The sequence below is a fragment of the Phascolarctos cinereus genome, unplaced genomic scaffold (genome assembly GCF_003287225.1).
Source record: "Phascolarctos cinereus isolate Bilbo 61053 unplaced genomic scaffold, phaCin_HiC Scaffold_5;HRSCAF=322, whole genome shotgun sequence".
NCBI classification, from domain to species: domain Eukaryota; kingdom Metazoa; phylum Chordata; class Mammalia; order Diprotodontia; family Phascolarctidae; genus Phascolarctos; species Phascolarctos cinereus.
Genome location: NW_027555958.1, coordinates 402655886 through 403232601, shown reverse-complemented (window position 1 = coordinate 403232601; position 576716 = coordinate 402655886). Strand labels below are relative to the sequence as shown.

At 38.6% G+C, this 576716-nt stretch overlaps 2 protein-coding genes and 1 pseudogene across 8 annotated transcripts; 2 read left to right on the top strand and 1 right to left on the bottom strand.

Annotated features, from left to right (window-relative positions):
* Positions 1 to 109524: 109524 nt before the first annotated feature.
* On the top strand, positions 109525 to 169803 carry LOC110206766 (glyceraldehyde-3-phosphate dehydrogenase-like; annotated as a pseudogene).
* A 457-nt stretch (positions 169804 to 170260) lies between these two features.
* On the top strand, positions 170261 to 435911 carry CUNH1orf21 (chromosome unknown C1orf21 homolog). Of its 4 annotated transcripts, XM_020984394.2 has the most exons (8): positions 170261 to 170671; positions 234478 to 234557; positions 273966 to 274054; positions 274728 to 274952; positions 327710 to 327804; positions 399847 to 399923; positions 409707 to 409767; positions 431084 to 435911. In XM_020984394.2, exons 4-8 carry the CDS (start codon positions 274859 to 274861, stop codon positions 431120 to 431122), a joined length of 366 nt encoding a protein of 121 aa, XP_020840053.1. In that variant the 5' UTR covers positions 170261 to 170671; positions 234478 to 234557; positions 273966 to 274054; positions 274728 to 274858; the 3' UTR covers positions 431123 to 435911. The 4 variants fall into 4 exon arrangements, with proteins under 4 accessions (XP_020840053.1, XP_020840052.1, XP_020840054.1 ...); XM_020984393.2 differs by lacking the exon at positions 273966 to 274054; XM_078156454.1 differs by lacking the exons at positions 170261 to 170671; positions 273966 to 274054 and adding an exon at positions 170796 to 170883.
* Positions 435912 to 506894: 70983 nt separating this feature from the next.
* Positions 506895 to 568829, bottom strand: EDEM3 (ER degradation enhancing alpha-mannosidase like protein 3). 4 transcript variants are annotated; one of them, XM_020984398.2, is made up of 20 exons: positions 568409 to 568827; positions 562719 to 562764; positions 551124 to 551224; positions 549659 to 549698; positions 544575 to 544687; positions 543084 to 543237; positions 536382 to 536516; positions 534098 to 534203; positions 532449 to 532546; positions 530372 to 530497; positions 528942 to 529025; positions 526710 to 526793; positions 526250 to 526374; positions 524690 to 524855; positions 524246 to 524400; positions 523226 to 523382; positions 521840 to 522034; positions 518022 to 518187; positions 514787 to 514972; positions 506895 to 510829 (listed from the first exon to the last, which is right to left on the bottom strand). In XM_020984398.2, the coding sequence occupies exons 1-20, from the start codon at positions 568579 to 568581 to the stop codon at positions 510423 to 510425; spliced, it is 2817 nt and encodes a 938-aa protein (XP_020840057.1). In that variant the 5' UTR covers positions 568582 to 568827; the 3' UTR covers positions 506895 to 510422. The 4 variants fall into 4 exon arrangements, with proteins under 4 accessions (XP_020840057.1, XP_020840058.1, XP_078012578.1 ...); XM_020984399.2 differs by having other exon boundaries at positions 523226 to 523379; XM_078156452.1 differs by lacking the exons at positions 562719 to 562764; positions 568409 to 568827 and adding an exon at positions 554932 to 555001.
* Between the last annotated feature and the right edge of the window lie 7887 nt (positions 568830 to 576716).

Genomic DNA, 576716 nt, shown 5'->3' with positions numbered 1-576716 from the left:
AGAATATTGTACACAGTAACAGCCACATTGTGCTATGAGTGACTTTGATAGACTTAACTCTTCTCAGCAATGCAAGGATCTAAGACATCTCCAAAAGTCTCATGATGGAAAATGATATCCACATCCAGAGAAAGAAATGTGGAGTTTGAATGCAGACCAAAGCATACTATTTGCTCTTTTTTTTCTTCTATTTTGTTTTGTTTCTTCTTTCTTGTGGTTCCTTCTATTGGTTCTAATTCTTCTTTACAACATGACTAATGTGAAAATATGTTTAAAAAATAAGTGTTTATTGGATACCTACTATGTGTTTAATAAATACATCCTAAAATAAACACTTTCTAGCACTGTGGGATTTACACAGATTTGTAAAATATATGACATGGTCTCTGCTTTCTAAAACTTTATTCTCTAATAGGAAAATAAGATGCATACAGATGCAATCAATAATTCATACATATATATATATATATTACAATATATATTACAGAGTCAATCTTTAGCCCCCTAAATAAATCACTGATATACCCAAAGAAACCATTTTATTTGCAAATAAAAATCATAGTTAAAGCATTTATAAACCATACTCTTCTAAATGTAATTTTTGTGTTCGTGGTTCCCTCTTGGTATGAAGGGCCCTAGAATATTTTGGGGACCTCTCATTTACCTGACTCATTGCCTCCATCCAAGAAGAACTTGAGAATTTCAGCATCTGGCATAAACCCAAGGGTGGTCATCTAACTCATTTTGCTTCCTCTCTGGTAGAAAATGGCCCTCCCTCTAAGGCTGGTCATCAGCTCTCCATTACATTGGCCCACACTCATGAAGTATTTACCTATAGAACAACTTAACTTCCACAGCAAAAAATCATCTGAGCTCATGGTGAATTTAGTGAATGCTCAATGCTTAAAGAAGGATAACTTTCCTCCATCCCCCAAGGATCTGTACAGTGCCATGACTGACAGTACTGTTCTGGTTGGGGCCCCAGCAAAGGAAAAGATCAGCACGTGAGCCCATAAGGAGTCACAAAACACCTCCATTCAGTGGGCCAGTGCCTCCCTGTAAGAATCTGCACGATTAAAAAAAACTTACATTATTACCTTGAGTGGGGTCCCAGCAAGGGGAAGGAATCATATCTAAGATATATTTCATGAGGTCCATGACATTGGATTGGAAAAAAAATTACATTTTTATTTCAATCTAATTGCCTTCCTTTATAAGCCTATGGATTTAATTTTATGCTCTAAAAACACTCATCTGAGAAGGGGTTCATAGGTTTTACCAGCCTACAAAGGGGTCCATGACACAAAAATGGTTAGGAATCCCTGAGCTAGATGGCCCCCAAAGCCATGACAAGCATTGACATTCCACGATGCTTTGATAACACCTGGAGCAGGAAGCAAAACTTGGGGTAGAAGAAATGGGTTGAAACATTGCATGGACAGAGGTAATCTCAGGACTGTAACAAGGAGTATCAATTCCTTCTGGTCAAGCCTCTGAAAGCTGAAGGGGCATGAATAACGGTATAATACAGCTAGGTCCTGATTAGTGTTAATAATGAATCTTCAGAAGTGGTTGGTTACAGGTATTGGATTCTCACTCTTCCAAGTTATAATGAAGTAAGATATGGTTATCAGTTCTACCCCAATGGAACTATTCAGTGTGGATTCAAATAATATGAGCTCTTCAGAGGGTTCACTATTAGCATCAATCAGGATCTAGTTGTCATTTCTGCCTCTTACTTTCATTCACTAAATGAAGTCTTACACAAACACTTCCACTCTTCTTGAGTAGTAGCAACACTCTTTCCTACCAAGAGATTTTCAAGCCTAATGACTAAATCCCACTAGATGAAAAATGTGTATTCTATAAGAAGAAAAAGGATCAGAGTGAGTGACCCTTTAAGGGAGTGACAGTTCTCTGAGGCAGAGGTCTTCTCAGAGTTCTAAGGAAAACAGTTACTGTAATCAAATGAGGTAATAGTTGTAAACCACTTAGCATAGTACCTGGCAAATAGTAAGTACTATATAAGTGTTATTATTATTATTATTATTACTTAGAATTCTGAGACAATTGTTGCTCATTTTGAAAGTGATAAACTCTAATGTGTTGCAGCAACATGGACACCAGAAGTGTTCTATAATTGTAAGACAACTGTAATTTATCTCATTACAGTTAGAAGATGAGAATTTGGTCATTAACGATGAACTAAGGTTGGAGGTATACAGTCATTCATAGAAAGAGCTCAGAGTCTAAACCCCAAAAGATAAGAGCAGAAAGGAAGAGGTAACAAGATAGATTTCAGAACTGCATCAGCTAAGCTGGAAGCTGGAAGTTATAAATGCTACAGTTACTGCTGAGTAATCTATCCCTATGAGCAGAGAATCATAGAAGTCATCCTGTGGATTGACTGAGATGTCCTTTGCAGCGAGGTGTTAGTCAAATACGGTGTGAGTAAATCAGCTTAGCTTAGTAATGGAAGCATCTGTTCAACACAGAAGCTATGGTCATCAAGGGGTTTTTATGGACAGTTCCTGAGACACAAAGAGGATACTGAAGTTTACAATTCCAGACTTGCAAGCTACTCTAAGCAGACTGGCTTTCTAAATGGCACCTGAGTGGTGCAGTAGATAGAGTTTGGGGCCTGAAGTCAAGATGACCTGAGTTCAAATCCAGCTTCAGACACTTACTAACTCTTCGACCCTGGGCAAGTTACTTAGCCTCTATTTGCCTCAGTTTCCTCAACTGTAAAATGGGGATAACAACCTCATGGAATTGTTGTGTGGGTTAAATGAGATAATCTTTGTAAAAAAAAATCACTTAACACAGTGCCTGACACATAGTAGGTGCTATTATAAATATTTGTTTGCTTCCCCTTCCCCAATACTTAGACATACGCACCAAACAGCTTGGTGGAGGCTGCTGCTGGTATGTAAGGCAGGCATGCAAGCTCAGACACTTTACCTTTTCCCATCATTCCTTCTTGGGATAGGTTTAGAAGGAAGCCCATCTCCCTGAGGGGCAAAGTTGAGTGTTTTAGAGAAAGGGAAAGTTAAGGCCCTGAGATAGGAGCTGAGAACAACTAATACTAGCCAAATGAGGATGAGGGCAAACCACAAGGAATAGCTAGCTCCTCTCCTCAGACAATGTCTTCTGCCTTCACACATGCTACTCAAGGCATACCACTACCATTGCTAATCACTGGGACTTTTCCAATCTTCCTCACCCAATCTCTTATGCTATGTAGGAGTTCTTTTTGCAGCCTTGTTATCTACCCTCTGTACACTTCCAGTAATGTGAAACTCATTTTTTTTTTTGCCGGTTCATTCCATTGTAGATAGTCCCACTGTTAGAAAAAATTTTCCTTATATGGAATTGAAATCTGCCTCCCTGTAACTTTCCCTCATTGATCCTAGCTCTGCCCTCTGGAGCCACACAGATTAAGTGTAATCCATGTTCCATATGTTCCCCAAATACAACTCAAAAATCTGTTTTAGAGTAAGGTTTGGTGCAGTCAAGGAGCTAGTCAGGAAGAACAGATGGTGCAAGTTTTGTGAGAAATCAAATCTTTTAAAACCTCTTCCATTTGAAACATTAGCAGACAATCTTACCAAGGTCCCTGGGGGTTGCTTATTAACTGGAATCATTGCCAAAAATTAATGCACAGGCCATCTATCACTGATGAATGAGAGCCCACAAGCATTTGTAGGTCAGGTAAGACAAGGCCATATTGAAGGTGTGTCAAAGGTGGGTCTGCTCCAGATGAGGTGCCTGTAGGATAATGGAGTTACTGGCTTATGTTGCAATAAATGGCTGTCAGGGCTGGGAAGGAATAAATTCTCAGGAATGTAGTATTGCCATCCTTGTTTTAACAGTACCATGATATTCCATTCCACAATTTGTTGATTCATTTTCTGATTGGTGGATATAGAGGCTGCTGTCCATTTTTTGCAATATTTTAAAATAAATTTTATTGATATCATTTGTTTTTACATAGATTTCCCCCTGCCTCTCCTTTCACAGAGACTCATCCGTGATTAAGAAAATAATAAAATAAAATAACAAAGAGAAATAAGAAGAAAACCATTAGCAAAATTAATCAATACATTGAAAAAAATCTGGTGATATGCCATGTTACTTACCTGTGGACCCTGATCTCTGCAAAGGATCAAGGGAAGTGTCATCTCATAGCTTTTCTTGGGTTGCAGCCCAATTTTAATTTTAAATTTTGCAGCCCAGTTTTGATTGTTTTAGGATTGTTGACCTTTGCATTTACATCATTGTAGTCATTGTGTATCTTCCTGACTCAGTTTACTTCATTTTGTATTAGTGCATATAAATCTTTCTATGTTTCCCTATATTCATCATGTTTGTCATTCCTTACAGCACAGTGATATTCCATTACATTCATGTGCCATAATTTGTTTGGCCACTACCCAATTGACGAGCATTTATTGTGGTTCTAATTCTTTGTTATACCAAAAAGAGCACACTTAGATTCTTGAAAGAAAAGAAAGTTACAAATCTAGACACTGGTTTCCATCTAACATAGAAAGGAATAACATACTTACTGCTTACAATAAAGATGGAGAAGGAGGGAAGGAAGAGTGCTTATCTTTTCCCTAATATTCCTTTTTTCCTCTTTCCCTCCTCCCACCAGAAGAGGGAGAGCTTTGGACTGGATAGGAGGGAGATCTGGCTGAACTAGAAAGGCTAGCATAGGGTTACTGGGGTGAATTGAGGGGAAATTAGGTTGTAGCTTTCCAAACTGTCCTCATATCTTAGTTTGATAATCACTGTGTCAATTGTTACAAGGACCCTATTCATAATCACAAGGTAAACCATATTTGTCCTTAGTGATCTTCCATTTCCTTTCTGAACCTTCTTCCAATCCCTATTTCCTCTCTCCTCTTCACCTCCTCCACCCCCACCTTAGACACCTAGAATTCTCATATAGCCACCTGGCTCTCCAAAATCTGCGTTCCACATAGGCCTTGCTTCCAAAATCCTTCATTCTTCTTCCCTATCCCCAAAGAAAAGTCACATTCATTCTCTGAGTAATTGTCTAGGCATAGGTATGATATTTTAACCTGGATCTGTTATTTCATTAGTGTAGGGAACTTCCAGTATGGAAATTTTCTATATCAATGCAGACTATCAATTCTTCTTTAACTTTCAGTCTTTGAAAACTGCCTGAGACTGAGAAATTAAGTTGCTTGGCCAGGGTCCCACAACTAATACATGTCAGAGGCAAGATTTGAACACAGATTTTCCTGCCTCTAAAGCCAGCTCTCCTACCCTTCTTCAGGTTGCTTAACATAGACCTTATTATCTGTCTAAATTAAGTCACATTAAGGTATGAAAAAGATAACCCTTTCAGGTAGTATTTTATCTTTAGAGCTTGCAACCCCAAAGCATCTCTGGATAGTTCAATGTATGGAAGAGATATTGTTAAGAAGATGGAGGCAACTTATTATTCTATGTGATATGTTTCTCCAAGACATGTACTTATGCAAAGATAATAATTATTGGTATATTATGTACTTCTTTTTCATTAGAAGAGAAGAATAGTTTCAGTCTCCTTGCTGCCAAAATGAGCACCAAATTTGTTCCACTGTGGTCTGAAAGAATTTCATTGTGTTACAGAAAACATAGGGTCTTATAGTTGGAAGGGACCTTAGTTCACATATCTAATTTTCGCAATATGGAAACAGAGGCACAGAGATGCTGAGTGATCTGCCCAAGGTCAGTCAGGAAAGGAACTTCAGAATCAAAGAGAGCTGTAAGACCTCTAGTGGAGAGAAACAAGAGGCCCTTTCTACTTTCGGATAGCTCTAATTAGAAGTTTTTCCTTACATTGATCCCAAGTCTGCCAATTTGTATCTTCTACCTATGATTCCTTGTTCTGCCCTCTAGAGCCAGCCAGAACAAATCTAAAAACTCTTTCACGTGACAGTCTTCCAAATACTTGAAGACATTCTCCATCTCCCCATCCCCACCTAAGTCTTCTCTTCTCCACTCTGAAATCCCTTGCTCTTCTGTCTGACCTTCAAATGGTATGATGTTGTCTTCTCCATAGAACAGCAAGTGAAAGGATGGAGATTAGTGTGTCTTGGGGCAGCTAGGGAATAAAAACAAATAAATAAATAAATAAATGAGTATATAACAGATTATGTATCATATTCTAATATATCAATACTATATTTAAATAATATAACTAATAAATAAATTAGATTAAAAAATAAAATCTAAAAAAAAAACTCAATAAAGGCATTCCTCTCTGCTCAGGAGACCTTGCTATCCATGTCCTTGTGTTCTGACCACTATCTCTATCAACTTTTTCTAGACTCTTTCCAGCATATTTCTTAAGTGTGGTGTCCAGAAATGGAGACAGTGCATCAGATGCAGACATCAAATAATAGTATTATGGGACCATTGCCTTCCCAGTTGTGGACTTTTTCTCTCTTAATACAGTCCAAGATCACATTAACTTTTTTGGTTGCCATATCATACTGTTGATTATATTGAGTCTACTATGACCCATTGATCTTTTTCATATATACTTTTGTTTAATCATACTTCCTTTATCTTTTATTTGTGAAGTTTCTTCTCTGAACCCAGGTGTAAGACTTGCTCCTTATTAAATTTTAACTTTATTATATGTGGCCCATGATTCTAGCTTGTTGAGATCTTTTTGGATCCTGACTGTGTAATCCAACATGTTCTTCCTTACTCTCTGAAAGATGGAGCTAGAGAGTAGACTATGTAACACTCTTACCTCTCATAGATGGCAAGATAGAGTGCTAGCTTGGAGTCAGGAAGATCTAAGTTCAAAGTAGCTTCAGACACTTACTAGCTATGTAGCCTTGGGCTGGAGACTTAATCTCTATTTGCCTCAGTTTCCTCAACCATAAAATGGGGATAATAATAGCAGCTACCTCCCGAGGTTATTATGAGGATTCAGTGAGATAATATATGTAAAGGACTTAGCACAGTTCCTGGCACATAGTAGGCATTTAATAAATGCTTATTCCTTTACTTTAAGTGATCCTTCCACTCAAGGCATCAAATTTTTTACAAAATTAAAATTTTTATTGATATCTCTAGTTTTTTGTTTCTTTTTACTTTAAAAAAAATTACTGTGTTCCTAGGTTGCCGAGCCATACCAGATCTAAAACTGTATTATATAGCAGCAATCATCAGATCTACTTGCGCCCAGCTAACAAAAAGAGTAATGGACAGTGGAATAAGTTGGCACACAAGACATAGCAGTCAATGATTATACTAATCCACTTTTTGATAAACCCGAAGACTCTAGCTTCTGGGATAAGAACTCATTGTTTAACAAAAACTATTGGTAAAACTGAAAAATAGTATTGCAGAAACTAGGCAAAGACCGACATCTTACACCATATAATAATGTGGTCAAATAAGGTCAAAATGGATACATGATTTAGACATAAAGGGTGAGACTATAAGCAAATTAGGAGAGCAAGAAATAATTTACCTGTCAGGTCTATGGAGAATGGAAGAATCTATGACTAAACAAGAGATAGAGAAAATTATGAAATGTAAAAGGGATAATTTTGATTACGTTAAATTAAAAAGATTTTGCATGAACAAAGTCAATGCAACTAAGATTAGAAGGGAAGCAGAAAGCTGGGAAACAATTTTTACAGCCAGTGTCTCTGATAAAAGCCTCATTTCAAAAATAAATAGAAAACTGAGTTAAATTTATAAGAATACAAGTCATTCCCCAATTGATAAATGGTCAAAGGATATGAACAGGCAGTTTTCAGATGAAGAAATTAAAGCTATCTATAGTCATATAAATATGCTCTAAATCACCATTGATTAGAGAAATGCAAATTAAAACAGCTCTGGGGTGCTATATCACACCAGATTGGCTAACATGACAAAACAGGATTGGGTATTGGGTATTGGAAAAGATGTGGGCAAGTTGGAGCACTAATACATTGTTGATGGAGTAGTAAACTGATCCAACAATTCTTGAGAAAATTTGGAACTATGCCCAAAGGGCTATAAAAATGTGCATACCTTTTGACCCAGCAATATCACTTCTAGTTCTATATCCCAAAGAGATCATAAAAATGGGAAAAGGATCCACATGTACAAAAATATAGTGGCTCTTTTTGTAATGGCCGAGAATTGGAAATTGAGGGGATGCTCACTAATTGGGGAATGGGTGAATAGGTTGTGAGATATGAATATAATGGAGTACTATTGTCCCATTAGAAATGGTAGATTTCAGAAAAACCTGAAAAGACTTACATGAACTGAGTCTGAGTAAAACTAGCAGAACTAGAACATCGTACACAGTAACAGCAACATTGTGCGATGATCAACTTTGATAGACTTAAGTCTTCTCAGCAATACAAGGATCTAAGACAATTCCAAAAGACTCATGATGGAAAATGCTATCACATCCAGAGAAAGAACTACGGAGTCTGAATGCAGATAAAAGAATACTATTTACACTCTCTCTCTCTCTCTCTCTCTCTCTCTCTCTCTCTCTCTTCTCTCTCTCTCTCTCTCTCTTTCTCTTTCTCTTTTGTTTATTCTTTCTCATGGTTTTTCCCTTTGATTCTAATTCTTCTTTACAATATAACTAACGTGGAAATATGTTTAATATTATTGCACATGTATAGCATGCTGTAGTGGGGAGAGGGAGAAAATTTAGAGCTCAAAATCTTATGGAAGTGAATGTTGAAAAGTAAAAACAAATAAACAAATTTTTAAAAAGAACGTAAATTACTCTGTTCCTGTCATTAATCCCTTCCCCTTCCATGAACAAATAGAAAGAACAAATATGAAAAACAAATATCCACATTGACTATGTCATTAATGATTTAACAGGAATTTGGACAAATTATAGTTACCCTGAAGACTAGGGAGTCCCTGCTTTTGGAGTAGGGATGAGGGTGAGGAGGTGAGAAGGAAATGGTAGTGGCTGACCAAGGAATTCTATGCCTTCTCTGTCCTAAAGATCCTAGGAATCCCAGTCCCAGAAGAGTTATTTCTCAGAAAGTCTGCCTGGCATCATGGAAATAAGTCTGGCATATTCAGAGGAGTAAGTCCAACCATGAGTCCACAGGGACCTCACTGAAGGACATCATCAAACACTGATATTGATTCCACTTAAGTGGTTTAAAAAAAAAGTTTGATAATAGATGAAGTTTAACTGGAAATATATTATTCAAAGCCAAAACCCAATGTTCCCATGGAACTCATATTTTGAATCTGTATGAGTATTTCTGTTCCACCAGTCTGTGTGCAGACTCCAAAAGCAGAAAAAAATTGAAGGAGAAATGAACTAGATTGATATTACTGCTTTACTGCAGGGAGGGCACCATGACTCAGGATGCAGGAATGGTCTTTTATTCTCTGCACTGGGAGGTGGAAGAAGCAAAGTTGGGTGTGTGTGTGTGTGTGTGTGTGTGTGTGTGTGTGTGTGTGTTTGTGTATGTGTGTGTGTGTGTGTCTGTGAGAGGGAGAGAGACAGAGACAGAGAGATAGAGACAGAAAGACAGAGAGTCATGGAGAGACAGAGGAAGACAAAGACAGAGAAACAGACAGAGAGGTAGATGATGTCTGGAAGTCCTCAGTTCAAGTTTAGCCTTAGAAACTTACCAGCTATATGACTCCGGTCAAATCACTTAGCTTCAGTTTCCTCATCTGTAAAATGAAGATAATAATAGCAGAGATAATAATAGCATTTTTCCCTGAGGTTGTTGTGAGAATAAATTAAGCTATTTGTGTTTGTAACACATTTTGCAAACCTTCAAGTGCTATATAAATGCTAGTTATTATTATCATAATAGAGTCAACAAGAAATCATTAGACTTTATGAATAAGGAAGCAATATGGTCAGACCTTTGCTTTAGGGAAATATTACTATCACCATTTTACATATGAGGAAACTGGGGCCCAAAGGGCTTAGGTGATTTGCCCATGAACATATAGCTAGTAAGTGTCAGAAGCAAACTTTAGACCCGTGTCTCACAAAGCTCTTGGTCCAACGCTAACCTACACTTACACAGAAGTAAGCACACAGTAGAAACTAAGCTATGCCATTGGATCAAAGGCAGTATTCTACTCCAAACAAAGAGAGCTACTTGTAGATGGAAAATGGAGCTGTTACTCCTTTACCTCATGGCTTCAGGCAAAAGTTAAATATTGATGTGGCTTCATTGTAAATACCATTGATTTACATCACAAGCCTGGTAACCACTGTTTAGTGATAAGGGTCAACTATTTCCTTGGAGGGAAAGTCAAGTTAGGAAAACTTATTTCCTCAGTCAAGTGTCTGGTGAACCTTCAATCAATCATTCAATCAGGAAGCATTTATTAAGCACCTACTACATGCCATACATAAAGGATAGGTTCTGGGGCTAAAAAGACAAAGCTGAAACAGTCCCAGCTCTGAAGGAGTTTACTATTAGAGGTCACCACATGTACAGATATAGGTATATTCAAAATATACACAATATAAATACAAGGCAATTCTGATGGAGAAAAGGAAGCACTAACAGCTTTGGAGATCTAGAAGAGCTTCCTGTAGAAAGTGGCATTGGAGCTGAGCCTTGAAGGAAACTAGGAATGCTGAAAGGCCATGGTAGGAAGGGACCATATTCCTGGCCTAAGGAATAGCCAGTGCAAATGCATGGAGGCAGGAGATAGTGTTTTTGCACGACTTGATTACTTGTGCCCAGCTTATGGTAGATCCTTCTGAGCTCGTATTAGTCTGATCAGCCACAGTTGGGCACACTGTACCTTGACCCCAATATAGTGATGTCATTTTGGTCCTCTTCATGCATGAAGGATAAGGGGGCAGCTAGGTGGCACAGTGGCTACAGAACCGGACCTGGAGTCAGAAGGACCTTTGTTCAAATCTAGCCTCAGACACATAACACTCTCTAGCTGTGTGATTCTGGGGGCAAGTCATTTAACCCCAATTGCCTCACCAAAAAAAAAAAAAAAGACAAGCATGAAGGACAATCACCAACCAATTCTAACTTGATTAATTAGTCTGGTTTTTTGGGTTTTCACTGTAATTCTCTGTATCTTTCATATTGTATTTGCATCTAACCCCTATAAGTCTTCTCTCTCTCTCTCTCTCTCTCTCTCTCTCTCTCTCTCTCTCTCTCTCTCTCTCTCTCACACACACACACACACACACACACACACACACACACACACACACAGAGCCTGGGTTACATATCTACCTTTCCATACCACTCTGTTCTTAGTTGATCCATCCCAACGGGATACCTCAGTTTTACTGTGTGTGAATAACTAACCTAACAATCCTAGTGTGCTTCGAAATGCAAAGAGGCATTTAAATATTAAATGAAAATAGCCCCCTTTACTTGTTCCATATGGGTCATAAGTGAAGAATCCATTATAATCTCAAAATTTTGTTTGACATTCACAAATGTGGATCTGGGTTGTATGGGAGTCAAAGCAAAGTGTTATCTCCTTTTCAAAAAACTGCTGGGATTTAATTTAACACAGGCAAATGTAAGGTGATGCATGTGGGAGGCAAACTTTTAAATCACTTGCACAGCCTAATTGTTTAGAAGTAGCTATAATCTGCCAAAGAGAAGATGCAGCTATTGACAAAGGCAGCCCTGGAATAAGACACATTTCATACCCACACACTTCAAGGGCTTTGCCTAAATACTGAATCCTAGGGTGAGACTGGATCATTACAATCTAGTGTTTGAAAAGGCAATAGAAAGAAAGAGAAGAGGGAAAACAAAAGAGCAAAAGAGAACAATGAAATAGATAAACTTGCAGTGGGTTCTGGAGCAACTTCAAGGTGAATGAGGCAGAGCAGGAGAGGTGTCTATGACATAATCCAAGTGAACCAGGCTCTCACTGAGTGCATCGTGCAGCAGTAGGAAAAAATTGCCGAAATGTAGCGACAAGGTATCTCCACATAAACTGAGCCCTGGCATTTGCTGCTGGCCCATTATTTCCTTCCCAGCTTTGACAACATTACAAAAGACGTAGACATTTCTACCACTGATTTCTGTTACCATGTCAACTATGCCCCAAATGGCCATATTGCTTCAAGGGAGAACCTTGCACCCCCTCCCATTTCTCAGCACCCCACCATTCATCAAGCTGGAATTAGAATCATAGGAATGTCTGCAGAATGATGCCAACCTCTTTGGCGAGCTTCATTTTGGCCACAGAAGAGAAATTGGATACTGGAGGAGCTGGGCCATTCCCCGGGACTTAGGTGTTCTAAAAATTGCTGTAAATAGCCTTCTGGTAGATACTCAGCTCTTAGTGGATAAACCAGAATATTCTGCTTGAGCATTCTCCATCTCCTCTTCCTTCCTTTGGCCACAGAGAGATTTCCAAGGCCTCCTCTCTCTCAGTGGTGAGATGGAAGCTCACAGAAAGATTTAATTCAAGACTCAATTGGTGTGTGGGTGTTTCTTTGCTCCTTGTAAAAAATGCTGTCTCTCAAAGTGAGGTCCAACAGAGAGGTTTCTCTAGATCAGGGATTCTTAATCCTTTGTTTATCATGACCCCATGGGAAGAATGGTAAAGCTTATCAACTCTTCTTTCAGACATGTTTTGAAATTCATAAAATATGTAGGATTGCAAAGTAAACCAATTAGTTTGAATTATAGCTATCAAAATATATTTTTAAAGACAAGTTTGATGGACTCAGAGTCCCTGTTCCACATTCTGACTCAGGGTCTCTTATAAAAGTGTTTGGTATAATTTAACAAGACTCACTGGCAGCTAGGTGGCACAATGGATGGAAAGACAGACATAGTGTCAGGAAGATCCATGTTCAAATCTAGCCAAAGACATTTACCAGATGTGTAACCCTGGGAAAGTCACTACACCTTATTTGCTTCAATTCTTCGTCTATAAAATGAGCTGGGGAAGGAAATGGTAAACCACTCCAGTATTTTTGCCAAGAAAACCATAGATGGGATCACAAAGAGTTGGACACAACTGAACAACAACAATGAAACAAGACTTATACTCTTGCTTCTGGCATGAATTGATAATTATAGCTAATAAAAACAAACAAAAATCCTAGCAATCTCATTGATGAGTCATCAAAACCAATGCCATCACTTGTGGTGATTCTTGAGATGATGAGTGGGGATAGGCTAGGTATGTGGTCCCTTGGATATTTTGCCTCATGGAAGTGTCCAGCAGACTTGAAAGGTTTTGAGAACTATAACTTTAAAAAAAAAACCTTTATGCCAAGACCTCAAGGAGATTAAGGACAGAAAGGCCCCAACAAATACCCAAATATTCACAGTAGCATATTTCACAAGAGGAAAAATATCTGGAAATAAAATGAGTATCCATCAGTTGGAGAATGGCCAAACAAATTGTGGTAAGTGGATGTTTTGAAATACTATTTCTGCATAAGAAATAAAAATATGAAGCAGTCAGAGAAACCCAAGGAAAAACACAAGAATAAATGTAAGTCAAAGTAAAGAGAAATAAGAGAAAAATATAAATAATAGTCAGAAATTATTATAAATGAAAACAATACTAAAAAACACCTAAACTTGAACTGATTGATGACTGTTCTTGGTCTAGGCTAGGAGAATAGGAGATGGATATGCTTCTATCCTCTCTATAAAGAGGTAAGGCACTATGGATATGGGATGTTTCTATTGGGAGTAGCCATCAGTTTTACTTAGCTGTGTTTCTTTATGACAAAGGTTGGCTTGATGGAAGGGACAAGGAATTGTAGAAAATGGTTATACTGTAAAAAAAAGCAAGATAATACTTTTTATTAAGTTTGTGCATTAAGTTGCTAAGGCAACATTGATTAGATTGGATGATCACCTCTTAGTGTGGAATAGTAGGGAGAATGGCCCTTGTGGTTTATGATTTGCAAAGTAGGAAAACTTTTAAACCTTAAAGAGACATGAAAATGGGAGTTATAATTACCTTAACCCTGGGAGATAAAGCAATCAAACACACACCTCCAATGTGTGGTGTGGTATAGTGGAAAGAGAACGGAACTTGCATTTTCAATTTCAGTATATAAGAATTAGTCAGAAAGTAATTCAGTCTAATTACTTTGTTTTACAGATAAGGAAACTGACTCCTTGATCCCAACCAGACCTCCATGATGGTCTCTTGTAAGAATACTATAATAACAGAGTAAATTATTTAGCCAGTGAGTGGTTCTGGCTATAAAACATCCTGATGTTGTCATGATGAAGGCAGTTAGAAGGAAATTTTTTTACAGTATGTCCCCCAATTCCTATATCAACTCCCTCCACTCAGACTCTGAACCACATTTCCTCCAGCCAAACCCTATGCCACCTTCTAGGGATTGGACTTAAAGCAGCTGTTTCAGCACCAAAATGTGAGGACTGTACTAGACACTGAGAATGCAAAAAGAGAAATGAAACAATCCCTGTCCTCAAGAAGTTTGCATTCTGTTAAAGGAGACAAGATGTATAAACAAAATAAATACAAGATAATGGGGTGGTGGGACACTAGCAGCTGGGGAAGCAAAAAAGAACATGGATTGGGAGTGACTTCGCTTGTCCTTCATTTTTGAAGAGGATCGTGACATCAGGAAGATGATGCCATGGCTTGAAAGTGAATTGGATTTAAGCGAGAGAGGGCTGTGCAAAGTCACCAGCCTCACTCTCTCCTCTGGAGCCATCTGGGTCCAGTGACAAGTTATAGATCAGGACAACTGGAAATGGCTCTGGATGCTGTGAGAGATCTTGGCCTTTTTAAGTCAATGTCTTTCCCCAGGTCTCAGTTTGACTGAGGCAACACCCACTCAGTGATTAAGGCTACTTAAGAAATGAGGCCTCTTTTACCTAGTCAAAAAAAAAATCAATCTGAGAGAGGAAGATCCTCAGGGTTTCTGGCCTAAAAAGAAACAATTGCTATTCATACTCACTCTGAACCAGTAGGGCTTAAATAATGACCAAGTGAGGCTTGGGCTGGGACCTATTGTTGGCCAATCTAGGAGAGCCAGAGTTATTTGGGTTTAAGGCATGGTCCTTAAAAAAGAAATCTAGCCTGTAAACTCCAATATATGTTGTGAAGTTTAAGTGCTCAAATTTACATTCATTTGGGCAGAACACCTGCAGGTAAGGGTATGATATCCTATGTGGGTAGAGGGAGAAGAAGAAGAGGGAGAAAAGAAAGAAAGAAGGAAAGAAAGAAGGAAGGAAGGAGGAAGAAAGGAAGGAAGGAAATCGAGAGCTATGGTGCCCTAAACAAGGTGCATAAGAATACCAAAGGCAGTGACAATGTGTCATTTGTCCAGCTCATTGTTCTGCACAGGACTCTCCCAGCTCCAACTATCAATTTTTGTTTGCTGCTGCTGCTGTTAATTGTGTTTCTTGATTTCTTTAATGACACTGCTTGGTTTCCTCATCAATAAAATGAAGGACTTGGACCGGAGGGCCTTTGAGACCCTTTCAGCTTCAGTCCTGTAATCCTATGTATCCATCAGAAAGGAATTACTCAATACGCTAGAGATGGACCTATTGAAATTGTAATATTCCATGGTATTAGTACAATACGTAGGATGTCCATTGCTTACCCTTTTGCTCTCATTACATTATCAGCCCATGTCTGCTTCCTATCTTGCATTTATTCAGTCTTAGGTGGCTGAATTACTCTTGTCCCTCTCAGAAGTAGGGACACCAACCACTTGATCACAGACTTGTTACTACTCTGTAATTTTTGCTAATTAATCTGTTAATTCTGGATTAATCTATTTTATGACACTTCTCATATGGAAATTATAATTGATGATATGATCATATATCTGAATCATAATCTCTTATTCTTCCATTTCTCCCTTTACCTGACTCTTCTTTTTTGTCATGACCTACATCCCTCTATGCTTGCCTGTTTTCTCAATGTATTGTTTGTGCGTTTTGGCTTTGCTTTTCTTCCCTTCGTGGTTTGGACTGAATACTTAACCGATACTGCTATACCCCCTCATCCTCCTGCTCTTCACAACCTAAACCTTTGGTTACCCTCTTTTCCACTTCTACTCCCAAAATGTTGAACACTGTTGGATGATGTTAGATAATTGAGTCATCTGGGTCCACTATAAATTCATGTAATCCAAGATTAATTGGGCCCTCACTGCTGCCCATTAACCTTTTTATTCTTCTCTGATTGATTCTCTATCACGACCCCACAGAAGTTGCTCTGACCTTTAGCTGATGACCTCACCTCCCCTTTACGAAGAATATTTACAGCATTTGTTATGTCCTTTCTCATTTGCTCTACACAACACCTTCACATTTTCAAATGTGTTTTCCTCTTTCACTCCAGTCCTTACCAATTGAGAATCTCCTAGATGTGTGCCCTGAATGTGAACCCTTCCTATCTTCTTCAGGAGCTTGCCCCATTGATTATTCCTCTTTTCTCCCTCCTTTTTTCAGTTTCCTCCCATCTGCTGTCTCCCTCCCTGCTGCCTAAAGATATGTTTAGACTTTCCCCTTCTCAACTGCTCAAACTATTGTTCTATGTCTATTGCATTTGCGGTGATGTATCCCATCTCCCCTAACTCCGGTAGTATGTAAGCTTCTGCTTTGTCTTTATGTTACTAGCACCTAGCACAGTGAATAACAAATGATTGTTGAATTGTGTTGAATATGCAGAAGCCTATTTACCATTTATTTGTCCATTGTCCTTTAGATCACCTGATACCTTGATTAATTTTCTCCCAAATGGTACTTTGGTTGTGTTGCTCCCATCTTCTTTTTTAAAAAGATATTTTTATTGGTAGCTTTCGGCTTTTTACCTCTCTCTTCCTCCTTCTTTCTCTTAGAGAGCTATTACACATAACAAATAATATTTTTAAAGAGAAAAAAATAAACAAAAATGATGAATGCTTCAAAAAAGTCTGAAAATATGTGAAATGTATCACATTCATGGACCTCCCACCTCAGCAAATGAGATCCATGTTAGGTCTTTAATTTTTCAATATTCGGTTTAGATTGTTTTGTGGTTGCACTTTCCATTCACATCGATATAGTCATTGTATATATTGTTTTCTTAACTCTGCCTACTTCATTCTACATCAGATGATGTAAATCTTTCCATGCCCCTCTGCATTCATTATATTTGTTGATTCTTACAGTTCAGCAATATTTCATTACATTCAGGTGCCACAATTTGTCTAGCCATTCCCCAATTAATGGGCATCTATGCTACCGCAAAAAGTGCTGCTACAAATATTTTGGTGTATATGGGAACTTGCTTCTTATCAGTGATCCCCTGATCTATAACATGCCACTGGATCCAAATAGCTCCAGAGCAGAGAGTGAGGCTGGTGACTTTGCACAGCCCTACCTCACTTAAATCCTATTCACTTGCAAGTCATGGCATCATCTTCCTGATGTCATGGTTCTCTTCAAAAATGAAGGACAAACAAAAAATTGACCCCAATCTATGCTCTTTTTTGCTTTCCCAGCTGCTAGTGTCCAACAACCCATTATCATTATTTATTTTGTTTATACATCTTGTCTCCTTTAACAGAATGCAAGCTTCTTGAGGACAGGAATTATTTCATTTCGTTTCTTCTTGACTCTAAGCCTGGACTCTAGGCTCTATCCACTGCACCACTTAGCTGCAATACTTTTATATTCAATAATTGTTTGTTGATCTATTCAGATAGACCAAATCTCATCCAAGGCCCAGTTACATTTTGTTTTGGGGCCCTGGAGTAGATCTGGAAGAAGAAAGAAGAACCTTATAAATTTGGACATGATTTTCCCATGAGGAAATGGACCATTTACCAATTTCAAATCTTTCATTTTTAATTGAAGTTCCCTAAGCATGTAGCACTTTTCAGCTTTCAGATAAAAATGCTGATTAGGGAGCAGAACATAGCAAATTTCATTTTCCCCTGTTTCTGATGTGTCATTAAGGCACTCAATGGGAAAGGGAGGTAATACCTGTAATTGTGCACAAAGACACAGACACCTACACCCACTGAAAACTAACATTCTGTTTATCTAAGCCTTTCCCAGTGCCACTGGTGGATAAGGAAACCCAATCAAACTGACCTGTCCTGATCATCTCATTAATCTGTTTTCTCTACATGAAAAGAAAGGTTTTAAAGGAAAGGAAGTCTGGTTGGCTCAGAACCAACACAAATTAATTTACATAGCAAAATTAATAAAGCAGGTCTAGTAGGATCTATTGGAATCTCTTGCTTTCAATTTCTAAAACCACATAAAATTTAAATCCATTGAATGCACATCCTTAACTCTGGAACACAACCCTACATTTTTTAAAAAGTTTTTTTCAATGAGATATTGACTGAGAAGATATAGCAAAAACAGAAACTGTACCATTTCCTCCCAGAACCTCTGAGTAACTGCTTTAAAGTCTGAGCCCACTTGGCCCAGGGAGTGGGAAGTGGGGGACATTCACTTAACCCTTTTTTGCCTCAGTTTCCTCATCTGTAAAATGAGATGGAGAAGGAATTGGCAAACCACTCTGATATCTTTGCCAAGAAAATCCCAAATGGGGTCATGAAGAGTCAGCCACAATGAAAACAATGGAGTAACAACAACTTCTTAGTGCTGCTTAAGTTTAAAAAAAATCAACATCTAATTTGAGAAAAAGATAAGGATAAGGAAAAGACACTCCATACTATTTTACCTACTCCAATCTGACCTATTTGAACAAGTCTTCAATGAAGAAAAATGGGAAATGGAAAGTAGAATGGAAAATATACTGTCCTTGAATATCACTTTTTTTTCCTGAAAAAGTTTAACTGATCTGAAGCAATCACCACAACAAGGAGGCCAAAAGATCTTAAAAACCAACCTAGCCAGCAAACATTTGATTTATTTGCCAATCAGAGAAATGGCTGCTAAGAACAAGCCAGTTCAGAACTTTTTTAGAAAACTCTATAAGGATGTCAGAATATCATGAGCAGTTTTATCTTATAAAACAAAAATCAGCAGTGGGAAAAAATAACAAATCTAAAGAAAGCTTGGCACTAAACCCAGCTAAACCACATTATCAAAAAACTATTCATAGATAAAGGTGGAAATAGGAAAATAAAGAGAAAATGATACAAATTTATCAATGCTTCTATAATGTTATAATTAATTATATATAATTATATTATAATATAGAACTATGATTAAATATAATTAATTAATACTTACATTTAATTTTATCTAATTATATATTTTTATTTTAATTTTTAAATGGTTTTATTGATAGTCATGGGCCACATACTTATTTGTTTCCTTTTTATTTTCTCTGTCCTCTAGAAGGGTAAGCATCTGAAATACCAAGCTTGAGCTCCTCATTGTTCTATTTCTATATTATAACCTTTGTAGATCCTACATTGTCCTCCTTTTCTTTTCTGCTGTTCCTCACTGTTTGCAACACTAATTTATGTGGGAAGCAATGGTAGATAGAAGTAGTGTTGAGTGGTAGAAATCATTCTGTGTCCCAAATCAAAAAGTCTGGTTGTACTACTTCCCCTTGCTATGATAAGTCTCCAATGGCCATATTATCCTATGTCTGATTCTATGGCCATGGTACCATTTGGGGCCCTGATTGCCTTTGAAAACACATACATTTTTCTCTCCCTAGGAAAAGGGATACCCTTCCATCCAGAAGGTACCCAAGAATAAGGCTGGATATTATTCTGGGAGGTACAACCCTTTCTCAGAGAAGGTGGTTTCCTAATATGCAAATTCTTCCCCAGGTGAAACTCATTATAAGATCCCTTTTTGCTTCAGGCATATCTACCCTCTCCTCAAGTAATATTCTTTATTTGCATCCTTTCTTTTCCCTTTCTGGATAAGAATTTCCCATTTAGCTTCTTCTATCTCAATTTCTGTCCTCAACTTCTTTTGTTCTATTCTCTCATGGCCCTACCTCATGTTGAAAGCCTTTAGGAATTATTAGCACCCCTTTACCACCTTCACCCAGGAACTTTTCCTCCATGCTAATTTCCTGTCCAATCAATATTCTAGTAACAGTTCTCTACCAGGGGCATGTTCTTTACTTTCTTAAGGAATTCAGTGTCTGACTCACAGTTTTTGTTCTCTACCTTAGCTCTAGCTCTTATACTAGGGGCCTTCAATATACGTGCTGCTTGTATTGAAAAATAAAAACTCTTGAATGCTTACTTCCCAATTTCTCAATTTATTCAACTTCTGTGACTTACTCCTCCCCTTCAGGGGAGCTACACCCAGGGATGGCCATGCCCTTGATCTTGCCATAACCCACCAGTGTTCTACCTCAATGACCAAAACTCCAAAATTCATTTATCAGACCATAACCTCCTCTGGATCCAACTCTCCTTACACCTCATCTCTCCTAAACCTATTCTTTGTCCTCACCATAATTTTCAGTCTTTCTGTCCCTTAGTGCTCTCCCAGGCCATCATCCCTGCTCTAACTTCATTTTCCTCTATCTCCAATATGAACTCTATAGTTGGCCAATTGAATTCTACATTAACCTCTGCTCTTGAATCGTTGTCCTATTTCACATCAATCCCCACACCTTACAAAATTCCAACTAGGGATTACTCCCACCGCTGGCCTTCTCTGCTTTCCACCATGTACTGCTGATAGGAGTTAGAGGAAATCATATATTAATTTTACATATATTAACTTATTTGATATTCACAACAACCCTGGAAGGTAGATGCTATTATTATCCCCATAGTATAAGTGAGAAAACTGAGGCAGACAGAGGTTAAGTGACTTGCTCACAGTCACACAGCAAATAAATGTCTGAGGCTGGATCTGAACTCAGATCTCTCTGACTCCAGGGCCAGTGCTCCATTCACTGCACCACTCTGTTGTTAACAATTCAGTAGTTCAGTTATGTCAACTTTTCACGACCCCAAATGTGGTTTTCTCAGCAAAAATACTGGAGTGATGTACCATTTCCCTTCTCCAGTGAATTAAGCAAATTGAAGTTAAGTGACTTGCCCAGGGTCACATAGCTAGAGAGTGTCTGAGGCTGGATTTGAACTCAGGTCTTCCTGGTTCCAGGCACAGCATTCTATTCATTGAGCCACCTAGCAGCAGATAAATACACCCAGACCAGAGCTTGCTTACCAAGCCAACAGTGTTTGATTACCAACGTAAAAGGAGCATTTGTTACTCGGAAGGATATTTAATGATTATGAGCAACTGTGTGACTGTGACCTCTGTCCCCTTCAAGTTGTCTGTCTTTATCCAGTTTGTTTTATTTGTCCTTCATTTTAGAAGAGGACCAGTGACATCACTGGGTGATGTCTTGACTCGTGTGAATTGGATTTAAGTGAAGCGGAGTTGCACAAAGTCATCAGCTTCACTCTCTCCCAAGGTCATCAAAGTCCAGTTGCAAGAGAAAAGTCAGTACAAATGAGCATGGTCTGAGAGAAGTGGATGACTGTGGCGTCTTTGATATCTCACCAAGCCCCAAGTGCTCCGCAGCACCTGCTTCAGCTGTCATCATGGCCATTGGAACACGTTGTTCTCATCTGCCCATTCAGCCAGGGGAAGTCCTCACATGCTTGGGGTAGACATAGCCCTAACTCACTGATGGGTTTGAGGCCTGATCTCAATCTGATAGCCCATCCACTAAGATGGTTTTACCTCAGTGTGGCTGCTGTGCTTGGAGCCATAGGTGAGAGTTGAGTGCCAGATAGACACCAAAGGCTCTCCCAATAATGAGGATGGATGTAAAATAATCTATCTTCATTCCACTGTGATTGTTTGTAAGATGTCTGGGCAGACAACCCTTTGAGGTAGATGCTGCAAACAGAAATTAAATGATTTGGACAAGGTCATGCAGCTAGTTTCCAAAGGCAGATTTGAACTCAGGTCTTCCTGACTCCAGGCCTAGTGCTCTATCCATTGCACCACCTCCCTGATTCAGTAGGACATAATATGCAACCACACACCAGAATATTAAATGCCCCATACTGGGAAGAAATTCTTGGCTTTGGCCTTGACCTCAACCACATCAAGTGCTAATGAAACCCTGTGAGGTAACAAGCCCTAGCCAGAGCAAACACCTGGTATAGACCTGGAATTTTTGGAGGGACACAATTTAAGAGGTATTATAAGCTTGGAAATGAGTCAATATTTAACCTGTCAAGCTGCAACATTAAAGGATAGGAGGTCCTGGAACATGATGTTTGGGAAGGCAAAGGAGCTAGGACTGCTGCCAAGAATCACTTACCTGGCAAAATTAAGCATAATACATCAAGGGAAAAATGGTCATTCAACAAAATAGTATTTCAAGCCTTTATAAGGAGAAGACCAGAACTAAACCAAAAATTTGGCCACCAGTATCAAGACCCAAGAGAAATATAAACAGGTAAAAATGGAAAAGAAAACAAAAGAGATTCGATAGCGCTAAACTGTTTACATCCCTACACAGGAAGGTGATACTTGTAACTCTTAAAAATTGTATCACTAATGGTACAGGTGGAAGGAATATACATAGATGATATGGATATAAGGTAAATTCGAGACGACATAAAAAATTAAAGGATGTTCTCATCTTTGATAAAATAATCTATCTTCATTCCACTGTGATTGTTTGTAAGATGTCTGGGCAGACAACCCTTTGAGGTAGTTGCTGCAAACAGAAATTAAATGCAAATTATCTTCCATAAAGAGGTGAGAAAGACCTTTTACAGTAAAGGGGAAGAAGGGAAGATGGGCAATGGGCATTGCTTGAACCTTACTCTCATCAGTATTGGCTGAAAGAGGGAATAATATATACAATCAGTTGAATATAGAAATCTACCTTATCTGACAGGAAAACAGAAGGGAAGGAGATTATGTAAAGGGGGTGGGGGTGGGTACTGACATAAGGGAGGGGAAATCAGGGGAAGTGGTAGACAGAAGCAAAACACTGGTGAAGTGGGAAAGGGTGAAAAGAAAGAGAGGACAAACAGGAGGGAAAATAGGATAGAGGGAAATACACAGGTCGCAATTATAATTGTGAATGTGAATGGGATGAACTCTCCCACAAAACAGAAGTGGACACCAGAGTAAATCAAAAACCAGAATCCTCCAATATGTTTCTTATAAGAAATACACTTGAAGCACACACCCACACACACACACACACACACACACACACACAGAATAAAGGCGAGGGGCTGGAGTAAATCTATTATGCTTCAGCTGAAATTTTTAAAAAGCAGGGATAGCAAGCCTATTCTTAGACAAAGTAAAAGCAAAAATAGACCTAATTAAAAGAGATAAGAAAGGAAACTGCATCTTGCTAAAAGGTACCATAGACAATGAAGCAATCAAATTAGAAGAGCAAAGAATAACTACCTGTCAGATCTATGGGAAAGGGAAGAATTCATAACCAAACAAGAGATAGAAAGCATTACAAAATGTAGAAAAGATAATTGTGATCATATTAAATAACTTTTGTACAAACAAAAACAATGCAACCAAGATTAGAAGGAAAGCTATGTAGAGAACCAAGTCAAATTTATGAGAATATGAGCCTTTTTTCAAATGGCCAAATCATATGAGCAGGCAGTTTTCAGATGAAGAAATCAAAACTATGTATAGGCATATTAAGAAGTGCTCTAAATCACTTTTGATTAGAGAAATGTTCATTGAAACAACTCTGAAATACCACCTCACGCCAATCAGATAGGCTAATGTGACAAAAAAGGAGAATGATAAATGTTGGGGAAGATGTGGGAAAATTGGGACACTAATCCACTATAGGTGTAGCTGTGAACTGATACAACCACTCTGGAGAGCAATTTGGAACTATGCCTAAAGGGCAACCAAGCTGTGCACACTCTTTGATCCAACAATACCGTTACTTGGTCTGTATCCCAAAGAGATCATAAAAAGGGGAAAAAACATACGTGTACAAAAATATTTATAGCAGCCCTTCTCATGGTGGCAAAATATTGGAAATTGAAGGGATTGGCTGAAAAAGTTGTGGTATATGCATGTAATGGAATAATATTGTGCAATAAGAAATGATGAACAGGCAGATTTCAGGAAAACCTGGAAAGACTTGTACAAACTGATGCAAAATAAAATTATCAGAACCAGGAAAACATTGTATACAGTATCAGCAATATTGTGCAATGATCAATTATGAATGACTCAGCTCTTCTCAGCAACACAACGATCAAAGACAAGTACAAAGGACTCACAAAGGAAAATGCTATCCACATCCAAATAAAGAAGTGGTGAACTCAGAATGAAGATCAAAGCATATTTTTTCACTTACTTTATTCTTTCTCATGGTTTTACTTCCTTTTGATCTGTTTTTTCTTCCACAGCTGTGATGAATATGGAAATATGCTTTACATGATACCACATATATAAACTCTATTGAACTGCCTACCATTTTTAGAAGAGGGGAGGTGAGGGAGGGAGGGAGGGATAAAAATTTGGAACTCAAAATCTTGTAAAAATGAATGCTAAAACTTTTCTTGATATGTAATTGAGGAAAAAATAAAATACTATTTAAATAAAAAAGTAATCCTTTGAAATACCTTCAGAAAAACATTTAAGGTGTCAATACATAAAGGAAGCTTCTAAGTCTTGTTTTTGTCATTGGTTATGAGAAAAATTGAATGTGCTATTCACTACACACATCAGGCTAATGAAGTATTCATCTGCTTCCCCACTGATGAAGCCATTCACCTCCAGTGTTGAGTTCTAGTCAGATTCACATCCTATAAAGGTCTATTGGGGTTCTCACATCTAAATACATCACAGTCCTTAAATAGGGCAATCTGCAGGTAGAAACAAAGAAACTGAACAAATGCCAAGTGATTAGGGAACAGGCTCAGAGACAGGAGTGACTGAGCTAAAAGTCTGTGGATGGGAGTGAGGTATTTCACAATATCCCTTACCTGAGATTTTCAAGAGTGGCTGTCATACAAGTGTCTAAAAGCACTTAGAAGGAAGACTGCACAAAGTCAAAATAAACACAAGATGATTCTACTACTGAGACTTCACTAAACACCAACCAAGTGTCAACTCAGTCCTCCTAACTCAGGATCTCAGAATAAATACAGAGAAAATTACAGTATGATATTGTACAGGGGAGGCATGCAGAAATCCAGAACAGGATAAAAGGTCAAAATGCTCTCTCTCTCTCTCTCTCTCTCTCTCTCTCTCTCTCTCTCTCTCTCTCTCTCTCTCTCTCTCTCTTTCTCTCTCTCCCTCTATCTGTTTCTGTCTCTCTCAGTTCAGCTGAGTTGCCTTACTCCCCATGAGAGGGTCATTTACTCTCTATTGTCTGGTACATATGAATCACACACAAATACACATGCACATGCACACACACATATTTATATATACAATTTTATTTTTGTTTTCCTATAGATTTGGATAAATGAGTTTCTTTGCTAAAAAAAATTGGAGTTTGTTAAATAATGAAAATTATAAAAATAATAATTTTAAAATTCAAAAATGGAGTCCATAGCACCAAAGAAAAGTAAAAATCAGGAGTGGTAGAGGTATACATTCTAGATAGAGATTCCAGAAGGTCAAAGCTAGATCAGTAAGACCTACTAGACAGTTGAGGAAAGGATGGAATGAGATGGAAAGCCACAGACAAAATGCTGGAGGAATCAAGTCAGGTGTAAAAGGTAGTTCTTAACAAATAACTGTAGTCACAGGAAAAGAGACTGTTCTGTTCAGTCCTTTTTCTGCTATCTTCCTCTTCACAATGGGCCAACATGTGCCAGCTAGGTTCCTTCTCCCTCCCAAAAAGACCTCCCTGTCAAAAGCCAGGATCTGAATACCTTTGTTTATAAATTAGTATAAATGTGAGCTACTGCACTTTCTCAGAGATAGTTGAAGTTTAAATTTTATCACTAATTTTAGAATACATAATTTTATTCCTTAATAGCAAAATTTCAAACCTTTTTGGTACCCATAAAATCTCCTCATGTGGAAAATCATTCATTCTGCCCAAATAAGTAATGATAATAATAACTCACATTTGTATACCACCTTAAATTTTATAAAGTGATTTACATATGTTATCTTGTTTTATTTTCACAACAACCCTGTGAAGGTGGTCTCATCATTATCCTCATGTTGCAGATGAAGAAACTCTCAGAGGTGCTAAGATAACTAGTTGGCATAATGGATAGAGTGTGGTGCCTAGAAATAGGAAGACCTGAGTTCAAATACAGCTTCAGATGCTTCCTAGATGTGTGACCCGGGGCAAGTCAGTTAACCTTTGTTTGCCTCAGTTTCCTTAACTGTAAAATGGTTAACACCACTTATCTCACAGAGTTGTTATGCAGATCAAATGATATGATACTAGCAAAAAGTGCTTAGCACAGTGCCTGACGCATAGTAGGCACTGTATAAATCCTTATTTTCTTCTATTCCTTCCCTGATAAGTGACTTGATTATGGTCATAGAACTAGTAAGTTTCAGAGGAAGATTTGAAGCCTAGATCTTCCTGACTCCCAGTCCATCACCCAGAAGATACTATGAACAACTTACCATATCTGTTCCTATTTGCAGTTAAAAAATTCTCTCTGACCTAACAGACCAGAACTCTCCGTCTCCATGCCTGACTTATTGTTTCTTCCTTTCTTTATCTCTGGATTTCAGCTAACCCTGATTTCAGACCAGTATAGATGACCAGGATCAGGGATAGTACCTGAGAACCAGAGGACAAAGTTCCCCTACAGGGGGGAGGGGAAGAGCTAGATCCTTTGAGGAATAAGCAGTTTCTTGTAGACCATGGGATCCACAGATTCTCTCAAAAGAGAGATGATCCCCTAAGGGTAAGAGGAATATGAGCTCAGTACGTGATTGGTAACCAAGGCAGCTATCAGTGAGCCTGATTACAACATCAGGGAGCTATGCCCTCCTCATCAAAGCTTTGATCTGAGATTAAAGAGAAAACAGAGAACTCCCAAGATTTATCAAACTGCTCCCTTCTTCTAGTGATCCACATGGAGACAAGCTCTATTGCCAGAAGGGATACAGAAAACATTGCTATGGATTTTGAAGTCCTGATTGAAAGCTCCAGTAGTGTTTTTATAACCCTAGCCAATTAAAGGCAAGGACTTCAAGAAGAAAATGGCAGATTAGGGAAATGCACAGCTGCTTTAAAAGATGGTGTCAGAGACTGAGATTTGGATTTCTGGATTATGGTTCAAAATGTAAGAATGATAGACATGGACATGTGTGGACAGAGTACCCTTAATGAGGTTGGTGAGATTGTATTTCCCTGTAATTACAATCATGTAATTATAATCAAAAAGGCTTCATATAAATGAGATTTATACTTTCATGTATAATCCTTTTCTGTTTTACTCAGTGTATGGAAGTGCTCATTTTACTTGGTAATTGTTAAATTCAGAATAGCATTTTTTTAGACTTTAAAGTGAAAAGAAAGGAAGAGATTAAAAATTGCCAAGATAAAAATCTACCTAGCTAGACATCATAGACAGTAGTTTACAATGTAGAAGGAAGAATACTGGTAGAGATGACTAGTAATTCACAGCCTTAAAAATCCAAAAAGATACATAATAGGTGGTTAATAAATGTTGTTGAATTGACTTAACCACAAGGAAATCAACCCAGGAGGGAGGGGTAGTACTCAAGAATGTAATCCTGAAGGCAAATATAAAAACTTCTTTGATAAGGAATAAAAAAGCATGCTGCCCAACAATTTGCTAACAATAAAACATGCTGCCGCAAATATCTATGAATAAGTGCACAAAGTATGGGTAACAAACTAAGTAAACTAGAGATCCTTATGACAGGTAGCAAATTTGCCCTAATAGGGCTCAGTGAGATTTGGTGGAATGGTACCCAGGACCAGAATATAGTTTAGGAAGGGTGTACCTTATTCAAAAGAAACTTAATAAAATGGAGAGGTCAGGGAGAAGACATTTTATATTTTTCAAAAGATAGACTCATAAGAAGATATCTAGGAACCAGAGGAGGAGAAATATGATTGGTGGCATTTGAGAGCAGAGGAAGAATCATCACCGATATGGTCATGGTAGCCTACCTACCAGAATGCCTTCTGCCAAAAGCAGAAAAATTAACACTTTCTTGAGCTTCTTTAACAATAATTTCATCCTCTAAAAGATAAAAGAAATAAGGGGGAACGACTATACTGCATCTGATTCTTAAAATCAAAGAGGAAATGATTGCAGAAGTAGAAAGGATGAGAAATTTGAGGGAAAGTGGCAACTACATCTAACCCTAGTAAAAAAGGAAATACAGATCTAATGTGATATTCATCCTAGATTTGGGAAGAACACATTTTTAAGAATTCAGAAGAAAGATAGGTGAGATTCCCTGGTCTAAAATTCGACTGTCTATATTCTGATCACTTAGCATGTTGCCTGGCATGTAATAGGTGATTAATTGACTATGGACTTGACTTGACTACAAAGGAAATCACCTCGGGAGAGATACGTAGAGCTCAAGAGTGTACTCCTGAAGGCACAAATGAAACCAGCTTTGAAGAGGAATACAAAGTATGCTGGCTAAAAAGATGTGTAAGTATTCAGGGAACTGATTGATCAACTTAGATTTTTAAAAGGCATGTTCAGGTAGATGATGGAAGATCAATGAAAAAGTATAGTATCAAGGAACCTGTAAGGATAGTGTGAACAACACTAAAATTATTCTGTGAGGATAGTGTGAAGAATACTGAAGTGTTCTATAAAGATTGTGTGAACAATGTTGAAAGTTCATAGTAAACTGAGGTTGGTAAAGAAATCAAAATATAACACAAAAGCTATCTTTAGCAATACTGGGCAGAAAGAAGATAATCAAACAAGGGCACAGGGAATGATAACATAGGATAAAGAGAAATAGAAATACTCGATCTTTTTTGCTTCTGTTTTCTCTTCTGAGGAGAATGATCTCGGGACTTGGAAAAGACAAAATAAAAATGGACAATGGACAGTTAAAACTCAAGATAATCAAAAGGGTAATGAAACTACCTACCTGTCATAGATTAATTCAAGTCACCAAATCCCATAACTTGAAAAAAAAACTGGATGTGATTGCTAATATATTGTAAGTGATTCCTTTTCTTCTTTTAAAACTTGTTTTCAATTAATAAATATTTTCTCTCTTTCTCCTTTGTAAAAAATAAAAACTACACTCTCATGACAAATATGCAAAGTCAAGCAAAACAAATCTTCACAATGGCCATTTCTCAAAACACATGTCCCATTCTGTACTTTGTATCCATCTCCTCTCAATCAGGAACTAGGATAGTAGGCTTCATCATCTATGTAATTCTTCTGGCACTATGGTTGATAATTGCATTGGTCAGAGTTCTGAAGTCTTTCAAAGCTGTTTATCTTTATGATGTTGTTATTTATAAATTGTTCTCCTGGTTCTACTTATTTAAATATTCATCATTTCATGTATTTTTCCAAGTTTCTGTGAAACTATCCCTTTCATAATTTCTTAGAACATGATAGAATTCCATTACAGCAGGTAGCACAATGGAGAGAGTGCTAGGCTTGAAGTCAGGAAGACTTGTCTTCCTGAGTTCAAATCTGGCCTCAGATACTTGCTAGCTGTGTGACTCTGAGCAAGTCACTTAACCCTGTTTGCCTCAGTTTCCTCATCTGTTAAATGAGCTGGAGAAGGAAATGGCAAGCCATTCCAGTATCTTTGCCAAGAAAATCCCAAATGGGGTCATGACTGAAATGGCTGAACAAAGAATTCCATTACATTCACATACAATAATCTGTTCAGCCATTTCCCAAATAATGTGTACTGCCTTAGTTTCTAATTCTGACGCTACAAAAAGTGATGCTGTAAATGTTTGTGTACATAGGAGTAATTTTCCTCTTCATTTCCTTTGGGGTATAGACCTAGTAGTGGTGTTGCTGGGTCCAAGAAAATGCATGGTTTATTGACTTTTGAAGTATATTTCCAAACTGCTTTCCAAAATGGTTGAACCAATTCACAGTTCCATCAATGTGCCTGTTTTCACACTACTTCTGCTCATGTGTTTTTGAAATTTCATTTTTTGTACTCCTTTCCAAAAAAGATTTCTCCTACTCTCTTCATTATCCATCTTCTGTTTCTATTTACTCTAGGCCCTGATTCTCTGATTCATGACCCTTATAATGGGGTCATGCTCTGGTTTCTCTCTTTTCTCTGTATTCTTCATGCAATCAAAGCTTCCAGGATATCCATTCTAGGCCCTGCCCTCCAGGCACTGCCCACCTGGCAGAAACTGCATTCAGGAGAGACTTCAGATCTGACCATTGGGAGCAGTGAGATCATATTATCAGAAACATCCGCAGTCTTCCAATGTCAAAGGTGTTATTTGTTCTCTCTATGAGTGTGCCCTGACCACATATGTCCCCTATAGGTGTGTACCTGACTGCAAGTGTTCCCTCTGTGTGGGCATGTGCATTCTCTACAAGTAGCCACTCTTACCACTGATAACTTTAAGGATTAATGGCAGAGTATGCCCTGGGTTTGTGAGCAAAATATTTTACTGCTGCTTTAAACTATGCTATTTCATTAATGCCTTTGATTCAAATGAATTGGCCTATAGCCTGCTCTTAAGGTTAACACATCAGTGGGAACTCATGAGTTAGGGCTTTTAGTGGATGTGGACACAGAGAGTAGCTTGGACCTGGGAATAGCCATCTTTTCAATCTTCTTACACATTATTCCCCAACATGTACTCTTTGATCCAGTGACGCTGACCTCTTGGTTGTTCTGCTAATAAGACACTCCATCTCTTCTGGACATTTTCTCTGGCTCTCCCCTATGCTTATAATGCATTCCTTCCTTTGCTCCACAAATTGGCCTCCCCAGCCTCCTTTAAATCCAGTTTTATTGGAAGCCTTCTACTTTGGAAGCTTTGTACTTTTTTGCACCTTATTTCCTCCACTAGATTAGGGGCTCCTTAAAGGCAATGCATGTCTTCTGCCTCTTTTGGCATCCCCAATGTTTAGCACAGTGCCTGGCACATAGCAGGTGCTTAATAAGTATTCATTGATAGTTATGGAGTGTTCCCAGGCACTACACAGATGAGGAAAATGAGACCTGGAGAGGCACCCAAGGTCAATCAGTGATTGTCAGTGCTAGAATTTCAACCTACTTCTCCAACTTCAAATCCAATGCCCTTTCCACCACCACTCAACTGCTTGGGCTCTAGTCTTGGCTCAGCCCCCACCTAGCTAGATGTTGCTGGGCAAAGTCATGTCGTGTTTCTGGATCTCATTTTCCTCGTCTGTACAATAAGGGGGTTGGACTCTCTAAGGTCCCTTCCATCTCACACATTCTCTAGTCTATGAAAATAGTTCTTGTCAGTCAGCATAGGTAGGTAAGAGAAACAGCAGGGTAAAAATAACATTTGCTGAACATCTGCTATCTGATATTTCTAGCCACTAATGGGAAAATATCTGCTTTTTGGGCTAGTTATTTGAGTGATTAGATCTTAGCTACAACTCTCGTAAAGAAATTTTTTCAGCTAACATAAAGCTTGAGGCGGTGATAACATTTTCCCTTAGGTATAAAAGCATGCCTGCCTGGATATTAGGAAAACCGAAATGTATGTTCATATTTCTCTCTGTGTATTTTCTTACCTTCACTACTGGGACATAAAAGATGAAGTGGAAGAGGTTGTGGTTGATACAAAGAGTCCAGAAAAGACAGAGAAAACTTTCTTTGTTGTTATTTATAATAGTAGTAAGAATAATTATTTGGAGGCGGAGCCAAGATGGCAGAGTGAAAGCAGTGACTTGCTTGAGCTCTCCCCCAAAACCCTCCAAATACTCATAAAAAATGGCTCTAAACAAATTCTGAAGCAGCAGAACCCACAAAAAGACAGAGTGAAACAAATTTCCAGCCCAAGACAACCTGGATGATTGATCAGAAAGGTATGTCACACCAGGCTGGGAGCGCAGCACAGTGCTGCGTAGGTGTGCAGGCTACAGTGAATCCGGAGCAGGCCTCAGAGGACTGAATCACGGGCAGCTGTGGAGGTTTCCAGACTCCTCAATCTATGAATGCCAACTTAGAAGGTCAGTGGGAAAAGTGTCTTTCTGCGGTGCTGAGACAGGAAGGCAGGGTCTCAGCTCCATTCCCAAGAGCGTGGCCCTGGGGGGGAGGGGCAGCTGCTTCCCGAGCTTCCACCCCATAGACTGAGGGGGAATCCAGTGGCTGATCAGAGATGGATTGCAGGAATCTCTTTGCCAGTGCTGAGGCAGGAATCTCTTGCTTTGCCCGTGTGTGGATCTGGGTTACAGTTCTGGGCGGCGGTGCAGGGGTGAGGAGAAGCGCTGGTGTGGTAGAGCTTGTAGTGGCTGTAGAGAGGAACCTCTCCTCACAGTTACAGGACAGAAAGAAATATTCGTGGTCACAGGCCAGGAAAGGAATAAACACCTCATCCCTTATCATACCACCTTGAAAGAACTGAAAATTTACAGGTCCCTACAGGTATCTCTGAAAACAGCTGTACAAACCCCCGAAGCTTGGGACAGTACATTCTCCACATTGGAAGCAGACTCTTACCTTAACAAAGAGTTTAAAACTCAAGTAATTGGCTAGGATCATGAGCAAGCAGCACAAAAAGAGTCAGACTATATTATCTTACTTTGGTGAAAAGAAGATCAAAATATACAACCAGAAGACAACAAAGTCAAAGCTCCTACATCCAAAGCCTCCAAGAAAAATATGAATCATTCCCAGGCCTTGGAAGAGCTCAAAAGGGATTTTGAGAAGCAAGTAAGGGAAGTAGAGGAAAACTGGAAAGAGAAATGAGAGTGGGTCCAAGAAAATCATGAAAAAAAGTCAACAGCTTGCTAAAGGAGACCCAAAAAATACTGAAGAAAATAACACCTTAAAAAATAGCCTAACCCAAATGGCAAAAGAGGTCCAAAAAGCCAATGAGGAGAAAAATGCCCTAAAAAGAAAAATTGGCCAAATGGAAAAGGAAGTCCAAAAGATTACTGAAGAAAATACTTCCTTAAAAATTAGAATAGAGCAATTGGAAGATAGTGACTTTATGAGAAATCAAGACACTGTAAAACAAATCCAAAAGAATGAAAAATTAGAAAACAATGTGAAATATCTCATTGGAAAAACAACTGACCTGGAAAATAGATCCAGGAGAGAGAATTTAAAAATTATTGGACTATCTGAAAGCCATGATCAAAAAAAGAGCCTAGACATCATCTTTCAAGAAATTATCAAGGAAAACTGCCCTGATATATTAGAACCAGAGGGCAAAATAGAAATTGAAAGAATCCACAGATCTCCTCCTGAAAGAGATCCCCAAAGGAAAACTCCTAGGAATATTATAGCCAAATTCCAGAGTTCCCAGGTCAAGGAGAAAATATTACAAGCTGCCAGAAGGAAACAATTCAAGTACTGTGGAAACACAATCAGGATAACACAAGATTTAGCAGCTTCTACATTAAAGGACCGCAGGGCATGGAATATAATATTCTGGAGGGCAAAGGAGATAGGATTACAAGCAAGAATCACCTGACCAGCAAAACTGAGTATAATCCTTCAGGGGAAAAAATGGTCATTCAGTGAAATAGAGGACTTTCAAGCATTCTTGATGAAAAGACCAGAGCTGAATAGAAAATTTGACTTTCAAATACAGGACTCAAGTGGAACATGAAGAGGTAAACAGGAAAGAGAAATCATAAGAGACTTATTAAGATTGAACTGTTTACATTCCTGCATGGAAAGATGATATTTATAACTCATGAGACCTTTGTCAGTATTAGTGTAGTTGGAGGAAAAAAATTATATGTATGCATAGATAGATAGATATATAGAGGGCACAGGGTGAGTTAAAGGTGAAGGGGTCATATCTGGAGAATAAAATCAAGGGATGAGAGAGGATTATACTGGGAGAAGAAGAAAGGGAGAGGTAGAATGGGGTAAATTATCTCACAAAAAAAACAGAAAAGAAAAGTCTCTTACAGTGGAGGGAAACGGGGAAGGTGAGAGGGAATGAGTGAATCTTATTCTCATAGGATTTGGCTTAAGGAGGAATAACATACACATTCAATTGGGTATGGAAATCTGTCTTACCCTACAGGAAAATAGAGGGAGAAGGGGACAAGAGAGCAGGGGGATGATAGAGAGGAGGGCAGATTGGGAAAGGGAGTAATCAGAAGTAAATACTTCTGAGGAGGGACAGGGTCAAAAGAAAGAACAGAATAAATGGGAGGGCAGGATAGGATTAAGGGAAATAGAGTTAGTTTTTCACAACATGTCTACTATGGAAGTGTTTTGCATAACTGCACATGTACAACTGCACATGCCTTTTCAATGATGGTGGTTGGGGACGGAGGAAGAGAGAAAATTTGAAACCTAAAGTTTTAAAAACATATATTTAAAAAAATGTTTTCACAAGCACTGCTGGAAATAAGAAATACAGGAAATGGGGTACAGAAGTCTATCCTGCCTACAGGAAAATAGAAGGGGAAGGGGATAAGAGAAGGGGGAGAGATAGAAGAGAGGACAGACTAGGGGAAGGGATATTCAGAATGCATGCTATCTTGGGGTGGGGGGAGGGATGAGATGGGGTGAAAATTTGGAACTCAAAAACTTGTGGAAGTGAATGCTGAAAACTAAAAATAAATACATTTATATTTTAAAAAAAGAATAATTATTTGACAGTTCCAAAGTGCCATACCAACAATGAATGTGGTTACCTACCTGTGAATTATAACAAAGATCTAGAATTCTCAGTCTTTTATAGGGTGTTTGCTGTAAAAGAGCAGCAAAACTTTGGAGACGTTAAAGGGGATTGTGTTTTTCAGTGGCAGACCTCCTAAATAAAGACATGACAACTGGATGTGACATTATAGTCAGAGAACAAAGGCTGTGCTATCTCCATTACATTCGACTTTCCAGACAAGTCAGATATGACAAGCCCCTATAGCACAGGAGTAGTTTCTGCCATATTGATGTTCTCTTAAAATTATTTTCATGGATCTAAGTAATAATGTGGGACAATCAACAAGTATTTATTAAGTGCCTAATATTTACCAGGCACTGTCCAATGCACTGGGAATACAAATAAAAGCAAAAGACAGTCCTTGTTCACAGTCTAATGGGTGAGACAACATACATACAACTATATACAAACAAAATATATGTGAGCTAAATTAGAGAGAATCAACAGAAGGAAGGCAATAGCATTAAGGGTGATTGGGAAACCTTCTTGAAGAAGGCAGGATTTTAGCTGAGCTTTGAAGGAAGCTTGGGAGGTTAGGAGGAGGAAACAAAGAATAGTATTCTATGCATGGCGAACAGTAAATGAGTATACCCAGAGCTGGGAGGTAGAGTGTCTTATTGGAGGAAAAGCAAGAAGGACTGAAAAATAATCGGGGTATTGGTGAGGGAGTGTAAGAAAGAAATGAGAAGACTGGGAAAGTAGCAAAGGGCCAAGTTATGGGTGACTTTAAAGACAGGAAATTTTATATTTGATTCTGGAGGCAATAGCCTCTGGAGTTGATTGGATGGTACCTGGAGTGGGGGAGTGGGAGGGTCAGATCTACGCTTCGGGAAGATCCCTTCGGCAGAAGAATAGAGGATGGACTGAAATAGGGAGAGACTCAATGGAGGCAGATCTATCAGCAGGCTATAGCAACAGTTCAGGCATAGGTGATGAGAACCCCGGGCCAGGATGATAACAGTGTCAGACGAGAGAAGGGTGCACATATAAGAGAAGTCATGAAATCAGCTTTTCTTTTAACGTAGCAGTTAGGGCGAGTAGAGAATGTATCTGCAAGGCCAGATTCTAAATCCTATGAAACCAGCTGCTATCTTGCAAAGTTGGGAATTTTATGGAACATGATCCTGATTAATGATTAGTTCCCAGATCAGTGACTCAGGAAATTATCTCACCTCCTTTCCGTTAACTAGGCTTTTATTTTTGGTGGGGGTGCTGTAACCCACCCAGATTTCAAGTTCAAATAATGCATATACAGATAGTGGCCAATAAAACAGATTAGTATAGGAAGATAATCCAACAATATTCACCAGCACTTAATTGAGCTTGGCCTAAATAAATTGCCTTTACCTAAGCCATTTTCTAGGAGAAAAACAAATATCATACTAGGGGGACAATCTTTGGATCCTGCCCCTAACTTCAGGCTTAGTGATTTCACTTAGTTAAATGACTTCATATGATGAGCTGAATACTGCTTAAAATCCATTAAAAATAAGTGAATAGAAGGACACCTCTATCCCTTGATGTAATTGATTTATCTTTTGGTGTTTTCTTTGTATATTTTAGATTCCTGGTGTGTCAATCAGGACAGCATTAATTTAGAAAAGGATAGGTTAAGAGTTGAAAAGCCAGACTTCATCAATCCCCAAGGAAAATTGGATGGGGCTTGAATTTCAATTTAAGAGTTCATTCTACTACACATCACAAAGTCAATGACGGTGCCTCTCATGGCTCACCCTTTAGTTTCTTTTCTCTGACTTCCTCATGGCACCCTTAGCTCTGATTGGCTTCCTTATCTGGCTTTCTGGGTTATTCCTTTTATCTGATACTCATTGAAACTACTCTGTCAGTCATGTCATTCCTTTGAAGGCAGCATCAAGCATTGCATGAATACTTTGGCCAATCATCATCTTCATCATCATCATTTTGAATAGTTTTTCACTGAGGGAACCCATAAAGGCCCATCTGCAGGGTAAGGACTAGAGGACTGAAGGCTAGTGAGGCCCTCAGTGGGTTTTCACCTTGGCTGGGTTTCATCAATAGCTTTACCTTAAGGATTATGTAAATATTTTATGTTCACAGAACCTCACTCTGGGCATTGTCCCAAACAGAGATTAACATTTAGAATATTATGTTCCTCAAAAGTCTGGTCACAGACTTTTTAAGGATATCTTAAATGATAAATACATTAACAGAACCTGTAGAAGACACATTTTTCATAATGTTTGGGTAGGGATGGGGATGGGATTAGGAGAGATATATAGAAATTGTCATCAATGTTCTTTTACTAAGTGCTTACTATGTGTGGGTGTTGAAATTATGCAGACATTTGGCTTACAGTGACCTCTTCATGTGTTTCCCAAAGTCACAATCTAGTTAATTTCCCACTCAAGAGCTTCAACTAAGTCTATGCGTTGTTAAAGTTGTTGTTGTTGTTGTTTAAATGATTCTGATAGGTAGATACTGACTTAAAATGCAGTTTTATACAAGACTGAAAAATTTGTTCTATGAGGTAGACATCTTCAGCTACTATGTGAACACTACACAATTAATAAGGTGAATTTTCATTTTTCACAGACGTTATTTAATCTGTGGGGTACTTGTAGCTCTAAGATACCTTTTCTCACTGTGGGCCTCTATAAAAGCTCACCCAAATACAAAGTAATCAAATTCGTAACTCAAAAACCCAGATGGATGAATTTGTTTTTACCCTCTAGTCATGTGACACATGGGTTAAAAGCAAAATACATTAAGTCAAAGAACACAGCAAATAAAGTGACAAGAGAAGGGTTCCTTGTGAACACATGGGTACAATCTCCTACAAATTACCATACAACCAGTGGGAGAGAAGACACAAACACAGAGACCATATGTGAATGTGGAACATGGAAAGAGGAACAGGTTACCTTTGGCAACAGGTAAATTCATGAAAGAATGTCAAATGGGGGCAGCTAGGTGGTGCAGTGGATAGAGCACTGGCCCTGAACTCAGGAGGACCTGGGTTCAAATCCGGCCTCAGACCAAACACTTGACACTTACTAGCTGTGTGACCCTGGGCAAGTCACTTAACCCCAATTGCCTAAAAGCAAAAAAAAAAAGAAAGAAAGAATGTTAAATGCCAGAAACCTATGTGGTAAATGTATACATGTGGAAACTACAGGAGTTAGAAACATGTTGGTCAGGGCACATACACATGGTCTAAGAGCAAGTCTCCAGCTCTGCAAGGTTGCCAATATATTTTGGTGATATCATGCTGCTTTGTGCTGTCATTGTTACTGTACCCTTTGCTAGGCAATCACCTTTACAGAGACTGTTGTCTCAGCTGGATGTTAGGTCTCTGCTGTATTGTATCTTCACTCTACTGGGTGTCTCTGGTTAGAGAGCTGTTCTCTGAACCCTTCTCCTGGTTCTTTCTTCCCATTTACTGAGGTGTGATGACAGGGAAGCTTCTCTTTGACAAATGTATGTTACCAGCCCTTTTGGTCCCCATCCAAGACTTTGAGCCACCATATTTGGCTAAAGATAGCCAACAAAAGCTAGCCAAAATATACTCATACTAAGGTTAGTCCTATTATTTTGACTATGTATACCTATTACTAATTTAAAGTCCATGATCCCAGGCAAACTAGCTGACTCAGGGTTAGAAAATTCCTTGTAATTTTCATTTACACTATAATAGGGATCTTGTTCTCCCCAAAACTATTTTTGGACAATACTTTTAAAATTTTTTAAATCCCACAGGACTTATGTGAAGGCTGGGGTTAATAGTCCACCTTATTCCCAAGATTCTCCCTGATTGACATGCACATATAAATTAAGCAAGAACAAAAGCTAAGTGAAGAGCCAAGAAGAGACAAGATAATTATCCTTCACTCTTCTGATCCACATTCCTGTCCGTTTATTGCAGGCACACACAATCCCAGGATTTTTTCATTTATATTCTGACCATCTCAAAACCTCATTGTCTCCCCACATATTGATTATTAAATACAGTCAATCCTCGGGTTTCATGGAGGGATAACATTCCCAGAAATGGTGTCAAAGTACACTGACCCTATGGGAAATAGGGGTGTTAAGTTCCCTCTGCAATCTTTCTGTACAAATTCCAGCACAAAGTTTATCTAACACCTTTATTTTCTCACTAAGCCACATCACTGACTTGGCACTCTTGGGCTTGGGACCCAAAGGACTTGGTCTACACTTTAGGGCATCATTGTAACATAAAACTTGAGTTTTAAAGGCAAGCAATGAAAATATGCAGTGAATACATGGGAAGCTCTTTACTCTGCAGTGGTAGGGTAAATAAGAGCACTGAAGAGGATACCAGCCTCTTCACAAACTTGCACACATTACACCTCTCTTTTTTTTTTCCCTACTGCACAGAGCTGAGTGTGCACGGTTGCCAGCATAAAAGTACAAATGAGGTTACTAATAAAATCACAGCAATGCTTATAGCTGCGAAAAGTTAAATGAACAAATTTTGAGGATTGACTGTACCCTTACTATTGAGTGTGTCATGTTCATAGTTTTAGCAATGTATCCTTGTCAATGTTTTTGTTCATATTTCTGAATAAGGTACTGTGAAGATGGGCTTGAGTATACCTTATTTATAGAGAAATTATGGAATACAAAATTGCACAACATGGAGCATTTCAGAAAAGAAGCAGGATCTGGTAAAGGGAATTTGCCTCAGAAATCGTGTCTACCCGCTCTTATACCTAGATCCTCTGCTTATATAGAAAGCACCCAGAAAACACATGGCCCCCAAGTAGATTTAGATAGAATTGTAGGATCATAGGTTTAGAGCTGGAAAGGACCCCCAAAAATAATCTAATCCAACTCCATTTTTAATAACAAAAAAACCCCCACTAAATCCCAGAGAGGTTAAGAGATGTGCCCAATAACTAATATCCAGGTGAGTGGCAGAGCTAGAATTTAAACCAAAGACCTTGGACTCCAAACCCAGCAGTCTTTCCACTGTACTATTCAGCCTCCCTTATAACTTTTTAGATAGGTTATCAGTGCCTGGAGGAATAGGGACCATACTTTTTTGATTTGCTTTTTGCAGCTTGTTATAGAGATGCAATTGTGACTAATGAGATCCAATAATAATGACGTTTGACAGTAATAACACTTCACTAGAGGGTGAAAAAGGGGCATTTGGAGTGGTGTGATCTCATGTTAGTCAATCAACTAGCATTTATTAAGCCTCTATTCTGTTACAAACACTGTGGTGGTAAGCAGTTTACCTTGGAAAATGGCAAGCTCAAATCAGAGCAAATACAAGAATTGTTATAAAGATAAACATGATAGGACTTGACAGCTGATAGGATATGGGGGGAGCAGGAGGGGGAGTGAGAGAAAGAGTAAGGAGTCAAAGATGACATTTAGACTGTAAGCCTGGGTGACTAGAAGCATTGCGGTGCCCCAAATTGTAATAGGAATTTTAGGAAGAGAGGAGGGTTGGGAGAGGAAGGAACATGACAATTTTTTTGTTTGGTGGTGGTGGGGAGGCAATCAAGGTTAAGTGGCTTGCCCAGGGTCACGCAGCTAGCTAGTAAGTGTCTGAAGCTGTATTTGGACTCAGGTCCTTCTGACTCCAGTGCCAGTGCTCTATCCATTGCACCTTCTAGCTGCCCCGACAGGTTCATTTTTGAACACATTATACTTAAATTATTTACCAGGACATTTAGTTCATAATGCATAATAGGCAGCTGAAGATGCGAGACTGGAGATCCAGAGAGAGGTTCAGGTTAAACAAGTAAATTTGAGAGTCATCTACATAGAGATAATTGAAACAATGGAAGCAGATGAGCTCAACAAGGGAAATAGTATAGAGGGAAAATAAGGTTCAGGATAGAGCTTTGGGGAATATGCCCACAGTTAGAAAGTGTGACCTGAATGAAGAAACAGAAAAGGAGGCAGAGAAGGAGAAGAGAGCAGTATCATGAAAACCTAGAGAGAAGACAGTATCAACAAGAAGAGGCAAAAGATGCAGAGAGGTCAGAAATGATAAGGATTGAGGAAAAGACCATTAGATTTGGAAATTAAGAGATCGTTAGTAACTTTAGAAAGAGCAGATGCCACTGAATGATTGGACTAGAAACAAGACTGAAATGTTTCACATACCTCAGATGTGTGGGGGAAAAAAACCCAAAACAATGCTGCAGAGAAGATAGCTTCAAGGAAAACAAAATAGTAACAAAGAGGATTATAATGTTAAAAGAGGGAATAGAGATTATCTATAAGGAAGAATTTCCCCACAATTAGATCTGTTAAAACTCTTTTTCTCTGGACAACTTAGGAAATAGAATAGATTCTTATCTGCCTTCAATGATTTAAAGGCAATGCTGTCCGAAGGCGAGGAGAGGGACTAATTAACTTCCAAGTTCTATCCTACTCACATAGGTCTCTGATTAGGGCTACTATGTAGAGCAACAAAGTAGATGTTTTGTCAATTGGACAGAGATGACAAGAGATTAAAAAGAAATAGTTACAAGTAGTTGAGAATAGTGAAAGTCATCTTAAATAAGAGGTAAGAGATCTATGTAACATAGTGCTAGCAATTCTTTTTTAAAATATTTTATTTTTTCTAATTACATGTAAAAACAAATTTTAACATTTGTTCTTCAAAATTTTGAGTTCCAAATTCTCTCCCTCCCCACCATCCTCCCTCACTAAGAAGGCAAACAATTTGACATAGGTTATACATGTACAGGCATGCAAAACATATTTCCATATTAGTCCTTTTGCGAAAGAAAACAAAAAAGAAAAATAAATAAAATACAAAAAAAAATTCTTCAATCTGCTTTCAGGCTCCATCAGTTCTCCCTCTTTGGAGGTGAATGGTATTTTCCATCATGAGTCCTTTGGAATTGTCTTGGATCATTATATTGCTGAGAATAGCTAAGTCATTCACAGTTGATCATCATACAACATTGCTATTACCATGTACAACATTTTCCTGGCTCTGCTTGATTCACTTTGCGTCAGTTCATGTAAGCCTTTCCAGATTTTTTCTGAGAGCATTCTGCTTGTCATTTCTTATAGCACAATAGTATCCATTATGATCATATGACACCACTTGTTTAGCCATTCCCCAATTGATGGGCATCCCTTCTATTTCCAATTCTTTGCCACCATAAAAAGAGCTTCTATAAATATTTTTAGTACTAGCAATCCTTGAGGAGGAACCAGTGGAGATTCATGAAATATAAACATTCTTTTGCTTTACTTGGAGTCTGTAAGTCACTAATAGTCTTTAAAATACACAACGAAGTTCTTGCCAGTGCTACATCCATAGGCATAAAAGTGCTTAAATAACCTAGTGTTTAATTCATCGTGGCAGCCTCGTGGTATAAAAGCACTCTCCAATGACTAGAATTTCCATCTTAGCAGCAAGATAATAAGTTCCTTGAAGGCAAGGGCCAACTAAGTCTTTCAAGTTGTGTCTGTGCCCTACACCTCATTACACCCAACACAATGCAAGATTCACAACAGATATTTAACAAATACTTGTCAACCTAATTTGAGATATTGTTGCTTCTCAGCAGAATTTGGTAAAGATGATGACAGAAACAAATCAAGAACTATTTGGACAGAAGTGTTTAAAGAACTACCAGGGAAAATGAATTTATAAATGAAGAATTAAATAACTACAGTTATTCTCTTGCATTCATTTTTCATTCATTCATTCATCCAACGAGCCTTAAAGGGCTTACTTTGGGGGCACTCTTCTATATACTAAGGATCCACAGATAGTTTCCTGCCCTCAAGGAACTTACCTTACATTGCAAACCTGAAACTGTATAAAGAAACAAAGGGAATTTAATTGTTTATATTAAAGGGCCAAACTAGACATTTGACTGTAATGGTTATTCACTATTTAATACCACCAAATATTTGAGATCATGCAACCACAGATTTTAGGGACTTCAAACTCTTCACAACCTGTTCTCTTCTTTTCTTTATTTATTATACTCTTCCATGCACTTATACAACCATACTGACCCACTTACTGTTCCTCAGGCATGTTGCCCCATCTCTAGTCTCCATTTCTTTGTACTGACATGTCTCTGCTTGAAATGCTCCCTCCTAACCTCTACCTCTCAGAATCTCTGGCTTCCTTCAAGATGCAGTTCAAATGACCACTTCTGTAAGATCCCATTCCCAATACTACCCCTCACCCCTAGCAAGTAGTATCTTCCCTTCTAAGGTTGCCTTCCTTCCATTTAATATGTGTCTTGTATCTATCCATTTATATACATGTTGTCTCCCCATTAAAATGGAAGCTTCTTGAGGGCAGAAATTGTTTTTGGTTTTTATTTCTACTCTCAGTGTGTTTAATAAATCAATACTCATTGATTGATTGGAAGCCATCTAGTCCAAACTCTTCCTTTTATAGATGAGTAAACTGAGGCCCAGAGAGGGTAAGTGATTTTCCCAAGGTTACTCAGGTAGTGGCAGAGGTAAGATTTGAACCTGGATTCTGTGACTATACATCTATTGCTCTTTCTGCTGCAATGTATTTAGATTAGGAAGTGTGAAGTTACTGAAATATTTAAGCAGAATATGTTATAATTTTGTATAGTGATTTATTTTTAAAATTCAAATAAAACTTTTGGGGCTATTTTAAGCATTAACTATAGTTTCAATTTAATATTTATTAGTATTTTTAAAGTTGGCTGATAATTATGTTTCATCTCAAAGTATTTTTAATTCAATTTGGCTTTTCCATTCCCCTTTCAACAATGGTGACTACTTTCAATTTTCTGATGATTAACTAGCAAGTCCTAACACAGTGTCTTAAGAATGGTAGATGCAGAGTAAAGTGTTTTAAAAAAAAATCTGTCTTTCCCCAAATAACTTTAAGGAACTTTGGAACAGTGTCTTTGGAGTAGCTATCCACCAGGAACACACTGAAAGAAAGCTGTTCATTTGTCATCCATTCACCCACAGTGACAATGGCTACCCTTCCATTCACAACTCTTAAAGAGTAAGCAGAACTTTACTTTTAGAAATTGCATTAATTCCCATTGGAAAATAAATATGACATGTTAGTGATACTACCAGTGGAATTTACTAATGGAATATGTGGATCAGAGCAAATCTAGGTGTCATCTCTCTAAAGGTTATTGACAGTAGGATAAGTCTGTTGATTTTTATTTTCTTCTCAATCTTTATATCACATTGATGTCCTACCATTGCCTGTCAACCTACCAAAAGGCATATAATAATGGTGTTTCTACAGCTGCTATATCTTCAGTAATTCTGAGAGTATAACAGGAAGGGTGTTGTAGTGGGGCCATTTTGGATAGGTAGAAAGATAGCAACTGCAATCAGCCCCACCCTGAGGGGTGCACCAACCTGTCTCCCATTTTGGAGCTGCCTGTAGCCAATACATGCAAACAAGGAGAAGCATAGTTTTCAGTTTTGGTGTCTGGAAATTAGCCTTCTATATGATATATGTGCTCAGAACTCTAGAGTGGCTTGGAGGAAGGAGAAAGGAAAAAGGAGAGAAGTTGGGACTTATGCCAGCAAGGCCGTTCAGCTGTAGGGGTCAAATGTTCTCGGGCGCCTAGCCTTTCGTGTCTCTTGGTTTGTTTTCCTTGACCGATGACTATTTCCCTGGGCAGTATTATGTGTCTGGTCATGCTGCTAGGCCTCCTGAGGTCTTCAAGCACAAAGTACTTCAAGGGAATTGTCTTGCTTATGCTACTTCCCAAAGCTGTGATAAATCAGCACCAAAAAAGCCAAGGGAAGCTGTATCCTTGACAGGACCTCCTGAGCTGGAGAGATTATATTTAAATGCACAGCTGCTAGTAGACAGATGCTGCGTGCTGCTAATTCAAGCCTTGATTGACCCTACTCTCTTTTCGGTTTGGAGGGCTGGAGGGCAGAGTACCAAACTCCTCCCAATGCCTTCCTTTATAGAGGGCAGGCATTGAACTCTCAGATTACTCCACTTTGCATCTACTTCCCTGTCTGCTTTCAACTCCGTGGAACAAGAGACTCCCTGGTGTCTCATACCTTCCCTCCTCCCCATCCCTTTGCTGCCTCCTTTTGTGTATTATTTCCCACTTTAGATGCTAAACTTGTTGAGAGTAGGGACTGTTTAATAAATATTTGTTGGATTGATTGGATTGGGACAGGAGTCTGACTTAGAGCCTGGGTCTTTCTCTTTCTTCCTATTCATAAAGTCTTAGCCTAGCCCTTGGTAGATACTTACTACATACTTCTTGGCTTGACTTGGTTTGATTTCATAGCCAGGGCCCCATCCTTCCTTTCCAGTCTTCTTTACACTTGATTCCCTTCCATGTATCCAGTGATCCAGAGATACTGGCCTATTTGTTGTTCTTCAACAAGACATTTACCTCTGGACTGGGTGCCTTCTCACTGGTCGTTCTCCATTGCCTGAAACATTCTCCAGCCTCACCTCCACCTTGTGGTTTCCTTGGCTTCCTTTAAGACTCAACACTGAAGCAATCTTCTGAAAGAAGCCCTCTCATCCCTCCCTCCCTCCCACCCCACCCCACTCCCCCACTGCTAGTACCTTGCTTCTGAGATTATCTCCCACTTACACTATATGCATTATGCATGAACATGGTTATTTGCACCTTGTTTCCCTCTTTAGAATATGATCTACTAGAAGGATGAATACATCTTTGGTTCAGGAGTGACATATTTTTGCACTTTTATTATTGCTATATCTTCTTAATTAATATCACTTTGTATAAACTAAAAAAATAGAGGAAATATAGTTCATTTGGTTCAAATATTTAAGGATTTGAGCTGTGTGGAAAGTGTGACATATTCTTATAGACTTGTGGAAGTCACCCATTATTCTCCTGGCTGCATATGTGGGATTTGGCTCTGTTGATTAATGTTCTCTGGGCATGCAAACTTGAGGGAATATAATCTCATGGGGAATATATTGGTAATCCTCCTCTATCATTCATTTCCTCATCTGCAGCTTAACAAGTTACACATGCACACACAAGCTGAGTTCCATTTTAACTCAGTCACTTAGAATATGGTACCAATAAGATCAATATCATTGACATTCTCAGTACAGGCAGTTAGCTTTGCTCTTTTCCATAGCAAGACCACACCCTGAAACTGGCTAGCTTTCTTACAAGTAATCCATGCCATTGGTGAATGGGTGAAAGTATGTGAATTGGTCACAGAATCACAGAACCTGAAAGTTACAGAGTACCTCAGTAGCAATCCAACCCAACCACATATGAAAGGAATGACCACTATGATGATTTGTAAAACCAGTATAATAAAAGGGCAATAATGCTAGATTTAGAGTCAGAAAAATTGGGTTTGAGTTCTGGCTCTACCATTTACTATCGTGTGTGACTTCTCTGAGCCTCAATTTCCTCATCTTTAAAATGATCAAATTGGACTGAATGAAATATAAAATCCTTTCTAATTTTATGATCCAATGGAATTCTTTCAAATTTAACCTGTCACGACTTCCAGGGGGAAAAAAAACAGGTCAGAGCTCATACCTTACTTGTTACAGTCAGTAATGTCTCCTTGAGAGAGCAAGGAGACATTGTCCTGAACTACTAGGTTTGTGAAGAGATTCTTGTCTTCAAGTACCAGGTTTGTAAAGATGGCTACCAAATCTCCACATTTGAACCTAGCATCTCACCTGAACAGCAGGTGTTTACAATGCCTACAATACATCTCCCTTTCACTGTCCTATGGTTATTTAAATTTCAGCATCATTAAACCCAATGGACTCTTCTTTTCAACAATACCAACCCAATTTTTCAAGCTCTCAGGGTGAAAATATTTGGCATCATTTTTTACTTCTCCCTCCTCCTAGATTTATCCAGTTAATTAGTCACCAATTCTTCTTGCTTCTTCCTTCAGAATGTCTCTCATGTTGGTATGTCCCTTTCCATTCTAGTCCAGAACCTCATCATGTCACATCTGTGTTGTTATGACTCCCAAATGGTCTCTTTGACTCCAGTCTCTCTTGCCTACAATCCATCAAGCATGCTGCTGCCAGCCAAATCTTAAAGAACTCTATCCATTACATAATTCCCATGTTCAAAAATGGTTCTCTCTTGTCTCTGCATCAAATTTAAACTCTTCTCACCAACAAGACATCATTGAGATAATCTAGCTACATTTAAACCTCCCAAAGGGCAGAATTAGAAATGGTGGGTGAAAGTTGCAGCAAGGGACAAAGATGGAAAAAAAAATTCTGCAATTAGACTTGTCCAAAAATGGAATGGGTTGCCTTGGAAGGCACTGAGTTGCCCATTGCTGGAGCTCTGCAATTACACTTTTCAGAGCAAGTTCCTCATCAGATACAAGTTTGTCTTCAAGAACCGTTTCAATGTCAAAAATCTGTAGTATCATTCCATGACTATGGCCAAGTTAAGTGCTTCATAATTATTATCTTGTTTGATCCTCTTAATAACAAGGTAGGTGCTATTATCCCCATTTTACAGTTGAAAAAACAAACAAACAGAGGGTAACTTTCCCAGGAGCACTAGCTAGTAAGTTCCTGGGGCCATATTTGAAATCAGGTCTTTCTGACTGCTGGTCCAGGGTTTTATCAATTACAACATCTAGCACTATACCCATTGCATCATCTAACATAGTTAAAGGGATTCAGGACTGGTTGACTGATTGGACCCAAAGAAAAGTTAATTAATGGTTCAATGTTCATTCAAGATTGGTTGGTATTCTCTGAAACTTTCATAGGCCCTTATGTAGGACTTTGGGGCCTTATTAATCCTTAGGAGTTAGAGAAGAAGAATCTTGACTAGAGGAGACCAGTTTCTCTCCTTCTTTTTTGTATTTGTTTGAAACTCCATCCTTCAAAGAGAAATGTCAGATGGAAAGTGAGACTTGTGGAACAACCCAGACAGCTGGGAACTTGGTCTCTGATGTGTGGGATTTTGCTAGAATGTATAATATTTGCATGTTTCCAGCGTTGTCATAGAAACAAATGGCATGTTTTTTAGAATGCAGATTTGCTCTGGTGTGTTCCCTAGCTAGTATAGAATATGCCTTTTTTTTTTTTAATTTGGGGTTTGTTTCTGGAGCACAAACTGGGAATGCTAATACACTTAGACCTTCCAGGGTTTGAAATGGTTAGGAGTGAAAGGTTCCTTTCCTTTTTTCTCCATGAACAACTCTTAGAAACCTTAGAGAGACCAGCTAACTTAAGATCATAAGTTCATAAGATCATAGATTTAAATTTGGAAGGCACAAGACAGCATCAAATTCAAGCTCCTTTCATTTTGTAGATGAGTAAACTGAAGTTGAAAGAAGAGAAATGAGTTCACACAGATATTATGGGAATGGTTTATATAGAAATTTTTTAAAAATCATTTTCATAGTTGGGTGTTTATTTATTCATAGATAACAGTATTTACTGGAAATTGAAATTCATTTACCTTGCAATGGATCATTAGGATTTACTCATTCAATAATAGGATATTTATGTTTTATAAAGTTCTTTCCTCATGACTATGCAAGTATTATTACCATTGGATAGATGAGATAACTGAATATATGGAGGGAAAGTGGCCACAGTCATGGAATCATACCACAAATCTTGACATTGAAATGATTCCTAAAGATAAACCTGTACCTGCCTAGGAGGCCACTCTGGAAAGTGTAATCTCGGAGCTCCAGCAATGGGAAACTCAGTGCCTTCCAAGGCAACACATTCCATTTTTGGACAACTCTAATTGCAGAAAAAAAAAAATTTCTAGTCCTGTCCCTTGCTGCAACTTTCTCCCACAATTTCTAATCCTGCCATTTGGGAGCCAAATGATACAAATCTACTTTCTCTTTCACAAAACAATCCTCAAAATAAATATCATAATAAACATCTCCAATTACTTCAGCAGATATTTCCCCCATGACAATGATTTCAGTCCCTTCATCCTCCTGATCATCTTCTCCTCAACCTTGTCAATGTCAATGTGCTTCTTAAAATGTGATGCCAAGAATTTTTTACAGTACCACAGATATGATCCGTCTGAGGCAGAGTACAGAGGGATCATCATCTAAACATTCTGCTTCTATTAAAGGAGCCTAAAATCACATTCATTTTTGGCTGCCATATCACAGAATCAGGAAACTCAAAGTTGGAAGGTAACCCCAAAACCATTCTGTTCCCAAAAAGTCAGTCATTTTATTGATGCCTATTGAACTTGTAATCCAGAGGTGTCAAACACACAGGCCCGCATACCATGGCGGAAATAGATTAAAATGTCATTGGGAAACATTTAACAAAATAGATTAAAAAAACAATAGAATATAATGTCAATATGTGATTTTTCTAAGTCAATATGTGGTTTTGTAGGAGCATTATATATGGTTAGGCCTTCTCTCCTTTTTATTTGAATTTGACATTATTATTGTAGTCCAATAAAAACAAAACAAAACCTACCATATTTTTCTCACGACCTATTACCTGCCCATGCTTCCCTTCCATTTAGAGCTGTGAAGGCAGGTTTTTATCTAATCCATAGGATTTATACTAATTCCTACTAAAATTGCATCTTTGTTCTAGCCTCTTGAACTATCTAGACTCATAGCTTATATGTTTCAGAACTGAGGCTCCAATCCAGATGTTCAGACTCCATGTCCAACATCATTTCCATTACCTCAGGTTGTCTTCTAAGGGTAAAAAAGAAAGCGGATTTTTCAGGGACTTTTCCTTATCTTAATCCATGGAATACTAATTCCATTATTGATCTCTCATTGTATTACACATTCTATTCATTTATTTAATGTTGCAATTATTTAATGGCACCTAATCTTTAGATGTCATTGGTACAGGGATTGTCAAATTAATTCTACCCTCAAATTACTTTAGAGGGACAAAAGACCCTCTATGGAACATCTCTCTTAATAATAAATAAATAAACAAACAAATAAATAAAAAGTAATAACAGGCAGTTAGCTTATTCCACCTTACTTGATAACTTGACTAGGTGTTAACACATCTCAATCAATTAATCAAAGACTTTAGACCAAGTGGAAAAAGTCCTTGAAAACCAATCCAACAATATATTTGGATGGGTTCAGAAAATTTAGTCACACTCAGTGGCTCATCTCTAAAATACAACCAAAAGAGTGAAGCATTTGGAATAATTAACAACTGCTGACATTTATGTATCAGTTTAAGGTTAGCAAAGGGCTTCGCATACATTCGCTAATTCAATCAAATAAAGTCACCCAAATTCATGGCAAGCAGAGTACTGCTTTTGAGGAGAAAAACAGTGTGGAGAAATCTGATTAATATTAACAAAAATGGTGTCAAAGAAATTATGATCACTGTCAAGTTACAAATGTTAATGCCATGAACTAATGTTAAGTGATAACATGGTAGAGTGGAAAGATTGTTAGCCGTGGAGTGAGGAGAGGCCTATATTTGATGCTTTCTCTGTGACACTGGGCAAGTCACTCAAGACCTCTGAGCTGCAATTTCCCCATCTGTAAAATGGGAACAATATACTGGTATTAGCTACCAGATTAATTGTATTGTTGTGAGGAAAGTACTTTGTATAACTTAATGTGCTAAATAATTGTGAATTGTTATCATTGTTATACAATGAGGAACTAGCTCACAAGTTCCTCAGATAACCCTTATTAAGTCTATCAATCACATTTTAAGAACTGCTCCTTCCAGCAAATGATAAAAAATCTGGGAAGTGAAGGAGTCAATTTACTACAGGCAGAAAGAGAAGAGAGGAAAGGAAGAAGACAAAAAATTCTCTGCCTTTCTCTCTGTGTCTCTGTCTCTATCTCTTTGTGTCTCTGTTTCTGTATAACTGTTTTTGTCTGTCTCTCTGTTTCTGTCTATGTCTCTCTGTCTTTTTCTCTGTCTCTCTTGCTCTCTGTCTCTCTCTCTGTCTCTTTCTGTCTCTCTGTCTCTCTCTGTCTCTCTCTCTTTCTTCTGATTTGTAGTCCCACAGCTCTCCTACTTCATCACAAAATCCATTTTTTTCCTTCAATATGCAACTCAAGTGCATATTGTCCCAACCACATTTTATTGCCTTGTATTTATTTTGTATTTCAATCAATCGATCAATTAATTAACATTTATTAAGAACCTACTATGTGCCAGGCACTGTGCTTAGCACCAGGAATACCAAAAAAAAAAGGCAAAAGACAGTCCCTGCCTTCAAGGAGCTTACAATCAATCAAGCAAACAAAAAAAATACAAAACAGCCATGTACAAGATAAATAGGGGGAAATTAGCAGAGGAAAGACACTGGAATAAAGACAGGTTGGGAAGGCTTCCCATAGAAGATAGGATTTTAGTTGGAACTTATAGGAAGCCAGGGAGGTCAGTAGAAGAGGAAGAGCATTCCAGGCATGAGGCACATCTAGAGAAAATGACCAGAGTCAAGAGACAGAATGTCTTGTTATTCTGTATATGCTGGCAAAGGCTAAGTTCTCTTCTGCAGAATACCAAAAGTCTAAGTCTTACATCATACCTGGTCATTGGACAAACTGGAGGATTAATAGGCTGGAAAAGACAAATACTTGATCTGAAGACTTTGCAAAGGAAGTTCAAATCTGAGGAAAATGAGGTAAAACTCTCTCATTGTCCATAGTCAGTGCACAGTCAATAAATATTTATTAAGTGCCTACTATGTGCCAGGAGGGGAAGCTAAGTAGTGCAGTGAATAGAGTGCTGTGCCTGGAGTCAGGAAGACCTGAATTCAAATCTGACCAGAGACACTTATTAGCTTTATGACGGTAGGCAAATCACTTAACCCTGTTTGCCTCAGCTTCCTCATCTATAAAATGAACTGGAACAGGAAATGGTAAACCACTTCAGTATCTTTGCCGATAAAACCCCAAATGGGGTCACAAAGAGTCGGACACAACTGAAATGACTGAACAGCATGTGCCAGGTGTTGTGCTAAGCTCTGGGGATACAAAGAAAGCCGGAAGTCAGCCCCTGCTCTCCAGGAACTCACAGTTCTGAAGGAGGAGATATTAAGCAAACAACCGTGTGCAAACAAGATATTTGCAGGACAAACTCGGATCTGATCAATAGAGGTTTTCTGTTCTCTCTGTGGCTTCTAAAAACAGTGGCCAGTTCTGAAGTGTGTGCTCACTCTTAGAAAAATAGTTCCAGAAAGAAATGAAGGCATTGAGAAGTTCTTAGAAAAAATTGTTCTCCTGTGATTTGGGGGCAGCCAAAAGGTTTAGATGAGGTAATTTTTGAGCAGTCACCATGTGACGTTAAGCCAGCTTGGACAACAGAAGTCATCTCTACTTGGAACCTGAGACACAGGAAGTTGCTTCACGTCCCGACATGAAACTGAACGTATTAAAAAACCCTGGGCCAGATATTCCTTTTTCTCTGTGCACTTATCGCGAACAGGGGCAGGTCACCACTGAGCGGAAGTGAATTTCAGTGGAATATCTCATGCATATATCTGACTATCCTTGGTTTTATGTAACTGTTCAGTAAAGGCTTGCTTAGTGCCAGACACATGGGGCCAACATTCCTCCAACAATAACAACAGGTCTGAATCTGCTTTTGTGTGTTAAGTACACAAACACACACACACACACACACACACACACACACACACACACACACCCCACACACAAGAACTCAAGCTTGAATTGTTACAGTGCCCCACCTAGAAGCTTCTTTGAGTAGAAGGCCTAGCCCAAACCTTGGAGATCTGCCCAGACTAAATTTCTAACGTCACTGGAAGAAGAGAAAGCTAGAGAGAGAGCTGAGAAATCATAAAATCTCAGAATTTCAGAGTTAGAAGTCATCTCAGTGTCTGCCTAGTCCAAATCATCCCTGAATAAGAATCCTCACTACAATATGCCTAACAACTTATCTTAAGATACAAGTCCTACCTGCTAACCATGGGTGCCCCAAGACTGTCCTCGGCCCTCTTCTCTGCTCCCTCTATAATATTTCATTTGGTGATCTTGTTAATCCACTTGGATCTAAGTTTCATCTCTAGGCTAATGATCCTCTAACCTGTTTGTCCAGCCCTCACCTCTTGGCTGACCTCCAGTGTCACATATCCATTTGCCAATTAGACATTTCAAATTGCATGTCCCATAGACATCTGTGTCCAAAACCAATCTCATTATTTCCTCTGCCAACACCTTCTCCTCTTCCCAGTTTCCCTATTATTGTTGAAAGTACCACTATCCTGAAATCACCTAGGTTCACAACCTAGGTGTTACTCTCGACTCCTCACTTCCACTCCCTATATCCAGTCTATTTTCAAAGCCTATTGATTCACTCTCTTTCTGTCACTATCTCTCTCTGTTTGTCTCTGTCTGTTTCTCTCTGTGTCTCTGTGTCTCTCTCCATCTTTATCTCTCTCCCTCTTTGTCTCTGTCTCTGTCTCCCCCCTTCCCCCTATCCAGTGGCGTGGGCCTCTTTGCTCGTCTTCTTGCTTCACACTCCATCTTCCGACTCTGGGCATTTTCACTGTCTGTCCCCCATGCCTCCAATGCTCTTCCTCCTCATCTCTGCCTCCTGGCTTCCCTGGCTTCCTTCAAGTCCTAGCTAAAATCCCACCTTCTTAAAGGAGGCCTTTGCTGATCACCCTTAATTCTAGTGCCTTCCCTCTGGTGATCATTCCCAATTTATCCTGTACATAGCTTGTTTTCACATAGTCGTTTGTACGTTGTCTTTCCCATTAGACAGTAAGTTCCTTGAGGGTAAGAACTGTCCTTTTACTTTCTTTGTATCCCCAGAGTTTAGCATAGAGCCTGGTGCAGGGCAGCCACTTAACAAGGGCTTATTGACTGACATGCCATCCCCTTTGCTGGTTGACCTCCAACAAAAAGAAGCTCTCTCCATGCTGAGGCAGCCTGTCCCACCTCTGGGCCTCTATATCTAATCGAAAATGGCCTCTTTATAACTTCCATTGATTGCTTCTTGTTTGGCCTCCTAAGCCAAGATGCAAATATCTGAACGCAGCTGTTGTCTTCTATGTCCTGAAATTGTTTTCTTCCCTGGGCGAAACTGAGTTCCTTCAGTCCTTCATCATATGAAACGGACTGGAGGTCCTTCACTATCCTAGGTGCTCTCCAGAAACAGTCCAACTTAATAGTATTCCCTTCTGAGGTGTGGTGCCTAGAGCTGAACATGATGTTTCAGGGTGCTCTCATGATGTTAGTAGGGTGCCTCCTTATCGCCAAAAAGCCAGATCTATGTGGGTTTTGCCCTCAGTTTAGGGATATGGTAAAAATGCAGCCTGAGTCCCAGACCCTGTAAGATTCATCCACCCAACACATAAACCAGAGGAAGAGGATAATTTTAAAAAAAAAAGGATTAACAGGACAAGCAAGGCAAATATTTCTCAATGTAGTTTAATGGATAGACATCCAATCTTGGAGTGAAGAAGACCTCTGACATGTAGCTATGAGTCTGGTTTTTCAGCAACCCAAGGCAATATGCTAAGCCAATGAGAATTGCTGATTTACACTGGTAGAGGGAATTTCCACATTGGAAGTTCCCTTAAACAATGAATCAAAGGCCCAGATCTCTTTCCACTCCCAACTCCCTTGAATGGCAAGTTATACAAATAAAATGAAAATTTTAGCTGGCATTGCTTAAAGGTACACTCATGATTTGTACATAACATTCCAGGCTACAGCCAAAAGCCATAACTCCTGGTTCACTCCCTGAACCTGATTCCCCATCCATAAAATGGGAATAATGAGAATATTTCCTTCACATAGTCATTGAGAGGCTCAATATATTCTGACTTGAGCCTCCCAACAAACTCTGTGAAGGAAATACTCTCATTATCCCCATTTTATGGATAGGGAAATAGGTTCAGGGAAAGCTAAATGATTTGCCTAGGGTCCCACGTCTTTTATATGACGAAGGTAGGACTCCAAATCAAGGGCTCTGTCCACTGTATCATGCTGCTCCCCCTCCTCTCAAATGACAAAACAATAAATCACCATTTCATGTATGCACATGTGTATGTGTGTGCATATTTGTATACATAAGTGTACATATGTAAGTATATATGGTGTTTCAAAAGTCTTAGTAGAGTTTTAAGCTTTAATAACTTTAGAGGTACAAATGATACGCATTTACAAAAGAAAAACATTTGAAAGCTTATTACTATGTCTTTTATATTTGTCTAACCTTATCAGTTTGGGATAATAAATTTTTAATTTTATTCTGAACAAGATGGGTTACCTGTCCTTCTTCATTGTGTGTGCTACACTTTCTGTGTGACCAGTGGTTTGGTAGAGGACATACTCATGCCTGGTTATCTCAGTTACCTGATCTATCTCCAATTAGACTTTTTCTTGTGGGGACATGTCAGAACTGTCATGAATGCATCAAAATGCCCTTTGGATGATCTTAAGGCCAGGATTACAAACCTTTCAGTCCCTGAGTGGCAACCAATGAACATTTTTTACAAAGTTTGAAAATTTACTAGAGAGATACATATAGTTATGTTGAATTTTAATAAGAAACATGAATATTTAAAATTTTTGAGTAATTAACCTTTCAAATAATTTTGGTAAGTTTTGAGCATTTATACTTCCGAAGTTTTTAAGCTTAGAACTGTACCTTAGTGTAATTTTGGAAATATATATATGTATTTTCAAATATATATAAATATATGTTTATATATATAATATATATAAACATATATTTATATATAATATTATATATAATATATAAATATATTCTAAATATATATAACATTATATATAATGTATAAATATATTCTAAATATATATTCCAAATATATATAAATATATATATAATATATAATGTTATATATAACATATATAAATTTATTCTAAATATATATATATTTCCAAATATATATAAATATATATATATATTTCCAAAATTACACTAAAGTTCAGTTCTAAGCTTAAAAACTTCAAAAGTATAAATGCTATGTGTGTGCATGTATTCATACATATATCACATATGGTGTTATATATGTGTATAACATATGTATATAATGTATATGCATTGCGTACCCTTCTGTGTGCATGCCCAATTATACATACATGCATATCTGTACAAATAAGTGTGCATGTGTACTACACAATGTGGTGTGTACGTGCACACACCTGTGTGTGTACATGCATGTGTGTAGGATATATACATGAGTGAAGACATGCATATTTATGTACAGCATCCCAAAAGTCTTGTGCATTTTAAAGATTTTGTTTTTTAATAGCTTAAAGCAGCACCAAGACTTTTGGAATAACCTGTTCCAAAATGTACATGTGTGTATTAATGTGTATTACACGAATATAACATATACCTATATGTATATACAGTGTATAAATGTATATATTACATATCATAGATTGCAACCCTTTGTATTCAAATATGATATGATTGATCGTGATTACAATTCCAGTTATGTGTGTGCCCTTTAAGAGACCAATGAATGTGAGGCCCGAAGTCCTCTCTCTACCGTGTACCTGTCAAACAGTTCCACTTTTTGGGGAACGAGGCATAACTGGCATCTCTTCCTTGTGGACGTGTGGCTGGCCAAAAGCTTTTGCTTAAAAAAAAAATCTAAAAAAAAAGTCACCTTATTCATACAACCACAGAGATAGGGAAAGTCTTGGAGATCCTCTAATCCAACCAACTCCTTTTATAGGTAAGGAAATTGAGGTTCAGAGAGGCCAAGTGACCTTACAGTATAGTGGAGAGAGAGACCTAGGCTTGGAGTTGGGGAGATCTATGGTCAAACTTCTCCAAGGCTCCATTTCCTTACTTATAAAATGGAGACAGCAGGGGCAGCTAGGTGGCACAGTGGATGGAGAATCAGCCCCGAAGTCAGGAGAATGTAAGTTCAAATCTGGCCTCAGACCAAAATTTGACACTTACTAGCTGTGGGACCCTGGGCAAGTCACTTAACCCCAATTGCCTAAAAAAAAAATGGAGACAGCAATACCTGTCCTACCTGTACCTACCTTACAAGTCTGATGCAAGGCTCCATCGAGATAACATTTGTTAGCAAAGTGCTTTGAAAACTTTAAATTGCTGTATAAATGTGATTTATCGTTGTTACTTAATTCTTCAGCACTACAGAACCTGGTCTTTCTCCTGCTTTTTTCCAGTTATCTACAGCCCAGGCTCTTCATATCACAGTGGTCAATTATCACAACTGCCACAACAGCTGGTAAAAAATAAAGAACAGAGAAATCAACTTCTTGTTCCCCTCCCTGCAAAAGACAACCGTGCAGAGCTCTGAGTGTCCTTCATGAAAGTCAGTGACATCTCAGGAATACACAAAGTTGGGGTTTGGAAAGAGAAGAAATGACATGGGCGGGGGGAAGAGAGGGAGAGGCAAGATGCCCCTTGCTTTGTGAAAGGACTGGAAGGAACACAGTCCTTCCCTGCAGAAAGTGAGGCATAGTGGTCAAGCAGAATGCTGGAACTCTTGAGTCAACGTTCTGGTTCAATGGCCAGACCAGTTTCCCAACTTGTCCAAAACTCTTCCAGGGAAAACACAGCTTCTCAAACTCAGGTCTTCCTAGTACAATGCTGACCAGCTGGGTTTTCACCAAGTTTGTTGGAGCCATCTGTTTTTCCAACTCACACAAAGATGTGCTGAAATAAGACATAAATTGCCAAATCCATGGTTTCAGAGGGCTCATCTGGGATGTGCAGTCCCTCTGGGGAAGGGTGAAAGGCAGGGCAACATTGGGGAAGATGGAAATGTAGCTGAAAAACAAGGAAATATGAAAGTGAGGGAAACTCATCTGTGGGAAATATTTTTGCCTCTCCTGGAATGGAGAACCATCTGGCTCCCTGGCCATGATGCTGCTGACAGCTAGGCTGGGATGAGGGGCACCAGAGAGCATGTTGAATGTGTGGAAAATCACCAGAAGCTGGGTGTTTCATTCACTGGGTCAGTGGGAATAGGTTGCATAGAAGAACTATTTTCTAACTCTCTACCATTCAAGGATGGCCAGGGCAGCCTTTCCATTTTTCATGCAGTGTTCTTAGTGTATCCAGGTGGTCTGGTACACAGGGCCTTTTTGTTTCTGTGTTTCACAGATCATAGCCACTTTATCCCCTTCTGCCTTTCCAGTCCACCCCCCCTTCCTGCTGGCCTCCTTTGCTGCATTTCTGCCTCTGTATGCCATGTTTCTTCGGCCTGCTCTAAGCCCAAATAGCCACCACTTGAATTCAGGCTGTTACTTTTCTCCTGGACTATAGTAACAGTCTCCTAACTGTTCTCTCTCTTCACTCTAATCCAGCCTCCACTCAGCTGCCCAATACATTTTCCTAAAGCTCAAGTTTGAGCGTGACACACTAGCCCTTTCATTAAACTCAGATGCCATCCTGTGACTTCTATGATCAGATATGAACTCCTCTGTTTGGGATGGAAAGCTGGCCTCTTCCTACCTTTCCAGTCTTCTTACACATCACTCCTCCCAATACATTCTACAATCCAGGAAAGTATACCTACCAGTTGCTCCTCACACGTGATACTCCATCTCCCATCTCTTTCTTTTGCACTGTCTGTCCCTTCTGCCTGGCATGCTCTTCTTCTACTTTTCAAAATCCTTGACTTCTTTCAAGACTCAGGTTAAATGATACCTTCTGCAAGAGCCCTTCCCCAGTCCCCCTAGCTGCATGAGTTTCCCCCAGTCTTCTCTGTAGGTTTTCTGCATATGCCTCTTTATACACATGTTCTCTCCCTCATAAGAATGTAAGCTCTTTGAGGTCAGAGACTGCTTTTTGCTTTTTCTTTGCATCCCCAGCACTTAGCACAGTGCCTGACACATAGTAAACACGTAGCCAATGCTTGTGGATTGACTTTTTGATTGATTGGAGGGAACATAGAGTTCTTTTGAAAGAAAAGCTGAGACCAATATGGCACTAGAGGATAGTAGATTCCACTCGAAAGGGAGAATTATGGAGACATTCATTATAAAGGCAACATTCCAGTCAGGAGCAATTTTAGGGATGGTCTTGGAGCTGACTCAGAAGGAGATGCTGATGCTGCATTGGAGTCATCGTGGTGGAGTGTCGGAATGTGATGGCCACATGGGCTGGCAAAATGTCAGCATCCTCAAAGTCCAGAGGGAATTGTGGATGCATTTTGAAAACAAAAATTAAAAAGTGGTGTGCATTCCCAGCAGCTGTTTCTCTAAAAAAGAAATGGCTTAGTTGTCCTTTTTTAGCCTCACTCGATGGTGAAGTCCATCCAAAATTCTGGACATGGCGTCAGTCCTACATGCCACATCTTGAAAGGCAGCTGTTCGACCAGGCTCTTTGTCAAAAGAAAACATGTCGTTCTATTTTTATCTTTGTATTTCTACCCAGTAACACAAACCCTCTCACAGTGGAGTCTATGGCTCCTCCCAGTCTGTCCCCAAAATGTACTTCTTTTAGGCTTCAGATGGTTACAAGCAAATGTCAACCTGGTGGCCATAATGACTCAACATCCCTGGATGAAAAACCAGAATTCATCTGGAAACCCTGCCATAGTCTTAACAGCAACAGCACAGATGACATCACTGGCCAACTACAGAGAGAATGCCTGTGTATAGTTGTGGTAGCACCTTCTGCAAGAAGCCTTTCCTGATTCCTCTCAATGCTTGCGTCTTCTTTCTATTGATTATATCCAAGTTATCTCCCATTGATCTTGTTTGTATGGAATCATTTGCATGTTGTCTCTCCCATTAGGCTGTGAGCCCCTTGAGAGTAGAACCTGTCTCTTGCCCTTTTTTGGTATTTCCAGCATTTAGCACAATGCTTGCACTTTTTAAGCACAACCTAGCACATAGTTAGTGCCTAAAAGTAATAATGAGGCAGCTGGGTAGTGCAGTGTATAGAAGTGCTGGGCCTGGGGTCAGGAAGACCTGGGTACAAATCTGGCCTCAGACACTTACTAACTGTGTGACCCTGAGCAAGTCACTTAACCCTGTTTGCCTCAGTTTACTCATCTGTAAAATGAGCTGGAGAAGGAAACAGCAAACCACTCCAGTATCTTTGCCAAGAAAATACCCCCAAAAAGGGGTCATGAAGAGTCAGACATGACTGAAAATGACTAGACAACAAAAATAGTAACAGCAGTATTTATACAATGCCTACTATGTGCTTTACAAATATTATCTCATTTGTTCCTCGCAACTACCCTGGAAGGTAGGTGCTATTGTTATCCTCATTTTACAGTTGAAGATACTGAGACAAACAGAGGTTAAGTGACTTGCTCAAGGTCACACAGCTACTCCATAACTAAGGCCAGTCTTAGGTCTTCCAGATTCCAGGATTAATGGTCTACCCACTGCAACGCCTAACTGCCCATAATAAATGCTATGTGACTATCTGACTGGTCATTAAAAAAATATATATGCTTAGTGAGTTGCAATGAAACACGCTAACCCCTTAGTTCAATTAAGCAGCTGATGAATTGGAAGTCAAAAGGCCTGGGTTCATATCCCAGCTCTGCCACTGATCTGTCTCAGCTTGGACAATTCATTTGAATTACCTGAGCCTTGGTTTCCTCATCTTTAAAATGAGACAGTTGTATTAGATTATCTCTAAGATAACATCTGTCACCTCCCTTCTAGCTCTAAATCAAGATCCTGCTGCTGTTCATTATAGATGGCACTGAGGAAATAGAAAACGTAATTCAGGTGTTTGAAAAGGTTTCTTTCTCTTCAACTCTCTCTTCCCGGAAATCACACCTCTCCATGGAAGTTCAAGCTCCCCCTGCCCATCAGCATTGTCCTGACCCAGCCTAGAGGGGAGGCCCTTCAGGTCTGCTGAATGCCATGCCATCTCATCTGCACTGATGTGTGGCTGTATTAACCTTTCAGCACTGCGGACTACAATCTTTGGAATTTAGCTTTCGCTGAACCCTATCCACTTTGCACAGACCCAAGAACTTTGGGTTAATGAAAAACTCAAGGTTACGTCTTCATAAAGCAGACAATAGCATTGTTTTTTTTAAGGAACAAAATAAATGAATATCTACCCAGAAGAGAATCTAAAAACAAAAAACCTATGTCTTCTGAGATAATGAATTAACCATTATATTACTGTTTTATCTTACTTTTTGTCCTGTGCTAAAGAATAATGAAATCATTGGAATTGGTGTCAAAGGAGCTAGATTTGAATCCAAGTCTTGCAATATACTGCTGGTGGGATTTTGGGTGTTAACTTAGTCTCTGTTTTCTCATCTGCAAAAAAATGAGAGTATTGGACCAGATGTTCTCTGTCTCTTCTAGATTTAAATCCTAGGAAAAGTCTATCATCTCAATGTCAAAGCTGGTAGTATAGAGGATAAAGAACTAGGCTTAAAAGTCAGGAAAACCCAAATTTGAATGTGGCCTCAGACACTTACTAGCTGTGTGACCCTGGGCAAGTCACTTAACATGTTTGCTTCAGTTTCCCCAACTATAAAATGGGGGCAATTCTAGCATCTGCCTCAAATCAGATCAAATGAGATACTTGTAAAAGCACTTAACACAGAGCCTGGCCACATAGTAGGTGCTATATAAATGCATAATCCCTTATCCTTCCCCTAATGTACATGATCTGTCTGACTATGAGCAAATGGTCCTTCTGAGCTGACTCAGCCACTCAATCTAAATTGAACAACTTCAGTGAGAGCCAAAACTTTAGGTTCTAAAGCTGGTACCTTTTTCATTTTGACATAAAAAAGGGGAAACTTCAAAATCAGCCCCAGGAGAAAGAATTAACTCTTTATAGGATGGGGGTCTGTGCCCAGCCTCTAATTCTGCCTCATTTCCCTCCCATTTCTTATGCCTGGTCATTTCTATAGCAATACATTCTAAGTTAGCAAGGGATAGGAAAACTAGAGGCAGCTAGGTGGTGCAGTGGATAGGGAGCTAAGGGTCAGGAAGACCCGAGTTCAAATCTGGCCTCAGACTAGCTGTCTGACCCTGGGCAAGTCATTTAACCTCTATCTGTCTCAGTTCCTTCATTTGTAAAATGGGTATAATAATAGCACCTACTTTTCAGGGTTATTGTGAGGATAAAATGAGATAATATTTATAAAGTGCTCTGCAAACCTTAAAGCACTCTAGAAATGTTAGCTATTATTATCAAAACATGTTACTGCTTTTACTCCTCATGTTAAAGTCTGTCACCTGTTTTTCGGTCCAAAGTCTAAACCAAGATTATCCTCATGACTATGGATTATGCCAAGTGTTAGGACCTAGGTGGACTCTCTTCCATACCAACTAGCCCCCTGAAGCCTAGTTGGTCTCTCCCAGAGAAACTTGGGTTCTTACCTTTATTATTGGGTATATGCAAGACATCCTTACGAATAAAAAACAGTCCCCCCCTCACTTAGCAAAGCCTCCCTCATATGTTTAATAAACAAACCCAAACAACACTGGGTTGTTAAGGAAACCAAAAGCTAAAGAAAACCAACAAAAAAGCAATAAATGAGAGCTTCTCCTCAGCTAGTAGATTTGATAGTTTTATTATGGGAACCCTTGAGGAAGGCACCTAGGTATGAGGAATAGAGTCCTAAACCTTGGTGTTAGAAAGACCATTTCAATTATGCTTATAATATTATGTGACCATTGGCAAGCCACTTTACTTCTGAGCTTCAGTTTTCTCATCTGTAAAGAGAGGCTAATAATATTGCTAGTACCTACATCACAGGATTGTTGTATGGTTCAAATGAGTCAGCATATACAAAGTGCTTTACAAAGTTATAACTATACTGTAAATATTAGTTATAATTATAATAATTATCATTATGATGTTCTTTAGCCCCATCAATGAGGCAGGGATTATGGACCTCTCAACAGCCCGTGAATCAGCCTCATCACAAGCCTTAGAAAGGCCTAGGTATTTCACATAAATATAAATAGGGATAAATCACATAGGGATTTTTCAATCCCTTTTCCAATTCCATTCATTTGCTCTTGGTAATGTCCTATGTTGCTTTGGCTATGTGGTTTCAGGTGGTCACTTACAACTAGTTTGGCCAAAACCAAAAAGTCATTTGGTCCCCAGCATTCTAGGCAAACAATCTCTGCCGCCATCTTCTTTCTTATGTTAAGTACAAGAAAATTTGAAACCTACATTCTTCCTCCATTGATGAGCAGTTTTTTTCAGGTCTGCCCAATAAGCCAACGATCCTACAAATCTGCAGCTGTGCCAACCTTTGTTCACCCCCTTGAAGATGCAGGCACCTCCAGATTCCAAGGGGTTTTGTTTTTAGCTGGTGCCTAAGGAGATAAATTTTCAAATTTGGGTTTTTAACCTTCAGGTACATCTGTCCTAGGTTCTTGGTTTCCCTGGTCCCATCAGGCCATTTTTACTTGTCTAGGGGAGTCGTATACTCATTCTAACTTTGTCATTGGGTCCCTGGCTTTAAAAGGTGAACTTCAGCCTTATCTTGCTAGGGCCCAAGCCCTCCACACCACCTTCATACCACGCATCTCCCTCCCAGTGTTAACTTGAATTCCGTCCCTAGGTCTCCAAGCTCAGATAGGTGAGCTTGTGTTTTATGTTTCCAGAGCCCAGGACCCCCACTTTCTGGCTATCTCTACACTAGGCTGCTGGGCCATCTCCAGTCCTCCTGCTCCATATCTGGCCACTGGACCCAGAGGGCTCCTGAGGAGAAAGTGAGGCTGGTGACTTTGCACAGCCCTCCCTCACTTAAATCCAATTCACTTGCATGTCATGGCATCACCTCCCTGATGTCATGGTCCTCTTCAAGAACGAAAAACAAACAGCAATACCACAGTAGTAAGTCACCCCTTCCCCTTTCCAGCTCTCCTTTAAATGTTGACTTACCCTTAGAATGAAACTTTTTGAGGCCAGAGATTATCATTGTTTGTATCCCTAGCTCTTAGCACATAGTAAGCCTTTAAAACATTATCTACCTATCTATCTATCATCTGTCTATCTACCTCTATCTATCATCTGTCTGTCTATCTATCTATCTATCTATCTATCTATCTATCTATCTATCTATCTCTATCTCTATCTATCATCTGTCTGTCTATCTATCTATCTATCTCTTTAGCATCAGATGTATCCTAGAATCCTTTTTGATTCTACACTCAATATATCAAAGGACCCAAAATAAAGAAAGTTGAGGATACTGTGTAAGCTGGCTCTTATGAATGGGGTGCCTCTCCCCTTTTCTTTATTCTGTGATCCCTACCAATAAAATGCGAATTTTACTGTAAGCAAATCCCATCCAATGAGGCCCATTTATTAGAATCTCATCACCTGTTATTAAATCAATGAATATTTACCAGTCAGTCAACATTTCTTTGAGCCTCATTAAAGCAATATACACTGGGGAGACAATTGATTGTCTGTTGTTGACTGTTACGGTGATTTTAAATCTGTTGCTGCTAAAGATGAAACTTTTGTGAAAAAAGAATAAAAGCTATTAGCAGCTGCCTTGGAAGTCAATTGACAGTTTGCTAATTAAAATTTATTTATAGCCATTAGATAAAAGCATCAAGCTAAGCTAAAGGGAATTTTGGTTATCATAAAAAGGGCTAATACTCCTAAGTCTCACTATTTGGCCTTTTAACTTCAAACAGGACTTCTCGTGGGAATGGAGAAATCGAGTAGCACATAGCGTACAGACCATGAGTTGAGTGGCCTAGTGATTCAAGGACAGCAGAAGAGAGATGCCTACGATGACGAAGAGATTAGTGCCTCCTTAATACCTGCAGGATCACTGGAATTTTGGCAATCAGCAGATTTCAAGATTGGCATGATCAGATTAAGGTGCCTCTAGTCATCTCATGTCCAGAGCTGTTTTTACTGTCATAGCCTGGGGATAAAGGGTGGGGAAGAATGGAAGAGGGAGAAAAAAATGGAAAGGTTTCACCAAACACTTCCTGACATCTGCAAATGAGACTGGGGCAGAAATACCAACTTTTCTTTCTTTGTGTCCTGGGTCTCCTGGAAACTAAAGCTGTGAAAAGGGAGAATGACTCATACGTTCCCACAGAAAAGAGCATTTGTTACGCTAACAAATTATTAACTGAGCAAAGGGGACGCATTTGATAAATATGTGAATTATCAAGCAACAAGCATTTCTGAAGTATACCTCCTATGGGCCAGCTGCTGGGCTGGCCTCTGGGCATATAGAAATAAAAGTGAAGCAGTGTCTGCCTTCAAGAGGCTTACATTCTGTTGAGAGAGTGTACACAGTATATACAAATATATACTGTGGATATGAGTGTAGACAACATAAATACAAAATAAATACCAATTCATGCTCCATTTGCATTCATGGCTGGGGAGAATCAGCAAAGACTTCATGTAGAGCTTAGCTCTGGAACTTGGTTTCAAAAGAAACAAGGGATTCTATGAGGTGGAGATGCGTAGGGAGTCTATTCCATGCATGAGGTCAACCAGCGCCAAGACATGGAAATGGCAGACATGGTATCAGGGGTGAGGAACATCCAGAAGACCATCCTGGCCATACAGCATGCAAGGAAGACCACCACATATTAGGAAGTGGCTGAGCTCCTCACTTTCTAGGCTTGTCCACATTTTCACTCGTAGCCTTCTCACCTTGGAGATGATTCTGTCCTATAGCCCTCTCATCTCATCTCACCATTTTATCATGTGTCCGGGCCATACTTACTTTACTCCCATCTCCCTTCATTATTCTCTGGACTTCTCATGGGCAGTCTTGCCTTTGTGAGAGCATCCCCCCTTGCTCACCTCATTTCCAGCTCCCCTTTATGTTTTGGCTTTAGAATGTAAGTTCCTTGAGGGTAGGGACCATCTTTTCTGTTTGTATTTGTATCCCTGATAACAAACAAATTTAATACACATTGCTGTTGTTGGGTACCCATTTGGGGTTTCCTTGGCAAAGATACCGAAGTGGTTTGTCATTTCCTTCTGCAGCTCATTTTACAGATGAGGAACTGAGGCAAACAAGGCTAAGTGACTTGCCCAGGGTCATGTAGCTAGTAAATGTCTGAGACTGCATTTGAACTCAGGAAGATGAGTCCTCCTAACTCCAGGCCTGGTATTGTATCTACTCTGTCACCCAGCTGCCTATAAATATACACAGTAAGCACTTAATCTTTATGTCTCTCTGTCATTCTGTCTCTGTCTCTCTGTCTCTGTCTCTCTGTCTCTCTCTCTCTCTCTCCCCCCTCCCTATCTTAGATCATTAGTGTACATGCAGCAAAGGATCATGGACTTTTAGTATCATTTTGTCATTTTCTCCACGTTTTGAATCGTTTTTTGCAATGAAACATTTTTACGGTGACTACCAAAATAAGATGGCATAGTTGAATGGCATATAACATTACTAATAGTTTACATTTATATAGCATGTTAAGGTTTATGAAGTGCTTTACATACATGATTTCCTTAGATTCCTGTCAAGTGCACTGTGAAGTGCATAGTTCAAGTATATGAAAATATTTTGCTTTAAACTTGACAACCATTAACTAAAATGACCAAACAGACATACAAAGTAGAAGACAAAAATTTATCCAACTACATACCAAGCAGACCTAAAAAAATTAATAAATGACAAATAAGCAAATAATGCACTTTTTATAGACCTATCTAGAATCCTACCAGTCAGGGGCAGCTAGGTGGCACAAGGGGCAGCTAGGTGGCACAATGGATAATGCTCCGGTCTTCAAGTCAGGAAGACCTGAGTTCAAATCCAGCCTCAGACATTTGACACTTACTAGCTGTGTGACCCTGGGCAAGTCACTTAACTCCAATTGCCTCACCAAAAAAAAATAAAATAAAATCCTACCTGTCAATAATAGTCAATAAACAGTTATTAAGCACTTTGTATATACCAGGCAGATGCCTGTTTTAGTGTTTCTTCTTTCCTTTTCTTCTTCTCTACCCTCCCTGCCTCTGTTTTTAAATGTAGTATAATCAATGTGTGAATTATTCTGGTTGTACTACTGATGATTTCCTTTTCTATCTCCTCATGCGGATCTTTTGTTATGGTACCATAATGTTCCATTACATTAATATTCCATAACTTATCCAATCGTTCTCCTTTGGTTGTTCTTGATTTTTTGCTATAATAGAGCAGTTATAAATATTTTTTATAGATCAGTCCTTTTTCTCCTCTTTTGTGATTTTTTTGGGGATAGAATCTTAGCAATTGAATCATTGAATCAAAAAGGATGTTAAGATTTGTAATTGCATATTGCCATATGGCTTTCCAAAATGTATTTACCTATCTACAATCAAACCAATAAGGCATCTATTTCTCCATATGTTGTAAGTATTATTATATGCATTTTACAGATGAGGAAACTGAGGCTCAGGGAAGTTACATGGCTTGTCTATTGTAATATGAATAGGAAAATGGTAGAGCTAAAATTCCAACCCAGGTCTTTTGATTCCAAGTGTACCATTCTTTCCATTACACTAACATCATGCTTTGGAGTTGGAAGATTCCTGACAAATGGTCATCCAGTCCCCACTTAAAGACCTACCATGTCAGAGAACTTAGTACTCTGAGAAACTTTCCATTCTATGCCAGAAAAAATGTTGTTAGGAACTTTTTTTCTTATACTGAATTTTCTTCTTTGCAAATTTCATCCACTTTAGCTGACTTTGTGCAACTGTGCCTCACTTAAATCTGATTCATGTGCAAGTCAAGACATCACTCTCGTGATATCATTGGTTCTCTTTGAAAATTAAGGAGACTACCACCACCAATAACAACTCCAAGTTAGTCTTTAGTCTTCTTTAGGTCCTGTTCATGACTTCTGATGCACTTCAAAAGCACTCCCTCACCAGGTACCTTCATTCCTTCCTTCCCACTTCCTTTTCATGTGTTATCTTTGCCCATCAGAATGTAAGCTCCATATTCTCTTTTTTCCTGTATTTGTATCCCTAGCACAGTGCAGTATAGTGCCTAGCACATAGTAAGTCCTTTAAAAATGCTTATTTCCTTCCTCCCTTCTTTGAAGTTCTAGACTAATATTTCTGTTTTCTAGTATTCTTCAAAAATCACTGATAGTGGTTCTAAAATCACATAACCACATTCTTTCACTTGTCTAGTATGTGATTTGTCAAGACCAAGAAACTTGAACACGTTTAAGGAAATGAGGTCTTCTTTTGCTATTTATACAATTGTCTTGGATTTCAATTCCATGATAGTAATTTTTGTTCTTTCCCTTTTCCTTGAAAGAAAAACCACAAGAAAAATAAATGAGATAATTCCATTTTTTTAAGTCCACAAATACTTATAAAATGTCTATTAAGCAATGGAATGCATGAATTAAGTTGCTGATCTGTGACAACAGGGTAAATTTCCACAATGGAAGTTTCCTCCACCAAGGAAAACATATCTAGATCAAACCCCTCCCCCTCAAAACACTGTACAGGCACTATGCCAATTGGCAAAGATACAAAGATGAAATAAAACATATTCCCTATGTTCAAGGAGTCTCTAATCTAAGATGTTTACAAGAATAAGATGTTTACACAAATAATTTTGTTAAATAGTCAAGTGTAAAAAGTACAAAGGAAAAATCCAGACAAAGTGCTATAAGAAATTTCAAAATGGAAAGATCAGTTTTATCAGGGAATGGATGTAACTCATTCTATATAGTACACTGGGGTAAACTTCCTGGAGGAGGTAGCACGTAAATTGATCCTTGTAGGAAGGGAGCTATCCTAGAAATAGGATAGGAGTTCATTCTAGTCATTGGGAGAACAAAAGAGAAAAAGAAGGAAAGTGAAGAGAATAGGACATAGAAAGTAGTGTATTCTGGCTGTAATATGGAGTACATGACCAAATGGCAACCTGGCTAAATGCACACGCTATCCCAGAAGGAGGCATTTATATGGTTTTGCACAAAATCTTGAAGCCTATGATCTGTCTGTAGAACTGGATCATCAGTTCCCTAGAGGCACATATTCTGAGGTCTCTAAGAGAACATTTTGTATGAACTGTCTTTACCATGTTATCTGAGCAAATACTGTTAGTAAATAACAAAACAAAACAAAACAATGGAGACTATTGAGCTGGGCACACAGGACCTACATTAGGAGAAGCATTGTCTCTGAGCTATGTCTAGAATCATGAGAGTAGTAGTAGCTGCCATCTGGAGATTCTTCTTCTTCTTCTCCTTCTCCTTCTCCTTCTCCTTCTCCTTCTCCTTCTCCTTCTCCTTCTCTTTCTTCTTCTTCTCCTTCTCCTTCTCCTTCTTCTCCTTCTTCTTCTTCTTCTTCTTCTTCTTCTTCTTCTTCTTCTTCTTCTTCTTCTTCTGCTTCTGCTTCTGCTTCTGCTTCTTCTCCTTCTCCTTCTTCTCCTTCTCCTTCTTCTCCTTCTCCTTCTTCTCCTTCTCCTTCTCCTTCTCCTCCTTCTCCTTCTCCTTCTCCTTCTCCTTCTCCTTCTCCTTCTCCTTCTCCTTCTTCTTCTTCTTCTTCTTCCTCTTCTTCTTCTTCTTCTTCTTCTTCTGCTTCTGCTTCTGCTTCTGCTTCTTCTTCTTCTTCTTCTGCTTCTTCTGCTTCCTCTGCTTCTTCATCATCTCCTCCTTCTCTTTCTCCTTCTCCTTCTCCTCCTCCTCTTTATTCCCTCACCACATGTGATTTCTCTCTCCTCTTGGGGTGCCATATCCTTATATATGAATGTTCTGTCTATAAGAATGTAATTTTTGGTTGCTTATCTTTTTATATTTTGGGGCTTGAGGGCTAGTTTTTTATTTTAATTTTTTCAGAAAGCTGAGACAATTTACTTTTTGTCCTGTGCAGTTTTCATTTATGATTTTTTTTCAAATATAGCTCTGAAAAAAAAAAACAGGCTTTAAAGAAGTCCATTTTATTTCAAATGGAGCTACTTGACTACACCTTTAAGCCCAAATCACTGTGGCTTTCATTGAATACCCAATAATAGCTATGAGGTTTAGGCCTAGAATGAGTGTGAATAGCAATTATTGAATGAGCATAAATAGCAATTGTTTTCTGTTCTGGCCAGAAACTCTGAGGGCCTTCCCCTCCCAGACTGATATTTTTGTGATGGTAAATTAGGCCATCTTTTGTCTCAGTTCTTACCTAGCCCTTAGTCATTGAACGGGCATTGCCTCAGACAAACTGAGACCTAGAAAAGACCTTAATTTAGAAAGGCTGAGGTCACCCACTGCATCCCCAGTCATTACCTGTTGTCTTGACTTTTGTCTTTCCACCAGATTTCCATGACTCTGGAGGACAGAGTGAAGCTGATGACTTTGTGCAGCTCTGCCTTCCTTACATCCAACTCCAAGTCAAGGCATCACCCTCTAGGTGTTATTGGTCTTCTTCAAGAGTGAAAGATGGGGGCAGCTAGGTGGCACAGTGGATAGAGCATCAGCCCTGAAGTCAGGACTTGACACTTACTAGCTGTGTGACCCTGGGCAAGTCACTTAACCCTGATTGCCTAACAAGAAAAAAAAAGAGTGAAGGATGAACAAAACAACAAATCCTATCTATCTTTTCTCTAAACTTGCTGCAATTCATTCTTCTAAAGTCTAGGGTATTCCTCAGATTCCAGCCAGAGCTCCCCTCTTTATCTGCCATAAGCCTTAAGATGGCATAGTTATTTTCTTCTAAGGCTTCTGTTATTTCCTCTTCACTAATCAGTTCTTCTTTGATGGTCAATGGTATATTCAGAATACCAATTATTCCAGTAATTTCTTCAACCTTCAGAGAAATGAAATTGTCAGTAAGATGTATCCAGAGCTGACTGATAATACTCTGCTTGAATCTGTAATTTGGCATGAGTTGTAACTCATGTATCAGAAAAGATAGCAAAGATATAGATTTTACAGTATAGCAAAAAATGTGTGTAAAGCTTTTTAATTCTGCTATCATATTGCTGAAATACTAGTTTGGGCCTTAAATGCAAGGCTAGACTCAACTCTTACAAACCTCCATCTTTAATTGAGGAATGCATGCTTAATAAAAGGGAACCATCATGGCCTCTTGCTTTAAATGGTTTTTGACATTGCTGAAGCCAATCATCCTGGGTTAACAAGGAATGACTGGCTTATAGTTTAATTATTAATCCCATTTTTAATGCCTACAGTGTGAGTGTCAAGCCACCATGTTAGCTTAAGGTAAATAAAATACAATCACTCTTCCTTCCCTAAACATATGGAATGCCAATGGATTAAAATATTTGTTTTCGAAGTTATTCCCCTCGTAAATATAATTAGGTGTGACCTGTCAGTTTTCTTAAAGATTTTGGTTAACCATTTCTGATTTGTCAAGAGATAATCCAGTAATAGTTTAGTGGATAGAGCCATGGATTTGGATTCAAGAAGACCTGAGTTCAAATCTGGCCTTGGACACTTAACCATCTGTGTCATCCTAAGTCATTTATCCTTTCTCTTCCTCAGTTTCTTCTCAAGGTTGTTGTGAGCATAAAATGAGTTACAATTTTAAAACATTTAGCACAATGCCAGGCATATAATAGGCATTTAAAACTTTTTAAAAAAAATATTTTATACTTTAAGGTTTGCAATATCTTTGACATTATCTTATTTACATGTATTATCTGATTTGATGTTTATAACAACTGTGTGAGATAAGTGTCATTATTATTCTCATTTTACAGAAGAGGAAACTTGGAGAAGCTTCAGTTACAGAGTCACAGAATTAAGAAGTGACTGAGGAGGGATTTGAACCCAGGCCTCCCTGACTCACAAATTCAAAATGCTATCAAGTCATGCATTGTCAGCTATAGGGGGGCCACATGCAACTTCATCCAGCATTCTCTGCATCTGTCTGATAAAGGTGATACTGAAGTGCTTCTGGTTACCTGTTAATTTCAGGATTGGTATACAGTATTTCTCATTCAACAATTGATTCCATTATCAGTAGCCTTCAGCTGAACTTCAAAGTTGTAGGCCTGAATCTACCAGGCCTACTGTCAGGCACAATTGAGGGAGATTTTGCCTATTAGTATGATTATGATTTTATCTTGTTATGCTTTAAAATGCTCCTCTACATTGTTTTGACAGTTGATAATTCTGGGAGAATAATGGTATTTTAAAAGATTGGCCTTTGTTTCTGTGGGAAGATTAGGGTCATTCCAAAAGCTTTGTAATTTCCTGTAGGAAAGTTAATCTACTGTTTTCCTCCTGTTCAATTCTGGGCCCAACTCATTATCCACCAGTACTGTCTGTCCCAGCTGCACATACCAATGAGAAGGCTCTTTAGATTATTCATCCAAATGCATGTCATAATCTGGGCAACAAACATTCTTCATCCACTTGGTCTTTCCTGTATCTATAGTCAGGCCAAATCCTTTTAAGTGATTACAGATGTCTCCCAGGAAGTTCTATGTTCCAGGACTTGATAAAAACCAGCAGAATGTTATCTGCAAATAGGGATATCTGGAGGATCCCTTACCAACCACAAAGAATCACCCTTCAACTTGGACTCTACCCTGGACATCTTCCATCCTAGTGCTGAACACCTTGATGAGCACACATCACCTTGTTTTATGCTCCTTTTTTAATCCTGAAAGGGAAGTTAATTTTGCTATCTTTATCTTATAGAAGAGGCACGTATGAAACGTCCATTGTCATGAAACACATTTGTTATAAAGATAACATTTAAGCCCACCATTTCTAAGTTTCTAGCTGAGTGTTTAACCTACTGAGATATGATTTTTATTGCTTTATTTATTTATATTGCTTTATTTATTTTGATATTATTATTTATATTGATTTATCTTGATTATTTATTTATATTGATATTGATCTTTCTTTTCTTAGTATCAAAGGATAACATGCTAATTGAACATCAGGCAGAGGCTATGGCAGATTTATTTTTAACCACTAACATATCCCACATCAATCCCTTTCTCTCTCCCCCCATGGCCCTCATCACTTTTGTCCTGAAATATTATGATAGCTCCTGCTTGGTTTCCCTCTTTTCATTCTCTCCCCCTCTTCAATCCATTCTACACACAGGTGATGAAGTGATCTTTCTAAAACATAGATCTAATTGTGATGGAATGCTATTGTGAAATGAACAGCAGGATAGTTTCAGAAAAACCTGGGAAGATTTATATGAACTGATGCAAAGTAAAGTGAGCAGAACCAGGAAATAGTGTACACAGCAATAGTAATATTGTAACAATGATCAACTGTGGAAAACTTATTTACTCTGTCCAAGACAATGATCCAAGATAATCCCCAAAGGGCCCATAATAAAAACTATTATCTACCTCCAGAGAAAGAACTGGTGAATTCTGAGTGCAGATTGAAACATACTTTTTAGGGCAGCTAGGTAGCATAGTAGATAGAGCACTGGCCTTGGAGTCAGGAGGACCTGAATTCAAATCTGTCCTCAGACTAGCTATCTAACCCTGGGCAAGTCACTCAACCCTAGAAAAAAAGAAACACACTTTTTTCACTTTATTTTTCCTCCTTTTTGGGCTGTTGTTATTGTTGTTTGCAACATGACTAATATGAAAATGTTTTGCATGACTTCACAGGTATAATTAATATCACATGACTTGTCTTTTCAATGGGTGGGGAAGGGGCAGAAGGGAGGTTGAGAATTTGGAACTGAAAAATGTTTTTAAATGAAAGTTAAAAATTAATTGATTAATTTTTTTAAAAAATAGATATAACCATATCTACTAACCTACTAAAAAATTCAGTGACCCCTTATTGCTTTTAAGATAAAAAACAAAGCTCTCAATTTGTCATTCAAAGTCCATCATAGCCTGCCTCCAGCACACCATTTCTAAATTTATTTCATGTTATTCTACTTCACATATTCTCCTTTCCAGACAAACTAGTCTACTTGCTTAGACTCATTATTTCATCTCCTACCTCCACGCTTTTGCCCAAGCTTGTCCTACGTGTCTAGAATGCAACCTCTCTCTTGGAATCCTTACCTTTTTTCTAGGATCAACTGCAAGGCTATCTTCTTTGGAAAGCCTTTCTTGATCCTGTATCTCTCTCTCTCTCTTCTCAAATTATGTTGTATTTATTTATCTGTTGAAACATAGGCTCATTAGTAGAATGTAAGCTCCTTGAGGAGGATTATTCTTCATTTTTTCTAGCACTTAGAACAGTTCCTTGCACATAGTAGGAGATTAACAAGTGTTTGTTGAATGAATGAATGAATGAATGTATCAACTTTTTGCCAATTTAAGAATTACATGAATAATATCACATATTTCTATATTTAGGCAATAAGTGAAACAACTTTCACATACAGAAGAAAAATGGAGAGTGTTGGGTGTCCTTGGGGCTGATTCCTTATGGGCTTATAGCACCCCATGCAAAGTAGATGGTGTAGAAGGAGAATATGGACTGCAATGTTGTTCTGATCAATTGATCTCAAATTGTCATCATTTTATTAGAGATATTTGAGAAAAGTGTCTTTAAAATTGATGGCAGGAGCTGGACTTGGTGATAAAGACCACCCATACCAAGGCTACATTGAGGTTCAGTAGGGAAGCTGTTGGTGTTAACAGAATGTGAACACTGTAGCTCTGGTGTGTTCAGACCCATCAACCCTCACTAGAGTGTCAACACTGATTTGAATTGATTCCTATCAATTCAAAATAGGAACAAGATGCTGCAAGCAACAAGCTGAGACTCAGTATCTGCAAGTGTTTTTCATTACTGTGCATTTGAACCAGGCAGAACATAGCATACATGCTTTAAGGACTGCGTGCTCATTGGCCAATAAACCCTCCTCCCTCCTCTCCCTTACAGAGATAAGAAGAGAGGGTGAAGAAAGGCCTCAAATGTGTAATGATCTCTGACAACAAACAGAACTTGAGGTTTTAGGTAGCTCACAAATGTCCTTATCCTGCTTCTCAGGGTTTCTCCATTTCTTACTCTTCATTTATAAAGACACACTTCTCTCTTTCCCTCCTCCCCTCCTTGCTTCTGGGCAAGGTTTGCAAATTTTTTCTGTAGTTGCCTCCAGCCTACGTAGTTATGTGCTTATGTGACTCAGACCCAGGTGACAGCTACTCTTTGGAAATGTTTAGTTCATCTAAGGAATTTCTGAGATCCTGCTCTTAGCTTTTCTTTTCTGCTTTTTTTGTCAAGTCTTCTGAGACTAGGATATTGATTGGCTTGAAGCGCAAACAGTAATGTGGCCAAGAGGGAGCCCCATGATTACAGCAGAAGGGCTTTCCCCAAAGAATGCTGAGCGGATAGGAGCTTCCACTTTGCAACTTTTTCTCCTATGCCCCACTCTTTTGGCATGAACATTTAAATGACTGAGTCAGGAGTGAATTTGTCTAAGTTCAGAAACTAATATAAATGCTCAGATCTTGGCAATTCAGGGTTTTTATAGCTTAGAATGTGTTCTTTTCCTCTCTCTTCCTCTCCTCTCTCTTCCTCTCTCTCTCGCCTTCTCTCCTCCTCTCCTCTCCTCTCCTCTCCTCTCCTCTCCTCTCCTCTCCTCTCCTCTCCTCTCCTCTCCTCTCCTCTCCTCTCCTCTCCTCTCCTCTCCTCTCCTCTTCTCTCCTCTCCTCTCCTCTCCTCTCTTCTCCTCTTCTCTTCTGTTCTTTCTCTCCCTCCTCCCCTTCTCCATTTCCCTCTTTTTTCTGCCTCCCTCCCCGCCTCTCTCTTCTATCTTTACCTAGCTATCTCTCTTTGCAACCTCATAATAGTTCATTTGCTTTCATGATATGGCTAGCTGAAAATTTCTTACTAGAAATGAATTAACCTGAACAAATTTATTTTAAATGCCAAATGAGATCTGAGAATTTTCCCCCTTACATTCATATTATTGCAGAGCTCTTGGTTCTAACTTAGACAGAAAGCAAACCTATCAAATGCAACAGTTCAATCTATGGAGCTTAACCATTATCAGGAATAATGGAATATCTTATAACAAACACAATGCATTCTCATGAAATTTCCCATTTTCTATTTGAAAAACCGACTCAACACCAAATCTGCTGCATGTAAAAAGACTGTATAAGCCATCTCTTCACCTTAGAAAATAAAGGCATACACACACACACACACACACACACACACACACACACACACACACACACACTTTGGTTTTATTACCTTCACTTTAAAAAATGGAGCCTCATTATTGTAAAATGATGTTCTGTTCTAAAAAATGATGCTCTGTTCTAAAACCTCTCCAACTTTTACTTACGAAAAAAAAAATTACATTTGTTGTAAAGTGACAGCAGCCCTTTCAGCAAAATCAATGAATGGTACTTACTAAGAATGTGGAGTGCAATGTGCACAAACCTTAGTTTCCCAGGCAAAACTGACTCTCCCCAGGAACCCCTTTGTTATATGTTCTGGGAACCCATTCTTTTTAGTTCTGTGAAGTAAAGAAGTGAGAGAAGGAAGGATGGAAAACAGGACAAGTGTTCTGGGGGATGCTGCCACTCCTGAGGCTCTTGGGCTTACCTGCCAAATTAGTTCTGGGAAGGAAGTAAAGGAAGGAAGGGAGGGAAGGAAGAAGGAAGGAAAGAAGGAAGGAAGGAAAGAAGGAAGGAAGGAAGGAAGGAAGGAAGGAAGGAAGGAAGGAAGGAAGGAAGGAAGGAAGGAAGGAAGGAAGGAAGGAAGGAAAGAAGAAAGGAAGGATGGAAGGAAGGAAAGAAAGAAGGAAGGAGGGAAAGAAAGAGGGAAGGAAAGAAAGAAGGAAGCATTTATTAAGTGCCCACTGTGTGCCAGGAACTGCGCTAAATGTTTTACAAATAGTATCTCATTTAATCCTCACAACAACAACCCTGGGAAGTAGATGCTATTATTAACCCTATTTTATAAACTGAGGAACTGAGGCATGCAGAGGATACGTGGTTTGCACAGGGTGGCACAGTTAGTAAGTGCCTAAGGCCAAATTTGAACTCAGGAATTCCTCACTCCAGGACCAGTGCTCTATACATCTTGCCACCAAGCAGCCAGTGATTGCTCAGACACGGACTTTAGATATCATCTAAAGTCTTAACAGCATTGAGAGATATAGTCTGCAAAATGAAGGCTGGGATGATGGTCCCACTGTACCCTGCCCTCATCAGACCTCATCTGGAGTATTGTGTTCAGTTCTACACACCACATTTGACAGAGAGTATTAATATATCTACAGAGTGTCAAGAGGAGAAAAACCAGGATAGCCAAGGACCTCGAACTCTGTGAGGATTGATTGAAGGAACTTGACGTGTTTATGCTGGAGGGGAAAAGAAGACTTATTAAATTCAGTTGTTTCGAAGTGCTTGAAAGACTGTCATTTGGAAGAAGGATTGGCCTTGTTCTGATATTTCCACAAAGGCAGAAATAGAAATAATGGATGGAAAATACGAAGAAGCAAATTAAGGTTTGATTCAAAGAAAAATTCCCTACATTTAGAGAAGTTCCAAAGCTACTAGTAAATACACTGCCCCATGAGTCATGGGGCCCTCCTCACTGGAGAATTTCAAGCAAAGACCCAATGACCACTTGTCACATTTGCTCAAGAGGGACTTCCTATTCAGCTATGTAGTGAACTAGATGATCAATACGTTCCCTCCCAAATTTGATATTCTGTGCTCTTGTGAAACTATATTCCAAAGAGTTCAGCTTAACGATTCCCAAAGGAAAAACCAAGTGGACCCAAGTAGATAAAGAGTATTTCTTGCCTAGACTTTGATATGCAATGGGATGGAAAGCCGGGAGACCTTGGATGGTATATTTTGGGTAGGTACTGAAGATGAGACAATGAGCTGAGGCCCAGAATTAAATAAGAGGAAGAAAACAGACTGTATTGTGTTTAGGGAATTTCCTAGTGCATTTAATGATTCAGGCTTCTCCTTTAATTAAATGTAACATCAATATTCTTCCAGTGATGCTGTATGACTACCAATCCTAGAAAAACACAGGGACTGAACAATGAAATGGCAATGGAAAACATGTGATGGGTTTGTGTAAGCTGCAGCACATTACCAAAAAAAGAATTAGTCACCAGGAGTAGTGTAAAGCAGAGATATCAAATACATGGCCAGCAATACCAAGTGTGGCCAAAAGCAGATTAAAATGTAATTGGATAACACTTTTTTAAAACAAAAATACAATAGATAATAGATAATATTAATATGTGATTTTTAACTCAATTTGTGGCCATAAAGATTCTTAATGTATGGTTTAATGGTCCCCATTTCTATTTGACTTTGATGTAAAGAATATTCTCAATATCATATATGACCAGAAAAGATGGTCCAATCCTGTGATAAGAGTGAGAGTTACTCAACAGATAGCTGTTCCATTGGTTTCCATGTAATGTCAAGATGTCTAGAAAAGGACTCCTAGCATATCAAGTGGACCCCTGTGGAAGATTTTCAGGACAAAACAGACATACAACAAAAGAGTCATATAGCACAAGACAGAGTCAATGGACTGTGACCTACACCAATGGAGGGAATACTCTTATCACTGAGATCAGAATCATCGAAGTATACAAATATAGAATTTCCTCCCTACATAGTTTTATATTGTTGGATTTTGAGATACAATAGGATGTTTCCAACTAGTCGTATATAAAACACAAAAGTTTTTCATAAACATATTTATAAACACGCAAGTCACTTAACCCTGTTTGACTCAGTTTCCTCATCTGTAAAATGAGCCAGAGAAGGAAATAGCAAACAACTCCAGTATCTTTTCCAAGAAAACCCCAAATGGGGTCACAAAAGTCAGACACGACTGAACAACAACAACTGATGGGGAAAGGTTTCCACTTTAAGTGACACCTCAAAGGTAAGAAGGGAGTACATTCTAGGTATGAAAAATGGCCTTCTTTGTAAATGACAAGTGCTGAGCAGAAAGAGGAAGAGCAAAAACCCCATTTAGAGAATAGCTAGTAGACCAATTTATTAAAACATAAAATACTGGCAAGGGAGTGATGGGATAATAGCTCTTATTTATTTGGCACTTAAAGATGTTCAAAGTGCCATATATATAAATATATATGTATATATATATATATATATATATATATATATATATATATATATATATATATATATATATATATATATATATATATACACACACACATACACATACACATATATATATATATACACACACACACACATATATATATATATATATATATAATTGCATTTGATTCTAATATCAGTGCTGTGAGAAAGATCCTATTAATATCATCCCCATTTTAGAAAGGAGCACAAAGAGTCAGAGGAGGTAAGTGACTAGTCCAGAAATTCACAACCGTTAAGTGTCTGAGGCAGGATTTGAACCTTTATCTTTCAAAGTTCCCGACCAATACTCTGTCAATTATCCACTGCCTCTCAAAATGGGATGTCTGAAAGGGAGTCTCAGAAGTATTATATGAACGTGCCACTATACAAATACACCACTAGGCACTTGGTGAAGTGGATAGAGCACCAGGCCTGGGTTCAAGTCTCCCTCAAACACTTCCTAGCTGTGTGACCTTGGGCAAGTCATTTAACTTCTATTTGCCTATTTCCTTGAGTGCAAAATGTAAATAATAACAGCCTCTTCCTCACAGGGTTGTTGTGAAGATTAAATGAGATAATGTTTGTAAATGTGCTTAACACACAGTAAGAACTATATAAATATGTATTCCCTTCCCTTATAGTACAGGAGATAGCACTCCTCTTGAAGGGAGGGTAAGAGGAAGGATGGTTCACTGCCCTGCATATTCATTGTACTGGAAGGAAGAAGAGGTGAAAGTCGGAAGTGTTTTTACCTTGAGACATGATTATTGACACTCCTCTACCAGCGATGATGAATAGTAAAGAAAGCGAGTTTCTTCTTGTGTGTCAGATTTGGTGTGGGAAAGGCAAGAGGAGGAGCTGTGTAGCGTGTGTGCTTTTTCTTTTAAGAATTCTAAATATTATATGAGACCATGTCCTCCCCCCTCCAAACACTTCTGGAAGGTAAGCTGACTATTATTACAATAGTATTATTGGGAATGGCATTATCTACTACATAGCATTTTAATAGGAGAGATGGTCCATACTAATCCTGGTAGTGTGTCTTCACCCTGAGATGTGTGTTTTAATTTTGCTGATTACTAACCACGTGGAACAATAAGGGCAGTGTATGACTTTGCTAATCCTGATCTCAGCAGAGAAAGCAGATACTACCCAGATGTACCATGACACCGATTTGTAAACATGGTCATACCCACACTATTTACATGATTTAGAGGGAAAAAAAGGACAAAATGAGATAAAAAGGTTGTTGAGAAGATTAATGAGAAAATATATGCAAATTTTGAGGCATTATACAAACAAGCTCACTGTGATTATATAGTCCAAATCCACCATCTTATAGGAAACTAAGTTCTCTCTCCTCCTAAACAGTGTCATGTCACACCATTAATGTATATTGGCTTGTAGCCTACTCTTGTCTTTTTCACTTGAACTGTTGCCTAGTCATGCCTTCCCCATAATGCATTTGTGCAGTTTATTTTTTTAACCCAAAAGCAAGTCTTAACATTAATTTCCACTAAAGTTCATTTTTCTTGTAATTAAAAAAAGATGATGGTCAGTCCATTGAGCTGATACATCAAAGTTCACATCCAGTATAAAGTCCAGAATTGAATAAAAAGAAGAGAGTAAATTAGATTTCATTTGGTAAGTTATGTACTATCTTTAATGATCCCAAACTGTTCCCCGCACGAAAACCCATCTATTTACCAGAGATAATCTCCAGGTCATACTGAATGGCTGGGAATCCTGAAACATTTAGCCTTTAAAGAATCCAAGTTGTTAGTAAAGCAAAGGCCAGTGGAGAGATTCATGGTGATTCAGTAATTTAACTACAGCGTATTTCCAACAATCTGCAACAGACAAATGACAGACAAGACAGTGTCTGGTCTCAGGGAGCTTACATTCTAATGGAGGAACACATCACATAAAGAGGTGCTCCAAAGCAAAGGTGAGAAAGGGTAGGAGAAGCAATGCTGAGGAGTTAGCTGGGAAGTGTCATGGAGGCCTAGGTTCTGACGAGATAAGAACAAGGCTCATGTATCAGTCAGAGGATCCAGGCATGAAATATTGATATATTGAAGGAACTTTCATCTTATTAGATTCAATCCATTCTTCTAGCCTATTAGGATCTTCTGAGAGTTTTTCAGATAATGATCTTGTCACCCAAAATTTTAGTTTTCCCTCTGAGCTAAGTGTCAACTTCAAATTTGATAACTGTGCCAACTATACCTTCATCCAAGTCAGTGAAAAAAATACACAGGGAACTAAAGGCCAACTTAGATATTAAAATCATACAGAAGATGAAAACAAGGTCAGGCAATAGAGGATGAATAAAAAAATGTGTTACGGTCCTGTAAAAATAGCACCAGGAATACTGGTCAGAATGACCCCTGACATTGATGAGGAAAGTTAAAAAAAAACAACACAAGGTTGATTTTTGGAAAAAAAAGATTTATTGGGGGTGGGCGGAAAGGATAATTAAAGACGGAATATGAACACTGTTTGGAATGATGGGATGTGATCACTACAAGGTAAATTTTTATTTTATTGCTATTTTCAGAGCCAAGGAAAACGATTATTGGACTAGGAAGGACAGAACAAGAATAACTGATATCCAAGATAAGTAGAGAGATTGTATGAAACCAGCTAGCTGTTCTTGATAAGTTCAAGTAACCCAGCCCAGGTCCTGAAAGAAGAGGTGGTTATGATTGCAGAGCCACTGGAACCAATCTCTGAAAGATCATGTAGACCAGGCAATTAAAAAAAAAAAAAGAATTGATAATGATTCAATAAGCAATAAGCGTTTGTTAAGTGCCTACTATGTGTCAGGCAGTGTGCTAAGTGGAAATACAAAGAAAAGCAAAAAAAAAAGCCCAAAAAACAAAGGAAACCCAGTCCCTGTTCTCAAGAAGCTCACAGTCTAATGGTAACTAAAGGCTACTGAATTAAATCTTTTATTTATGAAAAAATTCTAGAATAGTGATCACAAAGAACCACTGTGACTTTAGCAAGATAAAGTCCTTTCAGCCTAACTTCATTTTCTAAAAATGAAGACACTTACCTGATAGATTAAGAAAACGCTATAAATATAGTTTAGCTAGATTTTAGCAAAGCAAAATCTTTCTTGCTATTCTTGTGGAGAAAATGGAGAGATATGGACTAGATGAAAATAAATTAGGAGGATTCAGCTGGTTGAATGACCAAATATAGAGTTATTAATTAATGAATTCATTATTAGCCATAAGTGGTTTGATGTCAGTTTGGAAGGAAGTCAATCCATTGAGCAATTAACAACAACAACAATATAATAATAATAGCTAACATTCATACAGCACCTACTGTGTATCAGGCACCATGCTTTACAAATATTTCTTTTGATGCTCACAAAAACCCTGGGAGGTAGGTGCTATTATTATCCACATTTTACAGATGAAAAAGAGATTAAGTGACTTACCCAGGTCACACAGATAGTAAGTGTGTCAGGCTATATTTGAACTTAGGTCTTCCTGACTCCAGGCCCAATGTTCTGTCCTTGGTGACACCTATTTATTAAATACTGACTATATGTTTGGCACTATGTAAGTGCTGGGGATATAAAAAAAAAAAGTTAAAAAAATAAACAGTCTCTGTCTACAAGGAGCTAATATTCTAACGGGGAATTTTGTTGTTGTTTGGTTATTTTTCAGTCATGTCTGACTCTTCTTGACCCCATGTGAGGTTTTCTTGGCAAAGATACTAGAGTGGTTTATCATTTACTTCTCTAGCTCATTTTACAGATAAGTAAACTGAAGCAAACAGGGTTAACCTGCCCCGGTTCACACGGCTAGTAAGTGTCTGAGGCCAGATTTGAACTCAGAAAGATGAGTCTTCCTGACTCCAGGCCCACCATTCTATCCACTGTGATACCCAGCTGCCCCTCTAATGGGATCAACAATGCATAAATAGCCAAATATGTACAAGAAATATGGAGTAGGTGGGAGGTGATTTCAGGGAGAAAGACATTAGCATCCGGGGAGAACAAGAGAGTCCTCTTACAGAAAGTGGGACTTGAGCTGAAAGAAACCGGGTAAAGTAGAAGGTGGAGTTAAGGAGAGAAAGTATGCCCCAGGAATGGGGAACAGCATAAAAACTGAGAGATAGAAGATGGAGAAATGTGTGTGTGAAGAATATCAAGTAGGCCAGGGTAGCTCTTCTTCAAGAAGAAAACAAGCATTTATTATGTGCCTACTATATACCAAGCACTACTACAAGGATTTTTACAAATATTATCTTATTTGAAATTAAAGCGAAAGAAAAAAAGAAAACATTTTTAATTTTTAATGCCAGACCAAAAGAAATTGAAAATGATTACGCTTTACAGAAAACTAATCTAAAATACGAGCAGAAAAAGGTTACAAAAAAATTATACTTAATAAAAATGTTTCGTCTATTTGAGAAAGGAGTCTCTCCAAATGGGAAATCCATTTGTGGTTTCAATATGCAATGGGTGATCATTTAGCCTTATTTCTACAGGTGAAAATTCATGTAACAGCACCTCAAATCATGGTTATAGTGGTCACATAAGACACTAGCCAATCAAAAGGCTACCTAAAACAGTGGGACTAGATCAATGGTTGCCGTTTGAGTCATTCATTGTAATGGTCCAAGGATTTTGCACTAAAAATTATTTAATGGTGTCTTTGGGAGTAAATAAATGCCTAAGTATATTCTAATTTTTTTTTCTCTGTGACACCAAACATATGTATGTTTGAACCATTACACTTTATTTCTGCAATAACTTGAAACCATTATTACAACAACTTTGGCATTCATGCAGCAATTATATCAAACAGGCTTTTTCTGCCTAAATGCAATGTGTTCTTTTAGTTTCTTAACCTGTCATCAAATTGTTTACAAACAGCTAAAAGGGTTTCTACATTCGAATATGATTCCCAATTGATGGTGAGACAAATGCATATAACTTCATTTGTATTCTCTACACTGCACCAGAGTAACTTCCTTATTCCCCTCTGTTACTCTGTAATTATACTTGTTCAGCTGTGTAATCATGTGATCAAGATATTACAAACATTTGCATTCCTGCAGTACAAATGCCATGAAAACCATGATCTCTGGCATATATATCATAAGCCATATTGAAACCATTTCAAACATTCTGCTGAAACAAATCTTGTATTTCCTCTTATCACAATATTAAAGGTATTTCCTGATTTGCTCTTTTTCCATCTAATAGATTTTCAAATGAGCTAGTTGGCAACACTGGTCAGTTGTTCAGTAGAGTTTCTATGAGACTGTGGCCAGTGTTCCAGTGGTTCCAAGAGAATGAAGACATGTCTAAAGAGGTTATTTCCTTACAAGGGTTAGTTTCTATACAGAAATTGTTTAAAATGAAGGAATACTTGCAATTGAATTTTAAGCATAGTTATCATTTAATACAATAATTTAATACTGACATCAGTCAGTAGAAAAGTAAATATTTTATATCACAGCTAGCTCTTCATTTTTATGGCTTGGCTAGGTGGCTAAAAATAAAAAAAATCAATTTCCATCTCTCAACAAAACAGCTTATAAAATTCTACCATTTTCTATCACATATTTGCATGAGTGGGCATTTTAATTTTGTTCTTATTTTAAATCAAAATATAAAAATAAATTTTAGGCAGAATTAGATTTAAAACTGTGTTTTTCTGGGGATAAGCCAAATATTATGAGACTTTGTTCAAATAAAGTATTCCAGAATCAAAATTAAGTTTACATAGGATTATTATGTTATGTTAAATGTCTCCCAACTTATTTCATTAAAAATCTTATTTATAATCAGCAAAATTTATGAAATGAAGAAATTTAATATGAAGTCTTACAGATAATAGTAAGCATATGATATCATGTTAAATTAATTCTTTCTAATTCTTACAAAATGTTACACATAAGATGTTCATAATTATTTCATAATTGCTTTTATAATTTTATATTGAGTTTTCATAATTATTGGTAGAATAAAATTTTACATTTTATTGTTATAATTACATAATGCACATTTTAATTTGGAACTTTGGGGAGCAAAACTATTATTATAGTTGTTATAAGTACTTAATGAACAAAACTTTTTTTTTAATAATTTGACCTTTGTTCAATAAACATTTATTTGTTGTTCAGTCTTTTTTCAGTTGTATCTGACTCTTTGTGACCTCATTTAGAGCTTTCTTGGCAAATATACTGGAGTGGTTTGCCATTTCCTTCTCCAGCTCATTTTACAGATGAGGAAACACATCTGTAAAATTAAATACCTGCTATGTGCCAGGCACTGTGCAAAGTGCTAGAGATACAAAAAGAGGCAAAAGATGATCCCTGCCCTCAAGGAGCTCACAATCTAGTGATAAAGCTTCTGTAAGTGACCACAATTTACAGGTTTGATTTTCTTCGTCTTTTATTATCATGGAATCACAAAGGTAGAAAGAACATTGAAGGTATTCCCTTGTCCAACTACACCTTTGCTTTTGACAAAATTTCTGCCAAGTTCACTTATAGATTTGCAGTGAGGGGGAAAGCCGTTTCCCCGGCACCTGCTAAGATAGCCCATTTTGCTTTCAGAAAGCTATAATTGTTAGGTTGTTTTTTCCTTATGTCTGAGCTAAAATACGCTTCTCTACAACTTCCATCCACTGTTCTTTGTTCTACCCTGTGGGGCCAAGCAGATTAATGAATAAATCTAAAAGAATATTATGAGTAGTTTACTAAATTACCCTGGAGATTCACAGCCCATTTTTTGTTGCTGTTGAAAGGAGTTTGTGGGACAAAAAAAAAATGGGAAACACTGGACAATATAGTCTCTGAGGTCCTTTCTCCCTCTTAATATTTTTAATTTAATTCTGTGACCTTTGCCCCAACCAGTCCTTCCATCCCCTACCACTAATTTAGCACTATTTTCAGATAGCACTGGATTTTGCTACCTGAAAATATAATATACCTGGAAAGCTTCTCTAATGGAAGGCACTCCTCCCACTGTCTCCAATTCTCAAGGCTAGGATCCTTTGCTCCTCCCTGTTACTTTCAGGCTGTTATTCCATAGTCTCATTCAGCACACTTTTGCTTTCTGTAGTTCATACAATTTACCCGCTTCTTAGTCTCGATGCTGTTATTTACCAGCCTCCAGGGTATTCTCCCTCCTTCCTCATGATTTCAGAAACACTTGCCATAACCATCCTTCCTGCTACATCTCCAGGAAAAATCTTCAGTAAGTTTAATAGCCCATGATGATCACCCTTCTAAAATGCTGACTTCATAGCTCCATGAATTCCAATGACATCTATCTACACTCTGATTCCTCTGACCTTACCATCATTCTGCCAGGCTTACCTTTGACCATCATAGTCCTAAGCCTTTGACTCTAAGGGACAAGGGATGACTCAGAAAGTACTTTAGAGGTGCTTGTGTCCTTGATCCTATTCCTTCCTATATCCTCTAAGAGTTTGTCCCTAAAATCATACCTTCTTTCTCCTTAATTTTCCATCTTTCCTTATCCAATGTTTTAATCCCTTCTGCTTATACACATACACATAACTCCTTTATCCTTTAAAAAAAATGTCATTTATACTATCATATCCTCGAGCTATCGTTCTATGTCTTATCTTTTACACAAACTTCTAGAAAAAAGTTGTCTATGCTCATTACCTCTATTTTCTCACCTCCTGTCTCTTCTCAGACCCTTACAATCTGACTTGCTGCCTCCTCACTCAACTTAACCGGGCATTATTAGTGACTGTTTAATTGTCAAATCCAATGATATTTTCTCAGTCCTCACCCATCTCGATCTCTATGTGTAGTTCTTTACACTACCAAACACTTCTTCCTAAGCACTCAATGAGGAATCAGATTTTAAGACTATGTTTGTCTGGTGTTAAGCCAAATATTGAAAAATCTTTATTCAAATAAAAGAATTGAAAATTGAAATTAATATATGATTATTATATTGTGTTCAATGTCTTCCAACTTATTTCATTAAAACTCTTACTTATATTTGACAAAATTTATCATATAAAGTAAATTAATATGAATTCTTACAGATAATAGTGACCATATGAGCTCATATTGAAGTATTTTAATTCTTACAGAATGTCTCACATATTAGATTAATAATTATTTTATCATTGCAGTTTTATAACTTTGTATTTAAATTTCACATTTACAGGTAGAAAATATACATTTAATCATTACAAGTATGTAATGTACATTTAATTTTGGAGTTGGGGGCAAAAGTTATTATTGTAGTTATTGTAAGTACTTAATGAATAAGTCTAAAGGTATATTATAAGACCGCTAAGTGGCAGAGTGACTAGAATTTTGGGCATGAGGTTAAGAAGACTTGAGTTCAAATTTGACCTTGAATACTTACTAGGTGTGTGACCCTGAGAAATTCACTTCACCTCTATATGCCTCAGTTTCTTCAACTGTAAAATGGAGATCATACTAGCACGTACCCCTCAGGGTTGTTGTGAGGATCAAAAGAGATATCTATAATAAAGTACTTCCCACAGTGCCTGGAACATAGGGGGTGCTTAGAAATGCTTGTTCCCTTTCCCACACCTTAAGTATCCTGTACTCTGTAAGTTTTGATAGTACTGCTCTCTTCTAATTCTCCTGTCTTTTGGGCCATACTTTAGTTTCCTTTGATGGGGTATCATCCATATCTCACCCTCTAAGTGTGAGAACATCCCAGGGCTCTGTCCTGGGTACTCATCTTCTCTCTATATATATTCTCTTGATGATCTCATCAGTGCCCTTGGATTCAACTATGACTATTCAGATGACTCCTAAATCTTTATATATCATCCATCTTTACTTACTTACTTTCCTGTACTCTAGTCCTGCATCATCAACTGCCTCTGAGACATCTCCAATTGAATGTTCAGTAGGCATCTCAAACTCATGTCCAAAACAAAACTTATGATCTTTCCCCAAAAATCTTTTCTCCCCAATTTCCTTATTCCTCCTAAAACAAAACACTGTCTTTCCAGTTACCCAGGCTGACAACCTCAGTCTTCCTCAGTTCTTCATTCTTCATCAGCCTCTATATTTAATCAATTTCCAAGTGTTGTTTGTTTGACATTGACATCTCTTGTGTCTATCTCCCTCATTCCATGCATACCACCACAGCCTAGTACAAGCCTTCATCACTTCTCACCTGAACTACTGCAGTAACTTCAAAATTGGCATCCATACTTTTAGTTTCTTCCCTTTCCAATCCATCTTCTATACAGTCACCATCTTGATAATCCTAAAACACAGGTCTTCCCAGGTCACTACCTGCTCAAGAAGCTCTAGTATCCCCTTCTTGCCCCTAAGATAAAACATAAATTCCTCTCTTTGGCTTTTGAAACCTTTCATAATATGGTTCCTGCCCACTTTTTAAGATTCATATTACTCCCCTTCATTCATTGTAAGATCCAGTCACACTGCCCTACTTACCATTCAGCATAGATGATATTCCATCTCTTATCTCTATACGTTTGCATAGACTCTTCTTTGAATGCCTCATTGACTATCTCATGGAATTCTTAGATTTCTCCGGAACTCAGCTTCAGGACAACCTTCTACTGAAAGTCTATCTCAATCCTCTCTAGTGACTGGTTTCCCCCTCCCAGATTAGTCTGACCCTATTTTGTATTGGGTTGTTGTTGTTGTTGTTTTGTGTACATTATTTCATAAGTTCCTTGAGGACAGGGACATATTTTTGTTTTTGTATTACCAGCATCTAGCACAGTACCTGGTACATAGTAGGAACTTAATAAATGCTCATTAAATAAATGAATGGACAGAGGTTTTGCTGAACTTGTGACACAGAGTTATCATAGCCATGTTTCTTTTAACGTTCTCTGTGCCTAAGACCTCAGCCAGCTCAGAAATATGGCCTTAAACACAAAGACTGCCATCCACCACCACATGCTCTAGGGTATACTGACTCACAACACAAGAGAAATATAACCATTGATACAAAGATACTCCCAGGTTCATCTGATTTTCATAGTCATCCTATTTTCCTTTCAAGCATAGGCTGAACTTGGTGTTTTTTGAAGTCCCTTTCAATTTTCAAATTCTGAGACGATTCTAGCTCAGACAAAACAAGGTCCCATTTGTTTTCTTTTCCTTCTCTAATTATAGTCATATGGACAAATAATATGATTAGGCCAGTTTCATAAAAAAAATAGCAATGTAAACTCTGTTTTTCCCTTCTTTTATATTTTGACTGCACAAAGCCCCCAAATGGGGTCAAAATAACATATGCCTTAGAGCTATTGGCAAGAACAGCTACTTTCAGATGTCTGCAGCTCAGCTGCCCTGTCTTCCTTATTGTGCTAACACAATTAAGACTACCACAACCTCCATTATTTTGAAGTCTGAAATGGATCTGGGATCCAGTCAACAAACGTTTATTAAGAACCTGTAATACGCCAGGCCCTGGGCCAAGTGTTATGTGTATAAAGGCAAAATACGTGCTAGGAATTCAAGAAAGGCAATAGACAGTCCCTGCTGTCAAGAAACGCATTCTTACGTACAGTCCTACTGCTCAAACTAATTGCCCCTATATCATAATCCTTCATTTCCCAATTCTTTCTTATTTAGCAAAATCAATTCTTATCTGACTTTTCTTACCCCTTACTCGATTCAGATCCCATGGTCAGTCATTTCAACAACATGCTCTCCACCACCCCAGGTTCTCTCAATTTCTTTACTTCCTCCTATTCTTGCTCATCTAATCCCCCAAACCTGGACAACTTCCTCTACTTTCTCCACTCCCACTTCTCGGCTGCGTAGTATTATTACTAGGGAAAGTCATGAAAACTTGCTGACATGAAAATCTACTATAAATATATTCTTCATAACCTCATCTAGCCCTATACTACTGATCAGAAATCCTTTTATAAGTCACTTTACAAATCTTCTCTCTCTTCTCAAGTCCCCAATCCTATCCTTGCCACTTATACTCACAATAGATGATCCCCACTCCTACTACATTCATAAGAAGAATGAAGTTTGAGTTCTCTCCTCCCCTTCTCATTGCCTCAAAACTTTTCTGAGTCCTCACCCATCCTCTCCTCTTTTTCTTCTGTCAGAAGAAGAGAAGTCCTCCCTAATACCACCGATTCTATACCATCCCCTACAAGGCTCCATTTCACTCTTACTCTTTCTTATACTTTCAGTCTTTCCCTCTTCTCTGGTCCCTTTCCATCTATCTACATATCAGATCAAGTCTTAACTAAACTAAATGTAGCAAGTTAATGGTTCAGGTCAACCACACTCACTTAAATGTCACCCCTCAGCCTGCCATTTAACTCATTTATATATTTAATTTTATCATCCCATTTTCTAAAACAATATAAGGATATTATTTGATAGTGTCTTTCTCATTACTAAATTGCAGTCTCTTTCTCACTACTTAATTAGCTTGATCCTCCATCTCAGTTCATTGTATATTCATTATTTAATGAACTAGAGAAACTTCTTTCCTTAATAGTAATTACTCTTATTTTTCTATATAGGAAATACCTTAATTTCCTGTGGAGAAATTAGTATGAAAATTATTGAATATGCATTATTTATTAGTAAATGCAATCAATAGAAAGATAAAGATAATTATTAACAGTATTTTGATTTTGTGAAATATCATAGCCAATGTCACTACAAACCCATACTATAACACCAGCTTATTTCACTTGCAAAAACTCAGTCCTATACTACTCAGCTTCTCTTAACATACCTAGTAAAATCTCTTCTTAAAAGTTCTCTTCACAAAATAAAGATGAAAATACCTTCTTCAGTAAAAGATCTTTCTATCTGCTTTTTCCTTGTCTACTTCAGCTTCTCCCCAACCACAACAGGAAACAGTATCTTCAGCTTCTCTCAAGCTATCACTTTTGATAATTTTTCTCCATAGTTTATCTTATAGATCCTCTTAGATCAAAAATCAAACACTTACTCTCTTCCTGACTCCAGAGGGAGAAACACCCCAGAGCAAGAAATTTATCAACTGACACTTCAAAATTTTTAGCACATACTTTCCCCCCCTAGCATTCCATTTGGCTTTTAAAAATACAGTAGCAATATAGAGTCATTTGAAATAGGGGTTACACTGAAAAAAAAAATTCCCTTGACTCTACCACCCACTTAAAGTAGCATTATCTCTTCTCTCTCCTTACTTGTTCTTTAAAGTTCCTTTTATGGCCTTTGTTTTTTACACCACATTTATCTGCCGATGAATTCCACATCCCTAGGGAATGTTCCTTTGTGAATAAGGAAAACAGTAAGGCAGAACCAACCAATATTTCAATCCCATTGGACAGTACATGTGACATTCTACACTTGTAGTCCCCCAGCTCTCTATGAAGAAGATGTAAGGGGGTTTTGTCATCACTATTCTGGAGCCAAGATGAGTTCAGCTGCTGCTTAGTGTTACTTTAATTTATTAATTCTTTTAAACAGCATGTCTATAGTCTCATGCTTCTGCTTTCTTCACTCTGCATTATATCATGAAAGTCTTTCTTATGTTGTGAAGTAACATCACATTACATTAATATATCACAATTTTTAAGCCATTTTCTAATCTGTGGATACCTACTTTGTTTCATTTTTTGCTACCACAAAAATAAATGCTGATATGAATGTTTTGGTATATGTGGGATCACTCTTTCTGCCTTTGAACTCCTTGGGATATATGTTTAAGGGCTGACTCACTGGATCAGATGATAGGTATAGTTATGCAACCATCAGGGCACCCTACTGACCAAGTGCCTTGACCCCATTTACTAAAGGACAAATGCCTATTCCCAGTGGTTGTGAACTTCACCCACCACCAGATGGCACTATAGAGTAACTGCTAAACTATATGATTCTCAGAGGGCTGATAAACTACCCATCCTTTTGTGGGAGATAGCACTTGTCACATTAATCTAAGATTTAGGGCATGTGGATTTATTCTATCTGACTTAGTGGTGCCCCTAATCGCCGGAAAATCTCAGCTGTCTTCCTTTCAATAGTGCATTTCAACGGCCTGTTTTGCTAATTTACCCAACACCAAAGCTGCACTCAGCTCTCCTGTCTTAACAATAGAAAATGGAAGAAAACCAAACATGTTAAACACTCAGCAGGAACTGCGACCTATAACTTCCTCCCAGTTTAGGTCACCCCAGACTCACTCTGGGCATCAGATATGCCCCAAATCCAAGAGTTCAGAGCAACACAGTTGAAAAATTCAGATTCAAACCTTTCCTCCCACAGCTGCACAGAGTGGGCAAGGTGTTAGCCTTCACCTGGTCCCACAGCTAAGATGACGTTAGAGGTCCTGGCTGGGCTGCTGATGTTACTCTGCCTCAGCTCTCCTCCACACTGACAAGTACTATGGGTGCTAGTCAATGCAAGAGAATCTGACTAGCTTAGGTCTCTCAGTCTTGTATAAGTAGGGAGAGAAAGAATGTATAACACTCTTACCCAGGTGGCAATTCCATCATTTCTCCTTCTCTGTGACCTGTCCTCTTCAAGAAATTCTAGTGTCACTACTAGAACTATACTTTAAAGAGATCAAAATAGAAGGAAAGTACCCATATATACAAACATATTTATAGCAGCAATTTTTTCTTTTAGTGGCATAAAGGGGAAACTAAGGGGGTGCCCATCAACTGGGGAATGACTGAGCAAGTTATGGCATATGCATGTAAGGGAATATTATTTCACTATAAGTAATGATAAATGGGCTGGTTTCAGAGAAACCTGGGGAGACTTTTGAACTGATGTGAACCAAGAACCTGAAGAGCCAATTTATATAATAACAACAATGTAAAGACAAAACTTTGAAAGACCTGATTATGATCAATGTAATATCCAACCACAATTCCAAAGGACTGATGATGAAGCATGCTACCCACTTCCCGATAGAAGTGATAGATGTCAGATGCAGAATGAGACATGCATTTTTAGACATAACTAGTGTGAGAATTTGCTTTGCTTGACCATCTATATGTGTTACAACAGCTTTCTTTTTTGTTTTTTATGAAAAAGGGGGGGATAAGAAAATAAATGCTTGTTAAGTTTCTAAAAGTGAACCAAAATTACATTTAAAATACAAGAAATATGGGTGCATAACAGCATCCTCTATCACTTCCCCAGACCCTGCCGACCCTTATAAGGAGAAAAAATCTAGAACTGAAAGAGACTTCTAGTCAAGACTAACCCCTCATTTTGTAGAAGAGGGAAATGACATCCAGAAAGACAAAGTAATTTGCCCAGATTATTCCTCAGACACTTCCAAGTTGTGTGATCCTGGACAAGTCACTTAATCCTATTTGCCTCAGTTTCCTCATCTGTAAAATGAACTGGAGAAGGAAATGGCAAACCACTCATAATTTTGCCAAGAAAACCCCAAAGACAGTCAGAAAAAGTCAGACATGACAGAAATGACTAAAGAACAAAAATGTGTCAGAGGTAGAATTCAAATCCAGATCTTGTGACTTGAGTCTATGTTCTTTTCACTATATTATATGACTTCCCATCCTCTTAATGATTAAGGCTTCCCAAGTCAAACAAAAGAGGCACAGAGCTGATAGGTTCATCAGCAGGGAAAGACATAAACAGAACAACCACCATTACAGTGAAATAACTTTTCTCATATAATTCATCTAGACTTTGAATCAGAGGGTCCAACCTCACTAGTGACATGCAGCATGTTGAGAAGTCATTCCCAGGCATTAAAGAGGTAGGTAACATGATCAAACGAATGGGCAAAACAACCACTCCAGATCAACCATCTCAAAGAGAATCGCAGCCCAAGTACATTTTATGACATCCACACGGTTCCTTACTTTTCCCCGTTCCACTGAAAAGCACTCCCACTACTCCTCAGCATTTCTGCATCCCTACAGAATGCCTGCCTAGGTAACAAAAATAAGATACTGGCACTGGTACAGTTTCATTATGGAAACATCACATCAATCCTTTGATACACTTATTTGGGTAAAAAAACTAACAACACAGGCTTAAGTATCCATTTATTGAAAAGGTTGTTAAATTGATAGATACAAATTGCTCTGTAAGTTGGGGTGCTTTTTTTAAAAAGAGACAGAGAACAAAGAATACAACTTTTATAATAAAATTTAACAATCAAGCTAAGCCTCCACCTCTAGCACCATCTATTTCTAATTAGGCATTCAACAAGAATTTATCAAGCCCCTACTATGTGCTAGGCACTGTACTAATCACTGGGGATACAAAGCGGCCAGGAGGCAGCAGGAAGCATCCTCACTCTCAACAAGCTTCACTGGAGGAGGCAACTTGAAAACAACTGTGTACAAATAATATCTAGTCATAATAGACTGGAGATGATCAACAGAGGGGAAGCACAAATAGGACCAGGAAAGGTTTCTTGCAAAAGATCGGACATGAGTTGAGATTTGAAGGGAACCAGGGAAGCCAAGAGGCAGACATGAGGAGGGAGAGGCATGAAGAACAACCTGTGAAAATGCTCGGAGCCGGGAGATGGAGTGCTATGAGAAAGGACAGCAATGAGGCTGGTTTGAATTATCCTTGTGAAGGACCATTCTTATCTGAAACGTTTTTGTGTGGTAGAATCAAAGAAACTCTACTTAATGCCAACAGATGTGGTTATATGTTCCAGCTCCACTGCCAGTCATACTAAGCATATAATGTGGTATATATTGCTTAACATCTAGGCATCTCAAATTTTCTTATCTGAAAAATGGGGATAATACCTGTCCTGCCTGCAAGGTAGAATATATGTGAGGAATAAATGAGACTGTGCATGTGAAAATGCTATGCGCACTGTCAAACTCTGTACAAATGTAAACTACTATTATTAACATCATCACAATTATTTAAGGATTTTTTCTTTGTTTGAAAAATGTGAAATCCCAGTAAAATGTAATCTCCTTGGAGTCAGGGATTTTTTTGTTTATTTATTTATATTCCTAGTACCTAGCATAATGCCTTACACATAGTAGGTGCTTAATAATTAGAAGAATTTAAATAAATAGAAGAAATGATGATTCAAAACAATATAAATGGCATAACAGGCTACATACCAAAATGCTAATAGACTCATAAGAAGACTTCACAACATCTCATTGTCATTACTCATAATTAGGTGGTATAGGGAAAAATGCACTGGACCTGAAGTTAAAATAGAGTGGAATTCAAATTCTGCCTTGGACATTTTTTTTTCATTTATATAGAGCTTACTACGTCCCCTGCATTATGCTAAGCATGTTACAATTATTATTTTATTTGGTCATCACAACAACTCTGGGAGGTATGTGATATTATTATCTATATTTTACAGATGAGGAAACTGAGACAAACAAAAGTGAAATGACTTGCCCAGCTAGTAAGTTACTAGAGAGCTAGTTAGCATCTGAGGCTGGATTTGAACTGAGGTCTTCCTGACTTCAAACCTTCTACTCTCTACATTGCACCATCTAGCTGCCTCACTTTGCTTGTGTGTGACCCTGGACAAGTCATTTAACCTTTTTTTGCCTCAGTTTCCTCATCTGTAAAATATAGATAATAATCGCACCTACAGAGTTATTGAGAGGATCAAGTGGGATGATATATGAGATATATAAATGTTAGCTCTTGACAATTTTGAAACTTAAAGTGAATACTATTCTTCATTGCATAAGTTGGTTAAATGCAGTTTCTGCAGTAAGAATGGTAACTACAGCTGTATGCTTCTTGGTTGCTTTTAAAATAAATGGAAAACAATTTTCTTTGCTTAATCGGTGCACTATGATTGAATTGTGTTGGAATGCTGGGTTTCGATCAATGTCTTTTGCCTCTAGTCAAGGTTGCAATGGCCTGATACGGAGACAAAGAGGTGTTAACAAAAGCTCTCACTACATGGCTAGGTGCTTATTTGGTGTGGTGGAAAAGAAAATCTGATCAAATTATATCTAAAGGTTAACATAAAAGAGGAAAAAAAACCTACAGTGAGAAAAGTGTGAGCTGCTTACTTCCTAAAGCTTCTCTAACTTTTTTTCAAAGAATTACGAAAAAATGGTACTTAAGTGATGCTCCGCTAGAGGAAGAAGGAAGGAAATGAACATTTGTTGAGTGCCTACTATTTGCAAAGTAATTTACAAATATTGTCTCATTGGATCCTAACAATAACCATGTGAGGTAGGTGCTATTATTATCCCCATTTTATAGTTAAGGAAACTGAGGAAGATAGCAGGTAAGAGACTTGCTCAGGGTCATGCAGCTAGTGAATGTCTGAAACTGGATTTGAGCTCAGGTCTCCTAACAGTTATCCAGAGAAGTCACCTAGTTAACTCTAAGGGGAAGGGAAAGGGGGCTAGTAGATTCATAGAGCTGGAAAAAGGAAACTTCAAGGGCATCATGCCCATCACCTCACTAGAGATGAGAAAATAGAATTGCCCAAGGTCACACAACTTGTTAGTGATGGAGCTGGGACTAGAGCCCAGGTTTTCTCCCCTTAATAAAAGGATTTGTTCTATAAAACTTGGACTCCATCAAAAGGCTACACCCAAGGACCTAGAAGGCCACATGTGGCCTCAAGGCCGCAGGTTCCCCACTCCAATCATTAGCCGTCTTTCTTCTATATTGCCCTAGTCCTCTTTTCATAAATCCAGCCCTGCATTTCCTAGATCCTCAAAATGAAAGTAGATGGGGGCAAATGTGAGGAAACAGACTTTTTACCCTTTATTGAACATATTCATAAAAGTATAAGGTATTTTAAGCCTTTTTTGGTTGTTGTTTAGTTATTTTCAGTCACTTCTGACTCTTTGTGACCCCTTTTTGGCATTTTCTTGGCAAAGATAATAGAGTGGTTTGCCATTTCCTTTTCCAGCTCATTTTTACAGATGGGGAAATGGAGGCAAAAGGTTAAATGACTTGCCCAGGGTCATGCAGCTAGTAAGCATCTGAGGCTCAATTTTTCCTGACTTCAGGCCCAAAGCTCTATATACTATGGCACTGCCTAGCTGTCCCTTTGAAGTCTTATTTTTAGTAAATATATTCCCACAAGAGCCCAGGATTTTAAGACGAGAAAGTCCCACATACACAAAAATATTTAGAGTAGCATTTTTTGTAGTAGCAAAAAAAAAAAAAACTGGAAACACAGTGGGTGCCCATTAATTACAGAATAGCTGAATAGGTTGTGGGAAAGGAATGTAATAGAATATTATTGTGCTTAAGAAGTGATGGATTTAGGACTTCCGCTTCTGGGAGCCAAGATGGCGGAGTGAAAAGGTAGTCGCTCTCACTCTCCCCTATCAACCTCTGAAAACCCAGAAAATATCACCCCAGAAAAAAACCTGGGAACAGCTGAACTAGAAGAAAGACAGGGAGCAGCAGTGCAGCAGCCCAGCAAAAGGGTTTCCCAGTGCCTCAGCAAAAATAAGGGAGGCAGAACTACAAGGGCCCCAGGCAGATAAGTACCCTGGCATTCATCTGAAAGGAGGTGAAGAAAACAACCTAAAGGCTTCCTAAAGCCCGGCCTTGCTGTTCCACCCAACACCAGGTGAGCTGTCGGAGCCCTGCAGCCTCCAATTGTGAAGAAATCCTGAAGCCCAGGTGGTAGACAGGCAAACACCAACACCTGGACCTCCAGTGCCTCAGTGGGGGGGGAACGGTGGAAACCAGCTCAGAAAACCACCAGGTGCCTCGGCACTCTACCAAAGGAATCTCCCAGTGCATTAGCAGAAAGGAGGAGACAACACTGCAGGGGGCCCCAGGAAGATAAACACCCTGCAGCACCCATCTAAAAGGAGCTGAAGAAAGCTAAAGGAAAGGAAAAGCAGGCAACCTAGAATTGCCTGAAAGTTCCAGCCTTGCTGATTCCAGCCCAACACAGAGGTAAGCTGCCAGAAACCTACAGCCTCCAATTGCCACATAAGAGGCCCCAGCACACAAAGCCAGTGACCAAGACCTAGGCTCCCAACACAAGAAGCTTGGGTCAGTGCCCTCTGTTCCCAGCAGGAGAGCTCAATCTCTTTAAAGGCCAGGGAATAAAGAAACACCATGAGTAAAAAGAAACAACCATAGATTCATATTATGAGAAGAGTGAAGATCAAGACAGAAATTCTGAAGAGGACAACATTGTCAACAAACCCACATCTGCAACAACAAAAGGGAATATGAACTGGTCTGAAGCCCAAAAAGCCTTCTTAGAAGAGCTCAAGAAGGATTTTAATAGTCAAATGAAAGAGGTGGAAGAGTCCTTCAATACTACAATTGGCCAATTGCCGAAAAAAAATACACTGAAGAAAAGAAGTCCCTAAAAAACACAATTGGACAGTTGAAGGAAGGACAAAAACTAACAGAAGAAAACAATCTGTTAAAAACTAGAATTGGACAAATGGAAACTAATGTCTCTATGAGAGCAAGAATCAGTCAAACAGAAACAAAAAATGAAAAAATAGATGAAAATGTAAAATTCATCAGTAAAACAACCGACCTGGAAAATCGATTCAGGAGAGACAATTTAAAAATTATTGGACTACCTGAAAATCATGATGAAAAAAAGAGCCTGGACAGTATCTTTCAGGAAATCATAAAGGAAAACTGCCCAGAAGTCCTAGAACCAGAAGGAAAATAACCATAGAAAGAATCCACCTCACCACCTGAAAGAAATCCCAAATTGACAATGCCAAGGAATATAATAGCAAAATTCCAAAATTACCAGATGAAAGAGAAGGTGCTGCAAGCAGCCAGAAAGAAACAATTTAAATATCATGGAACCACAGTCAGGATTACACAGGACCTTGCAGCTTCTACATTAAAAGACCGCAGGGCATGGAACATGATATTCCATAAGGCAAAGGAGCTTGGAATGCAGCCAAGGATCAATTACCCAGCAAAAATGAGCATCATTTTTCAAGGGAGGATGGATATTCAATGAAATAGGAGACTTCCAAACTTTCCTGATAAAAAGACCAGAGCTCAACAAAAAATTTGATCTTCAAGTACAGGACTCAAGAAGGACTTAAAAAGGTAAATGGGACAGAAAGATACAATATGTTGTTAATAAGGGGGGGCTGTTTAAACCCCTACAAGGGAATATGACACTTGCAACCCTTGAGAACTGTATTGTTATTACACCATGTTAAAGGAGTATACATAAAGAGGGTGGATATTAGTTGACTTTGATGTAATGATAAAAAAAATCTAATCAAGTGGGTTAAATGGATCCAAATAAGTGGATCAATCTGATCTTAGAAAATGTACTGAGAAAGGAGGAGGCAGACAAGGGTAAATTACATTACAGGAAAAGACACAAAATCCTATTACAGCAGAGGGGAGGGGGTAGCATTGTTTGAACCTTACTCTCATCATACTTGGCTCAAGAAGGGCATAACATAATCAGGTATAGAAATCTAACTTGCCCTATAGGCAGTAGGAGGGAAAAGGGGAAAGAAAAGGGGGGGAAGAAAAGGGGGGAAAGAAGGGAGGGAAGAAGCAGTAAGTAAAGGGGAAGAAAAGGGAAAGGGATAATAAAAGGGGGAGGGACTGAAGGAGGAGGTGGTCAAAAGCAAAACACTAGTGAAGGGGAAAGGAAAAAGGAGAAAGAAAAGCATAAATGGGGGAAAGGATGGAGAAAAAGACACAGATAGTAATCATAACTGTGAATGTGAATGGGATGAACTCTCCCATAAAAGAAATGGATTGCAGAATGGATTAAAAACCATAATCCTACAATATGTTGTTTACAGGAAACACATTTGAAAAAGAGTGACACATACAGGGTAAAGGTAAAAGGCTGGAGCAGAATATATTATGCTTCAGCTGAAGTAAAAAAGCAGGTAGCAATCCTGATCTCAGACAAAGCAAAAGCAAAAATAGATCTAATCAAAAGAGATAAGGAAGGAAACTACATCCTGCTAAAAGGCACCATAGACAATGAAGTAATATCATTACTAAACATATATGCACCAAATGGTATAGCATCCAAATTCTTAAAGGAGAAGTTCAAGGAATTACAGGAAGAAATAGACAGCAAAACTATACTAGTGGGGACCTGAACCTCCCCCTCTGCACTAGATAATCTAACCACAAAATAAACAAGAAAGAAGTTAAGGAGGTGAATAGAACATTAGAAAAGTTAGGTATGATAGACCTCTGGAGAAAACTGAATGGGGATAGAAAGGAATATACTTTTTTCTCGCAGTACATGGCACATACACAAAAATTGACCATGTACTAGGGCATAAAAACCTCACAATCCAATGCAGAAAGGCAGAAATATTAAATGCATCCTTTTCAGATCATGATGCAATAAAAATTATATGTAATAAAGGGCCATGGAAAGATAGACTAAAAAATAATTGGAAACTAAATAATCTAATCCAAAAAATGATTGGGTCAAACAACAAATCATAGAAACAATCAATAATTTCATTCAAGAGAATGACAATAATGAGACAACATACCAAAACTATGGGATGCAGAAAGCAGTTCTTAGGGGAAGTTTTATATCTCTAAATGCTTACATAAATAAAATAGAAAAAGAGGAGATTAATGAATTGGGCATACAACTAAAAAAAACTAGAAAAAGAACAATTAAAAATCCTCAACTAAACACAAATTAGAAATATTGAAAACCAAAGGAAAAATTAATAAAATTGAAATTAAGAAAACTATTGAACTAATAAATAAAACTAAGAGCTGGTTTTATGAAAAAACAATAAAATAGATAAACCTTTGGTTAATTTAATTAAAAAAAGAAAGAAGAAAACCAAATTACTAGTATCAAGAATGAAAAGGGTGAAGCTACCACCAAGGAAGAGGAAATTAAAACAATAATTAGGAATTATTTTGCCCAACTATATGCCAACAAATTTGACAATCTTAGTGAAATGGATACATATTTACAAAAATATAAATTGCCCAGATTAACGAAGAGGAAGTAAAATACTTAAATAACCCCATCTCAGAAAAAGAAATTGAACAAGCCATTGATGAACTCCCTAGGAAAAAATCTCCAGGGCCAGATGGATTTACATGAATTCTATCAAACATTTAAAGAACAATTAATTCCAATACTATATAGACTATTTGGGAAAATAGGTGAAGAAGGAGTCTTACCAAATTCTTTTTATGATACAAATATGGTGTTGATACCTAAACCAGGAAGAGTCAAAATAGAGAAAGAAAATTATAGACCAATTTCTCTAATGAATATAGATGCAAAAATTTTAAACAAAATACTAGCAAACAGATTGCAGCAACTTATCACAAGAATAATACACTATGACCAGGTAGGATTTATACCAGGAATGCAGGGTTGGTTCAATATTAGGAAAACTATCAGCATTGAGCATATCAACACAAAACCAACAGAAACCACATGATCATCTCAATAGATGCAGAAAAAGCTTTTGATAAAATACAACACCCATTCCTATTAAAAACACTAGAAAGCATAGGTATAAATGGAGTCTTCCTTAAAATAATAAATAGCATATCTAAAACCTTCAGCAAGCATTATATGTAATGGGGACAGGCTAGAAGCATTTCCAATAAGATGGGGTGAAACAAGGATGTCCATTATCACCACTGTTATTCAATATTGTACTGGAAACTTAGCTTTAGCAATAAGAGAAGAAAAAGAAATTGAAGGCATTAGAATAGGCAAAGAAGAAACAAAGCTATCACTCTTTGCAGATGACATATACTTAGAGAATCCTAGAGAATCAAGTAAAAAACTACTTGAAATAATAAACAACTTTAGCAAAGTTGCAGGCTATAAAATAAACCCACATTAATCATCAGCATTTCTATATATTACCAACAAAGCCCAACAGCAAGAGATAGAAAGAGAAATCCCATTTAAACTTACTGTAGACATTTAAAATATTTAGGAGTCTACCTCCGAAACAAACCCAGGAACTCTATGAACACAATTACAAAACACTTTTCACACAAATAAAATCAGATCTAAATAATTGGAAAAACATCAGTTGCTCATGGGTAGGCCGAGCTAATATAATAAAAATGACAATCCTACCTAAGCTAATTTACTTATTCAGTGCCATACCAATCAAACTACCAAAAATTATTTTATAGAGTTAGAAAAAATAAACAAGATTCATTTGGAAAAAAAAAAGGTCCAGAATATCAAAGGAACTAATGAAAAGAAATGCAGGGGAAGGTGGCCTAGCAATTCCAGATCTTAAATTGTATTATAAAGCAGCAATCATCAAAACTGCTTGGTACTGGCTAAGAAATAGGAGGTGGATCAGTGGAATAGGTTAAATATGCAAGACACAGTAGTCAATGACTATAGTAATCTCTTATTTGATAAACCCAAAGACCCCAGCTTCTGGGATAAGAACCCACTCTTTGAAAAAAACTGCTGGGAAAACTGGAAAAGAGTATGGCAGAAACTAGGCATAGACCCAAATCTCACACCATATACCAAAATAAAGTCAAAATGGGTTCATGACTTAGATACAAAGGCTGATACCATAAGTAAACTGGGAGAACAAGGAATAGTTTACCTATCAGATCTATGGAGAACAGAAGAATTCATGACCAAACAGGAGATAGAGAACATTATGAAAAGCAAAATGGATAATTTTGATTACATTAAATTGAAAAGTTTTTGCACAAACAAAGCCAATGCAACTAAGATTAGAAGGAAGGTAGAAAATTGGGAAAGAATTTTTACAATCAGTCTCTGACAAAGGCCTCATTTCTAAAATATATAGAGAATTAAGAGAAATTTATAAGAACACAAGCCATTCCCCAATTGATAAATGGTCAAAGGATATGAACAGACAGTTCTCAGATGAAGAAATTAAAGCCATCTATAGTCATATGAAAAAATGCTCTAAATCGTTATTGATTAGAGAAATGCAAATCAAAACAACTCTGAGGTACCACATCACACGTATCAGATGGGCCAAAATGACAAAAAAGGAAAATGATAAATGTTGGAGAAAATTGGAACACTAATACATTGTTGGTGGAGTTGTGAAATGATCCAACCATTTTGGAAAACAATTTGGAGGTATTCCCAAAGGGCTACAAAAATGTGCATACCCTTTGATCCAGCAATAGCACTTCTAGGGCTATATCCCAAAGAGATCAAACAAATGGGAAAAGGACCCACATGTACAAAAATATTCATAGCAGCTCTTTTTGTGGTGGCAAAGAATTGGAAATTGAGAGGATGCCCATCAATTGGGGAATGGCTGAGCAAGTTGTGGTATATGAATGTAATGGAATACTATTGTGCTATAAGAAATGATGAACAGGCTGACTTCAGAAAAACCTGGAAAGACTTATATGGTCTGATGCTGAGTGAAGTGAGCAGAACCAAGAGGACTTTGTACACAGTAACAGCCATGTTTTGCGATGACTAATGTTGTTAAACTGAACCCTTCTCAGCATTACAAGGATCTAAGACATCTCCAGAGGCCTCAGGATGGAAAATGCTGTCCACATCCAAAGAAAGAACTATGGAAGTCGAATCGCTATCACTTATTTTTACCTTCTGTTGAGTTTTGTTTCATCTTTCTGATGGTTCCTCCTATTGGTTCTAATTTTTACTTACAACTTCACTATGTTTAAATATGTTTAAAATATGTTTAATAGTAATGTAAATGTAAAGCCTATATCAGATTGTGTGCCATCTTGGGAGGGTGGGGAGAGAAGGGGAGAAAAATTTACAACTCAGAAGCATGTGGAAGTGATTATTGATAAATCAAAATAAATGAATAAATTTTTTTTAAAAAGAAGTAATGGATTTATAGAGTTCAAAGAAATTTGGGGAGATTTACTGATACAAAGTAAAGTAAACAGTATCAAGGGAAAACAGTTTACACAAAGACAGAAGGGAAAGGAACATGTATTTATGAAGTGCCTACTATGTGCCGGGTACTATGTAAGCATTTTTCAATTATTATGTTATTTGATTAATTATCTCATTTGAATGATTACCACATTGCTGTGGAGGGGGAAAAACAAATAAACATTGAAAGACTTCAGAACACTGATCAGTTCAGAGATCAATCATCCCTTCAGAGAACTCACAGTGAAGCAGGCCTCCCTACTTACTGCAGAAAGGGAGAAGGACAGAGGTGTTGAATGGAGCATCCATTGTCAGACATGGCCAATAGGTTGGCTTCTTCTGCTTAACAGTATTTCTTTGATTTCTGTTGTGGAAAGTGAGGAGAAGAAAGCAAGCTGTCATTGGAAACCAAGAGTAACATTTTTGAAGAGTATCAATAAAACATTTTTAAAAATAAATCCTTTCTCCAGTTTTTATTTTAAAATCTTAAAAATAGAACTTGGGGTTATCTCAGTATTGCTAAAGAATCTGTGATTGTCTTTCTTTTTCCATAAACATCTTCATCCCAATGAGGAAGAACCACTCAAGTTTGGAACCTGTCTCCCTTGAGAGTTAAGGCTCAACTGTATGTACAGTATGGCCAAAAAATACTTTAAGGGAACTTACTGAACAATGTTGAAAATATCCTTCTTTTCTCAAAATACTGAATGGCACTTCCCACGCCTTTCCCTGTATGTGCAGACTGTTGAGATGCAATAGTGTTCTTTATTTTTTTAACCATTTTTTCCTCCTTTTTTATACAACAGATATTTTTGGCGGCATCCAGCTAGATCAGTAAGACATTTTTCTATATAGAGAATCATCATGAACAAGTCACGTAATCCCCAGAGTCTCAATTTCCTTATCTGTAAGATGGTGATGATACTATCTGCCTCACACAGCTATTGTAAGAAAAAGTATTTTGCAAAGTTTAATGTGAGTTGTCATCGTTGTTGTTGTTGTTGTTGTTGTTGTTATTATTATTATTATTATTATTACTGTCTTGGGAGTTTTCTGTGACCACAAGAAATTATCCAGAGGAAAGGTATTAATGGATGCAACATGTTATTTAGGTAATTGGGCACCAAGGTTTTTTGTTTGTTTGTTTGTTTGTTTTTGATGACAAATCCCATACAGATGTGCGTCAATGTATTAATAATAAATTAATAACAACAATAATAGTAGATAGCATTTAAGGGTTTCAGTTGGTCTGTCAATAAACATTTATTAAGTGCCTACTATGTGCCAGGCATTGTGCTAAGCACAGGGGATACAAATACAAATAAAAACAAAGACAGGTTGTGCCTTCAAGGAGCTTACAATCTAATGGGAAAAGAAACAAAAAGAAGCTTTAAAGGGGAGTCGGGGGAGAAGGGTACCCAATGCAGGGGCATGATGGAGAGCTTCAAAGAAGCCCTGAAACAGTATAGCTGCTGGGAAATAGGGAGACAAGCTGTGTTGAGCCCCCTCTTTAAATAGAGATCCTTGAGTCCATGGCCCTGACCTCCAGTCAAAAGGTGAGAACCAGACAGATTCGATCTTGCAGCATAATGAGGTTTCCCAATGGTGAGGTTCCCGGGGAAGGAAGGCTTGATGGAGAATTCCAATTAAGCCCAGAAGTAGTGCAGATGATGAGAAATGGGAAAAGGCTTATGCTTGCAAGCACTTTACAAATATTATCTCATTTAATCCTCACAACAACCCAGGGAGGTAGGTGCTATTATTATCCTCATTTACTGAGACAGATAGAGGTGAAAATAACTTTCCCACAGTCACCTAGCTAGGAAGTGTCCGAGAGCAGGATTCAACCTCAAGTCTTCCTGACTCAACTCAGCTCCTATGTTCTATCCACTGCAGCACCTATCTTCTTTAATTAAAAAAAATCAATTTATCCAAATACAATTGTATAAAATAGATAAGTTGGGAAGAGAGAGTGATTATTTACTTTGCACATGGTTTCTCCCTAGGAAGCTGCATGATGCAGCAGAAAGAGCATTGGATTTAGGGTTCAAAGATAAGAGTTGGAGACCCTTCTATGTGCTGAGCCATCATGGGGAAGTCTCAACCTTTCTGACCCTTGACTTCTTAATCTGTTAAATGAGAATAATAACACTTGCACTACCTACCCCATGGGTTTAGATGAGATAACAGGACTTAGAACTAAAAAGAAAGTTATCCAGTCAAACACCCTCATTTTCACAGTTGGAGAAACTGAGGCCTTTAGAGACTAAGTGACTACCCAGAACTCATAGTATCATATGCTCAGATCTTCCCTCTTTATCTCCAGCGCTCTTCTCATTCTTATCGGCTCACAAAAGTGAGAATGCTTTGTAACCTAAAAAACACTGCGAGCATAATAGACTATCATTTACTTCACAAAGCATTAATCCACAGGTGAAACACAGGCAGTGTCCTACAATGGAAAGAATGCTGAATCTGGAACCAGAAGACCTGGAATCAAATTCTAATTCTGAGACTTAAGCCCTATCTGACTTTAGGCAATTATCTGAGCTTGTTTCTTCATCAGTAAAAAAAAAAATTGCACTAGATTGCACTAAATTGCCCCTCAAGTACTTCTAGCTCTAAATGTGTGATCCTATAAATAAATGAGTGCCCTCACCCATCATCTTGGGAAGCTACGAACACAGAGATACAGTCTTACAACCATTCCTGTGGGTGCTATAGTCACAGCTACTAAAGACCCAGAAGAATTCTTGTCCCCAAAGTCATTGGCACTGTCAGATGTTTCAGCACCATAAAGTGATGTATTTTCATCAGTTGAAATGACACTAAAGTAGAGCTATTACCATCTGTTTTGCTGTTGTACCTTAAGAACCATGGGACCTTTCCATCTCATTTACAGCTGAAAACTTAAATATGTGTTATCTCTCCCATTAGAATGTGAGATCCTCATTATGACCACCATTATTCAATATTGTTCCAGAAATGCTAGCTATAGCAATAAAACAAGAAAAGGAAATTGAAAGAATTAGACTAGGCAACAAGAAAACAAAACTTTTACTCTTTGCAGACAATATGATGGCATACTTACGGAATCCTAGAAAATCAACTAAAAACTAGTTGAAATAATTAACAACTTCAGCAAAGTCAAAAAATATAAAATAAACCCACATAAATCAGAAGCATTTCTATGTATTACCAACAAAGTTCAGCAGGAAGAGATGGGGAAATTTTATTTAAAATAACTGCAAACTGTGTAAAAAACTTGGGAGTCTACCTACGAAGACAAACCCAGGAACCATATGAACACAATTACAAAACACTTCACACAAATAAGTCAGATCTAAACAATTCGAGAAATATTAATTGTTCATGGGTAGGCTTAGCCAATGTAATAAAAATGACAATTCTACCTAAATTAATTTACTTATTCAGTGCCACACCAACAAAATTACCAAAACAACAACAACAACAAAAATAAGAACAAGATTCATCTGGAAGAATAAAGGGTCAAGAATATCAAGGGAATCAAGAGAAAAAATGTGAAGGAAGGTGACTTACTAGTACCAGCTCTCAAACTGTATTACAAAGTGTCAATCATCAAAACAATCTGGTACTGGCTAAGAAATACAGTGGTGAATCATTGGAATAGATTAGGTATCCAATACACAAAAGCAAATGACCATAGTTATCTAGTATTTGACAAATGCAAAGAGCTAAGATTTTGGGACAAGAAATGACTATTTGAGAAAAAAATGCTAGGAAAACTGGAAAGTGGTTTGGCAGAAATAAGGTATAGATCAACATCTCACACTGTATACTGAGATAAAGTCAAAATGGGTACGTGATTTAGACATAACAGATCATATCATAAGCAAATTAGGGGAGCATGGAATATTTTACCTGTCAGATTTATGAATAAAGGAAGAACTTATGACCAAACAAGAGACAGAGAGCATTAAAGGATGTAAAACAGATAATTTTGATTACATCAAATTAAAAAGGTTTTGCACAAACAAAACCAATGCAGCCAAGATTAGAAGGAAAGGAAGAAACTGGGGAAAATTTTTATAGTAATTTTCTCTTACAAAGGCCTCATTTCTCAAATATATAGAGAACTGAATCAAGTTCATAAGATTACTAGTCATTCTCCAATTGATAAAATGTCAAAGGATATGAACAGGTAGTTTTCACATGAAGAAATCAAAGCTATCTATAGTCATATGAAAAAATGCTCTAAATCACATTGATTAGAGAAATGCAAATTAGAACAACTCTGAGGTAACACCTCACACTATCAGATTGGCTAATACGACAGAAAATGAGAATGACAAATGTTAGAGGGGATGTGGAAAAATTGGGACACTAATGAACTATTGGTAGAGTTGTGAACTGACCCAACTATTCTGGAGAGCAATTTGGAACTATGCCCAAAGGACTATAAAACTGCATATCCCTTGACCCAGCAATACCACTATTAAATCAGTACCCTCAAAGAGATCAAAGAAAAAGAAAAAGGACTTATATGTACAAAAATATTTATAGCAGCTCTTTTTGTGGTGGCAAAGAGCTGAAAATTAAGGGGATGTCCCTCAATTGGGGAATGGCTGAAAAAGTTGTGGTATGTGATTGTGATGGAATTCTATTGTGCTATAAGAAATAACAAGCAGGATGCTTTCAGAAAAACCTCTAAAGAGTTACATGAATTAATGCAAAGTGAACTGAGCAGAACCAGGAGAACACTGTACACAGTAATATCAATATTGTATGATGATTAACTCTAAATGACCTAGCTATTCTCAGCAATACAATGATTTAAGACAATTATGATGAAACATGCTATCCACCTCTGGAGAAAGAAGTGATGGAGTCTGAATGCAGATTGAAGCATAGTTTTTTGCTTTCTTTATTATTCTTGGGTTTTGTTTTGTTTTGTTTTTCTGCATTTTCTTTTGCAGCATGGCTAATATGGAAATGTTTTGCATAAGTGCAAAAAAATACAAAGAAAGGAAGAAAGAAAGGAAGGAAGGAAAGAAAGAATATGAGTTCCTTAAGAGCAGGGATACTCTTTAATATCTATCTATCTATCTATCTATATATGTATATGTATAATATATATGTATCTATATATGTATGTATGTGTATATATATGTATATATATATGTATATATATGTATATATATATATACGTATATATATATGTATATTATATATACGTATATATATATATGTATATATAATATATATATATATATATATATATATATATATAAGCTCAACACTTGGCATAGTACTTTGCATGTGCCAAATGCTTAATAATTTTATTGTGAATGAATAATGAATAACTTCATTCATTTCTTTCACTGAAGACCTCTCTTAGTGCATTTAAAATGCAATTCTATTTACCAATGTAGCCTATCACCTCTACTTCAAACCTGGATATGTATTAAAGTATTAGAGAAAGTGTCATATTATAGGAATTGAATTCTATGGAAATCTTGACTATTAAGGAAGCTTATAATGCAGTTCTATTCTTTAGTGCCTTTTAATATATCAGTTGGTCACTGACCATGCTTCCTTCCTGACCATACAAAATAGCCTCTTATTCGGAAAGGTAGAGGGTCCTTTCAGGGGGTCATTTAGGGAGTTGTCATTTCCAGTCTCCTCATTATCAAAAACAACAGCCAGAAAATGAATGATGGTAAGGAGACAAGCCCAGAGCATGCAAAGTTCTGGAACTCTCATTAAGGGGGTGAAATTAAGATTTGTGATTATGTCTACAAAATGCCAAACATCTGGATGGAAATGGAAGCATTCACTCGACAATCACCATTTCCTAAATATCACAAGTTTGCATCAGAAACATCCACCTTCTAAAGAGGTCGGCTGAATTTTTCTGTTTTCATCTGGATATTTGGGTTTTGGGAGAGTTGCTGTTCTGGGTAGTGATCATGTCGCTCACTCTTGTGGCACCAAAGCTGCATTCCCTCCATTCCCTTCGGTTTGATTGGTTGGTTCATCTTTGCATATATATGAGTGCTCCTACTCCAACCATGTCAAATTCTATTCAGTAAACTATGTGCTTAGCATGCACCTACCATGTCTGGGGACCCAGCATTTATGCAGATAGGTAAATACAGGATAATTTAAAGAGCAAGAGAGACTAAAAACTAGGGAGGATCAGGAAAGGCTTCCCATAGGAGGCAGCACATGAGGTCAGTCTTAAAAGAAGCTGTGGATTCTAAGAGACAGAGGCAAAAAAGGAGTGCATTCCAGTCCTGTGCACAAGCAAAGAGGTAAGAAATGAAATGTCTGTCTGGGAAACATTAAGTAGAGAGCAGTTCAACCGAATGGCAAAATCCTTTCTAGTTCATGTTACAGAGGAAGTCAAGTGGAATTGAAAGTGCACTAAACTTAAAGTCAGAAGACTTGGGTTCAAATTCTAGCTTCACCATCTGCTAATTTTGTGATGTTGAGCATGATATTTCATTTATTTAAGCCTCAGTTTCATCTTTCATAGCAAATATTGATTTATATAATACCTAAGTACCCCCCATTGGAAGAAAAGTTCTTCCTGTTTTTAAGTATTCTGTGCCCCAACTGATGTGTTTCCTTTTACCAGTCAGCTCACCACTACTACCACTGCTACCACCACCACTAGAACATTAAAAAGCATAGCAAATAAGGTAACAAAAAAAGACCCTCCTAGCACACGGGTAGTATGGTATATTTTCCCACAAGTTGCCACATATGCAATGTGGGGAAGCGCCCCACACACACACACACATACCACATTTGACCAGAGAACACCAATGGATAACACACAAATAGGAAATAGATGACCAGAGAACTTGTGAGAAAGGATACATTCCATGAAGTCCTGTGAGACAGGATAGCTCACACCTCCAATACTATATCAATTCTCTGGAAATGTTATCACGTTTCAACACATCTTTAGCTCCCTGCAGGGAGTTAAATCTTTGCTCTTTGCTCAGTGTTCTGTTGGGATCCATGGCTCTGTGTAGAGAGTTGCTTCTCTATTACCTTCTGGACATCATGCATATTTTGGGCATCTCCACTGGTCTCACAGTCACTGAGCCTCTCTTAGTTAATGTTTTCTCAGCTTAAAGGCCATCAGCTGGATTCTCAACTCCCATTTTCTCCATCTCGTGTCTCTATTCCTAAACTCTGACTTAGAACCCCTGACCTTTCCCAGTCTGTTCCCCTCCCTCCCCCTTCCTTTCTCAGGTTTCTTTCCATCTACTCTGTATTTGTTTGATTTGTACTGAATTATGTAGATGTGGTCTTTACCATTAGAATGTAAGCTCCTTAAAGGTAGATACTATTTTTGCCTTTTATTTGTATACTCAACACTTAGCATAGTAACTTAATATAAATAAGCACTTCATAAATGTTTTTTCAGTTGATTAATTAATCTGTTAAGTTACAATAACTAGAAAGCTTGTTCCCTAATGAAGGTAGGCTAATAATTCTTCCACCAACATGGGCTATCACATCTAGTTAAAAGCAGCTAAAAAAATTCAGCCAGTGCCATCAAGCCAAGATTGAGTCTGTGTCTGGTGCTGACATGAAGGCCATGGTCCCAGTAATTATCTGACTTAGGGTTAGAAAATTTTTTGTAACTTCCAATTAACCCATGATGGGGATCTCATGACCCTTAAACCCATTTTTGGGACTCTTTCCCCAAAAAATTTTGAGAGCTCTATTGAGGTTGAGGCTATGAAACTCACCTCCCTCTAAGATCCTACTTAATTAGTATGCAAATGAGATTGAGCAGAAACAATCAATAAGTGAAAAAAGTAGTCATTACCCTCTACCCTCCTGATATGTTCCAGTCTTTTTTTTTTTTTAACTGTATATCCACCAGCTACAGCGGCAAAAACCACAGCAACAATAAACCTGGCTGTGGGGCTATATTCTGGCTGGCATAAAACTTCTTTGATTCTCTATATTGAATTGACTTGAATCTGCACAATGGAGATGAGACCTACTTCATAGATTTGCTATGAAACTTCAATGAGACAATTTATGTGAGGTGCTTTATAATTATAAAGTGCTATATAAAAATAAAATATTAATATTTTTGTTAATAATAACTCAGGTGATCTTGGCTTTTGAAAATGCAGGAGCTTCTACCTTCAAGCTAACACTTCCTGAATTGTTAAAGTAGTCAAAAAGTCACGGAAGGATTTGGAAAAGCTAAATGCTATTAATACAGTCTATCGCTTCAACTGTAAACCTTAGTTATTAGTTGTAAAGCAGTATTTTAAAATCTTTGCCAATTATACCTTGTCAACCAATTTGTGTAATTGTTCTTTGTTTCATGAGCTGCTGAGGCCAAAGGATTTATCACATTATATGTATACACAGTATATACAGAGTGCCCCAAAAGTCTTTTAAAACTTAAAGCTACACTGAGACTTTTGGAATATATGTGTGTATATTACACACATACCTGTATGTTATATATCTATATATAGATATAGACATATGTTACTCCTCAGATAGACACTGCAAATAGACAATAAGTTACACCCAGAATGAAACAGGAGAGCAAGCTACGTTTCCTTTGGGAAATTACGAAGTTCTTTAATTGAGTCCAAGTTTTTCTCTGAAACAAAGGCTTTTAAAAACTGTTCTGATGATGATGTTGTATACCCATGCCATCATGTAAACACCATGGTCCCTGAAGAATCTAAGTTAAGGATCTCCCAAAAGACAACAGAGAGGCACAGAATGGGCATGAGCAGGCCTCTACACGTTACAAACAAAGAAGTGTGAAGGAGACCTAGCGTAAAGAAGGTCACAAAATAAATGTATGATTGAAAAAGATGATCTAGACAAATGATAAGCATGAAGGGCAGCCATTGGACTGCTTATGTGTTTCATGTGTTTGTTTGTAAGGTCAGGAGAACTCAAGGAAAGCTTCCAACACATTGTGGTGAATTTATAAGAAGACACAGACAAGAGCTGTGCAGCATGAGCAGGTACTTGTGGGTTGTATCATTGATAAGGATTCCCATACAGATGAGATCACAGACCGTGGTAGGAAGGCTGGGAAAGTCTCTCTTTAAGCAAGCAAGGAGGCTGTCCTTGGGGTTTGGTTTGCCTGAAGAACTAGGATTACTTAAAAAACAAAACAACCTATGAGAAGTTGGTGTTCTGAAGCTTAGCAGAAACTGAAATTCCCTGCAGAACATCTTTCTGACTAAGTTCTGCCCCGGTGAATGTTTCGTCTTTAGAAATAATATCCTGGAGGCAACCAAGTGGTATAGTAGGTAGAAGTCTAGGCCTGGGCCTAGAACTCAGGAAGACCTGAATTCAGATATGGCCTCTGACACTTATTGGCTATGTCACTTACCCTCAGTATGCTTCAGTTTACTCCAAAATGGGTATAATAATAGCATCTACCTCCCAGAGTTGTTGTAAGGATTGATATGATATTTGTTAAGCATGTGGCATACAGTGGGTGCTTACTAAATGCTTATTACCTTCTTTCCTTCCTCTTAATCCCTCATCAGAAAAGTCATTTGTATTGCATTTTAAGGTCCATGAGTCTTTCACTGCATTCCAGCCCCAAACTGTAATGGCCTGAATTAGGCATAACCCAGAATACAAGTACACTGGGGTGCATTTCTGATTCCCATAAACATATGAAAAATTGAGATTATTTGCATTTGCATTTACGGATTTATGCTTTCCTCATGTAATGACAGAATTTCAGAGTTTTAAGGGACCTCAGAGGCCAATTAACACAACCTGTCCCCATCAGAGGCCCCTCTACAATATAGCAAACAAGTCAGCCTTTGCCTGAAGACTTACGAGTGGGTACTCAGTGTCTCCCCAGGGAAGCCCTTCTACTTTGGGATGTTTCTAATTATTAAAAAGTGTTTCCCCACATTTTATTAAAATATCCTTTTCTGAAACTTCTATTACTCCTGGTTCTGCCCTTAAAGGCCAGCCAAACAGAACAAACATAATACCTCTATCATAGAACAGCCCTTCAAATATTTGAAGAAAACTATCTTATCTTCCCTTCTTCCCATTCCCATCCCCATCCCCTCCTCAACTGATTCTTCTGTCCCCTGATCTAAACAACCCTAATTAATTTCAATTGTTTTTTTAAATTTAATTTTAATTTATGGAATAAAACAAACATTTCCCTAATGTAATATAATAAAAAGGATCATTGCGTATGAATCTGTAAATCTACTATGTATAATTTGCTATTCCTTTCAAATATACAACAAAATTATGTAGATATCTTTTTTCTTCCCCTCCCCCATACCCTAGAGATGGCCACCATTATATACGCAGATATGTATACAGACATACATATACATATATGCAAAATTATTCCATTCATACTTCTCTTTATCAGTTCTTTCTCTGGATGCAGATTGCGTCTTTCTTCATATATCCCTTCAACTGATCTTAATAGAGAATAATGTCAAGGCCCTTCATCATTCTGGTTGCCCTCTTCTGAACATTCTTCAATGTATCAATGGCTTTTCTAAAACGTGGTGCCCAGAAACAAAAAAAACAATGCTCCTGAAGTGGTCTGACGAGGGCAGAATACAGACAGTTTATCACCTTCGTAATCCTGGACATTGTGTCTCTCGATGCAACATCAAGATCCAATTTGTTCTTTAGGGTCCAGGGTCCTCCGTGTGGCATGCCCCCGTCTTTCCCACCCGCATTGCTCTGTGTACTTCCTGGTTGCCGAAGGCATTTCCTAGCTATATTGCACATTTTCTTTTTAATTATTTTATATTTCCTGGCCATATTTCATGTCCATGTTGAAGGGACCTCAGTGGTCCCCTAGTCCAACGCTATCATTTTGAAAATGAGGAAAATAAAGTCCAGAGAAATGAACTTAAACTCGTAGATGGTTAAAGTTGGAATGAATGCTACAAACAATTTGCTTCTATAGGGTAGATTGCCTAAGGTCACACAGCTTGTAACAGAATTGGACCTAGAACCAAGGTCTCCTGATTCCCAGTAAGTTCCTTTAGTGTCAAAATGATGACTATTGCTTCTTGAGGCAAGATGATGTAGTGAAAAGAGTGCTGTATTTGGAAGGAAAGGACCAGGGTTTGAATCCTGGCTCTGTGATGGTTACATAACTTGCCTGTATTACATTGGAGCAGCTGGATAGAGTACCAGGCCTGGAGTTAGGAAGACCCTTCTTCCTAAGTTCAAATTCAGACTCCGACATTTACTTGCTGTGTAACCCTGGGCAAACTACTTAATCCTGTTTGCCTTAGTTTCCTCATCTGTAAAATGAGCTAGAGAAGGAAATGACAAGCCATTCCAGTATCTTTGCCAAGAAGACCCCAAATCAGGTAATGAGGAGTCAGACCTGACTGAAATGACTGAACAATTATCTTGGGCAAGTCATATAACCTCAGGAGGGCCTCAATTTCCTCATCTGTCAATTTAAATAGGTTAGACTAGGTGATATCTCAGATCTCTTTCAGATCTCTGTTAGGATCTTATTCTCTATCCCTATAGCACCCAACACAACTCTGAGCTGACATGTGCTTTTTAATTAATCCACAAGGAATTGATCTGAAGCTATTCTCAGAATAGACACAAGAAGCCCAGCCTTAAGCACCAGCCCTGAAGTCTGGAGGACCTGAGTTCAAATTCGGCCTCAGACCAAACACTTGACACTTACTAGCTGTGTGACCCTGGGCAAGTCACTTAACCCCAATTTCCTAAAAGCAAAAAAAAAAAAAAAAGATTTGCAAAACATTTAGGGGCAGTTAGGTGGCGCAGTGGATAGAACACCAGCCCTGGATTCAGGAGGACCTGAGTTCAAATCCGACCTCAGACACATAACACTTACTAGCTGTGTGACCCTGGGCAAGTCACTTAACCCCATTGCCTGGCCAAAAAAAAAAAAAGAAGCCCAGCCTTAGTTTCTAGGCCATAGTTTAGTTTTTCCCATTTCTGCTCCCTGGATAGATAAGACTCACTCCAATTGACAACATGTATAAATGTATTCTCCTCCTTTCCATAGTCAGATTTGTGTCATGTCTATTTTTCTCAATATGATAAAAAATATTGTACAAATATTTATAGATTGGATGATGAGGAAGAACACAAACAAGGCAGAGGAAAAATTGTAGCTTGAGTCCATGGAAAATTAATTAAACACGCCTCATTCTCTTTCTTCATTAGAGCTTGCAAACACCGGACATGAGAGCCACAGCGATTTCCAAAAACCCTATCAGAGAGTAGCTTCCAAATCAACTCTGGCATGGTGCCATTTTGCAGGGTTGATGAAAGTTCATGCTTTCCCATTGTGTGAACTTATGTTTGATACTTCTTGGGTTTAAATTTTGGCTTGGCCATATGATATCTCTAAACAAATTTCGCTTAGATCTCTCTTCACATGCAAGTTGTCCCTCTAGAATGGTTTGTGGAAGATGACAGAGAAATTGAACTAGAATTCAGCATAGACAAATGTTTTAAAAAGAACTGTAAGGTAGTCGGTGAACCAAACCTGGAACTTTCTCCAAGTTGTCTTAGGAGTGGGGGAAGATACTGAGGCAGTATTCAGGATAAATGCTTAAAGCATTTTGGAGATGAGGTGAAAATCTAGTGTTGCCCTGAGGTCATTAGTGAGTGATAATGACATTTTTGCAAAGAGGGGGATATAAGTAGCAGATTTGGTTTCATTTGTGAATAAGACAGGAATCAAAAGGATTTCATAAGATATTGCATCTAGTACCTTTCAAAAAAAAAGTTAAAACATAAGCAAAGGGCTGCCTTTCTTAGTGAGAATGGAATGCCTAACATCCATGAGCTTGCTGTTCCATTCATAGAATTCCATTTCTTTCCTTCGTGCTTTTTACAGAGGTGCCCCAATCCCATGTCTGAAAATTTGCTCCCTGCTTCCCTCTACTTCAAAGACTCCCCAGCTTCCTCCTAAACTCAGGTCCCACCTCCTGCAAGAGGCTTTTTCTGATCCCTACAGTGTTGTGTTCTCTCCCTCTTGAAATGTCTTTATGTAATTTTACAGGTACCTTTTATTTAAGTATCTGTAACTGTGTTGTATTCTCCTCACTAGACCCTCGGCTCCTTGAGGACAAGAATGGCTTCTTTTTCTGACTTTTCATTATCAGTGTTTATCATGCTGCTTTGCATGTAGTTAATACTTAATTATTTTGTTGATTTGAATGGATAGACAGCTAGGAAATACTCTGCTTCCTTCTTTTTCGCTTTTTTCCAAATATCCAAAGGTGGTTTTGGAACCATATTCTTCATTTACTGCCCTAAACTAAAATGTTATATGATTATCCCTTGTTAAAATATACACTACCATCTGTACCACCGTCAGCCGCATTTTAGCAAGGGATGATGTATAATCATGCCATTATCTCCTTCAGATTTTAGTGTCCATTTTCAGAATCACTTCCTATTCCATCATTGGTCTCTGTTTTTTTATTTACTTGTCTTTTGTCCCTTTTAGCAGTTTCTGGGTGAACTTGACATTCTCTGGCTTCTTTTAAGTCCCAGCTAAAATCCCACCATTTGCAGGAAGGTTTTCCTATTTCCTCTTAATCCTAGTGCGTTCCCTCTGTTAATTATCTCCAATTTATCCTGTATGTCTCTCTTCTTTTTAGGCAATCGAGGTTAAGTGACTTGCCCAGGGTCACACAGCTAGTAAGTGTCAAGTGTTTGGTCTGAGACCAGATTTGAACTCACGTCTTCCTGACTTCAGGGCCAATGCTCTATCCACTGCACCACCTAGCTGCCCCAACCTGTATGTCTCTTGTTTGTGCATAGTTGCTCTCATGTAGTCTCATCCATTAAACTGTGAGCTCTTGAGAGCAGGGACTGTCTTTTGGTTTTCTTTGTAACCCCAGTGCTTAGCACAGTGCCTGGAACCTAATGGGTGCTTGATGAATGTTAGCTTTCTGATTTTAAAACTCTTCCTTGGAGATCACAGCTTTCCCAGCCCCTCCTCCCCCGACTCTAGTACCAGAATCCGCTGCTGCAGCTGCATCCCTGAGACGAGACGATAAAGGTCAGAGTCAAAGGACTTGGCCATATTTGGTGCCTAGTGTCCAGAGTGGAATTCACGTCAGGCAGAGTGGAAGCCATGGCCATCAACGACCTCTTCGTTGACCTCAGCTGCTTGGTTTCTATGTGCCAATAGGATTGTACCTATGGCAATTTCAAGGGCACTATCAAGGCTGAGAATGGAAAGCTGGTGATCTATGCAAAAGCCATTATTATCTTGAAGTATGATCCTACTAATATTAAATGGGGGAAATGCTAGAGCCAAGTACGTAGTAGAGTGATTGGTGTCTTTACCACCTTGGAAAAGTCCAGGACTCACCTGAAGGGTGGAGTTAAGCATGTCATTATCTCTGCCCCTTCTGCTAATGTCCCTCTGTTCACGATATCAATGAACCAGGGGAAATACCGTAATTCTCTGAAGATTGTTTTTTGTGCTACCAACTGCTTGGAATCCCAGTCCAAAGTCATTCATAACAACTTTGCCATTGTGGAAAGACTCATGACCACAAACCATGACATTACTGCCACCCAGAAGATGGTAGATGGCCCCTCTGCCAAGATGTGACGTGATGGGTACGGTGATGCCCAAAACATCCCTGCTTCCATTGGTGCTGCTAAAAAAAATGCAAGGTCATACCTGAGCTGAATGGGAAGCTCATAGGCATGGCCTTCTGCATTCCTACTTCTAATGTATCTATTGTGGATCTAACCTGCTGCCTGGAGAAACCTGCCAAATATAAGGCTATCAAGAAAGTGGTGAAACAAGCATCAGAGGGACTTTTGAAGAATCTTAGGCTACACAGAGGACCAGGTTGTATCCTGTGACTTTAATAGAAGCACCACCACTACTAGGTCTGCATCTACCACTACTAGGTCTATATCTCAAAGAGATAAAAACAAAAAGGGAAAAGAACCTATATGTACAAAACAATTTATAGTAGCTATTTTTGTGGTGACAAAGATTAGGAAATTGAGGGGATGGCCATAAATTGTTGTATATGGTTGTGATGGAATACGGTTGCGCTATAAGAAATGATGAGCAGGATGCTCTCAGAAAAACCTGGAGAGACTCACATGAACTGATGCAAAATGAAATGAGCAGAATCAGGAGAACATTGTATACAGTAACAGTAATATTATATGATAATCAACTGTGAAAGACCTAACTTTCTTAGCAATACAATGGTCCAAGACAATTCTGAAGGACTTATGATGAAAAATGCTATCCACCTACAAAGAAAAAACTGATGGAGTCTGAATGCAGATTAAAGCATACTTTTTCTTTATTTTTTCTTGGTTTTTATTACCTGTGTTTTCTTTCACAACATGACTAACATGGAAATATACATTTTGTATGACTGCATATGTATAACCTATATCAAATTGCTTGCCTTCTCAATGAGGGAGAGAATTTGGAATTCAAAAAAATTTTTAAAACAAATGTTAAAAATTCTTTTTATAAGTAATTGGGGAAAAATAAAATATTAAATTAAAAAACAGCAACATTCACTATTCTACCTTTGATATTGGCACTGGTATTGACATCAATGACCATTTTGTCAAACCCATTTCCTGATATGACAATGAATACAGTTATAGCAACTGTGTAGGAGTAGACCTTGTGTCTACATGGCCTCCAAGGAGTAAAGTAAAAAGCCATGATTTTTCATCCCCAAACAAAAGAGGAGTTCCATCACTGGGAACCCACATCCCTAACCTATTTCCCGATATTAGGGATACTACGTGCCATTCATAGTCCTTGCCTCAAAGCACCCCTGTAGTAGGGGGAGAATCATAGAATCCTGTGTTGTATTCTATCAATAAAGTCACCATATTAAGTATAAAAAAATAAAGAATCCTTTTCTTTTTTTTTTGGCTAGGCAACATAACAGTTAAGTGACTTGCTCAGGGTCACACACCTAGTATGTGTTATGTGTCTGAGGCCGGATTTGAACTCAGGTTCTCCTGAATCCAGGGCCAGTGTTCTATCTACTGCACCACCCAGATGCCCTGAAAAAAATAAAGAATTCTTCCTTGGAATCTCACCTTCATCTATTTGGATCAGATCTAAACTCTTTCTAGTTTCTAGAGTACTCCAGTAATATTCTAAATGAAAGTCATTACTGTTATTTCAGGTAACCACTTTCTAATTATTCTCTGTGGGGAAAAAATGACACTATTCTAAATAAAATAAACATCCATTGCAATGGTCATGGGAGGGGGGAGAGTATCATTTTCTTTAATTACAAGTTTCTTTAAAAATGCCTGTATTCATTGTACTTAATAATAGAAATAGACACAAGAAGTAAATTAGAAGCAGGTGAGCGGTTTTTCTTGTGGTATTAATTGTGGATTTTTAAAAATAGTTATAAACAAACCTCGTTTGGCTTGTTTTCCTAGAATAAGAGTTGAGTAGCCGGACATTGTTTCAATTATTTGAGTAAAGGAGATCTGTGTGTCAAAACATCAGGGGCGGCCTCCAGCAGGTGTGTATATGTTCATCTGTCATCTTATCCACTGTGCTTCTAATGACAGTCACTCTCATGTGCATAGCATTGTTTAAGATTTGAGGAGCAGATCCTACCTAAGCTAATTTACTTATTCAGTGCCATACCAATCAAACTACCAAAAAATTATTTTATGGAGTTAGAAAAAACAATAAAAAGATTGCTTTGGAAAAACAAAAGGTCCAGAATATCAAAGGAACTAATGAAAAGAAATGCAGGGGAAGGTGGCCTAGCAATCCCAGATCTTAAATTGTATTATAAAGCAGCAATCATCAAAACTGCTTGGTACTGGCTAAGAAATAGGGAGGTGGAACAGTGCAATAGGTTAAATATGCAAGACACAGTACTCAATGACTATAGTAATCTATTATTTGATAAACCCAAAGACTCCAGCTTCTGGGGATAAGAACCCACTCTTTGAAAAAACTGCTGGGAAAACCAGAAAAGAGTATGGCAGAAACTATGGTGTGAGAAATCTCACACCATATACCAAAATAAAGTCAAAATGGGTTCATGACTTAGATATAAAGGCTGATACCATAAGTAAACTGGGAGAACAAGGAATAGTGTACCTATCAGATCTATGGAGAACAGAAGAATTCATGACCAAACAGGAGATGGAGAACATTATGAAAAGCAAAATGGATAATTGTGATGACATTAAATTGAAAAGTTTTTGCACAAACAAAGCCAATGCAACTAAGATTAGAAGGAAGGTAGAAAATTGGGAAAGAATTTTTACAATCAGTCTCTCTCATAAAGGCCTCATTTCTAAAATATATAGAGAATTAAGACAAATTTATAAGAACACAAGCCATTCCCCAATTGATAAATGGTCAAAGGATTTGAACAGACAGTTCTCAGATGAAGAAATTAAAGCCTTCTATAGTCATAGGAAAAAATGCTCTAAATCGTTATTGATTAGAGAAATGCAAATCAAAACAGCTCTGAGGTACCACATCACACCTATCAGATTGGCCAACATGACAAAACAGGAAAATGATAAATTTGGGAAAATTGGAACACTAATACGTTGTTGGTGGAGTTGTGAAATGATCAAACCACTTTGGAGGACAATTTGGAACTATGGCCAAAGGGCTACAAAAATGTGCATACCCTTTGATCCAGCAATAGCACTTCTAGGGCTATATCCCAAAGAGATCAAACAAATGGGAAAAGGACCCACATGTACAAAAAATATTCATAGCAGTCTTTTTGTGGTGGCAAAGAATTGGAAATTGAGAGGATGCCCATCAACTGGGGAATGGCTGAGCAAGTTGTGGTATATGAATGTAATGGAATACTATTGTACTGTAAGAAATGATGAACAGGCTGACTTCAGAAAAACCTGGAAAGACTTATATGGTCTGATGCTGAGTGAAGTGAGCAGAGCCAAGAGGACTTTGTACACAATAACAGCCACGTTATGCGATGACTAATATTGTTAAACTGAACCCTTCTCAGCATTACAAGGATCTAAGACCTCTCCAGAGGCCTCAGGATGGAAAATGCTGTCCACATCCAAAGAAAGAACTATGGAAGTGGAATCACTATCACTTATTTTTACCTTCTGTTGAGTTTTGTTTCATCTTTCTGATGGTTCCTCCTATTGGTTTTAATTTTTACTTACAACTTCACTAATGTGAAAATATGTTTAATAGGAATGTAAATGGGAAGGGGGGGAGGAAGGGGGAGAAAAATTTTCAACTCAAAAGCATATGGAAGTGATTGTTGATAAATCAATAAATTAATAAAATTGTAAAAAAAAAAAAAAGATTTGAGGAGCAGCTAGGTGGTGCAGTGGATAGAGCACTAGCCCTGGATTCAGGAGGACCTGAATTCAAATCTGGCCTCAGACACATAACACTCACTAGCTGTGTGACCCTAGGCAAGTCACTTAATCCCAATTGCCTCACCAAAAAGAAACAAAACAAACAAACAAACTAAAACCAAGATTCAAAAGACACTTTCCTTCAAACTACCATGTGAAGTAAGAAGTACATTTGTATTCTCATCTTACAGGTGAGGAAGACCCTGTGGCTCTGAAAAGTTAAGTGAGTGACCCATGATCATACAGCTGTCAGAGGCTGGAATAGAGAGGGTGAGTCTTAAGAATCCAGGGCCTACTATCTTATACTAGCATGGTGCAGTAGGAAATCTGGAATCTTGAATCTGAAGACCTGGGTTCAAATCCTGAAAAAATAAAAACAAACAAACCACTGGAAATTAAACCCAAAACCTAAGGCGGGGGGGGGAGTAGTTCTGAGTGGGCCAGACATATTCCAGGATAGATTTAAGAAATGACAATTAATAGACTTTTCAGTCCTTCTTACCTATGTGACTTTATGAAAGTTACTTAAGGCAGCTGCGTGGCACAGTGGATAAATTGCTGGACTTGTCAGAAAGATCTGAGTTCAGTTTAACCTCAGACACTCACTCGGTGTGCAACCCTGAGCAAGACACTTAACTTCTGTCTGCCTCAGTTTCCCCAACTAAAATGGGGATAATAATAGCACCCACTTCCCAGCGTTTTTTTAAAGGATGCAATGAGATAATATTTGTAATGTCTGGTACATAGTAAGTACAATATAAATATTAGCTGTTACCAAAATTAACCTTTTAAATCCTCAGTTTCCTCTGTAAAATGATGGGGTTAGATCTGATTATCTTCAGATCCTTCTAGGTCTGAGCTTATTATTGGCTCTATAATCTGACCTCTCACTATCCAAGAATTAACAGGAGCCAGTCGGCTGTTTAAAAACAGCTCACACTTATGTAGCACTTTAGATATATTCTCTCCTTACAATCATCCCACAAGGTAGTGATTATTATCCCTTTTACACATGAGGAGGTGGATGCTCATAGATGTTCAAGATCACACAGTCACTAAGAACCAAGATTCAACCTTTTTTATCCAATGTTCTTCCTATGGTACCACGCTGCCTTTCTTATATTCCCCTTAGGGAGTACACCTGTACGTGACCATTACTTTTCTTCCATATCAAATACTCCCTAACATCACATAAAACCAATCATTTGAAAGAGTGAAAAACGATTTTACTTTAGTGTGAAGAGTCTTGGGAGCCCTCACTATACACAGGCAGGCAAAGTACAAGAATATAATGTAGTTATAGCGTCTAGCCTTGCCCACCTTAATGAAATGTCTGATTTTCCTTTATGTTCCACTATTTATCTATTCCCAAGCAAACTAGACATCCCTCAGCCCTTGGTCTTTACCGAAACAAAATCCTTTCTGCTTCTCCAGACATTGATGAGGAAATTAAGTTCAGGCCAATATGGTTTTCTCAGGCAGCCTCCCAACACCCCCACCCTGGTTGATCTTCTTCCTCATTTTTTTAACTCTTCTTTCCCTCCCTACTTATGTAGTCTAGTTCAATATCTTGATCCTCATCCAGTGCTTACTCTGATTAACTGAATTATTTCTCTTCTTTTGTCCCTATTCTTTCTTCTTCATCTTTCTTCCTGCACCCCCAACCAAAGTAATAGTTTACAATTTCACAGTTCTGCACATACCTTCTCACTAAAACAACCTTTTAAGGAAATAGTTCATCTGTGTTATCAATGGATAGGAGGTGGAGGGTTTAGGGTCCTTCAGGTAGTCAAGAGAATCATGCAAAGCAACGGGCAGATACTGATATTTTAACAAAGTGTGAAGTTGTATTGTCACCCTGTTATCCCTTGAGAAAACGCTTTGATTGATTTGGAAGTCCCCTTCCCCTGCCTTTGTAATTGGGTGGGAAAATATTGGCCATGTCCTAGGTGGCCCTTAAATAAGAGAGTGCTAGAGTCAGCAGTGGAGAGCCCATTGTTAGATTTTCAACATGAGCATTTATGCCTCAGAAAACAGCAAAGCTACAAATTGGGGCTCGATTTGTTGTTTTGTTAATTGTCTAGATTTTAGAGCCTAATGGGGAAAAATGTTAATAATGCAGATTAAACTTAAAAGTGTCACGAACGTTTTTTTTTTTAAATTTTGGAAAGCTGATTGTCAAACATTTAATACACCCCCCGCCCTTAAAAGACAAACCTGTGACCACCTTAGAATAGTTCAAGAGTTCATTAGAATGAGCAAGTTTGAGGTACTGTTTGAGAATCACCCAGCAGGAAGTACACATGCAAAGAGAGAGACGGAGAGACAGAGACAGAGACAGAGACAGAGAGACAAAGAGAGAAGATACAGACACACACAAAAATAACATTCTAGATAGGTAATGAGCAATTTTAGGAAGTGAGACCTCTGGAAGCAGAAAAGATAACTTACTAAGAGAACTAGCCCTGGCGATTCAGTGTGTGTGAAAGCTGTGAAAAGTAGCAGAACCAGGCAACCCAGCAGAGTGGCTTTCCCAGCAGCCTGAGGGGAGAAAGATATTAAATCCTTATGAATATGGGAGGCATAAATTCCCCTAATCACATGTGTTCCTCACATATGTGCCTCACTACCAGTGCACTCTGAGTTTGTACCTATTCTTCCTACTTACGCTGTGCATATTTGCAAGACACTCTGCTCAAGGTTTATGAGAAATATTTTGTAACTATTCTGTCTTTGTTTTTTGGCTAAATTTGTCTATTGACTGATTATAAAATGGAGCACATCTGTGGGGGCTTGTGAACTATAGTTTTTAACAGTACAGACCCAAAGGGTATCCTAGAGCCAGGGAATAATAACTAACCTCTGGGGACCCAATCTGCTAGCATAAGCAAAAGTTGAGGGAGTAGCCCAGAGGGGTACCTCATTATCATCACAATTTTACAGGTAGGAAATTTAGGCTTATAAAAAATTAAGTGGCTAGTAAGTAATAGACCTGGGATTTGAACCCAGATGTTCTGACTCATGAGTAATGATCTTTCCGTGGACAGGTTCCTTCTTCTGTAGAGCTCTACCCTACATTCCTTTATCTTTCACATTTCCCTGACTCATAATTGCTTTTTCCTGGGCATTTATAGTAGCTTAAATTTAGAGCAGGACGTTAGAGGCCACTTAGTCCAGCTCCCTTATTTTACAGATGAAGAAACTGAGGCACGTAGAGTTTAAATGGCTTGCTCGGGATCACACACAAAGTGTGTAAGGTGACATATGAACCTTGGAATGAGGTCTGTGTGATTCTAGCACTTGGATGGCTCTGGAAGAGAGAGTGAGGCTGACGACTACACAGCTCTGCCTCACTTAAATCCAGCTCACTCTCAAGTCATCACCCTCCTGATGTCATTGGTCCTCTTCAAAAGCAAGGGACAAACAACAACAAGCTCCAATACCCTATTGCTACATCATGTCTCTCAAGTCAGTTTCTAGCCCATCAAAAATTCACACTTTGAATCACAAACATATTTAGCAAACAGAAGATCCACGTGTAAGAGGCAGCATGCATAATGGAGAGTTTAGGAAAATCTGAATTTAAGCAGTGCCTGTCATAATTGTTCTGTTTGACCTAGGCAAGTCATCCAGTGACTCAGTGTCCCCCAGACAATCCCTAACGCTCTAATATAATTGTGAGTTATAAGTAATTATAATTATAATATAGTTATAAGTTGCAGAGCATGTACTGATCTATATTGGTAGAGGGAATTTCCACACTGTGAGTTCCATACACCAATGAAATTATGGGTCTAACTCTGCCCCCAAAAGATATATACATAATGATAATAATTCATATTTCTATTGTTCTTTAAGGTTATAGGTTATCTTTCCAGTCTAGCACCCTATCCACTATACCATACTGTCAACAAAATTGTCTACAGCAAGAAGGGTTATATGTATTACACATGTATAATTGGAGAGGGAAGCTAATTAGTTTGATCTTATAGAGTAGGAAATCACTGCTCTTTCTCTGGCATAAAGGATGATAGAATAACTGGAAAATAATAGTAGTGGGTTTAAGCCTTGTATTGGAGGAAATCTGTCCTGGGACTACACAGTGTTCAAAATAGAAGACAGCAGAAAGAACCCTGTATTTGAAGTCAGAGGACTTGGGTTTGAATCCCAGTTCTGCTACCCCTGAGACCTTGGTCAACTTATCAGGGAATAAGGGCCTCAGTTTCTTTATCTATAAAAAGAAAGGGGTTGGTCTTGATAATCTCTGAGATCTCTACCAGTTCTAAATCTTGTAATCTCTACACCTGCCCAAAAAAGTCACAGAAATATCAAATCTGAGCCCCAAACTCCCTGCAGAACTAGTTTAAAATGTAATTGGGAAACATTTAATAAAATAAATAAAAATATAATGCAACAGAGATAATGTTAATTTGTGGTTTTCTAAGTGACAATGCCACATGCTGGGGTTCTATTTGACACTAGTGATCTAGAGTTCCTCAAGGTATCAAATGAGAGAGTGTAGGTACTCAACACAAAATCCATCTCCAATGATGGAGGAACAACACTAGCCTTATGATGATGGTGGATAGAGGGCTAGATGTGGAGGCAGGAAGAACTTGGGTTTGTCAAATCCCAGCTCTGACACTCACTGGCTATGTGCCTTCAGCCAGTCCCTTATCCTCTCCGATCCTCAGGTAGCTCTCAAAAATGCAGCTGGGGTCACACTGCAGAGTCGTGGACTTAGGGTCAGGAAGAGCTGACTTCAAATCCAACCTCACACATTTATTAGCTATGTGACCCTAGGTAAGTCATTTAACTTCTGCCTACCTCAGTTTCTTCATCTATAAAATGGGGATAATAACAGCACCTACCTTCCAGGGTTGTTGTAAGAATCATATGAGATATATGTAAAGTACTTAGCACAGTTTCTGGAACAGAGTAAGAGCTATATAAATGTTAGTGATCAGTAGTGGTAAGAGTTAAAAATATAAACAGATTGCTTTCCATGTTGATGAGGGACATTTTCTACTTCAAAGAAATTACAGATCTTTCACATACTACCTTTTATGTAGTACCTGCCAGGTCCCTAGGAACTAAGCGCATGAGAGATTAAAAAATATGTCATGTTTGATGTGTTTTGTTAAGGAGATATGACATAGTTAATAAGTAACAACATAATGTAGCATATAATTATCAGCATCAGTCACGTAGTTAGTGCTATGGGAGCTCAGAGAAGGGAGCCTCCATCAATGGTCAGCTTCTAATTCTAGACAGCTTGATAGCCATTTAGACCTTCCTACCAGGGCAACCTACTTTGAAATAATCATACTGGACATTTACAAAGCACTTTCCTAACAATGACCTTGTGAAGTCAGTAGGTACAAGTATCACCACCCCTTTTTTTCTGATGAGGAAACTGAGTCTCAAAGACATAGTTACTTTGCCAAAGTAACAGTACTATAAATGGAACTCCAAACCAGGTGTTCTAACTCTTAAAATTCCAATATACTCTCCATACTACACCACCTCTCATCATCTTGACTACCTCTTTCTCTTTCTAGCCTCTATTAGCTGGTACAGGGCATAGAGCATGAGCCTGGAGTCAGGAAGACTTTAGTGCAAATCCATCCTTAGATACTTATTAGCAGTGTGACCTTGGGCCAGCCACTTAAACTTTGTCTGCTTCAGTTTGGTCAACTGCAAAATGGAGATGTTAATAATAGCACCTACCTCCTAGGGTTGTGAGGATCGAATGAGATTATATTTGTAAAGAACTTAACACAGTGCCTGACACATAGTAGGTGCTTAATAAATGCTTGTTCTCTTTGCCTTCCCTTTCCATCTCCTGGTTTCTATAGTGTCAATCACTAAATGCATACATACTAGGCAAAACTGTCGTTTTAGCACAAAGCCAAACAAATATGGGAAAATACATAATGTACCAAATGAAATGCTTTTATTTATGTCTCAGGGGCTATTTTAATATTAGCTTCCTTTGACAATGTTAACAAGTGGTACAGGACCATCTAATCATTAGGGTGATTTATATTGACCATGTTATTTCAGGCAGTTCTTGTCTCCCCCCAGAAGGCACTGCTTAACAAAAAAGGATTTCTTTTTTAAGATAAAACGACAAAATCTAGGGTAAGCAGATCTCTGGGGTGGCTCTGCCTGGCTGAGAAAGTCTGGGGTATGCCCTGAAGTCTTTGAGGGCCTTTGCCGCTGTAATTAACCAGAGGAAAACCTTAGTGACTCTTCAGGAGGCAGGTAGAGAAGAGAAAATAAATGGGTTCCTGAACTCTGGGGATTTCATTGATGCCTCAGGCAAGAGAAAGGCATTTAAAACACGACTAAGCAAAAAGGTAGGCCATCTATTCTTTATAGTCCTCTAAGTTTAGGGCTCTGGGGATGTCCCTAAACATTCAAAACTTTGAGGAGGTAGATTGCCTCTTCTCCTTTCCTCCTGCCCTCCCCCATCTTACCTACTAGACAGATTTGAAGATCAATGCAGACTTTTAAAACAGTTTTCAAATACCTTCAGTCTAAAGATTTCCTTGGAAAATTTCACTATCCCTCTTGGCTGTCCTGGCTTCTATTACTGCTTTCCAAGTCCCTGATCTAAAAGGACACTAAAGGTTGGCTGATAGCAATTACAGTCTGTCAGAATCATCCCTCTTTGGTGGAGGCATGACTTCGGGGTAAACTGAAGGGCTGTTGTTGTCTTTCAGTTTTTGTTTTTGAAGAATGCTGTGAAATCTGGAAAAAAGATAAGGAAGCCCTTGGGGTAGAGGGGGAGGGGGTGAAGAGTAAGTCAGTGTGGAAGGGTTTTTAGCACTGCTCCAAACTAGGCTTACCATTCTCAAGACCTTAGCAATTACACATGGTAGGATGGTGCTGACTCTGGGCTGGAAGTAATTCCCACCACCACAAAAAAGAGGCATAAATAAAGGCAGCAATGGGAGTCATTAGACTGAAGTCCAGAAGGTTATTAAGTGACTTTTATTCCTGGTACATTAGGAGGCTGTCTTTAACCTTCCCCTTCCGAAACCCCAAAGACCCTTAGAATTCAATAATATAGCTCAATAAATATTTATAAAGAAGAAAAGCAGCATCAAATTGAAGATACAGAGCTAGTCTCCCTCAGCAAGGGGATAGAGGTGAGTCGAAGTCTCTGCTAAGACTCACTGGTCAAATCTTGGCAAGTCAAAACCCCTGAACCAGCTCTGAAAAGCTAATTGTTAAATTTTCAGTGTGAGCATTTACCTCAGAAATATGCAAACACTATGTATCAGGGCTTGGTTCACTGTTTTGTTGATTGTCTAGACTTAGAGAAGTGATAGAAAAAATGTCAATAATTCAAATTTAATTTAAAAGTGAGTATGGCAGTTTGGTTAAACGTTTATTAGAAACTCTTTCCTTGGTGTCCCAGGCAACTCTTTGTTTGTTGCAGCACATTTATTGATTTGTGTTTCAGGAGGTATGTCTGCACTAGGAACTCTCTTCAGGGGTGAGAACCTGTGACCTCAAGGCCACATGTGACCCTCTAGGTTCTCAAGTGCAGCCCTTTGAACAAAGTTTAGACACAGTCAAATGAAATGAAATTAGAGAGAGGAGGAGGAGGAGGAGGAGGAGGAAGAAGAAGAAGAAGAAGAAGAAGAAGAAGAAGAAGAAGAAGAAGAAGAGAAGAAGGAGGAGGAGGAGATGGGGAGGAGGAGGAAGTAAAGGAGGAGGAAGGGGAGGAGGAGGAGGAAGTAAAGGAGGAGGAAGTAGAGGAGGAAGAAGGAAAAAAAGCAAGAAGAGGAGGAAGAAGAAGAAGAAGAAGAAGAAGAAGAAGAAGAAGAAGATGGAAAAGAAGAAGAAATTTTATTAAGTACTTTCTCTGTATATATCGTGTATACCACCTCTTATGTACATGCTAGAGAATCGATTTATGAGCTGAATCTATTTCACCCTTCTAGAGTTACTTTACAAGTTTGAAACCCCCAATCAAATTGATATCTTTTGGGGCATCATGTAAGAAATATCTCCTTATGGCTATTAGGGACATGCTACTTCAGAGAGCAGGGGATAGGTAGCCCTGGGTGACTAGGGCTTGCTGCCTGTAAGATAAACAACTGGTTGGCACTCAGGAGGCTGGACTTCTGACAGAAAATCCCACTTGCCCCACTGAGGTCTATAAAAGTGAGCTTATCATTTTTTGGGATTTCTCTTTGGTTTGACCCTGTTTAGAAGCACAGCAAAGCACACCTGGTCCTAGAGGGAGGTAAGTTTGTGCCTGTACACAATCTCTCCTCTTCTGTCATGCTCTCTTCGAAGTGAAAATGGCTGTATTGGGACAGAATCATGTGAGAGTTCCGTGTCTTTACAGGTAGCCTAAGAAGAGAGATTTGGAGAATGGAGTTCCCTATCCAATAAGATAGCAGCAACTGGAGAATTGTTGGTTTTCCTACAGAAGCATATGGCAGAGATAGATGTGTGTATGCTTTCATTTATCCTAAGAGGATAGCTCTGGGTCAATGTTTGTGAACCACAGACTCTTGAGCAAAAGAGGGGAAATTTTGAATTGCCTTGGCAGTTTGATCCCAGCATCTAGTCTAGCCAGAAAAAGGAGATTCTGGGATTGTCTTGTGTTTGGCCTTTCCTTTAAAAGTTCTTTCATTCGAGAGTTCCCAAGTTTAAGAATTCAAGGATTAGAGTGTCTAGAGAGAGGCAGAACCTTCCTGAAGCAGTCAACCCCTTGGAGAAAGATTAGTTATACAGTTCCTGAACAGTGTCCCATTTGAAGAATGAAGCTAATAATTTATTTGGATTATGCCAGTCCAATGGACAGGGGAATGTTTGGTCAATAGCCTAAAAGAATGTTTGCCCTATGAGGGGAATCTAAAGCATAGGTTAATAATCCAAAGCCATAAAGGACTGAGTCAGTCCCTGTGGGAAGCCTAGGGATCCAACAGAGTGTCAAAGGGCTTCCCTAATGGCAATTCTGAGCCTAGTTCCCTTCTAAGAGGAGCAGATAATCTGAGTGCTTAATGTATTTATGTATCTGTTTATGACCTCCTGTGAGTCCACTATGTGCCTTGTGGGGTGATGTAAAGGCTGCCCTAGCTTTATGTATCACTCCCTTGAATGCCTCTATAGTAGCTGGGACACCCTGTTATCCACATTGGGGAAAATCTAGACACAAGGCAAGTGTAAGCTAAATTTAGAAATTTTCTTGGAATAAGTCCAGGTTAGGGCAATGAATCAAAGAGAGATCTAATCCTTTTCAGGGTCAGCTGAATGAATCAGCTGACCAGGACTGAATCTGGTCCATGTGAGCCCAGAGTCTTGGAGAGTTGGAGGTGGGGAGGAGTTGAGCCACAGGTTATAAGTACAGGATGAGAAAGGTATGAGATGGCACAAATCTGAGGCAGTCTAGTATGGTAGGAAGATAGGAAAAAGACTAGATTTGAAGTGAGAAGACTAGGGTTCAAACCCCAGCTCTGCTACTTGCTACCTATGTGACCCTGGGAAAATGATTTAACTTCTCTGGTTCTCCACTTCTACACCTACAAAATGAAGACTGTATGATCTCTGAGGTCCCTCCCAGCTCTAAATTTATTATCAAGAGTGGATTGTAAACTCAAAACAAGTCAACAAAGTGAAATGACAGCTAAAATAGCTCACACCACTTTGAGCTGTTCAAAGCTTAGCACAAGCATCGACTGAGCAGTCATTGGCCAGTCCATCCCCACCCTGATTACATATATCTGTGCATATGGACACATAGATATCTGTGTATGGATTCACAGATAGATAGATATGGATTTGTAATCCACCCAATAGAATATAATACCCTTGAAGGTAGGAATTATTTTGGTTTTTTCTTTGTATTCCCAGCACCTGGCACAGTGTTTTACACATAGTGGGCTCTTAATAAATTGTTGTTGAATTGAATTGAATATATTCAGTTGGATTAACTCAATAGGCCAAATGCATGGCATGATCTGAGCAATATCTCTTCTTCATCTACCTTGTTTATTTAAGTGGGAATGGTTGAATTGATCTCTTTCAAATAATTATGGATTTCATGAAGATTCCATGCAATTGGTACAAGGTCAACAACATTTAGAGAATCTCATCATCAAGAGAATCCTTTTATTCGGACTTTGATCAAGCCACTCCTTAATCAACTTTATGTCTCTCGGTCTTATGTTTCATTTACCAAGTCACTAGACAAATTTATTTCTACATTTGTTTCTGGCATAGAATCTTGTGTAATATGGATGGAACATTCCTTTTCAAGGATAGCCTTCAAAGCTATGTTTTGATCTAATGGTTAAATTTTTTAAAAAATCAAGAAACAATAAATATATCAATCCCTTGGGTTTGAAACCACAGCCACCCTTGACTCTTCTTTCACTCCGTAGCCAACTTGTTGCCAAGACTCATCAATTATAATTTTTCATTGCCTCTCTCACATCCACTGCATCCTTTCCATTCACACTGGCATCAGCCTAGTCCACCATTAATTCTTAACTAGATCATTTTAATGACCTCTTAACTAATTGACCTCTCCCAGTCTCTTCTCCCTGTCTCCAGGCATCCAGGTGGCATGTGCATGATCCAGAGTCAGGAAGACTTAAGTTCAAATCTGGTCTCCAACATTTACTGGTTGTGTGACCTTAAGTAATTCAGTTAACCTCTGCCTGCCTCTGTTTCCTCATGTGTAAAATAGAAATAATAATAATAATAATAATAATAGCACTTACTTCCCACAGTGGTGAGGCTAAAAGGAGTCATTTGTGAAGTGCTTTACAAAACTTAACATTTATTTAATGTTAGCTATTATTCCATTTTTCACAAAGAACAATTTTTTTCTCTACTGCATCATTCTGACCAGATCACTCCCTTGCTCAAAAACCTTCAATTCTTATATGATAAAATACAATTGCTTAGCCTGGCCTTTAAAATCCATCATAATTTGGAGCCACTTTACCTTTCTAGTTCTATTTCCCACCATACATGATGGCCCATTCCTGACAATCTCTGCTTCTGGGGGAGGCTGAGCCTCTGAAACACTTGAGTTCAGGAGATCTGAGCTACAATAGGGTTAAAGAATAGTTAATTGGCTCAGGTCAAAAATGGAGCAGGACCAGACTCCCATGTGGATTAGTAATGGGATCAAGCCCATGAATGGCTGCTGCCCTTGCAGATAGGGAGAACCAGTCTCAAAAACACCATCAAACAACAACAGCAGTTCATTTCCCATCATCACCCCTTACATACTTTATATTTTAGCAATTCGCATGATTAATGTTCAACAACCTTAGCCTAAGGATATCTCCTCTTGCCTCTGTGTATTCATGCAGGCCACTCTAGGTCTTCCTAATACTAAGTGGAGCATTTTTTACACTTCACTACACTAGGGAAAGGATGATCTCGGTAAAGAGAATCACATTAGTAAAAAACAAAGTACTCTTAGCTAAAATAGTGGCTTTTTCTGTTAACTTCAATTATGTATGTTTATATATACATACATACATACATGCATACACATACATATACATATACACACATATATATATGTAGTATTGTTCAGTCATTCAGTAGTGTCCAACTTTTTGTGACCCCATGAACCATAGAGTGCCTATACTGTCCATGGGGTTTTCTTGGCAAAGATATTGGAGTGATTTGCCTTTTCCTTCTCCAGCTCATTTTACACATGAGGAAACTGAGGCAAATGGGATGACATGACTTTCCCAGGGTCATCCAGCTTGTAAGTGTCTTAGGCCAGATTTGAACTCAGAAAGATGTCTTCCTGACTCCAGGCCTAGCACTCTATCCATTGTGACACCTAGCTGTCCATATATAGATTTACATATACATATAAATATGCATATGTAACATATGTACATTTAAGTTTAATGTGTTTTTTCAGAATACTAATTATTACTGAGGTAGATAGGTAAATGATAGAAATATATCAAGCATTTTATTAATACTTTTTATGCATCACTTTGCTATGTACTGGGCATACAAATACAGGCATGCAAGATAGCTCCTACCCTTTAAGGAGCTCACATTCAATGGAGGAAGACAACACATGAAGGGCAGTTGGAAAGTGATGGGGCACAGATAGCGGTGTGCTAGAACCAGTCAATATCAGCTCACTAGGGCTGACTGTTAAATTTGCAGTGACAATTTATACTTCAGACATCAGCAACCACTACAAATCAAGCTTGATTTACTGTTTTGTTGATTTTCTAAACTTAAGAAAAGGATGGAGAAAATGCTCCTAATGCAGGTGAAACTTAAAAGTATGGCTCACGTATATTTTTTTTGACAACTGGTTTTTAAATATTTACTGGTGCACTCCTGGGTGCAGTTAATTATGGTCAATGCAACAGGTGAGAAGAAGGAAAAGGAGTTGGAAGAGTCTAGACATGTATGAGGTGTAGCATGAAGCATGGCTGGAGTCCTTCCTAAAATACTTGTTGGAGTTGGGAGTTACCAAGCAAGAGAGAAGGCCTCAGGGCAGAGGTTTCTCCAAAGTGGCAAGGAAACAAGGTGGTGGAGAAGGAGAAGAAGGAAGAAGAACAGGATGAGGAACATTTGTGGCTCTATCTATATGTCTTTAGATCTACAAGCTGAATGATGAAATAAAAGCTACCGTAGAGTCTCAGAGTTGAAAAGGAACACATAAGTCATCTAATCTATCCCTTCTCTTAAAAAATTACCATCACTAACAAGTAAATGCTTGAAGACCACCACGGAAGAGGAACCCAGCGCTATCTCAGGTGGCCCATTCTACCCTGACTGTTACAAGTTTTGTTGGCTTCAAAATCCCAGACTAATTGAGAACATTCAGCAGCCTTCATTTTGATTTCCTACTCTTACTGAGTTTCTTACTGAGATAATTTTCTTTGAGTTTGATAAAGTGGTCCGTGGTAGATTTTGAGAGGAGAAGAGAGATAACATGAACTTTTTTCCAGGACAATTGCAAAGTCCATTCCCAAATCCTGAGGCAGAAGGAGCAAGAGCTCCTTTGAACTATCTCACAAAGTGACTCTCTCTATGATCTTTCTCTCCTCCCAGTACCTGCCAACTGAACCAAGGAGTCTCCAGTTTGACTGTAGACCTTTTATTGCATATTATTCTTTTCAAGCTGCTTTTACAAATATGGACCTTCTTTTTATAGACAAATAGAATGTAACCCTCCCCCCTCCTCCCTACTCTGTCTTTTCTTTCTTTTATGTTCCTCCTCCTCCACTACTATATTCCCCCCAACAGAGCACAGTGCTCAACACTCAATAAGCACTGAATAGGTAAAAGCCAATACATGAATGAATGAATGAAAGGGCCCTGCCCTGCTACGGCACTGACTGATAGGTATGCTTGCTTGCTACCCCTGGCACAGTGTCCACAGAAATTGAGAGGAAAATGGTTGATTTACTATAAGGAATAGTCATTCTGTATGTGTAATCAAAGCAAAGGGAGTTGTATAATCTTATGGGACTAATTTAATTAGCTTCATCACAATAAGAGCTTCCCCAAAGTGGTACTAAGTTCCTTTTCATGTAAATCTTTATGCAGAGGCCAGATGACTAACCATTTGCTGGGTGTGTGTAATGGGAATTCTCTTTCCAGTATGAGTTGGCTTAGACGCCTTCTTGGGCAGCTGGATGGCCCAGTGGACAGAGTATGGGCCTAGAATAAGGAAGACATCTTCCTGAGTTCAAATCTGACTTCAGACACTTATTAGCTGTGTGATTCAGGGCAAAGTCATTTAACCCTGTTTGTCTCAGTTTCCTCATCTGTAAAATGATCTGGAGAAGGAAATGGCAAACCACTCCAGTATCTTTGCCAAGAAAACCCCAAATGGGGTCACAAAGTGTTAGGCACACAGAAATGACTGGTTACTTAGGCCACCTTCCACCTCTGAAATGCTGGGATTTGGGAATATTTCAGCCCGATATGATAAAGCCTAGAGTACTATCCTTGTTTTATTCTTTATTCCTTTTCTGATGACCAAAAATCTTAATGCCTAGAAGATACAAAGCCTTTCTCCCTTGGACAAAGTTAAAAAAAAAAAACAACATGCCAATATAGTATTATTCTCTAATTCCATTGTTTTGATAACAAGATGGCACCATGGAAATAGCACTGGTCTGGAGTCAGAGGATACAAGTTCAAATCTCATCTCTAGTACATAATACTTATGTGATCTTGGGCACTTAATCTCCCTGGGTATTAATTTCCTCATCTGTAAATGAAGGGGCTGGACTAGACTTTCTCTTAGGTCCCTTCTAGCTCTAGAACTATGAATGAATATCCCTTACAGGTCACTAGCAACTTCTTATATCATATTTCCTCATACCATACTATGGTTTCCCAAATGACTATTCTCTCATATTAGTCACCTTTTAGGAATTGTTCGGCATATGGAGAGCTTCTTTTATCTTTGAAGTAAGGTATTTCTTTTTTTTCTTTTTTTTTTTTTTTTGCCTAGGCAATGGGGTTAAGTAACTTGCCCAGGGTCACACAGCTAGTAAGTGTTATGTGTCTGAGGCCGGATTTGAACTCAGGTCCTCCTGAATCCATGGCCGGTGCTCTATCCACTGTGCCACCTAGCTGCCCCGGAAGTAAGGTGTTTCTAAACCACAGCATGGGAACGACCACTGACTCCTTTATATAATAATCTTATTTTAGGAATTTTGCTCTCAGATTCACAAGATCATAGAATCTCTGAGTTAGAAGGGATACCAGAGGCATGCAGCTTCCCTCTGCTACATACCCAGCAAGTAATTGTCTGACCTCTCTGTCCTTGACCATAAATTTGAAGACATACTTTAATTTAGGGCCTGTAACTTTCTATCTCCCTGACTTGATATCCTACCTAAATATTAAATGGACTTTAAATATGAGATTCAGCTAAACATCTAGTCTCTTAATTATATTCTTCTGATTAGATTAGGTTTCTTCTAGGTTTTTTTTATTCCCTCCTAAACTCTATAGTGTATTCCGTATACTGTTAGACTATCCTCAAACTTTCTCCCCAAAGGAAAATCACTTTGTTGATAGATGCTGCAATCCCCCTATGGGTACATCTGAACTGCTAATGAGCCATGTAGAATAGGAGGAGGCTTGGGTTTGTGTTTTGTTTTGTTTCTTAAAGAAATATACACATGGACACACACAAAAGAAAAAACTAGCTGAAAGAAACTGTCTTTCTAAAGAGAAGGTGTGCTGATTGCAGAAGTAACTTCTATGGAAAGGAGAATATTCCAGCAAAGAGAAATTATTTTGAGGCAATGTGGTACAATGGAAAGAGTACTGGCCTTGGAGTCAGAACTGGGTTTGAGTTCTGACTAAGTTTGAGTAGCCTGTGTAACCATAAGCAAGTTATCCAACTTCTCTGAGTTTCAATTTCTTCACTGGTAAAATGGGATAACATCAGAACCACTCACTTTTCCAGTGTTTTTAATGGAGGAGCTTCAAAAACTGTACAATAATATGTAAATGTGAGCTGTTCATACTGATGACCTGAATGAGTCCCTGTCCCTTAGAGGCAGATTCAAAAATGCGATGAAAATGTTTGCACTTTGAAATTTGGTGCTTTAGCAGTCTATTTGCCACAGGAAATATATATATGCCAAGATGGATTATGCTGGTTTCCCAACTCAGTGCAGCTAATGCAGACATACATGCAACTAGGGATTTCAAATCTTTCTGAACAAAAGGAGACAGGTGAACGATATCCAGATGTTACGATAATTACTTTCCCTCTGAAACCACTTTTAATAAGTCACGTAAACTGTATAAGTCCTTAAGAAAGGTGGGATACATCATATTGAAAGGTTGCTTGATGCTCTCAGAAAGGGAAAAAATTTCCTAACTGTTGAGGGACACAGATATGAGTCCATTGTGCATTTTGTCAGATTAAATAAAATCTGTCCTATATTTGACATCTTGTTAGTCTGCTTATACAGGAGTTGATGAGCCTTTTAGGGAGAACCAAGGGACCCAAATTCTGATGTTCACAAGGGAAAGCATAGGTGGGTCCATGAGCCAGAGAGTTCTATGAGAAACCTAAGCCATATTTTTCATGTTTCTATTGAAAAGCCTGGGAAGAGACATAAAGCAAATAGATTTTGTAAGAGATCTCCATCAACCACCATTATGCATGCATAATATCAGAAGCCAGAACCCTTCCCAATTGACACGTGGGTTACATCAACAAACGTTCAATAAACATTAATTCTCTACTATATGTGAAGTACTTTTCTGAATTTCGGGGGTATAAAGATGAAACAATAGAAACTCACCCTTGAAAGAACTTTCTATTACCTCAGAGGAAAAGGAAGTTGCCATGCATTAGAGTGCTAAAACATCATGCAGATGGTGAGTCTTGATTTGGGATGGATAATTGGGAAGATGGACAGATCTTCCCAATGTTGGAGGAGCTTTGGGAAAATAGACACTTTGATACATGGTTGTTGGAGCTTTGAATGATCCAACCATTCTGGAAAATAATTTGGAACTATAACTCCAAAAACACTGAACTATGTAAACCCTTTGATACCACTTACTAGGCCTACACACCAAAGAGATCAAAGAAAGAGGACAGTGATCCATAGATATGAAATGATGTATTACAGTGCTTTTTGTCATGGCAAACAACTGGAAACTACATGGATGATTATCAATTTGGTGATGGCTGAACAAATTATTATATATCAATGTAATAATTGACATAATTATATATCAATATATTAAATTATCATATACCCTAATGTAATGTGATAATATTAGATCATTTAAAAATGACAAAAAGGATGATTTTAGAAAAACCTAGGGAGACATGTGAACTGATGGAGTGAAGTGAGTAGAACCAGAATTATTTAAATAACAACTTTGTAAAGACAAACATCTTTGAAAATCTTAAGAACTATGGCCAATTCAATTATTCCAGAGGATTCCTAATGATATCACCTACCTCCTGATAGAGAGGTGATAGCTGCAAGACAGAATAAGGCAAGCATTTTTGGAGATTATCAGCTTCGGAATTTGTTTTGCTTGACTATGCATATTTGTTATAGGGATTTTTCTTTTTTATTCTAATAGGAGATACAGGAGAAAGAAAAAAATAAGTACTTACTGAAATTTTTTTAATTAAAAAAAGAAATAAACCCGAGGCCATTTAATCAACCTCACCCTTAAAAAAGAATCCTTTCCACACTATCCTCAGAAAGTGATTGTCCAGACCTCATGAGGCCAGTTGGGGAACCCACTACCTCCTAAGGGAATCCATGCCACTTTTGGATAGCTATCATTTTTAGGAAAACAGGAGATGTTTCACAGGACTGGAGAAAGATACATTTTATCACTACTTCGAAAAAGAGAAGAGAGTTAAGTCTTCAAACTACAGACCAATGAGTTTTATTTCTATTCCTGGAAAAATTCTAGGACACATTATTAAAAGTATGATTTGTGAATACTTAGAAATGGAAGGAACGGCAATTAAAAACCAAGATGGCTACATCAAGTGGATTATATTAGACCAACCTAATTCCCTTCTTTGACAGGTCTACTAAAATGCTAGAATCTAGAAGGCAAAATATATTTAAATTTTAGCAAAGCATTTGTAAACTAATTTGTGCATGCACAAGATTAAGATATTTGGGCTACAGAGAAAGAACTGGTAGAGTCTGAATGCAGATCCAAGCATACTTTTTTTTAACTTTCTTTTTCTTGTTGTTTTTTTTTGGCATATGTTTTCTTTTACAACAGGACTAATATGGAAATACGTTTTGCATGATTACACATGTATAGCCTATATAAATGTATAGCCTATGTAAAGCCTATGTATAGCCTGTGTATAGCCTATATAAAATTGTTTGCCTTCTCAATGAAGGGAGTGAAGAGGGAGGGAATTTGGGACCCAAAACTTTAGAAATTAATGTTAGAATTTGTCTTTACATGTAATTGGAAAAAAATAAAATACTAAATGAAAAACAGATATTTGGGCTAGGTGATATGTGGGCAATAGAACCCAGGAAGATCTGAGTTCAAGTATCGCTTTTGGCAATGCTGATTGTGAGATCTTGAACAAGTTACTTAACCTCTCAATGTCCCCAGGCATCTCTCAAGAATATAAATTATAAAAATTGCCAATCTATACTGGTAGAGGTAGTTTCCTCATCACAGAGTTTCCTATAGTAATGAATTTGCAGATATGGTCCCTATCCATAATAATATAATTAGTAGATTTACAACTGGCAGTGTGATCCTGAGGAATGATTTAATTTCTCTCAGCTTTAGTTTCCTCATCTGTCTTATGAAGGGCTTGGACCAGATTACCTGTGAAATCCCTTCCAGCTCTAAATTTATGAGTGTCTCAGGGATTTGTCCTTGGCCTTGCACTGTTCAATGTTTTTGTCAATGAATTGGATAAACCCTTAGAAAGTACACTTGTCAAATTGTCCAGTGATATGCAGCTAGGAGAGGCAAAGCTAACCTTTTGGGTGACAAAGTTGGGATCCAAAAAAATGTCTTGTCAAGCTAGATCAATGGGTCAAGACTAATGAGGTGACATTTGATAGAGGTTAGCATCAAGTTCTATACTTAAATTAGAAAAAGTCAACTTCACAAGTGTAAGATGGGAAGAGCTGTGTCTAGACAACAGTACACATGACTCATAAAAAGTTCCTGTGAAAAAGATTTGGGGTTTTAAATTAGATTGCAAGTTCAAAATGAGTCAACAATGTGGCATGGGAGACAAAAAAAAAACTAATGCTGTCATGAGATACATCAAAAAAGGTCTAGTGTCCAGAAGGAGGGAGATAATAGTTTTCTTATATTATGATCCTGTCTGGCCATACGGAGAGTACTATCTTTAGTTATGGGCGCCATATTTTAAGCAAGGCATACACAAGCTGGAACCTATCCAGTGGAGGACAACCAGCATAGTAAGAGGACTGGAGAATGTGCCAAATGAAAATTTAGTCAGAAGGCCTGAAGATGTTCAGTCTGGAGAAGAGAAGACTTAGCAGGAACAAGGCAGTAGTCTTGATGTATTTGAAGGGCTGTCATTTAGAAGAAACGTTTGATTTTTTTCTTCTTGTCCCCAGAACAAAGAACTAGGAGCAGTAGGTAGAAATTGTATAGTTGACTTTCACTTAATATACACAACAACTTCTTAATAACTAGATTTGTTTCAAAGTGGAAAGGACTACTGCCTTTGCAAGGAATGAGTTCCCCCTCACTGGAAGTCGGCAAGCATAGTCTGGATGAGGTCCTATTTAGCATGCTCAAGGAGGAATTGTGGTTCAGATACAGGTTGGACTCGATGGCATCTGCAATCCATTCTAACTCTTAGCTTCTATGACACTTTTAATTTATTGACCAAGGAAAAAGGGTAAGAGAAATATCATATTTTTATGAGCCAAGTTTAGAAGCAGATCAACAGCTCCAAGTGACATCATGGCATTCTTTGTCAATATTCCAGTTAGTTTAGCTGTAAAAATAATAAGAGTTTGTATTATAAGATACATGTTTTCCATGTAATTTTTTAAGAGCTTTGCAGAAATGTAGCTACTACAGGCACAAACAATGTTGGGAAGGGAAAAAAAGCCCTCCTCAACCTTGTGCAAAATATTCTTATTTAAACACAGAAAATGTCAGAGTGCTTCCCACTCTCTGCCCTACAAAATAATATGCTACCTTTGTAGGTTATACTGAGACAACCTGTCAGGAAATAGCTGCATGAGTCATGGGAACACCACCCCAGCTGTAACTCAACTCTCATCAGCCTGAGCAGCCAGATTGCTGCTGGGATGAGAACTCAATCTTCCTTGATTTATAGTGTGTGACCACCACGTCATCAGAGAGGTAGGGGGAGGAGTGGGATGAAAAAGGAAATGCTTCTTCCTATAGTTATCAGCAGTTCCAGCATGCTGAGAGCATCCTGTACCATACAGTGATTGGAGCATTGTCCAGTGATTCATCCATACTGGTTAACTTTTCGCTACATTCTTGTGGGTGGGAGTAGAATGAGGCTATTTCTGTGGATCTAGGCTCCCTGACAAGAGACAACCTTCTAACAGAGATGATTTTTCTTAAAAGTAGACAAAATTCAGTCACTCCTTTCTAGGAGAAGAAGTGGCAGGTATCAACAACAAAATCAATGCCTGTTTCTCCCATCAGGGATATGAAAGAAAGGATGTGGCCAAAAGACCCAGAGGTGTTAGGATCAAGACTGCTGGTGGAAAGAAGGCACTTCTCTCCCTGTAGTGACTATACTAGAAGGAAGATTGAATGAATGAATGAAAAAGTATCTATTAAAGGCTTACTATGTGTCAGGCCCTGTGCTAATTGGTAAGATACAAACACAAAAAGATACAGTCTTTGCCTTCCTTCTAATAGAAGACAACCCAATTTGTGAACGATGGCCACGGAAGTGTGTTTTGGTGTGGAGAGTCACAAAGATGGTTACACACCCTCTCTAGAACTAATATTGCTATTAGCTTGGTTATTATGGCCAAAGCAAGAGGTGGAAGGTTGGGGAGGATGCCAAGAAGGTAGTTAGGCAGTGTCAAGGAGATGATAAGATGGCCTGAGCAGCTAGTTGGATGGCCAGATGGACTGTGAAGGTTAAGTCATTGCCTGATGTTTAGGCTCAAGCCTAGATAGAGTGAGCTAAGTGGACTTAGTTTATATTTGGTCACTAATCAAGGAGGCTACATTCTGGGGCAGGAGCTTCAAAGATAAATGGATACATTTCCCCAGGTTAGGGGTGTGGATTCTGGAAATTAGAAGGGTGAAGGTTGCAGTGTAGATACACGATGAGGCTAAGAGGGAAAGGCATTGGCAGAGCCATAACTAGGATATCCAGTACCCAGTTAGTCAGGAGATGGTAGATAGGAGTGGGTGTGACAGCCTTGGAACTGGGCAAGGGAGCAGGGTCAGACAGATGGCCTATATTTCACCTGGCAGGAAAAAGGAGGAACCATGCCCACCAAGGAGGATGAAGTGTACTCCCTCCATTTTGGCACTCAGGATAAACCCAATGCTAGTTCCTGCTCTGGGCACTGGTGTGACCTTCAAATAAAAGCATCCAGATAAAACTATGAGAATTATATCTAGGAAAATTGGAATATATTTCTTAGTCCTAGAAAGTATCAATAGGTAAGGGGGTATCTAAGGTAGGGCAGGTGTAGCAACAGCTATGGGTCAATTGCCAGAGGAAGTATCAACATACTTCCACCATCCCTAGTATTGCTATGACACTCTGTCCTACAGCCAGGACATTTCCTCAGTTCCATGGGATGCACAGAGGAGATGACAGAATCCCAGTAGCACTTACAAGCTACTTTTATTCCTAAGAGAAGAAAGGAAATTATTTGGGAGGTGAGGGAAAAGGAAGGAGAGGAAAAAGAGGAAAGGGGAAGAGAACGTGATACAGGTGCTGAAATGCCTAACCATGGCCCCATCAAATATGGGAAATTTTACTTAAGATCACAATTCAAAACCTGGGTAGTATTTCATGGAATCTCAAGCATAGCTCCCTTTAGGTTTTGATTTGTCATTCTTTGGAGGTTGGATCTTTCCTCCATTCAAGCAGGAATCTAGGTGAGAGGGATATCTGATACTTACCTTCTGACCACCAAAGCCATGGGCAATTCTTACTCTGTCTAAAGTCAAAAAGCCTTCTGAAGAGATTTCTGATACCTTCTGGTTCTGTTTGAGCTGGATTAAGATCAAAGGTAAGTGGAAGCTCACTCCCAGCATATCAGATCACACAGCCTTCTGGGGAGAGGAAAAAGCAGGTGAACACTACAAGGCGAAAGGTGGACACTTGGTTTCTTTTCTATTTTGACCTCCAAGTTCCTAGGCATTATTCTAAAGACAGCTTTCAGTTATCATTGTTTTTCTCCTATTTCTGGCATCAAAAGTAAACAGAAAGCAGGAACATTGCTTTCAAATCTTCAAAATGAAAAGAAACTTGTGTTTTTATTTCTTCTATTTCTACTGATTCTTTTCTCTAGTTTTTAAAACTATCAGTCATTTCCTGATTTATTCCTCCACTAGTTACTATTCCCCACCTCCATCTAGTTAAGCAAAACCAACCCACAAAACAACCCTGTCCCACAGTGTATGCAGCATTCTAGACTCTATCTCTATCAAGTGGCTGAGTGGGGGTGGTGTCCTCCATTTTCCAGAACAGAGACTGTTCATTGCAACTCAATTGAGAATGAGTAAAATGTGACTTTTAAATAAGATGAATAGAGTATATTTCATTTTTTAAATCACCTAAACCTAATACAAATTCTGTACACTTTTTTTTAAAAAAAACCTCCCTACCTTGTTTTTGTGACTTTTACCAACGACACCCTTATCCCCCATCCCAAGTCACTTCAGTCCCTGCTTCTGAACTCCATTATCACTGGCATTATCACACACTCACTCATAGTCATACTTTCCCAACTTAAATATATATTTTCCAGAAAACATAACAGAAAAGCAGAAGCAATGCAAAATTTACTTTAAAAACTTTAAATAAAATTCATTGCCTTATTTCTTTTAGACCTAACTGTTGTGTGACTAAATGGGGGCCATTTTTATACTTAGTGAATACAATATGAGACTGAATCTATGGAATCATACATCCTTAGAGTAGGAAGGAATGTCTTAGAAGTCATCCAGTACAGTCCCCTAATCAATCTGTGAATCCTCATGTCCAGCAATTGCTCATCTCTGTTTAGTAATTATACAGTGTTTTCTAGTGCTTGGCATGTAAGAGGGATTGTAAAAAGAAAACTAACAGTCAAGCTCCTCTTTCTTTAGCAACTCAAGTGCCTAAATTAGATAACACAACTCTCCCATTTATGGAACTGACAAGGTAATGCTGGCTGTTATAGAGTCCATTTAGAAAGCAGAATTAGATCTCAAAGCAACCTGCTGTCCAGGCTAGCACTGTTAAGATACCTTTCTAAAGTTATTCTGTCCTTCTTAGTGAATGAAAACAGAATGCTGTCTTGACCTGGGAACATTTCGTTTTAGCAGGAAACAGACTCTTCTACCAGCTGCCCATCTCTGAGATAGAACCAAATATTTCTCCAAGAAAGCAGGAGACCATTCGTTTTGTCCCACTGGTTAATCTTAAGAATGACACACTTTTACCTTTCTGATGTGTAAAGGTGAGAACAATCTCAATAGAAACAATCTCTTCTTCACTGGTGCCATAGAGTATTGGTCTATGGGAGGAAATATATTCCCCCATGAAAGATGTTGTTCAAAGCCCTGATATATAGAGAAAACTACATGCCTTTGAAGTTCTCAGATAAACTAGTTAGCAACAGAGTGGAGCTAGCTGCACATCGCTCTAAAAAAAATCTGATTGATGTGGCAGACAGATGCCTGACAAAGATAAAATTCTTTTGATTTCAAAGAAAAGTACACTCAACTACATGAAAACATTGGTTTAAAAAAGCTGGACATGATAGGCTCAAATCACTTAGTTATAGAAACTTGTTAAGAAGATAAAAAGAAGATTTAATTGGTAAAAGAAGAGTTATTAGGAATTTTCTATCATTGTACTGGCCTGTGGAAAGCATAGCTTTCATAATATCTGGATTCCTTTCTGGGAAATGAAGTCTAAAGCACTCTTATATTGCTCAAAATTTCCCTAGCACGCCATTTAGGAAAAAAAAGTGATTAAAAATAAATATATCAAAGGCCACATAACAAAGTAAGCCTTATATTATTCTAACTCTAGCATGAATGGGATTGCTTTCCTTTCTTAGGGTTATGTTGCATCAATATTAATTGCTAGGGAACAAGGAGAGTGTCTCAAAACACCCAGAACTCAACAAGGCCACAATGAAATTGAAAGATACTTATGAAGAGCTGGATTAGGGTATTATCTGGTGGCCTATGGGAAAAAATGCAGAACCAGGCATCAGGAAGACATAAGTTCAAATCCTGATTCTGACACTTACTAGTTATACTATAGGCAAGTACTTAAAAGTACTTTTTTTATCCTAATTTCCTCATCTCTTAAAATGGCAGTCAAAACACTGGTAATACCTATCTTACAGTGGTGTTGTTGGGAAGTTCAGATGAGATATTATATCTGAGGCATTCACAAACTTTAAAGCCTAATATAAATGTCAGTCATGGAAGAAAGTCAAGAAGGATGGAATAAGGAAAAATGGACATCCCAGGATGTCTCTGAGAGGAAAACAAAATCTCACTTAAAAAATAATCACGGTAAGGGGCAGCTAGGTGGCACAGTAGATAGAGCACCAGGCTTAGTGTCAGGAAGATCTGAGTTCAAATACAGCCTAAGACATTTACCAGCTGTGTGACTCTGAGCAAGTCACTTAACCCTGACTGCCTCCTTAAATAAATAATTAAATAAATATAAATCACAGCAGAATAGTCACCAAATGAGGTGGGATTTTTTTGGTATTCATTATTTTATTCCTCCAATTTGTATGGGGGGGGGTGCACGTGCGTGCGTGCATGAAGTGTTTGATGTTGAGTAAGGGCTGCATTTAGCTCAATTCAACTATATATAAAGTGCCAATTCAAATAGATTCATATTAATCATATTTAACCTCTTACACATTTGGTCGTGCTTATTCATTTCTTGTCATCATGGCTCCCTTCTTCTCTTTTGCTTGAGAAATTAGAGCTACAACCAGGGATGTATTGATTAATGTTTAACAACTGGTTCTGTTGGGGAGGGGGATATACACAGGACACACTTTCAGGTTTAATCTGCATTATTAACATTTTCTCCATCACTTGCTTAAGTCTAAATGATCAACAAAAAAAAATCAAGCCCTAATGTGTAGTGTTTGCCAATTTCTGAGGTATAAATGCTTATACTGAAATTTTAATAATCAGCTCTCCAATAATTTTGCTCTAGAATACCTCTGACTGCAAGATATCTTAGAGGTACTCTAATCTAACCTCTTCTTTTTGAAGACAGAGAAACTGAGTCTCAAAGAAGTTGAAGTACAAGCAAGGATCAATTCTAGCATGTAACCTATCTTGAGTAAGGGCTGGGAAGCCTTTTTTACTGGACCACTCAATGTTTATTAACAAAAGGCAGAAACTATTTTTGTTCCTAAGGGGGAAAAGGAAGCCGTTTGTCTTTCAGAGGCAAGTTTTTTGTTTTTGTTTTTGATTTTTTGTTTGTTTGTTTGTTTTTGCTGAGGTAATATTTGTAAAGTGCTTAGAACAGTGCCTGACATATAGTAGGTACTTAATAAACACTTGTTCCCCTCCCCTTCCCCTTCCCTTTTCTAGGATAGCCCAATAAAAACTACCCATGACTGTATGGGTAAACTACACCTTGGAGAGGAGGAACCTCAAACTAATGTTCTTGAATATCTAATTTTTTTTCCAGTGTCTACAAGGTCATTAGATATTTAAAGGTGAAAGTAACTTGCTAGATGGTTCAGAAAAACTTGGAAAGACTTACATGAGCTGATGAAAAGTGAAGTGAGCGGAATCAGGAGAAAGGTATACAAAGTAACATCAATATTGTACAATAATCAAACTATGAATGACTTAGCTATTCTCAGCAATACAATTTTCCAAGATAATTCTGAAAGATTTATGATGAAAAATGCTATCCATTGTTGTGCACAACTAATTCAGGTCACCACAAGAGCAAGGATCCTATACTAACTCTGAAGGGATAAGGCCAGCTTAACCTTCTATCTCGAAAGCACATTGATGAGGCAGGAGACAAGATGGAAGCAACTTCGTTTAATTTAAACAAAGCATTCACTTAAGTAGTAAAGTAATAGGAACTCCTTCTCATGTTACAATGACGTACAGCTCATGCTGTGCTAAGGACAGTGTATGCATATCCTGTGCACTTATCTGACTCCAATCACGGATAAACTGCTAATGACCATACAATAACTAGGAAAGTTAAAGATTGTTAAAGATCCATATAATGGAGCACCGAACGCAGAGACCTTTGCTCATAGATCAGCACCCGAGAGGGGCCTCGGCCCATCAGTGAGACCTCATGAACAGCCTGTGGCCCTCTACATCCTTACAGATCCCTAACAATCCATCTCTAGAGAAGGAACTGATGAAATCTGAATGCAGATTGAAGTATACTTTTTTTAAACTTTATTGTTCTTGGTTTTTTGGGGTTTTTGTCTCGATTTTCTTTCACAACATGGTTAATATGGAAATACATTTTGCATGATTATGCATAAATAATCTATATCAAATTGCTTGCCTTCTTAAAGAGGGGGGAAGGGAGGGAGGGGGACAATCTGGAACTCAAAATTTTTTAAAATAAATGTCAAAATTCTTGGGGAAAATAAAATATAAAATTTTTCACTCAAAAAAAGGAATCTGCTAATCCAACTCCAACATTTACTATTGTTGAAAGCTCCAGTGAGATTTTTTTTGGAATAATTCTATACTAATAAAAATTAAGTTACATTGAGGGCTTGTTTGTCCCTCCACTTTGACCCATACCTGATGCAATGAAAGCTTGTAGGTTCATATTACACCATCTTGAGCTGCAGCCAAAGTGTGAGCACAAGACAAAAATGGTTTATGGCTGTGGGGCGTGTTGACTGATGCTGCTTGTCACAATATGTAGGAATTGCACAAATGCCAAAACGATTGCTGATATCATCAGCATAGGAAAACCCTGGGTGGGAACCTCCACCCAGGCAGATATACCCTATGTGTGACAGTAGATAAGCTCAGAATCACATAGAAGCAAGTGAATTTCTCAGGCTGCAAAGTAAGTAAGTATCACTGGTAGGATTTGAAACTAGATTTTCCCAACTCTTAAATCCAGCACTCCAATTCATTATTCTATGCCACCTCTTTATAGGACATAGTTTCTTGACCTTTTTAAAAAGCCAAAGCAATCCACCATTTGTGGAGTTTCAACCTATCCAGCAGTACAGAATAGCAGGGGAGAAGAGGGGTGGGAGGAGGCGAGAGAATGGGTGAGAGAGACTTGAAAAGAATTCTGTACAACTAACCCCAGTGAGGAAGGAAAAGGAAGTCAGTGATTCTTATTTCTTATTTATCTCCTAAAACCACTCTGATATGGAAGAGAGCTACTTTGTAATAAAGAAAGGCAAACCCTTCTGATGAAAAGAGCTAGTTATCTTTTTATATATATCTTTGGATCTGGGATTGTCTTTGTGGCTTAGTAGGGTAAGGTGTAAGGTAAACATGACAGGCTTTTATAACTGTAAAAACCACTCTGGTCAAAACACTTAATAAATATGATGTTTGTAAAAATCATTGCCACATTCCACTACTCAAAAGAAGGAAAACCACTGGCATTGTATAGAGCTCCCTAGAATGTATCTATTGTCATTTTATATTTAGGATTGTAGGCCTTTAGACTGGGAAAAATCTTTATATGCCATCTTATTCAACCTCCTGATCTTATAAATGAGGAAACTGAGGCCCAGAGAAGCTAAGTGATTTACTCAAGAACCTGTCTTTTGACTGAAGAGCCATTAATCCTTCCATTACACCTTTGCATCACCATTATACCTTTTTGTATCACCAAGAGAAAAGCTTTCACTAAATGCACAATAGAAATTTCTTGCCTTATTGAAAGGATAGACTACTGATGTCTGGATGTCTCAGAAAGTATTTGCAGATGACACCCCAACTGTTTCTTTACCATACAGATGTAAAAGCTATTTCTTGAGCTAAAGGAATGTGGCGGTCCATCTGGAAGGAATGTGGGAGCTAAAGGTCAGCTGCATCTAAGGGTGAATTGCGAGGCTAGTGAGAAGCTCTGCTCGGAAAGTCTGGGCAGGTATCAGAGAGTCCTTGAGTGCAAGTGAGGTGGGAGAAACTCAGAAGAAGAAATTGGTCACCCTTCAGAACTGAAGTATATTGGATTCCTGAAGTGAGTTTGAAAGAAGAAAAGAAAAACAGTTGCCCGCGTAAGTCATTCTAGATAATCTCTCCAGAACTAGATTATAAATGATGTAAAAGCAGAGATCGTGACTTACATTTTAAATTTTAAAACAAAGCTCCTTAAAAACAGGGACTGTCTTTTGCTTTTCTTTGTTTCCCCAGCACTTAGTACAATGCCAGGAATGTAGTAGCCTTTATTAAATGCTTGGCTTTTTATTTCTCAGCACCAAAGACAGTGACTTATACAAAGTAGGTTCTAAATGAATGTTTGTTAATGAATAACTGAATATAATTGATTCTTAAAATGAGTCACTGACAGCCCCAGGAGAAATCCTGAAGGATTCCTCAGGATTCAGACATCAGAATCCAGTCCTTTCTTTGAGAGTTAGTGGGATATGGTCAGATTTGGTGTCAGGAAGACCTAGGTTCAAACACTGCCTCTGACATTTGCTAGCTGTATCATTTAATCTTTCTGAGTCTTACTTTTCTCATATGTGAGGATAATAATACTAATCATACTTAACCTCCCAGAGCTCTTGAATTCAAATAAAATAATGTATATTGAGTCTATATTTGTGTCAGTTATTATTTTCCTTCAGTTTCTTGGGGTGGTGTGGTACCAGAATTAGGTAGCTAACAGAGTAAAGGAGACTGGTAAGCAGCTATAGCAATTTGTGCCCTTGGAAGCACAGATATCATTCTAATGAAATGACAAACTTCAAATGATATTTAATGGTGATGGTTTGATGCAGTCATTTCCAAGTAAAGTCTTTAAAAGAAAAGACCCATTTAAAATAATGGTCAAGGTCTTTGTGGTTGGAAAGAGTCGTAAGTACAATATAAATTTAATACAATTCACCAAGCATTATTAGAGACCTACTACGTGCAGATCATTATGCCAGGGCTGAATGAGACATGAAGTTTAGACAAGAAATGGAACCCTGCTCTTATGGAACTTATAGTCTAATAGGGGATTTGAAACCTACACAGAGAGTTTTTATTACAAACACATACATAAGCATATCAGAGGATTACAAAACAAAGTGTTATGAAAGTTTAGAGGGAGAAAAGGAGATCAAACCGGTGAGAAATGAAGACTTTCAATGATTAGTCTATCCCAACTATTTGATGGATTCAGGAAAGTAGAAATGAAGGAATATACAAAGAGCGTAGAGAAGGGATGGCTACAATAATGATATCTGACACATCATACTTTAAGTTTTGCAAAGCACTTAATTTGAGCCTCAACACTTTGAGATAGATACTACTGGTATTATTATCCCCATTTCACACATGAAAAAACTGGATATGAGAAATTTTGCTGAGATTCAGTAAATTTGACTTGGTAACTACCTAGCTCTGAAAGGTGAAGGAGAAGGAAAAATCACAGAAATAACTTGGGATTTGGGGGGTTTTTTTCTGCCAAGAAGAATAAACCTTGGGCTTAAACAATGAAACAAAAATGGGGGTTCAAATCCAAGATAAGTGGGAAGAAGGCAAGAAAGCATTGAGGTGTTAGTTAAAATCACCAGGCCCAGATGAACTGCATCCCAGGGGATTGAAAAAACCACTAGATGTGAATGTTGGGCTAGTCAGCCATCTTCAAAAGATACAGAATTGTAGAGAGTTGCTGAAGGACAGAAAAAGAGCCATCATTGTCTCTATTTTTAAAATTCAATTCTCAGCTGTGTAGTGTAAACTGAAAGTGTAACAAGGGGTCAGAGAAGGTAGGGATCAGTATGGCCTTGAGCTGTACCTGAAAGGATGGGTAGGGATTAGGATGGGCAGAAAGAAAAGCCATTCTAGGTAGGGGAAACATCATTAATATGGCAAGGAGGCAAGAATAAACATGATTCCCCAAAAAGAACAAATATGATATTGGCCTGATTAGAGTAGAGGTTATGTTTTGGAAGAGTTGGAAACATGGTTGGAATAACTGACTGGGGCTCACTGAGGGGAAAAGTACAGCTAGATATCAAAGTGGATAGAGAGTTTGACCTGGAGTCAGGAAGATCTGAATTCCAATCTGGCCTCAAACACTTACTAGATGTGTGACTCTGGACAAACTATTTCACCTCTCTCTGCCTCAGTTTCTTCATCTGTAAAGTGGGGATAATAATGCACTGACCTCTCAGGACTGTTGTGAGGTTCAAATGAGCTAATACTTTGCAAACCTTAAATCATTGTGTCAGCTTTTGTTATTAAAAGTTCAACAAAGGAGGCCAGGCATGATACAGTTGGCAATAGGGAACTACAATCCCTGTATATAAGAGTGGTATGAGGAAAGTAGTTTTGAGAAGGATAATCTTACAACCCCACCTGAAAGTCTTTCTGTAGTGGGAGTATTTTATCAATAGCTATGCCACTAGAACACAAGCTCTACCAAATCTTACCAGGCCAAAAGTCTTCAAGTTCAAGTTTGGCAATGGATTCCATATCTGTCATCCACAGATCAGTATCATTAACTTTAGAAAAGCTCATTAAAGAAGATTGGCTATCAGATGACAAATCTTGGAGGAGCCACAACTCACAAAGAATGAGCTGCTAAGGAAAAGAGAATCCATACCACCAAAGTCCTGGGTCTTTAGCAGCCTTGGAGAAGTCTGAATATGCAGGATGGGTTTCAGGATAGAATATGCTGGAGGCAGGGAAAGCAGGGTGACTATTGCAAAAAATACGATGGGCAAGAAGATGAAGGGGTAAACCTACTATATTCTGAAGTAACAAAAATACTTAATATTGGATGAAATGGGTAAAAGAAAGGTTGAATCAAAGGCCATTGACAGAAATGGACAGAAATGCAAGGAAAGATTCTTTGTTTCTCTCTTATGTCAATGCAGATCACTCTACATTGGGAAGAGATCAGTTAGAGTGGATTTATTACTGTTGAGAATGAGAAAATTATTATCTTCTATGCCCATTATACAAGGGACTACACATGACTTAGCTTTTCTCATTTGGGTTGCTAACCTTTCCTACAGGAGCTCTTCATTTCCTGCCCTCCCTCCCCCTCTCAATAATCCACTTAGATTCTTAGAACCCTTACAAGCACCTTCTTTATCTCAACCAGCCCCCCCCATATACAATACATATGCATATATGTGAATGTATATATGGATATGGATATAGATATATAGATATATATGAATGTGTATTTATTCACATTCTCCACTGAGATTTAAATTTATTTTTTCTACTCTCATCAGGGAAGGAGACTAACTAGTTATCCTACCTTACAAAAACTATTAATAAGTCTGAAGACAGTTATGAAGATATCCCTCAATGTTCTCCTCTAGTGCTAAGAACACCCAGCTCTTTCATGCTTCCTTAAGCATTTCTTTAGTAGGTTCAAATGATTACATCAAATTCCTCTCCTTCTCCTCACCAGCATGTAAATCATGAAAATTGTGACGTCTTATCGGTAACTATTTCTTGGGCAGACCCTAAAGCGAATTTGGTTTTGTCATGAGCGGAAAATGTACAACAGTGGAAATCTAATATGAATGTGAATAGAGAATGGATCTGTGTCCACCAAATGATGCATCGCTAAAATCTTCTCAAAAAACTCTTCTGCCCAAGTCTAATCTTTTCCTAACAGTTTTGGTATAATGGAAAGAGTTCCAGATGAGGAGCCAAGAGAGACCTGGATCCTACTTAGATTTCCATCCCTAGTTTGTTGTATGATTTTGGGCAAGTCCATGGCTGGAAAAAAAAAAAAAGAGGGGGTTAAACTAGATGAAATCTAAAGTTCTCTGCAGCATTCATATCCCTTTGTGTTGTCTCCCCTATTATACAGAGGACTCCTTGAGGGCAGGTACTGTCTTTTTGCCCTTTTTTGTATCCCCAAACACATAGCTCAGTGCCTGGAACTTAGTAAGTGCTTAATAAATGTTTATTGACTAGCTGACTGAGTTTTATGAGGTTCACAATAATTGGTGACTTTTTCAAGCACAATAACAGGTCAACTTGTTTTATTCTATCTTTAATGAACCTAAGAAATACTTAGTGTATTGCACTAATCTGACTTCTCACGTAAATAAAACAGTTTCCTTTACCTTACCTCACCTTACAGGTCTAAATTTCTTGCTTTTCATCAACTTTCTAACTCTCTGACATGAACTCTTTTAAGTTGTCTTAATTCATCATGAATTTCCAAGGCCACAACTGTACATATCTTTCTTTAGAGAATGTCAAACCCATGCCTAGCATAAAGATACATAACCCTCTCGCTTCTTGTTCCAATGAGAAATCTGAAAACATTTCACAGAATTGGCAAATAACTACATTTCTGTCCACCATATGCTTATTATGCTAAGTGGACTCCAGTCTCATGCATACCCTCCAGACACTTGATTTTCCTATGGAGAGATTAATGAAACTCAGAACTGTGCCATTCAGATGTAGCATCCCTCAGAACTTGCCATCACTGTCCTTAGATGTTAGAATTATTTTTTGATGAAGGCATTAGTACCCTTCAACCTCACCAGCTATAGGTTGAGGGCACATGCCTTAGTGCATTTATATAATTTCCATTATTCTCACATTCTATAAAACAAGATTTGGGTACAACCCCAATACTCTGGGGATCCACATCTAGAGATACCCTCAACCTACCTGAAGAGCTACACCCAAACACATCCACAAATTGCTCACACTCTGTTAGCATTTGGAGTCACATTCTCTCATAATACTAATATTATTATTATTTCATAACACAACAATTCTCTGTAAACAAAAACTCATGCTACTATTTCCTCTTTCGACAGCATTAGCTCTCTGTATATAGCTAGTTTGCTAGCCATGGCTGTTTAGCTGATTACTTGCATCATATGTATATGTGTGTGTGTGTGTGTGTGTGTGTATGTGTAGTGAGCATTTAGGAACCCAAAACTACCTCAACTCAGGCCTTTAACCACTCTTTCTTCATGGTCTGTCAGCTTCTGAGCTAACATGGAAAGTCTTAAAGTAAAGTGAGTTTAAGCATACATGTTTTGGATGCATTTTTCAGAAAAGTGAATAAAAAAGCTAATGAGTTTACACTGAAGAAATTGAGTACTAGATTATATATAGTAATGACGGCATGGAAGATCAATGTAGTGCAGTAGATAGTAGGCTAGCCTGGGAGTCAGGAGGACATGGATTTAAGTCCTGCCTCTGGCATATATTAGCTATATGACCATAGGTAAGAAGACCAAGGAGTCCTCTTTACCCCTATTAGTTATAATTAGTTATAATAGTAATTATAAAATTATTTAAAAATTAGTTATAATTAGTTATAATAGTAACACTATTAGTTACAGGTTAATTGCTAGGATGAATCAGTGGAGGGAGTTTTCACACTGGGAAGTATCTGTATCAATAAAATTGTAAGTGTGAACAACACACAAGTGTGAACAACAACAACTTTAATACCTCAATGGCTATGTGGTCTTACCGATTTGAATACTCCATCCAGTGGTGCAGAGCACAACCAAAACTGGCATCTCCATCCTATATGGTTCCTGTTCACATCCTCTTATGAATCTGTCCAGGGGACTCCTCTCCTAGATTTCTTGACATTGCGTTGATACCAGTGGAACATATGGGTTGAGCACTGGTTATCTCTTGTTCTATCTGACTGATCCATTTCCTCTCAGTTATATGTATTTACATCCTTTTTTCTGCTTCTTCTATATAATTCCTTGTTTGTAGTGTTGACTGACTGATGGCAGTCTGCTCATCCTTCCTGTGAACCTCTCCATTGACCTATTGGTGATCTTCATCTTTAGTTCTTTGGAGACTATTGTTCCATAACTCTGTCAAACATCACCTGAAGAATATTGATGTTTAAAAAAATGGAACTTTGTTTCAGAGAGAAGCTAAAAAAGAGGTTCTTATCCTTTTCTGTGTCATGGACCCCTTTGTTAGTCTAGTGATACCTATAGATCTCTTCTTGGAATAATATTTAAAATATATACAATAAAATTCATAGGATTATAAAGGAAACTATATAGAAATACAGTTTTCAAAATATTTTAAAACTCACCACCTGCCAAAATCTATTCACAGATTCCTTGAGGGGTCCATGAACCCAGATTAAGAATCCTTGAGCTGAAAGAACTGTGTAATTTCCCCAATACATCCAGCTTACTCTCCTTCTATTGCTCAATTCTGACCCAGCTTACTGTACATTTGCAATATCTTTCTATGATACATGTACTAATTGATGAGTTCTATAGTTTGTCTATTTAACTGCCTGTCATAGCCTGAACAATGGGCATTTTTCATCCACTTTGTTTTGCCTGTGTGGATACTTAAACCAAAATCTTTTAAGTGATTATGAATCTCACTTAGGAGACTCTACAATGTTCTGAGGACTGATACAATCAGTACAATGTCACATGTAAATAGAAGCATCTAAAGGACAGATAAAGTAAGTTTTCTAAGTCTATAAGTTGCAGAGAAGGTGCTAACCTACATTGGTAGAAGTCATTTCCTCACCTGGGAGCTCCCTACACCAACGAAATCACAGGTCCAGTTCCTGTCCATGTTATTATCATTAGCATTATCTATTGACAAACTTAAGTACATTCCTACAATGTAGTAGTAACTAGCAGTATGCCATGAGCTTTTAAGAAGCTGCCTTAATTTTCATTATTTCTTTTTTCTCCTCACTTAAAACTACTATTTCTATGTTTTCTATTAAATAGCTTTCAAACATCTCATTTACTAAGACTTCCTAAGCAGTTCAGGAAGACTGAATGATAACAGTATGTAAATAACATCATTTTTGTTTCAGGAGACCAGCATATTTTAGTAGCTTGCAAAGTGTCACCATGTATCTATTGAAAGGCCTCAGGAATTATAATAATAAATCTGTGAATGTTGAGGAAAGATTAATTTAATTATTCCTTTTCTAATTGTCTCAACTTTTATGTAGCTTATTACAATTTGACTTAAATAAGGTCTAAAATTCCAGAAAAGTAATTTGAAATACATTTGTACTGATTTGAACACAATAAGCAAAAGGTCAGTAGAAGCTTGAATAGACTGCGTAGTCATGCTAAATTATTGTTAAATGCAATTAAATTTAAGGTCTACATCATATGTAAACATCAAAAGGTTTCCGTTTTATTTTATGTATTCTTTGAACCTACAATATCATCAGTATAGGGAATTCCCAAATGAGGAAACTCCTTTTGTCAACACAGGTCAACATTTTCTCTGCAACTTCTGGTCTTGAAATATTTTGCTTAGAATATTAAGAGGATAAAATGACCTGCTCATAGCCCACAAAACCAGCATAAAGTCAGAGGAAGGATTTGAGACCAAGTCTTCTTGCCTTTTAGCTATCTATCTTCATTCACACTGCCTCTTTGAAAAAGCAAATTGATAACATTAATACTTTGAGTATGTTTTCAACAAAGGTATTTGAGTTGCATAGTATTCAATCTTATAAAGAGCTAAACCAAAATATACTTGTGGCTTACAGATGGTCAGTGAGAGTGGCAAGAGGTATAGTGATGTAATGGGCAGAGCCCTAAAGTTGGAGTCAGAGCAACTAGGTTCAAATTCTACTTGTATGGCTTTCAGCAAGTCATTTAACCTTTCTTGGCTTCAGTTTCCTCATCTGTAAAATGAGGCGGTTTGACTAAATGAACTTTAAGATCCCTTCCAACTCTAAATTTATGATTCCAATGAACTGATGTAGACAAGGTTTGGGACCACATCTTCCCTACTTTCAATCTATGTCTTGCTCTTCAAACTCAAGCAATTTCTCCTGGTTGGTGGCTTTCTAAAAGTAAATTAATGAGGAATCTTTTTCTAGATCAAGCCCTAAAACTGAGCACTTAAGAATCTGAGACTATGTGCTGTTAACAGTGGACCAAAGAGCATTGACCTTGTTGCTAGTCTTGGACTGTTTAAAGACTAGATACAAGGATATGCATTCCTCGTCAACCACAAGCCTGGAATTGGAGCTAAAGGACAATACTTCTCAGGATACTTGGAATGCAAAACTGAAATCTTGGCAAGGAAATGCCAGGACTTTCTGGCCAATGAATGACCAGGTTGACTTCTGATGTTCCAGAAGCAATGAATGAAGAAATTCTACATGTCACCAAACAGTTCACAATTGGAGCATACATAATGTGTTCTTTGCATGTAACCTCAACATGGTGATATTACATAAAAAATAGCTAACATTTATATGTGCTTTCAAGTTTGTAAGGAGCATTGCATATATAATTTATAGAGAGTCACACAACAATCTTGTGAGATAGGAGCTACAGGAATTATCTTATCCATTTTGCATGTAGCCCATATAAATTCAGAATCCTTATTACAACTCTCAATCTCATTGAAAAGTTGAGTCTCCAGAGCTTGGCTACATCTCCCCTTTAGGTTCTTAAGGTACCGCGGAGGAGTCGGGGTGATTCTTTGATGCTATCAGCCCAAGCTCCATGAGTATGCTTCCCCCTCCAGAATTATTACTTGAGAATCAGGTCTGCCATCCAATCTTAAGTAACTTTCAGGGAGAGGTTGAGAATAGTTGCTTTATAGAACCAGGAGAACATTGTATACAGTAACAGCCACATTGTGCAATGAATAACGTTGATAGACTTAGCCCTTCTCAGCAATGCAAGGATCTAAGACATTTCCAAAGGTCTCATGATGGAAAATGCTATCCACATCCAAAGAAAGAACTACAGAGTTTGCATGCAGATGGAAGCATACTATTTGCTCTTTTTTTCCTTCTGTTTTGTTTTGTTTTCTCTTTCTCGTGGTTCCTCTATTGGTTCTAATTCTTCCTTACTACATCTCTAAGGTGAAAATATGTTTAATAGAATGTATATGTAGAGCCTATATCAGATTGCACGTTGTCTTGGGGTGGGGGAGAAAAATTTAAAACTCAAAAGCTTATGGAAGTGATTGTTGATAAATGAAAATAAATTAATTAAAAACAAAAAAAATAGTTGCTTTAAAAAAATCCCCCGAAAAACCTGTGTTCATGGTACAGCTTCTTTGTTATACTCTATTGTGGAACAATGAATCTGTATCCATTCTGTCCTTGGCTCCTGATGATCTATAGATTTCATTAAAACACCAATAGGAGAATGGGAAATTCAACATCCTATGGACTCTTCAAAGCTGTCAAGGTCTCCCTCTTACCAAACTGGGGGGAAGGAGGAGATAGAAGGAGATGTAGTCAAGGTCTCTCTTCCCTCCCCCTCCCTCAAGGACTTCCTCTTGATCCAATTTTTGTTCCAATTTCTGGAAACTCTTGATTTCAGCTAACTTAATTTCTTTATATAGGAGAGCATAGAGGGCATAATGGAATCCCTAAACAATTGGAACAGATTTCCTGCATGTTATTATTTCGTCTCATCAAATAGCTTTCAAACTTTTCACACACAGTCTTAGGTCTATGATTGAAATAGATTGATTGGACATTTTATCACCATGAATTAAGTCAGTATCAATTAATTTCACACTTACAGACAGATGGGGAAGCTAAAGATCAGAAGGTAAGTTTTTCCCATGATGATCATATAACTATTAAGTGTCAGAGGCGGGATTCAAATCCAGGTCTTCCCAACTCCAAGTCTAGCATGATGTCCATAATACCATGATGAATCTCATGGGTATGGTAGATAAGCCCCGTACTTGGTCTACTCTATCAACTTCATTATGTGTTTCTTTTAATTATGTTCTCGTATGAGATCTATTTGTTTGCCAGACTGTTTACAATTCTCATTTGTGTATCAGATACTCTGTACCTATATGTGACTATGAACCTGGGGTTAGTAATGCACATATAATCTAATTGTACATAAATAGATATATGATTTACCTGTGCACCTGGTATAATTTGCAGGGACTGAAATTTTTTTATTGGGGAGGAAAGTTTAAGAGAAACAGGGACCTTTGTCATAGTGACTTAATATCAGTGCAAAAGTCTCCAGCTCTGCATCTCCTCCTATGTCATTTTAAAAAATCTTCTTAAGGATTACCAAACTTCAAGACAATTAGCCAGGCCTGAAACTAGCATGATCATAATCAAAAGAATTCATTTGAACTAACAAGAGTAAGGGAACTTTGCATTTGAGGAATGTGTGAGTCAAAACCAAAATACCTTGACAAACTCTTAAGAGTCACTTAACCCCAAGCCTAGTCCCTAGTTCACCGTGCTTCATCTGTCCCTTATTTCCATGACTGAAGCTCTAGCAAACATGTCGTTTACTCCCATTTTCTCTAATTTCCCTGTTTGTATGCTCTCCTCTCCAGCTTTTTCTACCTCCCAAAAGGCGTCAAAGGGACATATATGTAGCTACATAGATATAAATATATACATATAGGCCTGTATCTATGTAGATTTAGATCTGTAATATAAGTAATATATCTATACTATACATGTATATAAATATAGATCTGGATCTATACTACATATGTAATATAGATATAGATATATACTACTTTCCCACACACATACTCTAAAGATAAACCCAACAGATTGAATTTCTCCTCTCACCCCACTCCCAATATCATAAACAAAAAACTAGGCTGTCTAGAGTATTTCACATTCTATTAAGAGAACTATTATAATCATTAGGAGGTTTTTAGCACTGAATTTAAAACACTTGCACTGATTTGGTGCAAAATTATTTTGTGTGTTGTGTGATGTTCTTGGTGTGAAAGATATTAAATAAAGTATTCTCCCTAGTCTACTAGTAAGAGAGCAGTAGCCATGGAGTTAGGACAAATGGATGCACTTGCTGAATATTTGGTAGTTTTGTGGTTGAAGACAGACAACTATTTCTTGGAGCCTCAGTTTCCTTATCTGTAAAATGGGAATAATAAAAAATTTCATTACTTCATTTGGTTGTTGTGAAGAAAGTACTTTAAAAGGACTACAGATACATAAGTTGACATAATGAGCATATATTTGGGTGCTGCCAGGCACCAAGTTACAGGGAGATAGAAAGAAGTATACAATCCCTGTCTTTGGGGATGATAAGATATAAACATGAACCCACATTATTAACCCATGAAGAGATGATTAACAGTGGAATAAAGTATGAAATCTGCACTGCTAGCAGTTCAAAGCAGAAAACTATCTCATGGACTGGGGCAATCTATTGAGGGTCCAGGAGGTCAAAAAGGCTCTGTCCTTCTGTCTCCTAGTACCATCCCTCCTTCCCATCTCCTGCTTTTTCCTTTTGTCACCTGTAGGAAGATACGCATTTACACATAGGTGCCAATGGTTGGTCTCTGTATAAAAAAAAAGACTGAAGATTCATAGGTCAGAGGAAAACTATGGTAAGTATTTTGCAGACTTTGGTGCATGATTTCTGAAGAGCAAAAGGAGCTTGTGGGGAGAATAAGGAAATGGAATGCAGGCCAGAAAGGCCGAGTCCAAGAGGAACACTGAGGTTGATGGGGTGAGGGAGGAGCAATGTCAAGAATTTGCGCTCCCTGCCTCCCTCCCATTTATCACTAGGTCAGCCTGACACCACAGCCCCTCCTCAGAACCAACCCAACACTGTTGTTATTGCTGATTCTTGTTCTCCAAGAGGACTACATTAAGGTAAGAAGCAAGGTCTGAGGGTGGGGAATGACCTGGCGAACGGTTCCAGGCGGCAATCAAAGGAAGGGCAGAAAGTACCTATCTAGAGTCACAGGGACTAGAGAGATATTCCTGTGGCCACTCTATGGCCTTACCTAAGTAGGAAACTGACTACATATATAAGAATTATGTGAATGACATCAACACTAACACATATAGAACTTAATGCCTTTTTCTTTTCTTTTGTAACATCCATTAAAATATTACCCTAGCCGAAAGCTTAGGTAGTATTATAAAGTCTATCCACACCTGCCAAATGAACTACAGCTGGTTTAATTAATCAAAATTTATGTTAGGGAAACATGTTTCATTTCTATTATCTATGGACCCAGCTTTTCTTTATATAGTCAAAACGTGCTGAAACCTTAAAGTGCTATATAAAAGTGAAGTGTCATTACACTTATCTCTTAATTTGTCCTGACCATCATTCTCTCACTTCCAACTTCCTTTTGGACATCTTGAAATGGATTTCTTTTAAGTAGACATCTTAAACAGAACATGTTCAAAATCAAACTCATTATCTGCCTACCCACTCACTCAACTTTCCTCTATTTTAACTTGCCTGATACTGTTGAGAGTAACTATCCATCCCCCCAATCACTCAGGCTCATAACTTAGGTGTCATCCTTGACTCCTCATTCTCTCTTATCACCACCACCACTTCCATAGCTAATCAGTTGTCAAGGGCTGTCATTTCTACCATGGTAACATTTCTCCTATATAACCCTATTTTTCCTCTGACACTGCTACTTACTCTGGTCTAGGTCTACATCATTTCATGCCTGGACTATTGTGCTAGCCTGCTGGTTGGCCTCCCTGATACAAATTTCTCCTCATTCTAGTCTACCCTTCACTCAGCAGTCAAAAAGGTCTTCCTAACATACAGGTCTACCAAGACCACTTCCGTATCACCTCCAATCACTCAACCCTCAATTCTCTCCCAAGCTATCAACCAGGTGCCAATGACTCTCTCTTTCCCCATCTTGACCCATTCAGCTTTACACTGTCCTCTTCTCTTGAATCTCTAAACCTCATATCATATCATATCATATCACCAGTTATATCCTGCCAAGTCCTAGCCTTGGCTCATTCCCATCACCTGCTTGCTGTCTTTGTTCACACACACACACACACACACACACACACACACACACACACACACACACACACACACGGTGTTAACAAAGATAGAAAAAAATAACTAAACCATTCTAACCTAGTCCATTACAAATTTATGTTACATGGCCTCAACTGGGCCCTCACTGCTGCTAGGCAGTCTTTCTACACCTCCCTTATCAACTCACTATCCTACTCTACACAGAGGCTTTTCTGAACCTTTTCATCTCTTCTTAAACCTCCCCCTACCCTCTCAGCTGAGAACTTTGCCTCATATTTTACAGAAAAACAATTGAGGCTATTTGCCATGAGCTTCCTCTTCTTCTCTTCCCCCTCTCATCACTCATATGCCCTCTGCCATTATCTCCTTCTTCACTCCTATCACATGAAGAGGACTTACTCTCTACTAAGGCTAACCCCTCAAACAATCCCATTCCATCCTGTCTCCTTCAACAGATCTCTGTCATCCCTATTCTAACACTTATTTTCAATCTCTCCCTGTCTACTGGCTCCCACTCTACTACCTGCAAATGTGCCCATATCTTCCCCATACCTCCAGAACCTTCACTTGATCCTTCCATTCCCCTCACCCCCAACTGTCATTCTATATCTTATCTGCCCTTTATTGTTAAGCTCTTTGGAAAGATCACAATAAATGCCACCACTTTCTTTCCTCTCACTCTCTTCCTAACTCCTTACATTCAGCTTTACAGCTTTATCATTCCACTAAAACTGCTCTTTCCAAAGTTAATAATGATCTCCTAATTGCCAAATCCAAAAGCTTTTTGACTATCCATATTCTTCTTGATCTCTCTACGGCCTTTAACACTTGTGATCACCCTCTTCTCCTTAATGCTGTGGCATATAGTAGGCACTTAATAAATGTATATTTATTTATAACTGTTTATTGATGACTGACTGACCATGAGGTACTGTGCTAAGCACTGGGGATACAAAAAAAAAGGCAAAAGACAGTCTCTACCCTCAAGGAGCTCACAATCTAATAGGAGAGACAATAAGCAAACAAATTATACACAGGAAAAACAGGTAATGATTAAGAGAGGAAAGGTGCTAGAATTCAGAGAGGCTGGGGAAGGCTCCCTGTAGGAGGTAGACTTTTAGCTGAAGGAAGCCAGGGAACCAGTAGGCAGGGATGAGGAAGAAGAGCATTCTAGGCATGGGTGACAGATATAGAAAATTCTGGGAACCAGAATCAGTGTCACTGCATAAAAGATTCATGGTAGGAAGTAGGGTATAAGAAGACTAGAAAGATAGGGTGGGGCTAGGTTACGAAGGGCTTTCAATGCCCAACAGAGGGTGTTGTATTTGAGCCTGGAGGTAATAGAGAGACACTGGTTTTCTATCTGGCTGAGTTTATTGAGTAGAGGATTGATGTGATCAGATTTGCACTTTAGGAAAACCATAGTGGTTGAATGGAGGGCAGATTGTAGTGGAGAGAGATTTGAGGCGGGCTGACCCATTATCAGGCTATTGCAAATGTCTGAGCGTGAAGTGATAAGGTCTGCATCAGAATGGGGCTGTGTCATTGGAGGGAAGGGGACATATTTGAGAGATGTCGCAAAATGAAATTGACAATCCTTGGCAACAGATTGTTTATGGAGGGTTAAAGATGATGGTTGTTTATGGAGGGTGAAAGATGATGAGGAGTTGAGGATTATGCTTAGTTTGTGAACCTGAGAGATGGTGTTGTTCTCTACAGTAACAGAGAAGGTTTAGGGGGAATGTTGAATTTAAGATATATACTAGATGTCTAGTTGGAGATGTCAGAAAAGCAGTTGGTGATGTGAGATTGGAGGTCAGTAGAGAGGTTAGGGCAGGATATGTAGATTTCAGAATGATCAGCATAGAGATGTTAATTAAATTCATGGGAGCTAATGAAATCATCAAATGAACTAATATAATAGGGGAAGAGAAGAAGGCCCAAAACAGAACCCTGTGGGACACCTGTGGTTAGTGGGTGTGATGATCTGACTGATGATACAGCAAAGGAGATTGAGAAGGAGAGCTCTGATAGGTAGGAGGAGAACCAGGGGAGAGTAGCATCTCATAAACCTAGCGAGAAGAGAGTATAAAGAAGAAGAGGGTGATCAACAGTGTCAAAGGCTGAAGAAAGGTCAAGGAGAATGAGGACTGAAAAAAGGCCATTTAATTCAGTACATAGCAGAAACTTTGATTATTGACTTACTGACTATTTGATAACCTCTAATGTCTCCCTGTTTCTTCCAGGATCAAACATAAAATTCTCTGCTTGGTTTTTCTAGCCCTTCATAACCTGGCCCCTTCCAACCTTTCTAGTCTTCTAACACCTTACTCATCTCCATGTGCTCTGCAATCCAGTAAGACTGGCAACTTGCTGTTCCTGGACCATGACTCTGCAACTCAACTCCAGGCATTTTCAAAGGCTATCTCCTCTACCTGGGACTCTTTTCCTTCTCATCTCTGCCTTCTGGCTTCCCTAACTAAAATCTCATCTTCTGTAAGAAGCCTTTCCCAACTTCTCTTGATTGCAGTGCCTTCCCTCTAAGAGTCATCCAATTCATGCTGTAAATATCATATTTGTACATAGTTGCGTGTGTCTTCCCCAATAGATTGTGAGCTCAGAGTACAGACTTCTTTTTGCCTTTCTTTTTATCCCCAGTGTTTAGCATAGTGCCTTAATAAATGCTTATTAACTCCTTGTCCTTTCTTTATGATTGGCTGCCTTCCCTACTTCCAACCAAAAATCTTATCTTTGTGTCATTATTAGGATGCCACAGATCCTGACTGCTGCCCTCTGTCTGCTGTTGGGGTCTCTAATGATTCCTCTCCTTTTCCAACTGCTAAGAATAGAATTATTATTTAGGTAGGATGACTAAGTTTTTGTTCCAGGACATTGACATTTTGAAGGCACTTAGTTCTTCAGTGTAGAAACAATGGAGATATTAAGGCATTTCGTTGGCCAAAAAAAAAAATAGTTAAAATAAGAAGCCACCAGATGCAACACTTCCTCCATCCTCCTCCCCTCCATCCTCAGCTATATGTCAGGTGAGATCTTCAGTCTGGACCCAAGAAGAAGCTTCCCCAACAGTGGTCTTTCCAACCGCAGTCTCAGAATGTCCTAGAATCTCTTGTTATCTTGCCAAGTCACGGTGTTCTGTGTCTCTCTTCTTTCCCTAACTCAATTTATCTTGAAAAGTTGATTTGAGACTCTGCTTCAAAGACTTCTGTTTCTTTAACTGTAAAATGAGTATAATAATAGCACCTACCTCCCTGGGTTGTTGTGAGGATCAAATGAGATAATATTTATAAAAAGTGCTTAGCACAGTGCCTGGAAAATAGTGGGCTCCATATAAATGCTAACTCCTTCCTTCCAGGTCCAGCACTCTGTCCAGTCAGACACTTAGTTGTCTATCTATGTGTGATTCTGTCTCCTGGGATCACCCAGGACGCTCTTTCTCTTCCTTCATATTTCCTTCACCTGCTTCCCTTGCAATCTAAGAAATACCACTGTCAATTGCTAGAATGGATGTAGGAAAGAAAGTTCTTGTTCTTCCTGACAGGCATCAGGAGGAGATGCATTCTTGGTGTCCAGAAGCAGAGGGACAAATCTGTTTTCACACATGAAACAAATTTACAAATGATAGGTGGCTTCTATAGTAATGTTGGTACTGTAATGGGACTACATAACATTGTTTCTATGGAGACAATGAACTGGGGGGGGGGCAGTGTCAGAGCTAGCTTAACTGATCCCAGAAGCAGATTGTTAAATTTTCAGTGTGAGCATTTACACCTCAGAAATCAGCAATACATCAGGATTTGATTTATTCTTTTGTTAATGATCTAGATTTAAGGAAACAGAAGAGAAAATGTTAAAAATGCAGATAAACTTAGAAGTGGTGTACATACACATATGTATATACATATATTTTTTTCAGAGAGCTAGTTGTTAAATATCTACCAGAACATCCCTGGCTCTGAGTTCCAAACAAATGGAATTTAAAACTTACAGCAAGAACTGATAAATGGAAGTATGTATAGAATGATTTTACTCACACACACACATTTGTATCTAATGGTAGCCATCTATATAGGGCAGGGAAGAGTGGGGAAAAGGGAAAAAATAAATTTATATAGCTTTATTATATATTTAAAAGGAAGAACAAGTTGTCCTTAATAGATTTGCAGTTTCGTGTGCAATCATCTTTTTATTATACTATGCTATAGAAATGCTTATTTTATTCCACAAGTTAAAATAAAAATTAAAATAAATAAAACATGGCATACAATGATCTTGTACATTTGGGTTCCTGCATTTGATACTAGGAAGATTAAGACTTAAGAAGGAGAAAGAGAGAATAGAAGATACTAATAAACAAGATAAATTTCATTCTAACTCACATAACAAAAAAAATTGTAGTTTTTTTTTTAAACCAAAGGATGAGGGGGTGGAGGATTGAAGATGGAAGAGATTTAGGGAAGGGTAAATCTGCCTTGTGCATGTACTACAGGGTAGTGTTGAGTGGGGAAGATCTCAGCTCTCCTCCTACAGTAACTCTTCGGTTGCTTAAAATAGTATTGAGGACTGGTGTGGTGATTGACTCCAGGCGTTTCCTGAAGGGACAACTCCCGTGGGCCACCTTTAGGATTCTTGGAAACCAGCTGCTTTTAGTTTTCTGGTATTAACTGCTATGCCTGCATATCAAGGCATTCATTGCCAAAGACTAATATCAGTTGGCATTTATAGAATGCTTTAAGGTTTGTAAAGCAAGGCATGGAGTCCTGTGTCTCTCTCTTCCCATCGAAGACTCACATACAAATACCAAGAATATTTATCATTAGTCCCATTTTACAGATAAAGGAACTGAAGCTCAGATTTGCTCTGGATTATCCATCTAGTAGTCAAGTCAAATCGATTAATAATTAATAAGCATTTATTGAGCATTATTTATTAATACTTAAACAAGTATTAATTGATAAGCATTTATTAAGGACCTAGTATGGGCCAGGCATTGTGATATGCACACTGGGGATACTAAGAAAGGGGGAGAAGCTCCCTGCCTTCAAGGAGTTTATAATTAAGTTGGGGAGAAAACATGCAAAAAACTATGTACAAACAAGATCTATACCCTTGATGGTCCAGCATGTGAATCCTGAGCTAGTGAATCTCTTCATCTTGGAAGTTCTGAGCTAAAGTGGGCTAAGACAATAGGGTGTCTTCGCTAAATTCAACATTGGTATGGTGAGCCCTGAGGGAAGAGAGCGGACTGGGAGGTTGCCTAAGCAAGGGCAAATCAGCTCAAGTCAGAAAATGGAGATCAAAATGAGACAACTGTAAATAGCCCTGTACTTCTAGCCTGGGTAAGAGGAGACCAGGGCTTCTGAAAAAAAAAAAGTATAGGATAAACTGGAGATAACCTCAGAGGGAAAGCACTAGCATTTAGAGGCCTGGGAAAGATTTCCTGAAGAAGGTAGGATGTCAGAAGCAAGATTTTAATTCCATTCTTCTTGACTTTGAGATCAGTATTCTATCTATTATTTGGCTGCTACAGATTAATTAACTAGTTCCTAAGCCCCAGTCATACTTTATACAGCATCCTCATCAAAGGCCTTGTACCAATCCCTTCTCTCTTGCCTCATTCTCCATGCCTTTAACTTTCTGGGCCAAAGCACCTCTCTCTGGCCACCACTCCTCACCTCCCCCCTTCCCCACCTTCCCCTTTAGAATGCAAACACCTTGATGTCAGGGACTGGTTTTGCCTTTGATTTACATCCTCAGGGCTTTTTCATTCATTCATTCAAGTCAAACTACTGAGATTACAGCTGATAGATTCTTGGACTCTTTATACAGGTATAAAAATCTTGCCTATTAAAAAAAAAAGTATCTTGGAGCCAGTGGTTTAAGAATCGCTTGAAATGTCACACTGAAAGGAAAAAAATATATACAGGCCCTAAGAACCTTTGAAAAGAGTTGGCTAATTATTGATGAATTGGTGCAGAGTGAACAGAACTCCATTAAAACAAAAACCCAAAAGGTCTTTGCAGTGTGTTTCAGTTCTATTAGAGGAAAAATATCAAAGGAAAAATGCTAGCTATTATTAACAAAACAGCACTAAATTTAATGAAACCCCCCCCCCCAGTGATTTTCAAGATTGGAGTTGAACAGCATTGATACTTGCATTAAAGGAAAGCATTAGAAAGCCACATTTCAAAAGGGCAGACTTCCTCTTCAGTACTGGATGATTACTAAGTCATTTCATTAAGCCAAATTATGAATTTGCTTTTCAATTAAGTGTCTCATCACTGTCATATCCGGGATGTGTGTATTTCCACTTTCCAACTTCATCTTGGCAGAAACAACAAAAAGGGTCTGATTCTAATAGCCATTCTCTGGGTTAGGTTGCTTAGTCCTGTTGTGACTTGTATCATTTGGCAGGTATGGGGTCCTGAAATTTCATGTGCATGTATGGATCTAAACCAAGAAAGGGGTAGAGTGTGGAAGGCAGAAAAAGGAGGGCCACAACAAATGGCACTGAAATGATACATGGGCAGGCCCGTTCCGTAGGTATATTTTAAAAGGCATCATACTGTAACGCCTACCTTCCCTACCAAAATCACGGAAAGAAAACAAGACTTCCCAGAGACTAGGAAATTATTTGATCCTTTGGGGGAATTTACATAGAACTGTGGGAATTTCAAGCAAGTAGAGGGATATTTCTTTTCCTGACCCATCAACAAATTATATCCCATCATTGCCTGGCACTGCCTCAGTCTTTTTCATCCTCAACACCCCACTGGGTGGGCAATGGGCAATGTACCATACAAAGTCCTCAAAAACCAGCCCTCTCTGCTCCTCCCTCTCTCTTTCCCTCCCTTTCTTCTAAAGCTGGCTTCTGTGGGAGACTCTGATGATTCATTCATCTTGCAGGCGGCTGCCCCCCCCCCAAGTAAAGAAGAGACAGTTTGTTTGCCTCGACTGTGTTAGCCGGGAAGGCAGCTCCGGCCCAGCTGCGCTCCCCTCCCGGAGCCCGAGATGGAAGGAGAGGATTGGGGGGAAGCAGGCTGCTGGGCTCTTCGAGTGCGGCCACTCTCGGCGTGGGTCGGTCCTCTCCGGCCATCCCTCGATGCGTTCGTTCCATCAGAGGGGCTCTTTCCCTCCCTCAGTAGCCTGCCTCCTTTCACCCCTCGCGCCCTGGATCTGTCCATCCCACTGTGCTGCAGGTAACAAGCTGGTCAGCCAGTCAGTCAGACGTCCACCCGCTCTTCACCGGCCCAGCCCCTTCCCTCAAGCTGCGCATCCCTGGGTCACCAAGATCCCCAGGCTGTTGCCTAGCCTTTCATGTCAGTAGCCTCGCCCAGAGCGGGTGGAGGGCTACTCCTTTCCTCGAAGTCCAAGAGTGTCTCCTCCCCTGCATAGAGGCGACACCCCCTCCCTCGTCCCGTTTCCTTAGAGGCGGCCTTTTGACTGTCTCATCTTCCTCCTCCTTCTAGTCCTCCTCCTCCGCCTTCCTCGCTCTTCTTCGCAAAAGCTTCTCCAGCAGCCCGGGGCTACCCTCTCCTCCCCTCCTGCCCAGATCCAGCCTGCCCAGTCTCCTTCCTTTCCGGGTGCGCCTTCTCTGTCTCCCTTGGCCCCTCCCCCGGAGGGTGGGGAGAGGTGGATGCAAGAGCTAGAGGGGAAGGGAGGGGGAGAGGCGGGGTAGGCGGTCGGGGGGTGGGGGAGTGCCTGGCTGCTCCCGCCCCCTTGAGTGAGTGACTGGCCGAGGAGGTTTCTCTTGGTCTCCCTCCCTTCTTCTTTCCCTCCCTCCCTCCCGCCCGCCAGCTCCCGCTTGCTCCCTGCCCACTCCCCAGGAGAGGACGTTCCGCGCTGCCTCTGCTGCTGCCGCCGCCGCCGCCGCCGCCGCTGCCGCCGCCGCTGCCGCCGCTTCTTTCACACTTTAGTTGGGGATCTGTGTGCGTGTGCGTGTGTGTGTGTCTCACAGTTTCAAGAAAGCTGCCCGCGCGCCTCCCCCTCCCCACGCACGGAGCCCGGCTGGGGCGCTTTCGGCTTTTACTCCAAGCAGCAGGGGACGAGGGGGCGACCAATACACACAGAGGGGAGGAGGAGAAAAAGGAGGAGGAGGAGGAGGAGGGAGGAAGAAAAAGAAGGAGGAGAAGAAGGAGGGGAAGGGGCGGGGGGCGGGAGGCTTGCCACCTTCAGCCCCCCCCCAAGAGCCCAAGGTAAGTGGGAGCTTCATCCCGGGCCCTGGGGCGGGCGGAGTTGGTGGCGGAGCCCGCCCACGGCAGCGCTGTCCGGGCATCCCGGGCTGGGCAGGCTGGCAGGGAGGGAGGCCGGCCAGCCTGCCTGCGGGGCGTCTGCCGCCCAGAATGGATGGGAGCAGCGGTGGTCATGCTGCTGCTGCTGCTACTGCTGCAGCTGCAGCTGCAGGGGGGTGAGAAGCGGGAGGTGGGGGGGGTTGCTGGAAAGAAGGGGCTGGGATGCTGCTGACGACTTTCGTCACGTTGAGGCCTGGGTGGTTTGTATTTAGACACCCCTCCCTTCCCACCCCCACGTCCCCGCCGCCCTCAGCCTTCTTCCTCTCCGATCATTGCATGTAGCACCGTACTTTGCAAGCTGGAGCTAGGGGAGTGTGGAGGGAAAGAAAATCCAGATTCTTACCATGGTCCCTCTGTCCCCTCTCTCTCTGCTTGTATATATCGATGCGTTTCGTGCAAGGTGATGTGATCTTTAGGATTCCTAAAGTTTTTGCCTTTTTTTAATGTGGCTTATTTCCGTGCATCTATTTTTCTCCCACCATATATAATTAATGCCCATTCGAGGTAGCATGGGAGATTTGGCTTGATTCGGGGTGTGGGATGCTTGGTTATTGTACAGGGAACAGATTTCATTCCCATCTGCAATTTTCAAAGTGTCGGTGCCTTTACTCAGCTGGATAATGTCCTTCCCTTGTTGGCAATCCGACACTCCACCCCCCCCACCCCTTCACCCCACCCCATCCCCATAGAGAGGATGCTTCTTTATAGGCTCTGTGTGAGAGAGAGGTCGTTTGTTTTGCAGGGATCTGATCTCATTCATTCACATTCTCCATTGGAATCATGCCTCAGACATGTTGATGATATGGGGGGGGGGGAGTGTTACTGTTTCCTTCCCCCAAGCGTTGCATGTAGAAGATATAAATAAGCACACACATTAATCTTGAGGTTTGGCACATATGGTTTGGTAGAGAAAGGAAATGCTTTTTTTTTTTTTCCAGTGGAGGACTGATGACTTGGGAACAGTCTTCCTTTGCATATAGATACTGAGAATTGTTTTGAAAAGAGAATATTAATAGGCAGAGGATAAAATAGTGCCGTAAGTTCTGCAGTTGAAAACTGTTAAGTTTCACTCTTTGGTAACCCCTGGTTGTGATGTGTGACACACACACATCCAGTTCACTCAGTGAATGTGAGTTAGGGTAAGCCAGCATGTTTATATGTTGTAGTCGTTTCTAAGAGGGATGACAGCCAGCATAGCTTGGTAGAAAGACCATGGCTTTGGTGTTAGAATATTCAGGTTCCAGACCTAGCTAGGTCATTTACTATTTGTGTGAGCAAGTCCCTTTTAGCTCGCTGAGTCTGTTTCCTCTTGTGTAAGATGCGGATAATAATACACTATCTACCTTATCCAGTTGTTTCGAAGAATGCACTTTATAAACCCTAAGGCACTTTATGGATTTGAGCTATGGACAGTGTTGGGACTGACAGCCACTTCATAATGGGTCCATACAATGGAAGCCTCATCCTACTGCCTTCTTCTGAAGAAACATGTATTTAGGGGAGAGTAGAATTGAATTATAGGTTCATAGATTTTTTTTTTAAAGGAAGGAAGGATTGGAGAGGCCAACTAGTTTACTCCCTTGTTTTACAGATGAAGAACATTTACTCCTTATTTGAAGAGAAGATGGTATTTCTGCTGGGTCTTTGAAGTTTTAGTATTCAGATTTGATGTTTACTATTTAGTTCAGTTAAACGTATATACATACAGCACCATATATAGCCACAGCTTATATCTGTTATCTAAGCAGTCTTGTATCTGTCTCTGCTTGCTAGATGTCTCTCCATTAATATCTTTCCAGAACTTTAATCTAAAACTGAAGTCATCATTCTCCCTCTCCCCCTTAACCTCTTCCCAGTTTCTGCTGTTGGCATCTTCCCAGTCACCCATGCTGAAAACCTCACTCATTCCTTCAACATCTAGTCATTCTGCTTCTTCAGTCTTTCTTCCATCTGTCCCCTCATTTTACTAACACTGCCAGGGCCCTTGTTCAAGCCTTCAATAATTTTCACCTGGAGTATTATCATAAAGCTAATTGGGCTTCCTGCTTCCATTCTGTCCTCCACACAGCTGCCAAAATAATCTTCCTGGTACATAGATCTGGCCCAGTCATTCCACTGTTTAAATCTTTTAAGGGCTCCCTCTCGCCTGTAGGGTAAAGTTCAAACTTTTTAGCCTACCACCAAAGGTTCTCTACCCTCTGCCTTCATTCTATATTTCTAGCAATTACCTTCCCAACCTTATTTGATATTACTCATTTTCACACATTCCCTGAGTTCCAGCCAAAATGGACTGCTAACTCTTCCTCCATCTGTCCTTTTTCTACCTCTAGGCATTCATGAAGGCCATTCACTTACACACCTCTGACTTGAACTTTTCTTCCTTCAAAGTCCCGATCTTCTTTTGTATGTGATTCCCTGATCCTGTTCAACTGAAAATAATCTTTCCCTCAAATTTCCTTACAGCGATTTGCCTGGCTCTTCTCTTTGCCTCTGTGACATTCTGCCTTGTTTCCTACTTATTTGTGTGTATATCTAATGGGTGCCTCATTGTATGATGAGCTCCTGTTAGGATTGGGAATGTTCACTTTCAATTTTGTGTTCCTGCTACCTAGCACAGGGCCTTGCAATAGTAGTCCCTTAATGTTGATTGATTTGAACATTTGTACGTGTATTAAGCCAGCCAGTATAAAAGTACATAGTAAAATGTTTAACAGGGAATTAAGATAAGCATAAAAGGCAGTGTGGTGTAGTGGTTAGAGAGTGTAGTAGATAGAATGTTGCTCTGTGTTCACAAAGGTCCTGCCTCTGATACAGTCTGTGTGAGCCTGGGCAACTCACTTAATTCCCCAGTGCTCTAGGTAACTCTCCAAGACTATAAGTTGCAAGTTGTTGACCTGAAATGGTAGAGAGAGTTCTCTCACCTGGGAGTTCCTTATCCCAATAAAATAGTAGGTTAAACCTTTACCCCTAAGATAGGTATGCAAATAACTATAATCCAAAGCAGTAGGTGGCAAATGCCAAAAGAAGTACAAAGTATTGCCGCAATTCAGAGGAGAGAGAAATCACTTGCAGGTGGAAGGGACCTAGAAAAGCTTTGTGCAGGAGGTTGCCATTTGAATTAGTTCTCAAAGGATGGATCAGGTCTTGATGGGCCATGCCAAGTGTGAGCAAAAGAGTAAGAAACTTTGGTTTTTGTATTGGACTATTCCATCTTCCTCATCTTTCATGGCGAATCTGTTACCAAGTCCTGTTTTCAGTCTCCTCCCTCTTTCTGCTGCCACTATTAGAGTATAGTACAGACCCTTATTATCATCTACCTGGTTCAAGGCAATTTCCTCTTAATGGGTTGATTCCCCACCCTACCCCCTTCAACTCATCATTCATAATCCTATCACTACCAAACTAATCTTTATGCATATATCTTGTCATGTCACTTTTATTCTAAAATATATTCAAGACTCTCCATTGTTTAATAACTAAAGTTTGTATTACTTGGCCTGGCATTTGAGCACCTCTACAGTCTATTGCTTTACTCTCTCTTTACATATTCTATGCTTCAGCTAAACTAGGCTATTCTGTGTCCTCTGAGATATTTGCAAAGCATTTAGCACAATGCCTGGCACATAGTAGGTACTTAATAAATCTTGTTCTGCTGCACTTCTCTTTCCCTGATTTCACCCTGACCATTCTTGCCTCCATACTTTTTCTCACGGCATTCCCTAAACCTGGAAAGGCCATCCCTGTTAAATTCCTACCTACTCTTTAAAGCTCAACTGAAATTTACCTGCTCCTGATCTCCCTCTGTAACCACTTTTCCCATGACCTTTGTGGTTCATTTAGCAATGAATATCATTTATTGTAAACATTTCTGTATCTTTCATTCTTCTACCAGACTTTAAGTTCCTTAAGTTCCTTAGCTTTCTGTCTTCATTGCCCTAGGACAGTGCTCCATATGAAAGTACAGGGTGTTCCAACAGCCTTACTGTGGTTTTGAGCCTTAATAGCTTAAAATTCATTAAGATTTTGGGGTGTCTTCTATACAGTAGTTGTCTATAGTGTTTTTTGAATTAAATTGCTTGCTGAATTGAAAACAGTTGGAGCTGTCTGTAATGGAGCAAAAAGTTTTTGGGAAATAATGGAAGATAAGGCTGGAAAGGTATGGAAGCCAAACCATGGTGGGTCTTGAATGTTAGACTAAAGGCTTTAAACTTACTTCAGTAGGCAACAGAGAACCATAAGATTTTTAACTGGCTGAATGACATGACCCCAGTTGGCAGCTGTGTGTAAGATGGATTGGAAGGGAGAGAGAGTAATGGACGTAGGGAAACCTAAAGCTAAAGATATGATGGTTTTGTGAAGTAGGGCTTTATTCAATAAAAGCTGAATTGAGACTAACTCCCCTCCCCATTTCCCCCATAATTTCATACTTCCTGCTATGACTGGCCCCTTCAGACTTGAATGAATACTTGTAGCTCAGCTTGGTCACCCAGAGTTGTATTTTTGTTTTCTTCTCTTTGCAAAGTACAGTATAACGTGCCTGTCATTAGAAACACTTAATGCATTACACTGAACAAACAGAAGAGCTGGAATTTAATCAAATGTGGTAGGCGCACTCCGTCCTAATATCCTAACAAGACCAAAAGCTCTGTGAACTGCTTCTGGAGTTCAGAGAAAGATAATGGGTACAAGTCCTTATTGTGGCACCTTTTTCCTGCCCTGAGATGAGGTTCCAAGAAATATGTCTTTGGTTGGTATGGGGGTGGAAAAAAGAGGGATACGGTCTAGCATCCTCTTCTTATACAAGGATTAAAGAATCTTAGCTTTGAGCTTCTTTATATCTTCAGAGCCTTCTCTAGGCTACCCCCTTCATTTTACAGATAAGTAAACTAAGACCCAGCAAGGTTAAGTAACTTACCCAAGGTCACACAGTTACCAGAGGGTACTTTGAACCAAGCTTCTCAGACTCCAGAGAGAGTATGTTCTCTCTACAGTACTGTCTTTGCCATAAAAGTATCAAATGATCATTCCTCACCTTTAAATACAGATTTACAGTTTCACCTTGTGTAGAGTAAGCGGTGGGGTCTTTGTTGATTCATTTTTATCTAGTAAATAAGTAAGCATCCCATAGTCCCATTTTGCATCCTGACGTAGATTTAAAAAATAATTAATCATTTATTTTCTGAAGTACTCTTAGTTTCCTAGAGTATAAATAGAATATAAATCAAGAGAATGCCCATTCACACATGTTCATAATAATGCCTTGTTTTCTGTCCAGTGCTGGAATTTCTGAAGGGTGCTGATTATACACCCCATTTTAATATCCTAACGTGTATATTTCCTATTTCCTTTGATAAATTGTTAACAAACATGCAAAAAGAATACTAGTTTGAGATTAATCTCCATGGTGCTTCTTTGCCATCTTATATTTACTTACACAATTCTCTCTTTCTACTGGGTCTTTTTTTTGGGGGGGGTGGAGTCTGGACTTGTAATTCTTCTTTATAAGGAACTTCCAGTTTGGAAATTTCTCCAGATTTTCAGCTCTCTCACTTAGACTTATAGAATCCATTGATCTAGAGCTGAAAGGGACTTTAAAAGGTCATCTAGTTTAAACTCCCTAATTTTGCAGATGAGGAAGCTGAACCCCAGAGAAGTGAACTGACTTGCTCAAGGACACACAGGTAATAAGTAATAGAATTTGGACTCAAGCTTATTTGATCCAGTGACTTCAAGTTCATCGCCGTTTTACTTTTTTTTTTTTTTTATTGTACTTTGTTGTCTCTTTTAAATTCTAAGAGTTTCCAATGTAAAGTGTCCAAGGTGGAGGGAGAGAGTTTAGAGGTTAAGTGTAGCTACTGTGTGTCAAAGGCAGGGTTTGAACTCAGGTCTCCCTGAGTCTTAAGTCCTGACTCTCTATCCACTATTGACTCAGTTTTGTTCTTAACTATTATGTTGTTATTAACTATTATGAAAATCTACCAGCTCTGAGTGTGGTGCTTTTTGGATTTAGGTTCCAATTCCTGAAAGATATTGCTTTCAATATCATTAATTTGTTACTGGAAACTCTTTCCATTCTACTGTAAGGGTCCTAGCGTGTTGCTGACCTTTTCTACTTGGACATCTTTGTAAGAGATGGGAAACTCCCTAAGCTGGAAAAAGGGGAGCATGACTTACTCTGGGTACAATCCAGAATTTCAAACACATGAATCACCAGCATGAGACCTGGTGGGCCCCAAACATGAGAAGGCTCAGTTCTTGGACTTGCTTGTTGGAAACTTAACTTTGTAGGTGTACAGGTGTTAGATATTCTCTGTGGCCCACAAATTGAAGTAAACAGGTCACTGTGTTCTGCACCAGCTGGTCTTCAAGAGTGGCCCCTAGGAGATCACATTATAGTAATACAGTCAGGAGGTTGCAGAGGCAGGGAGCCAAATGAAGGAGAGAATGGTCAAAGGCATTTTGTCGTGTCCCCCCCCCCAATTTCTTGGACATAAAAAAAGAAAAACATATTTTACAATCTCTCTGCTGTATATTATAGGGTTCAATCATATTAAATTCAGCACATCTTAAATAGTTAAAGACATTGGACCCAGACCCTATACTAGGGCTTGTTGATAGACAAAATTTAGACTTATCTAAAGTTCAAATAAATCTTATTAGTATATTCATGCTATTTGTGATGTAACTTCCATTTTTAAAAACAGTCCCAGACAAATATACAAATATACAAATCAGAAAAATGGGTGATTGCATTAAAAAAATTCCCAGTAGGATTCCTTTAGATTGTGATGGAATCTTTCACAGGGCCAGAGAAGCCCAGGAGGAGAGGTGGGGGTAGTCCCATTTTCTTCTTTATTCCTGGTCTGCTTTGGGGCTTCAGAGAGACAAGAAACTATAGTCACAAGACCATCTATTAAAATGGTTTTTAAAATCTCTGAAATAATAAAATCATGGGATCATAGATTTAAAAGGCAAAAGGCAACTTAAAAGACATGTCGTAAAGCTCCCTCATTTTACAAATGAGGAGACTGAGGCTTAAGACACTTGCTCAGGGCCACCCAGGTAACGAAGGTACAAGATGGGATTAAACCAAGGTCCTTAAACTCCAGAAGAAATGCTTATTGTATTACACTTAGCCTCTCCAAAAAGAATTTAATGTATTTGAAAGTTTTAGTCTGTCCAGCGCTGCAGTCAACTGTCTTGTTAACTCAGGAATTGTTTCCTTTTCTTAGTTTCATGAAAATAACTCATATATTGTTCACTTGGATTGAGGCTCGTATATCATACTTATCATAGGGTTTATAGATGGAGATCATCTAGCCACTCCCCTTAGTGTACACATGAGGGAACTGAGGCACAGAGTGGTAAATCAACTTGCTTAGGGTCACACAGGTAATCAAGGAAGGTAGGATTCCAACCTAGGTCCTATGAAGTTGAAGGCCGCTTTTCCATCCACAGTACACACCGTGATGTTTCTGTTAACACCCATGTGTTCTTAGCAAGCAAATGGCCTTTCTTGCTTCATACAACTTGAGTGAGGAGTGCTTGTTTAAGGTTAGCTTTTAAAATATAAAAAGTGGACATGGCACAGACTTGTCTCATGGCATTGCATAAAGCATTGAGAAGAGAAGGAAGATACTTGAGAGCAGGAAGGATTGTTGTGCTGTAATTATTTGAAAAATTGTGACAAGTGTGACTTTTAAGAGATCATAATTCAAGAGCTTATCTAAAGTACCATGTGAATTATGACTTGAAAAAGAAAAAAAAACCTCAGGCAGTCATTTAGTTTAAATACACATGGTCTTAGCTCACTCGTCCACGTTACCGCTGCAACAAGAAACAACATGATGTGCTATGTACATTGTGTAATTATGGCTATAGAAGTTGGAAATAGACGGGGTTGCCTTGTACCTTTCAGACTCCACAAATGATTGAGTGCCCACTCTGTGAAAGACACTGGGGACGCAAAAGAAAAACAGGACAAGTTCCTGCCCTCAAGAAGCTTACATTCCATTTGTGGGTGAAGGGTGGAGCAAGATAGATTCAAAGTGTATGTAAAGTAATACAAATTAATTTCAAGACAGGGAGATTGCTAACAAGTGGGAGGAGTGGGAAAAGTCTTAGGTAGGAGGCTATACCTGAACTGGGCTTGGAAAGGTGAGCAGGGGACATACTTTTCCATATACATGAATTGTAGAAGTTTATACAGCAGCAACAATTGCAGCAACTGTGTTAGTTTTGTTCTTGGAAGATGTAGTCCTTAGGTTGTGATCTATCATTAAATACAACACAGAGACTACTTTTCCTTGTACAAATAAGAAAAAGAAAGAGTCTGGCTCTCTTCTACCCCGATGTGGACATTGAGAAAATTAGTATGCCTTGTATGTCATAAATGTCTTGGAAATTATTTAAATGTTGACTTAATTTTTAATACCTGTACAGAAGTTTATTAAAGGGCTTATAGAATATCTCAGGTGAATTTCTCATATATTAAAAAAATCTCTGGCAGAAAAATGGGCATATCAAATGCCTCAGTCCCTGAATTATTTGTGTTTCTAGTCAAAAGGAAAGGGGCAGATGAGATATAACAAAATAATACCCTTTGGGACATGTTTTGATTTATAGCCAATATCTTGTATAGTCAGCTGTCATTACAGAACAGTAAGGCCCCGACTTTACTGGGGGGGAATCTGAGTTTGATTTCCTAGCCCAAAGAATGAGGGGAGGACGTTTTAGTCTTCCAAAGCAGCTCACCTTTGCCAGTGCCAGAGTCAGGTCATACAAGTACTGTGTGACGTGCTGGGGGCTCTCCAAGCAAAGAATGTGCCTGATTTAAGGCAGGTTAGCTGAGAAGATAGCCTTGTTATAAGTAAAGCTCTGGAAATCCCATGTTCAATAAATGGAGAGATTCAAGGGCCAAGCTAGGATTTGGGTGTCAGCCTTTACTTTTTTTCCCCAAAGCTAGTCAGTTCAGAAGGGGCACTGCTCTTTCCTTTCAAATCAGTAAGGCAAGGAATTTTTGTATCAGGCTACCAGTCCCCACTGCAACTTTCTACACTGTGGTATCCCTCCATCTGGAAGGGCTTCTGCCTTTTAGCACTTTATACCTCTTCCTTCCTCTTCCCTCCTTTCTAAACCCAGCTTCTTACCTTTTAAATTCACAACCCCCCTCCTGCTTCTTTCTTTGCCTATCACATAGCCAGTTTCCTCACCAAGTCTTGCCATTTATTTTTTCAAACCTTTCACCATGCCTCAGACCAATACTTTTAGCCCATCCCCTCCTACTTCTCCCCCTCTTCATTTTCATCAACATCCTTTTATTTCCTTCTCATTGTCAGTTACCTCCTTCCGCATCTTTGCCTCATCCTTTTTCTGTCTTCCTTTTCTCTGAGATTCCTGGCTTTTCCTGTCCCTTAGCTCCTCCCTTTATGCTCTCACCAACTTTGCTGCATCAGACCCTCTGGTCTTTTTGCCCACTACTTGCCTCTGCGTGTTCCATGCAGCTCCCATGGCCTGGGGCAACTTGCTTACCATAGTCATGAAAGCAGCTGGCTTACTATGTTCATTACTTGTAAAAAGTGGGATGTTAAGCAACAGTACTACTCTTAACCAGTTTCAGGAATTTGTTTTTTTCTGTTTATTTTTTTTCTAGTATATGTTATCACTTTAAGTTCCCTTATATTTTCAGTTGTTGTTGTTGTTGTTTTTCCCAGGGCTTATTAAGCTGTTAAATAAAAGCTAAGCCACCTTGATTCTTTACCTCTCAATCTTTTCCCCACTCTCCTTTGGTTAGCAGAAAAATTAGAGGTTTTTAAGATTTTCTTTTTAAAGTACAGGCAACAAATCTTGACAGTAGTTTAAAGCTTAACCAAATTAAATGATTGAAGGGGTTTGCCAGAGATACTACTCACTGTACAGTAGCAGTTACTGAATACAGAGAGAGAGAGAGACTATTGGATTAATTGAATTTCATTAGGCCCACTGTTCTCATAACTTACGATTTTCATCCCTCTCAGCTGGTATTGGCTGGCTGGTTAAGTGTTACCTTAACTTGAACTGACCTAGTTTTTTTCTCCTTTGTTGTGGTATTTATTGCTTTCCAATGCTTTCCGTGAGACTGGCATAAGATCATAAGACAACTCTATGATTTGCGATGGCACATAATGGTCTCAAGCAAGGAAATTCCTCAGCTAAGAATGACTCAACTTTTCGTTGGTTTCCCCTGCAGGATTTTAGGACTTATTGAGAGTTAAGGGGGCAGAACTTTGAGGAAACATCGTGTGCCTGCTCACACCATACAAACTGGAATAGTTTAAGGTATAAATAGCTGGTCTTTTCAAGTAGAACCCACTACCAGTAATGGAATAGCCCTGAGTGCTATAGGGCTCTTTGGGAAAACATTTTCTAAGGCACAGTAGGCCTGTGGTGGCTTTTAAGTAGCAACTTTTTTCTGAAGTTCTACATTTTACCCACATGCTGAGGGTGTTACAGTAGGGTTTTTGTTTGTTAGACAATATGCTAACACAGCCTGTTTATGTTTCACCTCACATAGTGAACCAGCTGCAGTTCCGCTAAGAGAAGAAACCTTCCCTCCTGATAAGCCATTTCCCAGGTAGAGATGGGAAAGGTGAGGCAAGGCTGTAGCCTGCCCCCTGAGGATGGGTATATTTTTAGGAGCTGTCTCAAATACAAGGGGTGCTCAGAAATGTTACAGTACACACTGTTGCTTGTAAAAGATTAGTTTTCAAATACTAATATGTTTTATTGGGTTTGGGTGGTTTTTTTTTTTAGTGCATTAAAGGCAGTTGTATGTTATATAGTATTTTCTTTAGCGCAAAGAAACCAACATCCGAATCATAGCCAGCACATTCCATGGGTTTGCTAGGCTTGCAATCTGTCTTCCAATACAACTATTTAAAGACACAAGAAGTTACTATAACCTGATTCACATCAGTATGGGATCATAGATTTAAAGCTGGAAATGACCTTCGAAGTCAGATAGCCCATCCTTTTCATTTTTCAGATGTAGAAACTGAGGTCTAGGTAGTAATCATCTGTCTGCCTTTGCAAAAATAATTTTCCCAAGAGAATTTTTGCAATAGTTATTGCATTTAAAAAGTCAGAAAGAAGATCAGTTAAAGTCAACAAACACTAATTAAAAACCTACTGATGGCACTGAAAGGAGTAAAGAGAATGATATTCCATTTGCTGATTATGGTTGAGGAATTTAATAGCAGATAATGAAGGAGATCACACAATCCAGGAATTTCTTTAGGAGTTGCTTAATATTTGCTCAATATGCAAATATTTCAGCGATTGTACTATATATACATGACAGATTCTTTGTTCCTTGGGACTTTAATCACTTGTGGTGTTATAAAATGGGATTTTGCTCCCAAAAATGAAGCTTGGGATATCTCATTATTTTTGCTATGGTGAGTAATTGTGATGAGTGTTGGGTAATAGAAAGAGTGCTGGCCTTCACAGCCAAAGACTAGTTCAAATCTTGGCTTGAACACTTATTATTAGCCTTGTAGTCCTGGGCAAGTGATTTCATCTCTCTGAGCTGTTTCCTTGGCTATAAAATGAGCGTAATTATCATAGCACTACCTACCTCAAAGGGTTGTTGTGAGCAAAATGCTTTGTAAAACTTCAGGTAGTAGATAAATGTGAGAAATCATTATTATGCAAAAGCCACTGGGTACTTTGGGCAGCTGGAAACACAGAGGGTAGGGGAATGGACAGAGATAATGTCTCTGCAAGAAGTCAGCTCCAGAGGTCAGACTAATCTTTCTAAAACCTTATTTTTAGCATGTCACTATTGCTCAGACATTTTCACTACTTTCCTATTAATTGCCATATCAAGTCTTAACTCTTCTGCCAAACTTATGCCCCACCCTTCTGTTCCCAAATACAGTTTTTCCTTCTTACTTTTTCCAACATTATTTAACACTCTTCCTCACAACACAGTTTATTTTAGTCAGGGTGGTTTTACCCCCTATTCTGTGAGCACGCCCCATTTGTGTTATCCCCCTCACCTGGAGAAACCTTCCCTTTGACCCTAAATTGGAATGATCACATCTGCATTCAGTCAGTCCCGTTGCAGAAAAAGCTCATATGCCTGGGAACATCTGTGGAACTGGAGAACCATCATTTCCACACAGGGACCACACCCCATGCCTTCAGCTACCTGGCAAAAAAGCTGCGCTTGCCATCTGGAAGCGTGGGTGCCCCTGTCACCATAAGAGTTAGTATAAAACATCTACCTTAAACCTTGATCTCTCCTCCCCATCTCCTTCTTCCCACCCATTGTAAGAAAATGCTATAGACCTACCTAGCCACACTAGTGAGAGAGAAAGCATTAGGGAAACTTCGGTTTGGATCTATTCTCCTATAAAACTCTGTCTGGCTTAGAGATGGCAGCCCCTTTTCTCCTGTTTTTTAAGTCTATTTTGTTTTCTCCTGGGGTGATGTCTTGGGTATGAACATTTATGCCACTGGGAAAGGTGTTCCTTTGTAGGTCATTGCATACGTATACACTTCCTTTGTAGGGCATCGCATATACATATATATATACACATACAGATATAACACACGGACAGACATATATGTATGTATGTATACACACACATACACACACCCACACACACACATCACTTAACCTTTCTCAGCTTGTTTACTTATCTGTAAAATGAGGATAATAATAGCATTTACCTCACAGGACTATCATGAGGGCCAAACCTTTGCAGACCTTAAAATGCAATATAATTGCTAGGTATCATTATAAATAATGGCATTGATAATAATAATTTACCAAGGGTTGATAAGTGTAAATGTGAATTGATTTTGACTTAGTTCATATACTTTTCTTTTAAAGATTTTTAAAAAGGGAATTTAATAATAACACAAAAAGTGTATTCAGCAAGAATGTAGCACTGAGTCAGTTTTATACAGTTTCTCTGCCTCCTCATTTCCTATGATGACTCTTTCATGAGTAGCATGTGTTGAGCCTGAGGAAGGATCCACTACCTCTTTGTGTCTTGCCTTTTGTACATGGTTGACCAGAAAGATCAGGGGTTCAAGATTTAATCCTTGGGACCAATTAAATCTCTGTAAAATTTTTCAAAAATGTATCTTTACATGTATTGATAATCTCTTCCTCTCATTGGCTCTCCCAATGGATTAAAAAAAAAGCAAAATAGAATGAAAAATAAAACCTTCATCATTGACATGCAGTGGTCCAGGAAAACATTTCCACATTGGCCATGTCTGAAAATGTATGTCTTTCTGTGAATTTTAAGTTCTTCACCTCTCTGGCTGTGAAGGAGGTGAAGGTCTTGTTAATGACCTTTTCTTAATCCTTATCCTTCTTGACGTCTCTGCAGCCTGAACACTGTTGATGACCCTCTTCTCCCTGATACTCTCTTTTCTTTAGGTTTTCATGACACTGCTCTTTCCTGCTTCTCCTTCTACCTGTCTGATTGCTCCTTCTCAATCTTCTTTGCCTGATCTTCAACCAGGTCACATCTGTTAACCCTGGGTGTCCCCCAAAGCACTCTTAGGCCCACTCTTCTCTCTCAATAATTATTTCAGTTGGTGATTTCATCAGCTTCCATGGATTTAACTGTTATCAGTATGTAGATGGTTCTCAGATTTATTTGTCCTGCTTTAAACCTTTCTCTTGACCCCTAGTCTCATTTCTCTAAGGGCCGCTATGTGGCACAGTGGATAAAGTGCCAGGCCTGGAGTCAGCAAGACTTTTCTTCCTGAGTTCAAATCCAGCCTTAGACACTTAATAGCTAGCTGTGTGACCCTGGGCAAGTCACTTAACCCTTTTTTCTCATCTGTAAAATGAGCTGGAGAAATGGCAAACTACTCTAGTGTCTTTGCCAAGAAGACTTCATACAACTGAAAAACAACAACTCACTTCTCCAGCTACCTTTGACACCTTGAACTAGATATTTCATAGACATCTTAAACTTAACATTTACAAAACTGAACTCGTGTATCCCCTCCAAACCTCCTCTCTGCCCAACTTCCCTGTTATTGTCCAGGGTTCTACCATCCTCCCAGTCACCTAGACTCACAAATTCACTCTCATCCTCAACTCTTCACTATCTCTCACCCCCACCAGTATCTAATCAGTTGTCAAGTTCTGTTGTTTTTGCCTTTGTAACATCTCTCACAGAAGCCCCCTTTTCTCCCATGACACTGCCTACCACCCTGACACAAGTTCTCATCACCTAACACCTGGACGACTGTGATAGCCTGATGGTGGGTCTGCCTGCTCCAAAATCCCTTTTCAGTCTAGTCCACCCTCCGCTTGTCTGTCAAATTGATCTTCCTAAAGCATAAGTATGATCGTGTTATTCCCTATTAAGTAAATTCCAGTGAGCGCAGTATTGCCTCCAGGATCACGTATAAAATCTTCCTTTTGACTTTTACAGCCTTTTATAACCTGGCCTCCTCCTATAGTTCCAATATTTTTATATCTTACACTCTCCAATCTAGTGACCTTGGCCTCCCTACTGTTCCTAGAACACAACACTCCATCTCCTTATTCCAAAGATTTTCACTGGCTGTTCCTCATGCTTGGAAATCTCTCCTTCTTTCTCTGCTTCCTGGCTTTTCTAGCTTCTTTCAAGTCTCATTTAAAATCTCACCTTGTGCAAGAAGCCTTTCTCAGTTCTCCCTGATTTTACTGCCTTCCTTCTAAGATTCCCTCTAATTTACCCTGTATATATCCTAGTTGTATGTAAGTGTGGTTGTAAGTGCCTTATTGGAATCAGAACTGATTTTTAAAACTTTTCTTTGTATCTTCTTTGCTTAGCACACGGCCTGGCACATAGTAGGTGCATAATAAATGCTTATTGACTTACTGATTGATAGTTTTCTGTACTCATGGTTTATCATTGTATCGATCAGATTTCTAAAGTTTTTCAAAGTTGTTTTTCCTATAATGTTGTAATTGTTTAAATTGTTCCTATTCTTCTGCTTACTTTGTTCTCTGTCAGCTTACAGAGGTCTGCAAGTTTCCTCTGAAACTATTTTGTCATTTCTTATGGCACAGTAACATTGCATTCATAGGATATAATTTGTTTAGCCACTCCCCTAAGATTGCAATTTTTGGCTACTATGAAAAAAGCTGCCGTAAATATTTTTGTACAGTTAGGTCCTTTTCCTCTTTCTTTAATTTTTTTGAGGTAGATAGGCCTGCTAGTAGTATAATTGGGCTGTAAGGTATGTGCAGTTTAGTAGCTTTTTGGAAATGTTCCAAATTGGTATTGGTACCCAATCATTTAAATCCAAGAACAAACTTTTTATGTAATGGAGAAAGTTAGAAGACTTTCCAGTAAGTGTAAGAGTAAGGCAAGCTAGGCAGAGAGGAGGTTTGGAGGGGATACACGAGTTCAGTTTTGTAAATGTTAAGTTTAAGATATCTATGAAAATACCTAGTTCAGAGTGTTAAAGGTAGCTGGAGAAGTGAGTTGTTGTTTTCAGTTGTATGTAGTTTTCTTGGCAAAGATACTAGAGTGGTTTGCCATTTCTCCAGCTCATTTTACAGATGAGGAAACAGGGTTAAGTGACTTGCCCAGGGTCACACAGCTAGCTATTAAGTGTCTAAGGCTGGATTTGAACTCAGGAAGAAAAGTCTTGCTGACTCCAGGCCTGGCACTTTATCCACTGTGCCACATAGCGGCCCTTAGAGAAATGAGACTAGGGGTCCAGAGAAAGGTTAAAGCAAGACAAATAAATCTGAGAACCATCTACATAGTGATGATAGTTAAATCCATGGGAGCTGATGAAATCACCAATCTTTGGTATCCCAAAGAGATTTTTGAAAAAAGACCTATATGTACAAAAATATTTGTAGCAGCTCTTTTTGTGGAGGCAAAGAATTGGAAATTGAGGGAATGCCTGCCAATTGGGGAATGCCTAAACAAGTTGTGGTATATGATTGTGATGGAATACTATTGTGCTATAAGAAACGATAAGCAGGATGGTTTCAGAAGAATCTGGAAACATTTATATGAACTGATGAGAAAGTGAGGTGAGCTGAACCAGGAGAACATTGTACATAGTAACAAGCAATATTGTATGATGATCAGCAGTGAATGACTTAGCTATTCTCAGCAATACAGTGATCCAAGATGATTCCAAAGGGCATATGAAAAGATGCTATCCACCTCCAGAGAAGGAACTGATGGAGTCTGAATGCAGATCAGTGCATATTTTCAAAACTTTCTTTATTTGTCCTTATTTTTATTTTTGGTCTGTGTTTTCTTTTGCAACGTGGCTAATATGGAACTATGTTTTGCATGCCTGCATATGTATAATCTATATCAAATTGCTTGTCTTCTCAAAGAGAGGAGAGGGGAGGAAGAGAATTTCGAACTGAAAAATTTTAAAATGAATGTTAAACATTATTTTTACATGTAATTGGAAAAAATATAAAACTTTAGGAAAAAGAGTAAAGCAAGGATACCTAGTATATATTTAACATAGAGCTTGAAATGCTAGCTGTAGCAATAAGACAAGAAATAGAAATTGAGGAAATAAGCATTGACAAGAATGAAACAAAATTATAGCTTTTTGAAGATAATATGATTTATGGAGAAAACCTCAAAAATAACCAAAAATTAATCAAAGTAATAAATTCAGCAAAGTTACAGGATTTAAATTTAAACTACATAAATCATTAGTATTCATTAATGTTTCCAGCAAAACTGAACAGGAAGAACTAAAAAGAGAAATTCCATCTACCAAGATTAATCCAGTAACCATATGAATCTAACTATAGAGTACTTTTTGTAGAAATAAAGGTAGACATAAATAATTAGAGAAACATTAATTGATCATGGGGTAGGTCAAGTCAATATAAAACTGACAATACATAATATTTTAATTTTGGGAAAGAGAAGGGAACTAGCATTTTTTAAGTATCTGCTATCTGCTAGGCACTTTGCAAAATGCTTTACAAATATCTCCTTTTATCCTCACAATAACTCTGTGAAGTAGGTTCTAGTATTATCCTTGGGTTTATGAGAAAACTTTGAAGCAGTCAGAGGTAATGTACAGAATCAGTCAGCTGATTAAGTGTATGAGGCTGGATTTGAACTCAAGTTTTCCTAATTCTAGCTTTAATGCTCCAACCACTGTACCACCTAGCTGCTTAGATGCAGCATTTACTCATTAAGTGCTGTACCAATTTCTGCTACCAAAGGAATATTTTATAGACCTAAGAAATAATTCAAATGTAGGAACAAAAAAAAATATCAAAAATAATAACAAAAAAGTGGGAAGGAAGAGGGTCTATCAGTATCAGATCTTAAACTGTACTATGAAGAAGTAATCATTAAAACTATTTGGTACAGGTTTTAAAAAAAAACAAGTTGATCAGCAAAAAGATCAGGTGCGCAAAATATAGAAACAATCAAACACTATAGCATAGTGTTTGATAAACCTAAAGACGCTAATTACAGGGTAAAGAACTCACTGCTCTACCAAAACTGATAGGAAAACTGGATAGTAGTTCCTGGTTTTATAGATCAATTTAATAGTCTTGTTGCTTCTAATTTTTATTAATCCCTCCTTTAATGTTCAGGGTTTCTACTTTGTTCTTTAGTTGTGAATTTATGATTTGTTTTTCAATTTTTTTTATATACTCAATTCGTTGACTTGTTCTGTATCTCTTCTGTTAATTAACATGTCTAGTGATATACATTTCCCCCTAAGAATAGCTTTAGCTATATCCCATAAGTTTTAGTTAATATACTTAAATCTGAATCTAACTTCTTTACGAGTCTCCATCTATGTCTAGACATAGAAAGAAGGGAAGAGAGAAGATAGACCCCATAGGCTATTCTCCCTTCTACCTATCTGAATCATTTGTCTTTCCAAGACCTTAGGTCGTCTTACTTCCTCCTTCTATGAAGGAGTCTTTAACAATATCAGCCCACACTGATCTCTTCCTTCTTTGAATTCCTATAGCACTACAGTTTGCATCTCATAATATATAACTTAATTAGAGTATCATCTTTCTAGCTTTATGCATGTTATCCTTATCTCCCTAACTAAATAATAAGCACCTTGAGGATAGGGACCATGTAATGATTTTGTAGTTCCTTAAATACCTAATATAATATTCAGCATAAAGTAGGTATTCAGTAAGAATTTGTGATTAATTGACTGATTAAAGTTGTTATACTCCTGGAGAAATCCTAACTTGATCTAGTTTCCTCAAAGATGATCCATTTTCCTCCTCTTACTGCACCCAAGTGAATTAGAAGGGTCCTCTGGGAAATGTTTTATTCTTTCTGCTTCCTTGTCTTCTCAGAGTTCTGTGGATGGGTGCCATTCTCCCTTCGGCATGCTCCAGATTAATTTCTACCTGTGGAGTCCCTTAGGTATGGGCCACTCCATTAAGTGGTGGTATTGGGGAAGATCGGTTTTCCTGCTGCTTCCTTGGAGTATGCTTTCTTGATCTACAGATAGCAGATAAATAATAATAAATGGCTAGTTCCCTTCTCCTTCCTTCCTTTGGCAATAGGCCAAAACATGGCACTGCTAATGCACAAATGAAGATCATGTGTATACCCCAAAGTCAGCTAGAAACAAACCAAAAATCTTTTTCGTTTTATTTCAGTTTATGGTACTTCAAGTTGATACCCCGGAAGATAGATTTGGGGAGGTGTGGATCCTTACCCATTCCACCAAGTATGGGAATGTTTTTCTGCATAATACAAGAATTGAGTAAGACTTTGAGAGGAGAGATAAAAGAGGCTTTGTCAGGCATGTAATACCCTTCACATGTGAAACAAGGACACTGCTTATCCACCCTCAGTATGACCTGCATTTTGAATTTTTTTTTTTCTTTGCAGTAGTGGGGATAGATTTTTTGCTGATCTGTAGTTTCCTTATGACCAGTGGTACTGTTGTATCTTTAGTTTGGCATTCAAAGCTCTCTATCATCTTACTCTGTCAATTTTTCTGGCTGTATTTTGCACTTCTCTATGTAAGATAAATTCATTACAGACCGAGCAGAAATGTGTTCTTCGCTTTTTATTCTTGGAGTGCTCTTCACCATTCTTCTCTTCTCAAAGCGGATTCAACAGATTAGTTCCCCTTCACTAGCAGTAATGTTGTCGGTCAGGTACTGGTTGGCCTAGATAATCTTTCAGGTTCCTTCCAACTTAAGTTTTGTGATATTAATGTGCCAGGGGTGGGATAATCTGGGTAAGTGAGAAAGTGCTTTCTTTTCTTCAAATTCAGGACCCTAAGTGGGGCCATTCAACAAGTTATGGATTTTAGCATAGATATGGGCACCATCACCAGGAGAAACGGTTAACAGACCCTTTTTAAAAATGATCTCTTAGTATAAGAAGAATATTACACTGAACTTGGTGATCTCTTGTTTATAGCTTCCACTGAGGAGGGAACAAGAAGGAAATGGGTTTGAAATAAAGCATAGAAGTCTTAGATGCGATACATGGAGTTTCTTAAAGTCCAGGGCTTTTTGCACTGCAGAGAAGTTGTCGAATTTCAGTTTTTGAAAATATTTTAAAGCAAGATAGATTTTTCCTCTATTTGAGGTAATTTACTAGTGGTCCTGCCTCAGGGTAGGAGGAGTACAAATAAAATACAAAATAGTACAAAAATACAAAATACAAAAAGTTAATACCAATAGTCTGAGAAAACTTGAAGAAGAGTGATCATTATCATTTATCAGAACTCATATCTATAATGCTTTCAGGTTTATAGCATGTTTTCTTCTTAACTGCTGGGTCTGGTAAGACACTGCAGGTAGTATCTTTCTTTACAGGTGAGGAAATAGCAGGTCACGTTGCAGTGTCAGTAAGTGGTGGAGTGGGATTCGAACCCAGGTTTTCTGACTTCAAATATAGTGCTGTGTTAGTTATGGAAGCGCTGCTAAAAAAAAAAGCTAGGAAATTTACAATTTGGCTTTTTGTTTCAGAAATTGAAACATCTAATAAAATTGTAAAAAAAAGTGTATTTTTGATAAATATCTGTACTATTGGAGTGGGGTGGTTAGGTGGTTATATTGCTGCTAAGGAACTCCAATTTAATAACCCTAAAAACTATTATCGTTTAACTATTGGAGTTTTTCCTTTTGTTAAACCATAATAGTTTTTTTCCCCTTTATTAATTTAATAAATGAACAAATACCAGATAGAAAAAAAACCATTTCTAACAACTAAATTTTTCACCAGTCCAATCCCCTCTTTATATAGATGAGGAAACTGACGCTCAGAGGGATTAAGTGACTTGCCCAACTGTGGCCACACAGCTGGTATGCACTGGAAGCAACGCTCTATCCACTATGCCACTTTGATTCCAATTAGGCGGAATCATTAGAACCAATAAGTAGAACCATGCAAAAATGGGAATGTGCAGTGATAATTGTCAGAGATGTTTTATTATGTATTTGTTTTGTGTATGGGTTGGAAAACATGGGTGCTCAAGTTTCTTCTAACTCTCAAATTCTGTGATTCTGTGAAAGTGTGGTTGTATCATCCTGCTTTATGTAAGTTACTAGGCCAGTGCTCATATCTGTGCCTCACCTCCTTCCTCCTCCCTCAGTCCCCCAATATTCCACTGATATTTTCACTATAAAACAGTGTACAAGGGAAAGAAGGCTTAAACAAGCCCATTAAAATCCCAATTACCTAAGAACTGTGACTCATTCATTCCAAGTTACAGGGAACTAATGGCAAAGTTAATTGGATTCTAGATCTTCTAACTGGTACTTCTTCTGTGTTCCTATCGGTGATTTCATCTAGATCACTGTACCTCTGTGACTTGGGAACTGAATGTTGTTCTTAAAAGCACTAGGGAATCCTTGTTCCCTGCAGCCAGAGAAGGCTGATTCAAGGGACTGAAAACACATGGGGAAGTAATAGTGTGAAATGTCCATCCCCCACCTCCACTTTCTTTTCAAGAGGAAATTTAGATGTATGTGAGGAGAAGGGGTTGGAGGGAAAAGTGATTGAGAAATACAAGATTAGACCTGCTGTATTCCCAAAGAGTACTAGGCTTGGGTCAGGAAGACCTGGTTTTGAGTCCTGCCTATTCGACTTAGTTAATATATGACCCTGGGCAACTTTTCTGAGCTTGTTTCTTTATCTGAAAAATGTAGCTGATGATAACTGTCCTACCTGAGTCATAGAGCTGCTGTGAGGCTCAAAATGAAATGTTTCTAAAGCAGTTTGCAAATTTTAAAGTGCTATTCAAGTGTCAGCTGTAATTATTATGAATTTCTCACTCCTGAAACTTCCTTCTTCATAAACTACGTTAAAAAAAATTTATGCTTCCACATCCAACAAATTGCCCCGCTATCAAGTTTCAAACAAAATACTTTCTCATCATGTGGTCAAGGAGTGAGTGTTTTATGATTTTGTGAGAATAAAATACCTCACTAGGGTGGGTATTTTGGTATCCCCGAATTTGAGAGCTAGAAGGACCTTAGGGTTCAACTAGTCTAAAATCCTTCATTTTATACTCTGAAGATGCTGAGGCCCAAAAAGATAAAATGATTTGTTACAGCTAGTTAGTGGCAGAACCATGACTAGGACTCATCTCCCCCCGTGCTTACTTACTTACTTAATGAATGCTTCTTCCTTTCTTCCCCCTTCCTTCTTTCCCTCCCTCACTCTTTTTTCTTCCTTCCTTCCTTTTTTCTTTCCTTCCTGTCTTCCTCCTCCTTTTTTCTTTCCTCCCTACCTCTTCCTTTTTTCCTTCCTTCCTTCCTTCTTTTTTCCCTCCTTTCCTTTATACATTCCCTCCTTCCTATCTTTCTACCTTCCTTCCTTCTTTCTTGCTTCCTTCTTCCTTTTTTCCTTCCTTCCTTCCTTTTTCCCCCTCCCTTCCTTCTTCATTGTTCTTTTTATTAAAATAAGCTTCCTCTATGTGATTCAGTGAACAACAGTTGTGTGGGAACAAGTGACTACTTTGGATCAGCTGGGGGAAAGACTTGCTAACTTTTTTTTTGCAGTCCTATCCTTCATGCACAAACTTCCCTGCCTTGTCCCAGAGCAGCAGTCACTAAGAAAACTGCCCGTTCTCTTGTCTCCCTCCTTTGTCCCCTAACTCATGCTGCTCTAGGCTTCTGCCCCACAGTCTTCTGCTTCTGGGTAAAGGAAGTGATTTCTCCTTCTTTAAACAGGTATGGAAAAAGGGAAGAGAAATTCACTCTCCATGAAAGGGAAATCAGGCTCAGCAAAAAAGATTATTCCAAATTGTTTGACATTTCTTTCTCCGCTGCATTCAGAATTACAAATCAATTGTGATTGCCCTAGCAAAGGAGAACTTTGAAGGGACCTTTACCTTTTACAGCACGCTTTAACATGAGAAGAACTGGGAGCATCAAATGATGCAAAAATTTAATTTAATTTGATATAAAAATTGTCATCCTATCTCTATTTTCCTCGCTTGGTTGATTAAAAAAAAAAAGAAAGAAATACTCTGTGTCAGTTGGTTCAGCTTGGTCCTTTGGAATGTTCTGAAATTCTGATCTGCCTAGCATAACTCAGTTTGTCTGATAGAGCAGAAGAAGTGGATGAGAGTCCGTGAAGTAAATTTGGAGTACTCTGTGAGGTTGAGTGATGGTACCTTCTTAACTTCTTAACTTTTTTAAAAAAAAATTCCATATGGAATTGAATCTGATCTATTATAAATATTAAGCTATCCTATAAAATACTGTAGTGAATATTTTACCTGTCCAAAGTAGGCAGGAAAAATTAGAAAGTCGTATGTTCTTTCTATAATGTCCTCTTTTTGGAGGGTGGAATGGCATAGGAGAATTACAGCTCAGGATGTATTGTCTGCTAAGGTAAAAAGGGAGGTATATTTAAGTGAAAAGGGAGAAATGTTGAAGTATCATGGTGGAGTGAGTGCCAGTACCAAGAAAATTGAAAATCTTTCGGAGTATTTGAAGTATATTCCCTTTCTCAAAATTTAATAGACAACTAAATTTGAATTTAATGTGGCAGGAGCAGGAATTTTCTTAGGTGAGATTCTCTTATTGACCTAAACTTTTCTCTTGAGTTACATCCCAAGTTTACACACACACACACACACACACACACACACACACACACACATATACACACACACGTAGGTATGTATATGTATATATCTATATATTTATAGATATATACATATATATGTACATTACATTCATCTTTTAAATAAATATGTTTAACCTAGTTCAGAAGTATATAGCTCTTTAAAAGATAAAGATACTTGATTTGAAATAGTCATATTGTTTTGCTAGCAGTCGTGAATTCCTGGCTTGTTTTCTTAACTTTGTTTGAAGGATTAATGAAGGTAGATGTTTTTTCTGTCTGGGTACAGAGGGAAAACCACCAGATTCCTAACAAATTATACAGGGAGATTGGGGTGAAGAAATGAACCTTATTGAGTTTGACATATTTATTAGATAGTTTTTTTCTTTATCAAGTGTGCAAGACGGTGAAGTCTAAAATGAAAAAAAAATCTTCCGTTCACTGATAATATGATAAATATGAGTTTTTGATGGCACTAAGGGAAGATCTATTTTTGGCTCTGTGCAGGCATCTTATTTCCATTTTATTTGTGCTAATGGGTATTAGATGAAGAAATCGGTAATACCTGGAATCTAACCTCATTGGGGGAGATAAAAAGATAGGGAGGAGAAAATGGCAAAAATGTCATTTGGAGCCAAGAGTGTTCCGGGTTTTAATCTCTCCTTTCCACGAACTAGTGTTCTGAAAGTAACGATATGGCATATTCAGTGCCTTGCAAGTCGTAGGTGCTTAATAAATGTTTATTGAATAAATGAAGATTAAAAAGCTTTTTGAAGAACTTGAACTTTATGGGATATCAAAACGTATTCATTAAAATTTTAATTGTGTTTAAATGGAGGTCAAAAGAGGCTCAGAGGTCATCTAGTCTTAGTTTTCTCCTGGAGTCTGAATCTTCCTCTGTTATATCCCTCAGAAGTGATTAGTATCTGCTTGAAGGCCTCTAGTGATGGGGAACTCACTGTCTTTTAACACAGCTTGTGAAGTTGGGTAACTTTAATTGTTAGAAACCTGCTGTTTATAGTACAGAGGAGAAACTCTGTGTTTTTGTTTAAGTAAAGCATACTGCCTTCTTTTACACTGTATTTTCAAGTATAAAGACTGAGCTAAAGCATCAATATTTTCATTAGCATAATTGACCACTGCAGAGGAGAGACTTGTGAATGTAACTTTTCTAAGGGATTTTTAATTTGTAAGAATTCATTGAAATTAGATCAACAAAACTTGTCCTTTTGTCTATTTGCTGCAATGGGGAAATAGCTTTGCTCAACAGAAAACTTCGGTTAAAATGGTATTCACTAAAGGTGGATTGTGCTTGTTTTCAGGTAGTGTGAGGACTAGAGAATGTCTGATAAGCACTTGGAAATTAGGAGCTGCTACTAAACTTGTAAATAATAGTAATGTGTGAAGATCGAGTAGACTTCTGGACCCTCTATCTCCCTTTGAGAATAGTTTGAGCATTTGTTTGAAAAAATCACTTGTGAGCTGGGTCAGATTTCACTGCCTGTCCTCTTCCATCCCAATCTGATAACAGTCTCATGCATAAGAAAAAAAGCAAATTAAACTCCCTTTATTTGACTTGGACAGTGCAGGTATAAGGGAATTTTTAGGGTAGTCTGGGCCTCAGCTATACAGAATATTATTATTCTCAAAGTGGCTGTATTTTGGCATTAGCATTCTTTCTGTAACTGATCACCAAAACTTTCTTCCGAGAAACTGATTGATGACCCAACAGTGACAGTTCTCAGAATCTCACCACACCCATTGAGTTAACTTTGTCTCTTGGAGCCAAATCTGCAGAGAAAGCTGCTCTTACATTTTATGTTGCTTGGTTTGTATTTGGTTGAACTTGGTCAGTCCTGATCTTCTTATCATTTACTTCTTGATGCAAATCAGTCCATCAGTCAATAGACATTTATTAAATGGACTGTGCTATGCACTAAGAATGCCAAAAAAAAAAAAAAACACAAACAAACAAAAAGAAAGAAAAAACCAAGTTCCTAATCTCAAGGAACTCACCGTTGAATGGGGGAGACACTATGGAAACAATTGCACAAAGATGCTTTATACTAGATAAAATGGAGGTAGTCAACAGAGACAAGGCTCTAGAATTAAGGAAAAGCAACTCAGAGCTGATTTCTGTTTAGAAATTCATTTGTTCTACTTGTAGTTCTCAGGGAGGAGGGGTATTCTTATTTGAAAGCTAAAATTCAGGCATAAGAGAATTCAGTTAAAATGAATTTTTAAAAAATTTCACCCATGTAATTCATCCTGATTCCACTTTGATTTTTTTTTCATTTTCCTTTGGGGAGAGAGTGGTAACAAGCCATCTCTTGTGTGATAGTAGGTTCTCCAAGGAGGAAAGACCAACTTTTTTTTTTTCTAAAGCAGCTTTGTAGGTGACTGTGGCTATAGTTTCTTTACTATGGCATGGGTGACATTGAACTTTTTCAGAGATTTTTAAATTAAAAACAAAAGTTCAAAAGAGAAGTTAATGAACCTTTCCCCTTGTTTCTGCGGCGTGTTACTTTGTAAAGACTTCAGGAATTCTCCCTTTCCACTGTCATTTGTTTTTGCAAAAAAGAGTTTAAAAGGATAAATGTTTAGGTCATTGCATATGCCATAAATTTAGCAGGCTGAAATAAAACTTGGTTTTAACAGTTATATATAAAAAAGAGTATGTATGACATATACACATGTTGTGTGACATCAAATGAGAGAAGGTGATGGTGGTGGAGTATATGTGTGATTGATGGTATTCTCATTTTATAGTTGATCAAAGTAAGGAAGACAGAGGTAAAAATTACTATCCAAGTGATGAAGAAATGGCCAGACTATCTTTTCTGTCGTTCCAGAGTTTTTTAGGTTGTGATTGGTTCTGTCTAAGGAGAAATCACAGGGAAGTTACAGAATGCTTGCAGAAATTGGTGGTGTAGAACTCTTAAGTGTGGCAGTCAGCTGAAGGCTTGTCTCTCCCACTTTCCAGAACCTCTCTCTAGTGCATCTTTTACTTTCCAATTCTTAAAATATCTGGCAGCTTGGGAAGCAAGTTGGAGGCATAGAAACTCATCGTCTTTTTGGTGGTATTAAAGTCTGTGAGAAAAGCTATGGATTATTTTTTTAACCATTCTTTGGGGCGTAGCCAGACTTGCCAAGCTGTAGGTGCTTGAGTGGATGGATGAAGACTGTCCTCTGGCTCACCCGCCCTAGACTAGCTTTTGCCTGAAGTGACCCTGCTTTACCTTGCCCTCTACCAGTCAGAATTCCAGTTCTTTTGAAGACTTAGGCTCTGACTTAGGTGTTGATATCATGATCAGATTCCCATAATTCACACTAAGGTGTGAATGAGGCTTGGGTCTCTAAGGGATATTTGCATTTTAAAAAGGATACTCTTAGCTCAAATGGATCTCTAATTGGTAAATGTGTGAGGGTGATAATTTTAAGAAGGGTAGGGCCTGTGGTTGTTCCCTGGCTTAGGATCTCCTCTCCTCCCTTTACTTTAAAAATAAAAAGTCATGGCTTGGAGAACAAGGTGGGCTGGTACCCAGTACTACTATAAATGAAAACTGAAAGTGTGGAGAATTCTCTACACTTAAAAATATTAATAGCTTAACTTTATATATCACATTAAGGTTTGCAAAGTGCTCTACATAAATAATCTCTTGAATTGCACATCAGCCTTGTGAGGTAGGTAATACAGATATTATCCCCACTTTTCAGATCAGGAAATAGAGAAGAGGCATGAGCAGCATGATGAAGTAGAAACAAGGATTAAAGGCCCAACGGTCTGGGTTTAAGTCCTAGAATACTGCCTCTTGCTATCTTCCTGACTTTATCTATAGGTCTCAGTTTCCTCATCAGCAAAATAAGAAGATAAAACTAGGTGACCTTTCTAAAGTCTATTTTAGCTGTAGACTTATGATTCTACGGCTTGCTCCTGGTCACATAGCTAATAGTTGTCAGAAGTGGGAGTTTCCAGTCTTCCTGAGTCCGGGCCCAGCACCTTCCTCCCTGCTGCTGATCCAGTCTAGCCTTGGCTCACTCTGTGTGCTAATCCTTCATTCTAGCTGGTGGCTGTTGAGATGTTAGGGAAGGATTTGAATCTTGTAGCTTAAATGTAGGGAGAGGCAAGTCAGAAGACCAGGGTTTCAGTCTGGACTCTTCTATTTATTACCTGTGTTGCTACTTCGGGCAAATCACTTTGCTTCTCAGTTTCCTCATCTGTAAAATGAGATGGTTGATTTCTAGGATCTGTTCCAGTTTTAAATCTTATGATCCTAGCGTAATGTTCTTTTCTGAGGGTTCCTGAATAGTACATTATTCTAAGCAGCAGCCCTAGCAGGCTTTACTTTTATTTATCCTGTTTGTGCTATCTTGATAGGCTGTCTTGTCTCTTCTCTCTTTATTATCGGTATAACACTGCCTGGTTACAAAATTTTCCTGTTCAGATGATTTTTAAATTGTATCGTAGAGTGTGAAGAATAAATATCCACCAGTACTAAGGGTCTCCTACAGTTTAGGCAGTGATTTACAAACATTCATGTTGTAGAGGATTCTCCAACAATTAAAACACACTGAATAAATTAGATGTGGCCAATTTATGGATTTGTTTTGCTTGACAAAGGCAAAGAAAGGTCTGTAGTAGACTATGATTCATTCTGTAAATACTGAGAGCCTTTTCTGGAGGCTTTGTTGGGCCCTGGGGGACTTACAAAGTTTAGACGCAGTCCCTGCTCTCATAGAGCTTGTGGCCTAGTAAAGTAGAAAACATAAACATAAATAACTATTATATAATAGTGAATTGAGAGATTAGATTGTAAGCTCCTTGAGATCAGGGACTATCTTGCCTCTTTTTGTATCCCCCACACATAACAGTGTGTGGCACAATAAGTAGGTGCTTAATGAATGTCTGTTGATTTTTTTTTTTTTTTGCTTATTGTTTGATTGAGATCTGAGTGGAAAGACATTCTCCAGTTATTGAGCTATTGAGAAGGTTTCAGCATTGAGTGGCAGGCATTTGAATTGGGCTTGAAAGACTCAGAAATTAACAGTGGAAAGTAAGGAAAATAGACAAACAAATGAGGAGCAAAAATGAGAAATATCTTGTCAAGATGGAGTTACAGAGAAAATAAAAATCTTATTTCTTTAATAATGTAGAAATATTCTTAAAGTACATTGTCAAAATACTGCCTAATAAATGGACTACAGCAGTGTTCTAGTTTGTTTAAAAAAATGTATTGTTCTGACCAGTAAATATACCTACTGGATTCAAGATGTGCTAGTAGCTTGTATAGTAGAAGAGAGTAGATTAAGCCTGGACCTCCTTATTTACTCAAGGATATTAATAATGAAGATGCCCCAGGAGAATCTTAAAGGGTCATTCACTGCTCAGCCTTTTACATTCTGAATTCTGACCTCATCATTCAGCTGAAACTGCTCTCTGCAAAGTTACCAATGATCGCTTAATGGCCGGATCTGGTTGTCTTTGTTTTTAGTCCCCTTTCTTCTGAACCCAGCTTCTGCATTGGTCACTGTTGACTACCTCTTCTCCCGGATATTCTCTCCTTTCCCCTTTCTTTCTATCTGACCACTTCTGCTTAGTTTTCTTTGCTGGCTTATCACACCTCCTCACTGTGGATATTCCCCAAGGTTCTCTTCTTCCTCTGTGCCAGAGGTTCTCAACCTTTTTGTGTGTCCCCTTTGGCAGTCTGATGAAGCCTTTGGGCCCCTTCTCAGAATACTATTTTTAAATGCATAAAGTAATATATGGAGGCTTGCAAAGGAAACCAGATATATTGGAATGCAGTTATCCAAATAGTTTTAAAAATCAAGTTTACAGGCCTGGGTTAAGAACCTTTGTAATTTCATCAGCTACCATCAGTTTTAACTATCTATCATCTCTATGCAGATGACTCACAGGTCTGTCTGTGTAGCCCTAGTTTCTCATCTGAGCTTCAACCTGCGAATCACCAATTGTACAGAGAAAAGAATTTGCAATCAGTGTTCTTTCCTCTTTATGCAGTACACTACCAACACTCTTATGAGACTAACTACCTTCCTGTTCCTGGACTTTACTGTGGAAATCTTAGGGGAAAATGTTTGGGAAAAATGGTTTCAAACTAGGGGGTACCTATCAACTTGAAAATGGCAGAACAAAATTATGGAATATGACTGTAATGGAATGTCAAAAGAAATAATAAAAGGGATAGGTCCTCGGAAATCCTAGGAAGACTTATATGAACTGATGCAGAGTGAAGTGGTCAGAACCTGGAGAATAATTTCTACAATGACTACAATATTGTAAAGAAAAACAACTTTGAAAGATTTGAGAACTGAGACTTATTCAGTGATCAGCCATGACTCTGAGAGTAGATGATGAAACATGCTTCCTGCCTCCTAACAGAGAGGCCATGACCAGAGGAGCAGATGAGACATGTGTTTTGGGACATGGTGAATACATGGCATTATTTTGCTTGATGATGTTTATTGACTATAAGAGAGAGTTTTAATTTTTATTTTTGGAGGGGGTGGAGAATGGGGAGGAGAGAGGCTAATGATGATGCCAAAAGAGAGAAGAAAAGAAGAAAAATATCAATGAAGCATTTAAAAAATGTCGGGAAGAGAACAGAAAGAGGTTCAGAGAGAGACACAGACAACTTTGAAAGTATAATTGTTGAATTTATTAAATATTTTGAAAAAGGAAACAGTCTGGATATGGTATAGATGAATTGTAATTTATAAGCAATTGTTTTTATGGTCTACGTATGTGGAAATGTTGATGTTTGTTCAATGTTTGTCAATTTCATTACACATTTTTTCCTTTTAAAGTTTGTTATTGAATGTAAGCTTCTTGAGGTCAGTTACATTTTTTCATTTTTTGTCTTCATATTCTGGGCAACCAGAACAGTGACTTTTTACATCTAAGTACTTTACAAATACTTGTTGAAACCAGACTTGTTGCTAACAGGCAACTTCAAAGTCCTGTCTGCCAAGATTTTAAAGCAAATGTGACTAATTTGGGCAGGCTATTTCATTGATTCTTATCCTGCTGAAGTTCCTTGCCACCTTGTTGTATTTTTAGAGGTATATGCTAGCTTGAACATGGTAGATACAAAGGCAGCCTAAGGCAAAGATTATGAAATAAATGCCTGGAACTCAAAGAAGGTGTCCTCCTCTTTTTGGTTTTTAGCTTATTTGGACAATCTTGGGGAAACTGCTGACTTCCCTGAGCCTCTGCCAGACCTTCTCAGCTCCTCTGCCAAATGGACAAAGGGATAAGTTTCTCTTATTAATGTCTGTGAAGTGATTAGAACTGTTTAGAAAGGTTGGTGCATTGTAGTAAAATGTGGCCTCTGGACAAGCTGGCCATATGACTCAAGAATTAGGACTTGGTCAAATCAACCAGACACTTTATAGAGAAGAAAGTAGTTTCATCCTTAAATTGAAGGTAACAGTACATAGGTGACTATAACTAACAGTGTTTTGGCTTTAATTTGGCTTTCAGTGGTCCCTAGATACTCACAAATATTTAAGAATGAGGTTTTTAATAGACATCACCATATTAAACAGTCACTACCTTCAAGCTATGTGGAATAAAAAGATATCAAAATATAGAGAGCCAGTGGAAGAAATCCACACCAGGGAGTAAGAGGAAGAAGTACATATCATCCCTGGTATCCTGAAATGCTTTCTGTGAGTATACTGAGGGTGAGCCTACATCCCAGCACCATAAAGAAGTAATCATGTTCATCCCCTGTGCAACAACAGTCTGCTGAACATTAGGCTGCCAGTTAGATTGATTGTAAACTCTCCAAAGGGCAGAGGCTGTCTTTTGCCTGTTTTTGTATCCCCAGTGCTTAGTACCAGTGCCTGGCATATGGTAGGTGCATAATAAATGCTTATCAACTAATTGTTGGACAATAAAGATTTATTGAATATTTTGTTTATGGAGTGATGAGAGGGAGCAGGACATGGTGGGGTAGAATGCTGAACTTTTAAGTCAAGAATGAATAAATGAAAAAGCATTTATTGATCATTTACTACGTATAAAGCACTATGCTAAGTGCTGGGGATGCTAACAGAAAAGCAAGATGATACCTGCCGTAAAGTAGCTCACATTCTAATAAGGACAATGGTTCTTAAACATTAGTGGATCCATCCTTCTGGCAGGTTGGTGAAGCCTGTGGACCTTGACTCAGAATAATGTTTGTTACCTACACTCATAATGGAAGGAAATACTTAATTTCACTTAGAGGTTAATGAAAATTAAGATGCCATTTTCCCCCATCCAAGTTAATGGACCCCTTAAAATCTATGAGTAGACCCCTTGGGTCCATGGACCCAAGTTTAAGAATTCCTGTAATGGGGAGAGACAACACATGTCGCAGGAGGTCTTAGCTGCAAGGCAGATAGAAAGGCTTGGTGTCATCTTTATATTTCATGGAGTTCAGATAGAAATGGTGCTGAGACAAGTCACTATCCTACTATTCTTTAATCTTTAATGTCCAATCAATTAATCAATAAATATTTATTATGTACCTAGTTGGGGAAGCGAGGTGCTATAATGGATAAAGCTCCAGGCTTGGAGTCAGAAAGATGTGAATTCAAATTCGACCTCAGAGACTTACTAGCTGTGTGACCCTGGGCAAATCACTTGACCTTGTCCACATCAGTTCTTTCATCTGTAAAATAGCTGGAGAAGGAAATGGCAAAGAACTCCAGTATCTTTGCCAAGAAAACCCCAGATGGGATCACAAAGAGTCAGATACAGCTAGAATGATTGAAAAACAACAACATTCCTACCGTGTGCCAGGCACTGTGCTAAGCTCTAGGTATAAAAAAAGAGACAAGAGATAGTCTCTGCCCTTAAAGAGCATACAGTCAATCTAATGTTCAGCAAATTGTTGCATAGGGGATGAAAATGATAAGTTTTTTACAGTGCGAGGATGTGACTCATCTTCAGTACGTTCACAGAAAGCCTGTCAGGATGCCAAGGGTGATATATGCTTCTTTCTCTTACTCCTTGGTTTTGGTTTCTTCCACTGGTTCTCTATATTTTGAGACCTTTTCATTCCACATAGCTTGAAGGTAATGAGTATTTGATATGGCATTGGTCTATTAAAAACCTTATTTTTAAGTTTTTGTGAGTTACTGTGCTGTTCAGTATATCGCAAATGACAGTTTCATCTTTGATGGTGCCCTGGTGCCAATTACAGTTTATTTGTTGAATTCTCAAGGCTATTTTGCTGTTTGCATCTGTAGTATGGGTATTTGTTGTCTTTTAGCATATGAAGACTAGTGAGCTTCTAGTGTATAATTCTGATTATTATTACTGTTGTTTTTATTATGCCGGGCCCTTTGGGAAATATAAAAAAAGTATGTGGTGACTTGCTCTCAAGACACAATCTGTTTGGGTTTCTTGAATGATACTGAATGTATGTAGAAAATGTGGCCAGTGTATGTCTTAATGATATTGGTAATGTGGCTTATATTCCTCTAAGCAAATCTCTAAGGCAATTGATACAAAGAAGTTATTTTTTTAAATAATTATTTCAGCTAGGGTTTTTTTTTTTAACTTTTTTGTGTCATTGGACTCTTATTTTTGGCAATCTGGTGAAGTTAATAGATCCCTTCTCAGAATAATGTTTTAAAATGCATAAAATAAAATAAAGTACATAAGATTACAAAGGAAACCAATTCTAATGAGATATAGTTTTATATATATATACATATATGTATATATATATATATAGTTACATATATACATATATAGTTACATAGTTATAAAAAGCCCTCCGGATATGACCTTCTTCATTTAGTTCCCCTCATTGGGAACTGAGATCCAGATAAACTGACTTGTGCAGGCTCGCATTGGTAGTAGATTAGAGAGCCAGAATTCAAACTAAGGCCCTCTGACATGATTATATCTATCAGGTTTTCAGCTGTATTACAAGCATAGAACATGGCGGTACAAGATGATCATTTGACTTGCAAACAAATTTCCTTGTACAAAGACCGGCTTTTCTTGTTATTTAATCATTTTAGTCATGTCCTACTCTTTGTGAACTCATTTGGGGGTTTTCTTGGCAAAGACACTGGAGTGGTTTGCCATTTCCTTCTCCAACTCATTTTATAGATGAGGAAATTGAGGCAAACAGGGTTAAGTGATTTGCCCAGCGTCACACAGCCTAGTAAGTGTCTGAGACCAGATTTGAACTTAGGTCTTTTTGACTCTAAGGCCTGTGTTCTATCTGCTTCACCATCTAGCTGCCCAAAGAGCAGCTACTTCATATAGTAAATCACAGATATTGGGTCAAGACCACAAAACCCACTTCATGGATGATTTTGAAAACATCCTTAGCAAAGCCTTTGCTGATTCTGCCCTCCTGTTATTCATACTTTCTCCCTCCCAAAATTATTTATATGTACTTCATATGCACTTACTTGGTACCTGGCATATGCCCTCAGTAGAACTTAAGATCCTAGAAGGTAAGAACTGTCTAGAATTTTACCTGGCACAAGAGGAAGTATTTTATAAGTGCTTGAGTTGAATTGAATCGAACTCTCAGGCAGTATAAGCATCAGCCATATCCTGGACACACACCCTAGTTCTCTTTCTGCCTTTTTGAAATGAATGATGTGTTGCTATCCACATCCAGAGAAAGAACTATGGAGTCTGAATGCAGATTGAAACATACTATTTCCTCTTTTTTCTTTCTTTCTTGTGTTTTTTTTCCTTTTGTTCTGATTCTTCTTTCACAACGTGACTAATGTGGAATTATGTTTAATATGATTGTACATATATAGCCTGTATCAGATTGCATGTCATCTTGGGGAAGAGGGAGGGAAGAGAGGAGGAAAATTTGGAACTAAAAATCTTATAAAAGTGAATGTTGAAAACTATAAACAAATACATTTTAAAAAATAAAAGAAATGAATGATTTGTAATTACCACATCAGTGCAGTTGTAGAAGACCCTGCCTTCTCACCATATAAATAAACGTGTAGTTTAGTTGTGCCATGTAGTCATCAGTTGGCTTTCTTCATTCCCTAAGAGCAAAGTTAAGGAAATTTAATCTCTGTTTCCCTTCCTGTTATCTCTTTATAAGGTTTTCTTGTGAATTTGTGTTGCTGGGGAAACCCTACCATGTGAACTTGGGCAGATCCTTGTGTTCTGAGAAGCTCCTGATTAGTGACTAAATATGGCAATTTTTGACTATGGGATGAAATTCTTTAATTGCCAATATTTGTGGGAACAAGCCAAAGTTAAACTGATTCTAATTTGTTATGCTACATTTAATTAAAAAATGCAACTGTGGCATAATCTTACATTTTTCTGTAATCACAGTGTTTGAGCCATACATACATGATAAATTACTGATGGACAAAAAGATGGGATTTGGGCGGTAGGAGCAGGAGGGGAGGTGTTCATTGGTGAAGTCAAAGTAAACTTCTCAGATTAATAGAAATGTGGCCTAGGTTTTATTTTTCCAGATATCCAAATTTCAAAACTGATGGTAAACCTTGGAAGTAGACACAGTGAAATCATGATCTTGAAAAACTCTAGGTAGCTTCAGGCATGAGATGTATGAGCTTGACTCATGGCCAGACTGGCTTGCTGCTAATTTATCTGGAACACTCTCTGGGTTCTTGTTGCAGAAAGTAAAGGGGAATTCATGCTGCCTTTTCTGTTCTGTATGTTTTAAGTTTCTCAAAGGTAGTGACATTTTATTTACCTTTGTATCACCCTCTGTGCATAGCTTATCCAGGGGTGTGGAACCTTCAGCCTCCCCATATGTGGCCGTCTAGGTCCTCAAGTACATCCCTTTGACTGAATCCAAACTTTACCGAACAAATCCTCTTAATAAAAGCATTTGTTCTGTGAAGTTTGAATTCATGACTTATGCTCTGCTAATTTTCCTTTCCCTACTCCAGGACTCCATCCTTTTTCTCTCTTCACCCCTTTCAAAAATAGCTTCCAGAAACAAATTCCTTTGGGTTAATATATTCTTTTAAAGATGTGAGGACCTCTCGGAGGAAGGGTTTAAACTGGTTGCTTTCTTACACCTTACTGTGAATTTAATCTTTTTGGAACCTCTCCCCCCCACCAAAAAAAATGAGATTTATAAGAATCTGAGTTTTGATTGAGGGAGATACACTAGGCATGGGGAGGGGGAAAATGGAATTAGAGATCATGGTATAAAATTGGGGTTGATTGGTTTTTTCAATCAAGTGCCCTCTCTCCTCTTCACTTAAAGTAAGTAATAAAAAGCCAGAGAAGTCAGGAGGTGGAGGTAAGGAAAAAGAATTCTAGGCATGGGTATAGCCAGGGAAAATACATGGAATCAGGAAATGGAATGTCCTACAAGGAACAGCCAAGAATCACTGGATACAAGACTATATGGGAAATAAGGTGTAAGAAGACTGAAAAGTAGCAAGGTACCAGTTATGGAGGTCTTTAAAAGCCAAATGGAGGATTTTTTTATTTGACCTTGGAAGTCATGGAGAGCTATTGGAGTTTATTGAATAGCAGAGTAACATGGTCATATCTATATTTTAAGATCACTTTGGTGGCAAGGGAATATGGACTGGAGTATAGAGAGACTTGAGTCAGGGAGACCAACCAGCAGGCTATTGCAATTGTCCAGCTGTGAGGCGATGAAGCTCTGTGCCAAAGTAATGGCAATGTTAGAGGAGAGAAGGGAGAATATAATGAGAAATGTGGCAAAGGTAGAATGTAGCAATAGTTTAGATATGGAGTGTGAGATAGAGTGAAGAGATGAGGATGACAATTTGGTTGTGAGCTGGGATACCTGGGAGGATAGTATCCTCAACACTAGTAGTAAAAGTATAGAAGAGGGCAGAATTTGGGGGGGAAGATGATATATCCAGTTTTGGACATGTAGATTTTTAGATGTCTTTGAGACATCTAGTTTATATTACCCAGTAGGCAACTGGAAACTGGAGGTCAGCAGAGAGGTTAGGGCTGCATAAGTAGAGCTGAGAATCACCAGCATAGAGATGGTCATTTAATCCATGGGTGCTAATGAGATCACCATTGGGAAAATGTATAAAGGGGAAAGAGAAGAGAGGATAGAGCCTTGGGGGACATCTAGGATTAGTGAGCAATGCCTGGATAAAGATATAGCAAAGGAGACCAAGAAGGGCTAATCAGACAAATCAGAGGGGAACCTAGTGGTGTTACAAAACATAGAGAGAAGTGTGTATCAAGGAGAAGGTGAAGGTTGAGAATACATCGTTAGACTTGATAATTAGAAGATTATTCATAACTTGAGAGAGTATTTTTGAGTTGAATGAAAGGGTTAGGAAGCCAGACTGCAGAGACTTAAGAAGTGAGTGAGAGAAGAAGTAAGCTCAACAATTATGGACAGCCTTCTCACAGAGGTTAGTCCACTTGCAAGTCAGGACATCACTATCTTAATGTCATCGGTTCTCTTCAAAAAACGAAAGACGAACAGCAACTTGAAAAGAGAGGAGAGACATAGGATGATAACCAGTGGGCATTGATGAAACAATTGAGAGTTTTTAGAGGGTGGAGGAGCCATGGGCAGTTTGGAGGCAGCAGGGAAGCAGCTGATGAAAAGAGAGATTGATGAGTAATGAAAGCGTAGGGATGACAGAGGGGGTAGACTGCTGGAGAAGATGAGATGGAATGGGATCACTTGTGCATATGGAGGGGTTTGCTTTGGCAAGGAGAAAAGCCACTTCTTCATGTGAGATGGATGAAAGAGAAGATGAGGGAGAAGGCGTCTGAGGGATATGAGATGAGGAGGAGAGAAGATAGAGCTCTTGGTAAGTGCCCTCAACTTCCTCAATGAAATATGAGGTAAGGTTCTTAGCTGGGGGGGGGGGACGGGAAGCCATGGGAAGTTTGAGGAGACTCGACAAGGTTAGAAAAGCTGATGTGATGAGTGTAAATCGATTACGGAGATACGAAAGCATTGCCTTGCTGCAGTTTGGGCCAGTTTAGATTACTTACCATAAACATGTAGTGGATTCAGTCGGCATGTTTTCTTGCATTTCTCCAGCTTAGTTCAGCTGCATGTGAAAAGGAGCAAAGGCTTTGGCTGTAATCCAAAGTTGAGATTTAACAGGATGAAGTCATTGAAATGATAAGGTGTAAAGGAAATGGAGAGAAGAGGATAGTGCAAGTTAAATGGGATCACCCAGGTGTCGAGATGTGGAAAAGAGAAGAGTGTGGCCATTTCAGGGGTGATATCCTGGGAAAGAAGTGAGGAGTATTGGCAGTAACAGTAAGGATAAGAAACATGGTTAGAGATTATAAGGCAGAGGGAAGGGTAGAATGACAAAAGATTATATTTAGGTAAAGGAGTTTCAGAGTTCATAAAGATGGAAGTGAAACACTTTTGGGTTATAGCAAAATCAAGAGTATGACCATCTCTGCAAATAACTGAATAATGCTGTGGAGGAGTAGGTCATGGAAAATGAGTAAGTTGAGAAACTGGGAAGTAAGAGTGTTTTATTATTGTTGTTGTTTTGGAGTATCAATGTGGACACTAAAGTCTCCTAGGATGAGGGCAAGGATTGTAGAGGAGAGAGACTGTGAACCAGGTGCTGAATCTATGTGCTTCCCAATTTTGAACCCACTTTCCCCTGAATTTGGTATTTACTCATGGCAGTATGTGTCAATTTTGGGGTGGATGTTTTTGTAACAATTATACTTTAACTGGTACCTTTCCTTTAAGTTTAACCCTGTCATTTTACAAATGAGGAACCTGAAACCCAAAAAGAAAGGTAAAGTGATTTTTCCAAAATCATATAGGTATCAAGTAGCTTTTCATTTATCCTGTTCCTTTCTTTAGTATACAGTAGGACTAATAGTAGTAGTGGTAGCAGCAGCAGCAGCAGCATGTGGCGTTTATATAGCATTTTAAGGTTTGCAAAGTGCTTTACAAATATTGTCTTTACAGATATTATCATTTTATCCTCAAAACAACTTTGGGAGATAGGTACTATTATTATTCCCATTTAAAAAATGAGGAAACTGAAAAAAAAATGAGGAAACTGAGGCAGATAGAGTGCTCAGTGTCACACAGTAGGTACTTGAAGTCAGATTTGAACTCAGGTCTTCCTGACTCCAGGTCCAGAGACTGTCCACTATACCACCTCTAGCTGCAGTTAGTAGGCTAGCCAGTGCCTATAATCTTGGACAAACATGGAAACTAAGCACTCTTTTTTTTTCTTCTTTTCTTTGTATTCTTATTGCCTCGCATGTAGTAGGAGATTAATGAATACTTATTGAAGAACTGGACACTTTACATAAAAAGAGTGTAAGTGAATCAGTACAAACTAAATTAACTGGTATTTTCCAATTGCACAACTGCAGATATTGGCCAAGAATATTTTTTCCCAGAGTCACTTCACTATTTACTCAACTGAAAATTTCCTAACCTCCTCAGTCTGTTATTTTTCACTATTTGGAGTATGGTGTTGAGAAAGACAACTGGACTTGGAGTCGGAAAATCTGTGTTTGATTCTGGCTTTGCTGCTTACTAGCCATAAGACCTTGGGCAAGTCACTCAGTTACTCTGAGCTTCAGGTTTACCCATCTGTGCAGTAGAAATAATAAAGTTTAATTACTTATTTCAGAGAGTTGTTGTGAGGGTCACATGAGAGATATGTATGTAAAAATACTTTCTAAACCTTAATGTGCTACCGTATGTAAATTTTAGCTATTATTCTTAATGGTGTTTAGCTTTGTAAATTGACTTGCTTTTATTTATCCTTTTGTTCAAATCTGAGAAAACCATTAAGGTTTATGAACCAAAAACTTGATGTCCCCACCCATTTTTGTACTGGTTTTTTTTTTTTGTCCCCTTTGGGTCATTTGCCAGTTGAATGCTCCTTCCAGAAAACTTCTTCCATTAGCTGGTTTTGTTTGGCAAGGCGCTTCATTTGGTGACACTCAGTGCTGGGCTCCATACTGAATGTATATATGATGGGAATTTGTTTTTCCTTATGGGAAATTTATTTTAAAGTGGCAATAAATAAACATCACCAGCTAGCTACATTTCTAAATCATTTATTTATAATTTTAAAAACGACTTGAAGTAACGTAAGGGGGTTGCATTTTATGTGAAGAATGGGGAGGCTGATAGAAAAGGGGAGAATTCATTAAAACTCCATCTAGGAATAGATGAGCAGAGCACTAAAATGATATTTTCAGACACACACACACACACACACACACACACACACATACACCCCTGCCAGAGCTTTAACAGTAAAATGAATATTAGATCTGGGGGGGCAAGGGGGAGGGATAATGCCTTGGAAAGAGCACTGATCTTAGTCAGAACCTGGATTTGAGTCTCAGCTCTGACTGGGTAAATACAGGATGCAGTGAATGGAGTGGGGAGGGGACCCACAATAAAGCTTTTGGAAGAAGCTAGCATTTGAATTGAGCTTTGACGGGAGCTGGGGAGTCCAAGAATTATAGGTGAAGAGAAGGAAGAATTTCAAACCTGTTGGATAGTCATGCAAAAGCGTGGAGATGGGAGATTGAATATCATATACAAGAAACAGGCTGGAGGTTAGAGTATGTAAATGGAGTAATGGTGAGTAATGGTGAGTCAGATTAGAAAGATGGGCCGAAACCAGATCGTGGAGATCTTTAAATGATGATAGAAGGAGTTTGTACTTTATCCTAAAGGCAATAGCTAACCCCTGAAGATTCTTGGGTAAGGGAGTGACATGATCAGACACATCTTTTAGCTGCATTCATTCTTATTTAAAATAAAATCATAATGTTATCCTTTATTAGTGATGACTATAGGAAATGACTCACTAACATATATACCAGCTATCCAGCTTTGGTTAACTTAAAATAAGAATTAAAATAAGCTTTAAACCATTCTTTTGTACATTGTTCCAAGGGCTTTGATATTCATCCTTAAAAGAGACCATGAGATATTTGTCATTTAAAAGTTTTTGAAACTTTTGCTCCCAGTCCTATGGGTTAGTTTATGTTTCTGAATATTTTTCTATTCCACTAGGTGACTGTACTTTAGTATAAGCAACAACATCTTTCAGGATGGACTTATAAAATGGGGATGATAGAATTTAAGTTGGAAAGGGACCTTAAAGACCATTTAGTCCAACCTTAATCGAGTAAGAATTGCTTCTATGACATACTTAACAGGCATTTATCCAACCTTTGCTTGAAGATCTCCACCCGTGGGAAATCCATTTTCTCTATTATATTGTACCTAATTGAATTGGGCCCAATATTCTAGCCTAGAAATCAGCAAAGTACAGCCCAGGGTCAAATCCAGCTCATGACCTGGTTGTACAAAAAACAGGTGCCACCTCCTTCTCCATTCAGTGAGGAGGCAAGAAATACAAAACCCATTACAAATGTGAAATCATGCAAATTTCCGCATTAGTTATGTTCTAGGAAAATTTAAAAACAAAACAATAAGAAATGGAAAGAAAATGCTTCAGTCTGCCCCTTGAGTCAATCAATTCTCCATCTGTAAATGGATAGCATTTTTTTCATGAGTCTTTTGGAATTGTGGTAGGTCATTGTGTGGAGCAGAACAGCAAGGAGGACTGTGCCACTAGATCAAAGAGTATGGGAGTTGGAAAGGGGAGGTATAAGCTGTGAGAAGACTGAAGAGATGGGGCAGGTTATTGAATGCCAAATGGAGGATTTTATATACATGATCCTGGAGATTATAGGAAGCCATTGGAGTAAATAACCTTCATCAGAGGAGAAAAGGTTTGTCTTACACAAAGTAAGCAGGTTTCTATCTAGAAAAAAAAAAGGGAAAATCACATTCCTCAAAATAGATTAGTGATGAAACAAATTTAAATGAAAATCTATCTGAAAATGATCCACGGGGGGATAAATGCAAGTCAGAAACTCAGATATGAAAATCATTTCAAGTATTTTTGGACAGTGAAATTTAGCAGGGAAGTGAAAATGGAATGGGTTGAAGATACTATTCAAGTATTTCATATGGTAATTTTTTAAAAGTTCTTTCTAACTGACCTAAAAGATTTAAGTGTTTTGCTTATGTAATTTCCCCCCTCATAGTGAAGTCTTTATCTCCCTTTAAAAGAAAAAAGAGTTGTTCCTTAGCATTCTCAGGGTTAGTAGAAATTTAATTTAGCCCAAATTTAGAATTCATTTAAATCATAAAAGTAAACAATTTTCCCTCCCCCCCCTTTCAAATTGAATCTTCTCTTTTTTTTTTTTTTTTTTGCTTTTTGGTGAAGCAATTGGGGTTAAATAACTTGCCAAGATCACACAGCTAGTAAGTATCTGAGGCCAAATTTGAATTCAGATCCTGACTCCAAGGCTGGAGCTCTATCCACTGCACCACCTAGCTGCCCCCTCAAATTGAAATTTAATAACTCTTTTGTGATGATGTGAATTCAAAAATCCCCAGTTTAATTTCTGGTGAAAAATGTTTATTACTATCTTAAACTATTGTGACTTAATGATGTCAGTGTTTTCTGGTATTGTATTGTTTTCCTTGCTCTTTTTACTTCATTCACTTCATGTATGTAAGCCTATTTGTCTCTTCTGAATTAGTTTAGATGTCACCCAAGAAAGTGGGTGACAAATTTTTCTTTGATTATACCCTGCCTTTGACCCAAAAAAGTAGCATTGTCCAGCCTCATCCTCAACTTCATTCACTAGAATTAGGTCTAAATTAATTTTGACCTTTTAAAAATTAGGTGTTTCATCAAAGGATGAATAAGTGCTACCTTTGGAAGATGTTAAAGAAACAAAGTCGTATCCTTTAAATGGAGGTCTAAAAGATGAGTTCTGTGATGTTTTGGGGATTGATATATAATCTAATGAAGTTTGAAGGGAACAACACTTATTGAGATTTCCAAGTTTTGGTGTACCAGTAAATGAGGTACGTTACTTTAGCGTCATAGTTTATGTTTATTGTTAGGTTATATGTAGTCTAGAAAGAGAAATGTTGGTGTTAGGCTGGGTTATATAATGGCACACATTAAGGTTTTATAAGATTTTTGACAAATGTGTCCATAGAGAGAGCTCTGGTCTTTGGTATTCTGATTATTAATGCTTATCAAATTACCTAGGTGCATAGGGGGTAGACTTGAGTTCAAATCTTGCCTCCAACACTTAGTAGCTGTGAGATATTGGGCAAAGTCACTTGTCCTCAGTTTTCTCATCTGTAAAATGATAATAAGAAGTAGCATCTACCTTGCTGGGTTATTGTCAGGATCAAATGAGATAAAATAGGTAAAGCTCTTTTCAAACTTTAATGTAATATGTAAATGAGAGCTGTTAAGTCATAAAACAATGAGATATTTGCCTGCATGACTGTGGTCATGGGTAGAAACTTTAAATGGAAGAGGGATTACCTGTATACATTGAGTTCCTCCAGACATTCCCATTAGTTGATGGTATTCTGCTTACTGTATTTAAGCCCCAGAATATCATCAGGCATCCTTAATGAAAGCTATGATTGTTCAAAAGAGATCAGCCATACAGTCCATAGGAGAAATACCAACTGAATGAAAAAATCTAGATTAGACATGTCAAACATGGTGCCCACAGGCTACATGTGACCCAAACAGATTAATTGGAAAATATTTAACAAAATAAATAAAAATACAACAAAACATAGACAATGTTAACATATGGTTTTCTAAATCAGTATGCATCTGCAGGGAACCTTATGGTTTACTGACCTCTCCCCTACTTTCTATTTGAGTTTGATACCACTGGTCTAGATGATGACATGAATTTGGATGGTTAGTCCATTGAGTTAGTCCATATCATACTTTCATTTGAGATAGGAACTACAGACAAATAGTGAATTGGCCCCACAGATATTTTCTGAGATATGTTCCTAAACATTGGTAGATTACTAAAAAAGCACTTTTCTCTGTCAAGGACAACACTTAAAAAATATGGCTTATCTTACTGGGATGGAAACAAGTCAAATTTGCATCTGCTTCCTTACTGACGATCCTGCTTTTGAATATTGTGAGAGCCTTAGTGCCGTCCCTCCCTCTACAAGTCTAAGAGCACATCAGGGTGATTATGGAATACTCATGACATTTCTCAAATTTCATATCTTAAAAATGAACTATCTGCTTTATGTCACTGGCAGATTAGACTTTCTTTCCATTGCTGGGCCCAAGAAAACAAGGTGTTAAATTTTAACGTCGTGATTAGAAATAAAATAAAAATTTCGAATTTCTATTTTAAAAAAGCATAACAGAAGGTGCTCTTGACTCTTAGATGCAATCTAATTTTGGCTCCTTGAACTTAAAATATAAAATTCTGAAGTAAAAGGAAAGAAAAAAGACCCTAGAAGCTATCCATGAAAGTTTCATTGAGTTTTTCATTTAAATCCCTGGTTTTGCAAAAAAAAAAAATTCCCCATTGCCTTGTCCTCAGTTAATGATTAGTAAAGAATTCAGTATAGTCATGGATCGTTATTAGCCATTCCCCCGTGGAGCGGGTGTCTTTGTGGCCCACAGTTCTGTTGCCTGGGAATAATCTAGAAGCTATTTCCAGTCAAGAAACTGCTAGGAGAATTTTAATGAGAAGATTCACAATGATCAATGCTAGGTTTGGTCTACATCATTCAAACAACAGAGTGTTAAATTGGTCATTGAGTGGGGCAGGCAGATTCCTGGTGTTTGAGAATCATTCCTTAGTCCACTGGCCTTGGTGTTGAAACCAGTTAATGTGGTACCTGATTAGTGGACAGCATGCATTTTTGCAGGCCAGCAATTTCAGCCTACTGCTACAACAGACATTTTAGTTAGCCTGCCTGGTCTCTGCCTGGCCATCAGGCTGTTGTCAGCCAAAGAGAGGTAGTTTAGTTTGTCTGCTAAGTTGATTGTAATGTTCTGGAAAGAACCCTATTTGGAACTGGTGCCAGAAGATCTGGGTTTAAGTCCTGGCCCTCTTACTTATCACTGACTGTCCATCTTAAGTTGGTAAGTCACTTACCTTCATTTCCTTATCAAAGTGAGGCTAATTAATAATTACTCTCATGGAATTGTTATGAGGAAAGTGCTTTTAAACTATAAGGTGGTCTCTCTCCCTAGCAAGGGTTCTTAACTTGGGGTCTGTGAACTTAGTTTATATATATATGTATGTATGTGTATGTGTATGTATATGAATATGTATATGTTACCTTGTGTGGTTTGTCCATTCTTGAAGAGGACCATAGAATCAGGGAAATGATGACATGACTTGCAGTCGAATTGGATTTGAATGAGTAAGGGCTGTGCAAAGTCACCAGCCTCACTTTTCTCCTCCAGAGCCATCTGGGTGAGTAGCCAGATATAGATCAAGACAACTGGAAATGGCCCAAGATGCAGTGGGGACCTTGGCCTTTTTAAGCTTAAGATCTTTTCAAGTGAGGCTGGTTGGACCAGTTGGCCTCCAAAGTCTTCCACATTCTGAGATTCCATGGAGTGTTAGAAGAAGGACCCATACTGGTGCTAGCCTCATTGTTCAGCACCTTTTTTGGGGGCTAAGGCTTTTATCCCCTAGATCACCTGGGATAGAATTGACTCCAGTTGAACTGTCATGATTTTTCTGCATTCCCCATGGCAGCTGCCAGAAATCTCAGCCTTCCTCTGAGCTTGTGGAAATTGTTCAGAGACTGCTTTTACCCATCTTTACCGTTAGAAGTGATCAAGATGTTATTAGATTTCCCGAGTTCCTTTCTTCTGTAAAACCCAGAGCTCTGCCGCTGTGTTTCATTTATTTTGAACGTCCCAATGAGATACATAGCACTGGGTGATGGCAATGGGGGGGGAGGGAAAAGAACAAGTCAGAAGTGGAATTAAGGGGGGGAGGGCAGGCAGGGCTTCTGACTATTTGGGTGTCAGGCCCAGTTCCTTCCTGCTGTAGCAGGGAGACCACTGTACTCATGTCTCATGTTTCATTATTCTTCACCATCTAGTACCCATCTCAGAAAGAGGAAAGGTTGGATGCTGGTGGAGATTTTGGAAGGACAGGATATAGATCACTTAGTCTCCTACAGCTAGAGGGAGAAGGAGAATAGAGGAGGGAAAATAGGAAAGGAGAAAGAATGAGGTCTGAGTCCAGCTCAGCTTGGAGGACAAAGGAGAGGAGGTGGACCATTTTCTCCCATGACCGTACCTTTGGTGGCCTAGTCTGTCTCAGTGTGCCCTGACCTCTTCAGGTACCCAGGCCAAGCCAAATGTTGGGGATGGTATATCAGCTCTCCCCCTCCTGGGCTGAATTTGTTCCAGGATCTAGGATTACTAGTCCACTGGTCTTGTATGTCAGGTGATTCTCCAAAGGTCAGAAAGTGAGACCATCACTAAAATCTCCAGTCCCAGTTTGATGTTTAATTCAGTAGACCCTATCTTTATGGTTGTATAGATATTTTAGTTACTAAAATAAGAGAAAACTTCATTATAAGACAATCCTAACAGTATGGAATGTGCGATGGTGGGGATCCAGTATACATAAAATTATACGTAGAGTCTAAAATGTGTGTAGCCATATCCTGTGAAGGAAGTTATACGTTTATAATGAAAATGTTCTTTCAGTTATATGTTCTTTCAGTTAAATGTATTCTGGTAGTTCTAACCAAAGAGAAGGAATTTAATTGAAAGAAATGTAATATTTCATTATAAATGTATAACTTCCTTCACAAGCTGCTCCTGCATGCATTTTTAGACCCTATGGGTGATTCCACATATGTTGGATTCTCACCATCACATACTTCATGCTATTGGGATTGCCTTTTAATGAAGTTTCCTTTGGTACTTCAATAACTGAATCTAGGATATTGTCCAAGGCAGATCTTCTTTATACTAAATTCCTTTCCAAAGGTGAAACTGTCATAACTAGGGTATGGTGAAAAACCCCAGAAAACAACAAACATCTACCAGCTGAGTGAATCTTCAATGAAATCTTACAATGATCAGTCCCATGTGGTGAGTCAAAGTTTAGGTTTAGAAAGTAGAAAATGAAGATGATTACTTTCTTAGGAACTCTCAGGGATGAGAAATTTACATGCTCACATTCTCACACAGTGAACCAATGTGCAAATCATTCAGCAAGTATTTATTATATATTTATTTTATTTATATTTTCATTTATTTATATATATAATTCATTTATTTATAAGCATATAATATTATTTAAGTATTATATATTTATATTTATTTATATTACATATTTTTATTATTATATTTATTATATATTTACAATTTGCAAAGCACAACAGCAGAATGAAAACCAGTACCTTCCTTCAAGGAGCTTACTTCCCACTATAGGGATATAACAGTTAAAATGGTTAAATAACTATAATATAAGTTAAAGAGGAAGAACTCTCAGGATCAGGAAATGCTTCCTATAGAAAGTGGCACCTGAGTTGAGCCTTGTGAGAAACTAAGTGTGTAGAAATATAACGTGTATAGAAATGGAATTCTATACAATAAAGTTTGGGACTTTTATTTTGTTGACTGTCTTCTCAATCCGTGTAATTTCTCTGAGAATAGTACTTGCTGTATTAATGAGTTGCCAGTCAAATTAGATGGGACCAAACATTTCAAGATAAATCCAGCTTCACACACCTACTAGTTGTGACACCTGGGCAAGTCATTCAGCCTCAGTCTGCCTCAGTTTTCTCATCTATAAAATGTGTATTATAAAAATAGCAACTACCTCCAAGGTTGTTGTAAAGATCAAATGAGATAATATTTGTAAAGCACTTTGTAAACTTTAAAGTGCTCTATAAATGTTAGAGATGTTTATTGTATCTTTAAGTAAAGAAAGATAGTATTTGCTAAGCATCTAATTATAGAATTTTAGGACTCCATGGAGGGAAAGGAATTCACACACTTGCCTTTAAAGCTCTGTTCTGTGTCTGTCTTTTCTTAATGACACTAAGAAGTTTCTGTACTTCCCTGTCTTCATCATTCTCCTTACCACATTTGAAAAATCCAGAAAGATATCTTGTTTGCCCCTAACATCTGTTTCATGTTGGCACGCACATTGGTGCTTTTCTCCTTTATGTTTCTTAATCCGAAGTTGTTAAAGATGAGTTAACATCTGCAAAAAAAAGTGAAGCCCATTAAATCCCTCCCCTCCATTATGCTTTTCAAGTATTTTAAGCCCCTACATTTGCTCCTTTCATAAAGAAACCCTGTAATAAGTGAAGATTAACTAGTGCTCTTGTGCCAGCTTAATTATTTAGGAACTGATTATCCAATTTGTGGCTTAGTTTGGCCTCTTGCTTTTCTTTCTCTTCCCTCCTGTTGTTACCTAACTTAGGACTATTGATCATCCCTCTTAACCCCTCCAGGGTTAGACTAGAAAAAGGAAGAAAAGTGAAATGCACATCAAATCTACTTTTTCCCCCCTTCATTAATTCTAATGAAAGCCTTGGTGGGAAAAAAGTTTAAAATAATTGAGTTAAATGAGGATTTTTGCATTATCTTGGCAATTATCTTATTACCTGTCAATTCTGGTTATGCCTTTCAGTGTTTTGATTTTATACATGGGCATTTATAATCCAAAGTTGATGGAGCTGAAAAAGAAAATTCCTTCAGACTATTTAAAAAAAAACACAAACAAAACAAAAACCTGTTTTTGACATATGCTGGAAAATATTTTTAACATATTCCTCCCTCCCACATTCTTCCGCCCTGACTCTACAACTGTATCAATGGAGCCAGTGTGTTGCATTGTCTGTTAAACAAATATTTAGTCATTGGTTGATAAACAAACTATTTGGGAGGATAGAGGTTTCCATGTCCCATATTTGACTAAAAAATAACCTTTAAAAAGAATTCCTAAATTAAAATAATAAATCACAGTACTCTCTTATTGATTTTCTTATTATTTTGAAATTGAAAGTGATGAGTTGGAAATACAGGCTGTTTTAATTCATTCAGCATTTATTAAGGGCTTTGTACTCGATGCTGGGAGAGATGAAAACTGAGATTACACAGGCTTTGACCTCATGGAGTTTACAGTCAACACAGGTTTATAAAATGCCCAGGCCAATCAGGTTTACTCCCCTCATTCTTTTCTGGGCTCTGATCCTTCTTTCTTTGCCATGTCCCAGTGCATGTTCTTTTTCTCTCCCCATTCCCACTTTTAATTTCCTTTCATGTATTGTCTTTCCTCAATTAGATTGTAAGCTCCTTGAGGGTAGGGACTGTCTTTTGTATGTATGTCTATTCCTAGCACTTAGCACAGTTCAAAGAACATAGTAAATACTTTAAAATGTTTAACAGCTAACTGTAATAATGAACCTGTGAAATGGTTGCATTATGTGAATCTGTACTGTTGTGATTGGTTCTGGCCCAGTGGAGATACACAATGAAACTTTTTAAAAAAATAAGTTTTTAATTTTTATTAACATAATATGAGAGCAAACTATAAAATTTATTTCTGATTCAGGTTTATTACAAAGTAACAGTAGTTACAGAAGCAAAATTCTCCAAATTACTGAATATCGTACTTAAAGATCAGCCTATAATGATGATATAAAAAGACTATTTGTATTATCGTCTCAAATGCTTTAGCAGTATAGATTGAACTGTTCTGTTGTTTTTTAATCTTCATACATATACTGGTAAGTGCAGGGAGCTTTATCCACATCTCAGCAAATTTGTGTGTTCACATTCTCACATATTGAACCAGTGTAGATGGATAACCTGGGGCATTATCTAAAATCAGTAATGCTTTCAACATGATATTGTTGTCTTTGCAATATTTTTCAACAGCTGAGCTAAAATAACTTGAAAGCCAGTCTTTGAAATAGTCACCCATGCTTTCTTATTTGGCCACCAAAGAACTGGAAGTGACCAATGCTTGTAGCCTCTCGGACCACAAGGATTTAGAGACTGACAAAACAAGCATTAGTTTTAGTTTAAAATTCCCTTCCTTATTACCTCCCAATAAAAGTAATAGACAGTCCTTAGACACTTTAAATCCCGGTTGAGTTTTTCCTTTCTTAAAAACATAAGTTCTTTTTTTTTCTCTATTGTGTATTTAAGTCTAAATTTTTTTAAAAAGTAAATATATACATATATATATATATACATAAATATATGTACATATATATATATATATACACACACATAAGTTCTGGAAAACATCCTTTTTATAAAGAATTTTATCCTTATTATTTCATCCATGTTAAAAATTTTTCCATCACAGTATCCACCTTCTTTGATAGTTATTTCAGGACATAAAGATGTTTAGCTGCTGTGTCCTCATCTGTACCAGCTGCCTCTCTATCAATTTTAATATTACACAATTGAACTCAATTTTTAAGGTAATCAGACCAGCCAATGTTTACAGTAGAAGTTTTTTCACTGTATACTTAATTTCTGTTTTCTTTCATTACCTTAAATAAGCTCAAAACTTTTGTCTGAATGGCTGCTTCCTGTTAAGAGGAATGTGTGTTTTTTTAAATTACAATCTTCAGTCTATGTAGCTGAAATATGCTATTTCTTTCATTGCAACATATTCCTTATAGTTGTTTGCAAACCACAAAAAGCTGATATAATTCTGCCTTTTAAATATTATTTTATCTGTGTGTTTTATAATATTCTGTATTCTAGATTCAGGCATTCCAGTATCTTGTCCTATTTTAGAGTTACTATAACTCCTTGATTGTACTGTTCAATTATATCAAATTTTTGTTCTAATGTAATAACAGGCCTCCTTTTTTTTAATGCTGGCAGTGTTTCCATCTGAAGTATTCTTCCTTTTGTCCGTTTTGTTAAGGGCTCAATAAAAAAAAAAGTTCACTTCACAGAACTGTTAGTAATATGAAACACAGCAACACATCACATTCAAACATAGTAACTGAATACAAAATGACAACATAGTGGCATATTAAAACCCTTGACCACCTCTTATGCTTTGCATTCGTTGAATTTTGGCTTGCATTAAATGGGATTTGGTATTATTGTATAATTGTACTAAATTGAGTTTAGCATTATTCAAATTCTTATTGATCATGTCCTACTTGCGCATGCATTAGAGTTTCCAAAAAAGGTTCCATGTGAGGTCCAAGAGGGAAGGTCATTACCAGTGTTGGAGATTTGGGAAGAATTGGTGCATTTCAGGGTTCTATCTTTGACTAGCTTCTTTATTCTCTTTACAAATCCCATATTTGGAGAAACTAAAGAATTTAGAGTTGGAAGGAATTTTGGAAGTCATCTAGCCCAACCCCCTCATTTTACAAGCGAAGCAAATGAGGGACAGAGAGATTGAGTGACTTACCTTAGATGATGTGGGGAATAAATGGCTGATCCAAGATTTGAGCCAGGTGTACTGAGTCAGGAAGACCTGAGTTCAAATGTGGCCTCAGACACTAGCTATTTGACCTTGGGCAAGTCACTTAACCTCTGTTTGCCTTAATCCACTGGAGAAGAAAATCACAAACCACTTAAAAAAAACAAAAACCAAGAAAACCCCATAGATAGTACGGTCCATGGGGTCAGGAAGAGTTGGACACAACTGAATGACTGAACAAGTACTGATTCTAAAACCAATGGACTTTCCATTGTGCTGTGTTGCCTTCTTCTGATAGCTTCAGATACCATTTCTGTGTAGATGACCCCCAGTCCTATCCCTCTGCCCCTGAATAATACTGCATTCCAGACTCATCTCTTTAGTTGCCATCAGGACATCTCTAAACTGGGTGTTTCACAGGAACCTCAGATTCCACATGTCCAGAGCAGAGCTAACCCAGCTCTACCTTCTGACTTCATACTTTGTCTGTGGCACCACCATTCACACGGTCCCTCATATTAATGATTTTGGTGTTACCATTGACTCTTCCTTTTGCCTCATCTGACATATCTAGTCAGTCATTTAAGAAGCACTAAATATTTCCTATGTGCCTGGCATGGTACCAAGCACTGAGACTACGGAAGAGGGCAAAAACAATCCCTGCCTTTAAGCCGAATCCTTCCTCTATGTGAATGCCTGGTGACCCAGCCCCCTTGTTTTTCTTTAGGAAAAAATAAGCTGCTCGAATAAATCTCCAGATCTGAAACTTCTTGATTCTGTGATTCTTAATGAATTTAAAGAACCAGATAAACAGGTTGAGCTTGTTATATCAGGAATACAAGGGTGTGACGCTAGGTTTTGGCCTTTTCTGCCTTCCTTATTAGATTTGCTTCAATCTAGCATGAAGGAACTAATGCATTTTCTCAGAAGTTAAAAGATTTGTGATTCACAAGTCTAGTCACACTTTTGTTGTTTGGTTTTAGAACATATTCTGTGCTGCTTTCATTTATAATCTGTTGTATTGGCCCTTTATGTCTTGGCCTGGCTTCCTTCATGAGCTGGCTTTGGAGTTAGGGAACCCTGAGTTCAAATCTAGCCTGTGATACCTATTGTCCGTATGATATGAGGCAAGTTACTTACCTTTGTAAGTACCTCAGGCAACTGTGGGAAACTGAGGGGGCAGCTAGGTGGCTAAGTGGCTAGAGCTCCAGCCTTGGAGTCAGGAGTACCTGAGTTCAAATCACATGATACTCATTAGCTGTGTGAACCTGGGCAAGTCACTTAACTCTAATTCCCTCACAAAAAAAAACCAAAACCAAAACAAACAAAAAACCCCCAAAACAAAAATTCCAACTACAAGATTCAGAACCATTGTTTTTCTGTGTTGGTAGAGGGGAGTTTCTTCACTGGGTACTCCCTACACTGATAAAATCACAGTCCAAGCCAAAAAGAAGTACTGTGAACAAAGTTTTTCTTTGTCACGGAGACTCTCTTTTTTTTTTTAATGGAAGCAGCAGTGTTTTGTAAAGAGTTTCCCCTTATAAGAGGGAGTCCTATTTGATACATGGTCAAAAGGTAAATTGAAGATAAAGCAACATTCTAGTTCTACCTGATAGTTTGTGGACAAAGCACAAAGAAGTTTTCCAGAAGAAGGAATTTGACAATTTTCTGCAAAAATTTGGTTTGGAAGAAATATTTTGGTGATGATTATATTATATACATGCATATGTAGATCATATAGATCCTTTTAAGCATGTGTGTGTACACATATAAAAGCCCACATATAACATATATAAGGTGTACAAAGCTACTTTACCTATTATTTCTTATTTTAAGTATTTAAATATTATTTCTATATGCATATTATATGTGTGTATACATATGTATATAAAATGAGATAATATGAGAAAAACACTTGCAAACTTCAAAGAGCTATATAAATATTATTTAGTATTTAAAGTATCTGTGATTCCAGCATTACTGGTATTTCCTTCATTGACAAGAGATCACAGACTCTGTGCTTTTGAAAGATACTCCTTTCCTAGATAGTTTTAGAAATTGCTGTGGCAAAACAAACAAAAAACCAACCCTTCACCAGCTCTTGGTCAGCCCTCAGGTAAATGAGCCTTTCAGATGGCACCATTGTCAAACCCGGGCTTAATCTTTATAGCTTTCTGTAGGACTGCTAGAGCTGGCACTGTGTGGGCATTGTGGTGGCTGAGAACCCAGGATCAACTTCATGGCATGATGAGGCATCAGAACAGAAAAGGGCAAAGAGAACACTTTATGAGGGACAACATGGCATACTGGCTTGAATACTGGACCCAGAGTCAGGAAAACCCAGGCTCAGCTGTTTCCTATATCTGAGTTAGCTGTGTGATCCTTGGCAGTCTCTTAACCTCCCTAAGAAATGCTCCAAGACGCTTAAATCACAGAATAGTAGCTGATCCTCATCAAAATAGAAAGGTCTCCTCGGGATGAAATTGTTAGTCCAGACCTACCCGTCCCCTCCAAAAAACACAGGACACAAAACACATCAGTCTACCTTATTTCTATAATAAGGAATTATAATATATGCAAATACATTTTAAATGGCTTACCAACATCATTCAAATCACCTATGTGAATTAGTTTCTTTAACTTATAAAATGTTTTCCCCTTTAATCAATATTAGGTAAAAATGGGGCTTCACTGTAATGTTTGAACTTGTTTTGACTTTATTTCTTTTTCTAATGAAATAACATTAAACATAATATGGAGTCAAGAGCTGCTAAATCAAGGCCCAAATTTCACAACTAATTATTCAGTTTTCATAAGCTATAGAACATGTATACCACAGTATTTATCATGTCCTACTTAGATCTGGTCCTCTTAACAAGGATTCTTAACTGGAGGTCCATTAACTTGTCTTTTTTTCCCTTCAAAATTTTGATAGCTATATTTCAATACTATTGGTCTCCTGTGTAGCCCTGTATATTTTATTTTACTCATTTAAAACATTATTCTGTCAAAGGGGTACCTGACACCAAATACTTAAAAGAGGAGGAAGGAGAAAATATAAGAATTTAAGTTCTTACCTGCTTTATGGACTTTATTGTAATAGGGTTCTTGTCAAAGGCAATAAGAATCTTAAATTCGGGCATTGACACTTCCCACTATTGTATCTAGGATAAAAGACAAACTCTTTGGAGATTTGAAAGACTTTTACAGTCTTGCTCTAGCTGCCTTTCCAAGCTTACTGATCAGAACATTATCCTCCTCTATATGTCTCTTTTCTAGCCAAACTTCCCTATTCGTCATTCCCTGTACATAACATCCCATCTCCTACCTCTCTTTTAGAGGCTGGTCTCCATACCTGGGATAGACCTCTTCCTCATCTCTTCCTCTTAGGTTCTCTGTTGTTGTTATTCAGTAGTTTCAGTTGTGTCTAACTCTTCTGACCCCATTTGGGGTTTTCTTGGCAAAGATACTGGAGTAGTTTACCATTTCCTTCTTCAGCTCATTTTACAGATGAGGAAACTGAGACAAACAGGGTTAGGTGAACTTGCCCAGGGTCACACAACTAGCACATGTCTGAGGCCAGATTTGAACTCAGGGAGATGTGTCTTCCTGACTCCAGACCTGGCACTCTATCTGCTGCACCACTCTCACTTTCTTGGAATCTCAGCCTAACCTGATTTTTTTCCTCTCTTCTCAGATGCTATGGCTCTTTCTCCAGAAATTACTTTTTGTATATAGTATCCTGTATTTAACTCTGTGCATGTGTGTTTATTTTCTGTGCTGTGTTCATTTCTTGTACAACTTCTTACTGACTCTCCAGACTTTTCTACCACCCTTAGTAGCCTGAGGTCTGGGGCTCCCTCCTCTGACTGGTGAGTTGCTGCCCAGGACCACCATATAAGGAAGGAAGTTCTGGGGCCATCCATGCTCATTTCTCTCCCCACTCTGCTCTTGACTCTTCACCTTTTCCCCCACCCTTCCCATTCCTCTGGCTCCCTTTTATGTGATATCTTGTGATATCTCCCTTTATATCTACCTTTCCAGGCTTTTTATACCTTACTCTCCAACACATACTCTCTGATCGAGTGACACTGGGCTTCTGACTATTTCATGAACAAGTTACTCCATCTATTTATTTCAAAATATTGGCTCTGGGCATTTTCTCTGACTGTCCCCCATCATGGAACATTTCCCCTCCTCACCTCTGTCTGTTGACTTCCCTGACTTCCTGGAAGTCCCAACTAAAATCCCATCTTTTTTATAGAAAGTCTTTTCCAACCCCTCTTAATTGTGGTGTCCTCCCTCCTTTAATTATTTCCTATTTATCTTGAATATAGCTTTCCTTGTATTTATTTGTTTGCATGTTGTCTTTCATTAGATTATAAGCTCCTTGAAGACAGGGATTGGCTTTTGCCTCTTTTTTGTATGCCCAGCACTTAGAGCTATACCATGCCTGGCACATAGTAGGAGCTTAATAAATGTTTATTCATTACTCATTGATTTATTGATTTATAATTCCTCCCACACCTTAGTAGTTTTCATAAGTTACTTTGGATGAGCAAATGTGCAACTTTTTGGCTAGATTTGTCCTTGCACATCGGGCACATAATTAATTACTTAGATATCCTTGAAATCCTTCCAGCTTGGTAGGACCTACCAGAATTTGTATTTCATTGTGGGCATGGACTTTGAGGACTCAGGATCACTTCTATGCCATGATGAGGTGTCACAGTAGGCCTTTATTCTAGTAGATTGAATGCAGTACTTGAAGTCAGGAAGACATGAGTTTGATCTTGCCTCAGACACTCCCTAGCTATGTGACTCTGAGCAGATTATTTTCTGTTCTTCAGTTTCCTTATATGTAAAATGGACATAATCATAGTACCTATCTCATAGGGTTGTTGTGATGCTCAAATAAGCTAACCTATGTGAAATGCTTTGCAAACCTGAAATGCTGTCCTCCTCATCATTATTATTCCAGGTCACTTTTCTTTTATACATGAATGGTAGATAAAATTGTTTAAGGATCCATAGTACTTTTTGTAAGGAAAGAAGAAAGAAGCTTTCCATCTAAGAGGTCATATGAATGGCAGGCTCTTAGGCATGTCTTTTCCCTCTTTTCCTCTGTAACCCTAACAAGCAGAATTGTTTAGTGCTGGTAAGTGAAGTGGAACTCCTGGCTGATGTGAAAAGGATCTGAGGGATGTGAAAACTGACTTTGGAGGAGAGACTGATAGCAGTAGTATGTGACTTCGTGACTTCCTCCTCAGCAGGTCAGCCTCTTCTGTCGTGATCCTATGATGGTTTAGCCCCCTCCCTTACCATAGATTAGGTGCTGGGTATTATCCAGGGCAGGAATAGTGAGGGTGTGACTGGGGTGTAGAAGATTATCAAGTTTAGAAGGGATAAAAGGGTAAGACCAAGTTATACTGGAGACAGAAATCTCTAAAAAATGCTCTCCGCAGTATTAGTTCTCTGATGACTCCCCATCTCTTCCTGCCTTCCCACATTTGTGCTTTGTTTGGACTCTGTTAACCTGGTACCCCCACTAACCCTACATATTTGCTGGGATGGCACTTGCTAGGTCGAAGAAGGGAGTTCAGTCGCCTGCCATTAGCATTAGAATTTTGACGACAGCCAGCTTGCAGGCTACCAAGCTGGAGACAGTCCTCACTTTTAGGGGGGGGGCAGGAAGACAGTCCCTCTGGATCCCGTTTCTCTGGACTCCCCTTCATACTGTGTTCAGAAATTACAGTTCTGGCCTCTCCATTCAACCTCTGCTTATACTGCTGAGGGTAACTTAGGACTTCAGACTGAAAAATGGAAGAAGCAAGAACTGACCAGTAAATAAACTAAAAAATGAAAAATTCGGTTTAAAAGAGGGGAAGGATATCAGATTGATCTGTATGACCAAATAACTTCTCTCATGTTTTCTACTGAACTTGCTTAGCCTTTAGATTAACATGTCTCATCTCCCACTTTTTCTCTTCTTCTCTTTGTCTCTTTCTCCATTTCTTTTTCTCTAAGACTGATTTCTTTCTCTGGTTCTCCCTGTCAATTTTGATGCATGTGGGACTAACTTTCTGACTACAAGACCAGGACTCTATCCACTATGTTACCTAGTTGCCTTTATAATTTTGGGAGGTGGGGGGGTGGGCAGTGGGAGTGGGAGTGGAAAGCATGTTGAAAACAACGAGCTGATTCTTTATTCTTTATTATAGTATATATTATTTACTGTGTGTGAAATAGAACCACCCCCAAAAAACAGCAAGCACAACTGAAGCCCAGCCCAAACAGCCAACAGTTAAGGAGGAAATCTGTTACTGGTTAGAACCTCCACCTAGGTCTCCCCTATACATTTATATTCCCTCCTATCTTTACCTTGTGTTTGTTTTTGTTTTGTATCTCACCTGGGAACCTTTTTCCTACAGCCACACCTTCAGTATATTGATAGCTATGGAACTGGGACGTTCAAGCCAATCATGACCAATTAGGATGTCAATGAGGTCTCCTAGTATGACTGTGTGTGTTTTGTGGAGCCTGTGAAAAATGATCTGTCATCTATTGCCTTTATACTGTTTTATGGACTGTTCCCAACCATACTGCTATTTTCATGAACTTTTCCCAGTGGAAGGAAGAAAGGGTACAGTATGAATGAGTGCCACAGACTTCCTCCTACTAAGTGCTTCAAAAATCACCTTGCCTCCTTGTTCCTGGTGAGTGTAACAGGACATTTAGCTCCATTTCCAAAGATTGCTTTGTCCTAGGGACCTTGAAAAAGTTCAGTCCTTAGAGAAGTACAGGGAGTTGGACCTGAAGGAAGACAAGAAGACTTTTTCTCTTTCACTTCTCTTTGGGATCTTGTGGTTGGTAGAGAGGGTTCTTTCATTGGATAGAAGGTTGAACTAGAGGCTCAGAACCAGGAAGACTCATCTTCATGAATTCAAATCCAGCCTCAGATACCTGCTAATTAGCTGTGTGACCCTGCACAAGTCACTTAACCCTGTTTGCCTCAGCTTCCTCATCTGTAAAATTACCTGGCAAAGGAAATGCAAACTACTCCAGTATCTTTGCCAAGAAAACCCCAAAATGGGGTAAAAAGAGTCAGACACTACTGAAACAACTCAAAAACAACAACCTCTGAATATATAAATGCAGTATTCTTTTCCATGTACCATGCTGTCTATTAGATTTTGTTTCTTTTGAGCATCAGCAGTCACCTAAAAACAGACTTCTGGTTATTCCTTTTTTCCTCTCACTTTCAGTTCCCCTTTACTAACACACCATCACCAAAAGCAAAACACACCCCCTCAAAATCTTATATAGAAGAATTTTGTGAACACCTATTAGTGACACTCTAGTGAACTGAGAATTGAGTGACCTGAAGGACTGATTTGAACTGGGAAAAGTGAATAATGTTAAGGGGACCGATTGATTTTCTAAAGGAAGTATTTAGTTATTCTAGAAGAAATTATAATGGAATGACATTTTAGCTGAAACATGAATTTCATTAGTAATAAGGAGAGCCAAGCACTGCCAGGGGTGGGAAACCTGCAACTAGTCTAAGGCAGATTTTTTTTCCTGCTGTCCTACTTGTGACACAAGTAAAGAACTCTACAATGTTACTATAAGCTTCAATTGAATAAGAATGGCAAGGAAGATGAGAGAAGAGGGAATCTTGAGTTTTAGAATTTAAAAATAGATATTCTAAGACCTGCAAGCAGAAGCTACATCAAAGAATTTGCAGTGAGTTAAAAATTTGAGGGTATCAGTGAAAGTCATAGAGCAACGGCACAAACACTTAACAATTGGCCAGATTTTAAACCTTGGGAGCAGAAGGCATGGCCAGAGGAGAATAGCTTCTTTATAGCCATAGTGAACATTCAAAGAAATAAATAAGGTTTTTAACTTCTCTTTTCTCATATGGTGCTTGTGTGGCTATCTGTCCTCCAGCTACAAGTAGATGATAGTCATAATGATCCCTTGGGGAAAAATAATAATGATTTATATTTGTTTTAAGATGAACTACATTTTTACAACTTAGAAAAGTCCATCTGACTCTGGCTTGGGGAAATTGGATTGGTCTCAGGGCCTCCCTTGATAGAGCTTTATTAAGAAGCTTGTCAAGCTACTGTACATAAAAAAAAATGTCACCATCACTTCAGTGACACAGTATGAAAATCAAACAATGTGAAAAAGGGTTGTCCCCCCCACCATCTGAAATTCAGATCAGTCAACAAGTGTTCATTGAGTCCAGTCACCTAGTCCATAGATTAAAAAATTATCAGAAATCTTAACCTGAGACTTGATTTGCTTTTTCCTGTTGAAGAACTGAAAAAAACCTACCTACTTATTCATTGTTTGAGAAAACTAGTCATAAACTAGTAAGATCAAGTAGAAGGAATCTTAGAGGGAGAGGTGAAAGAAACCAAGCAAGTCTCAGAAAATCATTATCTTATTTTTAACATGGGTTCCAAGAGCATATGAAGGACAGAGCAAGAAGTCCTTTTTTCCCTTCTCTATCCCTTTGCTTTTTGTCTGTGCTATGTTAATATTTAAATGTTCCACATACGTAGACATTTTACCAACTTTCTTTGGAGAGGAGCCAGAAGGAAGCAACTGTCTTGCAGAAATCTTGGTTGTAGGAGGCTGCTTCTGTTGGTTAGGAGAAGTTGTCATTTCTAGCTTTCATACACCAATTTTCCTCAAATTTATCTTTCTCTCAACTTTTGGGTTTGTAAGAGCCTCATGTTTTCCTTCATGTATTACTTTGCCAAATTTTGCTTTCTGCCCTCTCTTTCTGCTTGGCCTTCTCTGAAATTTTTTCGGTAGCAACATGTCTTAAACTTTTCTGTGAAGTAGAAACATAGATCTTTCACCAAGGAGCCAAATCTGTCACGAATTGCCCCCAAATTTGTTATGGGAGTCTAGAACAACAACAACAACAACAAAAACGAGGTTAATTGGTCATAGACCTTAATCCACAATTTTAATGCTATTAGTTAACTACTTTGCCCTCCCTCCTACCTTTCTTCCCTCTTTCCCTGATTTTTTCCTTCCTTGCTTCTCTCTTTCCCTGCCTCTTTCTTTCTCTTCTTCCTTCCTTTCCTTCTTCTCTTCCTCCTAATTTCCCTCCCTCCTTTTCCCTCCTTCCTCCCTCTTTCCTTTCTTACATCCCTGCTTCTCTCTATCCCTCCTTCCTTACTTCCTTCCCTCTCTCCTTCTTTCCTCTCTCCTTCCTTTGCTTCTTTCCCTCCCTCCCTCCCTCTTTCCTTCCTTTGTTTCTTCTTTCCCTCCCTCCTTTCTTCCCTTACTCATTCTCTCCTTCCCTCCTTCCTTCCTCCCTCCCTTTTTTCCTTTTTTCATTCCCTCCCTTCCTCACTTATTCCCTTCCTTTCTTCCTCCCTCTCTCCCTCCCTCCCTTCCTTCTTTCCTTCCTTCCTCCTTCCTTGATGGCACTTCTAACCTTTCACATCCTATGACTATTACTTTAATATTTCCGCACAATTATTTGATAGTTGGAATTTTATGTACTATATTTAAAGTTATAACTAACAGGAAAAAAAATCCTAAACCTTTTTGGCTTTGGACAGTAAATGATACATAATTTAAAAAAATGTTTTCTCTGATTTGCTATGGTTTGGGCACATCTCTTGTGAGCCCCAGGCCAATCACTTTGTCATTATTTAAGCCATGTGAGTGTTGTGCCTTTACTGCAGCTAATCTTAACTTTCATTCTCATCCAATTCTGCAGCAGTCATGTAGATCCAATAAGTAGATGACATATTTTTTGAATGACATATAATAAATAAAAATATATTATTGTTTTATTACTTCAGCACTATGGTACAGGAAATAATTTTTGCTCTGTTACTCTATTGCATGAGTTCTTAACCTGGAACCCATGAACTTTTTAAAAAATATTTCCAGAATACCTAAGGAAACTGTGATACACACAAAAAAAGGTTCAGAAACCTTGGTCTGACATATATTTTTGAGCTTTTCCTTTTTAGTACTCCTTCCTGTATTTATCACTTGTTTTGTTCCTTGACTCACTATGTACTTTTCTTCTGTAACTTGATGGACCTGCGTTCTTGTGAGTGTGCATGCTTCCTCCTCGGTTCAGGTCACAAGCTGACTACACCTCCTCATTCTGTATGACTTCTGTTCATGCCCTCTTGTGAATCCAGTACGGGGGATATGTCTCGTGTGCTGAGGACCTTGTTCTCAATGTCTTCATATTTAGTGGATTCAGGTAGAGCACAAGAGGGTCTGTTCAGTCTCCCACATTCTTGTCATTTGACCAACTCACCTTTCTAGTCATGTGCTGCAATGACATCCTTTATGGCCCTTGTGCCCAATTCTTTGTTGGTCATAGTATCATAGATTTAGAGCTTGAAAGGATTGTAGAGGTCCGAACCTGTCATCTTACAGTTAAGCAGACTGAGGCCCCAAGAGGTTAAGTGCTAAGTGGGAGAGGTGAGATTTGGGCCTGGGTTTTTGACTCTCAGCCCATTGCTTGTTCCTTCTCACCATCTTCCTTTCCAGTGCCCTTTGGATGACCCTCAACCTTATTGCTTTGGAGATGGTTGTTAATATTTTGTCATAATAACAGTATAATTTTGGTTGTACTTTATATTACCTTAGTTGATTCCTGCAACTACTCTGAGAGATAACATAGTACAAATATTATTGCATCCTTTGATCTATTTATTTTAGGTTCATACCTATGATTTCAACTGTGTGTAGGGAATTATCGAATGAAGACATTTCCTCGACCAATGCAGATCAGCAATTGTTCTGCAATTTATCATTTTGGAGAATTTCCTGGAGTGCTGGGTGGGTAAATGACTTGCTTAGGGTCATTTAGGGAGCGTATTTGAGAGGTAGGACTTGAGCCCCTGTAGAGCTAGTTAGCTAAGTGGTACAGTGGACTGAACACCTGGAGTCAGGAAGACATAAGCTTAAATCTAAACTCAAACACTTACTAGCTGTGTGAACCTGGGTAAGTCACTTAGCTTTGCCTGCCTCACTTTCTTTATTTGTTAAAATAAGGATAATATTAGTACCGATATCTCAGGGTTGCTGTGAGTCTCAGATGAGCTAGTATTTGTAAAGTACCTAGCGTTGTGCCTGATACATAATACATGCTATATAGCACATGCTTAATAAATACCCCTTCACTTCCCTTTCCTTTCCTTCCTCCCTCCCTGTCTCTCTTCCTTCCTTCTTTCCTTCCTTTCTCCCTTCATTCCTTCCTTCTTTCCTTCCTTTCTCCCTCTATTCCTTCCTTCTTCCCTACCTCCCTCTAAGGCCCATTCGCTATCCACTATATCACACTTTATGCCAAATGATAATAGTCACATTACAGTACAAATTAGATATTTAGTTTTAGAAATTGGCAGCTGGCAGAATTTAGTATTGTAATTAGTTTCTTAATGAATGATTTAATGTTAAGTACAATATCTTTATTTTTAAAAATTTCCTTCTGTCTTTTGTTTTTTATATTTTAATCCTTTCTCAAAATGCTTCCCTATCTTAATTTTGTCTTCACTTTTATCATTCTTTCCCCTTCCAAAACCCTGTGAGGAAATAATGTTTTGAAATCATTATTATTAATAATAGCAATTATTAATCATAGCAATAATATGCTTGCTTTTGTATCTTAAAATAATAAATGAACCATTAACAGTTCTCTTGTTCTCTGAAGAAAGATACCAATGTTTGTGTGATCATACCAGAGGCTCAGCTACAAATTGTAAAATGTGAGCTAGTTCTATTCACTTTGTATAAAAAAGCACATCGTGTCATAGTGGTGGTTGTATATGATTTTAGCTCTCCATAAACTGCTTTTCAGTTATTCGGAATTGAGATTGTACTAGCTGTTTTCATTGCAGATAGTTTTCTTCTGTTGCCAAACATTTTGCAATCCATTGAATTCCAGATTTTCATGGTCCATTGACTTAAAAAGTCTAGAACTGGGATTTAACTTTCTCTCTACTCCTTCAGATGAAGATTCCACAGAAATTACAGGGAGGCCTGCTTTCTTTTGGCAGCTAACACAAACATATGCAGTGTGACAGGTTCCGAGTAATCCAGTCATAGAAAGTGACTTGTGCAATCAGTCTTAATCAGCTGTTAGGCAGTTTAGCTTATGTGTTTTCTGGGAAGTGTACTTAGGTGGGGTAGAGGAGTTTGTAGAATCATAGAACTAGGGCTAGAAGGACCTCAGACGTCATCTAGCTCTAACTCCTCATTTTACTGATGGGCAAATGGTAGGCACGGGAGACTGTGAGTGGTCCAGGGTGTCACGAATAGTAAGCGTCAGAGTCAAAATCACAGATGATTCCTTGAAAGTTGTAATCAATCGATCAGCAAGCATCTTCTGTTAGGCACTGTGCTAGGTGCTGAGGTCACAGTTAAAAAATTAAATAGTCCTTGCCCTCAAGGAGCCTATATTGTATTAATGGAGACAACATATACATAAGTAAATATATACAAAATAGATGCAGTGTATACTTATGTAACTTTTACCCTTTGATCAAGTGAGACATAAAGCAGGAATCATGTTTACTGAATGTGTTTACTGTCTTCATGGAGCATGTCTAATGCAGAGTCCAAATGGCACAGGTATTTATGGTGAGAGGTCCTCTAGATATCCTGTTTGGGGATAATATCGTGTTGACTGCATTGAACCCAGAATCATTGCAGATTTTTCTAAATGAGCTTCATGATTACTTAACTATCCACTTAGTTCACCAAATAAATGAAGAATGCTTTTTGCCAAGAATGTGACTGGCATTTGAATGGATGACTCATAGAACTTGTCCACCAGTGGACAGGTTTCTTGGGGAAACCTGACAAATGGAAAAATGAGTTAGACCCAAAATGGAACAGAAGAATTATACCACCTTTGGGAAATTATACTTAATGACCCAATGTTTTACCCTGAAACTAAAGCCTATGTTTTGTTTTGCTTTGTTTTGTTTTAACCCCAGTGTTCTTATGATGATGTTATATGGCTTTCAGTCATAGAATATTACAAAATTCAAAGACCAAAGGTCAGTGGAGAGATGCATGGTGGCCATAAGCAAACTATAAAATACAGTCACTGAAAATAAGGACTTGAGTAGGAGAACTGAAATAAAACAGGCCGTTAGAAATGGGTGGCATTCCACCCCCCCCCCACTGACAACACGCAGGTATATGATAAATATGGAGAGTGAGGTATAACCAGTAGAAATCCTTACTCTACTGTTAGCCATGCAGTATGAAGAGATTTTGAGGAAGACTCTCTACCCTCAGTAGGTAGACCTTCTGCAGTGATTTTTTTTTTTTTGCAGGAAGAAATAGAAGGATCACATCAGATGGGCTAGAGGGAGTACTCAAATTGATGAGATCACAGCTCCATCCAAGCATCCAGGTATTGAGATCTAATATCCTACCATTTGTAACTCATTCCTTTGTGTTACCTGGCTCTCTGTTAAAATGCGAACACTCTTTTGAAGAATAACACACCCCTGAAACTATAATCTCTGGTGTCCCTTCCAGCTCCAAACTGCCAGAAATTGGGGAAAATATTAATTTGGTTTAATTGATCACATTTCTTCTCTGTACCTAAGTACATATACGGTGACATGTTTATGGGGGAAATGGGCACAGAATGAGAATCAGAGGACTGAAGACAAAACTGAGTTCTGTTTGGTTTCATTCTAAGCTATGTTGTTTGGACCTGAAGGTCTGCCTCTCTGTGATTCTAAGATTGCAGTTGAGAAGTAGCCCGAGCTTGTTTTGCTCCTACAGGATAAAAGCGCCTCACTTTTATTTGTTATGGGTCAGCCAGCCAAGACCTCTCACTCTTTAGATCCTGTTTTACTTCCTTCTGTGGCAGTGTAAAGAAGTGACCTCAGGCAGCTCTAGACGCAGGCACAGTGCTCTGGTGTAGGGAATAACTCATTCTTTTCCTGCTTGTGATTCTTTTGGGTTTTTTTCTTCTTTTTAGCCAGGCATTAGTAAATAATGTTTTTTCAAACATGCTTAAGGGTTGCATCTGTAGAGGGAGTACCCATACCTGAAATGATAGATCTCTGAAGAATAGAAATATTTACAATATTGAATGGACTCAATACATAGTAGGTCCTTCATGAATATTGATTGATTGATTGAAATGCTTTGCAGAGTCACTACCTCTCCCCTTTCCCCTGCCCCTCCTCCATGATAATCCAAGAGCCTTGGAATTTTCAACAATCTCTTTCTTAAAAGTGAATCACCACTGATCTTCAGGGGCTATCTTCTTTTTTGAAAATTTCTTTTCTAAAGGAATCTGATGGCATTTTAGAAATGTCTTTTTTTTCTCCAAAGATAAAAACTGCATACTATATACAATGTGTTTTCTTCTATGAAAGACTATGCCGGAGAAGTCCAGGGCTGACTTAATAGAGAGTGAAGAAATCTCAGGTCCTTTTTGTTCCCCTCATAATGTAGAAATTCTGATGAATTTTTCCAGTGCCCCTTGAAATGAGTGCGATTCTCCTTACAAGTTGCACCCTGTTCCCCACCACCATTTCCATTATTTTCCTTTTCCCTGATGCTTTGTAGCCTTTCTTTGTCTAAGCTCTCCCGATAAAGAAGCCATGTGGTGTTAATAGTGCTTCGTTTTAGAAGCTCTTTAATAACTTAGGTCATAAGCATGACAAATAATCTATAAATGGAGTTTAAAAACAAGTATATTAAAGTACTAAAGTTTAAGACCAACTATATTAACCAACTATACAGAGTGTATTCTTATTCAAGATTTACTAATTAGCTGTATGACCTCGGGTGAATTGCTAGCATGATAGTGAACAAGTGAAAACCATGCTGGCTATGAGAAGTCAGTGTGGTGGTTGATGGGGTGCTGGACTTGGTGTCAAGAAGGACTTGGGAGCAGCTAGGTGGCACAGTGAATAGAGGACCAGCCCTGAAGTCAGGAGGACCTGAGTTCAAATCCAGCCTCAGAGGAAACACTTGACACTTGCTAGCTGTGTGACCCAGGGCAAGTCACTTAACCCCAAATGCCTTTTTTGAAAAAAGGACTGGGTTCAACTCATGCCTCCGATATTTATTAGCTGTCTTACCCTAGGCATCAGTTAACCTCTGTGCCTCAGTTTCCTAGACAAGATAGTCTCTAAATTCCCTTCCAGTCTTAATATATGATTCTAAGTAAATTGTTTGCTTAATTTTAAGTTGCCAAAATTTTAAATTTAAAAACTATTTAAGGACTTTATATAGAAAGAAGGACCTATACTTTTGAATGAAGCCTTTTAAGAAAGTTCCTTTGTTTTTCTGACTCAGGGCAATTTAAGTTTTAGAGCTCACTACCATTATTTCTTCTGGTGTAGGTTTTGCCAGAGAGAGCAATGGAGGCCAGTGTCTTTCATCTTTGGGTCTTTGTGGTAATGATCCTTTCAGGCCCACCCAGGGTAGGGATGAGGCAAACAGGGTTCAGTGGAGCAAGCTGAAACACCCCAGACTGGGAGCAAGAGAAGGCATGACTAAGGAGTTTTTATACTGTTAAGGTCCATGGCAATTTTGCCTTCAGCCAGCCTCTGTGACTAGAAAATGGACTGACAAGTTTGAGGCCTAGGATTTGCAAATGGCGTCTAGAGGAGAGACATGGTCAGAGCCATATCAGCAAGACTGCAAGGGTTTAGTTCCAGAACAAGCAAGAGGCAACACAGGTTTTAAAATGACTGTTTGATTTGTTTCCCTCAACTGGTTATGAGCTTCTGTGCGAACGAACGTAGGAAGCCTTTATTCAATTCAATGAATGTTTATTAAGTGCTTATATTTGCGAGGTAGCATTCCTGGGGAATACAGAGATAAAAACCTAAGCCTTCCTCTTCCTGAGGAGCTTATATTCATGTAGGCCCACAAGTGATTCCAGGGATGATGAAACTAGAAAAAAAAATTATCATGAGGCAACTGTGGATTTTGTAATAAGGGAGCAAAGCTTAGAGAAAGAGAACCCAGTCATGTCCCCTTGGACCTTAGATCACATGTATTTATTGTATAATATGGTACATTATTGTTCTATGAACTTTTATCTTACCCTCTTTCTGGACTAGAGGCCTCTTGAAGGCAGGCAATGCATACTATTTCAGATCCCTTTCAATTTTCTACAGCCAACTTACCATTTCCTAACACTACCTACTTTAGAGCCAGGTGAGTTCTAAGCATCAGTGTGGTTTGGTGGAAAGACCATTGAACTCATAGTTCTAGAACCTGAGCTCAAATCCCACTTCTCCCACTTACTATCGGTATGACGTTGGATAAGTCATTTAATTTCTTTGGGATTCCATTGCCTCATCTATAAAATGAGAGAGTGAAACTGAATGACCTAAGGCCCTTTACAGTGCTGAATCTGTGATGTAGTGATTCCATGAAGCTAAATAATTTTGTCTCCCTAGAAGCACGTTACCAAGTTGGAATCCGAATGTAAATTTTAAGACTGTTAGATGTTCTAGAGCTAAAAACACTCAGTACATGCCATTCATGTTGCTGCTCCTGGCAAATTACTATACAATTCACAACCTTTTATGGCCTAGTTGATTGAGAAGTTCAATTTTTCTTTTTTTTCCATTGGCTCTTACAGTTTAGAAAGCCATCATCAATACTGTCTGCAGAGTGGTCACTGCTCTCATGCTGCTTTTGCCATGATTCCTGCCATACGCTCCATTCAATCCTCAGGCTTTAGAAATTGGCCAGTAACTAACTACTGATGCCAGTTGCCTAGAGAGAATGAAATTCAGGGTTTCATAAATAGTAGGAAAAAATGTGAAACATTATGTAGGGATCGTCATAACTCAAGACCATCTTAATGGAAGCAGAAAAAGAAAATCTAAGTTATCAGTATTAACCAAGCAGATGAAGGGGCTTCTGTAGAGAGATGTAACATTTCTAGAAAATTTGAAGCAATGGCAGGGAAGTGTGCTCAGGGATGAAAAACCTCATTGCCATCCTTATATGTGGAGCTTCTAGCTTGGTGGAGGACTTTCCAGTGTTTGTATGGTGCTGGCAGAGTCTTTGAATATAAGTATCAGCTCCATGAAGTGTCACCTCCATAGAGTATCACCTCCATGAAGTATCACCTCTATGAAGTATCACCTCCATGAAATATCACCTCCATGAAGTATCACCTCCATGAAATATCACCTCCATGAAGTATCACCTCCATGTAATATCACCTCCATAGAGTATCACCTCCATGAAGTATCATGAATAACATTAACAAAGTGCTTATAATGTAATTTATTACATATTGTAGCACCTTGATGAAGTTATTTTTAAGGACTGAGTCAGATACACGTTTGTATTAGAAGTTTGTAACTTGAAGAACTTAACAAAAATACATTTTATGTTTGACTACATATAACTGCTTTCATCTCAAACTCTATGCTTTCTTTGAGGGTTTTGTGTTTTCACTGGTATGGGTATTTGTAAAATGCCTTCTAGGAACAAGACAGAAATAGAAAAAAAAACTCACCCCTACACTTAGGGGACTTAGTATATTGTATTTTTCTCCACTAATTACAACACTTCTTTGCCTTCTCCTGCTATGCTATTTTTCCTTTTTTTCAGTCAAAAAAAGTAGAGATGATTTATCATACGTGTGCTATACTCAGCCACAAAGAAAACAGTCCAGAACGTCTGTGGGCACATAGCTATGCGAATTGATTTTAGGTAGGTAGCTCTTGCATTAAAAGATGGAATATCCTATGGTAGGGAGGAATCAAGTGGTAAGAAGACCCCTGTATTACATACATGGTGAAGATGAAGAGTTCTGGGTCAGCAATGTTGTCCTTCCCATTAGACCTCGAATTCCTTGAGAGTAAAGATAATTTTTTCTTGCCTTTCTTTATATCTCCAGCACTGAGAATAGTGTCTAGTATATAGTAGGTGATTAACAAATGTTTGCTGACTAGTTGACTTTCTGACTGAGGCGGGAGAGCAGATACAGTCCCACACGTGGCGACGTCTCCTGAAGGTTTCAGCCAGATGTGACCAAGGCTCAGGTATTCCGTATCTCTATTCCGTTAGCCTCTGTAGTTGGGCTACTTAAACCGCTGCCTCAGCTTTTTCTCTTGCCTTTTAGCCTGTGAATTTGCCTCTTCCTCCTCTTGCCTGTCATGTTGAAGTAGAAGTCAACAAGATGGCATGAAGACCAAGGACCAGGCTCTTCTTTGCTATGTCTTCCCATGAATTCTCCACTGAGGCTCCACTCAGTGCATTGAACGTTTTGCCTTGGTTGTTTTACTGTCTGTTGTCATGCCTGGGACAGCCGTATTTTGTCTTTTAGTCTCACTACATGAATGGCCTCTTTCCCTTTCTAGTAATATAAAACTCTTTGCTCAGTTTCCCTGATGATTCTTTTTGTCCCACTTCTTGAACATAAGTTATCGTTGGTATCACACTACAGCCTAATTATGCCCACAGTACCATCTTTCCATTGTCCTTTAGTTTATTCATAATTTAGATTTCTTTTTCAGAGATCTAATGTTCGGTGATTCACAGCCATAGAACTTGGGGGAGACTATTGGCATTAAAGAGATCACATTTGTGGCAGCAAAGCAATTTGAGATCATTGAAAGCAGCATATCGTTTCCTAAATGTGATCCATCCTGATCTCCCTCCACTCATTTCTTAGTCTAGTTCACTGTCTGCAACGCCTTCTTGATACGCATATACATACATCTGTGTGTATCGGTACATGTACATATAGGTATATTTACATATGCACTATATGTGTGTGTAGTAACTTGATAGGCAGTCCATCTTGACAATGGATTTTCCATTCTCTGTGTTTCTTTAGGGTATTTTCCAAAGTGTATGATTAGCCTGATCTCTTTCCAAATGCTGTGGATTTCACTGAGGAGGCTTTGTAGTGTTCCGGAGCTCAACGGAATTAATGTTTCCAGTGTCATGTGAGAATAGGAACGTTGGGAAAGCCTTACCATCAATAAGCGGTCATTCTTTTGTTGGGAATCTATATGGGACATCTTTTGTGACATTGGCCAACACCTTAGGTGAGCATGTGCCAGTACTCAGTAGTGCAATAGAAAGAGTACTGGCCTTGGAGCCATGAGACTTTGGTTCACGGCCTGGCTCTGACACCTGCTAGCTATGTGATGAGGAACAAATCACCTAATCTTTGGAACCTCAGTTTTCTCAATTGTAAAAGGGGGATCACAGCACCTAACCAGGGTTGTTGTGAGTATCAAGTGGAATAATATTTGTCAAGCACTTAGCACAGTGCCTGGTATATAGTAGGCACTTAATAAATGCTGGTTTCTTCCCCTTTCCCTCCCGAGGAAGCCTCTTCCATTTTGGTTCCATGTCAAGAAACTTTTGTATAGCCTTCAGAAGAAGTTTTTATATACAATGAATTGAAATTTGCCTCTCAGTAATTTCCACCCATTGTTCTTGGTTTTTGCCTTTGAGACCAAGCAAAACAAGTTCAATTACTTCTCTTTCAGATATGTGACGGCAGCTACTGTGTCCCTACTCAGTCTTTTCCTTTAGAGACTAAACTTTTCCCATTTTCTTAACTGATCCCTGTAGAGCACGATTTCCAGTACTCTCACCCTCCTGGTTGTCCTTTGGCACTCTATCTTGTCAAGGCCATTTTAAAATGTGACACCCAGAATAGAATGACATATTCCAGATATAGTCTGACCAGGGCATGATGCAGTACAAAAGGGATGTCACCTCCCTGATTCTGGATGCTGTTAACATCCGTTAATGTAGCCTGAGATCGTCTTAGCTCTTTTGGCTGAGCCAAAATGAATGGTTTAGATAGAGTTGATTGGGGGAGCTGAATAAAATGACAATCTGTGGTTCCTTCAGGCTGTAATTCCATTTTTAATCTTATCTTTCCAGTTCTTATAATAATTAGCAAGTGTTAACATGACTATATCTTGTGCTGTTTCTGAATGATTGCAAAGAATGTATTAGTAAGAACAATGAAGCAAGGATCCAAAATCATTACAATGGTGAAATATTTTTTGAGCATAATAAGATGTGCATAAGACTGGACACTTAACATCCCACAGTTCCTATTTCCTAATACACAGTTCCTAATACATGGCAAATTGAATTAATTGGTCAAAAGTCATGGTGCCCATTCCTTTCATTTCCAAGAAAAACTCGTCATAGAGGATAAGGTTGGTCTCATCTCTAATAAGGTATTTTTGGTTCAAAAGGAAGAATATTAGATTTAAAGTTAATAGGCCCAGGTTAAATCTTGGTTCTGTGACTACTTGTATGACTTTTAAGTCACATAATTTCTCTGGACCTCAGTTTCCACATCTGCAAAATAAAAATATTGAGATAGATAATCTGTAAGGTCCATTCTAGCAATAAGTCTGTGGTCCTATGATAAAGAACTGGAATGAAAATGTTTGGTCCATTGGTTAGGGAATAGCTGAACAGTGTGTTGTATCTAAAGGTAACGAAAATTACTGCACCATAAGAAATGACAAGTATTAAGATTTCAGAGAAATATGGGAAGTCTCATATCAGTGAAATTGAGTTAAGTAAGTAGAATCAAGAGAATATTTTGCACAATGATGAAAGTAATATTAAGGAAAATGATCATGAGACTTCAGAGCCCTGATTGATGCAATACCCTATTGTGGCTTCAAAACACTGATAGTGAAATGTGCCTCCTGCCTCCATCAAAGAGATAGCATAAACTGTGGCTGCAGAATAGGTATATATTTTCAGAAATAACCAATGTGTTGATTTGTTTTTCTGGATTATACTTATTTGTTGGGGCAGCTAGGTGGTGCAGGGCATAGAGACCTGGGACTGGAGTCAAGAAGACTCATCTTTCTGAGTTCAGATCTGGCCTCAGGTACTTACTAGCTGTGTAATCCTGGGCAAGTCACTTAATCCTGTTTGCCTCAATTCCTCATCTGTAAAATGAGCTGGAGAAGGAAATGGCAAACCATTCCAGTATCTTTGCCAAGAAGACTCCAAAAGGGGTCATGAAGAGTCAGATAGGACTAAAACAACTGAACAATAAAGTGATACTTATGTGTTACAAGGGAGGGTTCTATTTAGTGGGAGCGGGAAGGAGTCATTGGGAAGGAACAGTAATTTAAGAAATAGAAAAGAGCACCAATAAAACATTTAAATGCACAAAAAGAAAAGATGGTCACTTTGCTTTAGTCAAGTACCTCTTCTTGTACTTAACAAGAGAAATCTGATTGTCCTTGGTGGGGAAAAAAACCCAACACTTAAGCAGGAAAATCTGATCACTGCAGATGAAAATTGATTCTGTATGTCTATGTAATCTTACTTTATATTATACTGAAGATTTATGAACATTGCTTATTTTTCTCTAAATTCTAAATCTCCCAAGTTAGACATGTTCAGGTTATACCCATGAAGATAGTATATTTGTATATAGAAATACTGTTGTTTGAACTTATCTGGTACCTTCAGGTTTACCTGAGTTCATAGGTATAGAGCAGGAAGGGACCTTAGAAGTCATCTAGTCCACGATGACATTTTAAAAGTCCTATAGTATTTTATAGAAGAGGGAAGTGAGACCTTTCGAGGTTAAGTGATTTGCTCTCTATCACATGAGGAGGATGTGTCAGAGTCAGAATTTCAAATCAAGGTCCTGTGCCTGCTAAGTTTCCACTGTGCCACACTATACCTTTGTATTTGTATGGTAGGCTAGGAAAGACCCAGGACCCTCTAGAGCCTTCCTGACTCTACCTGACACGGTGATGTCACAATATAAACAGTAAACTGTAAAGAGGCTGAGTGGATATAGTGAATCATTTTTTCTTTGCCTGACTTAGCTGAAGTTTGGCAATGTGGTGTACTACAGTGGTCTCCAAAATTTTGATTGTGTGTCCTGTTAGTAAAAAATTTTGACCAAATATCCCAAATAGATGCATTTATAAATTATATACATGTATAGAATTACTGTTTTAATGATTGTGTATATTACTAAACTTATACAAAATAGAAAGTTAAAAAGGATGAAATATAGATTAAATTATACTTTGTCTGGAGTCAGTAGAGAGCCAGTGGAGTTGATTGAGCAGGGGAGTAACATGGTCAGGCCTTCACTTTAGGAATCAGTTTGGCATCTGTGTGGAGTAGGGAGAGACTTGAAGCAGGGAGCAGTTAGGAGGATATTGTAATAGTTTAGGAAGTGATGAAGTCCTGAAGGAGAGTGAGAGTTGGCTGAGTTAGTCCTGTGGAGTCATGACTGATCATTGCGTTGATCAGAATTCTTAAGTCTTTCAAAAGTGTTCGTTTTCACAGTTGTTGTTGCTGTTATTGTATAAATTGTCCCCATGGTTCTACCCACTTCCCTCTGCATCAGTTCATATAAGTCTTCCCAGGTTTCTCCGAAACCATTTCTTTCTTCATTTCTTAACACAGTAGTATTCCATTGCATTCATAAACCATAATTCATTCAACCATCCGCCAACTGATGGAAATTCCCTTAGTTTCCATTTACTTGCTACCACAAAAAAAGCTACTATAAATATAAACATTATTGTACATATAGGACACTTTCCTCTTTCTTTGTTTTCTTTTTGCTATATATAAGCCTAGTAGTGGTATAGCTGAATTAAAAGTTATACATAATTTAGTAACTTCCTTGGCATACTTCTATATTGCTTTACAGAATGGCTGTACCAATTTGTAACTCAGTGTATCAGTGTTTTCCCACAGCCCCTCCAACAGTTGTCTTTGCCAATCTGATGGGTATGAGGTAGAATCTGAGTTCTTTTAATTTGCATTTCTCTAATTACTAGTGATTTGGAGCATTTTTATGTATGATTATATAAAGAGCTTGGATTTCTTCCATCGAGAACTACCTGTTCAAATCCTTTCACAGTTTTTTAGTTGAGAAATGGATCTTATATTTGAAATCAATTCCTTATTTCTTTTAAATATGTCTCCCAGTTAGGTTATAACATAGGAAGTTAATGGTGATAGAGAGCGGAATGGGAAAATGTTAAGTAATAATATGGTAAAGGAAGTGGTGTCCTTGTGTTGGAGGGAAACACGCAGTTGGCTCTCACAGGAAGGGTAGGATATGACTCATCTTCATGGTTTATCACAAACCCCCTAGGGTCATGCCATGGCCCCCTGGGTGTATATGGCCATCATTTTGGAGACCACTGTTATAGTGGATAGAATTCTAGACTTGGGATTTGGAAGAAGGAGGAAGGAAGGAAACAAACAAACATGTTTTAAGTGGTTATATGTGCCAGGCACTATACTAACAATAATTATCTCATTTAATCCTCACAATGACTTTAGTGGGTAGGTGCTGTTAGTATCCTCATTTACAATTGAAGAAATTGAGGCTAAGAATTGCCTAGGGTCATACAGCTGATAAGTATCTGAGCCAAAATTTGAACTCGAGTCTTCCTGACTTCAGGCCTAAGACTCTATCCACTACCTCTAGATACCTAGGTGCAAATGCTACTTCAAATACTTACTAGCAGTGTGATCTGGGGCAGGCCATTTAACCTCTCTGAACCTCAAATATTCTTATCTGTAAAGTAGGGATGATAATAATAACAGTAGCATCTGCTTTACAGGGCTATATATATAGTGAGGAGTAATATATGTGTGTGTGTGTGTGTGTGTGTGTGTGTGTGTGTGTGTGTGTGTGATACACATATATACATATACACACACATACACATAGCTACACATGCATACATAAATATATGTTTGTATATACGCATACACACAGTGCTATATAAACTTTAAAGCATTATATAAATGCAAGCTTTTATTTTGTCAGCATAGCCTGGCTGACCCTACACAAAATTATGAAATAGACTGTATATGTCCTTTCCTCAGGTACTTAATGCTCTAATGAGTTTTCCTTACTTCTCTTAACTCTCCAGTATATCACTCTGACTGAGCCCCAAGATCCAGACCTTCTGACCTCCTCCCTTTTCCCCTACAATTAGCACATAGCTAACTCTTCTGTGCTCTGTTCCTTATGAACCTGCCATACATGATCTGATGCAGAGCCAAGAAAACAATATACACAGTGATATAAATGGAAAGAATAGCCACTAAACAATCACAAGGTTGTTTTTGCAGTGTTGTAAAACTCCAGAGGATAAGATGGCATGTCTCACTGGGAAGATTAAAACAATGAAATATCAATGAAATTAATTTTTAAAAAAGAATGAAAGCTTCTTAAGGGCGGGGATTATCTTCTTTTCTTTTATTTGAATCCCCACCAATTAGCACAGTGCTTGGAACTTACTAAATGCTTTTTCATTCGTTCACACCTTCAGTCAATGTATTTACTTTAAAAATTCCATCTTTTGTGCTCTAGCTTTTCCTGATCTTTTCTGCCTTGTCCATATTAATAATAAACCTATGTAGTTGAATTTACTACAAGTAACTTATTTGTCAGAGTTCAGGAAGAAGATCTGTTCCTAGATTCTGTGTCATGATTTCTTTTGACTGAAACACACTATTTTTCTTTTTTTTTGTTTGAGTCTTTTTGTACAAAATGAATAATATGGAAACGTTTTACATGATTGCACGTGTATAACCTGTATCAGGTTGCTTCCTATGTCAGGTAGGAAAGAGTGGAAGGAGGGAGGGACAGAATTTGAAACTCAAAACTTAAAAAAAAAAAGATGTTAAAAATTGTTTTAACACATAATTGTGAGAAAAAGAACATATTATTTAAAAAAAGGAAAAAGAAATTAAAAAGGGTCTTAAGGTGAAATTCTTATCTTCTAATACAGGAGCTCTTTACCAGAAGTTGTTGAATTTTAAAATGTGTGTATGCACACACATGTATAAAAGTATATTTCAGTGTAAATGGTTTCCTTTGTATTCCTGTGCATTTTATATCATGAATTTAAAAATATTCTAAAAGGGCATCCATTAGCATCAGCAGACTGACAAAAGAGTCCATGACACACAAAAAGCTAAGAATCCTTGCTATAGTATATAAAGTGCTTATTTCATGTGTTTTCTAAGTGTTGTTTTATTTGAAAAACAAACAAAAAGCAGCCCTCAGCTACAGTTCTAAATAAATCAGCATCTCTTTCTGTGTAGTCTTCTCTGACAATTCAGTGTAAGCTCAATCTTGTTACGTCCAAAGTGGCTATAATATGACCTTCTACTAAAGTCTTTCTCTGATGCCCTGTCCTAGGGATCCTGGCTTTTCAAAAGCTGATTTAGTAGAGCATGAGCCCTGGCAGATCCTACCTTACTAAGCTGAAAAGACTGGGCCTAAAGATGCTGTGTATGTCTGTTGACCAATAGCCAATTCAGTTCAAATTTGTAGAGACTCAAAAAACAACTGAATAATAAATTACCAGGTTGGCTGTGGAGTGATAAACTTAAAAAAAAAATCATAGCAACTCTCAAGATTATCTACTGAGTCAATGGAGAAGTTTCAGTCTGAGGGTTTAGTGACACTGGCAAAATTTCAGCTTCTGGGAGTTTAGAAATATAAAAATAGCCTTCTTTTCTCTAAATCAGTGAGTCACTAAATATTTATTAAGCACCTACTATGTGTTAGGCACTATGCCAAATGAGGGGGATACAAACAAAGGTAAAAAACAGTCTTTACTGTCTCCTTTTAATGGTATTTTCCCCAATTACATGTAAAGATAATTTTAAACACTCATTTTTTAAAAATTTGAGTTCCAAATTTTTCCCTGTCTCCCTCATATCCCCGGCACAGAGTCTAATGTGGGAGACAATATGCTAGCAATTATGTACAAACAAGAAAAATGTATAGGATAAGTTGGAAATAATCTCAAGATACAAAAAATATTATATCGTAGCATATCTAATAGACCTAATACTGGATTAAAAGTGACTTGGTATTCTTTAGCTGCAGAGTGGTGGGATTTTAAAAAATTGCCTTGTTTTAAATACGAGTTTATACTTTGACATTATCATTTTGTCCCAAGTTCATAGAAAGGGCGTATATAGCAAGTCATCCAGAAAACAGCTGAAGCGCTCCATGTTGATAAACTTAATGAGACAGCCACCCATGGAATGAAGGATTATATCCTTTGTAAATATTCTGCATTTCAGAAGTAAATGTTAGCTTTAGTTTGTTATTGGAAGTGAGTAAAATTGCTTGCCAATCCTGAAATGAGTCTTTTCTTTCCTTGGAAGATGGGATCTGTGGCAGGATATTTCTGACATTGGAGTCATTAAGACAAAATGCAAACACAATTGCTGACCTTTGGGCTGTGTTCCCTTTTAAGAACTGAAAATCTGTATCTGTGTGTGTAGGCACATATACACATTGTGTAGGATGTCCATAATTAGGGTACCCTTATGCCTTATAATTACTAACGTTTAAGGCTCTTTTTCCTTATTTGGAAAAAGGAGCAAGGGCTTCACTATCTCAAATTCACAGTAATAGATCCTGCCTTTTAAAAGACTTTCCTTTTTTTTTTTTTAAACATTTGCTTTCCCCATCCAAAAAAAGCCTGGTGTTGGGAATGATATCTTTCTTCTTTCAAGTGGGGATACCAGAACAACTCTGTCTGAAGGGAAGAACAACTTTTCTAGTTCATCCTTGTGGTCCGCCTTCCATCTGATTCATGGGTCAGCTGCCTATTGTTCTTGGATAGAAGAGCAGCAATGAAAATCCAAGTAAAATGCATCTTGTATTCTTTATTCCTTATGAAATAAAACTGTATTTGTCCCAATGTGATTAATCAAACTTACCTCATTGGTAATTAATAATTACCTACCAATTAATAATAATAACCAATAATTATTAAGATTTATTGTATTTGTATCCCCAGCACACAGAATATTGCCTGGCACACAGTAAGTGCTTAATAAATACTTGTTGAGTGATTGTCGGTGAGGAAATTATAAGAATAATGATAAATAATGAGTAAAACTTTGCCTTTTAAATTTATATATGAGACCTGTGATTTCACTGGTGCAGGGATTTCCTGGCAAGGCTTATTAGCGAGTCACGTAAGACCCTCCCCGAGAGATTGTCTTGGTCTGAGTCACATAGGCAGTGTGTGTTCACTAGACTTGAACCCAGGTCTTTTTGCAAAGGTGCCTTGACCTTTGTAAAGGGCTTTCAATACAGCAGTAATGTTTGTGAAGAGCTTGGCACATACTGTTCTTTGAGTCTCACAGCAGCTTTATGAGATTTGGTAGAGAAGTCCCCTTGAGCATCAAACCATCTCATGTACAAAGCTGATAGCTTTGCTTTGCCACATTCCGTGATCTATCTCTACAGCTGCTGGTTTAGAAGAGACTTTGGTCTTTTTATAGATGAAGAACACAAGGATTTTCTGTGAATCATTTTTATTTTTATAGGTTTCCTTAGGTATCTCTTTCATACCCAGGATGACTTTACTATTGCTTATTCTGTTTGATGAAAGAGTTTTAATGGCTTTTAAAAATGAGTTGTTTTCCTCTCCTCCACTTCACCCATGTTTGTTACTCAAACTTTTTTTTTCCCCCTTTGTGAATGGAACCCTTTGAGTCAAAGAAAGGCATGGATTCCTTCCCTCGGAGAAAGGCTGTATTCTGGAGGCACTTGGGTTGTGTTCAGCTGTAGCAGTTTTTCTTTTAGCAGCTATAAACAAGCTTGGAGCTGCAGCATGTTTTGGAAGGACCTGATTAGCTCTTTATGAAATGTTTCTACCTGCTAAGGAGAAGGCAGCTTGCTTAGTTTTTCTTTAGCTAGGATTCAGAATCAACCAAAAGAATTAGACAGATTTTCATCTACCCTGCTTCAAGTGAAATGCAAACCTTTTCTCAATTTCAGGTGGAACAGCAAATAAATGTTATTGGGTTTACTTTGCTTTAGTTTTTCACAAGGTTCCCCAGCTTTTCTGAAAATACTAAGATTTTTGTTTGATATATTAACAATTCCAGGAATTGTCAAGATTCTCTTTCCTGAAGGAAAGAAAAAACTCTTAATTTAAAAAAATCATACTAAATTCAACACAGGGTATATTTCCTTTTTTCACTACTAATTTTATATTAAAAAGTTGGTATAACCATCTTTCCAAAGCCTCTTGCATTTTAGTGGAAAAAAACACTGGATTTGGAGTCAGGAATTTGGGTTTCAATTTCATGTCTAACAACTGACTTCATACAAGTCTCTTCGCTTTAAGCCTCAGCTTCCTCATAGTTAAAATGAAGGAGTTAGACCAAATTGGAGGTTCTTAACCTGGCCCCTTTGGCAGTCTGGGAAAACCTATAGACCCTCTTCTCAGAGTAATGTTTTAAATGCATAAATTAAAATACACAGGATTACTAAGGAAACTCATTTATATGGAAATATATTTACCATTTAAAAAAATCACGATCACAGACCTCAGGTTAAAACTTCTGGATTAGATGATCTACAAAGTTCTTCTATAGCTGTTTCAAAACAAAACAAAACAGAAAAAGCTCCTTATATTTTGCTTTATACTGTAACCAGGTTTTTCATTTTTAATCTCTGAAGAAAATTTGACCCCAAACTGGACCATTATTGGATGATTTGTTTATAATTATAGTGTTTGCCTTGTTTTCTCTGAAACAGCTGTTAGTTTTCACAGGGAAAAAGTGCAGAATTTAAGGGACTCTGAGTTCCAGACATTTTACAGTCGTTGGCTGGATGTGTTAAAAGGTTGGATGGATCTTCTTGTCATTGCCATATCCAGCATTTAAAAAAAAAACTGTCAGCTTCTAAAATGTGAACTGAAGAGAGTCTGGAAAAAAAAAGAGCTATTATTTGTCCTACCTGCCCAATTGCATGCCTGGTTTCAGGGAAATTTGTTATGGAGCAGGCAAGAAAGAGAACTTTAGATATTATCATAGCATGAATGATAGTTCTCACTTTTTGAGCTCAATGCCAGGAATAGTCCTTGGAAGAGGATCCATAAGAAAAGCAGTTAAAAAATAGAGTTGTCCCGAAGTAGGATTTGATTGCCCATAAAAATAGTGGGCTTTCTGGTCTTCAAGCAAAACAAAGAAAACCATTACTTGGGAATATTATGGGAGAGATTCTTGTTCAGATGTGGCCTTGATTAGGTGGCTTCCGAGTTCCCTTCCAAACCTGAAATTCTATGATTCAGTGTTTCACTAGAAGACATGCAGACAGTAAACTTCATAGAACACAATGTTTTGTTTTGGGTTTCTGAAAGAGGGTGAAGGTTACCCTGAATAACTATCTTGAAAGTTGCTTCTCATAAATTTTTTGTAATTTAAACAAAAATTTTGAGTTTTGATATGGTTGAATGAATAGTTGCCGAAAGCATGAATGTTTTAGGCATATTTAGGTATTTTGTATCATTCGGCTTATCTTTTTATTAATCGAGTAGTAAAAATAGAAACACCTAAGTATTTATAGGGACAGCCACTCATGGGAAGTTTTACAACGTAATTGGCCAGCGTGGCTTGTTGATGAAGTCTCACCAGATGAGATCTTTTAGGGAAGAACTGAACACTATAGTATTCTTAAGTTCATTAAAAATAATTATAAGCCATTGATCATAAATCCGTAAGAGACTTAAGAGTCTCCCAGATAATAAGCTGTCTGGAGCAAGGAGCCATTTTCCCATTCACCTTACTCACTGTGCGTAGACTACCTTGTATTTAGGTGATGCTCATTAAGTATTTGTTGAATGAATGACTAACTAAGTGAATGATCATTATGTTGGCTTCTACTTTCATTCCCTGAAGTTCCTTGGGAGAAAAACTTCACTATGACTTCATGATAGTAAGTTGATAGGTTTAGTAGGTCCTTGGAAAATGATTACTCTATCATGAATTGATGACTCTGAGAGGTCCAATTTCTGGAAGTAGTATTGTGGTTTAACATAGCTTGATATAACTCATGCAGTCAGAAATGTGACTATATTCTGGCTGCTGCAACCTTAATTATCTTGAATATCTATTGTTGAAGGAAACTGAAGATATTCAAGGCTACATCATTCACTACTTGAAGTTAACATCACAGAGGAGTAACCATGCCTTCTCATAAATTAGTGCCATGGTCAGAGATAGAATAATATTCCTACAGGATAATTAGTATTGCCCTGCATGGCATTTTTGTGTTCTTACGCATTATTGTCTTTTTGTAGAAACTGGCCTTTTACAGAGATGCTTGTACATTATTAAATCAAAGTCATTGGAATTCTTAGAGCTTACTTCCCATCAACAGAAAAACCAAACCTTTGGCCTAATAAGAATGAGCTTTTCTGTGTTTCTTTGCCTTTCCATCAAAGTTGGCATCAAAGCCAAATTTTCAAAGCCTGGTCCTCTCATGAGGACCTTTTAATTAGTTTCATTTTCTGAATTTCACTTTTTTAAATAGTATTTTTCATAGATAAAAGAAGCTTTGCATTTGATCTTTAATGGGCAGGCCTTTTTGCAATAAGTAATGACATGTCAGTCAGTCCTTGGTGACCCTCCTAATTTAGGCAGAACTGGTTGACAGGAAAAAACAAAACAAAACACTATTTCTGAAGTCAGAGGGCGGGAGTTCAAATCTCAGCACTAATGCTGCTTTTATAACCTTGGGCAAAGCAGTAGAGTACAGTACAATACATTACAGTGGTACGGTAAGTAGAGAGTGCCAAACCTAGAGTCAGGAAGACATGAATTCATATCCAGTCTCAGACCCTTGCTTGTGACCCTGGGCAAGTCACTTAACCTGCTGCCTCAGTTTCCCCATCGATAAAGTAGGGTAATAATAGCTCTTACCTTTTAGGATTGTCATGAGGATAAAATGAGATGATATTTATAAAGTGCTTTGCCAACCTCAAAGTGCCATAGAAATGCCAGCTCTGAACCTCCTGGGGCCTCAGTTTCTTCATCTGTAAAGCAAAAGAGATATTCTAAATGACCTCAAAGATTCCATCCAGCTTTTGATCTATAGTTCTGTGACATACATAGTCTCACTAGCTACCTTAGATAAAATCCACTCAAACTATTCTGTAAGTTTCCCTTTATGATAATTTGAATAATATATCTCTCAGTACAACCTCCTACAGTACTTTTTAACCTCTCTTATATCGCATTCAAGGCCATAGAATGATATTTGCATCACGCTTGATGTTATAGCCTGACTTGGCTGTAAGCAATTCTTTTCATTCTCCATTTTTTTCTTTTACAGAAGTTGTGCAGAATGGAAAAGTTCATGGCATACTGCTTTTCAAAAAGGCAAAAAGGACATTGGTTATTTTTGGTTCATATGCCTGCTTTTCATATACTTATAAAAGCTATTATGAGAATGATATATGTGTAAAGTTGGTGGTATCCTTATTGAAAGCATGATAAGAGGGAATAAGAAGCTTTTGGGGTATGATTTTCTAAAGTCAATTATACCCCTTTAGTCACATAGTGCTTATACTTTGATGGAGAGCTGTACGAATATATGATACTGCTGTATTATTGATTACAAAAGGACATTTGACTCAGTAAAGCAAAATGCAGGATTAAAGACAGTTAAACAAGATGTCTGCCATGAATATGTTAAATCACATGTGATAGATGGACCTATAAAGGTAACTTTGTTCAATAATTCTCTGAGAATCAACATCAAAGAATGCAACGATGGTGAGTAGTAGATAGAGTACTGGGCCTGGTGTCAAAACTTGAGTTCAAATCTGGCCTCAGACACTTACTAGCTAACTGTAAAATGGGTATAACAATAGCATCTACTTCTCAAGGTTGTTATGGGGATCAAATGAGATAATATTTGTAATCTGCTCAGCACAATGCCTGGCACATAGTAGTTGCTATGTAAAGGCCTTTCTCTTCCCTTTCCCTCCCTTTCTCCAAAGATGAAGATTTTTGCTCACCAGGTGTGTTGACTAACATCATGGAGGATGTCCTATGCAAAGTTCAAATAAGTCCTTATAGGTGTTAGGGAATAGGTTGTCTAGGTGCTATTATTTGCGGATAATATTGTCATCAGAATGACAGTACAAAGAGGTCACAGGGATCCTCATATAGAATATCTCTGACAAGCGGTCATCCAGTTTCAACTTAAAGACCCCCTGGTAGGAGGAACTTGCTACCTTCTGAGGAAGCCCATTAAATATTTAGATAGCTGTAGTTATTATAAAGTTTTTCCTTATATCAGGTCAAAGTTGATTCACCTTTCTGGGGCCAAGCAGAGCAGGTCTAATCTGCCTTCTATGTGTTATGCCTTCAGATATTTGAAGATGGTTATAGTATCTTCCCTGTTACCAAGCATATCCCCAAGTATGCCATCCATGCTTTCATCCAAGTCACTGAGAAACATGTTGAATGGCATAGGGCCAAAGACAGGTCCCTGGGGTCATTCCATCAATGACTTTTCTTCAGTTAGAAATGGTTTCCTTAATTAATATTCTGGTTCCAGTAATATAATCGGTTCTGGCTTTACCTAACTGTACTATCACCTATCCCAAATCTCTTTCTTTTCCACAAGGATAAGATAAACACCTTTGTAAAAAGTATGGTAGAAATCCAAGTAACCTGTACCTACAGCTTCCACCTGATCTTTTAGTTTAATGACCAGGTCAGAGAAGAATATGAGGTTAATTTGGCATGGTTCCGTTGATATGTTCTCAAATATTTGTTTGAAGACCCTAGTGCTCTTTACTAACATGTTTTATAGACCTTGTTGTGCTATCATTAGCAACCTACACAAGTGGTTTAAGAATCAATATTGCCCCTATTATGATATTGTCAAGATATCAGGAGACATTAGAGGCCAGTTTGATCTGATGGGCAATATCTAGTTGGATAAGCAGTCTATTGAGTTAGTCCATTTGTACGTTGTTATTGGGCAAGCACTACTGCTGGAGAATGGGTTGAGCTGAGAATTGAATAGGCTATTAGGATGAATCTTATTTGTCACTTTACGTAATCTAAAGCTGTTCCTTGCCGCAAAAGCCAGTCTTTTAAAGTCCATTTAATATTATTTTCTTTGTGATGATGTATGTCTGTAGATTATGGAGCACCATAATCTCCTAAGAATCAAAGGTTCCCTAGGCACAATGGAAATACCATAGAGTGGACACAAGTAGGCTACAGTACCTCACCTTGGATGTCTGGGGCATGTATGAAGGGAGAGTGAAGGGTAACAACTGGACAGTCCAAATGTTGCCCCAGAATCTATGAAATGTGAAAAGTATTTGGGAGAAGGAATCTAGCATTTTGGGTAGATGTTCTTTGGATAATTTATGGGAAGAGAGATACAAGAATCCCATTGGGAAGAAGATGTGAATGAGAGGCAGTATATACTGATGAACTTGGAAATCCCCTCAGTGAGATCAAAACTTCATAGAATTGGCCCCACAACACTTAAGAAGATTCATTGCATTTAGTATTTGTTAAATGAATGGAGGGATGAAAATGAATGATTCATTGAGACCTTGGAGTACTTTAAATAAGTTATATATATGATTTTCCTTGTGGATATTTTCAGTCATGTCTGACCCCATTTGGGGTTTTCTTGGCAAAGAAGTTTGTCATTTGCTTCTCCAGCTCACTTTGCTGATGAGGAACTGAGCTAAATGGATTATTTGCCCCGGGTCACACAGCTAATAAGTGTCTGAGGCCAGATTTGAACTTGGGTCCTCTGAACTCCAGAGCTACTACTCTAAACACTGTGTCACCTAACTGCCTCTAGAATATAATGCCCTATAAAACATCTTGAAGATACTAAATTCTATATGTAGTAGTATTTTTTTTTTTTTTGCTGGACCTATTATATCACTGGCTTAGGGAACTCCTGGTAAAGAAATTCCCTCCACCAGTTTCAGATTGACAAGTTGATCCTGCAGCTTGGTGTCTTAGAACATTGCCTGCAGGACCTAGAGGGTAAGTGATATATCTGGGGTGACCTAGGCAGAGCTTGAATCCAGGGCTTCTTTTCTTTGAGGCCAACACTCTATCCACTACGCAACTGTGCCTCCCTTTTGCACTATATATTCAAAAATTCCATCATTGCTTACCATGAATTTTCATCCTAAGGCTTGAGTTTGTACCAAAGGTTGGCTTTTCTTCATAACCACCATTAACCACAGGGGCAGCTAATGTAATTGGCAAAGCCTATCCACTTTAATTTTCAGCCTTTAGGAGAGATTATCCATGTGACATGCTGACAACTTGTTTATTATAGCTTTCTTTTGGGTTTACTAAGTCATTCAATTAGATTAAATAGTGTTTGGAGTCATCTTTCTGAAATAAAACTTCAAGATTACTGGAAATGTTTTAGTATATTCGTCGTCTTTCACAATCAAGACATACTCCAAGATCTTGTTTTATTGGCGCAAGGATGAGCTCCAAGAGGCATATTCAAATATTTTTCACTGATTTGGAGAGTTACAAGACTTGCCTATGGTCAGGCAGCTTTTAAATATAAGAGTTTGGCAGCAGACTCCCCAAACTGATACTCTTTTCACTATACTAGGGAAAATAGTTGGTTTTAATATTTATAGAACACATGCATCATTGAATGCCAGTGTTAATTCTGAAGCACCATGGCCTTTTGTGTTAATTATCACAATGGATTTTAGGGAAATTCTCAAACGAATTTCTTTAATAAGTTTGCCAAGAGAGCAATTTTGGAGAATAAAGTGGGGAGAGAAACAGGAAATCAAATGTTAAGATGTCACAGTTCTAGAAAACAGAGGAATTTCAGGGATGGGTTTTAATAGTTTAATGAAAAAAATTAATCCATGATACTTTATAGATGCATGCTCTCATTTGTAGGTGTATGCCTTCCTTCCATAGTCCATCCCCTTCTTCTTGTGAAATTCTTGTCTATCTCTTTCAAAAAATCCTTTGTAGAAGATATGTACAATATACTAAACCTTTCCTCTAGGTCTTTATAAATGATATTAATTGGAATAATAGGTGAGATCATTTGGAATTCATTTATATACCCTTGGGATTGAATCATACTCAGGTTGTTTGGTTTTTTCCCCTTACTTGAGTACTAGCTATACAGTTGTTTTTTGAAATCTTTTTAAACACCTGTGTTTTCACTGGTCATCACCATAATGCTTTTGTTAATGTTGCATAGAAATTACTTAGGTTAATGTATCTTGACACTTTTTCTGACAATTATGACATCACAGACTCTTCCCCCCAGGGTTCTGACCTCTGCATGTCAGCTTCTACTACCATCACTGGGAGAGCAGATTAGAAAATGGTTGAGATAGTAATTCACTTTGCTGGGGGCCTGACAAGTATGGAGTTTATCACTACAATATAATGAGCTACATTTTCCCAATGTACAGTCAGTTCCCTTGGGCTTTCCCAGGTACTTTTGGAGGTAACATTAACTCTTAAAGCTAGAGAACAGTGTTTGTTAACTTGAAAATCTGAAAGAATAACTCCTCCTGAAGTTCCTGGATCCAAGAAAGCAACTTATGCATTTTGAAGATTGGTTAAATTCGTAATAACAATAACAGTACCTAACCAGCCACGCAGTCCCTCTGCTTTGCCATTCATCAGCCTTCTCCCTCATCCCCAATTCCAACCCGTCATCTGTGTTATACTGGTGGTAAGGCAATAGCAGAGTACAGAATTCTGTAATATCAGAATTACAGACAGTATGATGTACAGTGTGGACTTTGTTTGCCCTGAGACCACTGTGAAGATCTGGCAGAAACCTTGAAACCCTGGCTGAGTGGACTCTGGCAATACCACTGATGAAGTTAGCATCTGTCAGTGGGGTGAAACGGCTCCTATGAATATAAGAAATAGATGGGGGCATATTAATGTTGCAGGCTGGTTTCTCTACTTGAAACTACCATAATGACCAGCTTGACATGGAGAATAGCAAAGTAAGTCTTCCTTCTTGTTCTCCTACCCCCACCAACTAGAATTACTTTAGTGCAGATGGCACTGGCCATTAAAGCAAGCCAATTGTGAGTGGTTCATGAAATGAACTAAAGAGAGTTTATTATGGCAATTCAGAACTAGGTCATTGTCACCAGAAATAACAGAAAGATTCTCCTAAAAGAATCTAGACATAATGATCCATGTAGATGATATATGGAAGATCACAGAGATAGTGTAACATCACAACAATCTGTAAAAATTTAACACCTACCAAATATGTAGCAAGATATGACCTAGGGAGTAGAATTACCTATCAGAAGCCCTCCATATTTCATTGACTGACAGACAACAAATCCCCATACTATAAATACAGTCCTCAAAATATCCTGGAGAACTCAACTTAGAAATCATTCTGGAATTGGACCATTATTACAGACTAAACTGCTACTGCCTGTAATTGCCTGGATGTAACACTGATTCATTAAAACTTGAAAACAACTTTATAGCAGTCTTCATCCCTAATGTTCTAAACAACATGGAAGCATCCAAAGTATAGACCTGGACAACGAGATCAAAATCATGTGGGAACAGAATGAGGCGCATTTGATTCCTGTTGTACCTGTGTCTGCCAAAGATATTTTCTAGGAACCTACAAAGGATGAGGTTGCATTACTTTTCCTTCAGCTATAAAAAGGAGATCTTTTATCTGTTTTTAGTAATCTGTAGATTATATGTAAAAGAATAATGGTAAGATAATGTCCTGTCCCAGAGCCATATCTAGCTAAACTCCATTACAAAAGAATTAGAACAAGATAATAACAGTAAAGACTACAGTAATAGAACCTTAAAGTTTTCAAACAGCTTTACACACGTATCTCACTTTGAATCTCACAATAACCCTGTGAGGTAGACCTGACAGGTATTATTATCATCTCCATTTTATAGGTGAGGAAACTGAGGCCCAGAAAGTTAAGTGATTTGCCCACAGTTACATAGATAGTAAGTGCTAGGTTTGTGTGACTCCCAAGTCCAGCACCCTCCACTGACATAAAGCCACTTCTTATACCTCTTTTCCCTAAATACCAGTGTAGGGTTGTGGAAAGAATACTAGATATAAGAGTTTAAAAAAAAAAGACCTGGGCTCAAATCCCAATTCTGTTATACTAGGTAATCTTTTTAAAATCTTTTTTTAAAATTCTGAATTTAGCAAACCAAATAAAATTGGCATTTCTATATGCAAAGTAGAATAGAAAAATAGAAAGGTAAGTAGAATTATTATTACATAGATGTTTTTGTTTTAAGTATATTTTCTATGCATGATCTCTTAGCTTTAACAGGCTGAGAAGCAACACATAACTTTAAAACCTGTCTTACTTTTTTGTATTTCCTTCTGTTCTCTTCTACTCATTTAAAAGAAATGTTTCAATGATCTTTTCCCCCTGCCACCCTATTGCTATCCTCCTCTCTTCTGCTCACTGCCACGCCTCTTCATTTGTGGAAAACAAAACTCTTATAGTCAGATAAAGCAAATCCCCACATTGCCAATTTCTGAAAATGATGTCTCATTCTGCACCTTAATTCCATCACCTCTCTGTTGGGAAGTGGGTAAAATGCTTCGTCATTGGTCCTCTGGAATCATGACTAGTCATTGCATTGATCAGAATTCTTTGCCCTTCCAGGGTTGTTTTTCTTTACAGCACTGTTGTCATTGTATAAATTGTTTTGCTTCTCTTTCCTTCACCTTTGCCAGGTTACCTCACCTCAGTAAGTGCCAGTTGCCTTATCTATAAAATAAAGAAAACTGTGCCTGTGAGTACTTACTTCACAGGCTTGATCTGAGGACCAAATGAGATAATGTATGACAGCATTACTGGAATAAATACTTTTGAGATCCAGTGGCTATCTTAAGATACTTATATTTGATGTTGATTTTATAGGTCTTTTTTGGTAATTTTAATATTCACTGATGCTTCCATATCCATATTCTTCCATTTCATTCTATGTATCTGGTTGGTTTGCTTTTTACCTCTGGACATTTCCTTTTCCTTGTATGACTGTAGCTAGTTAAAACTTTACTTTTATCTTCCCACCCACAGATTTGAATACATGCAACTCTAGATACAGACCGAGAGTGGTGTGATAATTACTTGGAAGAAAGTAAAGTAATTAAATTTATTGACTTATATGGTAAACCTTATAACTTTTTGCATCTTTAAAAAAAAAACCTTTAATTGCAACATATCCTTTTTCTGTAGTCACTCATTTTACATGATTTGACATGGAGGTCATGAGGTTTGGGCACATTCTATAAATCATCATGAAACCATACTTTTATCACAGTGGATATTAAATGTACTTTTAACAAAGTCCATTTTTCCAAGTCTAGCCTTGGTTATAGTTTTGTCTTTGTGTGGCCTAGCAGAATGCTTTGCACATAGTACGTGCTCCATATTTGTTGAATTTGTTAAATTGAATCTATCCCTGATAACTACTGTCCTCCTCAGTCAGGTCTTATAAGCAAATTTGCTTCTTAATCCACTAGGCCATACTCTTCTATTTTTTTCCATTTTGTCTGAAACAAGATGTTAACAGGTTTTTCAAAAATCATGTGAGTCTCTCTGTTGCTTTTGAAGTCCTAAAAATGATGATAGCTCTGTTTATTTTTTATATTTGATTTCTTCTGCTGATATTGTAAAGTTCAATTTTCTTGAGAGAGTAGAGTGGGAAAGGAGAATGCTTAATCTAGCAACAGCTCATTAGACTAGAAATGGTCAAGGGTAGCCTTCTACTTTATTCCTACTTGATATATTTTCTTTGGGGAAAAGAAATGATTGTCACACTCTGGAGAAGTATTCTTTTCTTTTTGACATGCCAATAAACAACTTCCCAACATTTCCTTTCATTTAACTTCTGGAACGATGTGTATTTATACATGTATATTTATTTATGTGTTTATATACTTATAGTTAGACTGGTTACCTCTATCCCTTTCTCATAAAATGCAAACTCATTGAGGTCAGATACCAGTTTGCTTTTTGCTTTGTATCCTCATCCCCTGACATGTAGTAGATGCTTAATAAACTGAATTGTGATCTTCATTAATAGGTTGGGAGAGGTAGGGAAGGAAAAGAAGTTTTGATTAAACATACAGTGGCAAATTTCCATTCCAATTTTTCTCTAGCGATGAGTGATTTACAAATAGGTCCATTAGAATGAGGTATTCATCAACGTTAGATACCTAGGAGATGGTGGGGATTGGGGTAGGGGAAGGCTGATCCCCTGGGAGGGAAATCCAGTAAAGAATATTGGGGAAAGAGGACTGGACAGAGAGTCAAAAGATCTGGATTCTAGTGTGCCCTGGTCCTGCTACTAGTTTTCTATAATGGTATTGATCATATCACAACTTCCCTATCCCATAATCTCACAGCGTGACACAATTTGAGAGTTGGAAGGGACCTCTTTGACCATCCAGGCCAATCCATACCCCAAAGGGATCACCTTTATAACATACCCAACAAGGGGTCATGAAGCTTCGGTTTGAAAACATCCAGGGAGAGGAAGCCTACTACCTCTTTTTGGATAACTCTCATTGGCTGACATCAATTCTAAATTTGCATGCTTACAGCTTCCACCCCACTACCCTTAGTTCTTCCTTCTAGTGTTAAATAGAACCATTTACCAGATGACTGTCCTTCAGATACTGAATACACAGCTATCACTGACACTTCTCTCCAGGCCAAACATTTCCAGTTTCTTAAACTTACCCTTATAGGACATGGACTCCATCATCTTGTCAGACCCCCTCTAGGTACTCTGCAGCTTCTCAATGACTTTCTCAAACTATGGTACCTCGAACTGAACATAGTACCCCAGATTAGGTTGGAACAGATGATCTCTAAGGTGCCTTCCAGCAAGGCACTTAAAAAATACTCATTGTGAGATTGAGTTTATGAACAGATAACCTCTAAGGGACTTTCTAGTACTAAGATTACACAGGATTTAAGCAGCTAAACTTAGACTGCACTAAGATTTTTGGGACACCCAAAATAATTCCATCTGTTGCCCCAAGGACATGGTGGGTAAAATTTTGAATACTCAAAGACTCTGGGATTTCTTCTGTTGTAGAAATTTCTTACACCGCCGTATAAATCCCTGAGACTTATCCAAGGTCACATAGCTAGCATCAGAGGCTGCACTGAATCAAGGCCTTCTTGACTTCAGACATAGTATTGTCACTACTGCACCTTATTGCCTCCATGCCTTGTATAGGGTCATTAAAATAAAATGCGTTTGGGAGACACTTTCTTCCAGTGACACAGCAAGCATTCATTAAGCACCTACTGTGTGCTAATCCCTGTGCTAAATGCTGGGAATATGAAATGAAAGAGAATCTCTGCTTTCAAAGGAATTCCCTAAGTCTGGAGACAGCACACAAACAATTATGTACTTTTCCATCTCAGAAGAAAAAACTGTACTTAGCTTCACTTATTGTTGCCTTCCAGATGCAAAGTTTATAGTGTTAAGTTCCCACTTGGTACGAGGCCTAATTCCAAGCAGAGCTTGTTTCTGGGAACAATTTGATGTTCATCATCTTTGCTCACTGATTAATATTCATTCATGTATTTGCATTTTGTAGCTCTGTGTATATAAATTTTTTATTAGAACAGTGAAAGATTTAGGGGTGCCCTGCCATTGATGAAAAATAATCTGTCTGATTTCTTTTGGTTATCAGTGAATGCTTTTGGGAAGAATTTAGCTTCCTTTCTTGTAGGGGAGTACAATATTCTTAAGTGGGGAATCTATAAACTGTTTGGGAATGGATACATTTGATATGCTTGTTAAAAAGTGAGATAGATTTGGAGTCTTTTGGCTGTAGTGGAGAGCTGTGTGATATCTCCTGTTCTGGGTGATACCCATGTTTTCCATTTATATTGCATAATAATTTGTTTTCTGGAGGCTAGCAACAGGGGTTATGTGTGTTGTGAATTTTCCTCTGCCAGGCAATACTGGTTTTGATTGATGAGATTCAGATTTGACTTGAACAATGCCTTTTTTATTCCTTTGTTTCAGGGACATGGTAAAATTTGGCTAAGAGGAGAAAAATCACAATTGGGAAGCTGATTATCCAAATTAGGAGAAATTCACTTTGGATTACCATCAGTGGGGCTGCTGAGCTCTGAGTTTTACAAGACCAAATTTCTGTATTGGAATTATTATTTATAGTTGAATGTAGTGCATCCAAAAAATTACAAGGAAAATGTTTTGTTGCAAATTCAATAAATGAAATACTCTTCTTAAATCCTCTTCCAGGGGGGCAGCTAGGTGGCGCAGTAGATAGAGCACCAGCCCTGAAGTCAGGAGGACCTGAGTTCAAATGCGTCCTCAGACCAAATACTTGACATTTACTAGCTGTGTGACCCTGGGCAAGTCACTTAACCCCAATTGCCATAAATGAATAAATAAAAAATAAATAAATCCTCTTCCACCCCTCTCTGTTCCCCAATAACATTGGGTGACTTTTATGGGAGGAAGTATAGTGTGGCTAGGTGGCAGAGTAGATAGAGTGCTAGGCCTGGAATCAGAAAGACTCATCTTCATGAGTTCAAATTCAGCCTCAAAAACTTACTAGCTATGTGACCTTGGGCAAGTCACTTAATCCTGTTTGCCTCAATTTCCTCAGCTGTAAAATGAGCTGGAGAAGGACAAAGCAAACCACGCCAGTGTCTTTGCCAAGAAAACCCCAAATGGGATCACAGAGAGTCAGGAACAGCAAAAGAACATGGTGTAAGTCTTGGCTGGGGTTGTTCCAAGCCATGTGACCCTAGGCAAATCCTGAACCTCTAAGGACCAGTGTTTTAATCGGTAAAGTAAGGAAATCACTTGTACCATGTGTCCCAAAGGGCCAATTAAGAGAAGAGTGCTTTGTAAACCTTAGAGCACTATATAAATGTAAAAATGCTTTTGTTATATTAATGCAATGAGCCTCTTTGGAACGGTGGTAATAACTCATTTATGAAGTAGAGCAAGTAGTAAAGTGGGTCAGTCTCCCTACCCCCAACCCAATCAGGCAAGGTTGTTTATTTTGTACTTACTTCGTTTTGGTGACATGACTCTTCTGTTCACAAGTTTTTATGATTTAATTCATTGCAGTCCAGAAGACCTGGGTTTGAATCTCACTTCTAACACTAGCTAGGTGACTATGGACAAGTGACTTAAACCCTCATAACCTCAATTTTCACTCCTGTGAAATAGAGTTATAATATCTGTAATACTTATATCACAGGGTTTTTGTGAGGATCAAATGAATTAAAGTCTGTAAAGTGCCTTACAAACTTTAAGGTGCTACATGAACCTTAGCTCTCATTATTAGTAATAGCAAAATAACAAAATAACTTCTATTCAGAGAAGTGCTTTGCAAACTTTAAGGTGCTACATGAACCTTAGCTATCATTATTAGTAATAGCAAAATAACAAAATAACTTCTATTCAGAGAAGATAGCTTCTGAAGCCAGCATGTATTTGCACTGTACATCTGACCTGTCAACCACTAGCATATTCAGAAGACTTTTCACTGTGTCTAATATAATTTTTGTAATTTCTGTGCTCTCCCATTAATTTCTTTCTTCCTCCCTTCCTCTTTCATATTATTATTTCCTAACCAGTCTGTCAATATTTATCAAACTGTATTCCATGTGGAGACTACAAAGAGCTCCCCTTTCTCTCAAACATCTTTCAGCCTAATTGTGGCAACAATACAAAAGCATGAACAGTTGCATAACAGTACACGATATCCATACATTAGATGTCATAGGCAGTAGTTGACTAATTACCAAGTGAGTGGTACATGAGCTGCGAGTTCAGAGGAGTGTGAAATGAATGTAATTTGGGTTAGTCTGGGAACCTAGAAATGAAAAAAAGAACGAACATGAAATGGCATGAGAAGTGCTGAATGAATGAGAAACCCGGTGGTGTAAGAGTGCTGGCATTTTGGTGCTACCATTAATTTGCCATTTTGAGGGCTAGGCCCTAGTTCCATTTTTGTCAAGTCAACCAGAATTTATTAAGTGCTAATTCTGTGTCAAACATTGTGCTAGGTGCCAAGAATACAAATACTAGCAGAAAGATAGTCCCTGCCCTCGAGGAGCTTACATTCTAATGGGAGAAGACAACCTATAAAAGGAAGTTGAAAGGTAGGGAGGAAGGGGGAGAGTGGAGAAGAGTGAAGGCATGGCTGACCTGGGAGCTTTCCTTAAACGTGGAGGTTCTGGGAGCAGCTAGCCAATCAGAGGAAGAAGCTTCAGGGTCAGTATATACTTCTAGTGTGAGAAATCCAGGGCCAAAGTGAGCATCGCTGAGCCCTGATAGAAATAATGTTGTCTTACTCATGATGGCATCTTGCTACAAGGCCTTTTCCCCCTTCTTTCCTGGAAAGTGTGATGAGTAAATATATTCAGAGGTAATTCAATTTTGAGAATAAACTTTGATTTTGAGTTCTTAATTGGTGTAATTAAATAGTCAGTGCTAACATGTTTTGCACCCTGTTCACTTGCCCTTTACAGTATAACCTAAGCTACCCTCTATTCTTGAATAGCTCTGATGGCATTAACCCTTCAGATACTGATATTTTTGTTTCAAAGATCGAATAAATTTAATTTGTTAAAAACAGAAGACCATTATGCATATCAGTTACTATGATGTGCTGTAGATGCAGCTTTATCTATGGGAGTTCACTAACTTATTTGTTAAAGCCTGATATTGGCTTTTTTTTTTGACCTTTTACCTTTTTCTTGTAAAGATGTGATGTAGTGGAAAGAGTGCTGGATGTGGTGTTAAAGGACATAGATTTGAATCCTTCCTCAGACAAACCACTTAATCTCTGGTGCCTTGGACAGGGTACCTAAACTCTCTGGGCCCCAGTTTCCTCATCTGTAAAATAAAGGTTGAACCAGAGTCTCTAAGATCGATTTCCTCTAACATTCTACGAATTTATAAGAAATGCCCACTTCCTTAGCAGTGTAATGTGGCTTTCTGCCAAATTAGTTAATCGGTGATAAAGCAAGTGCCACCTTAAGTGGTTTTTCTTACCAGCCATAAAATCCTTGCTATCATGACTTCTGCTTACCAATGTTCTTTGATGTATCGACACCTTTGGAAACATTAGGACAGCCTTCTGGATGGCCACAAATGCATTTAAAGACTCTTGGTTAGATTCTCTCAAGAGGTTTGTAGGAGATTAGGACAATCAGTAGGCCTGAGGGGACTCTTCATGTGCAAAAAGGAGACAGATCCAAGCTGTGCTCTAACAGAAGAATAAGCCAGAGTTTATTGTTGTTATTATTATTATTAAATATTATAATAATGATAATGATAATAATGAATTAGGGAACAGAGTTTCTCGAGAACACAGAAGTCCAAAGGAACTGAGACTTAACTGTGACACAGAAGTTTCCATCTAAGGAGTTGGCAGGGACCCAGAAAGCTCGTATTCCAAGGGGGAGATGTTGATGAATGATGCCTACACTCTTTCTTCCTGAGCTTTTGTCACCCCTTATGGCATTGATGCAGACCTTCCTGGACTTGCATTGCTATGGTCAGTCAGTGGATACACTAGACTGATGATCCGGTGAGAATGGACATTACTGACCTATGAAAATGGCAAACCTCACCTGCTTTCCCCTCATACACCACGCATGTACCAGAAATATTACATGCCTTGAAGAGTACATACCATTTTGAGGGTTTTTGGTTGGCAGTGTGGTGTTTTTAATATATGTTATTTGTTCTCTGTCCTTTCCCCCACCCATACAAACTCACATACAAACTAGAAATGTCCTAGACCTTTAAAGGAAGGAAGGAAGGGAGGAGTTCCAGTCTATACAGAGTTGTAGAAGTGGAAATTTTAAAAGGAAATGATGAGAGTCTCAGGAGTATGTCAGGATTGGCCAAAAGGGAGCAAAGCAAAAATGGTGTGATTCCTTCATATCCATTCAAACTAGTTTGGAGGAATAGCTTTTATAAGGGTGTTTACTTGTCTTCTTACCACAGAAATAGCTAGATGTAAACTTGTGTATACAAGATGACAGTGGAAGAAATGTAGTTTTAGTATACCAAATCAAAACTTTCCTGCAAAGAGGGAGGTTGGGCTTCAAGAAAAGTACCCCTTCTTTGACTAGCTCTATTCAAGGAAGAAAGTACTTTAAAAACTTTTCTTCTAAAAGAAAAGAGAGAAAGGGAAGTAGATGAGATAAAGATAAATTTATTTACCTCCCCTCATAATAAAAAAGAAATTAACCCCCTGTGGCTGAAATGGTTACAGTTTGTTGTGAATCCTTTTTTTGCACAGCATAAGGCTCCTTGATCTTTTATAGACTGTCTTGCAACAGTATAATTGGTTTACCACTGAGTGAGAATTACATGATTAAACTGAAAAATGCAATTTTTCTTTTAAATTAAACTGATAATTAAGCACAAACTTTTGAACAAACATGCAGGTAGGTCTTCTCTAGGAATCATCATGATGTTATGGTTATATGAATAACCATAGATATGTAATTTAAACAGCCTTTAGCATTTATTCATTCATTTTTGAATGAATACTCAGAAGTAAGACTTTCCCTTACCTAATATTTGTGCTCATCAAGATTTATTAACATATTGTCCATTGTTCTGTTATCAATAGACTTGGCTCTTCCAGATGACCTTCCTGCCATATGTGACATCTTCCTCCCCCTCCCACTCTTCCAGCCCTCATGGCTTTTAACACTCACAATGTAATGTGTAATCATGTTAACAGTAGCCCAAGGATACTGAAGCCCGAAGTCTGAAAAACACTTTAAGCCCTTTTCTTGGGAAGCTTTTGTGTTAACACTCATTATTGCTAAGTAGAGCAGATGGTCAAACAGACTGATTAGTTATTTATATTTTTACTTTATGGTACTTAGATGTTGGCACTTCCTTCAGTAAAGAAAGGAGCTGTTAGATGTCATCTTGTCATGATTTTCCTTTTTAATCAGAAACAGAAAGAAGTGCTTTGCTCATGATCTATTAATAATGAGACTATATTCTTCATGGCTGCTTCCTAACTCTTTGTGTTCCGCTGAGTTTAGGGGGGCTTCTTCTATCCTCACGTTCCCATGCAATATTTGTATTTCTCTTTGACTTATCATTTCTTCATAGGGTTCATCATTGTTCATTTTTCAGAGGGTTCATGTTGATGATCACAAGGAATTTTTATCAATATTTTTGGCATTTCTATGCAAAATAAAAAAGTCCATGACTAATTAGGAGAAAGTAGAATTGCTCAGTATGTCATATAAATAGAAATATTTCCTTTTGTCAAAAAGGTCAAATGCCTTTTTAATTTCATTCTTTTATGTATTGCTCATTCTCCCTTTTTTCCCAATGTTATATAAAAATGGGCCTACTAATTAAGAAAAAAATTCCTCTGTGCCCATTCCTAGCTTAGAAATATTGAGACCAAAGGCGAGAAACACTAGTCACACAAATTTTTTTGTCAATACTAGTTATAACATTACAAACCTTATATAGCTATGTATTATGCATATACCTAATGATAATAGCGTTTATGTAGCATCTGCTGTGTGCCAGGCACCGTGCTAAGTGTTTTACCAATATTATCTCATTAGATCCTCACCACAACCCTGGGGCGATAGGTGCTATTATTATCTCCTTTTTACAGTTGAAGAAACTTAGACAAACAGAGGTTAAGTGACTTGCCTAAGGTCTTACAGCTAGGAAGTGTCTGAGACTGGATTTAATTCAGGTGTTCCAGATTCTAGGCCCACCTTCCAGATTCACTGCACCACTTTAAGCCAAATGGCCAGCCCTGGAACATTGCAAAGACTCCTATGTGAGATCCATAATCACTCTAAAGAGTTTGGCCAAACTGTCTACCCAGGGAAAATTAATTGGATAAAGGATGACTATTCCATAGACTATAATCATGAAAGAAACACACATATAACACAGCATAACATTCTCAAACTTTAATAGCTTAAAACTGCACTAAGACTGTGTGAGTATGTGTGTGTATATATATATATGTATAATATATATACACATACATATATATGTACATGCATACATATATACAACACAGAAATATGTGTGTGTTTAGATAAGACAGGTAGTGGACGTGCACTGCAAGTGCACAGTGATCTGGGTGGTGAATTGAACTGAAAGAGGATAACAGGAAACTAGTTTGTTTTAGTGACCCCAAGTTTCTCCCTGAAACAAAGCTCCTCTTTTTAATACCAATATTCTTCCAGAGGTGTTATATGACTATAAGTCTATGGAACATGACAGTTTTCGAAGAAGCTTAAATTGCTTTGGAAGTATGAGCAGGCTGTAACATCTTGCAGGAAAAAAAAAGGAATTATGCAGGAGATGTGAAGCAAGGGATATGATCATTAAAAAGTATGATTAAAAAATGAGATGATATGGATAGGGGATTGAACAAAAGCAAAGGATTACTGATTGGTAGCCACATACTCCATTGGTACTCTTAACAATGTCAAGAGAATTCAGGGAAGGACCCCAGCATGATTAATGGACTTCCCATGATAAATTGATAAAAATGAGTCATTTGGGATGGCTCAGTATAGATAAGTTGCCATCTTCATTGTTGGAGGTAGGTTATTTGATGAGACCACAGATCCTCTAGAATACTTGGAGTAGCAGCTTTATATGGGAGAGAAAGGTGCCAGCTATGATCATTCTGCTAGTTTACAGTCAGGTCCTTACCTTTCTTAAAAGAACTGGATTTTAGGAGGGTAAATGAATAAAACCTTTCATTTTGGGGAGAGTAGGTTAGAATAGAGGCTGGGAAAAGACAAGCAGTATAGAGAAATACAAAGAATGAGTTGGAGTAGAGACATTTTTGAACAAAACATTTCTTCAGTCTTTAGAAATTCTGGGTATAGCTCCCATTCATTTGAGATATACTGAGGAAATAGTACAGTAGGAAGGAAACCTTATCGTAGAAGTAGGCTCTCAGTGAGGTATTTATTGGGAATATTTTATAAGTATTCCTCTATCTCTGGGTGAAATATATCAGTGGCTAAAATATAAAAAGCATTATAAAAATATTCCCCAGATATCTACAAGGAGCCTGTTGTATTGGGGGTGCTTCATTTCTCAGTGATTTCACCATTATCTCCTTCAATTAAAGTTTGTTAAATAAATAACTAGATTGCTAGTCTGTTTTCTGATTAAGGTAAAAAATTTGAGAAGCACTTAAAATAGTTTATTGTTTTAAAATGTCAAGTATGTATCTTCAAAAATGAAATCTACATGTATTTCTGCGTTGGAGAGAATATGAATTTAAAGGAGTATCAATGAGGGTGCTAAATCTTGTAGAAAAATATAATGAAATCAAATCCTCCTACCTAATAATTAAAATTGTGAAATAAATCAAATCATTTTTCCTTGTTTATGTGCCTGTGATTTGTCCTTATCAGCCTGAGAAAAATATAGGAGGCTTAAGAAACAAATCCTACTAAAATTTTTATGTAAGTTCCACAAAAATGTTTTTAAGGTATTTCCCTTAGGAACAGTTTATGAGTGTATTATTTTATAGTCAGTTCCCACCCTCGGTACTTTTTAAATTGTTACAAAGTTTTGTGATAAGTCATTATTTAACACACACACACACACACACACACACACACACCCAATTGCCACACACAAAACACACTTTTCAGAATGGAGTATTGCTCAGGGATGGGAAAAGATATTTCATTAAATTAGCTGTGGGCTTTGACATTTTGAATAGTGTGTGTGTGTGTGTGTGTGTGTGTTGTGTGTGTGTGTGTGTGTTTGGTGTGTAAGTAATTTGTGGTTTTTACACGAAACTCAAGTAGGGAAAAGAATTTAGGGGATTGCTGGGCAAAGGTTCCAAGTTTTCTGTTGCTTTCCAATAAAAATTTAGTAGTAGCTAGTAATAGTTTCCCTTTTTAAATCTCTTTATTTTGAGAAGATGGTAAAGTAGAAGAAGAGAGGTCTACCCTTATTCTCACTTGACTTTTTCTCACATCACTAATTTTCTACTCAATGTGTGAAGTCAGCCTCCCTCATTCACTTTCTTGTACATGGGAAATGGAAAGGGTTCCTTTCAGAATGTTTGTTTCCTGGCACATTGGCATCTTGAGGGGCTGTTAGGATAAGGCGTGTTTGAAATGAGTGACTGTCAGGAATGGTGGCTTTTCTGCAAGTTTGAACTAGGTAAGAGGTTGATGGTGTCTTAAAAGGGATGAGTAGAATGCATGAAGGCCTCCTACTTCTACCACCCTGCCTTGTTTGATTGAATGTGTTTGTGTATGTGTGTGTGTGTGTGTGAGTGTGTGTGTATGCATATATGTACATGTGTTGGTATTTCATCCAAAATGTAGTCAGATGCTGTGATGAGTTGACAGCTGCCTTCCGCTCTATTAATTAAATGTCTGCTAAAGCATCAGAAACAGATAGAAAAAGGTTCTTCTATCTTATAATATTTTATCAGTTTATCTTTATTACGGTGGACAAGAAGTTCCGAACATAACTGTTTGCCACAGAGGTTGTGTTGGGGGATATGAGTCCATTGCAGTAAGTGAAGAAGCAGTATGCCTAATATTTTTTATGCTGTTGTAAGATACACAGGATAGCTGCCTTATTTGTAATGCTGGTAGGGATCAGGCTTCAGGCGCTCAGCTTGGTGAGGTGATGTGATTCCTGTCTTGGCTTACTCAGGTGTATGAGAGAATGGTGACAGCCAATAACCATAGATGATCTCCCTGTGGACCTGTGAAGCTTTGCAGAATTTCTTTTTCTCACTCTTGTCTAAAATAACTCTAAGTTCATTTTGGGGAGGGGTGGTGGTGGTACAGATTCTACAACTTCCTATTCCTCAGATAATTTGATTTAACACGAGGGGACAGTGGCAAGATTATTGGGCTTAGTGTCAGAAGACCTCACAGTCCTCTCACGACTTCTGTGATTGTGGGTCTTTATCCTTGTTTTCTTTTCTCTTTTTTAAAAACATGTTTTTATTTTGTTGGTTTGTATTCCACAAATATCAAATAATATTTCCAAATATTATTAAAACCCTGAATCTCTTGTATGAATCTAGCATTCTTTTAAGGCTCTAACAAGTACTATATGTTAATTTCAAAAAATAAATAAAAAACTTCCTGGGCTTCATTTTCCTTGGTTATAAATGAGGAATTTGGGCAGGGTGACTTCTAAGAACCTTTTTAGCCCTAACTCCATGGTTCTGTAAAATTCTATTTTAAAATGTTCATTGTCCTCTCCTTTCAATCATCTGGAGCAGCTCTTTTATAGGAATGAGAATAGTATATAGATTTTTGGAATATATTTTCCAACTCCACTTTACTTAGTACTAGAAATCTATTCTAAATCTGCTTAGAGTTGTTCACATAAACAGTAGACAGAGCTGGAAGGGAGCTCAGTCCTACACCTCATTTTACAGTTGAGGAAACTGAGGCCCAGAGACATCAAATGCCCTGTCTGAGGTGATGCAGCCAAGCAGTGGCAGCACACATATTTAAAACTTAGGCCTCTGATACCAAATTCAGCATCCTTCCCACAGTCCTCTCATCTCCTTTAATGCCTCTCCCCTCTTAACAGAGCACTTTGAAAATTCTTTTACATGACCATCTTTAAGATCACTTTGCCCTGGGACAGATTCTTTAAGAACATCTTCAGAGGCTCCCTTTCCGCATCACCCAGGAGCTGTTCCTGTGGAAAAGACATGAGACGGGAAAGAGACTGATCTGTCACGTGGATCATATGTGCCTCTGATTAGGAGACATAATCCATTAAGTACCGTTAAATTACATCACCTTCTGAATTAAAAAGTGTAAAACTATGAATGATTCATCAAATAGAAATGCCATAGAATTAAAAATTCTGCTTCTAGAACATCAAGTAGATCAGTTATCTCTCTGCAGTTTTATTTTGAAAAGCTTTAGAAATAGTAGATGGACCAAAGTGTTCAGATGAAGTTGAGACAGTCTGGTGTAATGGAAGGAATTTTGGGCTTTCAGTCACAAGAATTGGATCAAATCTATGTTCCCTGCATGTAATAGTTATGTGGCCCTGAGCAAGTCACTTCACTTAACTCTGTGAGTATGAAGTTTCTTTCTTTATGAAATAGGCATAATAATCTTTTCATTACCTACATCATAGAATTATTTTGAGGAAAATATTCTCCACCTCTAGGCTTCTACTTTTAATCTGCTCCTGGGAACAGTAATGTGCAGCTGTAATTACCAGATAAATGTGTTATTGGGATTATTACCCAGTCTTTTTTTTTTCTAACTTTTAGATATGTCCTCCAAGCCTGGAATGCTTTCTCTCCTTATCTCTGCCTATTGTCTTCCCTGGTTTCCTTCGAGTTCCAAATAAATCCAGTCTTATACAAGAAGCTTTTCCCAGTCCTTCTTAATTCTAATGGCCCTCCCACTGTTAATTTTTTCCTATTTGTCCTGTGCTTAGCTTGTTTGTACATATTTGTGTCTCCTCCTTTGGACTGTGAACTCCTTCAGGGCAGGGACTATCTTCTGCCTCTTTCTGTATCCCCAGCACTTGGCACACTATGTGTCTGGCACATAGTAGGTGCTTAACATTATTTTCTATGGACTGACTTTAAAGAATTGAGCACCAGCAAAAAAAAAAAAATCCTGAGTCTCGTAGGCCTGATTATCCCCGAGCAGTGGCGGTATCACCAAGATCTTGACTATATTAACCTTCATATTATTTGCTATAGGAGAAAAGTAGAAGGACTAGTTTGAAGGTAGAGAGGTTGGGAGCCCATTACACAAAAAACAAGAAATAAACGTAATTACTAGAATTGCAGTCTAGTTAGGAACTATGCAAATATGTGTTTAGAACAGTCTTTTAATATCAGTGGAAAAGAGAATATACCCAATTCTAGGTCTTAGACTATATCCTCTATTATTTCTCCCTTTCTTTGGTAACAAAGTTCCTGATTATTCAATTTAATTTTAAAAACATTTATTAAGCATCACTAAATTCAAGTCAACCAACAACATAACAAATATAACTATAACAAAACCGACAATATAAAGTCTTATCCTTAAATGATTTTACATTTTAATGAAGTATGTTGTCAAAACTCTCAAATACTCAAGTGGATCTATGAGCTCATTGATGTGGGTATTTCTTCCACTTAATCAGGTGGAAACCCATCCATTCCTGTCCTTCCAATGAGACTCTTACCAAAAATTTATATCCCCAAATTTCATTTTAGGGGCCTTCTTCAGTGGGTTCTTACATCTTAAGGATATCAGTGGAAAATTCAGGCTTCCATTGTTTTATCTTCTGCTCTTGCCTTGTGCAACCAACCCATCTTCTTTCATTGGTCTTTGCTTTGATCACTGTTCAACATACAACAATTCTTCTTCATAGTTCCTTGATTATAATGTTCTGTGGTCTGTTACAGGCTACTCATATTCACCATTTACCCCTCCATGGCCCTTCAGGAGCTCTACAACTTCAGTGTTAGAATTCATTCTCTTCTAAGAGTTATCTGTGTCAATCCTAGTGGCCAATGAGATCTCCTTACATTTTGCATAAAGAGACAGAATGTTTCTCTTAATACTTCAGGCCCATTTCTAGGGATGCTTTTCTCAGGAGTGAATGATAGGTGTCGGGAGACAGAATGTCTTGTCTTCATCCTTAAAAGACAACTTTTTTGATAAACTGCCACAAAACATTGTAACATCCACATAGCTTTAGGAAATAGGAGAAAGATAGTAATTAACATGGTCTGTTGGTGGGGCAAGGCAACAGGGCGGCCTTACTATATATATGGTAAAAGACATCTATTAAGGAGTAGTAGAAAATAAGGTTGTGAATAAGAAATGTGGCATCTCTTTGGAGGGCTTTGAAGACCAGACACAAGAGAGCAAGGGAATGACATGATGAAAGTAATATTTGAAAATTGATCTTCTCTGCATAGAACAAAACATATTGGAAAAAAGAAGAGTCAAGAACTAAGAGGAAACATTTCAGGAAAACTAGATTCAAACCTCAGCTCTGCTACTAACTGTGAGTTGATTAAAGTTGCTTAACTTTTCTAGGCCTCAGTTTCCTTGTCCGTAAAATGATTTTATCTGAGCACAGCAACTCATAAAGGCTGTTTATTCTAAGACTTTTATCACATATGATTTGCTGCAATGGAGGGAGTACTCAGATTGATGAAAGTGGTAAGGAAAGTTAAGAAATTTGGAATTAATAACATTGTACATTGGTATAGAGTTCTTTTACTGAATTCGCAAAGCATCTTCTAATACATTATTTCATTAAAGCTTCACTGTAGCCTTAATATAGATAGTGCAGATATCCCCATTTTGCGCAGAGTTGAAGAAACTAAGCCTTAGATAAATTAAGTAACTTATCCAAGGTCTCATTCTTCATAAGTACCTGAACTGGAGCAAGAGCCTAAGTCAATATTCTTCCCATATGAAGCCATTGTTAAACTGGGGTTTTCCCCCCCTGCTTCCTGTATCATACAAGTCTGTTACGTTTTACTCAGCTGCTATACATACATATGTGTGTGTGTATACATATATATATAATATATATTATATATATATATGTATATATGTATATATATACACATACAAAATCCATGCCGTACATGAATTTAAGTCATTGACAAATATTGAGCTTTGGGCTTTGATGGCTGCATATCTTCTAATCTACCTTTCTCTTTTTGCAGGTAGAAGCCTCTTGGCCAACTGAGCTACAAGGTGGATTTTTTTTTCTTTTTTTCAAAAAAACAAAAGTATGTGCCTGTGTCTGTAGAGATGATTTGTAGTTCAGCGAGGCTGGAGCTGACCGAATGAGACTATGGGCTGTGCCTCTGCTAAGCATGTTGCCACTGTTCAGAATGAAGAGGAAACCCAGAAGGGGAAAAACTACCAGAATGGAGATGTGTTTGCTGGTGAGTCTTCAGAATGTTGCTTTTAAATCTCTTGGGGCAAAGATAGATATTCTAATGTTTGTTTCTTCGTAGTAGTTCTAGAGGTAGTGGGATGACAAGTCTGGTAGTTATTAATAATATCAAATGTATGATGTGGCTTTGGGGAAGCGTTACAGTAAGGCGGGGTGTGTGGAATCAGTGGATCTGTCTGTGGCCAGAGAATATTTGGGTCATTGAGCTTGTGTAAATTCCTTAATCAATGTATAATAAAATTTTTCCAGGTGTGGTTGTGGACTGAGATATAACAGTCATGCAAGTATTTTAGAGATAGTAGAGAGTTATCATCTATACTCTGAATCAGTGGATGAGAGTAGACAAGAGTGATTTTCATGGTTTATAAAGCATACCTTCACATATAGAGTCTCCTCATTAATTTCACACAATAGTCCTTTGAGGAACAAGGATTGGAAATGTTCTACTTGGCTACATAGGGTAGAACTGGGTGAAAGACTTTGAAGTTGCAGAAAAGCAGAGTTAGGCTTGTAGCAAGAAAAGGCTTCCTAACCATCAGAGCTGTCCCAAATGGAATGGATTACTTCAGGAGAGAATAGATTCCCCCATTACTGGAAGTCTTTAAGCAAAGGTTAAAGTGCAGTGGTCATGTTGTCCTACTACTACTGGATGGTCTAAGTGACTGCTAAAGGAGGTAGGTTCCTTTGGACTCAGATCTTACAATTTTGGATAGAATAGATATTTTATGCCAATTTTGCAGGTGGAGAAAATAAGGCTTAGATCACCCAAATAGTCAGGAGTGGGTCTGGTGTTAGACCTAACTCCTGCTTTTAGAAATACACATGGTAAGCATGGATTGGTTCCTTCTAAAAATAAGTCTAGTCAGGTATGGTGGTGAATGCTTAGTCCTTGCTCTGGGGTCGAGGCCGGTAGATCTCTTAAGTTTGGAGGTTCTGAGCTGTAGTAGGTCTAAAGCCAATCAGGGTTCACTTTAGTTCAGCACAAATATTGTGAAACTCTTAGGAGAGCAGAACCATCAGGCTTCCTGAAATAAACCAGGTCAGAAAAAGGAAGCAGGTAACGTTTTCTGTGCCAGTCAGCATCAGGACTGGGCCTGTGAATGGCTACTGTACTTCCAGGCTGGGTGAGATAGAGAGACCCAGGCTCAATTGAAAACTAAAAATGTAATAAAACATGCTTAACACTAAAATAACTCAATACACATCAATCTTTTTACTATAATTTAGAGGCACTTCCGGATCATGCAGGGTTTCCAAGTCATTACCTGAGTTATCAAGGCTCTCATGAAGCAGCATGGGAGGGTGTTGAAGATGGCATTCTGTTTGACAGCAACCCATTTTTATTGCACTGTTTAACTAATGGTGTTACCAGCTGACATTTGTATTAAAATTGTTACCTTACAAAAGCTCTCCTCTGCATCTTTCTTTTGATGAGGGCTCTGCTTGAGATCAGATGTTTCTGTTAATGAGCCGTCTCATTTGACTGGAGTGGCAAACACTCAGTCATCCTGAAATAGCTTCACTATTTTTAGAACCACCAAGCTTTTGTTCCAGTGTAGTGGCTGGGGCACTTGTTTTGTAAGGAGTGGGGTCTGCCATGCTGTGTTAGGAGAACTGAGGGGCCTGTGAAATCACGAAGGGAGGAGCCTCCATATATGCCTGAATTGGAAGAGGATATCTGTTGCTGGGAGTAAAACCCTTTCCATTGGCCACCATAAGTAAGAATTTAGTGTCATCCTAAGAGTAATGAAGTAAAACTAATGAACTAGAACATAGTTAATGGAACTTTTAATTAACTTGAATCACCCCAACAACAATAATACTATCAATTAACAACCATCTTTTAGTTATCTGCTGTGTGAACAAAAACGAATGGAACAGTTCCCACCCTCAAGGAGTTTGCATTCTTTGGGGAAGAAAACATGCATGTAAATAAATATATACGCAGTACATATAAGATAAATTTAAGCTGAGGAACTGGGGAGATCAGAAAGAATAAGTTATATTCATAGATCTTTAGTCTAACCCCCCTCTTTTTACGTATGAGAAAATTGAGGCCCAGAAAAGTTAAAGGATTTGCCTAAAATCACATGTAATTATTCAAGCTGGGATTTGAACCTAGACCTTTCATTCCAAATTCAGCACTTTTTCTACTGTAAGGCAAAGCCCCCTGGATTGTACATATTAAGATTTGAAATGTAGTTTAGACAGTTTTTTTTTAAATGTGAGAGTTATAGCAAAAAGGGATTTCTGCTTAACTTTCAGTTATCTGGGAAATTTATTTTACCCATTCCTCTTTCATTCTAAGTAATCATGATTTTACTACTGTGGAAGCATATTTAACATTAACCTTTTACCTCTTTAGGCTGCATATTACAAAATAACAAGACTTATCACCTTTCTTTAATTATCAATTGAGAAACCACCTATCCTATACTGACATCTTTTCATATCACTCTTTCGAAGGTCTAATCAGTTTCTAAAGAGAGAAGCCTATTAGACCCAGGAAGTAATGATTAGATTAAGAGAAGGAAGATGTTGTTTATTAATTCAATTAATAAAACTATTTCTTGAGTTCATCTTTGACCAGGTTAAAAGAAGAATCCTTAGAAGAAGTAGTTGAAGAGGAATTGAAATTTTATTTTTTTGGGAGAGCAATTCTACAAGGTTCCTCAAAAGTTGTGATTATTGTTTTATTTGAATCACAACTGTTGCCTAAACTTTGTTCACATTTTATTTTGTGCTATTAGGTGGCACTTCTTTCTGTTTGAGTTTGACATCACTGACGTGCAGTAAGGAGAAAGACTAATTCTCTGACGTGTGAGCAGCGATGTGGGTAATGACCATTTATGTGACAACAGATACTCCACGTCATAAATTATCTTTAAATATCTGACCCAACCTTAATTATAAACTTTATTCACTAATCTTCCAGTTACATTATTGTGCTAATCAGGGAGCTTATTTTAAAGAATCCCAGTAACTCTTCCTCAAAATTCACATTCCTATTAATTAAAAAAAAAATCACCTATGTGATTATGGAAGAGGGATTAAAAAAAAGCAGAAATAAAAGGTTGGAGGAGAGCCACAACCAGTTAAGACAACACTAAAACTTGATAATCCAGTTGGAACTGAGACTCAGCAGTTACTCTGAGGGTTATTTTGAGGATTAAAATGCAACGTTGTAAACCTTAAAGTATTATGCACGTTCCATCATCTTCCTTTGTTTGATTATGACCTAGGGAGGAGAGTGGCATTAACATCCCCCCAGATAATTTATAAGGACAAGAGGGTTACTGCCCACTTTTGAATAAGGAATAGCTAGTTGGACCAGTGGTGTGCTGGGATCACTTAGAGCTATTTGACATTACTCTGTGACTTACCCCTGTGTTCTAGAACTGATACCACACTTAATCCATTTGCACTGTACTTTTCCTAAACTGTCCCAAGAGTTTTGGTTGAGTGAAGCGACCTTGTTAACTTTTCAAACAGCTTGGTTTTCTTTTCATGTATTGCCAAAGACTTGACAGATTCCATGAAATGTGACACATTGGGCAATGGCCCTAAAGTGTGTGTCTGTTTATGTGAGTGAATGTTTTCGCACGCAGTCATGCTTGACCATTATAGTGCCACTCCCCTCAAAAATGTTCATTTCATTTTATTCCTTCTAAAGCCATATGGGGGGGTGGGAGGAGGGAGAAACAGTAGGAATTAATAAAGTAACTGGTTTTTTATGTAGTAATTTCCATTGATACAAAGCAGTTTAGTCTCAGTGATGTTAAGTTGCCTGATAGCTCCAAATGTGTATGATTTATGTGTGTGTATATATATGTATATATACATAAATAGGACGGAACAGATTTCTGAAGATGGTTTCTCCTTGGGCAGTAGTAGAAAGTTTAAAAAAAAAGCAAATTGGCATTTTGACTTTTGGAAGTTTAGGGAAATGTTGACTTTATTTCCATGGAGTTTATTTTTAGTGTTGGGGTGTGTGTGTGTGTGTGTGTGTGTGTGTGTGTGTGTGTGTGTGCATAAAAATGGATATATACATACTTACATATATGTGTGTGTATAATATGTATTTCTATATATGTGTGTATATACATACATACATATGTGTATGTATACACACACACACATACACACACATATATTTCTTGACATTGCACTCAAAAGGCAATACCAAGGTGAGAGTGAGCAGGAGTGTCCAAGGGTGAGCAGGAGGGTGTCCAGTCAGCATAAAAGGACACAGACCTATGAGATGGTGTCAGGGATCCTGGGGTCCTGCTAACGGGAATCAGACCTACTTCTGAAAGCTTCACTTCCCAACTTGGAATTTTCCCTTCATCAATAGTTAATGCAGACATGAAAAATGGCCAGCAGATCAATTGAGGTCATTAAGGAGACTTCTGAGTATGCTGCCAAGGCTGGATTTTAGAGGCATGAATCCAGGGCAGTTCTAAGGATAGCTTAGGGGCACATCAGGTGATATTCATTCAAGCAGCTTTTCTTAAGTGTCTAACAATGTGTATAGAAATTATCTAGACGTTATAAGAGATACACCCAATAGAAAGTACCCTTACAGATTGCTGTTCGCTTCCAAATGGACAAATGTGATGCTTTCCACCCCCCCAGTCTTTCTTTTTCTTGACCTACTTTCTTCCCTTCACCCCTTTCCTTGCTCTCCTGACTCTCCTCCTTCATTCCTACCTTCACTCTCCTACTTATCATCTTTCCTTTATCTTTTCTCTCTTCTTTCTCTGTTCTCTTTTTCTGCCCTTTCTCCATTTTGTCCTACCCATATTCTTGCTTTTTTTTGTCAGATTTTTTTACTCAGTGCCAACTGCCTGTAACTATGTTACAATCAATGGGGCAGCTGGGTGGTGCGGTGGACAGTGCTGGGCCTGAGGTCAGGAAGATTCATCTTTGTGAGTTCAAATCTGGCCTCAGATACTTACTAGCTGTGTGAGCCTGGACAAGTCACTTTAACCCCATTTGCCTTAGTTCCTTATCTGTAAAATGAGCTGGAGAAGGAAATGGCAAACCACTTCATTATCTTTGCCAAGAAGACCCCAGATGGGGTCACAAAGTCAGATGTGACTGAAACGACTGAACAACAACATGCTAACTATAGACTAAGGGATACAACAATAAGGCCAAAGTCTCTGCCCTCAGAGTGTATATGTTGAGGTAGGTGATAGAAGATATTTGTAGAAATGAATATGAGAGGTACAAAATGATGTTTGAAGGAAGAAGAGATTCTATCTGGTTGAAGGAATAGGGAAAGCAACTTGAAAAAGATGGCATTTGCACCTGGTCTTGGGGTTTGATGGATTTAAGGGTGATGGCCATTTCAAGTGGAAGGAACAAAACCACAGGGGCTGGATATTTGAAGATAGGTTTAAAATTATTCACCCTTCTAATTCTTCACAAATACTGCTGCCAAATCAATTTTCATAAAACACAACTCTAATAATGTTACCCATTTGCTTAAAATTCATCACTGGCTTCCCATTGCTTCCTGAATAAAATCTGAAACTCTTGCCTAGGATTCAAGATGTTCAGTGATTTATTCCCCATGTACTTGGCTATTGACTTTTTTCTCTGGCTCCTTCCTTTCATGTACGTAATACTCTGGGGCAACTGGGTGGCACAATAGATAGGGAACCAACCCTGGAGTCAAGAGGACCTGAGTTTAAATGTGGTCACAAACACTTACTGGCTGTGTAATCCTGGGTAAGTCACTTCACCCTGTTTGCTGCCTCAGTTTCCTCATCTGTAAAATGAGCTGGAGAAGGAAATGGCAAACCACTCCAATATCTTTGCCTAGAAAATCCCAAATGGGGTCATGAAGTCAGACACAACTGAAACAACTGAACAACAATAATAATCTAGCACTCCAACAAAACTGTACTTCTTTCTCTTTTCCCAAACATACCCCCATACCATCTTCCATTCTTTTGCTTCACTGTTTTCCCTCTTCCTTTCCCACCTCACCTGCCTAGTACCTACCAATTCTTCAAAGCTCAGTTCAAGTGTGTTTCCTCCTTGAAACTTTCTCTGATTTCCTCCAACAGGAAATAATCTCCCTTTCCTCTCTTTGACTCTAAGGAATTTGAAATATAGTTAGGAAAATGAGACAACAGTAAGGGAAGAAGAGGAGGTTTTGTGAACATTTGGGTACTGAATTGCCACCATGTTTATAGTTTTCATTTCTCCTTAACCCCTGTTTCACAAGAAGAGGTGGCCCTTCTTCTTGCCAAAGCAAATGCCTTCAGAGGGAAGGCATTAGTAGTGGAGGGGAACAGGAATGCCTTTATGTGGAAAGTGTTGCTTGAGCTGTATCTTAAAGAAAGAGTGGAGCTCTATGAAGCTGCAGTAAGGAAGAGAGTATGTCCCAGGCCTAGGAAATTGGCCAAAGAAAAGGAGACTCAGGGGAACATGGGGGCTTTCTTCAAGTCCTTCAAGCACTGTCATGAATGAGGAAGAATGAAAGAGTGAGTATTGTTCTGTCTGGCTCTAGAGGAGAGAACTAGGAGTGTTGGGTGCAAGTTGCAAAGTTGGGTTTTTTTTCTGTTAATTTTTTTAATTTTATAGCCTTCAGTGTTTCCATTGCTGTGAGAATAGAGATTTCAGGAAAATTTCCTAAAAGTTTGATCCAAAAATAGAATGATTTGAGTCAAGAGGTGGTGGGTGCTCTGTTCTTGGAGGTCTTCCAGCAGAGACTGGATGACCACGTATCTGTATGTTACAGTGGGAATTCCTGTGTTGTTTGCATTGGACTAGATGCTCCCTGAAGTCCTTTTCAACTCTCAAATTTTGTGATTCCAGAGTTTGACTACTTTTGCTAGGCATCTGGAATGTCTTCCTCAATTCAGTATCATTCCTCAAGCATTTATTTAAATGCCTACTATTAAGTTCCAGGTGCTTTGCTAATGCCAGGGATACAAGGATAAAATGACAGCTTTTGTCCTCAGGAGGATTCTCTATTAGTTTTTGGCATTTGTGTAGGAAATGGGGTAGAGAAAATAGTTCATACTTGTGTGTTGTATTTTGAAGAGGCCAAGTCATTTATTACCAATGTACATTGACTGCCCACCCAGACCTGCCTCCCTGTTCCTTTCTGTACTCCCCTAACTCTTGTGATTGCTGGAATTACAGTTTGAACAAAAGCATGCTCAATTATTGAAAGCTGCTTTATTTAGAATTCCAGTGGGTTAGGGGAATGTCTATCCAGCCATATCTTTTCTACCAGTGGAAGAGAGAATGTGCCCTATATTTGGGATGTCAGGAATAATCCCAAGTGTTATTATAGTAGTCACATTTTCATTGTGCTTTATGGACACAAACCTCTTAACAAGATATATTCTCTCATCTGCACCTCACAACTATCTTCTGAGTTAGGTATGTGGTCTTATATCCATTTCTCTATTAGCAAATTGATGCCTGTAGAAGTTGAATGACTTGAAGAAAAAAAGAAGTTGAATGACTTGACTAAGGACAGGCAACAAGTACCTGATAACAGCAGTTTCTGGCCTTTTTGACTCTTAAGTCCAGCGTTCTTTCTACTTACTATACCATACTACCTCCTTGGTGTGAACTAATTCCTATATTCCCTAGCATTGGGATGGTGTTTATGTCTTCTCTTTCCACTAATTGTCAGGATTCCGTGTTTTGTACTGTTCTGTTTCTTTGATGCTAGGTCTTCAGCTAAGTGGAAAATAAGGGATAATTAAAATGAACACTGAAGGATCTTTTGTCCAGAAAAAAAAATTTCTTGAGTTCACTATAGTGGATGTTCTGGTAGAATATATGGTATAGTGGAAAGAATCCTGGACTTGAGGTCAGAATCTGGGTTCAGATCCCATGTCAGTGACTTAGAGTAATCTCTGTGACCATGGGTGTGTCATTTAACCTCAGGTTCTCAAAGTCAATAGTTAGTAAGCATTTATTAAATGGCTACTATGTGCCAGGCACAGTGTCCAAGGACAGGGTTGATTAGATGGCCCTTAAAGGACTCTTCCAACTCTAAATCTTTGAGCCTAAAATCTTCCCAACTTTACAGTCTGCAAGCTTTTCTCAGGCACCTCTTTCTGTTGCGCCCTCCTCAGATTTTTACCTCATTGCAAAGAAAAGGACCAACTTGGCAGTGAAAATAAATGACTGTTAGATTTTGCCAGTTGACGGTTCCCAGACCCTGGTATCAATGGAATACCCATCGAGATTTAAGAGCCTAGGTAAGTCCAGCGTCTGTGTTTGCAGTAGAAGAAAAGATTCAGATAATCCTGTAAGAAATGACAGCAAGAAGAGAGGAGGCGGAGGTGGGGAGGTTTCCTTTACTAAGGGGACTGTTCTCTACCGTAGCCTGTGGAGGAGCATCAGGTAATCAGTCCTTCGATGCAAGAGTAGCCTCTTCCTATGTCCTGAGCCGGGGTAGCTGATGTGACGGAAACAACCCAGCTGCTGTTGCAGGCACCAGTCAGGCGGAATCCTCAAGGATACACTCAGCTCTCTTTTGGACTCTTGCTTACTGGTGCTTAAGCCAACATGAGCCTTGCTTCCTCCTCCCTTTGTTAGTATGTCGTCGTTCTTAATTACTTTGTCTCCATCTTATACTTATCTGTCTGTTGTTATTTCTCAGTAGAATGCAGCTTCTTGAAGGAAGGGTTTCTGTGTGTATCTGCCAGTGCCTGAGCGCAGTATCTGTCACAAAGTATGTGCTTAATCAATGCTGGTTACATTGAGTGGAATTTAACTGCTCACGTACTGTAACCTTGTGATTTGGCCTCACTCTGGAGGACTCTGTGTAGGGATGGGGGGGGGGTGTATTCTTGTCCCCTCCCCCAAAAAAGGACCATCCCTTATAATAAGGATTTTATAAAGGTGGGGGTGGGATGGAGGGTGGTAGAGAGAAGCAGTTCAGCAAAAGTAACCATATCAACCAATTTGTACAGTATATAGGAGGGCTGTGCATTTTCTCCTTCATTTTTCAAGGCCGCATTTAGTCATTATAATTGCACATAATTCAGTTTCAGCTAGGTGTGGTGGTGATGATGGTAGAATGTGGTAGATATGATTCTTTCCATTTACATTGTTAAAATTATTTTTGTCAATTTCTCTCCCTCTCCACCCTCCTCTCCACCCCCCCCCCCCATTCTGCTTTCAGTATTTTGCATCAGTTCATGTAAATCTTCCTCTTGGGAGACTTTCACAATGGCAGTTAAGAGTCAGCAGCTACTAAGGGTTGCATTTGGTTTGTTTTGTTAGGAACTTCCTGGGTGCTATAAAATAGTGTTTACTATAGTTTTCTCATAGAACTGGAGTGTCTGTGAATTTCAGCATTGAGGGACCCTCTTGATGTCCAGATCTATGCGTGCCAGATTTCTCAAGTGTCTGACAGCCTCAGATTCTAATTAAGCTGTGGAAAAAAGCCCAGCCAGTTACATGAAAGCATGTAACTCTTTCCCTAAAAGCTTATCAACTCAACAGTTCTGTTAATTTTGTTGTTTAAAGTAATTCTGTTCCTGGGGATTAGTCTCTTTCCAGCTTGACCTCTACCAGCTACTTGTTGTCTGGTGTTTATGTGTTCCTGTGTGTTAATTAAGTTAGCAGACCAGTCTCAGCAGATGATACAGGAAAGATGAATGTAATAGGATTATGCCATATTTATCTCTAATGACTTTAAATCTCTTGACTAAGGAGAAGAGCAATAAATCTGCCTTTAGTTGATGTTTAGTACTGAAGTTTATTTCCCAGGGCATACATTAGTATGGTAGCATTTTCTTCTTTTTTCTTCTATTATTATAAGTACTTGTTAGAAGCCAGAGCCATGTGTTACCTTTTCTGACTTGTAGGTGTAATACTTTTATTTTTAAAAAAACCAAACATCACTCATAAATAGTGTATGAAAATTGTAGTTTAAACTCAACTACAGGCAGGTTGTTGAGTACTGAGCTATGGATCAGACACTTTAAAAACAGTAACTTCAGTGGGTTTTTTTTTCTGTTGCCTGTTTAGGGTGTGAAATGATGCCAGATGGAAGAAAAAACCTGGGGAAAGGGGGCAATGCTATAACATCTCCTGATGTTTGGAAATAACCTCAGGGCAGCTGGAACCAAAAAGCTGCCTGATGTTACTTGTACAGGTGGGCAGGCAAATCCCAATTATTTGGCCGTTGATTGTTCTTATTTAAAATATAGCCAATTACTTAGCCAAAACAGGGATTGTAGCAGGAGACAAGGACCTGCATCAGTCCAGGAGGCCTAGAACATACATTTTTTCACATCTATACATACACAACTCTGTGAAATAGGTTTTCCCATCACATTTATTTCCATTTCTTCTTCCACCCGCAGTGAGCAATCCTTGCAACAGTATATTCTTTATAAAAGGGAAAGGAGGGAAAGCAGTTGTGAAGAACTAACCAACACATTAACTCAGTCTAATAGTGCATGCAATGTTCCATACTCATAGTGGGACACTGGATGACTTCTTGTTTGGTATGTTATGTGCAATGGGGAATCCTTTCATGTATGAGCTGGACTAGATGGTATCTGAGGCCTCACCTGTCGTTCTCAAATCCTGTGATTATGCAATGGTGTCCCACCCCAGGAAATTTTCTCATCTTTTCTTGGGAAACAAAATTAGTCCTTATGTTTACACGCCATTCTGTTTTGTTATTTTCTTTTAGAACCCTTCATTTTAAACTAAAACTTTGGTTTAGAATGTATATTAAAATCTCTTCCAATGATCTTTTCAAAGCTCTATTTTATTGGAACCAAATGAGATGAGGCTAACTTAAACAAGATGAAAACACCTTATATTTTCAGAATAGTTTGAACTAACAATGTTGCAGACAGCCCAAGGATTTGATTGTTTGCTAGCATAGTCTGATTGACTGATGATATAAGTAGGTATTTTATAAATGGAAACAAAATCGTGGCAATAGTTCACCTTATAAATGTTTCCCAATGGTTCTTGTTTCCCATTTATTTTCATAAACCACTACGTTGGAAAGTGTTTTAGTCACATTTTTGCCGTAACATGTTCTAGTCTTTCTTTTATATTTGCTGTTTTATTTATAAATGCTTTCATAATTTTTAGGAACATGGAATTTTAAAAATATATGGTTACATGTACAATAGACACAAATTAAAAGTGGTTAGCATTATCATTGTGTGCCTTATGTATTTGGGATTTAATATGAGTGAAGTTTGTGGATATTTGTTTCCATATCAGAATTTTGGTTATCTACCCTTTTGCTTTTTAGTTTCTTCAAACTTCCTCTTATTCATAATAGGTTTTAAAACACTACTATTTCTCATTTTTAAAAAACACAGGACTATAAACAGATATTGATTCACATCATCTGCATTCTTCTGATACCTATGGTCAGTCAGCTGATAATGTGTCTTAAATCATTAAGGATATTGTTATTCTTGACCATTAAAAAGCTAGGTTGATTTTTTGTTATAATCAGTACCAAACAATCTATAGTGGCTTTTCACATAGGAAGAACACACATGTTGTGTGTGCTGACAGACAGTAAAGTAGACTGGTTTGCTGAGTCTGCCATTTTAATTTTTAATTTCATAGAATTCTATGGACTGCTTCAGGAGACTGTGAGTTTCAGGGAATACAGTTTGAAAAATGCTGCCTTTCAAAATTCTTGGGACAAATTGTGTGACCAGACTTGTGAAAAAGAGGGTAAATAATAGGTCTAATCACTCAGAATCTCTGATTTTTATCTGATAGCTCTTCAGTTGTAAGATTTCCCAGTTAAATGCTCTGCCACTCCACATTAATATCGTGGCTTTAATTATTCATTTTAATTCAGCAAACAATTATTAAACACCTACTATGTGCAAGGCTGGTGTTATGCACTTGCATTACAAAGAGGCAGCTAGGTGGCATGGTGGCTATAGCACTGTGCCTGGAGTCAGTCCTCAGATACTAATTAGCTGTTTGACTGTGAGCAAATTATTTATTAACCTCTTTGCCTCAGTTTCCTCAACTGTGAGGATAATAATATCACCCACTTCAAGGAGTGGTTGGGAGAATCAGATGAGATCAGCATTTAGCATGGTGCCTAAGACATAGCAGGCACTTAATAAATGCTTGTTCCCTTCCCCAAGGACAAAAATTCAGTAGTCCAACCCCTCTTTTATGCATGAACAAAAGGCCAGAGAGGCTAAGCCTTGGGGTCACAAAGTTGTTACGTTTCCAAGGCAGAATGTGATTCCAGATCTTTCCATTGCAAATCCACTGCTCTTTCCATTGTTATAAGAAAAAGTCTTTTTGTCCTCAAGAAGTTTGCTTCCTGTTGGCAGGGTACAACAACATGTCCATGAAGAAGTAAACACAAAATATATACATAATTTCAAGAGGGAAAGAGGGATAATAACTGTATGGAATCAGGAAAGTCCTCATCTTGGAAGTGGCACCCAGTTTCTGGTTTTAAAGGATGTTAGGGATTATAGAAGATGAAGGTGAGGAAGAAGTACACTCCAAATGGGGGGATTGCTTATACAAAAGATAGATGTCACATATGGAATATAGCTAGAAAGCTAGTTCAACTGGGAGAATGGAAGAAATAGAGGAAGATGAAGATTAGAGGCCTTTAATTTTTAATTCTTATTCTACAGACAGGAGCCATTGAAGACTTTTGAGCTGAGGAGTAACATGGTCAGATCTGTATTTTAGGAAGATTAATTTGGCAGCTATTTGGAGGATAGATTGCTCTACCGGGAACAAGAAGGGAGACCAATTGAAAGGAAATTTTGGAATAGAAGAGGCAAGAATTGATGAAAGTAATGTGAGTGGTTAAAGAGGAGATCCATGACTTTCTAAACAAATACTTTGAGAAGATCTTATGATCTTATCAACTTGAATGTTCTCTTCAAGGATACAGATTGTATCCCATTCCTACTTTACCCTGAGTGATTCTTGTTCATGTCCTCCCATCATTTCTGGGAGGTTCACAGCCAGTCCCCTCAGCACATTAAAGATCTTCCTCTAGATCTCAACATTGCTTGGGTACCAGTGGAGAACATGGAGAACATGGGTTGTAAGTCAGTTACCTTCAACTCCCACTACATATCTGGCCCATGTCCTTTTTTCATTAATACGTTTCTCTAATAATGTATTTTATGCTGCTTCTCTTGTGCAGTTCTTCATTATTAAGATATTACAGCTTAATCAAGCTGACCATACATCTTTCCATTGCCCTTTGGGTGACCTGTAATTTGAATTCTTCGGAGACTATGATTCCATGCTTCACAGGCAGCCATAGCATTGCCTGGAAGAATATTGATATTAAAAAGATTGGCCTTTGTTTCAGGAAGAAGCTAAACAGATACAATGTAATTGCTTTTCCTTCTTAAATGCCGCACCATCATATAAAGAAAGGAAAAGAGCAACTGGACTTACGTCAAGACCTAAGTTTACTTATCAGCTGTATGACTTAGGGCAAATCAATTCCCTCTCTAGGTTTTCATTTCCTCAACAAAAATATTAAAAAGATTGTACTGGGTGATTTTGTCTAGTATTCAGAATTTTAGAGAAATTCAGATGGAGATTTCATTTAAAACTGAAGAAATCATGGAAAAGTAGAGGAAATGGCAATTCTGAGCCTGATTTTAACTACAGTGGAGGAAATGGTTGATGAGATGGAAATGGTAGAAACTGTAGGAGGAAGAAACTACTCCATATAAGTGGTTATACTAGGTAAGGTGGGAGAGGAAGCCTGCATAGTTTGATGTGCACCCTCTATTTTTGGAAACTAAATGAATGAATGATGACCCTACCAAGCTGCAAAGACATGAAGTATGGGACCAGTGACAGATGGTATGTCTGACATCCAGTGACCTACCTAGCTAAGATTGGAGAGGCTTCATTACCAGGTTGGCCACAGGATGATGAATTGCTCAACCACAGCAATTCTTAAAAACTTCCTACCAAATCATAGAGGGGAAACAGTCTGTACTGGTGAAGAGAGTACTCACATTCAAAAAAGCATGGACCCTTAGTCATATGGAAGAGAGATTGAGTTTTTTCCAACATGATGCTCTAAGGCAGACCTAGAATTCATTGAGTAAAAGAGAATTGAGCAGATGTGGGCTTGGATTAAGAATAAATCCCCCAGGGGCAGCTAAGTGGTGCAGTGGATAGAGCACAGGCCCCAAGTCGGGAGGACCTGAGTTCAAATGTAGCCTCAGAGCAAACACTTGACACTTACTTGCTGTGTGACCCTGGGCAAGTTACTTAACCCCAATTGCCTATTTAACAAAAGTAGAAGAAGGAGAAGGAGAAGAGGAGGAGAAGAAGGAGAAGGAGAAGAAAAAAAAAGAAATAATCCCCCAGCAATTGGAGCTGCCAAACAGGAGAATGGGTTGGTTCAAGCAATCAACAGTGTAACTCTTTAAACATAAATTGGATGAGCACTTGTTAGGGACACAGAAGAGGAGCTCCTGTGTGGCTGTGGTTTGATGTACATGAGATCGTAAGGTATTTCTCACTCCGAGATCTTGCGATCCCCAAGTCTTTTCTAGCTTTAATATTGCATTGGTAGATACAAACGCAAAACAGTCTAAGGATGACTGAACCACCTCTTCTGTATGCCTACAGAAGATACAGACTTCCAAACCTCAAGGAAATTATAGTGGAGGTGAGATATAGATCCATGAAATAACTAGAAAAGGAACAAAAAGAGGGTCTTTACAACATGTTTTATAATAAAATATTAGATTGATGCTAACCACAGTACTTGCATGTATTCTGTGCTGATGGGCTGTGGGCAGTCAGGAAAGGAAAAATTAGTGTCAAGTTATGTTATCAGGGAAGGGGGAGTGCTATAGGAAAGTATGAGGAAAGAAAAGAATTTCCTTATTTTTGAAAGCTTTTTTTTCCTTCAGAAACTCATAATTATCTCAATCAGTAAATTATGCTTATTAAATTCTAAATTTAAAATAGCAGAACTATGAAAATTTGTAAGAATTCTTTTTGAAAGTCTATTACAAAAGCCTGAGTTTTACAAGCTGGGCTTTAGTTATAAGGTGTGGAAAAAGTCTACCATCTGACAAACTTTCCATTACTTTGATAGTGTAACTTTGTGTTTATTACCTGTCAGTTAAGAGATTGATGATAAATGATGTGTTTTATAAAACTAATGAAATCTAATGGTTGAACTCATGGAGATTCATAATTCTTAACTGATAATTTGGGTTAAAAATTACTTATCTGTGAGTATTATTTCATAATATGAAGTAGAATACTTGCATTTTACAAGTATCTTTTTATTACTTCAAAGCAATTATCGCAAACCTTCCACACCTTAGTTTACCATCTTCTTGAGCTGCCATGGCCAAAAAGAATTAAAATTAAAAGAATCTTTTTGATTGTGCCAAGACAGTAGAAATAGTCTATCACTATTTCTGTATTGAAAGCCTTTTCAGCCTGGGAGGGTCTGGTTGGAACTGGTACAGCCTTTGAGAGCCCTCAAGGTCAGTAAATCAAGTATAAGGATTCCCTACTGGCCCATACATATTGATTTAGAAAACCAAATGTTAACTTTCTCTGCTTGGCAGTATTTTTGTTCATTGTGTTAAATATTTCCGAATGACGTTTTAATCTGGTTCATGCCCAGTTGGCCTGCAGGTGTTTGACACCTCTGCTCTAAGTCAGGGGTCCTTAATCTTTTTTGTGTCATGAACCCCCTGTGCTAGTCTTTTCTCTGAATTCACAAAATAAAATACGTAGGATTACAGACATTAGATACAAGGGAAATCAATCATATTATCAAAATATTTAAAAATAACAAAAGTTATTTTAAAAATGTTAAGTTTAAAAACCTCAGCTCTAGGAGTTCAGGATCTGTCCCATTGCTAATGCTTCCTCTATATGGGACCTTGGGCAAATCACTTAACCCCTGGAGCTTAGTTTTCTCATCTTTAAAATAAGGGGGTCGATCAAGATGAACTCTGGTTAGATTGGATGACCGCTGAGGTCCCTTTGGGCTCTAGCTATATGATACTATGATTCTAGTTAAGGAGCTAAGTTCTATGTACATACAAGACTCCCTTGTCCCTCACAGACAGTAGCTGAACCATCTGTATCCCAGCCTCAGGAATTTTCACTAAGGAATGTGGAGCGTACAAATGGCAAGGGCTAGCTTTTGGTTATACTGCATGTGACCCACACTTTCCATGCTGACTAATCGACTCTTTACTGTGAGGCATCTGATGGCAATGAGGATTACAGATTTAAAGAAATGACTGTATTAGTGTGGTGGACCTGTTTTAAACTATATTTCATTATTTTCTACCCTGGAGCCTTAGTGACCAGAATCTATTTTTCACTTATGGCTTACTTAACATTTGGGGAAAGGAGTTAATACTCCAGGAGCCAGACTGACTTATAGATTGGATGGGGGTATATGAAAAGTATGTAAGTTGTTGTTGTTCACTTGTTTCCAATTCTTCATGCCCTGTTTGGGGTTCTCATGGCAAAGATGCTGAAGTGGTTTTCCATTTCCTTCTCAAGCTTATTTTACAGAAGAGGAAACTGAGGCAAATAGGGTGCAATGACTTGCCCAGAGTCACACGGCTAGTAAGTGTCTGAGGCCAGATTTGAACTCAAGTCTTCCTGACTCCAGGCCTAGTGCTCTATCCACTGCACCATTTAAACTGCCCGACGTATCTAAGTATGAATGCAAATGATAGCTAAGGGGGAACTACTCCCCAGGCAAATAGCTGAATGCTGGGGGTAAATAGCCTCCTCAAATGATGATCTGTTTCCTCCAAGGATGGGCTGATTCTGGACCAGTACCAGGGATGGTACATAGGAATCATAATTATAAAGGCTCATATGAGTCAACATATAAAGGTCCATGGAGTCTGCCTCTGGTCTAAATATATGTCAAGAACATTCCTAGTCTGGAGAAGCTCTTAGAATACCAACCAATCAATAGGCATTTATTAAACGTACAACGTATTTATTCCAGGGACTGTGCTAGGTGCTTGGGATATAGAAGCAAACAGGAATGTAGATGCTGTCAGCTCACTACTGGAGTGGAGATGAGATTTATTCAAGGGAGGTGAAGAGAAGATGCCTTGTCTTACATCTCCAATTGTCTGTTGGACATCTCAAACCAGATCGTTAAACTCAACATGTCCAAAACTGGATTCATTATCATGTCCCCCAAACTCAGAAGCCACTAAGATTTAAACGTTATTAATATTTGATCCCGGAGGTAATAGGTAGCCACTGGAGTTTGAGTAGGGGGAATAGGTTACATGGTTAGACCTGCACATGAGGAAAATCACTTTGGTGGCTGAGTGGAGGATGGAATGGAGTTGGGGAGAGACTTGTGGCAGGCAGACCCATTGGCAGGTTCCTGCAGTAGTCCATGAGGAGATGAAGGCCTGCACTAGGATTGTGTCAGTATCAGAGGAGAGAAGGGGACGTATTCAAGAGATGTTAGAAAGGTAAAATTGACAGGCTAGAAACTAAGTGAGTACTCATCAGTTGGGGACTGGCTAAACAAGTTATGGAGTATGAATGGAATGGAATATTGTTGCACCAAAAGAAATTGTGAAATGGGAAAAGAAAGGGGGAGAGGGGGAAGGGAATTAACATTTATATTGCATCTACTATGTGCCAGGCACTGTGCTAAGTGCTTGAAAATATCATCTCATTTGATCCTCACAATATCCCTGTGAGGTAGGTGCTGTTATTATCCCCATTTTATAGTTGGTGAAACTGAGGCAAACAGAGGCCAAGTAACTTGCCCAGGGTCACACAGCTAGTAAGATCCAAGCCTAGCTGCTCCACCTAACTGCCTAATTGTCATTAGAAAAATGTGGGAAGATTTTGTGAACTGATGCAGAGTGAAATGACCAGGATCAGGAGAACAATTTATGTAATATTTTATAAAGACGACTTTGAAAAGCTTAAGAATTCTGATCAACTCATGACCAGCCATGATTACAGAGGCCTGATAAGGAAGCAAACTAATCATCTTCTGAGAGAGGTGGTGGGGTCAGGATGCAAAATCAGACATTGACTTTAGCTTCCTTCCTGTGCTTAGGTCTGTTTTATACGTTTACAATATGTGAACAAGCTGTTGGTGTAAAACTGAGTTAAGGCTTTGTCATAATCAATAAAGGCAATATCAATATCCTGATGCTATTGAGAAGCTTGTTCAATAATTACTGAATTAACAAAAATGGCTCTTTGGATCCTGGGAGCTTTTTGCCATACTGATTTGCTTCTAAGCCAATATATTGTTAGCTTATAAGTGTTTATATATACAGGATAAATTGGATGTAATCTCAGAGGGAGGGCACTAAGCATTAAAGGGGGTTTCGAATTGTACAAGGTGAGATTTTTAACTGAGGCTCAGAAAAAGCCAGGAGATAGAGATGAGGAAGGAGAGAATTGCAGAAAGGAGACCAGAGCCAGTACATGAATTGTCTTGGCAAGTAACAGCAAGTGTGTGTCAGAGGAAGGGCTTAAAATCAGGTCTTCCTGGCTCCTGAGAGCAGCTAACTATAATACTAGACTCCCTCTTCTATTTTTACGCATACATACATACACACACATACATGTACTACCTGTGCCTATGTTTTGTCCATAAAGATTAAGACAAAACAACCGATGTTAATTTAAGTTATGGAGTTATAGGAATAGTTCTTAAGTATTGAAAGTTAAGTAGACGTAGTGAAAAGCATACTTTTTTTTTACCATCAATAGGAATGTTCATGTAAAAGACCTGCATTTAATTCTGTCTCATAATGACTAGCTGTATGACCATGGGCAAGTCACTTAACCTCTCTGTCTCAAGTTTCCTCATCTATAAAATTGGGGTGATAATAATAGCCCCTGCCTCCAAGTGTCGTGTTAATAACCAAATAAGATAATATACAAAGCACTTTTCAAGTCTTAAAGTGCTATGTAAATATAAGCTGTTAGGTAATAATAACCTCTTCAACTGTCCATGGATCCCACCATGGACAGAAGAGGGATGCAATAAGAAGTAGGGGAATATCAGCCTGGTTGACTGGCTGAATGGAGACTTTCTGGACCCTGGGGCTATTAATATGATAGCTTATAATTTCCTGAAAGATACTGTCTGGGCTCTTTTTTTCATCGTGATTTTCAGATAGACCAATAATTTTTAAATTGTCTCTCCTGGATCAATTTTCCAGGTCACTTGTTTTGCCAATGAGGTATTTTACATTTTCATCTATTTTTCATTCTTTTGTTTCTGTTTGACTGATTCTTGCTCTCTCATAGAGTCATTAGCTTCCATTTGCCCAATTCTAATTTTTAACAGATTGTTTTCTTCTAATAGATTTTGTACCTCCTTCCCCATTTGGCCAGTTGTATTTTTTAGGGATTTGTTTTTTTCCAATTGGCCAATTGTATTTTTTAAGGACTTGTTTTCTATAGTTAACTTTTATCCTTCCTTTTCCAAGCTATAGACTTTCTCTTGCATGCCTCTTTTCCCATTTTTTCTTCTACCTCTCTCATTTGACTTTTAAAATCCTTCTTGAGCTCTTCCAAGAAGGCTTTTTAGGCTTCAGACCCGTTCATATTCCCTTTTGAGGTTCCAGATGTGGGTTTATTGACAATGTTGTCCTCTTGAGAATTTCTGCCTTGATCTTCACTGTTCCCATAAGAAGAATCTATGGTACATTTCTTTTTGCTCATGGTGTTTGCTTATTTCCTGGCCTTTAAAGAGATTGAGCTCTCCTGCTGGGGAGCAGAGGGCACTGACCCAAGCTTCTTGTGTTGGGATCTTAGGGCCTGGTGACTGGCTTTGTGTGCTGGGGCCTCCAGTGTTGGCGGTTGGAGGCTGTAGGATTCTGGCAGCTTACCTCGTGTTGGGCTGGAATCAGCAACGCTGGAACTCTAAGGGTAGGATTGGGTAATGTGGCTCCTGGAGATTTCCTGCTCACCCAGGCCTTTCCTTCCTTTTGCTTTCTTCAGCTATTTTCAGATGGATGTTGTAGGATGTTTATCCACCTGGGGGCCCCTTGGAGTGCTGCTTCCCTTAGGAGGCACTGGGAGAGCTGGTTGCTGTAGAATGCCCAGGCACCTGGTGGTTTTCTGAGCTGGTTTCCACCGGTTCTCCTACCCTCACTGAGGCACTCGGGGGACCAGGTGTTGGTGTTTGCCTGCTCCATCACCTGCATTTCAGGATCTCCTCATGGTATACTGAGGATGCCTCCTGTTCTGTACTGTTCCCCTTCCCCCAGGGCAAAAGGGGCCTTTCTCATTAATCCCTCAAGCTACCTGGGCTACTAGACTGCTGTACCCCATCTTTCTTCTGGTTCAGCTGTTCCAGGGTTTTTCCTGGGGCGATATTTTCTGGGCTTTCAGAGGTTAATTGATATGGTGGCTTATAAAGGCCTAGCCAGAATCCTGATACTCTGGCAAATTGAGTTCTGAAGATACCTGCCACAGATTGGGTTAGCCTCACTAACAAGGAGATTCCACTGTTCCCAAGAGTCAAAGAAATAAAAAGGATGACAGGGGATTGCAGGATGGTCCTATTGTAAGAGGCTTGACACAGAAATTACTAAGCCAACAAGCAGGAGCTGTGGGGTTCTGTACTACAAGAAGGCAAAGACAGACCAAAACAAACCCAAAATAGCACAACCTCACCTGCCAGAACTGCACCTCCTACATGAGACATTTCCTGTACCCCTCTGGATGTTAGGGCTTCATCCTCAGATTTTTCTGGCCTTTGCTTTTTGTGTGTTTATGTTTGTGTGTGTGTGTGTGTGTATGTATGTACACATATATGTATATATGTGTGTGTTATCTTTCCCAATGGAATATAAGCTCCTTAAGAGGCAGATTGGCTTATTTTTGTCTTTATATCATCAGCACCTAGCACAGTGCCTAATAAGTGAAGTCTACAAACATAATTAAGCACTTACTATGTGTCAGGCACTGTGCTAAGAGCTTTACAAATATTATCACATTTGATCTTCACAACATCCCTGTAAGGGTAGGTGCTGTTGTTATCCCCCTTTTACAGTTGAGGAAACTGAGGTGGACAGAGTTGAAGTGACTTGCTCAAGGTCACACAGCTAGTAAGTGTCTGAGGCTGGATTTGAACTCAGGTCTTCCTGACTTCAAGCCTCAGTGCTCTATGCACTGTGCTGCCTAGCTGCCTCAGATCCATAACTTCATCCTTAAGTGTAGAATAGATGAAATATGGGATGAAATCAAAGAGCTACTAAACTCTAAAGAGAGAAAAGTTAAACAACCTGAGGTCGTTGAAAAACTTTACTTACCTTGGGCAAGTCACTTAACCCCAGTTGCTTCCTTAAAAGCAAACAAACAAACAAAAAAACCTTTAAAAAATTTTTTTGCTTAATGCAAACCCCAGAAATTAGATTTATGACAAAAGAGATGACAAAGATAATGCCGTTGTCTCCTGTGCTTCTGAAAACCAGATGGATACATACATACATAAATTGTATGTGTGTGTGTGTGTGTGTGTGTGTGTGTGCTTACACACACACAGAAAGAGAGAGCTACTGGAATTTCACAAAGTAAATTTGAACTTTGAGAATATATGTTCAACTAGCTAATTCAATTTTACCAAAAGAGAGTAATATTTTTAATCTGGCATTTTCTACAACTATCATAAATAAATTCATTCTCCTGCAAATTTGACAGAAAGTATAAAATATTTAAGGATATGCACATAGTCCTGTATATGGCAACTGTACTACATTGGTGATTTAACACATTAATACCCACAGAAGGAAAGATGGAGCCATCAAGGAATACCCCTAAGACAGGTATCAAACACCACCATGACAAAAGCAACCCAAGCACTATTGAAGATCTCTGAAAGGCATTGCAAGAGTACAGTAGTGGCTAGCTGGTATATGCAACTGAATGCCATATTGTCCAATGAAAGACAGTAAAAAAGAAACACACAGAATGGAATCCAGAAAATGCTTCAGAGGGCACATGAATTACTCACAAATCATCTTATCTTCCCCTTCAGTATAAGATTAATTTCACTTTGCTTAATAGAAAGCATCCTGTATCTACTACCAAAGCAAGAGGCCATTCCCGCTAAACACCAGTGACCCCTCCAAATATGGGCTAGTGATACACTTATGTAATTTATCCAAAGTATTCACAACTTATATGACTCAAAAAAAATATTTTTTTGCAAGTGGTTGTCTCCTTTTTTGGATTGTAAGCTCCTTGAAGGCAAGGATTGTTTTATCATTTTTTAAAAATTCCTAGTACTTAGCACAGTGCCTGCATATTCTAGGTACTTAATAAATGCTTGTTAACTTGTTTTAACTCTGGAGAGAACAGGTAAAGGTATAACAATCAGTTATGAAACTTGAAGGCTCAGGTTATTAAAGACTATGCTTCAATCTATCTTCCCAGCCTTGTTTTTCGCTATTCCCTTTTATGGTAGAATATAAGCTCCCTGAAGGCAAGGACTGTCATATTTTTGTCTTTTGTCTCCTCAGCACTTAGCACAGTGCTTTATATATAGTGAGCACTGACTTTATGTTCTAGGCAAACTGTTTCCCAAACTTATATGCCCACTCCTGCTTCCATGAATTATTAAAGAAGTCTCCAATGTGTAGGTGCACTATTGCAGGCAGGTAGAATGAGGGAGTGGATAGAACTCTGGACCTGGAGTTAGGAGTTTGAATGCTGCCTCACACATTTACCAGCTGTGCGACCCTCGGCAAAAGTCCCTTAACCTCAGTTTCCGTATCTGTAAAATGGGGATGATAATAACACCTGCATCACAGGGTTATTGTGAGGATCAAATGGGATTACATAGGTAAAGTGCTTTGAAGACCTTAGGGTAATATACGAATGCTAGTTAGCATCAGTATCATCATCATCATTATTTGCGGTGAATGTGACTCTGCCAGCTTGGTAGCAAGAATATGCCCTGGACTGGTTGGTTATTGATGACTTCTGTCACCAGTAATCATTGGACTGATGTTAAGTCCAGTAAATAAGGTCAATAAATAAGAGAGATTACTTAAATTTTCAGCTTTTCTTCTATGCAGTTTATGTTATTAATAGTAGTGGGGAAGGTAGGTTGAGTTTATAAAATGGACAAATGTGTGTAGGATGAAATGTGTAAAAGAAGGTATTCATAAATTAAATTGTTGCGAAAAGGAAATAGAGTGTATACGGAAATTCCCTTTTTGTTATTTGTTAAGTTCAGAACACCAAAAAACTTAAGGAAATATGTCATATTTCTAGATTACAGACTTTCTTAAGAACTATTATAATCTGTTTCAGAGTGTGATCTTGTTGATAAAATTATACTAGGTGAGTTCAACCAGAATGCTTTTACTATGAACAATCAAATTATTTGATAAAATCTACAGAATGAACCAAAACCAAACAAACGAAAGAGGATGACAGAGTAATAAGTTAGAAAAGGGAAGCTTTTAAAGGCTACATTTCGAGAATGCCTAGGGGTGGGGAAGAATAACAATGTCAAAGGTACCTGATAAGAGAATAGAAAGACTAGACTTCATTTAAAAACAGTTTCTTCTCACTCCAGAAACACTAATATCTTCTCATTCTCTCTCTTGTTCAGTCTCACTTTGACTTATCTCATTCAAACATTGTCTCTCTGCCCACGTATGTATATATTATATATGTACACATGTAATACATATATACTACATAGTACATCCATATATATGCTGTTATATATATATATGCTATGTATATTGTGTGTATACATATTCACATTATAAGGACTGGACCTGTAATTACACCGTTAGAGGGAAATCCGAAATGAGGAATATCCTCTTACCTGTGTAGTATAGTCTCTGCAACTGATAGTCTTGGAAAGTTGCCTTAGAACACTAAGAGATTAAGTGATTTGAGCAGGATTACCTAGCTAAGACAAGTCAACCTGCATTTATTAAGCACCTACTATGTGCCAGGCACTGTGCTAAGCATGAGATATATATTTTTAAAGGCAAAACTAGTCCCTGCTCTCAAGTAGCTCACAGTCTAACAGGGGAGACAAGATTGCAAAAAATTATATACAAACAAAATAGAATAAATTGGAGATAATCAATGGAGGGAAGCCACCAGCACTAAGGGTAATTGAGAAAGGCTTCTTGTAGAAGGTGGGATTTTAGTTGGAACTTGAGGGAAGAAACCAGGAAGTGGAGAGGAGGAAAGAGAGAATTCCAGGCATAGGGGAATAGCCAGTGAAAATGCACAATTGGGAGTTAGAATGTTTTGTGCAAAGAACTGCAAGTTATGTGTCAGAAGCAAGATATAAACCCAGGTCTTCCTAGCCCTGAGACCAGCCCTCTCTCTACTATACTAGGCTACTCTTTTGTTTTTACACATATACATACATGTACACATACATGTACCTGTGTGTATGTTTTGTCCCCATGTAGAAAAACAAAACAACTAGTGTTTGTTTAAGTTGTGGAGTTCTGAGAATGCTTCTTACAGATTAAAAATTAGTAGACGTAGTTGAAGGCCTATTTTTTTCTCAGTAGGAATATTAGTATTAAAAGAGCAAATATATGTGTGTGTATAAAAAGACAGAGAAAGAGAAATAGAGACAGACAGAAACAGCAAGAGAGAGAGAGAGAGAGAACAATTTATGAACTAGGAAACAGAGCCAAAATAGTGCATCTCTCTAATATACCAAACTTCAATTCCATTTGGAAATCTACTTTTACTACAAGGTTGAAATTCCCTTCAGCCACAGACATAAATGCTTGATGCTATAAATGTCATTGTTGATTTTGGGCTGTGAATAAAAAAAGGAAAACATGTCAAATTATAAATGAGAAAGGAATTCATTTAAATGTATTGCAGTGAAAATTTTTATATTTATTGTGCCATCTCAGTTCAATTTTATAGCAAATTGTTGATTTAGCATCTGTTTTTCAACATTTATTTTCTCATGCTTATAAAAGGTCTACTTTTTAAAACGTAATTAAAATTTATACCTTTAATCGTGTTCTTATAATAATAGCTCACATTTATAAAATATTCCCTCTCATTTCTTCCCTGGCATCCAACTACTTATACTCCATTCATTTAACAAACAGAACAAGTCTCCTTTTATGACAGTGCTTCCTCTCTGAGATCACCTGCACTTTCTCCTGTATACATCTTGTTTGTACATAACTGTTTATATGTCGTTATCTTCCCTTTTGAACATGGGCCCCTTGATAGTAGTGACTTTTTCTTTTCTTTTTTTTTTTTTTTATCCCCAGAGCTTAGCCCTGTGCCTGGCACATAGTGAAGAGCATCATAAATGCTTGTTGTCAAGACTTCCCTATCTCTGTTATGTGCAAAATACTATTAGGGGCTAGAATATAAAAAATAAATGAGTTCTGTTCTCAGTGACCTTACTGTCTGGTGGATAAGATCATAGAATTATAGAATCTCAAAGTCAGAAGGAATCTCAGAGATTATCTAGTACAATCAATTCATGAACAAGAATCTTACCTAACATAGTGGTAAGCCAGCCTTTGCTTGACCATTTACCTTAAGGAATAGCCTACTACCTACTGAGAAAATCCATTCCACTTTGGGAAAGACTTAAGCGTTGGGAAGTCTTGCCTTACTTCAGGCCTATATTTACCTCTTTTTAATTTTCATGCTTTGTTTCTGACTCTGCCCTCTGGAGACAGAAAGAACAGGTATAGTCTTTCTTCAATGATAAAAACTCTTTGGATACTTAAAGGCAGTCACTATGTCTCTTGCCCTTCAAGTGTGCTCTTCTCTAGGCCAAATATACCCCCATGCTCTTTGATTGATATTTGTATGACATGATCTCCACCCCCGGTTACTCTTCTATAGATAGTCCCCAGTTTATCAATGTCCTGCCAAAAATGTAACTCAGGATCTGGCCTGGGGCCAAGTATATTGGGACTCTCACCTTCCTAGTCTAGGACAGTATGCCTTTCAATGCAACCTAAGATTACATTTGCGTTTTTGCCTGTCATATCAGTCAATAAATATTTGTTAAGCACCTACTATATGTCAAACATTGTGCTGAGCTCTAGGGATACAAAGGAAGGCAAAAGACAGTCCCATACCCAAAGAGCTCACAATCTAATGGGTGAGACAACGTGCAAACAACTGCGTACAAAATGAGCTATATTACAGAATGAATTGGAAAATTAACTCATTAAATTTGTCTTCTACTAAAACTATCATAACTTGTTCAGATAAACTTTTGCCTAGTTATGTCTCCTCCATCTTGTACTTGTGAAGCTGGCTTTTTGAATCTGAGTATAAGACTTTACCTTCATTCCTATTATATTTCATAATATTAGCCCAATGTTGCTAAATTACTGAGACCTTTCCTAATTTTGTCAATTGTGAACTTTGTTGGAATGCTTTCTACTGCTTTTGTCAAATAATTTATTAAAATGTTGCATATCAGAGGGTGAAGCATAGATTCCCCTATTTCATTGCAGACTTTCCAAGCTGACCATGACAATTTTTTAGATCTTGTCATTTGACTCATTTTTAATCCAGTTACTCATCATTTAACCCACAGTTCTCTACGTTGTTCACAAGAATAGAATGAGAGATTTTTCTAAAGCTTATTTAAAGTGTATGTAATGGGACCCAGGCCAATGAACCCAGGCCCTGTGAGCAGGAATATAATGTTACTGATGCAATTCAGTTCATTGAAGAGCCTGGGAAGCCATCTTCCAGAAGTCTTGATGACATTTAGTAGAGCGTGTATAGACATTCTGTAACTGCCAGCCATGTGGTAGACAGTAGTCTCTTTGATTATCTGCAACTACTGAGCCAGAACTGGGGATGCCTTCAAGAAAAGCATAAGTTGTTCTCAGCCTCTGTCTTGGTTGGATCCCTTTACTTCCTGTGACTTCTTTCTAGCTCATGGCATCTGGTGAAAGACAGTGCCTTAGTATCTCAACGAGGCATTTTGACCTTTACTACCCAGCCCAGTGATAGCTTAAATAAGGACTCACCCAGTAGTAATGCCACACTTGGACATGAACTTGGTGAGATTAATGCTATGTAGAAGCTATGGTAAGTCTTAGTCCACTCTCCCTAAAGATTGAAGTGGTCTAGTGTACCCCACAGGTGCTGGGAGGTGGAGAGGAAGGAAATTTTAGAACTCCTGGTCTTGCTATATTGTCTAAGTAAATATCCCTTTGTGAAAGCATTTTTTTTCCAAATTAGGATTGTTCCCTCTCTTCCTCTGTAAACACAGTAACTCTTGTCTCTTCAGTTATTTTGGCATAATCTATTTTAAGGCAGCCCTATTCCCACAGGCTTTCTTCCCCTCATCCTCAAATGTCCTCCCCCTTCCTTGTTTGTTATCCCCTTCCCTTAGTTTTGATTTCCTTTCTTGCTTGCTTTTATTTAGTTATGTAATTCTCTTCTTTTTCTTCTCAGTCAAATATAATCCTTCTTCCTCTCCTCTCCTTCAGCTTATTTTGTTCATTGGTTTTTAAAATTCATTTTCTGTACTTTTCCTTAAAAAAAACATTTCTTTCTCTCATTCTCTTTATTTATCTTCTCTTTCCATCTATTCTAGATTTTTATTATTTTATTCACATTCCTTATACTTATTTTGTCCTTACCTGTATCATTCATGAGATTACAGCTTGTAAGGGACCAATTTTGTTTCTGTTTTCTTCTAAGCAGTTTCTGTTACAATCTTGTAGGTCTTTTTTTCTATTGTCCTTCACTCTTAGAAATACCAATTCCTGCAGTTAATAAAGAGGATAATGCCACATAGTAGAAATTTTCCTGTGTCTCTGATTGTGCAGTTCATTAATGACCTTTGCCCTCACCTAGGTTATTTTTTCCCATTTGCCTCGAACTCTCATACTTGGGTCCATGCCCTGACATTCCTCTAGTTGTCAATTTCCCTCAAGAGTTCTAATTCCCCTTCTCCTGAAATAAGGTGAGTAGTCTCTCTAAGTACCAAATGCCTGTAGATCCTACCCATTGTAAGGTCCCCATCTCCTTTTTTATAAAATAACTCCTGTCTCCTATAGGAACATTCATCATTAGTGACCCTCCTCACTACCGAGACAAGTTTCTCCCTTTCTTTTCCCTTTTTTCAACCTTTCCCTTTGCCTCTTTGCCCATCCTCCTGTAGGCTCTCTTCTTGCTGAGATACTACGGGAGTTATTTTCCCTTCATTGTTAGCCTTTGACTTGATTAGGGTACACCACGTAGGCATGATCTGTTCTTGATGAAACATTGCTTGCTTTTTGTGATTGCTACATCGTTTTCTAAATGTTCACTAATTATTTTAAAATGATGTGTTCTGGAATTTCCAGGAGTCGAAATTAATGTTACTGACCTATAGTTTGCAAAGTCAAAATTAATGTTACTGACCTATAGTTTGCAAATTAAATTCACTTCTCTATTACAAACATTGGTACATTTGCCATTTTCCAGTCTTATAGCACCTGTTCTGTTCTCCATGAGATCCAAAGCTCACTGATAGTGATCATTCAACAAACACATCTGTTTTCTTTTAGTATCCTAAGAAGTAATTCAGCTATGATGTATAGCATGAACTCATCAAGAAAAACTTCTTTATCACTTTTACTATCTTTCCTCATCTTGGTTATCAACTTCCTATTCGCCATTTTCATTTTGTCCTTTCTAATTCAAAGATCATTCTTTTCACAGGGAAGACACAAATAAAGTAAAAATTGGGCTGTTCCATTATCTCAGTCTTCTATTATCATCTTCCCATCTATTTGTCCTGTTTCTTTTTTATTTGTTCTATTTTCCTCAGTATAACTTTAATAAATTCCAACCTGGAACAACCTTATTTTTCATCTTTAGCTAAAAGAGTAAGGAAAATTATGAGCTTTAGCGCTCCTGACTAATATTATTTTATAGAACTGTACCATCCTTTCATGTTCATGTATTATTTGCCCTTGTTTCCATCTTCTGTACAGGTCCTGTTAAAATCCAAGTTAGATCTATTTTGACAACTCCCTCTTTTCCTGCTTATTTGAACTGTGTCTCTGTTTTCAGAATTTCATTCTGAGTGCTTTCTGTCTCTCCTGAGATGACTTCCACTGTGGACTTTTAATGGGGGATCTGATCTATTCTTTCTCTGAGCTCTTTGAAGGTTCATATTCTAAAATCTAGGATGCACATCAGACTGTGTTAAGAAATAGCTATATAATAAACCAAGGGGAGAGATTCTAAGAGACTGAATTAAGATGGTTGCATTGGAGGTAGTAACAAGGGAATTGATTTTAGTGAGATTATAAAGGAAGAATTGACAGAACTGCCCAGCAGATTGAAAGGGGGAGAGGGTGTGAAGGGAATAGTCAAAAATGATACCCGTCTTCCAAGTCTTGGGGTGGGGGAAGGAAAATACTTGTGTGTAGCATAATTTCTAAAATTTCTAACTTTTTAAATCTTTTGTTTTTTACTTATGGAATGTTTCTAGAAAAAATTGCTGTACATTAATTGTGACGTAAATGTAGTCTGAAATCAGACACCATTTCTACTTCAGTCTAGCATGCTCAAAGAGAAGACAGCCTGGAAGGACAGCTTAGGTGAAGAGAATCCTTGTGAGCCTCTCAATCCTTTAAGATTTCATCCCCGGGTAATCTTCCTTGCAGCATTTCATATTTCTCCTTAGGTATATCAAGTTAAATTCCAGTCCATTTGTCAGTGGGTAAAGAATCTTTGAACTCTTTGAAGCTTTTTGCATCATTGACCAACGTATGCTCCTGGAGACATGCCCTTTGCTCCCTTGGCCTCAGTGACACTGCCCAGTCCTACTTATCTGATGACATTTACCCCTTTATTGCCGTCATCATCCATCTTCTGCTCCCTAAGCATGAATGTCCTCCAAGACTATGTCCTGAGCCTACCTCTCTGTTCTCTAACTTTATTAATGATCTTGGCTAATTTTTTTCTTACTAACCAGGGCTAATCTGCCCTCAACTATAGTCCATCATTATGAAATAATTGCCATACATTTCCACATGAATGTGCTATTAATATTGGATCATAAAAAGACCTCAGAAGCCATCCAGTGTAGCCACATCATTTTATAGATGAAGAAACTGAGGCCCAAAGAGGCTAGGTGACTTTCACAAAGCCTCAGAATTAGTAAGTGTCTGAGTGAGGCAGGGCTTGGACCCACATTTCCAGTAAACATTATGACAATGGAAATCAACATCTCACCTCCTTATGCATACCCTTCAAACTTCCCTGGTTTTATGAATGGAACCACCACTTTCCCAGTCAACTAGATTTATAATACTACAGTCCTCCTTGATTCTTTCTTCTCCTTGACCTCTAATTTCCAGTTACTTGTCAAAGCTTGTTAATTTTGCTTCTGCCGTAACTCTTATATCTCTTTACTTCTCTCTCCTCACACAGCCATTATTTTTAATTTAGGCTCTTATCACTTCCTGCCTAGACTTTTGTAACAGCCATCTAGTTGGTCTCCCTGTTTCCTATTTCTCTTTTTCCTCTCTAATATGTCCTCCACACAGCTGCAGAAATTAATATTTTTAAGGCATGGGCCTGGCCATGTCACACCCTTTCTTAAAAACTTTGAATGACTCTCTGTTGCCTCTAGGATAAAATTAAAAGTCTCCAATCTGGAATTTAAAGCAATCCACACTCATTATTCAGTCTGCCTTTCTAAAATTATTTCAGATTTCCCCCTTCATATACTCTAGCCAAGGAAGGGGCCATAGGAGTGGAGAGAAATTCCAGAGTGAGAAGGCTAAATGGAAGGATGAGATATATTCCAGGGAAAAAAAGAAAGAAGGAAGGAAGGAAGGAAGGAAGGAAGGAAGGAAGGAAGGAAGGAAGGAAGGAAGGAAGGAAGGAAGGAAGGAAGGAAGACAGTCTTAATAAGCACTTACTCTGTGTCAGGTAAATGCTTTAAAAATATCTCATTTGATCCTCACAATCCTGGAAGATAGGTGCTATTATTATCCCTATTTTATAGTTGAAGAAACTGAGGGAGAAAAGTTACATCACACAGTGTCAGGGTCACACATCTAGTAGGTGTCAGAGGCTGGATTTAGCTTGCAGGACCAGCTCTCTATCTGCTGGGTCATCTAGCTACCTCAGTGGGGAAGGAGGCATATGCCAGGGTATGAAGGCTGCTGGGGTATGATGGTGAAGTTTGAGGACTTAGAAGCCAAAGAAGAAAAGAGTGAAGGTCATCCCTAGATCTTGAATTTCTTGGCTCTTGCTTTGCTAAGGCTATTAGATGCTCTAGTTGGGATAATGAAATTAAGTGTGCTTTTTAACAACTTTCCCTGTGTGTTTATGTTTCAGTGTGTTTAAGTCACTGTTAGATGTAGTAAGTGGGCTTTAACATAAGAACTAGTTCTATGTCCCCTCCCCCATCGCTATTCCTTCCCTGACAAAAGAGAACAGCTTTTTTTTTTGAATTAAGTCTGTTACTAAAATAAACTTTGACATTCTAGGATTTAAAGCTGGATGAAACTTTAGATTATTTAATCTAATTTCCTCCTTTTGCAGATAAAGAAACTGAAGACTGAAAACATGTCCATAGTTAGGAATGTTTTTACCCTGGACAAAAATAGAGGGGTTTTTTGGTGGGGATAGGGGGGAGAAAAGAGGGAGTGACCAGCCCAAGGTCACACTTACTATCAGAGCTAGGATATAACTCTAGTCCCTTGACCCTAAATACAATGGTTCTTTCTATTATAATCGCTTGTCTTCAGTTACAGATATGCAAACTGTAAGGTGTGGTGAAATGTTTGAAAGCCGTCACATGAGACATTGACTTGTTTTGCTCAGCCTCGGGTGTCAGAACCAGTAGCAATTTCTAAGGGGAACCTTCCTGACAATTAGACCTTTCCCAGAGTATAATGGCAAAAATGGGTGACTATATGGAGCTAGGGGTTAGACCTTTCCCTCCCTGGGACTCTGAAGGACCATCTATACCATGATGAAGCATTAGAGGAGTAATTTGAAGAAACAGGATAGGGTTTTTGAAGGAGGATAAAGAGAAAAAAGCCTGGCAGCCAGAAACCTGAGCTGGGCAGTAAGGACAATAAATGGAGAGGGGGCAGTCTGATCCTTACCTCCATGGAGATAAAGGGGGGAGGGATGGAGTTGGGGAGAAAGAAATGAGCTGGTAAAAGTAGTGCTGTGGTAATGCTGTGATAAGAGGAACTTGTTTCCCCTAGCCCTTGGGATGCAGTTCAACCTGCAGAGTATTGTGGGGCAAAGTGTGGGGATGTCCCTTCCTAGAAAGGCAGCACACTGCCATCATCTCTCTCAGATATGGCAGCAATGGGCAAAAGCCCTTCTAGCTGAAAGAGATGATTTGCCCCAACGCCCATGTTCATTCATGGCAAGTCACATTGAGTCTCCTGATCCCTTCGTCCCTTGCTCTTTCTACCAGACCACAATGCTTTGCTTGCTCAAAGCAAGTTCTTTGTGGAAACATAGTTTCCTTCTAAGAAACCTTCTAATTTTCACTGCGTGTATCTTTTAGGTACAATTATTTGCATGTTATCTCCCATTAGAACGTGAGCTCCATAATGGTAGAGACCTTTTTTTTTTTTCATGCTTTGTATTCTTAGCACACAATAAGCGCTTAATAGAGGTTTGTTCAGTGGCTGGGTGCTAAGTTTTCCTTTAAGCTATCATTCAAAATATTGTTTTTTGCGCTTAACTAGAGTCATCATTTCTGAAATCTCATTCTCTATTGTACTTTGAACTTACATTACTGAGAGAAAAAATGACATTGGGATTCTTTTTGGGTGGAAATTAACTTTGGTTTTCTGTGAAGGAAGGAAGTTGAATGCTTCTAGCAGGGTGACAGGGAGAGGAGAAGAGACAGGGAAAAGTTTCCAGTAGTAAACCAAAATTTGTTTTGAAGTCTGCAGTGAAAGTCAAGTCACAAATAGCTGCCCCTTAGAAGTAGACAAACAATACTGTTTTTGTCATAAATTAGGTTCGGGTTGCATTTTTCTCCTTCTGAAATCCCTTTGGGAATCCTTATCAGAAAGTTTTGATCTCTTTCTTATTAAAAACTGTTCAACAAATATAGATGTGTCCCTTGCTTAACAGAAATTCACTAAACTAAAATTTTAATTTCAAGAATACGTAGAATCTTAAAGTCAGTCTAAGGAAATAGCTACTGAACTTGAAATCTAGGGATCTGATGCTGATATCATATGTATCACATACATATCCTTTCCCTGTCAATTCTGCTGGATTAGAGTGCCCAGCTCTCCCTGTTATGTATGTCTTGACTAAACTTAAGAGCCATGTCATGTCTGGCAATAATCAATATTTTGCAAGCCTCAACAAACACTGTTTAGATTAGAATGTACTAATAGCCCCTAATAGGCACAACAGCCTACAGTTCCATAAACCACTAGCTTGCAAACAGATAGGTCTGCTCAAACATAATCAACTAATTTGTTGGTTACTGATTATTTTGTTGGTTGATGTCTCCAGCAGATATTACTGCTATGGCAAGCTGTAATTGAAAATTCAAGGACTGTATTTTTGAGTTCTTAGCTTTTGGGGCTTCTGTCTCTATTTTCCACTGAAGTCCTATTCTGATATCTTGTTATTGGATGGAAGTAACCTTGGGCCTTTTAAGAGCTTTGCCAACAGTCCCTGGCAGATCTTTAATGTTCCCCTTCTTGCCCTCTCCCCAAAGAAAAGAAAATAGAAGTTCTATGGCCTGGCTATCCAACTGCATGATATGGCCTCAGCAATAAGGTATGTTTCGTCCACTTGGCTTTTCCTCTGTAGATAGTGGGAACAGAAATTTTACCAATAATTATAGATCTCATTTAGAGCTTCTCTAACTTTTCTGGCATTTAGTGCAATCAGTGTAGTGTCATTCATAAGCAGGAGTATTTGGGAGACCTTTTCATGTGCCAGGGAAACCTCTCCCATTTGTGTTAGCCTCTCTGTATACCTCTGTTGCTATGACCTTTCTGTGTGCATGGGACACACCTTGTTGAAGGACAGCCTTTAAGATTGCATTTTACTCTATAGTGTTTCCACTGTGCTTATTGTTTATAGCCAACAAATTATAAGCACAGTGGATGTTTGTATTCTCTGCACTTTGCAGTCATTTGTGTGACTGTAAATACAGGGTATGCTGTAAAAGATTGTTTGTGAAAGCCTGCCTATTCTCTTCTCACATTTTCATCAGTGATCTCCTTAATGCAAAAGGCATCATTAGTGAATATGAGAAACAGAGAGTGTGAAAAACTGAAAACTAAAGAGGTGCCCATCAGTTGGATAATGCAAACAAATTATAGGGTATTGATGTAAAAGAATGGCATGGCATGGTAAGAAATGATGGAAAGAGGGGTTTCAGAGAAACCTGGGCACACTTGTATAAACTAATGTAGAGTGAAGTGATTAGAACCATGAGAACAATTCCTGTGATAACATTATACAGAAAAACAACTTTGATTAAGAACCCTGCAATGACCAACCATGACGCCAGAGGACTGATGATGAAACATATTTCCTTTCCTGCCAACCTAGAGGTGATGGACTGAAGATACAGATTATGACATACATTTTTGGACACAAACAATGGAGAATGACATTTTGCTTTATTATGCATTATGTTTGTTGTGAGAAGTTTGTTTTTCTTTTTTTTTTCTTTCCATTTTGGAGTTGGTAGGAGAGACAAGGTTAGGGATAAAGAAGGTAGCAAAAAAGAGAAAAAAAACAAAGAGGGACATTGAAGCATCTTTTTAAAAAAAATGTGCAGAAGAGAACTGAAGAGAGGCCAGAAAGAATCACAGAGAAGTAAGAAAGCTTTGGATTTGCTATATATTTCAAAAGAAAAATAGGCTGAATATGATAGAAATCTGCAGTTTAAGTACAATCCTCTTTTTTGTCCTCTTATGTGTATAGAAATGGCCATTTTATTTGATGTTTAAGTCCAGAATTTTTTTAGATAGAGAAATTTTTTAAAAGAAGGCTGTTGCCACAGCTCTGTGGCTTCAGTAAGAATAGGTCATACTAATCTAACCTAATTTCTTTTTTTGTCAAGGTTACTAGGCTGGTAGATGAGGGGAATGCTAGGGATATCACTGCTTAGACAACATCTTTGATTCTTGTGGACAAGGCACTACACTGTCAGCTAGACAGTAGTAACAGGTGAACTTGGAATTGGTTGGATGATCAGCCAAAAAGACTTACCGGTTTTCACGCTAGTTTGGAAGGAGGTCTCAAGAGGGGTGCCCCCAGGGAACCCGTCCTTGACTGTGTACTGTTTAACATTATTAGCAGTGACTTCAAGGTATAGATGACATAATTAACAATCCAAAGTGAGTAGGAGTAAAAAACATACTGGATGACAGAATAAGTATTTTAAAAGATTTTCACATCAGAACACTGGGCTGAATCAAGTAAGATAAAACTTAATAACCAGTCAACAAATCAACTTCAGCAGTATTAGATGGCTGTTCAGTTGGGAAAAAAGAAAAGATTTGATTTGTACATTTGAGTAAGACAGACCTGCTAATCCCCTCCTCCAATTACTGTGTATGTGTTTTGTAGTTATATGTTCTTTCTCCCAGTCCCATAGAATATGTTACTTTAAGGGAGGGACTGGGTGTTTTTGTTTTCTTTTCTTTTAGTCTCTAGAATCTAGCTTGTGGCTGGCACGCAGTAGGTCCTTAGTAGATGCTTGCTGAATTGAACTGAATCCTTACCAGCACAGAATTGGGAGCCTGCCAAATCAGTCCAAAGATTCTGCTTCCCCGCTCTTGCTATGATTTCTCCCTTTCCTTATCTCGCCTTCTTTCTATGTTTTTTTTTCTCAACATGAAAAGACCCTCTTCCCCTCTAGCCAACCAAACAATAACATTGCTTTTCAGAGTGCAGTCAGGGGAGAGGGAAGAACATCTTGGACTCTAAATACAAGAGAAGATAATTAGGGATAGAACGTGGAGGAAGGCTATTGGAACCTATTTCCTCCTCAGTGGCTCAAATGATAATGAGCTCTTGGAAGCATGTCAGTGAAAGGTCACTGCAGCTGATGACTCTGACTGAGTCAATGCACAGGTGGTTCCATGTACCACCACATGCACTGTGTTGGAAATAGTGCCACTGTGGGTACATGTGCTGAGAACTGTGGAGGAGGGTTGTGAGAAAGGGAAGAGGACAACTCATTCCCATGCAGATAAATATCCCAGAGAAAGAATGTGTGTGTGTGTGTGTGTGTGTGTGAGAGAGAGAGAGAGAGAGAGAGAGAGAGAGAGAGAGAGAGAGAGAGAGAGAGTGTGTGTGTATGTGTGTGTGTGTGTGTGTGTGTGTGTGTAGGTGTTCTTAGTAGGTGCTCTGAGGTTGCTGCCCTTTAGGCATGGGCAGAAGCTTTTAAGTGGTGAGACAATGAGGTTCTTGGGAAAAGGTAAACAGCCTGGACCTACTGCTATGCATCATGGGGCATTGTAAAGAGCACTGAACAAAAAAAATGGGGAACTGGTTCTTATCCCAACTATACATGAACTCGGTCCCATCAAGCAAATCCCTTTAACTCTCTCAGCCCGATTTTCCTCACTTATGATGTGAGGGAATTAGAATTAGTTGACTTCTAAGGCCCATCTAACACTGATATTTTCTGATTCTGTGTAGAACACCATACAAATGGTTCTGCCATGGATTGTCTTGGTGTGTTGGGAGATTCCATTTCTGACCCTGCTCAGGTTGCAGAGTTAACTCTGTGATGCCAAAAGGAACAGTACACCGTGAGTTCTTTAATAACCTTGCTATCATGAAAGATAAATGCCTCAGTGGTTATATTTATTAATCTCTGGGCATACAGTGCCATGACTGGGTAATGAACTGACCAGAAAAAAAATTGACCTGCCACTTGTTGCTGATGCTACAATTTACCATATTCGGGTTGCTGCTCTTTGTAGTTATTGTCATCCCACGGTTCAATTGGATGTGTGTTATGTGACCTCTTCTCCTTGGCTTTTTAATCATTTGGAATTTGGCTTCCTTGACTGATCTTTTTATTTACGTGGTTGTCGTTGTGTATCTTGTTCTGTTGGTTCTGCTTATAGATTTCAAAATGGAAGGGAAACTAGTCAAATCCCCTCCATTTTTCAGTTGAGGAAACAGGCCCAGAGAGATTAAATGATTTGTCCAAAGTCATGCCAGCAGTAGGTGGCAGCAGTCAGCATTCAAATCCAGATCTTCTGACTTCTAGGAAGCACTGTTTCCATAGCATCACATTACTTAATTTTTTCAACATCAGTTGATACTAATCTTCCCATGTTTTTCTGAATGCCTCATATTTGTCATTTCTTACTGCAAAATAATATTTCATTACATTAGTGTATTATAGGGTTGGTTTTTGGTTCTTCTCCCCACAAACAAAAGCTATGCAATGTGGGGGAAAGATGGGCAGGAAACATTCTTAGTAAGCACAAATAATATCTGGAAAGCCTAGGACCTGAATTTATCTGTTGAAATTACTTTATGATAACTATGGCTAAGAAAGGAAATAAATCACTTGTGAGATTGAGGAGGCAGTAAGTATTGTCAAGGGACTGGAAGATTCGGGGAATTGCAATTAGCAAATGGGTATGAAGTCCTTTCCCTCTGTTACTAGTTTGTGAAGAAGGTTGTTCAGATTAAAAAGAATCTCTGGTGAACAGCTGGTTAGCTAGCTATTTCTAGCGGCTTCCATTATATTGTTATTAAGAGACCTGCTTTGGGCAGGAAGCCATTCCCAAATCAGCTGCTCAGTTCATAACAACCCTTTTTTGACTTATCTCAAAAAGAGTGTTACAGTTGTGCTGTATCTTTCATGCCTTCTGGAACAGAGTTTTAGTTCATCAGGGAGGCCAGGGTTAGATGAACTAAATTGAAAAGAGGCCTTTGTTGTCCTTGCCCCACCCCCCACTTGGTGCTCTGCCAGTTCAGATCTGGAGAGGTGATCAGTGGGGTGGGGCAGCACACTCTCCATCCTCACCCTGGGTATCTGCAGGATTCTTAACACTTGCAGCTTTTCATTTAACCACTCCGGCACCATCCTCCTGCCACTGCTGTCCCGAGCAATTAGGTTCAAAATGGGGCTAACCCAAATGACCACTTGGATGGCATATAGTAGGGTCATGCCAGGGTTCTCTGGGGGAAAAAAAAAACAGAGAACCTCTTTGTAGAAGGTGGGGCCCTCAAGCAGTCTTTCTAACTGAAGCTTCTTTTTCTTAATTCAATAGGAGGAGGAAGAAGCATAATGGAAAGGTTTGCACTGAACTGAGCTGTATTTTTTAACTGTGCAAAGGGCAGCTCCCAGGTTCAACCACAGGATGGGTAAACCCTGCAAGCCAAGTAAGAACATGATGCCATTTGACCTAGAAGTTGGCTAAATTATGGACTCTAAGAACCATGACCTTGCAGTTGACTCCATCCTGGTACAAGCAGTCCCAGACTATAAATAACCCTTTCAACCATAAGATCATAGATTTAGAGTTAGAACTGACCTCAAAGGTCATCTAGTCCAACTCCCTCATTTTACAAAGGAGGAAACTGAGAGCTAGAGAGATTAAATAACTTCTCCAGCATACCATCACCATCCCTTACCCTTCCACTGGCCTTGTTTGGGGAAAGGAAAGCTTGCAGCTTTTAGAGAAACTGTGAGTGAAGGGAAGATTTGAGTGAGCACTTCACTAACAGATCTATCCAAAGGTGTAGCAGGCTGCCTCCTGATTAACTGTCTTCAAACAAAGGCTGGATCGTGTCAGATAAGCTGTACAAAGTAATCTCACTTAGGAATGGGTTGGACGAAATGGGACCAAAGTTTTTTCCCAGCTCTGAGATTCTGTGAAGTTGACCCCAGAACAGACTTGTCAGTCATACCTAGTCACAGCCCTGTCACAAGAAATATTTCCTCACTAGCCCTGTCCCAAACTCGGCTGAATCTCTGAAAGTTTTTCTTCACTTTACTGTATCACCTAAAATGTCACCATGTACCAATTCACTTTCATCCCTAAGGAACATATACATGTGTGTGTGCGTGTATATGTATACACACATACATACATACATACATACATATATACATATACACTGTATATAATACACACACACACACACACACACACACACACACACACACACCTTGGCCTGAGGGAAATAAAGTATCATCATTCAAATAATATTGATTTGGTTAATCAGGATATTTTCTATTTTATATTCACCTGAGATGAGTTGTGCCCAAGTCATTGGAGTTTTGATTTTGAGGGCCAAGGAAAGATAAATAATTTGGGAGCATGGAGCATTTACTTTGGGGTTTGGTCTAGGATGGAGGATTATTCAGAAGCATAATCTTGGGATCTTGGGAGAGGATACAAGTAGGAGATGGAAAGATGTCAAAACCAAACCATATATTTCTAGAAAGTTACCACCAAGGGGCTAGGCTAGTAGCAACAAGGAGAGAAGAATAAAACATTTTAAATGAAATAAATTTTAATTGGAAAGGACCTTAGATATCACTGAGTATAGCCCCCTCATTTTGCAGATGGAGAAACTGAGGCCCAGGGGGCGAAGTTATTTATCCAAGGTCATGAAACTGGTTAGTGGAAAATCCATGACTAGAACCCAAGTTTTGCAACTTTCAGTTCTGTGCTTTCTACACCATAGTCTCTGTTCTTCTGTCTCTTCCCTCCCTAAATCATATGGCTACCTACTCTTGGAATCCAGAACTTAATTCAGCAAATTCAATCCAGTAAGCATTTATTATATCATCAACTATGTGCAACACATTGAGGTAAGCCCTAGGGGAAGGGGGAAAGGAGAAAGGGGGAGGGAGAGAGGAAGAGAGAGAGGGAGGGGGAGAGAGAGAGAGAGAGAGAGAGAGAGAGAGAGAGAGAGAGAGAGAGAGAGAGAGAGAGAGAGAGAGAGAGAGAGAGAGAGAGAAATCCTGCCAACAAGGTGCTTACATTCTATTGAGGCAATAGAATCACTGGTTCTATAGCTCTTGGATTAAAATGAGCTTCCCTTGGCAATCCAATTTCCATTTTACATGATGATTTCTATTAAAAAGTATCTTCCAGATTCCAAACAGCCGACTTAAATTTGGAACACAGGATATTGTTATAACACAAGGACCGCTTATGTTTTTTCCTGTGAGGTAGAATCACACATGTATAATTTTGCCCAATAAAAAATACTGGGAATTTTAGTACCAAGAAAATCTAAGACATATAAGCTTTTAACTTTGTCTTTTCCAAGCTCCCAAATTTCTAAATGGATGAAAAGTATGAGTGGCATAGCAGCAAGTTGACCAGAGTAGTAGCTTCTCAATCTATATCATCTAAGTTTAGGGGAGGAAGCAGGCTCATTGAATTGGGAATGGAAATTTTTATCCTCTTTCCCCCTCAAAACTGATAGTTAACCTGAACTTCCAGTACTCTTGGGTTTATTCTCTGGAATTGTTGATTTAATAAAATGAATTCTTTATGTGAAAGTAGAAAAATTGCCCTCAGGATTCAAAACAAAACTTTTTTTGTTGTCGTTCTGGGCAACTGGACTCACTGGCTCTCTTAACTCATGACAAAGAGACTTTAGCCTCATTATGACCTAAGCCACCTTCATTTTACTGCTCCTTTGTGAATAGTCTGCATTATTTAAAATTTTATAACTATTTTTGTATCTAAACTCCTCCGTTTACTAGCCATATGATTATAAGCCCCTTGAGCCTCAGTTTCCTCCTTTGTAAAATGTGGATAATTCCCACGCTACAATCACAGGATTGTTGTAAGGAGTGTGCTTTTTTAATGGGAGAAAACAAATAGCAAAACATTGACCTTGATTGATTGTATATGCAGCATTCCACACCCATCATCACCCATCTCTTCAGTAAAATGAAGGAAGTACGTTTTCTTGACTCTTCTACAGGAACAAACTAAATTGTTATAATCATACAAAATTTGGTTTATGTTTTGTTGTTTTTTCCATTTATATTGATGGAATCTTAGGTATACTGCTTTCCTGATTCTGTTTGTTCTGCATCATTTCCTATCTACCCAAGCTTGTCTGAAGTCTTCCGATTTGTCATTTGTCATGGCCCAGTGATATTCTACTTACATTTATGTATTACAATTAATTTATCCATTTCTCAGGTTACTTTGCTTTCTTTTCTTTTCTACCATAGAAGTGCTACTGTCAGTATTTTGGTGTATGTCTGTGGATGGGACTTTTATTTGTCTTTGAACTCCTTGGGAAACACTTCTGGGTTAAATGGCAGGTATATTTCAATCATTTAAAAACAACAACATTCCATATTGCTTTCCAGAATGGTTGGGCCATTTCACCAGTAACAGTACTTTAACATACCTGTTCCAACAGCTTTTCTAACACTGACTGCTTCTATCTTTGGTAATCCTTGTCATTTTACTGAGTATGAAGGTAAATATCAGAGTTGTTTTAATTTTATTTTATTATGATTTTATCATTTAATAAAAAAATTATTAGTTCTTTGGAACAGTATTTCATATAGTTGTTAGTAGTATCTAATTCTTTTTGTATCTTTTAGCTGCTTATTTACTGGGGAATGGGTCTTCTTAGTTTTCAATATTTTATGTTAATCGCTATATATTGCATATCAGAGCCCTATCAGGAACACTTGATATATGGATTTTTTCCACAACAGCCACTTCCCTTCTCATTCTAGATGCACTGATTTTGTTTGTGCAGATAGCTTTTCAGTTTTTATCTTAGAATAGTGTTTTGAAAAGTGATACATAAAAGTAAGCTATGGTTTCAACATATTCATTTGTTATCCTTGCTATAAGTTTATTAGCCTAACTGAACTTAAAGATACATTTGCATGAAAGTTCCACGTCTCTCTAAAAAGCATTCTAATATGACTGCATCTGAATATTTAGCTAATAGACCTACTGTAACCCAGCAAGCTTTTTGAACAATGACTGTCAAGAAGACGCTAAGAATTTATCTCTATCTCTAAACACATGGAGCTCCCTGAAGGATTCGGGTAAAAGTTGAGATTGGGAATCTGCTTTATTTTCCTGATCTATCATGAATTCTCTGGTGAATCATCAGGCATGTCTTCCCAAAGATTTTGTCATTTCTAGTTCAGCAGCTAATTCATAGAATTATAAGATCACACAGAAGATCACAGAGGAAGCAGATTGCAAAGTCAGGATGCAAACCCAGGCCCTCTAATTATAAATCCATCATTCTTCCTTCTTGATCAGAATAGGCCCAGAATAGCCACCTGGGACCTAGTGAATAAGTACTTGTGGATTGATTCATAAATCAAAGGCTGCACTCATTTTCATAGTGATGTGTCAGGCGTCTAAAGCTCACAAGTCAGCTACTTACCAGCCTTCTTACCCATCATCTGGGGAAGCAACCTTTGTAGAGAAAAGACCTGTCATCCCCACCAACTTCCCAGGCAGCTGAGCCAGCCTAGTTGAAGCAGCAAGGCACCTGAGGGGAGAGTCAGGAGGCGGTCTGTACCAGGCAAGTCAAACCACCATCACAACCTTGGCCTCCATCTCCCCTCAGAGCCTGACAGGGGCAGCCAAAGACTCTGAACCCATGAAATTTGAGAATCACAATGCTTCCAGCCTAGTACCCTCAGCCATCAGAGATGCAGCCTGTCTGTTGCTCCTGCAAGTGCTACCACCACAACTACAGAAGACTCAGAAAAGAAAGTTCTTATCACCAAAGTCCTTGGCTTCGGAAACTGATATAATTTTATCGTTGGAAATGAAATTGAAGAAGAGTCAAGGCATTAACATTTGCTTTGCCCCATACGCAAGAACCATGAAACTTTTCCATCTGAGTTTCCACTGAAACCTTCCATATTTGCGCTTCTTGAGAGCAAGGACTAGTTTACTTTTATTCATTAATTAATCCATTAAAAAGAGGGGAGAAGCCTCAATTTCTTCAGATATGAAATGAGGGGATTGGACTAGATGACCCCTAACAGCCTTTCAGAGCTAAGTCTATGATGCCATGCTCTTCACTCAGAGCCTTCCCTGTACCCTCTACCTCTATTCTGGAGGGAATGGGGTGTTCAAGGAGGACTAGCACCTCTGGCGTGAAGGCTTGCTGAGCCCTTTTCAGGGCAGCTTGTCCACCTTTAGTGTCTCCCTGGCACTCAGCTCTCACCTGTGGCTCCAAGAAGCTGTAACATGCACAGCAGCCACACCCTGGTAAAGCTGTCTCAGCAGATGGGCTAAACCAGGTTGAAGGTAACCAACAGGCCCTGTAGATGAGTTAGGGGGATGTCTACCCCACTCATGGGAAGACTTCCCCTGGCAGAATGGGCAGATGAGAACAATTTGTTCCAGCCACCACGAAGGCGGCTGAAGCAGGCACTGTAGAGCGCTTAGAGCTTGGTCCAACATCGAAGATACCAAGGTCATCTCCTGCATCCTGGGCCATCTTCAGTCATCCTGATTTTTGTCCTGCCATTGGACTTGGATAACTCTGGAAGAGTGAGGCGGATGACTGTGCAACTCTGCCTCACTTAAATTGAAAACAAAGGACGAACAATAATAACCTCAATGCTAAAGTTGACGCACAGTGGCTGGAGCTAGAAGGAACCTTGGACTTCATCAAGTCCAACCCTGTCATTTTATGAAGGATAAAACCAAGACAGAGAAATAAATTACTGAACTCAAAGTTACATGGGTAAAACCTAGGAAGACCTATCACTCGAAAAGGGCAGTTCAGACTCGCAGAAATGTCAAGCTCTGATAGCACTACTCCTTCATCAGACAGAAACAAGTCAGCAAGCATGACTAGTTAAATTGGGAAGCTACTGGATTCCGTAATTGTCCCTTCCCCTTGGCCTCTGCCTGGATGACTTCTTCTCCAGCCTAGCCATGCCCTGGTTTTTCTCCCAGCAGCAGAATCTTGGTGGCCTGATTCCAAGACTTTTTTTTGGCTCTTCTCCCATGTAACAGAATCCCTAGATACAGTTCTATATTTGGAATTCAAACTAAGCTCCTCTGACTCCTTTCTCCTATACCACAGTACCAGTCAAAATACTGTTCCCAGGGAATTCTTAGATTGGCTACTTTGGAGCATATAGTGTATAGCTCACAGCCACTACTGTGGGTGGAGTATCCGAAAGGAAAAGTGATCTATTTTAATGAAAGTGATGCTTTTGACCACTTCTAAATTAGATTGGCAGAGAGTCATTAACCTCCCCCCCCATCTAATTTTAAGGCAATTTCCCCCTAGTGCAAGCGTTGCCCTTTTTCTGGGGAAAACATTTCTGTCTGGTTTGGGTTGGGCCTTGGCCAATTCACTGTTCTTTGTGCTAACTCAGCTACAAATTGGAATTTTTGGATAATGGTAGTAATTGAGTAAGAAAACAGAGGAAGCTGGGAATGTCTGGCTGTTCACCCCTGGTTTCAATCGATGCTGATTGAAGATGCCAGTTTTGATAATCACTTAGCAGCTCCTTGTGTATCTTCGTTTCCATGTGGAGCCACCCATCTTTCACTTTTAAATGCAACCCTTGCCTTAGGGATACCTGTGCCACAGATGCATTATTTACCTTTTTTTTCCCCTGGGGATCAAGGGTTTAAGGATGAAGATGGGGCTTCTGCATATCTATGCTTGAAGTCACCACCCGATACCCTTGAAAAGCCAAGATATTATTCAGCCTTATACACAAATCACTTGGAAAATTCTGATCATAAAGTATTAAAGAAAGAAACTTTTTATAAGAGCAGCTGGAGAACATTATGAAGAAAGTGGAACAACTTCTCTCCACTCCTCACTTAGTTGCTTACTGCTCTGTCCTCAACTGCATGTGCCACTGGAGCAAAATTGGCTTAACTGAGCAATTGCCTTTGACTGGGGGTCATTGTAACTGACTTCATGTTCAGGGAGACCTATCTGTCCCTTCAACTTCCTTCAAAAGAAGGTGGAGTGTTCTTGCCTAAAGGTCTGCACCCTAATTGTCCAATGGATGTTAGCTCAGCTGGTTTTATTTTACTCCCATGAAACATTGAGGCAAAAATTAAGCAAATTAAGCCCACTAAGTATGAGTTACTTTCGTTTTTTGGTTTTTTTTTTCTCTAGGTTCTTAAAAAACATGGATGAACATAGTAGTAATGCTTTTTAAAGAATTAAAATATGATATCCAAAAGAAGTGGTATAGAGTGATGAATTAGGTGCTGGGCTTGGAATCTGGAAGACCTGGATTCAAATCTCTTACATTTATGAGCTACATGATTCTGGGCAGTTCACTTGCCCTCACGTTGCCTCAAGCAATTGCTAGGACTTACCTACTAAGTCATAAATATAGGTGTTAGTTAAAAGAGTTCCAATACCGGCATTTCCTACCTTACCAAAATAACATCCTTCAAATATTTGCTTATGATGTACAAAATTAATTTCATCAACCAACAAACACTTACTAAGAATTTATTAAGTGTATTCCAAGCACTGAGCTAGAAGGAAGAAAGGGAGGGAAGGAGGAAGGGAGGAAGAAAGGAGGGAAGGAAGGAAGGAGGGAAGGAAGGAAGGAAGGAAGGAAGGAAAGAAGGAAGGAAGGAAGGAAGGAAGGAAGGAAGGAAGGAAGGAAGGAAGGAAGGAAGGAAGGAAGGAAGGAAGGAGGGAAGGAGGAAGGAGGAAGGGAGGAAGAAAGGAGGGAAAGAGGGAAGGAAGGAAGGAAGGAAAATTTTATTGGAGAATCAGGAAGGAAGAATATTAAAAAGAGATTTGATTCCAATCTGCTATTGCGATCTCCCCTGTTAAAAGTTCAGGCAAATATGAGTTATATCAAAAGGCCTACTGTGTGGTAGGCACTATAAAGTGTTTTACCAGTATTATTTCATTTGATCTTTACAACAGCCCTGGGAAGTAGGTTCTTTTATTATTCTCATTTTACAATTGAAGAAAATGAGGCAGACAGGTTAAGTAGCTTGCTCTGAGCCAAGTAAGTGTCTGAGACCAGATTTGAACTCCAGGTCCAGAGCTCTATGCATTACACCACCTAGCAGCTGCTTGGCTAGTTGTGATACATGCTATCAGGTTTGTATTGGCCTGTGAAACAAATCAAGGGGCCACTTTATATGAAACCAAGGACCGTCTCTACAAGATGCCGGACTATAACTCTTATATGTAGGAGCATCTGATCACAGATAGAGCAGGCAAGGATCTCAGAAGCCATTGCTTTCAATCTCCTGGGGAAACTGAGGCTCAAGGTGGTTAAAGGATTTGTCTAGGATCATATAGGGAGCGTCAGAGAGAGTTGAATTTTGAACTCCTTTGAATTCAGGGTCACTGTTCTACTATACTGCATTGCCTCATATATTGCCATTGGTCATAAGAGAGACTGGAAAAGTCTGCAATCTATCAGTTATTATTGTTAATAAAGAAAAAAAAAAAGAAACACCTCATATCTGCCTGAGCGTGAAACGGGAAAGGGTAGCACATTGGAGTCAAATCTTTTTTTTTTAAGGTTCTATTTTCAATAAATGTTAATAAAGTTAAAAAAGGTTCTACTTTCCCTGTCCTCCGAACTGATATTACTGTTAGACTCAGTACATTATCACACTCTGTATGTAATACATAATGCTGATAAGACCTCTCCAAGAGTTGTCCTTGTCTATTAGTAGACTCTTTTTAACTGAGGATTTCTTTATCCTTTTATTGAAGAACCCCAAGCCCTCATTCAAATAGTGCTTGAGTCAGTTTTTGTAGAGAAGTCTGGAGTTTTTACTTCCCTCTATGCTTCCTCACCTCATCGTTAGCAATAATGACAATGCCTTTTTTCCTTAGAGAGCTAAGGAGGCTGACTTAAGTGCCTTAGAGCAAGGGAGCAAGGCCTGATGATGTGCTGAGATGCCTTCCATCTCAGATCCCTGAGTCTAAGTTTAGTGCCAGTATTTCAGACAAGAGGTTCATGGTTTGTTTGGTTTGGTTTGGGGGGCTTTTTTTAGTTTGTTTGGTTTACTTTTCTCTTTTTTTCTGTAAGTCTGCAAGCACAGCCTAGAGATGTTGGCTTGGAGCAGAAATACCTTGTGACCACCGAAAGCATTCTGAAGTGTAAATATGAGATGCGGAAAAACCAGACACTGCGTTAAGGAAAAACAGTTTCTGATATCAGCGTTCTAGAGCTTTCAACCTTATCAATCCTCTGCCCTTCGATGCTTCCTCCTACCTACAACACTAAAAATATTAGAAAAGGGCCGACTTTACCCAAAATCTGTTTTGACTAGAATAACCTGCCACTGTTAAAGTGGAGAGAAGGGGGAGCATGTTCAGTCTAGGGAATCATCCTAGCTACTGTTCTCAGTTGAGTAAGTTACCAGATAGGATCAACAGGAAGAAAAGAAAAATTATGAACAGGTATGGGTGTGGGTGTGCACATATACATGCCTACATGTTCACACGAGAGAAATACGTTTCCTTTTCTCTTTCTTCCTAATCGAGTTGGAACATTGTCCCAATGCCAAAGAATATTTTGCATGTGATAATGGTGGTTCTAATTGTTTTCAACGTGGTTGCCGACAAGAGGATGTCCCACGTGGTTTTAAACAAAAGAAAAATAAGATTTCTGCAGTCACTGTTAAAAACCGAAACTCTCTCATGCATCACCACAGAAGCTCTTAAGGAGTGCTTTTTCTCTTGGTTGAATTGACATGGAAGTGGTGTGACATATTTGTTGATGAGTTATCTGCTTCCAGATGGACATCTTCTTTCATGATGTTGGCGTTAGAGAATTTTAACAGAACATTTTGAAGTATTTGCTTTGCACAAATTATTGTTTTATCTAGGGACCTCCATTTTACACTGCGATGGATTTTGTGTGGCGTGTTGTACGAGTAATAATGCTAAGCCTGGTGACAGTAGTCAGTGCTCTGTGTTGTTGTTTTGTGTGTGTGTGTCCAGTTGTATAGCGGTCCTCCAAAGCTGCCTTCTGTGGTTGTTAATGACACCGTAAGACCAGCCGCTTACTTTTAGATTGGCAGTGATTTTTCTTGGATTAAGAATTTCAGTGTTTAGGGTAGCGCTATATAATAGGCAACTAGGTAGACAGAGCCTGGGTCTGAAGTCAGGAAGACTTGAGTTCAAATCCAACCTCAGATGTTTACTAGCTGTATGACCATGGGCAAGCCACTTAATCACTGTCTGACTTGGTTTCCTCATCTGTAAAATGAGAGTAATAATAGCACCTACTTCCTGGGGTTGTTGTGAGGATCATCTGAGCTTTGTGAACCTTAAGGCATCTTGTCAGTGCTAGGTATTAATATTACTTATTAAAGGGAGATTTTGTTTAAATAAATAGTCATCATTTGTTGAAGACTGGGAAAACTAATGAAAACTGGTTATATGACTTCAGTTATGGCTCTTCAGGGAATAAATAGAAACTGAAAAAATAAATGGCTGAGGAGCATCTACTTTGTGTGACTAAGGAGGGAAATAACATTGTCCAAGGATAGGAATTCAGTTTATTTTTTCATTTGATGAGTAAAATGGGCCCTTTCTGAAACCTTTGCTTGGGAGTCTTCGGTCTTATGCCCCTCGCTAAGAATTTGTGCCTTTTTCTCTTTGATACCTTGAAATCCTCAATGACAACAATAAGCTTTTCTAAATCTTTGGTGAGGGGCATATAATTTTATTTATATAATTCTGTTATTTGTGGTATAATTGTATTATTCATGGGCTTTCAGGATTGTTTATAATTAATTTGATAATTAGTGTCAATTTTTGACATTTTAAATCACACTTAGTTTGCCTTATATGTGTAGTATGTGTGTATGTATGCACATATGTATACATATACACACACATGCATATATGCATATATATTCAGGTCATAATGGTGGATATTTCCCATTGTTTCATGACTCTATATATGAATAAGGTATGAGGCCTAGTCTATCTTTGGCTACGTTTCCTGGCGATGTAATTACCTTCATTATCTAGCCCACAGGACCACATTTGCCATGAGATTTTTAGATCTCTGAATATGTTGCATTTCCTACCTCTAAGCAATTTGTTCTTGTCTAAATCCATATCATGTTTTTATTAATTTTGCTTTAGTTTTTCCTATTTTGTAAAGTATAGAATATAAATATGCTATTAAGAATAAGTTTTATTGATGTCTTTTGGTATTTTATATCAATATTTCTCCCCCTTCCCCTCCCTTTTATAAATTAATTAATTAATTTTTGGTTTTCACCAATTACTTCCGTAGGCTTTTGAGTTTTAAATTTTCCCCCCTCCCTTCCCACTTCCCTTCCCAAGATGACATGCAATCTGATATAGGCTCTACATATACATTCTTATTAAACATGTTTTCACATTAGTCATGTTGTAGAGAAGAATTAGAACCAATAGGAAAAAGCACAATAAAGAAGAAACAAACAAAAAAAGAGCAAATAATATGCTTTGATCTGCATTCAAGCTCCATAGTACTTGCTTTGGAGGTGGATAGCATTTTCCATCATGAGACTCTTGGAGATGTCTTAAATCCTTGCATTGCTGAGAAGAGCTAAGTATATCAAAGTTAGTCATCATACAACATGATTGTTACTATATACAACATTCTCCTAGTTTTGCTCACTTCACTCAGCATCAGTTCATACAAGTCTTTCCAGGTTTTTCTGAGGTCTGCTTCCTCATTATTTTTTATAGCACAGTAGTATTCCATTACATTCATATATCACAACTTGTTCAGCCATTCCCCAAATGATGGGCATCCCCTCAATTTCCAATTCCTTGCCACCACAGAAAGAGCTGCTATAAATATCTGTGTGCTATAAATATTTTTGTATATGTGGACCCTTTTCCCATTTTTATGGTCTCTTTGAGATACAGCCTTAAAAGTGCTATTGCTGGGTCAAAGGCTACGCACATTTTTATAGCCGTTTGGGCATAGTTCCAAATAGCTCTCCAGAATGGTTGGATCAGTTCACAACTCCACCAACAATGCATTAGTGTTCCAATTTTCCATATCTTCTCCAACATTTATCATTTTCCTGTTTTGTCATGTTGGCCAATCTGATAGGTGTGATGTGGTACCTCAGAGTTCTTTTGAGTTGCATTTCTCTAATCAGTAGTGATTTGGAACATTTTTTTCATATGGCTGTAGATAGCTTTAATTTCTTCATCTGGAAACTGCTTATTCATATCCTTTGACCATTTATCAATTGCTTCCCCTCCCTTTTGAGAGAGTCATCTCATATAGTAAATAGTATTTTTAAAGACCCCTTCCTGCAAAGAGAAGGAAAAAAACTGGCACAATTGATCAATACAGCAAAAAAGTTTCTACACACGGGAAGTGTTTGATCCTTGTAGTCCTTCCATCTCTCTGCAAAAAAAAAAAAAAGGATCTTCTCCTGTTTCTTACTTTGAGCCATGCCTCTTCTTTATAATGTTGTGACATTCACTTTTGACTTATGCGTGGTTCTTTCCACTTATATTATTGTAGTCACTGTGGACTTTGCTAACTTCATTCTGCATTAGTTCCTGTAGAGCTTTCCATGCTTCTCTGTATTTATCATATTCATAATTTCTTTCAGCACAGTTATATTCTATTATATTTATGAACTACAGTTTGTTTAGCCATTTTCCGATTGATAGGCATCTACTTTGTTTCCAGTTCTTTGCGATCACAAAAAAGTGCTATTACAAATATTTTGACGTGTGTGAGGACTTCTCTCATTATTAGCCTCTAGGGTGAAAGCATAGAAATGGAATCTCTGGGTCAAAAGATATTTTTAAAATATACAATATTACATAGCAAATATACAATTCATTTATATTACATGTAAAAAAATGACTTTTTGTAGTACCTTTACTGCTTAGATAGTTTTATAGTACCTGCCTGACAGTGTTTTCACTAATTATATCTCATACCAGCCTTCTTAATTTCCTTCTCTCCTCCACTAAAGGAAGAAAAGGAATACAGCAGTGGCAATGAGTGCCTTATTTAGGTGGATGTTGTTCTTTTGGTTGAGTAATGGATGATAGAAAAAAAAAACCAAGACATTTGCTTAGTCCTCTTGGATACAAATGTAGATTCTTGATTCAAATCAGTGCAAAAGTGTCACATTGATTTAGATAATTATTTTGTAAATGACTTAGGCAGTCATTTTTCATAAAAACACATCTCTTGGTTAAAAAAGAAGACCCATTTGGATAAGGTAGAAGGGAAAGAAGAGACTCCTACTTGAGGACAGTGGGGCAGCATTAGAAGTAGGTCACATAACCTTGGTGCCAGAGGAGATGTGAGGAAATCTACCTCTTTCCTTTCAGAAGAGAAAAGGAGGGCTTCAACTGGGAAATGCTATGTTGATTGGTTGGTTTTTACAAGGGAAGGCTAAAAAAATGGATGGCATAGGCGGGGTGGGGGAGAGCAGAATATATAGGCATGATTGATATAAAAGTAAAGTATCAAGAAAACATTTTAAAGAAATGTCACAAACAAATCTTCATCGCAGATGACTCAAAAATGTAACAGTTAGTGACTTTTCAATTATGAAGTAAGATCTCCCTTTAAATATAGTCCACCATTGGAAGATATCTGTCTTTCAATGACAGTGTAGTCATTATCACCGTCACCATCACTCTGTCCTCATTATCTTTTCCATTCACCAACTTTTAATATGTTCTAGTTAGTTAGGCTAATGGGTTAGTCAGTTAGATAAAGGGAGCAGCTCTCCAGAGGCATCTTGGTTTTTGCCATCTTCTGGTATCTGTAAAACTGGAAGACCAGACAGGAAGGGAATTAAAATGAACGGGGAGTGAAGCTATAGCTAGAAGTTACAGGAGTAGACTGCCTTGGAGCAGATGCTTTTCATTGGAGAGGAAATTGGGCTCAATTGGCTTTTCGTTTCTGTGTATATGTGTGTGTGATATTGTTTTTGTTCTCATGAGTAAGCAGTGTAGTTTAGTGACTGCAGCATCAATAATAGAATATTATGATAGCATTGAATTGGAAGAGGAGAGACCTAGGTCCTTTGTAGGGACTGCCACTCTCACTGACCTTGGACAAATTGTCTTTGCTTCTGGGTGTTAGTTTTACATCTCTTAAGTAGGGATTATATGGTACCTATCACACACCCACATGTGTATACTCACACAGTTCACCTGGAGGTTAAGATAAACTGTGTACTTTAATATAATCTTTCAAGCACTTTGAGTTCAGTTGGGCTAAGTGCTGTGTGACAAAGATGTCGAGTTCAGGTTGCAAGATGATCAAATCTGTTTGGATTAGACCTTCAGCAATCAATTTCCCTTTGGCATTACATGCAATTTTAAAAAGAGGAGAAACAGTGTGGTCTGTATGTAGAATGGAAGATTGCTGCTCCAGGATCATGCTCATATTTTGACCCCCTCCACATATAAAGCCTTTTCTTTTCATTCCCCCAGTTTCCCATTAGATGCCATGCGCCTCTGAGTTGTAGACTTAATAGCCTTTGTAAAAGGAAAAAAAAAACTGCTGTTACTTCTGCCACCTCTTGCTGTATCTGGGAAAGTGCCAGACAATGAAACTTTTATAAGTGTTTTCAAGGTACTGAGCATTTTCCAGTAAATAGGAGAGGAAGTCTCCCAGAAAGAGATCCAGCACTCACAGGCTTACACTCAGATTGATTTCAATGCATATCGTGCAAGGGAAGGAAAGAAAAGGAGTTAACATGATTACACTTTTCAGGGTGGCATTATTTTCTTCTCGTTTAAGTGTCTAAAATGTATTTTCCTTTTTTTCTTCCCCAGATGAGTATAGGATCAAACCTGTGGAAGAGGTCAAATACATGAAAAATGGGGCAGAAGATGAACAGAAAATAGCAACCAGGAACCAAGAAAACTTGGTAAAAATAAGATTCTCCTACCACAGAGAATGGGGGTGATGCCATTGCGATAAAAATCTGCACTACGTTCAAATAATAATTCATATATTGAAACGGAATTTTTTGATTTCTTGAAACTGCTATAGCTATTTATAGTTTGCCTGGAAGCTTGCAAAATTATTCCAGTATCCTGTTTGCCTCCGAATAAGACCTTGCTTGATCTTGTTAAGAGAATGCTTCAGTGTTGAATTTTGTGTGTTTTTATATTCACCCCCTTTTAACTTTTTATTCAGGTCAGGATGAAGGATGATGACTCGTATATTCTCTGCATGTAGTCTTGTTGAAGGAAGTCACTTTTAGATCTCTTGCAAAACAAAACAAAGTGCCTTAGATCCGTTTCTCATTCTGAAGTTTGTCAGTACTTCATATTCATATCACAAACTATTATGTGAGTGTTGAGATAATGGGAGAAATACATATAATTATCAATTTCATTCTGCAAGCATTTATTAGATGCCTACTATATTCAGGTACTGGACTAGGTCCTGGAGATACAAAACCAAAACAATCCCTGGCCTGTACGAGAAGAGTTGTTGACTTGTTTCAATCATATCCTATTCTTCATGACCCCATTTGGGATTTTCTTGGCAAAGATACTGGAGTGGTTTACCGTTTCCTTCTCCAGCTCATTTTACAGATGAGGAACTGAGGCAAACCAGGTTAAAGTAACTTGCGTGAGTCACACAACTAGTAAGTGTTAGAGGCCAGGTTTGAATTCATGAGGATGAATCTTCCTAATTTCAAGACCAGTGCCCTATCCATTGTACCACCTAGCTGCCCCACTAGAGAAAAGGGGAATAAGTAAATACTAAATAGGCTGTAATATTGTTCCTGTAAACAGGAAATGGTATACAGCTCTCAAATTCTCCTTCTATGAAGTACACTGTTAACATAATATCTAAAAATTCTGCCAATAGGCTATTTTAATTGTACATATTCAATTTTGCTTTGGTTCCTAATTGTATGTTTGTTCTATTTCATGCTTTAATGGGTTTTCATCAAAGTAATTTTCCGTATCACAAAATCTGCCCATTTATTTTAAAGGGACTTTTCTGTATTATGTATTTTAGGTTCAGTTTTAGCTACAACTGAGAGATATGGAAGAATATTCAAGAAATCTTGAGGTCTGAAACCTATTACTTTCTGTGCGACTCTGATGAACTCAATAAGCTCCCTCTCAGGCTGTCCCTGAGCTGAGTACATTTTGTAATTGGAAATGCTACCATTTCTGATACTGAGTGGTCTGGGTGATTTTGAAGGGATTGAAAGTATTTTGAATGATCAGAAATGCAGTTGTCAGAATACTTGATCTGGCTGCATAAGGAGTTGTTTTTTAGTGTAACAGTTAAATCTCAGTGGCTACTACTTCCAATGATGAGAATTTTCAAAGACTAGTATTCTAACAGCATGTACATGGCTTAGTAGTATTTTAAATGTTTGGATTTGTTAGCACGTTCCCCTCTGAGGCAACCTTCCATCTATTCGGTATATACGCTTTATGTGCATGTTGTCTTCCCTGTTAGATTGTAAGTTCATGGAGGGCAGAGGCCGTTTTTGCTTTATCTTTATATCCCCAGCACAGTGCCAGACACATAGTAAGGAATTAAGAAGTACTTAGTGATTGAGTAATTGTACGTGGCCATTTTTCACCTAGGATTGATAATGCAGAAGGGTTGAGTAGCTGAAACTTCGGAGTCCTTTCTTTGCTTTGTCTTGCTGAATAAATAGCATTTTGCCCTTTTCCAAGTGTGACTGCATCCTCTCGAGTTACAAATTGAATTTTTCAGCATGGGGCTTTCAGTTCTCAGCTAGATGCTTGTAAATACACATATGCAATAGCTTTGTCTCGGGTTTTCCTTACTAGAAATTTCTAGTCTGTAACTTTGTGCCTATGGTATCCCCTTTAAGAAGGACAGTTTTCTCTTGTGACACAGCTTTTTCCACCTCTTTAGGCATAAAATATATTGCTGATGTCACTTTTTTTTCCAGTCAGCACCTGCTCCACAGTGAGCATTTGTTTATGCTCTAAGGGCAGGTGTGTGTCTTTGGCTTTTTTTTAAGACAGTAGTAATGAAATCATTCAGGAACCATCAGCAGTTATATTGGCCTCATACACTGGCTGTGTGACCCTGTTACCCTATCTGAGCCTTACTGTACTCAGTAGCAACACAGAAATATTAGCACCTACCTCACAGAGTTCTTTTGGGGATCAGATGAGATAATGTATATACAGCTCTGTACCAGATTTAAAGTTCTACATAAATGTGATCTCTTGGTATTTTTGTTCAGAAAAAAAAAAAAGAAACCAAGGCAGCCCAATAGCTCCCTCATTTGTTAGTGCTTTCTTCCCTTTCAGGTGTGGGGTATTTGCTTATATCTGTACTCATTACATACCTCAGTGGAATATAGACTCCTTGGAATGGAAGGGGGCACAAGGAGGTAGGGATGGTCTCATTTTTGTCTCTGTATTCATTTTGCCTTGTTTATCGAATGTTTTTTGAGTTTAATTTACTGCAACCAACTCTTGATTATTTTCAGGTAGGTTATCGTCTTTGTAGTTTAACATCCAGTCTTTGCCAAATCTTATCATTTTTACCTTCACAACATCTCTTGTATATGTCCCCTTCTCTCAATTTAGATAACCACTGCCCTACTTAAGGCCCTTATCACCTCACACCCGGACTACCACAACAATCTTCTAGGTGGTCTCTTTACCTCAGCTTTCTCCCCATTCCAACCCATCTTCCATTCAGTTACCAAAGTCGTGCATTTCCCTCAAGCATAGGTTTGACTGTCTCACCCCCATACACTCTCTCTCTCTCTCTCTCTCTCTCTCTCTCAATTCTGTTAGATCTTTATTATCTTCAGAATCAAATACAAAGTCCTCTCTTTGTTATATAAAAACCCTTCTTAACCTAGCCCCTTACTGCCTTTCCAGTCTTCTTATATTTTACTGCCTACTTAACACATGCTAGGATTCCACCAGTACGTTGTATATTCCTTGCACATGACATTCCATTGACCCAGCTCTTTACTTTTAGAATGCTCTCTCTCCCCAGTTCTGCCTCTTACCTTCTTTCAAGACCTAGCTCAAATCCCATCATCTACAGGAGGCTTTTCCCAACCCCAAATCCTACCCTTACTGCCATTAGTACTTTCCCTGTGAAATTACCTTATATCCATCCCTTATGTATCTTGTACATACATAAGTGTTTGAATGTCATCTTGCCCATTAGAATATAAGCTGCTGAGGCCAGGGACTGTTGTTTGGTGTTTTTTTTTTTTTAGTTTGTGTGGTTTGGTTTTTTGTGTGTTATTTTTTTTTTTAGCTTTCTTGTATCCTCAGTGCTTAAGGCATAGTAAGTGTTTAATAAATGTTAGTTGATGACTCTCCCACATCTCTTTCTGTTGAAATTCTTTACTTCAAAGTCCAGCCTAGGTACCACTTTCTCCATGAAGTTTTACTGAGGAAAGCTAAGAGCCTTGGCCACGAGGAGGGAAACATCTCCTCTAAGAGGAGGGGGGGTGAAGAATAAATGAAGAGATAGGAATTTAGAGGTGGGAGATGAGAGAAGATGAAAAAGTGAAAAGAAATTAGGATTTGGAGTCAATGGACCAAGGTCCAAATGCAAGCTTACAACCAGCATACACTTACAGCCAATCTCTGTGACCTCCAGCAATTGTTTCACCTGAATTCCCTCATCTATAAAGAGATAGGGTTGGGTCCTCTAAGCTTCCTTCCCACTCTAAAATTTTGAGCCTGTCATTTTAAGTTCATGCCTCAGTCTCCTATGTAAAGAAATGAGGGAGTAAAGAAGAATGGTGAGTTCAGGAACTTGAGAAGAATGGAGACTATTTGAAGAGTATTTGTGAAATAATTATCCATCTCTATGTCAAGGAACTCTGACAGGATTCAGGGCACAGTTGAGTTTATACAGCAACAGAGTCTGACTTTCTCCAGAAATGTTCTGTGACCAGGAAATAAGACTAGAAAAAGCAGATGGATCAGAAGTATTATAGGGATTGCCACATACAGAAAGTTGGGATAGAAAGCAATTTAGAATATGTTAGTGATATTTTTTATTTCCCATTTTTAACTTTTAAACTTTTATTTTTTAAATGAATAAGCATCTATTGTATTCCATCTTAACTCCTCTCCCCTCTTTTAAGAAAAAAAGAAGTAAAATAAAATCCTTGTAACAAATGGTCAAGCAAAACAAATTCCCACATTGGCCGTGGCCGAAAATGTATATCAAATACTACATCTTGAGTCTATGACCTCTTTGTCAGAAGGGGTGACATGCTTGCTTCATCGTTGGTCCTAGAGAAATATGGTTGGTCACTCTGATCAAGTTCTTAATCGTCCAGAGCTGTTTATCTTTAAAATGTTGTTGTATTGTTTAATTGTTCTCCTGGTTCTGTTCACTTCACTATGCATCAATCCATCTAAATCTTCCTAGGTTTCTCATTTCTAATGGCCCAATAATATTTCATTACATTCATATACATCATTTGTTCAGCATTCTTCAGTTGGTGGGCAGTCTGTTTTTAGTTCTTTACCACTACAAAAAAGAACTACTATAGATATTTTTATAAATATGGATCCTTTCCCTCTTTCTTTGATCTCTTTGGAATGCAGACCTAGAGCTTATATTGCTGGGTAAAAGGATGTGCACAATTATAATGCCTTTTTGGGCATAGTTCCAAATGGCTTTCCAGAAAGAGAAGAGCAATTCACAGCTTAACCCATAATGCATTCGTGTGCCTGTTTTCCCACAGCTCCTCCAGTATTTGTCATTTTCCTTTTTTGTCCTCTTTTCGAGTCTCATGGGTATGGGATAGAACCTCAGAGTTCCTTTAATTTGCATTTCCCTAATTATTTGTGATTCAGAGCATTTTTTTCATATGGCTGTTGATATATTAGATTTCTTCCTTTGAAAACTGCTCGTATCCTTTGACCGTTCATCATCTGGGGAATGTTAGTGATAGTTTTGATTATGTGATAGGCAATCAACTTCATCCAGAAATGGAAAACTAATTTTAAATTACTTGTCTCAAAGTGACTTCCTATTGAATGTTTGAAACAATATTTTTATCTTTCCCCTTCACTTATCTTGGACCACATCTTCATGTGTGTCATATTTCTCTTATAAAGAGAGACTCAATTTAATGTTAGGGAGTTTTTAAATTCTTATTGGTAAAAATTATAAAAATAATTGTTACCCAAGCATTGAAGACAGTATAATTCAAGTACCCAATTCATTATAATTCAGCAAACATTTATTAACCACTTACTATAGCAAGTATCCTGTACTATTCTCCAAGAATTTTTTAAAAAATATGACAATACAGAATTAGTTCTCAAGGAGCTTACCATTTAATGAGAAAGGAAGCAATATGAATAGAAATTAAACTAGACCAAGATCCAAAGAAATTTGAGGAGATAGAAAATAGTTTGAGGAAAGAAGAAAATGTCAGGGAAGGCTTCATAGAAGAGGTTCGCCCTGAGGTGTTCCCTTAAAGATGGGATCAGTAAAGGTACAGAGGTCGAAGAGTGTATGACAAATAAGGAGGGGGGAGGGATGAGGAATTAATTTTGGCTGAAATGTGGAATGTAGAGTCCATGAACTAAAATAATACAAGATAAGGAAGTCAACAAGATAGATTGAGAGACTTCTTCCTGTGTATTTAATAAGTGTCAAAGGCTCGGCTGTATCACGGTGCTCAGAAAACTCAGATTTTCAGGCTGTTACATTAACAAGTACATGACCTGAGCACCCACTATGCGTCTAGCACCATACTTTGAGCTGTGGTGAGTGTAAAAGAAGTAAAAGATGCTGTATTGCCAAAAAAGGATTTAAAATCTAATTAAGGAAATGTCTACAAGTAAAACAGAGAATAAAATAGTAAATAATAAAGTGCTGATTGTGTCACTGATATGCTCAAAAGAGCTATCCAAGGACAAAAGAAATGCAGGAAATGATAGCAAGACTTCAGTCTTATCACTTAGATCAAGGCAGTGCTATCAGAATCATAGTATCTCAGATTTAGATAGGATTTTGGAGGCCATATGGTCCAAACCATACCAAGAATTCCTTCAGAAATAATATGACTAACAAGTAGGCACCAAGCTTTGCCTGAAGATCCCCAGTATGTAGAAATTCACTACTTCCTCTGGTAGACCACTCATTATATTTTCAGATAGCTGTAATTGTTAGAAAGTGTTTTCTTTTTCTTTTTTTTTTACATTTAAGTTTTATTTTATTTTTTCTCAATTACATATAAACAAACATTTTTAACATTCTTTTTTTATTTTGAATTCTATATGCTTTCCCTTCCTCCCCCCCCATTTCCCATCTGCTCCAGAAGGCAAAAAATTTGATATAGATTGTACATCTGCAGTCATGCAAAACATTTCCATATTAGCCATGTTAAAAAGAAAATGAAGATTAAATTTTAAAAAAAACCCAAGAATAATAAAGTTAAAAAAGTATGCTTCACTCTGCATTCACACTCCAACAATTCTGTTTCTAAAAGTGGGTGGCATTTTTCATCCTAAGTCCTTCAGAGTTGTCTTGAGTCATTGTACTGCTGAGAAAAGCTAAGTCATTCACAGTTGATCATCATACAATATTGCTGTTACTGCATGTAATGTTCTCTTGGTTCTGCTCATTTCACTTTGCATCAGTTCATGTCAGTCAAAGTGTTTTCTTACATCAAGCCCATGTTTGCTTCTTTGTTACTTGTGCTCATTACTCCTAGTTCTGTGCTCTGTGATCAGGCAAAGCATTAGTTTCTATTACCATGTGTGCCTGATCACACTGAGGTAAAAGAAAAATTGAGTAGCATTCTATGGCAGCCCCATTGTGGACTACTCAAATTTACTTATTTTTTCTATCATCTTTTCTGATCCTTGCGTGATCCATCACATTATTGACAAAATCTCGATCGGTGAAAATGTTAAATGATATCAGAAGACCTGTACTTTGGTAGTAAGATTTATTTTTTATTCTTATTAAGCTTTTGCAGCCTAAGTACAGGTTTCTTTGGACTATCATTGAGAACCTGCTAGAAGGGAAATGACTTTGTCCTACAAGCAAAAAAAAAAAAAAAGATAAACTCTTCCATCAGAGCAGAGATCATGTTATAAAGACATCACTGTATGTAGAGTTGAAGATCTCTATGTATCCTTCTCCTCTGACACAGCTGCTGTTTGGCAAAGGCCCTCATCACCTCACACCTTGACTATTACAGCAACCTGCCTCAAGTCTTTCCCTACTCCAGTCCATCTTACACTCAGCTGCCAAAGTGAGCTTCCTGAAATGCAGGACTGACCATGTCACCCCTCCCCTTCTCAGAGGCTCCCTATTACATCCAGGATCAAATAGAAAGCCTTCTATTTGGCTTTTGGAGCCCTTTACAATTTAACCCCTTCTTCCCTTTCCAGACCTCTCATACTCTTTACTCTTCTCCATATATGCTACAATCCAATGATCTCTTCACTTTTGTTGTTACTGTTGTTGGCATCCTCCCAACAGCAGCCATGGCCATCATGTTGTAATGCACTAACAAAAAAAATGCCCCAGAAAAAAAAAACCCTTAATAAATCTAATGAGTCAGAGAAGACCTACCCCAACTAAACTCCATCACTTCTTTTCATATTTTTTAAATTTTACTTTTTTCTCATTTCATTTCTCAAGATCTATGACGAAACATCAAGAAAATCCAAATCAGTGTTTTCAATGTTTTCCTCAAAATTAGGTAATCCAAGTTTTTGGTCCATATATCTTGTTGCCCGACATTTATCAATAATGACAGTTATCTCACTTGATCTGCACAACAACCCAATGAGCTAAGTATGTGAGTGTTATTACTCCTGTTTCTCAGATAAGGAAACTGAGTCTCAGAAAGGGAAAATGACTGGCCTGTCCCTAATCACCCAACTAATTTATGCCTCTCAAGGAAAAGTGGATGGGCATTGGAGGAATTGGCACCTAGATTACTGAACTCCTCAAGTATGCAAATTGTTTAACATTACAATCTACAAAAGATTTACCAATAATTCACTCAGGGTTTCTGGAGGAAATCAATTCCATTAACATCCTTGCCCTCTCTAATGTAAGTACTTTATAATGTTAATAGCATTCCTGCTATACTTTTTAAATATCCTCTGTTAATATAATCTACACTGTTATTTTGTTTTCTTTAGCTATTGCTGACATTTTCAGAACTGTACTCCCTAATGATCATTAAATCATTTTTCTAGGCAGTCAGTGACTTGGATGATTGTTCTATTTTAGTATGTATTTCCTAGATTGATTCTTTACTCCAAGACTAATTTTACTTTTGTTTACAATGATTTTCATTTGCCATCTGCTGATAGCATTGTCTAAATGAAATTTCTTTTGAATCAGTTTGTTTCATTATTAGGCAAGCTTCTGGTTTTAGTAGCATTCCCAGATTTAGAGACTTGTTTTAAATATTCCTAAGTTACTATTATCACAGGATCATAAAATGTTATAATTAGAAACTTATAAGTGATTTAATCATAGGATCATAGGCTTGGCAGGGAGTCTTAAACTGGAGTCTATGAACTTATTTTAAAAATATTTCAATACATGTATATTGGTCTAATTGATTTCCTTTGTAATCTTTTCTATTTTATGCATTTTATTAAAACATTCTGAGAAGGGAGGCACCACACTAAAAATGTTATGAACCACTGCTTTAGAACTAGAAGGGACCATAGAGACCATTTTTTTCTGACCATCTTATTTTACAAATAAGAAAGTTGAGGCCCTGAAAGATGGCGTGATTTGTCTGTGGTCATCCACCTATTGTTGAATCTTCTAGCATACTAGAAGAATGGAATTTTAACTTCTGATTATGTCTTTTTGTTGCCTGTGTTTGCCAGAGCTAGATTCATCAATGTTATACTTACTTTGTATTCTCATACATATTATTAATGTGTTGGATTTAGACAGTGTGGCCACCCACAACAGTGAGGCACAGGACACTGTCTAGCCAAAAGTCACTAAGCTTTGCTGGGTTTACTCGTGAGAAATGGATATTTTCAGGATTGTAAAGTAAATCGATGCCCTAAAAGTAAGCTGTGGTCAGAGTCACAAAGGCCTTCATTGCATAATGGATAGAGAACTGACTTTGGAATTCGGAAGATTCAGAAGTTCAGATCCTCCTTCTGATGAATACTGGTGTGATCTCTGACAAGTAATGTAATCTCTCTAGACCTCAGTTTCCTCAGCAAGTAAAATGAAAGGTTCAGTTTCAATGACCACCAAGATCCTTTCTATCTCTAAATTTCTGTTCTTTATAAGGCCTCTGGAACTCAGCAAGAGCAGAAGAAATGCTTTGGAGTCCCATGGAGTCACTCCTTGAAGTACTTAAACGTAGCTGTTGGTAAGGCATTGTCGTTAGCCAGGATATGCAAGGGTTATAGCAGTCAGCTGTAGGAGGAGAGCTCAGTGTCACTGGGCCAACTAAAGGGCAGAGATACCTGGGCAAGCTCTGAAAGCCCCCTCGCTAGCTGTTGGTCAGAGATCATACAAGATTATCATTCTCACCTCACTCTGAGATACACTGGCTACAGCAGGGATTTCTAATTATCTACATACTTATATAAATGGAAGGACGCTGTACTCTACAGCAAAGATTTAGGCTTAATTTGATTGTTTGATCAGAGGAGCAGCATTTGATCAATTTGCTTTAAAAAATTGAACTTGAGTTATATTCTCCCCTTTGAGCAGAATATCTATTGATTCTGCTTTTCCTGTGATTTCATGGAGAGGCTAATACCCCAACAGATTTCCTTTTCTGTTCTCATTTGTCCTAGACCCATTAAATGGTGACCCCAGATAATCTTGGGAGGATTGTTTGCCTTCATTTTCTGTTTTCTTCATTCTTTGTTCTCTTCTTTCTCTGCTCCTCGTATAAGGAGTTAAGATTATTTTTATTTAGAAGCTATATAAAAGAATAGATTATCACTGTCAGAAAGTCCCAGCCTCCCTGAGCAGCTAAACTAGACTTAGCACTATTGAGACTTGGGTAAAACAAACTGAATCTGCTTAATAATGAGACTGTAACAGGATTATTTCTAATATAGAAAGCCCTTTAATCCATTTCAGGAAACCTTTATTAAATACCTACTAAATACTACATACAAGTCATTCTCTTAGACCCTGGAGAAAAAGCACCTTGCTGTCTGGCACATAGTAAGCACTTAATACTTGTTGTGGGGCAGCTAGGTGGCACAGTGGATAGAGCACTGGCCCTGGAGTCAGGAGGACCCGAGTTCAAATCCGGCCTCAAACCGTAATACTTCCTTGCTGTGTGACTCTAGGCAAGTCACTTAACACCAATTACCTCACTAAAAAAGCAAGCAAACAACAACAACAACAAAAATAAATAAATACTTGTTGACTTGACTTGGAGGGGGGATACAACATGTATGTAGGTGAGTAAATACAAGGTAAATTAAGGAAGGAGAAAGCACTGGCAACTCTTGGCATCTTTGTCTACCTCTAGATGTCATCCATTTTTTTAAACCCAGCCTCAAGGAGTTGGTAGCCTGGATCTGAGGGCGATTCATGCATCCCTGTTCTGAAAGATTTTTAGAAGGCCAGAGTGGTGTCAGACCCAAGGTAGAATTTCCCATGACTTCTAGGGTACCTGGAGATTTTATCTAACTTGGCTTTAGAGAAGATCAGTTATCATTGTCTCGTTGTCTCCCTGCTGATTATCTAACCCAGAAAACATGGGTAATATCGCACTCCGTCCTCAGACTTGAGAAATGTTGTCTAGCTCACATATGATGTCTATGAATATTTTTGGCTCCTTGGAACAGTAGCAGCCCTGAGTTAATATAAAATCATGGTAATTTGTTGCCTTTTAGGAATGAAAAGGAAGAGTATACACCTTTTCTTCCACCAGAATCTCGGGGCTGCCTTGATAATAGTTTTTCAAGGTCTTTGCTGATTCTGGTGACAGTTTGATGATTTGTTTTTAGGGTAGACCGGGATTGGAGGAGCTCAGCTCTCCAAGGAGGAGGGATCTGATGAATCAGCCATCGTGGACTCAGACGTTCGTTGCATAAAAAGTCAAGAAGAGAGCATGTGATCCAAGGAACAGATTAATGGGCAGACAGTATGGATGTTTAGGTTCTATTCCGAGTTTGGTTACTGATGTAGTGTAAGGCCATATTGCAAGACATTGAAAATCAATGATCTTCCTTACTGGAAACCTAGGAAAGGGTTAGGAGAGCAGAAATACTCGATACCTATTTGATTTGTATTAGTGGAGATTAGTGACATAACACACTTCAGTCTTACTCAGAGAAAACAAATGCATGATCATCACTGTAGTCAAGGATTGTAAGCTGATTCTTAGAAGAACCATATGGGTCATTATTTGAGGAAGAGTAGGTAGTAGGCATGTATTAAGTGTCTCCCATGGCTCAGGCACTGCGCTGAGTACTTTGTAAATACTGTCTTACTTGATCCTCAAAACTCTGCAAGATAGGTACTATGATTATCCCCATTTTACTATTATTATCTATTACTATTTTACTATTATTATATGTACTATTATTATAGGCACTGTGATTATCCCCAAGTTGAGGAAACTGAGGCAGGCAGCAGTTAAGTGACTCACCCAAGGTCACACAACTAGTGTCTGAGACAAAATTTTAACTCAGGTCTTTCTGACTCTAGGCACACAACTCTGTCCACCACTCCAAGACATACCTTATTTCAAATCGCGCCATCTCTCCTCTTCTGTATCTAAAGAAAATAACTCCATGCTCCTCAGTTGCAGTCTTTATAATTTTGGATGTAGTTATTTTTTTCTGACACCTCATTTTTCACGTTTGCAAATTAGTTTCCAGTTTGTAGATTGGCCCTTGGCCCTTGTTATAAGCAATATAAAGTCTATGTAATAACACAGTGAACCAGGCAGCAAACTCGCTGAGGGCTTTTGTGATGACTTCCGTTTTCCCAGTATTGTTTTGAAATGTATTCTTTGTTAAGCATGTTTTCCTTAGATGCAGAGTGTTGTATAAATATAAATTGTGACCACATCCTTCTCCCTCCCAGTAGAGGGTGATTTGTCTCCTTTTCACCTTTTAAAATTAACTACTGCCACTCCAAGAAGCAAGGATAATAGACCCAGCCTGATTTTTTGGCTTCTTCCCCAAATAAACAGTTATAGCGGAGAACTTGGTGAGAGAAAGCCTTCCTCAAATCATGGTGCTGTTTGGATGGTATATTAACTTGGTTCATTGGACCTATTGAGCAGACCAAAAGAGCAGGATATTGTTACCCAACTGATACAGTAACAAATGGCAAAGCACAGAAAATGAATGCTAGCAAAATTTGTGCATAATCTTGAAACCACTGTTACACGAGTAGCTAACACACACGGTAAGGGGTGACATGCCCTTTCTGCAGGCTGCTCAGATTTCTTTCTCCTCCCCAGTGGGATGCTAAAAATAAAACCAAAGCATATAGTTTCACTTATGTTTTGGAAAACTCAGTGAGATCATTTGTCCAAAAATTAATCATTTATATTCAACTTAAAGTAATAACATTATACAAATATATTGTTTCCTAGAGAAAGTGTTAGGGTATGTTTCCTTTTTTTTTTTTTTTTTCATGTGTACCTCAGTCATATGCTTCATGCATCAGGGATTTGCAACCTAATTCAGGTTTGATTTTCAGAATGGATGGTAATACTGAAAGAAATCTGTCCTCATAATATTGGCAAGATAGGAATAGATAGCATAAAAGTCTATTCATCTTCCCTCTTGAAAGCACTTATTGTTTAGCTTGTCAACATCGTATTAGATCTGTTAAAATGCCATCATAAAACTGCCTATTTCATATGCATAATAGAACCAGTTTAATTTTCCTGATTTGCATACTAGCAGTGTGCTATGATATTAAGTTGTTAAGCTTCTCTGTTCTGAAAAAATAGCACATACTGCTTTAAACTCTTCAGTATTTTAATATTAAAATATCAATGTAGACTATAATGCAGATCAATCATGTCTTCTCATTCTGGGCTGCTCTTATTTATATTCTTCTCTAGACCTTCTACAGAGGATTCACGGACATCCCAGAGGCCTTCTGCCAAGTCTTTGCAATTTGGACATACCATTGTAATGCTTGGAGGATTCTTCTCTCTCTGACCAGACCTCTTCTTTTTTCCATTATAAATTTCTTGATGATGTCTCTTATGCCACTTCTTGCTCATAGATCATCATTTGAAATAAGCTGTAGCCTACTTGTACCCGATGGGAAGTGCATCTTCCCATTGTCTTTTGGATCACATTCAACTTTGATTCTTTGAAGAATCAAGGATTATGGGGCAGCTTGGTGGTGCAGTGGATAGAGCACTGGCCTTGGAGTTAGGAGGACTTGAGTTCAAAGCTGGCCTCAGACACATAATACTCACTAGCTGTGTGACTCTGGCAAGTCACTTAACCCAATTGCCTCACCAAAAAAAAAAAAAGAGAGAATCAAGGATTTACATTTCTACTACTACTTAACATTAAATCACCTATTTCAAGGATTGTGAATGGAAAGTAAATAGACTGAAGCCTTTAGGAAAGAGGAAAATGGAATGGTTTAGAATGGTTGCTTTAGGAATTGAGATAGAGAGTCTATAGGAGTTGAGGATTGTTGAACAACCACATAAACTCAGCAGAGGTTACATATCATAATTCTGTATCAAGTGAATTCAGCACAATTTTAAGAATTTCTTTAGTTTTCTTAGCAGCCCAAGAACAATTCTATTCAACATTTGCTGTGTTCAGGATGCTGTGCTACTGATTGGGGTACATTCAGACTAAAAAAAGAAATAAGGAGCTTATATTGTATTGGAGATAAATATCATATACGCAAGTCATGTGATATAAGGTAGGAAGTGAAAGGGACAAGAGAAAGAGATCAAGGCATACTAGGAAAATTTGGGAATGAAAAGGATGGTTTCAGAGAAACCTGGAAAAACTTGTCTGAACTGATCCAAAGTGAAGTGGGCAGAACCAGGAGAACAACTGACACAATCATAACAATATTGTAAAGATAATCAACTTCGAAAGACTCAGTTGCTCCAACCAATACAATGACCAACCACAATTTCAGAGGACTAAGAATGAAACATTCTTCTGTCTCCAAATAAAGAGTGATGGGTTCAGAATGTAGATTGAGACCTTTTTTTCTTTTTCTTTTTCTTTTTGGTTCCATGGACAATGCGGGAATTTAGAGGTTTGTAATGGGTTTTGTTTTTCTTGCTTTGTAGAAGGGGAGGGGACTGAAAACTGAGTCTTTAAAAATTTGGAGATGAAAAGAGCATTAACAACTGGGGGAATCCAAGAAAAAAGTCACATTTGACCTAAGCTTTAAAGGCAGATGAAGAATTCTGAGAGGCAGAGATGAGGCAGGTAGTACATTTTCACAATAGGCAGGCAGCTTCTATGAATGCATGGGTCTAAAGAGATAAAATATTGAGTAAAAAAAAAAGCTACTTGTCCAGTTTGGGCTTTAGAATGTGTGAGTGGGAGTGGAGAGGTAGGTTGCAGCCAGTAAGAGAAAGGCCTTTAATACTAGGCTCAGGAGTTTGTGAGAAGCTTTTTTTTTTTTAAGTCAAGAGAGTGATATGGACATACCTAAACAGTAAGAAAGATTATTCTGACCAACTGTGAAAGATTTGTTGTAGAAGTAAAAGAATGGTAGCAGAGAGACCAATTAGTAAACTATTAGAATAACCCTATGAAAGACAGGGAAGGTCTGAACAAGAGCAGTAGCCTTATAATTGGAATGAAGGCATATGTGAGAGATGATTTCATAATGGAATCAAAGGAACTTGGTAACTCATTGGGTATTGGGGCTGAGATGATTTCCAGGATATGAACCTGGGTGACCAGTAGTGACTCCACAGCAATAAGGAAATTTTGAAGAGAGCTGGGTCTGTGGGAGAGTAGAAAAATGATGGTATGTAGGCATTATGCAGTCTTAAGGGTTAGTAGGTCTAAGATAATGGAGTGTTGCAGGTAAGTGGGGGGATTATAAAGTTATAGCTAGTGAAAATTTGAAGCAGCAGATCTTGAGGTTGCAGCATTGTATAGAGGCAAATGGATCTATTATCACAAGTGAAATGGAAAAAGAAGGAGGATTGAGGGACTGGAGTTCATGATAGAAGAATGGAAGGTTGTAGTCACTCTTCACCTGAAAGCATGCCGGCAATAGAACACACTACTTAAGGAGTATTCAGTATATACAGTAACCACCGAAGTCATTTCAGCCTTCTCTTCTACACCAGAGATACCAATATCAACATCACCCCCAACTCCTGAGTGCTACCCAGAACAGATTAAAATGCAATTAGGAAATGTTGAACAAAATACATAAAAATGAAATACAATGTAGATAATGTTAATTTGTGGTTTTCTAAGTCAATATGCAACCTGTAGAGATCAGCTTCTCTTTGAGTTTGGCACCACTGTTCTACACTGTCAACATCCACAGTAGAGTCTAATACTTTATGTTTATAATGATGACCATGAATCATGACAAAAAGTTTAATTTTGATATAGTCTAAGAAGGGAGACTTAAATTTTGTTTTTTTAAATGTTCCCTCAGAAACTGCTGAAAAAAATTTGATAAATTAAAAGAGACATTCAGATCCCTAGAAAACATTTTTCTGGATAAGTTTATTTCCTGCCAACTCTAGATAACAAACACTTCTGTGTGATATTTATATGCCTGGCACAAAGTAAGCGCTTAATAAGATTTGAATAGTGTTTCTTCAGTCATATCAGGTCTACAAGAGTGAGCCATGCTTCTCTTAGAAATAGGAGAGTGACCTCAGCCAGTATAAAGAGATTCCCACCCATAGACTGAATCTGGAATACAACTTCATTATCACTTAGCTCCCCTCTTGGCTTCGGATGATCTCTGTTATGACGGAGTCAGTGCAGTGACATAGTCATGGACTCCTCAAACTGACTGGACAGTACACACACCATTAACACGCCAGGTTCTTTCTTCCAATGGATCCCACACACTTAGAGACAAAGGGCAAAACACTTAGGAGCCCCCAACCACTCCAGCTATCATCTTGCTCTCTCCAATGGAAAGCACTAGGTATGTATGTCTTCTACCCATCCTTATATTCTTCAAATGTCCACACTCTTCTCAGTCTACCTAGTTATTTTAGCAAGACTCTCACCTGACCTTAGCTCTTGAATTCTCTCCCCATAACACCTTCCACTTACTACCACTTATAGACACATGGCAGTATTGTGTCCACTGTGCTCTCTCTCTTATTATCTTGGGTTTCCATTGCAATTAGCCATATTTATTCTGTTCTTTCCAATCCATTGTCTTAGAACATTTTTTCCCTAAATTGTTGATCAATTCTTTAAAGTATTTGAGCATTTTCTCTACTGATAAACATCATCATCAACTTAATAGCTAGTTATGGATGAGGATCTCATTTAGTCTTCATAACAACCCTGTGAAGTAGGTACTACTATTATCCTCATTTTACAGCTGAGGAAACTGAGGCCCAGAAAGGTTAAGTGACTTGCCTAGGATCGCACAGCTAGTAAGTGTCTTAGGCAGGATGTGAACTCAGGCCTTCCTAACTCCAAAGTCCAACACTCCATCTACTGTGTTACCTAAATTTAAAACAAGTAAACTTGTAGAGATATCCCGAGAAAAATAGCCTTACTCTTTTTTTATTTTAACTTTAGTGTTGACTATTAAAATTTCATTAGTTCCAATTGTTCTATGAGTTATAGTTATGATAGCAATTAGCCCCATTACATTGGTTTCCAAGGAAAATTTACTGCCAGCTGCACCATCCTCATTTGTCAATCTAATTGTTACAAATTTACAAGAATCATGTCCTTTTCATGGAGAATGATCCCAAAATAAAATTGGGCAGCTAAGTGGTACAGTGGATAGAGCACCCAGCCTGGAGTCACAAAGACCTGAGTTTCCTGAGATCAAATCTGGCCTCAGACACTTACTAGTTGTGTGACTCTGGGCAAGTCACTTGACCCTGTTTACTTCAGTTTCCTCATCTGTAAAATGAGCTATAGAAAGAAACAGCAAACCATTCCAGTTTGCCAAAAAACAAACAAACAAACAAAACCCAAATGGAGTCACAAAGCGTTGGATAAAACTGAAACGACTGAACACCACCACCTTGGAAGGTGGTAGGTTCTTCCTCTTTGAAGGTCTTCAAGCAAAATTGTTTGGCTGCTTGTCAGACAAATTCGGGGCAGGGTAGCTTGGTTAGACTAAATAGTTAACGATATCCCTTCTAGTTGTGAAAGCATTCTGTTTCAGGTAACCTGCCATATTTAAAAGTGAAGAGATAGAAAGAATCCAGTATTACCCATGTTCTGAATGCTCTATAAATGTTATAGCATGATCTTTGATAGGATTTCTGCTTTCCTTGCTTTTCTTTCTATTTGGGCACAGTATCGCCTATGCCAAAGATAACTCCCCATCCAATTTAAGAAAGATTGCATAGGCAGTTGTGATTTTGTAAGGATGAACATTGTAAGGAATGTGATAGCAACAGCAATTCTTCTGATGGGAGCAGGAAACGTATACAGAATGCACTAAGCAATTTTTCTATTTCATTAGGCAAATTATAGTTCATCATATCCCTTGCTTGCTTGATATCCATTGGGACTTTTGCAGTGGAACATATAATTTCTTGGAAACTCTACATGTAGTAGTAGTCAGAGCAGAGCTAAGGCCTAATGCTAAAAAATTAAATTAAATTAAAATTTTAAAAAATTGTTTTGATTATTGTGAAAATATGACTTTCCTTGTTAATTGTTAATAATGCAAATTAAGACATATCACTAAACTTTATTTTCGTGTTTTTTCAGACCATAAAATAAACCAAAATTTTGAAATGAAAAATTTGGGAATTATAGTATATCTGGAAAAAGTAACAATAGCAGGTCCTCTATTTCTCTTAGGAAGCTTGCCTTTGTTATATAAATGGTCTTCTGGTAGAGTGAAAATGAGTGGATTTGCCTTCCAATTTTAGAGTCCTTTAGTCAATATACCAACCCCTAGTTGTGAACACAAGAGCAAGTGAAGCATCCTGGAACTTCTTGAGGAATGAAGTTCCTCAAGGGGCCCTCTGAGGTTCCTAGAGTACTTCATTTTCACAAGGAGTTCCCAGAAAATTACTATAAGTCAAGCCAGAGACTGGGACATTCACTCTGGAGCCACGCTGCTTTGTGTACCCTCTGAGCTGGTAGCATCTCCACACCAAGATGTCATCTCAAAAAATGAGGCTCCTACCAACAAAACAATCAGCAAGCATTTATTAAGCACTTACTGTATGTTAGACACTCAATTAGGTGGTAGAAGAAAAATGGAAGAGAGGAAAGAAAACAAGCATTTATTAAGTACCCACTATGTGCCAGGCACTGTGCTAAGTAGTTTACAAATATTATCTCTTTTGATCCTCACAACAACCCTGGAGGATTAGATGCTATTATTATCCCCATTTTGACTTGAGGAAACTGAGGCACAGAATGATTGGCCCAGCGTCGCACAGCTAGTGAGCGTCTGAGGCTTGATTTGACCTCAGGTCTTTCTTACTCCGGATCCAGTGCTATATACCCACTGTGTTGGCGTTGGAGAGACCAAAAATGAAACAGTTCCTACTCAGAAGGAATTACATTCTATCAAAGCCATGCTAAGGAGCGCTAAGGAGCATGAAAATGGCCACTTTTCCCTGGGAAGAATTAGGTGAGGGGAAAAAAAATTATAGCTAATGAATACTGTATATCAAATTGACTTTTAAGATAGGTTTGCTGAGTTCCCAAGCTTGTCGTAATCACTTTTTGTATTTTTCGTTTAGACAGATATTTTGGTTCATAGAATTTTATTATTCAGCTTTGTGGGCTCGTTTTTTTTTTTTTCCTGGCATGAAACAGTACATTTGCAAGGAAGGGTGCTTAAATTTGAAGTAAGAGTATTTAGGGTCAAATCTAGCCTTTGCTGCCTAACTAACTACCTGTATGGCTTTGGGAGAGTCAGTTAAAATTGTTGGGGTGGGGGTCATTGGAGTGGATGATCTATAAAATCACATTTAGCTCTACATCTGTTATCCTATGAATTGTTTGAGAAAAAAAATTAAAAACATTCACCAACTTTCCAACTCAATTACTGTGACTTGGAATTTAAAGTTAAAGCTATTTGTAGATACCTGAGACCACCAGGGGTAGCTAAGGGAATTAACTGTGGTTATACAGCAATTCAGAGCTTAATAAACCATGGCAGTAAATGCAGTCACCGGTGGACAAATTGCCTGACTCTGGGAGCTCTTAAGAGCATAGAGGAAAATTATTGTCATGTAAATATGCCCATTATATAGCAACCTGTGTAATTGTTCTTTAACTTTCTTTAGTGAGTTGAAAACAATAAGATTCGATTAAGCAGAATACTTGGGGGGAGCTCTTCTGGTTCTTTGAGGGGCCTTTAAGCCCTGATACACAGTAAAAACACCTATGCAATATTTGTGAAATGCCTTAGTCCATTTTTTTTTTAGTTTCTTGCTTTTATGCTGAATATATTGTACATATAATGGAATCTTTCCTTGGAAAATAATGATGAATTTCTAGTTAAGTCTGCATTTTTCAATCTTGTAGGAATGTCATTTTGATCATTCAGCATCTTGCAGCACCATTATGATGAACATAAGTTATTAATAAGCCATAGATGAACTTGCCTTGTGACATCCTCTGGAAGCTGCTTTTTGAAAATAAAGTCTAGCTATCATTTGCTTAACTGTTTGGTCAGTACGTATTTGTTGAGTACTTAATCCAAATTCTGTGTTCTATCTCTTTCTTTATTTTTGAAAAAAAAAATAAAGCACTGAATTCATTTGCATTTGCTAGGGCAGAATTTAGTAGGCATCATCAAAATGGATCAGTTTTTAATAGACATTGTAAAATTCATTGAATTGGAGGCTAGATACCATTTTAGTCATTCAGTATCAAGGAAAAAACTAAGTTGTTTGGGTTTTTTGGTAGTATTATAGTTAACCTATTTCTTGTTTTTTTTAATGACACATCTAATTTTAAATCCTTGTAGCAATACTTGAGAAAAATGAAGATTTGGCCAATTAGAGTCAAGTAAAAAGCTTCTAGGTGGTGCAGTGGATAGAGCCTTAAGCCTGGAGTCAGGAAAACTGTTCTTGAGTTAAAATCCAGTATCAAACACTTACTAGCTGTGTGACTACAGGCAAACCACTGAACCCTCTTTGCCTCAGTTGCTTCATCTGTAAAATGAGCTAGAGAAGGAAATGGCAAACCACTCCAGTATCTTTGCCAAGAAAACCCCAAATGGAGTCATGAAGACTTGTACATGACAAAAAAAAAAATGACTGAACAACAAAAAGCCTTCTATCTTAATGACCTTAGGCAAGTCACTTTCACTTCTCTTTGAGCCTTGGTTTCTTCATTTGTAAAAGTAAGGGGATTAGACCAGATAATCCCCAAGACAAGTTAGCTCTTTCCCTCTCTCCCATATGAATTTATGACTAATATTCTGTCTGGTCTTCAGTTTTTTCATCTGTAAAATGAATGGGGCATACATGCTAGAGAACTATAAAAATCATTCCAGCTCTAAAATTCTAAAAGTCATTGGATCACAAATTTAGAGCTAGAAGGAACCTCAGCATCTAATCCAACCCCCTCATTACATAGATGAAGGGAGGCTCTGAGGAAGGCTCAGAGAGAAAAAAGTATATGACTTTTCGAGTGAATACTAGACTAGATAGAGGGGACACTTCATTTCACTGGAAACCAACTCTAGAAAGTAAAACTTTTCCAAAGTGCTACAAATGTAAATAAGAGCCATGGACCATGGAATGTCACCCCTCCAAAGCCTGTTCATTGAGTAACTCCAGCTTATCAGGTGATTATCATAAAGCAAATAGAATATTTACAAAAGTTAAATTTTCTAATCTCTAAGTTCCCCAAGGGAACAATCCCCAGCATTAAATTTACTAAATTCACTTGGGACTTAGAGCCATTATATTCCTATGAGGAAAAAAAAAAGTACCCTTTTACCAAATGTTTCAAAATATTCTATCACCTGTATTTTTGTTGAAATTTTGGTCTCTCTGTCCCAGAAAAAAAAAATTAAAAGTGTGGGGGGTACAAAACAACACAGCAAAACATACATATGGTCAAGCAGTTGGGAATTCTCAGAAATTCAAAAAAGAAAGCTTTCTAGAATTTCATTTCCATTGTAAAAGAAAAGTGAGAACCAAGTCAACCAGTAGACCTATTCCTCCTGATCCCTGGGTATCAAGGACAAAATTTTAAAAAAAAGAAAAGACATCTTTTAACTAAATGCAAATAGTCCCCCCAGCTGGAAAAGTTGGCCTAAACCTTGCACCGAAGCCTAAATTATTTTCTGATCCTGCTACTCTTGAATTCTGTCTGCGACTTCTGCCCTGAGGAAAAATACTGTTCATTTGAGGGTTCCAATTACTGAAGTGCTCGGTAACTGCAGCTTTTCTATGCTTTTCAAAACTTTTTATAGATGGACTTAAATTGTTGGTTTCTTCCTATTCTCATTAGTTAATTCCAGCTGTAGAGTACAAAATCTAAAAATATACCATCATATCACAGAGGGCTCCTTCCCTCAGTTCCTCCTAGTGAATGGTTGGCATTAGATTCGTTTAAACAGAAAGTAAAAATTCATCATTTCTGTCTTTCAGATGAAAATAAATTCATGTTACTGGAATTAGGAAGAGCAAGTAAAGTGACAGAACTCTAAGACTGCAAATGCATACTTAACTAGAATTGTCATTACTCATCAAGGAAAATATGCACATTTTTCTAGGCAGCCTGCACATCTCAGAGGGCTGCTAATTAGCCGAATATTTAGAGTGCCTTGTAGTGACCCTCAGGATCATGTCTAATTGAAATTAATTCAGAACACAGAGTATCCCACATCTTGGCTTCTTCAGCAGGGTTTGGGTGTCTTATAAGTGTGCTTCATCTGACTGATCCTGCTGGAAATAATTTTCCCCTCAAATCCTTCATTGCACTTTGTCTAGATCTATTCCTTTGCCTCTAAGGTCTATAAATTTAGATTAAAGTTATTTGTGTACATGGCTTATCTCTCCTACTGGATCAAAGCTCTTTGAGGACAAGAAACTGTGTCTTCATCTTTTAATTCCCAAGGACTAGCATTATTCCTTGCATAGAATAAGTGCTTAGTAAAGTTTATTAGACTGCACTGCATAGAATTCAGTTCTTTTTGCAAGATATAGTCTGAAAAGTACTAGAAAGAATTTGTGTGCTTTTATTTCTGAGAGACAATGTGGATAGAGGCATAAATTTGGATGAATTTGGAGGCATAAAGACATGGATTCAGCTTACTAGAATTGTAACCATGGGCAAGACACTTAGCTTCTCTGGGCCTCAGTTTACCTGTTTGTAAAATGGGGTTAATACCTATAGCAGCTGTTTCACAGGGTTGTGTAAGGCATAAATGAAGTAACCCATGTAATGTGTTTTGTAAACCCTAAATTTTTAGATATGTCAGCTAAAAGTAATAGTGGGTAGAACTGGTGGCTTCATAAATTCCAAATGTGCTTCTAAAGAAAGTATGGAACAGAATAGGTTATCATTGGGTAGATTAGCGTGACCTCTCAAGGTTATTAATCTTATTTCACAACATATCCAAGATATGCCATGATAATAACAGCTGGGTGTGTATAAATGTGTGTAGTTTCACATGCATCATAATAATAACCTTATGCGGCAAGTTGTATAGGGCAAATATTGTTGTACCCATTTTGAGAATAAAGGAACTAAGGCTAAGATAAGTTAAGCTATTTGCCCAAGGATTATAGGCTTATAGATTTAGGAAGAAACCTTAAAAAGGCCATTTAAATTAAATCATTCAGTTTATAGATGAGGAAACCAACAGCCAGAGAGGTTGTGACTTTCCCACGGTCACACATGTGACTCCTTTCATTAGTGAGTTCTTCACGTAACCTCCATTTTGGAAAATGGTACCAGACAAGACGTCCTTGATTCTCTAAACTATACTTCTGAATGAATACCTCCTCTTCTCCCCTTTTTCAACTATTTGTATGTTGTCTTCCTGCATTAGGATGCAATTACAGGGACTGTCCTTTTTGCTTGTATTTTTGTCCCCAGTGCTGAGCACTGTCACTGGCATATAATAAGCATTTAATAAATGCTTATTGATTGATTGACAGATAATAAATGGCAGAGACAAAATTTGAACCGAGGTCCTTGGACTCCAAATCCATTACCATTTCTAATGTATAACCTTTAAGTTTCAGGGGCAGCTTTAGAACTCAGGTATTCTAAGTCAAGGGCTATTTGTACTGTACCACACTGCCTATCCAAGGAGTACCATGAACTTGACAGGTTATCTTGTGATATTATGTTGAGTAGTGTAATGTGCTGTTATCCAAGTGGAAATAATTTACCAAGTATCCAAGGAATAAGAATACCTCAGCACTAGTGATAGGTACAGTTAAGTGACTTACCTAAGCCTAGAATCTTTATTTTAAAAAAAAACCAGTATGGAATATCAGTGTGGGTTCCTAGCCCAGTGCCTCCTAACACACTTTTTTTTTTCAAAGAATCTTCTCAGTCTCCTTTGCTTCCTCTTTTGTTGTCCATGACATGCCCCCTAAATGTCTGTTGTTGCTGTTGTTACTCCATCCTTCTCAGTCCTGTCTGATGCTTCTTGACCACTTTTGGGAGGTTTTCTTGGCGAAGATACTGGAGTGGTTTGCCATTTCCTTCTCCAGCTCATTTTTTTATTAATTTATTTTGATTGATCAACAATCACTTCCATAAGCTTTTGAGTTTTAAATTTTTCTCTGCCTCCCTTCCCACCTCCCTCCCCAAGATGGCGCACAATCTGATATAGGCTATACATATACATTCCTATTAAACATATTTTCACATCAGTGATATTGTAAGAAAGAATTAGAACCAATAGGAGGAACGGCAAGAAAGAAAAAACAAAACAGAAGAAAAAAAATAGCAAATAGTATACTTCAATCTGTATTCAAACTCCATAGTTCTTTCTTTGGATGTGGATAGCATTTGCCATCATAAGACCTTTGGAGATGTCTTAGATCCTTGCATTGCTGAGAAAGGGCTAAGTCTATCAAAGTCAGTCATCACACAACATGGCTGTTACTGTGTACAACGTTCTCCTGGTTCTGCTCACTTCACTCAGCATCAGTCCATACAAGTCTTTCCAGGTTTTTCTGAAGTCTGCCTGCTAATCATTTCTTATAGCACAATAGTATTCCATTACATTCTCCATTACTTCTATTACTTCTCCAGCTCATTTTACAGATGAGGGAAATGGGGGGCAGCTAGGTGGCACAATGGATAGAGCACTGGCCCTGGAGTCAGGAGGACCTGAGTTCAAATCTGGCCTCAGACACATGATACTTACTAGCTGTGTGACTCTGGGCAAGTCACTTAATCCCAATTGCCTCACCAAAAAAAGCAAAAAAAAAAAGTGACTTGTCCAGGGTCACACGGCTGGTAAGTATCTGAGGCAGGATTTACCTCATATTTGAGCTCAGGTCTTCCTGACTCCAGGCCCAGCACTCTATCTACTGCATCACCTAGCTGCCCACCCCCTAATGGTAGATGCTCCCCAAAGATCTGTCCTAGGCCTTCTATCCATCTCCCCACTGTTCCTCTCTTGATAACCTCATCAACTCCCATGGAATTAGCTATCATCTCTTTGCTGATGACTTACATACACACATGCACATATACATACATTTATATATATATATATATATATATATATGTATGTATGTATGTATGTATGTATACACATATACATACATATATACACACATGCATACATATATACACACACACATATACATATGTGTTTATATCTATATACCTATATAGAACTATATCTCCAGCCTCATTCTGTCCTTTGAACTTTATTATTGAATCTCCAACTGATGAATATTTCAAACTAGATATCCTGCAGTATGTTGAACTCAACCTGTTCAAAACTGAACTTATTTTTTCCCCTCACTCCAAATCCCACAGAGGTTAATTAACTTGTCCAGAATCACACAATCCACAAGAATTAAGTGTCTGCCATGTGCCACTATTGTATTAGGTGCCAAGGATACAAAAAAAAAATGAAGCCTCCATTTTATCAGAAGAGCCTTCATGGGCATGTGGCAGTGGATACAGAAGAAATGCAAAGTAATCCAAGGTTGTTAGGGGGCACTAGCAGTTTGGATTGAGGAAAGACTTCAAGAAAAAGGTACTGCAGTCTTGAAGGAAGTGAGGGATCCTAGGAGTGGAGGCAAGGTGGGAATGTGTTCTAGTCACTGGGAACTGCCAGTACAGAGACTAGAGATTGAGGTAATGGGTGTAAGGAGCAGAGAAATAGCTAGTGTGACTGCAATGTGGTGTGCAGGAAAGTATGTAATATAGACAGTGAATTGGTGAGGTGACTGAGACTAAAATTCAGTTCAACTAAAACTTGTAAGCGTCTATCTTGAGCCAGACACTATGGATACAGAGATAAAGAATGACGTAATCTCTGCCCTCAGGGAGTTTACAGATTATTAAAGAGGCTCTTTCCTGCATACAGACAAGTACAATACAAAGTTAAAATATAATGATGGCAGAGGAAAATACCCATAGTGCCCTAGGAAAATTTGAGGAGAAGATTGATTGAGGTCTGCTGACTGTCTCTGTGTAGTCTTTATAACAGTCTCTTGGTAATTTTGAGAAAAAGCCTTTCTTTTGGCAGGTAACACTTTTCTTTAGGGTAAAAAATTTTTAGATAGCGGCATAAGCTTCTTCATTTGAATGATAATCAAAATAAATAGGGCATGTATAGTGGAACTACGGTTCCATTGGCATAGGGAATTCTCAGATTAGGAAACTCCCTTTAACTATATAGGTGACTTCCTTCTCTACAACTCAACAGTCTTAGAAACTCACTTGGAGTACTGAAAGGTGAAGTCACTTGCCTAGAGTGTGTCAGAACTTGATCCAGGGTCTTACTGGCCCCTAAGATGATTAAGTGGATCCTAAGATCCACTAGGTGGGGGTGATTGCCTTGACTTAATCGTTGAGAAAAGGTATGCCAAGGGCTACAGTGTAATTAAATGATCAGAAAAAGCAGGATGATATCATAGAATAGTAGTTAGAGCTAAGTCACAGTCAAAATGGTGACTAAGTTAAGTAGCTTAAACAGCATGCCATGTTGCTCCAGGGAAATAAAATATGTCAGTGTTTCAGGTTAACTGGATTTGCCCCTTTTGTTTGTTTACTTTTTTAACGGTACAAAAAGTTCCTGATTTTGCTAACATGGTTGTCAATGAGTGGAGGGGGTGGGAATTAATTATTGGACCAGGTTCTCATTTTTGCTTTTAGGCAAATTCCTCCTGCATGAAGAATCCAGTCATCTTAACTTCTCAGCATCTGGCTGTCACAACTTGTTAGGAATATCATCAGTCTGTCCATTTATGGTTGTGAAATTGATTCAGATGGGAGCTGACTGATTCTTTGAAAAGAGACATGTTACTTAAAGGTGTTTACATTCCCAGAAGAGCCCAATGATGTAAAGAGAAGAATAAGCCATGTAATCCAATAGCAGGAATAAACTAATGCCACCTCACTCAACATGCAGTTGGGGATGTTGTCATACAGGAAGACCTAGAAGGACTTCAGGGTCCAACAGCCTCATTTTATGGATGAGGAAGGAAACTTGAGACCTGTGGTGAGATGCGAAAACAGTTTCTCTGATTCCAGAGTCAGTGTTTCTTTCGTCGCACCAAGATTGTGATTCAGAGTCGTGAGGGCTGATAAGGGAGGACATACACATCTCTAAAATGAATTAAGCTGGTTTTTGTATTTCTTACTATTTAAATTAGGCTTTAGCAGTGTTTATCAAGGTCAAGGAGTGAGACAGAAAGTCCCCAAATAAAATATATTGTAGGATTATAAGATTTTAGAGTTAGAAGGGATCACAGGGATAAAATAGAACACTCTGGTTTTATAGCTGTAATCAAATAAGTCCCTGGCCCACAGTACTCAGAACACAAGACTTATGGCTAGAACTATACACTAATATGCAGAATTTTAGAGCTTGCTGCTTATTTTCATTATAAATTTGATCAAAACCCTTTACTTTGGAAATTAGATGTTGGTAATACCTACTTGACAGTTGTGCTATATGAATTAAGTGATTCCAGGCCGAATATAAATCAAACGTGTAAATGATATTTTAGTTTGCATTATATAATAATTGGAAATGGAATGATTAATAGCCACATTTAGCCTTCTGAATGGCTTATTTGTGTAATTAAGATGATAATTTGATTTAATCTATTGTCAATTTTGAATTTATTTTCTGTAATATAGTTATTCCAGAAATGTCCCCTCTAATTTTCCCTGGAATAACATATCCATTCTTTCTTTACAGCAGGAAGGATTTTAAAAATAAATAAATGCATTATTACATCTAGCAGTAAAAAGTGTGGTATTTATTTAGTGAAATGTCAAAAAAGAATAATGTTTATTTCATAAAATATATAGTATGCATTTGTCTTCATTATTGGGAAACTTGGGGTTGGTGTCAGTGGGAGACGAGAAATTACTTCAGATGCCTTTCTATAACAAGGAGCACTATTTTTGTTCCTCCAAAGTATTATTGTATTCCAGTCCTTGTTCAAGTGTGTAACAGCAAGTAAAAGGTTTTGACCTGAGTCATTTGTTTTCATCAGTAATCCAAGCAAAATGAAATATTTCAGTTGAATTTATACTGAAGGCTGTCTTGTTTCTCTGGTTCAGTAGTTTTAGAATTAAAAGTCATACTTTTCGTTCTCATGTAAGGTCATTTACCATGTTTTGTTCATCACACAATGCAACCCATGACACCCAATTAATTAATTAATAATTAAAACCTAAATTAAACAAATATTTATTATGTGCCCATACATACATCCAAGAGACTTAACTCTTAGGAAATGCAAAACTTAGATGATTTGCCCTCAAGTAATCTTACAAATTCAGAGTATTAGTGTAGCTTTCTGTGGCATAGATTTCAATCAATAAACACTTATTGAGCTAGCCTGCCATGTGCCAGGCACTGTGTTAAGGACTGGAGATACAAATATGAAAAAGGAAGCCCCTGCCCTCAAGAAGCTCACCATCTAATGAAAAAAGACAGCACAGAAAAAGAAGCAGAAAGGGAGGTTAGGAATGAGCCTGATGAGGAGCCATGATGGAAAAGTGCAAAGTGTGAAGCCTAGTCCAAAATGAAGAGATGGCTGGCCTGGACACCCACTTCAAATGGAAGTTTGGGGCAGAGCTCTTCACTCTACTTTCCAACCCTCTAATCAGAGGCAGAAGGTACTCATGAGATTAGCAGTTCAATTCAGTTCAAGTTCTTGATTCTTTCTCTTTAATATTAATGAGTAATTTAAGAAGGTAGTCAATTGATGTTTTAAATTCTATTTCCCAGACTTTAGCCTCAGTAGCAATCATAGCTTTTATTTTGGTAACTGACAACTTCATGGACAATTTAAATGATTTGGCAGTGGTATGAGTTGCAGTGATTTAAAAAAAGAAACATTGATGGTGTCTGGTAAAAGTCATCTTAGGGTGTGTATTTTGAGGCCCAAGATGGACTCTTTTCTCTGAAGTATTGAGAAATGCATGGTAAATGTCCAAAGGAATTTGCATCTAGGTTTTTTATCTTATCCTACAAGTCTGAACAAAGTCATATCTTACAGATAAAATACCATTTGTATTAATAAGAGTAAAAACATATTTTAAATGAATGTTGGTTTTTGTTTGAATGGGAAGCAGGTTTCTCCTTGGCAAATGTGATGATGATAATGAAGATATAATAACAACAACAACAATAATAATAATGCTTCTAGGTTTGCAAAGCATTTCACAAATATTGTTTTATCCTTACAAAACGCTGGAAGGTAGGTGCTTTTATTATCTCCAGCTAGTAAGTGTCTGAGGCTGGATTTAAACTCAAGTGTTTCTGACACCATAGGGCAGCCAGGTGGTGCAGTGGTTAGAGTGTCTGGTCTGGGGTCAGGAAGATTCATCTTCCTGAGTTCAAATCTGGCCTTAAAAACTTACTAGTTATGTGACCCTGGCCAAGTCCCTAAACCCTGTTTGCCTCCGCTTCTTCATCTGTAAAATGAGGTGGAGAAGGAAATGGCAAACCACTCTAGCATCTCTGCCAAGAAAAACCCAAATGGGGTCACAAAGAGTGAGATGTGACTAGAATGACTGAACAACATGACACCAGGTCCAATACTCTTTTCACTGTGCCACCTAACCCAGATGATATTGAAGTTACTATCTAAAAGTCAGGAATGGATGTGTGTGTGTGTGTGTGTGTGTGTGTGTGTGTGTGTGTGTGTGCGGGCAAGTTACAAATGAGTTGTTTCATTCTGTAGTATGGAATATTGAAATGTTTCATTTGAAACAGACATGTTATAAATCAATTCAATAAGCATTTTATTAAGTACCTACTATGTGTCAATCCCTGTGGCTTTTTACTATCCTCATTAAGACTATATTGACATTTCTTCATCATGCTACCCTTTTTAAAAAATCACTGTCATATACAACTAGAAGGTGAACCATCTAGTCTAATACCTTCATTTTACAGATGAGTAAATTGAAAAAGATGTTAAGTGATGGGCATATGTGCATATGGCCACTTTTTGTCAGCGGTAGGACTTGAAACCATATTTTCCTTACCCCAAGGCCAAAGTAACAGTACTTTGCCTCAGAAAGCAATGTACTTGTGCTGATATTTGAGCATTTTTAAAATTCTCTTAATCATCACATAAAATCTCAGTGTTTTGTGCAGAGATAAATTAATAATTTGGCAAAATTTGAGTTTATCAATAAATATTTGTCAAATGAATGAATCTATGTTTTGGAAGTTCTTAGTCAAGCCAAGAGTGTTGGTCACAGAACATGTTTAATCATTGCCAGAGTGACCAAATGAAATTACTATATTGTATTTACAGCAAATTAATTGTGAAATACAGACCAGACTGATTTTTGAGGGTTTTTTGGTCTGTATTCTTCCTTTGATTGGTTGTCTGTCTACAATGATCATTCCTAAGATATCAGTGTACATTTCTCATGTATTTGAAAATCTTTCAACACATGCTACAGTGCATATAGAGAACGATGACTTATGGAGTTCTCTTGAGGGTAATAAATAAATAGGGTATTGGCCTCAGCACAAATTTTAAGGTAGTTCAAAAGAATTAGAATTGTTGGCTGTCACTTTAGACACATGGAATAAACTAATTCCCACCCAAGTGAGTAATACCTCTGTGACCAGGGGGCTGGTCATATGATACTGAGACTCGGTCTTCTATGTAAAATGAAGCATTTGAATTTCTAAGGTCCCTTTCTATCATTCCAATTTATCCAAGCCTGAATGTGTCATAAGCACTTTCAAGTGGGTTTTATTGTTTTATTTATGGTGCTTATCACAGACACAGGGGTCTTCACATTTACATCTAATAAATTCTTTTGACAGTGGTATTTTTTAATGGTCCATAATAGTTTTCTACTTTTTGTCTGTAGGCTGATCAGCCTATGCAGAGACAGATACTGCCCCTGAACAGCTGATTTCTACATAAGCTGGCATCTGTTTTATTCAAGGACTTTATCCATTTCTTTTCCCCTCATCCATGTTGACCCTGATATTGCCTTAATGTATTGGGGTGAATAGGAAGGAGACTGGAATAGGATCTTTGCATCTTGAGTCTTTATTTAATTTAATTTAATTTAATTCATTGTGGACTGTGAAGCAAGTACCTAGATCTGATGCATCCTTATGTATGTATAGTTGTGAAAATGCAACATAGTTTTAAAAATATTTTTCAGCGATATCTGAGAGACTACTCTTGTCATGTATTTTCTGTGTCCAAGCCATTGTGTTGAGGTTACAAAGACAAAAATGAAACTGTTCCTGCCCTTAAGAAACTTACCATCTATTGAGTATACTAATCTGTCAGATTTTCTTCCTAAATCCGTGTCTTTTGGTGCCTGTATGTATTACTCTTTTCAAAATGTATCTTTTTTCTACATTTCATTGTATGTCTATATTTCTCTCATTCTTCCATTTCAACCTTTATCTTATTTTTCTTTTTCATCTTGCATCTTTATGTCTGTATCATGGTGAGTAAAAGCGTGTTTGTGGGTTTTTTTTTAATCTGTACTTACTGAACAGAGCTTTGTGTTTTCTAATCTTAATTTTAAAAGATGAATTTCATGTTTTTCTTTTAAGACAGAACATCTTTCTATCTCAAATAGTTGACTTTTGATAGTCAGTAGTGACCTTATGCACATCATGTATTATTTTATATTTTAAGTTTTGGTGTATGTGTCCTTACTGGATTGTAAGCTCTGTGAGGGCAGGGACCTTGTTTCTTCTGAGCCAAGGTATGTTCTCTACACATTCCACTTTTTGTCTCCCACAGCATCTACTTAGCACAGTACTTTTCACATAGAATTGTTGTGAGAATAAAATGAAATTTTGTAAAGCTCTTAGCATGGTATCTGGCACATAGTATAATAGGCGCTTAATAAATGCATTCCCCTCCTCCTACTTTTTTTTCCCCTATGCTTAATAGGCACCTAATAAATGTATCCTCTTCCTTCCCCCCTGCATTTTTTTTTACCTAAGGCTTCTTCTATGGAGTCAGTTTAAATCCAGACCCATGAACAAAATTTTTCAGAGGTTATCTCTTACTACCAACCTCAAAAATGCCCTTAACATGCACCATGGCCCCTGAGGAGAGGAAGGGACAAGGGCCTTTCCTCGTTTTCAGTGACTGTACTGCAGGGGCTCCTGGGTTGGTAGTAACTACGCCTATGCCTCACATTGTTTGATCACAGCTAACAGAAGCTGTTGTGGAACCTGGTGACTGCAGGATGTCTGCCTCTATATTTTCAGACAGTTGAGCAAGGATTTTTGTCTCAACAAGTTTTGCAAGTTCCAAGAAGCTTGCTACACCAGCAGTCTTGTGAATCATTAGATGTTCAGCACTAGCTTGTATTTTCACAGCTTACTACTCTATCTAAGAATATTTATTCATAATATGCTTATGCCCCCTTACCATTACTCTAGTTTTTCTTTCATACGCAATGTTTGCCTGTTAAGTGCTTAGATAGAAAGCTTGGAGCAGGTACATCACCATTATCTACCATTTTTGTCTGTCCTCACAACCAGGTCCAGGCCTTAGTCATGTCGTTCCTGGAGTCTGTTCATCTTTAATTGACCCCAGTTTCCAGTTTCCAGCAGGATTTCCACACAGTCAGTTCTGAAGGATGCTGCCAAATTTATTTTTCATACTGTATGACTGTTCTCCATCTTCGCTTTTTTACCTGTCAGCTGCTATCTCTGTCCTCTGCACATCTAAACCTTTTCTCAATTGTTACCTATTTCCATATCACCCTAAAAGAATGACTTGCTCCGTCTGTCCTCAAAGGGTAGAACCAAAAGAAATGAATAGAAGTTTCAAAGAGGCAAATTTAGGCTTGATATCAGAGAAAACTTCCTAACCATTGGAGCTGTCCAAGAGAGGTACAGGGTTGCCTGAAGAGCTGGTGGATTTCCATTCTTCAAATATCTTTGAGCAAGTTTGGACAACTACTCCTCCAGTATAGTGGAGATACCTTCAGTGTATGGGTAGGACTAGGTCAGAGGTATTAAACATGCTCCACAACAAGCAGGTTAAAATGTAATTGGGAAATATTTAACAAAATAAATAAAAAATGCAATAGAACATAGATAATGCCAATGTGTGGTTTTCTAAATCAATATGCAGCCTGCAGCGATCCTTATATAAAGTCTAGTGACCCCACTTCTATCGGACACCACTGAACTTGATCTAGCCAAAGTCCCTTCCAACTCTCAAAAAAATTCTTTACCAACATAGAGTGAAGGGAGTGGAACCAGGAGAATAATTTACAGAATGGCTATAATAAAGTAACTTTGAAAACCACTCTGGATGACTGAAAAACTCTGTGTAAAGACCAATCACAACTCCAGAAGATTTATGATAATGCAGTTTTCCCACCCACTTGGTCCAAAGGTTAGGGACTTGAGGCAGTACAGATCAAGAGGCGTACGTTTGCAGACACAGCCAATGTGTGAATTTGTTTTGCTTGACTATACTGATTTGTTACCAGAAAGGGCTTTTTTTGGCGGGGATGAGGAAAGGGGAAAGGAAGGTGAGAGTGTTCAGAAGGAGTTAGAAAAGGTTGGAAGTTGGATGAGTATTAATAGTGACAAACAAGAGATGTAAAGAACAATGTTAATTAAACGTTTAGAAATATTCAAAAGAGAAGGAAATTGAGAAAAGAGCACAGACGGAAAGGGTGGTTGGTACTGGTACTAAACGTTTAAAAAGCAAACTATGCACTCTAGGACTTCAGAGTTCTGTATATAAGCCTCTTCTGTTCTTCGTATATGGAGCTCTGCCTATTTGTTGATGTTTGTAAAGTCTGTCATGAAAAAAAAGAAATTTTTTAAGTGAAGATATTGAACTAGTTGTTTTCCAAGTTCTCTTGAGGTTCTCACTATGTAATCCTCTTGATTTGGTTCAATTTCACTCATATTTAATAATGCTGCCTAACTTTTACGTGGAGTCGGAAAGACTCATGTTCCTGAGTTCAAACCTGGCCTCAGACACTTACCAGCTGTGTGTGACCCTGGGCAAGTCACTTAATCCTCTTTGTCTTAATTTCTTCATTTATAAAATGAGCTGGAGAAGGAAGTGGCAAACCACCCCAGTATCTTTGCCAAGAAAACCCCAAATGGGGTCATGGAGTCAGACATGACTAAAACAAATGAATAACAAGTGAACATAGGAGATGATGGTAGTAGTGTTCTTTAGCTATGCCTATGGAATAGACCTTCCAGATTCAAAGAATCCATAGAAGCAACCTAAATATATACAGAGGGGCAGACTGGTATAAAGAGCTCTAGACAAAGGTCAAGGCAGCTTGACCTTATTCTCCACTAAAGAAGGGTAGCTTCCAGTCCTGGCCAGCCCACTGACCTTGAACAAGCTGCCTAATCTCTCTCTGGTCTTCACAGACTCCTGGACTTTGCAGAGAATCTTGACATCGTCTAATGTGGTTCTGCCTTTTGGATCAGTGCCATCTGCAACATCTCTACCAACTGATTCTCCACTTTCCTCATTTGTAAAGTAAGAGAGCTAGACCAGATGATCTCCTTCTGGCTCTTAAGATTGTGTGATTTGATGGTTCTCTATATTTTTTCTTTTGCCTTCCAGATTAGTTTGGTGGTTAGTAAATGATCAAGATGCTTAGATTTTATGGAACAAATTAAGAATGATTAAATATTAAATCAAGTAGATTGTCAAAATGCATGTATTCATCTTTTGTCATTTTGAAGCAAAAGTCAAAGTAAAATTAGTAACTTTATTGTAGGACCATGTATCAGGTGAAAAGTTGGCAGGCGTCTCAGGGGTAAGAATTTGATTAACATAAAAAGTTAGCTGAGGGCATCAGACATTAGATATCGGCAAAATCTGTAAAATACAGGTAATATGAGGGAACTATATGGCTATTAATAGAATTATGGAGCTTGGATCATAGAATCTTAAGGCTGATACTTTAAAAATCATCTAGGTTAGCCCCTTTGTTTTACAGATTAGGAAATTGAAGCTTACAGATGTTAAGCAGCTTGACCAAGGTCATGTTAGTGGCAGAGCCAGGATTTCAAACTCCAGGGCTCTTTTCACTATACCACACTTCCTCTGTGACTGTGACACAAGGCTGTAGCTCCTCAAGAGCAGGAACCACCTTTTGCCTTTCTTTGGATCCCTAACACTTAGCATGGTGCCCTGGCACATGGTAGGCACCATAATAAGTGCTTGTTGCCTTGCTAGGCATTATGGAATTTGCAAAGATGTGTCCATAACAATAACATTGTAAAGTGAGGAGCTTAGAGTGAATGGCCTCTGAGGCAGGGCTTCTTCAACTTTTTTCACTTGTGATCCCTTCAGCACTTCTTAAACTAAGGGTCACCACCCCATATGGGGTTTCAGGTACCTTGTAGCTCCAAACCTATGATCGTAGGAGCCCATGGGTAACAAATGAGAGCTGACGTCTACAGAGCACTTTAAAGTTTGCAAAGCACTTTATGTACATTTATCTCACTTAAGGCTCAACATACTTCTGTGAGGGCAGTGCCCTAGGTATGAACACCTTATATTTTGCAGGCATACTCATCAGGTCTGCAGATAGCATAAAGTTGGAAGAGGTATCCAACACACTGAATGAGAGAGTCAGCTCTTAACCCGTAGGCAGAGTTTGAGAAGATGACATTCATTGGAGATAAATGTAAAGTCTTATACTCGGGTTCAAAAAATCAACATCACAAGTATAAGATGGAGACATCATTACAAAGCAATTTGTCTGAAAAATACTGAGGGGTTTAGTGGAGGATAAGTACAACATGAATTAGCATGATATGGAGGCCCAAAAAGCTAATATGACCTTGGGCATCATGGAAAGTCAGTGTCCAGAACTAGAGGATGATAATTGCTCCCATTGTCTCTGCCTTCATTATTCCTTTCCTGAATATTGTGTCCAGTTCTGGGTACCACAATTTCAAAAGGGCAACAATAAACTAGAGTGTCCAGAAGACTGCGACTAGCATGGTGGATGGCCTTGAGTCTGTGACATAAGAGGAACAATGAAAAAGAGAAATGATGTGTAGCCTAGAGAAGATTTAAGGCAGACGTGATGTGAAGGGCTAGCGTATGGGAAAAAAAGATTGTACTTGTTCTCTTTGTCTTCAGAGGATAAAACTTACCAGGAACAACGATTAGAAATTACAAAGAGAGAAATTTAGGTATTATAACAGGAAAAACTGCCTAACAGAAATACCCCAAAGTAGAATGGGCTGCCTGAAGAAGTGGTAGTTTCCCTTTCCTTGTAGATCTTCAAGCAGAGATTGGATCTTAGACGATATGTTTTGTAGCAGGGATTCATTTCAATTTGGGCATGGCTATATAGCCACTGAGGTCTCCTCTCAAAATTCTGTAATTCTGAGACTCAGAGACATAAATGAGTGTGAAAGGTGGGATATGAACTCTAGTCTTCCTGGCCTTAGGCCCTGCACTCTACCTACTTCACTGAGGTCAAATGAATGAAAAAGTTGAGATGTTCAGGGAATGATCATTGGACAGCTCTGGGTGCTCCATTGATATCTTCACATTGATAAGAAACACTGAGACAGGATATCAGCATATTGTGTGGATCCTGGTGGCAGCCTTCTGGTAGTACATGAACAAAAGTTTCACAAGATGGGTACACATGGATGAATATAAATGGAAAGAATCCCTGCATCACTGAGAGCACAAATCCATTTGAGTAAGCATACCAGGAGAGGGGACTCAGAGATATATATGAGAAACCATTATATCTGAGGTAGAACCTGATAGGTCCAAAGTATTGGTAGAGTTCAGAAAAGGGGAAAAACCGAATCTGTTCCATATTATTTCCTTTCCCTCCCAATCTTTTTTTCTTAAAGTTTTATGGGATGGGGGAGGGAGCCAAAGTTCTTTTCCAATTGTATTTTCATTGCATATTATTCCAGCACCTAAGTCTATTGATCACCCTCTCTCATGCATATTCAATGTCCTCTGAAGAAAAGGATGAGTGAAGACTTATGGGGGATGGAGGAGGGGTAGATCTGTAATTTATTTCATCAGTTTTATCATTTTGGAAGCTCCCTCCTCCATTGCTGATCTGTAAGTCATCATTATAAATGGAGTCTTGGAGAGTTGCCTGAAGCACAGGGGAACTTAATGACTTGCCCAAAGTCACAGTGGTGACTACCTTCCATCTACTCTGCATATATCTTGGATATTCACGGTTGTTTGCCAGTTGTCTCCCCATTAGAAAGTAACCCAGGAGCATTGTTTCTGCTTTTCTATTCTCAGCTCTTAGCACTGTTCCTGGCAAATAATGGTGCTTATTATATGCTTGTTGACTGATTCATGACTAGATAATGCGTGTCAAAAGTTGTACTTGAAGCTAGATCTCCCTGACTCCAAATTTAGATCTTTACCCATTATGACACACTGCCTCTCATAAAATCATAGAATGTTAAACCTGAAGTAAACATTAAAAGATTGTCTCTACTGAGGTGAGAGGTTGGCACCAGTTTTCTCAAAAGGGATGAAGTGGGCCAGGGCATAAATGGATCAAATCAGAGCCTTTTTGCTAATTCGTTAATCGCCCCTGCCCTTCTGAGATAGAGAAAGACCAAAAAAGAAACCAAATTTATTTGCTGGTTTGGTTTTTTCTATTACTTTGCATTTTGTCCTTACAAAAAAAATCATTGAAGAGCCCTGGTTGTTGGGACTTTTTTGGTAGAGAGTGGGAAGAGGGATGAAAAAAGGTTTATGGATGTTGAGGAGGAGGAGGATGGTGCTGAGACATGAGGCCCACTTGAGGTCTATGATCTACCCGAGCTGGTAGATTTAGAACATTGTTGGCAGTTATACCAACTAAACAGGAAGTCATTTTATGCCATAGTAGTAAGAAGTAATAATAATGGCTCTCTTGTCTTGAATATCGTAGATGCAGAGATCATGTTATACAATTCATAGTTGCTATCCTAATAAAAATCCTATAAGTTATACAGTGCAAATATCATAATCCCTATTTGACATTTGAGAAAAATCAAATTGTCCCCTAACCTGCATTAAGTGCCTACTGTATTTCAAGCCCTGGGCTAAGCTCTGGGGATACAAAAAATGATCCGTGCTCTCAAGGAGTTCATGGTCCAATAGGGGAGATGATGCAAGCAACTAGCAGATTGTAATGAAGTAGTGCCGTGGATAGAGAGCACTGGGCCTGGAGTCAGGAAGACCCGAGTTCAAATCCAGCCTCAAATAGTTACTGAGTGAACTTGGGCAAAGTCACTTCACTTCTGTTTGCCTTCATTTCCTCAACTGTAAAATGTACAGTGCCGGGCCTGACACTCTCTCCACTGTGCCTAGCTTTCCATTAAAGCTTTACAAAGCCCCAAAACTTTTAGGTCATCCTGTAGGAATATAAGCCATTTCCCTCTATTACTTTCACAGAGTTGGCTTTTAATAAATGTTTGTTGAGCACTGAGTTGAATCAATAAGACATTGGTACTATTGTCTAGAATGCTTATCACATCTCAAGCACTAATATAAAGATAACTTGTCTTTATCAGGCTCTTTAAGGTTTAAAAAGCAATTTACAAATATTATCTCATTTTACCTTCACAGCAATCTGGGAGGACAGTGTTATTTTTTTTTATCCCCATTTTACAGATAAAAAAAACTGAGGCAAACAGTTTAGGTGACTTGCCCAGAAGCAAGATTTGAATTTAGCTTTTCCTAATCCAGGTTCTTTTGAGACTATTAGATCTAGTCATTATTATTTATCAAGATTACTATGGATTTTTAAAGGGAAAAAATAATGTTTTTTTAAGTGAAAATTATGAACATACATCAGAGAGGCAATATGTAATATATTAGAAAGAGCTCTGAATTTGAATACAGGAAAACCAAAATTCTAATTCCGCCCCCAGCTGCTCACTGGGGGACCATGAATAAATTACCCAACTTCAGTGATGATCAGTTTTCTCATCCATTCCATGAGGATATAACTTAGAGGTACTGATTGGACCTACCTCATGATTTTGTGCAAATAAAATAATGTATTTGAAGTATTTTGCAGACCTCAGTGCTGCGTAAATGTCAGTGATGATTATTATTTAAGAAATTTACAAACTTAATTTTCTTTCTTGCCTTTCTGATTCAGAACTATACTCACCTCATACAAAAAAGCAAATTATGGTGCTCATCACTAAATACAATATTTTCTATAAGATGAAATTATCTGAGACGCCGTCTTAAACTCAGTCTGACAATAGTAATAAATAGGAGGTCTGGTACTGGGAATGGTCACCTTCCTAAGTGAAGTAGCTTGATTTATCTCAGAATCTCAAAGAAATAACTCTTGGATAGGAAGCCATTCAGGGGAAAGGACTGACAGGACAGAGGAAAAGGATGTGCTGTAAGCACAAAAACAGAATAAGTTTCAAATGATAACATGCATTTCAAAACAAAGTAGGAATCTTTTTTTAACCTTTCAACTTAGGGAATGGCATTTTGTTTTTGTCAGTAGTAAGGCTGCCTGTTTTCGTTGTTGTTGTTGTTGTTGTTAAATCCAGGTTTCCCTGGATATCATTTGAGAAGACAGATAGAAATTCTAGATCCCAGTGTTTGTGTAGCCAGGGTACTGAGGAAGATGGTGGATGCAGGTCTAGGTAAAAGCTGGGTAGTACTGTTCTAAATCGGTGCTTGCTACATGATAGGAGCTTACTTGATTGATCTAAGGGCCCTTCTATTATGTGCCTGTGATTCAGAACTCGCCTTTTATGTGGTGCAGCTCTCATCTGAACATTTAATCTGAGGGGGCTGTCTTTTAGGAGCGCCATCCTCAAAATGAAGTTCACCTTGGTTACTTAAACTTTTAGGCACATGTTCTGCTTACCATTCACGGACATGGTACTTTCGATTTTTTTTCTCCTTTGTTTTGGATTCTAAAAAATATCTTGCAGGAAATGCTTTCCATTCTGACTGATGGCTTTCTTTCTCTGCTTCACACAGTCACATCCTAACCACTATTTTTCTCCAGGGCATTTTCACAGGAATTTGGTTTGGTTATTTTGCTTTACTTATAAACAGGAGGAAAAATAAACAGGAGGTTGTTAACTGGCTTTTTGATAAGACCATATGGGAAGTCAGTGACAGAACAGCAATGCAAATTTGCATCCATGCCAGGTAAATTGAGAGAGAAAAGAACTTCTTAATTGTGTCTCATATCCTGCTCTAAGGGGTCTTTGAGCTTTTGCAGATTGAACAAAAATATGCTATAAACTTTACAATGCTTGTACCCATTGGCTTTCTGTAAACCTCTCATACCCCCAATTCATTGTATAAGGAAATAAATTCTAAAGTTTACCATGCATATGCACATAAGAAATAACATAGATTAACTAATTTCAGTATAGTTGTTTTTATAATATAGTTATTTGCCAAATGTTCCTCATGCCCCGTAGGAGTACACATACCCCAGGTTGGAGACCCCTGCCCTAAACTATGTCTGCCACTTAGAATGCAGATTGAAACATATTTTGGGGCGAGCCACCAAAAGAGAGAATTTGTTTTGCCTAACTATACATGTTTGTAATGGGGATTTTGTTTTTCTTGCTTTCTTGAGGGAGGGAGGAGAAAAGGCCAATCTTGGTAAAATAAAATGAAATTTAATTAAAAATTAATTCCAGTGCCTATGGTATGAGTGAATAAGACAAGCCAAAAGCTCTATAGACTGCTCATCACTTATAAGGAGACAAGAAACTAGACTTCAGTCTGAGGTGAGCAGAGCACATCTGGCCATAAATAGTGACATTGGGTCCTTACATAAATGTGTCACTTTTTAAAGATCTGTGCTTGTCTCCGCTAACATAGTAACTGTTGTCATGTATTTATTCTCTTTGTGTTTTTATGCATTTACATAGTACCTTTCAGTGGGGAGTAGGCAAGCACTCAATAGATTTGAGAGAGACCCAGAAACAATGTGGAATTGAAGGTGATGAGAGAAAAGGGTTTTGAATGTCTACCGGGAAAAGGGACTCGCTGCTGAGTTAAAAATTCAAAGATGATTCTTCTGCAAGATAACTGAGTCATGTCATGTTAAACAAGGAAAACACCAGCAGCATTTCTCACTTTCCCCCTCCTTAAATGAAATTCATTGTTAAGAGGGTCACTGTATTTCAGTGTGGAAAGGATGAGTAGAACATTGTCTTAGTTTAGAAAATCCATTTCTATTTTTTCTGTAGCCGAATCAGTGAGTGATAAAAGAAGGATCATAGCCATCATGAGGGGGACGTTACTGACCAGATGACATTTCCCTTCCATCTTCCTGAATGTGCTAAGGAAAAAAAAAATTCCAATCAGTTTTTGTATTCTTGTAAACCACCTGTTGCTTTTCCCCACCAGCAGACATTTTCGAATGTACTTATCACTCTCTTGCACATGTGTCCACTCCCACCTTTCTTTACCATTTAATTACTGCCCTACTATAAATGTCAAATTAAAATTCTAAATTTATATTTCTCGGCCATTGATTTTATTTCATATGGACAATTTCTTTTCTTCCCTTTTTGCCTCTCCCCTTTCAGCTTTTTATGTTTTTTCTCTCCCCACCTGCATTAGAATGGAAACTCCTTGAGGGCAGCAACTGAATTCTTTTGCCTATGTTTGTATTGGCTTAGCACAATGCCTGACATGCCTAATAAATACTTGTTGATATCTCAGTTATATAACTCATGAATTAACTCACACTATTTGTTGAATGAATATGTGGGACTTTAGCTCTATGTAGCTCTGCTTGCCCTCGTCCTGTCCCACATGCTTTCATTTTTTGTAAAATAAAAAAATGTGCATATAGATTTGTTTTTCCTTTCTTTGATTTTGTAATGTTTTATGGCAGTTCAATCTTAACTTTTAAAAAATCTGATAGTTTAAAATTTCTAAGCTGTCAATTGTGTTTATTACTTCCACTGACTGTCTGGCTTGATAACATTAAACTAATGTGATTTCAGAGCAGCTGTCCATTTATAGAAGTGATGAATTACCATGACACTTTAGCAGTCTTTATTTGACATAAAGAGGCACGATGGGAGAGTCAGTCAGTCAGTAAGTATTTATTAAGCTGTTACATATCTGTTATGATGTGTACCCCATGTGAGATCATGTGTCCCCTCCATGCCCTTTGCAGCTACATATATTGGGGAGGACCTCACTTGGCCCATAGTTTCAGATAGGCCCCAGCCATGCTTCACTTGATTTAAACATTTGATGTTGTCTAGGAGCTTAATAAATGGTTTTTTTTACTGCCTCCCTCCTTCCTCGCTGTCTTTTCAACAGCTTTCTTACCACCACTTATACATTTGCCTTCCTCCCTTCCCTCACTAGAAGGGTTATCTATGGCAGTCTCTTCTTCTAAAGCCCTACTGGCCATCCTTGTAACTGTCTTGGCCAAAGCACCCTTCCCTGGTTACCAATTCCCTTTGTGTGTGGTCTCCTAGTATTAGAATGTAAGCTTCTTGAGGACTGGACTTATAATGCTTTTATTTTTGTATCCTCAACCTTTAGCATAGTGCTTGATACATAGTAGCTATTTAATAAATGTTTTCCATTCATTCATTCATACTATAAGGGACCAAGATATTAGTTTGCCTGTTGGGGTACTATATAATATAGATATTGAGAATACAGCTAATATTCTTAAGAATGACTACTGACGATAGTGGTGGTGATGTGGGAAGACAGGCATAATGACGCACTGTTGATTGAGCTGTGAATTAGTCTGTCATGGAAAGCAGTTTGGAATTATTCAAAAAAAGTGACTAAAATGTTCATACCCTCTGACCAAGAGATTCCACTGTTAGGCATGTTCCTGAGGGAGTCAGTGTCAAAAAAAAAAAAGCAACATGTTTGCCAATCAGTTAATCAATGAACATTTGATGAACATTTCTTCACCGGACATTTTGTAACAGCACTTTTTGTGGCAGCAAAGATTAGAAACAAACTAGATGGCCATCAGTTGGGGAATGGCTAAACAAATTGTGGTATGTGAATGTAATAGATTATTTCAGTGTCATAAGAAATAATTCATACGATGAATATAGACTTAGATGAACTAATGAAAAACCAGGTAATCAGAAGGAGGAGCACTATTACACAGTGACTATAATAATGAACCTAGAAAAGGGAACAAAAAGACAGTGGGAAGTGAAGGCTGTGAAATTGTAATAACCAAACTTGGCCATCAGGAAGAGATGTGATAAGGCCCTCCTCTCCCCGCTCTACCTCTTGTAGAGGTAGGGGACCATGAGTGTGGAACATTGCTTCTTTGTGTTCATTAGTTTTGCTAAACTTGTTTCTATCTCTTTTTTATCCTTTATTTTAAGGCATGAGGGGGGAAGGAGAAGAGAGAAGAGAATAGATGGATTATAATTGCAGATGATTTAAAAACAAAATTTATCAATAAAAATACGTTTTAAGCTTTTTAAATAAAATATTGACTACTAAACTCTACCTTATGTTGACATTAACCAAGACTTAAGGCTAATGTAAACATTCTGTAAGTTCAAGATAGCACAAATCTTAATAACATTATTGTAGCAATCCCTTCTCATCCTGTTTCTCCCCCACCCCCACCCCTTCCTCTTATAGCTAGAGGTACATAGAGAGACCAAGTAGTAGAGATTTAGAATCTGACCAAACCAGTGTACTACATCTCCTGCTGGCTTTTGTCTTCATGCTTAACTTGTAACTTGAGATACAGAGAGTAGGTAAGGGAATTATTGCTTAGGAAAAGTGAAGCATTCATTTTCCACATGTTTTCTTATAGCAAAGAGCATATCTTCCCCACAATTATTAATTAATTCCTTTAGGTCTTCTTATGTGTCGCTCTATTCATCTTGAGATATCAAATACCACTACATATTGTGGGGTATAAATCGATGTGGCATATTGATTATCATCTGTAAAAAGTTCAAAACCCCATGTATTTTTCTCAAGAGTCACCCCCAGGCCTTTGGGTTTACCATAAGAAAGAGGCCAGGAAGATAGTACAGCACTGTTAAAAATGTGATGATTTCAAAATTTATATATCTAGCCCTAATCACTCTTCTTAACTTCAATCCGGTACTAGCAAGTGTTCGCGAAATCTATCTTCCTGAATGTTGCATGAGCACCTTGAATTCAGCTCTTTGGCTTAAATGGAGCTCATTGTCTCCCCTCAACACACCTACCTCTCCTCCAAGCCTCCATATTTCTGTTTAGGGAGCTACAATTCTGCTAGTCAACCAGATTCCCAACCTCTGTGTTATCCTGAAGTCATCCCTTTTCCTCATTCTCCATAGGCGATCACTTGCCAAGTGTTGATACTAACTCTCCATCTCTCTCATTCACCCCCTTCTTTCCATTCATATAGCTCAGACTCCCTTGCCGTTGACTACTCTAACAGCTTCCCAGTTGACCTCCTAGCTTCCAGTCTTTCTCCCTCTCCAATCTATCATTGGTACGGCTACTAAAATAATCTTCATAAGGTATCCAGGTCTGACCGCATCACTCCCCTGCCTCAGTGGCTCCCAGTTGCCTCAAGGATTATATACAGACTCCTGAGCCTAGAATTTAGTGCCTCTACAGACTAACTACCAGCCTGTTTCATACTATTCCCCTTTCTTGGCTGTGTTCTAACCAAATTGACTCCTAGCTGGTCCCTGAACTCAAGGGGTTGCATATTTACACAAGTCCTTCCCCATGCACTCCTTCCTCATCTCTGCCTCTCACAAAACTTATCTTCTTTTAAGACTTAGCTCAGGTGCCATCTACCTTGTCCTTGAAGCCTTCCCTGATTCACCCCTTTCTGCTCTCCCTCTTCAGGTTACCTTTTATTCACTTATCTGCTCATCTTGTATCCCCTAGTGGAATATAAATTCCTGGAGGGAAGGAACTGGGTTTTGTTTTAGTATAAATGACAAGAAGACTAATTTATCTACTCATAAAACATAACTGGCATTTGTATAGTGCGCTAAACAACAACTCTGTAAGGTAGATGCTACGGTATTATTATTCTTATTGTACATATAAGGAACCTGAGACTCCATTTCAGAGGCAAAGTGACTTGCCCAAGACCACACCCCAAACAATCATCAGAGGTGGGAATTTGAGCCTAAATATTCCTGACTTTATGTCTAATATTCTTCACTATATACTCCACCTCCGGGACTTGGTGTAGATATGTCCATCTTAGTGTTTGATATATATGCAAAAGTGCCCAATTTTAAGTCAAGTCACATTAACAAGCATTTATTAAGTACTTACTATGTGCTAGGCACTGTGCTAAGTACTGAAGATACCAAAAAAAAAAAAAGGTCACAAATTAGTCCTTATTCCCAAGGAAGTGACAGTCGGAAGGGGGACACAACATGCAAACAACTGTGTCCAAACAAGTTAAATTGCAGATAATCTTAGGCTTTATAATTAGTAATTAACTTTATTGGGAGGGGGGACAGTATAGACTCTATGACTGGCAATAGGAAAATGGGATTTTAGGACTTTAAAGTTATGCTATATGTGTTAGAGCTCCTTGGGAAGCCTGAGTTCCAGATCTGACACTTACTCACTTTGGTGGCCCTTCTAGGCCAGTTTCCTTATCTGAAAAATAAAGGGGATTCAGCTAGATTACCTCCAATATCCCTTCCAGCTCTGACTTCCCTGATTCTGAGATTCACAGCTGTGTTAAATCTAAGGCCATACCTGATTAGATCAATGTTACCACCAAGTACTAAATTTAAAGTTCAAATTATATTTTCTCTCTTTAAACCTATTTCCGTATTGCTTTTACTGCACTTGCCTCGAAATTTACTTCTGAGTGTCAGGAATTTCCTTTTGCGCATCTGAGAGATATATTTTAAGAAGATTTTATTTAAATATAGCAGTTTGGGGTGGGTAGGGGAATTTTCATCTAGGTTTTTTTTTCCTTAAAAAAAAAAACAAAAACAAAACAGGGAATCAGAGCTATTTTCTCACACCAAGAAATTCCTTAGCCTTTTTTTTTAATCCCACAACATAAAAACAACTATTTAAAGATGTAGACCTGATAAAGACTTAAATGTCAGGTGTTTTTTTTTTTTAATTGCCCAAGGAATAATCTAAAGAGCCTTCCTTGTAGATTATTTTTAACAAGAGCAATCCAAGTATCTCCTGTGTAGTTCACAGGGGGAAAAATTACATTTCATCCAGTAGTTTTTAAGGCAAATAGAGATTTCATATAGCTAAGTAGTATTCATTAAGGTGACTCGACCTCAGAACACTTCTGCCTTTAAAAGTTCAGCCACATTTTGATGCCTCTTCTCACTTCTTTATAGATCTCCTCTCCCACAAGAGAGCCAAGCTCATAAACATTAAGTACAAACTTAGATCTGTACATAGTGTATCAGTCACGTAACAGGTACTTATTAAACACTATTGATTGCTTCTCCACAAAAATCCTACTTTGTTTCATCATGGCATGAAGGTGACCTCGACAATGCCAGCCAGTCCTACCCTACAAAGCTAGAAGAGCTTTTAGTATGAGTCAAGTAATGAGCTGAGTGTTTTGGGTCTCTAGGAACCAAAGCTGCCCATCAAGTCATGGGTTCTGGGGTTGCCACAGTTCATGAATTGTAGCAATGAGGTGATGCAAGGGTTGGAGGGCTGGACATAGAGATCTGAGTTCAAATTCTGCCTGAGACACTTGGTAGCTTTGTGAACCTGGGCAAGTTATGTAACATTTCAGCCTCCATTTGCCCATCTGTCAAATGGGGACAATAAAAGCAACTACCTCCCAGAGTTGTAAGGATCAAATGAGGCCCCTGGGGTTGAGGGAAGTTACTAGATGAGACTGCAGTTAAAGTATGATGCTGAAGTCCCAACAGTGAGAAGCACAGGTGGGAAGGGAAAGACAAGACTGAGGACTGAGGCATTCCAAACAAGGAGTACAATATGAGATCCCAGTAATACTACCATAAGTGAATCCTGGGAAGAGGCCCATGTTAAAATCAGACAGAGGAAACCTTATAAATCATGCAAAGTCTTGTTGACTTTGTCTTAGCCTGATTGCTTTTTATTGCTTTGTTCTCTAAGTTACAGTTTATAAAACTTCTGGAGACTTGCTAGAGTGCTTAATAGAGAATCGTAAGCCATTCACTGCAAATTAATATTTATACCACTTTGAACTTTAAGCTCCAAGTAAACTTGGAGGAAGAGAATCAGGTGCAAGAGAAATCCATTTGCTACCTCTTATCCTGAAGCACAAACCAGATTCATCTGCTACCCTACACAGCTCCTCAAGGAGCAGGTCCGTAATACAATCCAAAATATAGCATATGGGTTTTTCAGCCTGTTACCGTTAACTTTAAAGTACTTATTTTTTTAATATTTGGTTTGAGAATTAGTGTGCTGTGTTAACAAAGAACGCTGGAATGGAGTCAAAAGAAAAGCTAGGTTTCATTCCCTGCTGTGGTACTTATTAACTGTGTGGCGCTGGGCAGATGACCCTTTGAACCTTGGTTTTTGTTCATCTGTAAAACTGGGGTCATCCTACCTGTCATAGAAGCAGTGTTACATAATGGATCTCAAGCTAGCCTTGGAATCAGAAAGACCTGGATCAAAGGCCGGCCTCTGGCTGGTGCTGTGTGACTGCAAGTAAGCCAACTGTCAAACCATCACTGTTTCATTCCTGTCTCTATTCCTGGTGCCTGGCGCACACCAGGGGCTTACAAAACACTTATTGTTTAACTTAACCTCTCATGGTCCCCCTGACAGTCCTCTCTCAGCTATAAATTGCAGAGCAGTTGTGCATTGGTACAGGGACTTTCCTGAGTTAGTTAACTTACTTGGGGTTCCTACTATACCACTACCTTCCTTCTAGACAGGATGTGCTGGAGTCAGCTCCAAGAATTGTCCAGCTTTCAGAGTGAGCATTTGCACCTTGGAAATTAGCAAATGATTCCTATCAGGGCTTGATTTATTGCATTCTTGGTTGTCTAGACTTTAAAAAAGTGTTGGAGAAATGTGAATAATTCAGAATAAACTCAGAAGTGTGTCCTGCACATTCTTTTTCTTTCCTCTGGAGGGCTGGCAGTTTGTCTTTCCTGGCACATACATCACTGTTTATAGGGCTGTTAGGAGGAAAGCACTTTAAAAACCTGAAAGCACGATATGAATGTGAGTTGTTATTTTAATTATGTTGTGATGACATTTGTGTAATCTTCATACAATTTTCTCTCCCTCCTCTCCTGGCATTCTGGAATATATTGCTAGGCATCCTCTATTATTTCTACCCTGAATCATAGAATTTGAGCATTAGGGGGGACCTTCAACATTATCTTGTCCCCTCATTTTATAGAAAAGCCTATGACTGGAAGAGATGTGATTTGGCCCAAGCCACACAACTAGTTAGTGACAAGCACCAGAACTAGAACCCAGAACCCAGATCTCCTGACTTCCTGTCCAGTGCTGTTTATGTGCCTTTCCAAAGCCAAAATACTGTTTTGTAAACTACAGAACTTAAGACACGTTCAAGAGAATATAGAAGTGAAAAATTCCTCTGGTAATGAAGTTTCTAAGAAAAGGAATCGTTGGAACATATCTGCTTGGTTAATAAAGATGTGACTGTGTCATTGAATACTGTCATCCAGATGCAGAATCCAGTGAGAAGATGTGTATTTATTCTTGTGCTTAGCTCACTGTCTTATTCTTCAGCTGTAAGCACCAATCAGTGGGCACGTTTCCTGTGTGTTTGACCACATCTCTTTATCTGTTTAAATTGTTGCTTATGAGTGACAGACAATACTAACTCAACTTACTTTATTCAACATCATGAATTGGCTATACTACTACATGAAGATAGCATAATATATAACTAAATAAATAAACCCTGTTTATTACATGCAATGCGAGGTAGCAAAATGTGCACCACTCACAGTGATCCAGTTAATGGTAAAGGTAGGTGATGCTAGAAATGAGCTCTCCTAACTTCCAGCGCATTCAAGTGAGTGTCCACTAGGCTATATACTTCTTAAGGACAGGGACAATTTCAGTTTTATCCTCTAGCTCCAGTGCCTTACATTTATTAATTAAAACATTTCTAAAATTATTAATTATTATTCATTTTAATTTAATGTTTAAATGAAATTTAAGTTATTAAATTAATTAACTTAAACTTAAATTAATTAGATATCAACTATGTGTCAGACACTGTGCTAAGCTCTGGTGATACAAAGAAAGGCAAAAGATAGCTCCTGCTCTCAAGAACCTCCCAGTCATGGGGCAGCTAGGTGGCACAGTGGATAGAGCACTGGCCCTGGAGTTGGAAGGACCTGAGTTCAAATTCGGCCTCAGACATGTAGCACTTACTAGCTGTGTGACCCTGGACAACTCACTTAACCCCATTGCCTAGCTAAAAAAAAAAAAAACTCCCAGTCCAATGGGGTAGAGCACATACAAACTACTATAGTTGGTCTCCAAAGTTTATATAGGAATATTTGTATATGGTTGTACTGTGTGTATGTATGACAAACATATAATAGTCAAGTCAAAAAGTATTTATTGAGTGCTTATTATGTGCCAGGCGCTATGCTTAAAAGGGAAGGGGAAGGGGCGTGGTGGCAAAGTCTCAAGAGCAAGGATGGCTCGTCTAGGCCCTTTCTCAGAAGGGAAGTTCAGGGAGGAACTCAGTGATAGAATGGGGATGCAGCAAAGGAGTAGCTGATGCCTGGTGGCAAGTCTTGAGACTGAAGAATGGTTGGTCTGGACTCTTCCTCTTAGTAAACATTTATAGATTGAATTGAATGCTGTTAGACAACAGATTTAATCAATAGCGCCTGAGTTTATTTTATTGTAATAGGAGTGTAGATTTAGAGTAAGAAGAAACCTTAAAGGTTGTCTGGTCTAGCCACTTGATTTTGCAGATAAGGAAACTGAGGCCCAAAAGAGTTAAATGACTTCCCTAAGATCACATAGGTAGTAAGTGGGAGAGCTGGAATTTAAACCGATTTCCTCTAAGTCCAGCATCCTTTCAGCTATAGTTTGGAAACTGAGGCCCAGAGAGGTGAAGTGGCTTTTCCAAATAGTAAATGGCACTTTTTTCATCATAAAGGTCAACAAGATCATGTTTCTGCATGAGTTAGGACTCCACCTATATAGTTCAAAATATGTACCCTATTTAAATGTGAGAAGGAAGCAAATGATGTTTAATTTTAGTTTTCATCACAGCCCCAGTGGTATGTATTTCTACATCCAGTCATAAGGTCACATATTTGATACCATCCCTACCATGAATCAATATGCCAGGGTCATTATGCAGCTGTTTCTGAGAAGTGAGGGAGCATGGTTTTGGTGCAGAGCTCTTCCTGGCATTTCTTTCTCAGGCCATTTGGATAAATCCTATACCTTGTCACTGTTTGCAGTTGTGAGGTTTTTGGGGGAGAGGGAAATATAAAAGAACTTCTATTGGTAGATTCACAGATAGCACAATGCTGGACTTTTGAATGTGTCTCTAAGCCCAGGGAACTTAGTGCTACTCACAAATACGTAATAGAGACAAGGATTGAGGTGGAGGAGAATGGCTCATTAGGGGAGGCTCCACCTGAGAGTCTTTGTTCTCTTCTGATCATAGTTCACATAAAGTTGAGGCTGTGCAGCAGCCCTATCAGGGAGGTAGTGCAAGGATCTTCATCCCCATTTTATGGGTGATAGAGCAGTTTCTGAGAGGATAATCGACTTACCCACCATCCAACAGAATGGCAAGGCTTGAACTTGTGTCTTCTGACTTCATATTTTCCCTTTTTAAATTATGAACTCAGCAGTCATCAACAAACACAAGCATTGTAATTCAATATACAAAGAACAATAAAAAAAATTTTATTTGAAACTGTGGGCTTCTGCTACATTTTAAAAAGGGGTATATTAAATTTAACAAGATAGTAATAAAATAACCCTGTGTATATCCCCTTGTGAACGTCTTTTGGCTTCCTCTAGTGGATTGTTTAATGTTTTACTGATGTTCTTTAGCTCTCTTTTCTCTTTACCTTCCCCTGCCCTGACTATTCCTCTGCCCTGTTCTTTCCACTTATTACTCTGAACATGTGCTTATAATGGTCCATCTTGTTCCCTTGCGCTGTGCACTCTATTCCAGAATAGCATTTCCCGAATTGTGTTCTGAGCAACCCTGACACTTCCATGTGGTGTGAGAAAATGGCAATGCTAGCATTATTTTTACCTCTAAAATATTAAGCATGAAATTATGTTTTGTTAAGATTCTGACCCTTCCCAAGTCAACACCAAGTGTCACCAAAAGTAATGTGGTACAGACTGGATTTTTATCTCAGCAGTTGATTAAGCAGGCATAGCTTTAGCATTGGCTAAAGGGAAACATGTACTTCACAATTCAGCCTGAGTCCCATCCTTTCCCCTCCAAAAAATGTAAATCTCAATGTGTGTATGTACATGTATGTACACATATATACACACACATATATATATATATATTAAATGTGCATATATCTATATAGATGTATACGCATCATCAAGGATGATGTCTAAGAGCATTACAAAGGGGGCATGGAGAACAAAAGGGTCAGTATATGTATATAAATCATCCTTTCCTTGTCTCTATCAAAGTATCACTTGGATATGGAAGTCCTACTTCTTTTGTTTTGTGACCCTATGTAGGCCTAATTTATGATTGGCCCCTGTTGCCTAGGAAATGACTCAAGTATGCCTGAATCTTACTATCTGGCGTTATTGCTCAATTTAGCCTGAAGTTTAGTCTGAAACATTCCTCCTTGTTGCTGACTCAATACTCAGGTGGTCAAATCTGAGCCAGCTTCCTCCTTCAGAGGACCAAGTTCCTTGTCTGTTTCTTCCTTATGGGTTACTCCTTTATCCAGCTGTCTGAGTGACTCAGTTCTCTGTTGGGAAAGACCTACACACCTCTCTCCACAGTTCAAAACTGTATTCAGCACTGTGGGCACAAGCCTGCCAAATAGCAGTTTTTATTAATTTACCAGTACTCTAAATTCAAGCATTGTTCTGCTTGAGAGAGAAACATCCAAATTGACATCCCCCTTATGCCCCTGGACATCTTGCTGAGACAAGACATCTTGCTGAGACAAGACATTTGAAGCAACTTTTATAGGATTCTTGAATGAGGAAATTTCACAATATGCTAAAGTATAGTTATACAACTCAGTTAAGGTTAAAAAAAAGTTAATATTTTGCTTCATCAGTCTAGAGCAATCATCACTTAATCTTGGAGAATCGTTTTCCCGAAACCACTCAAATCCCTCTATGACCACTTCCTTCAGGTGACTGCTACTTATAGGTGAAGCATTACCCTTAATGTAGTCAAGGTGCTTCAGTCAAGAGTCCTTTGCCCTTGCCCATTCACTGCCCCAGTTACTTCAAGGCAGGAGTCTTTTCTGAGCTGATGAGAGAGAGGGGTGCAAGACATAGTTTCAGAAGTGATAGTAAGAAAAATATTGTTAAAGTATTATCTTTAAGATTTGAGTAAAGGCTTCACACTAAGATACTTTTAAGATACTTTTTTAATATTTCTAAATAGGGGAGCATCAAACAGCAGGAGACACTGTCTACTTCCACAGTAGCCCCCACATCTAGTTATTTTTACATTCCAGGCCCAGCACCAACTTGGTAGCTTTAGCATGGTATTAGTTAGATTACTGCATGTTTTACTAAAAGCTCTCTTTCTCCCCACCCCTTAGGTCTTCAACGTGTGTCAGATACTTACGGTCTATAACATTCTTCTGGTATGAAAATAAACTTAATTTCCTCAGTTTTGCTCCCCAGAAAATGTTTATTTTTTTACTGCCTTTCTCTCCTCCTTCCTAAGACTACTCAAAGGATAATAGATTTAGATATGGAAAAGAATGAAGAGGTCATAAAACCAAAGATTTAGAGGTAGAAGGGAAGTTAAAGACCATCAAATCCAACCTTTTTATTCTGTAGATGAGGAAACAGACGTTCAAAGAAGTGAAGGGACTTGCCCGTGGAAATATAGGTAATAAGTTTTTGAACCCAATTATTCCCGACTCCAAGTCCAAGTCTAACCATTACGCCACATTGTCTAGTCCTCATTTACAGATGATGAAACTGATTCCCATAGATGTTATATGATTAGCTAAAGTCACCTATGTGATAAATGGCAAGGCTGGCATTTGAACACAGGCTTTCTTATTCCAAATCTAGAACTCATTCCACAGGCTTACAATGCATTTCCAGATTCCTTGGACCAATATTCATGTACTCTATCCATCTCTTCCAAGCCCAAATCGATGGCCAAAAGAATCTGGGAAACACTATTCTAGGGGTGTGTGTGTGTGTGTGTGTGTGTGTGTGTGTGTGTGTGTGTGTGTGTGTGTGTGTGTGAGAAATGTACATTTAACTCCCAAGTGGGAGTGACTCCCTCTTTGCGTTGCAAAGAAGTAGAATATAGAAGGCTCTTGAATTCTAGCACTTATAGAAAGTAACGATTAGAGTTGTGTGAATTGTACAAAGTATTCTACTTGGTTCTGTTCAGGATTTCATAAGTATGCTTCTTTCTAAGCATACTTTAGTAGTATGTCAACTGTATTCCAGGACACATCTCCATGGACTTATTGATCATATATCACAGGGAGAATCAGTAACCTATATCATTCCACCTAATCCAAGGGTTCCCAACCAGGGGTTTCCATATCTCAAGAGGACATTCAAAAATTATTAAAGAGCAATGGAAAATTTGGTAAATAGCCAGATTATCTTATTAAAATTAATTATTTTATTTCTTGTGTGAATATGCACATAAGAAAGACAATTTCATTTAGTGGACAGAGAACTGACCTCTGAGCCAGGAGAACTTCTAGGTTCAAGCCCTGCCTCTGAGTCATCCTGGCTATTTGACCCTGGGTAAGGCACTCAGCCTCCCAGTGCTTTATCTAGGCAATCCTCCAAAACTATTAGTTGCAGAAAAGATGCCCAACTTCTTTGGCAGAATGATCTCTACCAATTAAATCACAGGCACATAGATTTACTGAATACTCTATACTGTATAAATCTAAATGGGGTTGTTCTGATTATCTTAGAGAGTTTACTAGCTGTGTGACACTGGGCATGTCGCTTCCTCAGTTTCTGTATCTATAAAATTAGTATAATAATAGCACCTACGTCGCCAGATTCTTATGACAATCAAATGAGATTTTTAAAATGCATAATACTATAAATCTTAAAGCTCTCTATAAATACTAGCTAGCTAGCTTTACAATCAGGTAAAGAAAAGGAGTGGTGGTCTCAGAGTGAGAAAATCTGGGTTCTGGTTCCATTTTTGCCACTTTACTATGTGTATATGATAAACTCTGGATTTTGTGTGTTTTCATACTAAATAGGGGACACGGGAAGGTTACCAAAACAGATTAGGAACTCCTAACCTGACCACAATTTATTTGCCTCTTAAAGGGGCAGGAAGGTCATGGTTATGAAGATGAGGTTTGTAAACCCATCCATTTTTCATGTAATCTTGATTTGTGTTTGAGTCAAGAAGAAAATAGTGGTCTTCAGCTTGGCCTGATTGCTTTTCATCCTGAAACAATTGGTTGGAATGGCTCTGAATTCAGCCTCATACATTGCTCCAGAAATGCACTTTACCAGCCTGATTTTCCCCAGCTGTTTCATTCCACTCCTCTCCTTAACTCTTCTGTCAGGTACTTAGCTGCTCCCATCATAAACGTGGAGCTTGATGGAATAGTTCATAATTCCTTCTGATGACCTCAGACTGCTTTGTGCTCGGAAATGTCACAAGCACATTAGATTCTGTTAAATTGCACATTGTTAAATTACAACACATGTAAACACCTCCTACTCAGTACTATATTTTTGTCAGTCTAACCAAAGCTATATATCACTATGGTGAATGAGCCGCAGTGATGTACCAGCTTGCCACTGAGACAGCCTGCTGGCTTATTCATACAAGCAAATATTTTAATGCCTTTATGTAAATTTGTTTGCTGTTTATGGTTGACTTTTTATTTTAAAAGAGCAGTTAATGGATTTAGAGAGTCAAACAAGAAAATCTTTAAAAAGCAACATACTTAAGAACCATTATTTATTGAGCATTATATAAGGTCTAATGCATCACAAATGATGTAGTAATATTTGACATCCTTACATTATTGATTTATAAAAGACATCATAGATTTAGAGCCAGTAGAAAAAGGAAATCTAATCCAATACCCTCATTTTATAGATAAGAAGACTGAGGCACAGAGAAATTTAGTCTACACAGGGAGTAAGTGGCAGAGCTGGGCTTTGAACCTCGAGTCCCCTGACTCTAACTACAGTGTTCCTTCCTCTGTACTTTGCTACCACTGCTAATAATAATAATAACAATAAGAGCAACTGGAATTTGCTTAGCATTCTAGAGTATACAAAATGACGCACACATGTTCTGTCATTGGTGTTTCATAACATCCTTCTGAGTTAGGTACTACAGATGTTATTATTACCATTTTATATATGGGAAACTGGGGTTGGGAGTGGGGAGACAAAAACAGAGAGAGAGAGGGAAGGAGGGAGGGGAATGGTGGATCACACAGGTAGTAAGTTTCATAGGTGGTGTTTCAGCCCAGGTTTTCAGACTCCATATTTAACACCTCTCTACTACATCCTGCTGCCCATCAGACTTATTGTGAAAGTATTTCGTCATAGAGAGAGTGGAATGGCAGCGAGGCAGCACAATGCACAGAGCGCTCAGCCTAGAGTCAGGAGGATCTGGATTCAAATGAGGCAACAGACACTTACTAGCTGTGTGACCCTGGGTAAATCCCTCAATCCTGTTTGCCTCAGTTTTCTCATCTGTAAAATGAGCTGGGGAAGGAAATGGGAAACCACTCTAGTGCCTTTGCCAAGAAAATCCCAAATGAGGTCATGAAGAGTCAGACACAAATGAAACGAATGTGTACACACACACACACACACTGAAATGAGGTATGTTGAACTCTTTTTCTTGCCTTTGAAATCTACAAAAATGGATCTGATTTTAGCCTTGTGAAAATGAAGGTGCTTATTTTCCTCTGGTAAATAATACTATGAGTCTCTTCCCTCTACTTCCTTTGGAGCTATGGACACTGTATTTGCCAACACCATTCTATAAGGGATCACTTCCAATCTTGCATTCTGTTTCCCCCACTAACCTATTTCCCTAACAATCAGCCATCTGCCCAATGGTCACCCACTATTGGTTAACCCATCAGTATTGACCCCCAACTCCACTCTGACTGAACAGTGTGCCTCTGAGCTGTGTAATGAGTTAGGTAAGGGGAGGTGAGTATTTTTGTTTTGCTTCTCATTACAAGGTTGGTAGAGTATTTCCTGCTACATGCTTTGTCTTCCGCTGACCTCAGTTTAATTAAATAGAATCTCATTAAGCTTTGAGCTGTTTGACTGATACAGAAAGTGATGCAACACTCATTGGAATTCAAAAACAAAAATTTCTGCTACAACTTTTCTTCACTTTCTCACTTTGTCTCCTATTGAATGAAAATTTTAAAAAGAAAAGACCTTGCCAGTGCCAGGTTGGAAGTCTCCTTACACAGAGATTGGCTCAGTTCTGTTACTTACATCAGTGTTTTTTGTTTTTATGAAGGAGAAAATGTTCTTTTGTTTAAGCAGTAAAACAATGAAATGGTGATTTATAACAGTGGCACAAATGTTCTGCTCCAAAAGTAGGATACTGAAAGTATCAGGCTGTATGACCTCAGATATCCCTTCTAACTCAGTTTGTGAGATTCCTTGATTACACAAGTGTGACGTGATGAAGAAGGGAAAAAAATCACTTTTATAACAAGAATATCATGCATGGTGGCCATTAAGATGTTAACAATTTACTGGAAACACAGTACCTTTGGAGACAGGGTACCAAACTCAGCATCTGTGTCAAAAATATCCATTAAATGGGGGCAGCTGGGTGGCACAGTGGATAGAGCACCAACCCTGGATTCAGGAGGACCTGAGTTCAAATCCAGCCTCAGACATATAACACTTACTAGCTGTGTGGCCCTGGGCAAGTCATTTAACCCCATTGCCTAGCTCCCCCCCCAAAAAAAAGCCATTAAATGCTCACTGACATATAATGAAATGTAAAGAAATTAAGCAGATGATTGTCCCTACCCACTAGGAGTTTGCAGTTTAAAACAACTACTGTCAATAATGGCATATAGATAGGTGTTTGTACAAAGCACCAAGTTTTTGTCTTGGCATCTTTTCTTCCAGTTGATGACTGTCGTGTAGCAATTATTAACATTCAATTTTTGTCCTGCTGAAATGAGATTTTAAAAAGTGGAGTCCCAGTTCTATTTGTTTAGGAAACATGGATTTTGGTTAAGAAGGTATCTTTCAGACCATCTTTCTCACCATACAGAAAACTTGTGCTGTTAACGCTCTTATGTTCTAAGTTAGATTTTCAGCAGTGACATTTTGCTCCTTAAATAGAGCCTACTCCTTTTTTGTTTATATCCATCTAGGTCTATCCTGTATTTTGTTCTTTACTGTAGACATAAAATGATCAAAGTAGGGAAAGAAGAGAGAAAAATACTGGCTCATAAAACTTTATTTTCCCTTGTTGTAGCTGGGAGAATGAGACCCTTAAGGAAAATTGAGAAAGAGGTATCTGAAAATTTTGTACCCCTCACTACCACCACCATGGTCTTTGGTGAAAGACATACTCCTTGATGAGTTTATTAAAATCATAATTTGATTTTCTTTGTAAAGTCTCCTTATTAAGGTAATCCAGAATGATGTAAGATTTAGAAAAAGATGTTGAAAATTGCTCCTAACTTTGTGCTCTTAATGGTACCAGTCTTTTGAAGCGACTAGTGAAGACCTCGACTTAAGCCCACCTCAGATAAATTTACTAGCAGTATGACCCTTGGCAAGTCATTTAACCTTTCTAGATTTTAGTTTCCTCATAGATAAAGTGAGGGGGTTGGACTCAATGAGATTTAACACCCCTTTCAGCTCTAAATCAATAATCCTGCAAAACAAAAAGTAGGTCAACATATACAAAGTAGAACCAGTTCCTGGCTGGTAGTAATTTTTCTGTATGTATATAGCATAAGTTCTTGGGAAGTTATCTCATTTCCTTACTCATACTGACAGCTACGTCTCAACAAGGCAGATGGCTACTTCTCCCCTTAGGGTTTTAGAGGTTGAGTGGGGGTTGGAGGTTCTAATACTCTGAGTCCCCCACCAAGGTGTTCCCTAATTGACTATCAGTTGATATCTATTAACCAGCCAGACTTAATTAGATTTTAGTTAAAAAAAAAAAAAGGATATTTGCTACAGTTGCATAGTAAGAACAATTAGCATAAACTGTCCCTGCAAACTGGAGGCACACCTTTCCACAAATACATACAGAGTCTAGGGCAGGGGTTCTTAAACATTTTTGTGTAATGGACCACTTTGACAATCTGCTTACAGTGCAGACCCCTTCTCAGAATAATGTTTTTAAATGCAGAATTTAAAAATACATAAGATTACAAGAGAAACCAATTATACTGAAATATAATTATTAAATTTTTTTGTTTTAATAAGCTCACAGACCATGGATTAATAACTCCTGTTCTGGGAGAAAGTGGGCTCAAGCTTTTAGAGAGCTTATATGGCAAAGAGACAAACTCATAGCTCTAGGTTGCTAGAAGTTTTCATGAAGTTTTCTTTAATTGTGATGTAGCTTTCTGTTGGACTTCTTGAAGAGTAATGAAGCTGCCTTTCTTTATTGTGTCTAGATTGTACTCAGTTCCCAGTATAGATACTGCCATTAACTAATGTTGTTCTGGACACTGCTAGGATGCCCATTGGAAGTCCAAAAATCTTCCAACTTTTCAAAGTTCACCAGTCTCCCCGGCCCACAGAATGCTCTCTCTCCTCACTTTAAATTATCTGAGCCTGATTTGGTTCAATTAGTCACCCCACCTTTATATATGCAGCGCCAAAGTTGAACATAAAGTTGTGGAGGGACACTGAGATTCTTAGGTTTGTAGTCAGTAATGTTACCAGTTCTAGACAGTAAGGTGTTGTGAAGCTAGTAGATAAAAGAAACTGGATTGAAGAGCCTGTAAGTTGTAAAAACATCTCTCATGCAAAGTATAGAATAAAGGTACTCCAGACAGTGCACCTTTCCTGTAAAGAAGAAGAGAATCACCATCTTTATTGTCCAAGGACTATACTTGAATTTTGAGGAACTCTTTAAAATTTGGACAAGCCGTATTTTCTAGCAGCCTGGGGCTAGAAAGTACACTAGACTTGACTGTTGACTGTCATGACTGCGTATAGAAATTTAGTGCCTGACTCCACATTATAAAATAATCATCTCATGGTCGATCTGACACTTCTCTTCATTAGAAAGCCTGGGGGCACTATGAAGATATTGACTTTAACTCATTTTCCTTGACTTCCGTTAGGAAGAGTTTGCTAAAGAGTGTAGGCGTGTGTGTGTATCATGTGCAATTTAGAATGGGCCAAGAATGAAATGCAAAGGATGAAAATTTTTTCCAGGAATTACAAATGACCTTTCGCAACTATAAGTGCTGGAGTGAAATGGACATAAGTAAATTCTGACCTGCTGTCGCTCTGGAATGAAAAACACATTTATGTCTTTCCTTGGTTGGTACCCACTTTTTTGCCCTTTGGTTAATATCTAACAAGTTAGAGGAAGCTTAGGTGGCACAGTAGATCAAGCGCTGGATCTGGAGTCAGAACGACCTGAGTTCAGATCCAGCCTAAGACATTTCCTAAATGTGTGATGTTGAGCAAGTGTCTTACCTTCTATCTGCCTCAGTTCCCTCAGCTGTAAAATTGAGATAATAATGGCACCAGAGATACTATGAGGATCAAGTGAGATACTATTTGTAAAGCACTTTGCAAACCTTAATGTGCTATATAAATGATAGTTGTTAGTATTGTTGTTATTATTAGTACATATCATTAATTATGCCACACAAAAGGAATGTCTCTCTTTTTCCAAGAACTTATGTTCTCCGGAAGTAAGCAGAGCCCTCCCTTGATGTCTGGCCTCCCTGCTTGATATTGACCCCTTCTTCTTTCACTTCGGGACTAGCCTTTCAATCCCTTTTTAGCCTATTCCCTTTCTAGCTCTCCTATATTTGTTGTCTTCCCCCAATAGTGGTCAAACTCAAATCAAAGGGATCTCTTTAGTCTGCCAGTTGACTTTGAAAACCACAAATTAACATTATCTATGTTGGCACTGTATTTTTATTTAGTTTATTAAATGTTTCCCAGTTATGTTTTGATCTGGTTTGGGCAGCACGGGTGTTTTGGGGGCCCTTTGGTGGTGTCAGAGTTTGACACTTCTACCCCAATAGATCAGGCTCATTGAGGGAAGACACTATTGTGCTTGCATGTATCTGACAGCACCTGACAAAGTGTCTAGACCATAGTTAGGATTCAGCAAATGCTTTTTCAATCATTTCTAGGGTGCCATGACTACTCCTTTTCATTGCTTTGGAGGGCAGAGGCTTAATGTGGCACTGAGAAGAAAGGTAATGAAATAGCGTAGAGGACAAGAACAGGAACATCCCTGCTTTCTGGCCCTCAGAAGTTCCAAACTTTAGCTTGCTTATGGAAATCATGAGCCCTTCCTAGCCACCTCTTAAAATGGAAAACCCAAAGCAGCCATTCCCAGGATACTAAGAGCTGTCATAAAAAGAGGGCAGGAGCACAGTGTAGTGGAAAAGTCCCTGGAACCTGAAATCAGAAGGTCTGCAATCAAATACCTGACTATTCCTACTTTGTGACCATAGGCAAGACAACCTCAGCTCTCTGAATCTGTTGCTTATCTGTAAAATGAGGGGCTGTGTGCTTTCTCTGAGGACCCTTCCAAATCTAGGTCCTATGAAATCAGGAGAGTTTCTCTGTTTCTGTCTTATTTCTTGATGTTATTTCCTGGCTATTCATTTCTTTACATCAAAATTATAGAATATAAGTGTTAAAAAGGGACCTTGAAGATCCACCTAGTCCATCCCACTTCCATTTACAAGCTAGGGTCCAGAAGAGGACCTAGCCCAAAATTACTTATCTGGTGGATGACATAACTACAGGCATCAAAACATTTCATGTATCATTTTTGGTCTTTTGACTCTCACTCCACAGTGAGGACCTTATAACTCACAATCTCTGATTTTTGTCTCAAAAATTTTCCTGCAGCCAAACTGGCCTATGTGCTGTACTCATGCACCCCAACTCCTTTTTCCCTTCAGACTCCCCATCCTGCCCAGAATGTGCAGCCTCTTCCCCTCAGCTTCTTAGAATACCTAGATTGCTTCAAAGTTATCTCAAGTCTACCTCATTCATGAAGCTTTTCCTGATCCCCCTTGCTAAGCAGGTACCCCTGATTATTTTCTGTGTACTGTTTATATATTACTTTATATTTACTTTTATTCTTTGGTGGGGCAACATTTCCCTAGCTCCTCTTTTCCTCCAAATAACAAAACAAAAATACAATCCAACCCAGTAGATGCAACCCAACAAAAAAATTGCACACATTTACCACGTCCAATAATGTATATGCTTCATTCTACAACTTGAGTCCATCATTCCTCTGTCAAGAAGCAGGTAGCATTCTTCATCACCACTCCACTGGAATCGTGACTGGTCATTGCACTAACCAAAGTTCTTCAATCTTTCAAAGATTTTTTTTCCTTTAAAATATTCTTCTTACCATATAAATTGTTCTCCTGGCTCTTCTCATTTCAGTCTGTATGAGTACATACAAATATTCCCAGAGTTCTCTTGAATTGTCCCTTTCAGCATTTCTCACAGCATAATAATATTCCATTATAGTCATCTCCTGTCATTTGTTCCTCCATTTCCCAGTTAATGGACACCTCCTTTATTTTCAGTTTTTGCTATGACCGGTAGAGCCAATCTAAATATTCTTGCATATATCGATCTTTTTTTTCCCTCTTTCTTTGATGTCTTTGAGGTCAAGGCCTAGTTGTGCTATCACTGACTTTGGGGTCATAGTTCCAATTACTTTTTTTCAAATGACGACCAATTCACAGCTCCATCAACAGTAGACCATTGTTTCTGCCTTCCTGAGACCCATCAAACACTTATTAAGAATGGCTTTAGTGTTGACAGGTGTAACCAGCGGCTCTAGTCAGACATAAGTAAACTTTCACAATTGTAAAGCTCACCTAAAGCAATCAGATCCAATTGATATATGAATGAGAATCTCATCAGCAGCATCTCTAATGTGCACTCGTCCAACAAACAGCCTCAGAGGATCTGAGAGAGCTGAGGTTGACCATCCAATAGATTCTTTCATGGAACAATTCGAACAGAATCATAGAATTTTGTAGCTGTAAGCAGGCTACAGGGAACATATATCCACTAATTCAACCGGAGCCTGAAGAAGAATCCTTCTACAGCATTCTTGAAGTGTAGTTGTTGAGTCTTGGCTTGAAGACCTCTGGTAATGAAGAACTCACTACCTCCTGAGTCAATCAGTCCCATTTTTGGATAGGTCTAATTGCTAATATTTTTTTCACTTATATCGATCCTAAATCTGCTTCTCTGTAACTTCCAAAAACTGATTCTAATTCTACCCACTGAGGCCAGACAGAACAAGCCTAAATCTTTCTTCCACATGGCAGCCTTTTAAATATTTGAACATAGCTATCATGTCCTTCTTATTTCTTCTCTTCAACTAAACAGACATCAGGAAAAATTAAAGCAGGAGAGAGCTTACATTCACTTTTTTTTCTGCTAAAACTAATTTTATCACAAATAGTTTATGTCTATGCATAAGATCAGTTTGTGACAAGTCAGTGAGTATACTGGAGTCAGCTTTTGATGTATTTGCAAGGGTTTTCAATTGAGAAAAAATATTATGGTATTACAGTCAGTTTTCTATATTTATATAGTGGCAGGAAATTTTAAAATATTTATATTTGTGGTGGGGAGATGTGTGGGGATTTATATTTTAATGTGTTCTTTTTTTTTTTTTGGCAGTTTCCAATGTGATGTCATCTGCCTTTCATCCGTTGCCTAGCAATATCCTGTGATTCTTTCATAGTCATTAAGGGCATGTTCACACATGGTGGGAAGGTTATAGGAAAGTTCCTAACTATCTAGCTTACTCTGTTAATTAAATGATTAATTGAGGTGCTCACCCTTACACTTGTACAGTTTTCTACAAACAGAAGGAACTTGTCAAGTAGTATCTATTGCAAAGGACTATGAACTATTCTAGTCAGGATAGGGAGCCACTAAAAATTATGAGCAGAACAATTGCATGGATAGGTGTAAAATTTAATAATAATAATAGCAATAATAACTATTATTTATATAACACATTAAGGTTTGCAAAGCATTTTGCAAATAGTAACTTATTTGATCCCCACAACAACCCCAGGAGGTAGATGATATTATTATTATTACCCCATTTTATGTATGGGGAAACTGAAACAGGAAGCTTAAATAGGTTGCATAGGGTCACACAGCTATTAAGTGACTGTAACTGGATTTGAACTCAGGTCTCCCTAACTCCAGGTCCAGTTCTCTGTCCACTGTACCACCTTTAATAGAATTTACAGTCTAGTAAGAGGGTATAAGATGCACACAGTTGTAATACAGAATAAAAGATGATGGATGCATCAAATTGAATGCTTCCAAAGTGCACTGTGACATCTGGGGGAGGGGGGCAGGAAGATGGGTGTGGGGTCATGGTTCCATGGACCCTGAGGATTAGGACTTTGAGCCCAAATTTTCCAGCTCCAAAGATCCCATATTTTCTCTCCATAAGGTGATGTGTTTTGTTTTTTTTGGGACTGGAACTGTGATTTTTTTTTTTTTGATGAAGAGAATGGCCAGTGAGGAAACTCCCTTTGGCGATATATATCTCTAATTCTCCTACAAGTTATTGCCTTAGACAGTTGCCTGGGGCACTGGTGGTTAAGTCCCTTGACCAGAGTCACACAGGCAATAAGTTTCAAAGGCTAGACTTGAACCCAAGTCTTCCTGACTCCCGAGACTAGTTTCCTATCCACTGTCTAGGGCCTATAAGGTGCCTCTTGTCAAGGAACACAGAACATTACTGCCTGTGAAATGAGACTGCTCACCTGGCTGCATGGCTATATCAGCCACACATGGGCTAATGATGCTCAGAATCCACGGGATGATAGTAGGACCAGTTACATCATGGAACGACCAGAGACCAGTGATGGGCACAGGTCAAGACCTTCTGCTGGCACTTACCTCGTTCAAGGGGAATGTTAGATGTATGGGGCTCTCTCAATTCAGAACGATTAGGGGGGTGGGTTGGGGAGGGAGTTAGTTGATTACTCTTTGGCTCCTCAGCCGAGGGAATGCTCTAAACTGTTCTCCCCTGTATTCTGGTGCCTGCTATGTGGGCAGCTGCATGGCATAGTGGATAGAGTACTGGGCCTAGAATCAGGAAGACTCATCTTCCCGAGTTCAAATCCAGCCTTGGACACTTCCTAGCTGTGTGACCCCACACAAGTCACTTAACCTTGTTTGCTTCAGCTTCCTCATCTGTAAAATGAGCTGGAGAAGGAAATGGCAAACCACTCCAGTATCTCTGTCAAGAAACCTCCCTCCCAAAAAAAAAAAAAAATTTAAAAAAGGAAAAACAATGGGGCAGCTAGGTGGCACAGTGGATAGAGCACCGGCCCTGAAGTCAGGAGGACCTGAGTTCAAATCTGGCCTCAGACCAAACACTTGACACTTACTAGCTGTATGACCCTGGGCAAGTAACTTAACCTCAATTGCCTTAAAAAAAAATAGTCGGGCACAACTGAACAGCAACATGTAATGAAACTTTTCATATATTAGGCCATTGATAATGGGATAAAAATGTGGTTCCCTGTGGAATGGCTGGAGAATAACACATATGCTTGGCACAATTTGCAGGCTTAAATGCATCACTAAGAAAGATCTTCAGGGAAAAGCCTAGTGCTCCAAATATGCATATATTCTACTCCTTCCAGAGGTCAGTTAAGCTACGAAGTGGCACACTAAATAGAGCTCTGGGCCTGGAGTCAAGAAGACCTGAGTTTCAGATGTGACCTCAGATACTTACTAGCTGTATGACCTTGGGTAAATCACTTAATCTCTGCTTCATCTGTCAAATGGGAATAATAATAGTATGTACCTCCAGGGTTACTGTGAGGACCAAATGAGATAATATTTGTTAAGTGTTTATCAGAGTGACTGGCACAAAGTAGGCACTTACTGAATGTTTATGTCCTTCCCTTCCCCTTTGCAATGCACCCTGTGGTGCTTTTGCACATATGTGACAGATAGATGGGCAGTGACCTCATCTCCACAGTATAAATTATAGCCCCCTCCAACTTAATTATGTCTCTTGACATAGCTCCCTAGGCTCCTAGATTTCTAAAATGAAAAATGAGTTCCCCTGTTGTGGTTTTCCAGCAGATTTCCATAGACCTTGCGTTTCGGTTGCTCTTCTAGTTAAACCATTTTTCTTCACGGCTCGGGAGTTGATTTGAGTGCTGGTTAACCTCCAGAGAGGAGTAAATGATGGAGACTTTTTGTGGGCACCGTGGCATCTGAATTAGAAGAGAGCTGTAGGTCTGGCCAGTCAGTATGAGCAGGCTGGATTCTGCACGACTGTTCTGCATGCTGTGGACCACGAAAGGGAAGAACAGGCTGAGGTCTGGCTGATCTGACAAAGCAGCTTTTTTCTTTCCACTGGGATCTTTGCCTTTGCTCTGTTTCACCAGGAAAACTGGTCATAACTCTGGTTGTCTGTGTCACAGCAAAGAGTTAAGAGAAATGAGAGAAAGGATAGCATGTGGTTTTTCAAAAGAATGAAGACTCTTAGATGGTGCATTCATAGGACCATGGCAGGAAGGGACCTCTGAACAGAGGCCATTGAATCCAACCCTCTTATTTTCCAGAGGGGAAGGACATTGAGATCAAGGGAGGGTCATAGATGGAGAGCTGAAAGTGATTCTGATGCCATCTAGTCTAAGCCCCTCATTTGACTAACGAGGAAACAGACCAAGGACTATAGCAACTTCTCACAGGTAATAGGGATGGAGGTGGCTTTTGAACCCAGGTCCAACTCCAGAACCGATGCTCTTTCCATCCCACCATGGTGCCTCTTTTGCTTTGGGTATATAAATATACTGCTCACTGCAGCCCCACTCCCCTCTCTCTTTGCCTGTCAGAAAGCTTCAATTTAGACGATTTGTGTTTGACACAGCATCATTGTGTGTGCATCACCCAATGTGATTTTGAAAATTGTTTCATAGGCAGCAACTACCATGAGGTGTACTTCAGGACTGACGCTGGCTTTGATTTTTTATGTTTTGGGAAGTCAGGAATGCTGTGCATCTTCCTTTAAAGGTAGCACCAGTTCAATGGCAAGAACTCCAGACTTGGAACTGCTGACTCGATAACACTTGCTAGCTCTGAGGCCTTTACTTTTCTGAGACTCCATTCCCTTACATGTAAAATGGTGGTGATAATACTTGCCCTACCTGCCTTGTAGGGTGCTTGTTTGGAAAGAACTTTGTAAACCTCAGTGTGCCGTGAAACTATCATTCACGTTTTGTTGTTTATTTTTTTCATAGAGTGAAATATATTTCAAAAATGTATTTCATATAGTTTCACATGTAAAATATATTTTCATATAGCTACATGTATACATACTTGTGTGTGTAAGTTTGTATATACATATTATATGTACACCCATGTACAAACATACATGCACACATCAAATCCCATGGAGTTTCTTGCTGCCTTATATTTCCCTGGGCAAGTCACTTCAGTCATCTGGGCTTCATTTTCTTCATCTGTAAAATAAAAGCTTCTATAAAAGTCAGTGGTTCTTAATGTATGTTCCTCTGTGTGTGTCTGTTTCTGTGTCTGTCTGTGTAATAGACCCTTTGGCAGTCAGGTGAAGCCTACAGAACCCTTCTCTAAATAATGCTTTTAAATGTATAAAATAAAATATTTAGGTTTATAAAGGAAACCAATTATATTGAAATGAAAACATAATTTTTTTTCCCATTTCTATGCAGAGATGCTTTGAAATCATTCCATAGAACCTTTGTGAGTCCGTGAATCCAGGCTTAAGAACTTGTGTGCTAAATTCTCTCCAGTGTCCATCCAACTCTAAAATCCAGTCATCTTAGTTCCACTCCAAGTTGCCTCAGTCTTGTCTCACGGCCCTGCCCATCTTATAGCAGATCCATTCCAAAAACTCAGACTCAGTCCCTCAAACCCCCCTGGGCTTTAATAGGTGGGCCTTCAAATTACCTTGCCCCATCCAGGCCTTTACCTGTCGTCTTAACCATCTTCAGAACTTGTTGCTGGTAAGCAACTCCCTCTTCCTCCTCCCCTCCACTTTCCAGCTGTTATCCACTCTTCCTCTGTTAGAATGTAAGCTCCTGAGGGCAGGAATTTTTTGTTTGTTTATGTCTATATCCCCACTTAGCACAGAACCTGGAACATAATAAGTGCTTAATAAACACTCTTTATCTATCTATCCGCCGGGGACTCTTGGGAAAATAGAGCAACCAACAGATAATAATAACTGACATTTATAAGAGTGCTTTAAGGTTTGCAAAATTTTTTCATCTTATTTGAGCCATGCAACAGTGCAGGGGAGTAAGTGCTATAAGCCCTGTGAAGAAATCTTAGAATCAGTGAGGTCCGTTATCACATAGCTTATAAGTGTAAGACATGTCATTTGAACCCAGTTCTTCTTGACTACATGAGATCAACTCCACAACCCCAACCTGGAGCCACTGAGGAGGGAGCCAGCCTGGAAAATCTTGAATTTTGTTTTTCCTTCATTATTTTCTGTTCTACAATGTTCAGATTTGTTTATTACCTGGAGCATAGGGGCATGTAAGTGACGAAAATGAAGTTTGACTTCAAGGCCGCTGGTATCATTGATTGTATATTGTTTGGGGATTTTATCCTGTCTTAAGGTTATGCAATCTATTTTTAATAAATGTATAGTAAATCCACTTCACTTTGAAAGGTATGGTTTTATAAGTTGAAAACAAATAAGTTACTATTACATGTAAATGGTAAATCGGTTACAATTGCATGTACATTCTATACAGTTGCCATTGGAAATCTTTATCCTACTCCAGCAATTTTTAAAGCTCTGGCAGGTTTCATATTACACATAAAATCTTAGGGAAAAGGTGAGGTTTTGTTAGATCAAGTTTTTCCGTTAAGTGCCTTTATTAATCTCAGATCTAAATAGCAAGAATGCTTAAATGAGTGATGTAATCAATCACTAAGCATTATTTAAGTTCCTGCTGTGTGCCAGGCACTGTATGAGGCCCTGGGGGTACCAAGACAAAAACCAAACCAACAAAAAAATGAAGCAGTGCCTGAGCTCAAAGAGCTTGCATTCTATCAGGAGAAACAATAGGCATACATATTAATTAATACAAAGTATATACAAAAGGAGCATGGGAAGGCACTTGTAAAGAAAAGTCTCATGTTGAAGATAACACTTGGCCTGAGTTCTGAAGGGAGCTGGTGATTCCAAGAGATGGAGGGGAGGGAGAAGAACATTCTGGGCATGGGATCCATCCTTTGCCAGAGACCTGGAGGTGGGAGATGAGGAATAACAAGCCATTTTGACTAGGTGACTAATGAAGGTGACTAATATTTAATTATTAATTAAGTTAAATAAGTAGTTATTAATATTTAACATTTAATAAGCCTGGAAAGCCAGACCAGAACCAGATGGTGAAGGGATTTAAATACCAAGTGGGATTTTGCATTTTATCCTAAAGGTAGTAGGGAGCCACTGGAGATTTTTGCCAGGAGAATGACATGGTCAGACATGTACTTGGAATATCACTTTGTCCAGGATGTGCCCGGTATGATTTGGAGAGGAGAGAAACTTGAGCTAGAAAGACAAATTAGGACACTGTTGCAATAATCTGGGTAAGGGGTGATGATAAAAACATGGGTATAGGTATTGATATACATATCTATATAGGTATAGATAAAGAAATAGGTATAGGTATAGATATACATATATAGATATAGGTATAGATATTTATATAGATCTTTTTCTAGTGGGAAAACAACTATAATTACCCACATAATGTATTAAATGAAAAGGGAATATGAGATAAGGCTGGGAAGGTAAATTAGAGCTAACTGTTGGAGTACCTTGCATGCCAGGATCAAGAATGTATACTTTACTAGTATATCTAATATATTACATGATACTAATATCATACTGATGCATTGCTCTGAAGATTACTCTAACAGAACTGTGAAAATTAAATGGGAGAAGGGATAACCTGAAAGTAACAAGGCTATAAGCAGTCCAGGAGAGAGGTGATTATGGTTTAAATTAGAGTGGTGATCACCTCTGTGGAGAAGTAGGGTATGGACCTGAGATGTTTCAGAGGGGAATTTAAGAGGATATGATAATTCATTTGCTTGTGGAGTGAGGAAGAAGATAGAGTCAAAGATGACAGCCTGAATGATTTTAATGGTTGTGATACCATCAAGAAATATAGGAGAGCTAGGAGAAAGGAGAGTTTTAAGAGAGAAGATGACTTCAGTTTCGTCTGTGATGAGTTTGAGGTACTGAGGAGCATTGAGGTGGAGAGAACCAGTGCCCAGGAGGGAGCCCTAGGGACAGATGGCTGCTGGAGAGTGGACGGAGGAGTGGAGATAGAAAGGGAGGAGTCATCTGAATAGATGGACATCAACAGAAGCTTTTCTCTTCTTGTTCTCTTTATCTCACCCATTTTTGTAGAAAGAAAATGTAATCTCTCAAGAGTTTTGTTTTCCTTTTCTTCCTCAGTGGAGGCAGGAGAGAGGGAAAATGGTTTTGTTGTTAGGCAAAAAAAATTAAACTAGTTTTTTTTTTTAAATGTGAATTCCTTGAGAGCAGAGACTGTCTCTGTTCTTTGATTTATATCTCCATGCTTTGTGGAGTAAGTGCTTTTCGATGCAAAAAAAAAACATAGCAACTTATTGGTTTATGCTAGCTGTAGCTGTGCTTTGTAGCCTACATAATTTTACATTTTCACTCAGTCATCAAGTATTTATTAATGTAATTAATGTAATGTATAATGTAATGTAGTATGATTAATATAATTATATTATTAATATATAAATGTATTAATATTTATTATTAATATAATTAATATAATGCCTTCCTATATGTGCTGGGAGCTGTTCTAAATGCTAGGCATGCAAGGAATGTCTCCCCACCCCCTCAAAAAAAATGCAGCGTCTTCCCTCAAGGAGTCCACAGTCTAATGGAGGAAATGATGTGCAAGTAACTATACATAGGATATGTATATATAGGATAAATTGGAGACAGTCTCAGAGGGAAGACACTATAAAATTAGGGAGGACTGGGAGGGGCTTCTTGCAAAATGAAGACTGGGAAACCCAGAGGCAGAGATGAGAAAGGAGAGAATTCTAAACATGGGGGACAGCCAGAGAAAATGCTCAGAGTCAGGAGATGGGGAGTCCTGTGCAATGAATTTTCCTTCTTTTTTTTAATGTAAGTGGAAAGATTCTTGAGCTTGGTACAAAGAGATTCAGGGTGTCCCAAAAGTCATCCCAAAAGTTTTAGTACTATTTTAAGATTTTTTTTCACCACACTAAGACTTTTGGGACACCTTACGTAGTGTGTACTAACTGAGCTTTAATAATTATCCTCTTCTAATAGGAAATACAACCATAATTGCCATATTTTAGACAGTCAGTATTATCATACAGATAACAGCCCAATTGTATTTTCTCTATAGCCATAACATTTTAGTCCCATTGACTTCAGTGCGTAACTTCAGTTGACAGTTATAGGGGAAACAGGTTAGACTTAGTAAAAATAGTCAATTCTTAGAGATTGGCGTGTTGGCTTATTCTCCTTGGCTTGTGAGGAAAAGGTTGAATTTGTTATAAGTTAATAATTCCAGCACACTGATTTCAGTCAGTTTTCCAATTCTTCAAGCATGTATGCCTTCATATGAAAGTGAGAATTTTACAAAATTCTTTCTTTGGTAAAGTCATTGTGAAAAACTTTGACATCTTCAAAAGCAGAGGGTTATAAACCTACAGGTTACATATTGATGCAGTGGGTATATTGGTGTTTAAATTTTTAGGGTCATTTTTCTCTTGTGCGACTTCTAATCAGAAGAGCAGACAATACATATATCTTGAACTCAGGCAGGGAATAAATTTAAGGAGTTCATTTGAATTCAGTTTTACTTTTTAATAAGACTGAGATTGGTAGTCATTTTTAGTCATATACCTATATGTGTCTCTGACGCTGTGAACATTTTTTGTCTCAGTAGCCATCACTATCACTTATATGTAAAAATATAGCCAATTTTAATCAATTTGGGGAAAGATATTATGATTGAGATTTTACCAATTTGACTGTCATCCTGGGTTTTCTCTCCTAGAATCTTACATTCTCACTCCTCAACACATTCCCTACACCTGCTAATTTTCATCAGTCCCCCTTCTTAAGAGTTGAGAATTAAATATTTGTATTTTGTTTTGTCAGCATCATCTTAATAATTAATAGTGACAAGTTTTTATGAGCCATACCTCCTCTTTTCCAGGCTTAAACTATTTCATCAGATGAGTTGACAGATTCCACCTGTGTACTCTGTTTTTAAGACCATTCTAATATGACAAAACTATTAAGATCGTAAATCATAGAACTGAAGGAGTCCTCAAAGACCAGCTAATCTGCCAGCTTCATTTTACATATAAAGAAACAGAGGCCCAAAGAGTTGTGACTTGTCCAAGGTCACACAGACTCAGGATTTGAACCCAGGTTCTCCAATACCAAATCAGGTGCTCTCATGGTTTACAGCTTGGGTGGTCCAAGAGACCCATCCAATACCCCCCCCCACCTCTTCATTTTACAGTTGAGAAAGATGTGACCTAATGAGACTGAGTGACTTGCCGAAAGTTACATGAGGTAGGAAGTGGCAGAGTCCCACTAAGTCCTTTTCCTCTAAATCCAGTCATTTTCCCATTGTCCCACACCTTTCCACTGTATTATAGTGACTTCTCTCCACGTACAAACCTACCCCTCTGATCATGAATGTATGTCTGGTTGCCTACCTACCAACTTCCTAATCTTTGCTTTACATGTTTGTTTTGCAGGAAAAAAGTGCCAGTTCAAATGTAAGACTTAAGCCTAATAAAGAGGTTCCAGGATTGGTACATCAACCTAGAACAAAGTAAGTTATTTTTCTAATTCCCTATATTGATGTTTATGATAATATTTTAAGTAAAAAATATAAAAGGCTTCTGGTCCTGTTTTCCCAAATGTCCAGAACCATACTTAAGTGCTCCATAGGGATCCTTAACTCATAGGGTATATTTTGTAGCAACTTTCACCTTTCCAGGAAAAGATTGTGGCTTACCTGTGGAAGCTAATAAAGGGAAAGAGAATAATAACTATATAGCGCCTACTGTGTGCCCAACACTGTGCGAAGGCATTAGGCTTTGATCCTCAATAACCCTGAGAGATGGATGGTATTATTATCCCCATTTTACAGTTGGCAACTGAGGCAAGCAGGGCTAAATGACTTGCCCAGGGTCACACAGCTAGTAAGTATCTGAGGATAGATTTGAACTCAGAATGAAGACTCTTTCTGACTCCAGGTCCAGCACTCTATCCACTGCACCACCTGACTGCCTCATCAAGTTTTATGCTATTTTTTTTTAACTACAGCATGGTTCAGAGGACAGAACACTAGGTTTGAAGTTAAAGGACCTGAATTCAAGTCTCTCCTCTAGCCTTTACTGCCTATGTGACCTTAGTTAAGTCACTTGTCACCTGATTGGACTGTAGTTTCCTCATCTGCAGAATAAGAGTATTGAACTTTATGGGCTTTGAGGTTCCTTCTGTACCTGGGAAGAATGATCCCCCTTCATAGAAAGAATAATTGATATCTCAGGAAGTAAATTGAGCTGTATTTCTATTAATTAAGTCTTGGAGGTTGGTAAAGAGTTTGGATCCTAACTTAGGAAAATAAAATATTTTCTCGTAATTTTGTAGCATAAAGTGTGATTGCCCTACACCTTAGTGTTGTTTTAAACGTACCGCAGATTAACCTTCTCCTTTTAGACCTAAAGATCTTTTGTAACGCTACTCATAAATGTTGCAGCCTTACTTTAAAACTATTTATTTCTCAGCTCTTTCCGCTGTACAGAAGGCCATCCAGACTCGATGTGCCTTTTGTCAACCCGAGTGAATTTCAGAGAAATTTGGTTCTTCTTCTCTTTAGTGGCTGCAGGATTTCCTTCTACCACTGGCATGCTGCTGCAGAATCCATCATTTCCCTATAATGAGTATTTCCATTGTTTTCAAGGGGAAAAAAAAGTCGGACTCCCTTAATAATGCAGTTAAGCCTTATTAGCAAAGAATCAGATACCAACAATCATCATGACCTTAACTGGTACTTATAGGCCTTCATAACAGAAACAGCTTTGAATGTCAGGAAATCTCAACATAAAGTGTTCTTGGAAATACAGTAAAGTATTAACCCTCATAAATTGAGTCTAATTATTCTGAGATGCTAGGAAATAATAGGGATTTGTTATTGACTCATTTTTCGGTCATTTTCAATGTGTGACCCATTTGGGGTTTTCTTGCCAAAGACACTGGAGTGGTTTGCCATTTCCTACTCCAGCTTTTTGACAGATGAGGAAACTGAGGCAGGGTTAAGTGACTTGCCCAGGGGATACTAGTATGTAGCCTATTTTACCCCCTGTCCTCCTCCTATAAGAATTCTTCATCTTGTGATTTCAAAAGTATTTAAAAACAATGTGCTTCAGATTTTTATGTAACAGGTTTTTATAAACAGCTGAGAATTAAGTACTTACAGAGGCCACCTCTATGGCAATGATAGAGTCCCTATAGTAACAGAACACTGCATAAATGTCTATTATTTATTTATTTGGTTTTATTATTATTGTTGTTACTCAAGGTGTGTTTTATGAGATTTTGTGGGACAATAGGAAAATATACTAGCTTTGGAGTCAGAGGATCTGGGTTCTAATTTCAGTTCTGGGTGTACCACCTACTAGATGCATGCTCTTGCTAGCTATGTGACAAGTCATTTAATTTTTCTGGGCCTCAGTTCCTTCATCTGTAAAATGAGGGAGTAGGACTGAATGGTCTTGGAGGTCCCCTGTCCCTTCCAACTTTAGAATGAGGTTCCAAAGATTTCATTTTTAAGTAATTAATTTTATTTTCTTGACAATTCCATCTTTGCCTCACCTTTACAGTAAGGCTTCTTAACCTTTTGTGTATCACGACCCACTCTGGCAGTCTAGTGAAGTCTGTAGACCCCTTCTCAGAATGTTTTTAAGTGTGTAAAATAAAACACATAGAATTACAAAGAACACCAGTCATATTGAAATACAATTAGCAATTTTTTTTTAAAGTTTACTGACTTCTGGTTAAGAACCCCTGCTTAATTTACTAAGGTTGTGTCAGGAATTGGAAGGCAAAGGAGAAAGACACATTTGTCCAGGTTGAGCTTTAAGCCTCGGCCTGGTTATATTGGTTTTATTTCAATTATGAATACTCGTTCATCCCCACTGTGTCTGCCATGATTGTTGTGACAAAACTTTTATCTTATCCTATCATCTTTCTCTGAAGGAGCTCACTCACTCCTTGCATCACCTTTCAGGGATAATTTTTGGCCATCCTACCTTTTTGATAAACAAAATCTCCGTGTTATATTTTAAGGCAAACAGTGAGTTCCCTATGAATGGTTAGGTCAGTCTTTTCTTCTTTGTTGGTTGTGACTTCATGTAACCAAGGCAAAGTCAGGGTTAGTTTTAATCACACCTTACATTTTTTTTTATACATGACAAAGCACAAAAGTATTCTTCAAAACACCTGTGAGATCAGCACTATGACATTATTACCTTCATTTGACGGATGACGGAACTGAACCTTAGATTAGTTAATTGACTTACATCATTATGATGTAGTGGAAATAGTGATGCATTTGAAATCAAAGGACTTGGGTTGAAATGCTAACTCTATCACTTACTATACCCCCATGTCTTTGGACAAGACCTAACTTGTTTGACTTGCTTTGATTCCCTCATCTTTAAAACAATAGTGAGCATAGAGGGGATTCTTGTTACTCTGGGTTGGACCAAGAGAGTTCCTCTGAGAATTCCTGTGATAATTCCACTATGTGCTTTAGTGAAAATGTTTAGATGACATGTGTGGCCATTGGAGGCTCAAGATTCCTTTTCCTCTCTACTGTGTTGGAACATCTAGGTAAGAGCAGATGAGAGAAAGTCATATAAACTCTAGGAAAGGCGATGTGATCCTCAGATTAAGTACATGCAGCAGCAGGGACTAAGCTGAAAGGGCAAAGCTTATGGCATGTGCTGTCGTGCGTGCCAAGCATGTGGGAGCCCCAATTAGAAAGGTGCTGCTAAATTGAGATTTGGAATCATAGTGGATTATAGAATTTTAAACATACAGTCTAAACTTTTTAACTTTTATTTCAAAAATTTCAGAGAAGTAAAGTTTTGCTTTCTACTTTAAAAAAAAATTGTAGTATTTATGTAGTGCTTTGAGGTTTGAAAAGTACTTTACGTATGTTAACTCCTTGGGTTCCTTTAAGTCCTGATTAAAATCCCACTTTCTACTGAAGCCTTCCCTAACCCCTCTTAATTACAGTGTTTTCCCTCTTTATCCTTGTATATAGTTTGCTTTGCATATATTTGTTTGCATGTTGTCTCCCCCCATTCGATTGTAAACTCCCTAAGGGCAAGGTGTCTTTTGCCTCTCTTTGTATTTCCAGAGCTTAGCACCTAGCAGGTGCTAAATAAACGTTTATTGAATGAATTAATGTGCTCCTGAGAGGTTAGGCTCCCTTCCAGCTCTGAATCTATGATATAACAACAACAGCAACAACAGAGTAGCTCAATGGATAGAATGCCTGGCCTGGAATCAGGAAGACCTAAGTTTAAATCCAGCCTCAGATACTTAATAAATGTATAACCCTGGGCAAGTCACTTAACTTCTACTTGCATCAGTTTCCTCAACTATAAAATGGTGATAATTACAGCATCTAATTCCTAGACTTTTTAGGAGGATCAAATTTATGAGGGCTAGAGATTGAGGGGTGCGAGATCACGACTTGGACCCTGCTTGAATGAGTTCAACCCAAATCTTTCAGCCAGAGAAAAAGTTTATTAGAGATAAACCATATAGGCCAGACTCTTAAGGAATCTGAACATTAGTAACACCATAGGGATGAGCGGGCATGAGAAAATCTCAGCCTTGTGGGCATGAGAAAGTCTCAGCATTTGAGTGGGGGCCAGGGTGGATCTTATATGCACTAAAATAACTTTGAGTGGCCAGAAGAGGGGGCTGGGAAAAGGGTCTAGGTGAGAATTCCAATTGGAGGGTCTGAGAGATTGAATAGACAATGGGAATAGATAATGAGAGGAACTGGAAGGAAGAAGTTTGAAAGGCTTCTGAATAAGATCAAAAGGTGGGGCTAGGGCTTGCAAAGGGAGATAAGGGGAGTCGATAAGGAAAAGTTTTAGGGTTTTCTGGGGCCCCTGGACAAATGGGAGCCAAATTTTTTTGGCAAAAGGAGCAAAGGTCTCGGCTTCTGAAACTGAGTGATGGGCCCATACCCCATCAAAATGAGGTAATATTGGTAAAGTAGTTAGCACATAGTAGGCAATAAATGCTTGTTTCCTTCCTAATGAGTTAGCATTTATATAGTTCTTTAAAGTTTACAGGCACTTTATAGATGTTATCTCATTTAATCCTCACAATAACCCTGTAAGGTAGGTACTATAATTAACCCCATTTTACAGATGAGGAAACTGAGGCCCAGAAAAGCTAATTGTTTTGCCCAATGCTAGTAAATACCTGAGGTAGAATTCAAATCCAGATCTTCTAACTCCCAGTCCTATGCCTGTGACCACTGCACCACCCAGCTCCTTCATGGTCATACAGCTCGGTAGAGCCAGAGCTTGGAAACAGGTCTTCCATCTCTAAACCCAGAGCCTTCTGCCCCCTTCCAAACCATGCTGCCCCCTAGCCACCGGTACTTAGAGGGAGGGAAGGCAGCATCTCATCTTCTTTGGGGATTGGATTTGAAAGGTCCCACCTTTTTAAGATCCGATTGTCATCTGAGCATGAAAAGTGCTGACTAAAGGGACTCTGCACAAATGGTGGTTTGTTTACTACCTTTCCTGCCTCTACCCTCAGAGGAATGGAAATATCTGATCCTAGAGCTAAGCCCCCATGCTGGCTTCCTGTGTGCCAGGAAGGAGTTATGCTGTTTGGTCTCCGGGCTGGCTGGCAGCTTTATTCAGTTTGTTTTACTTAAAGGATCAATTTGAAAAAGTGGTAGTTAGGGAGTCTGTGGCTCAACTCAGGAAAGATCAGACAGCTTTTGCTGTCAATAAATCTTGAGCCTGCCCAGCCATTAGCTTTGGTGTCAAGTCACGTGGACACGCTGAGGCTTTTGGAAACTGCAGTGCTGAATGCAGAGGCAGTCCCTATGAATCAGAGGTGGATTTCACTTGGCTCCTTCCCATTCACTACCCTCGACCCCAATCTTAGGTACAGAATGGACATGGTGACTTTCAAGTATTAACTGCATTTTGTAATAATGATAACGTGGTGCCAATGGAAGCAAATTCTGGTCAGAAAATTTTGACCTGGAAGATCACCTGCTTCAATCCCCGCATTTTACAGATTGTGTTAGTTCAGTAGAATACCCAGGTGAATGTAAGCTTCAGGAGGGTAGGGACTATTTTGGGTTTGTGTTTAACTCTGGCACTTAATACATGCTGGTGGGGTTAGATTGGATGAGATACTGAGGCTTAGGAAAGGAAAGTGGTTTGCCCAGTGTCACGCAGCTAGTTAGAGACAAAGAAATACTTGGTGCCTACTCCAACGATTTGTCTACTATACATGTTTCCTCCATGCGGTTTTTTGAACAGTTGTATTTAGATGAATAACCAGTCAAATAAGTCAGTAGAAAAAAAATTGTTAGGCTTCTTTGTGCTGGGCACTGTAGTAACCAGCAAATCTACATAATGACATGGATTCCTAAAAACTGCCATTGAGGGGAAAAGGGAGAAGAAGGACATGGATAGAAGACCAGCCCTAGAGTCAGGAGGCCCTGAGTTCAAATCTGGCCTCAGACACTTGACCCTTACTAGCTTTGTGACCCTGGGCAAGTCACTTAACCCCATTGCCTAGACAAAATTAATTAATTAATTAATAAAAATTCGACAGTCTTAAAAAAAAAGAGGTATAGGAGTATGTGTGTGCCTGTGTGTGTGCATAAATATATAAATATACACTGGATCTTTTTCTTTTTGATACCACAGCTAATATTTTATAGATAGATATAGATGCAGACTTATATAATCATATGTCCATATGATCATAATACCATAATGTGTAACACATGCACATGTATATGTAAGTATGTGTACTTATATGTATATGCTTATATGTATGTTATAGATATATACAGATTATTGCCATGTGTTCTAGGCTAATACTGACACAGGTCAGTCCCCTGGTTATTTCAGTTTGATGTTAGAATGAAATGAGACACTTGTAGGCCATTCAGTAGTTGACAAAATGAGGTCTGTTTAGTCAGAGCAGGAGGCTGTTCATGAAGTGTGGTCATTGAGGACACTTTAAGGCGATTCACCTGAACAAAGCTCCTTTGCCTGAGCTGGCCATCATGATCACCAGCCAGACGTCTTGAGGGGCCCTGGAGCTCCTCAATAACTGTTTTGTCCTCAGACCTCACGTAATGGTGTCAGCAACCTGCACCTTTAATCCCCTGAGCCAATCAAGTACCAAGAATGTCTCTATGCCTTTTAAGGAAAAACTAGCCTAAATTGTATGGGGGCAGGGGTTAGGATATTACTCCTACTATATGCCATGCTTCAGGAAGAACCAGGAAGGAAGCCCATAAAGGTTGGGACTAACCAGAATTGGTATTCAAGCATCCCTATACCAAAGCACATGAACTTTACTCATAATACAGCCTCTCGTTCAGAGCAGAGTATTAGAATTGCAGGACCGAAGGGCTGTTGTGATCAGACACGGCAGTAAGAAATAAATGCCTGACATGTCAAAGGAGATGACAAAAGGTGACAGCAAAAGAGGGGACAAATGAACCCCAAAATGCAGAAACAAGAACTCAGAAAGTCCAGAAATTTTTACGTGGTTAATATAGAGGCAGATGGCACTATATGCCCCCAGAATGTAAAGAGGATATCACTGTCTTACAACTTAGCACAAATAATTGATGTTCCTGAGTCAGCAAGAAGTAATAAGGAAACCTACCATCAAGAAACAGTTAAATTCTGTTCACAAAGACAGGGAAGTACATAACATATTTAGAAAGATTTCCATCGCAAATAGCCAAACTGGGACAAAAATAAATTAGTTTTTAAAAGAGTAAACACCTAGTCAGCAAACATTTTCCAGCGGCTCCTTGTTGCCTCCAAGAATAAATACAAAACGTTCTGCTTGGCATTCAAAGCCCTTCCTACCCTAGTCCCCTCCCACCTTTCCAGTCTCCTTACCCCTCAGTCTTCGATCCAGTGACACTGGTCTCCTGCCATTTCCTCGAGCAATATAGCCCGTCTCCAGGTATTTTCTCTTGCTGTCCTTCATACTTGGAATGCTCTCCCTCCTCAACTCCCAGTACTGACCCTCTGGCTTCCGTTAAGTCCCCGCTAAAATTACACCTCCTACAAGAAGCCTTCCCTAACTCCTCTTTATTCTATTGCCTTCCCTCTATTAATTACTTCTTTTTTTTTTAATTGCTTTTTGGTGAAGCAATTGGGGTTAAGTGACTTGCCTAGGGTCACACAGCTAGTAAGTGTCAAGTGTCTGAGGCCGGATTTGAATTCAGGTCCTCCTGACTCCAAGGCTCTATCCACTGCACTGCCTAGCTGCCCCGGTTACTTCTCCTTTATCCTGTATGGAGCTTGCTTTGTATACATTTGACTGTTTTCTCTTCCATTACAAACTGTGAGTTCCTTGAGGGCAGGAACTGTCTTTGCCTCTTTTTGTATCCTCAGCACATAGCATGGTACCTAGCAGATAGTAAATGCTACTAATTGGTACACACTAGATACTCTTCTAGGTGGCTATCCTGGGTGACTCATTCCCCCCCTCCCTCTAGTTCCCAAGTTTCCAAGACTTTACTATACAGTGACTACATTCCCCTCTCTCCTTCTGGCTCCTGGGCATCCTCATCTGAGAAACTGGGGAATAATATCCCATACCTCACAGGATTATTGTGAGGATAAAATAAGATAATTTATATAATATTCTTTGTAAATGCTTTGTACATTATTAGTCATTATTATTATTATTATAGCTAACATTTTATACAGTGCTTACTATGTAGCAGGCACTGTGCTAAGGGCTTTTCAATTATTAGCTCATTTGCTCTTCACAACAACCCTGGAAAGTAGGTACTATTATTATTCTCATTTTATAGATAAGGAAGCTCAGGCAAACAGAGGCTGACTTGCCCAGGGTCTCACAGCTAGTAAGTGACTGAGGCTGGATTTGAATTCGGGTCTTCCTGACTCCAAGCCTGGTGCTCTATCTCCTGAATTAATAGTTTTTTATTATTATTACTTGCTATCCCAGAAAAGTGTCATTACTTTCACCAAGTGTAAAATGAGTTGTATTTATGTTCTCAGCTGTCCTTCTTTCAACCTCTGCCTATATAGTTAGCTGAGTATCATGCTGCTTTCAGCTTTTCTAAAATATACTTTTCAATGTCATTATCAGGGTTTATTTTCCTTTTGCTGGAGACATACTCACACTGAGTCATATTATTCCATGTAGGGCTTCCCTAAGCATTTTTTAGAACCAAATGTGTTTACTTGAAGGCAGCAGTTAACTCTCACTTCACCGTAATTGTAATGCAAATAACTGCTATAGAGAAAAGGGAAATCCTATCTCCCAGTTTGCAGGAATGATAGAAGGAATCACATAAAGTGTCTTTGAATCTTATTTTCATGTTAGTGAAATTCATGCATAATGGAACTTATAAGTGTTCCCCTCACACCCCATGTCCAATCAGTTGTTAAATCTTTTCTCTATTCTTTCTCAATATTTCTTAATCTGTCCCCTGCTTTTTTTCCCACTCATACAGCTACTGCCCTACCTTAGAACCTTATTACTACTCAGTTGGATCATCAAAATATCCTTTTAATTTGTCCATTGAAAGGATACCTCCTCCAGACCATACCTCCATTACCCCCAGTTGATAATGACCTTCCCTTGAGACCACATTTGGAACTCTTATTTGAGAGGCATGACACAAAAGCTCCACATACACTTAAGAGAAATCCTTGTAACTTGGGCTCAAAAAACAAAATCTGGAAACTTCACTATCCATCAGTTGATCAACAGGCATTAAGTACCTACTATGTACCGGGCACTGGGCTAGTCACTAGGGATTAAAAAAAAAAAATGAATGAATGAATGAACCAAGCTCCTCTCACAATGAGGAAAACAAGAACATATAAATGTATGTACAACAAACATAAACTTAATGAATACAAAAATATACCAAGTAGTGAAATACAAGCTTGAGAAGGGAGCAGTAGCACAGTTGGGGATCAGGAAAGGCTTCATGCAGAAGATGGGAACTGAGCAGTCCTAAAAGAAGAGAGAGAGACTCCATGAGGCAGAAGTAAGTAGAGAGTCGATTCCAGGCAAATAAGGACCAGCACAGAAAGGCACAGGGATGGGACATGGAGTGTCCATGTCAGAGAAAAGGCCAGTTTGCTATCTCATCATCAATTTCCCTTACAAACATGTAGTTCACCAAGTTCAAAACAGAAAAAAAAAAAAGGCTACTCTGAATGGTAATCCCTGAGTTTGAGTGAATCAGAAGTTAATTGGAGGTTACTAATTTGGGAGACCTTTTGTTAATATGGACTTAATTACTTTTGTGTTTCAGCATGCACATCTCTGAAAGCCAACAAGAATTCTTCAGAATGCTGGATGAAAAAATTGAAAAGGTATGAAGTTAAATAAATGTTTCATGTACTCTGAAAGTAAATATACTAGGGGCTTTATTTTTTTTTTCATGAATTAGGGTCACATTAATATTCAGTGACTTTCTTTTTTCCATAAATTACTACAGAAGCTAGTTGTTACACTGATATTTTTGTAAATACATGAGAGCTGATGGTTAAAGCCAACAAAACTGAATGTGGCTGTGGACTAATTTGTGGACTGTATAATCTATAATGGTGCCTTTCTCTAAGGACCTCCTAGAGTTCTCAAAACCTCTGGCCCAGTAGAAGCAGTTTTACCTTCAAGCCTTGACCACCTTCTGGTTACAGGACTATGGAGTCAAGGTTTTTCACTTTTGATGAGTTAACTATATAAAATGGAGCAAAAAACCAACCAGTCTTTGCCTCATAATTGGAGATCACCTTAATTATCTCCTGATCATAGGTGTCCTTGGAGCATGGCACTGACATACTTGGTCTCTGCTATACCTCCACCTGTGATCACTGTTATTACTAAAAGGCTTTTAAAAAAATATCATTCACCAGTACCTTTTTTTCTTTACATCACAGTCATTTCTGGGAGGAAAACTTGCCCCACCCTATCCAGATTGATTGAATCAACCCTTATGACAAAGAAAAAACCGTTAAACAAAACATCCAGTACAATTACCATATCTGACAACATAGACAACTTTCTGCACTAACAGATATGTTTCGTTTTCTGATCTTTGGGGCAAATGTTGGCTTTTCAGTTACTCAGAGTTGGGTTTCCTTTCAGGCACCTTTTCATTTGCATTGTTGTCGTTTTTTCATATGTTGTTCTTTTGTACCCTTATTTTTTCACTGCCTTCATTCACATAAATCTCACACATCTCAGAGCTTCTCATAACCATCATTTCTCAGTGCATAATGCCATTCCACTACTCTCCTCTGCCATAGTTCCTTCAACCATTCCCCAATCAATGGGCACCCACTTTGTTTCCAGTTGTTAACTACCATAAAAAGTTCTGCTGTGAATGTTTTCATATATATTGGATCAGTAGACTTTTTAACCATTCTTACTGACCTTGAGGACTTTGAATTTTGCCAGCATCTCACCAGACCTTTTCTAGGTTCAGCCTTTTGGCTACCTAGGCCTCTGATACCTACTAGACATCACTTCGATGGCTAGATTCTACCCCGATTCTTAGTGCCATTCTCAGTACCAATTTTGGTCCCTTCTGGATAGGTGGTTCCTTAGTATGACACCTTTGGAAGATAATTAGTCAATAAGCATTTATTAATGTTATTATATATCATTTGTTATTATCATTATTATTATTTATTAAACATATATTTTTATATATGCCTGTGCTAAAGACTAGGGGTGCAAAATCCCTGCCCTTGAGGAGCTCACAACACACCCTAGAGTTTTTTCAGTAGTGAAAATGCATATACACTAATCCAACCACAGCATTTAATCCTGTTAGCAGGGGACACATTTGCAAAGGTGACTGGCCAGCTTTAAGAATGTGGTCTCTGTCTAGAAATGGAGCTAACCTAATTGACTCCCTTGGGACTAGAACAGATGACCTTGATCTTATTAACACTTTGTTCTAGCCATCTAAACAAGGTAGAATGTAATGTCCATTAAGGATGGGCATTGTACTGAATTGAGGTTTAGTCTTTGAACTTCAGGAGAAGCAAGTAGAAATATGGCTTTAGAAATAGTTAATCAGTTTGGGATACTATGGTTTATAAAACTGACATTTATTCCTGGAGGGGAAGGGTCTATCCTTTAATTCAAAACATTATGGATGAGAGATCTTTTTTTCTGATTTAATTGAGAAATTATCTCAGTTTTAATTTTGATTTCTGTTACTCTCATAAATTTCTATGTTATGAGCCAGAATTTCACAAAAGGTGCTAAAAAGAAGTCTTGGATTTCAATTACTCATGAGCAGAGCCCCTCCCCCCCTATAAAATGGACAGCTGAAAGCAGCTGCCTCTTCTCCCCCTTTAATTCGTCATTTTATAAACCACCAATAAATGACTGTTGAACCGTTCTGCAAATCACCATCCTAATTATAGTGATGTGCAGAATAGAGGAGGGTCATAGATAAAACTGGGTATATCTGACCTATTCCCTACACGTATGTAAATACTTTTCCCTGAATATCTCAGTGTTAATTATAGTGAAATTTTGTGTTGCCCCTAGTGGATTAAGCATGGCTTTTCCCAGCAGAGAGGTATGATTTTTGTAAATCTACAAACCAGTTGCCAATTTTCCTAGAACACACAGGCTTGTCGTTTCCGCCTACACTAATAACCTTTTGTTAGTAAAGAGCAAGAAAAGAAGAAAGTGCCCTATTACCTCTTAACAAAGTCTTCCATTCTCTACTGGTTTTCCCTGGCTTCCTGGTAATAAATAGATTTGCTTGGTAGGCAGGAATATTGTATAAAAACTTAAACCAAAAACAAAGTTTTTAAAAGCTTACAGAATATGATTAAGTATTGAAGACTCGTTTTTGGAAAGTATTTCCAAACTATAATATTATCCACTTTGTTTTCTTAAGTGTGGAGGTCATTGTTCCAAGTCAATATAGGACCTTTTTCTGACTTGGGCAGGAGAATAGGGATGCATCTAAGATGGAAAAAGCAAAATTTGTGACTTGACAAGCTCTTGGATAGAAACTTTCTCTAGACAGAGAGTAGTTGTAGATTGCATAAAAGTTACGACCTAGTAAAAATATGATTCTAGTCTCACTGTTTCCTGAATTTTTAACCGAAGAACTGTGGGATAATGTTAGTCTACCTGTGCACGTTCATGGGGTAGTCTCTCCTTCCTTCTATCTTCTGTTTCTCCTCTAATCCAATTTTTATACCTCTGCTCTTATTTGATCATCATTCCTGAGAAGAAAATGTCATTGAAATATTACCTTCTCTTCTTCACCACTCATCATTCTACCACTATGATTGAAAGAAGGGAGCTTTATACAGGTTCCTTCTGTAGAAAACATCTGTTGTCCTAATGTTAGACCTTGGAACATTGTATCATTGCAAAACTTTGAAATGTGTCTCCATATTTCTATAAACAATCTCCCTAAGCTTTTTCCATTCCCAAATACAAGGTGCCCCAAAAGTCTTGATGCAGTTTTAAGCTTTATTTCTATATTCTGTGTGGATGAACACAGGTACCAATCTGCTGAATCTGGTCCTTGCAATTTAAATGCATCCCTGCATTAACAAAACTTAGAGTCTAGTAGGGAACAAGTTATAGATATGAGAGACATGAAAAACAACATATGAAGTCCAAGTAATATACATATGTATGTATATGTGTATATGTAACATACACACATACATATACACACACATGATTAACTACCATGGTGTTCTAAATTATGAGTAATTGAGCCTTGGGTTTTAAATTTTCATTTGCCCCACAACTTGTCACATAACTCAATTTCTTCCCCTTAGATCAATGTGAAATTAAATTGAATGAACCTTGGGAGATTTAAACCAACCCTTCCTTGGATTTATTCTCTTTATTTGTTGAGTATTTATTGAGTGTTTAGACAGTGCAGCTTGAAACTTGACCATTCAGCTCTCCTTCCGGGATATTTCTGGTTTGTTCTCTTCAAAACACTATTTGTAGCAAGAAATTAGGATAGTGATGATTTTTAGTAGAGTCTTGTTAATTAGGAGTCCTCTAATTCAGAAGTAGCATATCCTTAGAGAATTTAGAGAAGAGGGATATGCTAGGCAAATGAATAGCATAAATATGACTTTTTCATTCCACTCACCGAACACTTATCAAATATCTACTAAGTTGTGTTTAGGTACTCGGGGGAAATGGTTAGATAAGTCATGATCCGTCCACTAAGGAAACTTACAGTCTAGTAGGAAACAAGACCCAAACATAGATATTAGAGAAGCACAAAGCAACATATGATGTCCCAGTAATGAAGGTCTTACCAACATGGGTCAGGGATTCTTTCTTATATGAGGTAGCATTTGAGTTGGACTATAAAGGAACTAAACAGATGAAGCTGGAGAGAGAAAACTCTTTTTTTACAAAAGGAACAGCACGTGTAAAGGTACAGAGGCAGGAAAGTTTGAGGCACATTGAAAGGAAGCTTTCAGTTTGACTGGAGGACTGTATGCCATGTATATTAGGAAGTAATATGAAGTAAAGCTCAAGAGGTAACATGGCACCAGATTATAAATGGCACTGAATGCCAGGCAAAGGAGTTTAAATTTTACTTCTTCTTGGGTTTGGGTTTTTTTTGGTAAATTTTACTTCTTGAACAACAGAGAGCTACTGAAATTTTTCAAGCACAGGAATGACATGACTAGATCTATGCACAAGGAACTGACTTGTGCAAATAACTGACTTAACTACTTCAAGAGAAAAATAACTTTAAAAATCACTTTAGTACATTGTGCAATAATGTTCCAGGCTAGGGACTATGTTTTATACTTCTGTTGTGGACATGGCTAAGAAGGAAATTCCCAGGACTCCATTTCCTATGATGCTTTCAAGACAGAAAACATTACTCATTAGGAGAAATTCCAGAAGACTGTATGTCTGGCCACTGAGCAGATGCATCATTTGGACCAGGAATGAAGGAATTCTAAAAAGATTCAGAAAAAATAATAGCTAGCATTTGTATAGCAATGAAAGGTTTACAAAACTCTTTACAAATATCTCCTTTGAGCCTTACAATTATCCTGGGAGATAGGTGCTATTATTGTCCCCAGTTTTTAGATGAGAAAACTGAGGTAGAGTTTAAGCCCAGAATCACACAGCTAATAAGTTTCTGAGGCCAGATTTGAAGTCAGGTCTTCCTCACTCCAGGTCCAGCACTCTATCCACTGAGCCACCTAGCTGCCTCTAGAAAAGAAATGAAGGAATCTCATGAAAGGAAGACAGAAGTTTCATTCTTAAAACAGAGCTGTAAGAGCAAGAAGAAATGAAAGAGCAAACTGTGAGTTGTGGTCAGAATGTGAAGACAGAATAGGAAGTTGATGTTGTGGTATTGCCATAGTTTCTCTGGTCCCAAGGGTATTCCTGGTAGATTCTTGCTGACCCCAGAACCAAGCAGAGAGATTTCCACAGGCTGCAGCATAGCCTGAAAATTTTACGTGGAGCTCCAAGAGGCAGCCAGCTCTAAACACTCACCTTTTACCAGTAGGTAGGTAGTTCTGAAGCCACTGTGTATGTCATGATACTCAGGGCATTAGTGAGTACTAATAGGGTATCAGATTTCACCCTCTTGGGGCCTGTAAGGGATTATACCCATCTGTGTATGGAGAAAGAAGTGATTCTACTACTTGATTACCTCTTGTTATCTACAATGTTTTGTGTCTTAATTAAATGCTTTTGCTATTGAATTTGTGGCTGACAGTGGTCTGTAAATACAATGTGCTACCATCAATGTGCATCTCTGACTATAAATTGCAAAATTGCTCACAATAAATCTTGGGAAAGTACCAAAGGGCTCAGAGTCAGAATTCTCAGAGGCTTTTGGATTGCATTATTACAGTATTTTTGTAGCCCTCACAGTTACAGACGTATAGTACATATACAATAAATACTTTTTATTGATCTTTTCTTTGCCTTAAAGCAAGTCTTACATCTCTATTGTTTTAAATATTATATGCACTTGGAAGCAATAAAGCACATTTCTTTATAAAATGTTACATAATCAAAATATTTAACTAATTTGGATTGGCCTCTTTCTAACGCTACTTCTCCCCTAGTCTTATCATAGAAAAAATGTTCCTTTTTGGCTCTTTTATTTCCATTTGCTTGAGGAAGCAAGTCACATCACTTGCTACAGCTTGCAGAATTTAGCTGAGACGTCAAACTTTAAGCTCAGGTGTTTCACTGGTTAGCGATAAGGGAATTTCTCGCCCAATTTTGTTATGTCTTCATTTAAGATTAGCATGTCAAATAACTAGCTCCAGGGTTAATAGTTCTGGTTAGTTTGCAGATTTCAGCTTTATCCCTAGTGCTTACTGACTAGTTTATCATTTTACCTGATGCACATCTTCTCCTTCTACTGTCTGTGCTTTGATGTGTAAATCTTTACCTTCCCCTTCTGCCCTCTGTGAAATTCTGTTGTTGTATCTGTCATGCTGATGTAACTAAGACTTATATAAGGTTATATTTCAGCAAACTTCAGTTTTAAGCTTCAATTTCATGAAGCTAGGTGCCCACATTGACCTTTTATATATTTATGTAGACACTGGTCTATCCTCTGAGTATATGATATATCAGTTATTAAAATGTTTCTGCACATTGTAACAGTGATTGGCAACAGTACTTATCAAAGAATATTTGGACAATTTTTTATGTCAGTCTCAACCAGGTAGGTTTTACTATATTGAATCTAAGTATTACACTCCCGTTAGAAAGCAGACCAAATGTAGGTGACTTAGAGTAGTCGGCTGTTCAGTAGGCAAACCTGGTCATTTCGGTCAAGCGTTTAACAGATAGTTAAGACTGCATTTAATAAATGCTACACACTAAGGGGACTTGACAGTGCAAAAGCAGTCTGGTCTTTTGCCCCTTCCCCACGATGAGTAAGAGTACTTTATAATCAAGAGGAAAACTGGCATTTCTTTGATCTCTTACCCTACTGAAGTCCCACTGGTTTTGACGTCCCTGATCACTTGTTGCCTTATATAGCTAGGTGGCACAGTGGAGGGATCACTGGTGAGGGGCAGCGAGGTGGCCTAGTAGATAGAGCTCCGGCCTTGGAGTTAGGAGAATCTAAGTTCAAATCCGGTCTCAGACACATAATACTCACTAGCTGTGTGACCCTGGGCAAGTCACTTAACCCAATTGCCTTTAAAAAAAGAGAAAAAGAAAAAAAGAGAGAGTACTGGCATGGTCAGGGACTTGAGTTCAAATGTGACCTCAGACATCTACTAACTGTGTGAATCTGGGCAAGTCACTTAAAACCCTGTTTGCCTCAGTTTTCTCATCTGTAAAAAGAGCTGGAGAAGAAAGTGACAAACCACTCCAGCGTCACTGCCAGGAAAACTCCAAATGGGGTCAGGAACAGTCAGACACGACTGAAATGAAGGAGCAACAAAAAGAGTTGTAGTCATAGTGAGCGTTGCCTCATTTTATAGCTGTAAAGGAATCTCCTTCAAAGTCTGTAAAGATAAGGACAGTCGTAGTAAATAATCCTCAATAGGAAAATCAAGTTAATTACCCTGTGGCAGTACTTGTTTGATATAGAGAATTGTTTCAATCCTATCTCCGCTACTTACCAGCTGGATCACCTTGGCCCTGAGGACACTGACCTGAACTTCTCCCCTGTCTAGGCCTGACATGAGCTGCCAGACCCCGCTTGAAGAGTTAGACTCTTCATCCTTTTCCTAACACTAATCCTGGTGCCAATCCTGGTCCTGGTTCTGGTATTAGCCTTTTGTTTTGGTTTGGTTTTGCTAGGCAGTGGGGTTAAGTGACTTTCCCAGGGTCGCACAGCTAGTAAGCATCAAGTGTCTGAGGCCAGATTTGAACTCAGGTCCTCCTGACTCTAGGGCCAGTGCTCTATCCACTGTGCCACCTAGCTGGCCCTCTAGTATTAATCTAAATCCCTTTTGGCCAGCCTGGACTTCAGTGTATTTCACCCTTATATAGAGACATGGGCTGTTTTTTAGAATCAGAAAACCCGAGTTCAAATCCTGTTTTTCTGCCACATATTAACTCTGACAAGTCTTTTAACTTCCCTGGACCTGTTTCCTTGTTTGTAAAATGAGGGTATTAACACTGGATGGCCTCTGAGTTCCCTTCCAGCTCCAAATCTGTGATTCTAGGATAGTGTGACTTAGGAGCAGTGGATAAAATGTGGCAACTTGATACAGGATCAGTTTGAGAGAAACTTCCCTAACCATTACAGCTGTCTCAGAGTGGGCTGGGCAGCCTCAGTAGGTAAGGAGTTTTCCCCACACCAAAGGTTTTCAGACTTGGGTTAGATGACCATTTATTTATTGGTGATGTTCTTAATGAGATCCCTATTCAAACACAGGTTGGACATCGGATAACATCTAAAGTCTCTTTTGATGCTTGAGATTAGATTATGGGTCTTAAAGTGTGAACCCAGGGAGGCTAAAGATTTAAGCATCTTCTGGATGGTCATTTATGCAAGTTGCTCCAGAGTTTTAAGGTTTTATTTTCCACTGTAGCTTTAAGTCTACTTAGAATGAGCACACAAAGAGGGGTTGGCGGTGGGGCGAGAGGAACATCCACTCTTGCTGTGACTTACCCAAACAGAGCACCCAGGGAATCCTTGGCTTCTTTTGTTTTGTAAATTGGTCTACAGTTACAAAGAATTAGAAACTATCCAGTGATATTCTCTATCCTGGTTGGAGCACACCGCAAATGAGCGCAAGTGTGGGTCAGGGTTTAGTAAACAGTTATGAAATGAGCTGGTTACTGTCACCTTGACAAGGAAATAAGATCTCTGGCATAAAACCCATAACATCAAGGTTATGGATCTCATGGCCCCCTGGGCTGCTACAGTCTGTTCCATGGCTCCAAATGCCTCCAACGTCTCTTGCCAGCGGATTGGTGAATGCATGTCATTGGTTGCAAGCACATGCAGATGCTTCAGCACAGATTTATTCCTTCCCTATTGGAAAAAAAAAAAACCTCAAGCATTTGCTTTGTTTAGTAAAAAGCACTTCACCCCTACCCCCCAAAAAAAAAAGAGAAAGAAAAAGTCTCTTATCACGTCGCCATGTGATATGGCCGCTAGATGGTATAGCATAAAGAGTATTGGCATTGAAGTCAGCAACACCTGCCTTGGATACTTACTAGCGCTGTGTCCCGGGACAAGTCAATTAACCCCTCAGCTGGTTTCCTCCTCTTTAAAATGGTATAATAATAGCAGCTACCTGGCAGGGTTATTGTAAGAATAAAATGAGATCATTATGATAACATATAGATGCTGATGAGGATGAGGGTGATGATGATGATGGTGTGGTGGTGGTGGTGATGATGATGATGATGATGATGATGATGATGATGATGATGATGATGATGATGATGATGATAGTGACAGAATGTGGCCCTACTTGTTGAATTTTATGTAAGGTGACATTTTGAGTCAATTGCAAGAAGTCTGAAAAAGATATGACCCAGAATTTTCACAGCTTTTTTGAAAAGGGCATAGTCATTGCACAGATTCTATTATCTACACAAAATCATTTAAAGTTACAAAAGTTTAAATTTTAGTAGCACCCTGACTTCCTTCAGCCTCGATCTAGCCTATGGGTAAGAATTTCCCTGGCATGTCTAAGCTTTCACATTCTTTCTATAGTTCCTGTTTTTATTTAAGACCAAGAGAACCCTTTTTTGATCCATGTATATTTAAAACAGAAAGAGGAAAAAATGCTTGCTTTCAATCTGATGAAGAGACAATGTATTTTTCTTCTGTAATTAGAAACTAAACAAAGTCATAGAGCATTAAAGCTGGAATGAACTCTAGAAATAGTCTAGTCCAATCCTCCCATTTTTTGTTGTTGTTGTTCACTTGTTTTTCGGTATTGTTTGACTCTCAACGACCCCATTTGGGGTTTTCTTGGCAAAGATACTGAAGTGGTTTGCCCTTTCCTTCTCCAGCCCATTTTACAGATGAGGAAACTAAGACAAACAAGGTTAAGTGACTTGCCCAGGGTCACACAGCTAGTGTCTGAGGCCAGATTTGAACTCAGGAAAATGAGTCTTCTTGACTCCAGTCCCAAGTGCTCTGTTCACTATGGCACCACCTAGCTGCTCCCTCTCATCTTACCCATGACAAAACTAAGGCCAGTGGAGGACTAAGTGACTTGTCCAACATTCTGTAGGTAGCAAGTAGCAGAGTTGGAAGGAAATGCAAGTTCTCTTACTCCCCATCCAATGATCTTTCTACTTACAGTATGCACCTTTCATTCTGGAAATTATCTGGGTACCTCATTATAATTAGATACATACATACATACATACATACATGGATCGATGGATGGATGGATAGATACATACATACATACATACATACATACATACATACATACATACATGGATCGATGGATGGATGGATGGATAGATAGATAGATAGATAGATAGATAGATAGATAGATAGATAGGTAGATAGATAGATAGATGCTTTCTCCATTAAAGCAGTTTTTACAGCCTTGTCTGTGATTAGGAGGATCGTGGTACTTGTCTTCTCTCTATTCCATTCTTCGGCTTTTCCTCCTCTTCCTTGGCAGGGAAGATGTTATGTCTGCCAGTCTAATTAGGTTGTAATTACAAGAGGTAGAGAGAGATTGTGTGGCATATTCTTTCTCTTTTTTCCTACTCAACATTTTCTATGTAAATGTCTTCTCAGTAGCAATAGTGTTTTTAAATAGTAAGAATCTTCTTTCACTGTAGTGAAATATGATTATATACTGGTCACTAAGAATGGCCACTTCACTCTCCAGCTGAAAGCGATTAGGCAGTAGAGCCATGGGGAAGAAATCACGCATGAAGCCTGAAAGAAATGAATACCCCAAATAACAAATACATCCCCAGGGTCTACAACAAGTTCGCTTTAAGTGGCTGCACGGGGATTCTAACTCAGGTCCTGCAAAAGAATCCAGATTTAATGCCCTTTTCACAGCAATACAAAAAGATATATAATTCTAGTCCTTGGGGAGCTCTTAATAAAAATAAAACAAAAAGCTGATGTTTGTAGAGCACTTTGCAGTTTGTTCATAGGCAGCACGGTGATGTTCTCCCATCATGGCGGCAAGGTTGCTGGTGATGCCAAGGTATGGCTGTGGTAAATTCAAGTTAAGAACACTGCCCATTTGTAAACTTATGACAAGGTATGCCTAAACCAAGAATCTTCTGAACTCATAATAGGCTCATAGATTGGAAGTAATTTAGAGACTATCTAAGTTCAAACCCCACCCCCGCCCCATTTTCATCAGTAGAGAAACTAAAGCCTAGAAAGCTAAGTGATTTGTCTGTAGTAAAACAGAGAATAATTAGTGAGAAGGTCTCTAACACATTGGGTGGACCTCTTGTGGCAAACTTTTGGGAAGACGTGGACTACAGTCACATAGGATGGGCAGGCATTAATGGGTTTTGACATATATCCTCAAAGGGAACTCTCAGTTGAGATGATTTCACTTCAGATGGTTTCAGTTGATGAAATCACAGATCTAGAAGACACCTAGGTCAGAATGAATAAAATGCATTCAGAGATTGATATGTAATCTGTCCATGCCAGAACAAAAATGAGCATGTTGGAAAGTAATGATTAATACCATTGGGGACAGACATGAGGTAGGAGCCAGTTTTATTAGTGTAGCCTAAGGAATTTAAATTAAGTGGTGTGGGGCTAACTATATATCTTTGAGGTTGAAAATATTTTAATATCCATGCTTTTCAAAAATTATATCCTTTTGTAAAATATGTCCTTATCTCATCATGTGTCATGGGGAGCTGAGACTGAGTTACCATTCCAAACCTCACATTGCATAACTATGGTCTTTAATTGTTCCTCCATTTTCTTGAAGATATGTTCATCACTCCTTTTAAAACACAACTTGAAATAATTCATCTCTTCCAAGGATCCTTCCCTGACCAGTGTCAGCTAATGTGGCTCGTGTCCCCGTAGGACTTTTATGATCAGTTTGTGATATGTTTTGCATTTTTTAATGTTTTAGAGTTCTCTTTGGTTTCATAGGTGAGTGATTTGTTTTCCCAATGAGCTCACCAAGTACTAGAACTATATCTCTTTTTGTGGGACTTGTAAGATCTAAGTTAGAATCCCAGCACAGCCACTTAAAGTGACCTTATTGAGACACTTAAGCAACAAGCATTTGTTAAGCTCCTACTGTGTTCCAACCACTTAGCTAAGTAGGTCTCAGGAACGAAATAAGCTCTAGTCACAAAGAGTTTACGTTCCAGCCTCTCCTGGCCTGGTTTTCCTCATCTACAAAATGAGGAAGTTGTATCAGATGATTTCTCAGGTCCTTTCTAGCTCTAGAACTATGACCCTCAGGCATCATAGTACTTTACTGGACTTTCTACAGATACTTGGGAGTTAACTGAATTGTCAGTGACGTTACCAGTCAATAAACATTTGTTAAGCACCTGCTGTGTGCCAGGCACTGTACTAACTGCTGGGAATATTTTTTTTTAAAAGTCCAAAGATAATTCCTGCTCTCAAGGAACTCCTCTAATGGGGAAACAATATGCAAACAAGTATATACACACAAGCTGTATACAGAATGTATTAGAAATATATATTGGCAGGAACCCTGAGAGGATTGGGAAAGGTTTACTGTAAAAGGGAAGATTTTAACTGGGACTTGAAGGAAGCCAGGGAAGTGGAGATGAGGAGGAAGAGCATTCCAGGCATGGCACACAGCCAGAGAAAATGCCCAGAGGCAGGAGATGGCAGGTTTTACCAGTGCTAGACCCTGTTAGGAGTTCAACTATGAAATTACGTCTTAAAACCAACTGTTAGTACTCTTAGGAGGTGTTAAGCTCACAATGCTAGCATTTAGTATTGGGTGCACATTTGGCTATGTCCTTCCTTCCAGATGGAGAAAGGCAAAAATTCATTCAAGCAAGAAATATATCCCATACTGCAGTTGAAGGGCTCTCAGAACCTGAGACCCATCCAGAGTAAGGTATGGGACTGAAGCAAATTATACTGTGTGGTATATTTTTCTCTTGCCTTTTTCCCCCTTTGGTAGATAAGTGAAATCTTGTTAAGATGAACCTCAAGAAAAATAAATTAATTAATCTCAGTTATATTAGTTTATTAGTTATCAGTTAGTAGGTAAGGTTCCAAAATAGGAGTTTAAAAAGTGTTTTGAGCTTACACTTAATAAAATAAGTTGATATAAATTCTAGCATATGATGACATTAATTCAGAACAGATTATTCTAAATACCTTATGTGGAAAGTACTTGTCTGTTAAGAGACAGCTGGATTATAACTGCAGGCCTGACAAAGCTATAATTCTAACTGAACTGTTAGGAAAAAGCCACACTAACTATGGCATCATGGGCTTAGCATTAGCAGGGACTTTCAGGGCCTTCTGGTCCAACCCCTCTAATTTTACACAAGTGGAAACTGAAGACTAGCAAGGTTAAGTGTTTTGCCTAATGTCACATAAGTAGTAAGTGGCAGAGGCAAAATTCAAACTGGGGTCCTCTGGCTCAAAATACAACATTCTTCCAGTAAAGACTTCAATCTGCTATACATTTCATTAAAAAGTTACTGCCTGGCATCATAGTATTGGAACCTTATTCACCTTGGCTCTCTTGGGAAGATATAAGCAGGCAGACTCCAAAGAAGAGAAGCAAATAAATCCCTGTTAAAGCTAAATATGCTACCCCCTGTTCCCTTTAATTGAGCCAAGCCATGATATAGCCTAGAAATTTAGCAGATTACCCCTTTTTGAAAGAGAATTCTGAGACTGGCCAAAGATGGAGAATTACATCCTCTCAAAAAATGGAAATTTATCTCCCTTTTTAGCTCCTAAGAAAGAAAAGCACTCAATAAATATTTATCATGTGCCAGGCACTGTGCTCAGTGTTGGGCACACAAAGATTTAAAAAAAAAAAAAAAAGAAACTGTTCTTGACCTGAAGGAACTAACCTGAATGCTTCTAGTCTCTGAATACCACCATCTAAGCAGTCTGCAAAGTTATACATTTCTTGTCCTAAGGAATTTCACCATCATGGTCTTTAGCTGTGAGGTCTTTCCTCCTACTCCTCTACCTCTTCCTCTTCTCCATTAGGACTAAATCATCATTTCTTGTGTCATTGTAGTGGGAAATGTTGAAAATCCTTTCCCTATTCCTTTGTTAATGCTATGTCTGGTTAGTTGATCCTTATTCTGTGTCTTGAAAATGAAAAGTCCTTTTGTTACTACTGTTATTACTTCTTTCATTGTGTTTCAGGGATTCATTCATTCATTGATAGGCACACACTCCCTCCACCAACTTGGAATGCATCCCTTCCATGCCTTAGTAGGTGGTCTCATGAGTTTCTATTGGCCCTCATCATAATCATTATTACTTGTAGCCCAAGAAACAGTGAGTGGCTGTCACACTCTTGAGTCTCATTACAAATGAGATCTTTTCCAACTGAAATAATAATGCCTGAGTCTAATTAGAATAAAACTCATTAGAGTAGTTGATTACTATTAATGCCTCTATTGATTTTACTAATGAAGTAAGCAAAGGGAGGAGACTTTAACACAGCACCTAATTATTTCTTCCCTTTTTTTCCCACCATTTTCTCAAAATTGTTGTTATAAATGTGTTGTTTGGGCTGTTAACTAAAAAGCATTTGAAAAGTACACCCTAGGTGGAAATTGATCTGCTGTCTCCAGCTTTGAGGTAGGGTCTGCTCCTAAAAAAAAAAAGCCACTATTATCTTACTAGGTTTACAGTTAAAGGTTCGTTTTTGCTTTTGACCTTCAATTTCATTGATCTGGGGAACACCCTGTCTAACTCCTGTCTTGCCACTTCAGTGTCTTAGAGAGCTGGAGGTTCAGGGAGGGTGGGGCAGTCTTGGCCCATGTATCAGAGACTTGAATCTAGGTTCTTCTCACTCGCAGGTCAACCTTGCCAAACGCCCTGCCATTTTGATTTTATTACTACTCTAATTTTACAATGAGGTAGAAGAAATGGAGCCCAACTAGTAGACATAGTTTATATCACATAGTCACAGAATGGCATATGCCTAATGCATCTTAGAGATCACACAGTCTAACAACCACCCCCATTTTCCAGATGGGAAAAATGAGCCGCAGCATGGTTCAATGACTTATCCAAGGTCAAACGGTGATAAATTCTAAACCAGAGCCTGAGTCCTCGGACTCTCAAGCCAGCACTCTTTGCAGTATATCCTGCTGCTTCCTTTGGCTTTCAATTTTGTGCCTTAAGGCCTGAAAATGCCAGCTGCTTCCCATCACACAGTGCCAATCCTGCAGCTTCACAGACCATTTTTTTCCCTTTCTCTTCCTCCTGCTTGTTTATTCCAGTTCCTGATCACAGATGCCAAGGGAAGGAATGAAGCAAACTTGGTCTAGTTCCTCTGGATGAGGAAAGAGTTTAAATGCAGTAGGTTCTTCTGGAGCTTCAAATTCATTGTTGTTTCTAAGAGTAGGAGCACACACAGAGGGCTGGCAGATAGGCTGTTATTTGTGTTGAAAGAGAGGGAGATTGCCCATTGAAGCCCTGCATCATGTCACTGCTGCAGTAATTGTGCCTGATTAAATCTGGCTGTGGATTGCATCCCAGAAATCCTGCCATCTCACAGGTATGTTTTGAGTGAAAATGGAAAGTGGGTGGTCATTATACTGTCTGCCACTGACACGATCCCCTCCACATAGGTTAGGGCTCTGCAGCAATCCATAGTTGAGAACATGGATTTGTAGAAAGACCACTAGGCTTGGAATCAGAGCAGCTGAGTATAAATCCTGCCTCAGCAAATTACTAGCTGTGTGACACTGGGCAAACCGTTTTCCATCCCCGAGCCTGACTTTCCTCATTTGTAAAAGGAGGAGGGTTGACTAGATCAGGAGTTCTTTACCTTTTTTGGGTTGCAGACTCCTGACAGTCTGAGGATGCCTATAGACCCCTTTTCAGAGTAAGATAATTAATACATAAAATAACATATGTAGGATTATGAAGGAAATCAGTTATATTGAAATATAGTTACTTCTTACTATTCCTATAGCTCTTCATAATAACCCTGTTATTGTGGAAGGTAATGGAAGCATTATTGCCTCCATTGAACTGGAGCTCAGAAAAATTAAAGGTCCTGCCGGTTGTCACCAGGCTCATAAGTAGTAGAGCTGGATCCGACTTCTTAAACAACCCTTCCTTGTCCAACTTATTAGGAGGTTCCATTCTTTAAGCTTGCCAGGGCTTTGTGAAGACTTCCCTTGCAGAAAGTCGCCTTTGAATTTGGTGAAGTTAACCAGTGTGTGCTTTGCACAAGGAGGTGATTGTGCCCCATGGTCACTTATTCTGAATGCCTAAAACATTTTTTACAAAGAGTTCTATTTTATATTCTCCTTTAAAGGGGTGGGGAGGAGAGGAATTGCTAGGGAATTAAGCTAGGGAAATCGCTATCTTCAAAACTAGCTGTTCTCCCACCTTCTGCCTTCTGACAGCTGGTGGGTTTAAGGTTCTCTTTTTCATCACAGTTTTTTTTTAATTTAAATGAGGGATGAAGCCACCATTGCAGATAAAAACTCACTGTAATGCCCCCCAAAAAGCCAGTATGAATGAACACTAGCCAGGCTTACTCTTTGTAGGAGAGCTGTCAAGGGAACCTGTCTGTCCTCCCTCCAGGAGGCTGAATCATCCCTTCCAAAAACCTTGGTGTTTCATATGTTTGTCATACTGCTCAGGAAAACTACAGAACAATCCCTGGCCCTGCTATTCCATTTCATTGTTTTCTTCCAAGGTCTCCATTGCCACAACCCCCACATCCCCTAAAACTGGTCTTCAATTGTGTAGAATGGTGGCAGATATTAGGACAGGAATACATTAAGAATCTGGGATTTAATCGATGTGAGGAGCTTCTGATAAGGGAGCAAATTGGATTTATTGTTACTGTCTATGACTTAGCAGGTAAATCCTAGGGTGCTGCTTGGTGGCAGAGTAGTCACATAGCTAGTAAGTGTCAGCAGTGGGATTTGAATCCAGGTCTTTCTGATTCCAAGCCTAGCACTCTATATGCTTTGCATTTACATTGTTATTAGTAGCAATAATAATGCCACAGTTTTGATTAAGCTAACAATTTCTTGAGAAGCAGCAGGGTCTGGTGGATACCAGCCTGGCCTTGGAGTCAGGAAGACCTTGGTTCAAATGCTGCCTCTGACACTCAGTGACCATAGACAAGTCACTGAAACTCTCAGTGCCCCCAGGCAATAATATAAGCCCATAAATTGCAGAGGAAATAACCAGCTTTTTCTCTGGCAGAAGGAATCTCCAAATCTAGAGATGACCATTGTAATCCAAAATATTATTAATAATTTCTTAGAAGCTGCTGTGATCAGAAATTCAAAATCACAATCTTCTTGGTCTGTATGAGAGGTCTGATTTTCAAAAGAGAAAACATTTATCACTTGTAATTGATAATTACACCTGTAAGTCATCCCACTATCTAGCTTTTCTACTTGCAGCTAAGATTCATTTATTGAGTTGAGTTACTGCTTTGTCTGGTCCACGTTTATCTGTCTGTGTATGTTAAAACTGTATACTGCTTCACAGACAGTCCCTCATCTGAGGCATCATTCTGACCTGCTGAGACTTAGTCAGCTTTGACTAATGAGAGCTGGAGTTTTGTCATGATCAGAGGATTATCTTTAAATATGCTCTGAGCCACAAACTCGTAGGGTTAGCAGGAGGAAGTGTATTTGTTATCTGTCCAGGATAGTCTCTGACTAAAGTCTTATGAGAGCAGCTGGGTGATGCAGTGGATAGAGACCGGGACTGGAGTCAGGAAGACCTGAGTTCAAATGTGGCCTCAGACACTTACTGCCTGTGTGATCCTAGGCAAGTCACTTAACCCTGTTTGCCTCAGTTTCCTCATCTGTAAAGTGAACTGGAGAAGGAAATGGCAAACCACTCCAGCGTTTTTGCCAAGAAAACCCCAAATGGGGCCACGAAAAGCCGGATACTACTGAAACAACTGAATTAACAACAAAAGCCTTATGTAAGTTGTTTAAAAGGGCGCCACTTCTGCTCAAGCTGCTTTGGAGCTGAAGTGGAAGATACACGGCATATTCCTTCATTTAGGTTGCCTTCTCTTCTTTCTGACAAACCAAGATCTTCCTTTCATTCCAAACTTTTCAAATTTCACCTCATCAATGAAACCCTCCCCAGATGACTCCTCCCTGTACTCTCTAACTGTATCCAGAGACAGCTCTGTAGTTCTACTCTCAGAATTAGAGATAAGGTACTAAATTTAGAGCTGGAAAAGATGTTAGAAGGTTTCTAGTACCACCCCCTCATTTCCCCAGATGACAGAACTAAGACCCAGAGAGGGGGAAATGACTTGCCCAAAGTCATACAGGTATTATGTGGCAGAGGCCAGATTTGCATCCAGGTCTTCTAGCTACATGTCCAGTCCTGATGGAAGGAATAGTCCTGTTCAGCCTATGTCTGAATAAAAATCCCTTCTACACTATACCTGAAAAGTGGTCATACAGCCTTCACTAGGACCTCTAAAGAAGCAGAATCCCTATAGCCTTCTGAGACAAACCATTCCACTTTGGGATAGCTCTAATTGTTACTAGGTTCTTCTATGGCATGATCCCAATGGCCTTTCATGTTTTGTTTGCTCTTCTCTGGATGTTCTCCAATTTATTAATGTCGTCTTAAAATATGGCATGACCCTGAACACAATACTTCAGATGTGTTCTGACATAGACAGAGTATATAGCAGGTTTATAAACTCCCTTGCATTAGACAGTCTGCCTTTATCAATGAAGCCTCATATTGCTATATCATATTATTGACTCATTATGAACTTGTGAGCCACCAAAGCTTCCAGATAAACTGGCCTTGTTTTGATGACATTAATTGCTTGAACCCAACTTTACATTTACTTCTATCACATTTTATCTTATTAAGTTCTCCCCAGTGCTGTAGCCAACAAGACACTTTTGGATCCTGACATTGCCATCCAATGTGTCAGCCTTCCCTTCCAGCTTTGTGTCATCAGTACATTTGATGAATGTGCCCTCTACACCGTAGTCACTGAAAAAAAAAAATGTTAGAAAGCTCAAGGACAAGGAAAGATCCTTTGGGATGTGCCACCAAAGACTGCCACCATTCAACCTGTTCTAAACTGATTTCTTTGAAGTCCGCACCTCTCCATCTTTTCAGTGAGAATAGAATGAGACACTTTGTCACATCTGTTACTAAATTGAGGTAAATGACATGTACAGCATCCCCCTGATCTCCCTACCAGTCTAATGGCCCTGTTAGAAAAAGGAAATGACTTTAGTTTGGCCTAACCTATTCTTAATGAAGCCATGTTGGCTCCTTGCAATCAATAAGATATTCCCTAACCATCCATTTCATGATAATATTCTAAGATTTTACCAGCCTTTTAAAATAATATTCCCCATCATATACACTGTGTTCTAGCCAAAGTTGACTGCAAAATTGGCATTCTATCTCACACTTCCATGCATTTGCAAAAGCTGATTCCAGATGCCTAAAATATATACGCTCATCTCCGTCTCTCAGAATTTTTATCTTTTTTTCAAGACTCAGATCAAATACCACCTCTGCCATGAAGCTTTTTCTGTTCTCTCTGATTGGTAGGATGGTCTCCCATGTGACTCCCCTACTCAGCAGACTCCAATGGTTCCCTAGTACCTCTAGGATCAAAAATTAACTCCTCTGTTGACCGTTTAAGGCCTTCACAGCTGAGCCCCAACCTACCTTTCCAGTCTCATTATGCATTACTCCCCTTCCCACACTTCCCGTCCAGCCAAACTGGCCTTCTTCCTGGGCCTCATATACAACACTCCTGTCTCTCGTGTCTTTGCCTTTGCACTGGAGATCCCCCATGCCTGGAAGGCACCACCTCCACATCTCTGCATCTTAGAATCCCTAGCTTCCCCTAGACTTGGTTCAAATGCAACCTTTCACGTGAAGCTTTTCTTTATTTCCTCCACCCCAGATGCTAGTGCCATCCCTCTCTACTCCAAATTACTTTGTATTCACTTTGTTTGTCACTATAAAGCAGGGATTCTTCACCTTTCTTATGTCATAGCCCTCTTTGGCAGTCTGGAGAAGCCTATGCAACCCTCTCACAACCACATGCATAAAATAAGATACATAGGCTTACAAAGGAAACCAGTTATATTGAAATATGCATTTTAGAGAGAGGCAGCCCTAGAAGCCAGGAAGACCTGAGTTCAAGTCCCGTCTCTAACATGTACTCACCATGTGACTGGGTAAGTCACAAGTCGCTGAAAAGAAGGTGCTAACCTACATAGGTACATGGCGTTCCCTCCCCTGGAAGTTCTCTATACTAATACTTCTAATAATAATAGCTTGTATTTATCTAGTACTTTAAGTTTTGCAAAGTACTCTACAAATAGAACTCATTTGATGAGTTAACTAAATAATAAATATCACAGGCTAGCCAAGCATCTCCAGACACTCCCACCCCTCCCCCCATGGATAGATTTCAAGGGTTCTGTGAATTTGAATAGGGGAATAGTACATCTTTAGTTTTATTAATGTATACTTTCTTTTGTAATTCTATGTGTTTTATTCATTTAAAAACATTATTCTGAGAAGAGGTTTGTAGGTTTTACCAGACTGCCAAAGGGGATCCATGCACAGAAAAGGTTAAGGACACCCTGGCCTATACCTATATTGATACATACTATCTCCTCTGTTAGAATGTAAGCTTCTTGAGGGCAGGGACTATTTCCCTTTTCCTTTGTCTCCTCAGCTCCTAGCACGGAGTAGGGGATGAAGAAATGCTTACTGATTGGTTGCTTCCTCTCTAAGATAAGGGACTGGAGAAGATAATCTCTTAGGTTACTTCAATGTCCAGGATTCTGTTATTAACCTCCCCCTTCCTTATGTCCTCAGTAGGATGTAGGATTCAGTAGAACCAGGGCTTCCTCTGAGCAAACCTGTATTAAACTGAATTTCAGCATAGAAATGGAAGCTGTAAGTTGTCAGCATCCTTTTTGATAGCAACTTTTGTTCAAGTTTTGGACAGAAATGTTCTTTCTGATGAGATGCAAGTTTCTTAAATGTCTGGTCCCTTTTAGAATTTCTTGGGGAAACTTAAGGTACCAGAAATGGTAGCATTCATACTCAAATCACCCAGCAATTATTTAGACTAACTCCACTGTCTTAAGGCAGCTAAAACTTTGGGATTAACCAATCAGTGAGTATTTCTTGAGGCCCTACTATGCATCATTAGATACTCAGCAAATCCAGATTGTGCTATCCAAGAGAAGTAGGGCATGAGAAGTTCTACTGCACGTAAGCCCCTTGAGACTGTATCTCGTTTCATCCTTTGGGTTTGTATTCCCCCTTCCGAAGCACAGTGCCTGGCAGATGGTAAGTACTTAGTAAATAAACACTTGCTGATGGATTGATTGATTGCCTGATGGCAGTGACCATTTCCATCTTTTGTCTTTGCATTCCCAATACCTAGCACAATGCCTGGCACGTGGTGAGCGCTTAAACTTGTTGACTGATTTTGTTTTTATCTCTACATTGAATTTCTTATTCATGTGATATTCTTTTTTTTTTCCTTTTCTCCAAAGGGTCGTGATTACTGTTCAGAAGAAGAAGATATCACATAGTGCCAATTCTACCAGTCAAAACAGGAATTACTACTGTGTAAATAGATTACAACCCAGTTGAGATCTTTGGGAAGGTCGTCTACAACACACACACAAAAACAGCACTACATAATAAAAAGAAGATCGTCTCCATATTGTATGCCCCATTCACTTACAATGTTTCTTAATGAACTTGCAAAGGAATATTGCTAAGAACTGTTCTAAAACTTTGTTGCTGCTAGTTAAAACTTGTTGCAACTTTTCACTCCTCTTTGTGTCCAGGTATGCAGCAAAATTCTAAAATTTCACCTTACAGACACGGTTGTTCTTACAGATGCTGCCCAGCTGATTTTCTATCAGATGAAATAGTGATGAACTCAAATACCAAACTTCCATTTCTAGAATGTTCCAGCTTCTCTGATACCTTTTCCCCTCCCCTCCTCTCTTTAAAGCTGTTTGTCAGTCCAGAGATGGACCAGAATATTGCTTCTTAACTGGCGATTTTGAGGTTGGGAGATGGGGATGGTTGCTATGGCAAGCCTTGTTTCTCCGCTAAGAAGAAATGGAGAAGCTACTATCTATTCAAAGCATGTTGTCCCATGAATACTGGAAGTGATGCCGGAGCAGCTGATTGCCTCACTTACTAGGTATCTTAATCAAGGACTAAGCTTGCAGTTTTGGCTTTGCTCAGACGCAAATGGAAGTGTGATCACAATCATTTCGAATCCCTTTTTTTTCTAAGGAAATAAACATTTTACTGTTTTTATGTATCTTTGTCTTCTACCATTCATCTAGCCCAGTTTTTGTTTTTGTTTTTGTTTTTTTACAAGTATCTCGCGGGTAGGCAAGTTAAGCACTTTTGTTGCAATACTGATGTTAGACTTAATTGCCTCCCTGCCTTTCCCATTTATCCTTTCCCAGGTATTACCGGGGCGAATGAGAGGAGGCATATATCCCCCTCCTTTATAGCAATCACACTTATTTTTTGCCACCAAATAAAGCATCTCACTTCCTTGTTTCTCCCCCTTACAACAGGTACAGGAACCTTTTCCCTTCTTATTTTCCTCTCTTCAAGGACTAGTTTGTATATCTACAAGGTTTTGACCTTCTGGGGAAAAAAAGTGCTCAAGTTAAATTGGTCACAGTTGTTGGAAATTCCAACAGCCAGAAGTACCTGGACAGCGATGGGGAATGTTGATTGTGTGTTCTGTAGAGTTTATTTTTCCATATTATACAAAGAGGATGATCTCTTCTCAAAGACAGAGGTAATATTTTTAACAAATATTGTCACAAGTAAATAGTAACCATAAGGGGGGAAAAAAAACTTTTGTATTTTTTTAAATGAGTTTGATAGCTTTGATGAGGACTCTCTTTATTACTTTCAGGGGGAAAGGCTACCATAATGAATGCCATGCCATGCTGACCATGCTTTGTCCATGTAATCCACATGGCTTAAGTTCAGTCACAAAGATTATTCCATCTTCCCCAGTCTTGGATTGTGAACTTGAAGGAGGCGCTTGTGACTTAATTAACATTGCCACCCTGTGGTGTTAGTGGTTCAGATGTTCCAGGGAGTAAAAATGATTTTCTGCCAGGGAAGAGAGCATGACTCTAAATGTGTTCTTAATGAAAAGATGAGATAGGACTTCAAGATGGGCCTCACATAATTGATGGCAGCCATTCATTCATGTGCCAGCTGCATGTCTTTTCCTTGGTTTTGAATGAGGGGAAACTGAAGATGGAAGAACCTTAGTCAAAGGGATGAGGAAAATGGACTTAAACATTACCAATAAAAAACCCTTAATTCTTTCAAGCCAACACAGCAGATATTTGGGGAGCAGTTATGACTGTTATATAAATAGGGAGAAAGCCAAATTGTAAGACCTTTTTATCCTGATCCAAACAGGAAAATGTCAGTTCAAGTCTCCAAGGCTTTGGAAGTTTTTCACCCCCTTCATCTTCCACATCCTCACTCATGGTTTTGCTCAAGGAATTTAAATAGTTTTCCTCAAGTGAATTAATTGAAAGTTAGTTACAGTCTGGGCACCTAATCCCACCCCTTCCACCCTGGAGAAACCTGTTGCCTCGGATTCTAGCAATTTAATATCATGATGGTGGCATTTTCCCATGGCTCCTTCGTTGGTGTTAGTCCTAAACAAAGAGGAAAACAAATCTGGGTTTGAATCTCCCCACTGTCCTTTTCTACCTATGTGACCACCTTGAGAGGTCATTCAAGCTCTAGGCCTCAGTTTCCTTGTCTGCAAAATGAAGGGGTTGGACTAGATGACCTCCAGGATTGCTAAATCTCTGATCCCATAACTAAGTTGGTTAAGCCAAGGCTTCTGCGGGACTCTTAAACTTGGTATCTCAATGTCTTCCCTAGCAAAGGATCACCTCTTCCCCAAAGACAAGATATTCCCACTTCAGTTTTCTTAAAAGCATTCTGATCTGTTGCACCTCTATGAGGAATGATGGTCTTCAGGAGCTCAGACTTTAAGCATGTGAATGAAACCAAAGGGGTCCCCTGCATGAACCCAGTGGCTTCCCACTGAAGGTGCTGTCTTGCTGCCACACTTAACATGGAGTCCATATCTGATGTGCAAAAGTGATTTCATCTGTAGTCACATTTGGCAGATCTAGAAATAGATCTGGGAAATGGGGTGGTTGAGCTGGTTGGCACGAAATGCCTGATTGTGTTAACAACATTCAAAACTGTCTGTTTTCCTTGTGTTGGTTCTAATCATGAAATTGTCAAGTGACTTTGTGGTCGTATTTCATTTTTCAAAGCCTTTTGAAGGGATCTAAAACAAAAATATTTTGACTCTTCCTCCTGTGCAGCCTGCGATGAGGCAGACACTGTTTCTGATGCAGGGAAAAGAAGAAGCTGATTTATGGGAGGGTGCAGTTGTGGTGACTGATAACACAGCAGCCCTAGCTCAAGGGGAGGGAGGGAGGAGGCCCATTGGGTGGAGATTAGAGAAGAGTGAGAAATGAGCCCAGGTACAAGTCTCCCAGGATACCTCAATAGGATTTGCTGTACTGAGTGTCATTCAAAGCACAGCTCCCGGGCTGCCAATAGGTGTGGTGCAGCTGGCAACAAGACTTAAGGTGGTTTTGTAGGTGCCTCATGTGCTTGGAGTGGTGGTGTTATAAGAGATCGGGAGTATATAGAGGTAGCCTTCTTTCCATTGGCAGGGAGTCAGGATCACCCAGGACTGTGGTCATAATGGAATACATTTGTGCTCATGACTGGCAGAGACCTTTAAAGAAAATTTGTGTCAGTGCTGTTTCTTAGACCCAGGCTTCGAACAAGAGGAGGTTGTTGGGGTCTGTTTGGGGATACACGAGGGCCTGAAGTCTAAGGAAAAGAAATAAGGTCCAAAAAAGCAGCAGCAGTCACTAAACAACCAACCTATGAAAGAAAATAGTTCTCTTTCCATACGCAGCATAGCTAAAGACAGGAGACTAGGTTTGGATCCTCTCAATAACCAGCGACCTCACTCAGTTCAATTCAGTACTCATTAAGCACCTACGATGTGGAAGGCATTGTTCCAGGTGCAAGGGATAAGAAGACAAAATGAAGAATTGATCTGACGATCCCTACCCAGCTCAGTCGTTCTTTCTTCTCTGCCAGAAACCTAAAGCTTTATTCAAAGGAGCAAATTCAGTTTCAGGCTCCACTGACAAAGTCATGAAGAGAGATAGAGGTCTCAGCCATGATGGCAGGATAGGCAAATGACCATATGAGAAATGGCTACCTGTATGGCAAGGCAGCAGACAATGGCAAGCGCAGTCACTAAGGGGCCTGCTTCAGGAAGGCCTTTTTGCTACCATCCCATTTCAGAGATGATCTAATGTCCCCTCTTCCTAATTAATCCATGTCCCCCCGTGTCAGGCCTTCCAAAAACATGATGTCTATAGGAAAGGAGTGTGATTATGCCAATGACCTTACATGATTGTTATTTGTTTCGCAAATAACATGAGTTGTCATATTGATTAGAAGACGCATGTTGAGAAGGACGGAAAGTGTGCTTAAAAGATTGTTCAAAAATTAAATAGTAGGTATTGTATGTTGTGGTGGAAGGAGCCCAGAGTGGGCAGCCAAGCAGACGTGGGATAGCTGCCATTTATTTACCTGGGTGAACTTGGACCAATCACCTCTCTGGATCCCAGTTTCCACCCCCAATATGAGGGGGATTGGACTAGATGACCTCTAAGGTCCCTCCCACTCATTCTGTAACTATAAAAAGACACCTGCAGTGAACATTTGTTGCTGATTTAGAAATGGTTGCGACTTAGGCTTCAATCATATACCTCCTCTATTCCACCGTTACAAAAAAAAAAAGGGCTTAAATATAATTGCTTTGTAGGAAAAGAAATGTCAAAGGAAAAACACTATCTCATAATAATGCCTGTCTTTTGATATTTTTTTTTCCACAGAGGGAAAATAATTGGTATCTGTACAAAAAAAAATAATTAGCGAACACTGTTATTAGCTACTAGTTTACACAAATGTGCCATCCATATATTTGGATTGAAAGACGTTTTCAGTTATGTGTTTATATTCTCAGACATCAGGCTTTTCTTTAAGCTGTCTAAAACCTCAATAGAAAAATGAGACCCGGTCTGGGAAGAGGTTCTGTATGGTTAAGGGCTGGACTAAAGGGTAATTTGACATTGAAAATTCTGGTTTCATGATGTCATGTGAGTAGATGACTGGACCCCAGTGCTACTGTGTTAAAACTTGTGTGAAACAGTTGGCTTTCACATTGCAAACGTCTCTGCAATAAACCTTTTGGAATTTCATGAATGAAGTCTATGATTTGCTTTTTGCCAGTGAATGATTTGGGTTTTTCCAAGAAGGGAAAGAAGTGGTTTGAATAAAATGTTTCTAGCTGGAATCAGTTCACTCTTCCTTGACTTTGGCAATCACCATTTTCTATGTGACTGGAAACATATCAAAAGTTTCAGTTTGGAAGGGGATTCTGCACATGCATGTGCATGTCAGGCGCAAACCAAAGGACTCACCAGTTACCTTGCATTTTTCAAGTATTTCATCTCATACTGGGGGTCCATTCTAAATAGAATGCCATTGGCAGGGGTGGGGAGGCGGGGAGAAGGAGCTTGTCCTGTTTAGAATGCACAGCCTTGTATAAATATTAGTGTTGATCAAAAGGAACCTGTGCTCAAAGCTTTTAAGATTTTTAATTCAATCCTTTTCCATTACTGTAAAATTGCCCCTGCCTATCTGTAGCATCCGCCATCCAGAGTATTCCTTTGGCTCATCATCATACTTTCATTTTAGAGTTATAAAATCTTGAAGACCTCATAATCCAGCCTCTGATGTCAAGCAAGACACTTCCCTATAACATCCTCATTAAGTAGTCATCCTTCCACTGCTGAAATATTCCAAATGATAGAACCCATCACCTAATGAAGCAGCCCATTGCACTGTTGGAAGGCTGTAATTGTCAGTAAGAGCGTCCTTTTATTGGGCTGGAATCTGCTTCCCTGTTAACTTTGAGCCATTCATCCCATTCTGTCTCAAGGCCACATGTGGTCCTCTAGGTCCTCAAGTGCAACCCTTTGACGGAATCCAAACTTATTCTGTGAAGTTCTGTATGTAAGACTCTCTGTCTAGGCCCTCAAGTGTGGCCCTTTGACTGAATCCAAACTTCACAGAATAAGTTTGGATTCAAAGGGCTGAACTTGAGGACCTAGAGGACCACATGTGGCCTCAAGGCTGCAGGTTCCTCACCCCTACACTATGTGTGTAACTGTAGGTGTAGCCTATGATCCTGTCAATCAAAAAACATTCATTAAGCACTTAGTACATGAGCTTTTTTTGGAAGCCACATCATACTATTGATTCATATGAAGTCTTCAGTTCATTATAGAACCTTTGAGTCTTTTCCACATGAGTTACCACCTAACTATATCTCCTCAAATCTGCAAATGTGAAGTTGATTTTTTAACCTAAGTACAAAAGATTACATTTTATAGTTTAAGATTTAGCCCATTCTAACTTGCTGACCTTTTTTTCCTTGATGCTGAGTGTATCATTCAGCATTTTATCTAAGGAATATCTTGTGTCATTGCTGAACAAAACCAAGCAGGGATAACGCTCACTAGAGACGTTCCTCCAAGTAGGAATTATTCCATTGATCAACATTCTTTAGCTCTGGCCCTTTATGCCACTTTTAAATCTACCTAACCTCTACCATCAATACCATCCATATCACTGTCTTGTCTGTGAGGATAACATAGAGGTACTTTCAAATGCCTCCCTAAAATATAGATTTGCACCTGTCTAGTGATACAATCAAAAAAGGAAATGAGGTCATTTTATCATAACTTGTTCTTCATGAACCAATGCTAGTTCATAGTGATCGCCATTCTTGTTCCTAAATAAATAGTCGTTTGCCATTTTAAAAATCCTTTTCAAATCTATTTGAGTATCAAGTTAACATCTGTAGTTAACATCTTCCCCTTTCAAAAAAAAAAATCAGGACCAAAAAGAAAACTTGAGCAGCATTTGCCTGCCTTCAGTCTTCTAGTACCGTCGCTGTTCCCATGATTCATCAGAAATCACCAAAGGCAGACCAGAAATGACACCACTTGGTTCTTTTAGAATCTTTAGTTTTAATTTCTCCAAGGCCAAGGGAACTGGACTTATTTAGAGTGCCTAGAGACTGTTATCAATCAGTCAGCATGTATTTCTCCAGTTTTTCCTATGTACTGAACACCATGTTAGATACTGGGAAAACAAGAGAAAAATAAAATATTTGTCTTAATATTCTACGGGGAGAGACAACATGTATATATGTTTGTGTGTATGTGTGTGTGTGTGCATGCATGTGTGTGTATACACCCATGCCTATGTACACACGCTTACTCACGCGGGTTTGCATGCACACACACACACACACACACAAATATATTTCTTTTAAAAAGATACAAAAGAAATACCAAGAGGTAGTAGCAGCTGAGAGGGTCAAGAAAGGCCTCATGTGGGAAGTGATGCATGAGCTAGTTTCTGAAAGAACCCAGAGTCTTTAAGAGGGTGATGCAAGAAGGAGTTACATGGTAGGCACAGAAGACAGCCTGGGTAAAGGCATGGAGACTGGGGATGGAGGAGTAATAAGAGGTGTTGCCACACTATCACTGTAGCTTCCTCTTAGACATATTTGATTTATCCTTTCCTGGCAGAAGATTATTCTCTTTAGAGGAGACAAAAGTAAAATAGCAATTGAGTGATTCTCTACTCTTCTTTCCACTGTGTTTACACTGCATCATCTCCAGTAATAAGTAAGCCTGTGTCTAACATGGCTTACTTTGTGGTTGGGGTTTTTGCTTGTTTGTTTGGGTTTTGTTTTTGTTTAGTTTGGGGGTTTTTTGGCCCCAACATAGCTTTAAATGCCCCTCCTTCCCCCCCTCCCCCCAGGCTTCAGGCCATTCTGGGTTGGAGTCTTCCTAACGCATTAGATTCTTATTGTATCCCAGCATTCTTATTATGTCACATACTTAAATTCTTCCTGAATTATCTATGTGCTCCCTCCCCCATTTTTTTCATGGGTTGGAAGTATGTACTTCTAGTTCCATTTGTTGTACATTTTCTTTTACTTTATCAAAGACCTCCCTGTGCAGGCAGGCACTTCAGTCTCACTAGATGCCTCTCCTTTTCCTCCTCTCTGGGATCAAGTGTGATTGAATTATCAGGCCACTTGGGCAACACAGCTCGCTCGCTCTCGCGCTCTCTCTCCCTCTCTCTCTCTCCCCCTCTTTCTGTCTCCCCCTCTCTCTCTCTCTCTCCCTCTCTCTCTCTGTCTCTCTCTGTGTGTCTGTCTCTGTGTGTGTGTGTGTGTGTGTGTGTCTCTCTCTCTCTTTCTCCCCCACCCCTGTCCACATAGGGTGTCTTGCCCTTACCTTTGGGTGCTCTGCCCAAAATAATTAAATTTTGATCCCTGAAACGCTTTTTTTCTTGAGGACCACTCCTTAAACTCAAATCATTCTGGCTGTCATTGATTGCCTAACAAGGGTCTTCCCCTCCTACACTGATTTTTTTTTTTGACTAGCTAAAGAGGCCATTATCTGCCTCATTTCTTACATAGCCTTAATCATTGAATGGGCATTGCCTCAGTCAAACTGAGACCTGTTTAAGAACTTAGCTTAAAAATAGAGCCGTCTCCAGTTTTCTTGATATGTATCTCTCCACTGGACCCAGATTGCTGTGGAGGAGAAAGTGAGGCTGATGACTTTGCACAGACCTTCCCTCACTTAAATCCAATTCATTTGCATGTCATGGCATCACCTCCCGACCTCTTCAAGAATAAAGAACAAACAACATTGTCAGGATTTTATTTTTAAAAGCCTTTCTTCTTTCCTTCCTTCCTCTCTTTCTTCCCTCCTTTTATTCTTCCTTTCTCTCTTCCTTTCTTGCTTCCTTTCTTTTTCTCTTCTTACCTTTCTTCCTTTCATTCTTTCTTTCCCTATCTCACTGAGGCTGAAAGCCATTTACAACTTGAGCACTAATCTGCTTAGAAGTTTTAACTTTCGATTTGTTCTTCCTTAGGCTTCCTGGTGCCCCACAAAAAAAAAAACCACCCTCCCCACTTTTCTCCCCACATCCCAGCTCTCAAGGGCTCATCATATTGTTCTGGACTGACTGTGGATACCTGATCTGCAATTAGCCCTACCACAGCTCAGAACTCCTAAGCTGAGGTGATTTGTCAGCCTTACTTAACCTCTCATGTAGAAAGAAGTATAGACATTCACCACCACACCCAACCATTCTTCTTGAACTCTATTCTCTATAGAATCTCTGGCTGTGGTACCAGATCTTCATCTTGAGGAGTGTGTTTGACACACTGTCTTCCTGCTTCAGAAGAGATTCATTACTAGACAACACATTATCTGAGCTTCCAGGAATGAAACCAACAATTGACTTTTAGAATCTTTTCAGCACATGAGATTGAAGCATTTTTTTCACTTTATTTTTCTTGCTTTTTTTTAATGTGGCTAGTTTAGAAATGTGTTTTACATGACTTCACATGTATAATTGATATCACATTGCTTGCCTTTTTAGTGGGTAAGGGAGGACTGGCAGAGAGGAAGAAAATTTGGAGCTAAAAATTTTTAATAAATGTTAAAAAAAAAAAGGGGGGGGGGCAGCTAGGTGGCGCAGTGGTTAAAGCACTGGCCCAGAGTCAGGAGGACCCGAGTTCAAATGTGGCCTCAGACACATAATACTTACTAGCTGTGTGACCCTAGGCAAGTCACTTAACCCCATTGCCTAGCAAATAAATAAATAAATGTAAAAAAAAAAAAGAAAAAAGAAAGAAAAAAATCTTTTCAGTAAATGACAAAAAAAAAAAATTAGTCCCTGCCATAGTCAGAGACTAGTACAACTAGAACAAACTTCTATATGCTGCATTTTATTTATCTTCCTGGCTTTCTTAGATGCATTGTTTTGTCTTGAGTTTGTGGAGTCTAATAGTTAGAGAGCAGACCTATGGTTTCATTGGTGTATAGACAACTCTTTGAATGAGGACATCCCTTCTCCCAATGCAGATTAGAATCTGTCCTGCAATTTTAATCTTAAAGAGTTACCTAGAACACCGAGATGTTAAGTGATTTGTCCAGGCTCACCCAGCCAGTATGCATTAGAGGCAGATATCAACTATCAACCATGCCATGCCATTTCACATCTACTAGTCACAAGCAAAAAAAATAAAAAATAAAATGCCAGCCTTGCAAAGAAATCTACAAAATTGCCAGCCTTTCTCTATATTCTTGGTCATCTTTGATATAACTGAAGAAAGTCAGGACCTGTGCTGGATGCCACTTGCAAGTTTAATTGACATTCCTCTTTGGCTGTCACCTAGTTTCTTGTGGATTTGTGCCTGACTTCTTTTTTTTACTTTTTGCTTTTTCAGTGAGGCAATTGGGGTTAAGTGACTTACTTGCCCAGGGTCACACAACTACTGTCAAGTGTCTGAGGCCAGATTTGAACTCAGGTCCTCCTGACTTGAAGGCCAGAGCTTTATCCTCTGCACCACGTAGCTGCCTCCTGATTTCGTTATGGTATGGGGCCTACAGATTTCTAGGCCAGTTGAAGCATTGTAAACTTTACGTAGAACTCTCCCAGGTCCTTAGGGTGCTGTCCTCTCACTCTCAAAACTTCCCTTGGTAAAGGGAATGGCGCTGCACTTTCCCTGGAGATGCAGGGAGGAACAGTAAATTTGGTATGAGCCTAGCTCCTAGCAATGGTATGTCTTGTCAATGATCCAGGCAGTTACATGAACGGTAATTGCCAGATTTCTTGGAGATGAGTTAAAAGTGGCTTTTATCCCTCTGAAGCCTGATAAATTCATTTACCCCATAATTTATCCCCATCTAGGGAGCCCCACTCTGTCGTGTCCTACCTGCATACCTTATGCTGCTCCCCTGTCCCCAAGAAAATAGTGCATTTGGGGCCTTAGAGCTTGAGCTTGAATTGAAGATATAGAGTTGGAAGAGAACCTTACAATTCCTTTCTTCAACCCCTCAAGGCCCAGAGAGGTTGAGTGATTTTCCCAAGATCCCACACATAATAAGATATAAAGCCAAGATTCAAATCCAGAGCCACCAACTCCAAATTTAATGTTCCCTCCTTCACATTGATGCAGAGTTGAGTTGGATCGGATTTGAGAACTGCAGAGAAGACACATCCAGGCTCAGCCTAAACTGCCTTCTGAGCCCCCAAGACTAAAAATCACTTGAGTCTTGGGAGCTGACCAGCCTAGATCTAGAGATGGTAAAGCAATGCCCAACCCCTGGACTGATAGAATATAGGCCTAGACCCCAGTGGCCAGTCGGGTGGTTGGTTTTATTACAAGTGAGTTTCCGAAAGACAAGAGTCTTAATAGATCTCAATCCAATCTTACCATTCCAAACAAGGTGCATATTCACCTGAATGAATATGCAAATTTTACTCGTGTTGAGCCTGTCAATAGCTGCAGTAGGGCTTTAAATGTGGAATAATTTACCTTAACAAAAGAAGAAGAAAAGGAGAAGGGGGTGGAGTCATATTGTTAAAGTTCTCCAGGTTTAACTTTTGTTTTTATGCACTTCTAAAGGTCTCAGATATATCTCTAGGTAAGTGCCACTTTTGCTCTACAAAGGTAGAAACGAGAAAGTCAACTAACTTGCCCAAGATCACACATCATGTGAACAGGTGAGCTTGAACCAGAATTGAGGTCTTCTGATTTTGCTGACTTCTAAACAACTGGTCTGTCCCTGACATCCATGTCTCATGGGATGCATGTACTTACCTGCAAAAGCAAGCTGACTCTCATTTTTTATCACCAACCCAGTCAATGAGTATTCATGAAGTGCTTACTGTGTGCTGGGTACAATGTGGCACCAATCTCTGGAGATATAGAGCCTGCCTTCAGGAAGCTCCCATTCTAATGGGAGAAGACAGAATGCAACAAATGAGCCATTCAAGATATAGACAATTACAGTCAGAAGGAAGGCATTGGGCTGGGGGCTGGGAGGGTGGGGGAAGGGACAGTAATGACCAAGAAAGCTTTCTTATAGAAAATGAGATTTGATCTGAGAAGGCAGGAAATGAGGAGGAAGCCCCCGTATCTATGGGTAACTCTTATGAGGTTCCCTCAAAGTCTCAGGATCCATGTTCCTTCGACTGCCTCATTTCAACTGTTCTGCTGAAACTTCTGACTGGCCTAAATTCACTTGGGGCCCTCTTATCATGTTCTAGCAGATCCAGGTGCTAGGTTTGTCTATCACTGAGAATTCAGCAAATGAAACAGTTTAGCACACTCTTCCCCTCTCGGCCCTCTGTTTTATATCACCTGCAGAGGTAAATGTCGCTGATAGGAATTCATCTCTTTATTAGGCAGGTGTAAAATGTTGCTTACTTGGCTATCCAGATTTTGAAGGCCTGTGATTCATAAGTCCCCAAGGCCAGAATAAAAAATGAAGAGGCAGCATGGATCATGACCTGGTAAATCCAGGTCCCATTCCCAACACCTAAAATGTGAACCCAAGATTTCCCTTACCTCTACTCTCACCCCCTGAACAGAACTGTGGTTAGAGGCCCTATCTCTAGAGCTAATTACAGCAGTCCTCACTGATCAGACCACAAGTTAATAAGATTCGTCATCTCTGGGCCTCAAGGATACTCATTAGTTTTGGTCAGATTGGAACCTTGAGCCTTTCTCTCATGAAAGAATCACCCTAGGAAGTAAAATCTACCTCTGTTCAGAAAGAAGAATCCCTCCCACCCACACCCACCCTTTTCCTCTTGGGAACCTGGCCATCTTCTGTACATTCCAGCCACAACAAGAATACAATAGAGTACAGCTGGAGAAAAAAGGAAAGCCTATCACTAAAGGAAAAAAAATAGTTATGGTGAGGATTGTACCCACATTCTGCTTTCTGAAATAAATGAAACTCTTCTGACAAATCATTGAGCGGATAAGTTAGTCCATAACACTTCTGACTCTAAGCAATAGCAATTTCTCTGGTGGCAGCAGTCACCCCAAGAGTTACCATGATCTGCATTTGCTGAACAGCCACCATAATGGGATTCCCCTGAAGAGAAAAGAATAAAAAAAGACAACAGAAGCTGCTTTACCTTTCCAAGCTTACAGGCCACTGGAGAACAGTCAGATAGCTAAGATAACACAGAACAGGAAAAAAAGTCAAAGACCTCTCTTATCTGTATTGGTCAGGGAGGGAATAGGGCCCCGAGCATCTCTCCTGTCTGCTGGGAAAGCAGCTTTATCAAATGGGGTATATGAGCTTCTCGTAATGTCCCCATTATGACATTATGGCCCATGAAGGCAACCAGCACTGTTTCCTAGAGTTCCTGGTTCTTTTCAAGCTTTTTGTAGTCAGAGCCTGTTCCAAGGCTAGATCAGTTTATTCTTCTGCCTTAGGTAATTCAATGCATCAATGTTTTGGCAATAAGCCAGCTCCTTTTCCAGGAATTTATGCAACACAGCAGACAGGTGGAATGAGTTAGCCTTGGAGGTTTTAGCAGTAGGCTTGATAAGAACAAGGCAAGTTTTCCAGCATCAAGGGTTTGACTCTTTGGCTCACCAGCCCTGTACTTTATTCCTGCCTTGAGCTGACCCTTTTTACAGCGTCCCCACCCACCCACTTGGATTCAGCTTGGTTTGCATCACAGACTGCGTCAGTTTCCTGGATTTTTTGGAAGCCCCAAAGCTCGAGTCCCTAAGCGCTCTGCACTAATCTCTGCTGAAGAATTTCCAGTTTTCTGTCTCCCAGTTCCTGGTCCCATTGGACCAAGAGGTTGATCTTTAGCTGACCTGTTGAAATAATAGTACTGACATGCAAGGAACCAAAAAAAAAACATTTCAATACTGAACATGTTCATTTTAGGATTGTAGGATGAGAAAGAAGCAAAGCTTGAGACATCAGCTGATCCCAAGGCTAGCCTTAGGCAAGAGTATAAGGTAGACAAAAGTACGTCTTTTACCCATCTCTTCTATTAGCCTTGTCAGTGTGGTCCCTTCCCATAGGTTCCAATTCTTGCCCGAACCCCATTCCCTATTTCCTTTTCAGCATTAAAACCTGTTTTCAGTAAAAAGATTGAACACAGATTCACACTAAAGTGTAAATGATTGATGACAGTGTTCCTCCCCACCCCCAAGAATAAGTGCATTTGAACATAAGAAAGAACCTTAGGTTAAAAAAGTACATCTTCAGTTATGGGGTTTTAAGCATCAACTACTAGAAAGAAAATTTACTATCTCAGCAAAATGGAACTTAAAACCATTCAAATCCAACCCACGAGTATTTGTCCAGTGCCTCTTCTTTACTATGCACAGAGGCAAACCAGCCAAGTAGATAAAGGGTGGGCCTTATAGTCAGAATTTGTTCAAGTTGCAAGTACTAAATCTGAAACTTACTAGCTGGTTGACTTAGACACTTGTCTAACTTAACCTCCCCAGGACTCAGACAACTATCTAAAACTACGTGATAGAAGAGTTGCTGGACTATATTGGTAGAGGGAATCCCCACACCAGGATTTCTCTATGCTGATGAAATCACAGTTTCAAACCCAAAACTATGCTAAGTACTAAAGGGGATCAATATAAACAAGGCTTGGTCCCTGCCCTCAAAGAGTTTACAGTTACAGTTGGGTTGAGAAACTAAATAGCAAGAAAAGATTTAATAACGAGTTAAGACAACAGAAGCATTGTTAAAAGGCAGACCACCATTAATTCCCTAAAGTAGGACAACATTTGCTTTTAGGAGCTGAAGAGGGAGAATTCCCTTCAGGCTGAAGATGATAAGGAAAAAAGACCTCCGAGTGCCAACACATAAAGTTTGTCTGTGTAAAGAGTTGAGGCCAACGTGGAACCATTGAGATTTCTCCTTTGGGGAAAATAACTTTAAACCACTTTCTTCAGTACTTCCAGAGAAAAAGATTCCCTGTACTCCTTTAATAAGACACTCACACTGTTCCCTTGTTCAACTCAGTCTTCAAAGAGCTTTACCAACATTGAAATCTAGCACTAACGGTCACAGACAGCTGAGATACTAATACTGGCTAGGTTGGCCTTGTGAGTTTGTGGTTGTTTAAAAGTCTGAAAATGTAAACATTTATTTACATATACATATTTACACATGACTGTATATTGGTTGTAATTTTTGACAATGGACTTTCTATTAAATATTTTTGAAAGTTTACCTGACTGTTCATTTTTTTATGTCCTTCTCTTCTTCCCTCTTTCTTCTGTATCTGGTCTTCTATGTGGTCTTGTCCTCCTTCCTCCTCTCCTCCTCTCCTGCCTTCTTTCCTACCCTGTGAAACCTGGGTTGAGATATGACTCTGACACTAACTGGGTGTCTACCAACAAATTGTGTAATCTCTCAGCCTCAGTTTCCTCATCTCTAATATGAAGTTAATAATACTTGCATGAGCTACCCAAAAGTTCATAGCATCATAGATTTAGACCATAGACCTAGCCAAAAGTCCATAGATCTAGACCCAGAAGGGACCTGAGAGGCCATGTAGTCCAACACCCTCATTATCAACAGATAAGGAAGCTGAGATCCAGGGGAGCTAAATGATTTGCTTAAGGTCACACAAGTAGTAAGTATGAGAGGCAGAATTTGAACCCGGGTATCTAATACCAGAATTAGTGCTCTTTCCTCCGTAAAATCATACCTCGTGGGGTTAATACAAGGAAAGCACTTTATATGCCTTTAAAAATAAAAGAAATATCCATTATTGTCTAAAGTACTTTCCCTTTGTCCTCTTTTGGCTACTTCTACATGGCCTTTATTCTTTCTTCATGTGTTCCTGGGACTCAGAGTTTTAGAACCTTAAGGGCTCTTGGGTCATCTTTCCTCTGATCATCACCTCACCCATTTGAATAGGCCCTCAAAGCAATAAATAAGTAATGGCTCTGGGATCAGAGAACCTACCTTGAGTCTTGGCTCTACCGCTATCAATGAGATGCTGAGCAAGTCACTTGCAGGATGGCTCATTCTGCCTTCCTTTCCTCTATTGAGTTTTTCCTCAAGCTTATCACTTTGAAAAGATCAATACCACAAAATACAAGAACAAACTTAGGATGCCTGAGAGTCCCCTTTTCTCATATTCTTCTACCCCACCCTCCTCCTGAGTTCTGACATTTCCCTATGAAGCTCAGCTGAATCAAGCCAGAAAAGTGGTGTGGGCCTATGAGGAGTGAAAGGGGAAATGAAGATAGCCTAGCATCTTTTTTGCTCTTCCTTTTCTCCTGAAGCCCTACTTGTTGGTATGATCAAATAGGAAAACTGGAGGTAGTGTGGTATAGTGGGGGGATCAGAGGAGCTCAGCTTGAGCACTTACTGCTTATGTGACCTTGGGTGAGTGACTCAACCTCTCTAGATATCAGTTTCTTCGTTTGTCAAATGAAAATGTAATATTTGTAGCAGCTATTTTTATGGCATCAAAAACTAGAAAGTTCCCATTAACTGGAAAATGGCAAAACACGTTATGGCATATGAATAGGAAGGAGTACTGTTGTGCTGTAAAAATTGATGAAAGGGACAGTTACAGAGAAACCCAGGAAGATTTATATGAACTGATGCTGAGGGAAATTAGCAGAACCAGGAGACAATTTATATAATGACAACTTTGAAAGACTCAAGAACTCTGATCAACCACAATTTCAGAAGACTCATGATGAAACATGCTACCCACCTCCTAATACAGAAATAATAAACTCAGAGTACAGATTGAGAAATTTTTTCCAGACATGGCCAATTAAAGAATTTGTTTTGTTTGACTATATATACTTATTTAAAGGTTTAGTCCACATTCTTTTCCAATGAGGTTAGGAAGAAAGTGGGAAAGTGAATTTTTGTCAACTAAAAAAATAAATTTTAATTTTAAATAAATTAAGCATTGTAGTGAAGTCCCTTCCAACTCAAATCTGGGACCCTATGACCTTAAAATGTCTTCTGATCTGAAAGAACAGTCAGTGTGACAACTAGGATTCATTAAAATTCAACTGTTCCTTAGTTAACAAGAGAATCCAGTTTCCATCATCCTTCCTGGCATCTTTTATTAATGAAGTCTGGAGAGGCAGTATGAGAAATGAAGAATTTCCCCTAGTAGTCACATGGGCAGAATTGGACATGTGGCAACTCTTGGCTCCTTTACCTGTGAGGGGACTGGAGGCAACTGAATCTCTCATCTCATCAGCCTCCCAGCACATTCTAAGTGCCAGTACATACAACATGGTCGTAGCTGGCAATCTGTAAACAAATTTTCCCTTGGTCCTTTCTTCCCTATCACAGAGTTCTCCCCCCACCCCCGCTTCTCCCCAAGGGTCTTTTTCACTCTCTGAGCCTCTTCTTCCCTACACCCTTGTTTCCCATGAACAGACCTCTGATCAATCACAAGGTGATGGTAAGAGCAGGGCTTGAAGGGAGGAAGTGATAACTTCCCAGGAAGAGCACAACCTAGTTCTTTTCTCCCATGTAAATGCAGCAGGAAGTCCACATTGGCTGCCAAACTTGGCAGGCTGGCAAACAGGCAGAGAGCCCATGTTTCCAACTGAGGTAAACCCTGGGCCAAAGCTTCCTCTGTCAAGAGAAGCAGGCCTGTTTCTCCATGCAGATGCTTGCCTGGGATCCTGAATATCAGCCAACATGAAACTATCCATTTGTCTGCCACCTCCATCCCACCCTACTGGCTGGCATCCTCTTACCTCAAGGTGAACATTTCAACCATATGTCAATGAGGGGCCAGCTATAAAAAGAGGTGGCTGGGTATACTCTAGAGACTCACTAAACAGAATTTCCTATAAGTCTGGAGATGGCTCAAAGTTCTCTCCAGCTTGTTTATTTGCTCTGTTTCCTTTTGCTTGAGAGAGGGAAGCATAGAGGACAGGTAGGTGGAGCAGTGGATAGAGTACTAGTCCTGAAGTCAAGAAGACTCATCTTTGTGAGTTCAAGTCTGGCCTCAGTCACTAGCTGTGTGACCTTGGGAAAGTCACTTAAACTTGTTTGCCTCAGTTTCCTCATCTGTCAAATGAGCTGGAGAAGAAAATGGCAAACCACTCTAGTATCTTTGCCAAGCAAATCCCAAATGGAGTCATGAAGAGTTGGAAACTACTAAAATGACCAAGCAACAAGGGAACCATGGAAGATGAGACATAAGAGGTAAAAATGGGAAGGAGGATCAGAAGTGAGTCAAATTGACTTATTAGACCTCAAAGTTGAGTGGGCTGGGAGACAGGTATGGAGATTTTATCACTTCAACAGGATAGAAATGACTTCATTTTTTCATTCTTCTTGTTTTCTGCTTCTAAGCAGTAGCCACACCACAAGCCCCATTGCTGTTGACACTTATAATCCTGGCTCCCTCCCAAACAGATTGGGCTAGGAATGGTCCAGTTCTGCCTATGGAGATGTGATTCCTAATTGTTGGAGAGAATGTGAAGGCAACATGGCACCTTCGTGAGGAGTGGATGGTGCCAGAGCTTTTGTGGGTAGACACCTGTGTGGTTACAGAGACTCTTAGGGAGAAGGTCTCGGGGTGGGGGCAGGAAGAAGGGAGAAAGGGAGAGAAAGAGGTGGGGGAAGGAAAGGAGGGAGGGAGGGTGAGACAGAAACAGAGAGGGATCCAGGGAGAGAGGAGAGAGAGGACTTTGGAAGATGCAGACATAGAGAGAAAATTAGCTCCTCAACATGTCCTTAATTTCTAGCTTGCCTCACTAGAGACTTTCACTTGGAGTATTTGGCCTTATCTGGGTTGAGCTGAGATCTCATCTTGATCCCATCTAAAGAGTTCACTCATGATTGTTTATTCTTTGGTATATTCTACTCCATATAACTTCTCTGATTTCTGTTTGCTGTTTGCTTTGATTTCATCATTTCCCAGACTTCATCATCTCTAGAAACTCATCATTCTGCAAGACAAAATCAACTCAGAAACTTGTATCTCTTCAGATCATCTGCCACCCTGGCTATGGCTACATGACTTCATCATGCCCCCAAGCTAGGTAACACCCCTCCCCCTTTAGCTTCTTTTTATGTAGTGCTTGGCACATAGTAAGTACTTAATAAATGTTTATTGGCTCAAGAGGATTTACTCACTGTCCACTATTTGTGAGTCTTTCACATAACAACTTTTGGACCTAAACTAGCAAATGTAAGCTAAGGGGTATCTTATCTTCCCCTTTAAGATCTTCCAGAAAGTAGATTTCTTCCTGGACTGCTAAAAATGTATCCCTCTAGTACAAATATTTGATGGGGCAAAGAAATATAAACCTAGCCTAATACTATTCTTTGAGACAGGGGAGGGAAAAAGAAAAAGCCCAGCCACAGCTCTGTTCCTACTCCCATTAAGGAAAAAATTCCAGTGCCCCTTGGAGAAAGGGGTGCCATATTTCCAAGATCTATCAATGATACTCATAAGCCATCTCTATACATTTAGATACCCATCTGGACATTCTTTCTTGCTATCTTACACACTGATTCTCTACTCTGTATCCTTTTTGAATGTCATAAAAGAGATGGTAGAAGTGAAGGGGTCCCATCACAATTCAAAGAAGGATTTGTTAAGTGCTTACTATGTGTCAGGCATGAGATAAGTGCTTTCCAAATAGTATTTCCTTTGATCTTCACAACAACCCTGGGGTGTGGGTGTTACTGTTATCCCTATTTTACAGATGAGGAAAGTGAGGCAGATATCATTAAGTGACTTGCCAAGAATCTGAGGCCAGATTTGAACTCAGGTCATCCTACTCTAGGCGCAGCAGTCCATCCACTTTGCCACTCAGCTACCTCCGGTGAAAAACTCCTTAGAGAGAAGTATGCAGATGAGTCAGCCTCATCACTTGCTAATTACCAGTTGGTCAACTCTCACTCATTAAGCACCAAATATGTGCCAGGCACTGTGCCAAGCTCTGGGGATACAAAGAAAGGCAAATAATAGTCTCTGATCTCAGAGAACTCCCAATCTAACAGAGAAGACAGCATGCAAACAACTGTGTACAAACAAGCTGTACACAGGAGAAATAGGAGATCATCTCAAAAACAAGGCATTAAGATAGAGGACTGGAAGAGGCTTCTTGCAGAGGATGAGACTTTAGGGGAGTCACAAAAGAGACAGTGAAAGCCAGAAGGCAGAAATGAAGAGGGAGAGAGTCCCGGGCATTCTGGACAGCCAGGGAGGACACAGAGTCAGGAGATGGAGTGACTCAAGCAAGGAGCAGCTGGATCGCAAAGTACATGGAGGGGAGAAAGGTTTAAGGAGACTAGAAAGATAGGAAGGGGGCGGTTTATGATGTGATTTAAAAGCCAAAGGATTTTATATTTGATTCCGGAAGTAACAGGGAATCACTGAAGTTATTGACTACTAGGGCAGGTGAGGGCTGGGGGAGGGAAAGCTGACACGAACAGACCTGCACCTTAGGAAAATCAGTTTCATAACTGAGCAGAGGATGGACTGAAATGGGGGAGAGACCTGGGCCAGGGAGACCAACCAGCAGGTTATTGCAATAAGCCAGATGTGAAGTGATCAAGGCCTGTGTGATTGTGGTGGTCATGTCAGAGGAGAAAAGGCCTATACTGCAGATGCTAATAGTATAGAAACAACAGCACTCAGCAACCAATCAGATATGGCAGGGAATAGACGTGGGAGAGCGTGAGGAATCTAGGATGGTACTTAGGTTGTGAGCCTGAGTGAGAGGGAAGAGAGAGGTGTCCTCAGCAGCAATAGGGAAGTTAGGAAGATGGAAAGGTTTGGGGGAAAAGCTAGTTTTGAGTTTGAGATGTCCAATAGGCAGTTGGAGATGTGAGGCTGGAGAGGTCAGCAGAAAGGTTAGGGCTGGACAAACTTACCGAGAATCATCTGCAGAGAGATAACCACTGAATTCATGGGAGCAGATGAGATCCCCCAGTGAAATAGTATAGCGGAAGAAGGAAAGTGGGCCCAGGACAGAAACCTGGGGGACACCCAAGTTTGCAGGTCCAAATGAAGATCCAGCAAAGGAGTCTGAGGGGCTGTCAGACAGGTAAGATGAGAACCAGGAGAGAGAAACTTAGAAAGAAGGCAGTATAAGGAAAAAGAGGGTGATCAACTGTCATTCACTACAGAGGTCAAGAAGGATGAGGATTACCATAAGATGTGGCAATTTAAGGGATCATTAGCAACTTTAGAGAGAGCAGCTGCCTAATGACTTACCCAAGGTCAAACAGCCAATATGTCAGAGGCAGGATTTGAATGCAGGTCTTCTAGACTCCAACTTACTATGACATGCTGCCCAACACAATCGACAAGCCTTTTGTAAGTGTTTACTGTGTGCTAGGAACTGTGCTAAGTGCTGAGATGTGAGAGCGGGGCGTTAGAAAGTGAGTCACTGCTTAACTTAGAATCCTAAATCAAAGAAGAGCCATTGAGACCTCAAAGTCCAGGTCTGAACTGCTGTATTTAGGCAGGAAAAGCCCCCCAACCATCTCCAGGATAAAGAACTGCTCTCTACTCTTCATTACAATCTCCTGGGAAGACCCCTTTATCTTAGTGTTTTGGGCCCCAGGGTATCACCACTCACAGTCAGTGAGTTCATCCTTATGTCTAATCTCCTTCTGGCATGCTGCAGTTTAAGTCAGTTTTTCCTAGGTGTACAAAATGAACTGTTCTTTGGCATCCCTCATCGTATTACCCCACCTTGCTGATACGTGCTCCTGCTCAGGAGATCCGGTACAAATTCACTGGATAGCCTAGCACCCCCCTCTCCATAAGGACACTCTTGGCTAGAAATGCCCTCTTTTGTGAAGGAGATGAGAGATTGCCACCCGGCCTCCCCCAGCTCCCCTGGTTCCATGCCAAGACTGGAGACACTGAATTCTCATCTCTTTTCCCCATTCAGCTCAGCTGTGTAAACAGGAAGGCAGCTGTGACCAGGAGCACCAGGTTCAGGATTTATACACCCAGGGCCTTGAAGGTGGCTTGGTTTTCATTGGGACAGGACCCTTCAATTCTTGGAAGCCATGGGAAGATGATCAGTGTGGGTTAGGGACTCTCCTGCTGGCCCTTGGTCCTTGGTCATATCTCCCCACTATGAATAGGCTGAGGTTCATGTTTGGAATGTCAAGTTCTGGATATCATTATCCGCATAGTCCTAGTAGTTGAAATGCTCGGGGTGTTGTTCTGCCTGCTTATTGACACCAGGGCCTGGTTTGCCAGGCTGCCAGCCACCGACAATCTTGAATGTTGTCCATGCTATGGAGACCCGAATAAAGGGCAGTTTTGTTTTGGCTTTTTTTTTTTTAATTGAGCTGCTACTGATCCCTTCTCTTCAGAAATGTTCAGTGACTCAGGGAGTAATGAGGAACTGCCGAGGGAAAGGAGGAGAGGAGATGGGAGGGGAGGTGAAAGGAGGGATCTGGTTTTTCCCAGGGTGTTTTCTTGCTGCAGCTGATCTCTCCTGGAAGTCACATACCCAGACTAGAGCCAAAAGAAATGTAAGTCTCCCATGATCAGACTAGAATGCAAATGGAAATCACATCTAAAGATTGTGTCTAATGGAAAGGGATGGAAAGGGCAGATGGGAGCTGAAAACACTTCCCACCCCTCCAATAATAAAGATCCAAGTTGGTCATAAGGTTATATCTGTTAATCTTTTTCTTCCAACTTATCCTGCACCCTACCACACCTTCTTACACCCTAAAGAAAAAAAAAAGCAGGCCCAGGAGCATCAATTGCATCAAATCATGTGAGAATTTTAAAATAATTTTAAAAATTTTACTATAATTTGCTTTAATTTCTCCTATCTATATGAACACATTATAAATACAAATAATTACAAGCAGATGTCATAATTTTACTTTGAAATAAAATTTTCATCCTACTATCTCTTATTGTTTGGTCATTTTGCAGTCACATCTGACTCTTTGTGATCCCATTTAGGGAGCCACTGGAATGGTTTGCCATTTCCTTCACCAGCTCATGTTACAGATGAGGAAACTGAGACAAACAGTGCTAAGTGACTCGTCCAGGGTCACACAGCTAGTAAGTATCTGAGGCCAGATTTGAACTCAGGAAGAAGAGTCTTCCTGACTCCAGGTCCAGCGCTCTATCCACTGTGCCACCTAGCTCCCCTGGTATGTACTATCTCTAGTATACCAAATGAACTATGTCAATTAACACAGATTGGTCCTTCAAGATATTCTTAAATTCCATTCCTTCTAGTGTTAAGCAAAGCTCCCTAAATCTTTGTTGATCCTTGTGATCAGTCTGTTTGGTCACCTTTCCCTAATCAGTGCATTTAGACCCTTTCTTCAGATGTCTTATGGCTCGCTCTCTGTCCCACTGCTTGCATCAAAATGCTCCCAGGTTAAGGGGCAGGAAGGTGGTGCGGTGGACAGAGCACCCACCCTGGAGTCAGGAGGACCTGAGTTCAAATCTGGCCTCAGACACATAACACTCACTAGCTGTGTGACTCTGGGCAAGTCACTTAACCCCAATTGCCTCACCAAAAAACAACAACAAAAAAGTGCTGCCAGGTTACAGCCAATTGGGGTAAAGGAAGCATGATTTACAGGGGAAGAAACACTGGATTGGAACTTAGGAGACCTGAGTCTGAGGGTCTGCTCTACAGCTCGGCAGCAATGAGACATTATTTTCTCTGGGTCTCAGTTTCCCCATGTGATAAATGAGGGTATTGGACTGACCTCTAGAAGAGGTGTCAGACGACCACATGTAGCCCTCACAGCTCCCTGGTGTGCAGACTGAAACGTAACTGGAAAATGTTTAACAAGAGAAACATAAACATAACATAGATAATGTGAATTTGTAGTTTTCTAAGTCAGCATGCTGCACTGGGAGCCGGGTCTTCTGCCATATGCAGTGCAGAAAGCTTCTCCTCCCTTCCTCTGCTGGGGTGCACGCTGGGTTACACGTGCATCAGTGTGTGTTACCTAATTGGCTGAGAATTTAGAGGAAAGGTGAGCATCTGAGAAATGGTTTCCAATCCATCTTCACAATACCTCAGTGACCTGGAATTTTGTCCCAGTGATAAAAGCAGGAACAGAGGCACAGCCTGGGGCCCGAGCGAGTCAAAGCCTATCTTAGCCGGTGCCAGTGCCAGGAGTGAATTTAGTCTAGGCTTGGCAGAATGACAAACCTGTCTTCTGTGTAACCAAGCAGTGGTTTTCCCACCCAGTGGGAGGTGGTTTTTAAGCCAAAGCCTCTGACCAGACCTATATCTCCCACCCCAGTGTTATAAGGTAGGAAATGCTTTGACCTAAAACCCACCAAATGAAAGTATTCGGAGCCTTGAAACCCTCCGGGGTGAACAAGAAAAAGGAACGTTCTGTCAATTGAGTGCCTCTCTCCTCCTGCATCAGTTCATGGTCATTGCCATAATCCAGCTACATGACCAATGGTTTTGTGAGAATTCCATTTCGTAAGCTTCCATCCACTTCAGGCCTCCCATCTTGTAGGTTCCCCACTGATGGTAAAGAGATTTCCTAAGTGTTCCTTTGTTCTGTCTTCAGACGTTCCTCAAACCCTTCCCAGAATAGTCTCTTCCTGAGGTCTGTGGTGTCCTCGTTCTGTTAACTGAGTCTCTATTGACCTTTCCCTAACCTAGGTGAACTTCCTTGGGTCATCGCCGGTGGGGAGCTGTCATTTATGTAACAGCCTATAGTGGTTTCTCCCCTGTCTCTTCAGGGCCTGATGGTTTCTGGATTATGAAAGTTCGCCTTCTCCTTCCAGACTACAAAATCAGGCCAGGCCCTGCCACCAATTGACCGTGGGCCCTTGAGCAAAGTATTTACCATCTTGCCTCTTCAGATTCCTCATCTGGTAAATGAAGGCCTGGGGTTCGTTGTACTTTAAGGTCCATCTCTAATGATCTTTGACAACGGGATCTATGTTACAGGCTTATTTGAGGAAGGTTTGTGTAGTAGATAGATCGCTAGGCTTGGAGTCATGAAGAACTGAGTTCAAATCCCACTTCTCCAGCATGACCCTGTCCAAAAAACAATCTTTTTTTTTTTAAACACTTTGAGCCATCTTGGAGACAGCAACAGCAAATTGCAACCTCAAGCAGCACAATGTGGTGGGGAAAGCACTGGGTTTGGAGTCAGGGGGACCTAGGTTTGAACCTAGATCCTTTCCTTGATTCCTGTGGGGTCTTGGGCAAAGGTCACTCAGTTTCCTCATCTGTAAAATAAAGGGTTGGATTAGCACTTTAGACTCCCTGATTCTAAGACTATCTCCTGGGAGAAGCTGTCGGGTGTACAGAATGAGGAGTGGCGGAAATTGAGTCAGAGGGCCTGGATTCAAACCACACATCTGCTACTGATTGCCTAAGAAATCTTGGGCAAGCAATTTAACCTCACTGGGCCTCAATTTCATCTGCAAAATAAGGGGATTGGGCAGAACCTCTAAGGTCTCTTCCAGATCTAAATCTGATCCTCTGACTCCTGTGATTCCTTACAGCCAAGCGGCACAGTAGATAGAGCACCAGACCTCGTTGGAGTCAGGAAGACCTGAGTTCAAATTCAGCCTCAGCATCTTACTGTGTGACCCTGAGCAAATCATTTAGCCTCTGCCTTGGCTTCCTTTACTATAAAATGGGGATAATACCTTCCAGGGTCTTTGTGAGGAGCAAATGAATAATACTTGTAGCACAATGCCAAAAGGTGCTTGATAAATATTTGTTTCCCTCCTTCCTTCCCCCCACCCCACCAGTTTTTCACAAATCAAGAATTCCAAGTATTGTTACTCCTTTGCCTGAAGGCACAGGTATAAGCACATTCATTAAACCTCTCTCAGCAATGAGCAGAACCAGTGTGTCAAATTAATGGTAGCAGTCTGGCCCTGAGGGAATAGGACCAAGGACAGTTCAGATAGGGGTACTGAGATGGAGGCCCTGGGCAGTGGACAGGGTCACAAACTGCCTACTTCACAATTTGGCCCAGGGTTTGTCCTCATAGCACACCTATTTTATATCTATTTGCAGCAGCTAAGGTGTGTTCTGGAGCTTTGAAAAAGTCATTTAAACCAAATCACAGAATCTCAGAGTTGGAGGGGACCCCAAAGGCCCTCCAGTCCACCCCCGTTCTTGAAATAGACTCCCCACTAGGCCATACTAGAAGAGTGATCATTCAACTTCTACATAAAGACCTTTCCAAAGCAGGGACCTGTTCCTCCCTGCCCCATCCGTCTCCAGGGCAACCCATTCCAGTTTCCTATAGAGATCATTTTTGAATTTTCCCTCATGTGAAGATTCCTTTAGAAAACAATAGACGGATATTCAAAAACCATGAAAACTTCAAAGAACTCATATGGAAAAAATAACTATACTTCAAGAAAGATTTTCAGATTAGATTAGAGTTAACTTCTTAGGACATCAAGCATTTTTCAACTTTGATTCACTTATTCATTGTCTTAATATAAAAACTTCTGTAGAGTAAAAAAAATTTGCCATGGTATTGATTTGGTCAAATTCCTGGGATTCAAAAAAGGAAATGAAAAGAAAGGGGTGGGTGGGGAGAAGAAAGAAGAAAACCTGATTCAAAGGACGTTATAGATAAAGAAATAAACAGGCGAGTGAGGATAGAGAAGAAGAGGTTTTGGTTTTGGGTTTTTTTGTTGTTTTTTTGGGTTTTGCTTTTCTTAATGGACAGAATGAAAAGGGGAAGGATTGATTATTTTAAATAATAATAATAATAATAAGTAATAGTAGGAGTAAGAGTAGTGGAAAGCCATGTCAGCAATAACATCACAATTCAAGAAAATCTGCACCTAGAACCAAGCCCACTAAATACATCTATATTATTGCTATGTTGCAAACATCTATGTATATTACATTATTTTTATTTCAAATATTGTTCTATGTCTTAATAAAATAAATTTTTAAAAGTTCTTCTCTTGGCCTATGGTTCTCTCTCTCTCTCTCTCTCTCTCTCTCTCTCTCTCTCTCTCTCTCTCTCTCACAAACTGTTTCAAAATCCCTCACTGTCAGATTTCCTCCTGAAGTCTTTCCCAGGACTCAAGTTAGGTTCCAGAACTTTGTCCAGTCTGTCCCTAGGCAGGTGGAGAAAAATAACCTGTCCCTTTAAGATACAACCCTCCTTCCATCTGTGGTACAAACAGCAAGAATCCAAGTGGACCTGGATTTGCCAAGGATGCGTCACAATGGGAGTCCCCTGGCTTACATAGTCGACGCTACCTGATTAACACAAATGAAGGAAAGAAAGGCACCAGCAATGCACCCAAGTCAAATCATTCTATCTCACTGCATTCAGGCAGAGAAGCAACTTCCAAGACTCCCTGGCACCTGCATAAGCATGTGGGCACATTTCTACACACACTGGTTCATCCCCTTTGTGTGCATCCCTGTCATGTCCTGGCTCTCTTTAACTTAGAAGCCATGGAATGTAGCTCCTGTGACCTCTGCCATCCCCAAATCCTACTCAAGGACTCCTACTCTGGGCCTAAAGCCCAGAAATGTCTGTGTTTTTTTATGCCAAGCAGTGAAGTTGGCTTTGGATTGGAGGGTGGAAGGTTGGGATAGGCCTCCTGGGAAGGGGGCCTGGGCTTTCATTCACACCCACCTGCCCAAAAGGGTGGTGACGCTCCCAGCAGATGAACTGATAGCAATTGAGTGGAAGGCTCATAAACTAGACTTTAAAAAGAATGCATGAGGCCCAAAAATAATTGTGTCCCAGGGATGCTGCCCTCAGTTTATGGGAAAAAGAGGCCTTGCCCCAGAGCACAGAACCCTGCTGGTTTCTCAGTCTGAGGAAACCCTACAGTGAAGCCAAGTTATTGTTTTACAGGAAGCAGCAAATAAGGCTTTGGTCCTCAGTGCTGTCTGATTCCACTGAATTGACCCTGGCTCCCCTCCCCAGCATCCAAGAGAGATGGGATCTCCACCTAGAAGTAACACAATACAGGAGAAGGGTTAAGCACCCATGCTGAGCATCCTGTCTCCAGTTCCAGGGCAGCTGGTTTTCACAGTCTGGAAGGGCTTCCCAGATTCCGACGTAGGGGATCCAGGAGTGAAAAGAATCAGCTCTCACCAAATCTTCAACCAAATCCCTCAGTTCCATTGACTCTCAGCAGCCATCAAGCTGGGTGTATGTGTCTGTGTGTGTGAGGTGGGATGACTTTGCAGAAATTCTGCAAAACATTGATATTTCTAATTCTGTTTTGAATTCTAGGGTAAATTGAGCCTACAAGGTCTTCACTCATAAGGTTTCACAAGGCTTTCCCTTTTTATTTCCCTTCTCAGTTGGGTGGGGGTAGAGATGAGGATGAAGGAGCATGCCACACTTATCTAGCTACCCTTGGACTGGCTCTCCAACTCCAAACCTTTCAGCCCAAGGGCAAACAGTATGACTTTTACCACCCCTGGGACCATCATTCCTATTCTGATCACCATATAATCTACTAATAGCACCCTGTGACTAGACAACTCACCTCCTACTCATTCTGCTAACCTTTGCAATGATTTCCATACCTGATTTGTGGTCATCCTCTCTGCTCCATTCCCCTTCTCCCATTATCCCTTGGGTCTTTGACATTCGTGACAGTAGCCCCTTTGACAACCTAATTTAAAAATTCCTCAACCTCCCCAAATCCAATGGCTTTATTCTCAACTAAGCGTCACCTACTCAACTCCAGAGACCTCAGTTTCCATCCTCTGCAGCCTTACACTGATATGGCCACGTGTTAAAACTCATCTTCTGAAACTTTACCATAGTACCACCCCCAACATCCTGAACTTCAAAATGTATGCTATATCCCTCCCAGCAGAATGAAAGCTGTTTGAGGACAAGGATGATTTTTCATTTTATCTTTGTATGTTTAGCACAATGGCTCACCCAAGTCAGATTTTAATAAATGCTTGTTGGAATAGATTGGTAATTCCACTCTGGGACCCCAGCCTCCTGTCTACTTCTCCCATGATCTCACTCTTATCAAAACTTTTTTTACTTAATCACAACCCTATTTTTAAAATTTTCCAGGCAAGCTGGATTTCAAGGAATGGACAACTTAATCCCCTTTCAGATGGAGAAATATGTTAAAATAAAAGGAAACTAGTTGTTCTAACCTTCACTTCACTGGGGAATCTCTGAGCTGAAAGGAAATGCCTAGACTTATCACTCTGCTATAATGAATCCGTACTCTGATACACATGAAGATCATGAAAGAATAAGTCTTTGAAATCACTTGGCATGTATTAATATACTAAGCAAGCAGGCAACCTTCCTCAACAAAAGAGACAAGATATTTAAAGAAATAGAAACAGGAAATATATCTTCCCCATTGCTTTAAAAAACATAACAAAATGCCCCCCAAAAGTCACAAAGATGAACCTATTATTCACATACATTATCCTGGTTCCTTTCTATGTTTTCTTCTCTTTATCCTTCGATAGCTCCTCTTCTCCCTCCCATCCTCTACATCTGAGCTTTCCCTAAGGTTCAGTTAATCCTTGGTCCTTTGTTCTTCATTCTTTCTAATACACATTCTCTCTTGATGAGTTCATTCATCTTCCTGGCTTCACCTATCATCTCTGGGTAGGTAATTTTCAAGTTCTATCTTCAGACCTGTTCTCTTATCTGAGCTCCAGACCCTATTTCCCAGCTGCTTTGTAGACATTTCCATCTCTTCAAATTCTGTAAGTCCACAATTTAACAAATGATTATTGGTTAATTGATTGATTGATCTAGTGGAAAGAATGCAGGACCAGGCACCAAGAGACCTAAGTTTGAGAAGTGCTTCACCACTTATAAACTGTGTGACCTTGGGCAGGTCACTTTACCCAAGTCTGGGACCATGCCACAGTTGGTTACCAGACTAACTTTGTGCATTGTCTAGATGGGGAACAAGGAGAATATAATCACTTTAAGGACAGAAACTACCTCAGTTAGGTATCTGTATACCCAGTAGCTAATAATATCTGGCATATTTGTTATTGTTCAGTCATTCAATCATGGCTGGCTCTTCATGACGTTATGGACCACAGCATGCCAATGCTGACCATGGGGTTTTCTTGGCAAACCTGGAATATAGTAAGTGTTTAATAAATAATTGATGATTACTAAATGGATTCTCATTCCTAGCACAATGCCTAGCACATAGTAGGTGCTTAATAAACATTTTTGATTGATTGATTGAGATCTGCTCATTAGCTGATTCCCACATGGGGTTTCTTGGACCTCCTTTCAGGATCTTAAATCAAATCAGAAGTATAGGAAGAGATCTAAATTAAGGTGGCCTAGAAAAGAGAAGAGTGCATGGTCATATCCATCCTGGAAGTGATATTCATCAATTGCATCCATATGTTCCACACCAAAAGTTTGTTTCCCCCCAACCAGATGGAGAAGAGCAACATAGCACCTTTGCTCATGATGGCCCCCAACCACTGACACGACCAAAATCTATGACGTCAACTACCTTAAAATGGGAATTCTTAAAATGGGGTCCATGGAGTTGGGGGGGTTTACTATTTTGATAATTATATTTCAACATAATTAATACAAACCATATATATTATTTTATGCATTTAAAACATTATATTGAAAAGAGCTTTCATAGGTTTCACCTGAGTGCCAAAATGATGTATAACACATACACACACACACACACACAGAGTTAAGAACGCCTGCTATATGATTCTTATTTATCTGGTTGACATTGCTCATCTTCTCCGCCATTCCCTACAATGAGGATACAAAGATTGTTGACATCTAGGGCAAATGGGAGGACGATCAAGAAAAGTAGAGTTATATACACAGTGCTGACTCATCAGGATGGAGATCTTGATGCACGAAGTCATCTAGTTGTTGACAGGTGCCAACCTGGTGTCCTACAGACATGAGGGCATGAAGGTATATGTGGATGACATAAATGGGTTTGATCTTCCCTTCTGAACGAGTCTTGCCCTATTTAGTGTGTGAGGAGTACCAGGATCCTTTGTTGTCAATGTGATGAAAGGTGAAACCATGAATGCATCCTAAACTTGGCCTAAGGAATGGATAGCTAGTCCTCCTCACCTTCTTCCTTCTCCAGTTTTTAATATAAGTTATGATACTATAGATTCCTATAAAATGATTCAGGTATGAGGTAGGAAATGTAATATGCACAGGGTCATAGTACTAGTATGGGTCAGTGACCATATATTATTCCAAAGGGAACACTTTCTTTATATTAATTTGGAGGAACCCAGATTTGAAACTTATGCTCTTTTTTTGTTTGTTTTGTTTTGTTTTTCAATTATTTATTTATTTTTTGTTTTCAACATTCACTTCCACAAGATTTTGAGTTTTAAATTTTTCCCCCTCCCTTTTCTTCCCCTTCCCAAGATGGTGTGCAATCTGATATAGGCTCTACTTATATATTCATATTAAACATATTTTCATATTAGTCATGATGTGAAGAAGAATTAGAACTAATGGAAGGAACTACAAGAAAGAAGAAATAAAACAAAACAACAAAAGAAAAGGAGAGCAAATAGTATGCTACCATCTGCATTCAGGCTCCAAAGTTCTTTCTCTGTATGCAGATAGCATTTTGATAGTGAGTCTTTTGGAGTTGTCTTAGATCCTTGCATTCTTGCATTGCTGAGAAGAGCTATGTCTATCAAAGTCAGTCATTGCACAATGTGGTTATTACTGTGTACAGTGTTTTCCTGATTCTGCTCATTTCACTCTGCATCAGCTCATATAAGTCTTTCTAGGCTTTTCTGAAATCTGCTTGTTCATCATTTCTTATAGCACAATAATATTTCATTACATTTCTCTACCACAACTTGTTCAGCTATTCCCCAGTTGATGGACATCCCCTCAATTCCCAATTCTTGGCCACCACAAAAAGAGCTGCTATAAATATTTTTGTACATGTGAGTCCTTTTCCCATTTTTTTGATCTCTTTGGGATATAGACCCACAAGTGGTGTTGTGGGTCAATGGGTAGGCACAGTTTTATAGCCCTTTGAGCATAGTTCCAAATTGTTCTCCAGAATGGTTGTATCAATTTACAACTCCACCAACAATGGAAACTTATACTCTTGATAGAAATGCATGTCTATTTTAATTGAATTATCTCTAAAACTAGACGAACACAGATAAAGGATTGAGAATTGGAAAGGGATTTTCAAGACTCCTTCTTTTTACAAATGAGGAAACTGAAGCCCAAATGATTCACCACATAGGTAGTAGCAGAGCTGGTCTACTGGTTCTATATTCAGGGCTTTTCACTCAATTCTTTTCATTGTATCGACCTGCATCAAGGTGAATGAGAGATATGAACCTAGAAATAATTTCTGTTGAATTCCTGTTGGCAGAACTGCTAGAGTAGATCAAAATTTCCATCCCAGCCTATCTCCTCTTCCTCCTTCTCTTTATTAGTAACAGTACCTGTTCTTTCACTGGGCATCAAACATAGAGCTACAGCTGTACCCAGGAATCATTAAAAAATTAAAAAGTCCCAGAATACCTGGTCACAGAACCTTAACATATTACAATTCTCTAGTGCAAGCATCAACTAAATTGTAGGTAATATGCAGCAAGTTCCCTTGCTTGACTGGTGCCATACAAGAATTCCATTGGGAAGTTGAAAAAAAAATAAGGAAGTTCTGTTAGCAGTAGATGTGAGGAGCTGTTAGAATGGCTGTGATTCTCATGTACTACCCATCTTTTATCACACCTCTTTGCTTTGAAATTTCTGGTGGCTCTTCATTGCCACCCAAAAGATTCTGGTGCCTTCTGATTGTCTCTAGGATAAAATAAGAATTTATCTGGCTTTTAAAGCCCTTCAATCTGACCCAAACTGATCTTCCCAGCCTTGGTCTGCTAGATGGCTCAGTGGATAGAATGTTGGGCCAGAAATCAGGAAGACCTGAGTTCAAATCCAGCCTTGGAGTCACTTAACCTTCGTATGCCTCAGTTTCATCACCTGTAAAACATGATGAAAATTACACCCCACCCCCTCCCCAGACTTGTTGTGAGTGTAAAATAAGATAAAACTTGTTAAGTGCTTCACAAGCTATTAAAACAAATCCATACATTACCCATGTCAGAAAAGTATACCTCCCCTATTTAATAACCCTGACAATGTTACAGTAGGATTCTGGGGCTCTGGAGCTAAGAAAGTTATGACCACCCAAGTGGCACAAGCCAGTCCAGAGGCTACATGGGTCTGGGTGCCACAGAATCATAACTCACTTGGGGTTTCTTGATAATTTAAATATGAAATCTGAAGGAGAACTCTGGTTCTGGTGCCAGGGTGATGTGGCTGTTCCCTAGGGTGTCACCAATATACTCCTGCTTCACAAGCAACAGCTCTCACATATTCCCATGCCCACTCTCTAACAGTCATTTGGCCATTGTACATTTCCAGCTTTTGCCTTAGCATCCCTTCTGCCACCATGACAAAGAAAAAAAAATGGAAAAGAACAAATCTGAGCCTTATACAATGAACAAAGTCAGAATGTGTTCCTTACCTGAAGCTCAAGGGAGCATTTTAGGGTTTTTCAAGAAGACTTAAATTGGGTAGAAACTAACTTCCTCTTAGACCTCAAGCTTGTACATAGCAGGTATTTAATTCAATAAATATTTTTCCATTGATTGATTTTTATCTCATACCATTTTTTTTCCACAATAGGAACCCACCCACCTTCTTGGGAAGAAAAATTCAGGCCCACACTTCCTTTTTATGCTTCTCAGATCTTTTTTTCCCCCTGGGGTGGGGGTGGGCTAGAGGAACAGTGCCCAGACCTGTGATATCATCAATGTAAAGAACACTCAGGGACAGAGCAACCTTTGCAAATCCAAAATGGCACCCGCTCTAGAACTTACAGTCTTACAAAGCTGTGTGGGGCACTGAGAGGTTCAGTGCCTTGTCCATGGTCATACAGCCAGCATGTGTCAGAGACATTACTTGATTCTGAGTCTTCTTTCTGTCATAATAGTACTGTGCTCTACCTTCCACATTGGATACTCTAGCTCCTGCCTCAAGGCCCTGGCCTCTTGATTGGTAAGACTTCACCCTATCTAGATATCTAGGTGCCCATAGAGTCTAAGCCCTAGGCTATCCACAATGTACTCTGATCACATTCCTGCCATGCTGCCTCTGGTGTAATGTCTTCCCTCCCCAAACTTTTGATCACTTGTTTTAAGAATAGTAAGCAAATTGGCACTACCATTCCCGGAAAGGATATGCCTGTCAAATGACTCCGCTGACCATCCTTGTGACTTCCCAGATCTCTCACATAGGGTATGTCAACATCCACTCCCTCTCTGGGTTGTTTCCTTCATTCCAACTGCTCTAACCCTGACAGGTCTACATTCCCAGAGACAAACTACCACCACACCATAACAGACTCTCTTGGGTCCTACGGATAACTCCACTGAGGGAAAATACATGTTGCCTACACCTCACTCTAACTTGTGAGCCCCTATCTGCTGTGTTTTCTCTCTGTACAGCTAGTCACTGATATAATTTGCATATAATGTAGATATATGCAAATGAGCTAAGGTACCATAATGCCTTGCAATTCTAAGTCCCCAACATGGTCTACCCATTTTTTGGTGTCCTGAAAACTGTTTCTCCAGTTTCTAATAAGTCAATGATCTCTCTCTGTCTCTTTATAACATCAAATTAATCCCACCAAAGTGAAGCATCACACTACATCACGCACAAGGTAATTTTAGTCTTCATGTTTATATCCCAGTTCATTTTCTGTTCCAAATTGCTGAAATCCCACCTGAAACTTGTGTTTCTTTATAAACAAATATTTGCAGTTTTTAATGAAAACAAAGTTTTTCTTCTACTCCTTTTAAGTATCAAAATGTTCATCTACAGCAGTGGCAGTATCTTACATCCTTTGACTGTTGATACAGATCTTTCTCTTTATATAAAAATACTTTTTCATTCCTTTTCACTTATAAACTGCTCCATATGAAAAAAGACCTTGTGGGGACAGAGTGTATCTCAGCACAGTGCCTGGCCGTAACAAATGCTAAATGTTCTTTCATTTACTCTTTTTTTTTTTTTTGGTGAGGCAATCAGGTTAAGTTACTTGCCCAAGGTCACACAACTAGTCAAGTGTCTGAGGCCAGATTTGAACTCAGGTCCTCCTGCCTCCAGGGCCAGAGCTCTATCCATTGCACCACCTAGCTGCCCCTCATTCATTCATTCTTGACTTCAAGGCTTTGACTCCAAGCTGCTCATTATACCACAGCATGTCTCTTCTTAGGCCTTATTTGGCAGCATTTTGGTTCCATATGAAGAACATAAAATAGAGAAATAGCCCTCTGCCTGCCTGATCATTTTCCACGGAGTTTTGCTGTTTTAATTCCCTAACTCAGGACAGAGAAGGGGGTAGAGTGGAATGAGGACATACTGTTTGTTGTTGTTATTGTTGTTTTCCCAGATAAGATAGTTGCCTCCATTCAGGGCTTGCTGAAAAGAGGCATCGCCTTAAATTGATTTTATGTGATCAATTGAGCATGTGTGACTTACAGTACAAGTAAAATAAAAGAATTGCAGTCTGCCCTGATAGGGAACAGTTTTCAGTCCAAGGAAGAAGAAGCCAAGGTGAACTGCCTTTGAGTTAAGGGGAAAACAAGCTTCTTTCTCTCCATTCCATTCAAAACCCCCACAAGACAAAATGCTTTAAAGAAAGAGGTTTTTGTTCAAAAAGAGTAGGTATAAATAAAGCCAGTGGCTGAAACTGAATGAAATTCAGTTTTCCTATCCCTCTGATCTTCTGTCTATTAATAACCTCTTTGAATGAGTCACACAGACACATTTATTCACCGTGTCTGGGAGGGTTTTTACCTAAAATAGTTCCTGAGCCGTTCTTCTATGATGCCATAATGGTGAGGCAGCCAGGACTGACAGCGCTTCGTAAAGAAACGTGAATGGAAAAATAAGCATAAGCTCAGAAAAGGCCTGCAGACGAGAGGCCGGTCAAACTGGCCACGACTGAGAAAGCATGGTGGCAATGGCTTTCTGCTCCCTAAGCTCCTGCCTCTCAAACCCATCCCCACCTTTCCTTTCTCCCACACAGATCAGCCTCCTGCTTCCTCCTCTTTACATAAACACCTCATTTTCTACATGTTGTCTGAACTCTTACTTATTTTGGTAAATGCCTTTTTTGTATATACTATTGCATTGGGGGTGGGGTGGGGGTAGGGCGGTGTCTTTTATAAACATGAGAGAGAAAGAAAAAGAAGGAAAGAAAGAAAGAAAGAAAGAGAGAGAGAGAGAGAGAGAGAGAGAGAGAGAGAAAGAAAGAAAGAGAGAGAAAGAGAGAGAGAAAGAAAGAAAGAAAGAGAGAGAGAGAAAGAGAGAGAGAGAGAAAGAAAGAAAGAAAGAAAGAAAGAAAGAAAGAAAGAAAGAAAGAAAGAAAGAAAGAGAAGAGAGAAAGAGAGAAAGAAAGAAGAAAGAAGAAAGAAAGAAGAAAGAAAGAAAGAAAGAAAGAAAGAAAGAAAGAAAGAAAGAAAGAAAGAAAGAAAGAAAAAGAAAGGAAGGAAGGAAGGAAGGAAGGAAGGAAGGAAGGAGGGAAGGAAGGAAGGGAGGAAGGAGGGAAGGAAGGAGGGAAGGAAGGAAGGGAGGAAGGAAGGAAGGAAGGAAGGAAGGAAGGAAGAAGGAAGGCAGGAAGGAAGGCAGGAAAAAACCAAACATAGGTGTGCTTTCTCTCAACCCTTTCATGCCAGTCTCTGAATTGGGCATTTCTTTTGGGTCCTTAGATTGCAGGTTCCCTAAGGACAAGGAGCCCATCTTCTCCATCTAGCCCAACCATATCACACAGTTTCAGTAATCCAGACTCAGTGAGTGCTCAAAAATTCATTGGACTGGATGACTGGTAAGTTTCTAGCCTCAAAGGGTATTTAAATGTTAATGTATTGATTAAATGGCCTGTGAGGAAAGTAGTTAAGAATAGAGCATGTCAACCAGAGATTTTTTTTAACGTTTTCATTTTCCCAGACAAGCTCTTACTGTGCAGATTAGACTATGAGATGTATTACTTTTACTGACTGAGTTTCTGTGCTACTTAGCATCTGTGTAACCCCGGGCAAATCACTTCTATTCTCTGTGGGACTCGGTTTCTTCCTCAATAAAATAAAGTGCATGATCTGCAAGGTCTTTTCGAGTTCCAATTCATCCAGGTACATAATAGAATCTTGGGGACTGTCGTCTCCTCAGTGCTACCTTCCTGTTACTCAAATTCTAGTCAACTCTTGGCTCAGCCCCCACATCCTGAAAGATTTCCTGCTTTAGATCCAGCTGTCAACGAATCACTTGGACACCCAATCAGAGTAAATCAAAACAGCTTTATTAGGAAAAGCATGGTCAAATCACAAGCAGCAACAGGTACAGATAGCAAAATCTGCAGCAGATGCAAACTGCTACCAAGATCAAGTTTTTCACAAGAGAAGGAGGTGAAGCAGCAAGTTTGGCTGCTTTCCTATAAACTCTTCTCTCCCCTCCCCAGTTCCTTGCACATTAACCACAAATTGTAGTTCCCCAGCCCCTATGATGTAGTCTAGTTTCTTGCACATTCTCCTGAAATAGGTAGGTGGTTCAGTGGCTAGAATTCCAGGCCTGGACTCAGGAAGACCTGAGTTCAAATCCAGCCTCACTCACTGTTTGTGGGATCCTGGACACCTCATTACTATATGCCTCAGTTTCTCCAACTGTATCATGGGGATAACAACAGCTCCTACCTTGAAGGATGGAGATATTATTTGTGTGAGAGATATTTGTGAAATGAGATAGTTGTGGAGTGTTTAGCATAATGCCTGGCACACAGTCGGTGCTATCTATATAAATGCTTGCTCCTTTCCCCCGTTCCTGATGATAGGAACATCAGGAGGTCTGCTGCCTTGATAGACCTTCTACCACTCTGCTGCAGGCCTGGTCTGAGTCCTCCTGGTGCAGAAAGGCAAAGATTCACCACACTAATGGAGTGAGGAGAAGAGGAGCCTCAATGTTTGTGAGCCGAGGCCCCAGAACAAGGAACAAGAAGAGTCTTTTAGCACTGCAATGGCCATTAACTTCTCTGTCATCACATGTTGTCCTTAGTGAGCCACTTCCTTTGTCCTCTGCCTTAATCCTGACCATTTCAACGGGGGCAGCAGCAGCACAAGAAGTAATAGCATTGTCATCATTGCTAGCATTTATATAGCACCTACCGCCGGGCATAGTGCTAAGGATATTATCTCATTTGATCCTCACAACAACCTTGGGGCAATTGGTGCTATTATTATCCCCATTTTAGAATTGAGGGAACTGAGGCAGACAGAAATTAAGTGACTTGCCCAATGTCACACAGCTAGTAAGTAAGTGTCTGAGGCCAGATTTGAACTTATGTCTTCCTGACTCCAGGCCCAGCAAACTATCCCACTATGTCCATCTAGATGCCCATTATAGCATAGACATTATAACAGAAATGTCTCAATAATGGCAGTCTCTGGAGAAACTCTGCTTGGAGGCTCTAGTGTCCTAGCCATTCAGATTCCTAACATTCTGGGATTCTGTGACAATGCAAATTGTAGCCAAAAATACATGGAATCACATCATGCCACACTTTATTCATTGTCCCTGTCAGAGACAGAATCCCAGAGTAAATGGACCATGGGCCTGACTCAGCATGGTATTTCCTATATTCTTATGATGTTATTTGACTTAAGAGAAACCTGCTCCTTGTTACTCCCTTGGGATACAGTTTAAATTAGAAGAAGAAGAAGAAGAAGAAGAAGAAGAAGAAGAAGAAGAAGAAGAAGAAGAAGAAGAAGAAGAAGAAGAAGAAGAAGAAGAAGGAGAAGAAGAAGGAGAAGAAGGAGAAGAAGAAGAAGAAGAAGAAGAAGAAGAAGAAGGAGGAGGAGGAGGAGGAGGAGGAGGAAGGAGGAGGAGGAGGAGAGGAGGAGGAGGAGGAGGAGGAGGAAGAGGAGGAGGAAGAGGAGGAGGGGAGGAGGAGAAGAAGAAGAGGAATGTTCCTTTTTTTCTTTAAGACTGGAAACTCTTTTTTTCTTTTCTTTTGTCTCCAAGATTTGTTCCTCCACCTCTTTCCAAGGAGAGCTGAGGAAGTTTACTGGATAAAACACTTTGCAAAATAAGGCATTAAGAGAATAAAATGTAACTGGATAGGCCACCTAAAACTGGGGTTCTTGTGTACACAGACCCCTAAGGAGGTCATGGATAAATTTCAGGGTGTCTGTAAACTGGGATGGAAAAAATTTACATCCTGATTTCAATATAATTGATTTCCTTTGTATCTTATTTTATACATTTAAAACCTTTTTTCAAAGCAGGGTCCATACCCTTCACTAAAGGGGTCCATGACACAAAAAAGGTTAACGACCTCTAATCTAAAGAAAGTTGAAGGAGTAGATGCTATGAGATACCTCAGATGGGCCAGGCCTACTACACAAGTAAGTATCTACCATTTTTTTCTGGTTCTGCTTCTAGACAGGACTCAGGATGGGGTTTTGTAGGGTCACGGCTGAGCAGGGTTTATGGTACTGACTGACCCCCTCCCCTGCCCAGGGAGCAGGAGGAAGAAGAAGGTGGCAGAGAAGTCCCAGCCTAGCTAGGAATTAGGAACACTGTGCATCAGACCACTATCAGGAACTGGGCAGACAAGTCAAACGAAAGGAAAAATCCAAAAGAAGGTGAAAGGATCAATGGAAGAATCATGGTGAAACCAGAAATTCATAACAAGATCTAACTGAGACTTAGGCAGGAGACAAGGCCCAGGTTTCATTCAGCCTGCAAGGGTTTGGTGCTGGCTGACAGATGAGAGGGTGAGCTAACTAAAGAGAGTGGATTCAAATTGTTGAATTCCAGGGATGCTTATGTACCAAAAAAAGTTGCAGAAGCTCTTTTGGGTAATATAAAAGCCAAAGATAACAATACAAAATTATCTTTTAAAAAAAGGGAATGAAGAGGAAATGAAGAGAAAAAAATATAGTTGCCTTCAATGAGTTCAAATCATTAGGCCTGAGAAAACCATACATCAGACAAAGGCAGGAGTCAAGGGTGGTTTGGGTATCAGTGTCATTCCCTGGGCACACCTGGACCACAAGCAATGCATTCCTATGATCCCACGTGCCTGGAAGTTTCCGTATTGGTGACTGCTGGTTTGCAGTCTTTGAAAACAAACAACCAAACCATGGAGAATGAGAAAGATATTGCCAGAACGGATATGGGGTAATGTTACAATTTTTAAGAAAAGGCAAGACAATCGAACATTCAAAACCTAAAGACGTCAACAGGTTTCTGAGAAAAATAATTTAGAATGTCATTTTTGTTTAAATTTTTGTTGATACCTTTTGGTTTTACGTCACCTTCATTTCTGAAAATGTCCCCCCCACCCTACCTAGCAATCCATCCCTTGTACCAAGGGACAAAATAGGAGGGGGGAAATGGAATTGACCAAAACTAACCGATAAATATACTATAGCCAGTTCTTGCTTAATGTAAGTGGACCATTCTGCTGGGACACAGGCCAGCATGGGGTCCTGCCACCCACCAGGGAATCAAATTTGTGAATTTATAGAAAGCGAGGACTATCTGTACATGTACATTGTCGAATACGTTACTACAGAACTTGGCTGTGGGTACTTACAAAGGGAAGGGGGGTAATCACTAAAAGGCAACATGATCTTATCAATACAATGCCAGGTCATGGCAGATTGACCTTATTTCCCTTTTTTGTTTTCTTCCTTTGGACTGGGTTCTAAACTGGGAAATCAGGGACCAGCAGAAGACATACTATACCAGGATTTTAGCCAAGTATTAACGAAGTCTCCTTTACTATTCCTGTGGACAAAATGAAGAGATGTTGGCTAAATGATGATAAAATTAGATTATTCCAGAACTGGTTGAATGAACAGCTTGCAAAAATAATCATAGATGGGTCAGTCATCTATAAGAAGGTCTCTAGGAGAATGTCCCAGGCAGCTATTGTCAGTTTTGTTCTTTTCTATCAATTACTTGGATAAAGACATAAATGTTTTCTCGATATAGGAAGATATGAAGAATCTCTGAGGACAGTATTGCAGGACACTCCTAGTGTGGAGGTTCCTTCCATCATGGAAGACATCAAAGCCTGTACTTTAGTAGGCAAACCCTAGGGATTATGGGTTCATAAGTTTAGAGTTTAAAGTGACCTTAGAAGCCTCCAAGTCCAACCCCTTCGTTTTATAGATGAGGAACCGAGGCTAAGACTTGCCCAAGACTGCAAGCATCCGAGGCAGGATTTGAACAGAGGTCTTCCGGACCTCAAGTCCAGTACTTTGTTGAGTGTTCCACGCTGCCCCTGAGTCACCTGAGACACAAGAAGTAATGTGACCATCGGGGAGAAGAGTACTGGCTCCAGAGACAGAGGACCTGGGTTCAAATTCACCTCCCCTGCTTAGTACCTGTGAGACTTTAGGCTTAGCCTCCTTGGGGCTCACCCTCTACATCTATAAAATGAAAACATCGGCCAGATGGCTTCTGACATTTCTTCCAGCTCTACAGCCAAGATCCTATAATCCAGAATCCTATGAAGGGGAGTTAGCAATTTGCTCGGGGTCATTTAGACAATAAGCATCAAAGGCAAGATTAGAACCCAGGTCTTCCCAACTCCAAGCCCAGAGCTGCACCCAGCCATGCCGCCTCCAATTCGTCCATACCCTTCCTAAAATGCAGTACCTAGAACTGGCCTGGCTCCTTCAGATGTGGTCTGATCAGGCTAACAGTAGGGCTAACGTAACGGTGAAAGTCTTTGGTTCAGACTTTCCCTCTGACACTGACTAGCTGTGTACAAGTCTCTCAGCCTCTCTGAGACTCAGTTCCAGTATCTGTAACACAGGCATAATATCAATTGAGACCATAGATATAAAGTGATTCAATGGACTTTAAGGCACAGTTTAACATGGCCCAATGGATAGACCACTGGACCTGGAGACAGGAAGACCTCAGTCCAAATCTAGCCTCAGACACTTGCTAGCTATATGACCTTGGACAAGTCACTTAACTTCTGTCTACCTCAGATTCCTCAACTCTAAAGTGGGGGCCTACCTCCCAGGGTTGTTATCCAAAAGACTTGGAATTCAGTGCATTCTGAGAAGAGGTGTTATTGTGCCCCTCCTCCCTGCTGCTGTCTCTTGGGCAGGGCTAGAATGTTATATTTTGCTTTCGCTAATGGCCTCTTATGCAAAATATTCCACATGGCATCTGTTTTGCCCCAAATCTTCAATGTCTTACAGTTCTTCCTCAAACCTTTTATTTTCTTTTAGATTGGTATGGATACTTCCTTATGTAGAATGACCCTGTCTAGGGAAAAACATGATGGCCCAAACAAATAAGTCCTATGTAGCTTCAAAAACAATACCACTGTAAAGGAGACCTTGGGTATAGAATTGGTGATGAAATTGAATCTTACATACACATAGTGAAACTTTTGCTTGCTTGTTATATTTCTTAATTTTGTCCAAGACCTTATAGAATGAAAAGATAAAGGATAAAATTAGATAGCTTTTATAGGCACTGAGCAAACCTTCAATTATCAAATGTATAATCATTAATTAATATTCAAATAAATAATATTAAATGAAGCATTGTTATTGTTGCCATTATGATTAGTACTGTTAGGGGAGGACTGGAAGTCTTGTTTCCACAAATCTTACCATCAGGTGTTGTCAGACCTGGGGTCTTCCAGCTGACAATATCTCAAGTGTATCCTAAGCTTTCAACTGTTCAATGCAGGCTTCCACACTAGCCCATGAAGCTCACGGGATTTTGCCATTAAAGTTATTTACACAGTCCTATTTATAATTCTTTTCCAACCACCAAGCAAAAACCCTAAAATCCCTAAACACTCAATTCCTTATAAACTCCAGGAAGGAGCTGTGATTTCATCAGCACAGGGGATTTCTCAACAGAAACACTTCACAATTTGTCATTGAATCTTAGGGAGTTTCCAGGGTCACAGAGAAGTTAAGTGACATGCCTGGAGTCATTTAGCAAGAAAATATCCAAGGTGGGATTTCAACCCAGGTCTTCCCAACTCCAAGCCTGACATTCTATGCACTGCACATGTTACTTTTTTTTTTTTCCTTAGGTTACTTCCTTCTTATAAACACCATAAACTTAAATGTTCCTATGTTCCTTCTCTCTTTTTTCTCTCTTTTTCATAGCATGTTTTACATTTCAGACTATAAGTCTCCTGACTCTTCATCACTTCTGCTATCCCAGAGACTCTCTATGCCCAAGGGCATCTTTCCCCTTCTTCTTTGCACTTCCCTTCCTGCAAAGGCCAATAAATCATAAGCTTGTAGGCAGAACTTACTTATTCTTTCCCATAATCTTCGCCAACTTCTTCTAAAAGACTTGAACGTCAGTACATTCTGAAACCAGGTGTCGCTGTGACCTTCCTCTCCACTCCTATCTCTTGCGCAAGGCTACGATATTATGTTTTGCTATTCTAATGGCTTATATTGTACAATATTCCACATGACAATTCTGCTTTGCCCCAAATCTTCCATGTCTTACAGTCTCTTCCTCAAAAACCTACCATTTTCTTTTTGATAAGCATAGATACCTCCTTATGTGGGTGACCTTGTCTAGGGGGCAACATGATGGCCCAAAGTGAGTAAGTCCTATGTGTGATGTAGCATTAAATATGATACCACCATAAAGGAAACCTTAGCCATAGAGATGTTTATAAGCTTGAATTTTACACACATGCATAGCTTGTTTGCTTTATTTCTTAATTTTGTCCAAAATCTCATTGTATATGGTCCTCATCTTACAGAATTTTAAGTTTAAAAAAAAATGATGTCAAATTCAGACTCAGAAATAGGGGCTGCTAAACTAACTAAGGATCCCGGCTGGTTGCATATTGACTTAGGAAACCACATACTAACATTATCTATGTTCTATTGCTTTTTTACTTATTTTGTTAAATATTTCCCAATTATATTTTAATGTGATGTTGGTTGGGGACGTTGTTTGATGCATCTGAGATAAAGGATACCTAAAAGGCAATGTAGGGCCCCCTCCACTAGTGCTGTATAAAATGCACACAAGGTGAGTCCTGCTTTCACCCTTGCAATCAATGTGTTCAAGGCCCCTAAAGCAACAATCTTGACTAAGAGAGGTAACATTAACCCCAGAAACCTGTCTTCCCCATCCCCAAGTATAAAAGCACAGAGAATGAGCCCTGACCTACCCATGAATATTGGGTGTTTTGTATTGCACCCAGCATATGAAAGCAGGAATTAGAAGGGCCCAGAAGCCGCCACATCTCCTCCTAGACAACCATGTGTGGGTGCCACTGAATTAAAGTGAAACAAAGGACAGATAATTGTATGTTTATTGTTTCTTGTACTTCTCCCTGGCCAAAATCTCTGTCAAATTACCGGGCATTTATTTCGTGTGTATATTGTGCATAGCTATATATATTCATGTTGTCTTGTAAGCTCCTTCATGGAGCGACTGTGTCACTGTCGACTGGTGCCTGGCCAGTGGGTGCCCAAGAAATGCATGTTAACTGGCTGAAGGGAGCCCAGTGTTTTCACTGATATACCAGCATCAAAGGTGGGAGGAAATAATCACCCTACCCACATTGTCCAAAGCTGGGCATAGTAGCCACTCCCTCCAGGACAGTACAATAGCCTCTCACCTAACAGACTCTGTCCACATAAGCAGTGTCAGTGGGGCACAAAAAACGTTTTCTCAGGTAACTTCACTGTGTTGCTTTGGGAAGGTCAGTTCATCTTTGGGGACCTCAGTTTCCTAAACTGTAAAATGAAAAGGGGTTGAACTAGAAAAGGCCCTTTCATCTCTAATTCCAATAGTACTATACTTGGCACATGTTTTTCTTTGTTTTCTTGGGTAGGTCCTCTGCTGTCCAGCACAGTGGATATACAGTGCTAGACCTGGAATCAATAAGACTTGAATTCAAATCCTGCTTCAGACACTTGCTAGTGGTGAAACACTGGACAGATTGCTTAACCTCTACCTGCCATATTTTTCTCACCCATAAAATGAGAATAAATAAAATAAGATATTTCAACGTACTTTGCAAACCTTAAAGTGCCAATAAATGCTAATTATTATTATTATTATTATCCATTCTACCATCTTCTTTACATTCCTTTTTTTCATATTCATTTTACCATCTTCCTGACTAGCCAAACCTCTCTGCTAGTCACATTCTAAGTCTTTTTTTTAATCATGTGATGTTAGTTAGAATCCATTAGACCTGAATTTTAGCTCACATTTATCACTCACCTGCCTAGCAAAAATTCAATCAAGGTCAATGAGACTTCAGAGCAATGATTCTCTCTTCCCATTCACCTCCCCACCCTCACTCCCACCCCCAATCTGGCAAATTGCTTTGTCAGCTAGACGCTGGCTAATAGCCTGGCCGGTTCTTTTGAAGCTTTCTGCCTCTTTAAACAGCAAGGCCTTTGATGTCCTTTATCTGCTTAAAAATGAAGCAGGAGGGACCAAAAAAGATAAGAGAAAATACCTCAACTGGTATTTCAGGTGAACCTAGACATCTGGGGCTCCTGAGCAAAAATTTCAGCAAGGAGCCTTTACCCTTTGTTAATTGTTAACTAAATACCACACCCCTGCTGGACCCAAAACAGTGTCCCTTGGGTGACTCCAGTTCATGAAATCTTAGAATTGTTCAAAAGAGTTGGAATTCAGGGCCTTCTGAGAAGAAGTGTGGCTGTGCCGCTCCTCCCTGGTCCTGTCTCTTACGGAAGTACCCAGTCCAGGCTTCCCCCAAGTGGAAAAATCCGCTCGTCTATACCACAAGTTATGGTATATGAATGTAATGAATACTACCATTCTATAAGGAACTCATCTATCATAACCTTATTGTCACTCTGCATTGTGATTTAGCCCCATGAGTTAATAAGCAGACAGCCTGATAATAGCTGGCAGATACTTACTACCATGTGACCCTGGGGCAAGTCACTGAATGCTGTTTGCCTCAGTTTCCTCTGTAAGATGAGTTGGAGAAAGGAAATGGCAAACCGATCTAGCATCTTTGCCAAGAAAACTTCAAATAGGGTCGCAAAGAGTTGGACGAAGACAAGATGGAAAACAGTCCTCCCTCAAGGAGTTTACATTCTCCTGGGGTATTGTTGGGTCAGGAAGAAAAAGAGACACTACATGTGAACCATACATGTACACATAAAGAGGAGAGAAAGAACACTAACAACTAGCAAAATCATGGAAGGCTTCCTGTGGAGGGTGGTACATGAGCTGAGCCCTAAAGAAAGCTAGGTATTCCATTGAGAAGGGAATACAATTCCAGGTATGAGATACAGGTTGTTCAAAGGCACATTGATAGGAAATGGAATTCCCACAGCTAGATTGTAGAGTAAATAAAGGGGAGTGACAGAAGGTAAACCTGGAAGGATAGGCTGGAGCCAGATTGTGAAAGACTTCAAATGCTAACCTAAGAGGTTTGTATTTTTTCTTGTATTTGAATGATCCTCAGAAATAATTTAACTTAATGCATACTTAAAATATGATCCTTACCATCCCTAATAAGTGGTAATCCAACTCCCACTTAAACATGGAAGTGATGGAGAACTCACTTTTCCCTGAGGCAGCCCATTCTATTATTGTTCATCATTTTCTTTGTTTTCTTGGGTAGGTCCTCTGCTGTCCAGCACGGTGGATATACAGTGCTAGACTTGGAATCAATAAGACTTGAATTCAAATCCTGCCAACTCTTCATGACCTCATTTGGGGTTTTCTTGGCAAAGATGCTAGATTGGTTTGCCATTTCCTTCTCCAGCTCGTTTGCCAGATGAGGAAACTGAGGCAAACAGGGTTAAATCACTTGCCCAAGGTCACACAGCTAGTAAGTGTCTGAGGCCAAATTTGAACTGAGGAAGATGTCTTCCTGACTTCAGGCCTGGCACTCTATCCACTTCACCACCTAGCTGCCTTTTTAGCCTTAATATTCTATTATCAGACAGATCTAATCATTAGAAAGTTATTCCTAATGATGGCTAAAAGTCTTCTTCCCTGTAACTGATTTTGGTCCTAGTTACCCTCTCCAGGGCCATTAAAACTAAGTCTACCTTTCTTATCCATAACAATCCTTCATGTTCTTGAAGACAACCATGTCCTCTTCTTGAAGCTAAACACATGTGTTTCTTCCAACTGATCCTGGTATGGCCTAGTTTCAAGTCCACGTCCCCTGCCTCTAGTTTCCAAATCCCTTCTAAAATGTGGCCCCAAGAACTGAAGACAATACTTCAGACGTGGTCAGACCTGAGTAAAGTACAGCTGGGCTATTTCCTTCTCAGTCCTAGCTACTATATGCAGCCTGACGACCTTTGGAAGAAAATGGAGGTGTTTGATTTGAAGAAGAGAAGGCTTAGAAGGATGGGTAATTCCTGGAAAGTACCTGAGGGGAAGATAGGAGGTGCAGTGGATAGAGCACTGGCCGTGGAGTCAGGAGGATCTGAGTTCAAATCCAGCCTCAGGTACATAAAACTTACTTGCTATGTGACTGTGGGCAAGTCACTTCACCCCAATTGCCTCACCCCCTCAAAAAAAAAAGTACTTGACAGGCTAGCATGTGAAAGTAGGATTGTAATTCTTCCATCTGACACCAGAAGATACAACTAGGAGCAAAGGAATAGAAGGTTCAAAGAGACAAATTTAGGTTTGATGTCAGATTAAGCTTCGTACAAATAGAGCTATCCAAAAAATGGAATTAGCTCCCTAGTGATGGAGTGAGTCTCCCTTTCCTAGAGGTGTTCAAATAAAAGTTGATGATGACTTCTCAGCTGTGTTTGTAGTGACAAGTCTTTGGGGGGTTTGGGTTGAGCAGCTAGATGGCAAAGTGGATAGAATACTAGACCTGGAGTCAGGAAGACCCAAGTTCAAATCCAGCCTCAGATATCTACTATCTGTGTGACCCTGAGCCAGTCATGTAATCTCTGCCTGCTGTCTCAGTTTCCTCATCTATAAAATGGGGATAATAATAGCACCTGCCTCCCAGCGTTGACACGAGCATAACGTGACATAAATATGTGTAAAGCACTTGACAAGCCTTAAAATGCTGTATAAAAATGCCAGTTATTGGATTTGGTAGCCCCTGGAGTCTCTTCCAACTCTGAAATTGTTAGTCTACTTAGCTCCTTTGACTGTCACCTCGCCCCACTGACTCATATTGAGTTTGGAGTCCAATAGAACTGTTTTTTTAATCACATGAACTACTTTCTAACCACATTTACTCCACTGATTTTTTAAAACTTAGGTACAAGACTCTACAGCACTCCCTACTCAATTTAATTTCCTCGTCTGCTGCCAGTCTAAGAGAATCTCTCCAGATCCTAGTTATATCATCTAATATATTCCTCCCTCCCAAGTTTGTGTCATCCACTAATTTGACAAGTATGCCATCCATGCCTTAAAACAAACCATTGGGAGAAATGTTCAAAAGAGTAGAGTCAAGGACAGATGGCGGGCACACTTCCCCAGGCTTCCCTCACCTCAGTCACCACTTTTTGGGTCATGTCATTCAACCAAACTGTACTATCCACCCACTGGTACTATTGTATTGTACACATCTCCACCTTATCCAAATGGATATTATGAGGTATTTTGTAAGTTGTCTTTCTGAAATCCAAAAATTCTGTCCATAGCAGTCCAGTAACCCTATCAAAAAGGAAAAACCTAACCTGTCTGTTAGTCCATTATCCCTATCAAAAAGGGGGGAGGGATCCCTAATCTAGTCTATTAGTCTGGCAATCCTATCAAAAGGGAAAATCAATCTGATCTGAATTATTTTTAATGAACTGGCTCTTAGTGAGTATCCCTGTCTTCTTTTAAAAATGTTTTATTGATGCATCTTGTCTTTACACCAAAATCACTTTCCAATAACATCCCCCACAATGCCTTGCTTAGCACTAGTAATAATAATTTTTAAATCATTAAGTAAAAACCATATGATATAGAGGCTGTGCCTCACAGAATGGATAACGTACTGTACCTACAGTCTCCTACCTCTCTACATAGGGCAAGTCATGGCTTTCCTTCCTAACTGCTGTCATTTATGAGACGCTAGAATTTTAGCAGGAATTGTCATCAAACCAACAAGCCTGTAGTTTGAATTTTCTCCCCCATTTAGAAAATTAGGATGTTTGCTTGTCTTTAATTGACAGACTCTTGGGTTGTTTGTGAGGCTTCTTTGAATGTCACTAACAGTGGTTTGACAAGAAAATTCTTTAATTCCCTGAGATGGAATCTATCCATTTGACTTTTGGCAGCTAGGGAATTTCTTACCTTCTCCTCACTTATCTGGGGTTAAAGTATCTGTTAGTTATTTTTGCCCTGTTTCCTTCAGTCTCAAGATCAGTCTTTATAAATAAAAATAAAATAAAATAAAACAAAACAAGAATCAACTGGTTCTGCCTTCCCTCTGTCCTCTACTACCATCTTCCCATCCTTGCCCAAAAGGGGTCCTATAGATCTTCTTTCGGGCTGCAGCATAGATTTTTTTTTAAAGTTCCTTTTGACCCACATGTACAAAAACTTTACAGCAGCTCTTTTTTGTGGTAGCCAAGAATTGGAAATTGAGGGGATGCCCATCAATTGGAGAATGGCTAAGCAAGTTGTGGTATATGAGTGTAATGGAATAGTATTGTGCTGTAAGAAATGATGACTGGGCTGACTTCAGAAAAACCTGGAAAGACTTGTATGAACTGATGCAGAGTGAAATGAGTAGAACCAGGAGAACATTGTACACAGTAAAGCAACATTGTTAGATGACTGACTTTGATAGATTTGGCTCTTCTCAGCAATGCAAAAATCTAAGACAACTCCAAAAGACTCATGATGGAAAATGCTATCCACACCCAGAGAAAGAACTGTGGAATCTGAATGCAGATTGAAGCATATTATTTGCTCTTTTTTGTTTTGTTTTGTTTCTTCTTTCTCATGGTTCCTCCCATTGGTTCTAATTCTTCTTTATGACATGACTAGTGTGAAAATATGTTTAATAAGAATGTGTATGTAAAGCCTATATCAGATTGCATGCCATCTTGGGGAGGAAGGAAGAAGAGGGAGAGGGAGAAAATTTAAAACTCAAAAGCTTATGGAAGTGAATTCTGAAAAGTAAAATTAAATTCATTAATTTTTTAAAAAGTTTCTTTTATTGCTTTTAGCATTGTCTGCCAGCCTATTGGATGAGTGAATTTGTTGAATTAATGAAAAGCCTTAGTATGTATCTGGCTTAGTCTTCTTGACAGTATAAATATTCTTACATAAAAGTGGCATTCGCATTTGTCTTCAGTTGACTGCCCTCACTTAGGTCTTGTATACAGTACTTTGGTTTCAATGACCTGTGCCTATGGACACTACTCCAGTTTAACCACATTGGTCTTTTTCTATGCTGTCTCCTGTTCTTCCTCATTAGAATCATCTAAGACTAAATGAGCACAATATCGCTCTTCAGAGATTTTAATCCTTCTTGAGCCAATGTCCCAGGCCCTTGGTCCTACCTCTGAATTCTTGAAATATTGCTCTCCTAAAGGTTGAGATCAGACTGTAACTGAGCATTCACCCCCCCTTATCTATCATAAACTCTAAGACAACATGGTCATTACCTCCCATCATTTGCTTATCAAGATGGTAATTTCAATGGGTATAGACATTGATATCTGTATTGATATCTTTTGGTGCAGTCCCGTGATTTCATTAGTGTGGGAATTCCCAGTGTGGAAACTTCCTCCACATACAGCAATTTCTCTGTCATTAATAAACTTATAGAGCTGTACTGAGAAGGCATTAAGAGGTTAAATTACTCATCATAGCTAATATGTGTCAGAGGCAGAATTTGAACCCAGGTCTACTTGTCTCCAAGCCTGGCTGTCCATGTTCTATGTCTTGCTATCTATGATTATAATCATGCCATATGACTTTCAATTTTTTATGACTTTTGATGAACTTTATATATGGTATCTAGAAACATTGCTGACATGGTACAAGAGAAAGAAAAATAGATTTCAAGTCAGAGGACCTGGCTTGACAATCCTGGCTCTTACACCTAACTTTTCCATGATCTGTGAGAAATTACTTAACCTTTCTTGACCTTCATTTCCATAAAATGAGGAGATTGGGCTAAATAATTGCTAAGATCTCTTCCAGCTCTAAATTTATGATCCTATGATATCATTCAATCCTTATAATCACTCTCGTGGGCCAAGCAGGGCAGACACTACCATCTTATTTTATAGACATAGAAATTGAGGCAGAGAAGTTTGATTATTTGCCCAGGATCCCCCAATTAGTATTATGTTCAAATCATCTGAATATTAGCCCTACATTCCTTTTACTACATTTCAAAATTTGGGAAACAAATTTCCCACACCTTGGGGATAAACATTTGCATCTCTGAAAAAAGTATTTCTGATAGAAGTGTGATATGAGCCTCATATTTATGTTGCACTTTTAACTTTTTAAAGTGTTTTCACACTGTGTTGTTTGATCCTCAGAGGCAACCTTTATGTAGTGGGGAGAAATGACAGTATCATCTTGATTTTAAAGATGAGGAAAACTGAGATCCAAGTAGCAGGCCCTCTACCTTGTTGCTCTTATTTGAAGGTGTCAGGGAGACTTTTGCCTGAAAAAATTCCCGTCATTAGTGCTTGAACCTGAAATTTCACCATTACATATGAATTTCTTTAGCTTCTGAATTCTTAGCTCTTTGAAAGTCCCCTTTTAAAACTAAATCAAATCGATGATACACTAGACTCTTATTTTGCTAATTCCAATTGGAATTAACTAGAGAGATAAGGATATGTACCCTGTATTTGCAGAGGATGGGGGCCAAGAACTGAAGACGCCCTCTTCCCTCACCCCCTGCCAAAATTTGTAACTTCACAGTTTCGTTGAAGCCAGTTTTCCCAGAGGCTGAATGAACTGCCCAAGGTCCTGAAGAAAGTTAAAGCAGAACTAAGGCTCAAACCTAGGTTTCTTGAATCCTGGCCTAGCAATGCTCTTTCAATCACCCCATGCTGTTGAACCACCCATTAGAAGACTGTTTTCTTTAAGTGGTCTTTCTAAGAGTAGGGATCTATAGTACTGAGCTATTCCTGGACTGCGTATGCATTTTCTGCAAGGCTTTCTGGAATTGGGATGCAGTCTGTGCCTTTTCTGCTGGAAGATAACTTGTCTTCCTTGAAGACCTTATTCCACTGGCTAATAAGAGAAAAAACTGTAGCACAGGACATGGGCAGATAGCGGCTGGTTTCCTACTTGTCTTATTTACCCTATTGTTGTAAAGTGCTCCCCATGAATTCATTGCATATTTTCATTGTTTGCCTTTAAAACTGAAGTTTTGTGTTGCAATTATGCCTACAAAGAGTAATGCAAAATTTTGGGGCTCTAAGGTGAAGTCAAGACCTCACCAGTTTCAGCATCTTCCAAAGCAGTGACTAAAGTCCCACCTACTTCTCCCTTGGTTTTCAGAGGATGGCCAAGGTAGAGAGATTTATGACAGAATCCAGGATCCAGTACAATGCCCTCACACTGCCATCTGATATGGTGGAAGGTAAGATTCAGATTAAAAATGTTTTAGTTTTAAGAATGTTATTTGCTGCAAAGTATTTCTGATACCATAAATTTCATGTGTTATGAAAAGTAAATATTGTCTGAAATCAATGTGTTTTTTTAAATTGAGATGTTAGCACAAAAGATCTATTCTAGGGAATTACTAGCAAGAAAAAATGCTTTGCATGCTACCAATATCATTTTGTGTACTCCATTTATGGGCTACTTCATGGTTATTGTATTAGGAAAAGTGTATATTATCAGAATTAATATTTTGTTATAAAGAATTGTTTATAGGAAGGTGTATTTTCAGCAATCTCTGGTGAAAGATCACAGTTTCTGGTGGTCGCAGGAACCTAACCCCCTATTTCCCATAATTTCAATGTATCAACATTAGCATTTTTTTCATTTTTACACTGTTTTCTGGGAATGTTATCCCCCACAAAAGTTAAGGATCAGCTATATATACATGACAAATTTGAATTAATCAACAGAGGGAAGGCACTAGAATTAAGAGGGATCAGGAAAGATTTCTTGTAGGAAGTAAGATTTTATCTGAAACTTGAAAGAAGTCAGGAGGCAGAGATGAGGAGGGATGGTATTCCAGGCATGGGGGACAGCCAGTGAAAATGCCTAGAGCCAGAAGATGGGGGTGTCTTGTTTGAGGAACAGTAAAGAGGCCAGCGTTACAGGATCCCAAGGTACATGGAAGTGAGGTAGGGGGTGGGGTTAAGGTATAATAAGACTGGAAAGGGCAGGTGAGGGTAGGTCATAAAGGGCTTTAAAAGCCAGAGGATTTTATATCTGATCCTGAAGGCAATAGAGAGCCATTCCAGTTTATTGAGTGGGAGGAGAGGGTGATCTGGGCAAACTTGCACTTTAGGAAGATTAATTTGACAGCCAAATGGAGGATGCATGTATTAACATCAGATCTTAAATATTGTCTAGTTTAACCCCCTTCTTTTGCAAAGGAGAGAGGAAAAAGGGCTAGTGTGAGAGGCTGCTCACTGGATTTGGTGTCAGGAGACCTGGGTTTGAGTCACAGTCATGACACTTACTAGCTATGTGACAAGCTACTAGCTTGGGTAAGTCACAATCTGTCTTAGCCTCAGTTTCCTCATCTATAAAACTGAGATAATAGTTCTTAAACTAGGCAACTAGATGGTGTGGTGGGTAGTGCAGTGGACCAGGAGACAGAAAGACCTGAATTCAAATCCAATCTCACACTGTGTGACTCTGGGCAAATTATTTAACCTTTCTAGACCTCAGTTTCCTCATCTGTGAAAAGGAGATAATAATATCACATACTACCTTTCAGGGTCGCTGTGAGGATAAAATAAATAAGATAATACTTACAAAGTGCTTTGCAAACTTTAAAGAACTACAGAGATGCTAGCTATTATTATGAGGCAGCTAGATGGTGCAATGAAAAGAGCATTGGACCTGGAGTCCAGAAGACCAGAGTTCAAATCCAGCCTGAAAGCTCTGTGTTTTTCAGTTTCCAGGGTTATTGTGAAGTTTGTAGAGCGTTGTACAAAACTCAAAGTGCTATGTAAATGTGTTGTTCTTGTTGTTACTTGTTACTTGGGGTATGTGGGGTGTTCAAGGGAGGACTTAGCACCTCTGGTGTGAGGACTGCCAATCCCTTTTCAGGGCTGCTCACCTACCTTTGGTGTCCCCTTGCCACCCAAATCTCACCTGTGGCTCCAAGAAGCTGTAGCATGCACAGTGGCCACACCCTAGTAAACTGTCTCAGCAGATGGGCTAAACCAGGTTGAGGGTAACCAAGGGGCCTCAAACCCATCGGTGAGTTAGGGGAGTGTCTACCCCAAGTACGTGAAGATTTCCCCAAGTGGAATAGGTGGATGTGAACATTTTGTTTCAATGGGCTTTGAAGGCAGTGAAGGCAGGAGCTGTGGAGCATTTACAGATGACATAAAAGACGCCAGGGTCATCTACTGCATTCTGGGCCATCGCCAGTCATCTTGACTTTTGTCTTGCCTCTGGGCTCCTATGACTCTGGAAGAGAGATTGAGACTGATGACTTCGCATAACTCTGTCTCACTTAAATCCAATTTATGCATGAGTCAAAAGGCATCACCTGTACCATTTTACGATTTCATTATTTTATTAATTTACTATTTAATAATTTCAGTTTTATGATTTTATTATTTTACTGCTCAACTGCTTTATTTTTTTTAACTATTTTACTATCTTACTATGTTGTCTACCATGAAATCCTGTGGGGATGGGCTAGTGATAAAACAGCAGGTGTGGATACACAGCTGTATATACAACTCTCTACATATATGGCCCAGGCCATAGGGTTGCCTTCTCACTGGACTGGGATTTGGCAGCCCCTTGAATGTCTGAGCAGCCTTCTTAAGAAATGCACTGCTCACCTCCTAGTGTGAGGAAGGAGCTAGGAAAGGCCCCCTAAGAATTGTCTGCTTCACTTAATCCTATCCTGCTTACCTGGTAGGACAGGTAGGGATTCCATCCTGCAGTCAAAACACAAAAACATATACAAAAATTTTTGTGAAGATGATTCAACATACTGTTGGTACATGGAATATTCATATACTTATGGAAAACTGGAAATCCAATATACCTGAAAAATGAATAGCTCATGTTGCAAGAGAACTCAGCAGGTATTGCATCCAAATAACAGCCCTGAGGGAAACAAGGCTAGCAAATGAAGGCTAGATTACCAAGTCAGCGCTGGATACATATTTTTCTGGAGTGGTTGCAGTGATGGTCCATGAAATTGGCATAGGTTTCACAATCAAATCCAATCTAATCAACAAGCTTGTATGCCTCCCAAAATGAATGAATGACAGACTCATGACAAGGGGATTGCCCCTTGCAGGAAAGCAGCACACCACCATCATAGTGCATTTGCTCCCACCATGATGAACCCTGATGAGGTCAAAGAAAATTTTATAAACACCTGGAAATTCTCATCATCATTGTGCCAAAAGAGGACAAGCTTGTAATTCTTTGTGACTATTGGACTGTCGGACATGGCAAAGAGTGCTTGGGAGGAATGGAGTTAGAAATAGCAACAGCAGCAGCAACGATCACCTACTATTGAAGACTTGTGTGTCTCATGACTTAATCATCAACACTGTCTCCCATTCACCTAGACACAACAAAAATTCATAGATGCACCCTTGAAGCAAACACTGGAATTTAATAGACCATCATTGCAAGGAGAAGAGACAGACAGGATGTGAGAGTGGTATGGTGCAGCATGCGGGACCAAGCATAGACTTATCCTCTCCAAGCTAAACATTCACATTCAACAATATGGCCCCAAGACAAGGCCACTAGCAGAAAACCTAACATCAACAGATTAGAGTGCTTTTCTAAGTGTGAACAGTTTATCACTGACTTGGAGGGAAAGCTGAGTCAACACACTGTTGGTAACAGTGGAGCAGCAAAGGAGTGGCTTTTGTTCAGTCATGTCTGATTTTTCATGACCCCATTTGGTGTTTTCTTGGCAAAGTTACTGGAGTGGTTTGCCATTTCCTTCTCCATCTCATTTTAAAGATGAGGAAACTGAGGCAAATAGGGTTCAGTGATTTACCCAAGCTAGAAAGTGTCTAAAGCCAAATTTGAACTCAGGAAATTAAATCTTCCTGACTCCAGGCCCAGCATTCTATCCGCTATGCCACTTAGCTCCAGTACAGCATCACATTGATTCATCTGGGCCAGTACACTAACAAACATCAGGATTGGTTTGATGAAAATGATGGAGAAACTCAGAAGCTACTAAATAAAAAATGAGAACTCTACAGGGTCTATCAGCAGGATAGTTGATTTGTCTCTAAAAAAAGTCAACATTTGGGGCAGCTAGGTGGTGCAGTGGATAGAGTACTGGCCCTGAAGTCAGTAAGGCCTGAGTTCAGATCCAGCCCCAGACCAAACACTTGACACTTACTAGCTATATGACCCTGGGCAAGTCACTTAACCCCAACTGCCTAAAACAAAAACAAAAAGGCAGCATTTAATTCCATCAAAACAGAAGTTCAAGCAAAGCTTAGACAGATGCAGGATTCTTGGCTCAGTAAGAAGGAAGATGAAATTCAATTTTATACTGATAGTAACAATCCAAAGTGTTTTTATGATGCCCTGAAGGCTGTTTATGAGCCAAAGACCTTTGATGCATTTCAACTACTCAGTGCTGATGAAGCCACACTGATCAGTGACAAGGCCATAATCCTGGAGAGACAGGCTGAACACTTCCATGGTATTCTCAACAGACTGTCATCAACCAATGCTGAAGCCATTGACCGTATACCTTAGGTTGAAGTCAGTCCCTCTCCAGGTAAATTTGCAACTGAAGAAGAGGTATTGAATGCCATTAGACTGCTTTCATGTGGCAAAGTGCCGGGTGCTGATTCCATTCCAGCAGAATTTTACAAAGTAAGGGATTCACTGCTGATACAAAAGCTGCTAGAAATCTTCTGGGTTATACGGCAAGAGGAGATTATCTCCCAGGATTTCAAGAATGCTCTACTGTTCATCTATATAAAGGAAATAGATCTTCCAGCATGGGTATGCCTGCATCAAAGAAGATGCTGTGCTCTATGAGCAAAGCAGAATTGCAGCAGCTCAAAAGAAATGTGAGATGCACAAATTAGAGACATCTCCCTCCCAAATGGTATGTGAACAGCTTGTGCCTGACCTGTGGTATGGTCAGGCTTCTGAGCTCATATTGGCATGATCAACCATAGCCAGACATAACGTATAGTGACCCTGACATTGTGATGTCATATTGGTCTTCTTTGAGCACAAAGCAAAACAAGTTGCTTCACAGGCTCAAATGAGACACATAAAAAGTGCTTTGTAAAGTTACCAATAGTCACATGAATAAATGCTCTAAATCACTGTTGATTAGAGAAATGCACATTAAAATGACTTTGAGATACCACCTCATACCACAGTCAGATTAGTTGATGTAACAGAAAAGGAAAATGAAAAAATGCTGGAGGAGATGTGGAAAAATAAGGAAGCTAATGCACTGTTGGTGGAGTTATGAACTGGTCCAACCATTCTTGAAAACATATGGAACTCTGTCCAAAGGGTTATAAAACAGTGCATATCCCTTGACCCAGCAATACCACTACCAGGTCTGTATCTCAAAGAGATCAAAGAAAAGGGAAAAGGACCTATTGGTTCTAATTCTTACTTAAAAAATCACTAATGTGAAAATATGTTTAATAGGAATGTATACGTATACAAAAAAAAAGTTATTTTCTCTTCTGTAAAATAAGGGAGCTGAATTAGGGGGCTGCTGAAATCCCTTCCAATATATGATCCCACTGGCATTTTAATATATACTATTACAGCTCAGTAAACTGAGACTAAGAGAGAGAAGACACTTGCTCATGGTCACACTATTCTAAATTAACACCATTTTAATTTGACTCGTAAACAAAACACAGAATGTTCCAAAAAATCTTAGGGCAGCTTCAAGCTTGACTTTTGGGATGCTCTCTATAATAATAAAGATTAAGCAATGGATGTCTGACTGAATGTACATAAGCAAAGCATTTTTTCCCAAACTGTCAAAAGGATTTCACTGCAGATAGAGAATTATAATTATAAATAATTATAATTATAAATTATGCTCAGTTTGCAGTGAACTGCAACTGAACACTTGTGATTTTCCCCATAGACATATCAAGTGTTGGTATCAGAGCTAGAACCCACATGTGCTGGTCCCCATTTCAGTTTCTTTCTTCTCTGCTCTTCTATAAAAGTTATTTAGGGCCCACATAATTGGTAGAAAGCTCAGTTCTCATCTTCTGGTATTAACAACCTCCAGAAAATAGCCAGCCAGGTGTGTTCCCAATAGTGAGAGCACCACCTAGAGACACATCTCTGTTCCTCTGACTGCTTTGGGGGTGGGGGAACCTGCAGCCTTGTACAATGCCACTTCTCTGTCAAGAGCTAGCTTGGCTTGTGAAATGGTCTCATTTCATGGGCCTTTGGTGTGCCTTTAAAGGCACACATACTAGTTTGATGCTTCATATCCCTCCCAACTGTGCTTCTGACTTTCTAGAGTTCATCACAACACCTTGGCTGCAGTCTCAGTCTAGAACTTCCCTCAGTGGTGGGGGCCTCCTCCTGCTGGAACATCCATCTACCCCTGAAGCCCTCTCATCTTAGAACATCTCTCGAGCATGCTGGCTCCCTCCTCCTAGTGCTGAGTTCCTCCCAAGGTCTCCAAGTTGGGGAAGGGTCCAGGTCAGCCCACTTTCCCATCCCCACTCAGCTGGGCTTCTGACTTTCTGGACTTCACTCCCCACTGCTAACCCACCCTTTACTTTTCAGCCCCCTTTGGTGTTTTTACTTTCTGCCATTAGAATGTAAGCTTTGAGGTCAAGAACTGTCTTTCTTTTTGGATTGTATTTGTATTTCCAGTGACAATTGTTTCTGTTCTGGCCAGAAATTCTGAGGGTCTTCCCCCACACACACTGATTCTTTTGTGAAAGCAAACTAGGCCATCTTTTGCCTCTATTCTTACCTAGCCTTTAAATGCTGAATGGGTATTGCCTCGGACAAACTAAAACCTGGGAAAGATCTGGCTTGAAAAGGCTAAGGTCTCCTACTGCATCTGGGGCCATTGCCAGTCATCCGGACCTATGTCTTACCATTGGACTCCAATGACTGGAGCAGTGAGTGAGGCTGTTGACTCTGTACAGCTCTGCCTCACTTAAATCCAATTAAGTCATCGCAAGTCATTGCATCATAACATCACCCTCCTGATGTCATTGGTCCTCTTTGAGAATGAAGGATCAACGATAACAACAATTTCCAGTGCTTGGTACAGAGCCTGACACATACTGAATGCTTAATGAACACTTGTGGTCACCTTGCCTTGACCCCTGGTCTGGGATTCTGAATCCCCTAGGCTGAGCCCAAGAATCAGGCTTGTCAGTCATTTGTATATTAAAAAATAGTCTGGTGCCCTTTACCGGCTGTCATGGGGAGAATCACACATCCCCGTATATGCATCTGGTGTCCTTTATCACATTCCAGACTGATGAAAAAGTGATGCAATTATGGGCTTCGTTTTAGATGAGGTGGAGGCTCACAGCATTTCAGTATTTAAACAACTTCTGAATCACACAGCATTGAATTTATTTTCACTTTCTCTTTTTGCTTTTTTTTGTCACAGTATCAAGCAATTCCCCAATTCAGGAAAACCTACAACCTGTTTTGTGTGACGGGCAGATCCTGGTCTCCTTTCCAGAAAAGAAAGAAAGGAAGTCATTTGAGAGAGTAGTTCTCTGGGGCTTTGGTAAAAGTGGTTCCAGAGAGACTGTCTTAAGCCCACACTGCTGTGGGAAACACTGAGACTGTTAAACTATTGGATATGGTCTTTCAGTGGGGGGCTGAGAGATGCAGAGAAAGGGACAGAGAGACAGAGACAGAGACAGAGAGAACTTAGAAATCTTTTCAATTCCAACCTACAGTATAATTTCACCATCTGCTGGAGAGACTACTCGGGACAAACCAGAGTCAGGTTTCTCTACTACCCGACTCCTCCAGCCCTTTTCTGACTTCAGCTACCCTATGAAGCTTCCTAGAATGTAAATCCTTTGAAATCAGTTGTTTCAGAGGCAGTGATTTAAATACCACCTCTTGTACCTCCACACCTTTCCCCCAGTGTTGTTCTCTGGTTTTGGTTTGGTTTTTTTTAAGTGAAAAAATAGCAGCAGGATTGCTCCATATAATTTGAAAGTAAACTATGCTGCCATTTTTCCCACTTTCAGGCTATGCTGATTTAATGGGGGAACAGGAAAAAGGTAATGTGCCAAATGCTTTATGAACATTAGCTCATTTTATCCTCACAACAACCCTGAGAAATAAGTGCTATTATTATTCTCATTTTACAGTTGAGGAAACTAAAGCAAACAGAGGTTAAGTGATTTGCCCAAGGTCACATAATATCTGAAACCAAATTTGAACTGAGTTCTTCCTGATTCCAACTCCTGTGTTCTATTCATTGTGCCACGAGTTGCCTCCAGCTTGGTGTTTTAATATTTGACTGCAATTCTAATAGAAGTATCATCTGGTTCAGCTTCCCATTTTTCCTTTGGTTTTGCAGACAGGGCTTTCACGGACATGACTTCTGAAGTGAATTTTTGATCAGAATTCCATCTCTGGGATTTGGGGCCCAACCAAGTTTATTTGGAGCTTGTCTGAAGCCCACCTGCCAAAGAAAACAGACAGGCTAACTGACCCTTGAATTTCCTGCCAAAGTTCTGATTCAAGGCTTGGGTGTATAAGAAGTCACATCTTAAAAACTGACCTCACTCACTGAAAGTGAGATGATGTTAGGTGTATTGCGTTTGGTGACCTGGGAAGAAGAGGTCCACAATATCCAATGGGCTTTTGCACAGGACCAATAAGCAATTAGTATCTGGGGCATCATGGCTAGAGGGAATGAAAGAGGTGAATGCCAATGACAGAGGGGTGCTTGTGGTTATGGCATATTTTTAGAAATCCTCTTGAAATGCCACTGATTATCCTGGAACCTGGACAAGGTCACTTCACTTCCCAGGGCCTCTGCCCTCTCATTTGCAAGATGAGTGGGTTGTACTAGATAACTTGGAGTCAGAAAACTTATTCAAATCCTGGCTCTGCTGCTTACAATTTATGTGAATTTGGCCCAGTTATTCAATTTTTCTGTGTCTCACTTTCTTCATCTAAAAAAAATGAGGGAATTGGGCTACAATAGAAATATAAATTTGGAGTTACCCAAGGGACATTAGAGACCATCTTGTCCAGTCCCTCTCATTTAAGAGATGAAGAAACTGAGTTGACTTGATTCACACAGCTATTAAGTGGTAGAGCTATGATTCAAATGAGGGTCCTTAGATTCCAAAAATAGCACTCTATGACCTCTGTTGAGGAAAAGTTATTAATTCTAATACTGTACTCTTGTGTTTTTAGGCTGAAGTCTTTTAACATTTAACATTAATCTGTATCCAAGCTATTTCTAGCTTGGGAAGAGAGATGTCCAAATTGTCATAATTCTCCCATGCTCTCCAACGTGACTCTCTGCATCAAGATGATTTCAAGTAACATTTATGGGAATCTTAACTTGAAAAAGATCACAGTTAGTCAGTCAAGAAGCATTTATTAAGCACTTGCTATGTTCCAGGTACTGTGCCAAGAGTTGGGGATACCAAAGAAAGAAAAAGAAAGGCAAAAGACAGTCCCTGCCCTCAAGGAGCTTATCATCTAATGGGAAAGACAATAAGCAAACAAATATGTACAAGCTACATACAGGAGAAATAAGAAATAATTACGAGAGGAAAGGTACTACAATTGAGGGGAGTTGGGAAAGGCTTCTTGCACTAGATGGGATTTTTGTTGGGACTTGAAGGAAGCCAGTGACCCTGGATCAAAGAGTGCCTGGAAGAGAGTAAGGTGTGTAAGAAGGCTAGAAAGACAGATAGATAGATACAGATATATGTATATACACACATACATATATACACACATGTATGTATATAGATACATAGATATAGAGAGAGATATAGAATAAATAAATAAATTCTAGCAAAGTTCAATTCTCTGGCCTTGACCCCAGCTCAGTTCCTGCTGAACACTATATTTCCCAAGTTCTCCTAGGAAAGATGTCCATAATCCTTCCCAAGCTGCAAATAACAATCAAACAGGATCGGAATCCCTGACCAGTGTGTTTTTCTTAATGGAAGGTAAATAAATCTTAACTCGAAACAACAGATAAGCAACAAACACTGTTTCTAGTCTGGCTGCTTTGACTGATAGTCTAAACTCCTCTTCTGTACTCTCCTGTCTTTTCCCTCTACTCTCCCTCCTGTCTTTCCCCTTCACTCTCTCTTCTCTTCTCTCCTCCTCCTCTCCCCTTCTCTCTCTTTTCTCTCTCTCTTTCTCTTCTTCTCCTCTTCTCTCTTGTCCTCTCCCTCTCCTATCCCTCTCCTCTCTTTCTCTTCTCCTCTTTTCTCTTTCTCCTCTCCTCTCTTGTCCTCTCCCTCTCCTCTTTCTCCTCTCCTCTCCTTCTCTCCTTCTCTTCTCTCCTCCTCTCCTCTTTTTTTCTCTTCTCCTTTTCCTCTCTTCTTTCTTTCCCCACCTCCCTCTTTCTCTCATTCTGTGTCTCTCTTGCCACTATTGCTGCTGCTAGGATCACGAATGGACCTTCTTTCTGCTGTACCACACTGTCTCATCACTTGACAAGGTTGCGATTCAGTCTTGAGCAAGTGTGCATATGCACACACATTCACACACACATGCTTCTACGCTTGCTTCTTAAATTCAGCAGCTGCTGCTACAGGATAAGGAAGGCAGATCCCTGTCACTCGCATGCTGCAAGCAAGTGCCTTCATCCCTCCTTTAGGTCCCATAGGATAAAATAAGATAGTGAGGATAAGATGGAGATGGTAAGACCTATGGTACTTACATTACCAGAACAGTAGAATACAGAAATGTGGCCAAGGAGCCAGCCTTGGACTCAAGTCCTATGGGACCCTGTTTGACCCCTGGACAAGTCATTCACTTGGACAAGTCATCTATGCAGATGTTTCCCAAATCTATATATCAAGCTTTAATCTAATCTCTCTCCCTTATTCCAATCTAGCTACACCAAGTACCTACTGGATATTTCAGACTGGATGTCCTATAGACATCTTAAGCTAAACTTGTCCAAAACAAATTCATCATCTTTCTAAAACCCACCCTCTTCTGTACCCCCCTATCACTGTTGAGGGCACAAACATATTTCTAGTCACCCAGATTCACAACCTTGGTGTCATCCTCAACCCCTTCATCTCATTCTACATATCCAGTCAGTTGCCAAATTTTATAGTTTCCATTTCTACAACATCTCCCCTTCATGTCTCCTCTTCACCATGCTGATGAAAACGACCCTGGTTCAGATGTTCTTCACTTTCTCAGTTGGACTTTTGCGAGAGCTCAGTCCCTCATCACTCCAATTCACTTCTACAAGCTGCCAAAGTCACTGGAGGGGGAGAGGACTATGACAGTGACATGGTCACATTTGGCTCCAGACACAGAGTTTCCCCATGTGCATGGACAGATGGCTGTCTGGGGTGTGGCAATGAACCAGAGAAATAGGGAATAAAACATGCTGACAGGGACTGCCAGAAAAGTCTTACTATATATTCACTGGGGGTTCCCCAAAGAGAGAGGAGCTAGAGTATTAACAAGTGGTCACACCAAGTCAGGTGGAGTGGGAAGATGGGCTTTTCAGTGGCCCATTGACAGGCAGTGCAGAACCACTGTGGGAGTAACAATCAATCCTATTCCCACACAAGGGGTCAGGGAGAAAGAGAAGACATATGGCAGCTGCCTAGGGCAATCCTTCTGGAGAGGTAGAGAAGTCACTTTACTAGTCACATAATTGGCTAGACCTGTTCTGATGCTGCTTCCAAAATGCTGCTATACATTTTGTGCCAGGATTTGGGGTACAGGACAACTTGCATCTGTTGGGTTATGAGAGAAAGGGAGAGAAGGAGAGAGAAGGAGAAGGGGGGAGAGAGACAGAGACAGAGAGAAACAGAAGGGAGAGACAGAGAGAGAGAGACAGAGAGAGAGAGAGAGGAGAGACATTAAAAGTAGTCCAACTTTGGGCAAAATTATGAAACAGGTGAAGATTGTCTTTGCTGTCTCCAGAAGAGGAAGGAGAAGGTGTGCCTTAGGCAAGGTTTGTATCCTCCCTATGAACAGGCAGTTTTCAGATAAAGAAATTAAAGCTATCCATGGTCATGTGAAAAAATGCTCTAAGTCACAATTGATTAGAGAAATGCAAATTAAAACAACTGTGAGGTACCACCTCACACCCATCAGATTGGCTAATATGACAAAAAAAATGAAATGATAAATGTTGAAGGGAACGGGGGGAAATGGGAACACTAATGCTTTATTGGTGGAGTTGTGAAATGATCCAACCATTCTGGGAGAGCAATTTGGAACTATGCCCAAAGGGCTATAAAACTATACATATCCTTTGACCCAGAAATACCATTATTAGGTTTGCATCCAAAAGATATTTTTTAAAAAGGGAAAAGAATCTATTTGCACAAGGATATTTATAACAGCTCTTTTTGTGGTGGCTAAGAATTGGAAATTGTGAGGATGCCATCAATTGGAGAATGGCTGAACAAGCTGTATATGATTGATATGAATATTGTTATTCTATAAAAAATGACACGCAGGATGGTTTCAGAAAAACCTAGAAAGATTTACATGAACTGATGCAAAGTGAAGTGAGCAGAACCAGGAGAACATTGTACAATATTGTATGATGAACAACTGTGAATGACTTAGCTAGTCTCAGCAATACAACGATCCAAGACAATACCAAAGGCTTGATGATGAAGAATGCTATCCACCTCCAGAGAAAGAACTGAAGGTGTCTGAATAAAGACTGAAGCATACTATTTCCTTCCTTCCTTTCTTTCTATCTTACTTCTTTCCTTTCTTTCTTTTTTCCTTGTTCCTTCTTTCTTTTTTGTGCGAGTTTTCCTGCACAAAATGACTAATATGGAAATGTTTCCTCTATCTGATTGCTTACCGTCTCGGTTGGGGGGAAGAAAAAAGAGGGAGGTATAGAATTTGGAACTCAAAACTTAAAAAAAACAAAATGTTAAAAATTGTTTTACATGCAATTGGGAAAAAATAAAACATTTATAAAAAAGAAAAAAAAAGTATCATCCTCCCAGTCCAGAGTAGGCTTTGAGCTTTCATTTGTTAACACTTTCAATCTGAAATGACACAATAATATCTACATGCTATGGAGAATAATATTTTCTGGCATTTAAAGTCTGTGCATTCATAGAAATAATAGGAATAAGATTTGACATATATATTTTAAATACATCTTATTATAATACATATATATTAAATTGAACCTGACAACAACCCTGTAAGATGTTAAGCACTCTAAGCATCATTATCTCATTTTACATATGGGGAAATAGACTCAAGACAGGTCAAATGACTTGCCTATATCCACACAGCTAGCGTCAGAGACAGGATTTGAACACTGGTCTTCCTAACCTCAAGTTCATCAATGGAGTCTTGTTTTAGTTAATGTGGGTGCTGTCAACAAATGCTGATTGTAATCTGTCTGTGACTTGGAAGATGGTCTTCAAAAGTTGCTATAACCAAAAAAAAAAATGTCACCTTGAGATCAGCTTAGTGATAGGCCTCTCTCAAACAACTCAGCAGGTTCTCAGACAAAAAAAAAAATCTATCACCAGGCTTGTACTCAATCAGATCACTTAATAAACACGTATCAAGTACTTTCTCATACTAGGTGCTAGGAAGGTAAAGAAAAATGAAACAGTCCCTGCCCTCATTCAGCTTAAATTCTACTAGAAGAGACAATGTGGGCACATCCAAATATATTTGAAATACGCACAAAATAAATACAAAGTAAATTTCTTGGAGGGGAAGGTGCTGGCTTCTAGTGAGATCAAGAAAGGCTTCAGTGAAAGTAAAAGTGTCTTTTACTTGGGCTGAACTTTGAAAGAAATAAGGGACTGAGATGGAGTTGAGGAGGCAGTACATTCTACAAGGCAAAGTCAAAGAGATCAGAGGGTTCTGTGTATGAGGAACAGTAAGAAGACAAACGTGGTTATATAGACAAGAATGATGTATCACAAAGCTGGAAATGAGTTTAGAGTCAGGTTGTAGAGGGCATCAAATGCCAAAGAGAAGCTGCTTTGGGAGATCGTGGCTTCCTCTCACTTGAGGTCTCTTCTAATACTTCAAATGTTCAGAAATGACTAGCTCTTTTAAGAATTGTTAGGTGCTGATGCAAGAGGAAGTGAGCAGAACGAGAACACTTTTACACAGTAACAGCTATATTGTATGATGAACAACTATGAATGGCATAGCTATTCTCAGCAACACAATAATCCAAGACAATCTCAAAGGACTGGTGATGAAAAATGCTATCTGCTTCTAGAGAAGAGCTGATGTGTCTGAATACAAACCGAAGCAGATTATTTTTATTTCTTTCTTTCCTCCTTTCCTTCTTTTGTTTTCTTTCCCTTTTGTTCTTCCTTCCTTCCTTTCTTTCTTTTTTGTCTTCCTTCCTTTTTTTTTTAAATTTTCTTCCACAAAATGACTAATACAGAAGTGTTTTACATGATTGCACATGTATAATCTATATCAGATTGTTTACTATATTAATTTGGGGAGAAGAGGGAGAGAGGGATAAAAATTTGGAATTCAAAACATTTTAAAAATTAATGTTAAAAATTGTGTTTCCATGTAATTGGGGAAAAATAAAATATAAATTTTTTAAAAGAATTGTGAGTCACAAGGCAAGACAGGAGGTCAAGTTAATAGAAGTTAAGCTTGACTGTGGGTGAAGAAAGGAAAGGTCAAGAGTTCTCTCTTCCTTCAGGGAGAATTTAAGAGTAATTGAAATTTTCCCACTGACTGAAGAGCAAAGCTGTTTAGAGGTTGTAATAATTACCTATAGTCTAGAGATATACTAATAACATAATATTAATAAATAAAAATTACCTATAGGCTAGAATATAAGCTATGGCAGTCAGAATGAGAAAAAGATTTTATAAAAAGCAAATTACTAGTTGGACATAAAGCAGCTGATCTTTAAGTTAAAGGTAAAATACCCAATGTGTACTTAAGAAGTTTAAAGTTCTATTGTTCTAATACGCATTTAATACTAAAATAGTTGTTAATACAGGAGCTGTTGACATTGATTTTATTGGGGACTGGCCAATATGTATGTGGTATATGAATGTAATGCAATATTATTATTTAATGAGACATGAGGAATATTAATAATTCAAACCTGGGAAGATTTTAACAAACTAATGTAGAATGTAGTAACCAGAACAGTGCACAGAGTAACCCGTCTAATTTTCTAATCCCGGATTAGAGAGATGCTGAGGACAAACATTACTCTTGTTAAGCAGGAAATTGAGGCTTAAAAAAAAAAACTTGAGGAATGTAGGCTCTGCTTAGCTGGCTCAATGACCTATATATAAGATCTTGGCTCATGGAGGTTTTCCTTTTGAAGAGGAATCATACCTAAGGTTTTAAGAACTAATTCATAGACTCTTGAGGAGAGGAGAGCAGCTAAGGGTTTTCCCCTGGTTCAATAACAGGTGTTTAAGAGCCCTTTGTCTCTAGAGCTGCAGGAGCTTAAGCGTCTGAATTCTAAACTGAAAGAAAAATAGAAATCACTCTTCCTCTTACAAGGAAGAGGTAGCACCTCGTTGGAGAACTCCAACTAAAATCAGTAGCTGGGCAAAAGGAGAAGCCCAACCCTGGACCCACAAAAGCTACCTTTGGCAGTAACCAGCCTCAGTGGCCACATAACATCTGTAAGAAGCAACTCCCTGCAGAGACGTGTCATACCCACAGGCACGGCAGAGATAGCATTCAGTGAAAGAAAGACCAGCAGTGAGCGGCCCCAGAAGGCATGGGGCAATGCGACTACCAGGACTCATGAGAGCTCCTTTGGTGCCAGAGAAATGAGCTGCCCTTTCACAAATGTGCCTTGGTTACATGTGTTCACTAAACACTTTCTCTCCTCACTTGATCTCTATGTATGGCTATTCTTCCCAATGATGGTGTGTAGATTTGTGGGATAGGGTGCCCCACATTGGGAGTGGAGGTGGGGTGGGGAGGAATGATCTATTGCTACTTTTCTTATGTTATTTCATATCAATGCCTTTGCTCTGAGCTAATGTTGTCTTTTGGCCAACCAGTAAAGATAAACACATTGATAAAGTAAATATTTGTTAGCTGTGTGTTAGTTTTGTTCTGTTTTATTTTTTGTGGATCATGTTTTTTTTTAAAATTTTAAGTGGACTCAAATCCATAAAGTTCTTTGAATTTAGAACAATATGTCTGGGGTCTCCACTTATGAGAAGTGATTATCCCAGTTCCTCTGTAGCCTGGCAACTTTGAGCTAAGTACTGTAAGTATTATCTCCACTTTCACAGACTGGGAAAATGGACACGCAAGGAGTTTAGCAACTTGACCATAGTCACATGGTCAAGTAAATGTCAAAAGCAGGATTTAAACCCACGGGTTTAAATATGGGGTCTTCTGACCCCGGTTTTCTTTCCACTATAACTTGCTATATAATGTCCCACATGAGGGAAAACATAGTCCTATTGTAATATGCAGTGATCAGGTCACAGCTTTAGTGTTTGTTCAGCTCTGCCCACTGAATTTTGGTGTTTGGGGTGTTCAGGGAAGCCTAGCCCCCCTGGTGAGAGGGCTTGCCCTTTTCAGGGATTCATCAACCTTCTGAGTCCATCTGGCACTGAACTCTCATTGGGGCTCCAAGAAGCTGTAGCATAAGCAGCAGCCACACCCTGGTAAACTGACTCAGCAGATGGGCTAAACCAGGTTGAGGGTAACCAACAAGCCGCAAACTTGGAGTATCTATCCCAAACATCTGCAGACTTCCCCTGATGGAATGGGCAGATGAAAAAAAATTGTTCCAACAGCCATGAAGATAACTGAAGTAGGCGCTGTGGAGCACTTAGAGCTTGGTTAGACTTCGAAGATGCCAAGATCATCCATTCATCCTGGGCCACTACCAGTCATCTGGACTTTGTCCTGCCACTGGACTTCGATGAATCTGGAAGAGAGAAAGAGGCTGACAACTTCATGCAGCTCTGCCTCACCTAAATGCAATTCACACAGGAGTCAAGACATCACCTGTGATGTCATTGGTCCTCTTAGATAACAAAGGACAAACAACAACAGTAGGGACATTGATAAGCTGGTGATCATTCAGAAGAAGGGGACCAAGTCGAAGAACTTCAAAATCATGCTAAATAAAGAGTGGTTGAAAGAACAGGAGTTTAACTTGGAGAAGAGAAGGGGAAGGTGGGGAGAAGAGGTTGACAGCTATCTTTAAGTACTGGGAAGGGTATCATGGAGAAAAGGGTTTAGATTTGTTCTGTTTGGTTCCAAAGAGCAGAACCAGGAATGTTGGGTGGATGTCATATTATGGTACATTTAGGCTCCATGAAAGGAAACAGAACTACCCAAAAGTGGGTTCATCCTCCCTCAAAGTCTCCAAACAAAAGCTGGAGGGTCACTTTTCAGGTATGTATGTTCTTGCTTTGGTATGGATTAGGTGTAATGCCCCTTCCAATTCTGAGATTCTGGGTTTCTATCTAGAGGAGGGCTTTTTAACTTGAGGTCCCTGGATCCCCATGGATAGATTTTAGGGGGTCCATGAACTTGGATAAGAAAAAAATTCTAACATTATTTTCACCAACCTCTAACTGAAATTTAGCAGTTCTTTCAAATATGAATTTAAAAAACAAACAAAAATACTTTCTGAGAAGTTTGTGGGCTTCATGAGGCTTTCAAAAGGATCCATGACCCACTCATATATAAAAGGTTGAGGGTACCTGGACTACATAATCTGTAAGACAGAAAAGGTTTTATCTCTGACATTCTGATTAGAGTGCCTGGTTAGGCATTCTAAGAAATAAGGGAGAGCTAGTGGTATACGGGCTTGACCTGAAGTCAGGAAGACCTGAGTTCAGATACAACTTCCTTGCTAGCCGTGTGATTCTGGGGAAGTCACAACCTCTACCTCAGTTTCCTCATCTGTAAAACTGGGGCTAAAAATAGTGCCTACTTCCCAGGATTGATGTGATGATAAAAACAAGATAATATTTGTAAAGTACTTTGCAAACCCAAAATGCTGTATAAACACTAGCTATTGTTATTATTGTTATCAAAATAAATGCTCCCTATGTATGCCCCAGGGATTCGAGGAGTTTCATCAAAGGAAATGTAATGCCCACATCTAAGAGAGTTAAGTTGATAGAAGGGACAAGCATCCCACTGGCTTGTTGGCAAGAAAGTTTTTATTTACATAGCACCATGTGACCAAAGATGTTGTCAAGGTGCTTCTAATCTCCTCTGTGCATCCACATCCGATGATCAAATGATATTTTTGAATTTATTTGAAAACAGCTTTATTTGCTAACATGCTAACATTTTATTAGGAAAAGCACCTTTCTATTAACTTTACATTCATTCTCTCTCTCCCACCAAACTGTTTAGAATTATTAAGCTACTAATTTGGGGTTTTTGTTTTTTCAGTGTGGTGGTGGGGGGCAGTGGGAGGTGGGAGAAAGAAAAAAGAAATCTGTTCACTTTTTTAAATAAATATTTTAACATTTATATTAATATATAAATTTTATTAATATATAAAATAAATTTTTATAAATTTAAATGCAATTTAAAAAAAATTTAAATAAAACTATGAGGCCATTTCTCTAACTTCTGAGATTTTCAATAAAGTGGCCTTTTGCAGCCTGCCTCCGCAGGTGCTGGGGCTTACTGTGGTAGTTCGTGCACTGTGCTACACACATTTTGTTCTCTGTCAGATTCCTCCAAGAATCTATCTCAGACTATCATCTCCGTCACTGCTTGCCAAGTATTGATAAGAGGCCAATAAGCAATATTAATCTTTTCCACTTGGCAGGTCTAGGTTTAGGATCTTAACTATCTCAAGGGACAAAGACAGGTGACCTGATGAGATAATTTTGCCACTCATGCTTTTACTCTGGGAAGGCTGGTTTCAATCTGTAACCTTTGACTCCAAAAAAAAATATTCTCAGATAAAATGAATCTATGGAAATGAACCAGATGGTTCCTTTATTTATTATTTCTCTCTGGATGGCTGGTTTTGGAAAGATCTCATTCTCAACCTTTTTCTTACATTAGAAGACTATACCTAGGATCTCCTATAGATACTGTGCCTGCTCTTTATCCTATATGTTCTTTGTTCTTCATTTTCAAAGAGGACCAATCACATCGAGGTGATAGGTGATGTCTTGACTTGTGAGTGAATTGGATTTAAGTGAGGCAGAGTTGCTAAAGCGATCAGCCTCACTCTCTTTTCCAGAGTCATTGAAGTCCAGTGGCCAGGACAACTGGCAATGGTCCAGAATGCAGCGGATGACCATGACTTCTTTGGTGTCTGACACCAAGGTCTAAGAGCTCCATAGCATTTGCTTCAGCTGCCTTCACGGCCATTGAAACAAATTGTTCTCACCCACCCATTCCACCCTGGAAAGTCCTCAGATGCTCAGGCGAGACCTCCCCCTAACTCACTGACAGGCTTGAGGCCTGTCAATTGCCCTCAACCTAGTTTAGCCCATTTGCTGAGATGGGGGGTGGCTATTGCACATGCTACAGCTTCTTGGAGCCACAGTGAGACCACTCTACAGATAGATCTGAAGAGTATGATCATTTATATAAGATGGTTGACATTATAATCTAATAGAACTCAGGAAATCCTGGGTAAGTCAACTGGTTCACCCTCTTCATGCCACATCTGTACCGAACAAGCCCACTCTCCCCAGACCGAAGTGAGATAGGGCAGAATGTACCCTTGAGGAGATGGAGAGAAAATGTTTGTGCTCTTCTTCCTGATAATAGCTTGCAAGTAAACTTTCTGTAAAAGTAAATTGATGTTAATTGGTTAAATGGATCTGATGTGCTAGTGACTGGCACCTAACATAGAGGAGAACACAGCAGGTCAGGCGGCTGAGCCAATAGCATTGGAGAAACCTCCAAGCCTCTCAGGGCACCCCTTGGATCCTGAAGGGAAGATGTAGCCAGCCTGGTTCTGAGAGAGTGACCCCAGATTGTACTTGCTACAAAAGCACGACACTCTCTGAAGACCTAGTTCTAGTCCTAACTGCCACTTATTGGCTTTCAGGCCTCGAGGAAAATGCTTTTCCTCTTTCATTTACGTTTTTGGTTTTGTTTTTTTTAATGCAATTGGGGTTAAGTGACTTGCCCAGGGTCACACAGCTAGTAAGTGTCAAGTTTGAGGCTGGCTTTGAACTCAGGTCCTCCTGACTTCAGGGCCAGTGTTCTATCCACTGCACCACCTTGCTGCCCCCTCACTTATGGTTTTATCTGTAAAATGAAGACAATATTTGCCCTTACTACATCACTTGACTCTCATGAGGTTCAAATAAGATAATGAAGATGAAAAGTGTTTCATAACCACAAAGTGTTAGTAAATATAAACTTATAGAAAATCACTGGGTTTTTAATTATTTCATAGTCAATTTTAGCCAAGAAATTATCATTTTTACATGAAATCAAATGCAAATGAAATCAATGCAACTAGAATAAAACAAGAAGAGACTGGGGGAAAATTTTGCATCAAATTAAAGGTCTGCTATTCAAGATACAAAGAGAATAAATATAAATTTGTAAGACCAAGATAAATGGTCAAAGGACATGAACAAACAATTCCCCAAAGAACTGCCAACTTAATAGTCATGTGAGAGATTGCTCCAATTATTACTAACAAAAGAAAAACAAATCAGAATAATTGTCAGGTTTCACTTCACACCCAGCAAATTGGTACACGTGACCAAAAAGATGGGAATAATCAATATTGGAGGAACTATGGAAAGGCAGGCACACAAATATACTTGTGATGGAGCTGAGAATTGCTCCATCCATTCAGGAAAGCAATTTAGAATTATACTTTAAAAGCAACTAAAACGTCTACATCCTTTAACTCAGAAGTCTCACTGCTGGACATACTTTTCAAGGATGTAAAAAAAAAAAAAGAAAGAAAGAAAGATCTCATATACACTAGAATATACATAGCAAAACATTTTTTGATAGCAAAACTAGAAGTAAAGTAGATGCCTATCAATGCGGGGAGTGCCTACATAAATTGTGATGCATGAATGAAGAATTCAAAAAAGCATGGAAAGGCTGCTATGAACTGACGCAGTGAACTATGCAAGCCCAGGAAGTCACTATACACGACGACTACAATGGGGTAAAAGAAAAAGCCAGAGCACTGTGTAACAGTAATGACCAAACTTTGCCCAAATAAGAGATGACAAGGTTCACCTCCTTTCCTTCTTTGCAGAGGTGGGAAGACTACGGGTGTGGAATACTGCACATGTATTGGTCAACATGCTGATTAATTTTCCTTAATTATTTTTTCTCCTCTCTTTATAAAATTCTGTTAGAAGGGATGACTTGCTGGGTAGGGGAAACGGGAGAAATACATTTGGAAACAAAAGTAATATAAAAAAAATTAATGAATATAATTTTCTATTACTAATTTTATTTAAATGAAGACAGGAGATGGTAAGATTTCTCCTTTTGTGCCCCTTCCTCCTTTTTGAGATCGCCTCTGGACATTCCATTGTTTGCTAGAGATACAGTACAGTCAAATTTAAATAACCAAAAAGACAGGATTTAAATAGATACTTTGATGAATCTGTGACCTCACCAAGGGAGACACTTCTTCCAATAGTGCAGAATGCTACTCACCTATGCCCAATCACCTGATACTATGCTATCCCACATTCTTCCACAAATCCTGCACACAGTGACTATGACAGTTGGGTGGAACAATGCATAGATCACTGGGTCTGGAATCAGGAGAATCTAAATTCACTTCCCTTCACTGCAGGACCCTAAGCAAAGTCATTTAACCTGTCTGCCTCAGTTTCCTCAATTGTAATATAGGAATAATAATAGCACCTACCTCGTAGGGTTGTTGTGAGGCTCAAATTATGTAACATCTACAAAGCACTTAACAGTGCCTGGCAAGCGGCAGGCACTTAATAACTGCTTGTTCCCTTCCCCTTGCAGCCCTCTGTTAGGAATCTCCACTGCTGCATATGGCTACCAATAGAACACGCAGACATTCCTCAGTTACCCTCACTCCCCACTAAATGACTAACCCACTTCATTTTTTTGCTGATACATCTCTGATCCTCTCTCCCAATTTTTCAGTGGGCATACATTGCATCCTACTTATGTCCATCATGTGCCTTACAATTAAGGAAGTAGAGTTCAGGCCTGCATGAAGGTATGTGAGTGGGAAATGAGATGCTGAATTTGAAAGAAGACTGGTAGTCACTTGCTTATAAAATGAGCTCTACTCATTTTGAGGAGACCTCCTCCCACCAAAGAAGTTTACTAGTCATTTAAAATCTTACAGTGTAACTGGACTACATGTATTTCTCTTAGACTCAGCACGCCACCTTCTGTCCCCATTCATACAAACATGCCTCAAAGATATTCCACCTCCCATTTCTTCTTTCAAAGCTCAGCTATGATGCCACTAATTCCATGAAGCCTGCTGTTTCAACTCTAGTCGAAAGTGTTCTTTCTCTCCTCAAATGTTCCCAAAGCACTCTGCATCTCTGCTTTGTCCACAGCACACTCTACACTTTGTATAATACTTATCTGGGGAGACATGAAGCTACCCCCACGGCCACTTTAAATTCCTCGAGAGCAGGAATGGTGGGTGTTGGCACCTAAGCACCTAGCCTAAGGCTTTGTACATACAGGCTATGTAGTATCCCTACTAGACTAGATCTGTGTTTCACAGAATGAGTTGGAAGGAACCTTCGTGACCAACTAGTCCAATCTATACATGAAGGAATCCCCACTATAACATTCTCCCAAAGTAGCCAGCTGGTATCTGTTCAAAGACCTCCAGGAAGGAAGAACCACCACACCAGACCAGCAGGCAGATGCACCAGCAGACTACTGCAGTAAGTCCAGACATGAGGTGATGAGGGCCTGCATCAGTGGTGAAAGTGTCAGAGGACGGAAGGGGGTGTACCTTTGCAAAGATGTTGCAGATGGTGAAAATGTTGAAATCAATAGGTGTAAGTAATGTTTCGGCCATGGGAGATGAATGAGGACTTGAGGAGCAGACTTAGGTTTCAAGTCTGAAGAACTGGGAGGACAGTGTTGCTCTCTACAGTAGAGGAAAAGAAGAGAATTAAGGGGTTGTGGGGGAAGGATCCAGCAAGAGATCAAGGAATGGTCAGATAGCAAAATCAAAAGAAAGTGGTGTCCTAAAAACCTAAAGAGCAGAGTATCAAGAAGAGGATAATCAGTAGTGTCAAAGGCTGCAGAGGGGTCAAGGAGAATGAAGATTGAGAAAAGACCATCGCATTTGGCAACTAAAATCATTAGTAACTTTGGAAGCGCAGTTTTGGTGAAATGAGGTCTGAAGCCAGATCATAAAGAATTAAGAGAGTGAGAGGCACCAACTGTAGCCTGCCTTCCCAAGAAATTTAGCCACAAGAGGAAGAGGAGATAGAGGGCAGTGGAGATGGAAGATCAAGTGAGGATTTTTTTCAGGACAGGGCTGATATGGACATGTTTCATAGAAGCATGCTGGGCTCATGCCACATCAAAAACATCTGCTAGAAGATTTTTGAAGGAACCATAGTCTACAACATAAAGAACAATGGACGGGGAGTGAGGAAACCAGAATTCTAGCCCTGGCTCTGCCACTACCTGTGATCTTAGACAAGTCACTGCCCCACATCTGATTTTTATTAACCAAAATAGCAAAATTCATACTGGAAACATAGACATTGTAGCAGAACAGATAGTATTAATATCAAAGGGTAACCCTTCTGAGAAGCACAGTGCTAGGTATCTAATAGAATACCACCTGAGATGGTAGAAATGCCTTTTTTTTAAACTATTTTTGGAGTTCAATTAACTCCACAGGAACTTGTTTAAATCTGAACTAATAAAGGAAATGTAACAGGAACAGCAGGAAAGCCTCAAGACAGGATCAATTTTATGACAATTTTCTGCAAGTTACAAGATAATACTAAAAATTCAAAGGAAAACTTGATTAGAATATTTACATATTTTATTAAATCTTTACAATCAGCAATTATAATCAAATACACAATTATATATACAAGGATTATATACATTTCTGCCCAGACTTACATCACAGTACACAGTTTTCCTTAGAAATATCGTATACATTTATCACCAAACAGTAAAATCCAACAGTAGTGTTACAGCACCTGTTAGTACAGACATCTTTTTTTCATAAATTACATTTATAAGAAAATATACGGCTGTAAATTGGGCTTTTAAAAATGTCTTTTATAAAATCTGAACATACAATATTTCATTCACAGAATGTTTTATTTTTCTATGTTCTGACTGAAGCCTTGTGCATAAAACAAACTATTGGAATATTTACTAGGTTTCTTATCCATCCCCACCCCCAAATCATGAACAACATTTGACTAATGCTGAGCTTTCTGCTAAGTTGGACACTGGGTTTGGCAAGAGAACAAATGTTAACTTTATAGTAAAAGTTACAAAATGATAAATAAAAGTAGATAATAAATATCTTTAAGAGAATAAGAACTGACTTAAGTCTGAGTGTGATTTTAAAACTCTCTAATTTTAACTGATCCAATATTGTAAGGAAAATGTTACAATGCCTGGTTCTGATACAAGACCTATATTGAATTGGGAGCCTATAAAATGTGTACCCAACAAATCCGCCCCCCCACTCAACCACATCTGATAAATTATAATTCTCTTATACTTGGAAGCTTCAAAGAAAAAGTACTAAAGACTGATGCTAATGGTTCGTAGAATACTTATGAGCAGGCTAAGACTCTAGTTGTTTTCTTTCTATTAGGTAAACATTAGCTTTTTAAACATGATAATACCTGAATTAAATCATCCCCTTTTGTTTCCTTCATGTCTAACTTTAATTTTCAGATTAAAATCCTTGATTCCAGGTTTGTAAACAGAGTGCAAATTCCTTCTGGTCAAACTACTTTTATGGCTCTGGTGATCACTTCAGCTCAATCTGTAGGCAGTCAACATTTAACTGAGGTAGACCAGATGTTTCTAAGTTCGGGATTTTTTTCTAAAGTCTCCCAAATCTATAGGAAACAATTAATATATACGAGTATGTCCAAAAAAAAAACCTTACTTGATACTGTCAGGGTTTCTTCTTAATGAAATAAAAGACTATTCAGTGGCAGTATGATAAACTGTTTAAGACCCTAATGCCGGTAAATTATAGGCAAAGACACAACTGGGCTATATGAAGTGAACATTACTTATTATCCTAAGGATAAATTTAAAGACTGTAATTGTTTCAAGTAGTTGGCCTAATCTGTCAAGGTGTTTATTCGTTTTTAAATGCTTCAAATACCCAAACAAGTGAACAAGTTCCTTCCAGACCTTAAATAAAAGAAAGAGGTCCCCCTACTGGCCAAAGGGAGGGAGGTGTGGCAGCAAGCTGGCTCTTCACCGGTGATTGGCCTCAAGATCCTCTGCTGTTAGATTGTTGGTGAAAAATAATTTACTTTGTGTTTATAATTCAGAAAGTTTAGATTCAGGAAGTAACAGCTCTAAGTTACAAAAATGAAAGCAATGCATATAAGGCTCCCATAATCAAAGTTTGGAAGACCATCTGCTCTTCCTCACCAAGCCCCAGCCCCTTAAATCACCAAGGCAAGTCAAGTATTATTAAAGCTTCAGCTATTTTGGCAGTTTTGTAATCAAGATTGACAAAGCACTTTAGCCACCCTCCTTTATTCTGTAGTATGAAGCTTTATCTTCAAATACCAAATTTCACATGCAGAAAGACTTTAAAAAAAAAGTCTATTTTGGAGTAAGACTTAATTAAGGGCCAATGAAGATGTTATTTGCTACCAATTTCTTTCTAAAGTGAATTCTCATTAGATTTAATTTACTCCTGCCTCATTTAACTAGAATTTTTTAAAAACAATTACTTCCCCCCTTACAAAAGAATACACCATTTATCTGGGATCTAAGTCACACTGTACATGAATACACATAACTACAAATGCCATACAGCTATTCTGATTAACAGCTGCATATACCGTTAAAAGTTCACCAGTACCACAAAACTGTACATAAAGGAAAAGCCATTTTGCCAAATGATAAAAGGCAGGTGGGGGTGGGCAGGTAAGGGGTAGGGAAAGAGATTTGTCTTACAAACTTTTAGACTGATTCATAAATGTTTGGAAAGGATTACAAAATGAAGCCATGATTTACTGCTAAACAAGATGTCTACAGAAATCAAAAGTTAATTAACCAAACACTTAAAACTTGTTAAATGTGGTCAGTATTAGATTGCCACAAAATAAAAGTTTTCTCATAAAGCTACCCATTAGTTGCTATTGTGTGAGTTTCTTCATAGATGACCACAGACAAATTTTCTGGTACCCATTCAAGAGAATACTTATGAAAAACATGATTCAACAGAAAACGTGAATAGCCCTAACTGCAACTTTAGAAAGAGAAGTCCTCAAAGTAAAAATACCAGTTATCCCTGGATTTATATATCACCACCATAGTTTTATCATGGCTCTAATAAGCTGGACAAACGGAACAAAATGTATTCAGTTGTTGGTGATACTGGCCTTATGGCTCAAATTGCATACTAAAAGTGTGATATATTATAAGGCTGATGATGTTTAGAGGTAACATCTTCAAGAGAAATGAACTGAAAAAAGACTTGTGGTCTAGTCTACAACAGAGAACAACACTAAGTTCTAGTGTTACTGAGTAGTTATAGCTTTAAAAGCTTTTACCATGACAGGACCAAACGGAAGTCTGTATTGCAAAATTGTTGGATTTTTTTTTGGCCCTGTTTTCCAAGAGTACTAAGCGACCATTTTCCACAACACATCACAATGACCTTTTCGCCTGGTCCCACTGATCGGCTTCCATGCAGAAAAATTCACTGAGAAAGCACATTAGCTTCACCTTTGGTTTGTATAAAAAGGGCAATGTCAAGAAGAAAAACCCAAATCACCTTGTTCATTTGCCAATGAAAGAAACAAATGGAAATAATGAGCAAAAATGTTCTTAATATAAACATATTTGCTTTGTAATAAACTGTACCAATTACAGTGGTGTTTGTAAGGCAGCACAATCTTGAATGCTCACAGCACTTACCTGCCTGTGTCTTCAAAAGGCAACCCAACTTCACCTCCCAAAGCTCTAGTGCCAGGAGGCAATAAGGGCTACGCATTCATGCTTCTCCCTTTCAGCAGCCCCGATGCCCAGGAATGCCCACTATTTATTCCAAAATTAGAGCTATGCTATCACTGCGTTGCAATGCTGCCATGTTTGGAGGGGAAAACAGCTAGCTCCCATTTCTTTCTAATGGGAAAAAGTTTTAAACAAGGCCAATCCTAACATAGCATGCACTGGATTTCTAGGATTTTTAAATACTCCAGTCAGAACCTGGTTGCTCATCACCGTATTTAACAACTCCCACATGAGAGCCTTCCTAGGCATTAGGGTCTACTTTAACCAAAGTTCACCTTTTTTCCCTTTTTAAATACCCACCAGGAGATTATTCTGTGAGTCATAGTTCATCCTTTTCCATCATTTCAAATGCTTCTATATCTTCATTCCAGTCTGCTAATATGGATTCCATAGGCTGGACTTTATTATCCCAGCTAACATTAGGGCTAGACTCCTCCTCAGTTTCTGATTGTTCTTGAGGCTGGTTATCTAATGCTGTACATTCACTGTCATGGATTGTAGTCTCATGGTTTTCAGTGGGACAGGAATCTTCTTTGGAAGACAAAATGCCTGCACTGTCCACATCAGCAGGAGATACTGATTCTGGTGGAGAACCTGGAGAACTTTCTGCCACAGACTCCTGTCTGACTGAACTAAGGTCCCGAGAACCTGACGTAGTCTTTTCAGATTTCTGATTCTCAGAGTCATTTTCAGAAGACTTTTGTTCCATGTTTTCTACTTCTAGATCTTTAAAAGAATGAAAAACAAGCTTCATGAGACTTAAAAGGAAGCACAAAGTAATAATACGACCTTATATATAATTAATTTTTCCTGTGTTAAAATTTTAAAAAGTCAAATGGTCTGAGAACTGACTCAAGTTAATTCTGTTAAAACTGCATTAACAATATAATCATTTAAATATTCAATATGATTTTCTAACCAAGCTCACACCAAAAAATGCACTACTGATAAAAATGAAAGAGAGAACTATCCAATGGATTAAAAAGGTTGCTTATGTTGATATTTATCAGTAAAAAAGAAAACAATAAAAAGCTTTTGTAAAAATATTCTCAACACTCTACCCTGTTTACCCCTCCATAAAAAAGTAAACTTTATCAAACACCCCAAATAAGAAAAGAGCTAAACTGATACGAAAACCTTGAATACAAGAAAACAGCCATATTTATGATACTTTTGTAAGATAATGTAATGTTTTCTTTTTAGCTAAAATTTCCATTGTAATCCAGGTATAATGCAATAATATTTAGGAGATAAGTATTGCTGAAGGGTCTTCTTACATTCAAGAAAGGAAAGCAAACAACTTGTCATTACTTAGGTGGTAATAATGATAGTATCAATAATAATAATAATAATAAATAGTAGTTAATATTTATATAGCACTTACTATGTGCCAGGCACTGTGCTAAGTGCTTTACAATTATTATTTCATTTGATCCTCACAATAACCCTGGAAGGCAAGTGCTATTATTCTAAAATTGAATTCCATCTTAAATCTATAAATGATAATATTCATTCTCAAATCCACACGGTAGTCTGAAAATGAGATTACACGTCTAATAATGCCCAACAAAGTGAAAACTTAATAAAGGACATGAAGACATTTTGAGTGCTATAAGAAAATGGTTAAAAAGCACTGAAATTCCATCTTGTGGTGACAGAAAAAGCAATATATTATTGTGCGCAATGCTATGAGTGAGGAAATAAATAATTAACAAATGCTTAATTAGAGAAAACATAAGAAAGAACCAATGGGCTCTTCCTTGGGACTTCAGGAACATAAGAATTTATGCCTCCTGATAATAAAAATTCAGAGAATGAGGTATTAGGAAAAGATGCAACAGTATACCACATGCAAATATTTTCCTGTTACTTTCAAAATACAGGGTAGAAACATACCAGTGACCAATTCAAAACTGAACTGATAATTATGCTACCTATTTAAAATTAGCATAGTAATGCTGAATAATTTAGTCTTAAACTACTAAAACAGTTCAAAATTTATAATGCATTTTAAGTTTAGAAAGCATTTTTCCTCACCAAAACTCTGTGTATTACCATCCCCATTTTTGAGGTGAGGAAACTGAGGCTGACAGGTTAAATGATCTGCCCAATGGCACACAGCCCATGCTGGAGAACGAACGTGAACCTAGATCTCCTTACTCTACTTCAACCAACAAACCCACTGCCCGTTACAGCAGTATACTATCATTTATGCGGGTCTGAGGGAGCCCAAAAGTAACGTTTTCAAACAGGCTCCACCTGTAGTGGAGGAACAAATGAATGACAACTATTACAAGGAACACCTTAGTTTAGTAACAGACTGTTAGAGCAGAAAGGGGCCTTACAGATAAATCAAAGGACAGTGTTACCCCCAAAATTAAAGTTATTTTTAATTACTGTCAGCCATACTACTTAATCAAAGCACTGTCTTGTGGTGTTATTTTTGTTTTGTTACTACATTGATAAATATTGAGTTATAATTATAATATAACCTGTTGCTGATTCCATACATATATATGGTTCTCAGAAGGAAAGTAAAAATACTAAAATAAAGATTTTTCAAGAACAAGGGATCCCTTATTACAGATAAGACTTAAAAAGCTATTTTGCTACATGGGAGAACACTGCTTATGAGCTCTTTTTTCCTGTTAATAAATAGATGTGCCCACATCCATCCTGAGAATATGAACACGCTATCAATAACAAGGACTGACTGCCAACCTTTCCCAAATCTGAAAACCAGCACCACCTTTTAAAAAAATCTAACAAACTGCAAAACTTTTTTTTAAAAAAGAGTATAATCAAAATATTGGCATTTGTACAGAAATGGTAAATAAAACAACATATTCATTAGTGACTTATATATGAACAGAGATTGGTGACAATATCTATTATATGTATTATTTCATCTAAAAGGATATGTTGGATCAGTAAAGCACTGTTCCTGAACAAGGACATGAAAATAACTGAATTACGTATAGCCAGAGGTTACTATGGCACTTTTAACAACAGCATTCAACTTGCATACATGAACTTGAGGACTATTCATTCAAGATACTTACTGCTATCAAAAATGTAGTTTGGAATCATTTTACCTTTAAATATTGTTGCTGAAATTCCAAGGGCAGCAGAAAAGGGCAAGGGAGGGGGAAAAAGAAAATGCATTAACTAGTCAAAAGCAAGAATTAATTCACCTGTGTCTGATGTGAATGAATAAATGTAGGAATGAATGAATGAATGAATAGGGATGAATCCAAGATTTAGAACAAGTGACCCAAGAAGAAATAAGCTCAGAAAATCACTTTGTCCTGTTCTCACTCACAGTAAATATTAACTCTTGGAAAAAATCACAATTGAAAAATAATTTAAGACCATAACAGAAGGGCAGCTAGGTGGCACAAAGGATAGAGCACCGGCCCTGAAATCAGGAGGACCTGAGTTCAAATCTGGCCTCAGACCAAACACTTGACACTTACTAGCTGTGTAACCCTGGGCAAGTCACTTAACCCCAACTGCCTTTAAAAAAAAAAAAAGACCATAACAGAAATAAATTTCTGACTAGGCCATGGACAGATCAGCATAGAGAACCTACTTTAAGAAGGTCTCACCTGAAAAACTACTCAATTTAAAACCTTCATTGGGATCTCTAACCAAGCACTCTGGGATAAGGGAATAATCACAGACGTAGATATTTACAATTCTTCTTGACAGGCTAGAGTGAAGAGCAATAATCCCATGCGGCCTTCTGTTGATTCAGTAGTTCCTTATATTCTGAGGGCTACTGTAAAGAATATCACAGGGGTAGCTAGGTGGCGCAGTGGATAGAGCACCGGCCCTGGAGTGAGGAGGACCTGAGTTCAAATCTGGTCTCAGACACATAACACTTACTAGCTATGTGACCCTAGGCAAGTCACTTAACCCCAACTGCCTCACTTAAAAAAAAAAAAGAATATCACAACAAATGCCCTACCCACTTTTCCTGGTTCTCTTCTTTGGGTATGGAAATGGGCAAATGGTGCAGATGACATCAAATGATACTAATATTTTGAATTTACAAATTACTTTTATTTTCAGTGCTTTCAGATTCCTAAAAACTACTTTAGTCTAAAATAAAGAGCTAAACATATGTTCAGTGGCATTAAAGTGTGCTTTGTTTTGGATTTCAGATATAAATTATATGTAGTTGCAGCCTCTTTCCTAAGAGCTTATTGCAAAGCACAGCTGTCAACAGGGTGAGTGTTATATTTCTATTATGAGACCCTCAGATAGCTAGTTCATGAAATGGAGTTTTGAGAAGGAACTATTATCATACTGACTCTTCAAAATTTTCATCTTGCTAGCAGAAAATCAAATCATAAAAGAAGACTGAAAGAAGCAGACTCAGTGAAACTGAACAAGGAGTATTCAAATGACTCTAATCCCCTGTATTTGCATCACAGCATCCCTTCTATGAGCATACATATCCAAACACCTTGATTAACATAAAGTATTGATAAAATAAAAATAAAAATTTGGGAAAACTAAAAGGCAAAAAAAATCTTATTTCAGCTCATTCCAAGCACCAAGATATAAATATAATACTTAAAAAGTTTTAAAGTTTTATTCTATAAAGAAATTCTGCAACTTACTTTGTAATCAGAGCTAGTGTTGACCTGCATAATAAACTAATGATTTTGCCCTTACCTCGATCTTTTGCTTTATCAGAGAGAAGCACTTCTACCTCCTCATATTCCTTGATTGCATCCAATATAATATTTCCTTCTTTGTTGAATAAGAACAGCATGGGGATTGTAATGTCATCTGTATTCTTTCCATCACCAGCCATCTGGAAAAGAGGGGCAGTATCGCTACTGCTCCCCTCATTGTCATCTACCCAATGACAAATACAACAATCTTAAAAACACTTTCCCATAAGTATACATACCCACCATGACTTTTTGTCCTTTTATCTTGTATACACACCTGAATTGAGCTGTTATGTCATAAATCATCACAAACTGCTGGCTTAAAAGTGTCTGAAAGGGCACCAAGGTTCACTGATTTTTTATTTATTTTTCTAGTTTCCACTTTCATAAAAGACAGAATAAAATGAATTTGCTCCCCTCTACCCAATGATCAAAAGACTGACAGATTGATCACCATTTTAGAGGGGGGAAAAGATGGAAAAATCCAATGACTAATTTTCACATTTCTAGTAGTTGTCCTTCAAAGTCATTTACATATTATCTTCCTCATGTTCCAACACCCTTGGATAACAGAAATACTATACAAGAACAGTTTTCATTTCTTCTCTAATTCCCTGTAGCAACCAGTACAGGATTCTCTAGAACAGGTCCGAAATAAAATAACTGATGAACCTTAAAATGTTTTAGCATTAACAAGTGCTATGCTCAATATAAAAAGGAGAACTTTACATTTATTAAGTTTTAAAGTTTTTCTAGGTAGTGAAAGCAATACTGGTATAAATGTTTGATATTTTAGTCACAATTAAGCAATTTCATTTACACTGAATGTGTAAAGCCGACTTTCTGATGAAAATGATGGGGGAAAAAAAAGCTGATGAAAATTATCTCAATGGGGAATAAACAACAGAAAAAAGCATCAGACTAGGAGTCAAGAAGCCCACGTTCGAAAGCCAGCTCAGCCACTTTATTTGCATGCCCTTGAAGTCAGTTAAGTTCTTTGGGCCTCCCTCATCTTCAAAGTGAGGAGGCTGCACTAGAAGATCTTAAGAGCCTTTCTTGTTTTCAGAGTCTATGGCTACGGAGAAAGAAGGTGGAACAAGTTACTACATGAAATTTCTAGGGACTACTTAGCAAACTAATTCGTTTTTTCCCCTTGAAATGAAGTCCTCAAATTCTATTCTGAAAAAATGTCTGTTTATCCTGACTATGGATTTTTTAAGTGAAGAAATAGACTTAAATATTCTGTACTTTATGCAGTTTTATTTAAGTTGAGGATATACAAGAATGGCAATATTAGCAAGAAAGCAAATGCTCTGGTAAAAATCAGCTCATTAAGAACTGAGGGCTATGACTGCTGAACCAATGAAAGGGCTCTCTGAAGGACAACAGCAAACAAGAGCAATGCCATGCGACTAGAGAAGAAATGCAAGAGATTGCACTTTAAAAAAAAATGAAGAGAACGGAGTTTGCAGAGTTGGCCAACTCTAGGCCAGTGAACCTGCCTCTGTCTCCTACACTAAAAGGGCCACACTGATCCCAGGAACCATCAGTTTTATCTGAAATAGGTCATGGAGGTTAATTCCTTTCCTAACAGCGTCATTGGGCTGGTAGATCAGGGGACATATCAGACAGAGTTGGAGTTTATGTCAAATTTAGCAAACCACATGACTAAATATTTCCTGTTGTTCTTGCAAACAGGACAGAAAGCTAGAGGCATAGGCAGGTATATCTGGAAGTGGCAGAATGGCCTAAATCAAAGAGTAGTCAATTATCATCCATTCTCAACCTAGAAGGAAGTCTTTAGTGGAGTCCCTCCGGATTTGTCTTTGATCCTGTGCTGTGAACATTTTTCATCAATAATCTAGATACATGTGTAGATGGTATGCTCGTCAAATTTGCAGGTGACTGGAAAGGGCAGTTAACATGTTGGGTGGCAGCAAGCAAAGGCTCAATCATCGCTTCCTGGATTTGTTTTAGAATGGATTCACGTGCACCTGACTGCTGTTCAAAGAAGCCACCCAATTAGATCCAATACAAACTGAGGTTATCTAATATGCCCAGGCTCACAACGCCACATGGCAATCCTTTTGCTCTTCTGTGACTCGCTGTCTCACATTCCCGAAAACAGCTGCTTGTGTCCCCTACTTCCCTCCTACAGCCCCTTTCCCCTCCCTCTCTGCACACATGGAGATACAAGCTCTGTGGCTTTCCCCCCCTCTCCTCCCCTAGCTTAGATTTCAAAATCCATCTACATCACCCTGTCTTCCCATTCCTCTGACACAATCTGTAATGTCCTTGCCAAAGACAACTCTTCCCTTCTACACGTGATCCCATCTCTCTCACCTCTCACAGAAGCCTGTTCCATCATTTTTCCACCCTTCAACTATCCAACCTCTTCTTAATGTCTAGGATCTTGCCTAGGAACATTCCTAGATTTCCTCCATTTTTAAAAACATTTCACCTGACCCTACTATCCCCTCAAACTTTTGTTCTATATCTCTCTTCCCTTTTTTAGAAAACTTACAACCCAAACACTCAGCTGAAAACTGCTTTCTTCCTGTTCACAGAACTTCAATAGCTCCCTCCTCTAAGTCTTTACAAGAGCCTTACAAAATCCTTCATAGTCTGGCACTAGCCTACATCTCCAGGCTTAATTCACACTACTATGCATTCTATGTTCCAGTTCCATTGGCTATCTTGCTGTGCCCAGAGTGCAGCATCCCCCTGCCTTCCTCCATACCTTTGGTAGGGCTGTCCTTCAGGCCTGAAATACTCTCCCTCTTGACCTCCACCTCTTAGACTTCTTAGATTACAAGGCTCAGCTCAAAGTACACTTCCCGCAGGAAACCTTCCCTGATCTAGAGCTATGGTAGCTAACAAAATAAACTCTGAATGGACTCATTGAAATCAATGTGCTACATAACCTCCTTTCCATCTATAACAGTGCTTAAGAATGTTGAAGGTACCTGGACTTAAAAATATCCTACTGCTGAAATGTTCAAAGATGTGCACTTCTCTCAGTAGTCATTGCCTCCTTATTAAAGATACAGTTGAGATACTTGCTTATAGCAACTACCAAGAGCAATCCCACTGGCAAATCAACTTATTAAAAAAAGGGTAAATTTAATTTACAGGCAGGAAACTTGGTTAAGGTCCCTAAGAAATTTTTTTTTAAGTCTTTAAAATTACTTGCTTGACTATCTGGCCAATTAACAAGAGGGAAAATTGCTTACCGATAACAATGCCACCAATTGCTCCAGCTTTTTGGATGTTCCGAGCCTTTTCAGCAAACATGCACTGGCCTCTTTGCATCAAAGCAATTTTCCCCATCACTACCTCAGGGTTAGTAATCTCTGAACAGCCATTGTATGGTTTACTGCTCGCAACAAATCCTCTTGTCTATTTGAAATATATAACGAGTGATTAAAAATATGGTTAGAACACATAATTCTGATTCTCCAAATACTCAAGAGTAATCATTAAATACAATATTTAAGGCTTCAAGAAAAGAAGGATTTAACAAGAACTCATTTCAACTGCATACACGATATCACATTTGTACACTTTAAGCTAATTTTCGGACTACATTATGTCACAAGACCCAACTCGAAAATATCTGGCTGTTTTCAGGGTACTTATCATTCCCACGGTTGTGCTGGTAAGATCACTGCTGAAAAACTACCATCAATTCAGTAACTAATACATCACTTTGCACAGTCTTAACTGTTCAAAAAATATTTGTTGGGTTTAATTCTGATTTCAAATAGGATCTTGACAAAATAGTTTATCCAGAAGAAGACAACCAGGATGACAAGGACTTTAATGTGATGAGGAAGAATATTTAACCGAGTTTAGGATACTTAGCTTTGAAGATGAAACTAAGTTGAGACATGATAACTCATCTTTAAATACTTGAAGGCTAGCATAAGGAAAAAAGAAATTTGTTCTTTGTTGCTCCAGTGAACAGAACTTCAGCAGAAGTTATAGAAAAGGAGACATCAGATTAATATAAGTTTAACGTGAGATTTTATAAACTGATATCAGTTTGGTAAAATTTACAAACATATTATATATTCTACCAAAAACACATCAATATGTTCAAGAGAAGATGGGCTTTAAGAAATTTCCAACTCAATTCCCAAATTCCCAACTAGTTTTTAAGAAAACCAAAGTGAAATTCTAGCTCAACTAGAAATTTTTTTTAAAAATCTTATAAAATCACAGAATATTAGAGTTACACTCTTAGGAATTCATCAAATTTTGAATTTTAGGAGTTCATCTAATTCAATTCCTTATTTTCAAAAAGAAAAATCTAAAGAACAGATAGATAGCTACTGATTAGCCCAGTTAAAAGTAAAACCTGGCCCTTGGGTGCTCTTTCCATGGTATTATCTTTCATAGTTTTCCCTAAAACCTACTGAATGCATTGCCTCAAATATAGAGATGATATAGATGAAAGTCAAATGGTATTCTATTACCTATAGCCTACCGAAATTCAAGATGATTTTATACTATGGATTCACTATGAATTCAAAAGACAACATAATCATATGAACAGCTTTTTTTTAATAGCTAGCCTTTATAGAGCACTTGACTTCTTTTTGCCAAATCCATTTTTCCTTAAACTTTAGTATGACTCTTGCTGATTTTCACTACCCTCTCCAACCTTGCCCCCAAATTCTTCCACGTATTAGTAGAGACATTATATGTCATACAGTCTATTTCCTACCTAATGCAGAAGTCCATTCTGTGGAATCAGTTCATTTGACATCTATTAAGTAACTTCTGTGTTACATCTATTAAGTAACAAGTCATACATGGCTTAGTTCTAGGTATATGCCAAAGACATATGATCTCTCCATCAGTGTGATGTGCAAAATAGGAACTTTTTCCACCGAAGCAGATTACTGGTGTAGTGAATAGCGTTTAGGGCTGAGAGTCAAGATACTTTGGGTTCAAATACAACTCACTCACTAGGAGGTATGAAACCATGACCTAGTTACTCAATCTCTATATCCCTCAGGCAACTTATTTATTAGAGTTACTTGAGAAAGTATAGACATTAAGTAACTTGCTCAGCATCACACTGCTATTAAGTGTCAGAAGTGGGACCTGAATCCAGGTCTTTTCAATTCTAAGCCCAGGATGCTCTCAACTATGCAAAGCATGTAACAACTTTAACAAATAGTCTTCAAACCTCTGTTTAAATAGCTGAGAGGCAACATGGTACAGAAGAAAAGGTACAGGATTTGGAGACAAAGGACCTTATTTCAAATCCCAGAGCAGGCTTTTGCTACCTGCATGTGAGTTTAGGCAAACTGCTTAACCTCCCTAGGCTTCAATTTCCCTCAACTTTCAGAAGAGATGACTGAATAAAATGGCCTCCAGCTCTAAACCTAGTATCCTATGACCTACAACAGCAGTGAGCTCACTACTTGAACAGACTGTGTGATTTATTTCTTAACCTTCATACTGAAAAGATTTTGAAAAATATATAACAATATATAAATATAATATATAAAAGGATATGAAGATCCTTCACACAAAAAAAGATTTTGACAGGCTGAAATGATTGTCTTTAAGTCCTGAACTTAAGTTCAAAAAAAGTAACTGCACTGAAAGGTTATGATGTGGCTTAAGAGTACTTTATGTGAAAAAAGACCTTAGATTTATAGTTAACTGCATGCTCAATATAAGCCTAATATGATATACCTGCTAAAAAAGCAAATATAATCTTGAACTTCACGAGTAGAAGGGTGTTTTCATTGGTGAGATTAATATAATGTTATAAGGTGGGCTAGAAGGTCCCTAATGGCTACATTAGCCATGTTAGTCTGACTCCATTCTTTCCAGTGAGACCACATCTAGAGTCTTACATTTTTATTACAGATGCCACATTTTAAGAACACTGAAAAACCAGAATACATACAGAAGAAGATATCCAGAATAGTGAAGGAACTTCAAACCATGTCATGGGTAATGACTGAAGAAATTAAGGACAGAGTTAGCATAAAGAAAAGAAGTCCTGAGGCAGTTTAGGAGAGGGGGATGGAAGAAAGAACATAATAGCTATTTTTATGCATATTTTAAAGCTATCCCATGTGAAAAAGTTCTTATTTGCTCCTTGCATAGTTCTAATACTAGAACTAACGGCAGAATTGAGGTTAATGCCTATTGAGCCAGGATTATGGTTTGCTACAAAGAGAAATTAACAATTAGCACATCAAGTGCATCTCAGTCACCTAAAGTAGATTTATCATGCCTTATTTCTTTTTCCCTTCACTGACTGTGAAAAAAGTAGGCATTGCCCAGAACAGGCACTCAAAATACCTGCTGAATGAATAAATGAATGAATGAATGAATGAATGAAGGCTGTTCAAAAAGGAATGGGAAGACTTGTTATATAGTAAGTTTCATATTAGTACAAGCACTCAAGAAGAACAGATAACTGTTTCAGAACCATGGTAAGAGATTGTATTATATGACCCCTAAGAATATTTGTCGATTAACTGATAAAGCTGTATATGCAATCAAAAAAGTTTCTTTAAAAAACAAAACAATAACCTTTAGACAATCATAATTGTATCAAACTTCCTGAACACTGCTATAACTTTATAGAAGATTAACTAAAACACCAAAATCCTACCAAAGCTAGGCATTTCATCCTTAGAATGAATATTAGGTACACTTTAACCCTCTTCCGTGGAGGCCAAAGACCCCCCCCCCAAAAAAAAGGAATTATATTCTATATATTTCATCCAAAAGAGCAGCAAAAGCCTGAAACAGAAGGGTTTCCAGCCAGGAGATGCAAAAAATTAACTTTTTAGGTAATTAGTGACAAAAATTACTCTGGTGATACTTAAATTTTTTTTTAAGTTTAGCATGCTGAAATTTAAATTTTTTTAGTATAGTACGCACAAATTTGGGCTTGTGAACATTTAGTATTTTGTGATAAATCAAAACTATATTTTTAGAGAAAAGACAACTTGATGGTATCTGAACAATCCAAAAGCATTAGATGCTCAAGAAGATACATACGGTATACACGTACCCCTGATTTGTGTTTAGACAGGTCCATCCCAAACTGTGCTGGCCCAGCAGTCAATACTACCCTGCCAAAAAATGGGTGGGAAACTATTTGAACAGCTCGAGGTGGTAACTGCTGTTCTTTCTGTTGCTGACTAGACAACTCAATCATCTCTTGCATGAATCGCAAACCATCTTCAGCATCAAGTGAACTTGCAGCCTAAAATGAAAATGAAATAGCTTTATACGGGAAATTAAATGACTTGACATGTTCTACAAAACATTTTCATTGAGTCTACTAGTCTTTGACACTTAACTCTATACTTCTTTCCACATACTCCAAACACATGTATAATCTCCCTAGTATTGAGAATAAAAATTATATTATATTATTATATATTATATTATACTTTCTAAAGTTTATCAGGCTGGCTACTTGCCAGTGGCCACCAACTGCCCAAAAGCACATAGAATTCACTTCTGAATCATTCTTTATTAGAGACTGAACATCTTGATTTTCATATTCTGCCTTCTCTTGTCTACTACTATACTGATTATCCCATTAGGAAGAACTATGAGCCATAGATGGAAATTTAGATGTGAAATAAAAATTTCCTAACATTAAGGCTATCCTAAAGAAAAATGGCCTGTCACGAGGAGGAAGGGAGATAAGAAAGTTCCTCCTCTCTAGTTCTTCAAACAAACGCTGAATGATCATTTGTCAGGGATGTTGTAGAGGGAAGGGAATATACTGTTCAGGTCCAAGTTGGATTAAATGGCCCCTAAATTACCTTCCAACCCAGATTCTATGACTGCATCTCTCTAAAAATGAACCCACTGTCTTCCCACATAATTCTTTTTTCCCAAGGCTGACTCTCACCAAAAAAAATTATATAAATGTATAGTTTACTCAAACTAAACATATTAATAATGTAAATAATTCAGTGGCTCACTTTAAAAAAAGTTCCTAAGGGCAGATAGTTATTCTCCAGTACAAAATATATAGCTTACTGTTAGTCATTTTGGCAACATATTACTAAAAAATACTTGAATTGGTGAAGACTACGATAATTTTACAAAATGCATGCAGTACTTAACAGGTCAATAGAAAAATTCACAGAGAATTTAATATTTCTGAAAATGCCCAGTTTAGTCATATTTTGTATACTGAATAAAACAAACAAACAAACAAAACCCCAACATACGTTAAAAATGAATCACATAAAAAAAGCCACAGAACTCTGGGCCCCATTTTCCTTAACTTTCAAATGAAGAGTCTAAACCAAACAATTCAAATGCCAAATTGAAACTTTCAGGATATCAAACAGCTTAATTATTTTATTTAATGCTAATAAGATACAAAAAAAGGTGTTGAAAAAAGTCATCTCTAATTAACATAGCACAGTCTTACTTGAATTGCATGCTGGACCAATTGCACTCTTCCGTCTTTGAGATGAATCAAACTAACTCCCATCTTTTTTAAGATCTCCAAGTGCTCAGGGTTACTGGCCATGAAATCTCTGGCTCTCAGTGGGGGTTTAGGTCCACTGCCAAAACTCTCTTCTCTGCTAAGAATAAAAATAAACCAGGATTATAATTACATATTAAAAATGATGAGATGTATCAATAGCTAAATTCCCAAGTATATTCTGGACCTTTAATATGCAGCACAACCTTTAAAGTGAATATATTCTTGTTAAAAGATTTCGTATATGCCTGAGTTGTTTCATCTAAGATTATCAGTATGACTGCTAGAAGGGATTGAATTAGTTGCCCAGGGTTTTTGTTTAGGGAATTTCGGTTTTCTTTTCCTTTTAATTAGTAATTAGTATTCTCAAGATTAAAACTGACAGGAATGGACATAAAAAGATGACTTTATCATCCTTAGCACTCAATAATTCTATTACAAAGGAATTTTTTTTTCTAAATCCATACATAGAATGCTTTTAAGGTCGATATGCATTTATCCAGTCCTACTTTGAATTATAACTACTGTACATTTCACTTCAAAATTGTGAACTCCTTAAAAGCAGAGACCTTGCCTTACTGAACTCTGAATCTCTCTCAGTTCTTAAAAAACAATCAATAAGCTTTTCTTGAATGAACTGGTGAACAGATTTGACAAAACTATCTTGCATAAAACAGTTATAGAAAGTACAGTCACATATTAATAGCTCAGCTATTAGTTTTTCATTAAAAAATGACAGCACTGACAAAAAAAAACCCTGATGTTGCATTCCATATGCCTACAATAGATAAAATTTTTATATTAGAAACAGAAATAGTTACCAGTTATAACTACATAACTGTATATTTCCCATCAAACCATTATCATTCTAGCCCTTTCTCTAGGTCCCCTACTAGACACGACCAGCTCTTTAACTATTCAAATTTCATATTAATGATTCAAATGAAAAACTATCCATCTTACACTCTGACAACACCTCTAGGACAGCTTTTATCCACCACATTTTTCAAGGGTTCACGAATGCTCTGGGCATACATTGGATCATTTGGGAAGAGAATCTGAGTATTTGGACATGTCCAGTCAAAGTTACTATCATCCAGTTCTGTATATTCTGTAGTCTGTAAGAAAAATACAGGTTAAGAAAAGAAATTAATCACTCCTTTAACATATCATGGAGCTAGGTAAATAAAACTTTGCCCAAGAAAGACAACACTCTTAAAAAAGTATTGCAAAACAATAAAATAAATAAATAAAATAAAACTTCTGCAGAAACTCAAGTACACAGACTATATATCTAAGTGAGAAAAGAAAATGCTACAGTCAAATTAAATAACCCCATTGGCAGATTTTTCTTTTTGGCTACAAGTATAAATGACAATAAAATATTTAATTCAGAAAGTAACTCACTGTGTTTTTCTTAGAGACTGTTTGATTTGTAGTAGAGAGCCAAAGAGGTAATAGATGAGCTTCTGTTGTAAAAATGTAATCTTCTATATCAAAAATAATATCTTCTTTATCAGCAAACAGTAGGTAAAGATATTTAAACATTTCCGCCAAGAAGAAAGAGTCCATTCTAAATATATTAAAAAAAAATTTTTTAAACCTCCAAATCTTAGTAGCCAATATAAAGTCACTTTTTATCCATATATAACCCAATTTTAAATTTCCAAAGGGATTCTTAAAAAGTTCTAATAATCCCAGCATGGCACCACCACCTTCTCAGCTCTAGTTTTGTTTTGAGACAAAAAACAGAATGAATCACAGTGCAACAAAGATGAGAAAAGAGGAACAGGACTGCTTCTCCTAGTCCTACTAAAGAGTTTAAGATGTTTATCACTAGACCACGCAATAACTATTGGTTAGTCACTTTACCTTCAGTCTTATAAAACATAAAACAGAGACAGATAATCTGACCTCTGCGGATTTCCTCACTGGATTATTCCTCTGCAAATAACACCACACATATATACACAAATACCAAAATATTCAAATCTTATTTCAAATGTTAAAAGAAAATGCTGGTTGATCAAAAATCACACAAGTGGCACGAAGTTACCGTAAAATTTCCTAGGGTAATAAGCTATTCCACAAATCATCTTGCCCCCTTTACACTGCGAAATAAGATCCCTGAGTTTATAGACCTGTTTCTAAAATAAAATAGCTCGAGTGAAAGCTTCTCCTGCGAGGGATCCATATGTATTTTGTGACCTTTATTTGGCTGCTTGATGGCTTTTTTGCGTGTTAATTTCTGGATTTTCAGTTGTGTTCTGGCTATTTGATCCTGTGACTCAAGTGCATTTTCATATATGCAGCACTACTGTAAAAGCAAACATCCTGAACTAAAGCTTTGACTCCACTCTGGCAACTCATTTACGCTCTCTGGGCCTCAGTTTTTCAATTTACTCTACCTCACAGAAATGCTGAGGTAAAACAAACCTCAAAGCACTATATGTTACCTATCATTACAATATATGATAATTACCACTTATGCTTTTTTGTTGTTAAAATGGTATTGTATCACAGGGTCTGACAGAACAAAACTCGTCAGTAATTTTTTTTTTGCTAACTAACAAAACAAAAGGGAGATGAAACTGCCACCTATAGCTAGGAATAAGGTGTTCAAACATAATGCTGTTTATCCTGCAATAAACTCATTACTTAGAAAAACTACCCAAATTGAGATTTCTAAACTATTTTGTTTCTAAATGCTAAAAGAACAGAACACACTCGTTTCTGATACTCGTATTGTAAGATTTGAACATTATTAAATTATTTCAAACAGTACAGAGCTGGTCTACAAAAAGTCAGCAAGAATAAATTAAGTTAGCACGTAAATTAGGGCTTATTTCCTGAAGCAAACTTTGTCAATCTGGTAAATTTATTTGAAATTTATTTGACCACTAATGCAAGTTTTTTAAGTTGTGTAAACATTAACTTGAAGAAAAGGGAATCCTAGGAGCATTTTACCTATCCTCATGACTTCCAGTACGAACATCCTTCATGGCAGCAAACCCACAAGGCACTCTAGCGTATTTATTTAAATTTTCAATAAGTGTTTTCCCTACTTCGAGGTAGTAAGGATCCCCTGTAGCCTATTAAGAAGAAAAAAATATTTGTATACACATATTATGTATAAAATGTGCCACAAAACCTATTAAATAGAATCTATTTCTAAAAATAATTTCTGAGTCCAGTTAAACACATAAAGTTCTTAAATAAGCACAAAATTGTTTTACTTTATGGTATGGATGCATGTACAGAACAGATGATGTCAACTACGGTATCTTCTAATAACCATGTGTTTAAAAGTTACTGTGACACATTTAACCAATGAGAGAGTCAGCATTTTGAAAATTCAACTGTCCCTTTCAAATGACACATAAGAGGAAATGAGGACATGGAGGGAAAAGAAAGAAAATTATCTTACTTTATATAAGAAGTAGGTACTTTCTGCAAATTCTGGCCTTAAGGGATGCTGAGCCCAGTGTACTCTGAAATCTGTAGTAAAAGCCTAAACAAAATTGAAAAATACATATCTGATAAAATTTAGATGTAAAAACCCACAATAAAAATAGCAAACAAACAGTTTTGGAACAGCTGATGATGCTACAGATGATATACAACATTCAGCTAAAAACATAAATACATTATGTATTAAGAGAAAATAAACATTTCCTTAAAAAAAAAACCTTGATCTTAACTGATTCAAATTTATAAGAACAAGATAAATGGTCAAAGACATGAACAGGCAGTTTTCAAAGAAAAAAAAATCCAATCAACAACCATACAAAAAAATGCTCTATATCACTAATTGGAAAAGTGTAAATTAAAGCAATTTTGAGGTTCCGCTTCACATGGATTAGAGTGGTAAAGACGACAATAGAGGAAAATGACAAACACCAGATGGGCTGTAGGAAAACAGGTCCATGAGCACACCATGGATGGAGCTGTGAATTGGCAGAGCCATTCTGGGAAGGAAATCAGAACTATGCCCAAACTAATCTGTACTATTAATCTATACATACTGTTCGACTACACTGCTTTCTACTGGGCCTACACCCCAAAGAAATAAAAAAGGACAAGGACTTATATGTATACAAAAATATTTACAGCAGCAATTTTGGTAATAGCTAGAAATTGGAAACTAAAGAGATATTCCTATCGGGAAATGACTAAATGAATTATGCTATATGAAGGTAATATTATTATGCCACAAGAATTTATGAAATGGACAGTTTCAGAGGACACCATGAAGACCTCTATGAAATGATGCAGAGTGAAAAGGATTTCCTTACCATTCCCCCACAAGACACTCCTCTCCTGACTCTGGGCATTTTCACTGGCTCTCGCCCATACCTAGAATTCTCTTCCTCCTCATCTTTACCTCCTAGCATCCTTCAAATCTCAGCTAAAGTCTCACCTTCTACAAAAAGTCTTTCCTAGTCCTTCTTAATCTTAGTGCCTTGCCTCTGAGATTATCTCCAACTATACTGTCTGTACAACCATGGTGTCTCTCCCATTAGACTGTGAGCCCCCTGAGAACAAGAATTTTGTTTTTTCCTTTTCTTAGCAGAGTGACTAGCACATAACAGGCACTTAATAAATGTCTGTTGATTAAGTGAACTAGATGACCAATTTACATAAACTTCAAGAGACTTTAAGAACTCAATAAAATGAGTCCAGAAGAAATAAGATGAAACATAGCACTCACCTCATGTCAGAGAGGTGATGAACTTAAAATGTAATGAGAGACACATTTTTCAAACACGGCCAGTGTAGGACTTTGTTTTGTCAGATAATCCACCCAATTTTTTTTAAAATGCTTAATGAAGGGTGGGGGGCAGGAACAGATTAATAAAAGAAAAGAATACATACTCTGGAAGAGGAATTGAGAGGCATATAAAGGGAAATTAAAGTAATGTAAAAACAAAACATCAACAAAATTTAATTATTTTTTTAAAAGGGGAAATTTACAACCAGAAAAAAAACTTGTCATCTTTAATGACTGTCATAAAGCTCTCTTTCAAAGGTTATATTTCCACAGATTTACATGAAATTCAAAGAAAACATTACTTAAAAATCTGTCCCATATAAAAGCAGAGAAAATGATAGGAATATCACCCAAAAAACACCAGAGATGATGAAAGTTTTATACTCTTAAGGATTAAAAAAAAAAAACCTAAGCTTTCCCACACATAGTGAATGAACCACTTAAGTGCTTTAAAGAATTCTTCCCAAGCACCTAATAAATTAATTTCATGACAACTTATATACATTTTTGAAAATCTGAATTCTACCTTTTACCAGGAAGCTAAAAGCTGATACTAAAAATTAGTTTAGTGGTAGTATTTTAATTAGTAGGACAGTTACCACACATATCTTGTTTTTAAAAATCAAATCTAAACCAAGATTTCATAGAAACAAACTTAGCTGCCTGAGAAGACTGCCAAAATATATAAATGTAACTATGAAAAACCAATGGCTTCTCTCATTCAGTGGAATCCATCAAAAATACACATTTGTGATTGCGAAAAAGTAAAAAATACAAACTTACATAGAAAAAAAATTACACTACAATATCTACATCTTCCACAAAACATTACTTTTTTTCTTGTGGAAATAAATAGTTGATTGTGATCCCTGTGATTTTCTTACTTACCTCTGGAAGAAAATTGTGCTTTTTTATCACCTGATATAACATTTCATGAGTTTCAATAGCGGGTCTAATGTCTCCTTTTAAAACCTAGAGTCATAAAATAAAGATTAACCTAATATACATATTTTGCTACCTCAATCATCTGTGATCAATATCATGCAGAACCATACAAATTAATTTGCTCAACTTTTAAAAGTGTGAATAATGACTTTTCTTGCTTGAAGCCATTTTATAGGCAGCTCCTAAACCTATTTGGCCCTGTTTATCATTTTACTTTGACCTGGGCACAGCTGCTGTTGACCCTGTCAGAGAAGATACCAGACTACACAATTCATTCATTGATGACCTGTTCCAATTTGGAAGATACCAGCAGAAATCAGCAACTAGCTAAAGGATGTATCCATCTAGAAGTCTTGTGGTCTGAAAGTAGTCAGGTTAGCTCAGCTGCTTTAAAGTATGATGTTATTAACACCAAGCCTGTGAGTTCAATCCCTATGGGAGATAGTAGGTTCTAATGGAAAACAATATATCCACATAAAAACTCTTCTCCACTCCCAAATACAGCAACCAAATACTGTCTATTCTTTCTTGAAAATCTCTCATATCTGCCCCCCATTTCTTCTTCGTTCTTATTGGTAGTATTCCAGGCCAAGTCTTCAGCACTTATCTCCTCAGCGGCCACAACTACCAAAGACCTGGCAAAGAAAGTTTCCAACAACAAAGTCTTTGGCACCATTAAATGGCTCAACAGCAGAAACTGATATGATTTTGTTTGGTTTTTTGTTTTTTAGGCAATTGGGATTAAGTGACTTGCCCAGGGTCACACAGATAGTTATATGTCATGTGTTTGGTCTGAGGCCGCATTTGAACTCAGGTCCTTCCAACTTCAGGGCCAATGCTCTATCCACTGCGCCACCTAGCTGCCCCCAGAAACTGATATGATTTTATGAAAGGAAAGGACTCGAAAAAACATAAACTACACTCTGCCTTGCTGCTGTACCCTAAGAACCAACAGACTTTTCCATTTGATTTGCAGCTGGAACTCCCTCTATGTGTTTTCTGTACCTACTAGAGTCTGAGCTCCTTGAAAACAGGACCATTCTGGTTTTTCTATTTGTGTAACTAAGGCTTATTTATTAGTAGCACAGTACACTGCAGTAGCAAGTGCTTAATAAGTGCTTCTTCATTCATTCATTTATTCATCCATATATTCAAAGATATGCTATTATCATCGGTCACACTTAATGCAACATAGGAGTAACGTAGCTGGCACCTAACTTTTGACCACAGTAATTTGTTGCATTAGAAAATAAGAATGAAACCATTTTCAGTGATTTTTTTGTTTTTAGAGATTATAAATTAATATGAATAATATTTATTTCACTTTAATGGTACGATTTAATGCTACTTTTAAATACTCAATTTCTCTTTACCTGCAGACCTGGAAAGAAGGCAAGCAAAGAATCCATCCAAGTTCGAGCATTTAACATTGGTTTGTGGATGTGCACATCAAGCAGAAGAGGGGGCTGGCTAATGTACCTCATGATGGCATCATAGTGCTAAAAAAAAAAATCAATACACATTTCATGAAATTAGCACAAGAGATGGAAGAAACAGTCAAATGAGCTATTCCAGATAATTTGTTTAAGCTCGATGGACCTCAAGAGGTCAGATTAACAGAGAGGCAGCAGGGAAAGAAAGTGAGCTCTGGAATCAGAGGGCCTAGGTTCAAAACCTGCCACCAAAGTTTGCTGCTATATAACCTAGGGGAAGTTCTCTTTGGACACCATTTTCATTATCTGTAAAATGAGTGAGTTGAACTAGAGGGTCTCTAAGCTCTCCCCCAAATTTATGATCCTACAAACAAGACTATGTTGGAATAAAAAGCATGACTTGTTATCCTAAATGAGAAAAATCTATAAAATTGAGTCAACTTCAGCACTGAAAGTTTATTTTAACCATTTTGATGGAAATCATCCCAAATTAAATTAAAAGTATATCCTTCCACATCTTCTTAAACTGAGTATGCAAAACATAAATTAACCCTTTGTTGATGACAGAGGTTTCAATAACATGAACATAAATTTCTGTGTCACTGAAAGAGGGATACCCTCAGAATCTAATGAAGTACTTGTATATCTGGTTCTTAACCTGGGTCCATTAACTTAAAAAAAAATTCTGAATAACTATATTTCAATATAATTGGTTTGCTCTGTAATCCTAAGTATGTTTATTTTAGTGTTTCACAAGATTCTGAGAGGGGGATCTCTAGGGTTTATCAGGCTGACACAAATGGAGGTTAAGTTAAGAACTCCTGCTTCTGATCAATCAATTACTCCACTGGTCTCTATACTGCACTCTTGCTTTAGTTCTCTTCAGACCCTCTGGAGCTGGTCCTCTACCTGCCTAGAGTCTGGGGTTCACTGTCCATGTTAATACTTCTACTTCTTCCTACTCTTCCTGCTGAACCTGGTTCTCTTTTCCTTTCCCTCCAATTTTCTTTATTCTTTAGTATCTTTTTTACTAAGGTTATGTAAGAAAATATTTTTAGGGTCACTGAGCCTGCTTAATGAAAAACAGTGTGACAGGGCAGACAAAATGTTGGGCAAAGTCAGAAAAGTGGTGAAGGTAGGAAGACCTGCCCTGCCTCGGACACCTCTTAGCTGTGTGATCCTGAGCAAATCACCCAACGTCCAGCTACTTATCTATCAGGTCATGGATGGATTGGAATGTAGGCAGGAGTTTCTTACGTAGACACAGTGCCTCTGTAAATATTAACTGTATCTTCTAAAATCACCTAAGTTCAGTGAGTTTTGTTGTTGTTCATTAACACCAGGATCACTTGGATTGTAAGGAAAACTGAGATTTTAAAGAAAATATTTTTAGTTCAGGAAAATATATTTACTTGTAAAAAATGATTAGCTACCTAGCTAGCTTGTTATTAGAAACTCTGAAGAGATTCAAAATACTTTAAATCAACTTTACAACCTGCTATAAAAGTGCACAATGCACAAAAAAATTTTGAGAAATATTGTGAACAAGTGACAATGTTTGCCCCTACACGGCAACATGAAGCAAAGCTAGCCCAAAGCTCCAAGAGCTAGAGTGAAAAACAGTGGTTAGGAGAACAAGGTTAAAGAGTTAAGGTGAAAAACAGCATTCATCTCAACATATTCCCTTCCTATAATCAAAATGAGTGAAAAACAGTAAGATTCAGATATATCCATTGTCTATTAGCAATTCTGATACAATATCTAAACTAAAAAAAGAGAGACTAAAGCAACTGGCTAAAATGAATTTTCTGGAATGCGTGTTTGACTTATCTACAAAAACCCAGTCCTAACATCACCAAGGATAAATGAGAACTGCTTGTGTCACACTGATGTGAACAAATCAATTATCTGACAAAATTTCATGACCACATAAATAAAATTCTGTCAAGAACTGACAATTGATTTACTTTAAATTAAATCCAAAAATAACACAAAGATGAAAGGTGAAAAAACTTACTGTGTTAAATCTTTCCAGAAAACTGTCATCCCCGAGCAAGACATAGGCTTTTAATAAATATTCATAGTATGAATCAATTCCTGCTCCAACTCCACTGTCTATAAAAATGAATGCAAATAAGCCTATTAAAAACAATTGTCAGAAATTATGTAAAATGCAAATGAGGTTTACTTCAATACTTAGGGCAAATGAGGAGGCTGTTATGTGGACAAAAGAAAAGGGCATTGTTAAGCACATAAAAACAATAGCATGTACACAAGCAAAATGTTTTTAGAGGTAATTTATGATTTTGTAGGAGAAAAAAATTGTGATTAATGAATAGTGTTTCTCTAATAACATTTCAAAATTGAGAGATGAAAGACTTTTATTTACTGAGTTTCCATGATGTAAGAAAAAAAGGCTAAATTCTTAGTGGGACACTAAACCAAAGCACCACTAGAGGGCGCCTTTGTGCCATTTTAAAAGTCATGCATCTTTATGTTAGACGGCCTTTGCTTCTATAGTCATCTACTAATTCCTCTAAATTCATCCTGATCTTGTTCATCAGTCTGTTCTTTGTTTACTAGGATTATCACTGTTACTCTCAGTAATACAACTCGTTAATCACAAATAGGATATACGAAGAAAATGGAGATTCAAACAAGGTTTGAAAGAAGCATTCTTTCTACCTTTTCCCACCTTTCCTCTATTTCCAGACTTGGTCAGAAACTTTCTCTCCTGAGGTGGCAGTAAGAGCACCAGGTGTACCAACGGCTCCCAGAACAAGGACACCCTCCCCCTCCCACAGGACCTGGCCTTTCCCTGCCCCTATGTGGAGTGGGCCCAGCAGCCACTGCCTGGGGGCACCTCCAGAGAACCAGGCCAGGTACAGAGCCAGCTCCCTTTGAGGCCTGTTTGAAGCAGCTCTTACCACTCTTATCAATCCAATGCTTAGGAGACACAAACTCCCCTCACCAGTCCCTTTTAATTTGATTCAAAGGAATTCTTTCACCAAAAAGATTTGTTAATTGCATTGTTCCTATAGCACCTTATGCACAAGTCTTCTGCTGCAGCCCCACTGGCTTACTCAGTTACCTAAACAATGACCTTTTGAATGAACTATTAAGTAAGGCGTGTCCTTTCCCCTTGAAACCAAACTGTCTTTACATCAAGTTCCAGCTCTGAAACACCCCAGCCTTCTCTAATAACTCCCTTCATCTGAACTCCAAGTAACACACCCGTTCCTAATATTCACTTGGTTGGCTTCTCACTCCAATCAGATTTTAAGTCTCCTGAGAGCAGGGATCTATCCTTAAAGCACACTGGGCCACAAAATGTTAGGCAGATGACACAAGTAAAAATAGTAGTCAGTAAGTTCTGACACTAAACAGAATTGCTAAATTATCAAGACTGACTGTACTTTTACTACATGAGGTGAATTGGGATATGGAGACCAGCAACAGTACTTGAATGAAGCTCCAGCTATCTTGTGACTTTGCAAAGGCATTTTACATGGTTCTTGAGATGGCCAGACAGTTTGGGGGAAAAAAAAAAAACAACCCACAGCTAAAGCCCAAAAGGCTGAAAAATAAAAGACTGATTCCATCATTTCCTAAAACACTCTGAGGAGACGATGAAATCGTGAGGAAAAAAACCTGCAACTCACATACCTTTGCGTACCCAATCTCCGGTATGAATATTAATAGTTACTCCTACTAAATTACTGCTGCGCTGTCTTTTTTCCCAAAGAAAGTCAAGGGCTTTCCTTGCATATTCCTGAAAATAAAATACATATATGAAAACTATAATTTAGCAATCTAGAAAGTCACATAGTGATATTTTTCTTTAAAACAATGAAAAGAATTCTCTTCGAAAGTTAGACTCATTATTACCCTAGCCAATTAAATAGGAATAAAAGGACAATAATGTAGTTTTTAATGATTACAGAGAGATGGCAGTGGCTGACAGTTCTGAAAATCTGGACTTCTAAATTAATGTATAATCTTAAACAATTAACATTACTTATTATCCTCGGGTTCATAAATAACAAAACAGGAAAAGTTTGTTTTAAGTGTAGGTACATATATTATTGTTATTTAATAATAGCTTTAAGTGGCAGCTAGGTGATGCAACTGATAGAATGCCAGGCCTGGAATCAGGTAAATTCATCTTCCTGAGTTCAAATGTGGCCCCAGAAACTTACTACCTGTGTGACCGGGGCCAGCTGCTTAAGCCTGTCTACCTCAGTTTCCTCATCTGTAAAATGAGCTAGAGAAGGAAATGGCAAACCATTCCAGTATTTTTGCCAAGAAAACCCCAAATGAGGTCACAAAGAGTCAGACACAACTGAAAAAAATGACTGAACAAAAAAATAATAGATTCAAGGTTTGTGAAGCACTTTATCTGTTCTCTACCCTATGAATCTCACAATAACCCTTTGAGATAGGCACTACAAGCATTAATATCTCCATTTTAGCAATTAAGAAACAGGCTGGGAGAGTTGAAAGTGATTTTCCTGTGGTCATATGACTAGTAAGGGCTGGATGCTGTAATCCACTTAGCTCTCAGCCTCTCAAGTCTTTCTCCTTGTAACTAAAAGGCACTACAAAGATGAAAAACACTATGAAATAACAATTACCATTCATTATTAGCATAACTAAATATGCCTCTTAAAATAATTTCCCCTACTCAAATACAAAGCAAATAACTTTTTATAGATGCCATTTTGTGGAAAAGCATAATTTCTTAGGTGGATAACCAAGTGAGGTTATCAGAGACGGAGTTTTTGAAATGCCAAATGATGGGCATCCTGGATCCTGTTTATCTCAATGGCAGATAATCTAGTCAACAGTAAATGAAAAGATGAATCAGACTTCTAGGTTTTTGTTTGGAAATTTCTAAACTTTTCTTGCTTTTACACACACTGGAAACTAAATAATTAATTTCATTAATTTCATGTAACATTTTATAACCAAGCAACAAGCCCTTAGCCCCCGGATACATTTCATAATTAAATCATGTTTCTGAACGTTTTAAAATGTCAATTTGCTTCTTACTTCCATTTGGAAATATATGCTGCCTTAATATTCCTTGGCAGCAGGTGTAATAGGCAAAATCCTAACAAAACATGTAACAACTCACATTTATATGATATTTTAAAGGTAAACCGTCTAAGTATTAACCCCATTTTACACATGAGAAAAATGAGGCTTAGAAGATGAAAGTCATGGGACCAGGATCACACAACCAGGACCTGAATTTGAATCTAGATCTCCAGTCTCATTTGAAACCCAGTACTTCTCCCACAGGGCCAAAGTGCCTCTCTCTATATTTGAAGATTAGACCTCTCCAGCTCACTTCGGTTACCTCTTACCTGCTTAAGCAATTAAAAAGGGTAAGTGATCGTAGCCACTATCAACTCTTTTGCAACATTAAGTCTTGCGGGTAACAAGGAACAAAACCTCCCTTAGGGTAAACAAATTCTCTTAGTGCGCATGTCAGATTAGGCTTTCAAGCCAATATTTAAAATGAAAGATTTCTGTTGTACTTTTAAAATTTTTGAGGAGAAATAAGGGACATAGAGGCCAAGAGAATAAAGCACAAACACTTTATATCTGATTTATATAGAAATTCCCTGCTGTCAAGGAACTATTAGCTGATAGTACTATGAATATGTATCAAAGTTTAAAGATAAAACCTTAATACTACCTTCTCCACAAAGCACAAGGTTCCTTTTAATACAGCTATATCCTACTGGTTGGCAACATTCATTTTTCCTCAGCATTCTTCTATATGGTAGGGCTTACATAAAAATTCCATTGAATAAACAGATTTAAAACTAAACATAGTAGCTCTCGAATTAAGAATATTAAAGCTATCCAACAGAATAACAAAACAAAAACAGAAAGTTAGCTAAACCCAATACCCAAGAGATCAAAGATATGAAAAACAAACCTCAAATACTGATGTTCCTGTAAATCGACTTAGAGCAGCAAACTCAAGGATCAAGGTACCCGCACAGGCCGTGCAGGTATCTGTTTCTGTTCCCGTCCGAGCTTCTGGTTTTCTCATGCCAAATTTTAAGTTAATCTGAACAAAATGAGAAGAAAAGCATTTTCGCAATAAGGATACACCCTAACTCCTTCACAAAAGACTACTTTATTTTTCATAATGACTTTATTAAACTACGAAAATTAGATATGAAATAAGTATACAATGAAATTTAATCCAAACACCTGAGACATCTCCACTGGATGATATACTACACAAAATACTCAGGGGCAGATACTTTTAATTCCTACTTCAGCAAAATCAAAGTCCAACCAGATTATATATGTTATATGGAGAAAGTATCTTCTAACACAGATATGAATGGATGAATCGCTAAAACTATTCAATACAGACCTAGGAACTAGATGAAACTAGGTCAGGTCTAAAAAACAAGTTAGGATAAAGAAACAATTTAATAAAAAGCTAAAACTCCTCTCCTTAGAATTGGTAATGCAGTGTTTTAGACAGAAGTGACCAAATAATCTTTTACTAGGATAGCTATTAGTGGCAGGCTGAGATTTTAAAATACTGATTTTTACAAGCATCGAAATCGTCAACTTTCCTAGCCTGCTGACAGAGCAACATCATTCTACCATGTGACACAAGTAAAAAGTATTTCCATTTACAACAATGTCTCAAAAGGATGATCCAAATATATTTCACAAAAATCTTTAGTTAACCAGAATCCAAATGACCAGAACTCTTCTCAAGATCCAGAATTTCTGGAGCATTTCATTATTAGGAGAAATGAATACTATGTGAAAACAAGTTTAAATTAAGGAACCAAAAAACAAAATCAAACACCACTGGCAACAGGGGAGGATGCAAGAGAGCAGTTACCAATGGTCTCCCTGGTCACCCCAGATGGCTGCCATCTCCTCCCTCGTTTTCAGATCCAGGGAGGAGGCAGTGGCTTAAGCTGCCATCACCTCCACCCTGCCAGGTGGGAAGAGCTTCAGTCCCCCACAAAAGGCATCTGGTACTACTGAAACCTTTAGGCTACTCTCAACCCAGTAAATCCCTCACCAAAAAGACCACGGCTTACCTTTCACACTTACAATACTAACCATAACAATGCATGAGCCTGAAACAACATAAGACTGGCAATCACAACAGAAAGCCATTATGATCACAGTTACTAACATATTAAAAATAGCAAAGCTCATCTGTACAATTTAGAAAAAACTTCAAGTTTAATTTTTTTGACTAATCATTAGCTAACCAATACATTTAATTAGGAGTAATACCTTATTTCCCCAAACATTCCAGTTAGCTGGGGTTTTTTGTTTGCTTGTTTGTTTTACTACAGTTAGTTATCTACTGGTGAGAGGGCACAAAGGAAAGGCTACGACAAAGTCCTTGCACACAGGGAGTTTCAAAATCTGACACAGACAACTAGTACAACTAATATCACAAAGCAACAACCAATGTGCCAAAAGCATTTTCTATTTTCTAAAGCTCAGCGGAGGAGGGAGCACTCACGCTGGGGTGGGGGAGTAAAGCAGAGAGGCACGAAGGGGGGCAGAGGAGGAAAGGAGCAGTTTGTATGCAAGACTATCAACAATATTAAAATTCTGGATACAAAAATCAAAGGCATTTCTGACTCCAGGGAGCACTGTGATTTGCAATTTTCAATACTTTCAATACAAGTAGAAAGATTAATGCCTGATGTGCTTGTGTGCTTCCTCTTGCCGACTTTTGATCTAGAGGTCAGTACTTTGCCTAGGCCTCCAAGAACTGAGAATGGAGGAGACCCTGGCAATAAGCATCCATTTGTTCTTTTCGATATTAGAAATGGGGGGGGGGGCTTACTGCCCAACCTACTCAAAATATTCAAGCCGGAGGAGTAAGATCCCAGGTGGAAGCAAATTGGAACTTGGCTCCTCTTGGCTTCAAGACTCTGAGAATCACAAGGGAATTAAAAGGAAGTATACTTGTTTATGGAAATATAAGAGTTTAAATGTAATCTGAATTCAAGAAACCAGGCTCTATTTAGCTGCATTCCAATACTTTCATAACCTCTGTAAGTACAACTGAACTTCTGATAAGCTCATATTTTGTAAAGAAAAAAAGCACCTATACTATTTATGCCAATGAAGTAAAGTGAGTAGTTAATTAGCTCTGGGAGGCCCCTATCACAAAATCCATGCATGCCACCACTTATGAGCTCATCACTAAATTACATTCTCCCACCCACAGCAAAACGGTGAGACCAACCACTGCCATGCAAAAGCATTCTTGTACTACAATTTATTATGAAGAAAAAACCATGATTTGCAAATGTCAAATGAAATTTCCAAATGAGACTGATTAGACAACGCTCCACGTAGCAGAAGTTGTATTCAATGCATGTAGGAGTTTTTTTTCCCTCAGCTCCTTTTTTCAAAATGAGTGCTTTCTGTGTCTGCTTGATACACCACAGGCCACTAAGTCCAGGAAACAGAACAACTTTCTTTACTTTCCTATTAATGTTGATGGTTTCTTCTGTTCTCAAACCTTTGCCCTCTTCTCTTAAAACTGGCAAAAGCTAAGAGATGCTAGACTCCTTAAAATTCAGCAGCCTGTAGCTCCATTTGTAACAAAAACTAAAAACATTTAAAAGTAGATTTAATTAGTAAAGTTGTCAATATTGTTGGAACAAATTACACTTAAATCAAATATGACAAACTTCTCAGCAAACCAATATAAACATATTTTTAAGTTCCTAAAATAAGTGATATATAGCGCACACTTGCGAGTACACACACACACACACACACACACACACACACACACACACACACACACACACACACACACACGCCCGCACGCGGCCCTTCCCTCAGGTCTCAGAGATGAAGCTGTTTCTCCTCCTTGCCAAGCCTAACTCCTTCACTTGGGTCTTTGGTGCTATCCCTTCCATCTAACCAAGTGCCCTGCTCCACTGACCATCCCCCATCCCTTAGATCACCTTCAGTCCCTTCTTCTCTACTGGCTCCTCCCCTCCCCCCCCACTTCCTAGATTGAAATCTTCCCAATACTAAAAATAAACAAAAGAAAGCTACTTTCCTCTGATCCTGCAGCCCACACTTATAAACTATCATTCTCTTTACTACTAAGCTTCTAGGAAGTAGCTGACTACTTAATGCCTCCACTGCTTCACTCACTACCCACTCACTCCTTGGCCTCCACAAAGTAGCTTCTATCCATCCCTACCACTACAATGAGACAGCTCCCTCCAAGGTCTGAAATGACCTCCTACTTGCTAAATCTAATAGTTCTCAGTTCTTCCCTTCCCTTGACCTTCTACAGAATTTACTACTGTGGACAAGTCCCTCTCTTCCTTGGCTTCTATGACACAGTTCATTCCTGGTTCTCCTCTCTCTTTGACAGACTCAATTTCCATTCTTCTTCTTTCCCCTGGGGGCAGCTAGGTAGCTCTGTGGATAGAGCACTGGCCCTAAAGTCAGTAGGACATCAGTTCAAATTCAGCCTCAGACCAAACACTTAACACTTACTAGCTGTGTGACCCTGGGCAAGTCACTTAACCCCGACTGCCTGAAAAAAAGAAAAAAAGAATACCATTCCCCTCCCCTTAATGCCCACGAAAGCTGTCGTGAGCTCTCTTCCCTCTCTCTTTATTCTTTCTTCCTGGCAGTCTTACCAAGTATCATGGGCTTACCTATTATCTTGACACAGATGATTCTCAAATATTTATTTCCTCCAATTGTACATGAGACACTCTCCTCCATATTGATCCCTATGAACCTCAAACTCAACAAGTGTATTAACTCTTTCCTCTCTATAATCAGTCTTTCCTGCCGGCTTCCTCATTTCTGTTGATGGCACCACCATCAACAGAACCAAGCTCTAAACCAGAGGTTCTTAACTCTTCAGTGTCATGGACTCCTTTGGCAATATGGTAAAAACCTATGGACCATCACTCAGAATGTTTGTTGCCTACATTTATAATTGAATGAAATGCTAAATTTCAGTAAGAAGCTAGTGAAAGTGAAGATGTAATTGTTTTCCCATCCAAATTCATGGACCTACTGAAATTTATCAGGTTAAAAACCCCTGCTCTAAATGACTGGAGTCACTCTTGACTTTTCTCTCTCTCTTCATTTCCTACATTCAATAAATTGCCAAGGCCTGTTGATTTCAGCTCCAAAATCTCTCTCCTTTTCATTTTCACCACGTTCATTTAGACCTATTATATTGAAATGCCTAAACTATTACAATAGCTTCCTAACTGGTTTTCCTGCCTCCAGTTTCTCCCTTTCAATCTATCCTTCACACCACTGCCAAGGTAATCTTCTTAATACACTGGTCAAATCACATCAGTTTCCTCTTTAAAAAAAAAAAAGCTCTCCTCTTAACACTCCTCCCCTTAATAAAATATAAATCCTTCCTCTGATAACTCAAGGTCTTCCAACAATCTGTCTCTACACCTGCACTCTACCCACCAACAAACTGGACAATTGGCTGTTTTCTGATCTCATCCTTTCCTCTCTTGCTTCTGTATATATGCTGTAAAAATTCATTATTAAGGATGAATCTCCATTTTCACCATCTCTACCAAAGGACAAGGCCCCACACAGGTGCTACCACCTCCTTAATTAAGTATGTATGTCAGTGATCCTCCCAATTAAATCTCTCAGGCTACTCTGACCACACCTACAAAACTTAATCATTTCATTTTTATCTTTATTTGTGCACATTTCAGTCTCTTAACTAAAAATAAATTCCTTGAGAAAAAAGCTTGTCATTTTTCATCTTGTATTCCCAGTGCCTGTCACAATGCCTTGTACACAGCTGACACTTAATAAATTGAATTTTTAAAGATATAGTGCATATTTCAATCCATCAAAATTTTATTTTAAAAAAGTCCCCCGTTTTTCTCCCCACTCCGAGCCCTACAAAGTTTCGAAATTCTTTGACTTCTCACTTCTGACCAGAGAAGTAGAGGATTAGACCTGGTCCTTGAAAGACAAAATTTGGATAGGTGGAAGATGTGGTATGAAGTATAACCAAGGGCATACTGATGGGTAAAACAAAAGACATCTGACAAGTAACAAGTAAACCAGCAGGTTGGAGTAGAAGGTCTATGCCAGGAAGGAGCAGGAAGTAAAACTATTTGGAGAGTGTGAGGCAGATTTGAGAGGTCTTTGAGAATCAGACTAAATATTTTTCTATAGGCAAAGAAGAGCCAGTGCTGATTTTTGAACAGAGAAGTAACATGATGAAAAGTAATTTTTAGCAAGCTTCATCTGGCCATTGCTGGTATTCAGAATGAACCCAAGGGAATAATCAAGAATGCAGTCATAGCTACCTAAATTAGTTTCGAACACTGGGAAGAGTATAATGACTGACATTTCATGTAGCGTTTTAAGATCTGCAAAGCAGTTTATATACATTATCTTATTTAAGCCATAAAACAACCTAGTGAGGTTAGGTAGTCAGATATTATGATCCCCATTTTATAGATTAGGAAACTGGAACTTTGAGAGATTAAGTGACTTCACCACAGTCACTTAGCTAGTGTCTTATGACTTAAGTGTCAGAGGCAGGATTTGAAACTGGGTCATCCTTATTAAAAATCCAACACTCTACCCACTACCCGACTGATTACATATGGGGAGAAGGGAGGGAAAGGAAAGGATAGAGTTAAAATGGCATTCAAGTTATAAACCTAATTGTCGAAAAAGATGGTGGTCCCATTAACATAAATAAACATAACATAATAAAAGGGTAAGGAAGCAATCTTTTCCTTTCCATTGGCTCCTCCCTACTGCCTCAAGCAACAAAACCTTCCACTGACCCTATTGCCAAAGACTACTTCTCTTCTCAAGTGTCAAAATTCTGTAATTAGTGGTCTATACTACAAGCCTCTATCCTCCTGAACACCCTCTCTCCTCCCTCCTCCATCTATGTAGGCAAGAGCCTTCCTCAAGGGTCAGCAAGTCACTATATAATAACCATATCCAAAGGCCCCTTCCTAACTTCTCTGTAGCACCTGATATTCCTTACTACCCTGCCTCCCAGAAATCCTCTCTTCCCTTGATTCCTTTCCTACTCTTTTCCTATTCTATTCCACTCTTCCTATCTTTCTGATGACTCTCTTTTTTCACTTTTCTGGCACTTCTTCCAATTCCCCCAAAATAAGAATTACCTATTTCAATGTTCTGCCCTTCTACGTTCTCTTCAAAAGCACGATACACATTATTACCTCGATGCAGGTGAGCCATATCCTTCATTCCTTAGGTCTTCTCTCTACACTACCTTCCCTAGAAACGTATCCACTCTCATGACTTTAACCTCTATGCGGATGAGTCCAAATCTGTACCTCCAACTCTGACTTCTTTGCTGAGCTCTCGAGTTACATCCCCTGTAACTGCCTGCTGGATAATATTCTGGCCTATTATATGATTTCACATGAAAAGTTTAGATGAAATTAAAACCACTTACATGTAAACTGAGTAAAAAATGTTAACATAATTTATAGTATTAACACTCACTCTGAATACTGTTTCTACATGAACTGGAAAGGATACAACCAAAAAACATTCCCCACATAAGATAGCAAAAGAAGTATGTTAATGACTACTGCCCTTAAAAATAACTTACTCTTGGATAAGGAAGGCCACTAGTGGTATTGAAAGCAGGTAAAAGCTTGTAACCCAACTGCTTGGCCATTTGGAGAAGTTCATCATTGTACCACTGCATGTGTTCACCTTTCTCCTTCAGCATGATAGCCACTGAGTGTCCACCTAAGAGACCCCTAGAGTTACATATAAGAAACATTAACCACATTTCATAAATACACTCTAGTCATAAAATCAATGAGTGTCTCCATAAAGTTAGGAGTATTACAAATGCTAACAAGAATAACCAGTGATAAAACATCAAAGGAAAGAATGAACAGTTCACTTATTTAACTTACTCTAGTCACTTAATCACTTCACACCAAATCACTGAAGTTTCGTATTTTGTAAGTCAGACCTGATAAGATCCATTTGCGAAGTGTTTTAAAATTCTTACTGAAGTACTTTTTAAAAAAGGTACAAAAACTAAGTAGTCAGCAAACTTAATTTTGACACTGCCTTCTTACCAATCCTACAGCAACTCATAAAAACAGTTAAGTTAAAAATCTGCCATGAAACATGAAATGGACTGAGCTATATGAATTTCTATAACCAGATCACTGAGAACATTCATTGAGGGATGACTAAATTTCAGGTAAGAATCACTCTGTATCTCTGGCAAAGGGATGTAGATTAGATTACAATAACAATCATCACAAAAGAATTAAAAGCCAATGGTTTTCTGGTTATTTCCTAACATGCCTTCAAGGAAAACATACTTTAAATACATAATGAGCACTTCATCTCTTTAGGTGAGATACATACTTTTTTTTTTTGTGGACAAGGCAATCGGGGTTAATTGACTTGCCCAGGGTCATGCACCTACTAAGTGTCAAGTGTCTGAGGTTGAATTTGAACTCAGGTCCTCCTGACTTCAGGGCCAGTGCTCTAACCCACTGTGCCACCTAGCTGCCCAAGACACGTACTTGTAAAATTTGTTTTTATAGGTAGGTTTTTCTACCAAGAGTTGCCTGTGGTCAGAAACCCATATAAACTTAGGAACAAACTGGATAATTTTTTTAAGTATAAAATGAACTTGTAGCACTTAAAGATCAAATATTATTTTCCCACTAAATCACAGATTAGTTACACACTAATAAAAGATGATTCATTGCAGCTCTTAATACTGAAGATCGTGTTCCCGATGGCAATTTATGATAGTGACTTAAGTGAACTGGAAGTGACTCAAAAGAGTAATACTCAACTCAACCAACTGTCTTGTCCACCCAATAAGGGCATGAAAATTTTCTTCTTGGAAAATGTGGTTATGGTCACAAATCTAAGTCTTGTTGCTCTTCATGAATGCTAAAATTTGAAATCAGACTAATACGTTTGTGACTCAGAATAAAAAAAGTTCTATCATTTTAACCTAGTCAAGTGTCTTCCAACCATAAAAAGTTGAAGACCATGAATTTAATGTCCTTAATTTTTTTGATGCAAATGTATAGCTTTAACATATAATACATATACTTACCCAAGGACTCTGATGTTTGTTTCAAAAACTGATACAACTATGTCATTATCCAAATTAACATCTCTTACAACTTTTCTCACAGCCTCTTCAAATTCTTTAGTTTTATTTAATACCTAGGAAAATAAAAATTTTTTCAACACATTGCAGATTAAAGCAATCCAACAATACAAAAACCTATAGGCATCTGTGTGGAGTGCACCATACCAGACACTGAACATGTGCTGATGTGCCCCGATTCCTTATAAGTATGTGAGGTGAGTGAAGCTGAGGTGGGATAGCATCTGACCAAGTGAAGAACAAAAACTCCTGATGATATATTATGATTTCTTTATAACTGGGTTTTACAGGAACATTGAAATATCACTAGAACTTGAAATTTACAATTAACAACTTGCCACTGAGTGAAGGATTTTCAGCACTCCACTCCCAATTTTTGAACATTAAGTTTGCTTGATAATGCCTTATAAAAAATAAGTCATTCTCTCACTACCAGCAGAGAGCACCTTCTCCAAAAGAAGGATATCATCAACTTGCATTTTAAATGTTGGGCTGAGGAAACATTTCTGGCTCCTAAATACTGCAATGCTTGCTTTCATCACCCCTTGGTAAGTTTGACTGTGTAATAAAGGGTAAGGAAGCGTGGCTGGGATGAGTACTCTTAGATTCTCAGTGTAGGCTCTGGAAATTATTCTAGAAGGACTTCCTAACACTATATAAGTGGATTAGTTTTCTCTGCTCTACTTGTCCGCACATTTAGATGTTTGGTTCTAATTTTCTTAAAAGTATCTTTTTCATTATTTTATTTTTAGTTTTCTTAGTTAAGTCCTACTCCTTTAAGTCCTAGCAACTCAATCTGGTATAGCAGGGAAGAACACTGGTCTTTAATTTAGAGCACTTGGATTCAAGTCCAAACCCTGACACTTACTGGCTATGTGACTCTCAGCAAGTCACCATCTCCCCTTAACCAGCTTAAGCCTCAGTTTCCTCATCTGTACTTTTATTGTTTACCTCACAGAGCCACTGTGTAGAAAAGCACTTTGAAGCACTATAAAAATAAGAGGTGTGATTAGTACTAATCTGACGCCTCATTACAGAAATGGATGTCACCTTGGGTTTCAAAAAGTTGGGCCAGAAAAGCACATTCCAGTATATAAGCAGTACATTCTACAAGCTGAAAAGGGCCCAGTCTCAGTTGAAAGTCTGTCATATAAGGGCTCATAAGTCAGCCACCAAATGAATATGTTCACTCTCAGTAACACCTGAAGAAAATCTACTAATGAATAAACAGGTTGCAATTTATGCTGATGGAATAAGTACACACACCAAGGGTTTTGTAAATCCTTGAAGTATTTAGTTTACTTTTACGCAGACTTTAAAATTTTAATTTTTCTAGAAAATACTGTAAAAGAGAGTGGCATCTCACTCATCTGATACTACAAGCAGAGTAAATCCAGAAAAGAAAAAAAAATGAGTCAAGCAAAGGAACTCAAATTAATCCCATTTTAACACTTGTTAATTCATTTGAAAGCTGTCAGTCTCAAGCACAAGATCCTTTTGGACTTTGGTGGAATAAAGGCAGGTCAAAACAGACCTTAACTTTGGCTTATTTTAGTATGGAGCCTTAATGTTCTATTTTAGCCCTTTTGAGAACATTTGTTTCCCCAAAGTTATCTTCTCAAATTCTCTCCTCTTTAACCCATGTTATCTTGTTTTCAGTTCTCCTCTTATATTTTCTATAGGGCCAACAATTGGCGGGGAAAAAAGTGGTCTCTTCTTAAGTCCCTAACATCTCCACTCAAAAGAGGCACATGACTAGAAAGGAAATGTTCTTTTTATACATAACAACGTTAGACAAGTTCACCTGTGTGATAATATACAATACTGAGCCTAGACCAAGGGTGGGAAACCTGTGGCCTCAAGGCCACACATAGCCTTCTAGGTCCTTGGGTGTGGCGTTTTGACTGAGTACAACTTTTACAGAACAAACCCTTTTTTTTTTTATTAAGGGGATTTGTTCTGTGAAGTTTGGATTCAGTCAGAGGGCCACACTTGAGGACCTAGAGGGCCACATGCCAAGTTCACCACCTCTGGGCTAGACTATGATGAAAAGTTTTAAAATAAAAAAGGTTTTTAAAAAACTGCTTTTCCTTCCCACACCCCCTTCTCAGTCTATCTTTAAGTCTGCTCATCATGCTTCTCCCACTGCTAATTTCATAGTAACCTTAAGCACAGAGTCTAAGCTAAAAATTATACTAGTTTAACTCCCACTGAACTCTACTAGAATCAATCAGTTAAAACAATGCACCGGAGTATATTTATTGATAAAAGAAAGCATCACTTAAAGAGTGAAAAGACCAAAGTAAAAGCTATCAGGCTGTGTACAGCTTCAAGGATGATAAATGCTACCCAGATAATTATCATCCAATACTTAACACAAGAGATGGAAAAGGAAAAAAAAGATCACAAATTAAAATCAAAGTGAATTAGAAATGTCAGTGCTTACATTGTCAGAAATGTTATAAAACCAAGTATTTCTTTAAAAATCAAACTACTTTACTAAAAAATAAACCACCCCCCCAACACCCCCCCACTCCCATCCCCACCACCACCACTTGGTTAAAAGAGAGGCTTTCAATCCTTTTTAGAGTCTTCATTTTATAACTATTTAAGGAAAAGAACACTCAAAAACGGAGTTAGGGCATGTAACAACCACAAAATGGTCCACATTTTTTCTTAGAATAAAAGTAACAGATCCAAACCATAATTTTCCAACGAATTTTTCAATAACAATTTGAAACATGTGATGTTGCTTGCTACCTTAGACTTTCCCCCTGACACTGCTTGAAGATGGGTTCTAAAACTGGGGTCACCTGCCTATGTACCCTGATTCTCTAAAGGTCACAAAAGTTCAGAATTTAAGGGAACCTTAGAGATCATTTAGTCAAAATCCCTCATTTTACAGATGAGGAAGCTGAATCCCAATGGTAAAATGAGTAATGCAATGCCATACATAAACAATTATTTGTTAGTATTCTGGAGTGCTTGCTACCACTGAGAATCAAGAAATTCGATTACCCAGTTTCTAGAGAGGCTCATCAATTCTGTGAGGAAACCATTTAGGAGTGGGGATGGAGTTAGGAGTGAGGCTTTTTAACAGAGAATACCTGACACCCCAAGCTAGTATTCCTGAAAGCACATCAGGACATGGAGAAGTTATGACTAGAGGGCAGTATAAAACAGGCAAATACAGTAGAGATGAGAACTTCACCAATAATCAGAGGAAAGATACACATGAGACCGACTATCTCTCCTTATCCCGCTGTTGACCCTACTGCCTACTCTTATCAATTTTTGTCCTATGCCAAGGGGAATCTGTTCCTCCCAAGGTGACAAGTCACATCTTTTGAGATACTCCCTGTAAAACTGACTCTTCTCTACAACAAAGGAATCCCCAAAGACTACTGAAACAAACAGGGAAGAGGGATTAATACTCCTGTTTACACATTTATAAAACTTTTCAAATAAATTAAGCATCTAAAGACCTGATTAGATTAAGAAAGTCCTAGAATTAGGCTCAGAAGAAGAAAGCAGAGATTAATGAGTTAAAGAAGCCCGACAACAACAATTCCAACAGTAATCCCAGAACTTTTTTTTTGATCACTATATGGAACATTATCTCAAAAGAAAAAAAAATCTTATCAAATTTAAAATGATTAACCCTGAAATGAAATTTAACAATGCAGGTCTTAAGTTTTTCCCATTTTTACACAGGAAATGAGCTAAGAAGAGTACTCCAACTATAACATTTGGTTATTTCAGCATGTGAAATTTAATCTGACTACTTCTAGTCACAAATCCTTTTCCACCAAAACTTAAAACAATTTTTATCTTAGACTTCCTTCTAGGCCAGGAATGAATGTCAATAAAATAAGAAGGAAAATAAACTTCTTAGAAAATATGTTCAGGGAGACAAATAATGAACAAGTGAAATTTTTATTTTTTAAAACATTTTATGGAAAGATAATAAAATCAAAAGAAATACCAGAGGGGCAGCTAGGTGGCGCAGTGGATAGAGCACCAGCACTGAAGTCAGGAGGACCTGAGTTCAAATTCAGCCTCAGACACATAACATTCACTAGCTGTGACTCTGGATAAGTCACTTAACCCCAATTGTCTCACCAAAAAAAAAAAAAAGAAAGAAAGAAAAGAAATACTAAGCTCTCTCAGAGATGAAAAACGATAATTTTCAACATTAATTCATAAGATATATAACTGAAAAATTCTGTCATTTTCTCTAGCTTAAAAGAGCTAAAAGCTTCTTAATTATGTATCTAACTACTAATAAACAAAGTTGTATCATGTTGTTAATAAACACCAAAAAAGTAAGAATTTGGCGGACAGGAAGACAGTCTTGAACCCAGGTCTTCCTGACTCCATGTTTCACCTTGGTTTATCTGATGCTGGAAAAATCACTTAATTTTTCAGCAACCCAGGCAACTCTAAGACTACAAAGTGAATAGAGGAAGTTTCTTCACAGGGAAGTTCCCCATACCAATGAAATTACAGGATCGATCCAAAAGAAAGAAAAAAATTATCTTTAAAGAAGTTTAATTTAGTGGGGAGAACAGGGAGCTGCATAAATACATTACTTAAATAAGAAAGATAATTTTATCATTTTTCAATATCACTGGGAAGAGTAACTCTTGGGTAGAAGCGTCTAAGGCAAGGGGCTAAAATTATTTTCTTCCAGAAGGAACAAAAATCTGTGTTTCCTGACTATGGTAACACCATATGATTTAAATTAAATCACAAACGAAAGTAGCTGAATATCTCTACAATATCCTGAATTATTTCAGGGGACAGTACGGATTGATGATTAAACTATATCTTACCCAGTTATGGGGACACTAAAATAAAAGATTTAGTTAAAAATAAAGGTCCAAGAGACTAGGTATGAAACTTCAAGCTCAATCCTAAGTGCTACTGTTTCCTGATTATTTCATCATCTCTATCTTTATAATACTTTAATATGCATATATATGAAATTTATAGAATGAAAAAAATCCAGGAAGGATCAAACCTACCACAAGAGTGTCCAAAGTATCAATCAGTGTCAGGGAAAATCTAAGAAACAAGTATAACCAGATATAGAAAATTAGAATCCTGAATGTCTCATCCACATACAGTAGACTCTGTTATCTGGCATTCTATCTACCAGCACTCTCTCATAACCAGTAATTCTGTAGTCACCTATCATACAATGATAACTGATGTTAATAAAGATGAGCCCGAATAAGTGTAAGACCATAAAATGCTTTGAGAAAGATTCAACTGTCAATGAAATTTAGGTGTAAAATTATCCAGTCACATTCTAATTCTATGAATATTAGTCATGTGTGGGTGGATATAAAACAACTATTTACCATGATATCTGATTAAACAGAATAGCCCATTGAGACCCAATCAAATAGAAATTTATTATATTTCATTTTTAACTAATATTTTGAGAATTTAGATTCCTATCATCTAACCAACTGAATTTGACCTATTTCATGAGTACTTTGTCCTCTTATCAATTAGAGGATTAATTCAACTCCTGATGAATATGTCTAACTGCTCCTAGTAATAAGGAATAGAACAGAAAAAGAGAAATAAAAGACAAATACAAAATGTGTCTACTTAACAAAAACAAAGAACTTAAATTATGCCAACATTTAAGAAGCAGATACAAAAGGTTCTGTTATTTACTTATCACAGTCTAAAATACACTATAAGTAAGCCCTAGGTAGTATTTTAAAATGTTAAATTAGTATACCTATTTCTAGAGACTCTGGCTGTACATATATAGTAAGTTTATTCATCCTGAAAGACTTTGGCACTAATTTTTTTTCCCTCCAGTTTGTTTCTTTCTATTGGAAAAGGTAATTTAAAGTGGCAACCAAATGCATTTATCACAGTGTGCATGCATCCTCCAAGGGTTTAAAACCATAAGGAGAACTACTATTTCATTTTTGGAAAGCAAATGACTTAAATATAACAGCCTCAATAATGCTTTATGATAACAATTTTAGTTTATGACAGGCTAAGGATGCAATAATTGGATTTATTAAAGCACAGTTATTTAGTAAAATGCTCATGCTGTTTTCTATCCAGAATAACAACTAACATTTGACTTTAAATGTGGGATCATGGTTACATATGGACTATTTTCAAGAGCTGCTACTCAAACTGTACATTAGCTAATAAATCTAATTAACAGCTATCTCAACACATCAGGACAAAGTATAAACACAGCTGAAGCTTGAATGTTTTCCCTAAAACACTGCAAGAAATAAAAAAATTACATTCATAAAATCACTTAAGAATATTTTAAGCATATCTTGTATCACCTAAGAGTAATGGTCTGTACCTTTCTATCAGTCACAAGATTTAATCATTCAAAATTTATCATTCATGGGCTTCTATTAAAATTATCCTGAAAAATCATGTTGCAAAGTTCCTGCAAGTGGTCTAAGCCTTGGCACAAATAAAACTTATATAAATACTCACTTTCCTAACGCATCATCAACATCACCCCGACTTGGCTCCTGACCTCTAACACGACCCCGGCAGGTTAAGGGCATGAGTTCATCAGCTGGGTAAGCATGTTCCTGTAAGAAAAATCAACTGAGTTACTTAGAAAACCAAGGCAAAGCACGTGCCATGTAACTATTGCAACCTATCCAATGTTTAAGTACATTTAAACTGAAAACAATCAGAGCTACTATTCCTACAATATAAGGAATCTGAATCAGTATCCTGGATATCAAATATGGCCATATACCCCTGCCATCTACTCTGCTGATGCCCAAACTTCCCTCCACCTACAATAGCACATCCACACCAGACCACCAGCCTCAGTCCCTAGTGGAATTCATTTACTCACCTTTGAACTCTTGCTCTGAGCCAAATTATCTTGATCAGCGAGTAAATTCAACTCCAGAAATTCTAAATCAGTGCAAGTAAATTCAACTACCTATTTAACTGATTCCTAAGACCATCAGACCATATCATGATTAAGATCCTACTTAGCCATTATCCTAATCTTGACATCCTGCCGTTACCTTGCTTTCCCCATCCCCCCAATGTCTACCCCTTACTCTGAGTTCACGAATCAATCGAATCAACACTACCATTACCATTACTCCTAGAAAAGATCATCAATTGACTGTTCTGTGATAAAATTACCATCCCTGTAACTAACCAGACACTCCGTTCATTACTCCCAGAAATGTATTAGTTCCCCCATTAGAATGCAGAATCCCAGACTGTCTCATTTTTGTATGTATATTCCCAGTAGTTAGCACACGGCATGGCACATAATAAATGCTCTTTTATTCATTCATCAAATACCTCCTTCCCCCCAAAACAGGTGTCGAATGTCAGCTTTCAAGGAGGAGAAAAAAAAGGCAGAATACTGTCTTAGCAGCTTCTCCTCATGACTTTCTTTTCTTTTTCCCTTTTGGTCTCTTCCCCTACTGTGACTACAGAAGCCCAAGGTCTAGGTTATGACAACAGCTGAAAAGTCCAAAGAATCTCCACACATAAGATCCCACAGATGCCAAATGGTGATGTCTTCTGTGTTATACATTACTATACATGATCAGGAAGAATGAAGTGGATTTAGGCAGTTTGGGATATGATCATGACCAGAAGGTTAGGCATCCCCACAAAGCAATCAGGAAGACATGGCAACCTGTGTATGTTGAACTCCAGGATGCTTTTTAGCTCAGGATAGCACATAATAATCCTGGTATAGAACCTTACTACAAGAATAAAATCAGTAATGAACAATATAAAAATCAAATGATCATTTTTTTTTTGGCCGATACTGGAAAATATGCATCTTAGAATTCTACAAAACATTAGGACAATAACATGGCACACATTTTATATCTTGCCAACAACTTTCACTTCAGACAATATAACTGCTCAAAATTTATAAAGATACAAGTCTATGGACTTTAAATCTTGGGAAGGGATCTTAGAACCGAGTTCAACCTCTTCCCTCATTTAAAGACGAAGAAACTAAGGCTCAGTCAGGTCAGAGATCACAGGCCGCTGACAGCTGTAAGGGAATTCATAAGTCATCTAGCCAAAACCTTTTATTTTACAAAGGCCACAAAAAGGTGAAATGACCTGTGCAAGGTTACCCACATTGCAAGTGGGAAAAGTGGGATGCTAACTCCGACTTTCTGATTCCTAACCAGAATTCTTTCCATTACACTCTGCAATAACTTGCCCTAAGGTGAGCATCAAATGACTAACCTAAAGAAATAGAATTCTCTAGACTTTTATTTTCTAGACTAGCTGCACATCATACAAGATGAGGTTCTACAGTATTTTGCATGAAGAAATAAACACATACAACCTGAAAGATTAAAGAGCAGCCCCTACTCTGATAACATTCGAATACCTAAAACACACTACCTACAGCAAAGACACTAACAACTGCCAAGGGCTGACTGGGGTCGCTGTCCTCTAAGTCAGAGGCCTTTCTCTACCAGGAAAACCTGACAATCCCAAAGAGCCAGTTTCATATTGCCAGCCAGCAGTGCATGCTAACAGTAGAATAATGCAGAGTTCTTTGCACTATCTTCATAGAAACTGAAGTACTGAGGAATAAAAAGTTATCAGAGAAGGAACTTAAGTTCTGTCTTTGTGACTTACAAGCTCTGAGGCAACACAACTCACACCTCCCAGGGCTTCACTTTTCTCTTCCCAGAATGAGAGAGTTGAGACTTAGACTGAAATCCCTTCCACCCCTAAATCCTCTATGTAGTAAAGCAGTAACCTCATCATACAGTAAAGTCTTATCTGACCAAAACTCAAGCAAAGAAGAGACCCAAGCAAAGTGGTCAAAGAATATTTGAAGAGGAAAAGAATACTCCTTAAGTGAGACAGTTGGGACTCCAGATGACAGAGGGCTTTAAATGCATGGTGAGGGTGCTGTGTTATCTTAGCCAGAAGAGCTTGAGAAGGTTTTGGAGCAGAGGAGAGCCCTAGACAAATTTGGTAAGTTTATATTCACAGCAGTATGAAGGCCTTATTGAAAAGGGGTTAGAAGCAGAGAGATCGTTTGGGAAGCTTTTACAACAGGTCAGAAATGAAATGATGAGGACAGATAGCAGCCATGAGGGAACAGAAGTGGAGATATGGGAGACATTTTACAGAGGTAAAATTTGTGGAACTTGGCAACTCACTAGATACAGAACATAAAAGAGACAGGAGAAAGGAGAGAGATTTTGAACCAGAGTAATTGGAAGGAACAAAAATGGGCAGGTCTGGAATGGGGAAAGGGGTGTTAAGGGAGAAAGATGAGAAGTTGCGCTTGGGACATACTCAACTTGATGGTAGAGCTGTCTACACAGGTAGTTTTGAGAAATAGGACTACAACTTAGGGGAGAGTTTAGCGATAGACAAAGATTTGGGGTTTATCTGTTAAGAAATCACAGTTGACCGCATAAATACATATATGAGCTCACCAAAGGAGTGCTCATACAGACATAGGTAAGCAAAGAGTGACCCAAGACAGAGGTTGAGGAACATAGGGAATGGGAAAAAAGATGATGAACAGTAAAAGAGCCTGAGAATGAACAATAAGACAGACCAGAAGACAGCCAAGTTAGGGCAGTGTCATAGATGCCTTGGAAGGAAACTATCCAAAAGGAGATCAACAGTACTGAAAACTACATAAAGGATAAAGGATGAGGACTAGCAAAAAGCCACTCGATTTAAAAATTTAGTTCACTGATGGCCTTTGAGTGAAGAATTTCATTATAGCAGCAGAGTTGAAATTCAGACAGGAAGAGGTTGAGGAGTAATAGTGGTCATACCTATTCAAATTCATGCTATTCAATGTTATAATTACATAAAATATGATTGATAACTGGCTCCAGCCCAATAGAATATGTTAGTGCAAATCTGAATAATGAAATTCCTTATTTGTACCAATCCAGATCTAGCTGTAGAGGCAGCAAATATAAACTACTCTTTCTAGAAATTTGGCAATGAAAGGTATGAGATGTAAGATACCAACTAAAGGGGATGGTAGGATCAAATGAATTTACTTTTAAGGGTAAGAGAGGCCTGAGTAGATTTGTAGGCAATGGGAAAGAAGCCTCTAGATAGGGATGGGATGAAGAAAGAGAATGGCCAATGGAGCAAGCTCCGGAAGGCAATAGGAGAGTAAGATATCAAGGACATGAGCAGAAGGGTAAGACTTGACAAGAAAGGCTTCCTCATTCTCTGAGATTAGAGGGAAGGAAAAAAGAACACGTAAAGACAGATACAAAAGAAGAGAGCTGTAGGAACTTACAAATGGCTGTCTCTAAATTCTCCATAAAGTCAGAGTTAAGGTCATATGCTGATAGAGGATGGGAACAGGGGCAAAATCTTGAAGCTAAAAAATGAAGAGGAGAGAAATAACTAGCACAATCACTTGGGACTGAGGAAAGAATATCCACACATAGCCAATCATACATAGCCAATGAATGACAAATAAAAGACCTGTCTTACAAAGGTAAGGTTAGATAACATGTATTTATGGCATACTCTGCAAAACAGTCTCATGACTTCCTCCAACAGTGTTCAGCAGCATGAACAGTAAAAGAGAAAGGATCCAACACAGAACTAGTTGCTGAATTTAATATGAAAGAAAAGCCAGCACAAGAAAGCTGGACCAGGGCAAAATCAAGGGCTTAGGAGATCTAAAGGGCATAAAGTCAGAGAGCAAATACAGAATAGGTTTAGGAGGAGAGGTGTAATGGGAGAGGCAGAAAGACAGGAGTTATGATGAAAGAGAATTTCAAAATTCATATCTTGGAAGTGGAACAGTTTGGGTTATGGTTTGGTCTAAAGTCAAGATTTTAAAGGGTCATAAAGTAAATAACAAAATCACCAAGGATGTGAGTGGGGTTGGGATAGAGATGACTGTGTGCTAGATGCTGAACTCACTAGGGAAGGAAGGAAAAAGAAGAACGGAAGGAAGGAAAAAGATCAACAGATGACAATAAGAAGGTTCTGGGCTGGGTGATATAAACAGATGAAGTCAACCTGAAAGTGGAGTGGTTCCTGGATGAAGGTGGCAGCAGGTCTGGAGGCAGCAGAAGGATTACGTCAGCGCCTCCCCCTGGCCCAGAGTGCTGAGGAGCATGACAGAAGAGCAGCCAACATGGACAAGGTGCTAAGGGATAAGCTGTCTTCAAGGGAATGATGATACTCAATAACAGAATTAAGAGTCCTGAGCTATAAGAGACTAGAATCTAATCATATGCCTGTTTCATGTAGAAAAAAATATGACACATTTCAGAAAGATTTACATCCCTATGTTTTTTTAAAGTTTCACTATTTAAAAAGAAAACTGCTCACCTGACTCTGCTTCCCTCCAAGTAACCTGTAACTCAAGTTTTACTGCATAACAACGTATCAATATATGCAGCTGCTAAGTTGTAAACGTATAACCATGACCATGTTGATCAATCAACAAACATTTACCAAGTGTCCCCAGTATGAAGCCCTATCTGGTTAGGCACTGGAGGAGCCACAAAGTTAGAGTAAGAGAGCTCCCTGCCCTCACTAAAATCAGTTAGAACATGCCTAACTTGATCAACTTACATGCCTTTTACTTAGTACTACCCAGAAAACTATTACTTAAACAACGAAACTCATACCTTTTCCAGCATGAGCAACATTTTTCATTCCTGTACCTTCTCAAATTTTAATGATATATATATAACATTCAAAAGCAAAGAATGCAAAGAAGTCAACTTTTTTCAAGTCACCAATGCACTTTGAAAGCTGCATAAATCTTCTAAAAAGATGAAAATTCAAATCCACAATTCAATTCCACATTTACTAAGCAACACCATGCTGATATATACTGGGTTAGGCCTAGGAAGTACAAAGGAAAAAAAGATGAAACAGTTCCTGCCCCTCAAGGGGCTACCAAAAATACAACTCAGACAAGCAAATTCAAAAGAAAAAGTGGATAAAAGGAACATTGTTTATTAAGAAGATATACTCAGGAAATCCAGGAATTTAGGAGGTTAAGCCTTAGAAAACAGCAATGACATAATCATAGGAATATGCTACAGAGTTCCGGCAAAGGGGGAGTTAAAGAAATAGAAAAGATCAAAAGCCAGGCATTGAGAGATAATAACTGTCGCTCTGAAGGATGACAACTACCTGAAATTCTGCTGGAAGTCTCTCTGATAAAAGCAGAGCAATTGGCTAATTCATAATTTGCCTTAATTTCACAGAATCATAGAATTTCAAAGTAGGATGGGACCCCAAAGGCCAAATGATCCAACCCATATGTGGACTAGAATAAAATCCTTTCTAAAACATACCAGACAAGTAGCCATCCAACCCCTACCTAAAGATTTCCAGCAAAGAGGAATCCACCACTATACAAGTCAGTTCCAATATTAGGAGGTTCCTCCTCAGGAGGCCCAAAGTTTCCTCTTCCTGCAGCTTTAACCCTTGTAAATTTTACTTGTAAATAATTCCTCACAATCCAATAAAGCACCAAAAAAAAAAGAAAGAAAAAGGAAAAGAAAAAAAGAGCAACAAACAAGTGCCAAAAAAGTAAATATCAAGTCCAAACCCTAAGATTACTCAGGTAAGAAAAAGCATCAATAATTTCAAACGATCACAATGAAACAGCTAACTTCTGAATTTCCAGTTAAAGAAATATTCTTTTCTCCTTGTCGTGATCTTTTCAAGTTAACTATACAAAGAAGCCTGACTTGTTTTAATTCCACGGCACACGTGGCAAGTAAACATCCTTATTAGGTTGCTAAACATTCAGACTATTTGAAGTAGTACTCCCTCCTAACCAAAGTATTCCTAAGTCTGGAAAAAAGGAAAAGGTTATTTAATTTCATCATGATGCAATGTGGATAAAATACATTACTTTTCAGTCAGAAATAAAACAGCTGATTGAAGAGTTCTGCATAAAATTAGATAGCACACATGCCTGATTGCAAGTAATAAATATAGTAGTCCCCATATTCGTTTCTAAATCTACTGAGGGAAGAACTAGGGATGGGACAGGAAAAGAAGGTAAACAGTTCTGCTCTGCACCACTGAAACCAGAGTAGAACCAATATTCAGTTTGTTTGTTTTTTGTAAAGTCTGCACCAAAAGCAACTGAAAGTCAAAAAATTTATTCTATATGAAAGCTAGTAAATAAAAATTGAGTTATCAAAAAATGTAAAACCTATTTAGTTTTTAATAACATTTTGAAATGTTTATACTCATGCTACATGCAGTAGCTACTGTATTTCCTGTTTACAAGAACTTAAGGCACTTTAACAGTAAAACTCAATTACAGACTAGGGCAGCTGGGCAGTTCAGTGCATAGAGTGCCGGACCTAGAGTCAGGAAGAGTTGAGCTCAAATCCTGCCTCAGATATTTACTAGCTGTGTGACCCAGGGCAAGTCACTTAACTCAGTTTCCTCATCCGTAAAATAAGCTGGAGAAGGAAATGGCAAACCACTCCAGTATCTTTGACAAGAAAATCCCAAATGGGGTCAATAAAAGTCAGTCACAACTGAAATGACTAAACAACAACAGTAATTAGGTGTTAACATTTAAATACAGATATTCAAACCTGTGATATTATACGAGGCTTTCTAAAATAAAATGAGAGAATTCATCTAATAGTAAGATGCTGGAACCTTCTTGCTGCTACTGAATGAACTCCAACATTTATCTATTCCCTTTTCACTGCTAGGATTACTATATTACCCTTTTGTTCACCATCATATTCACTACATAAGCCACTTATTACCAGATGTTACACACACACACACACACACACACACACACAGAGCTATTCCTACACGTGACACACATCATTCCTTTGAGAGTTATACAGCACATCATAGTATGTTTCAGCAGTGAGTAGAAACACTTAAACAGAAGGGCAACCAATACCTTCAAATCCTTAAAATTAAATATTTGAGCATGGTTTAAAGGAGAGGCTTACTCCAAATGCTTTTCGATAATTCAATAAATCTTAATATCTCTGAAATATGCATATGGTGGGGGGGGGCTTTTTTTCCCTCACACTGTAAAATATTTCCCTTCACTTCAGCCTTCATCTTCTAAATTAAAGGATTAAAGACCAAGTTTTCATGACAACACTGTGGCAAAATTTATCTCGGGTTTTGCTAAACGGGTGCAAAAGATGAAAAATGAAACCTCAATATGCTAAAACCAGGAACATAAACCACAATTTATAAAAATACACAGCCACTCCAAAAATCCTTATTGAAAAGATAACTTGCATATTAATAAAAGTTTTAAGCTTTCTTTCTGACATAATAGAACTTGAATTTCTAAGTAAAGGCTACCACGGGATGATATTATTTCTCCTGGCAAACATCTCCTCTTTTAAATATGTAACAGCCCTCCCCTACAAAAAACAGGAGGTTTTAAAAGCCTTGCATACTTTTTAAAAGGTTAATAACTTAGGTTTTAGGTATGGTAGAAATTCAGTCAATGACAATAAACAAACGTACTAAAGTTTAACACTTTATACAACTGTACAAAATGTATTTAAGTCTAATGGAAAAAAAATTTTTAACAGGCAGCCAAAAAGATAAATCATGTCCTGTGGCTGGCAGAACTAAAGTCTAGAAAAACAAAGTCAATAACTACTATGAAAAGAAATTTTGCTTCCATCATACTTACAATCCAAGTTATTTAAGTTTAAGAACTATATATTTAAGTTTAAGAACTTTACAAAGAATCTATGTATACTGAAACTTCCAAATTCCATTCTGATGTTGTAAGTCAGTATATATGAAAAACTCACTTAAAATGATGCTGCTGGAGAACAATCATCGCACCATGTTATAATCAGATTTTTACACTGGAGAGGTTTCTGGGAACATGATTGGACCCCCCAATCCTTCCAAATATATATTAGAAACTGTCAATTTTAATAATTATGCTAAGTTGAAATCTAGTATAATATGTATAGTAGAGAATCTTAAAACAGTACAAGAGAACACTGTACTAATTTTAGGTGGTTTGCTAGCTAAGACTGATATGCCTTTAATTTATTAGCTGACTATGAAAAAAAGTCAACTAAATACAATCATTTCATAAAATAAGTAAATATAATTAATCATGATATACAATGTCTTAATCATTAGAACTATGAGCTTCTAAACCAATTAGGACAGGTCACACAAATGACCAAATCTAATTTATAAATCTTTTATTTGATCCTCGTAATAACCCTGTAAAACAGAGGCTATTATTATCCCTATTTAAAGATGAAGAAACAGAACCTCAGAGAGGTTAAGTGTCTTGCCTAGGGGTACACAGCTAATAAGTGAGAGAGGATTTGAACAGAACCTTCCTGATTAGGACGCTATGGATAGAATCATGGCTTCAAAGACAGAAAGATTTAAATTCAAATCTCACATCAGATTAGTTATATGACCCCAGGATAAGTCACTTAGCTCTTCAGTATTCCAAGCTATTAGGAGTATATAAACTGCAAGTTGGCAATGTGCAAAGGCAGAACCAATTTCCCCACCTAGGTCCCCACTCCAGTGAAATCTAATATCCTGGCCCCCTTTTCTTTTCATCCCTTTCCATCCCCTCAAATCTCTTAGACAAACAGAATAAAATCAATGAAACAACCTAATAGTGATGTTGCTTATTTAAACATTTCCAATAAAAATTTAAATTATGGAAATTCTTTCTACGTAGTAAAGTAGACCAATAAGATATTTCATAGTATAACTATAGCATCACAGGAAAAATATTCCACACCTTCAATCTTTAAACTTACAGTGAAGGTTATTTAATATCTGCATTGGATTTAAAAAGACAAAGATACATCTATCATTACCGTGAACTGTTCTCATGTAATTAACTATGGAAGTGATTACCAAGTATGGTCCTTACTGGTTAAATATAGCATTGTACTTATCCACCTTTTTCAAATTAATTTGTAATATATAGTTTATTCTAATTTAGACAGAAGTCAAAGACAGTACTGAGGAATACACCACCATGATCAAGAACGATTTTTGTTTATTAATATAACAATTAAATGTGCTGACTACGGCCGCAAAAATAAAACTGGGAGGGAAAAATAAGGTCCTAACAAAAATAGCCAGAAAACTAATCCTGTAATGAGGTTCAATGGTTGCTATTAAAGCAAGGGTTCTTAATCTGGAGTTCAGGAACATTTACCTATTTTGGTTACTGTATTTCTATATAATTGATTTCCTTTGTAATCCTAGGCATTTTGTTTCACACATTTAAAAACATTATTCAGACATCCGTGACACCAAAAAAGGTAAAGTATCCCTCTAGACTGGGTCCTCTTAACAAAAAATAGCTAAATATTACTTCGCTCTATAGGACAAACTGTTAACCATATTCAAAACTGGTACTCAGACATATGTCGTAGTAAAGTCTTGACCTAAGCACAGACATAAAAAATTTGCCAAAGCACATCACATTTCATAGTATTTCTCAATCTAGCAAAAAATAAAAATAAATTAAATGAAGCAAATAAAACATCTCCCTCCAAATCATTGTGGATTTTGGGGGGCACTGGGGAGGGGAAATGAATGACCATTCTAGCTTGTTTGAACCGTAATTAGTTGCTGAAATGTTCTGAAGTTATATCAGTAAACTGGCTAAGCAGAGGTGTGACAAAACTAGAACACACAGAATAGTGTCTAGTAGAGTTAGAAGAAGCTTTAAATATTACCTAGTCCAATGCCCTCATTTTACAGATGAGGAAATTGGGGCTTGAAGATGTTAATTTATCCAACCTCACACATGGAGTAAGGAACAAAGACAGGTTTCAAACCCAAGCCTAATTGGAAATCTAGTGCTACACTCTTTGTCAACATAGGTAATTAGCCACAGATTGCCTATGATGAATATAGGGGGAAATTAAAGATGGATGGACTCAAGAAATTACTTTAAAGCTGTTCATTGTTAAATACCCTTCTTCCTTGCCCAACCAAATTAAATTGTTTATTATCACACAGCAAAACATATTTACTGAGCATCAAATGTATATCCTCAGAGAGTTTATGATATGGGGAGAAAGACAGGGAAAACATCAAAATACACTTAAATATACAGTCACAAAACTTATGTACATAAGCACATTCAAACAGATACACAATCATATTTTGGTTAATGTTTAGATAACAAAGGACCAAGAGAAACAATTAAGAAGTCTTCAAATCTAAACAAACCTAAATCAACTCTCTGGTGGGGCAGTATGGCATCAAGCCAAATTCTTTTCCCAAAAGCACATATATGTATTCTAAAGATGATAACTGTAAAAGCAAATTAAGTCCTTCACAATGCGAAGGAAAATATTTAGTTGAAGAATTCTCAAGGATAAATCTGGATAAGAGAGCACACGATCTCTCTCCATTTATATTAATGTTGACTTTTTTCAATCTCAAGATTTTTATAAGTTAATGCAAGCAGTTGTCACTGAAAAAAGCAAATACATTTATAAAGATAATAAAATGTCCCAGGCTCCACTAATGATGATAATTTAGACAGGGGCTGGTCTAAAGTTTGATTAAATTAAATTACATTGGTTATCTATGGAGAAAGGCAGGCGATTTTTTTAAAGTAACTACATTTTAAGCACCTTAGAAATATAATTTAGACAAAGTTCAATATACAATTAGCTACAAATTATTCTTTCCTAGTCAAAAAAGATACTCTAAACTAGGGACGGAGAAAGAGACTCTAAACCATTTGGCCTTCTCGGTCCCTGGGTGCGGTCCAGGTTTTACAAAATAAATCCTTTTATTAAGTGGATTTGTTCTGTGAAGTTTGGATGCAGTCAAAGGGCCCCACTTGAGGACCTAGAGGGCCACATGTGGCCTCAAACCCACAGGTTCCCCACTCCTGTTAAACATTTCTAAGGAACACTTTACTTTGTTAATTATTTTAAGTTATTCTGTTTACATGAAAATAATAAAATTTCATTTCTTTAAATTTTTTTATACGTCAGCCTTATCACTAACTTTGAACAGTTTTCCTCCCAAATAGCTCATATTTACAAGATATACGAAAAGAAGTATTTCACTTACCATATAATTACCATAAGCATGATCAAACATTTCCAGCACTTGATTCCTATTTAAAAAAGCACAAAATGGAGGGGAATAGTAAGTAACCAGTTTAATATGTATTTTATATTAAAAAAAATCTCTTTTAGAAAGTTACTTGAAATTATACTGCTACCCAATAAGCAAACAAAATAGAAGCTTAATTTAGCTATAGAGGAAATAAAGACAGCCCAAAATAAGACAGATGTTATTTTGTTACGATCAAATCACCACACAGTTCAGTAAAATCTTTATTGTTTGGGGAATTATATTTTATAAAATCACAGAATTTTGGTGCCCAAAGGAGAAAAAGCAATTATCTAGCCCAGTTTTTCCAAATGTAAGTTGTGCCAAACTCCGATGTTCCATACAAGATGGGTAGAGGATCGAGAAGAAAATGTTGATCATACTGACATAAAATTATGCGTATATGTTTAAAATATATTTTCTTGGATTTCTGCCCCTTTTTTGTTAATTTTCCTATCCTCCCACTCATCCCAAGGGTATTCCATTTTCCCAGATAAGCATTTATGGATTCTGTCAATTACTTCAAAAGCCTAAGTATTCTGTGGTTCAATTAGTTTGGGAAATGATGCTCTAACCTAAACCTCATTTTCTACAGAAAAGGAAACCATGACCCAAAAGGAAGGCTTGTTCAATGTCACAAAAACTCCAGATATTCTGATTCTTAGTCTGCTGTCTTCCTAATGGATCATTCCATCTCTCATTTCTGAAAATGTTCTTATGTTAGTAAAAACTTAAAGGAATTATGCTACTTATCTGTTACCCAGGAAGGAAAAAATACCAGTACAAGAAAAGGTACTATTTAGTACTATTTACTTTTTCAGTTGAAGAGCAGAGAGGAAAAAAAATGCACTTAAAAAATTACAGGGGTGGGGCAGCTAGGTGGTGCAGTGGATAGAGCAACGACCCTGAAGTCAGGAAGACTTGAGTTCAAATCCAGCCTCAGACACATAACATGCACTAGCTGTGTGACTCTAGACAAGTCACTTAACCTCAACTGCCTTGCCAAAAAAAAATTTATTGCTTAGTTCCAACTCTCCAACAAAAATATAAGTAAATTTAAAAGAATACAAGAGTATGTTACTATTAACACTCTAGCTTCTCTCCAATATTAATGAAATTTTCTAATACCTAAAGATGCAAGTGTATGTGTATATCTCACCACATTTTCAAGCAATATGGTCTACTCCTTCCAAACAGCTGTTGGATCAAGTGAGGAATATTATTTTCACCTTTAAAATAAAATCCAAGTATTGAAGGGATTTGTGTTTTGTCAAAAAAAATTAGTACAGTAAGTTAGTGGAAGAATAAAGACCACCAAAATTTCTGTATTTTACTTACCCCATTACTATAGGCATCTGTCTTCCTGCTATCATTTACACCTGATGTATGTATATATGTATGTATGATGTATGTATATAAAATATACATACATACATAAAACATTTTATATAACTTCTTATCAATGACATGATATTTAATCACATTAAACAATCACTTTCTCTCCTGTCAGTCTCTTCTAAACCTTCACTGATCTGGCCTCTAACCCCATCATTTAACTGAAACTGTCCTCTCCAATATTAATAATAATCCTTTAATTGCTACATTTAATGGCCGTTTCTCAATCCTCATCCTGACACTTCTGGTCACCTTTTCCTCCTGGATACTCTCTCCAAAGTTTTCATAGCATCGTTCTCTCTGGGTTCTCTTTATACCCATCTAACCATTTCTTCTTGATCCCCTTTGAAGTTTCTTCGCCCGTGTCCCAGTCACTAATTATAAGTGTCCCACAAAGCTCTGTTCTATACCTATCCTTTTTTTCCCTCCATACTATCCAGACTGGTGATCTCATGATCAACATAAATTCAGCTATCAACATAAATTCAGCTATCATCTTTATGCAGATGATTCCCAGATCTTCATATATTCAGCCCTATCTCTTCTGAGTTCTAGGCCCACATCCCCAATTGCCCCTTGGACTCCTCAAATGGGATGTTCTGAAAGCCTCTCAAACTCAGCATCTCCAATACAGAAAACATTATCTTTTCCCCTAAACCCCTGCCTCTTTTCAATTTCCCTATTACTGTTGAGGGCACCACCATACTATCCTTCTAGTCACACAGGCTCACAACACTCCTCACTCTGTCAACATATCTAATCTGTAGTCATACCTTCTCCTTCTACCTTCACAACATTTTTTCTATGTCTTTTCTCCACTCACACAACTACCAAGCCTTTTCATTACTTCTTGTTTAGTCTACTGCAACAGCCTTCTAACTGGTCTCCTTGCCCTACAAGTCTCTCCTCACTTCAATCCATCCTTCACTTAAGTTGTCATGTTATTTTTTAAACCTAGATGTAACCATGTGCACCCCACTGCCTCCCACAAGGAGCTCCAATGATTCCCTATTAAGTCTCTAGGGTGAAATAGATAATCCTTTGTTTGACATTTAAAGCTCTTCATAGCTTGGCCCTTCACTCTCATCCACAAATTTTACATTCCAGCAACACTAGCCTAATTGCAATTCCTCAAACAAAATACTCTTTCTCCCTGTCTGGCCCCAGCCACCCCTCAAGCCTGGAATGCTCTTTCCCTTCAGTTGGGTCTTTTATCTTCCCTGGCTTCAAGAATCAGCTCAAATCTCACCTATTTCAAGAGGCTATTCCCAGTCCTCTCAGATGTTAAATGCCTTACTCTCTTAGAATGCCTTCTACCTACTCCGTACAGACTCTGTTATCTATCCAGTTGCTTACATGATGTTCTCCCCCATTAGAATGTAAGTATGTTGAGGGCAGGTCCTACCTTTTTTGCCTTTCTCTGTAACACAGGGCCAGAAACATTAATCACTTAACTCTTGTGGCCTAGACTTATCCCTAGAAAACATTTCTAGTTAAAATAACCACCTTCAAAGGTATGCAGAATAGCTAATGGAAAGGTCCAGATAGATTTTTTTTTCTTTACATTGAACTGACATCAAATTGAGTTACCATTTCAGATGCTTAGCTGTTGGTAATGATAAAGTTGGCAGACCAAAAAATTCTGATTTTCAGATTAGGCTATAATAACCAACGTAATCATTTTTGATCTGTAAGCTGAACAAACTTAATCCTGAGTTCACTAAAAGTTAAATAAAGGAAACAACTAATATTCACCAAGTATTCCCTACTACAAAAAAAAAAACCTAACACTTTGAGATCATTCATAAGCTCTGTGTTATAGTTTATTAGGTAAAAAATGGATATACTTTTAAAATTAAGTATTTTAGGTATCCTTTTTATTATACTGTTGACCTAGGATCACTCACCTTACAAGAACCTTAGATGATATATTCCTTATAATCACTGACACCAAGAAAGGAATACAGAAATTTCCTTTTCTCAACACAATCAACAAAAAAATTGTTAAAAATTTGTCAATAAATACAACTTCCAGCAATTGGTAATAGGTAGTATTTAATAAACTCAAGTTTCTCCCTGAAACAAAAGATCCATCTTTTTAATAATAACATTATATCACATCCTCTAAAGAATTCAAGTTAAAGGTCACCCAAAATGCAATGGAAAGATGGCGACCATGAGTAAACCGAAAAACATTACCAAGGAAGAAATGTGCAGGAGGAGCAACATAAAGGATTTCATGAGACTAATGAACAGATAAGTTGGGCCAGTCACACATCAGAGTGAGGGGTGTGAATGGATAACCTAATGGATAACCACAAAACATCAAGAATTCTAGAGAAAGTCCCCATCTTCCCTGTGGAGCATTTACAGGAAAATATGGACAAGAGTCACACTGGATATAAAAGTGGTTTGGCTGCTAGCTTTGCGGGGAGGAGGGGGTTTGGGGTATAGAGGCAGCTGGGAGGGTAGAAGAGACACTAGGAGACCCCAGATCCATGGAAGTATCAAGACTCATAACACAGTCAAAGAATTTTACAACTGGCAAGGACCTTTCTACTTTTAGAATCTAAGCTCAAGGGAAGTTCAGTGATTCTATAGGATCATATTATTATACATTTACAGGTGAAAGGTCATCTAGTCCAATCCCCTCATTTTACAGATAAGGAGAAAGGTACCCAGGAGTTAAGTGACTTGAAAGGCCAGAAAGCATCAAGTGACAGAGGTTAAGATTTGATACCAGGTCTTCTGACTCCAGAAACAGCTTTTTCCACAGTATAATGGTACCTTCCAAGGTCATACAGCTAATCGTTAGCAAAGCCAGGGCTAGAACCCAGGTGCCCGATCTTGTATTTCAGTGTTTCTCCCCCTCCCCCCACCCCATGTATGTAAATGTAAATTCTCCTATATTCTAAAAATCATTTTTATAAATAAACTTTCTCTGTTGGTATATCATTTGCCAAATTCACTACACAGATAGAGCAGATTTATGCTTCCATTAATGTCAATGAAAACATGACATTTACACCGGTGTGTTCCAAGGAGTCTACATATGAAGAGGTGAATAATTGTATTTAACACAAATCTATGATCTGTAGTAACTTTTCGAAGTAATGTTCATGATCATTCATATCATCTGCACTTATGAACATTTTTCTCTTTAAACATCTCCTAGTTCATGCAGTATTACTGGTATTTAAAGAAACAAAGAAAGTAAACCTCAAGGACAGTTCATTTTCCTGAAAATCCCCAAAGGAGCAGTTGTGCAATCATATATTTGTATGCTACCTAAGACAAGGCAGTCTGAATTAATAGCACAACACTAAAACTGATGTAACTTGGATTTCTTAAGGAATTACAAAACGAGGTGAAACAACAAAAACGTTAACTATTATAACAGTGACAAGCCCTTCTGGTTTGAACGATTACACACTTGCACGTTATTTAAATCATCAGACCAAAAAGAAAGGGAAAAAAGAAAGAAGCCTTACTCTGAAAGTAAAGTCTTCCTTTCCTAAAGCATTAAAAGTGACCCAATAAACTTTTTCTAACTTTTAATATGTCTGGATGTAAGACGGGGGATAAAGAATCTCTATACTCTAAAAAAACTATAGGGTCTTCCGGCTTCTAAACTGCCCATCACCTACATGTACAGAAAAGTGCGTTCAGCTGCTACAGGTTATAGGGGAACATTTCTGCCAAAGCTGATGACTGGGGCGGAAGGGAATGGGGGGTGGGGGTAACAAGTTGCTTGCAGGCGAAGGGTTTCCAGGAAGGTTACTGCGTTCCGAGGATTTATTTCAGATTTCCCGATTTCGCTGCTAACACCAATAACTAGCTGGCCTGAGGACCCGGGCAGCAAGGCTCGTCTACGGCACTGTACCTTAACAGGTGCGAACAGGATTTCCCTCCCTGGAGATGGGCTGCGTTTCGCACCTTAAGAGCTTCTACCCGGAAGGGCACTAGTTCGCAGGCAAACGCGCTGACTCCAAGGCGGGGACAAGCGTCCCCGCTACCCCGCGGGGTCCCGCCGGAGACCCCGCACTGCTTCCCCGTCCCGGGGAGCCCCCCTCCCCCGCGCTGTTCTCCCAAGGTCCCAGCTGCCGCCCGACCCATCGCCGCCTCCCTCCATTCCCCCACCCGCCAGCGGGCACAGGCGACGCCCCGGGACCACCGGCAGCCGCGACCTCCGCGGGGTCCCAGAGGCTCCGGACGACAAGCGTTCGCGGCCCCCCAGGGCGGAGCCTTACCCGAGCCTCTGCTTCTCCTCCTTACTCATGGGTGCGGCCCCGGCCGCCAGCACGGAGGCGGAGGAGACCAGGCACAGGGCGGCCGTGGCCACCAGGCTCCATCCCGCCCGCCAGGCGGCAGAGGACCCGCAGCCCGGACCGCCGCCTTCGCCGCCGCAGCCGGCTCCGCTCATGGCCCGGCCGGCCGGTCCCGCGCACGCGCAGCAGCTACACCCGGCCGGAGGGACACATCGCCAGGCGGGGGGTTGGGGGAGGACCTGGGGGAGCCGGGCCGTGGAGTCGCCGAGAAGGGCGGATGCGGAGAGAACCGGACGCGCGCCGGACACCGAACTGTTTCCCAAAGCCAGAGGAGCCGGTCGCCCAGCGCCAGCGCCGCCGCCCTCTACTCTCAACAGCCCCAGGAACCCCTCCCCCAGCTTTCCGGTGGCGTAGTCTAGGAAACCGCCTCCCCCAACGCTACTTCCGGGCGGGGCCCCATGACGCTCAGGGTAGGGGGCCAATGGGGACTCGTCACGGACAGGGGCCGAAGGAGAGCCGGCTTCGCCAGGCGCTATAGTGAAACGTGGACAAAAGGCGGGATCGGGGAGGGGCTTCCCTCTTCCAGCCTGACTAAATCCGCAACCTAGGGGCCTGCTGTCGTGAAAATATTTGCGTGAGAACCACAAATCCCAGAATGCACTTCTTCCTTCGCCCCACCCTCTTCCTCCCCTCCCTTTATTCCCCCCTCCCTTGCCTCGGTCGGGGAACAGCCTCGCCGAGTCTCTTGCTGCGGTGGTGCGCGTTGCTCTCTGGGATATGTAGTCTGGCCGTGGGGGCACTGACAGGTCGGCCAACATCTCTTGTGTCAGTCTTGGCTCTGTCACCTACCGCGCCACGGGGCTCACTGGGATTCTGGGCGTCATTTGTTTTTTCTGTCCCCCGTGACTCTAATGAATCACCAATTCACCCAACAGATTATATGAGTATCTCTAAGTCCACTGGAGGATGCAGTAAAGTAAAAATCACGTCCTTTGCCCTGAAGGTGCTTACCATCTAGTCACATAATAAACACGTGAAATGTTTAGCAGTAGCTTAGGAATTAAATAAATGGTCAGTGCCCCGAGTACTGGTTCCAATCAATCCCTTCCCTGCAGCTTACTAGCTGTGTGATTTTGGTTTAGTTAATTTCCCTCTCTGAGCCTCAGTTTCTTCCCATTGGTCAAATGAGGGATGTGAAGTAGATTACCTCTAACGTCCCTTGTATCTCTAAATCTTTCATTCCAAGAGGAGCACATCATTAAGTAGATGATATCCAAGTTCCATTCCAGTTGTAAAATTATATGATTTTATAAATATGTATATTTTACAATTTCATATTACAATCTATGTAATATATAACATACATGTAATTTTATATTTATATTGAGAAATATATTTATATTATACAATATAAGTGTCATTATAAATAAAATTATAAATACAATATGATTTTATGTGTGTAATGTATCACACATGTGTAAATATACATGCACGCGCACGCATGCACACTCACACACACACACACACATATATGGAAAGCAGTGGCTACCGTTTAAAAGTCTTGGCCTGGCATTCAACATGTTCTACAGTTTGTCATTACCCTACCTTTTTAGCTTTTCCCTCATGCTACTTTTCTTCACCTTCTAACTCTCTCTGTCCCTCAAGAGTCTTTCTCCTAGGCTTTATTTTCTCTGACTCATTGCATATCCTGCTTTCTAATCTCTGTGCCTGTTTCATTGTTCCCATTGCCTATACTAGGATCTGCCACTTTGCCAATTTAAAATTTTTTAAATCCCACTCACATTCTACCTCCCCCCTGATACATACTATTTGCCAGTTTCACCCAATGAGAGGTATGAAGGATACCTAATGGACAACTCCACAATGTGGAGAGTGCTTGAGAAAATTCCCATCCTCCATATGGAGAATTTATAAGAAAATATGGACAAGTCACACTGGATGAGAAGGTGAGGTTTGGTTGTTACCTGGGGGGGAAGGGGGGATGATGGGAGGAACACAAGGAGATCACAGATCCATTGAAGTATCAAAACTCATAACATCATAGAATTTTACAGCTGACAGCTTTTCTATACCCTGCCATAGAACACCCTATGTGTGTCCACCTTGGCACTGAAAAGGTGAGTTTCTTCGGCAGGGTGTACTCTAGGTTTAAGGGGGAAACATTTTAGGGCTATTTTTCTTCCTATGCTATTTTATTAAACACCTTTGATTTGAATTGCATTCTGTGGCTAATGAAAGTATATATCAGTGGATGCTCCAGAGCTATAATTTAGAATGAATGGAAACCCATGGGGAAAACATCCAACCTGGGATAGGGAGTGAGTTGGAGAGTACTCCCAGGTGCCACCCCTATCTGTCTACATATAAAGCACACATCCAAAATCCTTGGGGGCTGGGACTCCCACCCCACCCCCAAATTTGGAAGATCCTTTCTTGTTGTTTAGTCACTCAATGTTGTCTGATTCTTTGTGACCCCACTTGGGGTTTTTTTGGCAGAGATACTGGAGTGGTTTGCCATTTCTCCAGCTCACTTTACAGATGAGGAAACTGAGGCAAACAGGGTTAAGTGACTTGCCCAGCTAGTAAGTGCCAGAGATCAGATCAGAACTCAGGAAAATAAGTCTTCTTGATTCCAAGCCCAGTGATCTATCTACTGCACCACTTAGCTGCCCAGTAAATTCTTAAAGAAAGCTAATTGAATTACATTGAATAACAATTATCTCCCTCTTATTTATTCTGGTGTGACTAGAATAATTGAGAGCATTACTATTGAGTGTTTAGAGACCTGCAACCCTAGATTCTCTTTGGCAAAAGTTAAAGATCAAAGAAGCCAAATAAACCAACACCTAGGAGTAGGGGCTGGCGGGGGGGGGGGGGGGGTTGGCAGAGGCTAAGGGTTTTCCAGTGAAGAGGGTAAGCTCAGATAGGTCTGCCAGCATTTTAAAAATAGAGACCAGAAAATTAGCTAGTGACTTTCAACTTCACTTATATACAATCAACTCAATTATTTGTAGCCAGTTAATCCAATTAGTGGATTAACTGTCTCCAATAGCCCAGATTCTTTACCTCCTTCCTATCCCATCTGGCTAACAATGATCCAGGCTAGCAGAACTGACCATAACAATTCAGTTTTAGGGGGGAAATGGGGAGTATTGAAGAGAGTAAAAAGCAAAGTTTTAAGTTGTGAAGAGTATTGTTTAATTTTGTTTCATGATTCAATCTTATTTTTAGAAATTATAAGATTATAAGAAATTATCTTTGATGCACATGATGGAAAAGGAGGGGTGGATTGGAATTGTCTTTTTCCTCTCATTAAATTTTTCTCTAGCCATTGGTTGGAAACACTAACCATTGTCTTTTATAAAGTTAAAAAGTCAAAGCTAGTAGGGCCTAGGCACAACATCTCTTAAGGTGGAAGCCCAGACTAATGAGGAAATGGGGAAAAAGGTAAACATGTATAGTTTGCATTTTAACCTATTAAATCTAGTAAGGGAGATTCCTAGACATGCCAGTAGATTGCTGACACCAAGAAAATTTAAAATTGTAATTAAAGCTTAAATTTTAATTAAATTGAAATTTTAATTAAATTAAAATTTTTATTTTTAAAAAATTAAACTAAGGACATCACCAAGTATGTGATATTCATGAGCTAATTAACAGAGATGTGGTGCTATAGAAAAGTGGAAATTTAAACACTAGATAGAGCATTTATTAAGCCTTTACTTTGTGAGAGGCAATGTGCTAAGTGCTGGAAATATAAATATAGGTAAGATAGTCCCTGCTTACAAGGAGCTTATATTCTAATTGAGAAAGACAATATCTGAAGAAAGGTTGAAAAGGGTTGGGGAGGAGGGAGAGAGAATATGGTACAGAGATGGTGGGAAGTGTTGTAGAGACCTAGATGGGGAAAGATAAGGCTAAAGCTGTCCTTTCAAAGCCCAGGATAGTTCCAATGACAGAGACCAATCTATGGAATAGATTTTGGAATAGACAGTTCAATTAGCATTGGGGTGAACATGAACACAGACATAAGAATCATTTATAAAATGTTCAATAAACAGGTTTAAAGTTTGGTAGCACAGTCATTCAGTTCAGTGAATAGGGCACTAAGGTCAGGCTTAGAGGATGTAGCCCTTCAAAGCCTAGGTGAGGAGGAAGGGAAAGTATTAAATGTTTGCTTTCTGCCAGGCACTGGGCTAAGCGCTTTACAAATATCTCATTTGGTCCCCGAAACAATCCTGGAAGGTAGGTGCTATGATTAGCTCTATTTTACAGATGATGACACTGAGGCAAACGGTGATTCGTCCAAGATTATATAGTCAATAAGTGTCTGAGACTGGTTTTGAACTTAAGTCTTTCCAAGTCCAATCCCACCACTCTATCACTTAATATGAAGCTGCCTTAGAAGCCAAATTGCAGATTCAGAAGAGACTGAGAGGGAAGTAGGGGCAGATAGTTAGATGGCTTTTTTAAGGAGGTTAGTCACAGGGAGAGGAGAGTTAAAATACCCTAGTTATAATATCCCCTACCAGGATGGTAGTGTTGAGTGAGGGTCTTTTTTTTTTTAAACAATTGGGGAGACATTGGTAAGTTTGTAGGAAGTATAGAAAGGGTCCATAAGTAGGAGAAATTGAAGATAAGATAGAATAGGGATGCCCATGATGTTAATCTGATGGAGAGGTTGGAAAGGTGTAGGTTTACCTTTGAAATGGAAAAAGGCCCCTTCTTTCAAGACCAAACTAAAGTAGGGGAGAGTGGAGAAAGATGTTTGAATGAGATGAGATGAGCAGGAACTGTTGGTGAATTGGCTTAATTATTTGAGACCGGTTGCTTGCCTGGAATGAAGTGGAGGAAGGAGGGAAGGTGGGGCCAGAGAAGGCTTAAAAAGAGATGAAATTTGAAATAGCCACTGCGGGAAGTGGGATAGTAACTTGATTAGGGAGGAATAGAGTATTTGCCTTCTTATAGCAAGGGCTTAGTTGAAATAAGATCATGTAAATTTGCAGCAGACCCAATAAATGCAGTTTCTATAGCTCTAGTCAGCAGTACCTGAATAGGAACAAAGGGTGTCTTTGGCAAGAGTAATCCGGCGCAACTGGACAAGGAGGCGAGTGATTTGAAAGGAGAGGATAGTGTCGTTTACTCAAGAAAGGGAAGGGAAGAGAACTTAGCCAGTGCAGAGTGAATGGCTTGTAAAAGGACGAAGGGCTGCTGGGAATGGAGGGCATGATGAGGACTAAGAATAGGGTTAGGAAGTCATAAGACATAGGGAAAGATGGATTGTGAAAAGATTATGATCATGTAAAGGAAGTCTTTGTTTCTCTTCACATTATTATTGTGGTCATCAAATAAATTGCAGAACACTTGTTCCTGGTGTTCATGGCCAATATATGCCATCTTTACTGTCTTTTATTTTTTTTTCATTGATCCTTGTGTTTTTATGATCTTACCCATTTGGTTCATCTGCTTGTGCACTAGAACTTTTATCCAGGCTTTCTCTCATCAACCTTTGGTCTTTTAGCTTCATTCCTACATTCCCTATCACTAGCCTCTGGATTTTCCTCACCCTTAGGCTCCTCTTTCTTCCACTGCTGCACAGACCCCCAAGGCTAGAGCCTTGGGAGGATAGATACTATTCTCAGCATTCTAAAATTATGGGTTATGGGAGTTGGCCAGTATGGCCCAATTGCTGCCTTGAGTAAATTCTACAAAGAAAAAGACTTAATTGTATTTCCCAGGCCCTCGGAGTGCAGGCTTCTGCCTGTCTCTCCCTCCCCACCTCATCTCTTCAGTCATTATGTCTTTTGTTCCTATGGAAGGACAGAATCAATGCCTGCCATCTCTTTTTGTGGAGTCACAGGAGTTTTAAACTGAATCACTGCCATGGAATGAACAAGCAGAGATCCTGCAGCTAGACCATAATCACAAGGCTGTGTTTGTTTGTCCTCAGTGTGTGACGTGGAAGTGCTGAGCAAGAGGAGGAAGTATTGTCTGATGCTATAGCATAAGGTCTTAGACATGTTTAGGGGTTCTGTCTTCTTAGTTTGTGGAGTCAGCTGTAATTACTTTATAATTGAGACACGGTTTCTTTTCTGAAATTTTCAGACTTCTGCAGTTTGGAAATTAAAAAAAAAACCAGCTCCCATCTTGCTGGTCATGTCTTTAAAAGTCCAGCTTTTTACATCAATTTTCTTCCAACAGTCTTATATGACTGAAGGGCATAGAATAACACAGTCTCCATAGAACTGATACTGAAGATAACCTGAAGGAAAATGGAGAGGTATATCATGGGTGTCAGCAGGCTGAAACACATTACAAGAGGAATTACACAGGAATTTATATAGGTATAAAATAGCTTATCAAAGAAATGAGTGATGGGGGGGCAATGGAAGAGAAGATAGGTCAATCATATGGAGAGAACAAGAGTCTTATTCCACACACATTAATTCCAACAATTCTCACTTGTACTCATAAATCGGGTGCCCAGAGGAGCAACCACTATCCTTGGGCTCCGGCATAATCCTGTGAAAATTCACTGCTGACATAAGCCTCCACCTATGTATTTCCTAATCAAAACTAGCCAGTCTATTTAATTAACTCTTAGCAGAGGGATTTACTAAGATAGATTAAGAAGAGTTGGCACAAAATACTCCTAAAGGCGGAGGCATTCTCACGCAACTACACAAGATAATACAATAATACATACAGTGCAATACAATAACGAGGATAGTGGGATCAAACTTAGGGTGCAGTGGTCACAAGGAACATGTTGAGGATGCATGTGCAAAGGCTAACTGATGGACACCTGTTCCTGGAGGTCCTTTCTTCCTCTGTAGAGCGCTCACACATCTCCCTTTAGGTACAGCTCTGTGCTGGACAGGCCACTCAGTGGGGCCCTCAAGATCTACTTCTTTCTTAAGTCCCTAACCAGCATTTCCCTCTGCCATGAATAGGTCACAGTCTCTGAAACTTCCTCTTCCCTCTCCACCCATGTCTAGCCTTTACGTGTCTCTCTGTTCCTAACTGGATGCATTGTCTCCAGTAGCTCTAATGACATGATTGCTGGGGGAAATTGGGGGTAGGGGGACAGAATATGGAGGAGCAGAGATAAAGTTTCTCTTCATCTCTTACTACTGCCCTCTGCTACAGATGAAGGGGTCTTCCACAAAACTCACCTCCCCTAGAGGGTCTAGCCAGGGGTGTGGAATCTTTGGCCTCGAAGCCATATGTGGCCCTCTAGGTCCTTAAGTGTGGGCCTTTGACTGAATCCATACTTCACAGAACAAATTCTTTTATTAAGGGACTCAGTCCCTCTTCCTATCTCTAAGACAACTTAACTAGGGCACAGAATTAGTCTGTCAATAACTAAAAGAAATGAGAGGGTAGAGACTGGACCTCTGATTTCATTACCATAGAGAATTCCCAGGTGAACAAACTCCATCTACCAATGCAAGCCAGCACCTTCTCTGCAATTAATCAACTTAGAGAGATTGAGAGGTTAAGTGAATTTGCCCAGTGTCACACAGCTAGTATTTGTCAGAGGCAGGCCTTGAAACCAATTCTTTCAGGCTTCATGGCCAGCTTTCCATCCACTATGCCATATTTCTTCTCAAATAATAAATTATAGGACTATAGAGCTGGAAGTGACTTTAGAGATCATCTAGTCCAAACCTTTCACCAAAAAATGGAGGAAATGAAGGGCCCACAGAGGTCAAACCATATCCCCAAGGTTACACTATTAGTGACAGAACCCTTGGTTTCATAACCCCCATTTAACATTCGTGTGCATTTTCCACCACTTTGGTAAGGAGAAAAAACCTATTAATTTGCAGGTATCTTTGTTAAAAAGAGTGAGGAAAAGCCTAGCACAGAGTTCTCAAAACTAAAAATACAATACCTATTTCTGAAACAGACCTGATATTTCTCCCTATTCAAATCTTGCTTTGAATTTCTGGCCTCTCTTTAGCCACAGAAACTCCCATTAATACTCCCACACTCTCCCCCCACCCAACAATATCATGTTTCCCAGCCTTCTTCCTCCTACCTCAGAATTTGCAAACTTTGCAGCTGAAACTGACATGGCCAAACCCTAACATCTGGCAAGTCCAGATGTATCCTTTCCATTGAAATAAATGCGAGAAGTAACCAAGAAATTAAATATTTCCTGGCTTTCTTCCTCAGGTTAAGGCATAAAGAATAGCCCATTGTTTCTATTTTTCATCCAAATGAATTGAAAGTTTTTTACAAGCTTTGCTTTTAAAATTCAAGA

Excerpts from the sequence above, each read along its gene's own strand:
- EDEM3 (XM_020984398.2), bottom strand. The coding sequence starts at position 568,581 with ATGAGCGGAGCCGGCTGCGGCGGCGAAGGCGGCGGTCCGGGCTGCGGG. Across the intron at positions 543,238-544,574 it reads ACAAACATCAGAGTCCTTGG|GGGTCTCTTAGGTGGACACT; the intron begins GTAAGTATATGT and ends ATGTAACTCTAG. Across the intron at positions 536,517-543,083 it reads GTGGCCTTCCTTATCCAAGA|ATTAACTTAAAATTTGGCAT; the intron begins GTAAGTTATTTT and ends CATTTTGTTCAG.
- CUNH1orf21 (XM_020984395.2), top strand. The coding sequence starts at position 274,859 with ATGGGCTGTGCCTCTGCTAAGCATGTTGCCACTGTTCAGAATGAAGAG. Across the intron at positions 327,805-399,846 it reads CCAGGAACCAAGAAAACTTG|GAAAAAAGTGCCAGTTCAAA; the intron begins GTAAAAATAAGA and ends TTTGTTTTGCAG. Across the intron at positions 409,768-431,083 it reads TGGATGAAAAAATTGAAAAG|GGTCGTGATTACTGTTCAGA; the intron begins GTATGAAGTTAA and ends TTTTCTCCAAAG.